Source organism: Pipistrellus kuhlii, unplaced genomic scaffold, assembly GCF_014108245.1.
Source record: "Pipistrellus kuhlii isolate mPipKuh1 unplaced genomic scaffold, mPipKuh1.p scaffold_m20_p_8, whole genome shotgun sequence".
Taxonomy (NCBI): domain Eukaryota; kingdom Metazoa; phylum Chordata; class Mammalia; order Chiroptera; family Vespertilionidae; genus Pipistrellus; species Pipistrellus kuhlii.
In genome coordinates, this window is record NW_023425584.1 from 66,698,629 (window position 1) to 67,275,344 (window position 576,716).

Consider the following 576,716-nt stretch of genomic DNA (forward strand, 5'->3'; position numbering starts at 1 on the left):
GACTTGGGGCAAGAATTGGTCTTTGGTTTTAGTTAATAAGGTGACCAGACTTCCCGCTTTTGGCGGGACAGTCCCAATTTTTAATAATTTGTCCCACGTCCCCCGACTTTTTAAAAAGTCCCGATTTTTGGAAAGATTTTTTAAAATCTTTTGGACTTTTTAAAAATGCCGCAGGACGTGGGACAAGTTGTTAAAAATCTGGACTGTCCCTCCAAAAGCAGGACATCTGGTCACTTTATTTTAGTATCAAAAATAACATTTTAGTATTTGGGTTCTTCTTCTAGTTATTATTTTTTGCTCCTTCCAAGCAACAGCTGATGATCAGGTTTCTCTCTCAAGGGGCCTGCTGCGTCCGTGTCCCTCGCCTGCGTGCTGGCCTCCGTGACAGGCCCTGTGTGGGCACCCCTCTCCCCGCTCGTTTTACCTCCCGGCCCTTGTTTTCTTTTCCCCCCGACTTCCTTCCTTGTTTTATTTCATCTCCTGATATTTCCCGCATCCTGTAGGTAGCTTGAAGTCCTTTGCAGTTTAAGGTGGGCTAAGCAATGAATAGACAGTCTCAGGACCTGTGGTCTGGGCTTTGTACAGGAAACAGGCAAATATTCCTCAAAGCTCACCACTGACCCCTTGAACCACTCCTCCTGTGGTCTCCTACTGTCTCCAATTCTGGCCTGGGATGGGGTGGGGTGGGTTGAGTGTACAGGGCTGGGCAAAAGTCATTCACATGGAAAATAATACAATAATGAATAAATACAATAATAATACAAGAATAAATTCTTTGTTTCGTGTACTTACAACTGTAAACCTACTTTTGCCCCACCTTGTATTCTACATACATTTGCTTAATACCTACCATATGCTGTGTACCACAGATAACCTGGGGCACCTTAGCAGATACCCCTGGCTGAGAGTAGAGGGCTCAGCCAGCAAGACAACTAGGTCTAATGTTTGGCCAAACCCCGAGATATTTGTCTATCTGCTGCCCCCCACAGCCAGAGTGATTCTCAGGCCTGTCTTTGTGTCATCCTGTGGGTACCCAGCTGCTCTGCACCTATGGGGGTGGGGTGGGAGGTTGAAGAGCCCTCTTGTTTGGCATAGAACAGGCAGGGAGTCAGGAGAGTGAGTTTGAGGTTGAGGGGCTCCTGGGGTCAGCTCTGTGGTCCTCCTGGGAGCCATCGTCTCCTGTTCTAGCTGTGGACATTTGCCCTCCTGACCGGGGAGGCCCGGAAGGTCCCTCCTCGGGTTAATGATTCCCTGTCGGCACCGCCCCACCCACAGAGAGCAAGAGAGGAGTCTCTTGGGGATTGGAACAATGTGACGGCTGCTCTAAGGAGGGACAGCCAGCCGCCAGCCCTCCTTCCTGGGGCTCCAGGCACCCCCCTCACCACCTCCAGACACAGAGCAGTCTCCGGCCTGGCCCTTGGGACCTGCAGCTCCTTCCTCGGTCCCGCCTGGCCTGGGAGAGTCCCCGCGGCCGGCTCATTGTCCCACTCCTGCACTTTTCCTCTGCTGCATTGTTCCCGTTATCAGCATCCTACAAGCTGCAGCGGCTGCACAGGAAAGTGTGGCTGCCGCCAGGGCCGCTGCCGAGGCGACGATGGGCCCAGGTGTCCTGCTGGCGGGGCCGCCTGCACAATCAGGTCCCCCCACGCCCGTCTCAGAATCCTGGCCGCCTGCCAGGACCCTGGGGAGCAGGGTACAAAGCTGTGCTCTCTTTGGGGTATTTTGTTTCTTGGTGCTTGGGGCTCTGGGCCCACGCCCCTTGCTCTGGGAGGCACGCACAGTTTCTGCAAGTCTCTCCACCGTGGTCCCTGGACCAGCCAGGATCCATGGGTCGCAGTTTCCTGCTCCGTGAAGCCCAAGCCTGTCTGCTTTACTAAAAGGCCACACAAGGCTGAGGAAATGAAAGTGTGAAGGGCCCTCTTCACCCACAGTTCCGGGCCCTTTCCCAAGTGAAGGGTTTGGGTCAGAGCGAACGTAATAGAGCAGCTGCTTTACAGAGTTTTGGGGGCAAAGGGTCTGTGGGGAGGGAGTAGGACCTCTATTTTTGGTCTGCCCTTGACTAGACTATTTCAGCTGTCTTACGAGAGCTGGGTGGTACAGAGTTAGCAAATAAAAAGAAAGGAGACCCAAATCAATTTGAATTTCAGAGAAACAAAAAATAATTTGTAAGTGTACGTATTCCCCATACAATCTTTGAAATGGGTGTCCTGTATTGTATCTGGCAACCCTCTGGAAGACCCCGTCTGTGGTCCAGAACGCTGCAGGAAGGCCTTGGGAATGTTCAGACAGGATTAGCGAGATGAGGCAGGGAGGTCGCCTTCCTGGACCTGTCTCATTCCCAAGAGCTTCTCTGGAGCATCTTTTCCAGGCTCTTCTAGAAAAGACCTGCAGGCTAGAAGCAGCTCTCCATCCAGGGAACGGGAGATGCTGCAAGTCCCCAGAGTAGCCCAGGCCACAGGTCCAGGCTCAGTGCTCTTAGCAGGCTCCTCAGGTAAGGCCACCTTCTCAAGAGAGGCAGGAACATAACAAGAAATCTGCAGAGCTGGCCTTGCAATCCAGGCAGACCAAGGAAAGAACCCTGGCTCTGGAGTCCTCTCTCTTCCTACCAGTGGGGATCTCTCGCCCTCTGCAGGTATGACAGGGCTTCTCCTTCAGGCATGATCCCAGGAAGAATGGCCAGATAAACCTCATTTGCCACCCATCTTCAATTCTGCTCATCTTCCTCTGCTCTGGGAGAATCTGCATGGTGGCTTTTCTGCGAAGAAAACATTTACCCTCATGAATCTTTGCTGTCGGAAACCCAATTTCTTTGACTCTAACCAAGCAGGAACTCATAGAAAACAAAATGTAAACTCCAATTTTGTCTCCCAGAAGGAGTGAATTCTAAATGTCAAGACACAGAAAAATACACAATGGCCAGGGAAGTAGGGTGTCTCCATGTCATTAATGGTGGTGGGAGCGTCAGGATGGGATGACCACACAGAAGGACCTCTTAGCCCCTCTGGATCCTGCTCCCCAGGGCAGGATGCCATTATCTTGTTTACTGCACCAGGAACTCAGTTCTGAAGCCTCTGGTTTGGATGGTTCACTATTTGAGGTCCCCTTCCATGACATAGAAAATTAGATGCTTCCTGTGATCCCCTTCTGATTTAGCACAAGACAACTCCAAGTGACCAGCAATCTCAGGACAAGGTCCTTTGCACTCTACTCCTAAGGCCAGGAATAGGTTCCAGCCAATGGAGGGCCATGAGATGGTCTATTGCCTCCAGCCAAGGAATCATTTTACTTCATGGACTGAGTACCGAAAATAGTGACACTTTTTCACCATCTAGGCATTTATAATCTGAATGGGAAAATAACATAGTTATGAGTTAATATAGCTGCAAGGATTTATTACATACAAACAGGTCAGATTTGCATTTTGTGGGGACCTCAACAATCTGGGAACTTCTTAAAGAAAAACAATACAAGATTGTGAATGCATAAGTAGGCTCAAAAGTGAATATTTATTTGGAATGAGTTAACAGATTACAACAAATTGCCTTTTTTTAAAAGGCTATTTTTAGAGCAGTTTAATATCCACAGCAAAAAAGAAGTACAAAGATTTCCCGTATGCACCCTGCCCGACACAGGCATAGGCCCCCAGCCCCATTATGAACATTTCCCATCAGAGTGGCACATTTTTTTACAATCGATGAGCCTACGTTGATACATCACTATTACCCAAAGTCCATAGCTTGCAATGGGATAACTCTTGATTGTATACATATGGTGGGTTTGGACAATGTATAATGACATATATTGATATAATACACCAGTATAGGATCATACAGAATAGTTGCACTGCCCTAAAAATCCTATGCTCCACCTTTTCACCCCTCCCTTCTCCTAATCCCAGCAATTATTGATCTTTTGACTTTCTTCATAGTTTTGCCCAAATAACATATTTTAAAAGGTAAAAAACTATGAATCTCACAAAACCAGAAAAATCGTTCAGTCAAGCCCTGGCTATGGATATTTCAAATCTTGTGCCTCTGTGAGATATATACTTCCAGGGTTGGGAGTCCTAATACATGTTCCACCCAGGCATGTTTTAAGTCTTAAACTTCTATCTCATGGCACCAATAGGCCACTGGGGTGTGCCTGGCTGGAACACATTGTTAGGGAGGGCACATAGCCAATAATGAGGGGCCCTGAGGCTTAACCTTCATTGACTTCATGATAAACCTCCCATTGCATCTAGACCAAAGCCAAATATGAACACTAATAAAGTTAACATCTTCCAAAAAAAAAAAAAAAAAAGTGTGGCTAAATATTTAGAGAAGAACACTATGGATGTCTTGTTATTTTCAGTGTCTTGGGGGCATTTTCCCAAGAATCACAGCCTATAAGAATGATTCTGATTTTTGCCTGTGCTTTACAGAAACCAAGCTTCTCACCTATTAGCCCAATAAATAATCAAATGCTCTTTATTTACTGTATCTAAGTTCTAGCTTTATCCTGAACTCTCAGAAATGTTTCATTTAATCTGCTAATGTTCAGATAAGTACTGTCCCAACCCTCCCCTGAGCCCCACCCCAGCAGCATGAACATGGTAGGGAATGCTGAGTGAACAAGAATAATAGAGGGAAGGCACCTTGGGGAAGTAACCCGATCTGCTGCAATATGAACAGGAGGTTCAAAGTCAGTGGAACAGAACAGAGGAAACGTAACACAATGGGTGCAGGTCGGTGTAAGGGTTTCTTGGGAAGAAGGACTGCCGCAGCGGGCCCGAGTTCCCGAGGAAGACCTGGGAGCGCTTGTGAACTTATGACCTTCTCATCCATGGGGCTGGTTTCGACATGTTTTGGAGGAGACAGGAGTACTAGATAGATGGCCATTCCCAGGGCATCCAAGTTATTTCTCCTGGCCAAGGTTCATGCTTGGATTTTAGGTAAACAGCGCCCTCTACTGCTAAGCAGCTCCCATCACAGCACGCAGGGCTCTTTACCCTGAGAACCCCTGAAGGGGAGTGGAACAAGATGGAAATGATGGCTTGATCCATAAAATACCAAGAGTCTCCAACCAGCTTGGCCAGCAGGCGTGGCCCAGTGGTTGAATGTTCCCTTATGAACCAGGAAGTCATGGTTCAATTCCTGGTTGGTCAGGGCACATGCCAGGCACACCCCCAAATTCCAGTGTCGGGTGTGCAGGGGGCAGCAGATCAATGATTCTCTCTCATCATTGGTGTTTTTACCTCTTTCTTCCTCTCCCTTCCTTTCTGAAATCAATGAAAACATATTATTAAAAAAAAGTCTTCAACCAAAACAGAGTTTTCTTTGTCAGATTTAAAGATAACCAGGAGACCCTACTCCCAAGGAATTCAGGCTGTTTTTCCATCTACTACTGTATCCCAAGGACTGCTAGCTCGTAAGGGTCCTAAGAGCTCAGGTTGGCAGGCATTCACCCACCTGATACTAGGCTGGAGAGGCCTATGCCCTCTAGGAGTTCTTGGCCAAGCTCTAATTGCACCTGATTCTCTGGTGCCCCAACTCTCTGCTCTGAAGGAGGCAGCTCTCCTTGGAGATCTCAGACTTTCCAACCGCTCTTCGCTTGATTTCTTCTCTAAGCTCTTTAGCAGCTGAGGATGGGCTTGGAGAGCCTGATACAATTAAAAAGGAGTCCATGTTATTTAACCAGGTGCCCAGTGAAGTCCTGTGGGCATGGAAACCTCCTCAGAAGATAGGAAATAATAGTGAAAAACAAAAACAGGGCTCAATGCTTCCCCTTTGATCTTTGATTTCCTCCAGAAGGGTCTTGGCATCTGGGTTCAATGTTGTTCTGTTTGGGCCTTGGTATGGAAACACGAACACCAACTTCCATCTGAAGGCCAGGAGGAAACTCTCCAGGCACAGGGTCCTGTTTGTCTCCTCTCTCCACCTGCCTGACCTCCAGCTTTAGTAGGTCAGATTGATGTCTGGGAGTTCTTGGCACCCTAATCTGTGCTGAGGTTCAGGTGGAAAACGTGGAAAGTGAAAAGCCAGGCATGATATCCTGTACACACACACACACACACACACACACACACACAAAACCCCTGACTGTAAATACAGGATTCAGCCCATAAAAGAAACAATAAGAGCAGGATTCAATGAGGCTCCCCCGACAAACGGAGTGTTTAGGGTTTTCTTGGGATTCTATTGTGTAGACTGGAGTTTCTTAACACAGTAAGACAGCAAGCGGCTTCCTGTTATGGAAACAGCCAAACCCTGACATTCAGAAAGTCAATCTATACAGCAACTGGATAAACAACCAAGATAATGATCAGCCATAATCGGCACAATAGCCAAAATGGAATTGCTTGGAGAAAAGGGCCTGGCGCAGGCCCAAGCAGTGCAGATGAATACAAGCCATCTCCTGCGTAACAATCCCCATTCATTGTACCCCAGGCTTGTGCACACGACCCTGTCCACGGCAGCCGGGAGTGTGCCGGTACAGATCCCAGTGATATTTATAGGCAGCTCGCCTGGAGCCCTGTGTCTGGCTCCTGGGTGACCTTCCTAAGACCTGGGGCACTGTGCCAGGACAGGTGTCCCCTGTATTTGTCAGTGCTGGTGTCCCACTCCAGGCCCTGTAGCTCGTGGGGGGTGAGCTTATCTCAGCCAGTTTTTAAAAAATATTTTTCATTGATTTGAGAGAGGAAGGAGAGGGAGAAAGAGATAGAAACATCAACGATGAGAGAGAATCATTGATTGACTGCCTCCTGCATGCCCCCCACTGGGGATTAAGCCAGCAACCCAGGCATATGCCCTGACCAGGTTCATAGGTAGATGCTCAATCACTGAGCCACATTAGCGAGGCATCCCAGCTGGTTTTTGGATCCGGGTCTCCATTTCCCCGTCTCTATAGGACCATCCTAATATGTTCGGGTCACTCTGCTATTTCCTCTGAAGGTGGCACAGGGGACAGTGTCTTTGGAATACAGAAAAAGGGACAGCAGACATGGCTTTGTTTTATAAGATGTCTGAGCACTGGGCTGGGCCCCTTGGCAACGGCAGGCCTGGGTGCAGTGAAACTCAGCCTGGCTCCCTGGATGCTCCTTCCAATTGCTGCCCAGGAACAAGGCCTTACCTGGGTGAGGAGAAGGCCCCGGGACCTGCTACAGCACCCCATCCCTGCAGCTCTACCTTCCCCACACCCAGAGAGTGCAGGAGAGACAATAGGCCAATGGATGACAACCTTGAACAAGAAGAGAGTGTTCAGGTCAAGAAAATCAATCCTAGAACTCAAAAAGCATGACACTCCCTATCTCTATGGCAGCATATAAAGCTCTTTCGTGTCCATATCCTGTTCTACCTTGACAACTTCCCTGTGGGTCTCATATCTCATTATCCCATTTACAGACGAGAAGAACTAAGGTCTAAGGAACTTCCCTAAATCCACATGCCCAGTAAGTCCTGGAGTCAGAATTTCACTAGGCCCTTTGGCTCCAGGAGCAGCGTTCATTTTACTAACTTTCCCCAAACCTGAATCCTCCACTTCACCACTACACAGTGTCCACTGACACCAGTATGAGTGTTTATTTCCACCCTGACTACAGAGATTTCACTTGCTCACTCCTCATGACCATTCTTTGCATATCCCAGGGACTTGGTCTGTCTTTCTCTGCTTTCCTTGGCCTTGACAAGGTGATAGAAATTAATGATGAGAAAAAGATCCCAGCCAGCCAAGTTCATGCCCAAACTGCACATACCTGTAGAAAGGCATGAACAAACATGAGACAACTGGGCTCCTAACTCACTCTACCAAGAATAGATCCCCCATTGCAGGTGCTACAGGTGGGATCTCTGTCTTCCCAGAAACTGTAGCATGACCTGCAGTATCATGAGATCACTCCCAACACAGGCCAAGAGGCTCAGTGCAGGTGGCCTCTTTCTTCCTCAACCCTTCTGTGCTCTCTTTTGTCTGCTGAGAAGTCCTGCCTGTCTGGACGCCAAGGCTTCCATGATCTGGGTCCCCCATGCCTTCTGACCAGCCAGGCTGCTATTCTTCTCTCCCTCTTCCCACCTGTCTGCAGGCCTCCTCCTCTCCATTTCTCCAAATCTTACGCATCCTTCCAGGTACAAGTCACACGATGGCTCCTTTGTGAAATCTTTCCTTATGACCTTGTTTTGCAAATGAGGAAGTGGAGGATCAATGGGATTAAAAACTTGCCAAAGGTTGCACAGCTAGAGAGTGGTAAAATACAGATTTCAAACCAGGCCTGCCAGATTCCAAAATCAAGGCATTTTCTACTAAACCCTACCTCCCCCAAGGGGCAAATGGATGACATACTCAGTGCAATAGCAAGTATGAAGTGCCAGAGTGCTGTGAGTCCCCCTCCCCCACCTGCTTGAGGGCAGGAAGCACTGGATGTGAATAGGGCCATGCCCATCCTGGGTGCTCCGGTAGAGTCCCTTTCCATAGAGACCACAGAATTACAACAGCTTCCATCTACTATCTTTATCAATGACAGTAACTTCTATTTATTAAGACCCAACTATGTATGGAAAACTCTGCTAACTTCAAATACATCACCCCATTTAATCCTCACCCCCACATCACACATTAGGTATTATTTATTTCCATTTTCTGAAGAAGGCTCTGTGCTTAGAAAGATCCAAGGTAGGCATTTCCCCCGCTAGGTCTCCCAACAACCATGTGAATTATGAATGGCTATTTCTATGTTACAGTTAACAATATTAGGACTCAATGAATTTCAGCCACTGGCCATTGTACATGATGGAGCTGGGTGAGAGCTCACGAGGCCTCTCTGCCAGGGCTGATGGAAGATGAGATGGAGACACTCCAACCGGGAGTCCCGCACCAGTAACTATGGCCTTTGTGTGATCTGAGTGGGTTTCCACTATTTAACTAAGTAGAGAAAACAAGAAGGAAGGTGAGAAAGGGCACAGTACCCATTCACAAAAGAACAGAGAGTATAAAAAGGTCCCATGAGGAGCAGTGGCTGAGAGGCAGCCATGTGGGCCCAGGGGACCCAGGTTTGGGCGCTCAGGATATGGAGTAGTCTGGAGGGAGAGAACATGGTGGAGAAGGAGGCATTCCTTCATTTGGAACTTTCACCATAGTCTCTTCCTAGACTTGGCATGTAAAAGTCAGGGGCTTTCACTAGACCCCAGCAACCAATCTCCAGCCTCTATTCCCTGGAAAGAGAGACAATCTGGAGAAAGGAAGGCTCCTCTGTGTACCTCCCTTAAAGCAGAAGTTAGCTCTGCCTTGGGCCTGCAGAAAAGTGAGAACTTTGTTCTTAAGGGAAACAGGCCCAGGATGGGCTCAGCTGAGAACTCCCTGCAGAAGGAACCTATAAGGCAGGTGGGGCACCAGTAAAGAAAGCAAAAAATTAAATTCCACACAGGTACTGAATGGAGATGAGAGAGACACAGCCACTGCCCTCAAGTGCTAACTCTCAGGGAGGGTCAGGGAGCCAACCACAGCTGGGCCCAGAAAAATCGAATCTATCCAGTATTCCATCTATGTGTGTGGATCTCAACAAATATTTTTGGAACTGAACTCAAAGATAAAGGAGAAAACAAGTTGGCAAACCCCTAACTAAAATGCAGGGTGTTGGTGGACATGCTAAGCCATAAGGGTAGTGCAACCTCCTTGACTCTTTTGGGCTCAGGAGAGCTAAGCAAGCTTCTAGGAGGAGGAGGAGGCATCTGATGTGGGCTTGAGACAATGAAGCAAGTCCTGGGATGCATGAGACTGTTAATAGACTCGTGCTCCCTAGACCTGGAATGGGATCTTCCCTCTGTTACTAGCTGTTTGTCATTGGCAAGGAACTTGACCTCTCTGAGCCTCCATTTCCTTTACTTGAAGATAATGATAATAAGGGTTTATTCTTCATGCACCAAATCATCTACTGAGGGCCCACTGCAAGAGAACGGAAGGTCCCATGAGGAGCAGCAGGATGCCCATCTGGGCCTGGAAACATAGTGGCAGATGTGACAAACAACGATCTGCTCCCGTGGTGCTTTGTTTCTAGTGAGAAGAAGCAGAAAGTGAAACAGTGGATAGAGCGTCGGCCTGTGGACTGAAGGGTCCCCGGGTTTGATTCCAGTCAGGGGCACATGCTGGGGTTGAAGAGGCAGCGGATCAATGATTCTCTCTCATCATTGATGTTTCTATCTCTGTCTTCCCTCTCCCCTCCTCTCTGAAATCAATAAAAATATATTTAAAAAATAAGCAAGATCCCTTCTGGTGGTGATAACTTGATAACTGTGATGAAGAAGATGAACAGGGTGGGGTCGGGGGAGAGACTATACGGTGTGGATCTTTCCCTGCTGACTCCATCCTCTGCCTTGGCAGGAGCTGGAGCCAGGCCAGAACTCTTTCTCCACTGTGCCACTGGAATGAATTATTTGCCTCTTTGTGTCTCCCACAAATTCATATGTTGAAATCCTTCAGTGAGATGGTAGGAAGAGGTGGGCCTTTGGGAAGTGGTGAGGTCATGAGGGTGGAGGCCTCAGGATGGGATGAGTGCCCTTAGAAAACGAGGAAGAAGAGACATGAAGGAGCTTGTTTCCCCTTTCCACTCTCCACCATGTGAGGACCAACGAGAAGATCTGTGTCTACAAACCAGGAAGCGGGTTCTTACCAGCCATGAGATTAACCAAGCACCCCTGGCCCTAGGTTGGGAAGCCCCCAGAACTGTGAGAAATACATTTTGTTGTTTAAGCTGCCAGATCCAAGGTAACTTGTGAGAGCAGCTGAATAGACTAAGACACTGATTTTTCCACCTATCTATTCCTCTCCCCACCCCAAACTCATGAAAGCAGCCATCTTACCAGGAGACCTCTTCCCAAGGGATTCTAGGACTGAACACTCAGCCCGGGGGTGGTTGGTCTGTTGTTGGTTCAGCCACCTCACAGCCCTGGCAACAACCACAGGCTACACCAGAAACCCAGGTGCAAAACTATATCTGCATGAACCCATGGTAACCTCAATCCACCTATCCTTTCTGCCTCCCACCCTCACTTTTGGAAAAGCATGCAGATCAGAAAGAAGTCCATGGCCAACACCTGTACTGGAAGCATGGTAAGTTCTAGCTTAGGCCAAGGGGAGCCTGGGGCTGTCCTGGTTGCTGCCTGTGAAGCTTCCTGGAAAGTGAGAGTATGAGCTCAGTTTGGAAATTGCAAAACAGCAAGTGATGTGGTTTGGCAGTAAAAAGGGTGTGGGAGACAGCCCTGGGGAAGGAGAGAGCTGGAGCCAGTGGGGATAAGAGGGGTGGCTGTTGCATTGCTGCTCCAATCCAGAGCCCTGAAATGAATTTGGATGGCTAAGCACAGAGGGGAAAGATCCCTAGTCAGAGCAGCACTTGTTTTCTGCTCTTAGTTTCTTCTTCCAGGTGAGGGGATGGCTTCTTAGCAGCCTCCACTGACTGGGCTTCTAGAAGGGGTAAGTGGGCCCCAAAGAGCACTGGAGTAGAATCATTCAGTAATAAAACTGGAGGAAATACAAAAAGGATGCCATTAATTCCCTCATTTTACAGGTGAGGAAACTAAGGGTCAGAAGGGAAGGTGTTCATCTAGGACACATGTGTCAAACACAAGGCCCGCGGGCCAAATCCGTCCCGCCAGGCCTTGCAATGTGGCCCGCACTGCGCTGTCATCACTGCACTCCGCTGCGTTTCCATCACAATGACAGTTTATGACTGTTCAGTAAACCATTCAGCCCGAGATTTAGGCTGGATTTTAGATTTTGGCCCCTTCTCTGATTGAGTTCGACACCCCTAATCTAGGATCACACAGCTTATAGTCTGATACAGGTTTCTGCCCTCCAGTGTGGCTTTCTTGTTCCCACCATGCGCCTCACCTGCTTTGGGTATCTGGAGCTCTATGCAGGCTGAAGGACTGAGAGGGAGGACATATGGTCATGCTTCAGGTCCAAGCCCTAGGCCTGTTTAGCTTCTCAAGGAGCTGGAGGTAGACCAGGGTTCCCATGTTTTCTGGAAGAAACACTAAAGCCATCCAGTCCTGGGGGTGTTCAGAGCACAACAGATTTCCGCAGTGAGGACAACAATATTCAGCCACTCAACATCTCCTGGGTGATGCCCATTCTTTGCAGACCTGACTCTCTAGGTCGAGGAAGCAAAAGATCGTCTGTCACTTTCTCGTCATGCTTCTATGAGTCCTCATGCTCTTACCTGTCCAATAGTACATGCCTTTCTTACATCATGTAGTTGTTAAACCCAAAATAAAATAACTGATGTGAGAAATATATAGCTCTGTATTTGCTCTGAAGCTTTATCTGTATAGCATCAACATCATCATCACCATTTTTATCATCATTGTTGCCTGGAGGAAGCGAAGATGTACATTATTTTGGATGTTATGATGCATAACTCTAATTGCTAATTACCAAAGGCCTTAGGTGGCTAATAAAGACAGCAATCAGACACCTGGACTGTCCGTAGTCAGAATTTGCACTCCAGCGGGCTGCTGTCCTCCGAGTGGTTTCTTAGTACATGTTTATTGCCTGGCTCATCCACCTGCCTTGTAGATGGAACCAAGAGAGGCTAGAAGAGGTAGGAATTCGGGGTTTCTAGTTGGTGGTTCTTCCACCTGCCATAGTGATACTGCCAGAATGGAGAGATCCCAACTACTATGTTCTAGTGACCATGGGGTTGGCTAACCATGGAGTCCAGGTAGTATCCTTCTAAGTTAGGCACTCATGGCAGGCTTCCTGGAGGAGATGGGCCTTTCTACATGTGATGGGGGAGTAGTGACTGGTTCCCTGTGCAGCGATTGAGGCCATTGCTGGTCCAAGATGTCTTGCCCATTCAGCTAGTGTGTTTTGTAAAACCATATACTATGTAGATAACCAAGACATTTATGACACATTTTCTGCTTCAAGAGAATGAGTCCCCCCACCACCCATTTCAGAATTAAAACAGTTAAAATGCAGCCTCACCATGCCATTGGCTTCTGCAACATCTGGTGACAGAAGGCTGCCTTGGTGAGGTCCTCACCTGGCAGCAGACAGGTATGTGCCCTGTGATCTGGGTCATGCTGGACTCCTGTTCCCACAGTCCCCCTTCTCATACCAGGTTAATCTCACTCATCTGTGCTCCTGCCTGGTTCTTGTGGGCATCTGAGACCAGAGCCACCTTTTCTATCTTGGTTAGAAGCATTCCTGTCTTACAGTCTGATTTCAGATTGCAGGAAATAGCCCTGGATGGGCAATGCCTCAGGAGCTAAGGGGTAGGCTGGGTGAGGGAGTGGCACGTAAGATCACAGGACTATTTAGTATCAGACTCCAGGAGGGGCCTTTGGACACCTGCCTTCAGCTGTATCAATGTGCCCCTGTTTCTCAGCACTCCCTCACCAATGGCCTCCTTATCAGCTTCTAGCCCGATCCTCCCTGCTGCTGGGGACCTCCTGGTGCCTGGCCCAAGTCCCTACCTATGTCTACCACCCATAGTTTGTTACCACTTGTCTCCACTGGGTTCCCTCTTGTTAGCTTCTCTTAACAAATTGGGCATGGCCTGGAATCTGGTGATCCCCTCCTGACTCCCATCCTTTGCCCTCTTCTTCACTCTAGAACAAATCCCATGGCTGGGGTCTCAGGGGTGAGAGTGTGTCCATCACTGAGATGCAGGGGTCTAGGCTCAATGGACCCTGGTGGAGGCAGTGAGGTCAGGGGACTGGAGCAACAGGCCGGGGTCAGGGCCCAAGAAGGTTTGGCACCCATGGCCATTCCCCGGGTATGAATGAATAGAAGTCCCGGCGGAAACACCTGGTGGTAACGGAAATCCAGGACAACTTTTATTATCCCTGTTCACAGGTCCATTCAGACTACATTGGGGGCTTCCTATTTCCTCTGCCGGCACTTCACACTCATTCATAACAAGAAAAGCCATTGTGCTCCCAGTTATGGGCCAAGGATCCCCACGGGGCGGGCATTAAATGCACTGACCGGAGGCTTATTTTTAAAATTGTATTCCCTGCTGAGTTGCGGGTTCTTATTTTTTCCTCCTCCCACAAAGAAAACTTCAGTGCAGGGTAGTTTTCTCCCAATTACTATGGTGAAAAATAACTGTGAAATCCATTTCTGAGTCCCCTCAGTGATGATGATGGGAGATCCTGCTTGGTGGAAAGGGAGCCGTCCTTAGCGCCAGTCCTAGATTCTGGCCCTGGCTGAGCCCACACATTTGCTGGTTGACATTCGACAAGAGATTCTTCCCAATAGTTCAGTTCCCAACTCTCAAATGAGGGAGTAGGCCAGATAGTTAGGGTTTCTTCTCATTCCCAAGTGTTGTGAGTACAAATGGCATAGACTGAAAAGTCAAATCTTCTTTCTGGGTGTGGCCCGTGGAGAGGAGTCCCTGTTTTGAGAGGGCAAGGCCAACTCTACCCACGTGGTTGTTCATTTCAGGCCAGAGCCAACCAGAGCTCCAGATACCCAAGGTCCAATGGTGCCCATGATGATAGGTGGTGGCCATGAGCTCAGGCTTCATTTGTAAGTCAGGTCCTCAGTAGACAGGTGTCCAGCTTTGATGGCCCAATTCTGCTGAGGGATCAGCAACAAGGCTGGTGCCTGGAGCTGCTGAGACTTCTGATCATGTCTCTAGATTCTTCCCCATAGAAAAGAAATCCAACAGCCTGGACACTTCCACCTGGTCATGACTCCCTGGTCATGGTTGTATTAATAACAATATTCATGATTGTTCCCCCAAAAGCTGACCAGCTAGAGAGCTCATAAAACTCACCTGCAGGCACCTGTGTTAAACAGAGCCACCCAAACAGAGCAATTTGTCTGCTTGCTTTTAATATTACCTGTTAGAGGAAAAATTATTCTTACACTTGTTAAAACAGCAAGGAAGACTTCAGAATTATCATGATAGACATCAAGAGTATCTAGAGAGGGGAGAGAGGTGGGCTCAGCTCTAAATACAACAAGGACAAATAGGGTCAGAGGATGGAAATTACCAAGAACAAGCGTCAACATTAGAGGAGGATTCTTGCTTAGATAACCAAAGAGGGCATGTGCTGAAGGCAGCCCAGGTGTTCAGATATCACTTGGAGGAGAGTGGGGGTGAGGAGTTGGATCAGATATTGAGAGTAGGCAGATACAAAGGGTGGAGGATTCTCTCTAAACTGACTTAGCAGGACTAAAACTTGCTAAAGCTGAACTTTGGAAGAATGGACACAGAAGCCCAAGGATGAGGCCTAACTGAAAAGGACCCAGAGGAGCCTATCTACAGTTTGGTCAAAGAGACGGTCTTAGTCATATCTGGGAAAAAATAATAGCTTTTTCTTCTGGGTTTCAATGATCTGCCCCTGACCGGGGGTGGGGGGTGGGGGGGGGGGGGGGGCAGATAGAGGGGAAGGGAGGACATGCCATTAATGAGTTTTACTCTCCTATATTCTCCTGGTGGGAGGAGTGGGGAGGAGTCAGGTGGCAGCTGGGGCTAGATCCTGACTCAGTTACCTTTTGATGCTGAATCCAGGATTGAAGAAGTGCTTTGGAAATGACATGGAGGGCTGCTGGGTTCAACCCAGAGCAGCTTGCAAGAACTTGGCCTTTCTTGTTGTTCTTTTTCTTTTCCATTTCACTTCCTTACTGCTTGTAGCTTGGATGGGGATCAGGATTATGGGGGGACATGAATAGTCAACTCTGGGAGGACTGGGAGGGCTGTTCTCTGCCATGTACCTATTCATATAGGGACTCAGTAATTCGTGCTTAGTGGGCATTCGGGTTCGGGGATAGGGAGAGGGGAGAAGCAGGACAGTTTCTGAGTTGCTGTTTGGTAGACCCTTGGGGAGTTGCAGGCTATGTGCAGCTGGGGATCATAGGCTCTGAGAAGAACCCACATTACCCTGTCTTTGCTTTCTTACTTGTGATCTGGGATTTTGCTAGTTTGGGACAACTGGAAGTGGAAAGTGAGAAAGAAAATGTGCCTCAACATCTTCCTAGTCCAAGACTTTGGAGGGTGGATAAAGGCAGTCTTTACCAGGAAAACCAGCTGAGCAGAGATTTCTAGAGACAGGTAGAGGGTGGTGGAGACAACAAGCTCCTGAGCATGTCCTGGCTCTGTGCTCTGTGACCCTGGGCCAGACGTGCCATCTGTGAAAGGGCAGGAGGACAGAGTGGCTGCCACACCTACAGTGAACTCTGCTTCACATTTTATATCTCTCTTCTGGTCAACCACACAAAACTTCTCTAGCGGGTAGTCATATGCCCGTTTTTACATCTAAGGAAACGGGTTCAGAGAGGTCACTTTTCCCTAAGCCACACATTGCTTCTAGTAAGTGGCTGAGGCAGGATCTCAGGCCTGGTCTCTCTAGCTCCCAAGCTCCAAAGCCAGTATTCGCAGCCAAACTGCAAGGTGGATGATCCCTCACGATGATCCTGGGCAAAAAGACACCCTTTTTCTCAAGTCCACATATGCACACACAAACGTGCACAATCATGCACATATACACACATGCACGCACATAAACATATGTTACACACACGTACACATAGATGAAAACATACAGGTATACACGCAGGCATAAACATGCATGTGCAAGCATTCACATGTCACTATAAAGCAGGGCTGTCTGCAGAAAAGCAAACAGATCAACAATGAGGTGTGAAGAAGAGTGGGCTGTGAAAAGAAGTGGGTGTCCCCACATGTTCCAGGATGAAACTGGATGCTTGGTGCGCTGTGGCAACTTACTGGCAAAGAACCCTGAGGCCACCAAACTGGCTGGGTGAAATTTCTTTCCAGGACACTGGGCAACTTGTACTGCATGAGGGCACAGACACATATGCATGCACACACATACTTGCATACACATAAACAGGCATGCACACACAAAAGTGCACAACCATGAACATATTTACACACATGCACATAAATATGCACTGAACACACATGCTCACAGACACACATACAGATACACATGCAAACATACAGGCATACACATAGGCACAAACATTCACACATGCACACTTAACAAGGTAATTTGGGGTGGATGCTGGCTTGCCTTTAGGAGTCCTGGCATTCCTTGCTAGGCTTTTACTTACCTTACTCTTTGTGGGGCCTAATCTGTGGTCAGGATTAGCAGCCTTTCTGGGTATTAATCCTTAAGTGCCCCAACCCCAATTAGATTATGTCTCTCCAAGTGCTGTTCACCTCCCACAAATGGATCCAATCTCCATTCAGCTCATTTCAATCACAATCACAGATATCATTATCCTTGTACCAGGCCTGACTGAGACCTTAACCAAAAGTCCATGGATGGTGATGGGTGGGCTTTAGGCCACCCCAAAAAGCAAATGGGTTATACACTGAGGAACTGCCCAAGGTAGAGTGACATGCTTCTTCAGGGCAGGTTCTGGGGTTCTAGACATCAGCCCTCATCCCATCTTTAATTTCAGATCCCACAGTTCTTTCTATTTATTGCTCTATGTCTTTGGCCACTTGACTATTTGCAGTGTCAGTAAACTCTTGGAGATGATCCTAGAGAAAGAGTACCCCAAGTCCTCATGCTTTAGGGTCAATTGTGTTCCCCCAAAGTTCATATGCTGAAGCCTTAAGCCCCTCTCCATAATATTTGGAGGCAAGACTCTTCAAGAGGTCATCAAGTTAAAATGAGGTCATTGGATGGGCCTTAATCCAATCTGACTGGTATTCTTATAAGAAAGAAATTACGACACAGACACAGGAACAGAGGGAAGACCATGTGTTGACAAAAACGGCCATCTACATGCCAATGAGGGAGACCTCAGGAGAAACCAACTCTACCAACACTTGCCCTTGGACTTCTAGCCTCAGAACTGTTAAAAAATAAGTATCTGTTGGCATGAACAACTCGGGCTGTACAGCCCATCTTATGAGAAAACAGGTGTGTGCTCAGTGCTATGCCCGCTGCTATGAATACCTGGCTCATAATGCATCCATCTGTGGGGGCGAATGATTCATTTCAAAGAAAGGTGTGATTGTTGCAAGGTGCAGAGGCTAGGACTCCTCAGAGACTTTATGACCCGCAAGAAAGGTTCTTTCAGGGCAAGTAAGCTATAACAGAGTAACTGTCACTGTTACTCCATCCTCTCACCCTGTAACCTGTCGCCACATTCTACAATAGCACTCAGGTATTTCAGTGTCTCCATCATGATCTGGGACTGCTTCTCACTCAAGCCTTCCCAAGACCCTGCGCTTCTGTCCCCCGCTAATGCTGGGCTGGTGGAGATGGGGTCTGAGCTGGCTCTCGCAGCCTGTCACCAGAGGGGAGCCCTCTTCCTGCTCCTGGAAGGGTTAACAGAGTTGGGAGCCAACAAGGCTAGGATAGGAAGCTGGCTTCATGAAAGGGGAAGGATATCTTGCTTTTTATCTGGGTGACAATGCTGAAAGTGAGCCAGTTGGGGGAGGGGCTGGAGGTTGAAAAACAACCGCCCCCAAATAAAATTATGAATGGGCTGCCTCCACAACAGACTCCACAACAATACATGAAGGCTGCGGGGAGAGGAGGGAGCCTGGGCCTGTGGACAAGCAGCAAGGTCATGGCCCCCGCCAGCCAGAGCAGTAAACAAGGGCTCACAATGCCCTCCCTTCCTCCAGGAGCCACTCCTCTCCTGGCCCTGGTCCCAGGGGTCCCGGCTGCCCTGTCCCTCATCCTTGCAGGAGTCTGTCACTGAGAAGCCACCAGGACTTCCTCAGGGAAAACCCGGTCTTTTGTAAGCTCTTACTTCCTGCTCCTGTGGGAACCTATCACATCTGCTCTCAGGCGTCTTTCTCAGGGGACCCAAGGTGGGAAAAGAGGAGGGGTGCTGGCTGCAGGGCAGGGGGGCTCCAAGGGGACTGTCCAGTGCTGGGATTGTCATCACGAGGCCTAGGGGAGGGGAGAACAATGAGGGGACCCCCAGCCTCCTCCTCCCAGGGGTCGATGCTGGTGGGAGCTTCCTCTTCCCACAAGCCTGTTCTTTTGTGTGTGTGTTTATTGGGGGGTCAGGGGAATTCTTTTGTGTGCTTTGTTTCCCTTTTCTGTTGTTGTTGTTGTTTGGCCTTTGGCTAGCCCCAGGCTTGGGAGTGTGGAGGGGCAGTGATGCCAGCAGGAAGGGAATGGAGGAGCCAGGAGGTGGCCATGGGGTTTGTGAGAGTTTGTGAGGGGAAGTTTGGGGTTCTGTGAAGAGAAGGGAGTGAGATGCTGGGGTGTGATCACCAGCTATGTTTCTGCTGTATAGCCGTTGCCTTTGAGCTGTGTTTTGCTGTGTTTGGGCAAAGACCACATGCATGGCAGATGCCCTATGACTGGCTGAAGGGGGTGGGGGTGGGGTGCAGGGTCAAGAGCTCTGTGTAGAGGCGGTTCTAGAAGCAGCTCGGAGTCAGACTCAGTCATCCTGCCTCCAAGCTGGCCTTGCAGGAAGTGGATCCGAGTAGGCCCACCAACATCCTAACCCAAACGCTGCCTGTCTGCTCCCACGGCTGGCGCTAACATGTAGACTAATCAAGAGCACCCGAGGGAACCCAGAGAAGGCAGCCCTCTTGGGAGAGACCTGCCTTGATTTTGGTTCTCTCCAAGAGCTCCAGGGTGAGGCTTAGGGTGCCTGTGGCTCAGGGGTATTGAGAGAGCTCCATTCTCCAGAAGAACTCCTAGTCCCCGAAAGAGGGGGCGGGGTCAGAGGGCTCAGGCCTTTTCCCAGCTCACTGAATTTAGGCCAGTGTTTCTGTTCCCTGAAACCTGTGTGGCTGTCAGGAGGACACCCACATTTTCTGGCACTCATATCTGAGAGGACCACAGATACAAAATCGGGGAATGACTCAGAAAGACTTCCCAGGAGTTGTCCTTTAGAAATTGTAGTGGAAGACCTCAACTCCATTCCCGCAGCTTCTGGGCCACTTCTATTTGGCTCCCAAAGCAGCAATCTTAGCTCCCACTGCTCAGTGGAATCAAACGCGAATAAAACAGTGTCAGGCTGCCCTGGAAAAGTGTTTTATAGTTGTCTCTTATAGAATTGAACATGCTGCCACCATATCACCCAGCAACTGCCACTGGGCTTGTCTCCCAGGGAAGTGAAAACTTCAGTGCACCTGTCCATGAATGTTCCTAGCAGCTTTACTCGTGACAGCCCTACACTGGAAACCACTCTGATGTCCTCTACAGGGTGAGGGTTAAACACACTGTGGTGCATCCACACCCTGGCAGACCACTTAGGACAGTCATAGTCAACCATGAACATCTGTCTCCTAGTGGCAGAGAAAGAGGCTGCTGACAATGGACTAGCCTACAGCGGAGGAACATTTTCACAGGTTCCATGTAGCTTAATTCAATCCTATTTAATGCAAAGCATCTGCTGCATAATCATGAGCCGCTGATCTGTTCCAGCTGATGACATCAGCACTTTGGGGAAGAGCGGAGCTTTCTCCCAGAGCCTCACAACCATGATCCCAGACTGATCATCCTTCTGTGTTCAGGCTGTTGTATAGCCTCTGAGATCCATGGAACCATCAGGAGGTGGTGGGACTGGATCCAGGGACCCAAACCCTCCCCCAGTTCCGGGTCCACTCAGGGAGGACCCTGTGTCCTTGTCATTCTCCAAAACTCTCCCAGGAAAAGAATATCTGCTCCTAACACAGGTGTCAGTGTTAGAAGCCCTTCTTGGGTCTGGGCTCTCTTTTCTTCTTGAAAATTGCCCAGTTATAGAGAAACCATCAAAATATATTTCCACTGTGCATGGTAGGAGACTTGAAGATAATTTAAGATTTTAGTACTCCGGGGTTTACTAGTAGATGCAGTTCTTAGATGGTGTATTAGAAGCATTATCTGAGGTTCATGTTAGCAGATGTGGCTCTTCTCCTTGGTTTTGTGACTAGTGACAGGTCACAGAGTGAATTCTAGCCCATGAGGAGGCCTTGCCTCTCTACCTGCCTTGCTGGACTTCAGAGAAGCACCTCCTACTCCAAGTTCCCTGCACTGTGCCTTAACCAACAGTTTTTCACTCATTGACTCCTACATGAATTTGTTGTAGGAAATTACAGCATTTGCTTCTTCTTGGAGTTGGAGGTGGGCAGAAATCAAGTACTCTGGGTGGGCGAGGAGGGTCCCCTTCTCAAGTTTCTCCAGTTCCGGTCAGCTGTAGGGGTTTACAGGGCCAGGCTGCAGGTGCAGCCCAACCACAGCTGGGATGGAACTCCCCAGGCTGAAGGAGGCTTGTAGAGGTAGTCCCTTGGGTTCTCCAGTGCCTGGCAGAAACTAACCTCCCTCTGTGGGAACCTTGACCTTGTACTCAGAGGCTCCAGTGAGCAAGTGGCGTCCTTAGGGTAGTTGATGTGAAGTTGTTTTACTTAGATCGTGTTGGACTTCTCTGAGTCAGATTCTGGCCTTCAATCAGGCAACAGACATGAATAATAGCCAGTAGGAAGAAGCTCTTGGAAATGGGTGGAAGGAGTGGACACGGTAAGATTTCTCTTCAGTGAGTCACGGAATCAGAATGACCCTATGGCAGGGCTCCATGGGACAGAAGGAGATTCTAGAACTTGAGGTTAGCTTGGATCAAACTCCTGAATCTTGATGGGGAATCTGTCTTGTGGCTCTGGAGGTCTTGGGAAACCTCAGGTCCCCTGGACATAGGTGAGCCCGGGAATGGGTTTACTAGGAAAAATGAGCTTAATTCTGAAAATTCCAACCTCAGCCAGGAACTCCCAGAACAACCTACAGGGGGTGCCCATCACCCAGCCTGGGTTCTGCATATTCCTAGTCTTTCCTTTCAATTCTGAGAGAACCTGAAGTGATGAGATTTTAGATAGATTATAATAAACTTAATGACTCCAGAAGTTTTTTTGTTTTGTTTTTTTTAAATATAAGCTTTGCTGCTCATAATGTTGGCCTTTATTTTGAACATATTATTTTACTTTCCATGTATGGTTTTAGTGGAGGGTGGGTTAGCTAGGAGCAAGGAGAAAATTTTAAAGGTCATAGAAGCAGACTTAGGAGCTGTCAATAAAGTGGCTGGGGCCTTTTCCAAATGCATGGATTTGCTTCTTTAAAACACTCACCAAGTCACTCAGAATTGAAAGGAGGTCAAATCTGCTAACCACTGGCTGTCCTTGAAAATGGGGAAATGGGCTGGCCAGGTAAACTTGTACTTGCTTGGGCATGCATTCTGCCTGTTTCCAGCCTACTGACTCCATCTGTCTCAAGAAATTGCATGCTCCTCTACTCAGGAATCTAAATTACTTCCTTGATCCACCAACCTTTGTCCAGTCAGCCCATCAAGTCCCATCAATTTGACTTCTTAATTAGGTTCTGAGCCTATCGACTTTCCTCCACCCCTGGAATGTTCTCCCCACTTCTACCTACCCACACCATTGACTTCTCCCCTGGACCACATCCATAGGCATCCTGTCTACTTCACTCACAAATATCCTTGCTATTCCCACAGGGGTCTCTCCCAAAATGCAAAGTTGATCACGCCATCCTCTACTGAAATCTATGCCTGGCTTCCACTGGCTCATAACCTCCTTGGTCTTGTCTGCTCTGCCCCTGCCCAGCTCTGTAGCCTCGTCTATACCACACACACCCCTGACCTCTCTCTACACAGTTAACTAATGCTCTTTTAGACTCTTGGATTCACCCCGTTTCCTCTGCTGAGGCCTTTGCACATATTGTTCCCATTGCCTGCAACGTCCTTTCCTTCATTGTTTGCCTACTCATCTTTTTCTATTTCGGTTTCAATGCCACTTGCACAGGAAGCCCTCCAGGGTACCCCACATGGGCCAGACTCTCATTTTGCCACCAGTTATGCTCCCGCATCTCATTTATTGCAGCTGCAACTTTCTCCTAGATGCCTGTCCCCCACACTGTCTACATTACACTCCACCAAGAAATGCTGTTTCTTTTTGCCCACTGTCTACTTCCCCAGCACCTGGGCCTGGGAAGGTTTCTCAGCAGGCATCTGTTAAGTGAATGAAAGTCAAAACAGAGGCTTTAAGGACAACAAAAATGGGAAGTGTAGACAGGGGTGAACATTTAGAGCAAAGGGATTATAATTAGAATTTAGAGTCATTTTAAAAAATAACTGTTGGCTTTTATTCCCAAATGATGCAGTAATACACATTAATTGTCTAAAATATGTGCATCTCACTTGGAAGATATGAGGTTTGGAGGGTAGTCACAGGGGCAAAGGCTATGAGGAAGGGCAAAGTGGGCCTCAGAGTCCCTAGAGAAGGAGACCATGCAGCACAGAACCAAAGCCTGGCTGGCTCCATAGCGTTTGCATTTTTCTAATGATTCTCAGCGACCTCATAGGGATCGCCCAGGAGTGGGACATCCGCCCCTTGCTCCTGAGTGCCTTAGACAAGTTATTTCCATCCCTATGGGTCTCCTCTTCATCTCTCAGAAGGAGATAATAGTATGGCCTACTTCCTCGGGTCACATGGACTTACAGTGACATTTTTACAGCACACGTAGTATTCAACTGACATAAATGTGTTCAATAAATATAATTATTATATTAATCCTTGTCTAAGGGTTCATCAAGACACACTACCAGCCCCCTCACTTGCCATGGAATAAAACCCATAGAGTAGTTAGAGGCCTAATTCTCCTTATCAATGTAACTTGCTTCTTTTTCTAGTAATTACCTGAATTTTCATGATTAGGCAGGAAAAAATGGTCCCTTTAACAGCACTTTAAGGCTATTTCTACCACAAAGCAAGAGTATTATCAAAATGGAGAGGCTTATCTTCATTTTTTCAATCATTTTGAGACTATTTCTTTTTTTTTAAAATATATATTATTGATTTTTCACAGAGAGGAAGAGAGGGGGATAGAGAGTTAGAAATGTCGATGAGAGAGAATCATTGACCAGCTGCCTCTTGCACACCCCCCACTGGGGATGTGCCCGCAACCAAGGTACATGCCCTTGACCGGAATTGAACCCGGGACCTTTCAGTCCACAGGCCGACGCTCTATCCACTGAGCCAAACCGGTGCCGGCCATTTTGAGACTATTTCTAAGAAATGTGTTTTTGGCCTGAAAAATGACTCACGTAGAAGAAAAAGGAAAGCACAGATTTTGCAAATAAAAGCATGGGATCTACATGGCCCTTCTTGTGTGCTAGCTTACTGGGCTTGACTTTCTAATTTAAATTTTTTTAATTTATTGATCTTGGAGAGAGAGAGAGGAAAGGGGAGAGAGAAACTTGTTGTTTCACTTATTTATGCATTTATTGTTTATTCTTGAATATGCCTTGCCTGAGGATCGAACCCACAAGCCTTGGTGTATCAGGATGTTGTTCCAACCAACTGAGCTAAGCAGCCAGGGCCAGAGACAGGTTTGCTTTTTCAACCCAATGCTTGACAGATTAGAGAAATGGTCCCCTAGGAACCTGCCCTCCCTCCGTGTGCAGCCATCAAGGCTTTGCCATTGTTAACATTATCATGATTTCACTCCATCAAAGAAAAGGATTTCTTGGAAGTTCCAATTTTAGGGCATCAATAAATTAGAAATGGGGTCTCTCTTTTTACTCAAATGGTCTCCAGCTTTTCACTACAAGGAAGATGAGAGGCTTCTTCAGCAGTAGCTCCCAATCCTTTTCTTCCAACACGTGAAGAAATTCCCTTTGCATAGTCACATGAAGGCTGTCTGAGGAAGGCAAGAGATGAGTCCTCTTTCCCCACAGTAACCTCCAGTCATTTTCTGCTTTTCAGCTACTCAGTTGCTCCCCACGGCTGTTATCCAAATGTTCCATGGTTCTGTTATTTAACTGTCCCTTTGGGCAGGGACATTTGAAAGCAGGGATTTTGCAAAGGTCCTACTTTCAGAAGTGGTTTATCAAACAGCCCTATGGAAAGAAAAGGAAATCGGGAATGCTTTATATGAGGAGTAGTGTTCTGGGGCATGCACATTGAAAGGAAATTAATTAAAAGTAACATTTTAATATTGCTATTCTTCTTTTGCTAATGAAAAGAAAATAGGATTCTACCAAGTCTCCCATTTACCTACTCCAGGACTTCTGCGAGGATCTAATAAAATGAGGCACATAAAAATGCTTCACAGTTGGTTAAACTGTAAAATGTTTGCACCTGGCTATAAAGCAAGTCATGGGCTGAAGAAACTGCAAGGAGGCTAGTCGCTAGGAAGAGGAAGCCTAGCACCTACAGCAACCAATTTTGGGCTGGGCTGTGGGCTGCATTTTGTGCCATGGGTGTCAGCAGCATTGGCTGCAATTTGGTTGGGTGCTGCTCTGTGATAGTGGCGAGGCCTGTGTCCAACTTCGGGGAAGCCAAGTGTTTGTTTGTTGGCACCAAGTCCATGGAGCTGTTTATTTTTAAATGGCCAGTGCACATCATGGCAGCTTCTGTCTTGAGTGTCTGTCCCCTGGTGGTCAGTGTGCATCATAGCCTCTGCTTGGATGGATACTTAGCCTTTTATAGATACATAGATAGATAGATAGATAGATAGATAGATAGATAGATAGATAGTTTGGGACTTGACCCAGGACAAAGCAATCAGGATGGGAGGGATCTGGCCTGAAATGACAGTTGGACATCCCTCTCACAATCCAGGACTGTTGGCTCCCAACTGCTCACCTGCCTGCCTTCCTGATTGCCTAACCACTTCTGCCTGCCAGCCTGATTGCTCCTAACTGCCCTCCCCTGCAGGCCTGTTTTCTCCGCCCCCCCAACTGCCCTTCCTGAAGGGGCGGAGAAAACAGGCCTGCAGGGGAGGGCAGTTAGGAGCAATCAGGCTGCAGGCAGAAGTGGCATAATCAGGCTGGCATAATCCATCATTCTTGGCAGTTCCCTTTATCCCTTCCAGTGATTCATTAGTCAGCATTGCCAGGGTTAGAAAGTGATGCCCTTCTGTGCAGTTCCTGAATCTTGAACAAGGTTACACAGGCAAAATAAGTCACAGGAAAGCTTGTCCTCATTCCTCTGGGACACACAGCACTCAGTTCATCCCTCCAATGTGGCACTTTTAATATGGCATCCATCAACCTCTGATACTCCTGGGGACTCGGGCTACACAGCCCCCCACCCCCACTCCCCTGACATTGAGCTCCCTGCAGACAGTGACTGCAATGTCTGCCATTGTGTTCTCCAGCACAGAGAAAGGCACTTAACACTTACTTGAATCAAGGACAAAATGAATAAGTGAATGCATAAATGAATGGATGAGTGAATAATGAAGCCCAAGGTCATTGTCTTGTGAAGAAAGAAGGCCACTGAGGATGACATCAGTGAGAAGTCCAGTGTGCAGGATTGCTTCCTGTGCCTTTTGACCTTCAGCTATGAAGCATGACCTTTATTGCTTGTTGAGCACAGACTGCTTTTAAAGGATATCCTTCCACTGCCCTCCCAGAAGGAAGAGGAGATTGGATGATGCTCAGAGTCCACCACTGTTAGGACCTTTTGAGCATGTGCAGAAATAAGAAGACAATCAGGGAAGGTGGAGGCAGAAGGGAATTTCAAAGTAGTTCTGGAGGGAGGCTGGGTCCATTTTGGCTGATGGGGTAGGAAAAATTCTTGGTGGAACTAGTTGATTTATTGAGAGTCATCTGAATGTGAAAGAAGACAGCATAACTGAGCAAACACCCTTCTCTCAAGCCCTCCCTCAACCCTATACAAATATGTGCATGCATACACACATGCACCGCACACATGCACAAGTGCACACACAGAAATGCATGCATATCAGGATCTTTGGGAAAGAGATAATGTGGTAGACACAGATATCTAATAGAAAAGTGCTTCTTCAGAAGAGATAAAAAATCAAATACAGTGAAAACCCAAGGTAACATACCCCAGGGTATCAGGAATTTAGATATAAGAAAGTTGACATCAAATATTTTCACTGTGGGGGCAAGCTGGGAGGAAAGGGCAAAGCTGGGTGGAGAAACTGCAGGCCCGATCCTGAGGGCCTCACTAATAACTGCTATAAAGCAGCCTGAGGATTCAGGGAAGTAGATGATGAGCCCCTGTGCCCCAACTTTCTCCATAAAAGCTAACAAAATAGCAACAATTAGGGGAGTCCTAGAATCTGCATCTGTCTTGGAAGTCCCAGCAAAAGAATTACCTATGATTTTTTAAGCCAAAACACACAACTGCCAACAGGTGGCGCCAAGCAAGAACCTGGGCTGGGACCACCATTCCTTCATAGACTTGCCACATCCCAACCTTGCATTTTAGGAGCTTGGATTTTCCTGCCCTTCCTATGGGGTCATGGCAGGGTTTTACTATAGAGATTCTCTGGAATAATGATGATTCTCAGGGTATCTAAAGTGCCTTGTAGTTTAACAAGTGGATGGAGAAATATAGTGACTCTCAGAAAGCCTCAACCAGTTATCAGGTAAGGAGCTTATTCTACCTCCTAACCCTTCAGGCTGTATCTGCTGTTTCTCTAGCCTCTTAGGCATCTTGGGGTCTATCCAAACACTCCTCCTTTGAAGACTAAAAAAAAAACTTTGTTCCCAGACACCTGGTAGGCCTTTTGCCTGAAGCCACCCTGCCACCTGGTGGCGACATCTGAGAATTGTAACACCGTCCTGGCCAATCCCACATATGGTAAACCTTGATGTCTGGGTTGACTCAGCCCTCCCAGCAACCTAATCAAGTCCGATTCATTTCGCAAAGCGCTGTGCAGCTCTGTTTGGTAAAGGCACCCGATACCATCTACAAGGCTCTTTTTCCACATAGCAATAGCGACATGGTTCTGTTCCTCACTTCCTCTAGGTCTGATTTCCCAGCGAGGACCTCATTAATAACTACTGCAAAGCAGCCTATCCCCACATGCAGCCTTCCCACGCCCTCCCCGTTCTTCCTTCCCTTCACTGCGCTGTCTCCACCAGTCATATTCAGTAGCATGCTTGTTTATTGACAGAGGCTCTCCAAGGGCGTGGTGTGCTGTTCAGGGTTCTAGCTCTGCGCTAGGACAGCGCTGACATACAAAGCTCCCAGGAAATGTTTGATAAATTGAATAAACTGCGCCAAATGCATACGGGCCGTGATGGTTTTGCTTTCTCTAAACACTTGCTTTCCGTTTCCTGAACTGTGTTTATTATGTGCCATCTTGCACGTAGCTTTATTGGCGTTAATCTCTCTTCCCTCCAGGATTACAAAAAGGCAAAGTTTGCATTTTCTAACTGAAGCGGAAGTTCAATACATAAATATTTTTAATATGTATACTACAATATTACTGTCATTAGCAGCAATCCCTCACATTTATAATCTGTTTTATAGTTTCTATCACTTCCTACACTTGATCTTCTCAATTATTCTAGGAAGTATTAAAACAGGAATTGTGAATCCTGCTTTTACATATGGAAACTAAGACACAGCAAGATTAAATGACTAGCCTGAGATCATACAACTCCAAGTGTTCTGTTCCCAGTTTTCCTTGATTAGTGTCCAAATGGAGAGACTGTCGCTCAGATGAGCTTGTTGGAGGAAGGTGACATTTCAGTGTGGGCAGACGGATCTGTGCAGAGAGCCTGTGGTCTGTAGACAAGCTGTTCTTCTTCTCTTTTTGTGAATCCTCACCAGAGGATATTTTCCCATTGATTTTAAGAGAGTGGAAGAGAGAGGGGAAGACAGAGAGAAATATCAATGTGAGAGAAACACATTGATTTGTTGGCTCCTGCAGGCTCCTCAACCAGGACCAGAGCCCAGGCCTGGGAGGAACCTGCAACCAAAGTGCATGCCCTTGAGCAGAATCAAACCTGGGACCCTTTAGTCCATAGGCAGATGCTCTATCTACTGAGCAAAACCGGTCAGGGTGAAAAGCTGTTCTCTAAGATTTCCCTCTTCCCTCTCCCCCACTGTAGTAATAGCTTGGGCTGCCATAATAAAGTACCACAGACAGCCGAAACCTGTTTGGCTCAGTGGATAGAGCATCGGCCTGCGGACTGAAAGGTCCCAGGTTCCATTCCGGTTAGGGGCATGAACCTTGGTTGCGGCCACGTTCCCGATTGGGGGTGTACAGGAAGCAGCTGATCTATGATTCTCTCTCATCGATGTTTCTAGCTCTCTATCCCTCTCTCTTCCTCTCTTCCTCTCTGTAAAAATCAATAAAATATATATTTTTTTAAAAAAAAGTTCCACAGATGAGGCTGGAAGTCTGAGATCGAGGTATTGACAGCATTGGTTTCTTCTGAGACCTCTCTCCTTCCTCATAGATGGCCGTCTCCTCTCTGTATCCTCACATGGTCTTCCTTCTGTATGCATTTGCCTCCAGTGAGCTGGGGACGTGTAGCTTGGAAAATTCAAGGCTCTGTGAGCCAGCAGCACTGTCTTCGCACGTGCTCATGGCTGTCTGGGTGGCTCCGGAGCAGTACCTAGTGCACGAGGGCTACAGGAAAGCCCATTAGCTCAGCATGGGCCATTGTTCTCCAGGGCAAAGCTGAGAAGGGCTGTGCATAGGTGGTGAGTTCTCTGTCGTTTGTGGCATTCAAGTTGAAGAACTAGTGGGATTTCTATAGCGAACCTCAAGTCTGGGCCAAGAAAGCAGTGGGGAGATGAGAGAGAACTCACTAACGGCCCATCCCAACATGAGGTCTTGTCATACAGCTCTGCCCTTTGATGGGTGTCTACTGGATGTCACCAGGTGCCAGGCTTTGCTCCTCACTTCATCTGTGTCAATGTACCTGGCCTTCGCCTTATGCAGTCCATGTGACAACTCTCCTCATTTTATTTTATTTTTAAATATATATTTTTTATTTCAGAGAGGAAGGGAGGGGGAAAGATGAAAACATCAATGATGAGTGAGAATCATTGATTAGCTGCCTCCTGTTCGCCCCTACTGGGGATCAAGCCTGCCTACAGCCTGGGCAGTGCCCTTGTCTAGAATGGAACCTAGGACCCTTGAGTCTGCAGGCCGATGCTCTATCCACTGAGCCAAACCAGGTAGAGCCTTTCCTCATTTTATAGGCAAGGAATCTGGAGCTTAGATGCTCATGTTCTTGGGGCTAAGACTTGAGCTTTGGCCAGTTTGATTCTGGACCTGATCCCGCAGCTCAGGACAGGGAAGTCCAGGCCTTGTCTGCTCCCCTTAGTGAGGTGACACAGAGCTGACCTTGCTCTCTGAACCCCAGCAGGAGGCTGCCTGTCCTCCCTGTGTCTGTGCTGGCAGCTGCTTACACAGCATCTGAGCCCTGGGTGACCTGGGGACAGCACTGGGGAAGGACACCCAATGGGGAGGGGTGGACCATTCATAGCGAACCAGAGGGAGATGAGCAGGGACCAGAGATAGAAAATGCATCTTACTGGCCTATTCTGAAACAGAACAGAAGGGAAGAAGTCAGAATGAAACAGATACTTTGCACCCCAGAGCCAATTAAGCTATTCTGGGGCCCGGGGGCACTTAGGGATTTTGTGAGGTTTCATTGCTCAAGACAATGAATAATACATAAGTCTGGAATTACAATTCAAATGATGACTCATGAGTCACAGTGAAAGCTTCATTCCAGCCCAATCCATAGTCTACTGCGACCTTCTATACCTTAGAGAGCCTGGGCTTGGCAGCCGGGGCCCTTTATTTCTTTGCGATTAAGATTTAAATTGTTTAGGAAAATACTTTTTAAAGTGTGAGGCAATGACCACCGCTGGCCTGCCACTGCTTATTCCTGGTCCCCATAGAGATAAGAATAGAAATGGAGAGTAGATGCTTAGAGGCGTTTATGGCCATTTAACAGTGACTATAGGTGGGTTAAGTCTAATAATGAACATTTGGGCTTGAGTTTTATATGTTCATTTTTCTAGTAATTCAATTTTGTTATGAAGGCATTAGTTTGCAATGTTAGAAATTTGAAATGGAAAATCAAAAGCAACGGTTTGGGAGGCACAGGTCTGGGACACGCCCTGCTCCTGAGGGTGGTGTCTGCAGGGTACACGGTCAGTTCCTGACCCTCAGTGCCCACTCACAGCAGAGACACAGACAGCGGTTAAATGCATGGCGAGGAGGAGGCACCCTTCATTCACAGTGGGCTCTGTGCCAGGCATTGGGCCGGGTTTCCACTGTGCAGCCTCTTATTTCATGGCCGTGACCGACCTTCCTGGAGCCACAGAGCCTTCCTTGTGCTTGCAACCCATGACTGAATCAGGACACCCAAGTTCAAACCCTAACTTTGCCACAAAGTAGCTGGGTGACCTTGGGTAAGTCACCTCTCTCTGTTATCTTAAGGGCCCTTTCAGATTTTTCATTTTATGACTCCAACACTGGCTCTGAGAACCACTGTGATGCCGATTTAATTCATTTTATTTATTTGTATTTATTTATTTATTTATTTATTTATTTTTAAATATATATTTTATTGATTTTTTACAGAGAGGAAGAGAGAGGGATAGAGAGCTAGAAACATCGATGAGAGAGAGACATCGATCAGCTGCCTCTTGCACATCCCCTACTGGGGATGTGCCCACAACCAAGGTACATGCCCTTGACCAGAATCAAACCCGGGACCTTTCAGTTCGCAGGCTGATGCTCTAGCGGCTAGCCACTGAGCCAAACCGGTTTCGGCCTGTGATGCCGATTTTAAAAACAGCAAAATCGTCCCTGACTGGTGTAGCTCAGTGGTAGAGCAATGGGTCTCGGGTTTGATTCTAAGTCAAGGGCACGTAACTGGGTGGCAAGTTCTCAGGTTTGTCCTCTGAATGTGATGTGGGAGGCAACCAATCTATGTCTCTTTCTCTCTCTCTCTTTCTCTCTCTCTCTCTCCTCCCCCCCCCCTTCCTCCCCCTCTCTTCTCCTTCCTCCCTTCCACTCTCTAAACATCAATGGAAAAAATATCCTCAGGTGAGGATTAACCAAAAAACAAAAATAAAAAATCAATGCCAGATTTCGAAATAAGGTCTCATAGCATACTGAGATTTCTTAATCAAACACAGAAGAGTCACTGACATGCAACACTATTTTCTTACACCTCTGTTAAGGTTGAATTTAATACAAACTGCACACATCTGAAGTGTCCACCAAGGTGAGCTTTGAGAGGTGCATTCATCATATCAACCCAAATATTTAACATTTCCACCACTCCCAAAGGAGACATTGTGCTCCTTCAAAACCCACTCCCTTTTTCCCTCTTGCCTCCAGGCAACCGCTGATCTGCTTTCTGTCACAGATGACTTTGCATTTTCTAGAATTCTATGTTAGTTTAATCACATAGTATGCACCTTTTTGTCTGTCTTTTTTCACTCAGAATAGTGATTTTGAGATTTATTCATCTTTTTACATATGTCAATAGTTGGTTCCTTCTTATAGTTGAACTGTATTCCATTGTAAATATAAACCACAAAAGTTTTATCCACTTACCAGTTGATAAACATTTGGTTTTTCCCCCAGCTTTTGCTGTGACAAATAAAGCTACCGTAAAATTTCATAGGGAAAGTCTCTGTGTGAACTTGTGCTTTCATTTCTCTTAGGCAAATATTTAAGAGTTGGATGACTGGGTCCTAAGGTAGGTAGGTATATGTTAGACTTTTAAAGAATTTACTAAACTCATTTTTAATGGGTTGTACCATTTTACACTCCCATCAGCCTTGTATGAAAAGTCCAGTTTCTCTATGTCCTTGTCAACACTTGTCTCTGCCAGTCTTAAATATTAACTTTTCTAGTGAAGGCACAATGGTACCTCTTGTTGTTTTAACTTACATTTCTTTGATGACTAATGAATATCATTTCATGTGCCTATGATGATTTGTAAATATTTTTCTGTGAAGTATCTCTTAAGTCTTTTTAATATATTTTTAAATTGATTTTAGAAAGAAAGGGAGAGAGATAGAAACATCAATGAGAATCATTGATTGGCTGCTTCCTGCATGCCCTTTACTGGGGAGCGAAACTGTGCCCTTACTGGGAATTGAACTGTGACCTCCTTGTTCATAGGTTGACGCTCAAGTACTGAGCCATGCCAGCTGGGCTTTCTTCAGTCTTTTACACGTTTTTAAGTTAACTGAGTTGCAATGATTTTTTTTAAAATATATATTCTGGGTAAAAGTCTTTTGATATATGTGTTGCAAATATTTTCTCCCAGTCCCAACCCTTGGTCTTCATTTCTGTGACTACACAATCTCAAGGAGCGTTATAGCACTCTACAAGGTCATCCATGAGCCTGAGCCCTGGCCAGGCGCCCAGATGAAGACCTGCTCTAAGACTTCAGGCCTGGCCAAAAGATAAGGAGGCTGGTGTGAGTTGCAGAAGTAGGCCAAGTGAAGGTAGAAAACTTTATGTGAGTAAGACACTGTGTATAGTTTCAGACTTATTGAGTTTTAGGAGATGGCAGTAAAAATGAATGAAAAAGTTCAGCAGAAAAAGGACCAATGAGATTCCCACTGCCCCTACATGCTAACCAGAGAAACCACAGCTGAGGGAACAGGCGTGGTAGAATCATCCAGGGAGAGTTGGTGACTGTTGAGAGCAATGCAAGTCCAGCTGCTAAAGTCGGGAGGCATTCCTGATTAAAGGCAGGACACTGAATGAGTCCTCTAACCCAGCATCTGTAGAGGGATTGAGGACTGGAGAATGAAGGGGTGAATACCCCCAAGCAAAGAGAAAAGGAAGAGCAGACAGGGAGAACTCAAGGGAGCCTGAATGTTGTGTTTGGCTTATGTGACATTAATGGGGAGATTTGTGCAAAAGCAAACTTGGAGGAAGAGAAATAATCTCTTTCTTACATGCATGAGAGGACACGTAGACACTTGGGGAGGAGAAGAGGAGGGTGGGAAAGGCAGCTTGCCAACAGGAGACGCAGGGATGGGGAGGAAGAGCAGGCTGGCTGGGAGTTTGAGGCATGATGAATCTGAGCAACTGCTGTGAAATGTACATTTTGGGAACAGAGCTGAGACTGGAGGATTTGTGACAAGTTTCAATGTGTGAATCCAGTGTTTTCTATCTCCCCTTCAAGAAATTTCTAATAAAGAATTTCTAATGCACCTCAAAGTTTTGGGAGTTAGATCTGTACGTATTCTGAATGTGACGGCATGCTGAGGTTGGCCCAAGGCAGCCCCGCTCTAGTCAGGTTACTCAAAGCAAAGCATTGAGGACAGGAGCCCTTGGCTCAGCACAGGAACTGTGTATGTCTTATTCCTTGCTTAGGAAATGTTGGCACTGGGTATGTTCTCAGCAGCTGATGGCTGAATAATATTATGAAAAGCCTGTAGTCATGTATTGTGTATTGCCTGTGGAGTAAGTATAGGGGAACAAGGTATCCTCCTTGGTCAAAGGAATCTTTAGAGAAATGTAAGAACCCTTTGCAGAATAAAAATCAATGAATGTTGGGGCATCACCTCAGCTCTTTCTCGGGGGGGGGGGGGGGGGGGGGTAGGAAGAGGGGAAGGTGCCCTTTCTTGGAAGAGCAAATTAATGTCTAAAGAAGGCTTTAAGCCGAAACCGGTTTGGCTCAGTGGTAAAGCGTCGGTCTGCAGACTGAAAGGTCCCAGGTTCGATTCCGGTCAAGGGCATGTACATTGGTTGAGGGCACATCCCCAGTAAGGGGTGTGCAAGGGGCAGCTGGTCGATGTTCCTCTCTCATCGATGCTTCTAGTCTCTATCCCTCTCTCCTCCTCTCTGTAAAAAATCAATAAAATATATTTAAAAAAAAAGAAAAAGAAAAAGAAGGCTTTAAGCGGCTGGTCTCCAGGTAAGGCACCTGCTCCCTATCTTCATCTTTTCTTCGCCCTTTATGTAAATCATTCTAGCCTCTCACTCTCCACGTTTGCTTATTGTCTGGAAGGTCATCTGGAAGGTCATTCGGTTCAATTAGCATATTACGCTTTTATTATTATAGATCATCCTGTCCACTCCCAACAAGCCTAGTAAACAATTCCCATTGTTCACGATGTTCTGAACTATCATTGCCGACTGCAAACAAATGACTTGAGCACAGAGACTTCTGCAGCGCCAGAGGAATCGTAGTGCTAGCACTGTACTACAATGAACAGGAAGTCCACTGGTCTGCAGAGCACTGTGTGAACCACCTTGAGGTGGGGAAGGGAAGTTCTTACTTGGGAACTCAGCCTGATTGCTCATTTCTCATCTGTGTCTCCCTGAACCCTCAATTTGGTTAGCTCTGCCATGGACCCCTGGACTTCCCTTCGGGAAATTTGTCCCTCTGTCATTGCTTGTGCACTGCTGGCTTTCCTACCACAACACAAACTGCAGGAGGCACTCACCTCATCGGAGTGACATGCCCGGACCCAGGGACACTGTAGATGCAGAATAAACGTGTATTGACTGAATGGCTAATTGACTGATGTCTTCTATGTGCCTGACTGAAGAGGCCCCAAGAGAAATCTGCTCTTTCAAGAAAGGGCAATCCTACCCCTGAGAAAGAGCTGAGATGCTGCCCCTTCTTTGCAAAAGTAAAATCATTTGATTCTTATTCTGCAAAAGGTTTTTACATTTCTCTAAAGATACAAAGTTTGACCAAGTCCCTTAGAGTGAGTACAAACTGAGGCCCTAAACCCAGGTATCATACCCAAGAGCCAGTGTCCTGGCCTTAGAGAGTGTGTGTGGAGGCAGTGTGTCCAGTGGTTAGGCCCGATGCCTCTAGGACCAGATGGTGTGGGTGTGACTACCAGCCCACCCCACCTCCTAGCTGCATGACCTTGAGCAAGCCATATCACCTCCTTGAGCCTTGCTTTTTTCAATCTGTAAACGCTAATATTACTTCACAGGGTTCCTCTGAGGATTGATGGGGATCTTAATTCATATGAAAGTATTTAGAAGAGTGTTTGGTACATAAGCAGCATTATGCAAATGTCAGCCGTTATGAACAAAGAGGGCTGCCTGGTGTTTCTTATGTCTCTGCTCAAAGCCACTCAGTCATGTGATTGGAGGGGACCGAATCTGAGGCATTTCTGGCTTGAATTAGGGGTTGAAGTAAAACTCAGGCCCTGTGGCCTATGGGTGCTCAAGGGGCATCTCCCATTAACCCTGGTTCTTAGCACTGTTCACTCTGAGTGAATGTGTTCCCTTCTCTGAGCCTCAGTTTCCTCATCAGAACAAAGAAAGCGGCAATCCCTGCTTTGCTACTTCTAAGGGCATGGGGGGAAAGCTATCTGGGCTTTTAAATAGGAAGAGTAAATGGCTTCACAATTATTTTCCAATCAAGTGAGTTGTCAGGAGGAAATGCCAACAGAGTTTTGAGTCGGAAATGCTCATCCTGCAAGAAATTGCCCAGAATCTGCTTCTTAGGCAGCCAGGTGACCTCCAGTGGCGAGCCGACAGCTCATTTCATTGGCTCCATCTGCGCTCACAGCAGGCACTGCCAGCGGTGGTGGCAGCAAGCCCGGGCCTGCGACACTGACACCCAGCAGCCGGGAAGAGGCGGCGACATCTGCGTGGGGGTGGAAGCGGATGCAGCATTTATAGTCAGAAAACAATATGCATTTGTCAGGGTTTCGCTCTTTCTTTTCTAAATTCAGAACATTTGAGGAGAGAAAAGGGAGGAATACTGATTTCCCCTCCAGGAAGGGATGGATGGATGGCAGGAGCTGGCAGGAAACATGGACACTTCCTCCCCCACCCACCCCATCCATCCCCTGCCATCTCCTCCCTGGCTGCTGGCTGCCTTCTCTCTCCCTCCTCCCTTCCTAGTCTCACCCTGCTCTGGCTCCATCTCTCTCTCCCCCTTTCCTCCCTCCCCAATCAACACAAAGATGCTGCCTGTGTATGAGATTCCACCACACATCTCCCAAGGAGCTATTCCCTGTGGGTAATGGACTCTCTGTGATAAGAGGGTGCAGTTCATTTGGGAGGCCTGGGAGCAGGATGAGTTTTCCCCAGAGGGTGCAATGGCTACATTGCAGCAGAGGCTGGACATGGGCATTACTGAGCTCACTGATGCCTGTTCACCAGGGACATGTGGCTGGGAGGAAAGAAATGTGAGCGTTGGAGTGTGTGGGTAGGACAATCCAGCTGGCAGGAGACAGTGTAGAGAGAGAAGGCAGAGAAGAGGTAAATGGTGAGGGAAGGAGAGATGCGAAGAGAATTCAACCTGAAGGAAGTCTGTCAGGGGCCCTGGAAGGGAGCCTGACTCTGACATCCAGTGCTGACATCACCAACATGAACTTGGAGAGCCACTGACAACCTAGTGCTCAAAACAGTGCCCAGGGTTCCTCAGCCTCAGCACTGCTGATCCTGGGGACTGGATGAGTCTTCGTTGTGGGGGGTTGTCAGTGCATCATGGAATATGTAACAGCAGCCCTGGCCCTCTCTTCCCCAGATAGATGCCAGTAGTACCTAAGTCCCCAGGTGTGACAACTAAAAAGGTCTACGGACATTGTCAAGTGTCTCCTGAGGGGAGGGGCAGGGGACAAAGTCCCCACTGGGTTGAAAATCACAGAAAAACAATTTCTGTTTGAAAGTGACCCCCCGTGAGACAGTGGGCCTTTACCATTTTATCATGAGGCCTTCAAATCCGGATTCTATGAAGAATCATCTGAGATTTCTTCTGTCCTCAATTCTGCATCTAATCCGCAAAATGGAAAAGGTTGGCACCAGCCGGGTAACCATTGGACATAATATATGGTTAGATCCACGGTAATTGGGTGGGTTGCTCAAGTTGTGTGGTTTTATTTTGTTTTGTTTTCTTTATACTAATGTTTTAGAACTAATAGAGAAAATCCACCATAAAACCCATGAAGATTGGATGTAATTCAGGTAAACTAAGGCATAGAAGAGAAAGAGCTCTCAGTAGTCCTAGTCAGAACTAGCCTTGGGTTGCTCCTTAGGTTTCAGATTACAAAGGGCCAGGACATTCATATGCAAAAGCCTCTGCACACAGCTTGGATGGTGGTGTAAATTGGGTGGGGTGGGGTCTCAGAGAATCACCAGGGTGAAGCAAACAGCAATGGCTGACTGTTAGCCCTACCCTGAAGCGGTTCCCCAGTCTCTGTGTCCTGAGCACCATGCAGGAACAATGATCACTGCAAGCACCTCTGAGAGAAAGCCGCCCTTGTGTTCTGGCCTAATGCCAGACAGTCCAGTTTCTCCACATATGAGTCTGGGTCTTCAGAGTCTCACCCGAAACTGAAGTTCAGAGTAGTCAGTGCGTGTGTGCCCTCCCGACTGAAAAAGATAACAGCGTACTCAATTGCCAGCCCCTTTCCACGTGTGTGCCTCCGTATCTCCACACTTCACTTCCATACCTCCGCTCCTCCTCCAAGTCTCAGTGTGCTTTTCTCTTTCCTTCCAGTTGTATAATTTCCACTCAGACAGCCTTCCTGTGGTTCTATATAATATTCGTTTTATCTTTTAGTTGTAGTTTTGAAGTGATTGTGCGAGGCAGCAAGTTAAGGTATTTACCTATGCCACCATCTTGGTTTCTTCTTAAAGACATTTTCTTATAGTAGGCATCCAAATTGGAATTTTTTGTTTTTGTTTCTTTCTCCCCCCACCCCCCGCCCTGAAAATGTTTATCAGGGTATACCTGGTCTACCTAGTATTACTTATGGTAAATAAACCTGGAATCTATGAATTTATGGTCATGATGTTCTGGAAAATACCTTATAAATTAGGGGTGGGGAATGTTCAGCCCTCGGGCCATAAAAGGCCTGTAAAATCATGTGGTCTGATCCTGCTGAAACATTAAGAGTGAGTTAGTTAAATGTTTGACCAAATATAGCAGGCTAATTTTTAAGTTAATAATTTTGTATGGCCCGAGAATTATATTATAAATATGCAAATGGCCTTTGGCAGAAAAAAGGTTCCCCACCCCTAGTATAAATTATGTACCTAATCAAATAGAAAATGGATATATATATATATATATATATATATATATATATATATATATATGTTTTTTTATTGATTTTTTACAGACAGAGAGAGGGATAGAGAGTTAGAAACATCAATGAGAGAGAATCATCGATCAGCTGCCTCTTGCACACCCCCTACTGGGGATGTGCCCGCAACCAAGGAACATGCCCTTGACCGGAATTGAACCGGGGAGGTTTCAGTCCGCAGGTCGATGCTCTATCCACTGAGCCGAACCGGTCTCGGCGAAAATGGAGATATTTTAAATTAAAGAGTTATTTCTCATATAAGTTATGTGCCCCAACCATCACTTAGAGACCTCATATACTAAATCCAGGTCAAGCAGCCCCAGACTTTGCCATGCTTTGCCTGTGTCCTTCATTTATGCGTGTCCTTGAAATTGTTAGTAAAACTTGATACTTGGTAAAAGATTTGATTTATGAATCTGATTTGACAATCATGCCCTTGTCCTAGTTTCAATTAACTTTTTTATGTGAGTGTAAAATGTATTTTCTCCCAGTCAGTTCTCCCACTCGAGCACCAAGCCAGATAGTATTCAAATACTTATTGAACACCTTGACTGGATGTTCCACAGGGAGTTTAAACTCAACCTATCTAAATCTGAACTCTACATCTTTTCTCTTCCCCTCCCTTTCTCCTTCCCCACTTCCCTCTGAATGTCAATCAGTGGGACTGGAACTTCTATTGCCCCAGATGTTCAAACAATAGAGTCAGTGAGGGCCTGGAGCCAATGATGCCACTGCTCAGGGTTAAAGTGCTGTATCTTCTAAAATCTTGCCAGACTGTTTTTTTATCCACCTATTGCCAAACTTTAATGGTCTCTTGGAGCTTTTTTTTTTTTTATCTCATCAGCCACAGAAGTTAAATATTGTAGTCAAATCTAACTTTAAAGTATGCAGATTGGAAGAATTCATATTGTTAAAATGTCCATTCTACTCAAAGTGGTCTATACATTCAGTGCAATCTCTCCAAAATTCCAAAGACGTTTTCATAGAAGTAGGAAAAACTGGAAGGGAGAGAGAGAAGAGAAAGAGAGAGAGAGAGAGAGAGAGAGAGAGAGAGAGAGAGAGAGAGAGATCAATTGCTTGTTTCCCATATGTGCCCTGACTAGGGATCAAACCCCCAACCTTTTGGTATATGGGATGATGCTCCAAACAATCTAGCAACCTAACCACCCAGCCAGGGCAACTTAAACAATCTTGAACAAGAACAAAGCTGAAGGCACTACAATTCCTGACTTCAAGCTGTATTACAAAGCTACACTAATTGAAACAGTACGATATTGGCATAAAAACAGAAACAGAGACCAATGGAACAGAATAGAGAGTTCTGAAATATACCCACATAGGTGGTCTACTAATTTTTGACAAAATTGCCAAAAATATACAATGGAGAAAGGATAGTGTCTTTAATGAGTGGTGTTAGGAATACTGGATATTCACATGAGGAAGAAGAAGAAGAAGAAGAAGAAGAAGAAGAAGAAGAAGAAGAAGAAGAAGAAGAAGAAGAAGAGGAAGGAGGAGGAGGAGGAGGAGGAGGAGGAGGAGGAGGAGGAGGAGGAGGAAGAAATTGGACCATTGTCTTACAACATACAAAGAATCAATTCAAAATGGATTAAAAACTTAAACATTAGATCTGATCAGTGAAGTCCACATGGGGAAAAGGAAAAATAAACAAGTGGAACTACATCAAACCAAAAAGCTCTGCATAGCAAAAGAAACAATTAACAAAATGAAAAGGCAACACACAAAATATTTGCAAATCATATATCTGATAAGGGGTTAATATGCAAAATATATAAGGGACACATAGAACTCAATGGCAAAAACACAACAACAAAATACCAAATTTAAAAATGGGCAAAGGAACTGAATAAACATTTTCCCAAAAAAGACATACAAGTGGCCGACAGGTACATGAAAAGATGTTCAACTAATCATCTAATCATCAGGGAAATGCAAACCACCTGACAATGAGATATCACTTGACACCTGTTAGGATGGTTATTATCAGAAAGTCAAGACAGCAAGTGTTGGTTGGAATGTGGAGGAGAGGGAACCCTTGTCCATTGTTGGTGGAAAGTAAATTAGTGCAGCCATTATGGAAAATTGTGTGAGGGTTCCTTAAAAAAAACAGCAATCTAATTCTGAGTATACATATCCAAAAGAAATAAATCACTATCCCAAAGAGATATCTGTTCTCCATGCTATTGAAGCATTATTCACAATACCCAAGATATGAAAATCAGCCTAAGTATCTATGGACAAATGGATGAAAAAAGAAACATGATACATATACACAATGGAATATTATTCAGCCTTTAAAAAGAAGAAAAGCTTGCCATTTGCAATAACATGGATGAACCTAGAGGATATTACACTAAGTAAAAAAGCCAGACACAGATAAATATCACATGATCTCACATATATGTGAAATCTAAAAAAATAAATTCAAACTCATAGTAGTAGGGAGTAGAATGGTAGTTACCAGAGGCTGGGAAGTAGGGGGGAGAGAGATATATTAATAAAAAAAAGAACACACTTTCAGTTATGAGATAAACAAGTTCTAGATCCCTGACTTGTTTGGCTCAGTGAATAGAGGGTCAGCCTGTGGACTCAAGGGTCCCAGGTTTGATTCCAGTCAAGGGCATGTACCTTGCTTGTGGGCACATCCTCAGTGGAGAGTGTTCAGGAGGCAGCTGATTGATGTTTCTCTCTCATCGATGTTTCTAACTCTCTCTCCCTCTCCCTTCCTGTCTGTAAAAAATCAATAAAATATTTTAAAAATACTTTTGGATTATAACCCAGAGTAAGTATTAGTATACACAAGTCCATATTGCTATATATATATTCAATATCTATATCTATATCTATATCATCTATATCTATCTATATCTATATCTATATCTATATCTATATCTATATCTATATCTATATCTATATCAAACCCTAATATACAAATAGACCTAACGGCAGAGCAACTGAACAACTGGTCGCTATGATATGCACTGATCACCAGGAGACACCTACAGACAGCACAGAGCTATCAGGATCTGTGCCAGGCATCAGCAGCAAGTGTGAATGCCAGGTGGGACCACAGTGCATGGGAGCAAAGAATTTTCAGTAACCACCAGAGGCTTGCTCCAATGACAGCAACCTGGACCCTCCTAGAGTGGCGCCCATGCTCACCTGCTCCACCATCCTGCTGCCAATACCTGCCATGTTCTGCACTCTTCCACCTGCTGCTGATGCCCATCATGTTCCATGTGTGTCCCCTGGTGGTTAGTGCATATCATAGCGACCAGTTGTTCAGTTGCTCCTGAGGCCTTCTCTACCTTCTCCTGCTCCTAAGGGGTGATCAGGGCAGCAGGCACCACTTATACCCGCTGCTGTCGCCAATCAGCTATTGGCAGACAGGACCAGGGGTCACAGTGGGAGGAGCCAGGTGAGATGAGCTGAGACCTGCCCCTATGCCCACCACAGCCTTGGGGCCCACAGTTCTTTTCAAGGTGCACAAATTAGTACACTGGGCCACTAGTAAAATAATAAATGGGAGAAAGAGATTAATATCTCATGAATAATAATTCCAAGTAAATATACTCTCCCCTAAAGGAGGTGGAACATAACTCATCACACCTTAGGGTGAGCTTCACACTGTGAATTCCTTCCAAAGAGTACAGTATGAAAAGAGGTATAAAAGTAACTTTAGAGTGGAAAGATCCAACTAACACCGCCTCAGCCAGGTGATCAAGGTCAACATCAACAGTTGTAAATCACGTGGATGACACATAGCCTTAATAAAATGTGATCAAAATGGTACTTAATCTTCCTTATCCAACCCATAGATTCAGTCTAGCCATAGGAAAAGATCAAATTCCAATAGAGTGGCATCGACAGTAGACTTGACTAGCACTTCTAAAAATGGTCAAGTTCATGACAAACAAGGAAAATCTGAGAATATTGTCACAGCCAAGATGCACAAAATTTCTATTACAGCTCATGCTTTATTCTCAAATACAAAATATTAACATCAGCAGTTATCCTCTAGGTCAGAGGTTCCCAGAGTTTCTCAGTTCATAGGCCATTAGTGTCCTAGTAATTTTTTTCTACACATTCTTAGGCCAAAACAAATGCTTAGAAACTGCATTTATTAAGTGGTTAAGTCCAAATGACTTAATAGTAGCTCTCTGCTCAGTGCCTGACAGATGATGCCATTTCCCTCTATGTCCAACAGATGTCTCTGTGCTTCCATTGTGTCCCCGTGAGTTTGTAGTAGTGTCCAGGGCACCTCAGTGCACAGTTTAGGAACTGCAGCTCTAGGTATTAAACTCTGATGGATCACACATGATAATCATCTGGCATGACCAATCATAGGTAAACTGACTGGATAGTGTTCAAACTCACTGTTTCTATATCATGATAAAGCATTGCATGCAGTACTCAGTTCAATGTTAAATGGCAACATTGCTTTCAGCTCATTATCATAGCAGCCCTCTTCACTCGCTGTACTGAAGATATTCCTTGTTGTTTTAGTCAGAGAGACAGAACCAATAGAAGGCATGTGTATATACATATAGAGAGTCATTGTAAGGAATTGGCTTGTGTGATTGTGGAGACTGACAAATCCAAATCTGCAGTGTGGGCTGCAGTCTCAAGACCCAGTAGAGCTGATGTTGCAGATGAAGTCCGAAGGCAGTCTGCTGGAGAACTTCTTGTTCAAGGAGGCCAGTCTTTTTGTCTATTCAGCACTTCAACTGATTGGATGAGACTCACCCACATTATGGAAGGATATCTGCTTACTCAAAGTTTCATAATGTAAATTTTTAAAAATATATTTTTTATTGGTTTCAGAAAGGAAGGGAGAGGGAGAGAGATAAACAAAACAAAACAAAACAAAAAACATCAATGATGAGAGGGAATTATGGATCAGCTGCCTCCCACACTCCCCTGGGTTGCAGATAGAGCCCGAAACCCAGGCATGGGCCCAGACCAGAAGTTGAATTGTGACTTCCTTATTTATAGGTTGATGCCCAATCACTGCAAATGCATTAATCCTTCCTTCAGAAGAGGAGGCAGTCCTCAACAGATGTTTAGTCTTCTTAATATCCTGTAACTTAAGTACTATTCCATATAAAGTCCCATAAACTATGACATAGTCCTAGCCCATTTGACTCAGTAGATAGAGCATCACCCCTTGGACTAAAGGGTCCCATGTTCTATTTCAGTCAAGGACACGTACCTCGGTTGCAGGCTCAATGCCCAGCCCTAATTGGAGCTTGTGTGGAAGGCAACCAATCAATGTATCTCCTTTACATTGATGTTTCTCTCTCTGTCTCTCTCCCACTTCCTTCCACTTTTTCTAAAAGTCAATGGAAAAGTATCACCAGGTGAGGATTAACAAACACACAAACACACACACAACTATGATGTAAGTCAACATACCTTATGTTACATGATAAGAAGAAAAAGATATTTGCTTAATATATACATATACAAACATGCATAATAAAATAAGAGAAAAATACTCATGACAATTATAGTCCATTACTGTAACTGGTCACATGGTCATAGCTGGTATTTATAACTACCCTTTCTAATACCTATTCTGCATTTTCTTTGCCCTCAGCAAGCACCTCAGCTGGTCATGGTTCCTTATCTGGAACCTATCCCAAAGTAGTTGGGATAATACCAACTACTTCCCATCTCTGCAATCTTTTCAGGTGCGTGTTGTTACTTTGGTTCACTCTTTTCCAGGTAGGGGAAGTTCTGGTGGCTTTCACATGGCCTTTCCCACATAATATCCCTCACTCCCAGGCCAGGGACCAGTGTGGGGATGCTGCCAGCTGCTCAGTGTATCTATCATACTCACACACCCCAGAACTGGGGAGTGACCATGGGAAGGATCTGGGGACTCCCTGGGCCCATGGTGAGATGGATTTGCTAACCTGACCTCCACAAGCCCCTTCTCTGACTGGTGGGCCACAGGGACACTGGGTCCCCTGGAATCTGTCGGGTCAGAGCCAGTGTGCAGTGGTCCCCCAAAGATCTGATTATTTCCTTTCCCCCAGTGCAGTTAGAGAAGGCTGGGAGAAAGATTAGCGTGTAAACATTTGGTGGTGCACGGGAGTCCCTCATAGGGGGACCCAACCTCCCCTTCATTCAAGTGGCATTGGGCTATAAACTGGCTCAAGTCTGAGAACTGATTAAAGAGCCACAATTCTCTATTTGTATGATTCAAATTAAACTTTATTCATCTGACCTAGAATTTTTCTGCTTATATAGAACACCATGATCAGTGAGCTAACATCACGGCTCTGTGCATATAGGACTATTGTAATTGCTGCTTTGACTCTTCATTCAGTAACCACACCCACCTTGCCTTTGTCGATTGAGTGCCTCCATTTTCCCCTGCCATTCCAGGGATCCAGTTACCCCCATTGCATTCAGGTTTCCCAATTCAGTGGCTGCAGGTACCCCTGTGAGGTCTGGCCTGCAGGGAAGAGTGAACTCAGAGCTCTCCTAGAATGCTGGGCTCACTCTCAAAAAAAAAATTTGTCTTTTCCCAGGGTGGGCGAGTAGGTCTCAATGACAAATCTATGCCAACATTCCAATCCCCCTCTGCATTACACCAAAGCAGGCTCAGTCTTTCTAACTCACTCTCGGTGGGTCTCCTTTTAGTGCATGCTTTGGCCACACAGACTGGTAGAGCCCTTCCTGACTCTGGGAACAGTAGATGCAGATGTAACATTAAATGCAGAATCCCTGCTTCGTGAACCCATATCAATCAATTTACCTGATGCAAATGTATGTTCCTCCCATCATTACCCCACCCTCAATATCCAAGCCTAGATTTCTATCGGTTCGAATTAGAAAACTCAAGAGGTTCTTTTGGGGTGCGTGTCCATCCTCATGGGTCACGCTTTGTACTTCACCTGTAGGAGTCTGCCGGGACTTACCGTAAGTCTAGTTATAGAAACAGAGAGGGCGGTGGAATGGGGTTCTGAGGAAATCAGCATTGTCTTGCTTGACAGCCGCCTCAGGGAAGGCCATGACCCTTTCCTCAGCAATACAGGGTTAATACCCTGGGGTGAGCAAAGAGGTCCCTCTTACTGAGGGGTGGGGGTAGGGGTGGAGGAGTAGGGGAAGACTGTGGCCACTGCCAAAGAAAACTAATCAGAATTCGGGGTCCCAGTTCCATCAGGGTCTTCTCATACACCCCCATTCAAGTGTTCAGGATCACATTCCTTCTCCATCAATGCCTTTAACAGTAGACACCCGCAAGTCTCAGGATGAGGTTGTGAGTTTGATTTTTAGCCATCGCAGCCCTGTGGCTACAGGAGGTAGGAGTTCCCCTCCAGGCAGATGTAGAAGCTTTCAGGTCATTTGTGGGGCTTCTGAGTCACAAGAGTTAGACTACAGAATTACTGGAATTGTCAGGAATCAGATGCTATTTCCACTGAGGCTGCTTAGCTGGTAGGACGTAAACTGGAGGGCCTGGGGTCATTGTGGCCTTCACTTGGAAGCCGTTTTTGAGAAATAGTCCCAGTCAACATCTGTTCTTTCCACTTCACTACCCACTTCTCCCCAATGTAGCCACGTGGCTACCATCATTCAAACACATTCTCCTTGGTTATGGAATAGCACTTGTTTTATTGCCAGTAGAAAATGGCCTAGAACAGTATGTAGGACAGAAGGCAGAGCAGGAGCCAGAGTCTGGGGCCACTGGGCTCTGGGAATTCTGAGGCCTTGGATCTCATCTGTGTCTCTGGGGGAGGAGCTCTCACCTCCTCAGTTCTCACTTTCTCAGGGTCATAGGACCTTCCCTCTACCTCCGTCACCTTCTTGATCCAGGGGCCATAATTATATAACAAGGTGTAAATTCCTGGAATGTTCTTCTGCCCACAGCTCCTTCCCCAGCTGATGATGCCCACCTGGTACCACTTCCTGTCAGATTCTGTGGTGCAGACCAGGGGCCCTCCACTGTCACCCTGTGGGCAGAGAACACAGTTCAGTAGCAAGTCTCATTCTCAACTGCCCATTTGTGCAGTAACTTTCACGGATGGAAGAGGATCCCTTGGCCTCCCCTCCTCAAGACTGTCAAAGGGAATCTGTCATTACTGCCCACTGCCCACCTCAATCCTGGGCCCCTGGGGGAGTGTGTTGCTGTCAGGCTGGCTCTGGGAACTGTAGGCTGTAGAGTAGGGGTGTCGAACTCAATCAGAGAAGGGGCCAAAACCTAAAATCCAGCCTAAATCGTGGGCCGAATGGTTTACTGAACAGTCATAAACTGTCATTGTGATGGAAACGCAGCGGAGTGCAGTGATGACAGCGTGGTGCGGGCCACATTGCAAGGCCTGGCGGGACGGATTTGGCCCGCGGGCCTTGTGTTTGACACATGTGCTGTAGAGTGTGGGCAGTGGATAGGGTAGGACTGAATATTGAGGAGGAGGAGGGAGAGGAAGAGAAAGAGGAAATGGAAGAAGGGCCTGGTGAAAAATAACTCCAGCTGCAGATGGGAGCTAGAAGATGGAGTAAATATGCACAGGACTAGAGAAGCGGGGAGATGGCCTCCTCTTCCATGATCATAAACAGGTGACTAGAATGATTGGACTCTGGCAGGGGGAGGAGCAGTAGAACTAACATTTCCTGGATATGTGAGAAGCATTGTGTTAGCCCCTTAACTTTCTTTTTCAACCCCACCACCTCATATCTCTGTGAGGTAGGTATTTTGATTCTTGTTTTCTACTAAAATCATACTATGTCAAAAGAGGTTTTTCATTGAAGAAAAACTAATTGTTAGGCAACGGGGATATAAGACCTTATGCTCTAGTGGGGGAGATAATATAAACAAGTAGGATTAACTGTGTTTGATGAAGCAGGAGAAGTATGAACAAATCTAGAGTCAGTGCAGAGGGGGAGGAACTGATTCTGTTGAGGGAAAGTTCTGTCAGAAGAAACTCCAAGGCACTTTGTTTGAAGAATGACTAGGAATTTAACAGAAAGAGTGTGTGGGACTGTGTAGAGAGGAGCCAGAGAGAAGGTAGAGGGACTGGTTAAGATGAGGTAAAATGATGAGTATCTGAAGGTCAGGATGAAGAGGAATGAATTAAAACCCACCTGATCTGATGACCTAGATGTTGGTGACTAGCTCCCAGGTCAAAGTGTGCTAATAGAGATAAAGTGTAGGAGAAGATAATTAATAAAGTGTTTTCAAGTGGAGGTTGGGTTGGCTCTGCATCACCAAATAGAGGGTTAAATAGAGCAGAATTACAGAGAGGTTGGAGTTCAAGGATACAGTTAGCTTTGGCCAAAATCAAAATTCCTCTTTCCATACACAGTGTTGCTCTACTACTTGTCTGTTTTTTGTGGGCGTGTGTTTTTTTGGTGCTAGTTCTGTTTCAAAGTCATGGGGCAAGAACCAAATCAACAGGATCTCTATCCAAATAGCTCCTCCCATAAATGATATTTTATAATTTCCTTCAATTTTATGAAGGCATCTATGTTATAAAATTTTTATTAATAGGTTGTCTTGATTATTTATTTCCTTACATATTAAGGAGAGAACTGTCCTTGAGCAAGTAACTTTTTAAAGCCTCAGTTTCCATGTCATTAAAATAGGGATAATACCAACTACTTCCCAAGGTTGTCAGCAGATGAAATTTTTAAAATTCTGTAAATCACTCACAAAGTACTGTTACTAGCCAGTATATGTGTGATGTTATATTTTGCTTGAGTATGCCACTTAAAAATGATTATTTTTTTTAATTTAACTTTTTTTTTCTTTGCACATTATAACCTTCACCAGGAGATTGATTACAAAGAAGAAAAGTTCTGGGAAAAGTAAACCAAAAAAATTCAACTATTTTTAATTTTATCATTTACTGCTAATTTGTATTTTAAGCATAGCATAATTTTATTGCCATTATTTTGAACATATTTAAATGCTATCACCCTAAAGTGATCATTTCCCTTAATTGTGTGATTACATGCTTTTTTAAAGTTTGCTAAATTTAAAAGTGTAATTTTATTTTTAAGGGCAATTATTTTTAAATGGTTTCTTTGTTTTAAAGTGATGATAATGTTGTATAATTTCAGAAAAATTTCCTTGACTGGATCACTGTCAGCGTATTGTCAACAAACAGAAAGCTTTCTAAACAGAGGGCAAAACTTTTCATTTCACAACTAAAAAAAAAAAAAAAAAAAAAAAAAAAAGGCTTAAAACAATAACAGCACATTTATTTACAGACCACTTAACTAATAGAGGATTAATTTTCGAAGCTCTCATTAAAGTGCACTTTTTGTTGCAAAAGATTGCAACAAAAAAGCCTTGACTCTGGATGTATATTCAGCTTCTGCAGCAGAGGCTGCAGAAAACATCACCGGAGATGGCACTTGATAATTTCAGATGTGGACAAAGTTGGTTGGGCCATTAGAATAGGGGATGGGGTTGAATCAAAGAGATTGGAAAGAGAGTGGGAGTATGGGTGGGGCCTGCTTCTTATATTCTTGTGTGAGCATAGGAGTGACAGCAGGGGATAGTTGTAGTCTCCCACGCATGGCACGGCCTCCCTTACTGCGCTGCTCCCCTGCCCACACACAGCTCTTGTCACCTCTGGCTTCTGAAACACTGGAACTTCCCTGAACACATGATGCTGTTTCAAGCCTCTGATTTCCATGTTCTCTCTGGGATGCTCTCTTTTTATTCACACTGTCTGTTGACTGCTGCCCCCAACCCCCACCTTCTATTACTATTTGGAGTCCTTTGTCTCTGGCTCCAGATTGATCTGGTTGCTCCCTTAGGTCTATAGCATGGCTGTGATCCCAGATCTTCCTTTAACTACTGTGTCTGGAAAGCTTTGTCTTCTCTTTTTTTTAATTTGTTTTGTTTTTTGTTGTTGCTAATTTTCACTGGATGATATTTTTTTCATTAATGTTTTACAGAGAGTGAAGGAAGGGAGGGAGGGAGAGAGAGAGAAACATCGATGTGAGAGAGAGACACTGATTGGTTGCTTCTTGCATGTGCTTGACCAAGGTCAAGTGGGGATTGAACATGAAAGCCAGGTACAAGCCCTTGAGCGGGAATCAAATCCTCCACCCCTCGATCAAACCATTCTGTGCAAGGTCAGAGGCATGCTGTCTAACCACTGAGCATGCTGGCAAGGGCTGTTTTGAATGCCTGAGAGTAGCATTTGCTAGGTTATGTGGCCAGAGCATGTTCCGCTTTTTAAGAAAATGGTGAACTGTTTTCCAGAGTGGTTGGGCTATTTTAAAGTCCCACCAGCAATGTGTCCAGTTTCTCAGCATTCTTGTCAGCATTTGGCATTGTCACTATTATTATTATTATTATTATTATATCCACTTGTAGAGGCATGCAGTGAGGTCTCATTGGGAGTTGAATTTGCTTTGGCTTAATGGCCAATGACACTGAACATCTTTCCATGTTCCTATTTACCATCCCATTATCCTCCTCAGTGCAATGTCTGTTCATGTCTTTTGCCCATTTTTTAATTGCACCATTTGTTTTTCTACTGTCGAGTTTGAAAGTTCATTATCTATTCTAAGTATAATTTCTTTGTGGGATATTTTCTCCCAGTCCATAGCTTGTCTTTTTGTCCTCTTGATAGGGTCTTTCACAGAGAAAAATCTTTGATTTTTATTGGTCCAGTCTACCAATTTTTCCTCTTTCGAGCTGTGCTTTTGGTATCACTCTAAGAACCTCACAATGAGTATTTCTTAATCCATGTCCCCATTCCCAGGGCCACGCCCTGATTCCCACACATTTCCCAGACTCACTGTTTATTCCCAGTGGAGAGAGGACACCCTTGCCTGCAGCCCCGAGAGGAGGAGGACCTGGAGAGGCAGGGAGGGAACACCCCTAGTTACCTGGCAGGAATCGTAGCTCTTGTTCGCATACCCAGCACACAGCATGTTTTTGGTAAGCTTTGGAAACACCTTTGTACATTCCCTCCAATCCATGATGACTATTGGCACTTTCTTCAGGTCACTGGACTCAGAGTTTTTGTCATCTGGCCCAAAGAGAAAGCACATCAGGAAAGGCGCTGGATAGCAGTCTGTGTGTGTAGGTAATGCAAGCGACCTGCTCTCGACCACCCTGTGCATCCCTGCTGCCCTCCACCTTCCTCCACATCCTCACTTTCCCCCTCCCCCTCACTACTTCCTTCCCTCAATCCCATACAGCTCACTCACTCCATCACCCCAGGTTTTCCCATAATTCCCCACCTACTTGAATCACTCCTCCCATTCAAAATTAGACCCCTGCTTCCAAGAAGACTTCCAGCTTGACTCCAACCAGCCCTACAGACTTGATCTCTCGGAATTGGCTATCGGTCATTTCTCAGCACAGTCCTACCTCCTCTTCCTGCCTGCCATGGCCACTTTTGATGATAAGAGGATGGCCCTCCCCTGACACAGGACTGCTGAACGTGGACCGGCACGCCCACTGGAAAGTTTTCCAGTCCTCTGGGCAGGGGAAGTTGGCTGCAGGTCTTCACAGGGGACTTGCCAGGGCCCTTTCCAGCCGGCTTCCTTCTAGCTCACTAACTCTGACCACATAGACATTTCAAAAGTCTTCTCCTTATTGACTACTTTTAATCTGGAGGCCTCCTCCTTCACTTCTTACTCTCGAGGGGTGCCTGGTGCACAGAAGCAGTCACACGCCAGTGGCCTCTAGCTACTGAAGTCCTGCAATACCTGCCATTTTCCAGGCCTCAGCCTGAGGCAAAGCGTCCCTGTGGACCCAGAGTCTCTCACGGGCCTGGAACAGGGCTGTGCTGTTCCCACCCCCTACCTATTGGCTCTTGCTTTCGTTGAGTTTTCTTTGGGGACAGTCCAGCAAGGCTTTCATAATCCCTCTCTGCCCTGGGACAAGTTCCTCCTGTTTTGGCCGAGTAACAGTGAAACAACAGGTAACAAGTACCAACAGATTCTCTGGCTGGGCAACCCTCCAGGGCCATCAAAGGTCTACGCTGGGACAGGCACCGTGAACGCCTGTACAAACCAGGTGGGAGACATTGGTGTGTGAATCAAGGGAGATGTGAGAGAATAAAGAGGAGAGTGGCCCCTGGCAAACTGGAGAGTTTAAATTCACTTACACAAGCAAACAAGACTGCTGTGTGCTGGCTGAGCACGACCACACCCCGGGCTGTCTCAGACCTGGCATCTCAGCCTGGGCCTTGGGGTGATGCTTCCTTGGCCCTCGGAGGCTGAGACTGGGCCTCTTCGAGCCTCTGCTGGGCAGGAATGTGCTCCAATGCAAGTTCTTTTCTTGCCCCTGCCCCTCAGCCCTCTCTCCTTTCACCCTCCTCCTGCCTCCTTTAGATTGAGTGGCCGATCTCCAGATGCCTGTGATTGGTGATTCCCCCAACAGCTCTCGGAAGCTACTGCGTGGTCACATACCAGGTTTGGTCTGCCCCCATCCTGCCACCCAGCATTTGTTCCACTTGGTGGGGCCGGGCTGCCTGGGCATGCAGATAGGTTCCTTCAGGCCGCTGAACTTGATCTCCGTGTTCAACAGCAGCAAGGCGATGTCGTTGTCCATGGTGGACCTTTCGAAGTTCTTGTGAATCACTATGCTGGTGACCCCCTTCACTTCCAGGAATGGGCTCTGCAAGTCGTTGGTTCCCAGCACAATGCTCAGGTCCATGGGACTGGGCGGCACAGAACCGGAGAGGGCAGGTAGAGGGGAAGGAAAGTCACAAGCACCCAGAATTTGCTGTGCCCCCAAAACCTACATCCCATATATTTCTATGGGCCTTTAAAACTTGTTCTACCAGGGCTGTTGCTAAGAAGATGTGATAATTTTTAAAAGGTAAAAAAGGAGGGCGAAGCAGTCTTTGTGGGCAGACCACAGTGACACGGTGCCCACCACAGTCCCAGAGGTGTGGAGGAGACAATCCCTCCTAATGGGGCCAAGGCAGAGCTTGCTTTGGCTGCTCCAAAGAGCCCACCACCTGGCACAGACCAAACCAGCCCACAGAGAGGGAAGGTAGGATTACATCGATTTGCCTGCCAGCAACTAATAGACATCAGAATGGAGTTTAATCCAGACATGCCACTAATTAAACAGGAAGAGTCTTCAGTCATAATTCAGGAATTCCCTCCAGGCAGAATGGCCAGAAACTTTCCAATAGCCAGTGTCTAAGTATCCCATGTGGGCAGATGCAACAAACTATGTGGCCGTGCCACGGAGAAACTTTCCCAGATGTTCCATTTACCCTTCAAAGTCAGTTGGATCTCAGTTTCCCTCTCTATAAAACACAGTTTTCCTTCTACCTGCCTTAGAGGGTGGTTGTATGATGAAACAATAGAGGCAGTTGCTTACATGGTCACCGGGCCACGATTAGTAATCAGTAAATGCTGCGTTTGCTACCCATCTCCTGGAGCTTAAGGAAAACTCTACAGGGAGGAGGGAAGTGGGGGTCCCATGGCCTGGAAATCCAAGCTTTCAGAAAGAAGAAAATTTCTTCCTGGAGGGATTTGTCTGTCCTAGGAGAGGTAAGCGGACCAAGTCCTTTAATTCTGCCAGGCTAGATACTCCTGGAGTGTGTGATTGCAGGGAAGCCCTAGTTACTGGCCCTGGGTGACCTCAAGGTGGGCACAGCAGAAGTTCACCGCCTCCTCAGTCCCAGGGCCATCCTGTCTGACTTGGGACTGACAGGCCCTGGGCCTCCCATTAGCAATCAGGTCTGTAGGGGATGCTCCGGAGGTGGACAGTGTCAGAAGCAACGGGGATGGGCTCTTGATACTTACTTTAGTTCATCATTAGATAAGCAGTGAGCCGCAGTGACAATCCACCAATTGTTGATGATCGTGCCGCCACAGAAATGTTGATTTCCTGCCTGAATACTCACCATCCATGGGAACTCACCCTCCTCAGCCTCCATCCCCCCTATGATTCTGGAATGCTGAAATTCTTCCTCATAAGTGGGTCTTTTGCCGCATGCTGGTGACATGGAAGAGGAAGGAAGGGAAAAAATGAAACCACTCAATCAATATCTATAGGAGGTCTCTAGGTAGCTACCATTATGCTCATTCTAGACATGAGGAATCTAAGGCTGGCTCAGGGAAACACCAGGTACACGCGTAAGCCAGCAGATGCTTTATGTTTGTAGCCAGCGCCTGGGACATGGGTCAGAAGTGTTGGCTCTGCCCCCTCCAGCCTTGTGATCCCAGGAGAGTTTTCACTGAGCTTGTCTCTGCTCTCACCCAAGAGAAATCAGAGGAAAAGATTTTTCCAACACCAACTATAAAGTGGCAGGCAGAATAACACTTCCCTCCCCCAAAAATGTCCATGTCCTAATGGACCATGTCCTGGTGGATAGTGCCTTATAAGGCAAAAGGGAGTTTGGAGAAGGAATTAAAGTTGCTAATCCGCTGATTTCAAAATGGGAAGATTGGACTGGCCGGCGTGTCTCAGTGGTTGAGCATCGACCTATGAACCAGGAGGTCACAGTTCAATTCTCTATCAGGACCCAGGCCAGGTGGCTGGTTTGATCCCCAATAGGGGGCATGCAGGAGGCAGTTGATCAATGATTCTCTTTCATCATTGATGTTTTTATTTCTCTTTCTCCCTTACTGTCTAAAATCAATAAAAATATATTTAAAATAAAAGCAAACTGGGGAGATTGTCCTGGATAATCAGAGTGAGCCCAGTGAATCTGAAAGGTCCTTAACGGTAGTGGATCAGGCAGAAGAAGAAGAAATGTTACTAGGGAAGAAAGGCAAGGAATTGCAGTGCTGCTGGCTTGGAAGATGGAAGAAGGGGCCCTCAGCCGAGGGATGGAGATGACCTTCAGAAGCTAGAAAGGGCAAAGGTTCTCCCGAGAATCTCGGAAGGGAATGCAGTCCAGCTGACACCTTGATTTTAGCCCAGGGAGACCCGTGCCCGATCTGCATTCATCAGAACTAAGTAAGATTAGAAATGTGTGTTGTTGAAGCCCCTAAGTTTGTGGTGGTTGGTTTCAACAGTCCTAGGGTACTAATTCATGTGGAAAATCAGAGTGGCTCCAGAAAGGGCCTGAACCTTCCAGAAGCCCTGAACTGTTCTAGAACATTGTGTTTCCTGGGAGGCTGAGAGCACAGGCTGCAACTGCCTGTGCAGAGAAGAAAGATCTGTCTCTGGAGAGAGAGTCCCAGCCCAGCCCCCAGGAGAGGAGCCACTCCATTAGTATTTGCTGTAATCAATTAATTAATCAACGAGCTCACTAACCAACTCCCTCCACTGCCTCCAATGCTCACCACTGACTAGGAGAAGGGGACGTGAGCAGGGACTGGGAGAGCTGCTCTGGCCATGGGGGGTGGGGGGACATGGGAGGAGTCAACATACCGAGATGTGCACCCCTGGCTTGGGACATGAGCAGCAAAACTGATAACAGGAGCATGGCCCTTGGCTTTGCTGCTGGCCCAGGAGGTGGCGGAGGCCAGGGCTGAGGGGAAAGACCCTGCCATTGCCTCTCCTCTCCCAGCCGGCCCAGCTGGTGATGTCACAATGGGTGGGGTGCTTGAGAACTTGGGTCCTGCAGGCTTCTCTTCTTGCCATTTGTTCCTAACATAGTTGCACAGAGGGCTCTCGTCCTTGAAATCATCTTGTTTGAGATCTCTCCCCGCTGACCTGGGGATGGCCTACCCTTCACCAAGTCCTTGGTAGTCAGCTTGCTTGTGGTCCCTGCCCTAAGAAGCCTGTTTCAAGGCTCAAATGCCTCCTCTCTCACAGAACCTGTCATGTCAGAGGTCTCTGTGAATGTGCGCCTGAGGCCTGAACGAGGGACTGCCAGGCTGGACCTTGAGGATGGGGAGGAGCTCAGGGAGCCCAGGGGGCCTCCCCCAGCACTAACGCGGAGGGATGGCAGTTGCCTCTGACCTGGGGCTGCCAACATGGACCTCAGAGGCTGGGTTCAGAGGCCTGGCCTTCCTTCATGCCCAGCCTAGCGGGTGACAATGCCCACTCTCACCACTTTTCAGGTTTATGCCACATGATTCCCCAACCCCCAGGTAAGTCCCTGACCACATCTAAAGATGAAAGGATCAGACTCACAGATGTAAATGCCTGGTTCATGGCTTCTTCTCACATCAGCAGGTTTGGTCCTCGGTCAGAGATTTGGACTTCCCTGTTTACCTCACACTTACCATGTACTGACTCAGGTAGACTGGACCCAGGCAACCCTCAGGACTGCCTCGCTGGCCGCTGGGCAGGCCCAATGGTTGGAAGTGAGTCTCGTGCTCATTTCAGTTCCTAACGTGCCCATGGGTCATCTCCTCAACTTGCTCATCTGCAGAAAAGGGATAACAGTGCTCACAAGTAAAGGTGTGAAGATCAAAACAAGATTATGCAACCCAGGTGTGGTCTCTTTGTACTACACTTCCAGCTACTTGCTCCTCTCCGTGGCCCCTCCCTGCAGCCACTCCTCAGCGCCCAGGTGTCCACTATCAGGGTTAGGCCACTCTGTTGTGTGGCCATGGATGGTGCTGTCCTCACCTGTCCTGAATAACACCTCATCTGCATCCTCAACAGAGCATCCTGGCCCTGACGAATTAAGGGCGTATGGGTAAAGGTCCCAAAGTTCCAGGCCACCTGGCCTGGCCTGCCACCAGGAAGCTCAGGGCTTTCCCTTTGTGCTTCCTTTGAACTCCCTCCCATGGCCCTGCCACCACCCCTGGCCAAATGCCTGCAGCTTCTCCTTTGCTCACCTTCCGTTGGTTTTGGGGGAGAGGAGAAGAGGAGAAACCTGGGCACGGTCTGACTGGGAGGATGACGGTGGATCCCACCGGTGGGGATGCAGGGATGACAGGCATATCCACCCAACGCTGCTGCTCACTTTCTAGAAAAGTATCCAAACAAAATCACAGCTCACCTCTAAGAAGACCCATTTCCATTGGGGCTATATCTCTCCTATGAACATGGGCCCTATTGCTTGTGACATTCATTCACTGCATGCCATTTCTTTGCCAAGCTTCTTCACAGTAACAGTGGGCTGCACCATGCCTGGATGGGATGCCTGGGTGAGACAAAACTGCCATGCCTAGTCACAACTCCAGAGGGCACCATTCCTATAGAACACAATGGGAATGGCTCTCCTCTGGAACTGGGTGAACATGAGGGCCCAGGTGTGGAGAGAAGCTCTACAAAAAATCTATAGAAATTCAAAGAGCAAAGCAGGCACATGATGACATAGTCTGCCCAGGACTGCTGCCTGGCTGAGGCTCCAGAGGTCCCCAGGGCAGCCCTATTGTAGTGACTTTATTTACCACCATCCTGGCCAGCAGTTTGGAACTGTTCTAGGGAGTACACTCAGGGCAGGTTAAGGCTGTATACAAATAAGTATACAGGATGCCCAGTTACATTTGAATTTCAGATCAAGAACAAATGTTTTCAGTATATGTACCCCCCTCTCCCCACATGCAATGCCCGAGTATGCAGTGTATCTGCCAACTCATCCTGCAGGGCTCATCAATCACAGTATTTCCACACTCAACCTTTCGTATCTCAATTCCGTCTGTTTCAGAGATTGAAGTCCAAACCCTCAGGAACATAGAATGTGACCCTGTGTGGAGACAGGGTCTTTAAAGAGGTAATCAAGGTAAAATGAGACCCTCGGGGCAGGACCCTAGTTCACTGGGACTTGTGTCTTTGTAAGCAGAGGAATAGACCCAGGAGTGTCCATGTACAGAGAGAGGACAGTGTGAAGAGGCAGCAAGAAGGTAGCCATCTGCATGCCAAAGGGATAGGCCTGGGCAGATCCTTCCTCAGAAGGAACCCAGCCCCATCAGTACCTTGCTCTTGGACTTACCAGCCTCCAGAACCAGGATGTTTCTGTTGTCTCAGCTACCCTGTCTGTGGCATTTTGTTATATGGCAGCCTTGGCAAACGAAAACATGCACCATCTTTAGGCTACCTCATCTCTTATCAGTATAACTGAAGCCACTTCCTCTACAATAGTCTCTTTTCTAGTCATCCTTTCTCAAATAATCTCCATGTTACACCCTGAATAATCTTTTAATGCACATGGATTATATGACCTGCTTTCATTTCACTACTCTCCCCATTAACCTCACAATAAAATCCAAATCTCTTCACAAGTCATAAAAGCTTTGATATCTGGGTCCAGAGTCCATGAAAACATGCCCAAAGACCCAAAGTTCATTAATGCCAAAGCAGATGATATAATACAGGACTCCTTAGGAGGCTCAGAGTCAAGGCCTGCAATGGAGTCTCCCTTAGTCTCCCCTGCAGACTCAACCAGTCTACCTTGCTCCCCTACTTCCTCTCTAACCCCCAGCTTACTGTGATGTCACCCAGGACCTTGTATTTGTGATTGTCACAATCTAAGCAGCTGCAGCTGGCATTTTATCACCTTGGGCTGGAGGCATAAGTTGGGCAATTCTGGGCTGGAATGAAAAGAAGATGCTCCAGTTTCTCATTCCACTGATCCTGGAGTTCACTGGCTACCCCAAGGATATTCCAGGTCTGTGCGAGGCAAACCCAGTGCAGAGGATGGGGAGAGGCCTGCAACCTCTTACCTGGCTCCTGCAGAGCTGAGCGAGAGGCCCATGGGGGTGTTGAGTGAGAGCAGATGGCCCTGGAAGTGAGGAGATTATAATCAAAGTAAATGCATTAGGCTCAGTGAATATATCATTTAAGATGATCCCCTAGGCCTAGGGTCTGGACCCAAAGTTCTGGAAGTACAAGGGACTTGGAACAACAATTTAGCAACTGCCTTTGCTTTTCCTTCTTTGTAAAGACTTTGGTCCAACACCCCGGGAGAAGCAGTGGAGCTGTGATGGCAGAGGGACTTAATGTAACTTAGGCCACCGGTGTCACATTATGTCCTCTCGTTCAGTGGGAAAAGTAATAGGGGCTGTTGCAGGAGCAAATAAGTTAATGCAGCATTTCCTCAAGTATGTTCCCTAGAGCCTCTCTCTTGCTAGAAGCTGTTCAGAGAGGAGCTCTATGGTCACCTTTTCTGTAAAGTCACAGCGGTGTTCCACATGTTAAGGGTTTTGAGAAATCTCACAGTAAGGAAAATGGTTTAATTTTATTTAATCCACTATTTCTGAAATGTTTCTGTGCACAAGACCGCCCTTTACCCCTACTTCCAGCCATATTTGTAACATTTTCTACTTGCTCTGTTGAAAATTACCTGTCCCTATAGTTTTCCCATTTTTCCTATTTGAGTGGGTTTTGTAAACAGATTTGCAGAATCCTCAAAATTTTTTTTAATGTCATTAGCCCTCTTTTTCTAATATGTGCTGCAAAATCTTTTCTCCAACTCTATTTTGGACATACAGAAATTTTAAATTTATGTACAATCCAGCAATATTTTTACTTCTGGTTCTTTGCTTTTATTTGATGAATTAGAAGGGGCTTTTTATTGCAATATTGTGTAAACATACCTGCAGCATTGTGTGAACTCTAAGATCAGGAACAAGACATGGATGCCCACTCACTCTTATTCAATATTAGAGGCCTGGTGCACAAAATTTGTGTACAGGAGATGGTGGGGAAGGTTCTTCAGCCCAGCCTACACCCTCTCACAATCCTGGATTGCTGGCTCCTAACTGCTCGCCTGCCTGCCTGCCTGATTGTCCCTAACCACTCTGCCTGCCTGTCTGATTGTCCCTAACCACTCTACCTGCCTGCCTGATGATCTCTAACCACTCTGCCTGCCTGCCTTATTGCCCCTAACCACTTGCCTTTTTGCCTCATTGCCCCTATCCCCTCTGCCTGCCTGATAACCCCTAACCACCTCTGCCTGCCTGCCTCATTGCCCTTAACCACTCTGTTTGTCTGCCTGATGCCCCTAACTGCTCACCTTCCTGACTGATAACTCCTAACTGCTCACCTGCCTGCTTTATTGCTCATAACCACTTGCCTGCCTGCCTTATCACCCCTAACCACTCGTCTGCCTGCCTGATTGCCCCTAACCACCTTTGCCTCACCCCCTGCTGCCGTGGCTTTGTCTGAAATGACATCCAGAAGGTGGTTTGGCTGTCCAGTTCAATTAGCATATTACGCTTTTATTATTATAGATAATACTGGAAGCCCAACCCAAAGCAATTAGCAAGACAAAGAAAACACATCCAAATCAGGAAGGAAGAAATAAAACTGTTGCTATTTGCAGATAATATAATTTTGTATGTAGAAAATCCCAAAGACACAACAAAAAAATTGTTTGAACTAATAAATGATTTCAGTAAAGTTTGCAGAATACAAAATCAACATACAGAAATCAGTTGCAATTCTATTCATTAAGAATGAAACATCTGAAAAAAGAGAAAATAATCCCATTCACAATAGCATCAAAACAAATAAAACACTTAGGAATAAGACTAACCAAGGAAATGGAAGTTACAGACAATGAAAACTACAAGACTTTGCCAAAGGAAATTGAAGAGACATAAACAAATGGAAAGGCATCCAATGTCTGATTTCAAACTATCCTACAAAGATTCAGTAATGAACACAGTATGATACAGGCACAAAAATGGGCATCCTGACAGTGGAACAGGATAGGCATCCTAGAATTAAATCCCCTGCTTATGTGATCAACTAATACTTGGCCAGGGATCCAAGATCACCCAATAGAGAAAATATAGTCTCCTCAACAAGTTATGTTGGAAGAATGGATATTCACATGCAGAGCAATGAAATTTGACCCCTATCTTATACCACTTACAAAATAAACTCAAAATGGATCAAAGACTTAAACATAAAACCTGATACCATTAAACTCTTAGAAGAAAGCATAGAGAAGTAGCTCTTTGACATTGGTCATAGCAGTGAATTTTTTCAATATGACAATACAAGGACAAAAGCAAAAGTCAGCAAATGAGACTACATCAATCTTTTTTTTATGTTTAACTTTTTTATTTTATTTTTTATTTTATTAAATTATTATCTGTGTACATATTTTAACATTGCCCCCCCATACATACCCTCCCTCCCCAGAGTTTTGTGTCCATTGGTTGTACTTATATGCATGTATACAAGTCCTTCGGTTGATCTCTTATCTCCTCCAGATCTCCCTACCCTCCCCGCTGTAATTTTACAGTCTGCTTGTTGCTTTACTGTCTTTATATCTGACTTTTGGTTTGTCAGTTTATAATGTTCTTTAGTATCCATAAATGAGTGAGGCCATGTGGTATTTCTCTTTCATTGACTGGCTTATTTCACTCAGCATGAGACTACATCAATCTTAAAAGCATTTGTACAGTGAAAGAAACAATTAACAAAATAAAAGGGCAACATACAGAATGAGATTAATCCCCCAAATATATAAAGAACTCCTACAACACCAGCAACAACAACAACAACAACAACAAAAATCCAACCCTGGACAGGTTTGCTCAGTGGTAGGAGCTTTGACCCAAAGACCGAGGGTCATGGCTTTGATTCCAGTCAAGGGCACCTGCATTGGTTGTAGGCTGGATTCCTGGCCAGTTTGTGGGGGGCAGGGGTGTGTGGGAGGCAGGCAATTGATGTGTGTCTCTCTCTGTTTCTCTCCTTCCCTTCCACTCTCTAAAAATCAATGGAAAAAAAAACATTCTTGGGTGAGGATTAATGACAAATAAATAAATAAATAAATATCCAAACAATTTGATTGTTTAAAAAATGGGCAGAATGATTAAATAGACATTTTTCCCAAAAAGGCATGCAAATGACCAACAGGTACATGAAAAGGTGCTCGACATCACTGATTATCAGGGAAATTAAATCCACAAGGAGGAATCACAGAATTGATATCATCAAGATAAGAGATAACAAGTGCTGGTGAAGGTGTGGATAAAAGAGAACCCTTTTACACTATTGATGGGAATATAAATTGGCAGAGCCACTATGAAAAACACTATAGAGGTCCCTTGAATAATTAAGAAATAGGAATACCATATGATCTGACAATCCCACTTCTGGGTAGATAGTCAAAGCAAGTGAAAACAGGATCTTGAAAAGATATTTGTGTTTTCACATTCATCACAATATTGACCACAATACCCCAGATATGGAAATAACCTAAGTATCAACGGTTGAATGAATAAAGAAGATGTAGAGATATATATAATTCAGCCATAAGAAAGAAGAGATGAACCTCGAGGGCATTATGCTAAGTGAAATAAGTCAGACAGACAAAGACAAATACTGTGTGATGTCACTTATATATAGAATCTAAAATAGCCCTAGTTGCCTAGCCAGGTAGCTCAATTGGTTGGAGCATCATCCTGCACACCAAAAGGTTTTGGATTTGATTCCTGGTCAGGGTCAGGGGCATTGGGGGGAGGGGGGCGCGGGAGTAGGGGGAAGAAAAGAAATCCTGCCATTTGCAACAAGAATGGATCTTGAGGACATTATATTCAGTGAATTAAATCAGAGAAAGACAAATACTGGGTGATCTCACATATGGAATCTACAAAATCCAAACTCATGAAAACAGTGGTTATCAGGGGTGGGGTGGTGGATGGGGAGATAGTGGTCAAAGGGTACAAACTTCCAGTTATAGATGAATAAGTCTCAGAGATCTAATGTACTGCCTGGTGACTAAAGTCACACTGTATTTGATACTTGAAGTTGCTAAGAGATTTGATCTTAAATGTTCTCAGTATAAAAAAAAAAGGTAATAACAGACGTGATGGAGGTGCCAACTAATGTTATTGTGATAATCATTTTGCAATACATAAGAGTATCAAATCAACAAGTTATTCATCTTAAACTCACACACACACACACACACACACTGCCATACATCAATTTACCTCAATAAAGCTAGAAAACAAAAGCACCCCCAGTATTGGGCTAGATATACTATAGAATGAAGGGCCTTTTCTTCCTGGCTCTGTCCGGCAAGCCTCTGTTTGCTTTCCCTTGCTGATAAAGCTTGATTGGCAGAAGGGACATCCAGTGAGTGGTGCTGGGCTCCAGCTATGGGTCTCCTTATGAACTTGAGCCCTGCTCACTGTTTTATAAATGGCCAAAAGATGGTCTACGGTTGCTTATTTCTTCACAGCAGGTTGATACCCATTAGTTCAAAGCCTGCTGATGTCAAATTCAATTCTTAACACATATAACTGTTTTTAATATAGCCCAAATGAGCAGATTTTAGCCATTTACAGCCTGCCTGCTTTGCATACCCCACAAAACCATGCCCAACATAGGCTAGCCATAGGTAAGATAAAAACCTGCTGCTGCCCTTCAGAGCTCTCTGGCCCAGACTCCCAAGCATGCTGCTCAGTGACATCACCTACACGCTAAGTCTCTCTGATACCTTTCTTTTTCCCCTTGGGAATTCCCTTGTCTTACTCCCCTTCAGGATGTTGGTCCCCATGCCTTACCCTCTGGATGGTCTCATGCTGAAAGGGCTTCTCTTGCAGGCAGACCTGCCAAAGCATCCCTCAAATAAAGCTTGTGCATAATACTGTCACCTTGTGGTCTTATCTTTTTCCTTGGTCATCCCCCAGTTCCCTACACCTCCTCACCATAGCTATCACACCCACAAGGACGCCCCAGACCTCTTCTGATCATTCTGCCTACAGGTGTATCAATTTTATCGATCTTCTCAGAGCATAAGCTTTTGGTGAACAGATTTTCTCTATTCATTTTCTATTCCATTGATTTTAAAAAATATTTTTATTGATTTTTTTAGAGAGAGGAAGGGAAGGGAAGAAGAGAGAGAGAGAGAGAGGGGGAGAGAGAGAGAGAGAGAGAGAGAGAGAGAGAGAGAGAGAGAGAGAGAGAAATATCAATGTGAGAGTGAAACATCAATTGGTTGCCTCCTGCACTTCCCCTACCAGGAATGGACCCAAAACCCAGGCATATACCCTGACCAGGAATTGAACTGGCAGCCCTTTGGTTCACAGGATGACACCCAATCAACTGAGCCACACCGGCCAGGGCTATTTCATTGATTTTTATGTTATGTTTATTATTTCCTATTTTCTAAGTACTTTGAGTTTCACTTATTATTTTTCTAATTTCATAAGATGAAAGCTGAGTTCACTGGTTTGGGATGTTTGCTCTTTTTTTTTTTTTTTTTTTAATATAGAGGTTTAGTACTGCAAATTCATCCCAATAATATTTTAGAATCATTTTCCTAAATCATCTATGTTGTGTTTTCATTTTGTTAAACTTAACTTGCATTTTATTTTCCCTTTTGCTTTCTTCTCTGACCTATGGGCTATGTAAAAGTATGGTATTCAGATTCTAAATTTTTGGAGACTTTCCAGATATCATCATATTATTATCTAATAGGATTACACTGTGGTCGTAGCACACAATTTGAATCATTTCAAATGTATTGAGACTTCTTTTGTGGCCCAGAATATAGTCTCTCCTATTAGATGCTCTGGGACACTTGGCAGAGGGATATATTCTGTTGTCACTGCAAGGAGTTTGAAAATGTATATTAGATCAAGTTGGTTGACCATGTTGTTATGTATAGTGTATATTCTATATAATAACTGATTTTCTGTCTATTAAAGAAAAGTAAAAACACTCTGAACCTCTTCCCAAATTGGGGAGCCAATGGTCTCATAAATTACAATATCCACCTCTGGGTGATAATCATTGTTTCTTTTCAGTTTAATCACAATCCCACCTTCATATGTGTCAGTTTGGGACCTTCTAGCAGCAGATGTCAAGACAGAATTCAACATATGTGAAAAAATTTTATTGGGGGGAAATGCCTGAGATGGATAAAGGGTGGGGGAGTAGGAGGAGGCAGGGCAGCTTTAGACTCCTGTGCAGGTTTGAGAACGTCTCCATCAAGTTCATAGGAGTTCCTGAAAAAGATTGCCAGGTTGGGCAGTAATGAACAGACTAACAACCCCTGCCATTCTCAGGCATTGGCTGGGTGTAGCCCAAGGACAGGGTGGAGGATGGAAGGGCAGTGTTTCTGCTGCCCATCGCCCTGCTGCTGCTCTGGGCATATGGCTCCCTGACTTGCAGGTCTTTCGTGGTGTTCTTGTGTCTGTGCCTCACAGCACAGGGGAGCTGTGTTCAAAAAGGTCAAGTCCTAAAATGCTGAATTCTCTAGTTCTGGGTGGGAGCTGGGGAACTGCATGTTCAATAAGCTCCTCAGGTGAATGTGATGGGAGGTGCCTGGACCAGACTTTCAGATCATTGCTCCCACACCACCCAAACCTTAAAGTTATATGTGGAGCAGCTGTGTGTGTGTGTGTGTGTGTGTGTGTGTGTGTGTGTGTGTGTAACACCTGTATTAAGTACCAGAGTTTTCCAGAGTGAATGGCTAATGTAAGCAAACACCCCTGAGAGCAGTAACCAGCTATTAAGCTGGAGATGCCACCTGGCTGCATCCTGCAGCTTTAAGGCCAAGGATGAGCCTAGGAATGATTTCTCTGCTGCTTTCTCCTTGAATATCTTCTCAAGGCTCATGTGGAGCCAAACTGGTTTAACACGGCATTATATAAGTATAATGAAGGCTGTGTATTAACACCTATGTTGGTTTCATCTCCCTGGATTCTGAGAATTTATAGAGCTTGCATTATGTTCAATGTGTTGGTGGACAAATATCAAACTTCTATCACATGCTGGGAACTGTTTTAGGAGCTGGGTTTATAACAAAGAGTGGCATATTCATTCTCTACCCTTAAGCATTCTCTACCCTTAAGCATAGTGAAGGGAAGGAAGTATTAAATGTATAAATGATCCATAAACAAGTTAATCTCAGCTCCTGTTAAGTGGTCTGGGGAAGATAAAACTGGCTAATGTGATGGAAGGTCTGCAGGTGGTTGTTGAGACTCTGTAGTAGGTGGTCACAGAAAGCCTTCCTAAGATGACCAGACACACACTGAAACCCATCTGATAGGGATATGTATTTCCAAGCAGAAGTGACAGCGAGTGCAAAGTCCCCTGGATGGTGCTCTGTATGTTTCAGAGGCAGACAGGTCAGTGCAGCTGGGGCAGAGGCAATAGGAAGGGGTAACAGGAGAAAGGTGGGCCCAGAAAGCTGGGGAGGGCTCGGATCACACTGAGCCCACAGAGGCTCAGTAAGGACTTTGGCTGATATTCTCATTACAATGAGAAGCCATAGAGAGTGTAAATGGGAGAGCAAGAAATAAGAGGTGCTTGAGATAGGTGTTCTGTCTGGTACAGAGGACAGGTCATGCAGGGATAAGAATGGAAGACAGACCGAAACCGGTTTGGCTCAGTGGATAGAGCGTTGGCCTGCGGACGGAAAGGTCCCAGGTTCGATTCCGGTCAAAGGCATGTACCTTGGTTGTGGGCACATCCCCAGTAGGGGGTGTGCAGGAAGCAGCTGATTGATGTTTCTCTCTCATTGATGTTTCAACTCTCTATTCCTCTCTTTTCCTCTCTCTCTCTAAAAAAAAAAAATCAATAATATATATATATATATAGTGGCTTGAGGCTGTAGTGGTGATGAATGACATGTGATGGATGATGATACATGTGGCTGGTGGTGCCCAGATGGTTTGACTATATATACCTTTCACATTATACTTTCTTGTGAAATGTGTTTAATGTCACTGCCTTATTCCTGAGAGTAAACATAGTTAACACTTAGAAGGAAATTTGTCCCATGGTTATGAGAAGAGATTCTGGAGTCAAACTGCCCAATTACAGATTTTAGCTCAGTCATATGCTAGCTGCTGGGTCTCAGCCAGATATCCCAATCTTAAGCTTGCCTCTGTTGTCTCACTTTTCAAATGGGCAATAGTAATTTCAGTTATCTCACGGGGTTTACATGATACTTTGTTTTAGAGAGAACAGAATGGTGCCTGGCAACTAGCAAGTGTTCAATAGTTTATATTTTATGATGTTTACTTTTCTCATGACTCAAATGACATTTGAAAGACTTCAAAAGAGGTCAAAGTAATCCTATTACATAGGAAATGCCAAATTTTTATTCCTCTTAAGGTGCCATTAGGATGATATCTAGAATTAAAATTGGGAGAAAGTTGGTACTACTACAGTAAGAAACACAGAAAAGAAACCAGAGAGGAAGGGAGAGGCTGATCAGTTTCCATCAGCTGTAAGATTTCTGGTGTCTGTATGGTTCATGTGAGAGGTCCTTGAAAATATCTGTCCAAAATATACCAAGACAATATACCAAGGCCCTGTTTTCAGAGGACAAAGAGGCCCAATTTCAAATAAATGAATGTGTCCACTTGGGCTCCCCCTTCTGGGGGACAACAGCAAGATTCAGGTCAAACTCCTATGGTTGTATCTCCTCCTTAAAGGCCCACAGTGGGAGACCCACCCAGGAAGCTAAGCTATGGAGAAGGCAGCAACCATTTCTCCCCATAAGCACATCCTCTCAACTGTGTGCCATTGACAGCCTAAGGGCACATTTTTATCTGATGGGTCTCCCACCTGGGGTTACCCTGGCCAAGCCATTGCCATTTGCATGCCAGGGAAATGGAGGGGCTAAGAGAAGCAGTATTATCCTTAAGTCTCTTCCAATCCAACCAATTTTGACTACTGGGCCCTAACCCTCTTTCTTCTTGCTGCTTTTAGTGAAATGTGGTGAAACAGTATATTCTGATTTTGAGAGATCAAACATTTTTAAAACCGATGACAAGAAGACTGCTAATGTTCAAGAGTTCCCATGGAAGGTGGATTTTTTTTTTTTTTTTTTTTTTTTTTTACCAAGGGGACTTATCTCTGTGGAGGATCAATTCTCAATGAGTGGTGGATTCTATCTGCGTCCCATTGCTTTATAAAGAAAGATAAGTAAGTACTGCAAACAGACTTCTTTTTAAACAAGTGTGGTAGAAATATTTGCCCCTACCTGCTTAATATTCTCCTAGAGCCTCCATTCAGGTTTGTCAGCCATAGGACAGAGAACCAGGAGGTTAAGTATATGCTCAAGTGGCTGAACATCACCCTTTGCAGGTGGGAGAGATGCTGCTATCCTTCTAGGACCTTTGATAGCTTGCTGTGTAGGACCAAAATGGCAGAATGAATGTTCTTTGGACTTCTCAGCATCTTGCATGTAATCCTGGTCTAATTCTATGGAAAGTACTTTCCTAAGCATTTGCTTCCACCTGGGGAGAGAGTAGGTTAGCAGTGAGCACAGAGTTGGAGAACCCTACAAGGAAGAGATTGGTACACTGGGGCAGGGCGCCAGGCCTGGCTGCATAGCAGCAGCTCCTGAGGTGCTGTCTTAGCTTGAGTCCTCCAATCAATATTCTTAAGAAACTTCCCAGGTGTGTGTTGGAGAGCTAGGACAGCCGTTGTTGCAAATCCAGGGACAATTCCCTCGATTACTTGTGCACAGCATGGCTTCCCAGACATGTGTTGATGAAATTTACAAATAAATTTGCCCAAGCAAGAGGCCATCAGACCAAGGGTTTTGCCAACAGGGTGGACCTGGAACTCATGTCTGTCTCCTCCTGCCCAGTAGGGGCTCTTCACCTGGCTCTATGCCAAGGGTGTGACCCCAGATGCTCCATCTTCCCAGCTCTCAGGATTAGAGCCTCAGACAGTTGAAATTTTTTTCTCATAAGATTCAACTTTTGCTCTCTCACCACTTACCTCCCCCCTCTCCCCCCTCCCCCCCCCCCGTTTTTAATTTAAAGTCTTCCTTGGAGGTTGTATACGATGATGGAAAATCTCACCCCTACAACTTGACAACGAAGAAAGTGGACAAGCTAATTACTCATAGCTTCTTTGACACCTTGCTCTTTCATAATGACATCACTTTACTCCTGCTCAAAGTCCCATTTAACTTCAGTGTCATGGGAATCCCCATCTGCCTCACAGAGGTCACTGAGACATGGAATTGGAGAAGGTGTCGCTTTACCAGTGAGTTACTGCAGCCCAACCCACTGGCGGGTAGCATCCTGTTTGATGTGTGCAAGGAGAAACAAAAGCTGCAGACTCTGCTGGCCCTGGGAATGCTGCCTGGTGGATTTGGGGTCTTTAAGTTCTCATTTAAGGTTCCATGATGAACCTTCTCCTCAGTTCACATGGGAGCTGTCTTTCCTGGGCCTTCTTGGCCTCCTGGAGCAAGTTTTATGACCAGATGGTGGAACATGAACCTTGAATAGGGCCTCAGGATGACCCAGGCAGAGGTTCTCAGAGCCAGAGGGGTAATTTTGAGAAATGTAGAGGGATGTATTGATGGCCAAAGGGGTGGCAAAATGGACTGGGAACCAGGAAATCTATGCCCATGTCACCCAGCATAGTTCTGTTCCAACTGATGGTGCTGGTTCCATGCCCTTGGGATAAGGAGCTCGGTGGCTAAAATATTGAAAACAACAAGCTGAGAAGGGCATAAAATGAATATGAAATTGTCTTTATAGAGTCAACCTGCAAACTACTCCCACCACTTTTCCCAGACACACAAGATGGTGACCTTCGTCCTTCATCTTGGTATATGTGCCTTGCCTCATAACCAACAAAGCAGAAAAAAAAAAATGTATTCCAGTCAGTTCACCTCTTCCCAGCAGTCCTCTAATGGCTGCATGTGGATTTCCTCATGGTCCACAAGCTCAGAGCAATGTTAGAATTCCTGGTTTGGAATTGCCCTTAGAAGTTTATCATGAGATTTAAAAAGGGCCACCTTCTTAACATAGAGTTCCTCATGCTTCATTCAGCACATATTCATTGATCCTCTTCTGTGATCCAGGGAGTGTTCTAGGTTATAGGGATTCAGCAATACTGTATAAAGTCAAAACTATCCTCATCTCTGGGGAGTGAACATTTTTAGGTTTTGGGCTCAGCTCCTTAAGTCCATCTTTATGTATTGTGGACTGCCCGGGCAGAAATTGACACTGGGGGTTCTCTTTACATCATTGTGGATTTAAATGAAACATGTTTTAGGGCTCTTGGAATCTTCAGCTTCTGAAGCCCAGCAGGGTCCAGTTCTGGGGATCTCTGGGTTCAGAAAGGGTGGGTTTGAGAGTCTGCTGGTCACCCTTCCCACTCCACCTCACTCAGTCCACATGTGGGTTGTTCTCTGGACCATAGGGAAGTTCCCTTGTCATTGAGATGAAAAGATACAATGTGGGTGGGTGCTTGACCTCCACTTATAGGGACCACTTCGAGCTCAGGGTCCTCTCCCCATCTATTTCTTTGGGTCAGTTTCTCATGAAGGTGTACGTGCAAGGCTGGAGAAAGTCCACATGGAGCTGGTTGAATGAAGAATGTGTTTCCAAAGTTTACCTATGGTCACCATGGATATGCTATGTGCTAGGAGCCCTAAAGATTGGAAGAATGCCTGCCAGGTAACGGAGCTGGTCCTTTGCTGGGAGAAGAGCTGCAAAGAGGGCTGGCCCATCTTTCCAGGATAATGGTTCCCCTCTCCCTCTTCTGAATAAGTTTCCTAAGGCTGCTGTAACAAACCACCATAAATAGGGGGGATTATGACAACAGAAATGTATTCGCTCCAGCTCTAGAGGCCAGAAGTCTAAAATCAAAGTATCCACAAGTGAGTCCATGCTCCCTTTGGAGGCTCCAGGGAAGCCTTCCTTGCCTTTTCTGGCTTCTGGTGGTTGATGACAATCCTTGATGTTACTTAGCTTACAGGTACGTCTTTAACCTCTACCTCCATCTTTACATGGCCTTCCCTGTGTGCATGTCTCTTCTCTTTTCTCTTAAAAGGACAGTGTTGGCCCAGCTGGTATGGCTCAGAAGATAAGTGCTGACCAGGAGGTCATGATTTGATTCCTGGTCAGGGCACATGCCCAGTTGTAGGTTTGATCCCCAGTAGGGGGCATGCAGAAGGCAGTGTATCAATGATTCTAGCTCATCATTGATGTTTCTAACTATCTCTCCTTCTCCCTTCCTTTCTGAAATCAATAAAAATACAAGTAAATAAATAAATAAAAGGATGGTGTTGGGTTAGGGCCCACCCTAATCCAGTAGGACTTCATTTTAATTAACCTAATTATATCTGCAAAGACCCTATTTTTAAATAAGGTCACAGCCTGAGGTTCCAGATGGACATGATTTGGGAGAGATGCTCTTCAACGCAGTACAGATGCTCTGTAACCAGAGGCTGTGCAGGGTAGTGGATGGGGGTGCAAGATTCCCTAGCTTTCTCTGTGCAGAAAATCCCCTGATTTCTCTACCTATTGCCTGTGATTTCCCTCTGTGCCTTTCAGATTTCATTATCTGTAAAATGGGAATACTAAGAGTTCCCACCTTGTAGAACAGCACACAGTAGAGGAGAGTCACAGTAAATGCTGTGAATATCGTGTTCTCCATCACCATCTCTTACACCTGTTTGGTGCTCAATCCACAAATATCGATACATGAAAGGGTTAAGCACTAGCTCTAGGAAGCAGGCCTATTTCAGATGGGGAGACTGAGGCTTAGAAAGCTGACAGTCTTGAGGAGGACACACCAGTGAGGTACATTACAGACCCAGAATTCTAAGGAAGGCACACTGACTTCTGGGGTTAGAGCCATCTTTTGGGTTCCACTAGAAATGGGGCTCCAATGCCAGCTGCCCAACCTGTTAGTGCCCAGATTTGGCTGCTCATCAATCACAAAGGTGCTGAGAGTTACCACTGAGTATGGGCTCACCATACATCAGGGCTGCACACTTCCTTCCTTTCATTTCCTTCCATTCACACAGCTATCCTCAGGAGACATGCAGTTATTATCACCAGTACAAAAATCAAACCTTAAAACACTGAGGGAGATTTTCACATTTTCTTCACTGAAGCTTCACCCTGGAATTGGAATTAAGGTCTGTTTGGTTCCAGAAATGTAGGTTCTTTTTTAAAAAAATTTGTTTTTATTGACTGCAGAGAAGGGGAGGGGGAGAGAGAGAGAGAGAGAGAGAGAGAGAGAGAGAGAGAGAGAGATATCAATGATGCGAGAGAATCATTGATCGGGGCCTCCTGCATGCCCCATACTGTACCCTTGATGGAAATCAAACCCAGGGCCCTTCGGTCCATAGGCCAAAGCTCTATTTGCTGAGCCAAACCAGCTAGGGATAGAAATTTAGATACTGGACTGTGTTCTGCCGAGCATCTTTCATTGAGATCCACCCTTCTTCAAAGAAGTGATTGCAATTCATTCTAAAGAAAGGTCATGGGATTATCCAGTGATTTCAAAGAATCTGATAAAGGAGAGTTTGGTTCTAAGTAAGGTGATGGGCACAGCAACTTCTTCCTGAGAACATTCTGGTGAAAAGAAATCAAACCATGTCCTGTTTTTGTTAACAGTTTTGCATTAGAATTTTTGCATATGATTGAATGTTCAACTATTTTTTGTGTCACTTAATATTTTCAAAGATAACTCTTTGTAAGCCGTGAAGTCATATGTATTGCCTGGTCCTATTTCTGTGAAATAATAATGACGTATGCATATTTGCATGCAGAATGATGTGAAAAGTTGACTCAGGTGATTCCTCTGCATGGTTGCAATTACAAATGTTATTTATTGCACTTAATTGAATGGGTTGTAAAGAAAATTCAAGCAGTGAAGCTGGCACACAGTTTACCTCTTATACTCCCCAGAGAAACCTTGTTATCGAGTCCCATAGTCTACCCGAAACATTCTTCTTACACACAATCATGTGTCTACGTATAAATTTAATTATATAATTATGGGTATTCTTCATGTTGTTTTGCCATATCTGAATTTTTCTGACTTCTTTTGATTGAAGACACTTTATTCTTCAATAGAATTTTAAAAGTGGTCCAAAAGGTTGGGGCATGAAAAGTGGTGTAGGCATCAATTTTTCACGTCAATGATGTCTGTTTTGTTTATCTGTGCTTTTTTGGCAATCTTTTTCAAGATGTTCTTTACTTATTGTTGACTATTACAGATGTCCCCCATTCCCACTATTTTAACCACCTCCACCCAGCCCCTATCAGTCCTCTCTCTGGCCATCACCAAACTGTTGTCTGTTTTCGTGGGCTATGCATACATCTTCTTTGGCTAATCTCTTCACCTTCTTTCATTCCGTGAACCCCACATCCTCCTCCCCTCTGACCTCTGTCAGTTTGTTCCATGCTTCTGGTTCTATTTTGTTTGCCAGTTTGCTTTTTTCATTATTCCACATATAAGTGAGATCATATGGTATTTGTCTTTCTCTTGCTTATTTCACTTAGCATAATAATTTCCAGGTCCATCCATGCTGTCACAAAAGGTAAGAGTTCCTTTTTTTTTAATAGCTGGATAGTATTCCATTGTGTAAATGTATCACAGCTTTTTTATCCACTTATCTACTGATGGGCACTTGGACTGTTTCCAGATCTTAGCTATTGTAAATAATACTGTTATGAGCATAGAGGTGCATGCACTATTTCTGAATGGTGTTTTGGGAGTGGGATCACTGGATCCAAAAGCAGTTTTAATTCTTTGAGCAAATTTCATAACTATTTTTCTCAGTGGCTGTACCAGTCTTTATTCCACCAGCAATGCATGGGGTTCCCTTTTCTCCACATCCTTGCCAGCACTTGTTTGCTGATTTATTGGTGATAGTCATTCTGACCATCAGATGTGAAATGATATTTTTAAAAGTGTTAATTGTTTAAATTTTCATCTTTTCAACTATAACACTTAAGTGCTTGGTTGGAATTAGAAAACACACACACACACACACACACACACACACACACATATATATATAACAGTTGGTATGCCTGTTGTAGAATCAACCAATGGTCTATTATGGGGCACTTTTTGCTGTGGTGAATAATCCAGAAAAAGCAATATGGCCTGGCTGAAAGTGGCTTTGAAGTAAAAAGGCAGGGGGACAATTGGAAGAATTCCAAAAAAAAAAAGCTACAGTGCTTACAGGCAACATGTATTAGCAACTCACTTCTTTGTACATCAAAAAGAATGCACAGGACTGGCTGAGGATTGTGATGGATTGTCACTCATTATCATTGCTTTTGACCAAATTGCTTGTCACTCTTTCTGACAGTCACACATCTGGGAACATAGCCATATATAATAGTTGGAGAGTCTAACCAAAATTTGAAATGTCTGCTCATCAAAAGTCAGTGTAAGTGCTTCTTGCCTTGTACCAGGTGCCTACACAACAGGCTATAGAGTAACTTGTTACTGTCCATTCTATTCCCAAACAACTTTTCTCTCCTAGGGTGACAGCGGGGGGTGGGGGGGGGCAAGCTCTGGTTTGCCAGAAAAAGAACAAAAGCCCATGGTACCAGTTGGGCATTGTTAGCTGGAATGTGAACTGTGACCAGAAGAGTATGATTGGAGTGTACACGAGAGTGTCTAGTTACCTGTTATGGATGTTCGAGCAGACCACAACAGCAAGAATACATTCATACCTGATCCAGACTCTGGATACAATTTGCTTCTATCACCATCACCAATCTTGTTACTCTTTTTTTGTGATGCTTCTATTAACCCTGTGACTAAACACTGTATTATCTCAAAACCAAGTGTTCTTCTCAGTTTGTAGAGTAAGGTCAGGGGCGCGGTGAAGGCTGTGAGGAGGAGGGATTCTCATATGATTAATTGTGCCTGAAGTAATCATATACATATACATATAGGGGTGCTTAAAAAACCCAGGACCTATAACCACACCTATTGTTCCCTTGGATCTTGGGGTAAGTTACCAATTTCAGCCTGAGTCCCCTCCGCAGGCTTGGGTGGAGGATCCCTCCAAGGAATCTCTGAAACAGAAAGCCTGTTCTTTCCTTTCTTACAGACAGGTATCCTCCCACAGCTTATTTCATCTTCCAATGGCCATTGGCAGCTCTCAATTTTCTTTTGCTCCTGAAATAAGAAATAGTCCAACTCCTCTCCCATCATTTGTAGCTCAAGCCTGAGACCTACAGATCTGGTTTCCAGAAAGATCCTTGCTCTTTTCCTTCCTTTGCTTCCATACCTACCATCTGGTTCAGAGTCTCCATAAATGCTGCTTTTGGCTATCATAGATCATGGGTCATAATGCTAAGATTCAGGGCCCAGAAATAATTGAAGCAGAAAGGTCCTAGAGATACAGAGGGAAAGCAACACACTGTGAATGGGTTGTGGTAACCAAGGCACCCATGCTTGCAAGTATCAGAAACAGAACCTGAAGCAAACAAGGAAATGAGTAATATACTGGGGTAAGGCAGCGCGGAATCAAAGGAGGAGCAGCACAGACTTGGGAGGCTGTTCTAGCAAACAGCTCTGAGTGGGAGTTAACCTGGGGTGCATTTGGGCCCATCAGGAAGAGTGAGTAGACTCTCTCTCCTTCATGCAATCACCCATGAGCATAATTATTCCAACGAGGCTAGACATGGTAAGTGGCATTCTTCTCTTCTGAGGCAACTCAGAATAATTTTGAAGAGAGAGGGGAAAGCGGTAGAGTATTCAAAAAGATGTGTGTATTCCTTTGAATTTGCCTTGAGTGGAATTCATTGAAATGTGAACAAAGATGTAAAAGGAAAAAGGAAAATTCAACCTTTGTGCATATGCAATTTGATGACATTTGTCTTTTTCTGTCTGACTTATTTCACTTAGTATAATACCCTCTATGTCCATCCATGTTGTCACAAATGGCAAGATTTCATTTTTTTCATGGCCAAGTATGGGCACTTGAGTTGCTTTCATATCTTGGCTATTGTAAATTACATTGCAATAAATATAGAGGTGCATATATATTTTTTGAATTAGTGGTTTTTATTTATTGAAATTAGACCAAGGAGTGGAATTGCTGGGACATAAGGTAGTTTTAACTTTTTTTAGGAACCTCCATACTGTTTTCCTTGATGGTTGCATCAATTTGCAATCCCACCACTAGAGGGATTATCAGGAAGAATCACTTCATAAATATCTAACAAATACTATGTACCTGAAACTAATAGAAAATAATATTAAATGTCAACTGTAATTGAAAAATTTAAAAAGAGAGGAGGAAAAGATGGTTTATCTACATTGGCCTTCATCAGCTGCAACAGAACAGGACAGCTTGGCTGTCTCTGAATCTAGAGAGATGGGAGTTGGAGCAGCATTTAAGTGGGCAAGAGTGGGAAGAATCAGTATACAGTTATGTTTTGCCAAACCTTCAAAGTTACCACAGGAATTTTGGCTATTGGTAGGCAAGGAAAAATGCCTAGAAGCAGATGGGATGAGGTCCCAGAGAAGGTATGTTTAAAATTTTTCTCTTGCCCAGCTAGTATGACTCAGTGGTTGATCATTGACTTATTAACCAGGAGGTCATGGTTCAATTCCCGATCAAGGCACATGCCCAGGTTGCAGGCTCCTTCTCCAGTGTGGGATGTGCAGAAGGCAGCTGATCAACAATTCTCTCTCATCATTGATGTTTCTCTCTCCCTCTTCCTTCCTCTCTGAAACCAATAAAATATATTTTAAAAAATTCTTTTTGTGAAGAAGCATTGATGCAGCCTGGCCTTCCAGTTAAGAAGCAGAGGCTGAAAGAGACTGAGGCCCAGATCTAGTGCCCTCACCTCAGGACAACAGGCTGACAGAGAAGATGAAACAGGAAGGCCCCTCAGCCAGGCTCCTATTAAAGGAAGTCTGTGCAAAAAAAGGGGCTGCTTTTTGTCAAACTATAATATTTGTCAATCCTGAAAGGAAGAAATGAGAGATCAGATTAGGGTTTTCTCCCTTCAAATTAAGGTATAATTTAAACAGAGAGCAATGCCTTTACCTTAAGTATATTGTTTGATGAATTTTTAAAAATACTTATAGTCATGTAAACCCACACTCCTATCAAGATATAGAACACTTCCATCACCATGGAAATACCCTTTGAGTCCCTCCCCTACCAACTCCAACTTGCTGCCACACTCCATCCTGGGGTCAGACACCATTCTTGCTTTTTTCACTGAGTATTAGTTTTGCCTGTTATAGAACTTTCCATTAGTGGAGTAACATAGTATGTACTTTCTCATGTCTGCTTCTCTTAGCTGAACATAACAGTTTGAGCTTCATCTATGTTGTTGCATGTGTATGTAGCTCTCTCCTTAATACTACAGAGTGGTATTCCACATGCATCTTGATGAATACCTGAACTGTTTCCAGTTTGGTGCTATTATTTAACAAGGAAAATAACTATGAAGCATCTTGTGACAAGTGTTTTTGTGTAGATGTTTCCATTTCTCTTGGGTAAATATCTAAAAATAAAATTTGGGGATCATATGGAAGAAACAGACCATTAAATAGGGACACCCACATTGGAATGTTACTTGAACAAAATATAAAATGTATTGTATTAAGCCTTTAAAATTTTAAGTTTGTATTATAGCAAGACGTGTTACCATATTTACCAAAGTCAGCATACCTGACAATCTACCTAGCAGCTGTCATCTGAGAAGAGAGGCAGTGTTAGATGCTAAGGTTGAAATGGGCATCAGTGATTAATACAGAGGTAATCCTGAAAAGTCAAAGTCATTCTGGAAAGACAAAGGCCAGAGTGTTGACTATTAGAAGTATGATGGACACAGCAATTGTGGTAAGTAACAGGACTGGGAAAATCATTGTAATAATGTGAACAGCAGAGATCTTGAGCAGTGGTCACTAGTAATGGGGTCCCTGGCAATGAAATAAAGCCCACAGGTCTTAATTGACATGTTTAAATAAGAAACAAATGACTACATGTGATGAGTAGAGGCCTCCGTGAGCACAAGTCTTGAACAAACACTAAAAAAAAAACAACACCCCAAGATCTTTAAGTAGCTGATAAACATATAATATAATAAATATTATACAAATGTTTTATACATATTAATTATCTAGGAAATATAAATTAAAGCCACAATAAAATAACTCTATTACTTTCCAGAAGGACTAACATTAAAAATATTGGTAATGCTGAGTGCTGACAGAATATGACAACACAGGAACCCTCATAGGCTGCTGTTGAGAGGACAAATTAATACAACCCCATGGAAACAACTTTGGCTGTTCCTAAAGATGAAGCTGGCATGAAGCTGTCTCTTCTACCACAGGAAAGAAGGACTCTTCCATCTTCATCTCCCCAGAAGAAACTGTACATCTGCTGCCAGCCAAGTTTGAAACATCAGACTGTTCTTGTAAATGGGTCCTTTTGCCCACCTCAATCCTAAATTAGGAAGCATGACATGTTTTGGGCTGCCATAGATTTTCCACCAGAACCCTGGCCTTGGCTTCTGTCTTCTCCAGTGGGACCAAAACCATCTGTGAAGGAAGATTTCAATATGCAGGCTAAGATCCCCTAGACCCATTTTAAAAAATCTCAGTTGCTGTGGTTGGATAGCCACAAAGAGAATTGAAAGATAGTCCCTCCTGCGCAGTTCTAAGGATATGATCTTGCTTAATGACAGAGATGAAAGGAGGCAAACCCTATCCTCTGCTCTTCCTGTCCATGTCTGTGCTTACCCAGGCTGTGGGCACAGCTGCAGCCAAAGTTAGTGCCAGTGCAGGGGCTGCCGACCTTGGGTGAATCATCACTATTGTCTGACCCCAACACACACATTGAGAAGGACAACTAGTCTTGAGAGAACAGACAATGTAATCACTGGTGTAAGAGAAGCAACACAAAATACCAGAGTGATAGATGCAGAAGATAAATGAATGGCTAATAAGCATATGAAAATATACTCAACATCATTTGTTATTAGAGAAGTGTAAATCAAATTCACAATAAGACATCGCTATACACCCACCAGAAGAAATATAATTAAAAAGGATAACAACAAATATTGGCAAGGATGTGTTGATACTGAAGTCCTCCTACTTTGCTGGTGGTAATACAAGATAATAATTTGGCATTTCTTAAAATGTTAAAAATGTATCACTCAACACAGCAATTCTACTCCTGGGAATCTATCCAACATGTACATGAATGTTCTTAGCACCACTATTCATGAGAGCCCCAATAAAAGATAACTCAGATTTTGATTAACTGGTGGTAAATGGGTAAACAAACATGGTATATCCATTCACAGGAATACTATATAGCAACAATGGAATGGACCTCTGATATATTGTTAAACACTGATGAATGTCAAAACCATGATGCCAAGTGAAAGAAGCCAGACACATAATACAGCCTACTGTTTAAGTCAATTTACATAAAATAGTCAGGAAAGGAATATTAATGGAGACAGAAATCAGAGGCTGAGGTGGGAGTGGGAAATAACTAACTGCAAAGGAGCATAGGGAAACTTTCAGGGATGATGGAAAAGTTTTCAAAATGGATGGTAGTGATGGATGCACAATATAAACTTACTAAAATAAAAAAGATCGTTGTACACTTACAATGAGTAAATATTATGATGTGCACATTATACCTTAATAAAGTTTAAAATTGATTGATTGATTGATTGATTGATTGATTTCAGAGAGGAAGAGAGAGGGAAAATAGAAACACCAATAATGAGAGAGAATCTTTGACTCACTGCCTCCTGCACACCTCACGTTGGGGGTTAATTCCGCAACATGGGCATATTCCTTGACCAGGAATGGAACGGTGGCCTCCTAATTCATAGGTTGACTCTCAACCACCAGTCTGACTGCTGAAAGAATTTAAAGCCATATTTCTTATGAAGAGATCACAATTCAGACATTGCTATACACATTTAATGATCAAAATTTGTTGGAAATTACATTAACTTTGTGCTTTCCTACAAAATTTGAGAGCTATGTTTGTTGTCATTCTTAGGGACTTTCAAAGGAGCTCAACTATTGGGAATTTTTAAGCAGCAAATGAGATCAGGAATCTTCCAGTATCATGGGTCAAAGAAGAATCACAGACCTTCCTAGTTCCCTACTGGGTAGGGGCAGAGAGGGGGGATAAAATGCTTCTTCTTGGTGGATTCCAGGCGCCTCTAGAATTAGATAATTTCAGAGCACAGATTTTTCCCAAATGACCAGGTAGCCAGAACAAGGGATGGATCTGAGCAGATGGTTTGAGCCCGGGAAGTCTCATATCGACTTTTGAATCCAGTTGGCTTCCTCCAGCAGTGCTGTCTCAGAAACTTCTATTCCCTGAAGTTCTCACTGTTGACTGCTGACTGCTTGTTGAAGAAATACTTTAAGAAATAAGGAAAGCGGAACTCAAATCTGCAGAAGCCAGTGTGGTTCAGCACAGAAAGTTACCTTTTCTCGCCTCGAAACTTGGTGCAGTTGGCAAAAGCATGTCCTGGTTCTGGCCATGTCACTTGCAAGGCATGTGACCTTGGGCCAGGTATTTAACTTCTCTAAATATTACCTTGTTTTGCTAACCTCACCAAGTTTTCAATCTTTTCGTTCTTTCTGTCCACCTTCCCTTATTCTGTTTAACATATTTATTATGGGTCATCTAAAGCTCTGTATCTGGTGTGGTAATGTCTGAATCCCAGGTAATTCTGTCTCTATTCATGCCTTACAGTCTGCTTTGAGTGGAGTACAACTTCACAAGCCATTTTCTGGTGAGTGTTTCCATAATTTTTTTACATTCTTATATTTAACACACCTACTGGTACATAGTTGGTTTTCTTTTTCATCTATATTAGCCTGTGAGGTATATGTTCTTTTTTTTTTTTTTTAGTAAGGTTAGTAATTCTAATTTTTTAATTTTAATTAAATGGAATCAGTTCAAATACTTGACATTGTGCATTTAGGACAAGGAAAGGAAAAGAGGTTCCATCCACAGACTGTTGCTTCCACCTGGGAAGAGTCCCCGGTCCTCTGTTGGCTGATAAATTAAAGGGCTGATCATCTCCATCCAGTCAGGGGTCAGCTGGGTTTGGCTGCCTTGGCAGTCAGATCTCAGACAGACTCAGTCTTTCTCTCCCTGCTCCTTATTTCCCGGGCATGGCCTTGACCATCCTGATTGAGAGTCTGGCTGGTCTCAAACTCCTCAGCCTTGAAGGAGACCTGGGTGCCCCACCTACATCTCCAGCTTCTCACCTCAGGAACTTCAGCTTGGCTCCTGTCTTGAGGAGGACAGGCTTGGTGATCTTGAGGCAGGGTCCCTCCTGTGGTGGATCTTTCTTCCCTAAGCATTGGAGACAGCTCGGCAACTCCCTCTGCCCTCTAAGTGCAGGTTAGCCTAGCTGCTTGCCAGTCATTCATTCAGCTTGAAATTGTGCTCCTGGGGCTTCTTAAGATTCCCATTTCTCCTTTAGACCCGCACCACACCTGAGAGCTTTACTGGTTTCTCTCTGCTCCTGTGGATGGCCTCTTTCTGAGCCAAGTCTGAGTCTCAGCCTGCTCTCACAATTGACAAATGTCCCCAGGGGAGAGGAGGGACAAAAACCTCTAGGAAGCTTGGAAATATCGCCTCATTTTGTAACAGTGTTGGTTCTCTGAAATATCTAGTCCCTTTAGTTCTCACTGGTCTCATGGCTTTCCTATGCTATGATTCCAAAAAGTTATTCAGGTTTTTCTGTTGACACAGTGGGCATACTGGTCTACCATAACCTGTGGCATACTACCCAGAAGTGAAAATGGAGATATTAGTTTTTAATCCATTGGAAAGCAAAATTCTCTGTCAATATCCACCTTCCCAAGTTCACAGTACCCATCAGGATTTTTGCTTCAACACAACAGATGGCCATCTTCAATACAATGTTTTCCCTCTGAAAAATTAGTCATAGCATGTCATTGCTATCCTCTTAAAGGCATCTGGAGGAAAAGAAGAAATCTGAATCTAGAGCCTTAACAGAGGTTAGCAAAAGGAGAGAGATACTCATAGGTAATGCAAATTTTAAATGACGTAGCAAATAGTGGGTTGGAGTAGGAATTGTCAGGTTGTGGTTTAACATTAGATTTTTTCTCCATACTGGGTTACACTGGGTGAGCCATTTCTTTCTCTCAGTCTCAGTCTCCTGGCATTTGAATTAAGGTTTGCTTGGCACTAAAACCTATTCCTTAATCACTATTCCAATACTGTCACCTGGTGCATAGGGGAGCCCTGACTTAGCTCTTATCTGTTTAAAAAAGCCCCCAATGCAATGGAAGTATTAGAAGTGTGGTTTTTCTGGCTTCTGTGCAAAACAGATAAATAACCTCAGATAATTTCATCAGAGCTAGAGTGGAATGAGAGGGCTCAGGATTAGGGAGACACCAAAAGTGCTGAAGATATAAAAATCTACCTTACTCTGTCATTCCAGCCAAGAGGGCTGAAACCTGCAAGTCCAGGGTCCTGGAGCTGGAACAAGGGTTCCCCAAATCCCTGTGGTTCTGGGGGACAGGGGCCAGCCTGAGATGCCAGGGAACTGGGGGCTGGGGAGTGAGGATAAGGCATGACTTAGCTGGAAGGCTTGTGTCAATTCAGCACCACCCTCTTGACCTACTTCAGACACTGTCAGTCTGGTGGCATCTGCTGCAAGAGAAAGGAGCATAGCACATAAACACAAACCGGGGAGGAGAAGAGCTATTTGGGGCAGGAGACATTAGGAAATAGAAAGTTCTCTCTGGGGAGTTTAGCCTGTTTCTTTTCCCACTTCTGTATTTGAGCTATGCCCTGATTCTTTCTTGTTCCCAGCCAGCTAGGGTATTGAGCACAGGATGACAGAGACTCTCCTCCCGTTTCATTAATTCCACGTGGGACAGAGTGGGCGAGGTGGGTCCTGCGCTTGTGCCTTCACTCAGGAATTAATTAGACTCTGATTGATTCAGTTTAGAGAGAAGAACTGAAGTTTTCTAAGAATGTTAGATCTAATCTCAATATTGACCTTCTTCCTTAATTTCTTTCCCCTCCCCCCAAGCACTCACATGGAATTCTGAATCCCTACTCACCCTAGGAGGTAAATAGAGGAGACTGATGGTCCTGAAATCAGACAGGCCTGTGATGATGCACAAGGAATCTGATCAAGCCCGAAACAGGTGGAACCAAATCAGTCAGTTCCCTAAAAGGGGTTAAAGATTACATTAAGAACTCAATCAGTCTAAATATGTGTTGAGAAAATTGTCTTCACAAGTTAATGAATTCTGAGAACTAAGGACTTACTTCACTTTGTCCTCCTACCAACCAAATGGGGAGGTCTGTGTGCCACCTGCTGGTGTTGCTACTCCACATCAGGCTGGTCCTCTTAACCTCTCCAGGATTGTAATGACTGAAATCTGGGAAACTTTACTCCCCAGACTCTTCCTGTAGGAGTTGAGTCCCTTCATAGTAAGGTCCCTGATGTCTTTGAGGTCTCAGTGTCTTCCTCTGTGCAAGTTGGCTTAAGTGGCTTCTCCCACTTCTACCCACCTCTCTTGGTTTCCATTACTTAGAGCTTTTTTGTTCTTCAATGACAATATTTTCAGAAAATCTTGTCGTTTACACCTTTTAACTCTTTTTTAGAAATGAGTAAACTCAGGCTGAGAAATTTAAGGGAACTTGCTCTAGGCTGGCTTAATTTAAAGGCCCTGCTACCCACACCTCAGCTTCTCACTGCCTGTCTTCCTCTCTCCCTTCCATCCTGGACCAAACCCAGGGCTCAAGTTTTGTTCTCTGCTTGTTTCCCAGGAAACCAGCTCCATCAGGGAACTCACCAAATAATGGGGTTTCAATCGCTACCTGTTGAGAGATAATGTCCAGTCCCCGCTCTTAGCCAATGTGTTTTTTCTTGCCTGCATGCAAAGCTACTGGAGATACTGTGGGCCCTGCTCACTTTTGCCTTCCTGGGCTCATCCTAATCCAGCATGACCTCATCTTAACTTGGAGACATCTGCAAGGACTCTATTTCCAAATAAACTCACATTCACAGATATCAGGGATTAGGACTTGGGCATTTTATTTTGAAGGAACACAATTTTACACACTATAAAAATCTACTTAAGCTGAAACCGGTTTGGCTCAATGGATAGAGCGTCAGCTTGGGGACTGAAAGGTCCCTGGTTCGATTCTGGTCAAGGGCATGTACCTTGGTTGTGGGCATATTCCCGGTAGGGGGTGTGCAAGAGGCAGCTGATCGATGACTCTCTCTCATCGATGTTTCTAGCTCTCTATCTCTCTCCCTTCCTCTATGTACAAAATCAATAAAATATATTTTAAAAAAATCTACTTAAAACTGGCAACCAAGAAAAAATCTTAAAAGTAGACAAATGAGTGAAAATATTATGTTTAGGGGATGATAGAGTTTTCATTGGAAACAACACAAACAAAAAAAAAGGACAATAAAGCAACATCTTTATATATTACTGGGAGGAAAGATGTCAATCTAGCATTTTACATACAATAAAAATATGTTTCATGAACCATATTTTTATTGTATGTATCATAAAATATATTTCATGAACAAAAGCTGCATGAATTCATCACTAGCAGAAATGCACTCAAGAATTGCTAATAGAAGTCCTTCAAGCAGAAGGAAGGTAATACCAGATGGAAATGTGAATTAACCAAAAAAATGAAGGACACTAGAAATGGTAACTATGTGTGTAAATATAAAATATTTTTCTTATTATTTTAATAAAAATAACTATTTAAAAAATAATAACAATGTATGGGGAGTTTATAACATGCCTAGAATAAAATGTATGGTAATAGCATACTGATCAGAAGTAAATATATAGAAATATATTGTTTGAAGGTACTTATAGTATGTAATAGCAATGAAGTAGATGGTGATAAATTTAAGATGTTTGCTATAAACTTTAAAGCAACACTAAGATAATACAACACAGATATATAACTAATTAATAAGCCAACAAAGGAGATAAAATGGAACAAAAAATATTCAATATCCTAAAAGAAAGTAGAAAAAATGAAAAGAGGAGCAAAACACTGGTAGGACAAATAGAAAACAAATAAAAATATAGAAGACTTAAACCTAGCCATATAAATTATTACCTCAAATTTAAAGCCCAATTAAAGTCAGAGATAGATTAGCTTAAAAAAACACAACTCAACTATATGTTGCATACCAATTCAGTTTAAGTATAAGGATACAAATTACTGAAAGGGAAATGATGTAAATTATACATACTATGAACATGAATAGAAGAGAACTGAAATGACTATATTCATCTAAGACAGAGTGGATTTTAGAACAAAGACTATTGCTAAGGACAAATGAATAATTACAGCTGGATATTTCAACACTGCTCTCTCAGTAAGTGGTGGAAAAAGTAGACAGGATATCAGTAAAAATATAGAAAACTTAAACAACACAGTCAACCAACTTGAATAATTGACAATTAAAGAACACTCCATCCAACAATAGCAAAATATACATTCTTCTCAAGTGCAGTCAACACATTTACAATGGACCATATTCTAAGCTGTGAAATTAGTCTCAATAATTTCAAAAGTATTCAAGATATATAAAGTATGAATTTTTACAACAACAGAATGAAATTAGAAACTGATAACAGATCTCTGGAAAATCTCCAAATAGTAGAAACTAAACAACACACTTATAAATAGCCCATATGTCAAAGAAAAAAATCGAAAAGAAATTTAAGAGAATTTTGAACTAATTGAAACATGAAAACATTGTATATCAAAACTTGTGAGGTTCCACAAAGGTAGTAGGAGAAAATTTTAGCACTAAATATCTATATGAGGAAAGGAAAACAGTTTCAAGCTAATGATCTTATCTTCCAACTAGAGGCCACTAAAATGGAGAGAAAAGCAAAGCTAACATAGCCAAATAAAGAAAATAATAATAGAGCAGAAATCAATTGAATAGAAAATAGTGCAGAGAAAATTCAATGAAATCAAAAGTTCACTCAGAAGATCAAGAGAATTGATAAACTAGTAGAAAGAATGGCTAGAAAAAAAAGAGAGAAGAAACAAATTACTGATATCAAGAAAGAGAGAAGTAAAATCACTAGAGATTCTATGGTTATTGAGAAGAGAGGGATTATTATGTCAATAACTTTGACAACTTAGATAAAATAGACAAATGTCATGTAAAACAAAAGCTAGCAAAGTTCATTCAGGAATAGATAATCTTAATAGCCCTATGTCTATTAAACAAACTGAACTTGTAATTAAAGACCCTTTCACAAAAAGAAAAACTAAAAATGTAATTTTACAAGCAAATTCTATAAAAAAAAATTTCAAGAAAAAAACTCATACTAGTTCTAACTAATTTTTCTAGAAAATTGAAGAAGATGGAATGCCTTCCAAATATTCTATGAGGCCAGCATTACCTTGATAGCATAAATTATATAAGACATTACAAGAAAACTTAGACCAATATCCCTCATAAATACAAAAGCAAAATTTATTAAGAACATTTTAGCAGGTTATAAATCCAATATTATATAAAAGGGGTACTACATAATGATCAAATAGATTTATCCCAGGAATATGAGGTTGATTTAATATGTAAAAAGTCAATGTAATTCACCAAATTCACAGACTCAAAAAGATAATTCATATAATCATCTTCTAGTTTAAAAATATCATTGGCAAAAATCTAACACCCATTACTGATTTAAAAAAACAAACAACTTTCCACTAACCAGGAATAGAAGGAGACTTGACAAAGACTTTGTATGAAATATTTACAACTAAGACTAAATGCTTTCCCAAGTCAAGGATGTCTGCTCTTATCACTTGTATTCAACACCCTACTGGAGATCAAGTTCTACTAAAGAAAGGTGGAGAGGGAAGACACACAGACTGGAAATAAAGAAGTATAATTGTCTCTTTTCAGATGACATGATCATCTATGTAGGAAATCCCATGTAAACTACTAAAAAGAGACTAGAATTAATGAGTTTTCAAAGGTGGCAGCATCAGTGTGTAAAAATCAACTATATTTGTTCAAGTTAGCAGTGAATGATTAGAAAGTCAAATTTAAAAAACAATATTATAACAATTCTATAAAACTATGAAATACTTAGGAATAAATCTAAAAAATATGAGCAAGACATATACACTGAAAACTATAAAACATTATTCAGAGAAATAAAAATCAATTAATCAATAAACTGAGAACTATATTGAGTTCATAGATTGCAAGACAATTTTTTTTAAGCTGTAAAATATCCCTATTAATTTTCTGATTAAATTTAATCTTAATGTAAATGCCAGCAGGCTGCTTTTTTATAGAAATTAACAAGCTGATTCTAAAATTCATATGGAAGTGAAAGGACCTAAGATAACCAAGTGCAACATTAAAAGAGAACAAAGTTGAAGAACTTACACTACTTGATTTTGCTAAAGGTTATAAAGTGGTTAATAAGCTAGAGGGAATATATAAACTATTAAAGCCCACATTTCCAAAGAGATATTTAAAAACAATTGTATTCCCAACCAATTTTGTATGTTGATTAGATCCTTCCTATAGCCTCTCCCAGAAGGCCATGCAGTCCTGTTCCCAGGGCTGTTCACAGATCACTGTTATGGAGCCATATGGCTCTTATGAAGGCTGCTGGGAAAGTTCAATTCCTGTGCGATAGTTTTACATGAACTTGGCTGGGCCAGAAACACAGGTTTTGATTCCTCATTGCCTTTTTTCCCTCCTTGAAATAAAGAACAAACTCAAACTTTAGAGACATACAGGGAATACTCATGCTGAATGATGAAAAAGAACCATTTAAGTACCTGATTTAACTCTAGAGAAGGTTTTACAATTTTTTCACTGATTTTCACAGGCTACACTCCCTGATTTTAAGACTTATCAAGAAGTCAACATGATTGGGCAGTGAATTTAAACTCCATTATTCCAAGATAAGTGCATGCATACATTTTTAAAGGGCTATTTTTTCATCATTTTATTTAAAAATCAATGTATTAGTTGAGTACAAATTTTGAGATAGGTGAACTGTTACGATTAATTTGCCAAACAGAATAAAAATGTCTATTGTAAGATATTAATTATGCATTAAGCTAATCCAGTGGCTGATGCATATCAGGCAGACAATAAGTGTTTGATCAATGAGTGAAAAAAATATTTATTTATCTAGTAATCTATAGTAATCAAAACAGTGTAATATTGGCATACAGATGGACAAGTAGTTTAAAAGAACAAAATAGGCAGCTCAGAAATAGACCCATACTTATTTGAACAATTGGTTTTCAATATATGTACAAAATCAATTTTGTTGAGTAAGAGTAGTCTTTTCAAAAAATGGTGCTGGAACATGCAAAAAAAATAACTTCAACTTCAATTCATACTTTATGCCACATATAAAAATCAAATAGGCTATAGGTCAAAATGTAAAACCTTGCTGAAACCCATTTGGTTCAGTGGATAGAGCGTTGACCTGCAAACTGAAAGGTCCAGGGTTCAATTCTGGTCAAGGGCATGTGTCTTGGTTGTGGGCACATCCCCGGTAGGGTGTGTGCAAGAGGCAGCTGATTGATGATTCTCTCTCATCGATGTTTCTAACCCTCTATCCCTATCTCTTCCTCTATGTAAAAAAAATCAATAAAATATATTTAAAAATATTTAAAACCTTAAACTATAAAACTTCTAATCTTGGGCAAAGATATCTTAGATATGAAAACAAAGGCACAATTCATAGAGGAAAAGCTTGAAGAATTTGACTTTATCATAATTAAGAATTTCTGTCTTTGAAAGGCACTGTTAAGAGAATAACAAGATGGACTACAAACATGGCAAAACAGACATCTGATAAAGGACTTGTATCTACAACATACAAAGCAGTCTCAAAACTAAATATTCATATAACAATCCAACGAAAAGTGGGCAAAAGATTTAGAGACGTGTCACCAAAAAAGAGATGCAGATGGCTAATAAACATATGAAAAGGTCCTCAACATCATTCGTCATCAGGGAGATGTAAATTAAAACCACTCTACACCTATTGAAAAGTCTAAAATAAAAAAAAAGACTGGCCATGCCAAGTATTGGTAAGGATGTGGAGGGACTTGCAATTTTATATGCTGCTGCTGATGATCATGGAAAATGTTACAAACACTTTGGAAAAGAGTCTGTCTGATTATTAAAACATTAGACATGCACCTATCCAATTATCTAGCCATTTTATGCCTAGATATTTCTGTAGAGAAAAGAAAACATATGTCCCTACAAAGACACGTACATGAGTTCCATGGGAGCTTTATGTGCTATGGTTACAAATAAAAAATGATCCCAATGTCCATCAACAGGTGAATGGGTAAACACGTGGAAGGATATCTTCACAATGAATCTCAATATATGTATGCTGAGTGTAAGAAGAAAGGGAAAGACAGAGCGCGTAAACACTGTGTGAGTTCAATTAGATGCAATTCTAGAAATACAAATTATAATGACAAAGAGTAGATTGCCTAAGGACTGAGTTGGGGGGGAATTTTTATCAATAGATACAAATATCAAATAAATAGTAAATCATACAACATAAAAATAAGATATGTAATGTATATTCATACAGTAATATAAAGTATGTATATTGTATAATATATATCATATTCCATATAATAAAAGCATAGTATGCAAATTGTCCCCTCAACTTGGAGGTTGTCTGGGAGGTCAGCTGGCCGGGGGAAGGGAAGGAGGCCCAGCCTGCAGCTGCTAGGGACCCTACCAGTGCACAAATTTTGTGCACTGGGCCTCTAGTATATTATATATACAGCTTGACACATAGTTAAGTACACCCTACATATAAATATTGTTAAGTCTTCTTATGAAAAGGAGAAAAGGATATTATTTAATGAGAATTTTAATCTCATGTACTTTTGTGAATCTGCCCTGACCCCAGAATGATCAGGGACCTTTTTCAAAGATTATTAGTTTGTTTGAATAGTTTATAAAATTTCCAGAGAATGACCTTTATATGTATATAAATACATATTTTATCTCCTCAACAACCCTGCAACATAGGTATCATAACTATTTTACACACCAAGAAACTGAGTCTCAGAGGGATCATGTGACTTTCTGAATGTCACTCAATCTCAGAAGTGTAGATCTAGCATTTCCAGTCAGGTCTGTGACTCCAGTTGATCGCTCCATCAGTTTCTATGGTATTTCTAGATGTCAACAAAGCATTTGCCCCATTCTCTGATTATCATGTTTTGGTTAAAATAATGTTTGTATAATGTTCTCTTTGGTGAACTTAAAACTGGTTGAGATATTGTATCCCAAGCATTAGTCAAAAATTCTGGGTCTGCCTGGAAGAAAAGGGGTTCCACCTGGAAAACTAATATGCTTATGCTGAGTGTTGGGTTGGCAGGGACTGCCTCCAAGAATTATGGGCTCAGTGGGGAAAAAACCATGAAATCTACCAGCAATTTCAAATAGAGATTGCAGGAGAAAGGGTCAGGAACAGCAGTAGAGTGACAGGCATGCCAAGAATAATACATGCTCTAAGACCTTAAATAAGTGACACGTCTCTCTGAGTGAGCTATCCAGTGCAATATTTTGCATAATGAGCTTCAAGAAGACATGGAGGACATGCTAATAAAGCCCAAGCATGACACAAAGCTGGGAGAGGAAAACAGTATTTCAGATGTCAGAGTCTAAGTTAATTATTTTAACAAACTGAAATGCAGAGCCCAAATTGAATGAAAGTCAATTCCTATAACAAAGGTTCAAATGGTAATAATAAAGGATATAAGAATATTAATGGAGAGCTCTGTCTTGATGGTATTATATGAAATGTACTTAGGCTTTTATTAATCCTATGGGCCAGCAAGATGACTTTACTGCATTAATAAAAGGAAATCATAAAATCAAAGGACATACAAGTCCTATCAAACTCCCTTCTTACTCTAGTGCTATCCAGTAGAACTTTCTGTGGAAATGGAAATGTCCTAATCTATGGTAATGGAAATGTGCTAAATCTGCAAATCCAATATGGTAGCCAGTAGCCATTTGTGGCTATCTACTGAATACTTGAAATTAGTACAACTGAGGAATTGGATTCCTCAGTTGCACTAATTTAAACAGCCACTTGTGGCCAGTGGCTACATATTGGACAACACAATCTTAGACAAAGTACCTTCATTTTGGGGCAAGAGTATCTAGCAGTGCTGGCCAGCAGGTGTGAATCAGAATTTTAGAAGGAATCTAGAAAGCTACATTTTGCCTAGAAAATATTATTTGGGGAGAGTGTGTTTTTCAAATATCCTCAACTGTCTATCTCTTTATGAAAAGGGTCAGGCTTCCCTGGTGGCCCCAGAGGCCAGGACCAAGGCCAGTGGCCTGAAAGCCAGGAGGGAGGTTTCTTTCTGAGAGGTAAAGGACTCTGGGGCCCTTCCCAATAGTGAAAAAAACGCCTCATGCGTCTTCAGCTTCCTCACCTGTAAAATGAAGGCAGTCATCTAAATGATTTATAAAATTCCTTCCAGCTCTAAACCTGTGATTTTACATACTAAGGTATAGTATTTTACAACATTTTACACCCTGGGCAGTGTGGCTCAGTTGGTTGAGCATCATCCCATGTGCTGAAAGGTTGCCAGTTCAATTCTGGAGCAGGACACTTGTCCAAGTTGGTTGAGATGCATTCAGGAGGCAACCAATGTTTCTCTATCACAATGATGTTTCTCTCTCTCTCTTTCTCTCTCTCTCTCTCTCTCTCTCTCTCTCTCTCTCTCTCTCTCTCTCTCTCTCTCTCTCTCTCCAATAAAAACATATTTTTAAAAATAATGTTTTTAAAAATAAAAACATTTTTACTTTATTGACATGAACATAGAACAACAGCATCTTCTTATAGTGATTTTTGGAAGTAATTAAGGAAGAATGTTTACCTTCCCTATTTGTGCCTGTGAAGGTCTTGCCACCAGGAAACAGAGGGCATACTCAAACTGGATAATGAAGGAGAGGTTCCTTCATACAGGGAACAGGTACAAAGTGAACAGAGTTTCCAGTGATTCTCAATCTTTGTAGTGCCGCGACCCTTTAATACAGTTCCTCATGTTGTGGTGACCCCCAACCATAAAATCATTTTTGTTGCTACTGCATAACTGTAACTTTGCTACTGTTATAAATCATAATGTAAATATCTGTGTTTTCCGATGGTCTTAGGTGACCCCCAGGTTGAGAACCACTGCTGTAGAGCCTAAGACCATCAGAAAACACAGATACTTACATTACAATTCATTAACAATAGCAAAATTACAGTTATGAAGTAGCAACGAAAATGATTTTATGGTTGGGGGTCACCACAACATGAGGAACTGTAGTAAAGGGTTGCAGCATTAGAAAGGTTGAGAACCATTGGTTTAGGCAAACCCCCAAACGATGGTGATGTAGGTCACAATGAGCCTCAGTATGGAGCTTATATCACCCACAGACAGCAAACACATGGGGTCCAGCAGGGAGAGCACATCCTGTGACCTAACTTCTCTCCCTCCTCAATCTTTTGGCACTGCCCCTTGTTTTACATAATTGGGCCAGAGCCAGATTAGAGCAAGAGAGCAAGGAAGCCTATAGTTAGAGCCCCTTCAGGAGTCACAGGACACAGAGCAAGATGAAGAAGAGTTGAGTCTGGATCTGGAGGAACTAAAAGATATCAGCATAGGCCACTGTCTTAGTCAGCTTGAGCTCCTATAACAAAAATAGCATAAACTAGGTGACTTAAAAAGCAAACATTTATTTCTCACAATTCTGGAGGCTGGGAAGTCCAAGATCAAGGTGCCAACAGCACTGGTGTCTGGTGAGAGCCTGCTTTCTGAAGGATGGACAGCAGCCTCAGCTCCATGTCCTCACCTGACCAAGAAAGAGAGCTCCTGTCTCTTTCTCCTATGAGACTCATCCCATTATGGAAGCTCCACCCTCATGATTTCACACTATTCTAGCCCCTGGCCTTTTTTTGTTGTTATTGTTGTTGTTCGTCTCTGGACAGCCTACTTCTCACTTGTTGGGTCCCTTTATGTCGCCCACAACTCTTAGTGCTGTTATGACAGTGCCTTCATTTAAACTTTCTGAGTGGAATTCTATTTCCTTCTGGGCCCCTTCATAGTTGATATACTAAGGGTCACCTTCCTAATCACCTGAGCCCGAAGCTGCAGAGCCATCAGTGTTCTTGACCCGGCCTCAGAAAGCCATGGCAGGGCCAGGCCGAAGGCCAGGCAGTGGGCTAATGCTGAACAGGAAGACTAGGCCCACCCTTCTCAGGAGACAAGACCGTGGGACCGTCGAAGGTGGATCAGTTCCCTTAAGGAAACACAAGCCTCAGGCCCTGCCTGGCACTCCTGGCGAGAATGGAATCAGTGAAGTCTCTGTAGCCTTGTGCTCAAATGCTGCAGGCAGCCTGGAACAGGAAGAATTGGGGCACAGCTGAAATCCAAACGGGAAAGCAAACAGCTAAGATCCATGGGGAACAATGTCTGTTTCTTAATCCGTCTCCTGCCCCAAATAGGTCCGCTCTCCTCCCCCAACTTGTGTGGACGTGTCTGTTTCTTTCCCTGGCAGCAGGTGCCATCAGGCCTTCAACTAGGTCACGGGGGCGCTGATGAGCCCACACAGGCCCTCAGGCCATGTCCTCCCCTGACCCCACTCCCCAGGCTCCCAGACCCGGAGAAACAGAGCCCAGACCCCAAGTGACCTCCTGCTGCCCAGGCTGTGTGCCTGCTTCCTAGAACCACAGAGAGTGAGGGCTTGTCCCTGAGCTAGGGGCAGAGGGGAGTCCTGGATGGTGCTACAGCCCTCCCTGTCCCATCCAGTCAGTGCCCCTTCATTTCCTCCCACTGCAGCCCTACTGAGTTGTCTCAGGAACACCCCCCCCCCCCCTTCTTTCAAGGTAGCCAGGAAGCCATGTGTCCCTGCTATTTCCAAGTGCACAAAGCCCAAAGACAATTTAAAAAGTTTAGGTTTTGATATATAATATGTATTTATTTAGTAATTCACCTTTTTAAGGTGTACTGTTCCATGAATTCTGACAAACACAAATGGCTGTGTAAACACCACTACAATCCAGACATAGAACCTTCTCACCCAAAAATGTTGCCCCGAGTCCCTGAGAACCATCCCCTTCTACCAACCCCAGGCTCTGGCAGTAACTGATTCCTTCTCTGTGGCTGTTGTTTTGTGTTTTCCAGAATATTGTCTAAATGGCATCATACATAATATCGTGTCTGACTTCTACAACTTAACCTAATCCCCTTCCCCTTCCCCTTCCCCTTCCTCTCCTCCTCCTCTCCCTTCCTCCTCTTCCCCTCTCCACCTCCTCCTTCTCCTGTTCCTCCTCCTCCTCCTGCTCCTCTTCCTCCCCCCTCTCTTCTTCCTGTGCTTCTACTCCTTCTTGCTGAATACTATTGATGTCTGATGCACCACTGTTTATCCATTCACTTGATATTGTACAAGTAGGTTGTCATCAGATTTTAGCAATTATAAGTCAAGTCACTGTAAACATTGTGTATTGGTTTCCATGTGGACATACATCTTCATGCACATGTATTTTGATATAATGTGAATTCATCTACTGATATTCTGGAAGGTCTGGGGATTCTTTGGAGTCTGAATGAAGATAATTGGTATGTTGCATCTCCCATTCTGAACCTTGGGCTGGCCATGGAAGCTATGTGGTTAATTTGGGCAGGACTGTGGGTGATATTAGGAATTCTCTATCTATGCCCCATTCTACTGCATATGAACACATGCCATCTGGTGCTCCATGTTTGCAAACTTATAGCTGCAATGCAACATTTTGCTCTACTGAGCTCAAATTCGTTATGTTTTCCAAAGAACAAAGGTCAGGAGACCTTCTCTCTCATTTCAGTCCTCCTCCTGGCAGAGCAAAGATATGAATTAGCTTGATTACTTTTAATGCTTTGCATATACCCAATAGCACAGACTAACTTCCTAATTTTAAATCTGCCTTCACTTATTCTGATGGAACACTTCCAAGAATTTTTAAGATAAAATTTAAAGCCTCAAAATATAATAGCTAGAGGAAGAACAAGTCCCATAGTCATTTCCCCTAAAATGGAAATCCATTATGTATGAAATATTAGAAAACAATTGCACCTACAGCTCCCAACAATATAATTTTTAGTAATAATAACTGTTCTCCATACATCCATGGTGATTTCTTAGGATAATTATTCAGTGGTTACATAGAAGGGAGAACTGTTTATTCCGATTCAAGCTTTATTCCATAAATTGGCCCCTGTCCACCACTCAACCTCCTACAATATCCCAACTCCATATTTTAGTTTGGACTATTTGATTTTGCCAACATTAGACTAAAAGAGTAATTCTATATGGTTTAACTTAAATGTGTCTACAGTTCCCGTTCATCTCAGTACCTCTGCACATGGTTTTTGTACATCCAGAATGCCATGTCAGTGTCCTCGGCTGTCATAAAAAGTACCACAAACTGGGTGGTAGACAATAGGAGTTTATTGTCTGTAGTTTTGGATGCCATAAGTCCAATGTCAAGGTGTCAGCAGTTCCTGGTCCCTCTGAAAGTGTAGGGATAGATCAGTTCCAGGGCTATTTCCAGCTTCTGGTAGTTCCTCAGCATGTGGCAGCATAACTCCAATCTTTACATGGGATTTTCCATGTTTGGGTATGAGTGTGTATCCAAAATTTCCCTTCTTATAAAAGCTCAGTCAGCCCTTGCTGGTTTGGCTCAGGAATAGAGCATCAACCTGTGAACCAAAGGGTCCTGCATTTGGTTCTGGCCAAGGGCAAGGACCTTGGTTAGAGGCCCCTCCCTGGCCCGTGCCCTGGTCAGGGCTTGTGTAGGAGGCGACCAATCAATGTATTTCTCTCACATTGATATTTCTCTGTCTCCCTCTCTCCCTAAAAATCAATGGAAATATATCCAAGGGTGAGGATTAGCATAAAGTAATTAAATAAATAATTAATTAATTAATAATAAAGGCATCAGTCATATTGGAATAGGTGCCAACCTTGCTCCAGTATGACCCTATCTTAACTAATTACAACTGCTACAATCCTATTTCCAAAGAAGGTCACTTTTTGAGTTCTAGGAATTAGGACTTCAATAGATGAATTTGGGAAGGGCACTACCCATAAAAGTTTCTGTCCTTACCCAATGCCATTTCTCTAAAGACTGATGCAGCTCAGACAGAGATTATTTCCTCTATAGAATCTTCCTTAATGGCCTCTCTCTCTTTCCCCCACCTCCATTTACCACACACCTATGCTCCTTCCAGACTGGGTTGGGTGTCCCTCCAAAACTCCCTATGACACTACTAATATTCTTCCCCCATTCTATTAAGGTGGTGTCTTTGCTCACATCTCTCCACAATGAGTGAGATCTTCTAGGAGACAGAGAACAAATACTGTTCATCTTTGCATCACCCCCAAGCCTGGATATAGAAAGGATCCCAAAAAGTACTAAGTAACTGAGTAGATAAATAAATGAGTGAACTGCATCAAGGAAAAGCACCCTGCAGCTGATCTCTGAAAGGATCTGTACTTTATGCATATCTTATTCATAGAAGTGCTGGTCATCATGCCTTCTTTTGCTGGAAGACATTAATAGAGATGCAATTAGTAGAGAGAGACACTAGGAGAGATTAAATTAATAGAGATTTTAAAATCACAGACTTGGTGTTTGCCATGTCCTGTGCTAGAATACATAATTAGTTCATTCATCCTTCCAACAATATAATCATGTATTGTTTTCATCCCCATTTTACAGATGAGTAATCTAAGGCTCAGAGCTCAGTAAAGAACCACTGACAATGTGAGCTCTGCTCTGTAGGAGTCTGAGTCTGTGCTCATTCTGCTGTATCTGATCTGACCTATTTGGACCAGCAGCCTCAGATCCTTTCTCCTGGGGAGTGTCTTCACCAATTTTGTCCTGACACATTAATGAATCTGAGATGCCCTGATTGGTATAGAGTCCTCCCATTCTGCTTTCTCTGGCCTCCCAGTTCCATATTGACATCCTTATCTCAGAGGACTGGCTCATGACAACCATCAAGTTTTGGGTCCAGGGAACCAGATGGATGCTTTGACTGGACTGTGCCAGCTCCACCCAATGCCCTATTGTGACCTCAGAGGTCAAGCTGGGCTTAGTGAAACCAATCACAGAGGGCAAAGCCACACTGGGTCTGCCTGAACTGACTATGAACTATCTCAGCAGAAGTCTCTCCATTGGTTTGAGTAGAGACCATGGCCAAGGACAGGATGGAAGAGCAGTGTTTTTGCTACCCATCGTCCTGCTGCTGCACTGGACACACAGCTCCCTAGCATGTAGGTCTCTCGTGGTGTTCTTGTATCTGTGCCTCACAGCACAGGGGAGCTGTGTTCAAAAGGTCAAGTCCTAAGATGCTGATTCTCTAGTTCTGGGTGTGAGCTGGGGAACTGCATGTTCAATAAGCCCCTCAGGTGAATGTGATGGGAGGTGCTGGACCAGACTTTCAGATCATTGCTCCCACGCCACCCCAAACTTAAAAGTTATATGTGGAGGAACTGTGTGTATGTGTGTGTGTGTGTGTGTGTGTGTGTGTGTGTGTGTGTTTAGCATAGCAGCTGTGTTAAGTACTAGAGTTTCCCAGAGTGAATGGCCAATGTAAGCAAACATTCCTGAGAGCTGAAGGTGCCACCTGGCTATGTCCTGCAGCTTTAAGGCCAAGGATAAGCCTAGGAAGGATTTCCCTGCTGCTTTTCCCTAGAATACCTTCTGAAAGCTCATGTGGAGCCTAACTGGTCTAATGCAAAACCATAGCATTATATAAATATTAGAGGCTCAGTGCATGAAATTCATGCATGGGCAGGGTCTCCAGCAGCTGCTGGTTGCCGGCGCTGGCCACTGGCTGGGGCCTCTTTTCCTGTGGTTGGCCGGCTGGCCCTGCCCCCTGGTTGAATATCAGTCACAGGGACAATTTGCATATTAGGCCTTTTCTATGTAATAAAAGTATAATATGCAAAGTGATTGTGCCCCTGCTATACCCACAAGCCATGCCACCAGCCAATTAGGAGCAAGTATGCAAATTAACGAAACCAAATGGCTGTGGCCATGGAGCAATGGAGGAAGCCAAGCTTCCTGGCCTGCCTGGCCTCCACTCAAGGCTGCAAAGTTTCAATTATAGAAGATAAATAAATTTCAACAAAAATGACTGTGGCCACTGAGCAAGCAGGAGGCTTATGTTTCCCCAGCAATGGAGGAAGCCAACCTTTCTGCCCACCCTGGCCTGCCTTAGTCTCTGCTCAAGGCTACAAAGTTTCAATTATAGAAGATAAATAAATCCTAAATACCAGGGCCTCTGCTTGGGTTGCCAGGGGGTGTGGCAAGCCTGCAAACCACCACAGGCCCCTCATCCAGGCTGCTCCATACCCCAAGGGAACCCCCACCCTGATCTGGAACACCCTTCTGGGCAAACCAGCTGACCCTCACCCATGCACCAGGCCTCTATCCTATCTAATAAAAGAGTAATATGCAGATTGACCATCACTCCAACACACAAGATCAAGATAGCTGCCCCCATATGGTTAAAGATCCTGCCCCCATGTGGACACAAGATGGCAGCCACAAGATGGCCTGCAAGGGAGGGCAGTTAGGGGTGATCAACCCTGCAGGAGAGGGCAGTTAGGGGTGACCAGGCTGGCAGAGGAGGGAAGTTAGGGGCAAATAGGCTGGCAGGGGAACAGTTAGACATCAATCAGGCTGGCAGGGGAGTGGTTAGGGGTTGATCAGGCTGGCATGCAAAAGCGGTTAGGGGCAATCAGGAAGGCAGGTAAGCGAGATGTTGGGAGCCATCAGTCCTGGACTGTGAGAGGGATGTCCGACTGCCCATTTAGGCCTGATACTATCAGGATGGGGCCTAAATGGGCAGTTGGACATCCCTTGAGGGGCCTCGATTGGAGAAGGTGCAGGCTGGGCCAAGGAACACCCCCCCACACCCGTGCTGCATGAATTTCATATACCAGGCCTCTAGTATTATATAAGACTAGAGGCCCAGTGCACGAATTCATGCACCAGTGGGGTCCCTCAACCCTTGCAATCTGGGACCCCTCAAGGGATATAGCATACTGCCTGGCCTGCAAGGATCATACCAAAACCAGCAGTCTGACATCCCCTGAGGAATGTATAGCAGTGCATGAAGCAGCAAAACAGCTGGGGAGAAACCCAAGCCAGCATGAGCACCAAGCCAATCCCACTCTTCCTCTCTTCCTAACATCGTTGCACCTGTCACCACTTGGTAGCGCTGCCGCAGATGCACCAGTAGTGAGCCTGGCTTCTGGCTAAGCGGTGTTCCTGCTGTGGAGCGCACTGACCACTAGGGAGCAGCTCCTGCAAAGAGCGTCTACCCCTGGTGGTCAGTGCACATCATAGTGACCAGCTGACTGGTCAAGCAGTTAACTAGTTGACTGGTTGCTTAGGCATATATATATAATGAAGGTTGTATATTAACACCTTTGCTGGCTTCATCTTCCTGGATCCTGAGAATTTATGGAGCTTATGTTCAATGTGTTGGTGGACAAATATCAAATCTCTACCACATGCTGGAAACTGTTTTAGGAGCTGGGTTTATAACAGAGACTGGCATATTCATTCTCTACCCTTAAGCAATGTTATTATTCAGTGGGGGGAAGAAAGTATTAAATGTATAAATGAGTTAATAAACAAGTTAATCTCAGCTCCTGTTAAGTGGTCTGGGGAAGATAAAAGTGGCTAATGTGATGGAAGGTCTGCAGGTGGTTGTTGAGACTCTGTAGTAGGTGGTCACAGAAAGCCTTCCTAAGATGACCAGACACACACTGAAACCCATCTGATAGGGATATGTATTTCCAAGCAGAAGTGACAGCGAGTGCAAAGTCCCCTGGATGGTGCTCTGTATGTTTCAGAGGCAGACAGGTCAGTGCAGCTGGGGCAGAGGCAATAGGAAGGGGTAACAGGAGAAAGGTGGGCCCAGAAAGCTGGGGAGGGCTCGGATCACACTGAGCCCACAGAGGCTCAGTAAGGACTTTGGCTGATATTCTCATTACAATGAGAAGCCATAAGAGAGTGTAAATGGGAGAGCAAGAAATAAGCGGCGCTTGAGATAGGTGTTCTGTCTGGTACAGAGGACAGGCATTGCAGGGATAAGAATGGAAGGCAGGAGGTTAGGTAGTGACTTGGGGCTATAGTGGTGATGAATGATATGTGATGGATGATGATACACATGGGTGGTGGTGTCGAGATGGTTTGAATATATATACCTTTCACATTATACTTTCTTGTGAAAAGTGTTTAATGTCACTGCCTTGTTCCTGAGAGTAAACATGGTTAACACTTAGAAGGAAATTTGCCCCATGGTTATGAGAACAGATTCTGGAGTCAGACTGCCCAATTACAGATTTTAGCTCAGTCATATGCTAGCTGCTGGGTCTCAGCCAGATTTCCCAATCTTAAGCTTGCCTCTGTTGTCTCACCTTTCAAATGGGCAATAGTAATTTCAGTTATCTCATGGGGTTTACATGATACTTTAATTGTTTTAGAGAGAACAGAATGGTGCCTGGCAACTAGCAAGTGTTAAACAGTTTAGATTTTTTTCTTTTTCTTTTTCTTTTTTTAAATATATTTTATTGATTTTTTTACAGAGAGGAAGGGAGAGAGATAGAAAGTTAGAAACATCGATGAGAAACATCGATCAGCTGCCTCCTGCACACCCCCTACTGGGGTTGTGCCCGCAACCCAGGTACATGGCCTTGACCGGAATTGAACCCGGGACCCTTGAGAAGGCAGGCCGATGCTCTATCCATTGAGCCAAACCAGTTTTGGCTAGATTTTATGATGCCTAATTTTCTCATGACTCAACTGACATTTCAAAGACATTGAAAGAAGTCAAAGTAATCATATTACATAGGAAATGCCAAATTTTTATTCCTTTCAAGGTGCCACTGGGATAATCTCTAGAATTAAAATTAGGTGAAAGATGGCACCACTAATAAATCAGAAACTTGGAAAAGGAACCAGTGAGGAAGGGAGGGACTGCTCAGTTTCCCTCGGCTATAAGATTTCTGGTGTCTCTGTGGCCCTTGAAGATATCTATCCAGAGCTTAGGAGAATGTTCTACACCAAAACAATATACCAAGGCCCTGTTTTCAGAGGACAATGAGGCCTAATTTCATATAAATGAATGTGCTCTCCCTCTTCGAGGGAAACAACAAGATCCAGGCCCAAGGCTTGTGGCTGTGTCTCCTCCCCAAAGGCCCTCAGCGAGAGAACCATCTAAGAAGCTAAGCTATGGTGAAGGCAACCACCATTGCTCTTCATAGGCACATCCTTACAACTGTGGCACCATTGACAGGCCTGGGGGCACGCTTTGTCTGTTGGGTTTCGCACCTGAAGCTAAGCCATGCTATCTTTGTGCTAGGATGGGGAGGGGCTAGGAGAAGGGACATTGTCTTTAAGTCTATTCCAATCCAACCAACCTTGACTATTGGGTTCTGACTCTCTTTCTTCTTGCTTTTAGTGACATGTGGCCAAACAATATACACCCAAGCTGAAAAACCAACAAATTTGAAAATCTTGGGTGGGCAATCTGCAGACATTACAGAGTTCCCATGGCAGGTGAATATTTTTGATCAAGGGAAACATCTCTGTGGAGGATCAATTCTCAGTGAGTGGTGGATTCTGTCTGCATCCCATTGCTTTATAAAAAGAAATATGTAAGTACTGCAAACAGACTTCTTTTTAAACCAGTGTGGTAGAATATTTGCTCCTACCTGCTTAGTATGCTCCTGGTGCCTCCATCAGGTTTGTCATGAAAGTTACCAGGAGGTTAAATATATATCCTTGTGGTTAAACATCACCCTTTGCAGGTAGGAGAGAAACTGCTCTCCTTCTAGGAGATTTTATATCTTGCTGTGTAGGACCAAATGGCAGAGCAAATGTTCCTTGGACTTCTCAGCATCTTGCTTTCCTAAGCATTTGCTCCACGCCTGGCTGCATAGCTGCAGCTCTTGAGGTGCTGCCTTAGCCTACATCCTCCAATCAGTATTGTTGAAAAACTTCCCAGGTGTTTATTGGAGCTAGTCCAGCCCTTGTTGCAAATCCAGAGACAATTCCCTCAATTACTTGTGCATATAATGGCTTCCCAGACATTTGTTGATAAATTTATAAGTCAATTTGCCAAGAGTTGTTGCCAACAGTGTGGACCTGGAACTCATGTCTGTGTCCTCCTGCCCAGTAGGGGCTCTTCACCTGGCTCTATGCCAAGGGTGTGGCCCCAGATGTTCCATCTCCCAGTTTCCAGGATCAGAGCCTCAGACTGTTGAAAGTTTTTTTTCATAAGATTCACCTTTTGCTCTTCCATCACTTACCCTTTTTTCCTTTTGTTTTGAAATAAGATCTACCTTGGAGATCATACACGATAACAGAAATTATATCACCATGAACATGACAAGGATGAAAGTGGACAAGCTAATTATTCACCCCTACTTTGACAGCTGGATCTTGGATAATGACATCGCTTTGCTCTTGCTCCAATCCCCATTTCACTTGAGTGTCACCAAAGTCCCCATCTGCCTTTCAGAGGTCACTGACATACATGGATGGAGAAATTGCCAGGTGTCTGGATGGGGCCTTACCAGTGAGTTACTGTAGCTCAGCCCTCTGGAAAGTAGCACCCTGGCTCATGTTTGCAATGAGAAGCGAAGACTGGTGGCCCTGGAAAGGCTGCCTGGTGGATTTGGGGTCTTTAAGGTTCCATGATAAACCTTCTCCTCAGTTCACATGGGAGCTGTCCTTCCTGAGCCTTCTTGGCCTCCTGGAGCAAGTTTTATGTCCAGATGGTGGAACATGAACCTTGAATAGGGCCTCAGGATGACCCAGGCAGAGGTTCTCAGAGTCACAGGGGTGACTTGGAGAAGTGTAGAGGGACATATTGATGGGCAAATGGGGTGGCAAAATGGACTGCGCTCAAGGAAATCCATACCCATGTCATCCTGTGCAGTTTTATTCTAACTGATGGTGTCAGTTCTGTGTCCTTGGGATAAAAAGCTCAGTGGCTAAAACATTTGAAAATCACAGATCAAGGATAAAGGCATAAAGTGAATGTGAAATTGTCTTTATAGAGTCAACCTGCAAACAACTCCCACCACTTTTCCCAGCCACACAAGATGATGTCCTTTGTCCTTCTTGGTACCCGTGTCTTGCCCCAGAATCAACAGAGCAGAAAAAAATGTATTCCAGTCAGTGGTACTCTTCCCAGCAGTTATCCCAGTGGCTGTATCAGATTCCCACATGGTCCCAAAGCTCAGAGCTACATTAGATTTCCTGGGAATTGCCCTTAGAAGTTTATGATGAGCTTCAAAAAGGGCCACTTTCTTTAAATATATTTTATTGATTTTTTTTTACAGAGAAGAAGGGAGAGGAATAGAGTTAGAAACATAGATGAGAGAGAAACATCGATTCAGCTGCCTCCTGCACACTCCCTACTGGGGATGTGCCCATAACCAAGGTACATGCTCTTGACCAGAATTGAAACTGGGACCTTTCAGTCCGCAGGCTGACGCTCTATCCGCTGAGCCAAACTGGTTAGGGCAAGGGCCACTTTCTTAACATAGAGTTCCTCATGCTTCATCCAGCACATATTCATTAATGCTCTTCTATGTTTTAGGGATTCAGCTATACTGTACAAAGACAAAATTATCCTCATCTTTGGAGAGTGAATATTCTAGGTGTTGGGCTCACCTCCTCATGAGCCCTTACACAATTCAAGCCCACCATTACGTATTGTGAACCCTAGGACAGAACTTAAACTATGGGATCTCTTTACATCCTTATGGATATAAAAGAAACATATTTTTAGCCTCTAGTTGGAGACTGGAAATTTCCATGGGGCTAGAAGATGGTGCACACAGGCTGAAACTCAGTAGGGTCCAGTTCTGGGGGACCTCTGGATTCAGAGAGGGTGGGCTTGAGAGTCTGCTGGCCATTCTTCCCACCCTTCCCTTATTTCCTCCACAGGTGGGTTGTTCTCTGGACCATAGGAAAATTCCCTTGTCATTGAGGTGAAAAGATACAATGAGGTAAATGCTTGACCTCCACTCAAAGAGACCACTTTGGGCTTAGGGTCTTCCCCATCTGCTTCTTCTTTGGGTCAGTTCCTCTGAGAGGTGAGCATCAAGAGCTACAGAAAATCAACATCCAGCTGTTCAAATGGAGAAAGTGCTCCCATATCATGCCTCTTGTCACCAGGAACATGCTGTGTGCTGGGACCCTTCATGGTGAGCAGGATGCCTGCCAGGTAATGAAGCTGGTTCTTTGATGGGAAAAGGGCTGCACAGAGGGCTGGCCAACCTTTCCAGGACAACTGGATCCCCTCTTCCTCTCCTGAATAAGTTTCCTAAGGCTATTGTAACAAACCACCACAAAAAGGGTGGATTAAAACAACGGAAATGTATTCTCTCCAGCTCTTGAGGCCAGAAGTCCATAATCAAAGTATCTATAGGTCCACTCTCCCTTTGGAGGCTCCAGGGGAGGATCCTGCCTTGCCTTTTCTGGCTTCTGGTGGTTAAAATCCTTGATGTTCCATAGCTTATAGGGGCATCACTCCAACTTCTGCCTCCATCTCTTCACATGGTCTTCTCTCCTGTGTACATATCTTTTCTGTTTTCTCTTAAAAGAACAGTGTTGGATTAGGGCCCACCCTAATTGAATAGGACTTCATCTTAGTAATTAAACCAATCACATCTGCAAATACCCTTTTTAAAATAAGGTCAAAGCCTGAGGTTCTGGGTTGAATGTGAATTTGAGAGAGATGATCTTCAACCCAATACAGATGCTCTGTAACAAACAGAGGCTGTGCAGGATAGTGGCTGGGAGTCAAGACTCCCCTAGCTTCTCACCTGGCTTCTCTGCCTATTGCCTGAGACTTCCCTCTGTGCCTTTCATATTTCATCATCTGTAAAATGGGAATACTAAGAGTTCCCACCTTGTAGAATTGTGGAAGTTGAATCAATGCACAGCATGGTAGAGGAGGAGCGCAAACCTTGAGTAAGGCCCTGGGGACGACCCAGGCAGAGGTTTTCAGAATTGGAGGGGTGACTTGGAAAAATGTAGAGGGACATTGTGTCTTCACTTTTTGCTGTGGTGAACATACCAGAAAGAGCAATATGGGCTGGCTGAAAGTGGTTTGAAATAAAATGGCAGAGGGACAAATGGAAGAATTCTGTAATTTTAAAAAGTGTTTAGAGGCAACGTAGATTAGCAAATCACTTCTTTGTATGTTAAAATGAATGCACACAACTAGATGAAGGTGATGATGGATGTTCCTTTTATGACCGACTTGTCACTTACCATCATTGCTTTTGATCAACTGCTTGTCACTCTTTCTGACAGTCACACATCTGGGAACATAGCCATGTAGTTGGAAAGTCTAATCAAAATTTAAAATGTCTGCTCATCAAAAGTCAGCGTAAGTGCTTCTTGTCTTGTACCAGGTGCCTACACAATAGGCTATAGGAGTAACTTCTTACTGTTCCTTCTATTCCCAAACAACTTTTCTCTTTTAGGGTGACAGTGGGGGACCTCTGGTTTGCCAGAAAAAGGACAAGAACACATGGTTCCAGCTGGGCATTGTCAGCTGGGGAGTGGGCTGTGGCCGGAGGAATATACCTGGAGTATACACGAAGGTGGCTAATTACCTTTTATGGATTAATGTGGAGACCAACCTGTCAGGAAGGCCCTACATGCATGAACCAGACTCTGGGTTCAGTTTGCTTCTATCACCATTGCTCATCTTGTTACTCTTTTTTGTGATGCTTCTATTAACCCTGTGACTAAATACTGTATTACCTCAAAACCAAGTGTCCTTCTCAATTTGTGGAGTAAGGACAAGGGCGCGGTGAAGGCTGTGAGGAGGAGGGATTCTCATATGATTAATTGTGCCTGAAGGGGTGCTTAAAAAACCCAGGATCCACAACCATGCCTAATGTATCCCTGGATATTTGGGTAAGTTACCAATTTCAACCTGAGTCCCCTCCACAGGCTTGGGTGGAGGATCCCTCCATGGAATCTCTGAAACAGAAAGCCTGTTCTTTCCTTTCTTACAGACAGGTATCCTCCCACAGCTTATTTCATCTTCCAAAGGCATTAGCAGCTCTCAATTTTCCTTTGCTCCTGAAATAAGAAATATTCCAACTCCTCTCCTATCATTTGTATTATAGCTCATCCCTGAGACCTACAGATCTGGTTTCCAGAAAGATCCTTGTTCTTTGCCCTCCTTTGCTTCCATACCTACCATCTGGTTCAGAGTCTCCATAAATGCTGCTTTTGGCTATCATAGATCATGGGCCATGATGCTAAGATTCAGGGCCCAGAAACCACTGAATAGAAAAGTCCTAGCAATACAGTGGGAAAGCAATACACTGTGAATGAGGATAACATGTAGCTGCTGCCTCTTCTTCCACAGGAAAGAACAACTCTTCCATCTCCACCTCCCAGAATATGCTATATATCTGTCTCTAGCCAAGTTCAAAACATCAGAATGTTCTGAAAGGGTCCTTCTTGCCCACCTCATAGCTAAATTAGCATAACATGTTTTGGGCTGCCATAGTTTCTCCACCTAAATTTTAATTCTCTCTTCTCCAGTGGGACCAAATACATCTTCCAAGAGAGATTCAAATATGCAGGCTACGGTCCCATGACCCATTTTTTAAAATCTCAGTTGCTGTGGTTGGATAGTCACAAAGAGAATTTAAAGATAGGGCCTCCTGCACAGTTTCAAGGGCATGGTTCTGATTTGTGACAGAGATGGAAGGAAGCAAACTCTGTCCTCTGCACTTGCTGTCCAACCTGTGTGCTCAATCAGGCAGTGGGCACAGCTGCTGCCAAGGTTAGTATCAGTGCAGGGACTGCTGATCTTGGATGAATTATCACCCTTGTCTGACCCCAACATATACATTGAGAAGGACAACTAGTCTTGTAAAAATGAACAATGTAATCACTGGTGTAATAGAAGCAATAAAAAATTCCAGAGTGATAGAATATATAAAGAACTCCCCAACTCAATAATAAGAAGGAAAACAACCCAACTTTCAAGAAAAAATCTGACAAATTATTTAAGTAGATATTTCATCAGATAAGTGAATGGCTAATATGCAATGAAAATATACTCAACATAATTAGTTATTAGAGAAATGCAAATTAAATTTGCAATGAGATACCACTATACACCAACCAGAAGAGCTATAATGAAAATAACAACAACAATACAATAAAAATATTGGCAAGGAAGAGTACTTACTGGAACCCTCCTACTTTGCTAGTGGTAATGTAAACAGTTACCGGTAGGCATTTCTTAAAATATTAAAAATGCATCACTCAACACTCCTAGGAATTCTACTTCTAGGAATCTACCCAACATGTATGTGTATGTTCTTAGCACCATAATTCATTAGAGCCACAATCTAGAAATAACGCAGATTTACATTAACTGGTGGTAAATGAATAAACAAATGTGGTATATTCATCCATACACTAGAATACTGTATAGCAATAAAATGGAATGAACCTCTGATATGTTGTACAACACAGATGAATGTCAAAACCATGATGACAGGTGAAAGAAGCCAGACATATAATACTGCCTATTGTTTAAGTAAATTTACATGAAATATTTAGAAAAGGCAAATTAACAGAGACAAAAATCAGATCAGAAGAGGCTGAGGTGGGAGTGGGAATTGATGCAAAGGAGCTTAAAGAAACTTCCTGGGATGATGGAAACGTTCCCAAACTGGATCATAGTGATGGCAGCACACCTATAAACTTCTAAAAAACAACAAAAGAAACTGAAAAACATTGCACACCTAGAGTGAGCAGACATTATGGTATGTAAATAATAACAAAGTTGTTAAATATTTTAAAGCCAAAATTCTTATGAAGAGATAACAATTCAGACATTGCAAAACACATTTAATGATTAGCCTTGGTGCTAATTACATTAACTTTGTGCTGTCCTACAAAATTTGAGAGCTATGTTTGTTGACATTCTTAGGGACTTTCCAGGAAGCCCAAATATTGGAGGTTTTTAAGTAGTGAGTGAGATCATGGACCCACCAGTTTCATAAGACAAGAAGTCACAGAGCCTCCTAGTGCCCTGCCTGCAGGGGGTCAGGGGTTGGGGACAGTATAAAAGGTTTCTTCCTGCTGGATTCCAGGCGCCTTTAGAATTAGATAATTTCAGAGCACAGATTTTCCCAAATGACCATCTAGCCAGAAGAAGGGGTAGATTGGAGCAGATGGCATGAGCCCGGGAAGTCTCATATCGACTTTTGAATCCAGTTGGCTTCCTCCAGCAGTGCTGTCTCAGAAACATTACTCCCTTAAGTTCTCACTGTTGGCTGTTGACTGCTGATGGAAGAAATACTTTCAGAAATGAGGGAAGTGAAACTCAATCTGTAGAAACCACTCTGGTTGAGCACCGAAAGTAATCTTTTCTCACCTTGCTCTCAGGAAACTTGGTGCAGTTGGGAAAAGCATGTTCTGGTTCTGGCCATGTCACTTGCAAGGCATGTGACCTTGGGCCAGGTATTTAACTTCTTTAAATCTTACCTTGTTTTGCTAACCTCACCAAGTTTTCAATCTTTTCATTCGTTCTGTCCACCTTCCCTTATTCTATTTAACATATTTATTATGGGTCATCTAAAGCTCCATATCTGGTGTGGTAATGTCTGAATCCCAGGTGATTCTGTCTCTATTCATGCCTTACAGTCTGCTTTGAGTGGAGTACAGCTTCACAAGCCATTTTCTGGAGGGTGTTTCCATAATTACTTTCCTATTATTTTACATTCTACCTTCTGTGTTCTTATATTTAACACACCTACTGGTACATAGTTGGTTTTCTTTTTCATCTATACTTGGCAATGCTAATGTCTAGCCTGTGAGATATATGTTCTTGTTTCTTTGTAAGGTTAGTGATTCTAATTTTGTGCATTTAGGAAAAGAAAAGGAAAAGAGATTCCATCCACAGACTGTTGCTTCCACCTGGGAAGAGTCCCCGGTCCTCTGTTGGCTGATAATTAAAGGGCTGATCATCTCCATCCAGTCAGGGGTCAGCTGGGTTTGGCTGCCTTTGCAGTCAGATCTCAGACAGACTCAGTCTTTCTCTCCCTGGTCCTTATTTCCCAGGCATGGCCTTGACCATCCTGATTGAGAGTCTGGCTGGTCTCAAACTCCTCAGCCTTGAAGGAGACCTGGGTGCCCCACCTACATCTCCAGCTTCTCACCTCAGGAACTTCAGCTTGGCTCCTGTCTCGAGGAGGACAGGCTTGGTGATCTTGAGGCAGGGTCCCTCCTGTGGTGGATCTTTCTTCCCTAAGCATTGGAGACAGCTCGGCAACTCCCTCTGCCCTCTAAGTGCAGGTTAGCCTAGCTGCTTGCCAGTCATTCATTCAGCTTGAAATTGTGCTCCTGGGGCTTCTTAAGATTCCCATTTCTCCTTTAGACCTGCACCACAACTGAGAGCTTTACTGGTTTCTCTCTGCTCCTGTGGATGGCCTCTTTCTGAGCCAACTCTAAATCTCAGCCTGCTCTCACAATTGGCAAATGTCCCCAGGGGAGAGGAGGGACAAAAACCTGTGGGCAACTTGGAAATATCACCTCATTTTTGTAACAGTGTTGGTTCTCTGAAATATCTAGTCCCTTTAGTTCTCACTGGTCTCATAGCTTTCCTATGCTGTGATTCCAAAAAGTTATTTAGGTTTTTCTGATGATACAGTGGGAGTACTGATTTACTATAATTTATAGCATACTACCTAGACGTGGAAATTGAGAGATTATTTTTTAGTCCATTACAAAGGAAAACTCCCTGCCCCCTTCTCCCCTCCCAGTTTACAGTATCCATTATTAGGATTTTTGCTTCAAAACAGCTGCTGGCCATCTTCAATATAATGTTTTTCCTCTGAAATATTAGTCATAGGCTGTCATTGCTATCCTCTTAAAGGCATCTGGAGGAAAAGAAGAAATCTGAATCTAGAGCCTTAACAGAGGTTAGCAAGGAAGGAGGTAATGCAAATTTTAAATGACATAGCAAAGACTGGGTCGGAGTAGGAATTATCAGGCGGTGGTTTGACACTAGATTCTACCCCAGACTGAGTTATGCTAGGTGAGTAATTTATTTCTCTCAGTCTCCTGGTGTTTAAAATAAGGTTTGGCAGCAAAAACTATTCCTTACTCACTATTACAATGCTGTCACCTGGTGCATAGGGGAGTTCTGACTTTGCTTTTATCTGTTTGTTTCAAACAGCTCCAAGTGCAATAGAAGTACTAGAAGGGGAGTGTGGTATCTGGCTTCTGTGCAAAACAGATAAATAACCTCAGATAATTTCATCAGAGCTAGAGTGGAATGAGAGGGCTCAGGATTAGGGAGACACCAAAAGTGCTGAAGATATAAAAATCTACCTTACTCTGTCATTCCAGCCAAGAGGGCTGAAACCTGCAAGTCCAGGGTCCTGGAGCTGGAACAAGGGTTCCCCAAATCCGTGTGGTTCTGGGGGACAGGGGCCAGCCTGAGATGCCAGGGAACTGGGGGCTGGGGAGTGAGGATAAGGTATGACTTAGCTGGAGGGCCTGTGTCAATTCAGCACCACCCTCTTGACCTACTTCAGACACTGTCAGTCTGGTGGCATCTGCTGCAAGAGAAAGGAGCATAGCACATAAACACAAACCGGGAGGAGCAGAGCTATTTGGGGCAGGAGACATTAGGAAATAGAAAGTTCTCCCTGGGGAGTGTAGCCTGTTTCTTTTCCCACTTCTGTATTTGAGCTATGCCCTGATTCTTTCTTGTTCCCAGCCAGCTAGGGTATTGAGCACAGGATGACAGAGACTCTCCTCCGTTTCATTAATTCCACATGGGACAGAGTGGGCGAGGTGGGTCCTGCACTTGTGCCTTCACTCAGGAATTAATTAGACTCTGATTGATTCAGTTTAGAGGGAAGAATTGAAGTCTTCTAAGAATGTTAGATCTAATCTCAATATTGACCTTCCTTAATTCCTGTTTTGTTTGGTTTTTGTTTGCTTTGTTGTGTGTGTGTGTGTGTGTGTGTGTGTGTGTGTGTGTGTGAGAGAGAGAGAGAGAGAGAGAGAGAGAGAGAGAGAGAGAGAGAGAGAGAGAGAGTGTTTCTTTTTTCCTGAGCACTAACTTGGAATTCTAAATTCCCATCACCCTTGGAGCTAGAATAAAGGAGATTGATGATTGTGAAACTAGGTAGTCCTGTGGTGATAAACAAGGAATCTGATCAAGGCTGAAAAAGGTGGGACCAAATCACTCAGTTCCCCAAATGGGATTAAAAATGAGATCAGGGAGCCCTGTCTTTGCTTTTGTCTGTTTCAAAGGTCCTGGCCCATTTCCCTCAGTGGTTAGAGCATCAGCTCACGGACTGAAGGGTCTCCAGTTCAATTCTGGTCAAGGGTACATACCTCAGTTGCAGGCTCCATCCCCAGCCCCAGTCAGGAGGCAACCAATTAATGAATCTCTCTCTCTCTCTCTCTCTCTCTCTCTCTCTCTCTCTCTCTCTCTCACACACACACACACACACACACACACACACACTCATGTTTTTTTCTCTCTCTCCCTCTCCCTAAATTCTCTTTAAATGTGTATGGGGAAAATATCCTTGGGTGTAGATTAACAAAATAAATAAACAAAAAATAAGTTTGAAGACTCAGTCATTCTAAGTACATATTGAGGAAACTGTCTTTGCAAGCTGGCAAATTCTAAGGACTATGGACCTATTTCCCAAGTATTATGTCCTGTGGTCCTCCTAATAGTCAAATGGGGGCGGTCTTAAAGTGTCATCTTAAATACCTGCAAAATTCTGTGCCACCAGCTGGTGTTGATACTCAGCCTGGGGCAGTCCTCCTAACTCTCCCAGGATTGTAATGACTGACATCAAGGAAACCTTACTTTCCAGACTCCTTCTGTAGGAGGTGAGTCCCTTCATAGAAGGGTCCCTGTGTCTTTAAGGCCAGTGTGTCTTCCTGTGTGAAAGTTGGAGTAAGGAGCCCCCATAGGCCTCTCCCACTTCTATCCTTGGTGACTGTAGGCCCACCCACCTTTCTGTAATCTTGGTTTCCATTACGTAGATCTTCCTTGTTCTTCAATGAAAAACATTCACAGAAAGTGATGTCCTTTACACAAAATGCTCACATATCACCCTTGAATTCTCGAAGCCCCTTTTAACTCTTTTTTTTTTTTTTTTTTTTTTTTTTTTTTTTTTTTTTTTTTTTTTTAAGAAACGAGTACACTGAGGCTGAGACATTTAAGGGAACTTGCTCTAGGCTAGTTTACTTTAAAGGCCCTGCTACCCACATCACAGCCTCTCACTGCCTGTCTTCCTTTCTCCACTCCATCCCGGACCAAACCCAGGGCTCAAGCTTTGTTCTCTGTTTGTTTCCCAGGAAACCAGCTCCATCGGGGAGCTCACCAAATTATGTGGTTTCAATCTCTACCTGTTGAGAGATAATGTCCAGCCCCTGCTCTTAGCCAAGATGTTATGTCTTGCCTGCATGCAAAGCTACTGGAGATACCGTGGGCTCTACTCACTTTTGCCTTCCTGGGCCCATCCTAATCCAGTGTGACTCATATTACTTGGTGACATGTACAAGGACTCTATATCCAAATAAGCTCACATTTTATTGTGGGGGGGGGGTCACAATTTTACACTCTACAATAATATACTTACTTAAAACAGGCAACTAAGAGAAAAATCTTAAAAACAGATAATTGAGTGGATTCACACAGGGTGACAGAATTAGATTTTTCATTAGAAACAATACAAACCAAAAACAGATAATAAAGCATAGTCTTTATATATTCCTGGAGAAAAAATGTCAATGTAGCATTTTGCATAGAGCAAAAATATGTTTCAGGAGTGAAGATGTTTTCAGACATACAAACGCTGCATGAATTCATCACTAGCAGAAATGCACTATAGGAATTGCTAATGGAAGTCATTCAAGCAGAAGGAAGATAATATCAAATGGAAATGTGAATCAACCAAAGGAATGAAGGACACTAGAAATGGTAATTATATGGGTAAATAGAAAACATGTTTTCTTATTATTTAAATAGAAATAATTGACTGTTTAAAACAAAAATTATAACAATGTATTAGGGAGTTTATAATATACATAGGATAAAATCTATATATATAAAAAGCCAATGACCAGAATGCTGTAACGACCAGAATGACTGGTTGCTATGATGCCCACTGCAGCTAGCAAACCAGCCAGATCTGGGAGTGAGGTTGGTAGGCCAAATCCCACAGCCCCTCCCCTGGCCTGCCTACCCTTAATCCCCCCCCACCCCACCTTGAACAAGGGTGGGTCTGGCTGACCCTTCTCCCCAGCCAGCTCCCATTCCCAATGGCCCCCCCCCCCCTACTTAATCAGGGGCAGGGCTGGCCAGCCAACCACCCATGGCCCCTCCTCCAGGACACTGGCCCCCCGACTACACCTCCCTCACCCCATTTGAGAGGGAATGCCTCTCAAATGATTCTGTGAGGCCAGCATTAACTTGATACCATAAATCAGACAAAGACATTACAAGAAAACTCAGACCAATATCCCTTATATACATGGAAGCAAAAGTTCTTAAGAAAAATTTAGCAGATCAAGTTCAACATTATATAAAAGGGATACTATATCATGATCACATAGATTTATCCCAGGAATACAAGGTTGATTTAACAACTAAAAAAGTCAATGTAATTCACCATATTCACAGACCAATAAATAACATCCATATGATCATCTCCCAGTTTCAAAATACCACTGTCAACATTCAACATATATTCCTGATTTATATTTGTCTCCCTTGTATCATTAAGATCACTCAGTTCTCAACTTAAGCTTCACCACTGCACAGAGGCCTCCACTGACCAGTGTAACTGCAACAGCCTGAGGCAGCAACCTCAGGCACAACTTCCTACCTTATTCCACCAATCACCTCCATGTCATTTCTCAGGGCCCACAATTCTATTCTTTATTCAGGTGGTTACATGTTGACTGCTTAGGCCCCTACCTCTTCTTGTCTTGAGTATAAAGACTGATCTAGCATAGTGCCCAATGTGATTGCTGTATCATGCATGTGAAAAACCAGTTACTCTTACTAAAGTTGCAAGGAGCCAGAGATGTACATGTTTTTCAAAAATTTCAATCTTATTTCCCATGTGGGGGAGAATAACTCAGGCCTCTATCTTACAATGCTTAGGAATATCCTACCTGAACTAGTAAAAGACAGATGAGACATCACACAGTTTGTATTATTAGATTGTAGCCTTTATTAAAACAAGCAATTCTCATAGCTGTAAGCAGCACGTTACAATTCATCAAGCTCACACCCATGTTCTTTGCCGCAGGAGGGCTGAGGAGAGAGAGAGAGAGAGAGAGAGAGAGAGAGAGAGAGAGAGAGAGAGAGCCTTACACATGTGCAGGGCCAAGAGCAAAGTATTTCAGGGAATGATTCGTTGAGGCTATAAATGTTTGTGAATTTTAAGGCACTGGAGGGTGTAGGGCTTGTGAGGGGGCCGGGCTCAGATGAGGGATTTCCAGCATGCCCCATCTGGCCCACAGTCTCCCTCTCCTTCCCTGGCTTCCATGGCCCGGACTCCAGCAAGAGAAAAGTGAACATAGCATATTCATTATCCTCATTCAGACCCCAAATGATCCAAAGAATTTCACAGCTCTACTCCCACCACAGCTGATTAGGAGATAAATTACGTGATATCAATTTGGCATGGTGCTTCATGTAAATCACACCTCAATAAACCAGGTGTTTACCAAGGCCTCTGTGCTTCCTGCATTTCTAAAAGCCAATGACGTGAAGCACGGAACTACTCAATTTGTCTGAAGCATTTTGGCTGTGACTTCGAGGGCCAGCCACATGGGGAGATGTTACTTTTTAATGCCCAGCGGGCAGGACACCCCAGTGCCCCCCAGGCCGCAGTAGCCGTCGGGGTTCTTGCTCAGGTACTGCTGATGATAATCCTCAGCGTAGTAGAACGTCTGTCCCTCCCGGATGTCCGTTGTGATCGGGCCGTAGCCATTCTCTGACAGGACCTGTGTGGAGAAAAGCACCATCAGGACCTGATCCTGGGCAGAGATGGTCCTGAGACAGAAGGACGGACACCTCGGGCTGGGAGGAAGGCCGACACGGGTGGCTAGGGATGTGCAGTTGGTCCTTGTGGGCCTGGGCTTTGCCACTTCCCAGCTGAGTTATTCTGAGCAAGCTATGTCATCCATGATTTCCCAGGGGAAACAGCAGGGGCGAGTGGCTTCCTGGCTGTCCTGAAAAAATGGGGGTCCCCAAGGGCACTCAGCAGGGCTGCAGGGAGGGGATGAAGAGGCACTTGCAGAAAAGGGCAGGGAGGGCTGCAGTGCCTCCCCCCCCCCCCCCCCCCCCCCCCAGAGCTGTCCTCTGCCTCTAGCTCATGGTTCTTGCTCACTCACAGGATCCTCCATCGCTCCCTGTGGTTCTAGGAAGCAGGGACACAGCCTGGGCAGCAGGAGGTCACTTGGGGTCTGGGCTCTGTTTCTCCGGGTCTGGGAGCCTGGGGAGTGGGGTCAGGGGAGGACATGGCTTGAGGGCCTGTGTGGGCTCATCAGCGCCCCCGTGACCTAGTTGAAGGCCTGACGGCACCTGCTGCCAGGGAAAGAAACAGACACGTCCACACAAGTTGGGGGAGGAGAGCGGACCTATTTGGGGCAGGAGACGGATTAAGAAACAGACATTGTTCCCCATGGATCTTAGCTGTTTGCTTTCCCGTTTGGATTTCAGCTGTGCCCCAATTCTTCCTGTTCCAGGCTGCCTGCAGCGTTTGAGCACAAGACTACAGAGACTCGGCCCCAGCGTCTCTGATCCCATTCTGGACAGGGGGCCGGGTAGGGCCTGGGGCTTGTGCTTCCATACAGGGACTGACCCATCTCCGACTGTCCGTCAGTCCTCACATCTGCAGGGCATCGGGAATCCCATGTTAATATTCAGCATGATTCCCTGCCACAGTTCCCTCCGAGAACTTGCACCTTTCCCCTGAAGCTCCTCCCGGCCCAGTGAGGACCTGACAAGCAGGCCGGATGGGGAGGGGCAGCATCCTCCCTACAGCGGTGGGTTAGACCCCATGCTCAGGAGCAGCCAGTCTCCTTACAGGGGTTAGAAATAATGATGAGCAGCCATTCTGGTTTCAGTTTTGACATTCTTTTTATAAACCAGCGATTCTCGAGGGCTCGCCATATGCCGCACCCTGCACCGCGGCTTCACATTAGCCTCACAACAGCCATCTGAAGGAAGCTCTATTCTCATCATCTGTCTTTCACAGTGTGTGTCCGACATGGGCATTCTCAGCTGGCTCTGGCATTGCATCGGCTGGAAGCTTGGAAACGCCATGTCCTGGTTCTATTGCCACCGCTTGGGTTTAGATGCCACTTACGGGAAAGGCACTGGTGGGACCTGGCAGGCCAGATCCAGGAAGAATGGGGGTCCCCGAGGGCACTCAAGATGCGGCTGTGAGGATGGGCATAGAGACATCCAGAGAGTACACCTCAGACTGCCGCTCCTCCCGAGAGCTGCCCACTCCTACGCTGCCGAGTCGAGTCATCGGCAGTTTCTAGCAATTTCTGTAATTCTTGATATCCTGACATCCAGGGGTGCCTTTCCCTTCACTCCAACGGCCTTCTAATGATTCTGGAGGCACCAGATTCCATTTGTAAAATCCATCTCCTCCAAAAACCTCACATGCTCTCTGCCTCCGTGACTGAATGCCAGCTGACTCAGCATTTGTTACCTGTGTTGTTTGCAGGATGCAGAATGTCAGTGAGAATGAGAAGCTGGGATGGCCTAAGTGGCCTGGTTAGAGTTAGGGTTGGGAAGGACCTCATTGTGATGGAAAACGGATCAGTGCCAATGTGTACAGTGGCCACGCATTCACCTAATTTATCACTAGTATTTGCACATGAAGAAATGCCACTGAAGGATGCCTTTGGGACCGGAGGTGGCTGTGGCAGGGAGGATTCTGGTGACGATGATAAGCACCAGGTCTGCGGGGTGTCCAGGGTGAGAGCTTATGGGGAAAAAATGATGCAAGGTTGGAACTTGGCAATCCTGGCCCAAGTTCAGAGAGCCAGGGACTGTTTAGGGTGGGTTTAAAATCATCTCTTATTTCTTGTAGCTGTACCCAAGTTCCAAATTAAAGGTTGGTTCCTAAGGATTTTAGCCATGGAGGTGATCCCATATCCTCTGAGCTCCTCTACTCACTACTGCAGGCACAGCCATGGTGAGTTGTGCCCCTCCAGCTCCTACTCCAGACGCTGGGCAAACACTGATGTGAGTCTTCTACATTCTGCATAACATTAGATATTGACCTCAGAATTTCCCTCACTGTGGCCACACTGCTGAGATCCTCCTCTGTCTTTATCATTTAGGGCCATGGCTGGCTTCCAGGTCTGTCCACCTCTCTGCTCACCTGCCTACATGGGCTCTGTCCTCCTCAGGCACTGGACTTCCCTTTCACAGACAGCAGTCTTCCCTGTACCAACAAGGATGGCCTTCCCAGAAGCTTCTCTACCTGAGGCTGGCGCCTGGGGCCTGTGATGCTATTGCCAAAATTGCCAGACTCCCTCCTACTCCCCACACAAGCTCTCACTGACCTCCTACCCACCCACCAGCCCAGTGGGGCAGCATAGCTTTGGGAGAGCATTGGGAAGGGAGGCCTCAAGGCGGGGCCCAGGCAGTACCAGGCCTCTGCCACAAGATGGCAGACGATTCACTTTTATTTGAAAGGCAAACACCATCAACAGTGATGAAAATCCACAGAAACAGGGCTATGCTATCCTCCTCCACCTCCCTTCACCTGGAACATTCTGGACGGGCCTTGTCCTTGTGTCAGACACATGATGGAGCCGCTGGGCCTGCAGTCCACACTGGGCCACCAACTCCAGGCTGAGGCCACCACTCAGCACAGAGCTGTGGCTCCAAAACTGGGGGCAGGGGGACAAAAATGCACTGAAGAAACCGGATATGAAAGAAGAAGAAGCAGGCAAAGGAAAAATCCCGCCTGGTCTCCATGTTTGCTTCTTCCCCACAGCCTGGCATCTGATATCTCACTTGACAAGAGGAAGTCACTTCCCTCAGCCACCTCCCAGGGCCTGCTGCTCAGACATACCCAGCGGGATGCAGAGCCAGGGATCCAGGGCTCCTTCCCGGCCTTTCTGCTTATTTAGATCTTGTCTGTGATGGCCAGTTTTGCATTGTCCTCCCCTCCCCAGAGCCCGTCCTCCACCTCTCCAGGCTTCAGGCTGGATCTATCTCCACCCCCACCTCTCTTCCCCAGGTCAGCCCCTCAACACCCCCCCCCCCTCGCTCACCGCCTCTCCCCCCCCCCCCCCAGTTCTTCTATCTCCCCCTCTTATTGATGTCTTAATTATGGCATATTTTTTCTTGCTGATGTTACAGGCTGTGCCACCTGGTTCAGATATTTCTGGAAGGTCACCTCATGGAATTGGTCGTGCTTTCTCACATATCTTATCTCACCCTTTCTCAGATAGGCCCAGGAAGCCTCCTATGTTTTTTTTTCTCTTATCATTTTCACACTGGAAGCAGATTTTCTGTCTGTAAAATGGAACCCAACACCCAGCTCCCTGCGCTATTGTGAGAATCCAAGATAAAGCATAAAAAGTGCACAGCACCTGGCATATTGTAACTACACAGCAGTTCTGGCTCTTTCCCATCACCCCCCAGGTTGGAGGAAAGCTTTCCCATCCATCTCACCCTCTTTACTAAGCCTCCATCTACACCAGCCATGGCCCAGTATTCAGAATCTTTAGAATGGACCACCAAGTCCAAAGCCATCTTGACCACCGCCCATTGCCCATTCACAGGGTTCTGGAAACACACAGGCATATCTAATTGGACGTTGTTAAGAGAGATGACTAATTCAAGCACAGAGAAGCTCCACACCAGAAAAACGGCTTTGCTGCCAATGGGAAAGCCAGCAGGAGCGGGAGAAGGGATCCAAGTGCCAACCTCATCAGATTCATGTGTTTTAAAGCCTCATTATGTCTGGGCCAGGCTAACGCCACCTCCTCCACCCACTCAAGGAATTTTCAGCCTTATTTGAGTGTTGAGTTTTTAGATAATTATTCATAAAGTATAAATGTGTGCTTCATTTTATTTTAGGCTCACTTTTGAAAAATATTTTAATGGTGAGAGATATGTTTCCATGAACTGAAATCCAAATTATGATTCAAACCACAGAAAATTGGGGTTTGACTTTTAAGAACTCCACCTGCAACTGTTGCCCAGGGCCAACAGGCCTGCCTTAGAGACAAAGGCTCTGGGGCAGGACACCGGAAGCAGGGATTCTGTTGCTCACTGCACCCTCTGGTGGCAGCAGGGAGCATGTACCGGGCAGAGTCCACTCCTGGGGTCCTACTTTTCCTGTGGGAACTGAGAGCCCTTCAGTTCCTCCCAGATCCAACTGCATGAAATTCCATGCTCTGTTTCTATCCTGAATGCGCGCACACATGCATGCATGTACACACACACACCACACACACACACACACACACACACACACCCGTGCAGACACACAAGCACATGCACACATTGTGGAAGCTTAATAAGCTCAAGCCAAGGCCAGTGCCCAAGTCAGCAGTTTTATTCCACTGGCAGCTTCTGGCTGACCAGATTGCCATCAATCAGAACTTCTGGGAAAGGATATAAAATGGCTGGCATCGCTTTTAAAGAAAACCACCAGAAAGAAAGAAAAAACACCATCTATTCTGAGCTGAATTGAGGCTCATGTGTTTCCAGTTCAGGATGGCCCAGAGCACCCACAAAACAGCAGGTGTGCAGGAAGCAGGTTTGCCCCGCCCACGGTGAACTCTGGAACTACAGGAGCTCCGGGCTTGGAACCACAGAATCACCCCTGTGAGTCATCAGGGACTGTCGGCCCAGCAAGGGCGACAAATCAGGGCGAACAAAAAAGCCCTGGTACAACTGTGCAACAGTGACAACGACAGTGCCTAAAGGGGCCATGGCCTCTAGGGGACCCAATCGGAATGGCACTGACCCTTCACAGCTTTGTGGGACGAAGGGAGGCAGAGGAGAAAAAGAGATGACACAGTTAGATCTAATTTGGTCCATTAACAAAACCTGCTGATGCAAAAGGTGGCCTCTAAATGGGACGCTTTTGGCTTCTTAGAGCAGTGGTGTGTCCCTGCGCTCTGCCCTTCCCAGACTCTGCAGCTTTCGTTATCCATTCCTCTGTGCCCCGCTCACCCTCGTGGTAAATCACAAGAGCCTTCTGACTAGCAAGGGTATTTTTCTTGGTTTGCAACATAAAATGATAGCTACAAGCAGAGAAGGGGGAAAGGGACAGTCAGTGTAGCCAGTAAGGATTTCGAGCTTCACCCTTGCTCCTCAGCATGGATGATGGGCTGTCAGCTTGTCAGAAATGCAAAATGGGTCCCTCTCCAGACCTGTTGAATCAGAATCTTTAAAAAAATATATATATATTTTATTGATTTTTTTTACAGAGAGGAAGGGAGAGAGATAGAGAGCTAGAAACGTTGATGAGAGAGAAACATTGACCAGCTGCCTCTTGCACACTCCCTACCGGGGATGTGCCCGCAACTAATGTACATGCCCTTGACCGGAATCAAACCTGGGACCCTTCAGTCCCCAGACTGAAGCTCTACCACTGAGCCAAACCGGTTTCGGGTTTTTTTTGTGTGTGTGTGTGTGTTTTTTTTTTACAATCATCTCCAGGCAATCCAAGTGCATGTTAGAATTTGAGAAGCTCTGCCCCAGGCAACAGCATGGCAGATGACCTTAGAGGTCACCTGCATCCCCTGCCCTCCCATGAGAGGTCAGGCTGCATGGCTGGAAGGTGCCACTGCCCATTGGCTCTGGCTTCACAGTGCTTCCTGCACCCATGAGATACTAATGTCAATCACACATTCAAGGGCTGCTGCTTTCTCTGGATTTGATCTTTCCTTTGAGGACTGCAATTGTGAAAAAGAATTCTGTTTCCTATAAAAATGACGTTTCCTATATGAGTTTTCTTTTCATGGCTTTCATTTTTATAGGAAATGTCTGTCTGTCTGTCTGTCTCTCTAAGGGTGGTAATTGCTTTTTCATATCTATAATCAATTAACTTATTTTTCATATCTGTTGTAAAAAAAAATCAGCTGTTTTTGTTATATCCTTCGCATTTAGTATACAAAGGAACCCACTTGTCACTTTCCAGAGGAAGCCAAGGACACTGGCGTTCACCTTGGGGATGAAATGCAGATTACATAAAGAGGAAAGCTCCTTCATTCTGAAAGGTTGAATAGAAAAGGAATAAAGCAAAATGCCAGCGGCTTCAGTTTAGTGCACTGAATTCAGCGAGGAAAAGGAACTTTTCTGAATGCCACAATTTCTCCTTCATGCCCAAGTCTCAGGGATTCGGAGAAAGAGGACTCATCCAGATTTGAACCACAGAGTGGCCACCGGTCATGACTTGCCCAGACTAGGGGCTACTCAGGATGTGGAACTGTTAGCGCTAAAACTGGGGCAGTCTGGGGTCCACTGGGATGGCCCCCACTGCAACTGTAGAAGAGGTAGACACCCATATCCATCATTGGGCAGTTTTCTATCATCTGGGCCTCAGTTTCCTCAACTGTAAAATGAGAAGCTAGGGACTTACCCTCCTATTAAACATGTTCTCTCTTTGAGCTGTGAGTTCCAGAGCCTTTTATAAATTGTGCTTCTTTCCCCCCCAGATAACTTTTATTTATCACACTATAAAAAAACAAATACGTATCATCATTTCTTTCCATTTCTGACCCTCAGACTGAATAATCTCAATGAACTTATCTCCACTGCCTCATCTTTTTTCTGACAACACAGCCCCTTTAGCGATTGGTTTGTGTGTTTTGTTCTACTTAATTCAGGATTTCCAGCCTGTTCTTTTTTAAAAGTAATGTCTATCTTTTTAGTTATATTCTTTATTTGGTGAGACATTGTTCTCACTTTTTCTTTAAATCTTTAGACATAGTTTCATTTAGTTCTTCCAGCATAATAGCTCATATCAGTTTAGAATAGCTGATTTAAAGCCTTTGTCTAGTAAGCTGTACTTCCATGTTTCTTTGTCTCATAATATTTTTCTTGAAAACTGGGCATGTAAAATTATATAATGTAAATCTGAAAATCGGTTTGTTATTGCTGCTGGTGCTGTTCATTGGTCAGTGACTTTCCTGGGTTAATTCTGTAAGGCTTGTTTTCCCTTTCACATGTGGACACTGACATCTCCACACGGTTAGCAAATAATCAGGATTCCTTACATGCGATGAAGCAATATCTACCACCTTCTGGCTGTGTGTACATTGAAGCAAATATAGAGCTTTGTGGCTATAGAAGCTTTTAGTCTGCCTAGTCATTTTCTCTCTGCCTGCACAGGGCCTCAAAGTCATCTAGAGGTGAGATAGGAGGGCCTTCTCAGCTGAATACATAGCACGTTTGGATATCCATTCATCAACTGAAGGACATCAGGGTTGTTTCCAGTTTGGGGCTATTATGAATAAAGCTGCTATAAATATTCCGGTATAGGTTTTTGTGTGCACATAAATCTTAATTCTCTTAGGTAAACATTTAGGAGTTGGATCGCTGGGTCATGTGGCAAATGCATATTCAATCTGATGAGAAATTTCCAAATGGTTTCCCAAACTGGTGTACCATTTTACATTCCCACTAGCACTGTTTGCCCTGCATCCTTGTCAGCACTTACTATTTTTAATTTAGCCATTGTAACTGGTGTGTAGGAACTGTCTTTCAACTTGGTTGTAATTTGCATTTTCCTAATGACAGATACTGCTATGCATCTTTTAATGTTCTTATTTGATTTCTGTATATCTTCTTTGGTGACATCTCTGTTCAAATCTTTTACCTATTTTTAAAAATTAATTTGTTGTTATTGTTGAGTTTTGACAATTCTTTATGGTTGAGTTTTGACAATAATTTTGAATACATAACCCCTGCACAGAGACACTAGTATTGAGCATCTTAAAGCTTTACCTATATAACATAATGCTTTCTATTTTATATTGAATGCTATATCTATATCTATATCTATTCACATACGTACACATAAACACATATGGCTCCTTAGGCAAATTTTTTATTTTCAATTTAGTTCAAGATACTAATGTGTCCCTTCAAGGCACTGTGAAAGGTACCAGGGAACCAGAATTGAATAACACATGGCCTGTGCAATTGAGGAGCTTTCCCTTTTAAGAAATGTGGTTTTAAATTGGATTAAATTAAAAATACACATCAGCTTTTTATAAAATAAATAAAATTATTTGTTCAAATGGTTGAAACATGTTCATTATGACTTTGTAAAGTCCATTAATTATCATAAATAAATCCTTTCTTCATTCATAAAAGTATTCCTCAATGCAACCTAAAGCAACATATATTCTGAAAGAAGGCAATTTATATTAAAAAATTCTGCTGCATTTTAAATGGATACGCCTGTGCCTGACCCCACGCAAAATGATGAAAGACAAGTCCTGTTCTCTTCAAACACAAAGTACAACCACTCTGAGCACATATGAGCACACACCTTCTCCCTGCCGAGCGGCAGTGTCTACACAACAGACCACCGTGTGACCATCTCTCCTCACCACTGCGGGAAGAATCTTCTGAACAGAGAAGCTTAAAAAGCAATGGCAATTTCTTAAAATCCTCTTACACTGAGTTTAAAAAAATGAGACTGAGTAACTTTATTGTTTTTTTTTTAATCCACTGATTAAGACAATAAAATTTGTGCTCATTTCAATATTAAGATATTAAAACCTCCCTCGAGATGTTCTCTGCCCTGGAGTAGGTCACATCTGTCACCTGCAAACAGGCCGGCCAGCTTGCAAGCAGAAATTCTCTCTAGGGCTGAAATATGGGTAACCTCACACTGTCTTGTCTAGGGCTGAGAATTAAATGATTGTGATTTTTTTTTTAATCAGAGGAAACTAAAAATAGGACTATAAAATAAAATATAAGCTCTATGAGAAATTCATTTAAGATATGTTTTGCTTTAATGCTTTAGCTTCCAGCCTTACATGGTAGAGGATATAAAATGATGTTAAAGAAAGAAAGAAAGGAGCTTTTGTCCCTTTACACTGAGGCTCTGTAATGGCACAGTGTGGTAAGTGGGGGACGCCCGCAAGGCTGTTTCCCTGAGGCACTGTCAGCATGCTGTCCAGAAGCTGCAGGTGACCGGCACCCTGCTTCCTGATTTGGGGCACCACCATCTCAACTTCTAAGCAACAATGTTGGAGGACTCACTCTTGGGCTCTCTAATTGCTAATAAGTTAACAAAGGGAAAAGTAAAACCCAAGTGGAGATAAGGTGGAGGGGTCTGGATTAACGGAGACTCTATTCAGGCTGTCTGAGCTTCTTAGCAATGAAAGACAGTCAGGATTTTTTTCTAGAGAGGAAGGAGGGCGGGCGGGAGGATGGGAGGGGGAAATGGGAAAACGAAAATGAAAGAATTGAAAAAAGGCTATGGATGCTCTTTGCCAAGGCGTAATTTTAATTTTCTTCAAGGCTCAGAACCAGCAGGAGGACTGGAACTCCCTCGAGAGAGGCTGGCAAGAACATAAGATAATTATACAACTTAAACTTGGTAAAGCAATGTAAGCGGTGTGGTTGCCAGTTGAGGTGATGTAAGTCCATGTTAACTGGAGTTAAGACAATGGCACTTCATATTTAAAGGAGCACTATGTATCTCTAAGTATTAAAACTTCCTCAGAAGGTCTCCAGGGGCCCTCAAGTAAGTCACGTCTGTACAGATGGATGTGACAAGAGGAGTCTAAGATCTACCCCTGGTTCTAGCAAACCACGTGACCTTGAGGCTTGGCCTTCTAGTCTGCAAAATGGGGATAGGAGATCGACCTCTCAGTACTGTTTTAAGGAATAGATGAGATTAAATAGTATGTTCCATTTCAGTAGCACAACTCACCCTGTGTTATTGTTTCTGAAGATGTTAGGATTCTTTTGGAGCCTTGGAATGTCACACTGCAGGACTTGAGGTGGCAGGGATATGCCCAGAGAAGGTGGGAAGACCAGAGCCTCATTAACTGAACCCTCATGTCGCTCCTTCTTGTTTTCCCCCAGCACAACCCATGTTCGCATGTCATGCAGAGCTTGGGTACTATGAAGACACAGCCTGGGGAGCAGATGTCCCACACCAGAGCGCTGGTGGCTCATGGCCAAGATCTCCGCCCACTCCAGTACTGAATGTCACAAGCTGCACAGCATGGATGGGACTGGCATGCCATTGAGGAGAATCTGGACACAGGTCTCTGAGGATAACATTTGTTCCTTTGATTTTTTTTTTTTTATGAAGAAATATCTTGATCAATGTCTATTAAGACATCAGTGAAAATTTGCATCTCTGTAAGGCTAGGAACAGAATGTGCACATCGGGGGAGGGTGGAGATGGAGAGGAGCTAAGAGGTGACACTGACAACTTCACTGAGTGCTTACTCTGGGCCAGGCCCGTCCTGGCTGCATTACTCCTAACAGCCCCTCTGATGAAAGACCCCAGTTTGTGGTCATTGTGATCCCTGTTTCTGTAAGGAGGACACTTGGCACAGAGAAGAGCGGAGCCAGGATTTGAACTCAGGCAGTTCAACTCTGGAGCCCATTCTTAACTAAAAAGTACTTTAGTACACTGTGTGACAATATACCAGGCCAATGGCAGAGTATTTACTCACAGTACCCACTTTCCATATAATGAAAACTTGGATGCTTAACTTACATATTTCCTATTGACTATCACTATAAAGATGCAAAATAAGGCTTCTCCAAGGACATGATCCTGAGAACCTTGATTTTTATACTCTCTCACCCCCGGAGATGTGGCCATTTATCTCTGGCTTTTGTTTCCTGTCGGTAAGCCAGGTCCCTGTGGGTGACAACACAGGTTTTCTGCTGTGCTCCTGATCTCATGATTACTCTTGAAACAAAATGAGAATTTGGTATAAAAGCTTGTCAGCTTATCCACTGCTTCTTATTGAAAGTCTAAGAAGTTCATATCTATTGGTTCTTCTTTGCATCCTATTAATCCACTCAGATTATCTCTGCATTGCCAGAGTAGCTTAAATATTTAAGTGGTCCTGGATGAAACGCTCAGAATATATATCTGATCAGGATTCTGAATGCAGTCATTATAGGATACAGAACAGGCATTCAGATATAAATATAATGATCATGAAAATGCAAGCTATATGCCAATGTGTTGTTCAGGCCAATGATGACTCAGACTCTATATTTTCTGGGATCCAGACCCTTCTCTCTACCTGCTTACTGAAACCTGCCACTCATCCCTCACCCCTACAAGCTTCAGCCTTGGCACATCCTAAATTGGAGCCATTCTTCTTCTCCACCTAGTTATTCATCTTCTCCTGTCCCCTTTCTTGGTACACAACATCATCAGCCACATGTCCCCCAAGCCATACATCTCATTGCTAATGTCACTTGTCCCTATCTGATGTCTTGTAACAATTCACATTTACCAAGCAAATCATGACACTGCATCCCGAATGGTGCACAAACCCGCCCCACTCGCACTGACACTTCCCAGGATCAGCCACCATGGACCTTGTCTGGGCTGTGGCCACGGCCCTCCATCCCATCTTACTCATTTCATGCCCCTAAAATCTATCCCTGACCTTGACCAGGACCAAGGGGGGCCTGATGAAAAGTTGACGGTGAGAGCAAGGGCATGTTACATCCACCTCTACACTGTGAAATATATGCCTTGTTTATCACATTCACAAATGACACAAAGCAAATGTCACATCTGACAAGGCGAGACTCAAGGCCAACTCAGCATGAGTCTCACCTTGGTTCCTTGAACTGGATATATTTCAAGGAGTTCTCAGCTGGCCACAAAAGTAGATCCAACAACAAGATGTTTCAAAGAGATAGAGAAATCTCTGCACACTTCAAAGAAATCAAAGGAACCAGCACAGAGCAGGTAGACACAGGTCACTTGTGAAAAAATAACACATTTTTGTGTTAGGGCGTAGGCTGCCAGTTTAATTGATGCCAAGGGAGAAAGGGGCTGCCTTGAAGGTAAGCAGGCAGTGCATGGCGACAGCATGGAGGGGGTAATGCCAGCACGCCCACTCTGCTGACATTCCTGAAGTAAGTCCTAGCCTGCTTGCTCTTGAGCATCCCTTCTACCTCCTCTCCCCTTCTGGGTCAGGATATCCCACTTACCTGAATGACCTTGGCCAACTCACTTAGCCTTTCTGTACTTCAACTTCCTCATCTCTAAAATTAAAATGACAATATTACCTAGTAGAGGCATTTGTTCAAAGCTTAAAAGACAATTATTAAAGGCTATTACTCTTATTTTCCAGATGCCAAACAGAGGTTCAGAGGGTTAAGTTACTTTCCCGAGGTCACACAGCTATCAAGTTGCTACTGCTATTGGATACCATACCTGGCCACCAGCTAGACTTTATCTCAGCCTCCCTTTCCCTCTCACCCAGCATAAGTGGATGAGTCTGGATTCCAGTTTGATCCTGGCCCACAGGCACCAGGCTGTGCCTGACACTCTACAAAGAATCAGATGTAGTGAAAATCATTACTATTTCTCCTCCATATTGAGCAGGAAGCATGGTACTGAGTTCCTATAGTTGTATTCTGAGCCTATTCAGTTCACTAGAAATTCACACATTGCAGAACTTATCCATGGAGAGCTTAATGTACAGTCCTCTCTGTCACCCTCTGAAACCTGCTTCACGATCCATCGTGTGTATTTGTGAGCATGTGTGTGAGCATGTGTGGGTGAACGTGTGCAAACATGTGCATGCGTATGTGCATGAGCATGTATGTGTGTGTGCTTATGGGCATTTCCCCTCAGAGTTCACCTCTGAAACTGCCACTCCACCCTATTCACATCATTTACTCCAATGCTTTCCTTGTTCACCACCAGGCACTAAAGTCTGGTCTAAAATAGTGACGGTTTTGGATCCTTAAGGTGTCCAAGTTCCAGGGAAAGCAAAGTGACAGCTGAGGAGTCAGGGTAAAAAGAAGAAAAATGCGGGGCGTGGAGCACACATTTTTATTCTCTCCTTTTAAGAATCTGGCACCGAAAGCTCACCTCCTTCCTGCCAGGAATGGAACAGGAGTGACTTGGCAGCAGTCTCGAGCCAGATGTCACCTCATCTGGTTGCCTTGGCTGCTTAGTTGTTTGGAATGAGCAGCCCAAACACAGCGCAGGCGGGGCTCCTGCGAGGCTGTGGGCCGAGCTGGGTGGCAGCCCCAGCAATGCCCAGATCCTCAAAGGGTGGGGGAACTGCCAGGGAAGGGAGCAACTCTGCTCAGGGCAGGGGTCTTCTGGAGAGCAACTTTGAGCCCTCAGTCGCCCTGGCACTGGGCACAGCCATGACTTGCTATTTTCTGAAGATAAGGCTCCCAGTGTATCTGGGATCCAGTCCACAGTGAAGCAGCCCCTGCTCCCATCTCTTCGTCCAATGTTTGCAGGGCTGCACTGGGGAAACAGATGGAGGCGCAAAGCACAGTACAACCTCTGCATCTAGCGGCCTGTGACCTTGGCCCATGCAGCTTGGCCTTCATGCCCTCCGGTCCAGGCTGAGCTCAAAGCAGTCCTGGGGCACCCTGGGGAACAGCCACATCCCAGGCAAACACTGGCGAGGAGCTGCACAGTCTTAGAATGGAGGAGTCCGAAAGCTGTGCCTGGGAGCAGGCACATGCCCCATTCATGTCGCGTGGCCAAATGCTGAAGGGTCTCAGACTGAGGGGGTGGCCTTGGGACCAAGGGTGTCCTCTGGAATGAGCCCCCCAGGGTCACCTGAAACCCAAGGCAGGCGCCTGTAGAACAAAGCCGAGAGCTCAGACATTTTTGCATGCACATCAATGTGTGCGATGGGCGGGCGGCGTGCGGTACAACCTGCCAACAGGCCCATTTTGGTCACCATCTGCCGTGGAGAGCCTGAGCACCTGTCGCAAACAGCTGCTGATGGCAGAGCGTAGGTGAGGGAGGGGAGGCAGTCCCGCCCCGGGGTGGCCTTACAGAGTGCACAGGGCCTGTCCCCACAGGAATGCCAACTGTTCACTTGGAAGCCCGTCCCACTTAGGAGGGGGTGTGACAAAATCCTGGCCATTCCGTGACTTCCGCAAAGGAAGTGGGGGAGTGACACTGCCCTTGACTTTGGGACCAGGCATGATAGTCACTTGCTACAGAAGCTGGGGAGAAAGGCATTCAGGATTCACAGTTGGGAAGAGGAAAATGCCAGGGCAGCTGCTCCCTGGAGGTCTGAACCCAGACTCTCCCAAGGTGAGATCCTGGCCTCACTGCCCATGGAGGAACAACAGTTACTCCATGTCTCCGGCCCTATTGGGAACAAAACATCATATCCTGTCACTGGGTGAGGTAACGCCTTGAATGAGCATCAGAGGGTGACATGGCTCAGGGCTGGGTCCTCTGAAAGATTTTTGTTTAGGTACATGACCTTGACCGGAATCGAACCTAGGACTTTTCAGTCCACAGTCTGGCGCTCCATCCACTGAGCCAAACCGGTTTCAGTGGATTTTTGTTTAGGTAAACAAAGTTTACTCCATTATGATGAAATAAAAACCTCAAATACTGTAATAACTTTTAATGAAAAATCTTCTTGAGTGAGTTATTACCCCCTGCCCAGCATGTTCTCAAGTATTTGTTGTATATTATCTTCTCATTGGCTGTATTTTACTACCTGATTTTTAATATAAAATCAGGGGATAGGCCCACAACCTTGACCGGAATAGAACCTGACACTCTATCTACTGAGCCCAACTGGCTAGGGCTAACTACCTGATTTTTAAAATTCCTGACAACAGTCCTATATGTCAGGTTCAGTTTTTATTCCCGTTCACTACCTCAGAGAACTAAGGCTTAAAAAAGTAACTCTATTCACCAGAGACCCCACTGGTAGACACAAAGCTGGGGTTCCAGCCCAGCCATGTGCCTCCAGCCTGAACCAGTCAGCCATGCTCCTACTTCTCCTAATGGTGTCCCCCAAGCAATTTCATCTTTGTGAGGTCTTAGAGGTCTTAAAGAACACCCACGCTTGTGCCACACACACACATATGGGCCTCTGTGGGCCACATAAGGCACATGCTGTGGGCACTTCCGGAAAAAGCTTTTCTCCACAGAGCTACCGACAGCCTTTCTCTTGAATGTCAAAGCCAGCTTGAAGGTCCCTGTCCCCAGCTCAAAGCTAGGAGACTGTCCTAGTCATCCATGGAGTCAAATTAGTGGTTCTACTTTAGTAACTGTGTAGGACCCTCTGCCTCCGTGTGTGTGTGTGTGTGTGTGTGTGTGTTCCACCTTTGTCTCCAGCTTGACCTTCCCCTAAAATGTGTATTTGTCCTGGCCTTGTTTTATTGTATTTTTGTAAGCCATCTCTAATGTTCAGGAAATAAAGCAGAAGCATAAACAAATGAATGGACACATATTTGTGTCCAAGGCCCTGACATTGACCCTTGGGAACCAGGCTCATTCCCAATGCTTTCATTTCTTTGGGTGCAAATATCTAAGATAGGAATTGCTGGGTCATATGGTAATTCTACAGTTTGAGGAACTGCCTAATTGTTTTTCATCGTGGCTGCACCATTTTGCATTCCTACCAGCACCGCACAAGGGTTCCAGTTTCTCCACATCCTCACTAATACCTGCTATTTTCCATTTCAATGGGTATAAAGCAGTATCTCATTGTGGCTTTGATTTATTTTTTTCTCTAATTACTAATAATATTGAGCATCTTATCATGTACTTATTGGCCATTGCATATCTTCTTTGGATAAATGTCTAGACAAGTTCTTTGCCCATTAAAAAAAAAAATATGTTTTTATTGATTTCAGAGAGAAAGGAAGAGGGAGAGAGAGATAGAAACATCAATGATGAGAGATAATCATGGATCAGCTGCCTCTTGCACAACCCCTTCTAGGGACTGAGCCTGCAACTCAGGCATCTGCCCTGTCCGGAATTGACCCTATACCCTTTCGTATACTGGATGACACTCCAACTGGCCAGGGTCAGCATTCCTTTTTAAAACTGCTCCTTCCTCTTCTCTTTCTGCCACAACCTCAGCAATGTAACTTCCCCAAAGGCCCATCCCCTACATCCTTCAAACAGATCATTGTTGCTTCTAGGTAGCAGGTTCCCCATTCAAAGTCAGCACTATCAACCCAATTTTCTTTCTTTTCTCCCTCATTTGTTCCCATTCCTGCTTTCCCTCTCTCAGTTCCATCATCAACCATACGAGGGGAAGCTATAGGGTTATTCTTAGCTCCAGCCCTCATTCACTCATTACTTATTTAACCATCACCCCCATATAAAGAGACTGAATATGTCATAGGTCATAAAGTCCTCCCATTTTATTTTTTATTAAATCTACCTTATCCCTTTAATCCTCTCCACCACTATCTTATTCCAGTCTCTCCCTCATCATTTCTTACCCTTGAGCCCTTTTCCTGCCCCCAGGTCCACACGGGGTCAGCGCAACCTCCACAGCTCCTCCAGAGTGATGTGTAACATGAGACTATCTCCACTGCTCCGCTCCTCAAAGACCCCCATTTCCAGGAATACAATCCATCCTACCCATTCTCCCAACACACACACACACACACACACACACACACACACACACACACACACGATGCCTTAGATGCACTGAAACTGCTGCTGGTCCCGAAATCATCCTTTTGATCATTTTCTTTTTCTTTCTTTCTTTCTTTCTTTCTTTCTTTTCTTTCTTTCTTTCTTTCTTCCTTCCTTCCTTCCTTCCTTCCTTCCTTCCTTCCTTCCTTCCTTCCTTCCTTCCTTCCTGGTCCCGAAATCATCCTTTTGATCATTTTCTTTTTCTTTCTTTCTTTCTTTCTTTCTTTCTTTCTTTCTTTCTTTCTTTCTTTCTTTCTTTCTTTCTTCCTTCCTTCCTTCCTTCCTTCCTTCCTTCCTTCCTTCCTTCCTTCCTTCCTTTTTTTTTTTTAAATATATTTTATTGATATTTTACAGAGAGGAAGGGAGAGAGACAGAGAGCTAGAAACGTCAATGAGAGAGAAACATCGACCAGCTGCCTCTTGCACACCCCCTACTGAGGATGTGCCCGCAACCCAGATACATGCCTTTGATCGGAATTGAACCCAGGACCTTTCAGTCCACAGGCCGACGCTCTACCACTGAGCCAAACCGGTTTCGGCTCATCATTCTTTCGCATATTGCTTTCCTCTTGCCAGGGCAGTCCTTACTCCTGTGGCCCTCATCAGTGTTCAAAGCAGTTCACACATCCCCTCCTTTATGACAATTCTGGATCATCCCCCAGAGCACCTGAAGCAGACTGGCTGCTCCTTCATGTGTGTTGTATTGTGCATCCTTTGTAATTTGTTAATAACATCAACAACAGTAATAATGCTACCACCACCATTTCTGCAGGTCTCCCATATTCCAACACGCTGGGGGTCACCATACAACACCCATCACAGTGATAGCGCTCTCATTTGTTTCCCTGTCCATTTCTCCCCCTCGACAGTGAGGGATCTGAGGACAGCTTCTCACCCCCAGAGGGTGTTAACACACTTTTGCTAAATAGAGGAATGACTTCAAGCTCCCACTTTAAAGTTCTGCAGCCTTTGGAAAATTCCACAGTTTGGGCAGCTGCTCGTGTCCTCAGTGCAAATAGGCAGCTTATCAATCCAAAGGCTGGCAGCAGATCCGCGGAGCTGAGCGCAGCCTCGGGCTCTCTCCCAGAGCAGCCTTGCACCCAAGTGGAAGCCGCATCTGACGCTCCTGAAAGGAGCTTCTGCCAGGAACCAGGAACCCACCATTTCAGTGCTATTTTAAAAGCAAATTCAGAAGCCAGGGTGATATTTTTTGCCCTTAAGAACAAGATAACGCCTTTGACATAACAAGGTTAAAAAAGAAAGAAAAGCTTCAAACTGCTTTTCCTTTCAGCTGGAATGAAAAAAATTCCCCAATCTCCTAGTTCCAGCTGGCAGACCACTGGACACCCAGCTTCCGAGAAGGGGAGTAGGAAGATCAGTCCTCAGCAGCCGAGAACTTATTTTTGGCTGAGCAGCTGGTGGAGGAATTGCTGGCATGGACAGCATCTCCCCAACACAGCGTGCAGGGGCGACATGACCTGAGCAGAACCCCTGTCTGGACACGGGCGCCCACTCTGACACTGACAGTGGCAATTCTGTCTCGAGCCAAGGCAATCCCAGTGGTAAGGGACCCTCAGGAGAAAGGGCTTCGCAGCCCCACCAAACAGTTCACTCCAGGGGAACCTCACTGAGCCCCCAGAGGAAGCTCTCGTTTGGAAAAGGGGAGGCCTGTCCTGCTCTAGACCTGAGACTAGGACAAATGTGGGAACTACCCAACGGCAGAAATTAGCTAGTTCATCACAAAGAACAACTCTAATCAGAGGTGTGATGAGGGTTGGATTGCGTCAGGCCTGTTCTCACAGAGGCTGACTGACCACTGCCAGGAGTTCATAAGGGAGGCACCTGGGTGGAGTGAAAACTGAGCTTCTTGAGGTTGGGAAGCCAATGAAGACCAATTAGCAGTGGATGGAAGCTATCGCGGTGGACGGCAGCTGGATGGTGGATGCCAACATTTTAATAGACTCCAAGGTGGACTTTTATACTAAATTACAAATCTGTTGATCTGCTCTGATGAAAGCCACAGGAGTAATTGCCAGTCTTCTTTACTTTGTGCTGAATCTACACTACCTTTTGTAGTGTTGATATTGTAACTCAAGTTCAAGGCTGTCCACATTAACGCAAGAGAGAACAGTGGGCCTCTCCCCACCTCTCTTCCTTGCCAAGCTGTTACAATGGGCAGGCTTCTTTACTTCTGCCGTTTTCTTTTTTCATAATTTAGAACAACAAGAATAAAAAGTCCTAAAGGCTCTGAGAAAACAGAATGTTCTTCAAAGAAAGCGTTCACATTTATATTCAATCCAGATACCCAGCACTCCAAAAACATCTTCATGTTCAATGTGGAATATTTTTAAAAGGAAATCTAAAGCAAGAAAATATGAGGTTGGAAGAGGAAAACATAACTTTCACTGGTGGCAGGCCTCCCAATTCAAAGTTAGATATCATAGTCTGAAGTGGGCCTGGTCCTGCCTTAGCTCACCATGGATGGTCTTGGATGAAGAGGTGCCAAAGGGGTGGCCCCTGCCTCCTGGGATCTCTGGTGGGCACCCTGAAGCCAGCTTGCTAGGCGCTCCCGAGGAAGCAGACATGCTCCGGGCCTCACACTGGTGCTCTGCTCACACCGGGCTGTTCTCGCCTTCCACACCAGCCCCCTGGACTCTACCAGTCAACAGGCTGGTCTTCTGGCTGCTGTTATTTCAAATGAGCTCACTCTGAGCAATGCTTGTTAAATTCCCACAAAGTACCAGAGCCAATATCAGGGCCTTGGAGAAGCTTCTAAATATGTGTCCATTTGTTTGTTTATGCTTCTGCTTTATTCCCCGAACATTAGAGATGGCTTACAAAAATAAAACAAGACCAGGACAAATACACACTCTAGGGCAAAGTCAAGAGGGAGATTGGAGGCCAGAAGGTCCTATATACTTGCTAAAATAGAACTGCAAATTTGACTAGGACATGGATGACTAGGACAGTCTCCTTGCTGACTGGGACAGAAGGCAACCCGTAGATGAATTTCTGGAGTCAGGAAGCTGGCACACAGTGGATACTCGAAACCTTCACTGTCTGGACACCAACTGGGACATGGACACACAAGAATCCATGCATCGGCAAGTGAATGTCCAAATAAGTAACTCTGGCTGGGTGGGTAAGGGAAGGCTTTACCCAAGAGGTCTCACCTAAATTAGGCTACGTGGATGAGGAAATAGCCAAACATCGCCAAGCCAGTAATCACTGCTGCTACTAACAGCAGAATGGAAGCGGTTCTGTGAAGAAAAATGCTACACAATTCCTAATGCAATGGTGGCCCCTGCTAACCAGGGCCTAAAGCTGAAGCAAGAAAACATCTAATTCTGTTTAAACAGAGGCTGCCTGACTGACCATTGCCAGAGGTCAACACAGGGGCTGAAACCTCAGTTTCAGTGCCATATCCAAGGTCTTCAACTTCGTCTGACTTAGGCAATTTCACTTACTTAACAACCTTGAGGTTCTAAGTGGACATATTGGTCTTAAAACATTTCTAGCAGAGTAAAGAAACAAGGTCCTTCAACTGTCAAAAATATGTCATCCTTCTAGAAAGTTCTAATCATCAAATTCCCTTCAGCCCATATCTGAAGTCTTCATACTCCAGGGAATCTGAAATGATCTTTAATCATTCCTAAAGGTTTACCAGCCAGGACACTTTTAAGGGGCTCACGATGTAAGTTCTCACTGCATAATCTCCAGACACTAGTCCTGTGTCCACTAAACTCACATCTGGTTTTCCTTCAAATAGTATTTCCCTTTAATGATACAGCCTATCACACTGAAGGAACATGAGAAGTTACTGAAGTGCTGCATCTCCCTCCACAGACATGCTATACCTTTTCGCATAGCTTCTGCTACTTAATGTGCAAAGAAATGGGGATAGAGAGTAGAGAGGTCTCTATCTAGGTGAAGCCCAGCAGCACTGATCAAGTGCATGAGTGCTTCTTCCTGGCTCCTGGCACCTGTACCCAACATAGAGACCGTCAATCACAATACCTGCTTCTCCCTGTAATTCAACTGACCCCTGGTACCAGATGGCCAACGGAAAAAAAAAGAAAAAAAGACCCTGAAGGAAAAGAAGGTGGGGGATCAGGCCCCGCAGTCAGGAGAAGTTAGTCTGAGAGACAAAAGGTTGCAGCTAAGGGCCCCTGTGGGGGTGGGTGGGGTAGGGAGGGGGTAGTGAGCAGCCTCAGACATAGGTTATTTCAACAGAAATTGTGCAATACTAAGTGTAGACAAGACATGGCCCTCTTGAGCCTGACCCCACTGGTGGGGGACGGCTTGTGAAGACTGACAGAATGACAGAAAAGGAATCTTTGTGAGGTGTTGATTCTGATTTCAGCTTTTATAGAGGAAGGGGCTGTGTGCTTAGGAGTGCTACTTTATATTTTTACTAAAGATAATTTGCCTCTGAGACTCAGAAGATACACCATCTACAACCACAAGGACTTTAAGCATTTTTCAGGGATGCAGGGCAAAAAGATGAAAAACACTCTCAGAAGTAGGCAAATGCATTTTCACTGGATCAGAGGGGGTTTCAAATTGTCTGTGCTGAAAGGTAATTTCTGTACCTAGGGTGAATCAGAGTCAACAGACATGAAGACATTATCAACAGTTCATTGTAAAAGCAGGGGCAGTGGCAATGAACCTTCTTATCACAAGCAGAGATGGCTTGTTCATGCTCTGCCAAGACTTCTGCAATAGCCTCTAAAATGGCCGTAGCCTCTATATCTGCTTCCTCTGCTTCGTTCACTTCACCACTGCTAAAATAATTGTTCTGAAACACACCTTGACTGTAATCCCCTGATCAAAAATATGGCTAAATGTTTCCTCCACATTTTGCCACTGCCAAATTTATTTTGATATTTCTTTTTTAAATTTTATTAAATTTATTGGGGGAACATAAGTTAAAATTATATAGGTTTCAAGTATACAATTCTACAATATAATACATCATCTGTATATTACACTGTGAGTTCACCACCCAAAGTCAAGTCTCCTTTCATCATCATGTATTTGACCCCCCACCCTTTATCCTTTTACCTCTCCCCACTCCCTTCCCCTCTGGTAGCCAATGTACTATTGTCTGTGTCTATGAGCCTTTGTTTGTTCACTTGTTGCTTCCAGTTTTATATCCCACATATGAGTGAAATCATATGGTTTTGATTTTTTCTGACTTATTTCGCTGAGCACAATAGTCTCAAGGTCCATCCATGTTGTTGTAAATGGCAGTATTTCTATTCTTTTTATGGTTGAATAGTATTCCATTGTATATAATATGTACCATATCTTTACCTTATCATTTACTTAAGGATACTGTGGTTGTTCCCATGTTTTGGCCACTGTGAATAATGCTGCAATGAACATAGGAGTACATGTATCTTTATGAATCAATGTTTTCAAAATTTTCAAGCAGATACCCAGAAGTGGGGTTGGCTTCAGCCAAATGCTGCAATCTCAGTTCCTCCACTCCCTACTCCTTTCTCTAAACACCCTTTGATTCTGCCCCAATGAATACACGATCTTCCAGATCTTGTTTAGGTTATTCGTTCTCCCTGGGAGGCAGTCTGTCTCCCCTACCAACCACAATCCTTTGTAAATACGTGTGTATGTGCACACACACACCAACACACAAATTCTTATACTTCTGTTTAAAACTCCTACTCATCTTTCAAGTCATGCCTCTAAACAGGAGTGTCCTCTGGAGAGCATTCCTGGTTCTCCAGGTCAGAATGCAGTGCTCCCGAATGTGTGTCCCAATGCCTCCTGAGCTCACCTTGTTGCCACCTTTATCGCATTGTTCTAGGTGGCTATGTGTGTTTTGGTTTCTTCCACTTGATTGGAAGCCAACTTGAAGGCAGATGTTGAGCAGTAATCATTTTTATTGGTCCCACCACCCTCCCACACACCCCAGGGCTTAAGACAACATCTTAAACATGGCACTCATTCTATGTATTGACTGAATGGAATATATAATCACAGATAACTAATTTATCATCAGTAAGAAGTATGACCAATATCTGGATCCAATTCAGACCAATAGCCCACTATGGTATTAGGTAACAAGTAGACAAGCCAATTCACATTGGTACCTCCTGGTACAAATTATTTAGCTGATGCCATTTGCTGGAGAGACTGGGAGAAGGAAGAAGTCCTAGTTCATTACCCAATTGCAGTGAGAGGTATGAAATCTGACCAATCTATGAACCGGCTCCATCTCCTAGTTGCTGTTTGACTTTAGGTAAGTTGCACACCTTCTGAGCCTTGGTTTCCTCATCTGTAAAATGGACATGAGAATTCTGCTAATCTAACAAGGCTATTCAGAGAATCAATGAGATGATACACATGAAAGAAATTTAAAAACTAAAAATATGCTATTCAAATGAGAAAATTTACAGAATTATTTTTGTAACTCTTACTGGAATAAGCAATTTTCATGGTTAATATATGTTAATCCCTCCCTTTGTACTGGAAAGAAATGTGATGGGAAGGGTGGAGCGCTCTATTTATATGTTGGTAAAGGGTCTGATACTTTGGAATAGCTTCTTTGGAAAAAAAATCATCTTTAAGGACCACAGGGTTCTAGCTTCCAAAAATATAGACACATAGTGTTATGTTAACTTTGGTTTCTCTATAATGAAACATTGAATGGCCTCTTTTGGTTTTGGAAAGGTCAGTGAAAAAAAACTCATCATAACAAGAAGATGAAGAGACTACTAGTAAAATATTTAAATGTGATTATAAATACACAAGATGTATGTGCCATTTAGCTAATAGTTCCTATCAATTCCCTGGAAACCCCTTGCTAACACTTGACATGTTGTCTTAGGGTCTCTCCCATCTGCTGTTTACTTTGCCACCTATCACAGGAAGCTTACCCGACACAAGGCCTGTGGGCTGGCCATGTGGCCACCATACATTACACTGTCTTCAGACCACATAACCACCCACGAGGCATCTTAATGTAAAAACATGAGACCTGCAGAGTGACCATGTAGAAGGGCACACATGATGCCCAGGGACCAGTCACAAAACTGTCTCCATTCAATACCTGCCCATGCTCGCCTATTAGCCACATCACTGCACATGCCCACTGTCCCCGTGCTGACTGCACAATTAGACACGCTTGCTGCCCTGTGCAGGTCATAAACAATACAGAACAACTGCGTGCTGGCCCTCCTGAATATTGGCAATTCCATGCTGTAATCAAATACACAGAATAGTTCCACATACACTCTGTGCTTCCATAACTACAGGTTCTACGCTCAACTGCCCAGCTGTGCATCTATAATACCTAGGTGCTGGTCACAGCACTGTGTTCACAACAGCACCCAGGAACGGGTGACCATGTCCCGGACATGAAATGATTGTGCCAATTCCCTTCGAGATGGCATCCTTTTGCCTAGAACACGCCCATTTTCACTAAAAGCCAAGAAATGCCTGTCAGCTCTACATCAGCATTTACTGTAAAAGCTCTAGATTCAAGTCTGAAAACTCCACTATGGTGAGTTCAGTGGAAAAATACACAGGAAAATGTGTCCAACCTATGGCAGAAAAACAACCATCAAGCTGATGTTGTTTCCATTCTAAAAGCAGAAGAGGCCATGACTCCTCTGTACACACTGGAGATGAGGGCGGGGCAGGGACAGCTCTGCTTTCTGTCTCCTCCTCCCCTCACCCCATTCTGGGACTCAGGAGTAGCTATGGGTAGCTGGGCTTGTTCCCTGCTCATGTATAACTAAGGGCACGGGGATGACAGAACATTTCTCTAGTGGGGGGAGGCTCCTTTGACAGCAGCTAATTCAAAAATGAAAACACGGAGAGCCGAGGGGTAAAGTGATGGCTCCAGGCCGCAGTGCTGATTAAAGGACGGAGTGTATTCACAGTGACATACTTAGCCACCAGATTAATTTTTAATTACAGAATATACTTGGCTACTGAGCACATTAACTGATAACGAAAAGAGCACCATGAGCAGATCCAGAGAGGGAAGAAGCGGGGGTGGAGGTGGAATGTGGAGCGCCGGACCAAGAGGAGGGTGGAGGTGGAGCCAGCAGGGAGGGACCCTAGGCGGGCTCAATGCCCAGCCTTTGGTCTCAGGGAAGCCATCTTCCCTCCACAGTTCTTCTAACATTCATAATTCAGACAGATGCAGGAGGTATGAGCATCAGTCAGTGTGCCAGGAAGCCTGGCATGTAGGCAGTGAAATTAAGAGGAAAGGAGACAGATGTCCATCCATTCAGCCGTGGCCAGCCTGGACCGTGCGCCTGCATTCCCCTCTCCCTCATCATGAGGGTCTCAGGTCAGCTGTTGTCACTACACACAGAGACAGAGTCTTCACATCTCCCTCCCTTCACAGAGGTGAACCTTCCACCACAAAGCCAACGGGGAGGCTGCGATTCATCAAACTTTTACTTGGTTTTCTGAGCACTCTGTGTTCACACAGTAAGTTTCTTTAAACCTGACAGTCTGAATATCAACTTTTAGAAATGTAGAGAAATGTTTCAGACATTTCTATGGACTGGGGGATGGTCACTGCCAGACCAGCACTGTGGCAAAATCAGGCAGTGACCCAAGGTCCTAGTAAGTGAGTTCAGTATTGAAAGATGTCACCATCTGCCCACCCACTCCATCACTTCCTTTTGCATGGACACATAAAGCCACAAACATGTGAGGCCACAAATTCCTCTTCTTGAACTCCAGGGCAGGGCAGGTTAAGACAGTGGGTGGCAGACAGGTTAGGTGTGGTCATGTAGAAGGAGAACCTGGCCAGTCAAGTTCTCATCTGTGTAATGTGGGCTTTCCATGGCCTCTATCAAACCCTCCTGGGCTCCTTCATTGGATTTAACAGTAAAATGTCCACAGTAGTATCCATGAGCGATGGAAAATATTTTAATAGAGAGTAATTATAAATGTGAACTTGGTTTAATCACTCAGAATGCTGCAGATACATACAATAGTCTGCTGGGCTCTGGGAAGTGCACAAGATCCCTTGTTCACAGTACAATGCCTCCCCCAGGCAGGGCCCATCCGAGTAACCTTGCCCATTTCAGAAGAAACTGGAACTTAAGTTGCCAAGTGTCAGAGAGTGGCTGAAACCCAGGCTTCCTTCTGTCACAACTGTGATGAATAAACCTCTTTCTAACTGAGTTAAGCTGGGTTAAAGGGGAATAAAAGTCAAGACAAATTAGGTTAACATTTTTATGAAAGTGTTCTTCTGATAGAGTTCGAACATGGTTAAGTTTGAGAACTACTTCCCTCTCCTTTGCTTTTGAAACCACAAAACATGAGCTGCACTTGAGAATGGGTAGCATTCACCTTTAAAACCCCAGAACACAATACCTCATTCTATTTTTAAAATGTAATTTTCTATCCTCATTTCTTCACCTTTAAATTGGAGTTAGTGCATGTCCACACCTCTCAGGGTGCTCAAGTAAGGTAATATGACAGCCATAATTCACCAAGCAACTGCAAGGTGTCATTTTATTGTTGTAGTTATTACTTTGACTTGATAAATATCTATAAAAAGTTTCCAAAATCATCATGTGACAATAGCCAGACATATAATAATGTGATTCAACTGGAAATTGTCATGTTGCTTCTGTCGCACCATCAGTGCTCACAGGACTGTGGATGCCACCAACTTCTCGAAGGGTTGGGGAGGCAGCAGGAGCAGGGCTGTGACACTCAAAGGATAGGAGCCCTAACAATGACCCTGCTCAGAGATGACAGCCAACCAGACTAGTGCTGCTGGTTATCTGTCTTTGATGAAGCCCTTAACCAGATAATTACCAGGCCCCCTATTTTGCACAAGAAAACAATAGGTTTCCAACACCCCACCATTTAATGAGCTAACATCATAGATAACTAGTTCAATGTGAATTAGGTGTGACAGGTGGAACCTAGTGAGAAAGAAACATTTAAGCACTCTTTAGATTAGGGGTGTCGAACTCAATCAGAGAAGGGACCAAAATCTAAAATTCAGCCTAAATCGCGGGCCGAATGGTTTACTGAACAGTCATAAACTGTCATTGTGATGGAAACGCAGCGGAGTGCAGTGATGACAGCGCGGTGCGGGCCACATTGCAAGGCCTGGTGGGACGGATTTGGCCCGCGGGCCTTGTGTTTGACACATGTGCTTTAGATGCTAACGAACACTGTATCTCCTCCACCTGCACCCCAGCTTCAGACCTTTACTCTGTAAAAAGTAACTACTTAGGGTCATTTTAAGTGGAGCTGAATAGTCGTTCAGCAGAATTGGCTTGCACATCCCGTTTTCTGAACTGGGGCAAACTGCCAACATCCCAAGACATCAACAAGGATTAGTTTCCTATCCAAAGGGTTGGTCAAATGAATGCTTATCTAGTGAGCATGTTGCGTACCAGTGAAGTACAAATTTAACTTTGTCAGCACCAGAGAACTTTTCTTAAAAACAACTTACCTGTCTTTCTCCCCTTTCCCCACTAAAATCCAATTCTCTTTCCTTTGATCAGGACTATTTGGGATTCTACTTAAAACCGTGTGACCTGAATTACAATTCTTTGATCTGAAATAAACAATTTGTCTCTTGAACTGATTCTTGTTTTTGAAGTTTGACATTTCTGAGGCCTCCTGGAAATCTCCATGGGGATCATCTCACGAGGGCATCAGAAGTCATGTGTCCCATATTAAACTCAGCCCCTTTCTCTGAGAGCCAGCCCCCATCAATCTCCAGCAAGAGAAAAGTCTTTTTAAATTGCAAACCTGATCTCACTCCCCTGCCCCCACCCTGCCCCAAACATAAAAGTCAAACCCATCCCTTTACTTCTCCCACCCTCCCCTCTGCCCCACACCCAGGACTCATCCTCAACCACAACATGCCACCCACCATGTGGACAAATTCTCTCCTTGATCAATCTCTACTTAGGCTCCTTGAACTCTTCTCAACAAGGTCCTGACTTTGGACTTTCATGTTCATCTCTGCATTGCCCAATTTTATCAAGAATTCTGCTAAGTTAGTTTAATGAGACCTCCCCCCGCCCTTCCAGACCTGATCACCTTTGATAAATGATTGGGTTGCTCATTCCCACCATTGCCAGGTGATGTCTGACCATCCTAGCCTGCCTTCAGCAAGATGCTGGTAGATTAGTTTAACCTGTTGTTTCCTCTTAGTAATTTTCCATCCACAGCCCCTCCACTGCTACCCTTGCCTATAAATTCCCACATTTCCTTGTGTGTTTTTGTGTGTGTGTTTGTTTGTTTGTTTGTTTGTTTTAAATATATTTTATTGATTTTGTACAGAGGAAGGGAGAGAGATAGAGAGTTAGAAACATCGATGATAGAGAGTCATCGATCAGCTGCCTCTTGCACACCCCCTACTGGGGATATGCCCGCAACCAAGGTACATGCCCTTGACAGGAATCAAACCCAGGACCTTTCAGTCCCCAAGCCGACGCTCTATCCATTGAGCCAAACCGGTTTCGGCTCCTTGTTGTATTAGGAGCTGAGCCCAATTTCTCTCTCCTGCTGCAAAACCTCACTGTGGTAGTCCCCCTTGGTCTTCCTTACACATTAACAAGAGTCATGAGTAATTTATTTTTACTTTAACAGTTGACCAAATAGGACTCAAATGTGGGACTTCCATCTCACCCAGCAGTTCTCAATCCTAGCCACATCCTGGAAACAACTAAGTGCCTAAAACAAATAAACAAAAAACAACACAAAATCCAAAACTCCTATGGCCAAGTCCCACTGCAGACCAGCTAAACACCAGAAAGGAGTGTGTGTAGGGGGGTAGTTTTTAAATCTCCACAGGTGAACCCAGTGAGCAGCGGAGGCTGAGAACTTGTGGCCCAGACATCTTCCCTTCACCACCTAAAGAAGGAACGCAGTTCTGCAGGGGCATCTTACAGGCATCCAGATGACTGTCACTGGGGCGTTTATCACACTGTCCTGTCACTCTTGGGAGACAGGAATTCCTGTTTTCACACCGTGGGTTCCAGCACAGGCAGGAGTGCCTAGCGGAGTTACTGAACTGCTCTGAAGGCATTGGAGCAGGCAGGAAGGAGCAGAGAGAGAGTCTCCCATTTCACTCAGGCTGCTCCTCCTTCCCCTCACCTCTAATCTCGGGGGCACAGAAGGTATCACATGGTTCTCCAGGGTGACACAGCCCTCTCTGTCAGGCATTTATTTCAGGAACAAGCTCTGGGCTCACAGCTTCCTCAACTGGCAAGTAAATGTCATAGTGAGCGTTATAACATGTAGCTTCATGGAGCACGGTGATCTGGAGTCCTTGATTTTGGAGTGAATCTCAGCAATGTGAAGGCAGTCACATCCCCCATTCTCTGAACCCCCAAGAAAGGAGTGGGTGTGAACAGATGAAGACAGTCCCTAAAGTTCTTTCCATCTCTAGCATCCTACAATATTCTGACAAACAAAACAGAAATGCTTTGTCCTTAGCCGTGCACAAATGAAGCAGAAGCCACCAAAGCGCGGGTGACAAAGAGCAGGAAGAAAACTCACAAAGGCGACCAGGCCCAGAGTAACCCACAATTTCACAGCCCATCGCTGCGCTTTGTCTGAAAAGACTGCAGAGAGAAGAGATGTGACGTGAGGTAGCCAGAAGAATAGCTCTCACTATGCTTTCCGGAATAATGTACTTCATATTCCTTTTGATTCCAAGGTGTCTAATATGATTTCCAAAACATTTTTATAAATGTCAAATTCACTGTCAATCCTAAACCACCTGGAAAAAAATAACTGACAGGCAGCTAAATTAAGGAGCTATAATTTTGCTGCAGTGTTTCAGGGACCTTTTAAGCCACAAGAACCAAATTGAAATTGCTTCAATAGAGCCCAGGAGCTGCATGAGTTATAATAGGCCACACAAAATTTCCCTTCACACACACACACACACACACACACACACACACACACACAGCTTAAAAATGGAATCAAATTTCCTAAGAGAATAGATCTTAAGTGTTTTCACCCCTCACCCCCTCACTCACACACATAAGTGGTAACTATCTAAAGAGATGAATATATTGATTAAATATGGTGATGATTTCATAGTCTATAGGTAATCAAATAATCAAATTGTACACTTTAAATATGTACAATTCTTTTAAAAATGTTTTTATTGATTTTTTAGAAAGAGGGGAAGGGATAGGGAGAGAGAGTGTGTGAGAGAGAGAGAGAGGAAGAAACATCGATCAGCTGCCTCCCCATGACCCTTAACCAGGGATTAAACCCACAATCTGGGCATGTGCCCTGACTGGAAATTGAATCAGGTACCTTTTGTTACATGGGATAACACTCAAGCTACTGAGCCAGGGCTACAATTCCTAAATTGACCTCAAATAGACCTCAACTGAAAAAACTGAGCTTATGTGAGATGAACGGGAACCTTTTCTCACCGCGGGACTCCATTCACCCCACTGCTATTCTAAGCTCCCCTGAACCATGGCTCACACAGGCAAGCCCCCTGCAGCTGAACCCTGCCCTCCTCCTGCAGCATCCGTGCTTTCCTGCTAGCTGCAAAGCTGGCCTGTGCTGCTCCCTGGACCGCTCTGACTGGGCCACCCACCACTCTCTAGACCTGTGTGCATCACCAGGCCTCAGATGTTCCGCCTCAGAGACCCGGTGGCAGGGTGAGGTTTCCTCCTCTGGATGCTTCCATATCTCTAGGAAAGCTCTTGCCTGTTTCCAAACATGAAGCTCTGGGATTTCTGTTCTCCCATCCAGCACCTCGAGAGGAAAACACACTTAAGGAGCTGAATGCCTACAAGGAAGTTGACTGAGGGCCGGGATGGGGAATCGCCAGGGAGCTGATGGGGTGGTGTCAGTGGGTACTAGCAGCTGGTGAGGAGCTGGCCCTCCTCCAATATGGCCTTGTCCTTCCACGACTGGGAGGGGCATGCGCTTGGGGAGAAGAGTCTGGGAATACCATTCTGGCTTTAAGTGACCTTCAGCCCATTCAATACCTCTGCCACCTGCAAACTATGAAAACAGAGCTGAGGTCTTTGCCATGGGAAGCTATAGCTAGTGGACCCAGAGGCCCATTAGCCATATTTTCATGAGATGCTTTGGCAAAGCCCTCTCCTGGCACCGCCTTTACGATTCTAGCTCAGGTCTCTAAATGAGAGGCAGGTGTGGGATGACAGCCTCTGGTCATTTTGCAAATAGGGCACTCAAGGTGTGCCTCCCTCCTGGGCAGAGCTGAGCCTCCACACCAGCTGCTACCATCGGTTGGTCCAGGCACTGAAAGCAGTTCACGGGAAACTGGTGACAGGCATCTCCTCACACCCAGGGTGGGTGGGGCAATAAATATTAAAGAGTTCATAGTCCTGGACTCTCATCCGAAAGACATAAGAGCACCACAGAGGTGGGAGGGTGCCTGCAGGCAGAGTCATCTTCAAGCCCACGGGCCCCTGAGCAGCTGCCAGTGCTAACAAACAGGAGACGCAGCCAAAGGAGGGTAGTAAGGAGGGGATCCTATCTGCTGAAGGAAACAAAGACCCACAGCCAAGAAATCCTCAGCAATCCTCGCCCCAGTTCCATGGTCGCTTAACCTCACTGGGCCTCAGTTTCTTCATCTGCAGAGTAGGCAGGACAACCCCATTTCAGAAAGAGCAATATGGAGCCACTGATAGGGCATACATGCAGATTGATATAATGGGGCAGACAATGGCATAAAAGATGCCCCAATGGTTACCCATAGGCCTAGTAATCCCATCCCTAGGGATTTATCCCAACAAAATCATTATAAGAGCTACAGTGTACTTATATGGCCCAAGACTGATCACTGGTCTTGTTAAAACAAAGGGGCTACCACTAGGGGCCATGCTGGTCAGGCTGTGTGTTTCGGACTCTAAGAGGGCTGTGGCAGGCTGGAGAAGGAAGGAGACCAAAGGGCACACAACCGGGGGAGAGGGAGAAGGTGGAGGCAGAAGGAAAAAGGAGGAGGGGCCTTCCTGCTGGGGACCAGGATGCTCAGGAAATGACCGACAGCAGGCCTGGCACAGGGTGAGGCCACAGGCTTCCATCCCATCAGGACAGGGGAGGTGCCGCCCTGCCCCACTCCAGGCCCCCCTCTGCTGATGCCACCTGCGAGCCAAATGAGAAGATACTCATGTTAGCAAAAGTGGGCAGAGCAGGGATCTTTCAGTCCTGACACGTCCCTGCAGATTTAGTATCTGTTCCAGGATTTTTGTTGATGTCTTTGACACTAAGTAATCTTTGCAGATAACCTCATGTTGAGGATCTCAGGGAGGTCAGGCTCTGAGCGGACGGAAGTCACTTGGAATGCCCAGGAGCTGCCCTCGCCCTGGACAGGCAGGTGACTTCTCCCACAGAGAAAAGCTGCAAGTTGCCAAATGTCTAGGGGCAGGGCGGTCAAGCTCGAAAAGCCAATCACACGAGGGAAGTGTTCTGCAGTCATTGAAAGTGACAAGTATGAAGGTTATAAAGCAATGGGGGGGAAAGCACTAATAATGTTGTGAAAAAAGTGCAACACAGAAACGTCGCTGTACAATGTCATCTGTAAAAGAATATGTGGGCAAATCCACAAAGACTGGAGAGAGCCCAGGAAGATGGAAACAGTTACTGTGATGGAGCAGGGGGCCTATGGGTAATTTTCCCAAGTACCTTCATGGTTGCAGTGTTGTCTTCATAATAAAATTCAGTTTCAAATAAGAGAGAGGCTGGCACAGCAGTGCTCGGATGTCAGCCTTCCTCAGACCATTCACAAGGCTTGTTAAACTCAGCCCATCCCAGGGTTTCTGAGTCAGTAGGTCTGGGGCAAGGCTTGAGAATTTATATTTTTGACAAGTTTCCAGATGATACAGGTGCCATTGGGCCCACACTCTGAGAAACACTGTGCTAGCTGGTGGTCTCTATGAAAGTGTAAACTTTGAGCTGCTGAAGAGATGTTAGTCCTCACCACTGTGGTGAGGCGCTAGCTAGTCCAAGAGATGGTGCCAGTCTATGTTCTGATGGGCATGGAAATCCTTGTCACCTCTGCTCTGTTCACGGTCAGGATCACCAACTCAGCAAGGTCTCTCGCAACATTCCTCACAGATCACAGAGACTGAGGGAGCATTTCAAACAGGTGAGCCACCAGCCCCCCCTAGTTTCTGGGGAGCCCTGGGGCCTGACTGCTGGGCTTTCAGCTGGAATTTCTTTGGGGCATCTGCCCACTCAGGGAAACCTGCCCTAACCAAGTGCTTTCCCCAGCCTGGGCCTCGAGAATCAGAGGGACCCATACGTTACCTAATATCACTGCCAGCTCTCAGATGGGAAGAAACCAAGGCCCAGAGCGAAGAAGCCACATAACTGGCTAGGGTCAGGCTGAAATTAGAACTAGGGCTCTCGGCTGCCAGGCCACAGTGCTTTCTCCCAGTGCCCTGTAAGAGTGAGCAGAGCCCCTCTGCCAACATCCAGTCACTGATAAAGACATCTGCTGGCCTGGCCACCGGGAGCCCTTCACCCTGAGCAGGTGTCTCTGATTAGAAGCTTCTGTGCTGGGGCCAGCATGCCCTGTGGGGGGTCACATGCCTGCTGCCAATGCCCGAGCTCAAATGGAGCCCCTCCTGGGCCACCAGCACCAGCTCTGCCAGAAAATGTCTTCCTGGCCAGCCTGGGGTCTGTGCTAGGCACTCCCAGCTGGCTGTCCCTGGGAGCCATGTGCCCCCTCCACACCCAGCACTTTGGTATTTATGACCCTCCTTTGAAAAAGTGTTTTCCCAGCAGGAGTTTGCCCTGTGAACCTGCCACAATTAAAGCAGCTCAGAGAGACCCAGCAGAGGTTTGAATCTGATTTCAGAGCCTGAAACCAGACAGCCAAGGTCTCTGAAACTCACTGCTGCCTGCTGTCCCCAGCTCCAGCACTGGGGCTTCCAGCAGTCTCCAAGAGCTGGGCAGATGCAAAGGCAAAAAGGTCGGAAGAGCAGGGGGTGTTTGTAGGTAAAAAAAATATCTACACCTCTTATTTTATCCACCTTCATGCCCTTTCTCACCCACCGGAAGGGTATTGCTACAGAGAACCCATGCCTTCTAGTGGAGTCAGATACTGAGGTCATAATGAGCTTTTGCTCAAGTGAACAAAGAATCAAGATTTGCTGGAGGAAAAAGAATGCTACTAGTAATATCAAAGGGTCTGGTTCTTAATAGGTCAAACTGTGCCTCACATCAGAGGCCCCACATCCATGCTGGCAGAAATCTGCTTAAAGGGGATTCAGGCCACCTCCAGGTTTGGGATGTTGCCAACCAAAAATGTCAAATGCAATTAATGTAAAATCATGCAGGCAAACTGGCCTGGTTTTTGCCCTCCTGGCTGAGTCCACCTGTATAGCAGGTGCATTATTCCAAAAAAAAAAAAAAAAAAAAAAACACCACAAAAAAAAAAAAAAAAAAAAAAAAAAAAAAAAAACACCACCAAAAAACCACATACCTTTGTAATCATTACTTTCAATAAGATAGATCACCGTGGTCCTTCGGTACAGCTGCATAACGTGAACCACCACTAGAAGTTAGGGCATGACTGCAGCCCCATTTTATAGAGTAGGAACCCGAGTCAGACCCAGAAAGCTTGAATGGCTCCACAAGCGCAGAGTGTGTGCATCTGGGCCAAGACTGAGTTCTCTTGAGCCCCACACCCCATCACTACTACTACTACTACTACTACTACTACTACTTCTTCTTTTTCTCCTCCTCCTCCTCCTCCTCCTCCTCCTCCTCCTCCTCCTCCTTCTTCTTCTTCGTCTTTTTCTTCTAAGTTTCAGGAAAGTTCTCCTTTTTTAACCTTAAGTGCAATGGTAACAGTGAGGAAAGCACCTGCATATTGACTGTGGCTCTTCCCATCCACATATTGGTTGTGGCTAATGTCCACTAGACTAAGACCACTTTGAGGAAAGGACTTTAGCTTACATATGTATTCAGCATTTAGCATATATTAGTTCTTGTATGTATGTATGTTTTGAATGTTTGTAATTATACGAATTGACAACTCAAACTAAACTCAACTAAAACTGGATTACAAACCCCAATAAAGTTAAACATAGAATTTCCTTGGGGTTCCACGTGCTTAATAATAGCTAACAGGCACAATTATATAATTTACATGGAATAACTTATTTTTTAATATATTTTATTGATTTTTTTTACAGAGAGGAAGGGAGAGATATAAATAACTAGAAACATCGATGAGAGAGAAACATCAACCAGCTGTTTCTTGCACACACCCTACTGGGGATGTGCCCGCAACTCAGGCACATGCCCTTGACCGGAATCGAACCTGGGACCTTTCAGTCCGCAGACCGAGGCTCTACCACTGAGCCAAACCAGTTTCAGCTGCAATAACTTATTATTTTATGTGTCAAAACTCCAGGAGGGAAGTACTACCGTTATCTTCATTTTACAGATTGGGAGACTGAGGCAGGGTAGAGAAGGCAGAGGCCATGCCCACATGCCTACCACACACAGTAAGTAGCGGAGCAGATGCAGGTGCAGGCAACATGGCCGCAGAATGCACAGCTCTAATGCTGTGCTGTTTCGCCTCTAACAGGGCACTTTCTTCATCTGCCCTGGACTAGAGATGCAGGTGCTGACTGAGGATGACTGACAGTTGAGCGGTCCAAATGGTTTTGGCTATTCCTGTTTCCATTGTACAAGCCAGGGCTGTGAGGATCCTTGGAGAACATGCTGGGAAAACCAGCACCCCAAGGAATGCACCATCTCATGGGTACAAAGTACACGAATGCCTGCTGAATAATCCCGCTGAAGAAATAGATAATCTACCTACTAAGCAACAATGAGCTGCTCAGACTGCCAGAAATGTAAGACTGCAATCCAACAAAGGACTCACTGATGACACCTGACTAGATCAAGTCAAGTTCCAGAAAGACACAGTCTTTTCAGAAGAAAGTCCTTAATCTGGTGCGGGAAGGGGACACTACTATGACATAGGAATGCATATGAATAACCGACCCCATCTGAAATCCACACAGAAGCCTCTAATATAATGCTCACTTTACTGACCTAATGCTCAATTCCATCCCCATGAGTGGACTGGCCTTCTACAGGCAAAGGGACAGAAGCAAGCTTGAGGCCTTATTTATCAGTGGGTTGACATTCTGAAAAATCCCAAGCCCAGGGATCTCTGCTGGCTAATGGGCAGCTCCCAGTAATCCTCTACTCCCTGCTGGTGCTCGGTTGTGGCAGCCTGCCCTCGGACCACGCTGCTTCCCCAAACATAGCCTGTTCCTACTGAGACACCCACAGAATCACGAGCTCCGCAAAACATCATGCCGTGGGCCTTGGGAGGGAAACATAGCATATGGATTCAGGTCTGCAAGAACAGTTGTGATAATGCCCACACAGGAGGCTTTTGTCTACCTCCAGGGCCAAGGTGGTGCATGATGCCATTAACTCCTGATATAACAAGAAGTCAGATTGCACTCTGGATAAGGAGTTCGATTGATTAGAGTATCTTCCAGATATGCCAAGGTTGCAGGTTTTATTCCCAGTCAGGGCACATCCAAGAATCAACCAATGAATGCATGAATAAGCAGAACAACAAATCCATTCCTCTCTCTCTCTCTCTCTCTCTCTCTCTCTCTCTCTCTCTCTCTCTCTCTCTCTCTCTCTCACCAGTAAGTAAGTGAAAATATAAGTCATTACTACAGAGTTGATGTTTGCCTTATTTTCTTCTAACTTTATTTGGGATAGGGAGAAGGGAAGGTGCCAGAAAGAGGAAAAAGCAGAGGAGGAGCAGATAGGTGTCTGTACAAGCTCATTCCTAACATCTTCTCTCAATTCAAACATAGAGGAGATTTCAAAGGCAAAATTAAGGGGGAAATGCAAGATGTTAATCTCTCAATGTTTCAAAGCAAAAACCCTTGGCCCCAACGACTACATCTACATGATTAGTTTCCTGCCAAAGTACAGTGGGAAGAGCACAGAGAGACCTGCATTGCAGCTTTATTTGTCATTTACTAGGTAAGACCTTGGGGAAGTTACTTAATATTTCTGAGACTTACTTTACTCATTTGTAAATTGGACTCCTAATACCTCCTTCTTCTATTATTATTATCATTATTATTATTAATTGACGTTAGAGAATCAAACCTGCAACCTGAGTATGTGGCCAGCTCGGGATCAAACTGTGACTTTTTGGTGCATGGTATGATGCTCAGCCAATGAGACACACTCTAATACCTTCTTAATAGAGTTCTGTAAGACATACATGTAAAGCACTGAGCCTGGGGACTGGGGCATAGATTTGCTGAACTAATGGTTGCTCATCTCATCTCTACCACAGCCCAGTGGCAGTGCAGGAGTCTCCCCCTACTACCAATCCCACACCACAAGGCCCCAGGTGAATTGCTATTTCTCCCTACACTATCTCTATCCACAATCTCCAAATTATATTCTGTGAGTCAGTTCACTTCTGTACTTTCTTATCATCAACTCCACAGGCGAAGTGTTTTGGGACCAAAAGGATCTTAGGAATTTGGCCTAAAGAACAAAAGCCCATCAGCTCTCCGCACTGAACAGAAGGAGGTTTGACTTCTCCATCAATCAGCCTGATAGCAAGGGAAACCGTCTCCACTGGGGTTCCCTGTGCTTGCGGATAAGCCAGGAACGGGGTGTGTGGCGTGCGGGGGTGGGCGGACACCATGGTGGAAGGATGCTAACATGGTGGTGTCTCACACATCTGCCCTCAGGTCTGGCCCACAGCCTCTACCTGAATTCTGAAAGCCAGTGGTCTTTATACACACCCCCACCTCACCTCCTGCATCTGCTGAAAGCCTCCCAGAGCCCCAGCGCCAGCTCCATCACATCCAAGTTGCGATGTCAGGCTTTGAGGCCCTACCCTAATCTGGCCCATTTTCATCATTTCCTACTTGATCCCCAGAGCCCCCGCTTCCTATAACATCTGCCCTCTCTCCGAGTGTCCCCAGAGTTCCATACACTGCACATGCCCTGCCCTGTGTCTTAGTCACTCTGACTTCCTTTCTGGAGTCCTCCACCTCCTCTCCCCAGAAGGGCCAAACTTGACCCCAGTCAAGGGTCAAGTTCCTGCCCCGTTTCTTCCACAAAGCCTGCAAAGGTGGCAGCTCAGTGTCGTGTCAAAGCACAGTCAGACAGGCCTGGGCTGAAGCCACAGCTCCCAGACCACCTGGTCACCCTGAACAACTCACCTAACCTTCCCATCCTTGGACAGTGACAATGACAGTCCTGCCTCATGTGCTAGATTGGGGCCTAAATGAAATCGTGCTTGTAAACTCACAGCACAGTGCCTGGTAAATGGCCAAACCTATAGAGGAAATCCTATTGTTTTACTTTACTGGAATTTGTAAAACAGTTTCAGTTGCCTGCCTCAACTTTTAAACCCTCAGAAATTGAAGCTATTATTTTAATTAGTATTCCCTGACAATTCCACCCTTCTCTTGCAAATTCCTATAGCGCCTATAGCCTGTCTCACATCATTCAGTGTTATGCATGATGGTTTTTCATTTTAGCTTTGTCTAATTGTAGGCTTACTCCCTTTGTTCACACCCAGAGACAGAGAGGGGGGAGTAGATTCATGTCAACTGGATCATTTCTGTCGCTAGGAACACAGTAGCTGTATAAGTCAGACTCTCTGAAATTCAGTGTGGATATCTAGAAACAGGGAAAATAGCACTTGCCCTACTTACCTCGTAACATTGTTGTAGGGGGTGCGGTAAAGTAGAGTGGTATATGTACCAGCATATTAACACTGCAAAGCATTGCACGTGCATAAGAAATCTGCATCTTATTTGCAAGCATGGTGAAAATAATCTCCATGGAGTTTACTTGGAAAATTACCCTAAACACTGTCGGCTCAATGAGGCCTGTGATTGTAATAGTCAATTTCTTAATTCCTAATTGGACCCCTCTGGCTCCTGTGGCAGCAGCTGCCCAGCAGGGCCAGTGACACCCATCGAGAAAGCCCTGAGCTGTGCTGGAGGTGGAAGTCGATGGGCCCGCTGCTTGGGTGAGAACAGCTCACAGTGCCTTCCAAAGCAGAAGAGGCCCTGCGTGCACAGGCGCAGAGGTGGCAAAGCGGACACGGAAGCTCAGGGTGGAGTACAAGGGGGTTGGCAGAGAAAAGGGAGGCTGGCAAATTGGGGACAGCCTTGCACGCCATGCGCAGGAGTCCAAATGCTATCTTGGCCGGGGGACCAATCTCCTCTTCTCCATTCCCAACTGGTAAGAATAGTTCCCTTCCTGCTATTGACTTTTGCTCAAGCAAAAATCTGAGAACAAGACACACGATTATGTCACTCCCGAGTGTGGGGATCATATGGGAAAGGCCTTTGTCAACCACGCATTCATCATGTATGGGGTCAGGAAAAATAAGGACCGAGGTGCTGTACAGCCAAGGCTTGGGAGTGATGAGGCTTCCATGGAAGCTGACTTCTGCCATAATGTGCATAAGGGCTCCCGCAGTCTTAAATCTACACCACCTCTAAAGGCTGAGATGGCAGATGACTTTCTTTCTGACTTTCAATTGCCTTCTAGCATTTAGCTCCTTCCTGATCTTGTCTCAAAATACTATGTCCTAAACATACCAATGAATTAAGTTTCTTTTTAAAAAAAATATATTTTATTGATTTTTTTTTTTTTTTTTACAGAGAAGAAGGGAGAGAGATAGAGAGCTAGAAATGTCGATGAGAGAGAAACATCGACCAGCTGCCTCTTGCACACCCCCCACTGGGGATGTGCCCGCAACCAATGTACATGCCCTTGATTGGAATCAAACCTGAGACCTTTCAGTCCGCAGAACGAAGCTCTACCACTGAGCCAAACCGGTTTTGGCATCCGATGAATTAAGTTTCTATCAACCTCGTGTCAGCACACGGAGAGCGCTGTTTGTTAACTGGACCTGCACGAGGTGCAGTGCAGAAAGCATGGCTTGAAAACACCCCCAGGGGGTTGTGGTCTATCTGCCCGGGCGGAGCAGCCACGGCACAGGATGGTGAGATTTGCGTCTGTGGGAAGGCCGCAGTCAGAGGAGTAGCAGCATTGTGGAGAGGAGACTTGGCTCACATGGAAGATGCATTTCTAATGATGAGCTGGTGCATATGCGCACATGGGTATGTGATGGCATACTCCAGAAAAAGGGCCAGCACCTATATTTTCTCCATGGCAACCCTGACCCATATTCGCTCAAATAAATGTTCCCACATTGACTGGCTCACCTGGCAGAATAGACCTATGTGCCAGTCCTGGGCTGACCAACAAGACCTCGAGGGTGAAAACCACAGGCATTTTGAAGAAAGTATGCTTTCCTCCTTATTGTTCACTCTGGCAAGCATTTCCTCCTGTATTCTAGGTATGTAGTGTGTATTGAAGATAGCAGATGAAGATGAGAAAAGGGGTTCAGAATGAGGGAGAGACAGTTCACAAGTTATCAGGATGTGGGCCCTCCAGGCCCTGGTTCCCTGTGCTGACAGTGCAGGCAACGTGGCTGCTACTCTTACAGTAATGGCTGTTGGATGAACGAATAGGTGAGAACTCACATTTTACTAAAAGAAGAGTATATCTAGCAGTTTCAGTAAGAAATCTCTTTCCTAAGAAGCCACAGACATTGGATGATTCTCTAACTCACCATTTCTTGACTGAACACACGAATGTTATGCTACCACATGTAATAGAATCAAGGAATTACATCCTGAGGAACAATTCTCATCTTCTCCTGGAAAGCCATGCCATCCAGTAGAAGGAGCATGACATTGAAAGCCAGAAATTCTAGATTTACACCCCCTGTCTTTACCCTACTGGCTATGTGACCTTGGGCAAGTCATTACATTTCTATGATCATAATGGCTCCCTCAGCTGTAAAACAAAGGTACTAATTATCTAGTGTCAGGGAGAATAAAAACAACATGTGAAAGCATTCTGCAGCTGCCAAACATAAGACAAATGTTGGATGTTACTAAACCAGAAAGCAAAATCAATGTCAAAGTTAATGAAAGTGTCCCCATCTACCCTTATGGAGGACTCACCATCAGGTTTCTGCTAAGGCAAGAAGAGAACATAGGTAGCGCCAAGTGTCCACTACAGATTAGATGCCGAACGCCACTGTGTGGCTTGCTCAGTTATGAACTCACGTTCATCTCCATGTAGGAGAATGAGGGAATGGCTGCTCCTCCATTATCTGCTATATGTTACTAAGGATGATTTTAAACTTGTAAAACAGATGAATAATTCCCATGAAGGTATTTTTCTTCTTATGACTGCTTTTTAAAATGTCTTTGTGACTAATTGGCCCTAAGTTGAATAAATTATTGAACTATGAATGATGCTCAAATAGGATGACTATTGATAACCATTACCTTGCACATATTAATAATTATTTTAAACCTAATCCCATTTTTTAAACAATAGTTTTAATTCCAAAATAAAATGTTGACATACTATAAATTCTGTAAAAGAATTCTGTAATTCTTTTACATGTCCTCAGTTTCTGACTGCTTTAAAGTGTAAAACACCATAACTCAAAGGCAATCAAAGTCAAAAGATGATCCCCCTCTCACTTGCATCTGATGGTAATTTATACACTATATAGAAGATCAGTCTCTGTACGTGGTGTTGGGTTTGCTGTAATTATATTTAGTTTTGAAATTTCAGTGTTTGCTTATTTTAAGTACTTGGTCTGCAATTAAGGCACCCTACCATTAGGTGGCAGTGGTGTCACAACCATGCTATACTCAAATAAGATTATGTCTACAATAGATTATTTCTTAGCTAGAAAGGAGAGTCTATTTTTCTTCTTTATTTAAAAAAAAATAAGGAAGAAAAGAGCTATATTTCAACAGTATCTTTAAAGTGACTTAGGTTTTTTTTTTTGTTTTGTTTTTTAATAATTGTATTGATTTTGTACAGAGAGGAAGGGAGAGAGATAGAGAGTTAGAAACATCTATGATAGTCATCGATCAGCTGCCTCTTGCACACCCCCTACTGGGGATATGCCTGCAACCAAGGTACATGCCCTTGACCGGAATCGAACCCGGGACCTTTCAGTCCCAAGCCAACGCTCTATCCATTGAGCCAAACTGGTTTCGGCTAAAGTGACTTAGTTTTTAATACTTGATATAAAGTAACATAAATTTTATAAACTTTACCTTAATCATTTATTCTCAATTTCTCAGTCCCTACTTAATATAAACACACCCCCCCCCCCCCCCAACTAAATGCAGAGTTCATTTCAAATTCTCTAAAAACCCTGAGCTTGGATTCTGACACCCTTTTAGTGTTTGAACTTCAAGTCCATTGTTTCAACAGACATGTTGGCACGGCTGTGTCCTATAACCGCAAGAACTCTGTTTTCTTACTAAGCTCTTTGAGACTACTACCCGTGTTTCCCCGAAAATAAGACATCCTCTGAAAATAAGACCTAGCACATGGAAAGATAAGACATCCCCTGAAAATAAGACCTAGCGCAACTTTGGGAGAAAAAATTAATATAAGAGGGGAAGGCTTGATTTGCTTTGGGGTCCACTAGGTCAGCTAGAAGACCCTTTATAATTGACTGTCCCATTTTTCAGGCAGAAGGAAAAAACAGTTACAGGCAGGTACAAGCACCCGTGGGCAGCAGACTCCACGAATACATTTACTATAATACATGGAAGAAAGTATGTTCTACTCTTCCTTAGGGGAGAAACATTCCTCCTGCCCAAGGGAATCTTAAGATGTCAGCTCATTTAAATATAATCTCTCTTGGGTTCCCTTAGTAACCACGCTAACTCAGGGTCAGATACAAACTGTCTCACAACTGCTTTTTATAAAGGAGCTTTCATCTTTTATCACAGAACATTGCATCTTGCAAACAGCTTTTGTTCAGATAGCTGGGAAGAGCTTTAAACTCAGATGTAGAGGGTACCATCACTAGAAGCAATCATGGGCAAAGCCCTGTACAGGGCCTTTGGCCCATAGTGGCACCCTCTTCAGTCTCTGGAAAGGATCACATGTTCATCTTCCAGCTCCTCTTTTTCTTTTTTTTTCTTTTTTTCTTTTTTAATATATCTTATTGATTTTTTACAGAGAGGAAGAGAGAGGGATAGAGACCTAGAAACATCGATGAGATACATCGATCAGCTACCACTTGTACACCCCCTACTAGGAATGTGCCTGCAACCAAGGTACATGCCCTTGACTGGAATCGAACCTAGGACCTTTCAGTCCACAGGCCGATGCTCTATCCCCTGAGCCAAACCGGTTTCAGCTTCCAGCTCCTTTTTAGAAGTCAAATGATAGTGCTGCATTTAATTTTTTCTTTTTTACACTTTTAGGGTGTGTTTCCCCCCCCCCAAATTGAGATTCTTCTGGAAAGATTTTTCAAGATAAGGAGAGGAAGGAGGCCTTAAAATGACTCATTCTGTAAAAATGAGTTAAGACTATTTTAAGATTTAAAAATGTTTCCTCATAATCACCATTGTTTTATGCACCAAACTAAGAACACAGAACTAAGGGATTTGGGAGTCAGAATGGACGTTCTAAGGCGCCCTTGCACCCAGTCTCTGTTGGTCAGGTGTCCTTTTAGTGGCTCAGGCCCCGCAGTCACTCTGTTGTTGCCGGACTTCACAGGGCAGGGGATTCTACTGATGGGCAGCCCCATTCACTTGGAAATTCCCGCTGATGAGCTAACACCTGCCTCATTGGATTTTCACCCCAAGACCTCACCTGTCTCCTGCAGTGAGGGAGCACCACAGCACCCCTTCTCCTTGCCAGCGGCAGCCCAATATCATCTTGAGTGCAGCCTTCACACCTCATTGCAATGTTTTCTTCTTGGCTCCACAGAACCTTTCTCAACCGTTCCTCACAGAGTTCCACTCATCTTGGTTCCCCCGTTCCCCATGGGCTGTGGTGGCAGGGCACCACAGGTGTCCCAGGACTGGGCATGATGCTCTGGTGTGTGGGACACAGCGGGGCCTGCCCAGGGCCAGACAAAGAGCAGCAGGTTCAACTAAAAGGAGCTCTAGCAGGTGCCCAGGTGCCAACCTGCCTCGGCCTCGATGCTTCAGGTGGGACTTACCCACACCTCCACACCTCCGCACCTTGGTGGGCCCACCTCTATAATGACAACAGTGACTTCATAGGATTACCATCAATAAGCGAAATTACACCATTGTAATTACACGATGGTAACTACAATGCTAATTGAGACACAACAAAATCAGAAGAGTTCGGGTAAGTCAAAAGCAGTTTTCACAGGTAAAATACTGCAAAACTGAGACTATTGATCAACACTATCAATTAAGCTATGTCATCTCATTGATCCATTCATTAAGTGAGCACAAGTTGTGTGCATATGAATAGTGCTCAGGACCAAAACCATGAGTAACACACCTTGACCACAGGAGTCTCCCAGGAAGGACAGTGGTTCTAGCAGGGAAGGCTGCTAGTGGGCGGGCCTGTCAGAGCTATATGCAGGCAGGGGCTGTGGAGCACAGAAGTGACCCCTGGCTCTAGCCAGGGTTGGGAGAAGGCTTCCAGAAGGAGATGCCACCATCAGGCCCAAATTTAACCACCGCTGCAACCGCAGTTCCAATCTCTGACACTCATATCCAACTCAGGCTGAGCTCCCTGGCCCCCAGAATGTCTGAGTCCACATGGGGGTGAAGCCTTCCCCTGTCTCCTCCATCAGCTCAAGAATTCAAAGAAGGCTGCACCAGGCTAGGCTAAGAGGTCACCTGGTGCCCTATCCGGCCCCAGACAGGTACAAGCAATTGCTTTTGTCTTCTCGGCTCATGCCCGCGGCACAGGATGCCAAGCGGTAGGCAGGTGGCTTTGATATAAATTTAGAGCCCTTTGCTTCCTCTGCCCACTCATAACTTCACACTTTTCCCCAAGCTGCCTTTGCCTAGAACAGCTTCCCTAAAAGAAACATAAAACCTCTTCTCTTTTTCTCTTAAAAAATAAAATCTCCTTTGAAACCATCTGCTCTGGAAAGCTCTCCAGGTTCAGGGCTGATCTTTGACAAGGTCAACATCCCAGTTCCACAGGGTCCCCCAAATCCTTCAGAAACCCCCTCTCTCCTGTCTTCTGGAAGCAGTGGGGAGATAGGGCATGGGGGTTTGCTGTAGTGAGTTGATAAGAACTAACCTAGTTGCCCATAATGACTAGTCAGGGCAGGGAGGAGGAAGTGACTGGATGGATGCCAAGAAGCCCGGTGGTTCTTCCATTTCCTTGTGACCTTGGCCAGGCATCCCACCTTCATTTCTCTTAGCTTTCTCTTCTGAGCAATCAGGGAGCCTGGTGAGGAACGGTTACGGGGCTCCTTCCCTGCAGCTGGGCTTGTAAAGACAGCCCTCTCCCTGAGACAGGATCATTGCTCCAGCCCGGAGTCCCATCCTGTCCTCTTCTATCTAAAGCCGGGCGCGTAAAAAGTGGGTGTCCTCAGCCTGTAGGCGGTTGCCTCTGTGGCAGGAACAATTCAATGCTATTTTGGTGGGGGAAAAATCAGGTAAAAATGCTGAAAAATGAACTCTTCCTCAAATGCCAGTCCCCCCTCCCCAAGTTCCTCTTTTTTTTTTTTTTTTTTTTTATGCCCATTTGGTATTTGTTTTTAATTCTGGCTGATTGTCAATTTTAAAACCTGATGCATAGAGTGGCTTGCTTTTCCGGAGGCGTTATTTTAAGATGAAACAATGTAAATTCTGACTTTGGATGGCAGATGGCTGGCAGTTCGCTGTTTGGCAAACCAACTGGTATGGTATGTTGGAAATTCAGAGCAGCAGGTATGCAGTTCAATTTGAAACCACCACAGATGCTCGGAGCGAGTGGGGGAGGGGCACAAGCTGGTCAGGAAATTAAGAACAGTACTCTGAGCTCAGAGGGGGGAAAAAGGATGATAATTAGCTGAAAGTTTGCTTCTTCCAGTCTCTACTTTTTATTTTTTTTTCTTTCTTTTATTTTTTCCCCCTTTCCTTTTTTTATTTTTGGCTGCTTCTTAGAAAATCAGGAAGGCCCTTAGAAGTCAGCTCAGGGAAAAGCTTCTAATTTTGTTCCCTAGCTGTTTGGCAAAGCTCAGCCTCAATAAGGAGAATCAAAGGTGAGGAAGAAGCAGATAAAGAGAGGCTGAAACACACCCTCCGATAGAGAGGCACCAAGAGCAACGTTACATAAGGAGCCTACTCCTGAGCTGATTATGAAGACAGGCTCAGTGAATGGTATTTCAGGAAGGAAGGATCGGCCATTTAGGAAAGACCTATATACATGAAATTGACACCTCTGGTGTTTCTACATCCGGGGAATTATGGGCGGGTGGACGACCGCTGGGTCTCCATTGGCAGAGGGCCCGAGCTCTGCCGGGACTCACCCATCAGTGAAGGTCTAGTCAAAGTCAGTGCAGACACAGTATCCTTTTAGAGGTCACTCAGGCTGCAAACCTCGAGTTGTCAGCCTCCTGTCAAGTGGAGTTTCAGAACAGGTCATTAGAACAAGAACTGTTGATTTGTGTGTGTGAAAATTGAGCCATTTCTCCTTTCCTCCAAGTTCCTATGATGGCTGAAAGGCAAGTAGGGACGTATTACCTGATAAGTGCCCTACAATTTTCTTCCCAGGGGCTGCAAGTGAACAGCAGACTGGCAGAGGAGATGGAATGGAGACCCACCAGGTATGATTCTGAGCTTTAATAGTATCCCTCCCACTGCTCTTGCATTGAGGGTCCTCCGGTACATCCAGGGCCCGGGGTGCTGGCTTTGATGGCTCTGAACCCCAACTCTGGGTATTCATGGATGACAAGCTAACTAATGTCAGAGCATCATAGTCCTAAAGGCTTTGCATAACTCAGATGGGCAGGGACGATCCCAGTCACTGTATTGCAATCAGGGGTTTTGGCCAGGACAACAAGCTTATTAGAATTCCATTTCATAACTTAATTGTTCACCTGGTCCTTCTGTAATATGCAGAGGGTCTCTGGGTTTTAGATACAAGACTGTATCCTCAGTAGAGCGTTGCCAGGACAAAGTCTGGAGGAAGTGAGTTGTTTTCTCTGCTTCTCTCAATTCATTCAGTTGAGGGAATGTGTGTGTGTGTGTGTGTGTGTGTATTTTTGTGTGTGTGTGTTTTCTTTCTGCAAATGGGTAGCATCTACAGGGTCTCATTCTAGGCACTTGAGGACTCTAAGATGAATCAGACTTGATCCTGCCCTAAAGAACTCTCCAATCTAAGGGGAATATTAACATGTGAATACACATAATCACAGATGGAAGGGCCTGGAGGAGAGAGACAATGAAGAACAAAGGGAACCCCGAGTTCCTGGTTTCCTGAGGAGACCTACTGCTCACCTTTGGATGGGAGGTCCTGGCACATGCCATCTGACAGACTCCTCTCATGCTCTATGCGCCGTAGGGATCAAGGATGGGGGAGCAAAGTGCCTCCATTCTTTCCCTCCATCCTACAGCCCAGAGAAAAAAGCCAGACTTGGTCAGGTTCCTTCACAGTTTCCCTGAGAACCTGGTTCAGAACCCCGAGAAGTGGTTAGATTATGATAGACCCCCAGCTTGAAAATAAATCAGGAACTGCCATAATTCAAGTACAGAATGATCTTAAAGACAAAGACATCTAAGGAAGAAGGATCCAGATGATAGGAAGATGGACATTTCTGGGGGGAAATGTGCCTGTGAAATCACCAACCACCAAATGTGAACCACACAGTGAAGGAGGCTGGCGAGGGTCCCTGAATACATTTCTTGTGAGTGCACTTAACACCAAATGGATCAAAATAAAATTTTCCCCGAGATGCCACAGAAACAGCATGTCCTTCTGTTGTTTCAAAGCTGACATTTAAGCAGCAACAAAGCTGAGTGTACTGGGGGAGGGAGGCAGTGGCAGGGACAGAACAAAAGAGCTGGGGGCCAGGCGGGGTTGGGTGTATCAGGGACAGCATAGGTTGGTGGCAGAAACTGTGCTTAAATACTGACAAGCAGGAAAAAGGAAGGGTCAGAAGGCCAGGAGAGAACTCAGGAACAGCCTGCGTGAGCTTGACTTTCCCTGTCTCTCAAGCAACATTTTGCAAAGGGGTCTTCACCTGAGACACCCTCCCCTTGGGAGACCATGGTGAGGGGGCAGAGGGGCTTCTCTGAGGATGCTGGGCTCAGAGGGACCTGCCAGACAATAGGAGTCATATCTATGAGCCCATCCTATATAATAAAAAGGTAATATGCAAATTGACCCTAACAGCAGAAAGACCAGGAATGACCGGTTGCTATGATGCACACTGACCACCATGGGGCAGATGCTAAATGTAGAAGCTGCTTCCTGGTGGTCAGTGTACTTCACAGGGGGAGTGCCACTCAGCCAGAAGCCAACTCATGGCTGGCCAGCATAGCAGCAGGAGTTTCGGGAGCCTCTCCCACCTCCGTGGCAGCACCAAGGATATCCGACTAATGGCTTAGGCCTGCTCCCCATAGACCATTAGTCAGACATCCCCACAGGGGTCCCAGATTGAGAGAAGGTGCAGGCCGGGCTGAGGAACCCCTCTGGGTGCACAAATGTTCATGTACCAGGTCTCTAGTCACATATAAAAAAAGAAGACGGTTGAGGCATGGAAAACTCAGAAATGGGAATGGAGCCAAGAGATGTCACAGTGATCCCTCCCCCTCGCACCACCCACGCTGTTAAAAATGCATAGCCCCTTTCCTGGCTTGGGTTTCTCTGATTATGGTATCACTGTGAGTGGTTATTTCTGATTGGTTTTGGTGACTGGAAATAAATTTATATGTAGAAACATGCTTACGGGTACAGGAGAAGAACAGAATAAAGTTCCTGCCCAACCTATGGGAACAGGGTGCCTGAGAACAAATATTACAAACTTGCACAAGAGGTCACATTTTCATTGGCAGGAGGACTCCCGATTAATGGTAATTATTTGTGGGGCATTATATTGTGCCAGGCACCAAGGGCTTTATATACATTATTTCATTAATCCAGCAGCAACAAAGCCATGCACAGATTTTATTTTATACCCTTTTACAAATAAGGAAACTAAGGCTAAAGGAGGTTAACTAGCTTGTTGAGTTCTCACAGCAAGTTAGAGCAAATCTAGATGGGAACCCTAGGCTTTCCCTCTCACTTTAAGATCCTTTCTATGTTTCCTATAAAAAAAAAAAAAAAAGTCAAACACAATGAAACAGTGATACAGGAGATGAGGAAAAGAAAAACCACACATTTTATGTGAAGAAAACTATTTCCCCCTTCCAGGAAATGAAGGAAAGACAGGGGACAGAAACAAAAGAATAAAAAGAAAATAACAGATTTGCCTTGATGGTTCACAGAGTGAAGTTGAAATTTTCAGACAGACAAATTAGGGAGACTTTTTTTTCACATTACAAAAAGGGTATTTACTTAACAAAGTGATTTCCTTAAAAGTTTCAGTATGTAGATGGGTTCCCAAGTGTATTTAATCTAAGAGCTGAGTAAAAATATTTCCCATGTGACTTTTGGGGAAGGCAGGCAGTGCCCTGAGAAGATGGGACACAGCATGAGTCTTGAAATGTTCTCCGTGTGTCTCCCAGTAGTAGCTTTTATTTGCACTCAGAGTCTCCTGTCTTCAGAAATCCTAATTCAATACAAAACTAGGTTTACAAGAGCCCCTAAATCCAGGACATAATTGGCTTCTAGTGATGGGAGAGTCAAAGGCGAAGTTACCTATTTCACAGATGCATCTACAGCCACAACCACCAAACTGGAGTTACAACCTAAAAAGCTGAAAGAAAATATTTGGAACCACAAGTCCCAAGTACAAGTCTCTCAAACAAAAGGGTAATAACTTTAGAAACAGACCCCAGAGCCTTTTGGCCAACGCAGAAACACAGCCTTATTAATGACTCTTAGGAGCTAAGGCAGTCACTGATCTGGGCTAAATCTTCCCCCAACACACTGTGTTTCAAAGGCCTGTTATCTCAGAAAAGGTTGCACTAAGTGGCTCTTATAATTATGTCTCCAAGAAGCAATACTCTTCTCCTTATTAAATGTTTCAGTGGGTGGCCCTGCGGAAGGCGGCAGGAACTTGACCCCGGAGCCATTGAACCTTGGAGGACAAAGGAAGAGGCCACTGAGGAGTTTTCCGACTCTATTAGTGAGGGTGAGGGTGTTTATTGGGTTGAAAACAGCTTTAATTAGGGGCCTAAGCTGAGAAGCAGATAAGTTATTGCTACATTAAGTGCTTTAATAGACAAAGGCACTGGGAGTCACAGCTTGCCCAACTACTTTCCATCCTGGTCTTGGTTCAATGTGGCGGGCTGTGACCTCCAAAAGCCAACTCAACATTTGCAACTTATCTCCAAATAACAGGCAGTGAGAGGCACTCTCCTCCCACCAGAGAGTGAACTCCTCCTACGCTAGGATGCCTGTACCTTGGCATCCCAATGAACAGAAGTCTCTTTGGAAATAGGATTCGGTACCAAAAGCACTCTTTGTGGGCTGGAGTTCTACTCCGGAGGTAGACAGTCTCATTTCACTCCCCAAACATTGACGAATCTATGTCACACGGGACAATGTATGAAGTTCTGCTGGAGATTCAACAGTGAGCCCTGTCTTTCATCAGCTTAAATTCCTGCTGAGAGATTCTAGGAAGAGGGTACTGCAGTGACCTCTTTCCAATGCTTCACAGAAAGAAAAGAAAAAAAATACAGAGAAACTAAATGCAAAATCAAAAACACAGGGACAACACTTACAATGAACCTAGATGACAGAGTATCCCCATGAACCCCAAAATACAAGTAAATGGGCGAAACCACCAATAGCCACAAGCTGTAATACCAATAGCCTCTGCAGTAAGGAGAGCACAGGGAGGCAAGAGGGCATTGATGGATCTGCTGTGCAACGGGGTTTCCTGGGAAATACAGATGGCCAAACTGAGAACAATGGCTGAAACCAGGAGCCATTTTGCTCATCGAATAGTAGAAGAGCGTAAGGACTTGATTAGAATGTCTGAATGCAGAGCTGGAGCAGCATGGTTCTATCCACTCACAGTACATCCTACCAGGTCTCCACTGAAGGGGCAGAATCAAAATTGAGCAAATAGAAATTACAGAGATAAAAAAAAAACAAAAACTAATGCAGTCCAGATAAAAGTAAAGGAGGGGAACAGAAACAGGAAATACCAGAAAGAAAGCTGCCATATTTTTCTGACACTATATGAAACAACAACACAGGTGGGAGCACCATGAAGTCAGAAAAGCTAAATAGACCAATCCTCCTCCAAAAAATGTTTAAAAAGTAAATTCACATAAAAAGTCACATTTTGCATAAGACTCTTCCATCTGAGACCACCTTTCTCTTAGGTTTGGTAGGGTAATTGGAAGAAGGGGTCTCTTTGTGGTGGTGTGCATATATAAGTAAAATCTCATACAAACACACACACACACACACACACACACACACACACACACATTTGTCCCAAAAAATGTATACACACTTTAACAGCTGATTCTATTACATTTTTTAAAATGAAATGTATTTTAATAAACACTGCCTTTATAATTACTCAAAGTGTGCATACATTTTTTGGGGATTATATATATTGCAGAATAGCATTACAGATCTTGAAGGCATGCCAGAAAAATGGACTCAGAAACTGTAAAAATTGTAGCATACTATTTCAAAATCAGCTAAAAGCCTGAAAAATGATGCAAAATTTGAAATGTCATTAACAAATATTTAAGAAATGAAGACTAAACTAGAAGGAAGACAAACACTAATACATAAAACAAATGATGTCTTAAGAAGTAAAATGGCTAAACCTTAAGAGTTTTTAAAAATAAAAAGAAATGACACCTGACCTGGTGGCTCAATTGTTGGAGTATCATCCCATAAACCAGAAGGTTGCAAATTCAATTCCCGGTCAGGGCACATGCCTAGGTTGCAGGTTTGAGGGTGTGTGTGTGAGGCAATTGATCAAGATATCCCTCTCTCTCTCTCTCTTTCTCAGTAATGAAAACATCCTCAGGAGAGGATTAAAAACAAAGAAAAAAGAAAATAAGGAAAAAGATTTTAAGGAAAGGTCTCAAGAAAGAGACAAATATTGAAGATAAGAAAAGAAAATTCAATCAGAGGAATACTTGGATCTATTAAACCAGAAAAATCAACATCAAGACATAATCTAGTAAAATTACTGGACTTTAAAGATAACTAAAATACATGACATAAAGGGAAAGAAAATTAGATTATGCCATGCTTTCTGACAGCAATATTTTATGCTAGAAGAAACTGAACTGTTTTATTATATTTTCAATGAACATTTACAAAGTTAAAAAGAAGTGTGAACTCAGGATTTGATTTCCAGCAAAACTGACCTCGTGTATAAAAAGTACAGACAAACTATTCCAATATGTAGGAATTCAGAGAATATTACTTCCATGAGATGAAACCTTAAGGAATCTACTAGAGAATCAGCTTCAGACAACCAAAATGATAAAATTGGCATTAGCATAAAGATAATGAATATTAAATATATGGCTACCTGTAGAACTAAAAGTAAATGAGAGTTAAAAGGGGAAAATTATGGAATGTATTGGCTATATGATCTGTTAACACAAATCTATACTATTAAAAGCCTAGGTGGCTCTCGCATGTGACATCATCACAAGATGGCCACCACAAGATGGCAGCCACAAGATGGCCACATGTACAGTGGAGGTGGGGCCCGATGGCTGCTCCGTGTGGTGAGGCCTGGGGTCCCTGTGGCTCTGTGCAGGACAGAAGAGACCCATCCCAGCGTCTCAACTGCCTCATGCAGAGGAGGGATGTCATGGCAGAGGAGGGAAATTATGGGCAATCAGGCCAGCAGGGGAGGGCAGTTGGAGATGATTGGGCCAGCAGGGAAGGACTATTGAGGGCAATTGGGCCAGCAGGGGAGTGGTTAGGGGGCAATCAGGCTGGCAAGCAGAAGCAGTTAGGGGAATCAGGCAGGCAGGCAGGTGAGCATTTAGGAGCCAGTGGTCCCGGATTGTAAGAGGGATGTCCGACTGCTAGTTTAGGCCTGATCCCAGCAGGCCAGGCCAAAGGACCCCACCAGTGCACTAGGTCCTCTAATATAATATAACCATAAAAATTGGTGTAGGGAAGAGAATATAGAGATTAAAAAAAAAAAAGTAAACTGCTTAGTAATCATAATTGATTTCAAATCAATTGGGAATAATTATAGGATATTTTGAATCTAATACAGTGTTCTTAAGAACCAGGATTCTTGGTTAGTTATAAAGGAGATACAAATGCAATAAAGGTTGTTAGGTAAAAATTCTATAGTTTTGAACTTGAGTATGAAATAGTTTGAACTCACAAAGTATTTGATCACACATATCTCCCCTTCCACATCCACATACTACACATGTGTATCCTATGTCTGTTGAAAAGCTTATTCCAACCCAGTAGGAATAAGCATCTATAGCATCCAGATTGTGGTCTTAAAATGCATTTTCCCAATAAAAGAAACTAGGCTTCTTGGAGAAATGGTTGATTCCAGGTCTGGGGTAAGAAATGCACAATATGAGCCTAGAGTGTCTTCATATACCAGATAATGAGGTAAATCAGAAACCTCCTTAAGTCATATAAAAGGACTCAGGAGCCAAATGAAAAAGCTCCAACAAGCAATAGATGGAAATCCATCAGATATATGTAAATCTATGAGTTCATAGTACTATTTAAAAGAACTAACTGATTGCATTTTAAACATGACATCCAATTTATTATCTTGCAAACTGGGTATATGAATAAATTAAACATTTTTTCTGATCTTCCTATAAAAACTGTACCACTGGATAACCACATGGTAGATGGGTGGAAGCCTCCCCTTTAAAAAATATCCCATCTAATAAATGACAACAAAATTATAGAGTTAGAATTATATATTTTTCAGCTCCTAGTGAAATGGTGGATCTCTAGACATTGAACACTGAGTATTAACAAGAAAATGTAAAAATCACACAATATGTACTTCCTAATGAAAAGCACCACTACCTTGCCAAGGAGATGGACCCTGAATCTGGTCAAGCCTCGGGATCCAGCTGCCAATGTGCAGAAAATATAAAAGATAGGGGAACACGTTGAATGACACTGCAAGCATATAGGCTTTTGGACTCTCTGGATTAAAAATGCCTGGGTCCTTCCACAGAAAAAGTATAAAGCAAATAAAAGAATGGAGGGGATGCTGCAGCTTTTAAGTATATTTTTATTGTCTTCAGAGAGGAAGGGAGAGTGAGAGAGAGATAGAAACATCAATGATGAGAGAGAATCATTGACTAGCTGCCTGCTGCATGCCCCCTACTGGGGATCGAGCCCTCAACCCAGGCATATGCTCTTAACTGGAATTGAACTGGGGACTCTTCAGTCTATAGGTCAATGCTTTATTCTACTGAGCAAACCAACTAGAGTGGATACAGCAGCTTTTAAAAGAGACTTCAAAGACATACTATATTCAGCAAATTCCCTTCTAAGAACTTATTCTGGGGAAACAATAATGCTTACATAAAAAGATTTTGCCACAAGTATGCTCATCATAGTAGTATTTATGATCAGGAATTATCAGAAACAACCCAATGTCAAACAATACTAGATTGGTTAAATAAATTATGGTATGTCCAACCAGTGGATATAATGTAGTGGAAAAAAAAATAACATGTCATGGCATGAAAAGATATTCATGAAATATTGATCAATGAAAACATATATTACAAAACAATGTATGGGGGATAAATGATGATGAAAAGAGACATAATTTGGGGTGGTGAACATATAAAACAATACAGATGTTGTATTATAGAATTGTACGCCTTACAACTATGTAATTTTATTAACCAACTAGAGGCCTGGTGTACGAATTTATGCATGGGTGGGGTCTCTCCACCTGGCTGGCAATCGGGGCCGATTTGGGTTGGCCAGGAGAAGGGACCATGAGAGGTTGGCAGGCCTGGGAGATTGGCTGTGGGAGTGCACTGACCACCAGGAGGCAGCTCCTGCATTGAACATCTGCCCCCTAGTGGTCAGTATACATCATAGTGATTGGTCAACCAGTTGTTCAGTTGACTGGTCACAATGGTCGCTTAGGTTTTTATATATATATAGATGTCATGCCAATAAATGTAATTTAAAAACACAGGATGTACACTAAGATTCTATTGTTTAAATAACTTATTCCATAGAGAATGGATTGAAGTATACTATAACAACATGCTTAAAAATCTGATTATTATGGGTAGTTTTTATTCTCTTCCTTTTGCTTATCTGTATTTTCCACAATAAATATACAATTTGTTGCACAGAACAATTAAAACAAAATTCTCTCCCTCCAGAAAACTCATCTGATTCTCTCACATGTTCTCACTGTGTGTTCTCACAAAGTGGTGACCTCCAGTTGGATCTTGCAAACAACATGAATTCCACCAACTAAGAGACAAAGTCCAAAGCAAATGTATTAGAATTAATGTCTTAACCAGACTTACAGTGAGGTAGCTTCCCTGTATAATAAAAGATGAGCTTTCCTAAGTACAAGAAAATGTTTATTTGGGGCTTCAAAAACCCCCAATAAATTTAAATGCCAGTGGTAATCAAAGATATGCAAGACAAATTAAAGTGTTGTTTTATATTTACCATATCAGCAAACATTAAAAATTATGATAGCACCCGGGGCTGGTAAAGTAGTAAAAGACACATTGCAATGAAGTGCACTGAATAACTCGTACTTTTAAATGTTAAACCACTGAAAACAGAAAAAGAATTACTTTTAGCTTTCTTCATAGCACTTGAGCAAATTTTCTCCACATCCATTATCCTGCTTTTGGTTTACAACAAAGTTGTCTGCACCCAACTTTAAAGTCTTTTACTTCATTGTTTTTCTTAATTTTTGAAATACAAAGTTTACCAAGCAAAGCTACAAAACCCGGGAAAAGAGCTATCAATATTTATTCCTATTTATTAACATCCATGTGGAATGAAAAAGAAATTCCCAAATAGAAGTATGCCATGTGCTTGGCATCTTGGAACATAGAGGGGTGGGCACTGAGCAGGTGCAGAGACAGAGAAGGATGGGCACTCGTCACATCTTCCTCAATGGGCAGCCCAGTCTGTTCATATTCTTCAATTAAATATGCATGGATGCCTTAACGAGAACTGCAGAGCCAGGCAGACGGACTCAGGAAAGCATTAAAGAGCAGAGGCAGCCCAGAAAATTGCATTTAACACAGGAAAGCCAGCTACGCTGCTCTGCAGTGGACACTGACTGCTAGTTGTAATTACACTGACTCCAGTTTCAAGTACAGGAATTACAGACTCTGAGTTGGGTGGAAGCCTCAACAAGGCACACAGTCCCTCACAAAATTTCTATACATGTCATTGAGGGCCTGGTGGCCACAGGAACAAATCAGTGTAGCAATTTATTTTCTTCCTTTATATTTTAGTGAGCACGCTTCAACAAAGAGCTAGCCACTGCTGAGTCGCATTTTATTAGCAGAGCTGAAAGGTGCGCTCATGTTCTCCTCCAGCAATGGGCTGTGTGCAAAAGGCCATTCTCCCGAGGATGAGCTGCAGTGTGCCTGCTATTCTGAGTATTGCTTTGCTTTGTCTCATGGTGAGAATATGTGTGTGTGTGCGCGCGCGCGGGTGTGCGCGCACGCACGCGTGGACATGCAGGTGGGTGACTAGGCCTATAGTTATAGGGAAGTGCAGGGAAAGGGATGCTAATGTTCTCATTCTCCTCCCCCACCCAAACGGGCTGGTGATGGGAAAACGACTTCATCTGCAGAAGCACACCCCAAAGACAGCTCAGATGGGCAATGAAGAGAAAGCAATGTGGCTCGCCAGCTGAGCAGCGCGAAACGCTCTGATATACTGCAAGGCAGAACTGATTTTTAAAAATAAAAGAAAGATAGCCGAGGCCCTTTTCTCCCGCCTGGTTGTTGTTGACTCTCCAAAACACTGGGTCTGGCACGGGTTCTGATCCCTGGAGTTTGATGCACGTTTGATTCACAGACTGCTGCGTGTCTACACCAGATGGCCTCGAGTTAATGAACACAAACTCATCACTTTTGCTCACCAGGGAAATGTGCAGCTCTATCTGATTTGTACTCTACAACTAAAAATATTTGAGTATTTTTAGGGAGCATTTTACTGAGACAAAATGGCACTTTAGGAAAGCATTAAAAGAACAGAGACTAACCAGCAAATTGCAACTACGATCTTCTATAGAAAGTTAGCCCTCAGGTTATTCTGTGACCAAAATTAAAGGAATCTGCTATGAAGTGTCCAGGAATGATGGCCCCATTCTGCCCTCCACTCCTTTCCTCTTCTCCAACCCCTTGATCTTGCCTCAAGCTGAGCTTGTGGTCCCAAAGCACAACACAGAACATGCTCCAAACACTCAATTTCTTCATGTATGTAACCAGCATAACTATTTTTCATGTACACACACACACACACACACACACGTGTGTGTGTACACACAGTCATATATGTCCTTTTAATGTTCTTATCTACATGTTCTTATATCTATATCTATGTATTATATAAAAGCCTAATATGCTAAGTGTCTGACCAATAGGTCAACTGTTCTGTTGACCACTCGACCAGTTTCTATGATGCACACTAACCACCAGAGGGCAGACGCTCTGACTGGTAGGTTAGCTTGCTGCTGGTGTCCAGCAGATCAGGACTGGGCAGACTGGACCAGACATATCCAGGAATCTCCTGCAGTCCCTCCTCAGCCAGCCAACCTCCCAAAGTCCCTCCCCGGCCAGCTGCCCCAATCAGCCTCGATTGGGGCTGGCCGGCCAACCTGCTGTGGTCCCTCCCCAGCCAGCTGGCCCCCTTTGACCCCATCAGGACTGGGCGAGATGGCCCCCAATCGCTGGCCAGGGTAAGGGGCCCCGCCCGCGCATGAATTTCCGCACTGGGTCTCTAGTTTAACAATAATTTTAGGCTTCATTAAATGGATCCTACAAGATCTCGGTTTTGTCCAACTATGATAGAACTTTGTTCAGCTGAGTATTTTTGGGTCAGTGGCACCAACAAACAAAAGGCTTGACTCAACAATGAATTGGGAAACAGGAAGCTGTTTCCTATAGCTTACTTATTCCTTTCTCTAAACTCCCACGTTTCCTGCTGTTTTACTAAATCTTAGCAATTCAGCTCACGGACATTAAAGCCATTGCTTTGCAAATCAGCTCAGTTCTCTTTTCTCTCCCAACAGAGCAAACAATTACAGTATCACTTTCTTTTCTCATGAACTGTGACTCTGGGAGACCCAGGGTCCAGACAAAGTTCCTTATGACCCTGAAGTCCATTGGGGAGCTTGTCAGAAACAGAGTCTCAGGCCTCCCCCACTCCTACTGAATCCAGGTCTGCGTTGGAACAAGCTCCCCAGGACCCACAGGTAGATGAAAGTTTGAGAAGCACTGCCTTCCAGTCATCTAATTACATATAACATTGGGATCTGGATCACACCAGCTCTTACAGGTTGTACTGTCTTATTGGGGAAGTAGTTTAATCATTCAGAACTCTTCCCGATATAGACATTTATTAAGCAGTTTTTAACAGAAACCTTTGAACTTTTTGTAGCAATTATCTTTACAAATAGACATCACTCTGCTGTTTAAAAGGAAAAAAGAAGACATTGTTCATTACAAAATGTTCTTTGCACAGATCAGCCATTTTTCACGTGGATGAGGAACCTGGGACTAGGGTGTAGGCACCAGGAGGTGAGCTCCCAGTGAGGCCCCTCCAGGTCCTTGGGCAGGTTGTCCCTGACTCACAGCCTGTCTGCTCAGGCAACTTCAGGGAAGTTCTCCTTCCGGCCAGTTCTGGAGCAGCTGCAGAGCATCAACAGGACTAATAGTGTTGTGTGGTGATTTAAAAACACTCCATGTCACCTTAAGGCAGGGGTGGAGAACACCCAGTCCATGAGCATATAAGGCCTGCAAAATCATTTGGTCTGGCCCTGACAAGGCGTTAGGGGTGAGTTAATTAAATGTTTGACAAAAATACAGCAGGCTAATTTTTAAGTTCATAATTTCATATGGCCTGCGAATGATGTTATAAATATCCAAATGGCCCTTGGGAGAAAAAAGGTTCCCCATTTCTGCCTTAGGGAAGTCCAAGCAGGAGGGGACAGTGAGGCCTCTCGCTGTTCAGGGTGAACCCCATTTAATCCATTCCTGCCAGGCAGTCTGCCGTAAATGGCTAAGAAAACCTGAAATGATCCTTGGAACCAGAAGAGATCCAGAGAAAGCACATGTGAGGGGAAAGCTTATTGCTGTAGAGGTGGAGGCAGAGGCCCCTGAGTGTGCTGTGTCAGGGGTGAGAGCTGCCAGCCATGGTAACAGGCCTTGTTGCCTGGGCTAGCCACAAGCACACTCAGCCCAAAGGCCAGCAAATCTGACCCTGTGAATTTGAGAGCCACTTTCTGGTTCTAATTCAGACACTGTGGTTGCTGATAAGTGAGTTCTAATTCTGTGAAATGACTATGGTGGTTCTGGACTAATTTAATTCAGAAATTCTTCTTTACAAATAGATTCATAGGATGTCAGAGCAGAATGGACTTTATATGACCTTCTCATCAAAGGCTTTCAAGTTTAAATGCCTTCAGAAGTCAGTAAGTAGGGTAATGAGGTCAGTGAGAAGGGTTTAGAATTGCACCATCCAGTACTGTAACCACTGGCCACAGGTGGGGTCTGAATACTTACCATGTGGCTTGTTCAAACTGAGATGCACTATTAGTATAAAATACTAGAGGCTCAGTGCACAAAATTCATGCACGGGGGTGGCGGGGGTGGAGGGGGTGTCCCTCAGCCCAGCCTGCATCCTCTCCAATCTAAGACATCCCTCTCACAATCCAAAACTGCTGGCTCCCAACCACTTGCCTGCCTGATTGCACCTAACTGCTTCTGCCTGCCAGCCTGATCACCCCCTAACCACTCCCTGCCAGCTTGATGGATGCCTAACAGCTCCCCTGCCAGCCGGGTCACCCTAACTGCCCTCCCCTGCAGGCCTGGTCCCCCAACCCAACTGCCCTCCTTTGCTGGCCTGGTAACCCATAACTGCACTCCCTTCCCAGCCTAGTCACCTCCAACTGCCCTCCCCTGCAGGCCTGGTACCCCTAACTGCACTCCCTTGCAGGCCTGGTCACCATCAACTGTCCTCCCCTGCATGCCTGGTCTCCCCTAACTGCCCACCCCTGCTGGCCTGGTCACCCCTAACTATTCTCCCCTATAGGCGTGGTCCCTCTCAACTGCCCTCCCCTAAAGGCCTAGTCCCCCTTAACTGCCCTCCCCTGCAGGCCTGGTCCTCCCCACAACTGCCCTCCCCTGCTGGCCTGATTGGCCACAACTGCCCTCCCCTGCAGATCATCTTGTGGCGACCATCTTGTGTCCACATGGCGGCAGCCACCTTTGACCATATGGGGGCAGCCATCTTGTGTGTGTTGGAGCGAGGGTTAATTTGCAAATTACTCTTTTATTAGATAGGATAATGTTTTTAAAAGGTATAGCAGTAGTAAAAATGTAAAATAGCTCATTAATGTTTTGTATTAATTTTATGTTTAGAAAAATATTTTGGATATATTGAGTTAAACAAATTATTGAAATTAATTTCACCTGTTTCATTTTTATGTTTTTAATGTGGAAGTGAGGGCATTTTAAATTACGTATGTGACTCATATGTGTGATTTGTCTTCTATTTCTATGGGACAGTGTTGGTCTAGAACAATTGGAAGGATGGAAACTGCCCCTAATTGCAAATACATGACTTTTTGAAGGCATTAAAATTCAAGCTTAAAAAGAAAAAAGAAAGACTACAGACCAAATTCCAGCCACAAGTCACTGATTTGTGAGGAATGATTTTTTAAAAGGGAGAAGTGCCTCAACTACACAGCTGGTTAATGTAAAGTCTAAAATGAAATCCTCAGTATCTCCTTACTCTCAGAGTCCAACAATTTTTTCTATGGAGGCTTGTTTAACAAAGTCAAAATCTTAAATGGCAGCTCGAAGGGAACCTGTAACCTTCATGTAGTCCCTTTACTTGTCTGGGACTTGTACCTGGTCTGAATGTTGTGTCCCCTTCCCCCCAAAATACATATGTTGGACACAAGATGGTCACCACAGGTGATGGTATTTGGAGGTAGGTACTTTGGGAGAAGATTAGGTCATGAGGGTTGGGTCCTCATGAGTGGGATCAGTGCCTTATAAAGGGGACTGACAGGACTCTCCTGACTTCTGCCATTCAAAGACACAATGAGAAGTCTGCCACCTGGAAGAGGGCATCACCTGACCACATGGACACCCAGATCTCCAGAGCTGTGAGAAATAAATTTCTGTTGTTTAGAAGCCATCCAGTGGTATTTTGTTATAGTTGCCAAAACAGATGAAGACAAAGGGGTTATAGGAGAAGGTCTCTTGGCCCCATTGGGCTCTAACAGTCATTTATAACCCTCACCTAGAGAACCCAGGAGTGAACTCATCTCAGGCCTTAAGGGTGGTGAGGCTGGAACCAAATGAGCAGCAATGGGGACACAGCAGTTTTCCATGACCTAAGCTAAATATTTACTGATTTACACTGAAGTGTCAGGCCCTTTGTGAGGTATAGCATGGAGGGAGTTTACAAAAGCAGCTAAATAAGGCCTCCTTACCTCTGAGGGGGTACAGGAATAGAGATTGTTCAAGGTACATCACCAAAGTGTCCATGTTCATGAATGGGCAGGACGCCATGCGGCTGCAGAGGAGGAAGCAGTGCCAAAGAAAGTGAGGGGTGGAGTCACTTGAAAAGTTAGGGTTTTGATTAAATCCTGAAGAATGAAAAACAATGGAGAATGGGTAAAGCTATTCCAGACAGGTGGACTAATGTACATATAATGATGAAACCAAGAAGAGTGAGGAGGAGCACATTTGTTCAGAGAAACATTTCATTGTATCAGAAGCTCATCCCGTGGGTGTTATTCAAACCATTTCAAACGCTGCCTCATCAGCCATGACAGCAAAGGTGAGGTCTGCTGGGTTGTTGATGCCAGCAAAAGCAATTTCTAAATGTAAAATTCATTTATTGAATTTATGATGATGATATATTTGCATTATGTAAACATGTTTTAAATTAATAGATGCATTGCATATGATTATTCAGTTTTTATAGGTTTTCATTTCATTTCCTTAGGCTGGCATGTTACATAGTGCTAACATTTCAAAACAAAATACCATGTTGGCAAGCTTTTTCAGATAGCACAAGCCCAGGAGCAGCCATTTCTTTCTTTCCCATCATGCTGGTCTCAGACTCGGTACACATTCCTCTTCTGCAGTAAGACTTCTCTCCTCCAATACTCCTCAGATCCCAGCTACCTGTTGGACCCAAGTTCTGCCAATCCATGACTCTTTCCAGTATGACATTGATTGCAAAGTGTTAATGAGTAAGAAAATCAATATTTTAGATGCCTTGGTAGTGTGAATTGAACTTCTACTCAGGAGAAGCCAAGTATCTCTGGATGGAATTTGGAAAATAGGCATTTGGCCATAATGATGATATAAATCTCACAAAAAGAAATCTGGGGAGAGAGCCCTAGCACTTAGTCTAATACAAAGCAATTTACTAGTTCCACAAAAGGAAGGACTAAGCCCATGTTGACAGTTCAGATACATAACTATTCTGGAATTTGCTTGTAAAGAAATTGCGTTACAAGCAAATTCTTAACTTCGGGGTTAAATTAATCAATCCCAAATCAATCTAAATATAAACCCATTTTATATGAGTTAGTCTAGATACACAGACCAGCTTCATCACTCATTCATTCATTCATTCAATAAACATTATTTATTTTGTGCTTTCTCTATAAGTTAAAGACCAGATAGGGTGCGTGTTTCAATGAGCTTAGAATAAACACACACACACACACACACACACACACACACACACACACGATAATTTATTGATTAATCAGGAAATCAGATTTGTATCAAGGAGTACGGAGCACTATGATAGATCTAATCAGTTAAGATCATATTGTACAGAGCTCTGAATGACGAGCTGTGAAGCCTAGAGTCCACAGAAGGGTTTTCCTAAGAGACACCTAACCAAAATGGAACTTTGGAACCTATGTGGAAGATGACTTAGATGAGACTGAAATCCATGGAAGCTAGTGACCAGGTTGAAGGCTAGGGAACTGTCCAAGCCTGAGCAAGGGCTAAGATGGGAGTGAAAAGGAATGGACAGAAATGGAAAACATAAAGATGAAGGAAGCCCACTGGTGACTCATCTAGAGGGGACAAAAGAGAGTGTTTGTGAGACTGATGAGGCTTTAAAACAAATGGGGCATCCTGGGGGGAACTGACTTAGGAGAAGGATAAGAAATCTGATTTTAGAGTGAAAAATGAAGGAGAGATACATATTTGACTCAATTATACAGCTGATGGTACAAGGGACAGGATAAGAACATAGGTCTTCTCATTACAAAGCCAGTATCTTTTAGCTGATATGTGCTACTTCCTTACCAGGAGGGAAAACCCTCCCATCCTGCATCTTAGCGATAATGGTCACTTGTCAGTTCTAATGCTGCCATTTGGGACCATTCTCACAATCTCGGACTGCTGGCTCCTAACCACTCACCTGTCTGCCTGCTTGATCATAGGTAGAGCATTCTACAATACCTTTAAAGACCTCTTGGATGACCAACAGAGCCACAGAGGTGCTTCACTCAGCAAGACTGAGGATGAACTCTTTCATTCACTCATTAATGACATCCACATATGCCTAAACAGGATCTTAGAGAGCAGAGCCATGGATTGTACATTATCTCATTTAGTTGAATACATAAAAATAGGTATTGATAGGACATTATTTTGAAATCTTTTTGTTGTTCTTTTGTTAGTGAAACCTTTAAATTCACATATACTGTTTAAAAAATATTAAAAGTTTTGCAGTAAAAATCTGTTGGCTTGTATGTGAGAACCACCAGGACCAATTCCCCACCCCGCCTTGCCCCCACCCCACCCCCCTGCCAACCCCGCCTCAAGTAAGAATGTATTAGATTTACATTTGTCAAATGAGGTGTACTAGGTCACCTACCATCACTAAGCTCTCCCACGCACTGATCAGTAAACAATTAAAACATGGCTTGGGAATGCAATTTGCAAATGATGGTGCTACAGAAGCACACATTCCATTTTGGGGGAAAAAGAAAAAGAAAAACATATGTCACAAACAAATTTTAATCATCATAAATCATGCTTCAGTTTATTCAACTGTAATACTACTATTTGTTGGCTCATTATGAGGTTTCATACCACCTTGAAAACACTGATCATGCCTGCATGACGTGCAGCATGGATTGTTGGGTCTGACATGTAAACTAATTATATCCACTTTTTGTTCTGCCTTCAGCCTATTGGGAAGGCATATACAAATATGGCGTTCTGGAATCCCTATGCTTTGCTCAGTTGCTTAACCAGCCTAAAGGTTGTCAGAAAAGAGAACAACCTTGACCACAGGATGGGGAAAAGTTGGTAATAAATCCTAGGAGTGGTGCTTGCTGTAATATTACAGATGTGTACCTCTAAGAGTTAGCTGATTTGAAGCAAAAAGAGGATTATACAGCCGAAACCAGTTTGGCTCAGTGGATAGAGTGTCGGCCTGTGGACTGAAAGGTCACAGGTTCGATTCCGGTCAAGGGTATGTACCTTGGTTGCTGGCACATCCCCAGTAGGGGGTGTGCAAGAGGCAGCTGGTCAATGTCTCTCTCTCATCAATGTTTCTAACTCTCTATCCCTCTCTCTCTTCCTTTCTGTGAAAAATCAATAAAATAGATTAAAACAAAAAAAGAGGATTATACAAATGATGAAGAAATTTGGAGTTTATCAGAGTGTATTTTGGCTAATATTTATTGAATGTTTATGTAAGATGCCATTCCCTATCCACACACTGTCTCATTTAATTTTCCCAGCAAGCCAGAGGTATTTTTATAATCTACAGTTTACATAAGAATATATTAAGGCCAGAGAAATTAAAAAACTTATCTGAGGTCACACAGTAGCAGAGTTGGGTTTGGAACCCAGATGTCTTTCACTTGAGCCTGTGCCCTAAGCCACTAAATTAAAGACAGGATAAGACAGTGGTCAGAAGCTATAGATTCTAAGCTCAGTTTGGCATTGGGCTCCAATTCTTTCTCTCAAATCCTTTTCCAGGTATGACAGTGAGTGAGTCAGTGATGTCTGCTTTTATTTCTGTGCTACTCTGTGAGACACATCAATTGGTAGCAATATAACCTGTGTACTCAAGATCAACAGTTCAGTGTGGTTTAGGGACCGCTGAGGCTCCCCAAGACTTCCTTTTTTTTTTTTTTTAATATATTTTATTGATTTTTCACAGAGAGGAAGGGAGAGGGATAGAGAGCTAGAAACATCGATAAGAGAGATACATCGACCAGCTGCCTCCTGCACACCCCCCACCAGGGTTGTGCCCGCAACCAATGTACATGCCCTTGACCAGAATCAAACCTGGGACATTTCAGTCTGCAGACCGACGGTCTATCCACTGAGCCAAACCGGTTTCGGCTCCCCAAGACTTTCAAGCTCCACAGGGCCAAACCTATTTCATAATAATACTAAGGTATATTTTCTTTCCTTTTTTTTCATTGTCATTCTCTCAAGAGTGTACATGGAATTTTCCAAAGCTACATGAAATGTGATGGTATTACTCTGTTGGCAGATGGAATGTGTGCTGTGTTTTAAATTTTTCATTTTTAATTTCTAATATGGTGAACCTCAAAAGATATAATTCTCAAAAACAAAAGTTCATTGGGGTCCTCAATTTTTGAGTATTTAAAGAGAGCTTGATGGCCCTAATCAGTTTAGCTCAGTGGATAGAGTGTTGGCCTGAAGACCGAAAGGTCCCAGGTTTGATTCTGGTCAAGGGCATGTACCTTGGTTGCAGGCACATCCCCATTAGGAGATGTACAAGAGGCAGCTGCTCGATGTTTCTCTCTCATCGATGTTTCTAACTCTCTATGCCTCTCCCTTCCTCTCTGTAAAAAAAGCAATACAATACATTTTTAAAAATAAAATAAAGAGATCCTGAGGTTAAAAAAAAAAAAAAATCTGAGAACCACTGCACAAGGTCATGTCCATAAGACCAATGGAAACAAAATTACCTAAAATCTCAAACACTAAAGAACAGACTTAAGAACGAAAAGACTGGTGTTTCTGTTCAGCTAATTACAAACATTTCTTGAATTGAGCAGACGCAGCTGACTATGAAGCACAGGAGGACCAGACACAGGGGAAAAGGCTGCTTGAGGAGAACTTGTGGTTAGCTCATCCCTCATGAGCCCACCATTGAGTAGGTGTAGCTATTTTCAGGGGAAAGAAGGTACTGGTAGAAAACGGAGTTATAGGCATACCTGAGCTAGCAACTGTCGTTCATGACCCAGGCCTTCTTCATCAACAGCTGAGAGTTCAAGGTGGATTCCCTTAGACAGGTCATGGCCTCTGTGTGCAAGGTGCTGATGTAATGAGTGTAAGAGAGTGAGAATGTTGGAGCATGCTTCCAGAGAGGCAGTGGACTATAGAGTTATCAGTGCTGACACCAGTCCAGGCCTTGAGATACGGTCTCATGGCCCCTCCCCAGCACGTAGGCCTTCTTTCGAGGGCAGAGCAGGACTGACTCCGTTTTGTACTGTGTAACTGTCTTGTATAACTATGTCTCTGACATAACCCCTCTCCGAGAAAGACCACAATATGTATCAATTACCCAACCCACCCTTAAATCAGTCAATAGAAATTCAGAGGGAAGTAACCCAGCATAACTGGATCCTGGCCCTCACCCCACCAATCAGAACCAGCCAACTCAGTGGTCCGAGCATCACCTCACCATCCAACCCTAAAACCCTATAAAAAGACCACACTTTCAGAGCTCGGGGCTCTCTGCATTCTGCCACTGCATCAGTAGAGGCAGGGAGACCAGGCTAGAGTTTGAATAAAGGTTCTTTTGTTTTTTGCATCAGACTCGGCTCCCTGGTGGTCCTTGGGGATCTTGAAATCTGGGCATAACAATGAGGACTTCAGGGAAACTAAATATGGAGGGCCAGGGTGGAAAGAACACGAAAAGAAGAGAATAATATGGATCAAGCCCTCCTGCAAATTCGGAGCTTGGTACACCTCATCTCATTTATTCTACACAATATGCTTTCGGGGTTCACATGATTAGATCCATTTCTGAGATTAGGACATTGAAACTGAGTGATGAAGTTGGTTATCTAGCTCAAGCTCCTAATACTATGTTGGAAGACTAAGGTACCCAAGACTGAGGACTCGTCCACTACACTGAAGTTCCCAAACCTAGCTGTGCCATCAAAAACATAAATTTCACATTTCCTGGCCCTGTTCCTAAAGATTCTAATTCAGTTTATGTGGGCGGGGTCTAGAATTTACAGAACCCTACAAACAGTTGACTTCTAGCTTTTTTTTTTTTTTTAATAGTTGTATGATTAGTTGGATAAGTCATTTCACATTTGAAAGCCTTTTTCACACTACCACTAATGGTTGGCTTTATTTTCAGGGCTATTTTTGTTGTTGATGTTAAAATAAAAACCCACACAGTATTTTTATTTTGTCTTCAGCTAAGTGGAGGCTGAGCCAATAGAGAAGCCAATGCAGGTGCTCTTCCAAGCTCTAAATTAGGGGTGTCGAACTCAATCAGAGAAGGGGCCAAAATCTAAAATCCAGCCTAAATCGAGGGCCGAATGGTTTACTGAACAGTCATAAACTGTCATTGTGATGGAAACGCAACGGAGTGCAGTGATGACAGCGCGGTGCGGGCCACATTGCAAGGCCTGGCGGGACGGATTTGGCCCGCGGGCCTTGTGTTTGACACATGTGCTCTAAATGGTCACATACACACAGTTCTAGACTTGAATTCTGCACATGGGTTTCCACAACATCTTCACCCACAATGTGAAGGTACTTGGTAAATACTTTTGAAGTGAATAAAAATGTGATCATCTATAATCCTCACTCTGCAAAGTAAGTTTTATACCGACCTTCTCCTTTATGATTTTATGGTATGTTTCTATTTAGCTGATGTCCAAACCAGCCCAAAATATACAAGTGACTAAAATAATTTTGAGAGAGAAAAGTTGTGGAGATGATGGATGATTTAATAATCTCACTGGCTCTGGTACCAATCTCCTCCCTGTCTTTAGCCAGGGGCCTCTATTCAGCAAACGTGCATTGTATTCGAGCTTTCAGGCAGCCTTGACCCTCAACAGAAGGAACAACAAAATGTCCTCAAGCCATTAGCTCCGGATCTTGACAAACCAAACACTAAGCACATGCTTAGTAAATGTAAAATAGGCATGATAAAGCATGAGCAGAACCCCACGTAGAAATCTGCCGTGTGACAGAATGGAAAAAGTGCACATAGAGTTTGGAATCAAAAGACCAGAGTACTCATCCTGGGATCACTCATTTATAAGTCGTGTGACCTTGGAAACAGTCAGATTCTGTCTCTTGTAGAACGGGGATTCGCCGGAACTACCTCATGCTCACTGGGAGGAGCAGATGACAGAGTGCTCATGGAGGCTCCTTCTTCACTCACAACCATGTGGACTGGTGCTGTCAGTGTCGGCCAGGGGGCAACAGCCAAATCCCATCTGGTGCCAAGCTCTGAGGTTGAAGGTCCTGGGTGTGGGCGGTGTACATGTGCCCCTATCCATCACTCATCGGTAGGAACCTCAAACCTTGCCTGGAAAAGGGGATCCAAAGAGGCAGCTGGGGTTCGGTCACTGAGACTATACCTGTCTGATTTGCCAGGTGCAGAATCAGGCCTTGGGGGCATGGATTCATTTGGCCATGGGGTAAGGATACCAGTAACCTACAGCTATGAGGCCAGAACAGTAAAATTCTAGTGCGTTGTTAAATTCAGAGGTGACTCCAACAAGAGAAAAACGATTTTAAAAACAATCAATTTCAGGTGCAGATTTTGAAATGGAATGCTGTCCTCTTTTCATTTTAGAGTGACAGGGTAATGGTCAAGGTAAATGGAATCCGATAGAGGCTTTTATTCTGACAGCTTAACTGAGGCCCAGGCCTTCTCACTGTGGAGATGTGTGGGAGTAGGAAGGGTCATCCTCCGAATTTCAAATCCAAATGCTACAAAAGAAAAGAGAGCTGAAAGGAGTTCAAGGTGAAGGAAAAGGCAGCCCACTTTTCTTTATGTGCTCTGCTTTTGTCCTTCACACACTTCACACTTGAGGGAGAAACTAATGACATTGACCTTGGGGGCCCCCATTCCACCCGGCATGTACACAGCTGTGGCATGGTCCCTGCGGGCCTCTGCCCACGGCAGCATGCTCCGTTAATGTGGCCCAGCCAGCAGCTGACTGAAAACAGTGGCAGGCAAGCACTAGGCACCCGACCCCTGACACCATGGGCCTTTTTTTCCTCCTCTCCACCAGCAGCCAATGGGCGGGCTCTCTTCACCAGCTGCCATGGCAACGGGAAGACTGCTCTGCAGTGCCCAGAACAGATGTCACATGAGCGAAGATGAATGTGGTGGGGGTGGGGAGCATGTGGTGGGGGCGGAGGGGTATGGGGGACACATTTGGAGTTAAATGGTCCCTCCAGAGGGAGTCAGGCATATTTTGAAGTAAGTGCAAAGCGGTAACATCTATTTTCTTTCTTTTCCTCGTCCTTTAAGTTCTAAACCCACACGCACACACACACAAATGTACTTTCATTTCTGCTGCTGAGGTGCCGCGGCTCTCTGACTTTCATGGCGAACATGAAAGCTCTGATTTCTGGAAGCCTTAAATGAGCATCGCCTCCGTTGCAGAAATGCAAGCAGGCATTGAGGAACTGGCGGGGCAGCTCTGTTGCGGGGAACTGGAGAAACTTCTAACCACAGAGAGCTGAGATAAAATTCCATGGGAATTTTAATGGCAAACGCATTGCCTCTGTAGGCGAACAACAAACCCTGTTTCACTCTTGTTGCCGCTAAAATGGAAAGGCTCCTACTTCCCTCCCCCCTGGTGTGGGTTCTCTGATCGGACCATCTTATATAAACTAAACGAGCACAAGGCTTATAAATCTACCTGCTTGAGCAACAAAGGCTCTTTTGTTGTCTCTAAAATAGATCCTATCCTAGCTGAAATACTGTGTTTAAAATGTTTCCACTGCCTTCCATTTATCTCGCACTGAAATTAACAAGCACAGCCTGTGCACGCAGGCACACGGCTAAACCTATATATTAGTTGGTAAGATAAGAGTGATATTTAGCAGCAGGCAGGCACTAGACGCTGCGGGTCTTTTTTCCTCCCTGCTTGGAGCCAATGGACAGGAACCTAATCCTGTTCCTGTTATCAGACCCCATGAATCAGGGAGGCAAGAGGGACAACATATAGGTCCTGTCCTAATCCGATGGATGAAATGCACCGAATGTGCCTGAGGATGGGGAAACTATTGTTTAGAATTATTTTGCACTTGTGTTGAATTCCTCCAACAAGCATTCATAAAGGACCTGCTTTGTGCGAAGAGCCACACAGAGTGCTACACAGGATCCAAAGCAAGGGAAGGTGCCACTTATAATCAGGAAGGAAAAGAAACATGGAAGCTCTCAAAATAGGTTGGACGAAATGAGAGTGGCCAGCTAAGCAGGACGAGACCATGGAGGCAGGCAGGCAGGCTCTGAGAAGTGTCCTGGTGTGTGAGGAGATGAGAGCTCCAATTCTGTGACAGACAGCTGACATATATACCATTATTCCGTGATGCTTACAACACCCTATAAAGTAGCCATTATTACTAGTGTCCTGTTTAACAAATCAGGAAACCCAGGCTTAGAGGGGCTGACGGTCCAAGGCCATACCATTTCCAAGTAGCAGTGCCACTGTTGTCCCAAGTCCTCCACCCACCTCCATGGGGGTTTTGCTCCATCAACCATGAAGCACATGCTGCAAAGACTGCAATTGTGTGTGTATGTGTGTGTGTGTGCGTGCGCGTATGCGCGCGCGCGCTTACGGTGTCCTGGCCTTCACCTAAGCAATACCATCAATTAAATCATGGACTTTGAACTTTCCCTGCATATTTCCTAATACACATTGAAACAAGCACATAACTGTTAACATTTAAAAGGTTTAGCTGGGCACACCTTAAAGGACTTTTGTGTGCCACATGGGGTATATATGTCGCACTTTCCCATGATGGCCTTGAAAGATGAATGGGAGCATGGCCTGTGGAGAATTTGAATTCACTCAAAGGATACTCTATGTTGGTCAGGATTATTTGGCACATATACCTCCACTAAAATGGTTCTCACAAGAAAAACAATTCTTCCGTCATTGTTCTGGCCAGTAAGTGGAATCCTAAGGGGCTTGCAAAGCACTTGAGTAAAAAGCACTGGACGTGAATAAAAGACTGATGGCTGGCATGCCCTTGTCTACATGGCTCCTGGAAGCTGCTACTGCAGGCCAAACTCCACCTCAGGGATGGTTCCCTGCCACTGCAGCAACAGGCTACAGCCACCAGAGGGCAGTAACACAAACCAGATTTTTCATTTGGATCCAAATGTGGATGCACAGTTTAATAATATGTAAAGCCTATTATTACAAGCTTTTCCTTTCCCCACCCCCTATTAATGAAAAAATGCCCAGGGGTAATGCAGATATTTCTAAATACAGTGCAAGAAAGGGCAATCTGCACTCATACACAGGGAGTCTAACACACAGTAATAAGTGGGAATGAAAACAATCACCCAGATGCAACTAAACCATTAAGGCTAAAGATTTAGCTGTCTATATAGCTGCATACTTAGAAACAGAGATACCAAACCCCAGAAATGACATTTTAAAAACATTTATTTGACAAGTTTTTATTTAGAGTTCATAATAATCCCTGTAATGATAACCACAAAGCTACAAGAGGGGTGTGAGAGGAATTTCATCTTTATTTCTAAGCATATAAAGGGAGATTTTTTCTTTTTGACTAAGGTAAGTGAATGAATTATTCAGAGCCTTTTTATGGGCATTTAAAAATCATAGCTCCATGCTTTAAACAATAACACAAATAAAAAATTAAAAAGAAGAACTGGCTAATCCCCAAGCCACAAAATATCAACTGACATCTACCCATGTTTATTCAGGATGCTACTAAATGATTTTAGGTGTTGGTAAAAGCAGAGTCTTTTAGTGCTCCTGCTGGTTTTAACATCATAATACACTAGATTGTGAGAGAATACTTCTAGTAGCAACCTACCCATTTCCCTGGGAACAAAGGAACAGAATGAACCTGCCATTTCCTCAATTCATGACAGAAAGGAAGATTCCCTGGTCCTATATTTTCACAATGATTTTAATCCGAGGGCCTCAGGAAAAGCAGAATGCAGACAGCCTCATCTCTGGAGTTGCCCCACTGAACCCTGATACTCATAAAAATGCTTAACGGAATACTATATGCCTGCACAGAGCCTGTGAGAAAAGCACTTGGAATTCAGAATCAAATGACTGTAACTCTCTGAATGTCCTATCCAGGTTATCTCAGGATATGAGTGAAGCCCTCTGGGTTTCAGTTTCCTCCTAAGGTGTCAGGAGAAGAGATCCTGAGCTACCTCCCAGTGGGGGTCAGCGTCACTCATATAATATGGGGAAAAGCACTGAAAACTATTAAGATTTAGTTTTTTTAAATTTTGTTCTTATTTCCCCATTTTATAGACAAGGAATGAGAGTTTTACAGCCTTGTCCAAGGTCACAGTCAGCAAAGGCACTGCAAGACCCCAGCCAGGCATTCTCATCCAAGGCCTTGGTTCTTCCCAGCCCTTGGTCTGGGTCAGTTTGAGCTGCCATAACAGAGTACCACAGTCTGGGTGGCTTAAAACAAAATACATTCATTTGTCACAGTTCTGGAGGTTGAGAAGTCCAAGATAAAGGTGCCAGTGGGTTAGGTTTCATTGTGGGGACTCTTCTCATGACCTATAAGATAGCCCCATTTCCCAGTGTGCTTACATGACCCCTTCTTTGTGTGCATGTGGAGAGAGAGAGAGAGAGCTCTCTGGAGCCCCTTCTTATAATCCTAATAATCTCTCAAAGGCCCCATTTCTAAAGGCCATGATATCAGGACTTAGGGCTTCAACATAAGCATTTGGTGAGGGGGCCCTACACAAACATTCAGGCCAGAACAAGGGGTAACAGTGGCCTTCTTTATCTGACTACATCTTTTCAGTTCAGGTCAACAAATATTTGCTGACAAGCTGCTAGTTGCCAAGTACAGCTCCAGGCCTTAGGGAGAATAAGGGTGAATAAAAGAGTTCACTGAACATCGATCTAATGCCTTGGAAATGGTCTACAGAAAGAGCATTTGTGACATGTGGGCTTTTGTGACTCGGTACAGCATCATCTATTGGAGCAAACTTCAGAGATCATCTTCAGATAGCTGTGCCTGAAACAGTTGCAATGCAAATCTGCCAACTAATCAGTACACAGTATTTGATAGGTAATTAATGTATTAGTTTACTGAGGAAGATAGAAGGGAAAGAAAAAGGGATATTTTCAAAATTTCAGCCTAGAGATGCTTATGAGAAAACACAAAGGATCTGTTCCTCCTGATAGGAAATTATTGAGTCCAGTTATACGATGATTATAGCATAATTGTATATTTATTAAGTATACTTAATTTTTCTTAATTGAGTTGCCAAAATTAAAACTGTTTTCTGGATTGGAAAACTGAAGGGGCTCAGCTTCAATTAATGCCTATGGGTGACTTCTACATGGCAGTAGTACGTGTGTGTATGCTAGTAGCTTTTTATATTTTTTATATATAAGTATTTAGTCCATAACAAGTGGGATATTACACATATGTAAAATTACAGTTCCAGTTCCATTCAACTCTTATAACAAGCCTATGAAAAAATTTTGCTGTCCACACTTAAGGAATTTTAAAATGAAGATCAGAAAAGTCAGAGATAGTAACTGAGTTCTAAAATATTCTTGCCAACCATTCAAACATTATTTTGTTTATTTACTGATACATATACCCATGCCCTACCATCTGCTCCCAAATCTAGCTCTTAAGGATTTTTTTCCTGTTGTTATATTTGGTTTGCTATTTCATTTTAGTAAGTAGTATGGGGGTGAGGTGGGTCTTTTTTGAAGGTAGAGATATTTGAAAAGAGATAAGCTTATGTAAATTTCTACTTCCTTTCAAAACCAGACAAGGACCCCAAGAGAGAGGAGACCTTGTTCTATCTTCTCTGGTGAAAGGGTGTGTTTTGTCTATGGCCCGGGGTTTAGAGGAAGCCAGATGGCCAGTCCACCTCTCCCAAGCAGCCCAAGCATAAGAGCTTCCAGTTTCAGTCCCCATTTGAGGTGGGACATTGGACGTACATTGGAAACCAGGCCTGAGGACCATAGTGGACTGAATAATGATGCCCCCAAATGACTGTGTCTCAATCCCTGAAGCACGTGAATGTTATTTTATATGGTAAAGACTTCACTTCTCAAATGTGATTAAGTTAAGGATCTTGAAGTGGGGAGATTACCTTGGGTTATCCAGTGGGCCCTAAATGTGTCCTGATAAGAGAGAGGTAGAGGGAGATTAGATATAGAAGAGAGGGAAGCATGCTGACCACCAAGGCAGAAAATAGAGTGAAGTGGCCTCACGCCAGGAAATGTTAGAGGCCACTTGAAGCTGGAAGAGGGAAGAGAAGGATGCCCCCTAGAGTCTCTGGAGGGAGCACAGCCCAACTGAAACCTTGATTTGGGCCAGTGAAACTGTGGACTTCTGGCCTCCAGAACAGTAAGAGAATGAATTTCTGTTGTTTTAAGCCTGCAAGTGTTTGGGAGTTTGTAATAGTAGCCATGGGTAAATATAATGGAGCAAAAGTCAGAGAATTAGAAAATTAGAGTTTCTAATTTTCGTGTACCAATCATTGATTTCATCTCACCAAATATTATTTTATGATTGTGATATTTAGCAATTTATTGTATCAAGAGAGATTTCAAGGTGGGCTTTAGGGTAAAGAGCAGTATGGTTAATGCAGTACTGAAGCCCTAACACGTACCAAACAAAGCAGCAATTCTTTGGACCTCTGAATTTGTTCTCTTGGTGGCAACAGTGAGTCCATACAGGAGTTAACTTTAAAATGCAAAGAAACACAAAACCATTCTTTATGATGGCTGTACAACTGTGAAATTTTCCATGAGTGACTGTAATTCTCATCCTGAGTCCCCAGATCTCATGAGCTTTATTCAAAGGGTCTGAGATCTGAATAAGAATTATATGTTAATTCTTAGATATGCCATGATAATTCGGCACTCTGCCTAGAAGCTACATATGTCTTATGGGAAGGCAGCAAAATGATTGTGTTGGACCTTGTGGGCCAAGGAATTTGGATTTTATTCTAAAAGTCATAAGGTAGCCGTGGAAGATCTGACACAGGAAAAGGAAATGACTGGGTCAGAAAGATGCTCTGACTGTCCTGTGTAGGTAGGTGGTGTATAGAGAGGTAAGCAGCTCAGTTGTCCAGGAACTGATAATGGTGCCTGAATTATGAGAGTGAACATGAAGATGAAAGAGAAAGCACACTGGAGATATATTTAGAGATAGAATTTAGGTTAGTCTGATTAATTGGAGGTGAATCGGGGATGACTCCCAGGGATCTTGCATAAGCAAGCTAAAAGATGATGGCTGGGAAGACTGGCAGGGTGAGGACAAAGAGCTGTGGGGCTTTTTTAGGAGGCAGGGTGGGAATTAAGCCCCCAGTTTAGGAAATATTATGTTACAAGTAAGTAGAAATAATAAGTAAGTGATGGAATATGGGTATCTGGAACCCAGAGGGTAGTCCTAGACCATAAATTTTGAGCATCATTGAAGTAGAGATGGCATTTAAACTATGCTAGAAAAAAGAAGTAAAAACTTAATTGGAGCACAGGTAGATGGGTTATTTGAAAATGAAAACTATTCCTCCTTCTCTCTCTCTCTCTCTCTCTCTCTCTCTCTCTCTCTCTCTCTCTCTCTCTCTCTCACACACACACACACACACACACACACACACACACACACACCAAATAATAACTAATAATTTGTCAGGGCTTTACTGGAGAGCATGGGGAGAGGCTGACTATTTGGCTGCAATTTGAATGCCTTGGGAAGAAAAGAAAATAATCCAAGCTGAAGCAATTCTTAAAAATGCTTGTTGTAATCCAACATTGCATACTGTTTTTATCTTTCCTTTGGGTACTTTTCTTTAAAATGATACAATATAGAGTATACATGACAGATTGCTAGATAATTGAAATTTAAGGTGAAATATGGTAAATATTAGATTATAGCTATGTTGAAGGTATGAATGAATGAATGGGAGGGTAGATAGATGGATGAATGAACAAACAGACTGAGAGACTGATAGAGATAGATTTTAAATACTGTTTTATATTTGAAACATAGTGGGTAATTTAACATTTACCCAAAAAAGATTATCCAGAGGAAATGTTGTGCTTACTGTTGGTGAAGCCTTGAGGAATTGGGAAGGAGGTAGGCCATGTGGCCAGGAGAACAATCTCTAGATTTACTAATTCTCTTTCAAATTTCAAGAAACATAATATATCAGTGCACAACATATTTAATTCCTAAATGAGGAATTGCGTTTTCAGGATATAAGAATCACATGTGAATACTCCCCACCGCCAAAGGCCATGATTCAGAGTAGAATATAAGAAAATGTTTTTCATGACAGGTTCACTAGGGAATATTTGATAATCTGAAAACAATAATACATCAGAATATCTCCCTAATTAATAGCATAAGCATATGCCAACATGAAATGCTGAGGGGAAAAAATAAGAACACACAGTCAAGAAAAGATTATGAAGTCTTGGTCCAAAGGCAAGAACACCCCCAGGTCCTCAGCTCATCAAAAACACAACAGAGGCCAAATTCTGTGAGCGCAATCCAGCCCTTTCAAGGTCAGTGAGCCCGGAATGAAGTTTAACTTTCATTCTGACCTTCTGTGAGACACCGGCTCTTCCAATCTCAATAGAAATCAGGCCATTCTTCGGCCATTCTTCCTTGCCTAAGGTCGTTAGTGAGCCTGGTATCTACAACCCAGCCAACTTTGCACAAAAACCACAGTTTAGATGGAAAATCACTTTGGGTTTCTGGCTCATCAGCAAAACTGCACATCTAATTAGCTCAACAATTGGTCCCTGTGATAAAATCAGCCAGTTTTATGTTCAAATAACTGCTCCGTGCTAAGCAATACTGTCACTCTAAACTTCACATATAAAGTTGCTGAAGAAGCTGGTTCCTAGGAGGTCACTGGGGGGCAAACTGACGAAGACTATCAAATTAGTACCCAAGTCAATGTTTACTAGTTACGACATAGGGGACTCACCAGAGCTCAAATAAGGTAAATAGCCAGAATGTAGTGACAGGGCCAGAAAAGCCAGCTCTATAGGGGGAAATAGTCTGCAGGCATAAAACGCATGGAAGGAGTCATCTGAGAACCTCCCCACTCTTAGAAATAAACCTAAATGTTTAAAATTACAGAGTCCTACGCCCTAATCTAGGATTGTTAAGAAATGACCCTTCCTATTGAAGATCTCTGTTGTTTCAGGAATTTGTTCAGGTCACCCTGGGGAGAAAATATAGGCTTCTTCCTGTTCTTATCTCACCTACTGAGGCAGCTGGTGACATCTGAGACTCTCTCCCACACTGTGTGATCATTACCTTTTTAAGGTAAAGGTAAAAGCACAAATCAACTTCTTTATGGTACAGAAGCTAATTATTTCATCTCTCACAGGCATGTTGAATTAGTGATTTCGTGTGTGTGTGTATGTGTGTGTGTGTGTACATTATCAATTATACCAACTGAATGGACAGTTGGTTAGAAATCTATACAAGTTTCAAGTTTGAAAATAAGAGATATATAAATGATTATAATTTTGCATAAAGATATACATATACCACAGCAAACATACCCATTTAATCTATGTATGCATTAGATAAATATAGTCAAGAGATATAAAAATGACTTCATTATGTAAAGTGCTTTTTTTTTTTAAATATATATTTTTATTGATTTTTTTACAGAGAGGAAGGGAGAGAGATAGAGAGCTAGAAACATCGATGACAGAGAAACACCGACCAGCTGCCTCCTGCACACCTCCCACCAGGGATGTGCCCGCAACCAATGTACATGCCCCTGACCGGAATCAAACCCGGGACCTTTCAGTCCGCAGACCGACGCTCTACCACTGAGCCAAACCGGTTTTGGCTCATTATGTAAAGTGCTTTAAACAGTGATTAGCATGTAGTAAGTATGCAGTTGGTACTGTTGTTGCTGTCCTATTATTACCTTCATCATTATTTAGCTACATACACTATATATAAATATGTTATGTAAACTACATACATAACTGTATGTTATATAACTATGTAATTGTAGCAGAATTCCTGCTGAAAATTAAACTTGTGTCTCTCTTTCTCTGCTGTAACAGAGGTGCCAGAAAGTCACTGAATCTTGGCAAACCAATCTCAGGACATTGTAGTCAGCTGCCTGTCCCATGTTGGGAAAAGGACCCCTGCAGCTCATCACATGCACCAGCGCAGATCCTCTTGGCCTCACCTTTTTCTCCCCCACCCTATTTCCCTGCAGTGCCCAGCTCTGCATAGACTAGAATTAGCTTTACGGAAGCACAACCCTGCAACACTTCACCTCACACCTATGCCATGTGTGTCTTGCCTCCTGCCTCCTGCCAGAGGGACACAGTATCCTGAGCCCACACATGTGCAAACCAGAAGTGGGAGATGGCATCCAATGGTCATATGCTTCCCTTCTTCCCCCAGAATGACTAGTCATTTCATAAGGACCAAACAGCTGGTTAGCAATAGCAGTAGCAGGGACCAACCTGAGTTGGTTCTCCTCCTTTGCTTTTCCACACCCCCTTCCCTGTTCTCCTGCTCCATGGCACTGCATGCTGCAATAAATCTTCACACACAAACCTTTGTCCTAGGATCTGCTCTCTATGACACCCAGACTAAGATAAAAATCACAGTGGTCACCCATGTGCCAGCATGCAATCAGCCCTCCTACTCCCAGGCTGATGACACAGTTAGACACTTTCTTCTTTTCTTTCTGAAAAGGAAAATGAGTTGATCCCTTGTGGTATAGATGTGAAAAGGGGGAATGGGACAGTAGTTCCTAGTGCTCAAGGTGGGGATAGAGGATAAGTCCTGAGCCAGGGCTTCTGGGTGAAGGACATGGGGGAGTGGCCGTGTTGGGAATGAGCAAGTTTTCTGCACTAGACTGAGCTCAGCCAGGGGTCCCCCAGGCTATGGCTTTCAGTGCCAGCTCCCTCCAGTGGTGCCTAGAAAGTGGACCCTCATGCTGTGCATCTCCAGAAGGGGAAGGAGAGCAGTCCCAAAGCAGCCCTCTGACGGCAATGAGGACTTGTGCCCCGTGACAGTCCGTGTTCTAGGCAGTAAGCCCACATAGGAGTAAAACGCTTGAAATCCTGAGTCTCCCAGCTGGGGAGCCAGGCTCATATGCTCCCTGCTTCACGTGGAATCCGAGATGTGACAGTATTTGTTCTGTGAGTCCATGATAAAACAGATACATGTGCTTATGTTAACAGCAATGAATATCTGGATGGTGGGGGCACAGGCATATTTATGCAAAAAAGACCCTACTTTAAAAAAACAAGCAAAAATATATATGAATGTATATATTTAATTTCCATATGCTTAGGTACAGAACCCAAAGAGTATTTGGCTAGAAAATTATCTAGAATATAAGAGTCACATTCCCCAAATCTCAAAAAATAATGGAGTAAACAGTTCATTAATATTTAATATCTAAATTTTATTTCATATGTATATCCATTGTATAAAATCAATGTGGGTTCCACTTAACGCTAAAAGTAAGACACTATATTGGGGTAGAAACCAGAAAATTAGGTGTAAGCCAGCCTCTTCAACATCACATGAAAGGCACTGACCTTCTGCACCTAAAATTTTCATTGTGAACACCAAATCATTTTGAGATATTCTGGAGAGAAACTAACATCCTTCCAAAGTGTCTTAGTATTGCTATATTATAGGACTGTGAATCTTTACAATATGCAATTCATATATAGCATCAATTATAAGTAACTTTAAGTATTAACTACTAAGATTGTCTTTACAATTAAATAGAAAACATTTTTAAGTTATTGCTTGGGGCTGATTCTGAACCCAGAACAATGTCCTTCCAGGTACAGACATTTCCCAGTCCATCTCTCAGATGTTGGTGTTCCTCAGGCCAAGGCCTTCTCCTCTCAGCTCATCACTTTCCTCAGTGAATCTATTAGCAACTTGGGTTTCATTTACTAAGTATAGATAAACTCCAAATAATAATAAGGGCTGCCATTTGTTGAACACTTACTATGTTGTAGGCCCTGCAGCTTCCAAGCATTAAACCAGTTTATAGTCATAACCACCCTCCCTGCAAGGCAGGAACAGCTCACTTCTTCTAGCAATCACTTGGATGCCCATATCATGGGTAGCTCAAAGGCCACATTTCCAAACTTAACTTACTTTCCCCACAAATTTGTCTATGCTCCTCCTTAACATCATACAAATCATCACTGTCCAGAAACGTGTAAGTCCCTCTGGACTCCTCCCTCTCATATATTCTCCACTCCAAGAGAATTTGAGTTCTACTTCATAAGTATCCCTTCATTCTATTCATACTTTTATCTTCTAGACAAAGCTCCCATCATTTCTGGCCTGGAGATCTGCAATGGCCACCCAACTCATCTCTTTGCATCTAGTCCTATTTTTTTTTCTAATTCTGGCTATTCTACTAACTTAAAGTTATGACACTGGGCATCTAAAATATGGGGGTAATAATGAGGTCTCCCATCCTTATAGGCTGCTTGAGTAAATACAATATGTGGCATCTAAGTGTTAGGCGCTTAATGAAATCTTAGCTTAGCTGACATATAAATTGAGATAATTTGATGCTAGAAGCTACACGTAATCAGAAAGATCATGATGAAAAGGGATGTGAGAAAGAATACTTTAGAATTAAAAGTTTTTTAGGATATAAATATAAGTATACTTAAATTACTCTAAAACTTAGCAGCTTAAAACAATACAGCTTAGTTAGGTGCCCCTAGCTTGCTGTCTTTCATTAGGTTGCAAACTGTTAGCTGGGGCTGCAATCCCATCTGAAAGCCTGCCTGAGGCTGAGGGGCTTCCAAACTCACACAGTGGTTCATGGAGGCCTTCGCCTACTGCCACGTGAGCCTTTGCTCAGGGCTGCCTGACCACACGGCTGCTGGTTGCCCCTTGGGCAAGTGATACAAGGGGCAGTGAGAGAAAAAGGGCCCCAAGATGTAAGTCACAATCTTTTTTTAAATATATTTTATTGATATTTTATAGAGAGGAAGGGAGAAGGATAGAGAGAGTTAGAAACATGGATGAGAGAGCAACATCAATCAGCTGCCTCCTGAACACCTCCTATTGGGGATGTGCCCGAAACCAGGTACATGCCGGAATCGAACCTGGGACCTTTCAGTTCACAGGCTAATGCTCTAGCCACTGAATCAAACCGGTCAGGGCTGGAAGTCACAATCTTTAATAAACTCATCTTAGAGGTGCTATCCCATCACTTCTGTTATTGAGTAGAAGTGAGTCATTAAATCTAATCCATACTCAGACATAGGGGATTACACACAGCCAGAGACCACTGAGGGCCATCCTAGAGGCTGCTTACTAGTACCACCCAAGTAGACATCACACCTTACAGGGACGAGGGGTTGTGCTGAGGAATAAGTGGGGCCTGTCAGCATCTCCTTTAGCCCTCTCTGCTTTTGGAGTTACATTGAGTTGCATGTCCTGCTAATTCTTCATCAGTAGATACACTCTTATCCCTGCCTCCTCCTCACTGCCAACCCCTCCGAATGGGAGACAGGTTGGAGAACTCACACATTCTTGGGAAGTGTTGCAAATCAGACTATTTACATAATTCTAAAATAGATCAGCATTACAGTAGCTACCGGCTCTGTTGTTAAATGTGAATCCAAATCAGGGGAATTGGGAAGAGTGGGTGAAAAAGGTGAAGGGATTAAGAAGTGCAAATTGGTAATTATGGAACAGTCACAGAAATGTAAACTACAGCATAGGGAATATAGTTAATAATATTGTAATAACTATGTATGGGGCCCCATGCATACTTGAAATGTCGGGAGGACCACTCTGTAAAGTACATGATTGTCTAATCATTATACTGTACATATGAAACAAAGACAATTATATTGAATGTAAATTGTAATAAAAAAAACTTTAAAATTTTAATTAAAAATAAAGTGGAATAAGTATAACTATAAAAAAAGAAAGCAACAATAATTAAAATTTAAGCATCACAAAGTTCTAAAAATTAAAGCAACTCAACTTATTATTATTATTATTTTTAATCCTCAATGGAAAAGGATATTTTTCCATTGATTTTTAATGATTGGAAGGAAGGAGGAGAGACAGAAAGAAAGAAACATCAATGTGAGAGAGACACACTGATTGGTTGCCTCCCACACAGGCTCCACAGGGGCTGGGCCTGCAACTGAGGTGCATGCCTTTACCAGAATCGAACCTGGGACCCTTCAGTCAATGGGCAGATGCTCTACCCACTGAGCAAAACTGGCTAGGGTAACTCAACTTATTTTTTTTTTAATTAAATCTCTATTGGAGGAGATTTAAAAATACAACACAATAGTGAAAACAATTATTTTATGATACAATGTCCATATTTCTGAGAAGTATTTTTTTTTTTTTTTACTATATTTCAGTCTACTGTTATAAGCAAGACGCAGAGCATTACAGGTTAAATGTGTATAGAGACACGGGAGAAAAGGGCTGTCTACCAGCCCAGGGGAGAGGCCCTGAGCAGATCCTTCCCCACAGGCCCCAGAAGGAACCAACCCTGCTGACACCTTGATTTCAGATTTCCAGCCTCCAAAACCATGAGACAATACATATACTTCTGTTGTTCAAGCCACCCAGTCTGGTTCTTTGTGATGGCAGTCAGAGCAAACAAATACAGCAAGAAAAAAGAAAAAGAGAAATTCAGAGAGAGAGAGAGAAAGAGCAGGGCAAAGAGAGCAGGAGAAAGACTATGTGTTGATTTTAAAGAGAAATGCATAAGGGCCTATTATTAAAATCTCATTTAGCACATTAATGGAGTAGAATGGCTGTATTCCAAGAGACTTACAGAAATTTCCAAAAAAGCATACAAACAGAACCCAGAGCCAGGTGAAAAGAGCTGTGTTGGGGCCACACCTGGCAGGGGCAGGCGCCAGAGCCCAGGAGCGATAGAAGAGCTTACCTTCTGGTAGTCCTCTTTGGATCGCAGGGCTGCCTCCATGTGCGTGGCGGAGGTCGGATAGATGGCTGAGCGGTACTGAGAGCCATGGTCATTGCCTTGGCGCATGCCTGGGGGCATTGAAAGCAGAGGATTACTGGAGGGATTGGACAGCAAGGCCACGGCCACAGGGTCTCTATGACTCATGTGCCAAGCACTTCTTTTAATTTTATCTTGCCACCTCCCTTCTTAAATAAGAATAAGATGTATCTGTTTTGCTTTGCCTAGCTCACTTATAACACACATCTTTGAACCTAGATAAATTTATCACAGGTCTTGGATCAGAGTAGATGCTCTCTAAGTATGTATTTTTCTATGCAGATACTTAAATCATCACTGAGTCCATTTATCACTTACAGAGCTCTGTGATGCACATTATTCCTTTGGCTCCTAATGAGACTCCTTCTATGGCGGGTATTGGAGTCCCTCACTTAGCAGTTAAGGAAATGTGGTGATGTGCATGTCAGGGCCTGGATGGAACATTGCTTGGCATGTGAGAGGTGCCTGTAAGTGACACAGTAACTAATGCTCAGCCTATGATCATACACCTAAGCAAAACAAAAACAAACAAACAAACAAAAAAACCCTGGGACTTAATGTTGGCCAGTGCACTTTTCACCCTGTCACAGCTGCTAGGATGTAGATGGTGGTCGATTTCAACTGAGTCATTTAGTCCTCAAAGATAAATAGACAAAGGCTTAATATGGATCCCCTACTGATCTCTATACAGCTGTCTGAATGAACTTCACATGTTTACTGCATCATTCAAGAATCAGTGTCAGTTTTAACAAATGCCCCAAAACTCCAACAGAAGAGTCAACCTTCCAAAGGAAACCAGTTTCGTATCTCAAACTTGATCCACAATCATATCACCTGGGGATGATTCCATAGGTCTGAGTGAGCCTGAAATTCCGCATTTCTAAATTGCTCAGGGGTGGTGCAGGGTCACCAGATGCAACTTTGGGTAGCAAGGATTTAGCATTTGCCCAGATATCTTCAAGATTCCTTTATAACCTTTCAGTGACATTTTTAATTCCAGCAATGTGGTGAGGAAAACTTGAATCTTCCACACTACATTTTCCCAAGTATGGCGTTGACAAGGCTCCTTCCACCCCACCTGTCATATACACACCTTTTACAGAACTCCTGTTCTTTTAGATTTTTTAAGTTGATGATTTATTTTTAGAGAGAAAGAGGAAATGAGAGGGAGAGAGGCAGAGAAGCATCAATGTGAGAGGGAGATATCAATCGGCTGTCTCCTGTATGCCCTCTTCTGGAGATGGAGCCTGAAACGCGGGTATGTGCCCTGACCGGGAATCAAATCAGTGACTTTTTGGCACATGGGATGATGCCCAACCAACTGAACCACAGTGGGCAGAAATCCTTTTCAATCTTTAAGACTTAGTTCAAGCATCTTCTCTCTGGAAAACCTTCCCTGGTCACACCTCACATGACAGTCACAGACTCCTTTAGGCTCCCTCAGGCCTTGCAGGTCCCTCCCCTAGAGGTTTTATCACGCTGCATTGGTATCACGTGGTCATCCCTCTTTCTCTTCTGAGGGCATATTACAGCCATAGTACCTGATATACCCTCAGCCAGGGGTATATACTTCCACTAATATTTGTTGCATGAAGAATATATGCATTCATACCTGTGATCTGGGGCCCTGCAATCAATACTGGAGGTCTCTGACACATTTACTTTGTAAATGTAAATGCAAATTCAAACATAAATGAAATAGTCTTTCTTAGGAGCTATGGGGGGGGGGGGGAGACTACAAATGAGCTACTATGTTTCATCTTAGAGGTAAGGGCAGGAGTTAAAGACACCAAAGGCTCATTATGGCAGTTAATGGATGGGCAGGCTAGAACTCATGCTCACAACTGCAGGCCCCAAACAGAGGGTTAAGTGGTAACAAAACAGTGTGACAAAGATGGTGGCGATCACAGCCAATAAGAAGGGAATATGTAAATTGATGTGACAAGAGGCAGAATGCGGCTCTGGCCCAGTGAAGACAGAAAGGTGGCTCCAGGCTGGAGCAAAGGTGGTGCTGGCCGCCAGGAGAAGGCCTATTCTTGCCTGAATCTTCATATATTGGGCCTCTAGTACAATATATAAGTATTGTTACAGAATAAATATTACTTTTAGTGCATACTCTGTAAATATTATTAGATTAACAATATTATTTATTAAGCACCTAATATGTACCAAGTACTATTCCAGGTACTAAGGACACAGCAATGAATAAAAGCACACCCTTTCCTCACAAAGCTCACATTTTAGTGGAACCTAAGAGATTGGGTAGATATATGTTCCAAAGTGATCTTCTGGTGACATTTTCACTTCACCTTCCTCAGTTTTACCTCCTTCACTGACAAACAGGGCTTTCTTGAATAGCTACTTTCCATCCTTTTTGCATAAAGACATTATGGTAGTGACATTATTCTCCACAAAAAAAAAATAAAAAAAAAAAAATTGCAGAATGGTTGATTTTTGGTAAAATCTGATTCCTCCCATTCGAGTTGCAGAAAAGCAAGGTCTTCATGAAGAGTGGTTTAAATTTATTTAAATTTTCTTTTTTTTTTTAAAGAGAAATTAATATGTGAGTAAAAAAGAATCTGCAGGTATGACATTTCTATTTTCAACAAGTTTTGCTAAGACTCCATATGCCTGGTACAATGAAGAAAATAAATATCTGTACATCTTGTTGAAGGTTTTTGAATTATCATAGGAACCTGAGAAGTTGTTGCTTATGAATAAACTAGAGGCACGGGTGTGATCTGGTTGGCTGGCTGGCTCTGCCCCATGGTCAAACTCTGGTTGAACTCCCAGTCAAGGGGATAATTTGCATATTACTCTTTTATTATATAGAATAATGGCTTTTTATCAAACAAAATGGGGGTAATGGAGAATTATTCTAAGGAAACAGTATAGTAATGGACTCCCCCACTAATCATATTTTCACAAATAGTCTGATAGCAGAGTGCATAATGAAAGCCTTAAGCTCACATCTGTATTTAGCACTTCTCTTGTAGTGACATGACAACCTAAGGGGTAGGGACATCTGGAAAGTTTTATAAAATTGTGTGGTTGGAAAGAAAAGATGCACATGACTGTTGTGGTACGCAAGCATGCCCTATGACTTTTATAACTGGCAACTTATAATTTTTATTTTATCTTTTTTAATTTAATAAATCTTTATTGTTCAGATTATTACAATAGTTTCTCCTTTTTCTCCTCATAGCTCCCCTCCACCTGGTTCTCACCTCACCCTCTACCCTTATTTCCCCCCCACTGTTGCAGCTCCTCTGATTTTCCGTGAGCTTTTGTCTTTCCTTCTGGTTGTAGAATTTCTACTCAGCCAGCTTTCCTGTGGTTCTGGATGATGTCTATTCTGTCTTTTAGTTGTAGTTTTGAAATTGTTGTGTGAGGCAGCAGTTTAGGTGTTTATGTAAGCTGCCATCTTGGTTTCTCCACAAGTTAAAATTTTTAATCCCTTCACCCTTTTTGCCTACCCTTCTGTACCACTCCTATCTGGCTCCTATTAGTTTGTTTTTTGTATCTATGAGTTTGTTTCTGTTTTGTTTGTTCATTTACTTTGTTATTCAATTCCACCTATAAGTAAATTCTATGGTATTTGTCTTTCTCCATCTGACTTATTTCATTTAGCATAATACTCTCTACCTTCTATATTGTTGTAAATGGCAGAATTTCATTCTTTTTATGGCCAAGTAATATTCCATTTATATATGTAGCACATCCTCTTTATCCATTGAATAAAATACCTAGGAATAAATTTAACCAAGGAGGTAAAAGACCTGTACTGAAAAACTATAAAACATCGAAGAAACTGAAGAAGATACAAATACATGGAAGAATATACTCTATTTTTTTATTGGAAGCATTAATATCATTAAAATGTCCATACTAACCAAAGCAATCTACAGATTTGATGCAATCTCTATCAAAATATCAATGGCATTTTTTTCAAGGTGATGCACTTATATAAAAAACAATCCATGTATTATTTAAGTAATTAGTGGTTATATTACTGCTGCAATCCAGGACAGGGATTTATGAACCCTACCCTGACACCACAATCCCTTGATTTAAATTCTAACTTGATCATCTGTTCATTTTAATACCATAATACTGATACAGCTCCCATCACTGTTGCCCTTGTCTTCCCTGTGTAGATTTGGGGCATCCCCAATTCACTCTGGGCAGCCTTATATGGGAACAACATCGTGGGCATTATCCATAGCTCTGATCCAGTCTCTCTGTACCTTTCCCTTTGCCCAGACCAACAGGGCTACTCCCCCAGTGGAAAGAAGGGAGTTATTCACACAGTGACAGCCACCTCCTGCAGGCAGAAGTCTTACAATTTGAATTTACAGCCCTGACCTTCTGACCCTTTTTGATTTCTAATGAAACTAAAAGCTCCCCATGTCAGAAACAATATATACTTTCTTCCTGGTCACTCCAGCTAAACCCTTGTAGACAGGAGAGAAGATAAGAAAGTGCTAAACAGATATATACAGTAGTGGGTGGAGAAAAAATATCAATGTCTTGTTTAGATTCCTTGAATCTTAGGTTTTACTGGACAAGATATTAACTCTCTCTGTTCTACTCATGAATAAAAAAATGTTGATTTGATTCAATTTCCCCCCATCAATGTGCATCCTGATGAGAAGGTATAATGTCTTAAAACAAAACCATACACTCATATTCACATACTTGCATATGTATTTGGTTAATTCCAATGCATATACCTTTCATTTCACTGATGAAGGGGCTTATTAAATGGATAGGAGCTTGAAATTTGGAAGCAGATGGTTCATTGGAAAATATGATTTGATGCTCAACAGACTGAAAATCCCATAGAACTATGGAATTTCTGTTCTTGTTATTTTTAATACATTGCATTTACAGATGTTTAGCATCATTAAACTTTTCACCATTGCTTTCAACCTCCATTGGTTTATGTTATGAATATAAAACAGTAATTCACATGTGAGGAAAACCTGTTTACTAAATGTCTTGTAAGAAGCCAAGGACTTAGAGCTATAAGACCTTGTTTTTAAGTCTGACTCTGCCACTGACATGCTTAATGCAGATTGCCTAATCTTTCTGAGTCTCAAACCTCCTTTGTAAAACAGGAATTATAAAGGCCTATGCAGTGGGTTTGTTGTGAAGAATAAATAAGATAAAACTTGGAAAGCATTTTTTAAACTATTATGTAGATGTCAAATACTTTTACTTGTACAACTTTTAATAATCTTAGCATATTTCAGAACTACTTTTGAAATAAAAACAACAAATAACATCATGCAAGACACTCTAGGAGTAGCCCTTGAAAAGCATTATTTGTACTATTCTCTCAGATATTCACACAACAGAGGTCACACAGATAAATCCAAAGAGAGGATAAAAATTTATTTTATGTGTATAGGTATGTACTATTTTAGTTTTAACTGTTTATTACATCTTTTTATAAGAATTACCTTTTAAATTTTAACCCTGCCAACATACAGCCCAATTCTTCATTTCAATGAAAAAAAAACCTAAGAGCATGAAAAAAATCTTCGAGTGAATTCTCCTACCCTGGCTCTTAGCCATGAAGAGTTTTCCCGTGGTTATCATTATTGGTATCTGATCAGGTTTGGAAAAAAAAAAAATCAGGCCTTTTGGCATTGTATCATTTGACCTCATACCACTGAAGTGCTAGAAAGGGAGAAAGAAAGATATGCAGAATGGTAGAAAGAAACAAACAAAATTTTTTTTTTAAATCATTGAAAAAATCGCTACAAAAGCCCACACTATTTTCTGGCCACCACTTGCCTTCTTTCCTTCCTTCTACCCATCATCTATCCTTCTCCTCTCAGGCAAGGTACCAGGTACTAGGATTCAGAAATAAGACAGTCTCACTTTTCAACTAGATCACCTTCCTAGGAAGTACAATAAGGTGAAGTAAATGAAAAGTAATAAGCCTAGAGGAGTGTTGGAGATGTATTTTAGTATGCTCAGGCTGCTATAATAAAATACCATTAACCCACAAACTCGTGATTTATCAACAACAGAAACTTATTTCTCTCAGTTCCAAAGGCTGGAGGTCAAGATGCCAGACACTTTGGTGTATGGTAAGCAGCTTCTTCGTGGTTGCAGACTTTTTGCCGTCTCCCTGCTGTGTCCTCTCACGGCAGAAAGAGAGTGCACTGGCTTATGGACCTCTGCGAAGGGCACTAATCCCATTTATGAGGTTGGAGCCCTCATGACCTACTTACCTCCCCAAGGCCCCACTTCCAAATACCATCACACTGGGAATTAGACTTTAACATATGAATTTTGGGGAGACACAAACATTGCGTCCATTAACAAGACGTTATGGGGGGCGGAAATCTGTAATTGGGAAAATACAAGGATTCAGAGAAAAAAGTAGGTAAGTTCACGTGATCCTAGTGGAAGGGACGGAAGTCCTATAAGGTGGCAAAGAGGAAGTGACTCTTGTCTTGAAAGAGAAGTAGTTGGGGAGAGGGGGGAGAGACATTCTCCAGGAGGCCAACGGTAAGGATTATGGAACAGTGTGGTGCCTTCAGGGACATGATAGGAATCCATACTGTTTGCAAAAGCAGCAGCCTTGAGTTAGCATCTTCATCAAAACCCTGGGCTTATCTTCTCCAGTAAACGTGAAGTCCAGAAGAGAAAACTAATACCTAGGAGCTGCTGGAAATGCAGGAAGTGGTCCTGATAACCCACTTAATCACAAAATAAATGAGATATTTGATTGTTATAAATTGATCTAAGCAGCCTTTCAGTAGCTGTTCTCTAAAGGACAGAATTAACCAAAATCACATTTTGAGAAAGGGTGAAAAATGTAATTGAAAGGCAGAGAATCCCTATTTGTCTTTCAGTTTTCTTCAAACAAATATGGTCTCTCCAGCATGAAGTATTCATATGGTGCCCACTGTGTGTCCAGCACAATAGAGGCTACAGAAGGATTGGGCTATATGCTTTGATCTCAAGAAATAGCCTGAAAAGCAGGGAGGGAGAGGAACAATTTCGAGCTTAACACTGTATTTACCTGTGCCCGGCCTTTGCCAGTGCTTCTCATTTAATTCTCACATAAGCCCTATGAAGTAGGTATTCTTAACCTTCTTTGACACAAAGAAAGCTATGAATCAGAGACTTTAAGTGATCCTATGGATGTCACACAGCAGGCAATCGGCCATCCTATGGTTTAAACCTAGCTCTGCCTGACATAAAGCTCTTTCTCTTTTCAAAACTGAAGTACAAGAAGTTAGAGCGAAACAATCAAAGACAGTGGAACAAAGCGCCCTGTAGGCAGCATATCTGGTGGGGAGAGGGCACCACAGATACAGACCCATAAATAAGAACAAGTTTGGTATTTGCTGAGAATTGTGAAGAGCCAAGGCTGGTTTCTGTCAAAGGGCCAGGAAGGAAATGAATCTGGTCAGCTGAGCATGAGGCCACAGGTATCAAGACAGGACACACCTGGGATTAGAGATGTAGGGAAAAGTTAGTTTCAAGAGAGTCCCAGGATTCTGTGGAAGCCCAGATGAACATCAAAAATCCAGGACTCTCTTTGGCGCAGATTCAACAAGCATTGCAAAGTTCACTGTGCCCTCCATTTGGCTTTGGAAAATGTAAGAGGATAAGTTATTGACTTTATCTGGCTATCTTTATGTCCCAGGAAAGTAAGTAATGGGCTTGCTGTAGTTAGTGAAAAAAGAATAACTGGATCAGAAATGACATCTTATGTTTAAAATTCATCCATAACATTCTCTAAACTGATTAATGAGGACTGGGCTTTGGGGTATTCCTGAAAAAAACTGACCTCTTGGCACCTACCAACTGTTTGAGATTTTTCCATCCACCATCTCCAAATAAGATTTGAAAGGGACAAGCCACCCCAAGACTGCTCTAAGATTTCTCTCTTTCAGTAAAGCCAGAGAAAGCACTAAAATAACCAACAACTACAACCAACCAACCAACAAAACAAACAAAAACACGGAGAAATGCTTAATCTATAATGAAGCAAAAGATGGATGAGTTCTCATTTGCTCAAAGTGCCTTCTAAAATTTAACTCATTCTTGGGCCCTAGCCCTGGTTTATACATTGTGTTTGGAGAGATGAGAAATTTGCTGGAGCCTGGGAATTTTAAAGGGAAGATCACATCGTGAATTGTTGTGAGGTGATTACTTTAAGAAATTCCAGGAGCCACCAGGTAATAGTGAATATCAGGGCAAAGAAGGGCATATTCCTAAGGGACAGAAATCATTAATCCATGTTAGGGAACTTCAAAGGGAATCTCTTTAAGGGACTAGTCATGTTGGCTGCATAGTCACGGTGACTCCCACCAGGATGAATCCATATTCTTTCTCCTCTCTAGACTTTTGTCAGCGAGAAATGGGTCCTGACCCACAGACTGTGAATGAAGCAGAGAACCAGGCATGTGTTTTGTCATGAGACAGTTCTAGGTTCTAATTCCAGCTCTGCTGGTTACTAACTATAACCTCAGCCAAGGTACTAGGCCTATCTGAGGTCTGGTTTCCTCTGGGGAAAAATGGGGATGAAGAAATGTACCTTACAGGGTTGTGTACCTGGGAGCTCAGTAAACCTCTCCCCCTCCCCTTGGGTCAAAATTGTCCCCAGTTGAGACCCACTGATGCATATTAATAAGCCCCGCCTTCTGATAGTGTCACTTATAAAGCCTACTTATTCAGGCTGATAAGTGAAACAATGTATAAGAATTGAAAGCTCTGGGATGGGTGGAAACTAGTTGTTATAAAAAAAGTATCAGAGGTCTTTGGTATTCATATTTTCATTTGTATCCACTAATTTCAATGGTTAGCAGTGTGGATGTTTTTGGTTTTTGCTTTGGTTTTTTTATCCCCACATTCAAGAGAATGGAGATATGCAATAGAGAACAAGACCTTTTCTTCTTTTTGGTTAAATAGGATTTTAAGTTATATGTTGAAAGTTTAAAAAGAAGGGGAGAAGCACAAATTAAAAATTGATACATATATATACTATTGAAAGATATAAGGTTCTTGGTTATATGGAGAAAGCAAGAAAAAAGTCTTTTTCCCCTTCTTATTTACACTGTGGGCAGGAAAACAAGCAGCAGCACAGGCGTTATCATCATAATGTGTTTTCTGGTGACTACAGCATCTTACCGTATCTCTCAGAAAGTCTCATCTCTCTCAAAAACTGGTATAGTCCTGGCTCACTATGCCAATGAGGAACTGCAATCAGTTTAACAGAGAACAAAACTAAAGGCTAGAAAACCAGATAGAATTATATTTCTTTTCACTTTAAATGGAAGCTGTAGAAGTAAGTGGTCTAGGGGTGACACGGGTGTGGTTCATGGTCACAAGAGTCATATTTTTTCTTTCCACTCATGTATCCCTAACATATGGCCCTCATCTAAGGGCTTGAGATGTCTCTGGTACTACAGCCATCATATCCAAGTTGCAGACTAGAAGAAGGGAAAATAGAAGGACAGTTCTTCCCACTCCCTCTGCCTTTAAAGAGCCTTCCCAGATGTTCACTCATATCTCATTGGCAAGAATGCAGTCACATGGCCACACCTCCAGAACTGCCCTGCCCCCCACACGGGAGCAGACTTAGGCCAGACTGACTACCCCGGCCACATCCTTGCTCAGCTTCCTCCCCTTTCCTATCCTATTTCCCTCTCACTCACTCAGAGGTTCTTTTCTTTTTCCTCAATAAGTCACAGTACTGAATCCCTGTCTCAGGCTCTGTGTCGAAGGAAACGAATCTAACACTTGAAACTATTCAACTAGTTTTGCTCTCATTCAAGCCACCTGTTGCCCACCTCTTCTGCTATGCCATTCCTTACATTCTATCACTTTTGTTGTGATAAACTATTAGATACTAGTGGCCCAGTGCATAGATTTGTATACATTGAAAGGCAATTAATTAGAAGAAATATCGCTATTCACCCTTTCTCTATAATAGAAGTGTCAACCAAATTCACAGCTGACAATGACAGATCAAAACACACGCTCTGTCCACTGATCCAGGGCAACATTTATTTTTAAATTGCCAGTGCGTATCATATGTACTGGTTGGTAGGTTGGTCAGATGGTTGGATGGACGTATGGTCAGTCACTTAGTCTTTTATATACTACCGTAGTATATAGATATTTATTGAAGCATTATTAGACACGTTTATTAAACTGCTATAAATTAACAGATCAAACTTCTTGTGGTCAGCATGTGGTTTCCATACACCTGAGTATGGTGAAGACCATACACCATTCTCAGATGAAGACCATTGGCCTACATTCTGCAGTTCTGCATTGGTAGCACTCAGAATGGTATATCTACCTTATATTATCATACTTGAGTCTCTTATGCAATAAACATAAGGAGAAGCTTAGCTGCTATAACTCTGTTTACTAGATTTTTGAACACTCCCACTTGCTTCTCCACAATTGATCTCAATGAAAATAAAATAACTAATGAATGGCTCAGAATTTCAAAATTCTATGCATATAAATAGAGTCAGTCCCTTTACTCCTTGCTTCTTGTACTGACCTTGTCTCCACAGAGACGGCACAAAAAGGCTGCCTAAGTGTTGCAGGGGCACAGGACCCAGCATGGATGACTGGCATCCATGGAACAGCTTACACAAGTGCCGTTTCAAGGAGGGCCTTCTGCCTTCTGCTGGAAATAGGGCCTCCACGGGAAAAACATCACTGAAGTCCTCCAATAGGTAGATGAGCCTGAATCCCTCATAGTGATAGACAGCACTTCCCATCATCACCCATGTGACCTTTCCTGGCACACCTGGCCTTTAAGTCAGGTGTTTGAGACAAGCCTTATTAATATGGAACAATCTCACTTTACCTGACTGAAAAATTAATACTGTCAATTTTAACTGACATCTCATTTTAAATTTAAAACACTGAGCAAACAGATGGAGAGCCCTTGTTTTTTAGGAAGGAAGGAAGGAAGGAAGGAAGGAAGGAAGGAAGGAAGGAAGGAAGGAAGGAAGGAAGGGAAGGAAGGAAGAGGAGAGAAGGCGGGACAAAGGGAGGGAGAGGGAAGTTATATATTATCTGCTTCTTCAACTACCTCTTTTCTTCCTATGGAGTGTGAAAATAACTCTCAGCAGGGGAAATGGGTGGAGAAACTATGATGAATGGTCCACTATGAAACTGGTCAGCCCAGATTTGACAGGACTTCAATAGCTCATTTCAACCTCTGCCTAGGAAGAATGTAAGCCATACCAGCTAAGGCAAACTGATCTTTTTCACTTTAGATGTAACTTAAGCCAGTGGAATTTATTTATTACCAGGAATGTGTAACTTGAAGTAGAGTGCTACCAAAAACTCTAGAAAACATGGCACTTACTTAATGGTTGGGCAGCTGGAAAAGCAATGTATTTTTAATAAATAGTGATAAGATGATTTGGATTTTTACATGGGAAGCATTCAATTAGATTTCTACATTGCACCATACATAAAATCCAATTCCAAGTAGATTAACGACTTAAGTGTGAAAGCAAAACTCCAGAACTCCAAGTAGACAATATCATGACGACTTTGGGTTTGAGACACATTTTTTTTTAAGCAACACCTCAAAAGCATTATACATAAGGGGAAAATATTCATTAAACTATATTTAAACTTAGCCTGGCCAATGTGGCTCAGTGGTTGAGCATCAACCCATGAACCATGAGGTTACTGTTAGATTCCAAGTCAGGGTACATGCTTGTGTTGCAGTCTCCATTCCCCAATAGGGGGTGTGCAACTAACAATGATTTTCTTTCGCTATTCATTTTTCTATCTCTCTCCCTCTCCCTTCCTCTCTCTGAAATAAATAAAAACATCTTTTCTTAAAAAAAAAAAACAAAACTATTTTTAAACTATATTAAAATCGTATGTTGGTTCATGAAAAAAATAAAATGTAAGAACAGAGAGGTTATATTTTATAAAAGATTAGTATCCAGATATATAGAAATAGATTTTAAGAATATCTCCAATGGATTAAAAAAATAAGGCCACTGAATAGAAAAATGGGCAAAGGATTTGAATAGTGGTGAGAAAACATGTGAAATCATAGTCAATGTCAAAAATTGCAATCACAGAAATACAAATTAAGTTCTAGCAAGATTCTATTTCATATCAAGCATAAAGTCTCATGCAGTGATGCAGGTTTTGTAAATTGGCACAACTATTCTGTAAACCAGTTCAGCATTCAGTTAAGTTAAAGACGTGAAAACTCCATTAGCCAACAATTCTATCTCTAGGTAAAACAGAATACATGTCAACAATGTTCTTAGCAGCCCAAGCTGGTAATATCAATTAACAGTAGAATGGATAAATCAGTTGCAGTCTATTTTACAATAGAGTATTATGAAACAATGAAAATGAAGAAAATAAAAAAAATCTCATGAACATAATAGTATGGGAAGTATTAAAACTACAATGTAATTTTATTTTAATAAATTTCCAAAACAGGCAAAACTAAAATATGGTGTTTCCCTAATACAACAAGAAAATTATGGTCACAAAAATCAGACATGGTTATAACTGGACAAAGAAGTAGGGTCCTGTTATCAGTAGGGATGGATACATCGAGGGTTTTCAAAGGTGCTGGCAACACTTTATTTCTTGACATCAGTGGTGGTTATATAATGTGAACACTTCAATAAACTGTGGTTTGTTTATGTGCTTTTGTCCATTTATGTACATTTCTGTAATCATATCTAGAAATAACAAAGGTTAATATATTGATTGCTATTCCTGCTAACAATATGAACAATATCCATGATGAAGCACAAGCTTGGTGAATGAATGTGCACCTGTGTGCTGATACTGAAACAAATGTAAACATCTTATAAGTATCATTTACATGCCTAATGTTCTACAGTGGAATACTTTGGCTGACTTATTCCTACAGAACTTTAAGACTTGGATAAAAAATGGTAACAAAGAAACTTTACTATGCATTTACTTTCCATTTCATTTACTTCTCCTCTTTATTATTATTCTTCTTTGGTTTATTTTGCTGTGGATTTTTTAAGTTATTAAGTTAGATATTCAGCTCAGTCTTTTTCCTCTTCTTATGGATAGATTTAAGACTCCACATTTCCTACTAAGAACTGATTTAGCTATGCCCTATAAGTATTGATGTATCATATTTTCATTTCCAGTCAGTTCAAAATATTTTCTCATTTCCATATTGACTTATGTTTAATCTGTACGATATTTAGAAAATTTTAGTACTATTTTCTACATCTTTTTGCTAGCATAATTGCACTATTATACATAATTAGAGATGTGTTTAGCACTAGACACTTAAACCCTTATAGCACTAGAAAGGCAAAGGAAAAATGTTAAACATAAGCTCCAAAGTATTATATGAGAGAGGGATTTGAAAGTGCAAATAGCAAATTTGCAAAGAGCAAAGACACTATATGTAATATTAGCATAATTGCATTCTGGTAAAAGAAACATAATCTCTATTATTTTAGTCCCTTTGCAATGTACTGAGACATTTTGTTCCATGTGTGATTAAGAAGGTATAGGATTGCCTGGCAGGATGGCTTCGTTGATTAGAGTGCATCCTGTGCACCAGGAGGGTTTCAGGTTTAATCCCTAGTCAGGGTGCACATGGGAGGCAGCAAATAGATGTTTCTCTCTACTCCCACCCCGCAAATCAATAGGGACATATCCTCAGGTAAAGATTTTTTTAAAAAGACAAAGGTATAGGGTACAGTGTTTGAGGTCAAGTGCTTTAATTGTGTTGGTCACACCCTTTATAGTGTTTTCTGATGGTCTTAGGCTCTACAGCAGCTGTTCTCAACCTGTGAGTCAAAACCACTAGTAGGGTTGCTTAAGACCATCAGAAAACAAAGATATTTACATTATGATTCATAACAGTAGCAAAATTACAGTTATGAAGTAGCAACAAAAATAATTTTATGGTTGGGGTCAGAGGAATTGTATTAAAGGGTTGTGACATTAGAAAGGTTGAGAATCACTGTACTTATACCCTGAATAAGTCCCCGAAATTCAACTTTTCTGGGGTTGTCAAATTCCCTAGAACAATGGTGTTCTTCTCTGGCAAATTTTACCTGGTAATTCCTAATCATTTTGTAAGCTCCTTGATGTAACACGTTTAATATATTTTTATATGTCATCCAAACTTCCTGGCTGAAAGTTTTCAAAAGCCTATTTGAACTTTGTCTTGAAAATCCTTAACAGAATTATGAGGAGCTTATAAGGACAGACACTTTTTGATGGATAATGTGCTACTATTTTCAGCCATGGGTTTATTTGCATTTTCTTTTGGTTAATAGCATTGTGTAACAACGTGGGATCATGTACTACATACAGAAAGAACATGAGTTTTGGAATTGTGCCCTTAGGTCCAAATCCCAGCTCTGTCCCATCAGTACTAATTGGCTCATGGCAAATCATTTCACCTTTCTGGGCCTGTTTGTTCATCTGTAAAATGGGTCTAAGACCATCTGTTCACAGGTGACTTTAAGGATCAAATGGGACCACGTGGATGTAAGCACTTAGCACCATGCCCAGCCTAGAGAAAATACCCAGGAGGGGTCTTTTATTAGTTTGGAGGCACCAACCCTTAAACCCTTACAGTACTAGAAATGCAAAGAAAAAAATGTTAAATATAAGCTCTATAGTATTATATGAAAGAGGGATTTGAAAGTGCAAATAGCACATTTGCAAATAGCAAAGATACTATGTACATGTATGATAATGTTATGCAGGGAAAAGTGCAACTCAGAGAACAATTAATAAAGAAAAATGTCACTTAAATTCTTTGTTTCCTTTTTTTCTGTTTTTGAAATTCTTAAAAGAATGGAGTCCCTTTTAGAATTCATAATGCCGGGTTTGGGTCGTTTTGCATTTTATATGTGAGCAGCTGTTCCTCCACTATAAGTATGCACATCTGCTCATTAGCAATACAATATAATTTCTACTGTCTAATTATTTGCAGATGATGGATTCCTTGTACATGGTCTAAAAAAAAAAAGATACTCCTTCAAAATTGGTGACTTATCTAAAAAACTAAGTTAAAAGGGTCAGCACAACAAAGTTCAGATATTAATTTGGCGAGTTCAAGTATATGAACACCACTCTTAATTGATGCCAACTTGATGAGAAACAAGGAAAATAGGATTTTTCTCTCTCCAATTAATGTTTCCCAGGAGAGCAGGGCAGGGGAAGTGAGCTCCCTTCTCTACTGTGCACCTGGAAAGAGGTTATGAAGCAAACCTGCTCGAGATGGAATGGACGAACCCACCCCTGATTCTCTGGGGGCCTCATGAGAACAATCCACCTAAAATGATGCTTAGTGGGGAGAGAGAAGGGGAGATGTGGGATCAAAGGGCACTGAGTAGAAGAAAGTCCTTAGGGGTCTCTAGTTCCAACCAAGTGCTGAGGAGCCACATTAATTCCCTACTCATGGGTCTAAGGGCTACCACCAGGCCGGGTGTATGGTCCTGGGGCCCAATGAGACTTAACAGATATTGTGGTCCACTGGGTGCTCACTGTGGGAGGGGATGGGAGTATGAGAGGAAAAGAAGCACTGAGGAGTCAACTGAGGATAAAGGGTATAAACCAAGTAGAGGACGATCAGGAGTATTGAGGACATCTGCTGGGGAAGATCATAGAGGAAAAGTGGAGAAATACTGGGGTTCAAGAAGGAGCAGGACAAATAACCAGGAGGTGATGCCATGTCTCTCACCCAGGCAGGACGAGTGCAATCCTATACTCTGCCAGACACTGGGCTCTGTCCGACTGACTACATTCCCTCACACATCCTGACACACACTCATAGAACAGGAACTGTTTTACTGATGGGGAAAGTGAGACTCACACATTAATTTTTCAATGAGAAAATCTTCTTACCTAATAAAAGAGAAACACGCAAATTAGCCACACCCACAGCCAATCAGAGTGAATATGCAAATTAATCCAACAAAGATGGAGGTTAATTTGCATATGCAGGTGCTGAGCAGCCTGGAGGGGTGTGATGCCTGCTATGAGGGGAAAGGGGCGGCAGAGGGAGCTGTGCTTTGACAGAAGCGAGGACTTGCGACTCCTAGGCAGGCTGGGAGTGGGGACTTGCTGGCTCCTGGGCAGCTGGGAGTGAAGCCAGGGGAAAGAAGGCCTCTTGCACGAATATCATGCAACGGACCTCTAGTATTTAATATGAAGCTTACTTTCTAGAAGAGGAGATAGTTAATAAACAAGTAAGCAGACAAATCATTGTACCTGTAATAAGTGTTAGGCAGGAAGGAGAGTGCAGGGATAGAGAAACCTGGGAGTGGGGCTGAGGAAAAATACTTTCGTTCGGGTAGATCAGGGAAGACCTCTTTGAGGACAGAACATTTTGAGCTGAAGAAAAGAAAGGAGCTATTCAGGCCAAGGGCCGTGGGCAGATTAATCAATAGGTTCAGGCTCCAAGGCAAGACAGTGCTTGTGTACAAAGGCCACAGTAACAGAAATGCTGTGTAAGGGCTGGGGAGGGGTAAAAACATTAGCAGAGTAGGCACCAAGCAGCTAATCCTTGGTCATGCTGAACATGTAAAGAGTCTGGATTCTTGTCCCAAAGAAAATAGACAAGCAGCCCTGTGCTTTAAGCAGGAAAGGAACATACTTTGTTTTGTCTGTTTAACAGGTCATTATGGAGAAAGGGTTGGGAAAGGACAAGATGGGTCAGTTATGAAGCTACTTGTAGCAGCCAGATAAGAAACAATACAACTAGGACAAAGTGTCCAAAAGATGGTAAAGAGAAACAAGACTTGACAAGGCTCTGTAACTTTCCTAGGCCATACAGTGAGCACGTGGGATACCCAATTAAAACCATATCTCCTCTAACCCCAGAGTTCATACTCTTAACTGCTTAACAGATTTCATTAAAGACATTTACAATTGGGGAACATTTTAATTAAGATCTTCAGAGGAGTGACTGGGAACTCATCAGCTTAGAGTTGAAGGCTATTTTAGTATGGATATAGTTTCATCTGTTGTAGAAAATAAAAAGGCCTAAAATAAACCAAAATGACAGTAGCTTAAAGAAGACAGTTCTTATGTAGAGTCCAGCCTGGGATGATAACTCTGGAGCCTTCCATCTTGTAATACCTCAATTACAAGTGTAAAGCCCCCATCCCAGTGGTCCACACCGTTCACCACTACCAGCACATGCAACCTGTGGGAAGGGAGGAGGAGGAAGAGTACACAACCCAGAAGTTGTGTGTCATCACTTGTAGTCATGGCCGAGGAGGAAGAATTTGACACATTCTTAGCCATATGGCTTCCAGGATATTTAGTTGTTATGGGGAGAAGCATAATCAGCAAAAATTCCAATACTATAGAAATAGGGAAACTGATATGGGTTCAATGCCTAGTTTCAACCAGAAGGCCTCTCTGCAGGGAGGCCATTGCTCCTTCAGGAGTGCTCTAGAGCAGGCCTCACCTGCAGCCACCATTCACCAGGAAGGCCTGGAGCTACTGCAAGAGGTATAAAATCCACCTGCCCAGCAGGTATGGTAGAGGGGACATTGGGTTGGTTAATAAAATAAGCATTCAGTTTAAAGTGTGATTAAATTCATAGTCACATTTTAATATATTTGATTTAAAAAAATGTACTAAGGGCCCACCTATATCACAGGGAGATCCATGAAAACATTTAGCAACATAGATATAAAAATAAATAGACTTGGTGAAATTGTGTTGAGAACATAACAATGCCTGTCATTTGCATGGTACTTAACCATTTTCAAGTTATTTTCAGATTATTTTAATTCTAATGATGGCCCATGAAGTAAGCTATATAAACATTAGTATCCCTTTTTCTGAAAACAGAGGTTTAGAATGAATAATTGTTTTGGCCAATGTTGCAAGATTTGGAAGAGATACAGCAGGGGCCAGAACCCAAATATAAATCTCAGGTTCTGCCACATTGCCTGGAGACCAGAGGAGCTTGGGGACTATATGGTCAAGAATGGGCATGCCCAGTCTATCCTTAAAAGCCTGGAGGAACTTTATTTGTCCAATTAATAAAAAAGAAAGACTAGGACATATTAGCTTTAACAGTGCTATCTGAAAGCTCTGGCAAAAGTACAGGTTTTATGATAATTGGTAAATTAAGAGAAACGTCTACCCTATATACTGGCCAAATGTACAATATAATGATGCCATTAGGTCTGCTACTCCACACAACAGGACTCACTGCATATTGGCTGTGGAATTACAGGTGTCTGGCCCCACCTATATCTTTAGGAGCCTCCACTTTCTAAAAGTTCTCTTATGGGCTTTGCTCCCTTCAAAAGGGGAGACATGGGGACTTCCTTCTTTCCATGGAGGAGGATGGAGACTGTGAGAGCCGCCTTTAGTACGTGGAAGCAGTGAAGAACATGCAGGGTATTCTTTGTCTAATCTATGTCATGAATACCCAAATTAATAAAGCTGACTTTAATTAAGCTCAAATTTCTGCTTTTTCTTCTACAGTAGACACTTGACATTAGCAAGAATCCCACATCTGCAAATATTCAGGAAGACTGCTTTTCCCACAAAATGAAGTAAATTATAACTAAAATATTTAAGTGGCCCCTTTAAATCCCTAATGATTTTATAAACAAGGTACTAAAGTCTTTCAACATGCTAATTAAAACACATTTCTCTTGAGTCATAGTTCTGAGGAGAATTGCGTGTTTCCTGGGTTCAGCTTCACATCAAGTAGAGAATTGAGAGGCTGTGGTCCATGTCAAGTTCACGTGCAGCCCAGCTATCTCCTGCTAGATTCCCATATATATGCCCATCATTCAGGAAGTGAGCTTCCAGGGACATACTTCACCTGTAATTTTTCTGAGGTAAGAATTTGAAGCTCACTTCCTGAAAGATGGGCATATATGTGGGAATGTAGCAGGAGATAGCTGGGCTGCACATGAACTTGACACGGACCACAGCCTCTCAATTCTCTACTTGATGTCCCATGGTGACTCTTGCTAAGTTTCCCAGTGAAAAGTGGCACAGAAAAGAAAAGCATTCCTTTGAGCAGATGAGGTAAATAGAGACATTTAAGACTGAGTGCTCTGACTCAGAAAATGGACATTTCGGAGGCAACAAGTGGCATGCTGGATTTGGTGGAGACTCTGGTCTGTGAAGCAATAGGTTCTTTTCCAGAAGCAAGAGTGAACTCCTAAAACTGCCTACGGAATGTTCTTGCCTTTACCAGAATTGCTTGTCCCCAGAAAGACAAAATTTGCGTAAAAGTGGAGATGGCACTGACCTCTGATTTATGGAGCCAAATGAACATGGTTAGCTAATACCCTGTTTCCCCGAAAATAAGACAGTGTCATATTAATTTTTGCTCCTAAAGATGCGCTAGGTCTTATTTTCAGGGGATGTTTTATTTTTCCATGAAGAAGAATACGGTACACATTTATTGTTAAATGAAAATAAAGGAAATTTATTACCTATATACGGTACGGTAGTACGGTAGTTGTCAACACAAACCAGACAAACTGTGAATCCTACAGTATCAAGAATTTACTCATTTATTCAATGAAAATCATGTCATCATCTTCTGGAACATCATCATAACAATCCAATTCCTGAATTTTCTGGTGAATTTCTCGTGACTCCATTTCTTTCAGAATCAGTGGACCAAATCTCTCATGTTTAGCTTAGGGGGGGCCTTATTATCGGGGGATGCCTTATATTTCACTCAGAAGGAAACCTGTAAGTAGGTCTTATTTTCGGAGGATGTCTTATTTTCAGGGAAACACGGTAGTTACTGAATATAATGAGCACAATGATTAAGCTGAATAGGGGAATTATTCAGGATTTTTTTTTTTATTTGCAAGTAGTAGAAACCCAACAAACTAGCTTTAGTAAAAAAAGAGGAAAGAGGAGGATATGTATTAACCCTCACTTCTTGTAATGCTACAAGGAGAACTCTCAGAATTGAAGGAAGAATTGTAGGAGCATGAAGTCTCAGGGCTCTAAGTCTCCTGAAGGTTTCTCTTCCCAACTCTCACTTCTCAGTGTCTCAGCTCATCTTTCTCCCTTGCTTATCCTGTAAACAGACTCTTTCCATGCTTAGTGCACCATCACCTTGGCACCCCAATAAAGTGAGAACACTAGTTTCCCTCATCAAGAGTCATAGGGAAGAACTCCAATTGGTCCTGCTTGGTTCACATGACTGTTTTTTGGATCAAACATTGTTGACAACAGGAAAAGATACTGTGATCGGACAGACCTGGGTCATGTGATCACTCATTGGTCTTTTTTTCCAGAAGGTTTATGGGAAACCTTGCAAGGCAGAGAACTATTTTGTTACCATAGCCCATCACTTTGAACTATCCAAAAAGGTAATTCTAATAATAATGTGGGAAGATCAGATATCTTGTGATTTACTATGAGTGAGTGTGACTGTGTATATTGCATTAAGCAGTATTCTAAGCATGATCAAATGTTTGGAAGGGCAGAGAAACTTTGTTCCTAGGTGTGCAATTTGTAAAAATGTCACTCAACAATCCCATGGTCCTTAAACCCCAATCCCATGGTCCTTAAACCCCAATTTCATCTTTTGGCTTATAGAACTAAAGCTAAAGTTTAACTAGATGACCTCTAAAGTCTTTTCCAGTCTATGCAACCCAGTTAGAATAAAAATACCCCAACAATAGTACACCAACCAATATGGCATAACATTAGTGTTATGAGCTATATTGTATTTCCCTAGTACCCACAAATCATAATTTTAAACCCTAACCTCCAGTACCTCAAAACATAACCATATTGAGAGATAGTCATTAAAGATTAAGACTAAATGAGGCCAGCCCAGCTGAGTGGCTCAGTGGTTGAGTGTTAACCTAAGAACTAAGAGGTCATGGTTTAATTCCCAGTCAGGGCACATGCCCGGATTGTGGGCTTGATCCCCAGTGTGGGCCATGCAGGAGGCAGCCAATCAATGATTCTCTCTCATTGTTGGTGTTTCTATCTCTCTCTCCCTCTCCCTTCCTCTCTGAAATCAATAATAAATAAAAATAAAAGATTAAAGGAGGTCATTTGGGTGGGCCCTAATTAAATCTGAGTGATTCTGTTATAGTAAGAGGAGATTAGAATAGAGATGCACACAGAGAAGACAGTGTGAAGATAAAGAGAAAAGATAGGCAGGGTAAAACCAACCCTGTCAACACCATCTCTGACTTCCAGCCTTCAGAACTGTGAGAAAAGTTTCTGTTGGTTAAGCCACCCAGACTTAGATACTCTGTTATTGCATCCTTAAAAAATCAGATAGTAAATAAATGATTTCAAAAAGGGCTAAGGCACAGTTGAGATAAATTTAATATGTGGGATGGAAGACCAAGAGGTTCTTTTAAAATTCTTTTCTAAAGTAGAATTCCCCCATGAGATCAGAGGCCAGTATTAGTGACCTAATTATCTGAGGTAAAAATATGATAAAATTGGTAAGAAGTTAAGAGAAATAAGGAGAGAAAAGTGGATAACAGACTTCACCCTTTTCAAAATTTTACCCGGGCTAAACATAAGGTGATTCTTTCAGATAATGGCATTATGGTTGGCCTGGCCAAAGGGTGCATACCCAACCTCAGGGACCTGTTGAAGCCTGTTTCCTACATGACTTCAGGTTTACTGAGCTCCTGGTATGTGTCTCCATTGAGAATTTTGGAGTTCTCAGCATCCAGCCCTGACCCTTGGCATTGAGAGGCAAATGGCTGAATGGCTGCTCCTAGCAATCACCTTTAAGAGCTCATCAGGCACAGCTGCCACTGAGTCAAGCCTATCTCACTTGATATGAAGGGAGGCTGGTAGTCCACATTGGGCTGACACCTGAACCTTCTGATTATAGTATTCTTGCTCTACCAGTCCTCTACTGTCCCTGTCCCTTACATCAGTGCTTTCCCACCAGGGACTCATCCCCCCATGTCTAACCACACTTTACTGAAATGGAAAACTGGTTCTTGGCCTCCTTCCTAGGCTTTCACCCACCCTGGTGGGTTTGCCTTACCCGGGTTCATTTATCAATTTGTTACTTTTGTCTTAGCTCTGACCTTCACCCTTTGGCAAATCACACTGACATTGGGAAGTTCTCAGAATCAGGACCCACCAGTCTCTGCTGCTGAATCGCATTAAGGTTCCAGCACAAAGCACAGTGAGAATGTGGAAAAAGACATCCATTCACCAGGAAACTGCCAACACAGCATACCCGTTACACAAAAACTTGACACTAAAGGGAAGTATTTTTGATAAATACACTGATTGCTAAATGAACAGGGTTTGTGAAAATCATATAGTACTTTTCAGCTCATAAGCCTCATAATATCAGATCATCCCATTGGCAAAGCAGTGATCATAATGCTGTTAGGATGAGATCTGGAAAATGGCTCCATTATTGAATATTACAATAATATTTGCCAACATTGGATTTTTGCTTGTGTGTATATTCAAATAAAATTTCTGGCCACCATTGTTTATAATACAAATATATTAATGTCTCCATATAACAAATTTCACAGAAGAAAAATGAAATATTTAAATAATGAGAGCATTGTGGAGCTACTGAATACTGTATTTTACCTTTATGTTCTTTTTTCTTTCTTTCTTTCTTTCTTTTTTATCACCCACAGACATTAAAAAACACATAGCCAATAATGTCAAAAGACAAGAAAGGCTACATTCAGGAAAATAAAGGAACCATAAATCAGAAAACTTTGGAGCTGCTAAAAGACACTTTAATTTTGTAGACAAAAGACTGCATTAAGGAGGAATAATGCAATAATAAAGGTGAACGAACCTCTATTGTCTGGCATCTTTCTCTGTGGGAATTTTCCCACCCCTGACAGCTGTAAAGGGGGGAGGGGCATCGACTGTGGCTGCGCCTTTATTCTCTCACCCTTTTTCTCCCCAGCCCCTCCTCTTCTCCGTCAATAAATGTCTGCAATCATATTCTTGAGCTCCTGTGTGATTTCAAGGTTCATCTCTTCCATGCAGCTCAAACACTAATTATCCCAGCTGTAATTAGTAAGATAATTAAATACTGGCTCACTCATCTACCTTGGGTCGGGTCATGATTCTCCCAGAAGACCTTGAGCAGCTCCTCAAAGCTGATGCGCTCTGGCTGGTACACCACCCGGACTACTTCGGCATGCCCAGTTTTTCCTTGAAAGAAACAGAATGTACAACCAAAATTCACTGACAGCATCAATTTATTACAAGTTATTTATTAAAAAACAACAACCTCTACACCAAAGCTAACATCCTTCCCTCTGAAGGAAGGGTGGGAGCATAATTGTGCTTTAGCTGAGGTTTTGTTCTAAGTCTCTGTCACTGGTTATTTTCCCCTAAAAGCATACAGTTGTCATTTATCAACCTTCCTGACAATGCTGAATTCTCCACTGTGCTCTAGCTTTTTTTAGATTCACAAGAAAACAAGCTCGAGTTTTCATTTTTCCAATTTCACCCTCATGAAACCTTATGGATCCCCTCTGACATAGTGCTTGAGATTTGAAATCCTGCAAAGGGGAATGAGTTGATTTATTTTTATCATCATGCCTTGCTGTATGCAGTAAGCTCAACTGCAATTCAGAGAGAGATGGTGCCGAATAGAGAAATTTGTAAAATGCAGACCTATAACTTGTTCATGTTAGATAAATTCATTAACAGAGGAACATTTGCTGAGCTGTTAACACTGAGGCAAGGTCAGGTTCAGATACCCAGTGGGGCAGGAAGTGCTTTCTCAGCCCACTTTATCTATGTGGTAAACAACTACTGTAGCAAATGTCTGTCTCCAGCACCTGCAGCCATTCTCAAAGGTGGTCTCCAAGATTCTGTGGATCCATGAAAAGGATATTTGCAATATCACTTACTCCTACAAAATTCATACCCTTCCTTATTTTACAGTGTTAGGATATCCTATATAATAAAAGCTTAATATGCTAAGTGTCCAGTTGTCTGATTGGCTGTTCAACCAATAAAAGTATAATATGCTAGTGATATGCTGAGGCTGCTCAACCACTCACTATGTCATGCACTGACCACTAGAGGGCAGATGCTCCAACTGGTAGGTTAGTTTACTGCTGGGGTCCAGCCAATTGGGACTAAGCGAGATGGGCCAGACACACCCTGGAGCTTCCGATGGTCCCTTCCTGGCCCTGATCATTTACCGGTGGGGGTCCCTTGGCATGGAGTCCCTTGGCTTGACCTGTGCCCTCTCCCAATCCAGGACCCTCGGGGGATGTCAGAGAGTTGGCCCGATCCCACAGGCCAGGCCATGGGCCCCACTGGTGTACAAATTTGTGCATCAGGCCTCTAGTGGTAAATAATAGAGTTGTCTGTATAAACATCATCTACATATTTAACTCTGTTGTCCATCTCTCTTCAACCCTTTCATGTGTAGTTAGACATTTAGCCTTGCTTAAAGAGCTATCTGACCTTTGCATAGGCCTCTAGGTCATGGTAATCTATTTCTCTGGTAGAAGTGTTCTTCTTTAGGGTGGAGCTCCCATACCAGCAGTCTTAAGATGGAAATTGGGAATCTTAAGATTGAGCAGCTCCTCAAATCTTAGGATAAGGTTGGCTATACCTAACAATGTTAAGGTGAGGGCTAAAAACCATATAACTGAGGGTGGGGATAACACAGACTGAGTTCCATTCTATAAACAATCAATCAATCTATCTATCTATCTATCTATCATGCCTATGTAATGAAGCCCCAATAAGATCTCTGGACACCAAAGCTTTCACCAGTTTCCTGGTTGGCCATACTCTCTGCATATGGTCATACATGGATGCCAGGAAGTAACACATGGGCAAGTAAAACCCTGACTGCATGTGACAGGACACAGAGGCTTCTGCTCTATGCATCTCTTACTTTGGTTGATTTGCCAAAAATGATCAGTAACTGAGAATAACAGCTCTCAGTGAGTCCTAACTCATTATCAAACCTCACTTGTTCCAGGAATCCCTTGAACTTACACCTCAATTTGTAAACCTGTTTTCATATTTGTTGGTAGTCCCACCTTCATTCTCACAACCATCTTATGTGTAAGCAGGGAAGGAAAAGCTCCCCATTCTACAAATACAAAATCTGAGAGACGTATAAGTTAGATTTGCACTATGTCAAATATCTAGTGAATTTCTGAACCATAACCTGAAAAAATACCTCTGACTTTTTCCAGGATTCTATTTTATCTTCTTTCAAATTTCAATTTGTTTGATTGTAGAGACAATAGTTTTCAAACAGTATGAATCTTAGAAAATGTGGAGAAGTATAAAAAAGAAAATGAAAATTATCTATACTCCTCTCCTATAAGTACTATCAATATTTTTTACTCATCTCTTTCTGGATATGTACCAGATTTATTTTTAATAAATTTAATTATTAGTGAGTTAAAAGTCATGTTTATTATTTTAATTTTTTAATTTTTCTAATTTTTATAATGTCTTTTTTATATTGAGTTATTAATATTTTATTAATTGATCAGTCTATATAATTTTAATTCAAATACTATAGTAATGTCACTTAAGCATCTAGGCAGATTTTATGCTAACAGATGAAAAGAAAAATGAGGAAATTATAGGAAGGTGATACATTAAGTATAATAATCATGTTATTGTAAAACCACTTTTTATCTACTTTAAAATATTACTATTTTGTATTTTGAAATGTTTAAAGAAATGATTTAACTACCTAAGAAGTAAAACCCTAAGAATATTAAAAATGGCAATAATATGTTACCAACATGACAAATATATTTCATAAGAAAGGCATAGAAACCACACTAGAAATAGGTAAAAGATGTAATCACACAGAAAAATATAAACGTAAATCAAGACTAAATCATGCTCACCACTTTTAGTGATAAAAGGAAATAAACACATATTGCAACATTAAGATACCATCTCTTACTTATTACATTTTGTAAAAAAAACTGCTGAAAAGTGCCCTTACAGCTCTAGAACTGGCACCCTCCATTGGCTGGTGCCGTGGCTACACTCTTGTGAAACCCCGTTGGCATATGCAGAAAAAATCACACAGATTAAGATTAATTCACCCTAAGTGGTCCAGGAAATAGATCTCAAAGCTATAACTCCAAACAATGGAAAAGAGACATGCACACACAGAAAATTCACTCCATCATCATTACGATGGTGGAATATTATAAGTAACCTATAAGTCAAACAAACAAACAAAAAGAAGCAGATTATGGTAGAGCCACAGGATGAAATATCATGAAACCATTAGAATACAATGTCCCAACCCTAGTAAAAGCTGTTACTTCTTACTGAATGCTGATAAAATGGCAGGCACTTTCCCTACTTGATATTCTTTCATGCTTACAACAAATTTTTCTATTGTGGAAAATACATCCTATATAATAAAAGTCTAATATGCAAATTGACCATCACTACAACACACAAGAGGGCCACCCCCATGTGGACACAAGATAGCCACCATAAGATGGCCACCACAAGATGGCCTTCAGCAGGGGAGGGCAGTTGTGGATGATCAGGCCAGCAGGGAAGGGCAATTAGGGGTGACTGGGCTGGCAGAGGAGAGAAGTGGGAGGTGACCAGGCCTGCAGGAGAGGATAGTTGGGGGGTGGGGGATACCAGGGCCTGCAGGGGAGGGCAGTTGGGGGGAACCAGGCCTGCAGGGGAGGACAGTAAGGGGGGACCAGGACAGCAAGAGAGGGTAGTTAGGGGTGACCAGGCCTGCAAGGGAGGGCAGTTAGGGGTGACCAGGCTGGCAAGGGAGGGCAGTTAGGGGTGACCAGGCAGCAGGGGAGGGCAGTTAGGGGCAGCCAAGCTAACAGGGGAGCAGTTAGGCATTGATCAGGCTGGCAAGGGAATGGTTAGGAGATGATCAGGCTGGCAGGCAGAAGCGGTTAGGTGCAATCAGGCAGGCAGGGAGGCAAGTGGCTGGGAGCCATCAGTCCTAGATCATGAGAGGGATCCCAGATTGGTGAGGGTGCAGGCTGGGCAGAGAGACACCCCCAACCCCCCATGCAAGAATTTTGTGTACCAGACCTCTAGTATAACATAAAATTTACCATTTAAGCATATTTAAATGTACTACTAAGTGCAATCACTTGTTGTGCTTCCATCACCACCATCCATCTCCAGAACATACTCCCTTTTTCCTCCCTCCACTCAGCCCCAGGCAATCATCATTCTACTTCTGTCTCTTTAATTCAACTACCCTTAGTAATTGATATAACTGAAATCATATAGTATTTTTGTTTGTGACTGGCTTATTTCACTTAGCATAATGTCCTCAAGATTCATCCATGTTGAAACATGTGTCAGAATTTCCTTTCTTTTTAAGGCTAAATAATATTCCATTGCATGTATACACCATAGTTAGTTTATCCATCCATCTCTCCAAGGACACTGTATTGCTTCCACCTTTTGACTATGGTGAATAATGCTGCTATAAATATGGCCATACAGATATTGCTCACAACTTGACCAAAGAGATGTGCTCCCATTTTATATATAAGGAAACAAAAGCCTCTTCACAAGCTTTTTCACACAATGTCTCATAGCCAGTAAGTGACAGGATCCAGCAAATATCCAACCAGGATTTAATGGGAGGTGAGACTTGGGCTCATTGTATGACTCTGAGCCAGGCTTCAGATACCTGAGGTCACCAAGTGAGAGAAAATATAACACAGACAGTGGTCCAGGTGAGAAGTCACAGTTGTGTGGTAATTGACATCCAGGCTGGCAAGACTTTTCCAAGATTAGGTTCTTCTTTTGTGGCAGCAATAAGGGGTCAGGAAAGATTTCCACTCACCAGTGAACACTTTCAGACATAATCTGAGCACTGACATTATTTTTGGAAAGGTTTTGAAAAAACTTGGTTGTTTAAAAGAAACTATTACCATTAAAATTCAAGATCCACCTGAATTAACAAACAAAGTGTGGAGAAGCCTTCTTCAAACTTACCTTTAAATTTCTTTACTTTATTTCTCCAAAGTACAAGAGCTGGTGTAAAAATACACAGTGCAAATGATCAAAAGGATTAAGGGGCCAGAAACCACTGACACAGTGTCCACGCCTCCCAGAACTTACCAATGTGCCAGGCTAATTTGATTCCTGGAACCAATCTGCAAATACTTTCTGGTGCTTCCAAAAATAAAAGGCTATATCTTAAAAAATACTTCTAGCTGTTTCTTCACATAACTTGTGCAAACAGCCTAAGAGATGTGATGTGCAAACAATGCTTATTAACAACTCACAGCACATTAGTGCTTTTACGTTGTTGTTCAAAATATCTTGAGGGGAAAAAAATAGAGAGGATGAACATCCTCCCTGGGCATTTCTCTGTGTGGCCTCATGGGTGGATATGAGCAGTCATTCCTTACAAGACAAAACATCCCGCAAGAGACATAGTGGTGTGTTCTGGGGTCAGAAAAGTTGGACAGTCTAGAGTCCATGGGAGCTTTTCAGGAGCCAAATCATCTATACGCAGCCGGGTGTTTTTAAACAGCTCCCCAAGATAAATAAGCCAAGTTTTAAAAGCCCTATGTCATAGCTCTCCATCCCATGGGGGAAATGTTATCTTCAACTCTTCCAGGTTAGCATGATTAATGTTTGCTACATCAGGCAGGTGAGGAGAGAAGAGAGAGCAGGCAGGTGGCCTACTCAGTAGGCCTGGGCACATGATCTGACATTAATAAATACACATAGATTGGAGGAATTTTTGTACTGGATTTTTTGGCTACTGACTTCCCTTCACCTGGATGAGTGGCCATGCTGAGCCCAGCCCTGCTCACCTGCCTGTGGACCAGTCCCCGAAATGGAATCATACTTACAAACTCTGCTCTGTTTCTGTCCCTAACTATTGAATTCTATGCAAACCTCACCACATGTCTTACTATGGACACAGTTGCTACCCAGACGAAGATATCAGATACCATTGATGAAACCTTAACACTTTACCGTATGGGTCGACACTATGTTTTACTTATTAATTTATTAATATTTACTGAGTGCCTACCAAATTCCAGGCATTGTGCTAAGTGCTGGGGATCCAATGGTAACGACTGTTAATACAGTGACAACAAAGAACACTTGCAGCCTGGGCACTGCCTGCAGTCTGGGTCCAGGTAAGGAACTGCTCTCTAACAGAAAAAGATCTGATCTATTCTATTTTTTTAAATATATTTTTATTGATTTCAGAGAGGAAAAGAGAGTGAGAGATAGAAACATCAGTAATGAAAGATAATCATTGATCGGCTGCCTCCTGCACGTCCCACACTGGGATCAAGTCTGCAATTGGGCAAGTGCCCTGACCAGGAATCGACCTCGACCTCCTGCTTCACAGGTTGATGATGCTCAACCACAGAACCATGCCTGCTGGACCTGATCTATTTTATTGATCCTACAGGCAAGATGGTGAGTAGAAATGAGGTATAGTTTTTGTTTTGTTTTTTCATTAAATAATAACTATTCTTTAACTCCCCTCAACTTTCTCAGCCAACAAGGCCCATCCAAACTGTTAAACCAGATCAAAGAGCACACAAAAGAGCCAGATGTGTGAAAAAAGAGGCAGAGTGGGGGATGACTAATACTGCCCTTTTCCCATACGAGATTGAAAACACTGCTTTCCTCTTGCTAATTAACTACAAAGAGGTAAGATGTCAACTCAGTTTCAACTCCTGCTCCTGCAGGTAGAAAATGTGATTTCCAACAATGTACTTATTATAAAAAAAAAAAAAAAAAAAAAGTCCTAATACATCAAAATTGGATGCCCTGTGGAGTTCATTATAGGATTTGAGGAGTGTCTACACTGTCACTTTATCTTGGCTTTTTTTCTTTTGTCTCATCAGTCACTTAAAATGTCCAAAGAGAAATGTAAGCTTTAAAAAGCTTCCTATTGATTGAAAAATAGAACAAATACTGTTAGGGTGATTGTAATTTTTTTTTTTTGTCCACTATGGGAGACATGGTGGGGAATTTATAATCCTCTGGCATGTATTTATTACAGACACATCCTTCTGAGATTATTCTCTCCGAGGGGTAACAGCAACATAGTTGAGGACTTGATCAAGAAAATTGCTCAAGAAAACAATAAATGACAACTATTAATTCTTCATGCTACTAGGTATAGCTATTTTCTTACTGCTACAAAGCTAACTAATGGGAACTAGTCTAGGAGTGAGTGGCTTACTAGTTTCTGTATCTAACCTGCTGATTTTAGAGGCAGGCCCACATATGCTTTGAGTTGATTATTTTTCAGAATATGAAGTGTATGAAAAGTTCTATGTGGCTGGGCTGATCAATGCCTATTTCCTAGACCAGCACCAGCTCCCACATGACTACGAGATAGGCAGGAATTATGAGATATTGTATTAGCAAAACTAACCTGCTAAGTCGAGAATCACGGTACCCTTGAAGCAGAGAGATCAAATATAGTTTTATTAAATGGCCTGATTTAAATGTAAAAGGGCATTGCACACTAAGAAACTAGGACTCTTTGATGCTGTTAAATTATACCATCAAGTAAAAAATGAGTCTTGCTTGTACCTTGTTATTAGTGGGCAGCACAGGATTGGTTCCCAACCCTATGCCTTAGAGAAACGTGAAACTTTAAAAAATACTCCCATCTTTGACTTTGCCCACACTGGGGTCCTGATACTGGAGACCTAGGGTCAGTCCTGGGCATATTCTCCTCACAAAGCCCTAAGGATGCTTTTGATACAAAGTTGGGAACAGAAGCCATGAAATTAAGCATTTGATAAGTGCAACTATACCAAGGAAGTTAAACCAGACAAGATTTTTTTTAAATCAAGTCTCAGGATTGTAAGGGACTCAAAAGATCAACTAGCCAAATGACACATTGTTTCATACCATTGCAACACCCAGATGAACATCTCGAGTGGTGGGATACACACGACTTCACAAAGTCATCCATGCCATTGTGGGGATGCCCTAACCACTGGAACGCTGCATCTTTACTGAGGCAAATCTACCTTCTTCTTGTCCAGGCTGTGCCTTTGGGGGTCTACTCACTTCACAATGACTCCCAAGAAGGCTAAAGGTATAGAGTTTCTTGGGCCAGATAAAGGGCACTGACTTTGGATCAGAAGAGCTATATCTGAGGGCAAAATCTTCCATACAAGCCACTTATCTTCTCTTAGTCACAGTTCCTCATCTGTAAAATGGAGATATGAACATCTGTCCTATCAATCTTAGAGTATGGAGGAGAGCACTAAATACTGAAGGGAAAGCACTTGGGAACTTACTGGAAATCTATGTACCAGTACAAGTCTTTCTACATCACATAATACTAGTGAAAGCCAGGTCATAATGGAACTTCACTATATGAAAAGCTGTCAACCATTTAGGGTCCAAGAACAGAACTATATGGAATGCTCTCCAAGCAAAATTGGATTTCTTTGGGCAACTGCCAAAGATAGATTTTCCTAAAATTGTGTGTGTTCCAAATTAGAGTAAAAAGATAGCTGGAGAACTCCTGGAATCATGATCACAAAAGAGGTCTTTAAAACCAAGTCAGATGTATTTTCATATTCTTCAAAAACCATTCACAATGCTTAATGACATGGAGGAGAAAAGGCACCCCAATTAGAGCTCCTCTTTGCTAACACTGTGGCTGCTTATACAGAGGTGCCAGAAGAGCTACTTCAAGTCATCCAAGGATAATAACTGCCTATTCATCTGGCACATAAACCACATTACAGTTGCTTTTTAAGTGTAAGTGGTGGCAGCATATTCTCCCAATTTGCATGGTACATTATTTATAGAGGCCCAGTGCATGAAATTTGTGCACTGGTAGGGTCCCTAGCAGTTGCAGGCTGCTGGCTTGGTACTCCCTCTCTTCCCCCAGACACCTACTAGCACCAGGACCTCCCTCTCTTCCCCTAGCCAGCCTGCCCCCTGGTCGAACTTACGGAAAAACTCAGTTTAGGGGGACAATTTACATATTACACTTTTAATATATAAGATATCCCAAATAGGAATGACTTGGCAGGATCAGCCAGAAAGCATGGCTCTGACGTATTTAGCTGCCTAAATTAATTAACAGTAAGTATAACTTTATGCTTAGTTTAAATAATTTTTAGAAGAATGGACCTATGAACCAAGCATTTAGATTTGTACATAACTTAGCCTCAAGCCGGACATACTGCTGATGGTCTGGGAAAAGTCTTAGCTTTGTCTATCTATCCGGTACCAAAAGCACCACTTATTTGGTCCCCCCCCCCAAAAAAAAAAATAAAAAAATAAAATAAAATAATAAAATAAAATAAAAAAATTATATATATATATATATATATATATATATATATATATATATATATATAAAAAAAAATCAATCCAACAGCCTTATCTTGAAAGCATGTCAACAAGATGAGCTTTATCTTAATTTTATAATTGACATTGTAAATAATAATAGAAACTCTTAAAATATCAGCTGATTCTATAAATTTAGTCAAATATAGTCTAATTCTGGCATTATCAATGGGGTTGTAGCACTTCCAAGGGCAAAGGGGCAAAAGCATCTTACAGGTTGAAATGAAATGATACAGCCCTCCAAAGGACCACCATACACAACCTAACATATAGGATATCTGTGATATTAAATTTTAATCGGGGCAGGGGACACAGTTATAGGAAAGAAATGGCTAAAAAGACTCCCTAGGGTGACTATAATTTTTTAAAGATTGAGAAACACTGGCCTAAATTAATTCAATTAATACAGCAATACAATCACATTGACGAAATAGCTTCCTTAACATCCTGCCTCATTTTCGCTTCTGGATGGGGCTTGTAATTGAAGGCAACCACCAGCAGAGGGATTTGTTCAACAAGGACTCATTGAGCAGCCAGCATTGGCCCTGGGCATTCATTTGGGTGCAGCTATAGAGGAATTTGATTTTAAAGAAGCCAAAACTGGAAATCATTGGTAGTAATTAAAAATAAAAAAAAATAAAACACTTAGTACTTACTCTGTATGAGCCACAGCTCTAAGCACTTTATAGATATTAGCTTATTTAATCTTCCTGAAGAACCGATAAGAAAGGTTCTATATACCCATTTTAAAGATGAGCACAATTAGGTTAAGTGGCATGACCAAGATCACTACACCAATAACGAGCAGAATCAGAATCCAGATTCTGCTCCATGCTGTGCACTCAACCCACACTCTGCCAAGGAAGGAACAAGGGAGGCACTCTTGGGGAGGACCACCATCAGAAAGACATTGACCCCAAATCCAAAGGTTGGCACAAGAAAGTACATTTATTTATGTTTAAAAAACAGAAAGGTTTCTGCAAACCTCTCCTTTTTAACTATTTACCATCCTTTATTTTTTTTCATCCTTCCTTTGATCAATATCCCTAACGAACTCATTATCATGCAAAAGAAGCAGCGGTTACTAGTTTTCTACTTCATTCACTCTATCAAGAGCCAAGGATACTGCTCAGCGAGGTGGCCAGCAGTCAGCCCTCACTGGGAACCCACATGAAGGAGTGGTTCACGTGCTGAGCTCACAAGGACACAGTAGTTCTTCCACAAACACCGAGGAGGCTCTGAAGTCAGCTGATAGTGATATGCAGGTTTTATAAGACAAAATGTAGGCTGCATTGTATCAGTGGAAACTACAAGAATGTCTGGATGCATCTCACGGCTCACTGGAATAGAAACTCCTGTAATAAACCTTTCCAAGCAAAGTGAAACCTCTTGTGTGAGCATGCGTGTGTGTGTGCACGGACACATACACACACTAATGCATTATAGTATACAAGGTATGTTCCTATGTACATATAATGTCTGCATCTTTAATTTGAATTGGCTGGGCTTTTCAGGGAAGTCTTCTGGGCTAGGTTTAAGAAAGCTCCTGGAACAAAGAATTGGATTTTCCCTCCCTTTCTCTTCAGGAACAATCTGCACGCTCAATGCATTGTGGGTCAGCTCTGACTATTTGTGCGTGCGTGTGTGTGTGTGTGTGTGTGTGTGTGTGTGTGTGTGTGAAGGGTGTAAGTGAGAGAGGCTGGTTAGATTAAATCCAGGTCTTTTCCTCCACAAACTACACAGAGAGATTTAAAGCAACCTGCTTTTCTAACCTGTTTTTGGAGGAGAGCCCTGAACTCCAGGATTAAGAATACAGATTTGGTGGCAAGAAAGTGAGTTGATAAGAACTGTATTATGTCAAGATTAATTTAGCAACCCTGTGTGGACTGTTCAGGTGGGGAGAGTGTCTGGAGGCAAAGACAGTGATGAAAAGGACATCCCCACTCTTCTGTGTTTACCTTCATCTGCACACCCGTCACTCACTGATCAGAAAACAGACTGGAATGTACTGTGGGCCCTGCATCACCTGGGCCTGCAGAGACCACTGGGCCGGACACTAATGGGGCACAGAATGAACATCTAACTCCCAAATGGTGATAGTGCTGGGAAATATGAGCTTCTCCAGGTCTGTTAATATCAAAAACATTGGTAGAGATATCCATTATGTAGGTCAGTATAAATTATATTCCTTGACCATCAAGATAACTAATGGAAATAGTGCAAATGACTTTCAAAATGTAAATCTGAAGCTGCAGAAACATCGGTAACTATTTCTGTGCTATGTTCTCTATCTTGGCCCTTCTGCAAATTAGGAATAATTGTACTTGCCAGACACTTACTTCAGAGGTTGGTGAGAGGATAATGTGTGTAAAGCTTGTTGGTTTTTGTGGATGAAAGGTTTTTGATTAGTAGAATTATTACTATTCATTAGAAATAACAAATGCATTATTTCAGCTCCTAATGCATCCCTGACATCTGCATGCCAGTGTGCACAGGAGGATGATCTTGGAGGACACATCCTGTCCCCAGCACTGCTATTGAAAAAACTGCTCCTCTCTACCTTAAAAGAATACTTCAGAGAAGCCTGTAAAACCTGAAAAGTAAGTCCCATAGCTCTTTGTCCCTTTATCTAAAAAGCAGGAAAAAATATATATATAATTAGAAATGTGGATAAGAAGCCTTCACCATTGTGCTTGGTTATAAGCTTCAGATGTTTGGATCCCAGCTCAATAATGGCCATCGTCTGGATCAGTGCGCCTTCACAAAGCAGGCACCTACTTCACACAGAGGGTGGGGTCAAGGCCTCAGGCACAGAGAATAAAGTGGAATTCTCCACAGAGGAGCCACTCCATAGAACCTGACTATTGTGTAGATGTGATACCATCTTCCCCTGGGGCACGTGCCAGCAATCATATCTTAAAGAACATTTCTTACCTATACTAGTAGCCTTTTCTAAAGTATGTTATAAATGGTTTGCTTGCTCCTGTATTCACTGCCCTTATTGTTTCAAGATCCTGCTTTCTCAAAATCATCAGTCTAAGCCTGTGTGCTAGTCAGCAAGTATTGACATTCTCAAGGTTGTGTCATCTCAGTCTGTTTGCGTACAATTATCTATGAGGGTGGAAATTGGAAAATTATGTTCATGTAAATGTTCTCCATTAATTTTCATTATGTTGATCCTTTTTTAATAAATAAGTTAAACTTTGTTATGCAACATTTCCAATGACAGAGAGGGAGAAAAGGAGGAGAAGGTGAAAGAGGAAACAGAGAGAATAAGTAGAGAGGGAGGAGAGAAAATAAGAATTGGCAATACAATTTAAACTAAGTAGTTTAGAGCTATTATAATTTACTAGAGGCCCGGTGCACAAAATTCATGCCCAGGGGGGCACGGAGATGGGGGTGTCCATCCTCTCCAATCTGGGACCCCTTGAGGGATGTTCGACTGCCCATTTAGGCCTGATCCTACTGAGATTGGACCTAAATGGGCAATTGGACATCCCACTCACAATCCAATACTGCTGGCTCCCAACCACTCTCCTGCTTACCTGCTTGATTGCACCTAACTGCTTCTGCCTGCCAACTGATCACCCCGTAACCACTCCCCTCCAGCTTGATCGATGCCTAACTGCTCCCCTGCTGGCCCAGTTGCCCCTAATTGCCCTCTGCTGCCTGCCTGTTCCCCCCAACTGCCCTCCCCTGCAGGCCTTGTCCCCCACAACTGCCCTCCCCTGCAGGCCTGGTCCCCCTCAACTGCCCTCCCCTACAAGCCTGGTCCCCTCCAATTACCCTCTCCTGCTGGCCCGGTCATCCCTAAATGCCATACCCTGTTGGCCCGGTCCACACCAACTAGTCTCCCCTGCAGGCCTGGTCCCCCTCCCCCAATATCCCTCCCCGGCAGACCTGGTCACCCTCAACTGCCTTCCCTTGCAGGCCTTCCCCGCCTCCCAACTAGCCTCTCCTGCAGGCCTGGTACCCCACTACTCCCCTCCCCTGTTGACCCAGTCACCCTCAATTGCCCTCCCCTGCAGCCCTGGTCCCCCACAACTGCCCTTTATTGCTGGCCTGATTGCTCACAACTGCCCTCCCCTGCTGACCATCTTGTGTCTACATGGGGGCAGTCATCTTTGACCACATGAGGGCAGCCATCTTGTGTATTTGAGTGATGGTCAATTTGCATATTACTCTCTTATTAGATAGGATTGGCTATTTCAGTAAAAAATGCTTTCTTCTTATATATCAGTATCAAAAGACTTTAAAAATTAAATAATCCAAAAAGTAAAAATCACAATAAAAATTTTAAAATACTTTAAACTGAATTATAGTGGAAACTCTATAATTAAAAATATTGGGAGGCAGCAAAAGTGATTTTTTGGTATAAATTTATAACTTTAATTCAATTGTATTATAAGGAAGGAGTAAAAATATCAATGAACGAAGAAACAAGTTATAAAGAGAACTATAGAATAACACAAATATATTTGGAGGAAGGAATGAAAAAAGGGAAGCATAAACTAATGAAACATAAAACAAATATTCAATAGAAAACAATCATAAATCCAAAAATTTATTTAAAAAAGAGAAAGCACAAATAAATAAAATTACAAATAAAATGAGACCATAACTACAGATGCAACAAAGATTAAAAGATGAGATTAAAACTGCCTGCAAATACAATTCTTAAAAAATACATAACTTTCCAAAAATGGTCCACAAAGAAAGAAAAAGGCTAAATTCTCTTAAATAACTAATTTTTTAAAACTAGATTTAGTTTTAAAAAAAAATCTTTCCGAAAGGAAAACAATGAGGCCTAGAGGCCTTTACTAGTACAGGTAAATTCTATAGAAATGGATTATACAAACTTTACATAAACTCAAAATAACAGGAAAAAAAAGGGGGAGGAGGGTAGGCAAGATATGAAATTCAGAGATCATAAAGAAAAATATCAAGAAATTCAATCACATTACAATGAGGAACTTCTTATCAAAAGATAATGTAAAGAATTTTTTAAAAGGAAAGCAACTAAAGATAAGAAAAATATTTGTTATAAGTAGAAGTGTGAAAGTATTAGCATTTGGCAATCATAAAAACTCCTTAAAAGAGTTTTCCAGAAAGAAAAAAAGACAAAATTCTCAAAAGGATTAAAAAAAAAAATTATACCTTGCCCAGCTGGCATTGCTCAGTGGTTGAGCGACGAATCAAACCATGAATCAGGAGGTCATGGTTTGATTCCAGGTCTGGCACATGCCTGGGCTGCAGGCTCAATCCCCAGTAGGGGGCATGCAGGAGGCACAATCAATAATTCTCTTATCATTGATGTTTCTATCTCTCTCTCTCCCTTTCCTTTCCTCTCTGAAATTAATAAAAATATATTTTTTAAAAATTTATACCCTGAAGTATGTCTATAATATCTTGAAAATCAAAACTTACAGATACTCTTCAACTCAAAATTCCAATAAGGACCAGTGTGACTCAGTTGGTTGGGTGTCATTCCATGCATTGAAAGGTCATTGGTTGGATTCCCAGTCAGGGTACATTCCTAAATTGTAGTCTACATCCCAGGTGGGACCCCATTCAGGAAGCAGCTGATCCATGTTTCTCTCTCCTTCCCTCTCCCTTCCTATCTCTCTAAAATCAATAAAAACAGCCCTAACCGGTTTTGCTCAGTGGTTAGAGCACTGGCCTGTGGACTGAAGGGTCCCAGGTTCAATTCCAGTCAAGGGCATGTACCTTGGTTCTGGGCACATCCCCAGTAGGGGGTATGCAGGAGGCAGCTGATCGATGTTTCTCTCTCATTGTTGTTTCTAACTATCCCTCTCTATAAAAAATCAATAAAATATATATTTTTTTAAATAATAAAATCAATAAAATCAATAAAAACATATTTTTTAAAAACTTCCAGGAGGAGTCTAGAGATATTCTTACATTCAGGTACCAGGAGATGTGCAAGGATGTACAAAGCAACACTGTTTAAAATTGTAAAGAAATGTGCCAGGACCGGTTTGGCTCAGTGGATAGAGCATCGGCCTGCGGACTGAAGGGTCCCGGGTTTGATTCCGGTCAAGAGCATGTACCTTGGTTGTGGGCACATCCCCAGTGGGGGGTGTGCAAGAGGCAGCTGGTCAATGTTTCTCTCTCATCGACGTTTCTAACTCTCTGTCCCTCTCAATTCCTCTCTGTGTAAAATCAATAAAATATATTTAAAATTGTAAAGAAATGAAAACTACCCAATGTCCAGCTATAAGGAAGTGAAAAAAATAAATTGTTAGCATGGCTATCCAATAATATACTCTCAGCAGAAAACAGTGATGAACTATGGCTATGTGGCTTAATATGGATGAATCTCAGGAACAATATGCTGACTGAGAAAAAGAATTCCTGCACAAAATCTGTAGAGTACAATATCTCTTATAAAATGGTCCAAACAGGCAAAAGTAAATAACAGTTGCTTTGGGATACATGAGCATGTAGTAAAACTAAGAGGAAAAGCAAAGGAATAATACACACCATGTTCAGATAGTGAACAAAGCTGAGGATGCAAGGAGAAAGGGCAAGCTAAGAACTTCTACATTATTGGCAAGTCCTAGTTCTTAAACGGGTGAGTTCCTTTTATTAGAGTTTACATATTAATTCTCTTTATATAACCTCTTTCATGGATCAAATATTTTGTTTATTTAAAAAGAAACACCTGTAATGCCCTTATATCTGTTTTTATTAAAAGAAACTATGAATATTAACCTTTACTTTTCATTTTAAGAGCAAGTTATTAGAAACATTCACCTAAGCATTTAACTTTAATTATACATATAAGTGCATGAGTTAATTATAAGTCTACTAATTTTTTTAAAAGTTGTACTGTGTCAATCTAGACTGAGAGTAATCATTTTCATTACAGAGGGTATGACACAAACCGCTTTTTCCTTAATATATTAAAAACTACTCTTCAAAAGCCTTATAAATAATAAAACCCAAAAGATGACTTGGAGGTTGTTCAATGACTCTTAGAGGGTGTCTGCTAGGAAGTTAAATATGGTTGCTTTTGCAGTAAACCTTAAAATAAACTATGCAGTTTCCTACCACAGGCCATGCCTTCCTGGATTAATTAGAAACTCAGACCTTGAGGTGCGAGCTGTATTGTTCATGGCTGGTGAGGTCCAAAGACCTCTCAATAATGGCCTTCTGAGAGCATTATTCTAACCTCTCTTCCTAACGGGGGCCTGCCTCAGGTCAGGAAGCTTTGGGTAGGAGAGGAAGGTGTGGTTGGCTTTTTCATGCTCCACTTTATCCTTCTTCTCTGTCATTCGGACCCTTTCATGATTGGGCCCTGAGAGAGGAGACGAAAGAGAGAGCTCAGCCCTATATAGTAGATGACATTTGTAATCTGGTATGGGCTGAATTGTGTCCCCTAATGGTCCATGTTCTGAAGTTCTATCCTCTAGTACCTCAGAATGTGCCTATATTTAAAATGTGGTCTTTAAAGAGGTAATTAAGCCCAGATGGTGTGGTTCAGTGGTTGAGCGTCAACCCAGGAACCAAGAGATCATGGTTCAATTCCCGGTCAGGGTAAATGCCTGGGGTGGGGGCTCGATCCCCAGTGGGGAGGGTACAGGAGGCAGCCAATCAATGATTCTCTCAGAAACATCATTGATGTTTCTCTCTCCCTTCCTCTCTGAAATCAATAAAAATATTTTTTTAAAATAAATAAAGAGGTAATTAAGTGAAAATGAGGTAAATTGGGTGGTCCCTAATTCAATATGACTGGTGCCCTTACAAAAAGAGAAGATCAAGACACAGATACACATAGAGGGAGACCGATCTTAGGTGCTTGGGGTTCAAAGACAGGATGTGATTCAGCTCCTGCCCTCAAGAAAGTGGAGTCTCAGGTTTCTCCCATCAGTGAATCCAGGCTCTGCCAGTCAGAAGGTGGCTTAGGCTTTTCCATATATAGATTGGTTTCAGGGGTGCAGCATAGTGATTAGATAGTCATATACTCTACAAGGTGCCCCCCTCCAACACTTCCAGCACTCAGGGTAGGTTTGACTGTGCTAACACCTCACAACCATTGCACTCCTCTGTTCAGTGATGGCATAGTCATAGGCACGTAAACAATTCCAGCCAAAGAAATACAAGAGGATGCCGTCTGAGGGACTTCTAGGAAACTCTCCTTCTTACAAATAAAAACAACAAAACAAAACAGAAAAGTGGACTATTAACCCCCTTTTCTTGACAGTGGATACTGAGGCTGAGGACTTAGATGCCTGAAATTGGGCAGCCATCCAGGGCCAATAGGGAGCACTGCCAAAGCTGAGAATAGCAGAGGAGAAAAAGCTAGGAAGAATCTGAATTCGTGATGATTTTTTTTTTCAAGCCACTGAATTAACTACTCTGGAACTTCTTGACTTCTAACTATGCAAAAAGCACACATTCCTATTTTTAAGCCAATTTCCATTGAGATTTCTGTTACTTTCTGCCAAAAGTATCCTAAATAATCTACATATTGGATCTCATTAAATCCTCATAACAATGGTGTGAAACAGGCACTTTACAACAGAAATAGCTAAGAGTTAAATGGCTGTGCCAAGGTCACATGTCTATAAATGGCATAACTGGGTCTGAAATCAGGTCTGATTCCAAATTTGGTATTTCTGTCCATGAAACCTGATGACACACACAAAAAAGCCTGGAGCAAGAAAACATACTGTCAAATCATCCTGACATCCTTACCGCGTCTAACGAAAGCACAGGGCCATCATGGAAATACAGACTACCCACCGAGCACAGTGCTAATGCTGTCAAACACCCCAAGGACTTTGATGGAATCACATAACATTTCTCAATTAGGAAGCTCATATTCTTTAACTGTAACTTATAAGTGCATTCAAGACAAATCTGAAAATGGTTGGTGCCAACTTTATTTATACAATTATTGGCATTGTGGGTGATACACAAGAAACCAGATAATAGCCTATCTTTAAGGAATCTGTTCATCTGAGAATCTGAATCATGGATACATGAAATAGCTAAAGATACATAATAAGAGCTTCATCATATATTAGCCTGTATGATGCCAACAATGGCATAACAGATGCTAAACACAGCGTGAAACTTAAAAGTACTATGGATCCAATGCTCAGGTGCTAAACATCACTCAATAGTCAACCAAATATCTTACACCTCAACCATATGAAATTACTAATATCCAACCAACCATTTTGTACTACAAAAATCGCAATTTTGTATGTCTCAACCATTCAAGGCCCAGAGATATAGCAGAAAATGAAAATCATTTGATACTGTGGGAGAGTTAGAAACATAAACCGGCAATGACAATACCATGGACCAGTGCTCAGTAGGAGTGCTGGTGGGGTCAGAGCACATGGGGATACACTAAAACCAAACTTGTGAAGGAGATGCCTAAACTGAGTTCTCAGTGGGAATTTGCTTTGATAGGACTGATTTCTTAAACTTCTAGGAATATTTATTTTTACTGATTTTTGAGACAGAGAGAGAAGGGGGGGAAGAAAAAGAGAGACATTGATTGGCTGCCTCCCACACACACCCTGACCAAGAACCAAACCTGAAATCTGGGTATGTGCCCTGATTAGGAATTGAACCTGAGACAATATTGAACCTGGGACAATGCTCCAAGCAACTGAGACATCCAACCAGGGAAGGATACTTAGTTTTATTTTTTTTTATTTAAAAAAATATATATTTTATTGATTTTTTACAGAGAGAAAGAGAGAGTTAGAAACATCAATGAGAGAGAAACATCGATCAGCTGCCTCCTGTATACCCCCTACTGGGGATGTGCCCACAACCAAGGTACATGCCCTTGACCGGAATCAAACCTGGGACCCTTCAGTCAGCAGGCCAATGCTCTATCCACTGAGCCAAACCGGTTTTGGCAGGATACTTAGTTATAAATAAATATTCATATTCCCTCCATATTTTACCTAACCCATGTCTGGAGAGCCATGGCTTACCTGATTCTTTTAACAGGGTTATGTTGAGTAGCTGATACAGAAGACATGTAACTTGTGCTTTATTCATCATCCATCTATCAAGGTAAGAATTAGAATCCCAACTTTTACTAATGAAGACAGTCTCAAACAGATACCCAAGATCATGTGGCCATTTAGAAGCAGAGCTTGGAAAGAATTGGTGAGATATAAGAAAAAATCAACAGCAAGATCCCCATATAATCAATGGCCTAAATGCTCTTAAAAAACAAAACAAAAATAAAACAAACAAAAAACACCTCAACCATCAAGAAAAAACTATTTTAAACTGTACTTTAAGGCAAAAATCTACTCTGGTGATTGAGCATGCTCACAAGACCACCATAACACTCTGTCTGACTACCACCCAAAGTGTGCCAATAAGATGTAGACCTCTAGTAAACTTCAAAGGTCCAAGCCAGAGTCAGATCAGTCAGAAGGGGGTTTGGAGATGCCAAGGTCCTTTGAAATCAACTTAAAAAGACTATTTGAAATGTTTAAAGCTCCATAAGTGACAATCATTTCAGCACTTTCTTCCAGGAGTTACCATGAAATTGCAGGAAGGGAGAGCTTAGAATGAATCAGGGATGGCAGCAGATTCTGCAAACTCTTCAATAGATAGCAAATTCATTGTCTTCGGAGGTCCAACTGCATTGCATTTCCTGGCTTCCTCGGTAGCTGGTGTGGCCACATGGTGGAGCTCTGCCGAGAACATAAGCAGAAGCCACGTGTGCCACTTCTGAGCCAAGGCCTTCAAGCAGCAGGTCTTCCCTCTCCATGCTGTCTCTGCCCATCTGATGGGTTAGATGAGGATGACAACAGGGTTACAGAGACAGCAGAGTGACAAAATGGAAGCTGTCTGGCTCCCAAAATGACCACAGAAGAAAAGCTGTCCACTGACCAAGAATGCCTGCTTTCGACTGTTACATGAACAAGAAGCAAATCTCCATTGTGTTTGAGCCTGTTCATTTCAGGAGTCTATTTGTTATAGCAGGTACTCCAACCCCACAGATCATGGCATAATTAAGCATGTGTCTGCTGCCTCCTGTGTGATAAAGTGATTTATGGAACAGATGCTCAGACAGAGCCCCAAAGGAGGCATATCCTCTGATCTAGAGCAAGGGGCTCCCCCTGTAGTACCTGACTCTCAGGTCCGCATCCCTCAGACCAGAGATAATACCTCAAAACTGTTTTGGAAGTGAGGTATGAAGAATAAGTAAATAAATGATCCAATTGATAATAAACTATTTAACAAGACCATGAAGATGAAAGTTATAAAAGATATGAAAACATTAAGGAAAACAGGAGGAAGAAATGGGAAAAAAAGTTATAGTGCTTGTCCCTGGCATAGTATGTATTACTCCTTGGTAAGTGTTTCTATTACCTATTTAAAGAGTTCTTAATGCAAAAAAAAGAAAAAAGAAAAAAAAAAAATTCTATATGATAAAAGCCTAAATGCTAAGGGTCCAGTCGTCTGCTCATCCATTCAACCAATCAAAGTGTAATATGCTAATGATATGCTAAGGCCACTCAACCACTCACTATGAGGTGCACTGATCACCAGCAGTTGACCAGTCGACCAGTCGCTATGATGTGCACTGACCACCAGGGGGCAGACACTCCAACTGGTAGGTTAGTTTGCTGCTGGGATCCAGCAAATCAGGACTGAGAAAGATGGGCTGGACAGACCCTGGATCTCACTTGTGGTCCCTCCCCAGCTGGCACACCTCCCCAATTGTGCACCTGTGGGGTCCCTCGGCCTGGCCTGTGCCCTGGCACAATCTGGGACCCCTCAAGGGATGTCAGAGAACCAGTTTTGGCCTGATCCTGCAGGCCAGGCCAGGCCTTTAGTATGTAAATAAGTAGCCAAAGAACTACAGATAAGATGACCATTTATGTATAAGAAAGATGTCTTTAAAGTACTAATCCTGTTGCACCTTTAAAGTTTTCTTAATAAAGATCATTTTAGGCATATACCTGCAAATTAAACAGGCCTAAGGAACAAGAACCTTGACTTAATGTGTACATGAACTAAAAACCATTGGAACAGAACATGTCTGGAGTTTTAAATACAATTAAAGTATATGCAATATACCAAGTTATTTGAGGCTCTTTGACTTCCAGATAAAGGGGAAAAGCAAGAGGATAACACTAGGAGCAGATCCAGTGAATTGTATTTTTTAATGGAATAAGAAAACTTAGAATTTGGATGTCTTGAATGATAGAATGAGGTGGGATTTTAGAAAGCTTCCTGTTCAAGTTCCTAATTTAATACATTAGGAAATTTAGTCACAAAGAGGCTGAGTAATTTTCCCAAGGTAACACAGCCACTTGGTAGGAAAAAAGTGGACTAACTCCTGGTTTGCTGACTCCCAGACTTGGGTTCTTTGGCTTTGTTAGTATCGAAGGAAGATCAAACTTAATCTCAGAAAAATATTTGCACCATACTTTCTATTAGCTAAATCATACTAGGAGGAAAGATGTGTGATCTTAGAATTAGTAGCATCTTAAATTGGCTATTTTGCATTATATAAGAATAACTTCATTGATCTTAAAAAATTGTTAAAGACATTTAAAAAACATTTCTTTATTTCTTCCACCATCACCACCACTGTTATAAAAATCTAGGTCTCAAGTAATAAGGTATATACTTTCTTACTTAAAAAACTAATATTTTTCATCATCATAATGGTTATGCACCTTCAATTATACTACGTAAAAAATCAAATCCCTTTTAATTCTACCTTTCTTAACCCTGAAGGATATTTCTTCCAAATTTTTACCAGCAGACATAATTCAGATGAAAAAAAAAAAAAAAAAGATCCTTTCTTTATGATTTAAAGGGAGCTGTAAATCCTATGCAGACCTCAGGGAGGTAGGGACAAAGGGAGGCAAGAGGGGAGGACTCATTTGCTTATTAGGTTTCCATAAAAAATGAAGAATAACAAGCAGATCAAAATCTGCCCACAACTGAAGCCACTACTGAAACATTAAAGACTCTTCTTGTAGCAAATTGCAATCCTCTAACTTTCTGTTGTCTCCCATACATACGTGCTGCTACAATCGAAGAGACATTATTAATAAAGGAAGAGATGGCTACAAATTAAAGCAAGCCCTACTTAATCACATTAATCCAGAGCAAGTCAAAGGCTTCAATTTTCGAAATAATTTTGGGCTTAATGCCTCGGAGATGGGCAGACTGCTCCATTGAGGCAGCAGCTGGTCCAATTTAAACTGCATTGTGAGGCTGGAATTGTCAGATCCTTACAGAAACAAGGAAGCCTGACAGTTTTCAGGATGCAACCAAAACTGCTGAGACAAAGGAAATTGCAAGAAATTGAAAAGGCCCTGTAACAATTACAAGGCGGCCCACTGTTGGTGGGTTGGTATATGATTAAATGACTCACACTGTCGGATGGTGTGGCATGCACTCACTGAAACTGTGCCCCGAGCCATTGAGCCCCAACAGCTGCTGCTGGAAGTACAGTCATGGAGCCACGGCTTGGGGTTACCGATTAGTAAAAGGCCTGGTCATAAAGAAAGAGAATAGGGACCAGCATAGAGGCCACCTTACCCAGGCTGCTAGCCTGCCCCATAGAAATGGCAGCTGCACGTCTGGACAGGTACCACCAAGGAAACAAACCCGGAGCATTAGGAGGATGGAAGGGACTAAACCCTGTGTTCCAGAGAACAGGTTTTCAGCAGAAAGATTTTTATTTTCCTGAGCAATTATCTTAATGATTTTCTAACTTAATGATTTTCAAAAGTAAAAAGTACGTAAAAAAAACAAAAAGTACTGGGTTGTGAATCAAGAGACCTAATTTCTAATCCCAGATGTGTAACTCTGGCTGTGTGATATTGGGCAATTTGCTTTATTCTCTGGCTTCTGCTTTTTTCATAAATCAAATCAAGATTCCAGCTTTGTGTTACATAGATTATACACGGGGTTGACCAACTCCAAATTTCCCATAGCATCCCTTACATTTATTTACACATTTTCTAATGTCCTGGGAAACCACTGCACAGTGAAGAGCTCGCTATCCTTAGGACCTATTTCACCACTGAACAACAAAGGGGCCCTACTGAAGAAGCGATATGCATGATTTCACTTGTTTCAGCATTCCAATTTTTTTTAAATTCCTAAGCATCAAAAAGAAAACACATCCAGATTCAAGCAGTAAAATAATAGCATTAACTCTCAGGCAAGGCTTGAACTGAGGAGAGAGGCTACAGCAGACAAAGAAGACCAAATCCTGTCCCAGCTCCTCTGGTTTGATAACTGGAGGCTAAATTTCTGAAACTTCAGTGTGGGATCACCTTGGAGTCACTTAGCTCATTATATAGCATGTTGGGTTTTCTCATTTTAGCTACACTGGTTGTTTGTGGCTTTATATAGTCTCCTTGCTGATATTACTCCTGCCTTTGACATATTACAAGAAATTTTAGAAAAGGAATACCTGGAATATAAAAGACAGCAAGTAAAATTATTCTAATACTTAAACCAAATAAAAATAATGCATTTGTATGTGGGTCAATTAAATCCTATATTAATGCAATAGCCCTAGGAAGATAACCAGTAAACACTGGTCCAAGTAATGAGTTTTAAATGAGTGAAATAACTTCATTAAATTCTAAAGCAATTCAGAAGAGGATGGATTGGCAGATGGATGGATAATAGTAGATAAATAAGTGGGGGGTTGATGGATTGACTTACAGGCACACTTCACATTAGGTAACAGAGGTGCACACTAAAAATCCATAGCTTCTCCAAATTGAGCACCCACGTCAACCTCCTATAACCCAGCTGAATTCCTTCAACTTGACAGAGAAGCACATGACTCTATTTCCTCAATCTTAGTATCAGGCTACTTATAACATTTGGAGCTAAGCATCCAAATTCCTCAGGGAATCTTCCAAAATCTGCCTCCCTATACTTTCACCAGTCTTGTTCTCTCTAAGCAACACACAATGATTTCCTTCCTCAGTTCTTCAAATATCTGAAACTAACCCGCTCCATTTCCCATTACACCTACCCAACCAAGCCTTTGGCTTTCAGAATGTAAGGATACTTGCATGTTAGAAGGCCTCTGAGTTTAACAGGTGTGGCAGTAAATTAAGTCATTGCCTCTCAGCTCCAAATCTACCCTTCCTTACTGCTCTGTGATAATGAAGGTGGGCTCTGTGAACATCTTTGATAGATGCCATGACTTTAAGCCTAGTCACTAGAGGGCGCTGGAGGGACACTAGAGGAGGAGAGTTTTTCTCTTCCAAGTCCCCTTTCTCCCTTCTTTCTCCACCCCAGTGGTGATTCCCTCAGGGGGCTCCTCAGGACACAGCTCTCTCCAGCCTTCCCTTCCAGTGCAGCAGTTTCCTCAAGGCTCAGAAGGTCACCTCACCCATGGATAGAATGCTGCTTAATCCAACTGTTGACTCCTTATTGTCAGCTCCCAATTCTCTTTATCATCAGGTTGTGCTCAAAATAATTTAAAAAGTTGTATTATCTGCAAATAAACCTTTATATGTATAGTATATTATCTATCAATACTTCAGTTCAGAATACATTTACATAGTCATAATATGACACTTTTTACTGATTTATAAAAAACTTATCTATAATAATAAAAGGGTAATATGCTAATTAGACCAGACGCCATTCTGGACAAAGCTGGGGCCTAAGGGAAACCCGGGTCCTGGGTGTCTGCTAGTGGCCGGAGGGAGGGAAGACCAAGTCTCAGGTGCCAGAGGGATGCACAGTGCCTGTAGCTGAGGGAAGGAAGGCCTACTATTGCACAAATTAGATCTCTAGTATATTTATATAGGAAAATGAGAGGAGGTGAGATGGTGGGAAGGGGGTCAGTGGTATGAGAAAGCTAAGCAATTATTGAGGATTATACTAATTACTAGAGGCCTGGTGCACAAAATTCATGCACAGGGGTGGGTGAGATGTCCCTCAGCCCAACCTGCACCCTTTCCAATCTGGGACTCCTCAAAGGATGTCCAACTGCCCTTTTAAACTGGCAATTGGACATCCCTCTCACAATCCTTCCTGCTGGGTCACCCCTAACTGCCCTCCCCTGCAGGGTTGATCGCTTTCAACTGCTCTCCCTTGCAGGCCTGGTGCCTCCCAACTGCCCTCCCCTACTTGCCTGATCACCCACAAATGCCCTCCCTTGCAGGCCTGGTCCCACCTAACTGCCCTCCCCTGCTGGCCATCTTGCGTGGCCATCTTGTGTCCACATAGGGGCAGGATCTTTGACCACATGGGGGCAGCCATATTGTGTGCTGGAATGATGGTCAATCTGCATATTACTCTTTTATTAGATAGGATAGAGGCATGGTGCCTCTACCAAAAAATACCATGTTGCCTCTTATGCACACTTTTTCAGCACAGTGCTTTATCTTGAAACAGAAATAGCTACTGTTGGAAGAACCAAGATGACGGCATAAACAAATGCCTATACTCGCTGCCTCCCACAACCACATAAAAATTGTAGCTAAAATAAAGAACCACCATTATCCAAAACAACTAGAAAGCTGGCTGAATAGAAGTTCTACAACTAGAGAAGTAAAGAAGAAAGCACATTGAGACTGGTAGACAGTGTGGAGGTGCAGAATGGGCTGGTCCAGCACCCACATGTGCTGCTGTTTTAATCGGGAGGGAGATCACCTCTGCAGAGGCTGCCTAGAGGAATAAGGGGTCCCAGCCCCACAACAGACACGCAGCATAGGGCCCCAGAGCTGGGAAAAGAAGTCCCTACAGCACTAAGAACTACGGGGGATAAAAATCAGTGCAGATTGGGGCTGAGTGACACAGAAGCTGCTGGAGACCCAGCTGCTCCTCTTAAAAGGCCAGCACCACAAACTGAGCTTACCAACTCCTCCTCCTGCTGAGCTCCAGTGTCAGGAGAGGCTCTGGGGGACCCAGACACATAAGAGGAGAAACTGGACTGTTTGCCATCAGGGCAGGAACTCAGGGCAGCTTTCTTTCAGATGGAGGTGCTCACAGTGGTCATTGCTCCCATGTTGCGACATCCCCAATTGCAGGGCTGACTGGCAGCCATTTCTGTTTGCTCAGCCCTGGTGATTCCCTGAGACCCCACCCTACCCAAGCTTTGCACAGCAGCTTTTGCATATAAAAGGCCTGTCCTTTCTCAGACTAAAAACTGTCAAACAAGCTGCAGCTGGGTCAGGGAGCCCCAAATCTATCAATAAAAGGCACCAGCACCAGCCTGCCTTGCTTCACAGATGGGCCTCATCTGGGTACTTTCAAACCCACAAAGAGGAGGAATCTGCAGAACTTTGTAGCTCCTGTTGGGTGGCCCCAAACTGGGGCTGACTTTTCACCTCCCTGAAGACCCAAGAGCCAGTGTAGCCAGTGGTCAGTGTGAGACCATACCAGATTATAACTCTTCACATCCATAAGCAACACACTCAAGGGGCAGACCCAGTGAGCCCCAAAGCCCCACTGAAGCAAGTCCTACTCCATAAGAGAATTTCCTGCACAGAAGTTCTCCCATTGTAGTCGCTGCTAGTCCCCACAGCCAATTGGCCTGGAGGTCAGTTCCTACCAGTGACACCAACAAAAATCAAGGATCAACTATAAGACTGTTCACACAGCCCAAAAAGGAGTTCACTTAGAGTGTCCATCTCAGGTGACTAGGAAGTCTGAGTTACTGGGCCCTATAGGACATCTACTATACAAAGCCACTCTATCAACTCAAGGAGACTCAGCAGCTACCCAATACATAGAAACAAATACAGGGAAGCAGCCAAAATGTGGAGAAAAGGAACATGTCACAAATGAAAGAAATGGAAGAAAGCAAACTACTGGATATAGAGTTCAAAACCATGTACAATATATAAGGTTACTCAAGAATTTTCTAGAAACCTTCAAGGGACTTAGTGAGACTTTCAAGAATCTTAGTGAGAATTCAAAAAAAAAAAAAAAAAAAAAAAAAAAAGAAATTAAGCATACATTGACTAAAATAAAGAATAATATACAGGGATTCAACAGTAGAATAGAGGATTCCAAGAATCAAATCAACTATTTGAAATATGAAGAAGCAAAAAACCCCACAACAAAACAAAAACAAACAAACAAAAAAACACTCAACCAGAGAGCAAAAAGGAAAAAGAAACCAAAATATGAAGATAGTGTAAGGAGCCTCTGGGACAACTTCAAGCATACCTACATCCAAATTATGGGGGTGCCAGAAGAAGAGAAAGAGCAAGATATTGAAAACCTATTTGAAGAAATGATGACAGAAAACTTCCCCTACCTGGTGAAAGAAATAGACTTACAAGTCCAGGAAGCGCAGAGAAACCCAAACAAGAGAAACCCAAAGGGGACCACACCAAGAGACAACATAATTAAAATGCCAAGGGTAAAAGACAAAGAGAAAATCTTAAAAGCAGCAAGAGAAGAACATTAGTTACCTACAAGGGAATGCCCATATGGCTGTCAGCTGATTTCTCAACAGAAACTATGCAGGCCAGAAGGGAATGGCAAGAAATAATCAAAGTGATGAATAGCAAGAACCTACATTACTCTACCCAGTAAAGCTATCATTTAGAATTGAAGGTCAGATAAAGAGCTTCACTGACAAGAAAAAGCTAAAGGAGTCCATCACCACCAAACCACTATTATATGAAATGCTAAAGGGTATTTTTTAAGGAGAGGAAGAAGAAGAAAAAGGTAAAGATAAAAAATATGAACAACAAAGTGGCAACAAATGTATATCTATCAATAAGTGAATCTAAAAATCAAACAAATAAAAAATCTGATGCACAGAATAAACTGGTGAATGGAATAGAATTTAGGGGTATGGAAAGGAAACAGACTAATGATTCTCAGAGGGAAGAGGGTGTGGGGAGGTGGAAAGAAATTAGACAAAGATCTTATATGCATGTATGCATTACCTATGGACACAGACAATAGGGTGGTAAGGGCCTGGGGTAGGGTGGAAACTGGGGGAGGGGAGCTATGGGGGGAAAAAGAGGGACATCTGTAATAATTTTAACAACAAAGATTTTTTTAATGAAAAAAATAGCTACTGTTAGGCAGACTTATTTTATTACTTGTAATGGAATCTGGTAGATAAGTAAAAATTTTAGAGATAGACACGTAACAAAACAATTTTTCTGATAGTATCACATTTAGGAAAGACCAAACCTAAGATGTGAGACAAAATAGTATCACATTTAGGAAAGACCAGACCTAAGATGTGAAACTTAAATGAGTATTTTGGTTCATACTTCTATAGTAACAAAGTTTTTTTCTCCTTCACTGTTCTAACAATACTATATAACATCTGCCTTGCACTTTTTAAAATTATTATTGATTTCAGAGAGGAAGGGAGAGGGAGAGAGAGATAGAAACATCGATGATGAGAGAGAATCACTGATTGGCTACCTTCTGCACACCCCACACTGGGGATTGAGCCCACAACTCGGTCATGTCCCCGAACCAAGAATCAAACCATGATTCATAGGTCAATGCTCAACCACTGAGCCATGCCAGCTGGGTTGCCTTGTCTTTTTTAACACTCACAACAAATCCCTGAGGTACCTAAGATAATAATTTTCCCAGGACTACACAGAAAGGAAGTGGGAGCAGCAAGACTGAGAGCCAAGTTTTCTATTTTCAAATCAGGCCTTTGTCACTGTGCCCTTTGCTTCCTCACAGGTAACACTTCAGTGTTGTCCACGAAAGTCTATGCCTTATGCATCCATAAAACTCAAATTAGCAATGTTGTTCCAACCTTACAAAAGTGATCATGTAATCACGAGTAATATTTTTCATAAACAGGTACATATTCTGTCATATTTATGATTCGGCTCTAAGTTCTGTTTCTTTAAGAAAAGAAATTCCTTTAAGCTTTTATTTTTCCACTGAAAAATAGTTGACAAAGGGTTTCATCTTACAATGAAACCATTTAAATAACTCAGAAAAACTGAAAATAGCTCACTCGGTGGTATCATTCCTTTGAGCACAATTGTTTGGATGAATTCTACTCTTTCCCATTATCTGAACACAACGTGTGGCAGCAAATTGCATTTGGTGGTAACAATACATCTACATTGGCTAGAACTCTATTTTCAACTGCCAATAAAGACTCCAGAGAAGCAGTCAAACCTGGAGACAAATAACTGTGTGAGGAAGCACAGAGAGCACCTGCAAATGGGTTCGTGGGTGATGCCTTATCTATTTGTAGCAACGGTGTTCAAATCAGCATCTTTTCCAGAAAACTAAAAATAAGGGTTCTAAGAGGGGAGAAGGTTACTACTATAAAGTTGTTGGATAACAAATGACAAGAGGTTAAACTGTATCTGAATTCCAGGAGGATAACATGAAATAATTTACTTCAATTCTTAACTAGGTACATGGAGATCCACTTAATGACTGAGTGTGGCCTACTGAGAAAATCAGCTAGTGGTCTTGCTCAAAACAAATACTAAGTCACACAGCCATATGAAGATCCCATGATGTTGAAAGAAGAAGTCACTGATTTAAAATTTTTGATCAGGATTCTTTTTAAAAATTCTTCATTTTAAAAATGCACAACTCGTTTGCACATATACTAAGCATTCAACAACAATTTACAGAGATCTTACTACATGTCAGGCACTGATCTAGCTCATGACAGCAAAGTAGAAAGACAGATGGTGACTGAGGTAGATGGAAAGACAGTGCTGTGAGGATATATAACGGGTGTGCCCAGCCTTTCCTAGGAAGCACAGCTTGGAAAGCAAAGACTTACAGATGAGTTATGATTGCGATAAAGAAATAATATCTCTCCTTATCTCCTCTACTCTTTTTAGAAACCATTTTTTTCAGTAACATACTTTCCACCCACATGCCTTGAGTGCCATTAAGAGCTATTTTGTTAGATGAGAATGAAGTGTTCCCATTCTGTTTAAAAATAAATAAATGAATTGCTTGCCGTAGTTAGAAACAATGTGCCACACGTGCATCTCCTCCATTAGGCTATGAGTTTCCTTAACACAGGGAATGTCCTGCTCATCTTCATATTTATTCATTTAGTTGTTTATTCATCAAACATTTATTAAATGGCACTAGGGTTATAAAGATAAATTAGAGGTCTTGGCCCTGAAGAACCTCCTGCTCCAGGCAAAGAGAGAAGCAATCACTGTGATGTAATAAGTGCCATGAGGAAAATATGCAAGGGGCATGAGGAGATGGAGGAATTGGAGCACTAACCTATTGATAGCTCAGAGTCTAGGGTACAGGCTTGAGGAAGAAAGCTGGAGAAGGTAAGGCCAATTCTCACAGTGCCTCAAAAAACAAACAAGTGCAAGTAATTTTTCTCTGTATGAAAAGATGAAAGATTGCATGGCTCCCACCCATTAATAGTATATTGTACAGGCACAAAACACATTCTCCCAGAATGCCCATGGATACATTAAAAAGACATTCTTTTCACGTTGCAGAGGAGGGAATTGATGTTGGGAGAGGCTAAGCAGCTTACTTAGCCTCAGTAAAGAGCTGACCCCCTATTCCAGTGCCCCTTTCTGTGTATCTCTACTGCTTTTCAGAAAACAAGGCTGAACCATGGGGCCCATGAGGAATTCCCAGGATCAATGACTGATTCCAATCTTGGATGACTGTGTCATGGAACTTCAGTCATACACTTATATACATGGGTCAATGGGCTGATGGGAAGAATTCCTCCTCTCGCGATTACAAAGACAAGCACAGACAAAATTCCAGCTACCCTTTTTAACCCCATTCAGTCTCTCAGCATGGACTTCTTCCGGGTCCATAAGCTGAAGTCTTCAGCCACTGCAACCTCCTCACCCACTGGGTCTCCACAATAAGAGCCCAAACAAGCTTCTCTTTCAGCTATTCCTATGAATTGCAGAAAGAAGGCCCCATATTGTTTGGGATATAATTACATGATTAAGCATTGCTTTCTCTCCAGGAACTCTAAAGTACCATAATTACCACAACAGGAAGAGGTGGGGAGTAAACAATGTGCAATCATGGCTGTTGACGAGGTTTTAAACTTGAGTCCAGGACTATGCTGGTCCCCATTAAAGGGTAGAGGCATACTTACTCCAGCTATGTTCATATCAAGAAACACAACAAGCTATAATCAAGAATATAACAAATCACTGATTGCCCTTAATGACCTTGTTATTCTTTCATTACATGTATTATGAAAACTGGGCAATGTATTTTAGTGGATTTATTTAGTGATGTACATATTTAATGTACGGTTGACCTTTGCATTTAAATATTATACAATATCTTTTGTAGAAGGGTCCTATAACCATGTGTGGATCAAGAGACCATATGCCTTTACTACACTGCCCTTATGTCAAAAGACTGGGGGAAGGAAGGAGGAGAAGGGAAATTTGAACCATAAACAAAAATTTAATAAAAAAATGAATCACAGACCTAAATGTACATGTTAAAATATACAAATTCTGGGGGGCGAGGGGGATCTTTGTGAATTAGGTTAGTCAAGGAGTTCTTAGATATGTCACCATAGGAAAATACTTGATTGGCCCTCATCAAAATTTAAAACTTCTACTTTTGAAAGATACTGTTAAGAGAATTCAAAGACAAGCAAAGACCCAGAGAAACTGTTTGCTAATCATATATCTGAAAAATGACTTATAATCATAGTATATAAAGATCTCTCAAAACTCTAAAATAAGAAAATAATATAATAAAAATGTATAAAAGATTTGGACATATTTATAAAAGAAGATGTATAGATGGCCAGTAAGTATACAAAAAAATCCTCAATATCATTTAGTCATTAGAGAAATGTAAATAAAAGCACAGTGATATCATTACACAGCTATCAGCATGGCTACAATTAAAAAGACAGACTAGTCCTAGCCATTCTGGCTCAGCAGGTAGAGCTTCAGCCTGGGGATTGAAGGGTCACAGGTACAATTCCAGTCAAGGGCACAGGCCTGGGTTGTGGGCTCGATCCCCAGTAGGGGGCGGGCAGGAAGCAGCCAATCAATGAGTCTTTCTCATCATTAATGTTTCTGTCTCTCTCTACCTCTCCCTTCCTCTTGGAAAAAAAAAAATTATATATATATGACTAGCCAATCAGATGCCATACGGCCAACCAGGGGGCAGATGCTCCAACTAATAGCTATGACATGCACTTACCACCAGGGGGCATATGCTCAATGCAGGAGTTGCAGAGTGGTGACTTGGCAGTTGAGGTTCTCAGGTGATGCACCAGGAACCAGAGAGGAGGAAGCCTGATTTTGGGGTGCATCTTCTGAGAACCGCCCTCTTGCAATCTGGGACCCTTCAGGAGATGTCAGAGAGCCAGTTTCAGCCCAATCCCTGCAGTCCAGGACAAGGGACCCCACTGGTGCACAAATCCGTGCACCGGGCTTCTAGTATATTAAAAACAAAACAAAACAAAACAAAACAAAAATCTGACTATAGCCTGGCTAGAGTAGTTCAATTGGTGAGTGTCATTCTGTGTACCAAAAAGTTGCCAGTTCAATTCCTGGTCAGGACACATACCTGGGTTCTGGGTTCAGTATTGTCAGAGCATGTATTGAAGGCAATTGATTGATATTTCCCTCTCACATCAATGTTTCTCTCTCTCTCTCTCTCTCTCTCTCTCTCTCTCTCTCTCTCTCTCTCTCTCTCTCTCTCTTTCTCTCTCTTTTTCTCTCTCTTTCTCCTTCCTCCCCCTTTGGGTGAAGATTAAAAAAAGTAATGATAATAAATTTTAATTTAACTTAAAAATGACTGAGTATACCAAGTGTTGGTGAAGATGTAGAGTAACTAGACTCTCATGCACTGCTGGAAGAAATGTAAAATGGCACAAGCATTTTGGAAAACAGCTTAGTAATATCTTAAAAAGTTAAACATATGCCTACCATATGACACAGTCATTCCATTTCTAGGTAGTTATCTAAAATAAATTAAGATATGTCCACGCAAACACTTGCACATGAGTATTTATATGAGTATTTATGGCAACATTACTTATAATGAAAACAATCCAAATGTTTACCAACAGATAAATTGATGGTATATATACACAATGGAATACTATTCAGCAAGAAAAAGAAGCAAACTATTGACAGATACAAGAACATGGATGAACCCCAAAATAATGATATTAAATGAAAGAAGCTAGACATAAAGGAGTAAATGTTACATATAAAATTCTACAAAATGCAAATTTATTGATAGTGACAGAAAGCAGATCAGAGGTTGTCTGGGCATGGAGGTTGGCGGAGCTGGAGGCAGGAAGCAGGGAAGATTAGGGCGGCAGAAGGGATGAATTACAACGGCACATGAGAAAATTTGGGGGTGGTGGATATATTCAATATATTGATTGTAGTGAAGTTTTACAATGTTACATATGTTAGAACTTACCAAATTATATTGTTTAAATATGGGTGTTTTATCATATGTCAATTATACAATAATGGAGCTGTTTCTGAAAAATTAATAAAGACCTGGACCTGATCCAGTCCCTGCTAGAGGCTAGCTATTTGACAATGCTAAGTCATTAGCTTTCCTGGGTCTCCATTTCCTATTGTGTAAGAGTAGGGATGATTCCAAATGTCCTTCCAGCTCTGTTAATTTGGGTGAGGCATGGGTCACCTGCCCCAGCATTATCACAGTTGGTGAGGACCCCAGGATTTCTCAGTCAGCCTGAAGACCTGGCTTAAAGGGAGTATCCCAAGCTGACTGCTGACTAAAAGGCCCAATGGCATACCTCTCCTGCCTGAATCACCATCCAATGGTTGGCATCCATGTGGACCACTTATCTTCCAGGAGCCAAGAATCAACCTGGACTCCATGTGGCTGCTCCAGCCCAACCTGTGCCCTTCACCTCTCTCTTCTCTTCCCACCACTCGATGTTTGGTCAGGCCCTCCTCCAGCCACACTTAGCATTTGGTCTGATTTCTGAAATATGGGTTGGCATACCAGGGTAAACACCACCAGTATATCCAGACAAGCCATAAAATTAGCTGCAAATCAAAATAAGCAATAACTTCCAATGTTTTTGCTTTCTTAAGTCAAAGACAAAATCTCAGTTTGCCATGAGCTAATACCAGTGACCACTGTGACTCACCAAGACCTCACCAAGACCTCAGCCTCATCTCAGCTCCAGTGGCAGAAATACTCAGAGGTAGGTTTAAGCCTCCTGTCCCTTCAAGGGCCAACCTGATCCTCACTTTCCCATTCACCTCTCACTTCTATTTCAACATGAGTATTGTGGCCTCGCTATCTATTTAACTGGCCTCACTATCATTTCAACATGGCCTCACTATCTATTTAACTGACTTCCCAGGATTCTCTACTTTAGTTACTCACTTTATTCCAGTTTACTTACTTGAACTTTATATACAGTAGGGGTGTCGAACTCAATCAGAGAAGGGGCCAAAATCTAAAATCCAGCCTAAATTGCGGGCCGAATGGTTTACTGAACAGTCATAAACTGTCATTGTGATGGAAACGCAGTGGAGTGCAGTGATGACAGCGCGGTACGGGCCACATTGCAAGGCCTGTCGGGACGGATTTGGCCCGGGGGCCTTGTGTTTGACACATGTAATATACAGGATTGTACCACTGGCCCATTCATCAAGGCTAAAGGTTTCTCACTGATTAACCATGTAACAATCCATGCAGTCCAGGAGGTATTCTCTATTCCACCTGCAAATTAACCCAACCAAGATGGCTGAGGCCACAGAGTGAGCTGGAGGCTTGGGTTTCCCTGACAATGGAGGAAGCTAAGCTTATCACACATCCTGGCCTCCACTCAAGGCTATAAAGTTTCAATTATAGAAGATAAATAAATCCCAACAAAAACATGGCACCAGCCATGGAGAGAGCAGGAGGCTTGGGTTTCCTTGGTGATGGAGGAAGCCAAGCTTCCCACCCCTGCCCCCTAGCTTTCCCTGGCCTCTGCTCAAGGCTACAAAGTTTTAATTATAGAATATAAATAAATCCAAGATACCAGAGCCTCCACTTGGATCGCTGGGGAGCGTGGCCAGCCTGCAAACCACCATAGACCCCTCCCCCAGGCTACCCTACGCCCCAAGAGAACCCCCACCCTGATCCTGGACACCCTTCAGGGCAAACCAGCAGTCCCCCACCCATGCACCAGGCCTCTATCCTATCTAATAAAAGGGTAATATGCAAATTGACCGTCACTCCAACACACAAGATGGCTGCCCCTATGTAGTCAAAAATGGCTGCCCCTATGTGGACACAAAATGACCACCACAAGATGGCCAGCAGGGGAGGGCAGTTGGGAGGGACCAGGTCTACAAGGGAGGGCAGTTGTGGGCAATCAGGCCAGCTGGGAAGGGCTTGGGAGGGACCTGACCTGCAGAGGAGGGAAGTTGGAAATGACCAGGCCTACAGGGAAGGGCAGTTGGGGGGGATCCAGGCCTGCAGGGTAGAGCAATTAGTGGGGACCAGGCCTGCAGGGTAGGGCAGTTGGGGGTGACCAGGTCTTCAAGGGAGGGCAGTTAGGGGTGACCAGGCCTTCAGGGGAGGGTAGTTAGGGGTGACCAGGCCTGCAGGGGAGGGCAGTTAGGGTCAATCAGGCTGGCAGGGGAGAAATTAGGCATTAATCTGGCTGGCAGGGGAATGGTTAGGGGGTGATCAGGCTGGCAGTCAGAAGTGGTTAGGGGCAATCCGGAAGGCAGGCAGGTGAGCAGTTCGGAGCCAGCAGTCCTGGATTGTGAGAGGGATGTCCGACTGCCCAATCCAGTAGGATCAGGCCTAAACAGGCAGTTGGACATCCCTCAAGGAGTTCCAGATTGGAGAGGGTGCAGGCTGGACTGAGGGACACATACCCCCATGCACGTATTTCATGCATTGGGCCTCTAGTTTATAATAGTCTCATTCAATGATAAGGTTGTTTTGAACAATTAAGGGAATGGCATATTATATCATAGGGTGAAACGCTATTTGCTAATTGCCAGAGTTCTCATAGGCTGGTGAAGATGAAGGGAACGCCATTTTAGCAGCGACTTAATGACATATATAATTTATGGGTGAATAATGTACTATAGGTATAGTTTGAAGGTGAATTTTAACAAATGATTGGCTTTTAGAGGAATAGCTCTCTAGTCAAAGCTTTGAAATTATTACTGAGTATGACTTTGGAGGATTTTGTTTCCTCTCCTGTAATAAACCATTAATCCATTAAAGTAAAATATTCTTTTCATGAAAAGGAGCCACATATAACTGATTAACAGGTTGGAACAAAAGTAAGTTTACAGTTGTTTGTATGGAAAATAATACAATAATTAATAAATAATAATACAGGAATAACTCTGTGTTTTTCATACTCATAACTGTAAACTACATTTTCCCCACCCTATCTAGTCAAGTCATTGTTTACCTGAGTTAAGAGGAGGAAATGATGGTATGAACAAGCAAATGACAATGCTTTAAAATTACTAAAGCTTAGTTTTGTATCTATATTTAATTTATAACAGCATTAGCTATTCTAAGGATTCATTTCAAATAAAATAACAAAATCAGCTGGGTTATCAGGTCCTCTTCCCTTTCCCTCTCTCCGAGGCTCCTTCTGTATTTCTGCCCTGAAAGGCTCCCCAATGGGCTGGCCATAAAGCCAGCACCAGGTCCACACTGCGAGCAGTTAGGAAAAAAGATAATAGACTTGAGAAGCATTTCAGTGTTTAAAAAAAAGTCCAAGACTCTTTCAGAATTTGAGCACTAAAAAGGCTCTTGGAAGCTGTCAAAGATAGGAAGATACAGGGTTTTCAGAAAAATGTGCTCAGCATTAAGAAAATGCCTTGAACACACATACATGTCTTCCTAGGACAATGTGATCTTCCCAGCACTCCCTCATCATGTTACAACCCAGGTTTTTTGTTTTGTTTTGTTTTTGGGGTTGTTTGTTTGTTTGTTTTGTGTGTGTATGTGTAAATCCTCACCCAATGATATTCTTCCCATTGATTTTTAGAGAGAGTGGAAGAGATGGGGAGAGTCAGAGAAAGACTCTTTGATGTAAGAAAGACACACTGATTGGTTGCCTTCAACATGCACCCTCCCCGGGGCCAAGGATTGAGCCTGCAACTGATGTATGTGGCCTTAACCAGAATCAAACCTGGGGCCTTTCAGTCCACAGGTCAATGCTCAACCACTGAGCCAGACTACCTACGTCAGAACTCAAGTTTTTGATAGAGTGAATGGTGGGCATTAAAAGACTTGGGTTGGGTAACAGGACCACTAACTGCATGTGATGAAGGCAAAGGACAAATCAATGATAACTCTTCAATTTTAGTTTGAGTTACTATTAAAAAGGTTGGAGGCCATTAATGGAAAATCAGGAAAAGTTAATTTAGAAATTACAGTGATAAAGAGTTTAGGCTTAGCCATTTAAATCAATCAACACCTAACTTAGAAATAAGTATAACAGGAAGAGTGAAACCTAATGTGAACTATGAACTTTAGTAAATAGTGGTGTGTCTATATTTGCTCATCAGTTATAATTAATCTACCAAACTAATGTAAGATGTCAAGAAAATGCAAAATGTACTGAGGGAGTCGGGGGGAGAGATGGGTAATATGGGAATTCTTTGTACTTCCTACTCAATTGTCTGCAAACCTAAACTGCTATAAAAATTAAAACTTATTTTTCAAAAAAAGCAATGGATGTACCCCTTCATGAAAACACAAACAAACCTACCCCACTCACCCCTCCCTGTGTCTGGCACCTAGGACAGTGACACTCATTGAGTAGGTAATTAATTTTTAAAAGTTTTCAACAGAGAACTCCTGAGTATGTGCATTTACTAAATTTATGTAAAAGTGCTGAGTGTGTAGCAACTTAAAAATATGCCAATTCATTCATTGTATCATCAAATGAAAAGGTTATCAGTACCAATAGAGTAGACCATAGTTGTTGTGGTAACACTTATTTAAGCAAACTAAACATAGCCAGAGAGAATAATTTCTGTTTAGTTTTAATACTATTTGGTTTTTTAAGTGAATGTTTCATCTTGCGTTTTATGCTATATTTTGAAAATTGAGTCATATCCTAAATTAATGAGTTTCAAGGAAGTTTTTATTTTGCAGTCTGTGCTTAGGGTAAAAATTCAGCATTAAGAAAATTTAATTCAAATATATTTTGCATAGATATCAAATATTCACATACTATTCCTTTCCCAGTGCTCTGTTTATGGCATTCAGAAATGACATAACATCAGGTCTTACAAAGATGAGTGAAACACAGTAAGTTCTCTTACAAAACAACAACAATAAACATGTCTTAAACACACGTGCACAGAGACAATGAGGTTTCCTTTGTTCCCTTATGAAGTTCATTTGCATTCCTCCCCACTAGTGCATGATCCCTTTCATATCATGGGCACCCTAGTTCTACCTCTGCCCAGGTATGTTGTCATTGGGTCAACCTGGTGTGTCCTTGGATTTCCTTGCAGGCACTGTAGTCCCTGGGTATCCAATTTATGTGATGAATCATCCATCTGCTGCCCTAACTCCAGGCTACGTGACCAGCCCATCTGTGCTTATTGACATTACGGGCTGCCTTGCTTAAATGCAAGTGCTGCTAGAGTTGTGGGGTGTTTCTCTCTCTCTCTCTCTCTCTCTCTCTCTCTCTCTCTCTCTCTCTCTCTCTCTCTCACACACACACACACACACACACACACACACACACACACACACCATACATTTGGAAACATTGTTCCTTCTCTGTCCCAGAACACCATGCCCTACTCAGCTGGCCCAGGCCTAGTGGTATTAAATAGCTTTTGCTTGCTTGTCATGTGCAATTCTTCATCTAGAAGTGGACCATTCATTCTGCAGCAACTGTTCCAAATTACAGGGTGAGCAGCATTCATCACCCATCTACACACAGCCACTGATTTCTTCCATCCCTTTGCCATTTATTCTGACAGATCATACAGTTATTGCATTGTTTTCATCTTGGCTGTATGTGCTTCCAATCTAGGATGTATTTTCTTTTCTAGAACCTCTGTGTCTTCCAGAATCTCAGGGAAACAGGTTTAAGCCCTAAGTGTCTGCATCGAGATTATAAAGGGCATCGCCCCAAAGCACAACCACAAGCAACAGAAGCCCCTAAGTATGAGAGTTTCTGGGGGGTGAGGGGAGAGAGGCCAATAGAGTCTAAAGAAACCAAATTCAGAAACACCAGTGAGCAGAGCAAAGCTATAAAACCAAAGGGAAAAACCCTGGAGAATGGCAATCACATTTTTTTAAGTGGAAGATAAGATCCAGGAAAGATCAACATCTTGATTCTCAATTCAGCATATCTGATCACTTTCCTATATTCCCTCATATAGTATATATCCCTGGAGTAGAATAGTCAACGTGGTCTTTTCTTAACTTTCCCAAATGCCCAGAAGATGCTTTTTCCCTACTGGATACTCCATGGGTAAGGAAGGGAAAGAGAGAGGGACCATGACTCATGAATCCCATGTGGAGGAAGGAAGAGCAGGAAGCAGGTCACTGCAGACTGGAGAGTGATGTGGGTACCTAACTGCCTGGTTTCATCATATCCTTTGCCATTTACTTGCATGAGTAAGAACCACGCTCCTCACGGTTGTTACAGGCTCCTTTCACCAGTGTGTGAATTAATTCCTCATCGTGTAATTGGATTTCATTTTGTACATTCAATATTTGAAATATACTCCAGAAGCTATAAAGCTATATTTATTTAGCTTTTGACGTTCTCCAGAAACTATCTGTGTAAATTGTATCACCTTACTACATTCCAACAGATGCTGAGACAGAGAACCTTGTAAAATTCACTCTTATCAGTAGGTAGCCAGAATCTATATTTCAGGGAATTGAGAACTTCAGTAGACTTGACAGGTTCAAAGGTAACAGATGAACGTGTTTATCTGATTTTTAAACATTTCCTTCTATAATTGACAAGTTCTGTGCTGAAAAATCTGAGACAAAGTATGGTTTTATCTAAATCACTACACTCTGAACCATCAGGAGAGTTTCAAACTGGTAAACATAAATAAGTGCTTCCTTGAGTTCTGTGAAGGAGAAGACTCCTTGGACCTTTTTCATGGTATTTTCTCACTCTTCAGCAAACCAGGATGCATCATTTGGGACTCATTGCAAGTTCCCCAGGGGCTTCCCAAAGCCATCAAGCTGGATCTCCAGCCTCTGCCTCTAATACACTGCAGGCACCTAACAACTCTGACTTATTCGATTAGCATTGACTGGGTGCCTGCTGTGTGCAAAGCACTGCTCCAGGTGTTACTGGAGCAGAAAGATGAAAAGATACAGTCCCTGTCCTCCAGGAAAATACAGTCTAATAGGAGGAGAGTCCGCATGTAATAACAAGATCTGCTCCCAATTAGCCATGAATTTCAGTTGAGTGTTTGGTTTTTCTTATTTTGGGAGGCTGTTATATAGCTTTCTGAAGATACAGTTCTTTTCATTGTAACCACCTGTATTTCTAATTCTCTTTCAAGGAAACTAAATACTCAAGACACCTTGGATGTATTAGCTCTGGCTCTGTCATTGACTGGTTACGTGGGTTTAGACAAAGCAGATAATCTTCCGGTGCCTTGATTTTCTCATCTTTAAGATAGGTATTCTAGCACCCACTTGATATAACTGTTGTGATAATTAAAGACTTTAGAATTATGCCTGGTAAGTCCTCAAAAATATCAGCCAATCTCACATTGAAGCACCACCAAAATATCTAGGTAGTGATTGCATAATTTCACCTCTTACTTCTAAACAAGAAATGCTTATGTTCACCTCTCTACTGTACTGTCCTGGCTAGAGAGATCAGTGACATCAAGAGTGGCCAGTCCAAATGTGAAATCATAGAAAACATATACATTGCTCTCTTCTCTGGTTCCTGGCACAGAGCTCCTAAAACCCTTGTAACTTCCTAAATGACCAGAGCACCAGGAATACATTTTGTTCTGATATTTGCTCTTTCATCCTGGCTCCTGATAGCTCCTAAATTGCCTGGAATTCCTAGGTTATAGGAGTGTCTTTGGGATGAATCTGGGTGGGCTTCTAGGAAGCTCCAGATGGGAACTGCTCACCAGACAGACCGAGTCAGGAGGAGAGGTTTGGAACTTTCAGCCCCAACCAATCATCCAGGAGAGAAGATTGAGATGATGACTGAACATACCTTTGTGATGAAGCATCAATAAAAATACCAAAAGTACACAGTTTGGAGAGCTTCTGGGTTGTTGAACACATTCACATACCAAGAGGTTGGCATAGCCCAACTCTATAGGGACAGAAGTTCTTGTGCTTGGAACCCTATATCTCTCACCCTACATATATCTCTTCATCTGGCTGTCCACTCAGAGCCTTTACTATAGCCTTTATAGCAAACTGGTAGACACAGAAAGTGCTTTCTTGAGTTCTGTGATCCATTCTAGCAAATTACTAAACCCACGAGGGGGTCATGAGCACTTCAATTTATGCTTGTCAGTTAGTAGTAGTACAGGTGACAACCTGGGATTTGAGACTGGCATATGAAGACAGTCTTGTAGAACTGAGCCCTTAAACTTGTGGGACCTGATGCCAAATCTAAATAAACAGTGTTGGAACAAAACTGAGTTACAGAACACCCAGCTGGTGTCACAGAATTGCTTGATGTGTGGACAACTCACACATCTGGTCAGAGGTGAAGTAGGGTTGAACAGAGTACTGAGAGGAGGGGAGGCACCCAGGAGTGTTTTTCTTATACACAGAAAAACAAAACCATGTCCTAGGGAAGATAGTGAATTTTTGGACCAAGGCAAGTCCTCTTTTTGACAGTACTCTACTCATCAAAGCCTTGAGAAATTAGCCCAAAGATTGAGATAAAATTGTATGTATTTAATACCTACATACAAATGGCAGGTCATGGGGGTGCATTAATTTAAAAATAACTGAAAAAAGCTCCTTGACAAACAAAACAGAACTCATAAGCTGATGGAAAAAAATCTTAAGCATCTTTATGCATGAGATCCAAGGTCTCTAAAAACAAATTTTTACTGATTTAAGGGTATTCCATTATTTAATTACATTGTTCTGCCTGGAGCTGGACAAGGCTTACTATCTTCCTCTTATCTCTAGGCTGCTCAAGGATCCTTTCAAATCACTTATTCCATCTGTTCAGGCAGGTGCCTAGTCACACCTGAGGGCAACAGTGTTCCCGTCTTCCACAACCCTGCATTTGTCTCTGAGCATTAACCAGTCCCCAGAATAACCCCTGGCCAAGAATATAATGGCTCAATATCTTTTTTTAATTAATTAATTTTTATTGGGAAAACACTAGCTAATAACATGATATAAATTTCAGGTGTATGACATTATAATTTGATATCTGTATACTCTATTGCATGCTCATAACCAAAAGTCTAGTCTTCATCTGTTACCATATATTTGACCTTCTTTAGTCATTTCATCCTCTCCAACACTTCTCCCTCCTTTACTGTCTAATATAATTAAAATGTTGATTAAAACGATGTATGTTTTTCATCCTTTAAAAATTCTTCACTAAACTAATATAAAAGAAACATGCAGAAGCCAAAAAAAAAAAAAAAAACAAGGTGAAAATAAGAACCCCTGAAGAGACCCATGCTCCAAAGCTCTCAAGTTTCTTCTGAGCCTATTTTGGTAGCTAGTTGCTTGGGGTGGGGGAAGGAGGGAAGAAGATGAGGCCTATGGACCCCCAAAGTGAGTAATATAATAGGAAACCTCCCCACAGAGATATAACTCCAAAAAGCTACACCTTCTACATACAACTAAACAGAGAAAGACACCTGGCCCGTTGAAAGGGCAGCATGACACACACACACAGACAGGTACTCTGAGGAGGAAAGAAAGCTACTTTCCCCTAAGAGCTTATAACCAGCCAACACCAACACATACTTCTTTGTTACCTAGTGGCCCACACAAAAATTTAAGTAGAGAGTTTAACTTAAAGTGCTGTTGGTGGACAAAGCCCCCAAGTTCCTGGTTTTGGCTAATAGGAATCCTCTGTTGTGGACATCCCTTAAACTCAGGCCTCCAGACATTTCCATCCAGAATCCCTGCTTTGATACCTCTGCTGTGTGGTTAATAGCATTATTGATATTTCTGCTTCCCAGGTTTATATCATTATTCATAGTTATCCAAACTTGGGAGCAACCAGATGTCCTTTAGTAGATGAGTGGATGAACTGTGATACATCCAGACAATGGACTATTATTCAGTGCTAAAAATAAATGAGCTATCAAGCTATGAAAATACATGGAGGAACCTTATATGCATTCTAGAGGCCTGGAACACGAAATCTGTGCATGTGGTGCATGTGGGGGGGGGGGGTGTGAGGGGAGTGAGGGGGAGATGTGTACCTCAGCCCAGCCTACATCCTCTCCAAACTGGAACTCTCGAGGGATGTCTGACTGCCCATTTAGGCTCAATCCTACTAGATTGGGCCTAAACGGGCAGTCAGACATCCCTCTCACAATCCAGGACTACTGACTCACAACCGCTGGCCTGCCTGCCTGCCTGCCTGATTGCCCCTAACTGCTTCTGCTTCTGCCTGCCAGCCTGACAGACGCCTAACTGCTCCCCTACTGGCCCAATTGCCCCTAACTGCCCTCCCTATAGGTCTCGTCCCCTACCCAACTGCCCTTCCCTGCAGGCCTGGTCCTTCCCCCCCAACTGCCCTCCCCTGCTGGCCTGGTCTTCCCCAACTGCCCTCCTCTGCCAGCCCGGTAACCTCTAACTGCCCTCCCCTGCTGGCCTGATCGCCCCCAACTTTCCTCCCCTATAGGCCTGGTCCCCCCAACTGTCCTCCCTTACAGGCCATCTTGTGGTGGCCATCTTGTATCCACATGGGGCAGCCATATTTGACCACATGGGTGCAGCCATCTTATGTGTTGGAGTGATGGTTAATTTTCATATTACTCTTTTATTAGATAGGATAGAGGCCTGGTGCATGGATGGGGGCTGGCTGGTTTGCCCTGAAGGGTGTCCCAGATCAGGGTGGGGGTTCCTTTGGGGTGTGGGGCGGCCTGGGTGAGGGGCCCATGGTGGTTTGCAGGCTGGCCACAGTCCCAGCAACCCAAGCTCCCAGTCCCTCCAGCCCCTCCTTTTTTTTTTCTTTTTCAGCCAGGGCTGGGTGGAAGCAGGTATCTGAGATCTATAATTGAAACTTTGTAGCCTTGAACGGAGGCCAGGGCCAGCTGGAAGCCTAGGTTTCCTCTGGCAACCCAGGCTTCCAGCGCCTCCTTGAGTGGAGGCCAGAGCCAGCCAGGCAGGCGAGAAGCTTGGCTTTTTCCATCACCAGGGCCAAGCCAAGCCTCCTGCTTACTCCAGCTCTGTGGCCACTGCCAACTTGGTTGGTTTAATTTGCATACTCACTCCTGATTGGCTGGTGGGCATGGCTTGTGGATGTACTGTCAATTTGCATGTTTCTGTTTTATTAGATAGGATTACTAAGTGAAAAAAGCCAGTCTTAAAAGGCTACATACTATATGCCTCCAATTATATGACACCTGTAAAAGGCAAAACTCTGAAGATAGTAAAAATAACTGGTTGCCAGAGGTTGGGAGTTTTAGGAGGTATGAATAGGCAGAGCACAGAATTTTGTAGGGCAGTGAAGCTACTTTATATGATACTATTATGATGAATACATGCTATTATATATTAATATTTGTCTACACTCATAGAATGACAACACCAAGAGTGAACTCTAATGTAAACTATGGACTGTGGATACATAATGATGTGTCAGTATAGTTTCATCAGCTATAACAAATATCAGTTATTAATGTGAGGGCAGGAGATATATGGAAAATCTCTGTACCTTCTTCCTCTTAATTTTGCTAAGAACCTAAAACTGTTCTAAAAATAAAATTTATTAATTTGAAAAGGTGTTGAAGACCAGGAAAAATAGTTTCTTCCCAATGCCCACCCCACTTCCCACCCCCAGCCACCAGAATGTGGCTTCACCCTTTCACATTCTAACTTTCAAAAGTGGACATATGGATTTCCCTGGAGCATTTTCAAATTACCAAATACAACCCAAAAAGACTCAAACAAGGTGACAGATACTTTTTTTTCTTGTGCACAAAGATACACAAGTTCAGTAACCTATGATCTTTTGTCAACCCACCCTTTAGAAGCAAAGCAGGTCTGCTGACAGGGGTTCAGATCATACAGTAGCTAACAGTTCCTTACCTCCCCTGAGTGAGGAGGGGAGGGAGGGCTTTCAAATAAGTGCAGTCAAGGAGCCTGAGCTGAAACTTAACATGGGAGGAGCACAAGTAAATGGGAGAAACTGGATGTTCTGGGCACCTTGGCTGGGAGACCCAAAACTCAAGCAAAACTTCCTATGCTTAGGGCCTCTAAGTGCTTTGGTACATCTCTAAGCAGGCAGAGAATAAAGTGGTCTCTTTCTCATGCCTTCCAGCATTTTTTCCTCTGGATGACCTCCCATAGGATTCTGGGGATTTCAGTAACTTCCGGTGCTCAGCCTTGGACAGGCACAGGTGTTTAGTGAGGTGGGGAGCACTTCTCCTCACCATGCATTTCAGCCCAGGCTGCAGTCAGTGGACCCTAGTTTTCAACTGCTTCTTTACTTAGCTTCAAGGAGGCACCCCATTGGCCTAAAGAAATAGAACAATGTAAGAAGAAGGACCGTTCCCCCCACCCCCAATTTTTTTAACCAGAGTATCTTGGACACTGTTTTTATATTAGACTTCCATGCAAAATTTTTACCTGCAGATTCTAATACTTAATAAAAGTTTCAAAAATCTCTGGAACAGATGATATCTAAGATTCAACCAACTGAAGGAAAAAGAAATCCACGGTCCATGTTACTACAGATCAAGTAAGTTCATGTTAGTATTCCAGACAATCAGATGCTTTTAATAAACCATTTTCAAAATTCTACTTTATTACTAAAAAAAACTTCATAGCTTAATTATCTTTTAAAGTATCCTAAAATGCTCAAGAAAGGAATCTAAAATTATCTGAACAATCTAAAATATAAACCCTATTTCTTTTCAAAAGAAATACTCTTCAAAGAGACTGCTGGAAACTCTAATTAGCCAGGACCACACTGAGCGCTTACTGTTCTGAGCGCTTTGCACTGTTGTCCATGGAGCAACAATGCTGCTCTACTTCACAGGCCTGGGAGAGGTCAGCCTGGGAAAAGGTTTTGTGGGTTTTATAAACTAGCAATTCATATAAGCTACTATTGTAATATCTACTGAGAGTATTTTGTTATAAACTCTTCTAAACTTAAGATGGGCAATATATTAGTAAACCAAGTCACCAGTTCTGATGATTTTTTAAGGACTACTACTAATAAAAGGGTAATATGCAAATTGGTCAGATTGCCTTCACAGTAACAACCGAATAGCAGGCTGCATGGGGAGACCAGGCCTGCAGACGGGTTAGTGAGGGACAACCAAATGACTGAACAACAGATTGTGTGGGGTGATCAGGCCAGCAGGGGGGAGAGGGAAAAGGGAGGCAGGAGGGGTGATCAGGCTGGCAGGCAGAGGCAGTTAGGGGTGATCAGACAGGTAGGCAGATGAGTAGTTAGGAGCCAGCAGTCCCAGATTGTGAGAGGGATGTCTGACTGCCAGTTTAGGACCAATCCCTGGGATCAGGCCTAAACCAGCAGTTGGACATCCCTCGAGGGGTCTCAGATTAGAGAAGGTGCAGCCTGAACTGAGGGGACCCTCCCTGCTGGGCACGAATTTCATGCACCAGGCTTCTAGTAGTAGTAATAGTAGTAGTAGTAGTAGTAGTAGTAGTAGTAGTAGTAGTAATCTATAATAATAAAAGCACAATATGCTAATTGGACCTGACAGCTGAACAACCTTCTGGACGTCATTCCGGACATCCTTCTGGACTAAGCTGTGGTGGCGGGAGTCAAGGCAGAAGCAATTAGGGGTGATCAGGCAGGAAGGTGAGTAGTTAGGGGCAATCAGGCAGGCATGCAGAGTGGTTAGGTGCAATCAGGTAGGCAGATAGGTAAGCGTTTAGGAGCCAGCAGTCTAGGATTGTGAGAGGGATGTCTAACTATGGGATAGGGCCTAAACCAGCAGTTGGACATCCCCCAAAGGGTTCCAGGTTGCAAGAGGGTGCAGGGCAGGCTGAGGGACCCCCCCACCTTGTGCACAAATTTTGTGCACTGGGCCTTTGGCCACATTGCAAGGCCTGGCGGGATGGATTTGGCCCGCGGGCCTTGTGTTTGACACATGTGGTCTACACTAATAAAAGAGAAACATGCAAATTGACTGTACCCCTGCTACACCCACAAACCACGCCCTCCAGCCAATCAGGAGCAAGTATGCAAATAAACCCAACCAAGACGGCAGTTAATTTGCATATCCAGGTGCAGAGCAAAGATTGAAGACAGTGTAGAAGGAAGCCAAGGGCTGCAGAAGGGAGTGAAGCTGTGGAGAAGCAAGTGGGGCAACAGAAAAGGGAGGGAAGCAGGCATGGCAACAGAGAAGCAGGCAGGGCAGCAGAGATGGCCAAAGGAAGCCCTATTCTGCAATGGGCCTCTAGTAATAATAATAATGGTATTAGAGAAGAAAAGCAATGTTTCCTTAACTAGAGGAAAGAAGAATAAAAAAAGGGAAGGGGAGGAGGAGGAAGAGGAAATGACAAAAAAGAAGAGGAAGGAGCCCAGCAGGCCTGGCTCATGGATTGAGTGTGGACCTATGAACCAGAAGGTCATAGTTGGACTCCCAGTTGGCGAACAAGCCTGGGTTGTGGGCTCAATTCCCAGTGTGGGGTGTTCAGGAGGCAGCTGGTTAATGATTCTTTCTCATTTATATTTCCATCTCTCTCTCTCCCTGTCCTTTCTTTCTAAAATCAATAAAGTATATTTTTAAAAAGAAGAGGAAGGAGACCATTACAAATGAAAGGACTCCATCTCGGATGTGGACAAGTAGTCCTCCTCAGAAAGCTCCTGTCACAGAGACACCGATGAGCTCCCATTGTAAAGATTGGAGACACTGAGAGCAGTCTGTCCTGTGGTGCTCCCTGTTAGGCCCTAAAATTCCACGCATCAGAGGCCAGGGTTTACTAGGCAGAGCCTAGCCCACAGCTGAGGGACTCAGTGGTTTGTAACTGACTCATGTGCTGGTGAGCCTCAGGAAAATCAGAGGCAGGCCAGGCCCACAGTGACCTCTTCTGAAGCCACTCCATTCCTGCTGAGCCATTCACCCACACAAGGGCCACTGTGTTTTCCTATGAACCCCTCTGTTGCAATTTTAACTTGGCAGATGGAGAGGTAATTGACCCATATTTTTATTTTTTATGTAACTTACAAAAAATAAAAAAATCCTTATTCTAGGGCCCAGTCATTATGAACTAATTAAGACCCATAGTATCACATAAAATTCTTAGAGAAGCTCAACCCCCTATAAGGTTATTTTCTCACAGTCCATTATGGTTCCATTATATGTGATTTGGAAAAAAAAAAATCAGTGTAGACACATTTATCTTTAATAATGCTTTTGCAATTATGTTTTAAGAACTGCTTGCTATAGCAAATTCCTCTTAATCTCCTTTCTAAATCTTTGAGAATATAATCCTGAAACAATGAAAGAATAACCTATTTCTAGTGCTGAATGAGTATAAAGAATGTTTTTAGTATTGTTCCTGTTCATTTAATTTATTTTCCATTTAAATGACATATTAGAATTTTACCGTCAGATGTGATGAAATATTGACATATTAACTATTTAAAGTCTGTTGACCTTTGACTACCACATCTGTGCCCAGAACTACTTTAAGCTGCTCAAGGAGAGAGGTGAATTCAACAGCTAAACAAGCTAGAGAATAGGAAAATAGCAAGGTCATGTAAAGAATATACTGCACATGCAATAGTCTTCAGAGAATCCAGAGACCATCAAAATTCATTTGCCACTACCCCACTTAAATGACAAAGAATAGACAGTGAAGTCTTTGGCTAATACATCCAACAAGAAAAAGAAGGCATGAATGCCTCCTCTACCATCTGAGGCTGTAGGTTTTGTTGCCTCGTAGTTTGGTGCTTGCCAGCTTCCCACCCTTTGAAACTACATAAAATCCTCATCCTGTTATGTCTAATGCCTGGTTGAAATATTTGGGCAAACTCAAAATATCTCTAGCAAAGTGTGCTTGACTCTATTTTTTTTCAACTTTGCACAATCCTTTAGCGCTGTATTTCCACCCCTATAGGAGCATGAGAGCCATGTGATTCTGTCAAGTCACTGCATAAGAGCCCCCAGTATAGCTGCTCTGGGTTCAGTAACATTGAATGGATGTACACTTTACTTATCACAATGTTGTTTCCCTTACAAATTGAATATTGGGCAAAGGTGTGAGTGAGATGATTATTAAGGTCTTCAGGCCATGATCGGTGGCTAAATCAAATTGCAGACTGTTTGTCCTAACTCTGAAGGCCCTGGGGATCCACAGCCCAGGCTGGAAATCAGATCTGCAGAAGCTTTGAAAGAGAGTAAGGCAATAACACACTTATTTAATGATTTCCCTTCTCATTCCTAGGTCTGGGGAAAATAAGACATGCCAAAACACTGACTAACAAGAGAGGCTCCTGAACTCTCTACTGTCACATCCTCAGTCCTGCTCCTGGCTATCTCGGAGAGCGCTAAGAGCATCTAGCAGATATAAGAACTGTCTATTAGAAACTCTCGGTATTATTTTTTTTCCAGGAGGCAGAGAGAGGGAGAAAGGAATCCAATCTAATGGAAATGATAACCAAAAAATACTATCTTGAAATATTAACATTTCAAATTCAAAAGTCACCTCCACTCTGTATCCTTGATCACCATCCTTACTTAAAAGGGCATAATATACACAGATTTTGACTTCCTTTTAGGATTCTAGCAACAGCGTTATCTGGGGAGACAAATTTTCAGCCCTTCTCAAATCCATCTCCCAAATCACTTTATCTCATCCTCAGTATTCTATAGTTTTCAAGCATCTTAAAGAAATTTCTAAAATAAAATATTAGAACTACAATATATCTACACTAATAAAGGCGTCAGATGCAAATTGTCCATATCTTCATAATGCCCACCAGACAATCAGGAGTATGCAAATTACCCAATAAAGATGGTGGGTTAATTTGCATACACAGGCTCTGAGTGGTGGGGGGCAGGGAGGGAGGCTTGTACTGTCACCATAGTGACAACACAGGCATCAGCATCATCCCAGCCGCTTTGGGCCTCTGGGAAGCGTGAAAAGATGTAAAAGTGACTCCGGGCCAGAGTGAAGGTGGTGCTGGCAGCCATGGTAAGGAAGACCAATTCTTGCATGAATTCTCATGCATCAAGCCTCTAGTAATATAATAAAAGGGTAAATGAGTCCTCCAAGCAGCTGAAATATTTGTTATTTAGCTAAAACACTTCATTGTTGGTGGACTTCCTGAAGTACTTTCCTGGATTCTATGGTCACCCACTCTGAAAGCCACTGGACTAAAAAATAGTTAAGTCCCTCCTGGATCTGAAATGCCTTAAATCCCCCCACACTATGGTCTATGCCCCAGGACTTCCGATGGTGACCCTTGTCAAGAAGTCAACCTTGTCTTCGCTGGTAATTGAGGCTTAGAAAATAAAACCAGTTTTCCCATGACTTATATTTTGTCCTTCAGATGATGGGTCTATTCACTGAACAAATCTGTCTTGAATAGCTAGGTTGGGTAGAGAAGCTGTATTTGGTTCTAGAAGTTGTAAGTCATAGGACCCTTGACAGTGGGGCTTGCTTTCTGCCTGGTGGTTTGAGAGAGAGAGAAGCATTTTCATCATGCCTGCTACAAGTTCAAGGTCAATTTTATGTCTACTATACTCGTAAGAGGAACAAAAACTGATCATATTGCTTATAGCAAGAACTGAACATCAGAATTCTTGCATTTTCAAGGATATGTCAATAACTTAGTAATTCATCTTGAGTGACATTGAAATGAGTACAATAAGATTTACTATGCACTAAAAAGAGATTTAAAGTAGTCTGTGAGGAATTCAGAAAGAGTTTTACATTGCTTGATAAAATCTGCTAATAACAACTCATCACTACTTTGAAGAAGAATGAGATCATTAATCTCATGTAAGATACATAGACATGGACATCCACCCAAACACTTCAGAAATTAAGTCAAACTAAAAAAAGTATACCGAGTTCTCTATATTAGTGAGGAAATTATGCAATGCTTTGTTACAGCTATTAGGAAATAAAGATATGCATTTGGAGAAAGGGGTAGATATTTTCTACTAGGAACCCAGTAGGAAAAGAAATAGCTACATGTTGAGCTATACGCACATTCTTTAAGCTGATTCTGTCCCCTGCCAAGTGATGCTCCATGACCCATCACTTTTATCTTTAATATGCCCAAAAGCTAGGGTAATAGAAAGTATATGTCCTCAATTCTCTAGCATACTTTCTATTTGAAATAATTTTATTTTCAAATAAGAACCTCACCACAATTTTATTGGCTTCATTAAGCAGCACTGCCTCCATTTTATAAGAGAGGAAACTGAGTCCAGGGGCTAACAATGACCTGGATATCTATACCACCAGAAGGTAACATGAGGACTCCCGCACTCTGCTCCCCCAAGACCCAAACTCCTGCTTAGCATTTCTGTTGAACATGTTGCCTGTAAATCCACTGGAGTATTCTGTTGTAACAGAAAATGTCTGGGCCTCAGATCTTCTGTGATGATGGGTAAATCTCACTCGTGATTAAAAAGTTGTACACTCCCTTTCATGCTTCTGGCTTCAGTGCCACTTGGCTGTGCAGATTTCTAAAAGCTTTTGAATAGACTAATAGACATGGAATTGTTCTGAACATCTGTAAGCAAAATATGAAAATGTATTACCCAGTGAATGAACATCCTGAGTTTTCTTGCCAGAAGTGGGGTTATTTGTGTATTAGGCTAATGCACTGAAATTAACCCAGAATGCTTATCCATGGCAGAATGTCTTTTCATATTTTCATCTGTATAGTAATTATTATAAAATGTAAGAATAATTCTCTATCAGGGTATTCAGGAATGTGAATAGCTCAATTACTTCTAAAATTAATGTAGTAAAGCAACAGCATGTCCGTTAATCAGTTGGTTTGCATGGTTTACATTACAAATGTTTGGGGAGTGTGTGTGTGTGTGTGTGTGTGTGTGTGTGTGTGTGTGTGTGTGTAAAGCTAGGTCAGCACAATTCTTTAAAACAAATGTGAAAGATCAAGCTTCCTTTGACTACAGAGGAAGAATTCTAGAAGACAGGTATTCACATTATTCAACTTTGTATCATAAACTTCCCCTAGTGCCTAGTACAATGTATATGGTACATTCCCGATAAATGGGGCACTTAATTCATTCAAGAAAGGCCACATGAAATGTAGGCTCTTCATGGCTATTCCAGTCCAAGTGTCTATGGGTTCTCTAGTGCAGGCATACACAAAGCTTTTAGGGAACACCAAATAAATGAACGAATCTTGAAATAATTGTAGGAACAGAATGGTGGCCACTAAGACTTAAATTACTTCTCAGCACATCTCTTAAGATAGATATGAAACACAACAAGAAAGAGTAGCCAAACTGTGGCTGTGGCAATGTAATCCCCATCCAATCTGAGACTGGGCTCCTAGTGCAGAAGCCACAGCTCTCAGAGCTTCAAGCACCCAGGAGCTGCAAGTTTCTCAGCTTGTGAGCTCTGGGTTCAGTGTTAATTGACGAATTCAAGGAAGGAAGGTTTAAATGCCTGTTTCAAAAGGATGATCACTTTTAAAACAGGAAACTTAAATAAAATGTGAGGAAGGAGGAGTGTCCTGCAAAAGGCAAGGAGTTAGTCATAGCCTTGAGAAAATCACAGAGGTCCGGCTTCTGACTCAGTAGGATGAATCAGTTCTAGAGATCTAATGTATACCAGGCTGACTATAGTTAATAATACTGTATTGGAGAGAATTAAAAATGGTGGCAGAGTAAGTGGATGCTGCACAGACATGCTCTCAGGAACAAATTGGTATTACAACTAAAATACAAAAAAACTTCCCAAAATTGTGTGACATTTTCTTTTACCAGGTTAGGGAAGTTTTCTGCCATTATTTCTTCAAACACCTTCTCTATGCCTTTCTCTCTTTCTGCCTTTTCTGGCACACCTGCTATTCTAACATTGTTATGTTTCACATTGTCCCACAGCTCCCTTAAGTTGTCCTCCTGTTTTTTTATTGTTTTTTCTTTTTGGATCTCTGATTGAGTTATTTTTTTCAACCCTGTCTCCAAAATTTACAGGGAACTCATACAACTTAACAAAGGAAGATAAACAACAATCAAAAAATAGGCAAAGGACCTAAATAGACACTTTTCAAAAGAGGACATATAGAAGGCCAAGAGACATATGAAAACATGCTCAAAGTCACTAAATCATCCAAGAGACGCAAATCAAAATGACAATGAGGTACCATCTCACACTTGTCAAAATGGCTATCATCAACAAATGAAGAGTGCTGGCAAAGATGTGGTGAAAAAGGAACCCTCTTGCACTGTTGGTGGGAATGCAGACTGGTGGAGCCACTATAAAAAATAGTATGGAGTTTCCTCAAAAAATTAAAAATGAAACTCCCATTTGACCCAGTAATTTCACTTCTAGGAATATATTCTAAGAAACTAGAAACACCAGTCAGAAAGGATATACGCACCCCTATGTTCATAGCAGCATAATTTACAATAGCTAGGATTTGGAAACAGCCTAAGTGCCCAATAGCAGATGAGTGGATTAGAAAATTGTGATACATGTACACAATGGAATACTATGCTGCTGTAAAAAAAGAAGGAACTCTTATCATTTGCAACAACCTGTATGGACCTGGAGATCAATTTGCTAAGCAAAATAAGCAAGTCAAAGAAATATAAACATAACATGATCTCACTCATTTATGGAATATAATGAACAAAAATAAAGCCAAGGAAAAAAATATTTTAGAATATAATAGAAGTAATCCTGTTATTTGCAGATTTTTAATAATTTCCTACAACTTTTGTGATATTATACTATGTTAGTACAGTTTTGGTAATATTATTGTATTTTAAATCTTTTTTCTTGAAATAGTCATGTTTATTGCATGTAACATTATATTTCAAATAATTTTTCTTAAAAAATAAAATGATAGAAAATATAATAATAATAATAATAATAATAATAATAGTAATATTGTATTGAATATTTGAAAGTTGTTACAAGGGTAGACCATAGGTGCTCTCACCACACACACACACACAAAAAGTATGTAAGGAGATGGGTATGTTTATTAGCTTGACTGTAGTAATCATTTCACTGTATAAAACAACACTGTAAATATATACTATTTGTATTTTTAATTGAAAAATATTTAAAACAAATAATGTGTTTTAAATGCTACCTGAGGTAGCAGAAAAGTAAAGAAAATCCTTGAAGGCCAGAAACAGAAAATAAATCCACAGAGGGTATCTAGTTCCAGCTAGAATTTGCCACAGGGAATCTGTCTATTTATCCAACAAACATATTTTCTATAATAGGCCAGATCATAAATATTTTAAGTTTTTCAGGGAGTATATACTCTGTTGCATCCGCTCAACTCAGCCATTGTATCATGAGAGCATGTATAGATAGTATACAAATAATGAATATGGCCCTGTTTCAATAAAACTTTATATAAACAGGCAGCAGGCAGAATTTAGCCTTTAAGTCATAGTTTTCCAGTTCCTTCTTTATAGCCTGGCTTTTAATATTTTTCCCTCAAGAAAGCATGTCTGACATATGACACTTTTGTCCTATGTGGTAAACTGTTCTAGGCATGGTCACAATTTATTCACACCTCCCTGTACACATGCCTTGGGAGATCCTCTCACAATGACCCTGGGCTAGACCATTTGACTTGCTATTGCTAATGAGACAATAATAAATGTAGCATCAAAAGAGATTTGAAAGTACTAGCAGAATGGGGATTGTCCTCTCTTGCTGGTCCTGAATCCATCACTGTGTGAATTAGCCCAGGCCAGCCTGCCAAAGACACATGGTCCATCATCCCCATTATCACAACCAATAGGAAACATTAACCAACAGGCAGCACCAGTTGCCAGACATATAAATGAAGCCATCCTAACCAACTAGCCCCAGGCAACCTACCAGTTGACTGAAGTCCCATGAATGAGTTTAGATGAGACCAGCAGAAGAACTTCCCAGCTGAACACAGCCTAAATTGCTGAACTACAGAAGCATAAGATAATATATGATTGTTTTAATTATTATGTTTTTGGGTTTATTCTGGCAGCAAGAGCTAAATTATATATTCCATAGGAAGTATATTATCTCCTAAAAGTAAAAAGTGAGAGTCAACAAATTAACTACAGAAATGGGGAATAGAAGACTGAGGAAGCTCACAAAAAATGTATTTCTATTTTTAAGATCCTATCACCTGCCAGCAGGAATAAGCCCTTCCTTGTTCCTCCTCATATGCTGGAACAAATTCTTCCTACCTGAGCAGACTTCTTGGTAAGTCGGATTGGAAGTGTAGCCTCCTGCATAGCCAACTTGAGTTGAATATACTCCTTTCAGGGTCCAAAATTTCCTCTCCGCTCCCCAGAAACAGCCCATTCCTAAGAAAAACAAAAAATATTGATTAGTCCTTTATCAAAAACTAGAGGCCCTGTGCATGAATTCGTGCACATGTGGGGTCCTGCTGTCTCACCCCAGTCGGGGCTGATTGGGACAGGCTGGCCTAGAGGAGAGTCCATGGGTGGTTGGCCAGCTGGACCTGCCCCCCCGGTCAAACTCCTGGTTGATCAAACTCCCACCCAAGGGGATAATTGCATGTTTTATTATATAGGACTAGAGGCCCAGTGCATGGATTCATGCACCAATGGGGTCCCTCAGCCTGGCCTGTGCCCTCTCAATCCAGGACCCTTCAGGGAAGGTTGGACTACCAGTTTTGGCCCGATCCCCGCAGGCCAGGCTCAGGGATCCCATCAGTGAACAAATCTGTGCACCAAGTTTCTAGTATGCATATAAGATCTTTGGTTAAGGGGGGAGGGTGGGCCTTACCCCCACCCCCTTCCCTCTGAGATTCATCAGTCTGTTCCATGTTTCCATGCCTGTGTATTGAGCATCTGCCCCTGGTAGTCAGTGCATGTCATAGCTACTGGCTAAACAATCAAACAGTCTATTAGGCATAGATAGATAGATAGATAGATAGATAGATAGATGATAGGTAGATTGATTTCACATATGTGCTCAGTTTTTTTAATTTTTTTTAAAGTCATAAGCCTATGTGATAGATCACTGCTTCCCAAAAAGAGTAGTTTCCAGAATTCTACTACTGAGATTAATAAATGAGGAAAAAGAGAGAGCAGAAATGCAGGAAAGGTAGGGACAAAAAACAAAAAAACTCACAAAAATAGCATTACCATCAACTAACAAACATGGTGTTCAAATCAGTAGATAATGGATTCCTTTGAACATATGAAAACTAAGTCCCATCTCTCATGAATGCACATACACATATTGAAAATGATGACATATTTTTGTGGGCTCCGAAGAGTCCTCATTTTCTACCATGAGTTTTTAACTGTGCACAACAGATATCTGTGGCCAATTTCTAGATATAAACAAGATACCTGCCTCACTCCAGATTTATATGGCATTATTAAGTCATATATAATTAAGATCTCGGTTGGAACAACAGTTGGCAAATTAATATATGCCTCCTACTATGATTACTAGATTTGTTAGATCTGATGACAGAGCTGAAAGAAAAAATAGATGGAAGTTTACTGAAATTCTTGACAATTGTTAATATTCTACTTTAAATATTCAAAGCAATAATAACCAAAAAGCAATGTGCATAGCATTACATATTACACAAAAATATATTTGCTCAAATGTGATGGAAAATATACTAACCAAAAATAACTTAACAGTTAAAATATACAATAGAACCAAATGATGAAATTTAATGCAGTAAAAAAATTACTGTTGTAATAACAATGCAACTTGGAAATATGTATATGCTTATGTCATTATTGCCTAAAGCTAAATTTACAAAGAAAAAACAATTATGTGCATGTTTTTATTACAACTATGAAAATATATTCATACCAAAGTAGACTAGGAAAAAATATAGTTATAACCATAATTGTATTACAGTGATGAGACTACATAAGTATTTTTTTCTTTTCAAGCTTTTCTGGAGTCATATTATTTTAAAAGTGTATACATTTTTAAAAGGAAAGCAAAAAATTCAAAGGAAAACATAAGCATATGCATTATTTGAGTTATACAGTGCTATATACAAGGAAATGTCTGCTAATAATATATAACTAAATATTTACTGAGTATTTATAAAAATACTCAAGTCTCTGGAACAAGGATTCCCTATTACTTTAACTTCATTTCATTCCTGAGATGCGGAAATTATGTTAGTCAGGGTTCTCAAGAGAAACAGAACCCATAGGAAATAGATGATAGATGGATAGAATAGATAGATAGATAGATAGATAGATAGATAGATAGATAGATAGATATTATGAGAAATTGGCTTCCACAATTATGTAGGTTGAGAGGTTGCCCAGCTGTAGTCTGAAAGCTGGAGACCTAGGAAGTCAGTACTATAATTTGTCCAAACTCAAAGGCCTGTTAACCAGGAGCACTAATGTTGAAGGGCAGGAGAAAATGGATGTCCCAGCTCAAACAGAGGGGGTGAATTCACCCCACCTTTGCCACTGTGTTCTATCCAGGCCCTCACTGGATTGAATAATGGTGAGGGAGGTGTCCTTTACTCAGTGTACCAATTCAAACGCTAATCTCTCCTGGAAACAACCTCACAGACACACCCCAAAATGTATTATAGTTTTATCTGGGCATCTCTTAGCCAGCTCAAGATAGTACGTAAAATTAACCATCAGAGGAACAACGAAATCTCTGGAGAAGAATGGGTAGAAAGTGCTCTGGACAGCATTATTGAGCATAAAAAGCCACAAACGCATCCAGTTGTACAATGTTCCAAGCTAAAGGCACCCTGGCCCCTGAAGTTCAGAAGTCTTCAATGTGATCTGAATAAAATATATCCATATTGCACAATAACTAACAGTGATGGTACCAAAGAGCAATGCAAGTATTCTACACACAGGTACATGACTGGCTATTTTAGCAACCTGCCTAACCGGACCATTGTTCCTCTGTCCTCAGTATTTCTTGCAATTTTGGAGTGAGATCCAGGGGCTTTATCAGACTCAGATTTCATCCTTTGCCAAAATTATAGGTGATACTATGTTCTTTTTTTATTTTAAATTTTTTCCAGGTTTATTAGATATAAGTGACATGGAGCATTGTGTAAGTTTAAGGTATACAATGTGATAATTTGACACACATATATATATATTGTAAAGTTGTTATAATAAAGTTAGTTAACACATCCATCACCTCACATAATTACATTCTTTATAGTGAGAACATTTAATATCTACAGTCTTAGCAACTTTCAAGTACAAAGGACAGCATTATTAATTATAGTCACCATGCTAAATATTAGATCTCCAGAACATATCCATCTTATACTGGAAGTTTGTACCCTTTGACCAACATCTTCCCATTTCCCTACCTCTAAGCCCTTGACAATCACCAAATCTCTATTTCTATGAATTTGACTTTTATTTTAGATACCAATATAAGTGAGATCATAGAGCATTTGTCTTTTCTCTGTCTGAATTATTGATATTTATAAGAGAGAGTGAAAGAGAAGGGGAAAGACAGAGAGAGAAACATCAATGTGAGAGAGATACATCAATTGGTTGCCTTTCTCATGTGCCCGGACTGCGGCCAGGGATGGTGTCTGCAACTGAGTTATATGCCCTTGACTGGAATCCAACTTGTCAGTTAATGGGCCTACGCTCTATCCACTGAGCAAAACTTGCCAGAGCTCTCTTTCTGATTTATTTCACATAGTATAATGCCCTCAAAGTGCATCCATCTTGTCACAAATGGCAGGATTTCCTTCTTTTTTATGGCTGTCATACATGACCTTTATTATGTTGAGGTATACTTCTTCTATGCCTTCTAAAATTTGTTGAAAGCTTTTACTATGAAAGGATAGTCAGCTTTGGCAAATGTTTTTTCTGCATTTACTGAGATTCATGCAATTTTTATTCTTCATTATATTAATGTGGTATATCACATTTATTGATAAGCATCCTTGCATCCCACTTGATCATGGTATATGATTATTTTAATCTACTACTGAATTTGGTAGGAATCCCTGCCTCATCCTAACATTAATGAGAATGTATCTATAAGTATGAGATTTGTTGCATGTTTTGACAGATATCTTTTCTCAGACAAGGAAAGTGTTCCTCCATTTCTAGTTTATAAAAAGCTTTTTATCATGCATGAGTTTTGAATTTTAAAAATGCATGCATTCTTTTGAGATGATCATATGTTTTCCCTGTTTAATCTCTTACAGAAGTATATTACATTTATAGATTTTTCTGAACCACATTACAGTAAAACTTACCTACTAATGCATTTTAATATTGAAGAATTACTTTTGCAAACATTTTATTTTTAAAGTTTCCACTTATGTTCATAAGAAAGATTTGTCATGATTTTATTTCCTTGAACTTTCTTGGCCAGAATTAGTATCAAGGTTATATTGGCCTCATGAAATAAATTGGCTTTTCCCCTCCTATGTAACATTAGAAAAGAATCATTCATTCCTTGAAGTTACAATAAAACTTTCTGAACAACCTCGTGTCTTTTGAGAGGAGAAGAGAGGGATTGGGGTGACTTTAATTGTTGCACTGTTTTTTATTTATTCAAGTTCTCCTAATTCTATTTCTGTTTATGAGATTTATATAACAGAACTAACCTTGGCTCTCATTGATCCTCTGTTTTGGTTTCTATTTCTGCTCCTTTTTTTTTTTTTATAGTATCTTAGTGTGTACTTTACTTTAGTCTGTTGTTTTCCTACCTTCTTGACATAAATACTTAGCTTATTTATTTTTAAGTATTCTTGTTTTCTGATAAGTGTACTTCAGTACACATTTACCTCTAAATTTTGCTTAGATAGATCTCACATATTTAGATAAGTAGTATTTTTCTTGTCATTCTTTAGCAAGTATTTTATAATTTTCATGTTATTTCCTTTTTACCCATTAATTTTTTAAGGTTGTACATTTTAATTTTTAGCATATGGCCTGTTTTTTATACTATCTTTTCATCTTGATGCAATTTTATTATATTGTGCTTAGAGGGTATGGTCTTCATTATGTTCTTTTTAAAATTTGTTGAGATTTCCCAAGGTACCAGACCCTGATGGAGTGAATTCTATTTCATGAGGTCAGCCCCCACAGAGTAGCTCAGACACTATGGTAATGGCCAGTCTTCCCAGCCTGCCAGAATGAGGGTCAACCCAAAACATGGACATGCCAACTACAATCAAGACTCAAATACAATAGGAGAACTCACATAATCCACACCAGAAACACACCTGGGGCACCCAGCTCAGGTGATCAGGGAGACTATACCACTGGGCCCTACATAAGACTATCCTCCAACACTGGGAGACATAGTAGAACTAACTATCTGAGGAACAAACAAAGAGAGGCAGCCAAAATAAGCTACAAAAAAACAAAAACCATGCCCCAAATAAAAGAACAGAAGAAATCTCCAGGGGGGAAAAAAAAAGAACTAAATGAAATGGAGGCAACCAATCTACCAGATACAGATTTAAAAAGAATGATTATAAGGATGCTCAAGGAACTTGGAGAAAGATGAACTCAGTTATAACTTTAACAAAGAAGTAGTAAGCATTAAAAAGAACATAGAGACTACTAAAAAAGAACCATTCAGAAATTAAGAATACAATAACTGATATGAAGAATACTGATACATTAGAAGAAAACAACAGCAAAACATGAAGCAGAGAATTAAATCAACAATTTGAAAGACAAGGTAGCAGAAAACATCAAATCAAAACAGAAAAAAAAAGTAATTTCATAAAATGAGGATAGTTTAAGGGACTTCTGGGACAAATTTATACTTAACAAAATACATATCCTAAGGGTACCACAAGGAGATGAAAAAGCACAAAGAATTAAGAACCTATTTGAATAACTAATTACTGAAAACTTCCCTACCCTGGTGAAGGAAAAAAACAGACAGTTCAGGAAGCACAGAGTCCCAGACAAGACAAACCCAAAGAAGCTCATACCAAGCAGAAATAAAAAAAAAAAAATAGAGTCTAAAATAAAAACAATACAAAAGGTCAATGAAACCAAGAGCTGGTTCATTGAAAAGATAAACAATATTGATATACCTTTAACCAGACTCATCAAGAAAAAAAGAGATGATCCAAAGAAATAAAATCAGAAGTGAACGAGGAGAAATAACAGCTGACACCACAGAAATACATACGATTATAAGAAAATACTATAATAGAACAATTAATTGTATGGCACAAATTGAACAATACAGACGAAATGGATAAATTCCTAGAGACATATGATCTTCCAAAACTGAATCAAGAAGAAAGAGAAAATCTAAACAGATTGATTTCAGCCAGCAAAATCAAAACAGTAATTAAAAAAAAAAAAAAAAAAAAAAAAAAAAAAAAAAAAACCTCCCCAAAACAACAATCCTGGATAACATAACTGCATAGGTAAATTTTATCAAATAGTTAAAAAAGAATTAACCCCTATCCTTTTCAAACTATACTTTAAAAAATTCAAGAGCAAGAAAGAATCCCACTCTAATTTTAGGAGGCCAGCATTATCCTGATTCCAAAACCAGATAAAAACATTGCAAAGAAAGGCAAGTATAGGCCAATACCTCTGATGAATATAGATGCTAAAATCCTCAACAAAATAATAGCAAATCAAATTCAGGAATACATTGAAAAATCATATACAATGATCAAGTAGAATTTATTCCTGAAATACAATACAAGTTTTATTCAATATCCACAGATCAATTAATATGATGCACCATATAAACAAAATGAAGGGTAAAAATCATATGACTATATAAATTGATGCAGAAAAAGACATTTGACAAAATCCAGCCCCCATTTATGATTTTAAAAAAATACACACCTCTCATATAGTCGGAATAGAGGAAAGATAACTCAACAAAATAAAGGCCATAAATGACAAACCTATGGCTAACAGCATACTCCACAGGGAAAAACTGAAACTATTTTCCTTAAGATGAGGAACAAGACAGGGATGTCTACTTTCACCACTCTTATTTAACAGTATTGGAAGTCCTAGCCACAGCAATCAGACAAGAAGAAAAAATGCTTTTTCTGCATCTACTGAGATTCATGCATTCAAATTGGAAAGGAAGAAGTAAAATTGTCTTTATTTGCAGATTACATAATATTTTATATAGAGAACCCTAAAGATTTAACCAAAAAACTACTAGAACTGATAAATAAAGTCAATAAAGTTTACAAAATAAATAAGCAAAAACCAATAAGATTTTTATACCAATAATGAACTATCAGAGAAACTAAGAAAACAATCACAATTACAATTGTATCCAAATATATGTATATCTAGGGCCCAATTGATTAGAGTGACATCCTGCACACTGAAAGGTCATGGGTTTAATTACTGGTTGGGGAACACTAGATTGCAGTTTCAGTCCCCAGTTGAGGCACCTATGAGAAGTAAGAAGCAGACAGTCAATCTCTCTCTCTCTCTCTCTCTCTCTCTCTCTCTCTCTCTCTCTTCATTCCCTCTAAAATCAATGAATATGTCCTCGGGTAAGGATATAGGGGGGGGGGGGGGGGAAATTTAATCAAAGAGGTAAAAGACCATATACTGAAGAAAAAATTAAAGATGCAAATAAAGTATATACCATGCTCATAAAAAATTAACATAATTAGAATATCCATACTATTCAAAGCAATTCCTATTAAAATACTAATGGCATTTTTCATATAACTAGAACAAGTAATAAAAAAATTGATATGGAACCACAAAGATCCCAAAAAGCCACAGCAATCTTGAGAAAGAATGAAGTTGGAGATATAGTGCTACTTGATATCAAACTATACACAATACAATATACAGATGATGTATAATATTACAGAATTGTGCACCTGAAAACTATATAATTTTATTAACGAATATCACCCTAAAACAGTCAATAAAAAATAAGGGGAAAAAAACTATACTACAAGGCTATAGTAATCAAAACAGCAAGTACTGGCATAAAAATCAGAAACTTAGCTCATTGAAGCAGAATAGAGAGCCCAGATATAAATCCATGCCTATATTGTCAATTAATATATGAAAAAAGACAATAATATACAAAGGGGTAAAGGTAATGGTGTTGGGGAAATTAGACAGATACATGCAAAAAAAAATGAAACTAGACCACCTTCTTATACCATTTACAAGAATAAACTCTAAGTAGATTAAAGTGTTAAATGTAAGACTTGAATCCATAATACACTTAGAGGAAAGCATAGGCAGTAAAAACTCTGACATTTCTCTTAGCAATATTTTTTCTGATATATCTTCTCAGGCAAGGGAAACGGAAAACGTAAACAAATGGGACTACATCAAACTTAAAGATTTTGCACAGCAAAGGAAAACATCAACAAAACAAAACAAAAGTACTGAATGGAAGAAGATATTCACCAATGATACATCCAATAAGGGGCTAATATCCAAGATGTGTCAAAAACTGATACAATTCATATAAAAAAACAAACAAACAACAATCCAATTAGTATATTTCCAGTAGGACATGATTTCATTCATCTAGGGGAAATGGTGAACAACATAGTCTGATGAACAAGAACAGACCCAGAGATAAGGAGCCATGGGTCAGACTGTTGGACCTCAAAGGGAGGGTGGAGATAAAAGGGAGAGATCAACCAAAGGACTTGTGTGCATACATATGAGCCTAACCACTGGCCAAGTACAAAAGGGGGTTGGGGGATTGGAATGGGGAGTTGAGGACAAATATGTGATACCTTCATCAATAAAGAAATTTAAAAAATAAAATAAAATAAATGGGTAAAGTACCTGAACAGACAGTTTTCCAAAGAGGACATACAGATAGCTAATAGACAAGAAAAGATATCCAACATCACCAACAATCAAAGAAATGCTAATTAAATCCACAATGAGATATCACCCTGAACCTGTCAGAATGGCTATCATCAATAAATCAATAAATAACAAGTTCTGGTGAGGTTGTGAATCAAAAATAACTCCTGTGTACTGTTGGTGGGAATGCAGACAGGTGCAGCTAGTAAGGAAAACAGTATAGAAGGTTCTCAAAAAATTAAAAATGGAACTGCCTTATAACATAATGATTCCACTGTTAGAAGTCCAAAAAACTAATTCAAAGGAATATATGCACCCTTATGTTCATTGCAGCATTATTTACAACACCAAGATATGGAAGCAACCTAAGTGCCCATCAATAGGCAAGTAGATTAAAAAAAAAAAAAGTATTACATATATACAATAGAATATTGCTCAGCCATAAAAAAGAATGAAATTTTATCATTTGAGACAGCATGGATGGACATACAAGATATTAAGTGCAAAGTGAAATTAGTCAGACAGAGAAAGACAAATATTTCATTTATATGTGGAATCTAAAGTACAAAATGAACGAACAAACAAAATAGAAACATACTCATAGCTGTAGAGAACAGAATGGTGCTTGCTAGTGGGAAAGTGGTGTGGGGGACTAGCTGAAAAAGGTAAGGGAATTAATAAGTACAAATAGGTAGTTAAAAAATAGTCATGGGGATACAAAGTACAGCATGGGGAATATAGTCAATAATATTGTAATAACTGTATGGTGCCATGTGGGTTCTTGAAATATCAGGAGGAACACAATTATGTGACTGTCTAACCACTATGCTATTTACCTGAAAGTAATGCAAAAATAATATTGAATGTAAACTGTAATTGAAAAATAAAATGAAAATTTTAAAAATTTTTGAGAAACTTATCTGCCTCAGTACCCTGCACTCACTAGCTAGGGCAACTTCTGTGGACTAGCACACTCTTCCTGTTAACTAGCATATTCCATTCTCCAACTCTATTTGCTAGGGGTGTCACTGAAGAACAAACCCTCAGACAACAGATGGGGCAGGAAGAGCAGTCTGTCCTGTTAGAATGGAAACCAACAGGGAGGCCGAGCTTTCAAAAGAACATGTGCAGTCACCACATGTTCCTTCAACATTTTATCCAAACAGTTCCTCTCTTCCAGCTCTTTTCCCCACTTTTATACTTTGCACAAAACACAGCCATGTTCACAGTCATTTCCAGGGCTATCCCACTACTCAGATCCCAGAAAGTTAGGCAGGAGAGCAGGAGTGACACAGATGGTGTACTGCTCCCCCAACCTCTGTACAATTTCTGACAGTTCAAGGACACAAACTCATTTTGCCTCTTTCGCTTGCTCGTAAGGTACACATTTACTTTCCTTTTGACACTTTTAAAGCAGCCTTTTCTATGTAGTTCAAACCATACATCATATCTTTGAAAAATGGTTCAACCTAGAGGCCTAACCCTTGACCATCCACTTGAAAAGACTTCAGAAAAACACGCATTTCCCACTCTCTGCAGGGTCTCCCCACCTGGAAGGCTCGCTGACACCTTGAATTCATTATACCTAACTCCTAATTGACCAACTGAGCCAGCTTCTTCTGTCATCTCTGTTTTAACTGCATGGCATTTTCCTAAACCCTTAGTAGGGAAGCTGGCCGTCTCCTTGTACTTGTCTCAGTCTAAGCAGCTTCCTGGTGTCCCCACTTTCAGAGCTCGTAGCCCCATTTTGAAAATAAGATGTATTTTAATAAACACTGCCTTTATAATCCTTCAAAGTGTGTGTATACATTTTGGAGGGACACCCTATATTCTCCCTCCTTTCCCATTTCCGCTTCCCTTGTTCAGTAACTCCCCAGCTGGTTACTGCCTCTTCAGCTGTCATCGGCCTCAGCTGGCCCCTCACTGCCATCCTCTTTTATATCCCTTTCAGGCTGTTCTTTATCACATCCATTCTCAAACATGTCATTTGTCTTTTTAAAACCACAGAGAGATAATTTGCAAGAATCTTAAAAGCAATAACACCTTTTTACATGAATCTAGTCTTTGTGGAAAGCACTTCTAAGGAAATATTTTTAATTGACAAATACTGATTTTTTTTCCAGAAACTATTTAACAGCATTATTTATAATAAAAATTTTGAAACAACCTGAATATTTAATGTTAAAGTATTTAATAAGTGATGGTTTATTTGTAATAAAGTATTATACATCCATTTTTCTATGATTATTTAATTGCATAGAAAAATATTCAAAATATTATGTTAAGGGGAAAAAAGCAGGGTATTGAACTGTAGAATAAATTTGTTCTTATTTGGTTTAATGCATACACTTTGAAAAACAGACTCAAGAGGAATAAACTGAAATGTGAATAACGGTTATTATCTCTGAATAAGATTAGCAGTGATTTTTTTTTTCTTGTACTTACAGTATTTTCAAATTCTAAAGAAGTATGTATTCCAACGGTCATAATAAAAAAGGAGTTGTTTTTTAAAAAAAATATTTGTATAGATTGATTGACAGTCTGGAAGGAAAACAATGAAATGCTGAAATGATAGCTTCCTCTGGTTGTTCTCTTGGTATTTTTAAATAATTTCCAAATTTTCTCTGATGCACGAGTCACTTTTATAACCAACAAAATGAAGGTGGTTGTTAAAATTCTAAATCCTCTGCCCTCAGCCAAATGAACACTCAAACACGTGATCCCATTACTGCTACCCTTCCTAACTTTCCTGTTTGTCTGCATTCACCACCCCCCACCACCCCACCCCTACCTTTGGAAATCCTGTCCCTACACCCAGAATAACTTCAGAAATTACCATCTCCCTTAAGTCTTTTGAGAATGCCACTCAAATACAGAGTCTCTCTTCTTGGAATCCCAGAGCATTCCTGAGCCTCTTAACTCCAGCCTTTACACAGCCTCCCCTGCGGGATTACTGTTGGCTTCTGTGTGGTCACCTCCTCCCTACACCATGAGCTAAAACATGGAGCCCACCTCTCAGACTTGGCTTTCTCTCTGTCACTTGGCAGGGCACCTTGCATGTATTAGGCTCTTCACGGGGGAAAGGTCTGTTGAATTGAACTGGATTTCTTTGAAAATTTAATGGGCCATCTTTCATAATTATAATGGGCTTTATAATGAAGGTACACCTAGAAACCATAATGCCAGTTTGTGGAGAGTTCAGATCTTCCTTTGAGGCTTCTAAAATGGAAACTTAGTGATTATATGCAGGGAGAAAAATATTTCACTTATCTCTCCTCTACCCAATCCCTGGACTGTAGATATGGATGCAGAAGTACTGAATGTTGTATACTTATACCAAGTCTATATCTCTGAAACATATGTGGTATCAGGAAAGCAACTTATATTCTTTAAGCCTTTGTTTCCTCATCTATAAGCTAGGAATAGAAATTATACTCATCATAGAGTCATTGAAAGAATTTCATGGATAACATAAATGTGTCAAGCATACAGTACCAGTAAGAGTTTGTTTCCATTCTCTTCTCTCATTTTCCCTGCTTGCACTACCTTCTCCCTCTCAGCACACATATGCACAAAATTCCCTGTCGGTCCACCCAAGGTCAGAGCTGCTCCTCCTGTCAGCCTTGCTCTCTGAGATGCAACATCCTCCTGTAGGAGCGCCCCAGAGCCACCCCTCAGTCCTCAAGTGAAACAAGCAGCCTGCCTGGATTCTGCCTCTAGAATTTCTCTGAGCTAGTTTCTCCATTTTCTCAGCATGTGAATCACTGGATACCATTCAAATCAGATGTCCCAACTCTAACAGCTACTTCTGAACCCATCACTTTTTTTAAAAGCTTATCATCTCTTCACAACTCTGCCTTCTCCCTATCTCCTTCCTGCACAGTATCACCAGTCAGGTCTTTGTCACCCCAAACCAACAAAGAATGCAGCCTCTACCAGGGACACTGGGAGCTGGGTGTCTCTGGGTCACTCACTAGCCTCAATGTGTCATCTGAAAAATGAGTTAAACCAAATTATTTCTAACATCCAGCTTCATCTTTGAATGATCCGAGGGCTCTCTGGAGAGAAGTATAAAAAGAAATGAAATCTATTTTCCTCTTCTCAACTTGAACTATAACTAGTGAGCAAATAAAATTTTTCTGCCAAATGCTACATAACCTAGGATCTTTTTCCTTATGTGATAAGAAAAGGAAGCCACATATCACACTAATAACTCTGTATACACAGAATTCCCCAACTACCCTACAAGAAAGACAATCTCAGCCCCACTTTAAGGATGAGAAAATGGAAATTCAAGGGTTAGATCACTTGCCCAAAGACACAGAACTGAGGTAGACCAGGATTCCCACCTAGACATGCCTGGGATTCAAAGCTGATGTTCTTTTTACTATGCCATGCTGCGTCCCTAGAAACAACCTCAGAACCTAGTCTTTGTGGAAAGCTGTGGAGACTTGTAAGTGAGCTGAATTAAGAGGCACCCTATTTTAGATACAGGGCGTGAAGGATAATCCCATGGTAGCACATTATTCATCACAGAGAATTCAGTGGCACCTGCTAAGTAAAAGGCAGTTCGTGAGGATCTCACGCAAACAGCATGATTTTATGGAGCACTCTGCTGGAATTACATGTTCTGTAATGGATTTTACTAGACATAAATAAAGTATATAGAGAGTCAACAGCAAAGACACAGTCCACTATTCACAGCACACTTCCAAGGCACTCCTCTCTATGACTCCCTGTCCTCCTTAAAGGGGGTGATGTCACATCTGGTCCAGCTCATAGCTCTGATCAGGGAGAAAAATCAGAATTCAAATTCCAGTCACAATTTGGTAAGTGTGAACACTTAATCAGAAGGGGAACCTGCAGAGATGGGGAATGTCCTGGATTAAATTCTAGAAACACAACTCAGTAAACCTGAGACTAGAGGTAGCCAGGCCCTGGTCTCAGACACACATTCACAGACCCTGCCGTGTATGGCCTGTGCAAATCACTGCCACCCAGCTGTGCAGCAGAGAAGGAGGCAGGAGAACAGGGATTTGCCAGTAGTTTCAAATCTAAAATACTAGGACTCTCCTAAAGAGGGTGAATACAGGTGGCAGAAATGAGGTCTCGGCATATTTTCTTTGCTAGCTTTAGTTTCTGGCAAACGTACATCATGTTAAATAATTCAAGACAACTTTCTTTATCACTACTCTTACTTTAAAACTGCAAAATTTTCAAATATCTTCTGCTAAAAAATAACTGTATAGAAATTAGACTCTGATTGATGTTTTCAGTATTTGATAACAATTAATTGCCTTCTGTCCACATTAACTGTTAATGCTGCTTTAATTTGATTAATTATTCTTTGCAGTCTCTTCCCTAATTTAAAACGTGCCCATAGACACAGTTACGCTCCACTGTTCCTTTGTACTGTGATTAATGTGGCTCCAGGTCTTTATGCACATCGCTGTACTTCATCCTTTACCCTGGGAATAGTCTCTAAAGAGTACATATCTTTGTTCACCAAGAGGGCTCAAGAACCAGTCCAGGGTTAGAAGGAACCTTACCTCTAATCTAGCTTTAAATGCCCTGATAATATTTAAAAATTTCTCATATCACAGAAAAACATTGTCCAAAACTTGAATTGCCTTCAATCTCTTGAAGTAGTCCTGTTCAACTCTGCAGGTCTAATGACAATTAAAAAGCTCATCCCTGCATGGAGCTGAAACCTGGAATGTTCCCTCCTTGACTCTGATCCTCTCCATTGAGATCATGAAGAACAAATTTAGCTCCTCTTCCTGACAACCTGTCAACACTTTGACCATTTGAAGACAAACTTGGGAACTCCATGGGCCTCCTACTGTCCAAGCTGAATACAAGTTCTTCCATTTGCTCCTCATGAAGACATATTTTTTAATCCATTCACTGTGTGCTCCTCAGAAGGTGCACCAATGTGTCTGCATCCCTTCAAGGGCAGTGGAGCTACAACTGGTCTCAGTTTTGGACTGGTAAGGCAGTAGATTCCCCTGGACAGGATGGCCTTTAGACATGCCGGCACTGTGGAAGCCCAGGCGTTGCAAAATGAGCTCACCAGAAGCAGCAGTGTTCTCACAGCTGCTGGAAGAATCTGGTTGCTAAGGGGATTGAGGATAACACTTAATGAAATACACAGCAGCCCCTCAATTCAAGAGAAACATACTCCTCCTGAGGATGCGAGCATGAGGCTGGAGATGAGGCAGGGTAAAAATGTGCTATGGAATTTTATCAGGGCCTGATATATACAAGTTAACAGTTTGCCTAGGGCAAAGAAAAGAAAGCTCTAAGAAAGAAATAGCATTCATTTTTTCTAAGAGGTGTCCTTTAGCATTTTTCTACTTCCCAGATGTATCTGTTCATGGCCCCTGCCTCTCTAAAGTATTTGCAATTTTATTTTCCTTTGTAGAATGGATAGGAGATTTATGGAACTTCGATGAATAAATGACCGTGATATTTGCCAGGGGGTGTTGATTAACACAGTAGAACCCTTTAAGTTCCAGCTCCTTCCTACAGGACAGATTGGGGTAGAAAAGAAGTTCCAGATGAAGAATACTTCCTGAATGGTCCCCCAAAACAATCTGCAACTACAATATGACCCTCTTCTTATTTTTCTTGAGAAGCAGAAAAACATTAGAGAGAGGCTAGTGTCAGCCTGGATCATTTCACGTCATCAGGAAGGAACAGTATAGCTGAGAGGCTGTTAGTGAAAGACAGAAAAACAATAGGTTGGCAGAAGGGCTCTCAGACTGAAAGAGGGACTGCATGCCTACTGCCACCACCATGGTCCATGCCACCGTCAGCTCACCCTTTGAAGGCAGAGCACCTCTGCCCTTGAGGAAATAGGAACCAGATTTTATTTTTACGTTTGCTGGTAATGTTTGAGGATATGGCTTAAATAGACAAAGCAGAGTTTCTTGTGAAAGAAAAGGAGATAATACAGGTGCTTGGGAAGAACATAGTAAGAAGGCATGTGCAGTAGCCTCCAATAACCTCTAATCTGTTTGTTGTTGTTTTGTTTTGTTTTTTGCAAAAATTAACTCACATCCTTCCAATTCATCCTTCACACTGAAGCTTGAGTGACCTTTTCTGAAATTCAACCACGATCTATCATTTATTTGGTCCTTGTCTTTTTTTTTTTTAATATATTTTATTGATTTTTTACAGAGAGGAAGGGAGAGAGATAGAGAGCTAGAAATGTCGATGAGAGAGAAACATCGACCACCTGCCTCTTGCACACCCCCTACCGGGGATGTGCCCGCAACCAATGTACATGCCCTTGACCGGAATCGAACCTGGGACCTTTCAGTCCGCAGACCAACGCTCTATCCACTGAGCCAAACCAGTTTCGGCAGGTCCTTGTCTTTCTTAAAAGAAAGTATAATTTCCTTAACCTGATAAACTGTGTGGGTAGTGATGTTAGATGACTACCACAGGGATAGGCTCAGCAGAGGAAGGAAACTACCATCTGTTGAAGGTCTAGCTATAATGCAGCCAGCACCACCCTATAGTCTATCCCATAGAGATCTGCCTTATAAGAAAGTTACTATTATTTCCATTTAACAAATGATGATCCAGACTGCAATGATTTGCTAATGAGAGGCAGAGCTAAGGTTTGTACCCAGATCTGAGTTCATCTCAACACAATGTCACTGTGGAACCAGAAGAGGAAAAACAACATGTTCTAAAAGGAGTTGAAGTACGGAAGTGAGAACAGGGATGGTCACTAAGTGAGATAGACCTTTCCTGTTTTAGAGTCATCTATTTTTATTTCATCTCTATCCTCACTTTCTGCTCCTAAGTTGATCCTTGCCTTTGACCCTCCAGATTTGGCATTCATCTTGACTATCTCTAATAATATTTCATCAAATTTATGGATTTGATGTATCTTCCTGGGCTCCTTCTGACACTCCAATTATACATACATTAAACCAACTGACATTATCTCATAATCACCAAAGCTTGGCTCATTTTTTTTAAATATATTTTTGCTCCCATCTTCAGTTTGATAATTTCTACTGACCTGTCTCCAAGTTCACCAATCCCTTTTTATGCAATATCCAATGTCCTATTAAGACTATCCAAAAATAGTTTTATTTTAGATGCCATAGTTTTTAGTCCTAGAAATCCATTTCATTCATTTTTATAGTTTACATTTCTTTGTTAATGTTTCCCTATCTGTTAACCCATTCTGTCTACCTTGTCCTGTAAATTCTTTAATGTATCTGTTTTAAGACCTTGTCTGCTAATTTCAACAGTTGACTCATCTCTGATCCTGCTTCTATTAGCTTTTCTCTTTTACCTTTTCTTATTTATTCACATGTCCAATCATTTCTTTTGCATACTAAACACTGTGGATGATATGTGCTAGATTTTTGTCATCTTATTTCCAGAGACTGTTGAATTTTGTTCTGTTAAACAATTAAATTACTGGTGGGTCATCTTGATCCTATGGAAGCTTAGTTTTAAGTTTTATAAGAATGGGCTTATTTTCCTTTTTCTCCTTAGCCCTATGATATAACCCTTTCTCCTGGTTTTACACTTAGGAGTTTCAAAAAAAAAAACAAAAAAAACAAACAAAAAAAAAACACATAAAATTTTATATCTTTCTAACTTAGCAGGAACGGAACTCCGGCTCTTTGCAAGAACTAAGCAGGTGCTGAAATCTCAGCATTTTATCAATTGCTTTCTCCGGGTTTCCTTGAAGTCTCACATTATATATGCACAAAGTAAACCACAGATTTGAGGGAAATTTGTGCAAAGATGTTGGGATTCCCCCTCTATTACTCGTTCCCTCCAGAATGTTTCCCATTGATTTCTACAATAGCTACTCTAGCAACTCCTAGATTCAACCTGTCTCTTCAGCCTAATATAATAGCCTTTTTCTACTTGCTTTCTCTCTCTCTCTCTCTCTCTCTCTCTCTCTCTCTCTCTCTCTCTCTCTCTTTCTTTCTCTCTCTCTCTCTTTTTTTTTTTTAATAAGGAACTGGGAACTGACCTCAAAAAAAAAAAAAAAAAAAAAAAACCTGGTCAAATGTGGTGCTTGCCAAGTTTGTTTTCCTTATTTCAAGATCTATGTTTTTCCTAGGTTTTGCCCAAAGACCAAAATTTGGTTGTTCTCCAGTCCCTGCAGACAACTGAATTTTAAAAAAATATTTTGTCAAGAGATAAAATTATTCTCAGCTAGTGGTTCAGAAACTTGTGGAAGTTCAGAAATCATCTGAGCCCTGGTCAGACAGTCCAATTAATTGGAGCTTTGTTCTATACATTAAAAGGTTGTAAGTTTGGTTCCCTGTTGGGGCACAAACGGAGGTTGTGGGTTTGATCTCCGATCAGGGAGTGTACAGGAAGCAACTGATTGATGTTTCTCTGACATCAATGTTTTTCTATCTCCCTCCCTCCTTCTCTCTCTGAAAAGCTTTTTTGTTGTTGTTGTTGTTGTTGTTGTTGTTGTTGTATTTTTTTTAATAAATCAACTGAGTTAGAATTTAAACCCAAATTTGGCTGGTAACAAATGTTGGACATTCCATCCAAAGAGTTTTTGGAGCTAGGAGAGTTACAAGATTAATGCAAATGTTGATTTACTTCACTGACAAATTTTAGTCTTATTTTAAGCATTGATTTTGTGTTTTAAATCACATCACTACATTTCTTTTACCTGTACTCCATTCCACATTTTGTGTACACCAGAAATAGAATCTAAAATGCTTCTAAACCATTCAATGCATTGTGGAACAACTCACTTTGAATGAAATCAATGCACACATTCAACATGATTCTGAGTAATTTAATTCCATCTAAAAATGCAAGCAGTATTGGTCTATAATAAAAGCAATAATAATAGCTAAATACTCTCCACAAAGTATTTGTATCTGTTTTAGCTAATGTGTTATTTAATAGGGCCATTTAAATTCTTAATACGCAGGGATAAAAAACACAGTTGACCCTTGAACAGTACAGGTTGGAACTGCATGGGTCCATTTATATGCAGATTTTTGCAATAAATATGTACAGCACTGCCCTAGCCGTTTTGGTTCAGTGGATAGAGCGTCTACGTATGGACCTAAAGGTCCCAGGTTTGATTCCGGTCAAGGGCACATACCTTGGTTGCAGGCTCCTCCTGGGCCCAGGCCCTGGTTGCAGGTCCTACAAGAGGCAACCAATCAATGTGTTTCTCTCACATTGATGTTTCTCTCTGTCTTTTCCTCTCTCATCAACTCTCCCTGAAAATCAATGGAAAAATATTCTCAGGTGAGAATTCACAAACAAACCAACAAATGTATAGCACTGTAAATATATTTTATCTTACTTATGATTCTCCTAATAATATTTTATTTTCTCTATCTTAATTTATGTAAGAATGCACTATATAATCATACAACATAGAAAATACATACTAATCGACTATTTATGGTATCAATAAGGCTCCTGATCAATAGTAGGTTGTTAGTGGTTAAATCTATACACAGATTTTTGACTGCATGGCTGCCAGCACTCCTAATCCCTGAATTGCTCAAACTACGAAGATTTAGCATTTGAGACATAAAAAGGTGTAAAGATTTATTATTATAATTATTATTATTATTGCTGTTGTTGTTATTATTATTTAAAGGCAGTGTGTATTCAAGTCAGAAGTACTGGACTAGGAAGCAATAGCCTCCTAAACAGTACTCCTGCTACTTTACTCATCATCCTAAACATATTATCTTCAATTTAGCAGCCAAAGTGGTTCTTTTAAAAAAATGTCATGTCATGTCACTCCTCTGCCCAAAGTCCTCTAAAAGCTTTCCACAGTGTACACACTACAGTTAACACAATTACTTTATAATTTAACTCCCTTTTAATGTCTGGCCTCTTACTATTCACTCCTCCTTCACCCACCCACCCTCTTTGCTTATTACACCCCAACACACAAGCCTCATGCCCAGCCCATTCCTGCCTCAGGGCCTCTGCCCTTTAATAGTCCTTCTGTCTAGAAGGCTTTATCTACAGATCTCTGCATGACAACTTCCTTTAGGTCTTAGGTTAAATATCACCATTTCATTGACACCCTCCCTGACTACCTTATTTTAAATTGTAACCCCCAACCTCAACCCAGCATTTCTTATTATCCTCCCCATTTTAATCCACAGCACTTATTACACTGTAAAATCCCATACTATATACTTTAGATAGTTATGTTATTTACTGTCCTACCCGAATAGAGTGTAAATTCTTTGAGGGGTAAGAGGGTTTCGGTTTGACTACTGCTGCAATAAATGAACAATTTGATTAATACTTAAATACATTATATGAATGCTAGACCCAGTTCTACCATTAATTAGTAGCCTGACCCTAAAGTCATTTAACCTCCCTGAGATAAATACAAAGAACAAATAAAATTATATATATGAAAATACTTTATAATGTGAAAATTACTTCACAAATATAAAGGTTGTTACTGGTGGTGGTATTTTTACAGACATTTCATTGCTAGGTAGATTTAAAAAGTCCTACATGAAAAAGAAAAAACAGGGACAAAATTTTTAGTCCCATTACCAATTCATTAACAGCAATTGAAAAGCTCTTTGTCATTCAGCTGGTGCATTTGCCCAGCTATTTATGTGTCATTGAAGACCTACATATTGGTATCAGGATTAAAACACAGGCTATCTGCTTAGGAATCCAGCTCTAATTTTTTTACAGACTGGAAAGCAAGAGCAGATGCTGAATCCATGCTGATGAGGCCTTTTCCATCTTCTGGTCATGCTTTTGCACATTACTCTAAAGCTGTTTGGGTAAGACCTGGCCAAAGGACATACTGACCAATCACAAATTTTCAGCCTAAACAAAGGAATGTTTGTAAGCAGTTCCCATGCCTTCATGACAGCTCATTTCATTGGTTCCTTGGGTAGGTCTTTATCTAAGCTCCTAGTGTTATCATATTCATAAAATTTTCCCAGATGACCTTCCCCAAACTCTCTCCCATTAATGTTCCCTATGAGGTGAATACAAACTCTTCCCAATGCAAATGTCAGTGCCATCTGGTCCAAGGTGATACACCAAGGAAGAAAAAGCCTGATGGACAGAGGGTGACAATAAGTTCTTCCAATTACTAAATGAATACATGGATGTATTAAACAAGATGGATTCAGGCTGCCACTGGAGGTATTTTCTCTTGACCTGACAAATGACAATATTATGAAAATTAAGAAACCAGAAAAGGGTCATCACATGGAAAGACACTTGAGATTCAAAGGATTGCATAGTTTAAGAGAGATCAGAAATGTGGTCTTTCTTTTTCCCACAAAAGAAATAGTATTGATTCCTGAGAAAGCTTGATTCTGGAATGTCATGTGAGAATATTTTCATTTGTCTTATGGTAAGCGTATTTTTAAATATCTTTTTGGGTTTGTTCTTGATAAGGTCTACAATGAACTATCATGAGTTCTTTCTATTTTATCATGAATCTTGGAATTGCAGCTGAGACTTGGAAGAATATATGTTGAGGCCTACAGCAGAAAGACATTCATTTAGCAAGCATCACTGTTGATCCCAATTTCTTTGGGCTCAACGAAGATACTTGGTCTCTGTCAATGATAGTCCTTTGTCTAAGTCCTGGGGCATTGTTGACAAAAAAAAAAAAATAATAATAAAATAAAAAATAAAAAGTGTTTTCTGCAATAGTTCCTGGTATATTGCAGACACTAAATTCTATAGAATGTAGAAAACATTCCCAGAGTCTTTCATCGTTCACACTATTTTGGCTAAAGGTATGCTGGGCTAAACAACTGTTTCTCAGCGTGGATCAAATATGTTGCTTCAATTGAATACCACCTTCCTAGACTTTCAGCAATAACATCTCCCGTTATCCCTAGAAACAACAGAACTGGCACTGCTGGATTTTGATGACCCTAAAAAATAACTGTATATTGTATTGGACTTCAGAAATTTCATCTTGAAAATTATTTTAATTTTGTTTACTTTATTTATACACAGCATCATTCCAAACCTATCAAAAATATACATGATAATAATAAAAATAAAATGAGATTTAAAAAAATAAGTGGGTCAGTAAAGAGCTATCCTTCTTTAATCCCAAAATGCTTGGCAGTAAGAACAGCACATAACTTATACCTACTCAGTCTGTGGAAATTGGAGGGCAGAAAGTATGGACAATGCACTCTAATAAACATGTCTTCCTCTACCCTCTAACTCGTTCGCAATATGGCTTTTCCATAGCCAAAGCATGGAAAAGCACCCCAGGTGAAACAGCCCAGTTGTTCGTCTTCATGGTAGGCAGCATTCCTGGGGAGGATTTGTCACTTCTTGGCTGCTTATCCCTTTCCATTATTTCAGTATTTTGAAAGCATTCCATGTCTAGAAGCAAGATTATCTCCAGCCCTCAGGTCCTCCTAGAGTTGGCTTTTTGATCCTGGGACACTGAGGTTCAGGACCAGACCCACATGGCACCATGTCCCCTGGTCTCAAGACCGGTGGTGTGAACAGGGGAGAATAAGGCTGTTTCTTAGATACAGCTTTGCCAGAGACATGACCTTCTGCCACCCGACTATGTGCCACTTCTTTGTTTTACCCAAATCTGTTGAGGAAATCTGTCTACTGTGATTATATTTTCAAGCCTTTGACCAAGTGGTTACAAATATCAATAATTTCATTAAATGCACAAGTGAAAATGGTCATTCAGTCCAATTAAAAATGTTTCCATCACTTGTTAAATCACTTTTGACTTAAGCAACTATACCTATGTATGCTTCTGAGTCATGAATATACATTTAATCCATGCTCAGACACATGGAACAAAATGGCAAATATGGGGAGAAATGAAGCTGCTTTGCTAATCAAACTAGATGTCAAGGTACTAAATAGTTGATAAAATGGAAGTTTCTTTTTATAGAAATATTTCAGTTCATAAATACAGGAAAATGCTAGAATTAAAATGTTATCATCCTGCAGCCTCTAATACAATAATAGATCTAAGCAATGTCATTAATGGCTTCACCAAAAGAGACACAACTGATTATTAAATGCCTCCTGAATGGTTTACACCTATGGATTCTGATCAGGCTTCCAATTCCCAGTTTGCAGAAAATCAGGGGCCTGAAAACATGACCATTCAATCCTCGAATGAAGAAAACAGTGCAAAATAAATCATCTAATTTTTCAAACAAATTGCAAGGGAAAAGAGAGAAATGAACTTACAGATTAAAAGAGACTGAATATTTATATCAACCACTTGAAATGTATGGACTCTATTTGGATCCTGATTCAAGCAAATAGTTTGGGGGGGGGGGGACATTTATGAGACAACAGTGGAAATATGGACTCCTGGGATATTCAATAATAACAAAGAACTATTTTTAGTACAATGATGGCAGTGTGGTGTGTTTTCTTAAAAATTGCTCTTTGGAGATATATATTAAAATGTTCATGGTTGAAATTGTATTATATTTCAGATTTTCTTTCAAATAACCTTGGATGAAGGAGAGTGAGTGGAAATACAGATGAAACATATTCAGCCCTAAGTGATAATTGTTGAAGCTGAGTGAGTGAGGCTTCATTATAGTATCTCTCTGATTTTATGTTTGAAAGTTTTCATAATAAGGAAATAAAAAATAAATATATTTTAAAATCGTGAGAAAAATAACAATGATAGAACATTACCTAAAAGATAAGTAGTCCACTGACTCTTTTTGATACAAGACAAGTAACTTCTAGGTTAAGCCAGAGCTTACCTGCCAGAGAAGCACACTGTGGTACTCATAAGGGCATGTGAACCAAAACTGCCCCTGGTGGATATCAGGAACCCAAAGAGTGGAGCAGTGTGACCAACAGCTCACAAATCTCCTCATGCCTCTCACTCCAAGGTTATTATAGTTGTACCATTTACTGTCTTACATTACATAATGTCCTCCTTATTAATATCCTTGAAAAGAAATTTCTCTCTGGTTCTAGAATCAGGAAATCTTATGATTCCCCCAAGCTTGTAGACTTTCAGTATCATTAAAACTGAAACCAATCACCACTTCACACCATCAGAATGGTAATTAACAAACAAAATAACAAATGTTGTCAAGAATGTAGAGAAATTGAAACCCTTCTGCTTTGTTGATAGGAATGTAAAATGGTTCAGCCATTATGGAAAATGATATGGCAGTTCCTAAAAAAATAAAACATAGAATTACTATATGATCCAGTGATTCCACTTGTGAGTATATAGCCAAAAGAATGAAAAGCAGGGTCTTGGTGTGGCTCAGTTGGTTGAGCATCATCCTACACACCAAAAGGTCTCTTGTTCCATTCCTGATAAGGGTCCATGCCCAGGCTGTGGGCTCGATAGGAGGTTTTTAGGAGGTGGCCAATAGATGTTTCTCTCTCCATCTCCCTTACTCTCTCTTTAAAATTAATAGAAATATTTTTTTAAAGTCTTGGGGTGATATTTGTACACTCATTTATATAGAAATATTATTCACAATAGCCAAAGGTGGAAGGAACAGAGTGTCCATTGACAAATGAATGGATAAACAAAATGTGATATCTACATTCAGTAAAATATTAGCCTTAAAACAGGAATGAAAGGAGAATGGTGGTTGCTTAGGGCTAGGGGGAGGGGAAATGGAAAGTTTTTAATGGATACAGAAATGGATAGTATTTAATGGATACAGAATTTCAGTTGGAAAAGATTAAAAAGTTCAGGAGAGGGTGATGGCGATGGTTGCACAACAATGTGAATGTACTTAATTCTATAGTACATTTAAAAAAGGATAGGTAGTAAATTTTATATTATGTATATTTTACCACAATTTTTAAAAACTGAAACCAATTATACAACTAACTAATCTTTACATATCTGTCAGAAAATATAGAGGCAAATTTGTGGCCAACTTTTATCAGTTATATTGAATTGTGGCATGTGCTTTTTGTATATTTCATTTCTCATATTTTTCTCAGGTCTAACATTTTACTTAAATCTAATAAGTGTTATTTTGCCATCTCTTGTATATACTTTAATTTTCCTTTATTTCATTTTATAACAAGGTCCAAAATAAGTGGTTGGAAAGAATGAAAGGAAGAGAGAGAATATTCTTTTTTATGTTATCTGCAACACAAGCTCAGTATTTTTCTTAAACATGCTGATTGAGTTAAATTGAATAATAATTAACTTTTTTAGTTTTTGTTGTTTTCCATATCTATGTTTCTCTTCTAAAAAATGTTAATTAACAGAGGAGCAGTAAAAACATGGATGTTTCTCCTGCACATCCTTTTGAGCATGTTTTCTCTATAGAAATTTCTGCTGTACTTGTAAAATAAATTAAATAAATTTTTCTCATTTTCAAAACTTTTTTAAAAGTTGTCAAATGGATACTCATTGTATACTAGTGATAATAGTGAAAAAAATAGCTAAAACTGATCAGCTTTATAGTTGAGGCCAAACGAAAAATATTGGTATTTCTTAGAGCTCGGTACTAACTCAGAAGGAAGTCATCAGTCTAATTTAACTTAGGCCAGTGATGAGAGTGGACCTAACAGAAAAGTTTAACAAGGGCTGGCCCATGCCCAGCCAGTATAAGATCAGTTTTCAACTAATGCTGTGTGTTATTCTTCAAAATCCCTGAGTTAAAGGAATAACAGGTCTAATACAGAGACATTATGGATCAAATGGAATGAACCAATGTTGGGTCACCTGCTTGGGGCCTTGATCACAGCTAGCTCTAACTGGGGAGAGCAGATGGCTCCTCAAAGAGTACTGCCCTGGCTGGTCCTGGGAGCAGAAGCGTCTGAGGCCTGGCAGCATGCTGTCAGCCCTATCCTAAATGCCTTGATGACTCATGACATCCTGACAACAACCCTTTGAGGTAATTATTCTTCCTCTTGCTTTATAGATGAGAAATGAGGCTTAGAATAAGTCACAAACTTATCTGAAGTCACCCAGCAAGATTTATCTGACTACAAAGACCTCCGTGAATTCTGAATTCTTTAGAACTTCTCCACACTTTTTTTTCTTGGGGAGGGGACTTATTTTCTGGGTCTGACATGCATTCCACAATGCTGAGGCTGATGGATACGTGGTCTCTAAATAAGTGAAGTATTACTCTAACAAACATTTGATTTATTTCTCTCTACAATGAGTTTAGCTCCATTCTCTAAGCACAGAAATCCCCAGACACTTTCCAGTTTCCATTCTCTAAATCTATTTCCACCCTTTCCCACACCGGGACACCCTCTCTGACTCCAGCTGTGTTCTCTTGGATCAGGTGGGCTGCCATATAAATCAAAAGGCATTTTCAAAATAGGATTGGAAAGGTCTCTTCCTCTTTCCTTTCCCCTATTTCCTGACTTCTCTGCACTCAAAAAGGAAATAAAAATTGAGATTACCACACACATGAAAAAAATATATACAAGATAAAGTGCATCTTAAAACATGGCTCCAAATGACCAATTACTGTCCCATAAAGGTGCTTCAGCTTACCATGGGAAGAAAGCCCATTTTTGTTTCCCCAAGTATCTCATCACTTAAGAACTTTGCACTAGTTAGCTGCCTGCTGTTCTAACAGCCTTGTGAATTTAGATTGTTTGGTTAATTATAAACACATTTCAAAGTCATTCTTTCTGGCTATTCCCTAGAATGAGTGACTGCCATTCCACAGTCCACAGAATGGTCTTCAGTAGTTTTCGGTCAAGGTTCAGGGAGAAATATGCCACACTGGGATTTGATTATTTACCAACATAATGTTGGACTCAAGCCAATGAGACACCAATATATTTTCCTTTGAAGTCCGACATATTGCCTGCTGCTTTCAATGCTGTTTTCTTGGCTGGCAGACAAAATAACTGTGGCTGTTTCAAAAATCACCTCCAATTCAAGTGGGGAGGGGAGGTGTCTTGATTGGTTCATCTTACAGTCACTGAGCTCATTCTTCCTTGGGGTGGAAGTGAGTCCCAGAGTGGGCTGCATGTATGGGCCTCTGACAGCCATGGCCCCTGCCCTGGGATCAGTCCTTGACAAAGCTATTCAAGAAAGAGGCTAACGAATTCTTGGCAGCGTGACTATAAACAGACGTGTGCAACGAGATCATCATCAAGTTTCCATGATGTCTTCGCTGTCTTTGGCTCCCTCTTATTTGGAGAGCCCTAAGAGAACCTGACAGAAAAAATGGATTTTGCAGGGATTTGAGTTCACAGAGCTATTGCTCTCAGACTCCTGGAAGCCAAAAAGCCCATGACAACCCTAGGAATTTGCTGAGGCACTTCTGCTGTTGTTCCTTGTATCAATTCCTGAACATGATGATCTGTCATGGCAGAATCTTACCTCTCACTAATGGTAGGATCAAAGAATTTAGAGTAAGCAGTAATTGCTTTTCAAAAAGGTTTAACATTCTGAAACAAAGTAAATTCTCATTTATTGAGAAGAAAGGATCTTAAAGGCTATTTAGCCCCACTTCTCAATTGGTTAGGAATGACCTCTTTCATTCAAATACCTCTAATGATGGTGAGCTCATTAACTTACATCACTGAACAGTATTAGTACAATGTTAAAATTGCAAGAGTATAATCAGATCAATTCCCCATCTCTTATTTGATTGCTATGGTTTTATAAATATAACTTAACTTGTAACTTCAAGTCATTCAGAAAGAATGTAACAGTATATATTGAGTAAAATATGAGAAGTTAATATAACTACTGGTGTTATACTATCATATATATTATATAAAATGTTAAGTCTACAGTATTGTAATTTTCCACTTGTTTACCTCCATTTATATATCTTATCTCATTGCTTTTCAATTTCAACTTTAATCAATGTGTATTTATTACTCGGCACAATATTTTATAATGTACATTCTCATTATAGGGAAATTCGTGCAAGCGGCCCTAAGGTCCTGCCCATTGATCATTCTGGAAAGTTGTTCTGCTGTGCGGTCTAATTAGCATATTAGCTCTTTATTATTTAGGATCTTTTTTAACAGCACTCCTTTCACTCTCAAAAGTATCCTGCTTTGGATAATATATTTATGGACAAGTACCATACTTTAAAGTTTTTTTTTTAAAAAAACACACTATAATTTCAGTTTTTTAAATTGTACTAAAAACTTCACAAATTAAGACAGGAATCCCAATCCCAACTTTTCTGCACTCTTCTCAATAAGCTCTTATTTTATTTTGAAAAGATAAATCTTCTTGACCATGGAATATTTTTAATAAAATATAAAGCTGCTCTGTGCTACAGCCACCACAGAGAGGTGTAGCATGTGTTCTCGGCGTGGACAGAGTGGCCCTCTGCCAAAGGGTTGTCACTTTCAATAAGCTATTGAGAGCCAAGAGACCTTTCTGAGTCAGGTAGAGCCTGCTGGCAAATGTAATGTGGATGTCCTCGTGCCTGAGAAAGCATTCCCTCTACTTGACCAGGTTTCTTTCATCTTTGTGTGACTCAGTTTCTCTGTCTCTAAAGGTACACAATAAAGCCAACTTCACAGGGCCAGTGAAGGATTAAAGGGATGTTAGCCATGGGGCCCTCTCAGCTATCAGGAACAAAGGCATTAAGTAATTGCAAAATGTTCGATTCTGCTTCTCCAGCTTGTAAAAAAAGGTCTCCCACTGACTTGAAAGAGAGCATCATACACAGACAGGGAGAAACCCATGGGAGAGCAGAGCCTATTACTTTCATTATCATTGTCCTAAAGTGCAGAGGAGAGAGCGCAACACAGAAGCTAAAGAACTGTGGTCACAGAAAATCAAGACAAGAACTTACCAATGGGCCACAAAGAAAATCTGAAAAGATGAACATCTTAACTTTAAAATTAATCTATAAAGGCCCTGACCTGTTTGACTCAGTGGATAGAGCGTCAGCCTGCATACTGAAGGGTCCCAGGTTTGATTCTGGTCAGGGGCACGTGCCTGGGTTGTGGGCTTGATCCCAGTAGGGGGCATGTAAGAGGCAAACAATCAATGATTCTCTCTCTCTCTTCATTGATGTTTCTCTCTCTCTCTCTCTCTCTCTCTCTCTCTCTCTCTCTCTCTATCTCCTCTTTCCTCTCTGAAATCAATAAAATATATATATATATATTTTTTTTTTTTTTTAAACCACACACACCTTCTGCCTTAATAAAAATAATAATAATCTGTGAAGATTATAGGCCAGAAACTAGGAAATAATCTAAAGGGTATCCCCCAAAAAATATATACACACTTTAATAACTGATGACTCTCTTAATTTTCACTCCTTTTCAGGCTTAACTAATTTGAAATAATGGGTGAAGTCAGACTAAGCTTTGAACAAATAAATTTTATCCTAAAATGCCACTAGACTTTTTTTTTTATGGGAGTACATAAAAGATAAAGTTTAAGGTACAAAACCAGCAACAGTTGATGAATTGAAGGTGTATGATTAATGGATTGAAAGTGTACATCAATTGAACTAAATGATTCTTGATGTTTGTGATTCCATTGCTTTGCATTATCAGCACTGCCTAGACCAGAATGGTCATCAGTTTGAAAATAAGCATTGACAAAAAAAAATCATTCATTTTTGTAGATTCTTTTAAATTTTGAAAATGAACTATATGTTAATAAACACTGACTTTATAATCATTCCTAATGCGTATGCAGTTTTTCGGGACACCTTATATATGTTCTCTGGTCACTTGATACAATAACATATTCATGTATTTTTCACAACGGAGCATGCCCTGTCCCTCACTCTACCCTTCCTTACAGTAGCCACTCCAATATAAATGCCTACTGGCAGTTCAATGACCACTTTCAGAGTGGATTAAATTTAAAAGCTCCTATTTCAACATCATGGTACATTCAAATGATTAAGCAAGGGATAATGAAATTAGTGATGCAATTTTGGCATAAAATATTAAAACCTCCAAGAGAGAAGAATGAGTTTGGACAAGTAGAAAGTGCTACTGTTGCTTCAGTGAAGTCACAGTCAAGTACTAGTATATGTAAGACACTCTCCTCTATATTACATGCTACTAACAATGGGAAAGATAAATAGTTGGAGATGTCACTACAAGCAAAAGCTGTGGCTCACGAGCCCTTCAGAGCACCCTGGGAATGCATAGAAATTCACAGATCCATTTGCCAAATTGGCTTAGCTGGAAATCGCACTCTTGTGCATGGATCCAGCTGAAAGGCACTTCTGAATCTACCTGCCTAGTACTAGGACTGTCCTTCAGAAACCAAGTTTCCCCCTATATCAGAACAGGGAAATGTGTTAAGACAGGTATTATTTTACATTTCCCAATATGACACGAGACCTAGGGTCTCAGGGTTGAAAAATCTAAAAGATAAAAACAGTCTTTAAAAGAACCCTTTGAACACTGACGTGATATTTGTGACCCCTGGTGAAAGACACTGTGCTGAGCCGACAACTTAGGTAAAATGGCCTCACCTGCACTTCATTCCTCAGAGAGAGTTATGAGTAAAATATCTGGCACACATTTTTAGAGGGTGCATTATGCTTAGTTCTTAAAAAATCAAATCCTTCATTTAAATGTCTGGGTAGAATAATCCCTAACCACTGATATTGCAAAAGGTGACAGCCCATACAGAGCAAGATGTACAAATGCCTAGCCAGGATGAGCTCTCTGTCTCATAACTCTTCAACGGGTAAATCACCACTGATTGCTAACTCTGATTCCAGCTCTGGGCTTAAGGAAACATTTTATCCTGAGTAGGCTAATATATAATAGATATGGGTTGTCTGAGTCTAATTTCCACCTCAAAGAAACTTCAATGCTAAAAGCAGTGATACAAACAAAAGCCCTTGCAAGAAACTGCCATCTAGAGCAGGGCAAGGAAATGCCAGAGAAGGCAGGGAAGTTTGTTTTTTTTGTGGTTTTTTTTTTTTTTTTTTTTGGAAGGTGGGGGGGGGGGGGGGCGGGACGCTGCAGGTTTTAGGATGGAAGAGATTGCAGAACCTGTCTGAAGGCGGGCAGGAAGAAACCAGAACAAAAAGCTGAAAATCCAGAGAACAGAGATGGAGATCCCTGAGAAGATGCTAAGGGGTGGGTCCCAGAACACTGTTGGAAAGAAGATGGGAGGAGGAGAAGGAGAGGGCAGACAGGAAGTGGATACAAGGAAGAACAGTGAAGGAGGAAAGGAAGGGAGAAAGTGCCTGATGTAGAAACATTTTGAAGGAAGTTTAAGTGATATCAGATAGCAGGTGAGAAATCGTGAATTAAAAATAAGCTCCCATCCAGCCATCATAGCTCAGTGGTTGAGTATTGACCAGGAGGTCACAATTCAATTCCCAATTAGTACACAATCCCTGGTGTGAGTCATGAAGGTGGCAACCAATCAATGATTCTCTCTCATCATTAATGTTTCTATCTCTCTCCCTTCCCTTCCTCTCTGAAATCAATAAAAATAAATTTTTTAAAGTAAATAAAAATTTTAAAAAGGAATTCTCCACCAAAAGGTTTAGAATCTAACAGAGAAGTGCTGCTCCACCATATAATAGCACTCCTTTGAAGAAGGGTGGACAAAAGTAGGTTTACAGTAGTTTCTATGGAAAAAGACATGCAGGTTATGATTATTATTATAATAGTTTTATTAACTCAAAAGAATGGTGCAATGCACAGTGCACTTAGGTACAATCTCGTAAGTGCTCAAATTGCCGGCCTTTGTTATGTCACATACTTGCATTCTACTTTCTACACTCAAGCACTTTGGCACAGAGCTCTTTATTGTCTTCAGTCTTTTAACATGCTTCTCTCATTCAGCAATCACATCATTCACAGTATGCGATTTCTGTGAAAAGACTTTATCTTTGACAACACCCAAAAGTCCTCTGGGGTGAGAGGTTTGGAGACTGTGGTGGCCATGCCACTGGCCCTCATCCACCTGTCCACCTGTTGGGTACTTACAATGGTAAATCTTCTTCTGCCCACCCCTGTATACGTTCAGAGATCACATATTTTTTTTTCAACTTAAAACATTTTAATTGACTAGTGGCCCGGAGCATAAAATTCATCATGGTAGGGGGTGGAAGGAGGGGGGTGGAGTTCCCTCAGCCCAGCCTGCACCCTTTCCAATCTGGGACCTGTCAAGCGATGTCCAATTTGGACATCCCTCTCACAATTCGGGACCACTGGCTCCTAACTGCTCACCTGCCTGCTTGCCTGATCGCCCTAACCTCTCTGCCTGCCAGCCTGCTTACCCCCAACTTCCTCCCCCTGCCAGCCTTCTCGCCCCCCAACTGCCCCCCCCTTGCCAGCCTGAGCCCCCAACTGCTTCATGCCCCTCCCTCCACTGCCCCCCACTGGTCTGCTCGCCCCCAATTCCCCCCACGGCCTGCTTGCCCCCAACTACCTACCCACCCTGGCCTGATCATTCCCAACTGCCCTCCCATCCTTGCCTAATCATCCCTAACAGCCTCTGCCTCAGCCCCGCCACCATGGCTTTGTCTAAAAGGACGCCTGGAAGGTCTCCCAGAAGGTCTCCCAGTCTAATTAGCATATTACCCTTTTATTACTATAGATTAGTATAGATAGAAGAAAGATGTTTCCTCCTAAGGAATATGCTCAATTCATAATGGAGGAGACAGAGGTCATTCAACTAGACCGAGTTTTGTGAAATAATTCAAAACTACTTGAATTCCACCCAGAATTCAACTAAGTTATATATCGATGTAGAAGAAAAAAAATCCCTCCCCACAAAGAAAAACACAAGCCCTAAATGACCAGGTTAATTCACAGTGTGGACTTAAGAAGTAGCAAATGCACAGTTTGATATTTGGTCTGCAAGGTGAGGGAGAAAAACATATTAAAATATATAGAATAAGCTTTTCTGATCCCAGTAATACTAAAAACTCAGTAGTTTGGAGGGAGGAGGGGTTGGCTCCGATGATTTGTACATATCTGGAAGAGCCCAGATTTTGAAACCCTGAGGACACTTGCTAAAACTCAGAAATTTGGCACTAGTCTGTGCACACGATTCGGGTTTTCTTTCAGAGTTGATATCTTACCAAATACAGCCATCTGTGTTCCCTCTGGGAAAGGTTCAACTGTTCTGTTGCCATTGACATGATGTTTGGCTACAAAAAAAAGAAAGAGAGAAAGAAAGAAAGAAATGCAAGTTAAGTGTAAAGTTCTACACACATGCTAACACATGTCATTAAATGTGTCAAAGAGCCTACTTCTCATTTTTATTTAGAAATAACACCAAAGCTTACCCTATATGACAGTTTCAAGTATTGTGGCTTTGATCTTTTACAGGATAGCCTAGAGATGGGCTTTGCGAACATGTCACTTTGCAAATGAGTGTGCTAAGGCCTGGCCTTAGGCAGGACTGTGCAGTAGGTGGAGGCAATGCCAGTCCAGCCTGAGAGCTCCTGCCTCTTAGCCAGAGGGTCCCCACTATGCCAGGCCATCCCTGGAGAACAAGGGAAGCTCCAGTTTCCAGGGGGACTGGGTGGCTTCCACTGAAGACCCAATCAGTAAAGTGAGTCATAAAAACAGCGGGGTCACATTAAGACCAACTTTTCAAGAACATATCATTTCACTACGGCTCAAGCACTGTTCCCAGGAGCCAAAGATACCTTCTTAGAGCCTAAACAAATACTCTAGTGCTTGCTACTACTCTTCATGCACCCTGGTCTCCTCCACCAATCATCCTTCCCATCTCAGTGTATATCAAGGATTTAAGAATGAAAAGTGAACATGTGACTTGGCTGGCATGGCTCAGTGGTTGAGCTACAACCTATGAACCAGGAGGTCACGGTTTGATTCCCAGTCGATCAGGGCTCGTGCCCAGGTTGGGGTTTGATCCCCAGTGTGGGGCATGCAGGAGGCAGCGAGTAGTGATTCTTTCTCATCATTGGTGTTTATATCTCTTTCTCTCTTCCTCTCTGAAATCAATAAAAAACATATATTTTTTAAATGACCATGTGATTGTTTTCCAGCATTAATTTGTTACCATCACACCAAACAGCAACCAGATCGGGAATATCTGAATATGGTGCATCTATGAGTATTTTAATATCCTCAACAACTTTTGAATATGGGCATTTTATTAAAAATGCATAACCAGCCAAAGCCAGTTTGGCTCAGTGATAGAGTGTTGGTCTGCAGACCAAAAGGTCCCAGGTTCGATTCCGGTCAAGGGCATGTACGTTGGTTGGGGCTGGTCGATGTTTCTCTCTCATTGACGTTTCTGGCTCTCTATCTCTCTCCCTTCCTCTCTGTAAAAAATCAATAAAATATATATTTTTTTAAATGCATAACCATGGCTAGATTGCTTTCACATTGCCTAACATAGTGCATATATTTTGATGTAATGGGTCACATTAGATTTATTGAACTCTGGCAAAGAACTCAGCACTAAAGCTCGACTCTGAGAGGTCTGGGGGGAGAGTATGGCATTTTTTCCTGCCCTTCAGGAGGGTAAACAATTCAAAAGCAAATTTTACCAGAAAGCTTACACTTTCGTGCTAAGTCCTGGGATGAGGACTAAAGGTACTGTAAGAGTTCACACCACAGGGACAGTTGGTTGGAAACTCAGAACCAATGACCTGAAGGAATCACAAGTTATGTAGAGTCTGAAAGGAGAGGCAGGACTTGGAAAGGCAGAGGGTGCAGAAGCAGCTTCGGTGAGAGGCAGGAGTAGATGTAACCAAGGCATCACCCTGGACCAGAACAGAGTCTAGGCCATGCTATGGGTGATATGCTAAGAAGCAATGGTAATGAAAGACAGAGTGACAGTAATAGACAGGGTCATGGAAGGTCTTGAGAACCCCATCCAAACCCCTGGGGGTCCTAAGCATCCTTTGCAACACCACTGCAGTCTTTTAGAACCTGAAGGCTTCTGAAGTTCAGTCCAGTTTAGATGATCCCTTTGGGATACTACTAGTTTAGGGGCTTCCACTGGTTCCTAAGATTTGTGGCACTATCCTAAGAAGAGAAAACCTGAAAGGGGAGTCAGAGCCAGGCTAGGTGAACAAGAGAGCAAGCCCTACAGTAATCTCTAGGCAGTAATTGGCACAATTAGTAAATGCAAGGTTAAAGGTCAGGTGGCATGGGACTTTATCACACACATACTCATATGGTTAGGACTACTGGTTACTGAATCCAAAGGAATGTGATAACACCCCATGTGGAGGTCACAACTCTGTTCTACGGTGAGCATTCCACAGCCTTGTCCATGGTTCTAAACATCTTCCTTTACGCATCAAGAGCTGTACACCTATTCATATGCTCTGACCCACTAATTCCACTCAAAAGAATTCAACCTAAGAAAAATGCCACCTATGAAAAAAAACACATATGTATAACAATATTTATTGAAGTATTACTACTTTTAATAATTAAATCTTAAAATCAACTAAATATCCAAAATAGAGAAATTGCTTAGAAATTTATAATCCATGATTTATCAAAAGTATGAAATACTATGCTACATATTCTAAATACAGCGTTTGAGAGATATATAGGAATGAGGAAAAACATTTGGGATAATCATAAGTGAAAACAATCCTGTTACACACTGGATATAGATTATAATGACAACTAATTAAAATGTGAATGCTTAGGGGAAAAAACTGCCAGAGAAACATACAAAAATGAAAATAACTAGGGAAATTATGCAAGATGTTTACCTTTATTAATTTCCTTGGTCATTGTTAGATTCTTATTTTCTAAATGAAAATATGTTTGCTTGGATTTTTTTTTTAATCAACAAATTATAGATTTAAAAATTTTTTCCAATACTTGGTTTCCCAGGATAGTCCATCAGGCCTTATTTACAACCCAGTACATAATTCACAATAAAAAGTGTAGCTGTTTGACATCCCCTGTGAGACTGCTCAAAAGCCCCTCCAACACAAGCTGACCATACTCTCCAAACTTGACCTTCTTCCAGCATTCCAACCTCTGGGCATAGGATGACTATCCTCCTACCCGTTCCCTCTTCCTTACCACCCACATTTAATCTATCATCAAATCTAGCTAACTCTGCCTTCCAAACATATTTAGAATCCTTCTACTTCTTCACTCTACCACCAAAACCACTCCAGCCCAAACTGTTGGGCCTCTTGGGCTGGACTCCTCCAAGTGTCCCTACACACCCTCTCTAATTTGTTCTTCCCAGTGTAGTCACATTGCCTTTGAAAAGAAAGTATAACTCTGGTTATATGACATAAACTCCCCAATCTCCTCCCAGTGTGACTTTTACTGCACTGAGGCTAAGTCAAAATTCTAACACAGGCCCCACATGCTCTGCCCACCTCGGCCATGCTGCTCTCTTGGAATCAATGGCCTTTGTCCGCAACACTCATCAGAGCTGCACCTTATACTCAGTCAGTATTTGGATGACTAGATTGGGGGGGGCAGGACTCGTGTCTCTTTTGGCTCACCATATCTACAATACTATCACAATATGGACATAGCATAGTACTTAATACATTGTTGTTAGCCAACTAAGGAAAACATAAACAGTTCTAAAAAGACTCTCTTTAGCCATTATGAAAGATATATCATTTTATTCACTAAAAACATGTAACTCTTTATATGAACACTAGAGGCCTAGTGCACGGATTTGTGCCTGGTGAAGTCCCTCAGCCTGGCTTGCACCCTCTCACAATTCAGGAGTCCTCAAGAGATGTCAGGCTGCTGGTTTAGGCCCAAACCCCATAGGGATGCACAAAGCAGCAGGCAGCTGGGGAGGAGCCTGAGCTAGGGCAGGCACTGCTTCTGCTCATCCTGGCTCCACTGCACCTGCCACTGCAGCTCGGTAGCCCTGCACGGAGGCAGGAGAGGCTCACGTTGCCATAGCTGTGCTCGCCAGCCATGAGCCCAGCTTCCCGCTGAGCAGTGCTCCTACTATGGGAGCCCAGTGACCACCAGGGGGTAGCTCCTGCATTGAGCATCTGCCCCCTGGTGCTCAGTGCACATCATAACTACTGGTCAACTACCCTTCAGTTGCTTAGGCTTTTATATAGAGAGATGTGGTCCTCAAACAAAAATGATCATTAAAAATGGCCACTCAGAAAGTATCCCCATCCATGTGGTTTGGACAAAGGAACTCCCTTATTCTGCTCCTTAAATGCCCATGTCCTTCCTTTCCCATTCACCTGCTCTCAGCTGAGAAGGCAGAGTGCTGGTGGAGGTGGAAAGACTGGAAATGTTAACTGGAGAGGAAGGTGAAAGTTCAAATGCCACTTTCTCTTTACTGCTAAGGTTACCCTAGACCTTGTTTTATCTTTTATTCTAGAGCCTGATAACCAAAAATAAGAGTGTCTATAAACTGGATTTCACATTTCCTTTTGAACTATAGCCCCTGGGGGACAAGCAAAGACAGCCTTTACTAACAGAAGTCAGTACAGTTTCAGTGGCTAAGGATATGGGCTCTGAAACGAGGCTGGCTTAGAATCTCAGCTCTCCCACTTCCTAGCTCAGTCTCTTGGCCTCTTTGTGCCTCAGTTCTCTCATCTGTAAGTTTCCTCATTGATAATAACCTTATGGGTTGCTCTGAGAATTAAATAAGTTAACACACATAATGTACTTAGAACAGTGCTTGGTACATAGTAAGCACAACTTAACTGTTAGACTAGTATTATCATCTTTGTGTGAACTTGATTTTTATAAGATCTGAACCAGGGATTGCCAGGAACCAATTCCAGCATGTAATAATTACAAGAGTTCCATCAAAAGTTTGATGGGACTTGGGTAGTTCAACAAGGATGAGCCACATATGTAGTTTACCTGTTGGAAACTGCTAAACAGCACTTCCCCCAAAACTGAATAGGATATTCTGCTGCCAGACAGCTCAGGGCATTTTGTTGCCTCCTGTTGGCCAAACATCTGAACAGCTGTAGGCTATTCCCCAAACTGGCAATGCTTCTGTACCCTTTGATACCTTACCCTTTGAAGTGTATATTTCCACCTTGTCTTGGGACAAATTGTGTTTAATAAATACCACTGGGTCCTTAGACAAGGTGGAGTCTTCAATTCCTCTTAGCTGAAGTTCCTCTGACCCCCAATCATTTCAAAATTATATTTTGTCCTTAGACTCCTTGAGTCTACGCGCAGCCCCTTTCTCCAGAATGCTGAACCCTTTGTAAGGCTGGGAAAAGAACTCCAGCAAGGGATAACAAATACATGGCACTTAGTTACCTTTCCTCCACTTCCATGCCCATGACAGACATCACTAATCAACCACAGCATGATTTCTCTAACCCCAAATGTGACCACAAAATCCTTTCTCCTCTTAGCACCCCATGGAATCTCTCTCATGTGCTTAAATCATTTTGTTATTCCTGGTCTAAGTGAATAAAACTGAAAGATGACACAAATAAAGAAGCCATTTTCCTTCTCATTTCTACAAGATACATTTCAACAATAAGACAGCTTTAGGGACCAAAGAATAAGAGGAAATCTGAGTGTTCCTTTCTATTCTATGATGAGGGAATGGTGAGTCCTTAAAAACTGAACAGTTGCAATTCTATTCCTGGAAACCAAAGCTGAACTTCTAAGGGCACTTTCCCATTAAAACTGTGCTAAGGCTAGTATTTGGGAGCCAAAGAAGAGATCCTTTAAACAAAGTATATAGGTCAAATAAGATTTGGGGGTGGGGAGGATTAACCTGAGAACGTAATGAGCATTTATAAAACTTTTTTTCATAATTAGTTGGGTATTTCACCAGAGAAACAATCACACTGACTAAACAAAAAAGTCACTCTTTGATTGGGTACTAACTATTGATTACCAGCAGAGCATGAAATGAAGACAGGAGGGACTTTCTGACAGGGACATCTGCTGCCTGGCCACAGCAGGGTAGATGCCTCCAATCTGGCTGGTCGGACAGATGTCCCTGCCCCTGCTCCATGGGGACACTTTCCAAGGCCACATGCTCCAGGAGGACAACCTCTGATGATGGCCAGACGTGTCCTCAGTCAAGGGTATATGAGGACAAGGAATAGATTTTCATTAATCTTGAAAGCCCAGTGCTTGAGGAGCAGCAAGGTTAATTAGAGCAAGAATGGGCCAAAGTCAACTATTGGAGAGATTTTGAAGGGGATCTAGAGGGCATGTTCAAAAGCTTTAGAAGATGATACTGGCACTGGGTTTTTGTGTGGGGTTTTTTTTGTTTTGTTTTTTGTTTGTTTTTTGCTTTATTTGTATAACTAATGTACTTCAAACTTCATGACTTTTCTTGCTTGAAAATACAATAAAACTGTTTAATAATGAACCTTTAATAATGCAAATTCTGACACAAATTAACCAGTGATTAGCTGTATTATGTATGCAAACTGAGCTAGCTAAAATTCCTATCTTCCATGTGAAGGGTGATTGGACAGGTTAAAGGCAAGGAGGTGAGGGCTGGAGGGTGGTCTCTCAGACCCTCAGTATTCTCCTGCAGGTCCAATCTCCTCCAGATTGGGTGACCATGGCAACATTACCTAATTGGCGATTCTAGGAACAGCTACTGTTGTCCTGGGAGTCATGGTCAGCTTCTGGACCAGAATCATCCCTGCACTGGGATAGCCTCTTATCAGACTAATAAAGCCTCACAGCTGCAGGTCAGCTAGCAGTGCAAGCCCCTCCCAGTCATGTTATTAACCCTTAAAAATCCAACCCATGCTTATCATTGTTACTATCAGTCATTCATGCTGTTATGAGGCTTATCAGTGATTAGGTTCAGTTTGAGACTGAAGTAAAAGTGTGTTTATTTCACTAAAATGGCAACTAAAACCTCAAAAAGTAAGGTGTCACAATCCCCACCACTGTTTCTTAGTGGCTCTTTCTCTAGGTCACTTACTCCTGGTGTCTCAAGGTACATATTAGATTGGAACTAAGTGGGGTTCATATTTGGCCAATGGCCCTAGCTTCTGAGCTTCCTCTCCTGTCTCCAGCAGAGGTGCTGGAGTCACACTGATGGAGCATTCTGGGTCCTGGCTGGACAAGGTGCCCTCTACCTTGTTGTGGGGATGATGTGATGACTGTGAGAGCTGGAGTCCTGAGGATGCACCTGTCATCCAGTCACATAAATATGGGGCAGGTGCACTGGGAGAGAATAGATAATGATGCTTCTAGTCACCTCTGCCCAGATGGACCTTGGTTCAATATTGTTTTTGTCCTTAAAGTTCCTACCATTGGAGGCTATTGTATTTTAAGGTGAAATTCAACCCAGAGTGCGTTTTTCCCCCATTGGTGTGCTCTGTATGTGAGGAGGGGAAGAGGGGGAAGTTACATGGTTGTGTTCCAGTTACTGGAAGGACGTTACTCAACTGAGGGCCAACTGAATCTGTGCTCCAACCACCCTGTGTCCTTCTAACTGAAGGAAGCCTGAGTCTTTCTAACTGAAGGACATGGTGCATGACTAGAGGCAGATGGAATTTGTGGCTGGCAGAGGCTTGCTTAACAGAGTTCTCAATAAGGTTATAGTGAGAATAAGACAAGTAGTCCCCAACTGCTGGGGGCACCCAGAGACAAGCATTGCTCTCAAAGCTCAAGGAGAAAGAAAAGGTCAGCCTTCACTGTATGTAAGTGGGGGCTGCCCTAAAAACAAAAGATATACTATGGACAAAATGGAAAAATTAGATGGCAAGAGTTCAAGATTGCAGCTCAAAAAAAGAAGTCAGATATCCTTCAGGATTACATTTTTATGCTCTGACCACTGTCCTTTCTCCAGTGAATTCCATCCACCACCACCATTCTCTCAGCTCCCTTTGCTCCAGGTGGAATAAAACTAAGATGCATCTTCTGGCCAGTAAAGGAGCGATACTCCTGCAGGCAGCCCCTGCACCTCCCATCATCCCTCTGTGGAAGAACCTGAAACTTCACAGTGTGAAGTTCACAGTATAAAGTCATAGCAGGATGGGGCAAAACAAGGTCATACATAAACCCCAGCCTAAAAGAGGCATAAGCTAATACTGATGGGTAGGATCTTTGGCTCATATCCACTGGCAATTACATTTTTTTGAGTTGTGGGAGAAAGAAAAAATTTCACAGACCCTACACATAAGGAGATCCATTAAATCAACAAACTTGTTAGAGAACACTAAGAGAAGATTTCCAGCTAAAAGAGTGAGGCAATGAAGAGAACGTATTTTAAAAGAATAAAGCATTGCCCTTGCCCAGGTGGCTCAGGTGGTTGTAATGTTGTCCCATACACCAAAAGGTTACGGGATTGAATTTTAGTCAGGGCACATTCCTAGGTTCCAGGGGTTCAATCCAGTCAGAGTGTTTATGGGAGGCAACTAATGGATGTTTCTCTCTGATATCCATGTGTCTGTCTGTCTCTCTCTCTCTCTCTCTCTCTCTCTCTCTCTCTTCCCCTCCCCTTCCTTTTTCTCTCTCTCAAAAACAATAAAAGCATAGCCTTGGATGAGTATTAAAAAAATAAAGCATTAAGAAAGCAAAGGCCTTTTTATTTTTCACGATGCACCTGCTGTCTTTTCAGAAGTCTGCTCTGTGCACAGACCACAAGAATGACTGTGAACCTGCAACAGCAACGCCAAATGCACACACCCCATACACAACCCTTTCCTCCTCCTGAGAGAAACTGGTAGAGCATGATCATGCTGTGTTGCTGAGTTCCATGAGATCACAAGATTGCCCTGGATAAGTAAGGAAAGTGACCACATGGGTGCCTACAAGTAGAGTGCAGGAGGTAAGCCAGCGGCCCTAAAAATCAGCATTGAATTCAGTTCTGCATACTCCCCAGGCAGGCTTCCACAACTCTGTAAAAGATAGCGATTCCACTGCCATAGAAAAAGTGGAGAACAACAGGAACACACATTATTCATAAAAAATTTAAATATATAAATAACAAATAACTATGTAAATAGATACTCAACCACACAATGAGGTGCTATTTTTAATTCATGAAAATGGCAAAACTTACAAAACCAATGCTGAATATGGATGAGGGAGACAGGCTTCCTCAAACACTACTCATGGACATGGGAACAGCTGCAATCCAGTTGGAAAGCAACCTGCAAATATGTATCAGGAAAGTCAAGAGCATTTAAGACCTTGACCTAATAATGCCAAGTATAGGTATGTACCTTAGGGAATAATCAGTATTAAGGCAGAGCTACCCAAATATGTTTACAGCATAATTGTTTACAACCTTGAAAAACTGTAACCCACCTAAATGACCCAACAAAAGAGGGATAATGAAGTGATTGTGACATAGTCCTAAGGTGGAATATTACATGGTAATTTTTTGGTACTGTAATTTTAAAAGTATGATCATAAAATGGTTTTTTCATGCATTGGGAAATTGTAATAATACAGAGCTGAGTGGGGAAAAGCAAAAAAAAAAGAAAAAATAGTATCCTACCAAATAAAGAACAAAAGAACAGAAAAATTACTAGAAAAAAACAGGGTCAAAATGTAATAATAGCTACTTATACATGCTAAGTGATAGGTGATTATTATTCCTTCTTTACACTTGGGTGTACTTCCAAATTTTAAAGCAAAAATGTCATTGATAACGAGTTAACTATAAAAATAAAAAAATAAAAAAATGCAAAGCAAACTTGAAAAAGAAGAAATCTAGATCCTAACAGGTATATTTTCATCTTGTAAAAATCTAAATACTCCCTGAGTCCCATTTCTGTTCATTTGTTAGTTTGTTTGTTTAATAGAAAGAGCAAGAGAAAGCATAAAAGTTCCCTTAAATGAAAATAACCAATGCGAGATTATTTCCTGCCTGATCACATAAGGACTCAGCGCAGGGCCCTTCTTTCCAGGTTTGGGTTCCTTGAACTCTACTGCTTGCTCCTTAAAACCCTGCCCCCTGGGAGACAGGGCTGGAGCTTTCAGGGATTTCCAGACTAACTCAAAGCAGCCACATGGCTGGCCTAAGAAATCCCATCTGATGAGGGCATCTCAGACCTTGTTCCAGTCTTAGGTAGGTTTAATGAGCTTATGATGTCCTAGGTAGACAGGTGTGAGGGAGTGGAATGTAGGTTGACAGAGGGACTCAGAAGGGGGGATAGTACATATCTATCCCAGTAAGTCAAGACACAGGAACCCACATTTTGCCCAAATAACATCACAGTTCAGAAAATAGTTACAAAACACCGGTTACATGCCAGTCACTAGGCTTACTGTTGGATAAACAAAGATAGTAAGATAATGCCCTCTATTCATCCTTCAAGCAGCGATGGCCCTGTCCCACTCTTGGGGTCTGCTAATCAGGAACACATCCCCAGGCTCCATGTTAGCAAGACTGCCTGCAGCTCTTCCACACCTGCTACCCTACTGTTATCTGACTAGCACTAATGCCCGATTCATATGACATTAGCTCAGTAAAAGCATTCCATCATTGTTCATTTTGCTTTAGGAGAATTCCATACTCACCTTCGTAGTGCAATGGTATTAATTACCACATGTAAGAGCATGTCTGATAAGCATATAATATTAATTGATGGAAATTTTTCACCTGACTTCTATGAAACCTTTCTGCCACCCTCTTAACACATGTACTTCCTAATGACTACCAAAATTAGATAATCTTGAGAATAAAAATTCCTTTTAAAATAAAATTGTTTTATTTTAAGGATTAAAATCTTCATGTCAGTCTGATAAATGTGACATCTCTGTGAATAACAGTATTGAAAACAGTTGTACTGAAAATGCGGTTGTAAATAAAAGCAATATCCTTTCATTCTAACATACATATTTCCTATTGATCCTAACCCATATTTTAGACATTTTAGAGAAATGTTAAACACAGCTATAAAGTATCACATAGAAATCATACTTTTTAGTGTTGCTTTTAAAAACACTGCCTTTCAAAGACCTGTGGGGAGCCAGGCTGGCATTGCTTAGTCTGTTACACGTGCATGCAGCAAAGTTATCTATGTTCTCACCAGCATTTGCTGATGTCAGTTCGGCCACATTAAAATAATCAGTGTTGTGCAGTATTCCAAGTCTTCGAATGTAATTAAGGCATGAGACTCACAGAGTTATTTTCTCATTCTATCAGTTTGTATGCCTCTAATACCACTAAACCCACTTTGTGCAAATGGTTCTATACACCGCACAGAAAGGTGTGCAAAGCTCTAGCAAAGCACATCATGCAGCAGAAGGTCTTCTTTCTTCTTCCCAGTGAACTTGTCAGCAGCTTTCAGCAGGATGTACAGGGCACCTCAATGGATGCTTATGAGATGCTGTCAGCTGTCAGTCAGGCGATGCGCAGGAATGGTCCAGTAACTTCCCCTCCCTCCACCCCCACCCCCTCTGACAGTGATAAATGATCGGGCCCTCTGCTCAGCTGAGCCTGACGGGTCCAGACCTCCCCTTGCAATCTGTTCCAGACCAGCACCAACTTCTCCACCTCACCCTCCTAACATCCCCTGTCAGCACTACAAAGCAGGCTGCTACAGGATAAGGTCATATCTATTTGCTGTTCTTTCATGAAAAGGAATTATGACTTTATTTCCAGATGGAAACTCCTAATCAAAATGGAATGTGTTGTTACAAATCTTACAGGAAACTTGTCTTGATACTCTTTTTACATTAGAAATGAAGGAGATACAGCTGACTATGGGCCTGTAAGAAAAAAGAGAAATTGTCATAGATATAAACATAGATGACAATTTGTCTTTCATTCTAATCAGCAAGCTTTCAATTTATTAGATTATCTATTGTTGAGGGTAAAGAGGAGATAAAAGATTCTAAGGGGAATAAAATATTGATAAAGAGATGGAATATTAATATTGACAATTGACATTCATCAGAGATCAGCTCCTACAATACATTTTGCTCATCTGGGAATATAGTCCTTTCAGGATTATTTGGGGGGGGGAAGAAAAAGAAAAAAAGGCACCAACCTATGGCATAAAATAATCCATGCTGTGGAATAATAGGCATCCATTATAAAGAAAGAGGTAACTTTGTAGGTACAGACAGAGAACTCTCTACAATGTGCACTGTTCATTGCAGGAGGGGGAGAGGGGAGGGTGGGATTAAATGAGCAGGATAAGGCAGATAATATTATACAATTAACTTTTAAATATTCTGATTTTACTTTTTGAACTTTGTTCCATGGGATGTACAGTAACATGTGATCATCCCTGCACCCCAGAGCCTGTTCCCAAGGCTAAGACTATGTCAGATGCGGGAGTAGCCAGGAGTAGGCAAGCAGCCTGAGCTCAGATCAGCCTGACACACTTATCCAGGCCCAGGACAAATGCCAAAGGCAGTCCCACCTGTGTCTCACAGCAGCTGAACTGCAGCCCAGGTTTAAAATTCTGGGTAGCTTGAAAAGACCTCAAGGCAGAGATACCACTCCATTTCCTCTCCAGTTGATGTACATTCTCCCAAGCAATATGGTAGCTGTCCTCTTTTTAGGGAGTAAGGAATTTAAGAGGATCAACCATTCCAAATTTTAGATGGAATTAAAATATTGCTTAAAAATAAAAGGTATTTCTGGGTTTACTTTTTTTATTTCAGAAGAAGAGAGAGAAAGATGGGGAGGGAGGGAAGAGGAAGGGAAGGAAAGTGGAGGGAAAGAAGGAGGGAGATAGACTAGTATATCAGCAAGTATTTTGCCTCTCTGGAATTTGGTATGTATTTTAATTATTTCTCTTTCCCTCCTGCCTCTAATCCTTCCTGTTTATGTCCCTTGTAATTTCCAACCACAAAAGAAGATTTGGGTATTTTTAAATCTATTTTAGAATAGAGATTATGTTCATCTTTCCTAATTTTAAAAGCAGCTGAGACATTTTATTATTTCCCTTAAACACACACACACACACACACACACACACACACACACACACACACACAAATCAATTTTTTACTAGGAAGCCTACAACTTATTCTCAATAACTCAGTGAATTAAACACACACACCACACACACACACACACAGCTCTTATACCTGTAAATCATCTACATTGGAAATTTCCCCTAAGGACCGGTCGTTCTGAGAGAGCAGACTTGGCCATGTGGCTGAGTAAGAGAAGTTGAATGACCCAGTACACATTCATATTAAGAAACATCATGAAACAACATAAACTGATTAACAAAAATAGAACCAGAGTCATGGAAGCATCAGAATGTCCAACCTATGAGGGAAGGCAGATGGTGAGGGTGTAAGAGATCAACCAAAGGACTTATATGCATGCATATGAGCATAACCAATGAACACAGATGGGGTGAGGGGGGAGCTGAGGGCATGTGCTGGGGATTTTGGGGATGGTAAGAAGAGAGGTCAATGGGGGAAAATGGAGACTTATGTAATACTTAAACAATAAAGAATTTAAAATTAAAAAACACACATCATGGACAAAATTATTACAGTTCTATTAATGAGACAGAACGGCATTTTATGATGTATTTATACTGTGTACCATGAATGAGTGAAGCAAAACTAAGTGGAGATAGGGGTGGCTCTTAAAACATGCTTGTGGTTGTCTGACTTCATGAAGGGCTGGAGATTAGAAGTGGCATCCTTTGAACATATGTTCAAGCAACGGGTTGATTCCTGGATAAATTCTCTAGTGATTGGCTGGCTGGTGTATTGCTGAGTAAAATAAGAGCCATGTCTAAAAATATCAAGCATGTGGGAGGTCAGGTGAGCAGTCTTCCACTGAGCCCACTCCGGGGCTGGAACAGTAACCTCTCAGCTGGAAGGCCATCAGCTTCCATTCAGATATGGGCTGAAGGGAGTGGAAGGCAGACCAAAAATGTGTCTCATGTCCTAAATATGAGTGTTTTTTGGAAATACCTAGATTAAGACCCTAGAATTCTACAAAAGGAAAAGAATATGGTGACCTGGTATAATGTAACTATAAATGGATATAGGTGCAAACCCTGCAGAAAATCTGATTTTATCTTGATAGCATCTGCCAGGCTCTTAGCGCTAAGAGTGAATTATAGTAATCTCTATTTTCTGTCATTTTATCTTCCCAAAAGGCTAATAGTTCAAAATGTAAACTATTGTGGGGAAGGTAGCTGGGGAGGACCTAATGAAATACAGGCAAGTCCCCAACTTAAAAATGAGTCACATTGCAAAAGCATGTTTATAAGATGGATGTCTAGGATATACAATAGAATCCATTTGCTCATGCACATACTGTTATAAATGGTGGTGAGCTAGCCCACAAGGGCTTATTTAACTTATAGTGAGTCTCAAATGGAACTCTTTCCTAAGATAACCACCACTTATGGCATACTGTCTCCATGTGAAAATACACCCTAAGTTCTACCTTTTAAGAACAAGAACACACCCTTTCATACTGGTCATGGTGGCTGAAAGCTACAAATAGGCAAAACAAAACAAAACAAAACACCTTACTTTTCCAAACTACCCAGTTACAGAAAGTGATCCCCACTTTATTTGTCACTGGGGAAAACAAGTTTCCCCCCAGAGAGAGAAGGGAGTCCCTTGTTGCACAATAACCACTATTCAAATGCAAGTTTAATTTAAATCCTGTGGTATCATTTTAGATGAAAATGAGAAGCTGGGTAATTCTGGCTCAGGTTTTCCCACAAGCTGGAATCATGGTTAGAAGGGGCTGCAGTATCATATGAAGGTTCCGCTGGGGGAGAATTGGTCTCAAGTTCATTTGATGGCAGGTTTCAGGCTCCCAAGAGACACTGATCCAGCAGACCCAGCTAAGCCACACCCAGAGACCTGACCCAAAAATACTATGACATAAAAAATGATTGTTCTTCTAAGTTTCTAAATTTGGGGGTGATTGATTATATAGCAATAGATAACTAATACACTACCATGTTCTAATTTTAAAAATAATGTAATGTTTAGCAAAGGAAAACTGATTGCATAAGCCATGAAGTCAAAGGAAAACTGATTGCATAAGCCATGAAGTCAAACTATCTTTCATCAAACTGTTTTCTAACTGATTGACAAATTAACCTCTAGAATATAATCCATTTTTAAGGTAGAGACTGTTCTGTGTAATTTATTTTCTCCACAAACACTGTTCCCTAATATGGTGGGTGTGCTAAAACAGGCATCCCTGAACCACGAAAGTCTAGGAATAGTGTCTAAAATATCAGAGTAAGGTTTTTAGCACTCCTGCAATAATTCTGGCAATTTTTATTCATTTGCATTATCCAGAGGATTGTTAGTTGCTTTTCCTGCTGCTTTGTTTGAGGAAGTTATATCTCTGCCTCACAGGGCCTATAAAAAACAATGTTGGGAAAAAAAATGTTTTTCCAAAATTCCCAGGGAAGCTAAATTTAAATTCATGCCAAAGGCCTTAACTGCAATGGAGAAGGTTTTTGTTGTTGTTGTTGTTTTGTTGTTGTTTTAAGAAAAACACCTGTATTAAAAGATCATAAATTAGAACAGAGGACAGAAAGCAGTTTGAGGATTGGTGAATTAGAACCTGGAACAATTCCTCACAGCATAATGTGAGAAGCACAATGTTCCTGAAAGAGGCAGCACTTCTTAGCTGAGGATGGGTACCCTTGCTGAACCTTGGGGCAGAACCATTACCTCGTCAGAGAGAAAGGAATGAAGGTCCTGTTGAGAGCTGGAGTAATCATAATGTTCTCAAGCACAAGTGAGAACACAGAATACATTTCCCCTGAGCACTCAAGGTGAGCCAGGTTGTATAGGTGAAATCGTTTCAGCCACAAATCAATGGGGTAGTAGATCTGAGCATGTTACAAAGTGCAATGCACCTCCTTCAAACTTCACTTGTACTGGAAACTTATGAGGAATCTAGAAGAGTGTATGTTCCAATAAAAGGGGGTTAAATTCAGGAAAATAGGTTGCAAAGAGTCTCCTTCAGTATTGTTACTCTAACTGAATAAAATAAAACATTCCCTGCTCATTTAACACTTCTCTCCAATGTGAACTCTGGTATGTTTTTTAAAGTTAGACTTTTGTCTAAAAGACTTCCCACATTCTCTATGCTCATATGGCTTCTCTCCAGTGTGAACTCTGAGGTGTCTAGTGACCTGAGCCCTTAGACTAGGGGTGTCGAACTCAATCAGAGAAGGGGCCAAAATCTAAAATCCAGCCTAAATCACGGGCCGAATGGCTTACTGAACAGTCATAAACTGTCATTGTGATGGAAACGCAGCGGAGTGCAGTGATGACAGCGCAGTGCGGGCCACATTGCAAGGCCTGGCGGGACGGATTTGGCCCGCGGGCCTTGTGTTTGACACATGTGCCTTAGACAAAAGGACATCCCACATTCTCTATGCTCATATGGTTTCTCTCTACTGTGAACTCTGAAGTGGTGATCCCTTCGACAAAAGGATATCCCATATTCTCTGCACTCAAATGACTTTTCTCCTGTGTGAACTCTGTTGTGTTTTTCTAGGGCAGACTTATAACTGAAGGACTTTCCACAATGTCTGCACTGATATGGCTTCTCTCCAGTGTGAACTCTCTGGTGTTTAATGAGTGCAGGTCCTTCTCTGAAGAATTTCCCACATTCATTACACTCATACACCGCTTTTCTCCAGTATGGACTCTCTTATGTCTAATGACATTAAAGTTTCCTCTAAATACTTTCCTACATTTGTTATACTCATAAATCGGATCTCCAGAACACACACCCTAACATTGAACAACTTTCAGGTTGTGGCTGGCAGCGTTTTTCACATTCACCTCACTGGTGATGATTTTTTTCCATCAAGAAATCCTTTGAAATCTCACTGCCACAGTGTAGCTCCTCAGTGCTGAGAGTGGCCTGGTGCTGGGGAAGCTCTGAGTTGTACTGCAAGTCTTCCCCAACCTCCCTGCTGGTTGGAGGCACCGAAGATAAGTAGAAGCTGGACCTGCTCACAAATGAGGCCATATTCATAGCTTCTTTCCAGGGCTCCTCTCCACATTCATTCCTCTGTTGCTGGTGAGGGTTTGCACTGACACAGAAGTCTCCAACACATGCGTCACTACAGAAGGATTTCTGCACATTTGTGACCCAGTCAGGTGCAAAGTATCTTTTAACACAGAGAAACACCGCTTATACAGAATGGTCTTCTGGGTGGCTGAAGCTCTTAGAAACCCTGACCTGTGACTCTCCTTGTATAGATATACTCTGATCATAACAGGCCTCCTCATCTTTCATTTTATGCTAACAACAGATTATACAAGTGCAAAAATTCCAGCATCACATAGCAGTACAGAGAAGTCTCTCAGCCTGATCAAGGAGCACCCACTCCTCCTGAGAGAAAGCAATGGCCATGTCCTCAAAGTTCACATTCATTCTGTGATTGGGGCAGCAGGACCTGAGAGACCCTGGTTCCTAAGGCTGGAAGGTTAAATGGGGTCTGAGTGAACGGTATAAGCAGAAGGAGTCTGGGAGGCATCTCAAGGAGCCTCAGACACACACTGTACAGCAGGCACGCTGCCTCCCAAGCCTCCTCCTACTCACAACCAGTGCTCTGAAGCCTGTGAAGAAAGACCTAAAACGTTGAAAAAAATAAATAAATAAAAATCTGGAGAAGATTTTTTTTTTTTAATTTTGATGGGATTTTGTTTTGTTATTTATTTGGTTGGTTGGTTGGTTGGTTGAGTTTGGGCTTTTTTTCTTCAACAAGATGAATGTAAGAATATGACAGGAATATTTCTATTCATAATGGCACCTTTAAAAAATATATTTTCCCCCTTTTCTATGGGTATCAAAACCAAATCTAAAAATTAAAATTGTTTCTGGTATTAAACTAGGTTTTTTTATTAGCCTGAATATTTCATCCATAGCATCTTAAAGTCACAGTACCTCTATTCTAAGCATCAAAATTGTGGGATTCTTTTATTCCTGTGATGACTGTACCTCAAGAAATGCTAAATACTCTGCTCATCACCATAAAATACGGTAAGGGTCAAGCTGGAGCTGATCATTTCAGTGATGCAAGTAACTGTGCTCCTGGCTCACTGTTCGCTGAACTTCAATTTTTGCAAAAATGTCATTCAACACACTGTTGTCTTCCACTCCCCATTTTAGTTCAATTGCAGGTTAATGCACATGAGACATGGGGTGAATGAGGAGAGGAGAAAAAGTACCAGCTGAATACATAGCAATGTCTCATATCTTTCTTAAAATGAGGACAAAACCCACAAGTCACAAAAGTCTTAATTCAAACAGTACTTAAATGATACTCCAGTGTAGCAATCTGGGTCCAATCAGAAGATAGAACCCACACCGTAGATTATAAACAAGAAGTCTAACATAAGAATATTAACTCCTTAAAAAAGTAATTACACAATCTAAGCAAATTCTCTATGTTGAAAGAATTAAAGAGTATCAAAATAAATGGAGAGATATATGATGTTCATAGATTGAAATTTGGTATCCTTAAGTGGTCAATTTTTCCCAAATCAATCTATAGTACAACACAGTGTAGATGGAAATCCCAGGAAGTTTTTGTAGAAATTGATAAGTTGATTCTAAAATTTATATGGAAAGACAAAAGGTCTAAAATAGCTAAAACAAGATTATACACTGAAAACTGTAAAACATTGATGAAAGAAACTGAAGACACAAACAAATGGTAAGATATTGCATACTTGTAGAGTAAAAGAATTAATATTTTTTAAATGTCTAAATTTTATTTTTAGAGAGAAGGGAAAGCAAAAGGAGAAACATCAATGTGAGAGCAAAACATCGATCAGTAGCCTTCTGCACACACCCTACCAGAGATCAAGCCCAAGGAAACCCTGGGCATGTTCCCTGACTGGGAACCAAACTGGCAACATTTTGGTGCATGAATTACATTCAACCAACTGAGCCACACCTACCAAGGTGAATGAGTGTTTTTTTAAATGTCCATACTACTCAAAGCAATCTACAATTCAATGCAATCCCTATCAAAATTCCAAAGCATTTTTCACAGAATTAGAATAAAACAATCTTAAAATTTGCACGAAACCACAAAATCCTGAATAGCCAAAGTAATCTTGAGAAAGAACAACAAATCTGGAGGCATCTCATTTCCTGGTTTCAAACTATATTACAAAGCTATAATAATCAAAACAGTATGGTATTGCCTGGCCGTCAGGGCTCAGTGGTTGAGTATCAACTGATGAACCATGAGATCACAGGTTAATTCCCAGTCAGGGCACATGCTTGGGTTTCAGGCTCAGTCCCCAATGTGAGGTGTGCAGGAGGCAGTCAATCAATGATTCTCTCTCATCATTGATGTTTCTATCTCTCTTTTCCTCTCCTTTCCTCTCCCTTTCTTCAAATATTGTCTTTTTAAAATATTTTTGTAAAAATTTATTTAAAAAACAAACAAACATAACCCCAGTGTGGTATTTACCTAAAAACACACACAGATCAATGCAACAGGATAAAGAGCTCAGAAAGAAACCTACAATATATGGTCAAATAATTTACAACAAAGGAGCCAAGAATACATAATGGGTAAGGAATAGTCCCTTCAATAAATAGTTCTGGGAAAGCTGGACCCCTAACACACAAACATCAACTCAAGATAGCTTAAAGAATTGAATGCAAAATCTGAAACCATAAAAATCCTAAAAGAAAACAGGGGGTAAACTACTTGACATTGGTCTTAGCAACAATTTTTTTGGATTTGACACCAAAAGCAAAGATAACAAAATCAAAAACAAACAAGTGGGACTACATCAAACTAAAAAGCTTCTGAACAGCAAAGGAAACCATCAAGAACAAAATGAAAAGGCAACCTGCTGAATGGGAAATAATATTTGCAAATCATATCTCAGATAATGGTTAATATCCAAAACAAACAAACAATTCAATTTAAAGCATGGTCAGAGGACCTGAATAGACAGAAGAGATACAGACATCCAACCATGAGAAATGCTCAACATCATTAATTATCAAGTACAAATGAAAACCACAGTGAGATATCACTTCTTGGTTGTTAGAATGAATGTCATTAAAAGACAAGATAATACGTATTGATAAGGATGTGAGGGAAAGGGAGCCCTTGTGCACTGCTGATGGAGATGAAAATTGATATAGCCACTATGGAAAATAGTATATAGCTTCTTCAAAAAATTTAAAAAAAAAGAAAGAAAAAAAGAGCTACCATGTGATCCAGTAATTCTACTTCTGATGATATATTCAAAATAATAGAAATCATTATCTCAAAAGAATTCTGCATCCCCCTATTCATTGCAGCTATTATTTACAATAGCTAAGATGTGGAAACAATCCGTATCTATCAACAGATAAATGGATAAAGAAGAGGTGGTATGTGTATTTAATGGAATATTACTCAGCCACAGAAAAGGAAATTTTGCCATTTGTAACATGTATGGACCTTTAGAACATAATGCTAAGTGAAATGAGTCAAAAGAGAGAAAGACAAATATTATATAATCTCATAATATGTGGAAACTAAAAAAAATGAACTCATTCACTTGAGATGTATAATTGTGGAAGTCAATTGAAATCTTAACACTTTCCCAAAATCTACCTCTGCTTTTACTGCTAATTCCACATCCTACAAAAACAGTCTGCACAAAACTTTATGAGGAAAAAGTGACTACATTAAAAGGTGACTTAAGAGAGTTTCTCTGTATGCTGATTGTAGTTATGGTTACACAAATCCAAACATATGATAAACTTTCATAAAACTAGACTCCAAAAACAAAAATGCATGCAATAGCTTGTGAAATCCAAGTAAAATCTACATTTGAGTTGATGTATTATACCAATGTCAATTTCCTATTGTCCCTTCAGTGAAAATATTAGATTTAAATCCTATATGTCATTTATCTTTGAGCTCTGTATAGAGAAAAGATCTTGTTTTGTTTTTTGTAAAAATACCAGGCTTAGATCTTTTTGTGTGAGCTGTCATCAGTCATTCTGATTGTTGATCTTGTAAATACGATTATGCAAGATGTCATCATGGGGGCTAGTTGAAAGGCACATTGGAACTCTGTACTATTTTTGCAACTTCTTGTGAGTCTTTAATTATTCTAAAATGAGCAGTTTTAATCCTGTGAGAAATCCTAAACATATCAATATTCCCTAACTGTCTGAAAATAGAATTTAAAAATAATCAAACCTTATCAAGTCATTTAAAAGATTTTCCTTCCCAGAACATAATTTTCAAAGTTCCAGAGTACTAATTCATTCGTTCAAACTAAATTTCATGGGTTTGTAGTCTACATGTATAATCATTTCAAAGTATTGAATAATTAATAGCTCTTTAATACAACAGAACTACTATAAAACTGCCTCTGAATAGAAATAGCCACAGTATAAGTTCCATATGGCAAATGACAAGCTATGTATCAATGCACTTGAAGAATCTTCTAAACTTAATTTTAAAATAATAATAGCAAGAAACTACCATTTGGTAGGTAATAGTACGATTAGAAATCTACTAAACAAATGGACTACAGAATGGTCATTTTGAGAGGTGAATATATAAGTCAAGCACCTACCTAATGTCCCAGGTGCAGCATTCCTAGTATGGCATACAACAGGGGGTAAGGGTGGAAGACAGGTTGGGTACTAGTGAGAATCCAATTCCTTAAATCTCTATTTCCTTTCCTATGCTTCTTTCCAAATTCGACAAACAAGCAGAACACTTATTGAAAGATTTGCTCTAGGATACACCCAAGAGTTGATAAAAAGCAAACCCTTCAAGATACTCAACAGATCACCAACCAAATTTCAGGCAATGCATAGGCACTGTGGGTCATTTGGAGACCAAATGTGAAGAGGGCTCAACCATGTGGTCCTTGTGGCCAAAGAAGATAGCCAACTGCTGTCATGCCCTCTACTGAAGCTCTCAAATTAAAGAAGGATCTCAAAGAAGTCATCCGTGCCTTTAAAATCTGGTTCATGAGGAAAATATAGCTGAAGTGAAATTCAATGTAAGTCCCTATTGAAAGAAACACTTCATGAAATTGTTCAGAAACAAAAGCAATCCTTCTGCCAGGACTTTTTAAAAAGCATGAATTTACAAGATCAACAATCAGAATGGCTGATGACAACTCACACAAAAAGATCTAAGCCTGGTATTTTTACAAAAACCAAAGCAAGACCTTTTTCTCTATACAGAGCTCAATGATAAATGACATATAGGATTTAAATCTAACATTTTCACTGAAGAGACAACAGGAGTGCAGCAGGACTGACCTTATTTTATGCAAAGGCAGTATCCCCCTGGCGTCCCCTCCTTTCCCTCCTCCCACCCTCCACTTTTCAGTTCCCCACCCCCGCCTTTCCCCCACCCAACCCCCAGCATCACAGCCAAGCTGTCTGAATCCCTTTAGGAGAAATAAAGCCTCTCACCTGCAGTTACAGGCTGAAATTATCAGTGCTTCCAAGAGAACCAACACAGTGACAATTTTACCAGAAGGTAAATGATTATTACACAATTAGTTCTAGAACAGGGGTTGCCAATCTAAGGCCTGCCAGCCAAAGCCTACCACTTGTTTTTGTACAACCTGAGCTAAAAGTGGCTTTCGTATTTTTGATGGTTGAAAACAATCAGAAGGAAAATATTTTGAGACACTTTATATTAAATTCAAATTTGAGTGTCATTAAATAAAGTTTTATTGGAATACAGCCATACTTGTTCATGATTTATTTTCTATGGCAACTTTCACTCTACAGGACAGAATTGAGTAATTGTGACAGAGATTATATGGCCTTCAGAGCCAATAATATTTGCCACCTGCACCTTTATAAGAAAATGTCCCAGCCCCTGTCCTAGAAAAAAAGCTCTAAGAGGCAGAAGCAGAACATAAGAGGATGAGAATGAATGTCAGGTCACGGGGAATGTCAGGCCGATATAGGACAGGAGAGGGGCTACATGATGAAGGGCCAGGGACACAGAAGCCAAACATGGCTATCTTGGCACTGTGTCAGGGCCAGTGCAGGAATATAATAAGAAGGAAGGGAGCAGCAGTGAGATACTAGTGCAGCATAATATGGAAAGAACCATGGCTGAAGTATTCCATTCCCATCAGACGTGTGCTTTGAGCAAACCACATTGCCTCTCTGAGCTTCAATTTCCTTATCTGAGGGAGGGGGAAATAAAAATAATCTATCTTAAAGAGCAACTGTAGGAATTGTGAATGGATGATCCACATGAAAGTACTTGCTCCACATGTTAGGTCTCAGCTTTGAAAGATGAGTAAGTTTCCACAAATGGAAAACTGGGAAGAAAGGAAGGCATCTGAGATGGAGACAGGATTAAGTGAATGATCAGTAATAGCTGAAGCAAAAACAAAAGGCAATCAAGGACCAGATCTTGAAGGTTATAAACTACCACATAAAACTCTCTGCTCTTTCACTCTTCCTCTAGTTATTGCTCTCCCTTCTCTATTCCTGTCCCTCTTCCCAAAGATTTACAAATACATTCAAGTTCCTTGGTCCATCAAAGGTACCAAGACCTAAACTGTGCCCACAGTTCTAATTAATTCCCCAACAGCATCTTCAGAGCATCTATTCTGAGGTAGAAAGGAGTTTTTGTTTTACCCTCACCCACTCATCATCAGATCATCTGGCCTATTTGCCCCCATGCTTAGATAAGTTCTTCGGGGGAAAACCCTAGATCCACAGCTGGTAGCTGCGAAATGAGAACTAAATAAGATTGCTGAGTAATTTCTAATAAATCCTAATGACTGCCTTGATGCACAGTGATGAACTGCTCCTTGCAGCCAGCTGTCCCTCAGTCATCGATTGTCCACAGGGGGATTCCTACTCACTACAGGCACCGCCAATCTCCAGAGATGAGAGAGCAGCAGGGTTTCTGCAGGAGACAGAACAGTCCTTTAGCCTTTAAATGGAAGGTTTTATGGTAAATGTTGTGAGTATTTACAAAAAGCAAAGGCACAAGGAAAGAAGAATTAAGAACCAGGTCTTAGCCTGCAATAGAAATCATAAGGCTACGAATGCAAACTACTTATGCTCTTGTTTTATTCAACATCATTTTCTGTGGTTCACCCTTGCTTTTTCTTCTCTCATAGGCTGGGTGATAAATCTGGCTATTTTCTGTTCAATTTGCACATTGGATTTTGAGTGGGAAGACCCAGGTAGGAATCTTGGCTATCTACAATTAGAAGTTGTGTGTCCTTTGACACATCACCTAACTTCTCTGAACCTATATCTCCTCATCCATCAAATTTGGGTCATGCCTGCTTTACCTGCCAATGTTGTTAGGCAGACTGAGTGAAAACAGCAGGAAGATGGGTATGTATCTAAGTATCCTTAATACTATTTTAAATACGTATTTACCTTTAAAGATTTCTTGCCAGTTTCAAAAAGAACTAGTTAGAGAAGTATTAAACAAATAAACCCTAGAATCCAATGTAAATCAAGCCACTTAACTCTAGCCTGGAGAGAGGAGGGCTTTTCTATTTCAATGGAAATAGGTTCGGATAAGTCTCTAAGGGAGGGGGGAGAACAAGAGGGTGGTGATTATTTCAGAGGTTGACTGTGTGGGAGAGCAGTGAGGAATCGCGACCCACAGGTTGAGAACCACTGCTGTAGAGCCTAAGACCTGCATTGCACTGAAGAATAAGAATGAGAGGAGGGTGGGGAGGATAAAATATACAAATTCTGGGGATAAATCAAATATCCTTGCCCTAGACTGGCCTGCCTCATTAATCTATGTTATTTTACTCAATCTGCACTTTTCCATTTTAAACTCTTTCTGGCTTGACTGCCACTGCTTTGAGCTCCCAGACGGAGGGTGTGCCATTTACTGAGGCTTCAACAGACTCCCAAGCACTGGCTTCTTCACTGTAAGATCCTTCCCTGACCCTAACAGTATCTCCAAGGGCACCACAGCCATTCCCTAAACCTCCCACTTCCTGACTCATTTCTCACATTTGGCCCTATCAGTACCAGGTGGCATGCTGCAGGTCTGTCTTCTGTTAGTTCTCAAACATTCCCAGGCCTCAGCATCACTGTTTCTATCGCCTCCCACATGGTAGTATGATAATGACCTAAAATGACATACTCATGGCCAGAACGGAAGGAACCAACATACTGACAAGTGCAGAGAACCAAGCAGGCTTCAAGAGCTAAGAGCTAACAGAGTTAAGATGTAAGATACACTAGAAACTTAGGAGTTCTTAACATGCCTGTCCATAGCATTAAAAAGGACTATTAAGAAAATGTTTAAAAAAAAAAAATCAAAACGGTGAGATAGCTAATTGGATCATAGTGTTTGTTGTTTATCTAAACTGCATTATGTACTTTAAATACATGTTAATATAAAGGACAGAAAAAGCATTTTAAAAAAACACAGGATTTAAGCCAGATACACTTTCTTCTCAAAGAAAGCCCAAGATGGGCCACTTATATCCCATGCAGATCTAGGCCTGGGATCACCTGGTAGTGACAGTGCATTTAAATTGTGCAGAAGAATAAATACCCTTTAGGCTGAAACTGCAAACTTAACACTACAATCAACAAACTTGCCACCCAGTCTATGGTATTTTGTTACAGCAGCCCATACTGTCTAGGACGATAATTGTCTTATATAGAAATACAATCTTGTTATCACTTATATGTGGAACCTAAAAATCTGAACCGGTGAAAACAGATACTAGAATGGTGGCTACCAGCAGCTAGGGATAGGGAAATAGGAAAGATATTGCTTAAGGATACAGACCTGCAACTATTAGTTAAGTAACTCCTGGAGATTTAACACACAGCATAGTGATTATAGTCAACAATGCTATCTTATAAACTTCAAAATTGCTAAGAGACTAGACTTTAATTGTGCTCATCACGAAAATAAAGATAATTATGTGAGGTTTTAGCTAATGTGCTCTAGTGGTAATCATATTGCAATATGAAAGTATCAAATCAACATATTGCATACCTTAAGCTTATACAATGTTTTATGTCAATTATATCACTGTAAATAAAACAAAAAATGTAGCTACAGTTATATTATCCCAGCTTCCAACTTTCCAGAGGCTCTCCATCACATTCCAAAGTCCTTCCGGGGGCCTGAAGACTCCTGCAGTCTGTCTAGGACAGGCTTCCACCTCATTGCCTCTCTCCATTAGTCACTTCCCCCTGGCCACACTGCATGCTGTCTTTTGAATATGTCAAGGTTGTTACCACTTTCAGGTCTTTCCCAGAACATTCTTTCTGTGGATATTTACTTGACTCTTGCTCTCATTTCACTCAAGTTTCTACTCAAGCACGACCTCTCCCCAGAGGCCTTCCCTGGTCAGCCTTTCCTCACGGCATTCTCTCAGCCACCTGCTCATGCTTCCTCCTGCTTTATTTCCTTTGTGACATGTAGCACCATATAAAATTAGAAACCTGTTCCCTGGTTATGTCTCCTCCTCCCATCACTATCCATCTTGTTCTCACCTATCCCTAGTGCCTGTGACAGTGCCTATCTTTCAATAAAGACTTACTAGATTAACCATAGGTTTGATGAGGAAGCCCAGAGAGGAAGCCTGGAATAGAAAGGTATAAAGGTAGAGGCCATAAGCAACAGATCAAATTCAGGAAGTCAGCTAAAAAAAAAAATAATTTTTAATTAAAAAAAAAAAAAGAAGTGGTAGCATCAAAATTCCAGCAATATTTGGAAGTGGTAAATGAGCTGGCAGAATGTATCTCACAGCTTTTGATCCAGTATCTTTTGAAAACATGTGGTTTCCTATCCATTTCTTCAAGGTATACAACCGAAGGAAGCCACAAAAACTAATTACAGCATCTGATGCTAAAAAAATATGTTAAACATATACAACTTAGGAGTTCACACTTTTATATATATATAAAAACCTTTACTTGGGAGGTGGGTGGCCAAGAACTAAACAGCCCTGGCCAGGTATCAGGCCCTGTGCTAAGGACTGATCATCAGCATCTCATTAAATCTTATTTCAGCATCATCTCCATTCCCATATCAGAAAACCAGCTCAACAGTGCTTTATTATTATTTTTTCTTTATTTATTTTTCAACAGTGCTTTAGAACCAGGATTTGAACACAGGCACGTTTAATTCCAAAGCCTGTGTTCCTAGCTAATATGCCCCATCAGCTGGTGGCATATTTAGGTCTGGACTAGAAACCAGAAATGTCAACATAGGAAAAAGCAAGAAAAAAACCATGTCAGAACAAGCAAAAAGCACCCATTCAACAAAAACACATATGCCATTTCAAGACAAAATCGTGCCAAGACAAAACCTTTTTTCCTTTCAGAAGCACTGAAATGCACAGATGCAGATGCATTATAATTATAATTATAAATGATGGGCTGTTAGAGCTGAAAGTAACCATAGAGATCACTCAGCCCCACCCCTTTACCTGAAAGATAAGGAGGCCAGCTCCCAGAGCCCCGAGTCCCACAATTAGAGAAGCTGAACTTCCTGTCCTACATCCTTGGTATCTATTCGATGGACAGAGGCAAATATCTGCAGCTCCTACAAGAAACTTTGTTGGGTCAAACTTGAAAAATTTGCTATATTTTTAAAAGTAGATTTACCCTATCTTATCACTATATCACTATGGAGACAATAGTAATAATTTATAAAAATAAAATACAATAACAAAAATAATAATGTTTTTCGATTATTAAGAGACCAGTGGCATGTGAGGCAGCCATGACAAAGAATGGGACACAGATTCACCAGTTGTCAAAGTGGACAGGTACCACCAAGAGTGAGATTATGATGAAGAGGGGTTTCTAACTCTTTCTAATGCCCATGAGTCAACAGGGTATCCAGAAACTTGCAATCAGGTGTAAATACTAAGATCTTGTGCCTCTAGTAAAAAACAGAAAATAAACAGAATCGCCGTGAAAGAAAGGAATCTCTTCATTGGGCAGCAGGTCCATATACTGGCACATCCTGTTCTTCTCAAATCACAGACAACACTTATCTCCCCTGCCTCTTTATCTAGTTAAAAATTCCTCAGCATCTCAACTTAGTTCCAACTCTTTTTTTTTAAATATATTTTATTGATTTTTTACAGAGAGGAAGGGAGAGAGATAGAGAGCTAGAAAAGTTAATGAGAGAGGAACTTCGACCAGCTGCCTCTTGCACACCCACCACCGGGGATGTGCCTGCAACCAAAGTACATGTTCCTGACCGGAATCGAACCTGGGACCCTTCAGTCCGCAGACTGATGCTCTACCACTGAGCCAAAACGGTTTCGGCTAGTTCCAACTCTTAATAATAAAATCAAGTGTTTCCAATCCTTCAACATCATAGCCTTTTCATCTACCCGGTTTACTTCAAATTTCACCTGAAGAAACAAAAGCTGAGCTACTAAAAGGACTATTATTGTCACTGATGTCTATGCCAAGTGAATATATGCCTTTTTCACTTTTCTCAGACAAAGATATGTCTATTATATCTTCATCACTCTACTTATAACTCTGTGGTAGCTTCTGTGATCCGAAATTAGCAATATTATAGTTAACAGGTTTTTTTTAATTACTTTCCCGCTTGGAATGTTATTATTGTTGTTGAACAGCTAAGATTCATTTTGTTTTCACTGTCAGAGTTTGTGAAATCTATCTGGAAGAATATACTTCTGATTTTCACACTCTTAGAGCTCAAGGACAATTCAGACATTTAAAATGTCATGGATAATTAGTCAGCCTCTTTACAAATAAGATTGCTTTGCTCTGATAGAAATCACAAAGTTTGCCAGCCTTGGCAATAAATGTACTCATTAGGAGTTATCAGAGGCAAGATATTTGCTTATGTTTCTGGAATAAAAGAAGTGGGCAAGAAAGGACTCCCAGGTTCCAGACCTACTTCTAAGTGATTCTAGAGAAGTCGTTTGGCTTCTTTATTTCTGTTTTTGCAATAGAATCCCTCTAGTTCTTTAAAAAAAAGAAAAGAAAAGAAAAGAAAAGAAAAGAAAAGGAAAGAAAAGAAAAGGAAAGAAAAGGAAAGAAAAAGAAAGAAAGTCATTTACCTCATCTATAGACTTGTCTATAAATGAACAAGGTACTATGCAGGTAACATGAACTTTCAATTAATCATTTGTGGCATTCATTTTTCTTCTTTGCAAAACTGGTTTTAATAAATTTCAGGGGTGTTCATAAAGTTCACCAATTTGTAAAACATCAACAAATACCAGATATAAACAGATAACATTGTTACCAAAAAAAGGATCTTAAATGCCCCTAAGGGTGCACAATGTGTCACCAAAACATGTGACAAATACCTATAAGCACCTTTTCCATCAATCCCAATATACCACACAAAACTGTTATTTCTATAGCCATTAGGGTAAATACTAAAATGTGACCACTTCCTTCCTCCCCAAGTAGGGGTTGCTAAAAATTCACTTGTGAAACAGTTTGCACTTAGCAAGCTCAATGCACTTAAAGAAATTTATCAACAGAAGATTTCAAAGTTCATGAATTTAAAGAATAGGAGTACACAAGGAAATATAAGCACCTTCAGTTCAAATAATTGTATTTTAAATCCCCCACTATATTCATCAGAATGCCTCACCAATTACATCAGGTCTATTGAGTTGTTGAAGTCCATAATAACTTAGAAAGTCAGGAGATCCAAACCAACAAATCAAGAGCAATCTGTCTTTGTCTACGAATGCTATGAAGAGTTTTCAAAACCAGAAGAGGTATATGCTTGGTGCATTTCGCCAGTAAAGTTCTTCAGCTCTAAAATGACACCTCTCAGGACATATACCATTTGTAAAGATGCATGAGATTCACTGAACCAAAATAAATGAACAGCACAAAACCTTGTCTCATTCTAAGGTCTCTGCTGAAAAAAACAAGGGGTCTATCACAACCCTGCTTCACTTATGAAATATGGTGAAGTTACAGCCCCCATTGATAAGTCTCCAGATAAAACTGTAGTCTTAAGAAAGGAAGCTAAATTATTTAGGGCCATTCTCCAGTTAAGAAGGATATGGGTTAGTGAAAATAACTTGAAAACACAGCTATTGGATTGGTCACAAGGTTCTATTGTGACTACAAGGAACATCCTTCTAAAAGTGATGGCAGGAGCCCTGGGTAAGAGCTAAATTCTGCCTCTGGCACCCAATTGCATTGGTAATGAAGTATGACCTCAGGAAAGCCATTTGTCTTACTGATTTGGTCTTCAGGTCTGCAAAATAAAGAGGATAGACTGTCATTACTAAGCACCTTTTTTTCACAGAAGTTTTTTGAGTTAGATTTCATCTATCTTTATTCTTCACATGAAAAAGAGAAAAAACTCAGGATCTGTGGGAAAGCTGAGGTCCTCCACAGCTGAAACAAGGTATGGGCTAATGATACACAAGTATGAGCATTCATTTCTGGGGCCGATCTTGACAACTGAGGCAAAGGAATTCTTGACTAGCGTACATTCGTTAAATTGAAGCCTTAAGCTTCTAGGAAGACCCCATACCTGCTCCCTCCATCCTGCCTGTCCTGGGTCCTTGTGGACTGAGACCCTATTCTTCTTGGTACTGCCCACCAGAGAACTGCTCACACAGTGCTCACTTTTCTGAGGAGGCTTGATTTTAGATGAACAGATGCTTCTGAATTTAGTGAACAGTTTTGAGAACTTTTCCACAGGCAGGCTTCTTCTGAAACTTCAGCTCTCATCCTGAATTTTAAAACCATAATGTGACATTTTGACATATGGCAAAGAGAGATGAATTTGAGATTGTCTCAAACTGCTTAAAGGATCTGCATTAAACACAGATTCTCATTATTACAGATCTAATAAGTCCTATTTTCATCAGGGCTATCAGCAACAGAGTAATTACCATTCAACTTGGGCCGTCCCAGTCCATTAGCTCAATACTGATGACTCAGGCAAGGTCATCAAAAGCTGGTAAAAAGTAAAATGGCAGAGAAGAAAATGTTGCTGCCTCAATTGTAAGGAATGAATCAAATATAAGTAAACTTGTTAAGTTCAGAAGTAAATATTGGAAATATAAAATAGTTATATCTACCTAGATGAAAAGGAGAAAGAAAAGACCTCTTTGAGTACAGCATAGGTTTGAAAGACTTTCAATCATCAGTCACCATGCTTACCTAAGTACAAAGACTAGATCTAAATGGTGCCAAATATCTTATATATGAAAAGCTGAAATAGCTAGATATTCATTCAGCAAACTTTTGCCAATAAATTAGGCTCAATGCTACCGTAGGTACCAGAGATACAAATGTTAATGAGACATTATCCCTCCCAGAACAGAGTTTTATAACTGTTAGGGACATAAATAAGTATATCAACTATTATAACACAATGTGATGCATGTTTGATAGAAATATGCACAGGGTGAGACTGTACCATATCAGGCTATTACTGTAAGATCTAACCCAAAACAGATGAAGTCGTGGAAGGATTCTGGAAGAATGCCTGCCAGAGAGATGATGCTTTAAAAGGAGAGGCATTAAAGCAGGTAAAGAAAGGATCTACCAATGTTCCAGGCAGAGGGTGCAACATGTGCACAATGATGAGACAGAGCTTGGAGGGTGGGTCACCATTAGGTGTAGCTGGGCAAGAAAGATGATGTTGGGTTGCCATGTGTGCGGAGTCTGGAGAGTTATGATCTGGGAGACAGTAGCCAGATCATGGGAGGTTTTAAATACCATAGCTAAGAGTTTAGGTTGTATTATTTAGTTTTCAAGCAGGGAAGGAAGAGTTATGGGAAAGAACAGTTGCATGATGCCCAACATATTGGCTTATTACTGGCCGATCTGGGTTTCCTCCATCCTGAGCCCACTCCTAGCCATCCCTTCTCTCACCTACATGCCCCATGCACTACTTGGACTAATTAGTCCACACTATTTCTTTTCTAGCTGCCACCATAAGTTTTTCCATTTGTGTTCCTTCACACTCTCTAACCTTTTACAGGGTTGGATACAAGCCCCCTACTTCTACTGCCCCACAACTTCACCAATATATTTGCTTACAAGTCACCAAATCCCTTTTTGTAATATGTAGAGAGCTAATGCTGCTCCAAACTCCCTTTCCTAAAACCTTTTGTAGATTGCCACGTGGCTGGGAGTCCTCCATCTTAGCTCTTGCTCTGGAAATCTGCCCAGGCTCATCCTCTTTGGTTTGAAGGTTGAGCCCAGGTAACCAAGCCCATGGCATCCTAGGATGACTGGGCCGGTTCCTCAGTTTTATGTGCAGTCCAGGTGTATTTCTTCATGCAGTAGGCAAAAGCTGCCTCCTGTGAGTTAAATGTAAATGTAGTCATTTGCAAATGCAAATGCGTAAAATGGGACAGACTATGAACACAGATGACTGCAGGAAAAACTTAAAAGAGTGACAAGAAAACAGTGACAAAGAAGGGGCTGCAGATTGAGTTAATCAAGGCAGAATTTGGAAGACAACATCTTGAAAAGTTGAGCCTGGCAGCAAGCCCAGAAGAGAGACAAGCGGAAAGATTCCTAGGCATGGGGCCCACGGAGGGCTCAGTGTGAGGTGTCAGGGAGATGCCTGGAGAGCAGTTGTAGCCTCAATTTGAAGGCAATGCCTGGAATCAGCCAGAAAGGCTAATTCTCTCAAGTTCAGGGATGGAGAGAGATTACTAGGTTGGTTTTAGAAGCAAGATGACACACACTACTGAAATATGACCCCTCTCTTTGGCTGGACTAAATTAAACCATGACAATAATCCATTTCAACTGGTCTAGTCGACATTCTCAGATACTTCTCCCATGTGATTTCTTGATTTCAAAACAACTGGGTGTTTTTTAATCTCTCACATGGCAGAACAAAGACGAGAGAGATTAATACAGAGAGCCTTTAGCTCAGAGGTGCCCTGACACTTAACTGCTTTCAATATGAAAAGTTAAAACCACATATATAAACCAAAGGTACTAAGATTTTAAATAAAAGCTTGGGGCAGGAAACACTTTGAACAAAAGAAGGGCTCGTAAGGGACAGAAACTGCTGGGAGAAAAAAGCAACTTTCCGTCCATGCTCATCTACTTACATAAGTGATACCAGTATTTTAAAAGGCCTTTCTACATGCTTTTTTTCTATCTAGAATGTTCTTTCTTCCCCTTCCTCTCTCCCCTTCACCTTCTAAACTCATTAGAGATCCAACTCAAATGTCAATTCTTTTTACTCTTATCTTTTTTGTGGTAATTTCCACTTCACAATATGTTTATAACTACCTGTTCAGTCCGTCCCCTTCCTACACATAACCTCAAGGCTTTCTTTTATTCATCTTTGTAATATAGCAACTGTGCCTGGTACATGATAGATACTTGATACATGTATGGCCCAATTAATGAACAAAAATTTCCACTAAGGATTAACAAAGAGAAAAAAGAAGAGTGGTGAGCCCTGGCTGGTGTTGTCAAGTTGTTAGAGCACTATCCTATGCACCAAAGGGTCTCAGGTTCAATTCCTGGTCAAGGGCATGTCCCTGGCCCCAGTAGGAGGTAATCAATGAAGTGTCTATCTCACAATGACCTCTCAATGGAAAAATATCCTTTGGTGAGTGTTAACAACAACAACAAAAAAGTTCCCACTTAAGGAGAAGGTGAGCTGTAGGCACCCAGTCTTTTGCTGATGATTACTTTGCCTCAGAGTTAGAGCACAACTCCATTCCTCCAAGGCTCTTTGGTTCCTCCTCTTTGATGATCTAGTTCTTCCTATCAAGTAACATTTTGTCCAAGCTTCTCTCTTAAAAGTTCATCCTAACATCCATTCCCAATGGATGGGTATTTCTTTCGCCTCCTTGGCCTGAATTTTCATTTCTCCTCTATTTCATTCAAAGATAATATTCCCTCAATCCCCTGGTTCCTTAATTTCCTTATCTCTGCTTCACAGTTAATACTTTGCCATCCAGCAAGTGTTCCGAGCTACAAGTCTTATGTCATCCTTATCTCTTTCCTCTTCCCTATCTACCTCTTCAAATGATCACAACTAGACTCTCTTGCTCCTGCTTCAGAGTCAGCCTCAGAAATTAGTCCAGCAGCCAGGATCTTCAAACTAGCTTCACTCCTTGCCTATTCTGTCCTTCCAACCTCAATCAGCACTTGCTGAATTCTCTTAAAGTCATTCATTTCCTCTTCCAAGACTCATGAGCTCCTTCAGTAGCCCAGCATCTGCCATGCAAGGTGACCATCACTCCAGCCATCCCTCCTCCCCAGAACCCACTGCCTTTGTCCCTGCCACCTCCTTTTAAGACACTGGCATGGAAGAGGTGCAGGTAGCCCTGCTGCACTTCCAGCCCTCTGACCAACCTTCAGAGGGTACTCCCTAGTCTCAGAGGGAATCTGGGAAAATTTGGTATCATCGTTATCATCATCATATTTGAAACACTACCTATACATCCCTCTACCATAACCTGAATTCCTCTGATTCCATTGACTACTTCAGACTTCAGATACTGTAGTAAAAAATACATAAACACCTTATTACATTATGAAATAATGGCCAAAACTGGTTTGGCTCAGTGGATAGAGCTTGGCCTGCGATTGTAAGATCCCAGGTTCGATTCAGGTCAAGGGCATGTACCTTGGTTGTGGGCACATCCTCAGTAGGAGGTGTGCAAGAGGCAGCTGACTGATGACTCTCATCAATGTTTCTAATTCTCTATCCCTCTCTCTTCCTCTCTATAAAAAATCAATAAAATATATTATTTTAAAAGAATGCTTTGACAAATCTAAACAACAGAATACAATATTTTCCAATTTCAAGTAGTTGTTAACAGAACTATAATGCTATTATAATGACTGATACTTTGCACAAAGTCTACTACTAGCCAAACAAATTGCAAAGACATTTTTAAGATGATTTTAAGTGTTTTCATATGCTTGAGTTGATGATTTAGCTTTTTCCAGTAACATAATCTTTATTTAATTAATTGGGTGATTCCATATCAGTAGTTTCCTGTTGCTGCCAGTGCTATCAAATGTGCAGTTTAGTCACTGGGGGAAGAACAACACTGACAAATTAAAAAGTATATTTCTTTCTACAGTTTTGTTCATTAATAACAGTTACTTGATGCCTTATCAACAAAGATAAAAAGGACCTTGTTTTTTCTCACAAAAACTAAAGAATGAAGTTGACAAGAATTATTGCTATAAATATAAAAAATTGCAGAGAGCTATCCATGTCCTTAAAGTTCTATTTTCAAAATGTAAGACTGAAATTGGAATAATGCCCATAAAATATTACCTCTGACACTTTTTCTCAGGGGTAGGTAGTCAAGGGAGAAAAGAATCAGGACACACTGGAGGGGGATATGCCTGCATTGGAACATAAGAGAAGGATCAAATGTTTCTAAAACCAATTAAGACTGACTTCCAAGTAGCAGCTTTTTCTAACTAGACTACACTGGTCCAGCCTTTCCCTTCCTGTGCCCTTTAGCAGAATGTTGAAGATACTGGGGGAACATCAGTTGGGAGACTGTAACCTTCCCATCAATAAGCCTAAAATAAAACTAAATGGCAGAAAACCAATCTAGAGGCTCACTAGCAAAAAGCCAGCATCATTCTCAGTGGAGAAAGGCTAAGGACTTTCCTCCAAAGATCAAGAACCAGGTGAGGCCTATCCACTGTATTCTATCTACCTACTCAACATCATGCAAGAGGTCTTTGCCAGTCCAATAAGATAAGAAAAGAGAATAAAATGCATTTATATTGGCAAATAAAAAAATTAAATCATCATTATTCACAAAGACAGGATGAACCACATAGAAAATTCCAAGGAATGAGCAAAAAGGTTACTAAAATTAATAGGAGTTTAACAGACCTCAGGATAGTACTCAACATACAAAAACCAAGTTAATTTTTATTTACTAACAATGAGCAGTTAGAAACAGTAAGTTTTTAAAGATGTTATTAGCTTCAAACAAAATGAAATTGTTAGGAATAAATATTTGCAAAAATTGTCTTTTCATTTTCTTAATGTTTCTCAAAGAACACTTTTTTTTTTTTTAAGTCAAGTCCAGTTTATTGGGTTTGATTTTTGCTGTTGTTTTTGCCTATGTAAGAATTATTTCCCTAATTCAAGGTCATAAATATTTTTTCCAAAGTTTTCTTCAGGAAATTTGATGATTTTATGTTTATGTCTATGGTTTTGATCCACTTTGGGTTAATTTCATAAAGAGTAGTTCTTAAATGAGCAAACACTAGTAAACTAAAGTAGCACTAATAGAGTTAATGGAGACATTGAATAAAAATCAGCAGGCATACAAATATTGATAGTTAAATAACCCTTTCTATTAACTTCCCTTGGTGGAAGTAAAGTGTTCTATTTTATTTACACAGTAATGCAGGTTGACGAATAGGCTAAGTTGTTTTTGTTTTTTTGCCAGCTTTCCTATTGTTAAATTCTTCAGTTGGGCAAATAGACCAATAAAGAAGTGAGGGAATACATTAACAATATTCCAGACAGACTTAGGATTCCACCACTGTGATGCATCATCACTCTGAAGCCCTCAGAGGTTGTTATATAATAGCTGATGTCGCAACTTGAGTACCTGGATAAAGAGAGCTATGTCCTGCACCATGAGAGAAGGTTATGAGAAAAAGTATACAAATGCAGAAGCACTTTTATAACATTCCCTTTATGGGGTTCCAACTCAAAGCCTGCCCATACACATAGAGATTAAGAACAATCTTTTGATCATGAATATCTTTACATGCCTTGAAGTCCAGCAGCATTACCTGTGGCTGGAAACAATAAATCAGGTGCACTGGTATATACTTAGCATATTCAAGCAAGATGCCATGCTCTTCTAAATCTATGATTTATTGAAGCAAAGCCTAATTTTCACTTTGCAGGTGTGTCGAAGAAAGTATTCCTACATGGATGGGAGGTTGGACTAAGTGAGCTTGAAGCCCCTGAAGTCTCTGAAAATAGACTTGTGTTTGATTACCATATGAACCACTTACTATGTGACATCAGCCAAGTTGCTTCATTTCTCTGAGTGTCATTTGCCTAATCTGTAAAATGAACTAAAAGTACCTTATTGTACAGGGCTTTCTTCCCCTCTAGAGTTAAATGGCATTGTTTAGATATTCAATGTTAGCTCTTCCCTCCCTGCCTGCAATAATCATATTCATACTCAAGCATTCTCTTAAAAATTATTTTTATGCCAAGTTGTAAAGGAGGGAGAAACAATGTACATGGCTAACACATCTGAGCTGGCCTGGGATGACAATCCCCCAGCAACATGGATGAAACAAAATATTGTAATATAGACATCTGTATATGTTGATATTCTTTTCCAGACTGAGAATTCTACACACAAAATCACACAACTACATAGAGCATTAATAATACTAAAAGTAGTCACAGTATTAACAGCATTAACTGAAAACATACATGTGCCTGACACAGTTTTGAGCATTTTGCATGTATTAACACATTTAATCCTCACAACAATCCCATGAGATAGGTACTTTCATTATCCCCATTTTACAGATAGGAAAACTAAGGCACAAGGAGCACAGGGGTCTTGCCCAAGGTCACAAAGATGTAAAACCCACAATTGGGTTCCACAAATCCTACTGCCTCCTAAATATCAGAAAGGAAAGGAACCATCCTCTGGTCAAGAAGTGTCACTGCCAAGACCTAACAGAGCTTTTTCATTCCTGGTCACCCATGTGTCTGCTCTCTATATCCAGTTTTCTTAAACAGCATATGGGTAAGGAGGTGGGGGAGGGTCTTCTAAGGCACTGGCAATATTCTTTTCCTCGGGGTAGGAGGGATTACATGGGCATCTATAATTATTCATTAAATTTCATGCACTCTTCTCTTTGTATATCTCACAATATTACAATATGAGAAAGTGGATCCACATCCATGCAAGGACCCACCTATGTAGGCTTTGACTTTGCAAAGGTCCCTGAGGCACACCCAACACACAGCACAAAGGTTGGGAGGTAGAGGAGGGCAAAATGCGGCACACGCCTCCTCTGCCTGCTCTGTACTTTGAATTTGCATGCTGGAATTACTGGAGCACGGGCTCAGCTAATCTCCTGGCTGGTGTGATTGCTATTATCATGCAGCGCACACATGCATATTCATCCAGATTTAAAGGGAAGAAATAAGCCTCCCTCATGGCACTGCTGATAAACAACCCCCCAAAGCCTTTCTCCCCATGCTCAAATGAAACACATTTTGAAGCCTTGTCATACTTAAAAGTGATTTGCCCATAAGTCTTTTATATGTTAATAACATTGTTCGCTGAATATTTCATTCCCAAGATCATTATTTGATTGGTTTCCACGTGATGTTCAGCACAATGGAAATGGACACGGCGGTATCGGGCGCCTTTGGACAGCAATCTCCATGTTAAAGCACGCATCGCTAGCATCCAAACACGCTGTACACAGCTGCCGCGGGAGCCCTGGCCATGTTTGTCAAGTCTGCTTACTTCCAGACAAAACATTTTAATTCCTTGTGTGGGAGAGGGGGCAAGGGCAATGTTGGAGGATGACAGAGAAAGGGGAGAACAGAAAAGGCATAACAACCTGGAGTTAAGTATTTGGCTCTGCCGCCTTTCTGCACTATGATGAGACTAACTTCTCTGTGTAACTTGGTCCTCCTTAGGTTAGGTGTGAGCAGCCAGGGTTTCTCAACCCTAGGGGCACACTAGATTTATCCCAGACCTTTCTGAGGAGTGCCTGACTTAATTAAAGGGGTTAGAGGGTGCAGAGTGGGGCAAAGGGACTGGGCGCAACCTGGACACCAGTCCTAAATGGTGGTAACATTTATCCAGCATTGTGATTTGGGGGAATGTCTGTGGGCTCTGCAGACATCTGAGGCCACCCAGCTGGCAGGCAGGGCTGCTCACAGACTCCAGGAAATGGGCTGCACCCATCATTTAGTAAGGACTGAACTGAGATGGCAAAAATAGTATCCAATTCTGAAAGTATGATCAACTGAATGACGGGGTGGGGCATACAAGATTCCAGAAGGTAAAATATAGATCCCCAGAGCAGAGAATGTCAAGTTAAAAGGTGAGGCCAGGTCACTCTCCAACACACAAACATACACTTAAACAAACATACATGCACACACAAATATTCACAAATATACACACATAGACACAAACTTACACACACATAAGCACACACACACATCATTATGCTAAAATGCAACACCTACACATTTCAACTTTTGAATGTTATTATCCACTAATTAATAATATTCCAAGTTCATTCTCCCCTGCAACTCAAGTAATCAAACCCTCAAAAACTTCTTAAAAAGCATACCATCACTTCAATCAGCCACCTCACCACCCTGCCCCACACCAATTCTGTCTCAGCTTACTAGCCTCGGGTTCATTCTTTCCTGAGATATATTCTGCTATGCCAGTCATTATCTCAGGCACCTTCATGTGACCTAGGTCAGTGGTTGGCAAACTCATTAGTCAACATAGCCAAATATCAACAGTACAACGATTGAAATTTCTTTTGAGAGTCAAATTTTTTAAACTTACACTTCTTCTAACACCACTTCTTCAAAATAGACTCGCCCTGCCCATGGTATTTTGTGGAAGAGCCACACTCAAGGGGCCAAAGAGCCGCATGTGGTTCTCAAGCCACAGTTTGCCGACCACGAACCTAAGTAATGGGGATTTGTGTGTGTGTGTGTGTGTGTGTGTGTGTGTGTGTTTTTAATTAAATTTATTTGGGTAGCACTGGTTAATAACATTATATAAATGTTAGGTGTTTTATAATATAACATCTACATTGTAACTTTATTGTGTGTTTACCATGTGAAGTCTAGTCCTTCCATCACCATGAATTTGACCCCTTTTACTCTTTGTTTTCCTCCCACGTCCCTTCCCCTCTGGTCAACATCATTCTGTTGTCTATATCTATGAGTCTGTTTGTTTGTGTGTTTTGTTTATTTGTTGCTTTTTAAATGGACCTAATAAAGAAGATGTAGTACATATATACAATGGAATACTACTCACCCATTAAAAAGATAAAATATTGCCATTTTTGACAACATGGGTGGATCTTGAGAGTATTATGCTAAGAAAAATAAAACTGGCAGCAAAGGACAAGAACAGTATGACTTTACTCATATATGGGATGTAATAGCACAGAGATTTTTGTGCACAAACTCTGGAATTATACTGCATGGGTTCAAAACCCAGAACCCCATGGACCAGTCCTAGAATCTCAGGCAAGTTACTTAGCCTCTCTGAGCTTTGGTTTCTTCATCAGTAAAAGAAAGAGGATGATGATGCTTATTCACATAAATGTATTGATATTTAAATAATTTTATCCTTTTATAACTTAGAATTGTGTTTGGCACATAGTAAGCACTCAGTAAATGTTAGAAATTATTTAATTCTCCTTGCAATCCCATGAGGGACTCCTCAAAGCCTCCAATTTACAGATGAGGAAACTGAGGTTCCAGTTCCAATGACAATGTCCTCCATATACTCACTTATTTATGAGACTATGTGTCCTGAATCGGGAGTTAGAAAGTAGACTCTGGCTACAAAAACCTAAAGAGTTTAGTAAAGTGTCAGTAAGGAACTAAAGGCACCTGTGCACGAACTGGCACATAATCCAGGTGTGAACTCAGAGCTGGCCACCTTTCCCTTCCAACCCTGTCTTACCCCCTAGCCTGTCTTCAAGCTGGGTTTGTCAGGAAACTTGAAATCCATGATGTAAAATTTTGTTTAAATGCAATTCTAAGGTTCTGCTCTGGGGTAAGTTTTAGGTTTATAATTGGAAATCTAGTTTTTAAAAAACAATAAGTATTTATGCAAGAGAAAGTGGGTATATTATTGGAGAAAGAGAGGTGTTAGTTCCCATTAAGTTTAACAAAACAAATGCATTAAATTGTAATTTTATTAACCCTAATTAGAAACCAGCACCTCAAGAAATATAAAACAAAAAGGCCATTTGCTGCAATTCTCAACCTAGGCTGCACATTAAAATTACCTGGGAAATTTTCTAAAAATATGAACACATAGACGTCACCCCTTGAGATTCTGACTTCATTGATCAAGGATGGAGCCTAGGTATGACTATTTTTTAAATTTCTCAGGTAATTTTTATGTGCAGCCAGGATTGAGGATCACTGTTCTAAAGGGAATATTTATTAAAGTCCTACTATGTTCCAGGTATTAAATTCTGCTTTCAAATATATTATTAATTTAAAAAATAAAAATTATGAGTATGTAATCCCAATAGTTTTGCTATTCTCTGTGACATGGGATTTTGCTTACTAAATATTTTACCTTTTTTTTTTCTTTTTTGCCTATTGGAGAGTACTAAAATATTTTAAATATTTTACCTTTTTTTTTTCTTTTTTGACAATGAGGTTCCTACACAACCCCACCTTTCCCTCGATGATGCCTGTGGCTCCCACTTTACTTATCCTGTGCCTGACTCTTATCAATAGACAAATGGTCCTTTGATTCAGACTGCTCTAGCATGTGATCGAACTCTATTTCTACCAAATGCCATTCTGATTTTACCCTTATTCTTCCAACTTCCAGATATCTACTGGCTTTATCTGGTTTTCTAATGTGGCCCCAAAACAAGATTTTTTTTCTCTATAGCTCAGAAGGCATAATGCCCCACCTCCAAGGTAAATGGCATAATAACTAGCTATGGTTCAATGATCAACCGCCTCATGACATTTTAATGGAACAAGCATTTGCATTTGCTTAGCAGTTTCACACACATGGCTTCACTTCCTTCTCAAGGCAGCCCTGAACAGTGAGTAATGTTCTATTGAAGAGAAAACTGAAATGATATGAAGAAGTTTAGTAACACGGCTAAGGATCCACCCCATGTTCTGAGCACAACAGTCTACTGATTTTAAGGCACCATGATACTTACTAAGTGAACTCCCATCACACAGGATTCACTCATAGCTAAGGGTGCAAGGGCTCCAGTTGGCAAGCCTGCAATTGAATCCCACTTCCCCTGCCTGTATGGCTTTGGGATCTGTGTAGTTGCTTTCAGTGCATTTTCCTATTTAGTTTTCACCACTGCCCTGAAACAAGTGAAAAGAAAGTAGTGGTGTGTGCCCACTTTAAAGATGCAGAGCCTGAGGCTTAAAGAGATTGGGTGACTTACCCAGGAGCCACACTATCAATGCCAGGAGCAGGAATCACACACATCTGTCAACTCCATAGTCCGGTTTCTTGCTGGAGGGGGCCTTGGAGAGCCACCAACCCAGTTCCCTGCTTTTTCAAACACAGAAACTGAGACCCCAAAAATCAGGTCACCTGTGTTCTTTCTGGAACATCTTGTTCTTCATTCACCTTTTCTTTATCAAAAAGAATTTTCAATATCATTACTTTGTTGATATCCCGTAAAAGGAAGTTCTCCTAGGAGAACACAGTATTTTCCAAAATTGTTTCCTAAAAGAACTACTTCCCCCCCCCCCCCCTCTTCAAACAACTGCATAAAACCTGCCCTACTTAGAGCTTTCACAAAAGGTTGGCTTTTGCACGCAGTAAATCAAATTCAGCGTTACTCGGGGACTCATCACCCCAAGTAGCTAATGAAGATAATCCATCAGAGCGGAGGCAACATTATTGGGCCATTCCTGCCCAAGGAAATAGCAGAAACAGCCAGGGGAAAAAAGCCACCAGGAATTAAATGGGGAAACAGATGATATTTAATTATATAAATATTCTCAGCAATGCTCTGAGGAACGGAATTATTGGCTTGCTAGGCAGCTCCTCGTTGAACCAGGTGGCAGAGGAGATTTATACTGGAGTTCATGTTTTCATTAGAGTTCATGCTGCCTGTATTTAGAAGTGGGTGTCTGGAAGCCTGATGATATTGCGTGTTCATAATCTGAAGCCGTAATGTAGTGGCATTAAAAAGAAAAGGGAGGGTCCTCTCATATTCATTTGATATTTATACATTTTATTTGTGTTATTATTTGACATAATTACATAGAAAAAAATTAGCAATGTTAATTAATGCTGCACTAATGCACTCCTAATTACTTCTATTTATTCTAAAACATAACTGAATGTATAATTTATATATTTGGAACTCAAGTTACCTTTTGTATTCATAGTTTTAAAAACTAAAATCTATTTACCCATCTTCTCTAACTAATCCTGCAGAGGAAAAACATTGCCTAGAGTTTTAGCTTAAAAGGACTCTCTGGCAAAATTCATGAAATGGAAAAATAAAGCCATTTTAAGGATGAGCCATTGATTCACCCCAAATATATTTCCAATCACCTGCTGGGTTTGTTTGATATTCTTTTATCCCACTTTCACTGTAATGAAGCTGAATTAAGTGGTCCAAAGAGAATTTCAGATGGACTTCTTTAGACATTTTCAATGGACAAAGTGCAAAGAACTAAAAGAGGAAAAGCACTTGATTTCAACACCCTGCTAAGCATGATACTGACTAGTGTTCCTAAAAAGTTTTCAAAGATTTAAAGTTATAAAGGTATTTCCTAAGGGAAACTCTGTAAACATTTTCTAACAAATTTATAGTAAAATGTCCATTAAGAATTCATATTCCAGAATTGGAAATATATCTCCTTAAAAAAAATGAGTTAAATATTTAGAGATAGTTTTCTCCCAGTGACCTCTTCATGAAATGTGGTCCACCCATCATTTAAATCTAAACCACATGTTAACAAGATTTTTGCTGGAAATAAAGATTTTAAGAGATAATGCCAAGCAAATTCTGCCTTACAAGAAGCAACCTCTCCCCTTTTCCCCCACTACCACACAAACAAAAATCTACTTTACTACAAAGCTTTGGGAGGGGGAGTTTGGCAAAGATATTAGCCAGAAAAATTTCAATAAATTGAAAGGAATTCGGTTCTTTCACCTTATTTTGTATTGAGAACAGCAGTTCTATACATTTTTTACAAGGGAAAAAGCATCATAATGTCCCAGAAATAAAAGTTAAGCTCCCTACACACACGCATGGCACACGTGCGCCAGGAGAAAGGTTTATAGCCCCCATCCCAATACTCCCATCTAAGACCTGGGAAGGATTTAGAAATCATCTAAATCAGCCTGACCCCATGCCAGCCTGAAACTGTCTCTGATGGGTGATATGGTGGTTGGAAAAGGGTGAGGAGCTGCCCTTGATGTCCTTGTAACACTTTTTTCCTGCAGGGAGCAAGTCGCACTAGCATGTAATGGGCCCCTGCAGGCAGATATCTGTCCTCATCATCTCTGAATTCTAACAGCAGGTACACCAGGTCCTGGAGCCTGGCACAGAGGATGTCTTGCTTTTCTTTCCACATCTCCCCTCCCTAAGGTAAAAAAAAAAAAAAAAGTCTTATACCTCAGGTTTCCCTTGTACTTCCTTAACCGTAGAACAGATAAAACACAAGTTTTGTCAAATTAATTTAAAAGCAAATGGCCACACAAAAACTTGTACACAAAGATCAGAGCAGCATTATTCATAATAGACAAAAAGCAGAAAGAACCAAAAGGTCCATCAACATGAATAAGTAAAATGTAGTATATCCACACAATGGAATAATAGTCAGCAATTAAAAAGTGAAAAATAGTCAGCAATTAAAACTTAGCCCTAGCTGGTTTGGCTCAGTAGATAGAGCATCAGCCTAAGGACTGAAGGGTCCCAGGTTCAATACCAGCCAAGGGCTCATGCCTGGGTTGCAGGCTCATGGGGAGTGTAGGAGGCAGCCAATCAATGATTCTCTCTCATCATTGATGTTTCCATCTCTTTATCCCTCTCCCTTCCTCTTTAAAATCAATTTAAAAAAAAAAATTTTTTTAAGTGAAGTGAGGAGAAACCAAGATGGCAGCATAGGTAAACACCTGAACTTGCTGCCTCACATAACCACTTCAAAATTACAACTAAAAAACAAAATGGATATCATCCAGAACCACAGGAAGGCTGGCTGAGTGGAAATTCTACAACTAGAAGGGAAGAAAAAAGCACACTGAAACTCAGACGAGGTGCAGAAGTAAAGTGCGAAGGTACGGAGGCACGCGCGTGGAAAGAGCTGGCAACTGAGGACTCAGGAAGGAGACACAAGCTCCCTACTGCTCTGAACTCCAGTTCCAGGCGATACTCTGGGGATCCAGACTCCTACAGGGGGAAACTGGACTGTCTGGCATTGGGCCAGAACACGAGGGAGGCTTTTCCTCAGAGGTGTTTGCAGTGACTACCGGGGGACACAGAGACTTAGGGAACCTCTTCAGGGTACGACTGAAGATCAGTCATTGCTGTTTGCTCCACCCTGTTAATTCCCTGAGACCCCCGCTCCACCTCAGCTGTGTGCAGAGGCTTTTGCATATGAATGGCCTGGCCCTTTGCAATCTAAAATTACCTAACAAACTACAGTTGGGTCAGAGAGCCCCAGAACTTCCAAGGCTCCACAGCAGCTTGCATTCCTTCACAGCTGGACCTCATCTGGGCACCTCCAAACCCCAAACAAAGAAGAAGAATCTGCAGATTCTTTCATAGGTCCTGTTGGGTGGCCTCAGGCAGAGTTAAATTTGCACCTCCTTGGGGATCCCAGAGCCAGTGTAGTCAGTGGTCAGAGTGGAACCATCCAGATTACAACTCCTCAGATCCATAAGGGACATACTCAGGAGGCAGACTCAGTGAGCACCAAAGCCCCACTGAAGCAAGTCCTGCCCCATAAGGGTGTCTCCAGAACAGAAGTTCTCCCATTGTAGACACAACTGATCCTCACAGCCAATTGGCCTGGAGGTCAATTCCTCCCAGAGGTACCAACAACAATCAAGGCTTAACTACAACAAGACTGTGTACACAGCCCACAAAGGGGTGCACCAAGAGTGTCCATCTCAGGTAACTAGGAAGACTGAGTCACTGGGCCCTGGAGGACACATAGCACACAAAGCCACTCTACCAACAAAGGGAAGCAGCCAGAATTCAGAGACAAAGAAACAGGTCACAAATGACATAAAGGAGGAAAGCAAACTACTGGATATAGAGTTCAAAACCATGGTTATAAAGTTTTTCAAGAATTTTCTAGAAAAGGCCAATAAGTTTAGTGAGTACCTTGAGGATATGAAAAAGGACCAACTAGAAATTAAGCATACATTGACTGAAATAAAGAATAATATCGATATACAGAGATCCAACAGCAGACTAGAGGATTGCAAGAATCAAGTCAAAGATCTGAAATACAAAGAAGCAAAAAACATTCAGCCAAAAAAGAAAAGAAGAATCCAAAGATATGAAGAAAGTGTAAGAAGCCTCTGGAGCAACATCATCCAAATTATGGGGGTGCCAGAAGAAGAGAGAGAGCAAGATACTAAAAACCTTTTTAAAGAAATAATGACAGAAAACTTCCCCTACTTGGTGAAAGAAATAGACTTACAAGTCCAGGAAGCACAGAGAACCCCAAATAAAAGAAATCCAAAGAGGTTCAAACCAAGACACATCATAATTAAAATTCCAAGAGCAAAAGACAGAGAATATTAAAAGCAGCAAGAGAAAAACAGTTAGTTACCTACAAGGGAGTACCCATACAAATGTCAGTTGATTTCTCAAACAGAAACTATGCAGGCCAGAAGGGAGTGGCAAGAAATATTCAAAGTGGTGAATAACAAGAAACTCTACCAGCCAAGCTGACATTCAGAATCGAAGGTCAGGTAAAGAGCTTCACAGACAAGAAAAGGCTAAAGGAGTTCATCACCACCAAACCAGTATTATATGAAATGCTGAAAGGTATTCTTTAAGAAGAGAAAGAAGAAAATGGTAAAGATAAAAATTATGAACAACAAATACATGTCTATCAATAAGTGAATCTAAAAATCAAGTGAATAAAAAATCTGAGGAACTCAATAAAATATATTTTAAAAAATATCTGAGAAACAGAATAAACTGGTGAATATAATAGAATCAGGGACAGAGAAAGGGAGAGGACTGACAATTCTCAGGGGAAGGGGATGTGGGGGTGCGGAAAGAAACTGGACAGAAATGGTACACCTATGGATGAGGACAGTGGGGTGGGGGTAAGGTAAGGGCAGAGGGTGAGTTGGGAACCAGGTGGAGGGGAGCTATTGGGGGTGGCGTGGGGAAGAGGAACAACTGTAATAATCTGAACAATGAAGATTTATTTAAAAATAAAAACAAAATAAAAAGGCTAAGTACTTATATATGCTACAACATAGATAAACCCTGAAATTTTATGCTAAGTGAAAGAAGCCAAAAGATCACATATTATATTACTTCATTTATTTAAAAAAAAAAAATAGCAAACAAATCCATAAAAACAAAAAACGGATTTGTATTTTCCTAGAGCTAAGGGAGAGTTGAGAGAAAATGGAGAATGACTTACTTATAGGGTTTCCTGTGGGGGTGATAAAAATGTCCTAAAATTTACTTGGTGATGATTGCACAACTGTATGACTATACTAAACACCACTGATTTGTACACCATAAATAGGTCAAGTGTATGGTATGTGAATTGTATAACAATAAAGCTGTTATTAAAACAGAGCGAAGAGAGTGGAGATACAAAGAATTACTTTTAAATTTTGGCATGAATAAAAACACCCCTTCAACCCTACAAGAACTTTTAAGTGCTTACAGACCCCTAACAACCGAACCTTGTCTCTCTTGCAGCCACTTCCCATCACTGTATTCCCAAGCCCTTAAAAAAGATCATCCCCACTCCCAAACTTTATTTCTGCCACAATGATCTTTTAAAAAATTATTTCAGTGTCTGCTATTTTAATCCCTCAAATCAACTGAGATATCAACTAGATAAACCAATGATTATATCAAGAACACTGAGAACCCCGAAGTCCCACTGTGAGCAACATCCAGGACTCCTTAATCCCAATATAATTTTAATGCCATTATCTGCTCACTTAAACTCAAATATACATTCAGAGACGTATTAATTTGATCTTTACTACCATGAATTTCCTCAAAAAATGTCATCACTTGGGAAACTATTGGAAATCATTATTTTCAGGTGTAGGCAGCATGAGGTCGCAAGATGAATTTATAAAACACCAGAGTCTGAGAGAATTTGATTTAAATGTCAACTCTACACCTTATTCACCATGTGTCCCTGGGAAAACCACAAGCATCCCAAGTCTATTTCCTCATGGAGGAAACATGGAGAAATGAAGGATGGAGACAATTTCAGTAAAAAACATAGCACATTTCCAAGCACATTGTAGGCATTCCATTAGCATTATTATTGATTCCTTTGCTATTTTACTTACCATAATTCATTGGGGAAAATGTAAAAATCTATTTTGATCTAATATATAAAGAATCTTCTAATTCATAAGAAACTAAGTTTATTGATCAAGAACCAGAAGAAAATAAGTACAGCTGCATTACTGGAAAATGTTCACCTTGTTACAACTGTTCAACAGAAATACATCAGCATTTGCATTTTCCATGGTAGGAGAAAGGATGTACTTGTCTTATTGGAAACTATTTTCCAGAGACTACCCTAGCACCATAACTTTATGTTTCTATATGGATAAAATAGTAGTATATCCTTTTCCACTTAATTTTAATTCTTTCTTTTTAAGAATTTCAACCCTACATAAATGTTGAAATAATAGTATACTAAAGTTCTCATAAACTCCTCAGATTCATCAACTACAAACATCATGGCAAATCTTTTTTCTCTCTCTCTCTTATAGACCCACACACACACACTCACACACATGTATTTATACGTTTCTCTTTTGCTAAACTATTCAAAAATAGGCTTAAAACAACGTACACATTCATCCTAATTACTTCAACATGCAGCCTTGAAGAACAATGGCCTTCACCTATCTAACCACACCTTTAAAAAGTGAACAGTAATTCAATATCATCATCCAACATAAAATTCATACTCAAATTCCCCCCCGTTGTCTCAGAAATGTATTTTGTGGCTCTTCTGTTTGTTTTGATCCAGTTTCAACCAAGTTTCATTCGTAACAATTGACTGTTATTTCTTACTGTCCCTTAGTCTGAATTAGTTCCTGCACTTGTCTCTGTCCACACAGCATTAAATCATTTAAGGGGTCCAGACCTATCCTGTGAAAGTTGTGCGTATCCACTCCATCACATTGGGACTTTTCTTATTCCTGATGCCAAACTGGACCATTTAGTTAAGGTGCTGACAACCAATCCTCCTACTTCAAAGGCATGTTTTCCTAAATAATCAGTCTTGAGAACAAGTAAATATTCTGGAATATTCTGTTTTTCAATATCAACATCCTTTCTCCCAATAGTTTTAGCATCCATCCTGAGTTAATCATTATTACAAAATGATTATTTCTAATTCTATAATTCCTTCTATATGTCTAAACTTCTTCTCTAAAATAGAGCTTCTCCCCACTCCCACCTTTCTGCCTTTCTCTCATCACTGTGAACTCAGAATTTTTTTTAAATTTAATGTTATAATCCATGATCATCAATATTCTTTTTGATACTCCAAAGGTCCAAGTTTGACTAGTGAGAGTCCTTTTCAGCTAGTCCCCTGACATGACCTCATTAGTCTTTCAGTATTTCTTATTTCTGGAACAACCAAATATCGCAGGCTTGCAACTTCTCCAAAGGTTTCTTTTAGTGCAGTATGGAATTTAGAAACCAAGATTTGGGCATTAGAGACGCTCATTACTACTGGCATAATATAGCTCCTACTTTTTCAGTAGTGATAGTTTGTGTGTGGGGGGGGGGGTGTATTTTTCATGTGACTTTATAATGATACTTTCAATTTAGATACAAAACCAGAGATCCTTCCTCATATTCCCCCTTTTCCATATACGTGTCTTTGCTTCCTCCACATTTAAAATTCTGGCTTTCAATACATCAATATATTTATTCATTTTCTCTCTCCTAAATAGACAGAAAATACTTTCAGAATTTCATCAACAATATCCCTAAAACACAAGTCTCCTTTAAAAAAAAAAAATCAATGCTTCTTTGCTTTTGTCTTGCTTTTGTCAGACTATATCCAGTGTGAGTATATTTTTTTAAATAGAGGATTCTTTGGCAAACTCAAAATAAATAGATCTTTTTAATGATTCTCTTAATCATAAAATCAGCTTGTTCTTTCAATATATGAAGTTAAGATAATATGAATTCACATATACATATAAAAATCAAATTGTCTATTAAAACTAGTCTTCACACTAAATTTTATAATACCTGTGGTATTTAAATAGTTAATGTTAAGCTTTTGTGAATCAACAGTATAGTGCATTTAAAGATCATGGTTCCAATATCCATTGAAATGATAGGTCACTATTACAAAGAAAAAAATTAAAGTATTTCCAATACAGAAGTAATTTTTTTCATCATTTTAAATTTTTTATATATTGTTGACACTATTACAAATGCCCCTTGTTTCCCACCCTTTTCCCATCTCTACCCATCTCCCACCCACCCCCTCTAATTTTCTTAAAATGACCTTGAATTAATAGGTCTGACCTATGCTTTAAAATTATTTCACAAGAAATAAGTAAAATTATCCTATATAAAATGGAAATTGATCGTTCCTACAAACACAAATATGGCCTTGAGGCCTTTGTTTTATTGAAGCAGATTTTGATAGTGCCTTGTTAGGTAGAGCTTTTAATATAATGGTCACATCTACTATATATAACCTTGGCAAGAAGGCTACACCTCATCAAGGTTCTAAAGCACAAATTTAATTAGTGAGTGTGTTTGGACCATTTACCACCCCTCTATCAGATCTTATCTTTCCTTGCTTTCTACAGCCAACAAATAAAATCTACATAATGTGTTAAGGATCCTAAACTATTATTTTGTCTGCTCCATGACTATTTCTGAAAGTTTAGATTCCTTAGCCCAAAACCATAGTAGTTTTGATCTAAACTTTGATGACAAGGCATTGGATATACATGTGAAAAGGGTCAAAATACCATCTATGTAATTCCTTCTGTATGCTGTTAAACATCAAGGTGATTTATAATTAGTGATATCAACCAGAAGCATCCTGAATTGAGGACACAAGATTCAAAAACCAATTTCATGTCCTTTCTCGACTTTTTTCTAAATCACTTTCACTTGCTTTCTCAAGAAGCACACTCAGTAACACAATAGCACACTCTTCATTATGGAAAAGCAGCCATGCTTTTAATGTGTTTCTCTGGCAGTGGGCAGCATCCTCACTTGTGCTGTTGCCTGCTGTTGCTTTGGGAAGTAACCGACATCAAAACCCTAACTCTTGGCCAAAAAATCATCACTAGATCTCTCCCCCAACTATTGGTCTTATGCCTTAAAAAGTAAAAATGAAACTTAAAGGCTGAAGTAGAAGAAAGATAGGTATGTGAGTGTTTTCCAAGGATATAAGAAGACTAAATAGGAGGGTGTAAAAATACACTGGGTAAATGAAGAGGTGAAAGGGAAAAATAAATGTAGTGGGTAAGTGACAGAGAGACAGGATAAGTCACTAAGAGGAAAAGAGAGGCAGAAGATATGGTGAGAAGACTGATTCATTTTGGAAGAAATACTAGGTGCCTTCTCTCCTCACCTCATAGCTCACCCAGATTTCCATATCAAACAAGTCTTGTCATGCCAACTTCTCAAGCTTCTGTTTTCTCATGTCCTCAATAAAATGCCACACTCATTTTTTAAATTGTACTAAAATACATACAACATAAATTTGACCACCTTAACCACTTTTTTTAAATTTATCTTTATAGTTGAAAGTATTACAGATGTCCCCTTTGGTTTTTTCCCATTGGTGCAGCACCCACCCCTCCTAGGCCTTCATCACACTATTGTCCGTGGGCTATGCATATATGCATATACCATTTTAAGCATTTTTAATTGTTCAGTTCAGTGGCCATTACCACCATCCATCTCCAGAACTATTTTCAACTTCACAAACTGAAACTATATCCCCATTAAATACTAACTCCCCATTCTCCCTCCACTCTCCAACCCCTGGAAAGCCCCATTCTATTTTGTGTCTTTATAAATTTGACAACTCTAGATACCTCATATAAGTGGAATCATACAATATTTGTCCTTTTGTGTCTGATTTATTTCACTTAGCATAATGCCCTCAAGGTTCATCCATGTTGTAGCATGTATCAGAATTTCCTTCCTCTTTAAGGCTAAATAATACATATTTTAGATGCCCAGTACATGGATATGGATTCGTGCACTGGTGGGGGTCCCTCAGCCTAGCCTGTGGGGATCAGGCCAAAACCAGCAATCCGACATATCCTGGGGGGGAGTAGGAAGGGGAAGGAAGTAGTTCCAGAATTTGACAGGGCATTCTGCAAAGTTGCTGTCACTTGGCAGCTCCTGCATTGGGCATCTGCCCCCTGCTGGTCAGTGTACATCATAGCTACCAGCCAATTGGCCAGTTGGCAGGTCACTAGGCTTTTATAGAGAGAGACTAGAGGCCCATTGCAGGAAGATTTCTGCAAGAATAGGGCTTCCTCGGGCCTATTCCTGAAAGAATAGGGCTTCCTGTGGCCGGAGCAAAGCAGAGAAGGGAGTGAAGCCTGCCAAGGTGGGTTTCTCTCCTGTCTCTGCCGCTGCATCCCTCCCTCGCATCTCTGCCACCACCTCACTTCCCTCCCCTCTCCACTACCTCGCTCCCTCCCTTCTCTGCAGCTTTGCTCTCTTCTGTAGTGCTTGGATTTCGTCTTTGCTGTCTTCAGACTTTGCTCCATGCCTGTGTATGCAAATTAAATGCCATCTTTGTTGGGTTAATTTGCATATTTGCTCTGATTGGCTGGTGGGTGTAGTGAAGGAATGGTCAATTTGCATGTTTCTCTTTTATTAGTGTAAATAACTTTTTTTTGTTTCCATCTTTTTTGGTGGGTTGTTCCCACCTTTGGGCTATTGTGAATAATGCTGCTATGAACATGGGTATTCACTCATGATCCTCTGCTCATTTTTAACAAGCTCCTTCAGAATGTACAGACAGCATTAACCCTTTATTAATATTTTTAGAAAGGCACTTCTCTACTCAGAAGGAGATCCACAAAGTTTGAAAAACTGAACAGAAATATTTGTTTTGATGATTTCTCAATCCACCCAGATACCCAATCACTAATTTAGCCAATGCCTTCAAATATCCAGCCTGAAATAAGTTTGCCCCAGGATTGCTTATAGCCTATGATACAAATCCAGTAACTCAGCTTCCTGCCAAAAATATGAGGAATTGGGCAAAAAAAATTTGACAGGCACTAATTCTTGGTCTTTAAAATACCTCTTTATTACACCTTCCTTCTGAATCACAAAAACAAACACCTTCTCTATTAGAATTTATATTTAACATGTTTATATTTTTATCAGTCAATCCAATCTTTATTTATTTGTATATACATACGTATGTATGTATGTATTTATGTATATATATGAATATATATTCTATACAGACACATATACATATTTATTTACACACAGAGTTCTATGCTCCATCCATCCTTTTCAAGTTTAAATCCAATTTGCTGAATTTTAAAGGGGATTTTCTATTTCAATACACACACAAATATTCTCACAACTTAACTGCACATAACAAAATTTCCAGTGCAGTTAAATGAACCATGTTTCAGGATGGAGGTATGCACAAAATAAAATAAATAACTCTTTTAGAAACACCCCCAGTATTTTTCTGAATAAAACAGTCTCACAATAAATTGATCATAAGAAGCCAAGGAAACCAGGGTCAAGCGATGGGACATTGATGCTGTGAAGTTGTGTTACACATTCAAAGTCAGTTAAAAAAGCCAGGTAACCTTTTACCTCTTCAGGGCTGAAACATGACCTTCTCATCAAATGGCACATACAGAAGGAGAAATAAGATTGGTAGAGTCATCTTCCCAGGCTAACTATCTTGCTATTGCTTTTCTCCAGTGATTTTAAATTCTAGCAAACTTGTGTCCTGACCCAATCCAAACATCCCTTCCTTATACTAAAACGTCCTCCACCCCAATCTCTTCCTGTGTGAATCCTTTTCATTAACTAAGCTACTTCCATAATACCCTTCCTGACACCTCACAAGCAGGCTTTCCATGATTCTTCCCTCCTTATCCTCATTATGGCTCCTAACTGGAACAAAGGGTATGTGATGCATGACCAGCATGTCTTGCCCCCACCCCTGCCCTGCAAGTACTACAGGTGAATTACCTATACCAGTGTGTTCAGGCAGCCCCATGAATCTGTCCATTCCCCACCTTACTTATTTAAAAAAGTGGAGAGATCACAGGGAAGGCTTACGGGGCAGCCGAAAAGATGTCCTAAAGGAACACATCTGACATTGCAGAAAAGAGGCAATGCAGTAGCTGAAGAGAAGATGGTTGTATTTTAAAACCTGTGAGCTTTTTATGCAGTGCCTTCAGAAGAGAGGAGAGAATATGCTAGCTTTTTTATATAAGTCAAATTACCAAATCAGACACAAAAACACTCTCACAGATACCTGTCAATCAAACTAATCTGTAATTGCAATGGAGGCTTCCTTTTTGTTGTTATTGGTAGAGATTTGAGGTCATATATTAACACATTAATTGAAATTTTGGTCATAATTAACATGCATTAAGCTGTTGATTACATGGTTGCATTTTGAAATATTTAATTGGCTTATTTCAATTGATAAAAGGTAATTTTGGGGGGATGATGTTTAGAATTATGTATTTAATTCACATTGAATAGATAATTAATATAGTGTAGCAATAGTAAACAAGGACTATGGTAATTATCATTCAAGTGCACATATTTCTACAAATACAACAGACTGGTTCTCTCCCCTAAAATTGCTTTGGTCTTTGCACTGAGCTGGTTGCACCCTTTCAGTTCCTTCCCAAATGTGATTAGCAACATCTCTATGCCATTCACTTGCTTCCATTTGAAAAAGCTTTGGGAAGCTGTAAGGACAAAAGACATCCTAAAAGCCATATGGAGCCCCGTTTTACCCTCTTTGCAGAATACTCAGAGCTTTTCTGCCCTTTCAGTCAGTCGGGTCTCAGCATTCCTACAGTATTACATTGAACCTTATTATTAAAGCATTTCTGTATTATTAGGGAAGTCTTTTCTGCAGCCCAACAGTGTACAGTAGTCCCCCTTACCTATAGGAGTTACATTCCAAAACACCCAGTGGATCCTGAACTGTGTATAGCACTGAATCCTCTATATGCTGTTTTTTCTATACATACATACAAATGATAAAATTTAACTTTTGGAACAGAGATTAACAATAATAATTAAACAATAATAAATGTCCCCATAGGGGGATTAGTGTCTTTACAAGAAAAAGAGCTTCTCTCTTCAGCATATGAAGCCACTGAGAGAAGATGGCCACTTGCCAATCATAAGATGGACCTCACCAAAAATCAGAGCATGCTGGTACCTGATCTTGTGCTTCCCAACCTCCAGAACTGTGACAAAATAATGTCTGTTGTTTAAGTTACCCAGTCTGTGTTATTTTATTGGGACAGTGCAAGCCAACTGAGACAACCTGATTTGATTTTGTCTAAGTAAATGAAAGCCAAACTAACGTGCCCTAAGATAGTGTTTTCTGTTAGTCATTTCACTGCCAGCTTCATAATTTCTGCCAGCTATAATATTATTTACATAACATTTTTCATGCAAACTACTTTTTAGGTGTATATGCATTTATTTTCCAAAGAGAACTCCATACCACCACCATAAAGGGAAAGCCAGTATCAATGTCCACTAACAGAAAGTAGCTACAGAATAAATACAATGAAAACCAGACAATGTCATTAAAAATTTAGCCTACCAAAGGTTTCTGAGGCTTCCTCTCTCTTTGTGAAAAAGGAAAATGAGCAAGTACTAGGAAAGTGTTAGTGTGTGGCCTTCAGGTTGAGACCTTTGTTACTCAGAGGGACTATGGAGACCTGAGGGGTCCAGGAGATCAGGGAGGACAGAAGTTGGTGTAGCCAGCAATGTGCCACCAACAAATGCACACCTAGATGTTCTGTTCCCTCACTCCTCGTTTATAGAGTCCCCTGTCTCTGAGACTCAGTCTTTCTGTCTTTTCTACTTCAGCTTTTCTTTAATTACCTCTCATCATCTTAACAAATCACTAATCAAACTAAGTACCCAGAACTCATTACTTTTAAAATACAATTAAATTCCTATTCTGAATTTTAAAAACAATATTTTCCATCTTTAAATAAAAACAAACTCTGTAGTCCCAACCCCCGTATTAATATTGTGTGAATTTCAATAGTGGATAAGTTTTGATGTACTTTTTAATGGATCAGAGACCACATCATTTAAGAAGGTTCATCTCATCCTTGTGTTCCCAGAAATAGGGCATTATCTGTAACCCTTATTCTAAAAAGATCTGTAACCTTTATCCCTTTCCAGCTCATGGGATAAAGTCAAATATGCTACCAAGCTGAAAAAATTCATATCTGTCCACTCCCTCCCATTTCTCAGCATCACTGGGCTTAGAGCTGACATTGGCCTGGATCATGTGAAGCCCTTCCTGCAGTCTCTATGCCAGCGGCCTTAGAGAAAGTCACTTGGCAATGTTGCAAAAGAGGTTCTGGCAGCAATAAATACTTCAGATGATGAAAAATTCACTTCCTTTCTCAGTTCCTCCAAAGTTACTTCTCCCTTTTGAGTTCTGCATCATGGCCTGAGATTGGGAGCAATTGTTGGGTCAGGCATTTCTGCCCTGTCCCTCTGCCACATCAGAGTTGAGAGTCAACAAACTCCCAGGAGTGATAGTCCAGAGAGACAAGGCCCTGTGCATTTTATTTCCTGTCCTCTGGCAGATAGAGGTGCCCCCAAATGTTGAACAAGTGAATGCATCTTCCAGGCAACACAGACTACCTTGGACTTGAGGTTGAAACCACCTAGAAGCTTAGGACCCTTCCCTTCACAGACTCTTCTGAGTCAGTGATCGCTCTGTGCTTTTTACTATTTTCAGTGCAGGGCCAAGAAATGGGGTATGGTAGCCAGTCTCCAGGATTGCCCCCAGCGGTGCCTGATTCTCTCACCCTCATGCAGTCTCCTCTGACCCTGCAACACAATTGGTCAGTATGACCAACAGCATCCTGCAGAAGTGATGGAATGTCGCTTTGGAGGCTAGGTCACAAAAGACACTGTGACTTCTGCTTCCTTCTCTCACCTGCTCAATGCTGGGTCACTCACTCTGGGAGAAGCCGGCTGCCATGTTATGAACACACTCGAGCAACCAATGACGAGGCCCCAAGTCCTCCAACCGACAGCCAGGTGAATAGGCCATGCTGGAAGCAGCTTGTCTGAACATCCTGTCTGCAGACTCCCAAGTCTCTTTTCTGGGATCACAGCCACATTTCCATCTCTTAGCTGAACATTTGCTTGCTGATGGACTACTGATCCCTTGAGTGCAGCATATAGAAAACCACACACCATCTCTTGCAAACTGCCCCTTCTCTGCACCTCCCCCTCCTCCTCTGGTCTGGCTCCCCAGGCCTCTCAGGAACGTAGTCTGGACTCTTCCTCCCACTGCCCCACCTCCAGGCAGTCACCAGGCCCTGCTCTGGTTCTGCTTCTCTGTGCCTCTTCTATTGTCCTGTCCTTTCCATTCTCATTGCAGCCACCCCCATCTGAGCATCCCGTTGCCTCTCTTCTGGTAACCTGAAATAGCCTCGGCTGGCATCCCAACTTCCAGAGCCATCTTCCATACATCTGTGAGTCGCTTTTTAAAAAACAGTCTCAACGTGCCAAGTCCTACTTTTAAACGTTCCGAGGTTCCTTCTGTCTGGTAGCAGCACAAACTTTTAGCATGGCCTTCGAGGCTCCCTGAGATAAAGCCACCTGTCCTCTCAGCCTGCACTCCTGGTGCCTCCTCCATCTACCTCTGCTACCGCCCTAAGGTATTTAACACAGCACAGTCCCCTGCAAACCTGTCACAGGCAGTATGGGCCAGGCCCAAGATTCTGATTTCATGGGTTCAGCCAGCAGTCCTTTTCACTACCAGTTCTCCAGAGATGCAGAGCCCAGGTGAGAACCTGCAGTCAAATCAGACCTCGCACCAGCTGAAGTCCCTGCTTTTGCTTATGTGTTTCACTCTGCCTAGGATGCTTTTCTTCCATTTCTGTGCAAAATTCTCCCCATACTTCAACCTCCTCCAGTAAAGCTTCACTGATCCCCCCTCTTCCTCAATTTACTTGTGCAGAAGCTGAAAGCTGAAACGTACAGCAAGCATTAGCTCTCCTCTGCAATCGCACTGAGCATCATCCCTCAGACCCCTCTGCTCGAACTGTGCGAACACACGTTATCTTCCGGTCTAGACCGCACATGCCTGAACTGCAGAACCACTTCCGACCCACCACTGAGTTCCCACAGCAACTACAGTGCAGTGTCTTGCACTTAGTAGGTACTGAAAATATTTATTTCAAAAAAAATAAATATATGATCTGTCAACAAACATTCTCCACTGTTGCCTAATTTCAAATTGGAGGATACCCTCTTCTCTCTGTCATCCACACTAAATCTCCATTTTTCCCCCTTTATAACAGTAACAATGAAACAATGGTATGAAATAACCTTTCAAGTTACTTACAATGTACATACTAGTACATAAGAAATGTAACATGCATACACCCATGCCTATGTATACATGTGTGCATGTGTGTGTGTGTGTATATGTGCATTTTAAATTTCTACCCTAGTGAATAGGGACAGTTATAATGAAACACATATAATTATTAATCTACCATCCTAAGAGGCACCACTCCTTAAAAGCATTCCAGGAAAGCCACATGCAAAGAACCCCTTTTAAATGAAGGATTTTGAAAATTAACAAGCCACATGTTCACATCATCAGAATGTATAAACAGCTATAGTACAACAAGGGCTCTCACCCTGCATATTGGGCGATCATAAGCACACATCTTCAGAGGATGCGAGCGTGGGGAACGTGGCAGTAGGAAATGAATTATGCAGGCAGCAAGCAAAATAAAAAATCAAGACAGACATTCTTCAGCTAAAACAGAGACTGACTCAATAATCTAGGATGTTGCCTTAAAATGAATGAAATACACTTGAAAAATCACACATGGCGATTTCACCAAGAACCTTAGCTAACCCAAGTATCTTACTTCACCCTTGATCACTTGGTCTTTCTTTTCCAACAATACATTTTTCACATCAATTATTCTGGTTTTTGTTGCGTGTTTTTGAATAAGGAAAACCTATCCCACACAGAACAGGAGCCTCTACTGGACCTCTCTCTCCTCACAATGTTCTCTCTCTGTCACTTGAGTTTTGACTCAGCTCTGTCAGTGAAAAATTAGACTTCATTTCGGTATGTTAATAGCAATCCCTCCAAAACAATGTAATCAAGGCCTCATGTGCACCTATAATTTCATCCTTGACATAAGCCTGACAGCTATTTATTGTCTGAGAGGGGAAAGGGGGGAGGGGTAGTGGGGAGGGGGAGGGGACTCCTATATGCCCCCCTCCCCCCAAACAAACCCAGCAGCTTTATGTTTGAAGGCAGAGTCTTTGCAAAGTCCAAACAAACGGCAATAATCATGGGGTTTACATATGTCTTGTCTTAAGCAATCAAGGCAGAGGGTTAACAGAGAAGCACATTCAGATGCGCCAATTCCCAAACTGCCCACCTCTGATGAGCCAGCTGTGAGCCGCAATTGTCACATTATAATTTAGGCAAAGAGGGGGAAAAAAGGCATCAGAATACACACTGGATCAACATAATTATTCACAGCAGGATGCTGCAGAATTAATTTAGCCAATCAGAATTATACTTGGGGGTTGGGCACAGTGCAGAGACGGAGAGGAGAAAGCAGGGAGTGGAAAGAGGGGGGTGAGATGAGAGGGAGAGGGAAGGGCTGTTTTCAACACCTCACTAATATTTGGATGATCTGATCTGTAATATATTTTGAATACATGTAAGCACAATGTTGTTTCTTCTTCATTTATTTACAAACACCTATACAACACTCACAAGTGCCGGTCGCTAGTCTGAGCACCTTTTGAATATGAGGTTACTTAGTCCTCATGAGGTGGGTATTATTACTGCCCTCGTTTTTACATTTAAGCTCAGAGCTTGCCAAGGTCACACGGGTAAGTGGAAGAGCCAGAAATGAAACCCAGGCAGACTGGCTCCAAAGGCTATGCATTAACCAGCACAGTGTAAAGGTTTTTGCTCCCAAACAAAACAACGAGCGATCAGGCACACAGGCTGGTGGTGGGCCCTTAAAGCACATCGTTATTCCTTCGAGCTGCTTTTCCTAAAAATGGTGGTGACTTGGCACTACTAACTCCAGCACGACACTTCAGGGTTGAGAACTTCGCCATCCAGAATTGTCATCACCCAATTCTCCAAAGTGAGAAGAGCGAAGGGTTACCCCAAACACCCCATGATGCTCTCTGGTTTAGGACAGAACAGTAGCAACAACTGGGGTAGCAGCTTGGCCACCGATCTTGACACAGTCTTCCTTTAGAAACGCTAGCAATCCAGAACAATTGGGAAAAAAGGGAAAGCAGATTGTTCCAAGAACAAGAGTTCAGTTAAATGCTGGACATGCACACACAGATAGATAAAGGATTAAAGAAGTTGACACAACTTCCTGCCTGGATTTATATCTGCAGACTCGGGTTTGCAGTGGCATGAAATTGTGTCTGCCCTTTCCGTAGGTACAGGCAAGTTTAAAGGAAAGTAACCCTCTTTCTCCCCTACTTGTCATGAGGGTAGACAGCAGAGGAGCTAAGAGGAGCCTTAATTTCCTTGTAAAAGTTAGACTTCAGCTGGCGTTCGCGGCTTCTGGTAATGGGGGGAAATGACAGGGAGCGGCTCAGGGTTTTATGTGGGGCAATAATGTTTGATCTATGCCATTGTCAATGAGAACTGTGATTTAATCCATACGGATATAGAGCCTCGTGATGAAAGAGGAATAACGACAAATCCTGATTAACAATCACTGCTACACTAAAGCAGGTTTCCATAGTAACAGGGCTGAAATTATACAACAAACTGGGATGCCATACCAGGCAAATTACTCCATGAAGGGGCCCTTTTCTGGAAGCATTTGGCTTTCTGTGTTCTCTTAAAATTAAGATGCAAGCATCTTACTTTCAACTTGTATTAGTTGTCCTCTCTTTTTTCTAAATACTCGCTCTTCAGTTGGGCTCAGATAATATGAGAGATAAGCATGTTCGCACAGGAAATGTACAAACAGTTAAGCCCATTTCAGCCCCTTTCCCCTGAAAGAAAAGGATAAAATGAAATTATGGCAGCGGGAATCTCCCTTCCATACCATTCCTTTGATAAATCATGTTTAATTTCTTGATTTAGGGAGTGTGAATGGGAGTGGGGGTTGAAGCATATTGCAGTGAAATATTCCATCTCTCACTCCATATGACTAAGTTCTCTGAATTTGCAGGAGACAGAGGCAAAATAAAAGAACAGGGTAGAGATCCAGAAAGAGAAGGTATTTCCTTTGTTCCCAAGAATGTTTAATTTTCAACTAAGATTTTTAAAAATTAAAACATGGTCTTAAAATAACGCTATTTCCAATGCTTAATAAAAATAATTTCAAAAACTGTATGACAGAAAAATATGCATTGGCAAATATTTTAAAATTCTTATGGCCATTATTGCAACTGACTTGGGCAGCGAGCCTTAGTAAGACAGATTTTATCAAATAGCCTGGGAAAAATCTGCATTAGAACATCATACTCAATGTCCTCCTTCAAAAGCAGAGGAACAGAATATGAGACATTGGAAAAACAACAACAACAACAACAACAACAACAGGAAAATCACAGTCCTAAATATTATCTTAAAGAGGGTTAAAGATCTGAAAGGGGTTATGGAATTAAAACACTGCACATATTTAATATTACTCCTTTTAAGACAGAAAAAAAAATTAGAGCTACACATTATTCAGAAATACTGCAATTCTAGGAGAAAACACATTTCCCTTGAGATTTACCCATGGCTTTCAGTTTCAATCACTGAAGGACCCAAGGGAAAGAACCTGGATTTAGAAGCACAAGTTCTTGGGTAGCAGTTTTAGGTCCATCACTTGCCAGCCATAAGCCCTCAGTCCCATCACTTAGCCCTCCAGGTCTTGGTTTCCTCATCTGTAAGGTGGGAATATTAACTATCTATCTTGCTGACCTCAAGACATTTCTGAGATAATTAGTAAAATACTGCATGTAAATACTTTCTGAAAGTTGTGGGGATATCTATTGTTAAATACCTGCTAAATTTGGTGATTTAATTATCAACACTTACTGAGTACTTGCCACAGGCTAGGCAAAACACAACCAAGATAGTCCTTAACACCATTTTCATTTGGCAAAAACAAACAAAAAACGACTACCAATTGTCTTAAGCAAATTCATACTGTCAATTTGTTTACAAGAGGCCAAAACAAGTAAAAAATAATAGCAATAAATTTAAAAGCAAGCATTTGCCAAGGGGTGAATTCCTTTTCCCTGGCCCAGTGGTCAGCAAACTCATTAGTCAACAGAGCCAAATTTCGACAGTACAACAATTGAAATTTCTTTTGAGAGCCAAATTTCCTAAACTTAAACTTCTTCTAACGCCGCTTCTTCAAAATAGACTCGTCCAGGCCATGGTATTTTATGGACGAGCCACACTCGGGGGGCCAAAAAGCTGCATGTGGCTCTCGAGCCTCAGTTTGCCAATCATGGCCCTGGATCACCTATCTGTTTACCTTTAAGAGGCAGAAAACTATAGAAATGCTTTAAAATCATGATGCAAATTATGTGCATGGCCAAAGTCAGAAGGTTGGGATGATATTCCATGGAAGATCAGCTTGAAGATTCCTGTGTTCTCTCTAAGGCATTCTCTTTGTCTCTGCCATATCTGCCCGCACTTCATTGAGGTTGGGGAAAGGGGCAGGGAGATAGCTGGGCCTATGTGAGTGTTACTGTATGTCTCCTTCATCTGTGTGGAGTTTCCTTTTGTGTACAATCCTTTCTGGAGCTAGACTCCCTGGATTAAAATCTTAGCTCCACTGCTCACCAATTATGTAACCTCTCTGTGCCTCAGTTCCCTCATCTCTAAAATGGGGTTAATGACAGTTATGTTCCTCCAGGAATGTCATGAGGATTACAGTCATTAAAGAAAAGGCAAGGCCCAGCACATAGTAGGCTTTCAGTAAATGTTAATTCTGTGTGTGCTCATAACCCAGGAGTCTAACCTGGTGGCCAGTTGATAACAGATGAATTTCCTTTGGTCAGCACAAAATTTTGTTTTGTTGGATATAAGCTCCATTATAGGGGACAGACTCCACAATTAACCACATTTGACACTATCTCTCATCCTATATAATAAAAAAATAATATGCAAATCAACCAAATGGCCAAACCACCAATGGAATAACCGGTCGCTATGATGCGCACTGATCACCAGGGGACAGACGCTCAATGCAGGAGCTTCTCCCAGCTTGCAGGCCCCAGGCCAGCCAAGATGGGTGCCAGTGGGGGCTTCCATATCGCCCCGCCAATTGCCCTGCAGAGGGAGGCAACCAGCAGCAGTGGCAGGGGGCAGGGCCAGCAAGAGGATGGCTCCAGGCTGGCCAAGGTGGGCGCCAGCAGGGGCCCCCAATCACCCTGCCGGTCACCTCACAAATTGGCCCTGACCACCAGCCAGGCCTAGGGACCCTATCCGTGCACAATTTTCCTGCATCAAGCTTCTAGTTATGTTATATAATTACCTCCCTGGCCTCCCAAAAAGATTTCCGTTTTTGAACCTTGTGTATGTTTCTATATATTCACTTAAAGTGTCTGTTTCATTTTGGTTTTGTCTTCATTTTTTCCTTTATTTCTCTCTGTGTGTGTGTGTGTGTGTGTGTGTGTGTGTGTGTGCGCGCGCGCACGCACACACACGCGTTTCTGTGATCTCTCTCCTCCCTTATTTTTATCCTCAATATCTCTTCATTTTTATCTCTAGCATTTATTAAATAGAGTTTTATGTCCCCTGTTCTTATTTGTTAAGGCAAAGGAGTACAATACATTTCCCAAAGAAATTAAGTTGCTCTTTACTTAGTAGAGCTGGATTCATTTTTCCTGTGAATCAGTGGCTTGTAATTAGAAAAACTGCTCTCCAGCTCTGCTGCAAGAAAATCCAAATTATAAAACATATAAATTGGGAAATTATGTATATTATAAAACAGTTCACTTAGGGGGTTTTTGTTTGTTTGTTCATTTTTTTGTTCACAATATCAAACCCTTAATACACTGAAATATGAATATTATAGACCATTAAGTACTAAAGCTGATAGACAGAGAAAGGTAAAACTAACCATTTAGGGAAAACTACTTGAAATCTGATAAGGAATCAAAAATAAAAATAAGAAATCTTTGAAAATCTATGCAAAAAAAATAAAAACAGGGCACTTTATACACAATCCTCAAGAACACAGTTCCTCTCTACATTTTACCCTGGGGACACATTTATCAACACCAATGTCATTTTAAGACAAAATTAAAAGGATAGTCCTGGCCAGTGTTTCTCAGTGGTTAGAGCATTGTCCCAAGCACCAAAGGGTAAAGGATTCTATTCCAGTCAAGGGCACATACCTGGGTTTCAGGTTCCATCTCTGGCCCAGGTCCAGGACCTATGAGGGAGACAACCTATCAATGTGTCTATCTCATATCAATGTTTCTTTCTCCTCTCTTTCTCTCCCTTCTCTCTCTCTCTCTCTCTCTCTCTCTCTCTCTCTCTCTCTCTCTCTCTCTCTCTCTTGTCTTACTCCCTCTCTCCTTCCCCTCCCCCTTACTCTCTCTAAAAATCAATGAAAAAATATCCTTGGGTGAGGATTAACAAAAAAGTATGTGGACTATTGTTTTATCATCTAATATTCAGATCTGTTTTTTAATTCACAGATTGCATACTCTTAAAATATACTGTATTATCAAACCTGGCCTACTTAATATCATAACATTCTCAGATTTTTTCTGAGAAAATTCCAACAGTGAAAAATTCTAATCTAAGTTTTCATCAGCATTATCTACTTAAATGCAAGAAAGTCGAATCACTCCTTCTGACATGATAGCTCAATGAAAACCTTTCAAAAAACTGAGTCTTGAAAAAAAAAAAAAAAAAACTGAGTCTTGGTTATAATAAGAACAGTGTAGTCTAATGTGCCTAGAGGTCTAGCCCTTGTGCCCAGGACTTGCACATTTTCGGGAGTGGCAAGCCGAGGATCTCCAGCCACCTGCTCCTGGTGACCAGGTCTGTGTTTGGGTTGTTGTAATTGTGCTGCTACTGCTGTCAGGTTGAACTCAAATCTCTCTCACTGACTTTTCCCCCCTTTGGGCTTCATTCTGTGCTGCCATCGGTGCATTCAGACAGTTGCTTTTTCTGCAAGTGGCTTTTACCCAGATAAAATTATAAATCAGTGGTGAGCAGCCTCTTTTTCTGAGGATGATTCAGGAGGGAGAAAAAAAATGTTTTTAGAGTCTTTTATTCCATTCAAAATGCAAATAGCTTAATTTAGTCCCGTGAGGAAATACACAATATTCTTAAAATTCAGATTACCTACTATATTGAATAAAAGGCTGTCATTGGAAAAAAAAATTTGACATATTAGAGAAATGGAAACATGAAAGCAGGCTTCTAATTTTTATCCTGAAAAGGGAACAAAGGCTGTATTTTGAAAACTGGTGGGCTGCACGTGTCCCCTGGGCTACAGAATGCTCCTCTCTGAGGCACAGGAAGCTTAAGCATCCCTGTCTTCTCTCTCCCCCTTCACTGTGACATCCACTCCTTGCCCTCAGGCTTCCAAGCCCTCGGAGCCTCAAACCCCTTCTTACACAGCCTCTCATGCCTTCACTGAAGCCCGTTCATACCAGTGAATTAACTGTCAAAGAGATTTGCATTTTTAAATCTCAACTCCTAGCTATGATTTCAAGGGCTGTATCCCAGTCACCCACTTCTGAATATCTTCAAGTTTACAACCCACTACTGACCAAAACATTCCAGAGGCAGTTCCATCAGTTCAAAGAAGCCTGGGCTTCTATTCCATTCACAATCTTGGGATTCAGTGAAATGAGCCCAGAACTAATAACAGCCAGAACTACATTCCAATCCCTGCTGCCTTACATATTAGCCATAGTTTCCTTTAATGAAAAATGGGGACAATTGGGATAATAATGCCTTTGCTGTCTGTTCCATGGGGTCAAATAAAGTGATGTAGAAAAACATGTCTCTAGTTATAATCCTTTATGTTTACTTAAGAGATCACTATACCTGTCTCATTAATGCAACAGAACAACGTTTCCATGTTTCTGAGGAGATTATCCAAAGCAGCAAGGAAGAGCAGGTGCCACATCCAGACCCAGGATCCTTGCACCCCCCGTCACTCTCAGTGCTTCCATCTGTCTTAAGCATGAGGTTCTAAGAGTTCCAGTAAGAAAGGCGCTCTCGCCGGGACCGGTTTGGCTCAGTGGATAGAGCGTCGGCCTGCGGACTGAAAGGTCCTGGGTTCTATTCCCGGCAAGGGCATGTACCTTGGTTGCGGGCACATCCCCAGTAGGGGGTGTGCAAGAGGCAGATGATCGATGGTTCTCTCTCATCTATGTTTCTAACACTCTATCCCTCTCTCTTCCTCTCTGTGAAAAATCAATAAAAAAAAATTTTTTTTAAAAAAAAGAAAGGTGCTCTCCCACTTCATAAAAGGTTGAAACACACCATATTAACTATTTTAGTTCCAATATCACATGATTGATTCCTATTAAGCTTATGGTCAATTCTTCCTAATGGCTTAGGCAAGTGGTCAGCAAACTGATTAGTCAATAGAGCCAAATATCAACAGTACAATGATTGAAATTTCTTTTGAGAGCCAAATTTTTAAAACTTAAAACTTTTTCTAACACCACTTCTTCAAAATAGAGTTTCCCAGGCTGTGGTATTAATATTTTGTGGAAGAGCCACGCTCAAGGGGCCAAAGAGCTGCATGTGGCTCGCGAGCCGCAATTTGCCGACCACGGGCTTAAGCTCATTTACTATGGAATGCGTTTTTACTGAATTCTTTTATTTTGAAGTATACCACAATCCTCTTACAATAAAAGAGGCACAGAATAAAAGAAAGGAAATGCTGATGCCAAGTGTGTCTTTGAGGCAGCCTTGTTTGCTCTCAAGGAAGGCAGTGAGCAGCTTTGGAGTGAAAAAGGGATCTTTCAATGCTCATGTGAAAAACAGCAGACACCTCAAAGTTCCTAAGTTAAACAAAACCATAAAACAATTTCTTTACACACAAACAGGGAAAAGCAATTTTTTAAAATATGCTGTTAATTAAAATTGTAAATAAAGACAGAAACGCAATTTTCTAAATTTGGTATCAAAATGAACTTGATTCTTGGGCATGTAAGAGGGTAATAACAGACATGAAAGCCTGGTAGTTGCAGGACTCAGGGTGAGCGTATTAAATTAGCAGGAGTACAGAGCCTTTCTGAGAAAAGAAGAAATGGTAGGCCTTGAGCACTAAACCCTTTTTCTCCCAAACTCAAAATTACTGAAACCTGTGGAGATGGACAAGGATGGTGCCAGGGGCAGGGGAGGACCTTAAGAACCCTGTAGTGAAACCTCAAGAGGAAAGAAAGAGTTGAACTGTGGGATCACTTCCAACCAGCAATATGATGCACGCCTGCATCCCAGCCAAGTGGCCATGAACCTGAAGCTTTTCTGACAGAAAAGCAGAAAGGGAGCACCAAAAAAGGTGCTCATTTCACCCTGCCAGGCCCAGCCCTCATCTGCACAGTCTCTCCTGCTGGTGCTCCCAGAGATGCACACGTAGGCCCCTGCTCTGTGATGCCTTGTCCCTCCTCACCTGACATCCATCTTAACCTCCATGGGGAATGTCCAACTCCCTTCCCCACTGCTCTTCTCTGCACCACAGAACTTCCTCCTGCACGAAACCCCTGTGCCTGGGATAGCCACAGGACCACACTGGTTTTACTGATACTCTGGAGACATCATGTGCAATACTGGCTGTGATGGCCTGTGACTGAAAACCAACAGGGGAAGGTTGAACATGATGCTATAGAAGCCACATAGGCCTAAACCTGAACCTCACAATGTATCCACTGAACCCATGACCACCAGCCTTACCTCTCAGGGCCTTGTTCTGCAAAACAAGGCTGGGCCACCACTCAACCCTGAAGACCTTTTGGTTTTTCAGTTCTGTGATCTACTCTAATAAAGAGGGAATATGCAGATTGGCTGTCATGTTGAAACAAAGATGGCGGCACCCACAGTGGAGGTGGGGGTTTTCCATAACACAAGATGGCTGCACCCACAGCAAAGGCTGAGTTCCCGTAAGGAGCCTTAATGAGCAATCAGCAGGAACCTGAGGCTGCATGGCGAGGCTGTGCCCCACCTCCCGCCCAGCAGGGCTTGATGGGGGACCTCAGACTGCACCCCACGCCCAGCACCTGGCAGGGGAACCTCATGCCATGCCCTCTTCCTTGACGCCAGGTTGGAGGACCTGAAGCCACACCTCCCACCCAGCAGGGCTTGACAGGGGACTGCAGGCCTATCCCCCCACATGGAGGGCTTGACAAGGAACCTCAAAGCATGCTCCCCACCTGGCCCAGGCCAAGGGACCCGAGGCCATGCCCCCTGCCTGGTGTGCACCCTCCACCTGGCGTGCACTGAGGGACCTGAGGCTACACTCCACCTCTCCCCAGCAAGGCTTGACCTGAGACCTGAGACCTGAGACTGCACCCCCCACCCAACACCAGGCCAGGGGAACTGAGGCTGCATCCCTGCCCGGTGGGGCTTGACGGGGGTGGGCCCAGCCGGGTCTGGATCTCGCAAGATTTCAAAGCGCACACGGGTGGACAGGGACTTGACTCAGTCCTGGGGAGCACCTCAGACTCTGACAGGAGAAAGATTTTCATATATATTTTACTAATTTTCTTTCATCTCTGACATTTTTATTATAGATAAAGGGCAAATAGCAATATTAAAGTATTTCTTCTAATTCCCTTTTAATGTGCACAAATTTCATGCACCAGGCCACTCGTTATTTAATAAAACATTTAAGAGTCTTACTTTCCTGCATGGTCAGTTATACTTTGTGGAAAATCCCACATGTTTTAATGCCTGTGAAACATGTCAGGGATGTCCCAAGGAAATTCCAGAAATATCTTTGCCAGTTTGGATAAATGCAAATGTGTTTGAGGTTAAAGTACATGAAATTGCTAATAGTCAACTCTCACAAAACGGCAATTTCATATGAGTCTATCTACATCTATTTAGCCTAATGGCACACAAAGGCAGAGAATCCTCACATGGAGCTGCTGTGCATTTTATATACTTGGGATCATGAAGTACACCTTTGTCTTAGCATAGTATGCATTTAAGTGTGATACTATATATAATATCCAGAACATTAAACATATCACAATATTACTAATGAAATCATTAATATTACCCACTGAAATTGCTTCAATTATTTTTCAGCACAAGAAAATTTCTTCTATCTAGTTTATAACAGAGGGGGGGGGGGGAATCACTTGAGGTAGAATGGAACTGGCAAAAAAAAAAAAAAAGTCACAACAAATAAAATGTGCAATTTCTTTTGTCACTCTTGAGATTGGTTAAAACAATAAAATACTGTTTCTTCTTAATCACTTCGCCTCTCTCTGAAGTAAGCCACAACCCGCAGGGATGGAAATTGCCTGCGTTAAAGACATAACCTCAAAGGCAAGGTATCTTTGCAGGTACAGTTCTCTTCTGAAAAAAGAAAAACAGAATTGTTCACTACAAGAGTGAAACATAAATACTAATGGTAGAGGGTTCTAAAATGATGATGGTGCCTATCTCATTAGTCTTTGCCTGTTATAATTCCTACTCTATTTTCCTCCTCCCCTAAAAGTAAAGCTTGGGTCAGATGTTACATGAAATTTAAATATAATAGTGGGATTCATACATTTAAATTCCTCAGTTGATTCCCTTAGCAACAGCTCTTTTGTAGCCTACCTTGGATACGGAATACTGCAAGAGTTCTTTGGGACTGATTTCTTACAAAGCTCACACTGCAGTCAGAACACAGCTTGGGAAAAAACCACATTTGAATAGGAAATGTAATGGCAGTTTTAAACAAAATTAAACTGGGTTCATCACAGACTATTTCAACCAAACATTTGGTTTAGCTGCTCTGTTTTGCTATAGGAAAAGACACACCCCACCCCAAACATTTCATTGATACCTCTTTAAAGCAGGAAGGCCATTCCTGCTGGAGCTCTAACAGGGTGAATGCAGTCTCATCTGGATGCTGTCTGTCCGTGAAATGACAGTGGGCCACGGGCTAAGTTAGATCACAGGTTGTGCCTGAAAATGAACCTCATAGCAAAAGGTGCTCAAGCCAGAGAAAGCACTGACAATGACTTAGTGTGTGTGACACAGGTGTGGGTATGTCACACTGTCATCAGTAATAGAGAGCAACACTGACACAGCTATCAATTAAAATTCCCATTTTGTACCAACTGGTTGGGCATGGAAAGAATCTATCTCCAGTTTGAATTCTGACTCCACACAAGCTCAACACTGAAAAATGTAAAGTGCTGTATTGTATTTTTCAACTGGTGAACATCAGGAAGCAGGAAGCTGTGCTTTTTCTCACTTTTTAAATATGGTAATACAATAGATACTGACTTGCATCTGGAAGTCTGGGCAGCTCACTTATGACAGAATAGAAAGGTAGAGAGTGTGAGAGTGAACACGGGAAACCAGGTGGCATGGAAAAAGCATTTTATTCTTTTAAGACAAGATCTAAAGAGGGAGATTTATGTGTCAGGATATGTATTCAGTCTCAAGAAATCACAATAATAACAGAAACTACCATTTCTTGGGTTCCTCGCTTTTTTTAGTCACTTGCTGAGTGGGGGAGCCCCCAGGACCGTCCTCATTTCTAACACATCAGTAACACAAATCTTATAGAGGGACGTGAGGATCCAGTGAGCTAGTTCAGAACGTACTGTTCTTAGCACTATGTAGTTAATGCTCAACCAGCAATAATTCCTCGCCTCCAACCACTCTTGTCATACCACGTGATCCATGACAAACAGGATTCAAAATAACAGGCCTTGCTGACAATGGATCCAGGGATCCCAGGCATCTTCCCAGAGCATCCACACCCAACATGGCTTTGCTTCCCTGAATGCTGGACAGCTCCACGCCTTTATATAAGGCACTCTTAGAGGACTCTGCTCCTATACAGGATCCCATATTGTACCTGTTATGATAAAGTGCAATTTATGTGAGGCTAGGCCTACTGTGGAGACTTCCAGCCCCCTAGCCCAAGTGTAAGTTAGTAAATGACTGAGGCCTCGTTTCACTAAAGTGTGAGATCCAGCCAAGACAAAAGCCATGTCTTAGTGTACCAAGTCTGCCACCTCGTTAGTCCCTGATTTCGGGGGAGTCACTTCTCCGTATCTGACATACAATAGGCACTTGGTAAGTAGTAATTATTAGTATGCTTCTTAATCTTGCAGTATTGTAGTGGGGCTTTTAAGCAGACAGAGAATGTCTTGTATAGGAATGTCAGGAGAAGGCAAGGGGGGCTGGAGCAAGCCAGGCAGCAGGGAATTGCTAAGTCAAGCAATCGAACAGCAGCTCTTGATGTTTCAGACATGCCTGCATGGCTCAATAGCTGGCAGAATACAACCTACACCACAATAGCCAGACCCTGGCTTGGGGACGGAAAGCTCACTTAAGGCCAAAGATGCCACAGGAAATCCACTGACAATAACATCAGCCAGTGGCCGGGGCAGGACTACAGTGGAACATGGCTGTGACATCATCCATGTCAGATCAGTGATCACAAAGCCCACATTTGCTGGTGAAGGGGGAGCCTGCACTTCTCAGGTGAAATTCCCTATTTACCGAACGATCAGGAGCAATGTCACTTCATTGAAAAGCACTGCTCAGATAAATTAAAAATAGCAATCAACCTTGAGAATTTTATTGGCAAAGTGGGAATAATTTCACTCTATCTGAACCCTGATAGAATATAACAAATGTCAGTCTTCCTTCATTCTTTCCTGTATTAATCAATTAGGAGACCAAATGCTCAATAAAAAATCATATAAAAGGCTTATAAACATCATTCAAATATTCCTTACCAGTCATTTGCTTTCATTTAGTATAACTGGTTTTTCCATTAAGAGAAAATTAAATAAAATATGAAATGTTATTGTAGTTGCTTAAGAGGAGATCTGGGGATTATACTTCTTAGAAAGTGATTTCCATTTCCCTCCTGTACCCAGCATCCCAGTGTTGTGTCCCAGCTTGGTGGTATACAGCAAGGCTCCAGTGGCTGGCTGCTGGGTGCTCCACAGCAGGCAATGAGGGATAACAAGATCTGTGGAATCTTCTAAATGACAGGCTCCCAGATATCAGAATTTTGAACAAGCTCCATAGACCAGTATACCAAATCATTAATTACTGACTAAAAAAATACAGGTTCATTCTCTGAATGAACAGAAGTGTATACTAGGAACCTGCTATCTCTTAGTTGTCCCCTTGTCATGCCATTCCTGTCCTAGTCCTTGCAATGCTATTCCTCCAGTTTGGATTGCCCTCCCTTAAAATACTCTCTTCTTCCGCCCTGAAAGCTAATTGCTACCTGCCGAAATCCGACTTATTCTTGAAAACAGTTAAATACCATTTCCACTCTTTCCTCTATGCAGCTTTCTTTGATCCTATCAGCCAGAAATAATTTCTTCTGCAGCTAAATTTCCATTTAATTTGTGCTTTATTTATATCATCTCCTTCTCCCTTACATTGCAGATATTAACACACACATTTATCCTGTATTAGATGAGAGAAGACTCCACATCAGATCCACATTGTGTCCACAGAACTCTGTACATGCTAGGTGCTCTATTCTTATATAAAGAAGAAAACAAGTAAGAAACAAAGGAACCAAGAAGGCAAGGATAATGTGTGTCCTTTTGGATAACTTTTATAGTTCTGTAGTTTGCAAAAACAAGCTGAGCTTGCTCCACAGACCATTAACATTTCTATATACACACTCAGCCTGCTAATAAAAGCTCACTGAGGATTCTTAAAGGCCCTATAAGAAAGGTTTTATATCCTGGCTTTAGCCTCGCTGGCATCTGTGGCATCTAAAACCTGAGAACGCTATTCCTCTGAGGTATCATTAGCTTTCTCTGTGCCTTCAAAGGCTCAAAGACAATTTCCTGGACTCCTATAAGAATGCCAGTTTCTTTCCAGCTACTGCAAAATATATCTTAGCTACCATTGGAATTGTCATTTACTTTCTATGCCTTCAAAAGCACTGTGAGAGATACAGCCCTGTGCTATTATTGGCACTGTCAGTCTCCCTGTGTCGTATCAAAAGAGCCCTCCAAAGTTTCTTTGTGTGTACAGTCTCTGTGTGTATGTGCACAATGACACTAAGATTATTTTTCTGGTGAAATGCTTTGTCCACAAAATCTACCCAATTTTTATCTAATAGCTTCCCAATGAAAGAAAGGATGGGGGGCAAAACCCAAATAGTATCAACCCTTATTTCACCATGCCTATGTTAAGAGAACAATGATAGCAATGCCCTAAAATCTGAAATAATATTCATAAACAGGTAAGAATTTAACATATCCAGAATTTCACAGCAGGGATCAAGAAGCAGTCTCTATTCTCAATGAGTAATACCATTGGTCAAGGTAGAGGCTCTCTTTCTTCCCCTGAAAAGCTATTATTCCTTATAAACAGTCTCTAATTCATAAAGTTACTGAGGGGTCTTCCCTATGTAAATGCTCAGTGCTTTTCAATGGGGATGCTTTGGGGCAGCACAGTTCCCTGTTGTGGGGGCTGCCCCATACTCTGCTGAATGTTTTGCATCCCCAATCATCCTTGTGGCCATTCCCAGTCATTGTGATGACCAGAAATGCACCTCCACCCACTAGTCTCAGTTACCAGGTTATTCCTAAGGGAGGTGAGTGCTGTTAACACATAGACTGATGGGGACACACACATGCACACACACATATAAAAATCCATATTGCTATTACACATTATATGGTTTGGGCTATATATGTATGTATCACTAGAGAGATTAAGAACTAAATGGGAAATGCAGAGCTAGGAACAAACATTTTGTCAATTGCCAATTGTGAGCAAGATAGGCATGCATTGCTTTCACAAGTGTAAGCAGATTTGGATACAGATTCAACTTAGCCATTTACCAAGACAGAATGTCTGTTTTTCCTAGTAACTGATATCTTTATTTTCTTAAGATTCCTGGGACTCCATGAAGGGAGAATGGAGAGAAAAGACCTAAAATCACCTATTAATGGCACTGACACTCCTTCTGATGTGTATGGTCCTATACGGGGAATTTTGTGTTTTCATTCTATTATGAAAATCAGGCTCCCTTCTCTCAACTAGTCTTTCTCCTGCTCCTCCGCAAAGTCCTGCTTCTTGGTGCTCATGGTTCCTTGGACCCAAGGCTAGGGGTTGGGGGGTTGGGAGCCATGGAGCAAGAATGTCCTTGAAGGCAAAAACGTAAATCAGCATTACAAGTTAGGACCACAGCAATTTCTTCACCTCATCTTTTCACACCTATATTATTTCATTTAATTTTCTCAACAACTCTGAGGCATGTATTTTAAGTATCATTTTGAAAATCAAATATATTTTCTAAGTAAGGAAGCCAGTTCACTCTCAAGCTGTGCTCACTTCTCTCTAAATCTCTGTCTCCATAATACCCTACTAGTAATAACGACAGGAACAGCAATAATGCCAGAGTGTCCATGGCAGGAGAATACCTGCAGCAAGTTCACAGCTGACTGTTTAAACATAGTTTTGGGCACCAGAAGTAGAGGAATAGGATGTTCTGGTTGATGGAATCCATCAATTAGCCACAAAGCACTCTGTGCAGAATAGAAGGGGAAAAGTTATGATATAGTCTTCTCCCCTCAGAGGGCTTGCAAACTAATGAGAAAATTAAGACTTAGGGAGACCACATATTGTATATTGTTGCCGCCTAAGTTTGGTTGACATAAAGGCATTGGTAAGTTAACAAGAAGACTTGAATGTCTTCCTCAAGTCCTGTCCTGGAAAAAAATTAATCTAAATATAATTAGCATACCTCATACAACTTAACAAAAGAAAGACAAATAACCCAATCAAAAATGGGCAAGGATCTAAATAGATACTTTTCAAAAGAAGACAGAAGGAAGGCCAAGACACACATGAAAACATGTTCAAAATCACTAATTATCTGAGAGATGCAAATCAAAACGACAATGCAGTACCATCTCACACCTGTCAGAATAGCTATCATCAACAAATCAACAAATGACAAATGCTGGCAAGGATGTGGAGAAAAAGGAACCCTCATACACTGCTGGTGGGAATGCAGACTGGTGCAGCCACTGTGGAGAACAGTATGGAATTTCCTCAAAAAACTACAAATGGAACTCCCATCTGACCCAGTGATCCCACTTCTAGGAATATATCCCAAGAAACTAGAAACGTCAATCAGAAAGGATATATGCATTCCTATGTTCATAGCGGCACAATTCACCATAGCTAAGATTTGGAAACAGCCTAAATGCTCATCAGCAGATGAGTGGGTTAAAAAATGGTGGTACATCTACATAATGGAATACTTACAATTTGCAACAACATGGATGGAACTGCAGAGCATTATGCTAAGTGAAATAAGCCAGTCAGAGAAAGATGAATATCACATGATCTCACTCATTTATGGAATATAAAGAACAACATAAACTGATGAACAAAAACTGGTCCAGAGACAGAGAAACATTGATCAGACCATCAAACCTCAGAGGGAAGGTAGGGGAGCGTGGGGTAAGGGGGAAAGATTAACCAAAGGACTTGTATGCATGCATATAAACCTAATCAATGGACACAGACACCAGGGGGGTGAGGGCATGAGTGGGGGGGTGAGGCAATGGGAGAATAAGGGCACATATGTAATACCTTAATAAATAAAGAAGTTAAAATAAATAAATATAATTAGCTTAACGAGCTTTTGAAATATCCATTGCATAGCAAACATTTAGTAAATATCTGTTGGATGAATGAATCAGTGAGGTAATGACTAGTCAGTACCTCTGATGAAAAGAAAAAGATGAATAGCAAAGAACTTTCTAGTGGGTTGTTAGCACTGTCTGAAGAAAAAAGATACAATACAGTAGCCCTATAGAGACTGGCCTAAGTTTGGAATATCACCATAGGGATAATTTCCCTCCTAAAATGTACTTGGACAGACAACAAAACCAGATGCTGACTAAGTTAGTTTCTGGGGTCAGCTTCCACCTAAGGGGGTCACGCCACCTAAGGGCAGTGCCTCAGAAGAATTATAAATTAATACTAGAGGCCCACTGCACAAAATTCGAGCAAGAGTAGGTCTTCCTCCCCTGGACTTCCGGCACCAGCTTCCCTCTGGCACCCAGGACCCAGGCTTCTGTCTGGCTGGGGACGGAGGCTTCCCTGGAAGCCTTGGCTTTGTCCGGAAAGTCATCCAATCTAATTAGCATATTATGCTTTGAATGACAACTCCCACAGAGTCAGGTTTTCTAACAAGCCATCCCAAGAAGTACCAGACTCAGATCCCAACAAAATGTGCCAAAAGCCAGCTCTCCACTCACACCAGGAGTCATGCCCTCCCCTGGAAAGGATTGAAAGTTTAACCAGAAAAGAAGAGGTGCTTGGTCTTCACTGAAGAAAGAAAGACAAAGGAGTGAGAAAGTCTCCCTGTAGTCAAGGAACTAAAAGCCCTTCCCCAGAAAATGAACTAGCCAAAAAGTCACCATCCACTCTTTAAAGGAAACACCTAGCAACCCTCATGCTCCCTAGAATGTTCTGGCACAATTACTGCACTTATCCTCAAAATCTAGGAAGCTATTGCAGTAGACCTGAAATCACCAATGACCAACACATAGCAACAAAGTTCATCAAGTAAATGGAAGTGGTGACTTGAATCAAAGCCTCTTAGTTCAAATTTTATACTTTCTTTCAATCTTATAATTCAATACCTCTAGTTAATCATAAAGTGAATTATATTCCAAAATAATAAGTGTTCACTACTTTCTAAATAATAAAATACATTTTCCCACCACATAAACCAACAGTTTTATTTTTATGCTAGAACTGATGTGAAATTACATGTCATAAATTATTCATGCCACCCAATTTAATTCAATTATTTTTACTGAATTCATATCTAATCCATAAAAATGTTTAACTCAATAAAAAAATCATTTCTGCATCCTTGAATAATAGATTTCTTGCAAATTTCAGGAACAATAAGTGGATATTTGGTTTGAAATGACAGGGCATATTATAATTGTAATGATGAAAATAATTTTAATTATTTAACCATACATTCTGTTCTATTTACTGACTGATGTCTCATAACGGAAAACTTATTTTATATTAAAGTAGAATAACAGGAGCAAGAAGTGAGACTTACTGCCAAATATGGCACCAAAGTCACTGCTAAATTTTCCATATATATAGCAAGCAGATCCCCCTTCAAATAGTACCTGATACTTTGCACAATTAAAGGCATAAATTTTGTACTTACTAAAAAAGAGATTTTATTTGTTACATAGAAATAAGTAGGGGAAAATTATCATTTCCTTCCTTTGTGAAAAATGCCTTTGAGGCTCATGACTCTGACCTACTGATCTCCATGGAACCATTCCCACTATGGTCAATGGCTTTGCCAATTGTTTCCCTACCCACTTTTCCATCCTGGCATCATTTGGAGGTGATCTCAATGTCCCCAAAGAAGGCATTAGAACTCCCCTGCCTTAAAGTTCCTATATGTCTTCAGTTCCATTGACCTTCACCATCACTTCACTTACACAACCCACATCCACAGCTACACACCTCCAAAAAAATTCCTCTAGCTCTTCATCCCAAATGCCAATGAGTCATTCTCTGACCACAGCCTCACAGAACTTCCCTCCTCATCATACTCATGGAGATTTCCATCCCCTTGTCCCACCATATTCTCTGGATCCACTTACATGCTAATAAAACTATAAATCATAATTCATAATTTAAATCACTTTTTTAAAAAACAATTGGAAGTCATATATATAAATGCCGCATCTATTCATAAGAAATAGGTTTCAGTAGTCCAGGCTCTTTTCTGTTGGTTCTCACAAACTGTGCTTCTCTGGGTGGAGTAGGCTATGCTTCAGTTGAACTCGGGTGCTTTCTATTTGGCTTACTTCTTTTTCTGATTATTTTCTTTTATGAGTTTCAAAAAGCTACCTTGGCTCTTAGAGTGCTTTAATGTGTTCAATACATATAGTAACAGTCTTGGCAATAACCATGCCCTTAACTTGTTTGTTTACAACAACACCAGCAGTCACATCCCACATCCCGCAGACTGTGTTCACTGTACACTATTCCATTTTGCCATGCTGTGAGCATTGCTTTTGAACAGTGCTTATTCCCTTGATGTCTATAACATCACCTTTCTGTACATTCATAAGTATGCTGCCAAAAGAACAACCTCATGTTTTCTAAATGGCCTGGAGAACATATAGCAGGTGTCTTTTCTGTTTCCCTTTGTGTTCATCATTAGTGAATTGCAAGAATCCCAAATGAAAGGCTTAAATCACTCTTTGCCCCAATTTCCAGCTCTCTTTTTCCTTTAAACTTCTGCCACACCTGCCTATAAAATCTCATGCCTGGATCACTACAAGCATCTATTTATTCACTTCTACACCAACCTATTGAGCACTGCAAGAGAAAGCCACCTATCCTTTAGGTTGGTGCCATGACAAAGTCATCATATTCAGCCTAAGGTGGGCCATCAGTGCCAAGAAGTCCTTGTATATGCCTCCAATGAGCTCCCTCTCCAATTCTACATCATCTATTTCAAAACATCTTTATCTTCAAGCCCCCACCCTCTCATTTCACTGCCTACTCCCATCTCATAGAAAAATCTAGAACTCATCAAGAAAGTATAGTTTTAAACTCTTACTATTTGCAACAGTATGGATGGACCTGTAGAGCATTTGCTAAGTGAAATAAGCCAGCAGGAGAAAGATAAGTATCACATGATTGAACTCTTTTGTGGAATATAATGAACAACATAAACTGATAGACAAAAATAGATCCAGAGACAAAGAAGCATCAAACAGACTGAAAAACCTCAGAGGGAAGGCAGGAGAGGGTATGCGTGTGTGTATGTGTATGGGGTGGGGGGGGGGGGTTTAAGAGCTCAACTAAAGGACTTGAATGCATGCATACAAGCATAACCAATGGACAGAGACAATAGGAGAGTGAGGGCCTGAGCTGGGGGATGGAGCGGCTGGGAGAGGTCAATGTGGGGGGGAGGGGGGAGACATATGTAATACTTTTAACAATAAACATTTTTTAAATAATTAAATAAATAAAAGAGACACCAAGATGGCAGCATAGGGTAGACACCCGAATGCAGCCTACCACAACAAATTTGAATTTAGAACTGAAAAATAGGGGAGGCATTGCCCTGAAGCACCGGACGGAGAGCTGAGAGGAGGCTCTGCCATCTGGGAAGGAGAGAGAAGGCACGCTGAACCTCAGGAACTGTGAAGGTACAGAGAACTGTGTGCACGAAAAGGCGCTGGCTTACTCCTGGCGCACGGAGAGGAAGGGCCAGACAGAGATTGCTGCTGGCGGACTCCCGGAGCTCGGAGAGGGCGGGCCGGGCTGAGTTTGCTACTGGCTTACTCCCGGTGCACGGAGAGGGCAGACAGCTAACGCGCAACTGGCTTTCTTGTTCAAGAGGAAAACAGAATCACCCTATTGCTCTGATAGACGGCCCCAGACAGGGAGAGGCCAGACTGTCAGGCAGTGGGCAGAGATCTCTTGGAGGTGTGTGAAGCCAGAGGCCATTATTGCGGGTCTTGGGGAGGAGCCCAAGGGAAAACAGTTTGTCTGCACCAACCTGAGACTCCGCCCAATCTCTGGCTGAGCACAGAAGCTCTCCCAGAGGCTGGCTTTCTCTAAGGAGGGACTGGCAGGAACCCAAAGCTTGTTTGTGCCTTTACCAAAGAGGTGCGCGTGCCTGCAACCAATCTTCCGAAACTCTCCGAGAACAGGTCTTTTCTAAGGCGAGACTGACAGGGAACCAAAGCTTGTCTGCGCCACCCCGAGACCCCGCCCTATCCAAGCAGAGTACAGAAGCCCTCCTAGCTGAGACTCTGCTGATCCTCACAGCCAATTGGTTTGGAGATCAAAGCTTCTCAGTGATACCAACAATAAGCAAGGCTTAACAACAAGACTGCACACACAGCCCACAAAGGGCTACACCAAGACTGTCCACCACAGGTAACTGGGAAGGCTGTGCTACTGGGCTCTACCAGAACACCTAGAACACAAAGCTATTCCATCAAATCAGGGAAACAACTAAAATGCAGACAAGAGGAAGGAGACAAAGGCAGGAGATGGAGGAAAAGAAAAGATTGGACATTGAGTTCAAAACTACAGTTATAAGGTTATTCAACAATATCCTAAAAAAGGCCGATAAAATAAATGAGACCTATGAGGATATGAAAAGGGAGCAACTAGAAATAATAAGGGATCAACAAGAAATGAAGAAAACATTGTCTGAAATAAAAAATATTATACAAAGTCCTAAAAACAGACTGGAAGATCACAAGAATCAAGACAAAGATTTAGAACATGAAGAGCCAGAGGACACTCCTCTGCAGAAGGGAGAAGATAAGAGAATCCAGAAAGTTGAAGATAGTGTAAGAAACCTCTGGGACAATTTCAAGCAAAACAACATCACAATTATGGGGATTCCAGAAGAAGAGAGAGAGCAAGATACAGAAAGAATATTAAAAGAAATAGTGTCAGAAAACTTCCCCCACCTGGGGAAAGAAATAGACTTACAAGTCCAGGAAGCCTGCAGAACCCCAAATAAAAGGAATCCAAGGAGGAACACACCAAGACACATCATAATTAAAATTCCAAGAGCAAAAGACAAAGAGAGAATATTAAAAGCAGCAAGAGAAAAGCAGGTAGTTACCTATAAAGGAACACCCATACGATTGTCAGCTGATTTCTCAACAGAAACCATGCAGGCCAGACGGGAATGGCAAGAAATATTCAAGGTGATGAATAGCAAGAACCTACAGCCAAAAATAATCTACCCAGCAAAGCTATCACTCAGAATCAAAGGACAGTTAAAGAGCTTCACAAATAAAAAAAAGCTAAAAGAGTTCATCACTGCCGAACCAGAATTATATGAATTGCTGAAGGAGGTTATTTAGGAAGGGGAAGAAGATAAAGATAAAAATTATGATCAACAAATACGTAACTATCAACAAGTGAATCTAAAAACCAAGGAAATTAAAAAAATCTGATGAACAATATTAACTGGTGAATATAATAGAATCAGAGGTATGGAAGGGGAGTGGACTGACGATTCTTGGGGAAAAGGGGAGTGAGGGTGCGGGAAGAGACTGAACAAAAAATGTGCACCTATGGATGAGGACAATGGGGGATGGGGAAAGGACAGAGGGTGGGGTGGGAACCTGGTGGAGGGGTGCAATTGAGGGGGGGAAGAGGATCACATTTGTAATAATCTGAACAATAAAGATTTATTTTTAAAAAATAAATAAATAATTAAATAAATAATTAAATAAATAAAAATACAGTCTTAATCTTATCCACCATCAACAAATCGATCTGTGTCAATACTATTTTCCCTGCCAGGTTCAAGGGATGAGAGACCGTAACTATTTCAATGGCATTTTTAAGTGACTACTAGTCTTTATTACATTTTTCTAAAATGTTTCACTTCTTTTTAATGCAAATAAAAGCTTTTGTTACACTTATATTCTATTGGTTTGCCGAATATATAATTAAATTGTGTAAACTTAGTAATAAGCACAATGACATAAAAAGGTTTGGGAATAAACACAACAGATCTCTTGGTAAAAAATACAAGTTATAGAAATGCACAGGTATATACAGAAAAGTATTCAGTTTTCCAAGCACATTAGCCACATGGTTTGAAAGAGAATGAGGCTTATCAATAAACACAGTAATTATTAGGTGGAAATCAGAAGTGGAATTGCTGGGTCATAGAGCAGTTCCACTTTTTAATTTGGGGGGGGGGGGGGGGGGGGGGGACTCCATACTGTTTTCCAGAGTGGTTGTGCCAATCTAATTCCCACCAAAAATAAAGTTGGAGGTATCATCCTACTTAATATCAAACAATACTATAAGGCCATAGTAATCAAAATAACATGGTACTGGCATAAACACACACACACACACACACACACACACACACACACACACACACATCTCAATGAAGCAGAATAGAGAGCCCATAAATAAACCCATGCCTTTATGGTTAGTTAATATTTGACAATATAGGTAAAGATAGGTAAAGACAGTATACTGAATAAATGGTGCTGGGAAAATTGGACAAATACCTAAGGCTATTCTTTACTAACAGCCTGATACTCTGCAATGATCAAGCACATGCCTCTATTAGAGCACTCAACCCTTTTCTTTGTTGTTGAGTGATATTCACTCCTAAAGGACAAGGCTGTTATATCATTCATCTCAGTAAACCTACTGCTTATCAGAGAACCAAATACATATAGAAATACCTCATCATTATTGCTTTTCCATGCTAGAATAACTCCACACTTCAATCACTCAGCCTATTGCAAACTACTCCCAAATGTAGGACTTAATCACCAGTTCTATGAGGTTGCAGTGGAAAGCACATTAACCATGTAGCCTTCATTATTACCTCCTCTTGATAATAAGGGATGTGACCCAATGAAGACTTAAATAACAGGTTCTGGCACTGTCCTGTCATCATCTTGTTCATCAAAAATCTTTTTCCTTCAACAGACACCCATTCACATTTTATTATGAAGACATACATTTTATGGATAAATTAGATAGCACTGTTAAAACATATTAGAAATAATATCCAAGATAATGGATTTCCATGGAGTTAATAGCTATAAATCACTATCATGTTCTTAGAGAGTGCTTGTATAGACACAAGCCATGAACTATAAGGAAGCAGAACAAGAGCCTACACGGATGGATGAGAATTAAAAGGCACATTTTAGGTTCCCCCCACATTCACAAGGGGGATTCTCTTCATGACACTGCCTTCACAAATACTGATATCCTTCTGGAGGGGGCCAAACCAGCCTGGCTGAGCCAGGAAAGGACTGTTGCTTCCAATATTTTAGGTATGAATGACTTCTACCCAAAGTGATCCTACATTCCAGATGTTCTAGCATAAGCTCAGAAACCAACTCTTACTCTGGGAGGGAGGAGATATTAAATAACAGTTTCACAAAAGAGGTAAAAGAGGAGCTGGTTTTAAAGAATGTTTACCAGCTAATAAAATAAGGGAGGGCAGTCTAAGCAAATTAAACAGAAAGTACAACAGCTGGAGAGTCTGACTGAACATTATAGCAGGGGAAAATGGAGATCCACTGAATGTCTCTGACAAGACTAAATAATTGGGCCTATAGTTTTTCTTCAGTGAGATTATAAGCCAGTTGAGGTAAAGATATATCTTCTATGATTATTTATGTCATTCAGGAACCTTTACACATAGTTAGAACCATGATTTACATATTTGTTTCCCCTTAGCCTTTCCCATACTTCACTGCACATAGCTAACACTCATTCGATGTCTGATGAATAAATGAATAAAATAATCATTATTATAAAATCTTCCCTATAATCAAGGATGTATACCAATGACTGATTATACCTGCCAAGGCCATATAGGCAATGAAGTAAAAACATTACTCCAAAGCAGGAGTGAGGAATAAGAAAACTACAGCTAATGCTCAAGATCTGCCAATCAACATTAGCCCAGGGGGATAGTTAAAACCCAGTGAGAATAAAATAAAGCACCTTTGATTTGGTGTCTGTATCTTTCCTGACTGATGAAAATTAAACATCTCCTCAAAGTGATAAAATTCTTCGTAGGTCTTTGTTTAGATTGGTATCTTCTGATCAAGATGGGATGTTACATTTCCATTAATTCAAGCAAGGAAGTAGGATTTTTCTTTATCACAGCAATAAGAAATCCATTCATGGCTGAAAATGCTAACAAGTTTAAGTTTTCTCTGACAACATTCCTAACTGGTTCATCGGAGAAAGGAGAGTCAAGTTATCAGAGATTAAAATATTATATTTTAATACTATCAAGTAACATTCACACCTATCACCAAAATCTTGAGGTAACTGGGCAAGTATGTGTATTTATATTATTCACATAGGCACCATCAAATTAGTAACTATTCATATATACAAGATATTTTATTGTATTGATAAAAGACATGATCACCACAATTAAGATTCATTCTAATACCCAGAATATTGATACTTAGGTTTACAAAAAGCCAGCCTTTCTCCATTCCCAAAGGGAAAGCCACAAGTTCACACTTACACAGGACAGAGCAGCACATCCCCTCTCTGTGCACATTACAGTCAGCCAGAAGAGTTCTTGGAGAGTGCCTGGCAGATCCAGCCCAAGAGGATTTTCCAGATTATATTTGGTGCCCCTTCAAGGGACTCTCTCCTCTCTTCCTTGGCAATCTTTTCCTTAAATGCCCAGTGCTCTTTCTCTGAACCCAGAGAGCCCTCTTCCCTAACTTCTCTCCAGACTTAATTATCCCATCCTTTGCCACTGGCTCTTCCTTTAAAAATCAACTTAGGAAATCAATCCCCAGCAAGGTAGGAATGCCTAATTAGAGTGGTGCATGAGGTCCAAAGAGGAATCTGTATTCTAAAAGAGGACATCTGGAAAGCATAAGGCAAAGAAATACTTGTCCAAGGTAACATTTCAGGCATCATTCAGCCAGAATTATTTGGGGCAGGTGTTCAGCTTCAGCACCCCTCATGGTATTCCATGAAACAAACCCACTATTTCCCCAACATCCAAGCTCTACCTTTCACATACAGGCAAATAAAATTTAAATCTTTTTTAAACTCTATGATGCTTAGTTCCATCTTACCAGGACTGCTCTGGGCTCCTACAGCATTCTAGGCTCATCATGATGACATATTATCACACTATATCAAAATTATCTATTTTGGCCTGGCCAGTATTGCTCAGTGGTTGAGGCAGTGACCTCTGAACTCAGAGGTCACCATTCAATTTCCAGTCAAGGCACATGCCTGTGTTTGGGGCTTAATCCCCAGTAGGGAGAGTGCAGGAAGCATGGGATCAATGATTCTCTCTCATCATTGATGTTTCTATCTCTCCTTCTCCCTTCCTCTCTGAGATCAATAAAAATATTTTTAATTATGTATTTTGCCCCCAACAACCTGAAGAGATTACATCTTTGATTTCTGTACTTAGCATACAGTAAATGCTTAATAACTTATCAAATGGATACATTTTTAAACAATATTAGAAATTAACTAACATTTGGTGCATTGATACCATAATCTAGCCCGGCCCGCATGGCTCTGCAGTTGAGCATCGACCCAGGAACCAAGAAGTCACTAGTTTGATTCCTGGTCAGGGAACATGCCCAGGTTGCAGGCTCAAACCTCAATACTCAGTAGATGTGTGTAGGAGGCAGCCAATCAAGGTTGCTCTCTCATTGATGTTCCTATCTCTCTATCCCTTTCCCTTCCTCTCTCTCTAAAAATTAATAAAAAGCATATTTTTTAAAACAAAAAATACTATAATCTAACTTGGGATTTAATATCATTAGTTGTATGGATGGTTTCTTCCTTCATCACTCAGCTTTAAGCCATGGTCTGTGACAGCAGAGAGCAAGCCTACTATTTCAGCAATACTGGGTCATGGTAGTGGCTCCATCTATGAACTGACACCTCCCTCTTCTCTAGTCACCATGAGTTATAGGTTAAATAAACATGCCTATGAGCATTGCAGCTATTCTGGTCCCACTGTCCCCATCACACCCTAACTTTTTTCAAAATAAATGTCTTCATTATTTTTAAAATTGACATAGTTTGTATTTTTGTATATTTTAATTAATTCATTCATTCAAGAGCTATTATTCAATAGCTATCTTCTGTTCTAACTGTTTTAATCCTGGGGAAACAGTGGTGACTAAGACAGAGTTGCTGTCCCCATGGGACTAGTTCGGATTCCTCAGATTCATTATGCAGATCTGTGAGGCCTTCTTAACCATGAAATTGAACTTCTTGTTTACCCAAGAACTGAATAATCAAACACAGCTTATGTTATCAATCTTGTAGAAAACTCAGTAATGTTTCTGACTATTCCTATCAAATCAAATCTGATTAGTCACTCTATTCATTTCACAGAGCTATGGTAACAAATTACCACAAATTTGGTACTTAAAAACAGAAATTTATTCTCTCGTGATTCTGGAGGCCAGAAGTCCAAAATCAAGATACCAGCAGCGACCTGCTCCCCCTGGAGGCTCTAGGGAAGAAGGCTTATTTTGCTGCTTTCTAGCTGCTGGTGGTTCCTGGTAATCCTTGATGTCCCTGTTTGTAGCTGTATCACGCCAAGCTCTGCCTCCATCTTCACCTGACCACCTCCTCTATGTGTCTTCATATAGGCTATCTTGCCTGTGTGTCTGTCTTCACATGGCGTCTTCCTAAATGTCTCTGTATCTCTGATCTCCCTATCATTCCACAAAATCTAACCCCCACATGACACCAAAGCTTCTCTTTTAATGTTCTATGAATACAATTTTCCTCATAAATATTTAACCTATCTATAATTTATTTTGCTATAAAGTGTGTGGTAGGAACATAATTTCATTTTTTTATTTCTTTATTGATTAAGGTATTACATATGTGTCCTTATCCCCCCCATTGGCCCCTCCGCCACCCCCATTGATGCCCTCACCCCTTGTTGTCTGTGTCCATTGGTTAGGCTTATATGCATGCATACAAGTCCTTTGGTTGATCTCTCCTCCTTACCACCTCCGTCCCCAACCTTCCCTCTGAGGTTCGACAGTCTGATCAATGATTCTCTGTTTCTGATCAGTTTTTGTTCATCAGTTTATGTTGTTCATTATATTCCATAAATGAGTGAGATCATGTGATATTTATCTTTCTCTGACTGGTTTATTTCACTTAGCATAATGCTCTGCAGTTCCATCCATGCTGTTGCAAATGGTAAGAATTCCTTCTTTTTTATAGCAGCATAGTATTCCATTGTGTAGATGTACCACCATTTTTAATCCACTCATCTGATCATGGGCACTTAAGCTGTTTCCAAATCCTAGCTATGGTGAATTGTGCCACTATGAACATAGGGGTGCATATGTCCTTTCTGACTGGTGTTTCTAGTTTCTTGGGATATATTCCTAGAAATGGGATCACTGGGACATATTTTATTATCTACTTTACTCAAACCTCCAACCCTGCCGCCTCTTGTAAACTCTCAGCAGATAATAGCACCTCAAAGTAGAAAACTTCCCCACTTCCTATCACCAAACCTATAACCTCACTGTCTCCACCAGTCCTTTCTTCCTGCCTTCTCAATACAAGGAAGAACTGTTTCTCCTCCCTTTCAGGTGGATCCCTGGGCTCTGTAGCCCAGTCCTCCAAAGAATATCCCTTCCTCCCCTTTTCTGTATCTTAAAACTCAATCTCTCTGCACTTAAACATGTTCATGTCTTTCCCACAGAAAACAAATGAACAAACCAACAAAAGTCCAGAGTGACATCATCAAGACAGCAACATGGGTCATTCCCAACTTCAGCCTCCCTCACAAGAAAATCAACTAGCAGCTATCCATAGAAAAGACACCACTGTGAACATCCCAGAGCCCAATCAAAAGACATAAAATGGCTGAATGGACTCTTTAAAAATCCGATACATGCTGCCTACAAAAAACTCATTTTAGTTATAAGGACATGCAAACTGAGAGTGAAAGGATGCAAAAAATATTTCAAGCAATAGCAACCAAAAGAAAGTAGAAGTAGCTATACTTATACAAACATAATACACTTTATACTAAAAATAGTCAAAAGAGAAAAAAAAAAAAAAAGGTCAATCCACTGAGAAAATAATTAAAAGAAGTTTTCTTCAAACACTGTTAATATCTTATTTAGGCTTCTATTTTGATTGCCCTAACAGGTTATACCAGGACATCTTTCTTCTCATTGTGTTCTATATGATTTTAAATAACCTAGGCATGCTCTATCCATATACTTTGCTTTTATCATAAAACCACATGGTTCCAATGGCACTTTAGAATCCAATTTCTTAACAGCTTTCTCAATTTCTTTCTTTATTCATTTTTTTATTTTCTTAATTTTTACTGAATTTATTGGGGTGACATTGGTTAATAAAATTATATAGGTTTAGGTATACAATTCTAGAATATATCATCTGTGTGTTGTATTGTGTGTTCACCACACAAAGTCGTCTCCTTGCATCACCATTTATCCCCCCTTTACCTTTTTCTATGTCCTTCCATCCCCTTTTCCATCTGGTAATCACCATACTGTTGTTTGCATCTGTATGTGTGCTTAATCCCCTCACCTTTTTCTCTTATGTTCTTCTACCTATTTTAATGGCAACTTTGATAATTCATATTTTCTTTAAAAATCATCCATTTAACCTAGTTTCACAGAGTACTCTCATTGCCATGTCCTCTGCATCTGAAGTTGCCTCTATAGTTAGGATCCTAACTTTTTACAGAAAGGTCTTCAACAAATTGAAACATGACTTTCACACTTTATCTTCTGGAACTCTGTCAGGCCCCAGATAGCCTATGTACTTCTGTCTCCTTGTCTTAGCTTATGCTTTTCCCATCTGGAATGTTTCCTTCTAATCTCTACACTTGATGAAATTCTACTTATCATTTCAGATCCTATTCAAATGTCAATGTAATTACAGAACAGAATTGGTCGCTCCTATCCTATGTTTGGGTAACCCTTTGCTCGTAATAATTCTCATAGGATTTCTCATATTGTGTCATAATTATCGATATTTCTCTGCAGCCAGGTTTTGAAATCCCTAATGACAGACTGTGCCTAATTAAATTTCTCTTCCTTTTTAACATCCTTGCTGTCTATAATCCTAGTATTTAGCAAAATGCCTGACACATAATAGTAACTCAATATGTCTTGGTAGCACCCTGCTGTTGTCCTTTACAATTTGTAAGGATATAATACACACACACACATAACATGTATTTTATCTGTTCCCCCACTACTTTAAGGACAAAAATCTGAATGTTTTGCTGTCCTCTGTATCTTCAGCTCTCAGCATAGCACCAGGCATGTGGCAAATACTCAAAAAATATTTGTTTGAGACAAATTAAGCAGGGCTGAATCTACATGAAGCAACTATTTGTCTGAGAGAAAGAAGTATTGATCAAACATCTTCAGAATTTGACATATTAATAGAGATTTGAGAGATCTTTATGCTATAGCCACCCAATGATAAGGGCTCATTGTGAAGCTCCACTTGAGAAAACTTTATCACTCTTTTGACATACTAGCATTTGAAACAATAGTGGTCATAATGTGGAACAAACACTTCTGCCTCACTCATTCATTCAACAAATATATACTGAGTGCCTACCAGGTGCCAGGTACTTCTGGAGAGCATGAACATTTTCACATGAAGACATTCCAACTCAATCACATACGATTCCCCTTGAAAATAAGGATGATGTGTTAATGCTATGTTAAAAAAAAAAAAAAAAGAAAGAAATGAAGAAAGAAAGAAAGAAAGAAAGAAAGAAAGAAAGAAAGAAAGAAAGAAAGAAAGAAAGAAAGAAATCTCCAAAAAATCTGTCTGATAATCCCTCCCTATGAAGACTCTACTTGCTGCTGGAGAAGAGATGGAAAAATCATAAATGGAATTAACATGGGGATCTATTTTATGTACTTTGAGAACCTAGCATGCTATTGTTTTAACTTTTACAAAGTATTTAAAATGAAATAAGATTAAGTGGTCCTGAGAGAGAAAATATGCATTGCAATGTGGGAAGAAGCCATGGGGATGTGGATTGATTTATGTTCACAGGCCACCTAAGTTTTCCAGATGGCCCCATATTTGTCATTCAGCGCCCCATTCGACATCATTCCCCACCCATTCATGCACCACAATCACATGGCCATATAGTGGGTACCAAGGAATGTCTGAAGCCGAGTCTGATGATCAAAGTGAATCCATCTCAGCCCAGAAGCATTCTGCCTGTCCCTGGATGTGAGAGGAAACCCTGTTGTCCTGTTGGAAAAATAAGATGCTCTATTTAGTCCAATCAAGCAAATAGGAAGTTGTCAGAATTGCTTGACCTCTAACTGGAACTGTGATGGTCTGGCTTTCCTCGGCACTTGTCGACTGCAGCATATAAAAGGTCACTCTCCTTCCTGCATGCCACTCCATAATAAAGAGGCAGCTAAACTGGAGCAGGGTAGAGGAAAGACGTGTAACTAAATCATGTCACCTACAAATGGTTGAATACAGAAGGTACATTTCTCAAATATGTGAAACGCTGCCACATGTTGGAATTCTATTTTGTTCTGTATGACCCCAGAAGGTAAAAGGGGGATCAGCAGATGAAATAGGAAGAAAGATCACAGCATCTCAGTTCAATAGAATAACTTACCAAAGATAGCATGGGTCAGCCAGCCTGTGAAAAAGAGAGCTCTTTATTGTGAAAACCAAGACAGTCACTTTACACAGATTCTGCAAAGGAGACGAAAGATCACAAAAGTGATTTTGCTAGATAACATTTAAGTTATCATATCACCAAACATGAGAGTCCATTTTAAAAAGTGCAGAACACATCTAAAGAGAATTTTTTAATGCACTCAACAAACAATGACCTGAGTAACAAAGGGTGGCTCTCGTTACATTTTCTCTCTAACTAAACTGCTCTCTCTACTTCTAGCCAGCAGAGAGACTTGCTTATTCAAATCTCCTGGCTCCAAACACCCCTGGTATAACTCTTGGTGGGAAATAAAATGGGAGAGAGGATAGAGAGCAAGCTACAAATATGGACAATCTACATCCTTAAAAAATCGGTCAGAAATAATTAAGAATTGGGTAGAATGAAACAGGGGGAGGTTGCTTCTGTTAGAATCTGAACAAATATACATATATACAGGGTGGGGCAGAAGTAGGTTTACAGTTGTGAGTATGTGAAACACAGAGTTTATTCTTGTATTATTATCTATTAATTATTGTGGGGGGTTTTCATATGAACAACTGTACGCTTACTTTTGCCCCACCCTATATAATGAAATAGGCCAAATCTTACTTGTTTCAAATCCAGTTTCAAGTGAGTATTAACTAAATAATTTTGATGGTGCTAAAGGGAACAAAGGGAGGTTTAGATATGAGCTTAATTAAAGGCAAGGTCCTAACCCTGGCAGGAGCTCAGCACATGTTTGTTGAGTGAATGACTCGCTCTGTGAGGCCATCAGGCTTGGCCTTGCATCACCGAGCCAGGAGCTGACTGAAATCTAGGACCTTGGGAGTAGGGATGATACACCTCAAAAAAGGCAAACTTGGCAAATAGAACGTACCTATGAATATGCTGAAATCAGAAGTTGTGGTATCCTATTCTTCACTGGCTAGTGATGGTAAATACTAGAGATAAGAAAGGTCACGTTCATACTGGTTTTGTAACACATTCTGCCATTTGATCACTTTCCTGGACAATTCAACTAACAATTTCAAATGAACTTCATGAAATTAATAATTTCAGCTCATCATTAAGATTCTTCATAATATACACCGAACTACGATCAGAGACAAACTGTTTCTTCCAAAAACAGTATATTTTCAAATGTGTAAGTTCAAATGCAAACAGTACATCATAAGAAAAAATAAAGCATTTATATACTTTAGCATTTTATTTTAGTGCCCCAAGTAGTATTTTAAATAGCATTAAAATTAAGTGCTAGAAAGTAAAGGGTTAAAATTGATTTATCATTTGATGTCAATGTGTTCCTTTGCCAAAGTATTTCTATTAAAGGCAGACTCTATATGCATTTTATCTCCTGGTCTTAATTTGTGTTTTGCTATGCTCGACAATTTTAATGCCAAGAGTAAGAAACTAAGTGAGAAAGGTAATGTATTGGTCTGAACCTGGAGAGTTGATCTAATTGAACTGAAAAAATTAAACCCCTTCTCCATCTGTTCAGTACACCTGCTGATGGAGCACCACCACAGGTAGGAAGAAAATCCATCAGAGAGCATGTATAAATAGAATTTTATTTCATCTGCTAAAAGCTTGGCAGCCAAAGTGGGCGGGCTGCCGGCACTGGCAGCCAGGCAAGAACTCTGAGCTGCTTTCATGTTTAGGTGAAAGGAGCGAGGAGACAAAAACCTAAACACACAAAAGGAAGTAAAATTTCTCAACAATTCATATGACAATCAACCAAGTCATTAAGTTTGTTTAGAACGTGTCAAGCATTTCTGATGACTGGTGGGGGAGACAAAGACCAGCCACATACCCTCAGGAGGATCATACAGAAATCTGATGAAAAACATCACATACAGCAAAGTTTATATGTTCCAACTTCCCTTGTGGCAATTATAAAATTAAATCAAGAGTGAGGAGGGCACTAATGACATGTCATATCTTTCTAAGGATGAGGTCACTGGAAATCCTAAATGTACAAAAATGTAAATCAGAATAAAATGTATTCATGGGAAAGAGAAACCAGCAGGCCCAATCCATACACCACCAGAAGTACCACCAATGGCAAGAGGCTTTGGGGTTCCTCCTTCAAAGTGTAAGTCGGAGGCAGGGACTTCTCCTCACATCCCCATCAGCCTCTGGAATGACACTCACACCTTGAGGGAGAACAGCCAACAGCTGTCAGGGTGAATAAACCAACAGCAAAGGAAATGACAAAAGGATCTTGTTCTTTGAGCAAAAATGAAACCAAGGGACATCTCAAGATATGCCTGATGTGAATATTTGAATCAGATACTTAAGAGCGAAATGTTAAAGGAGAAGAGAGGAGTTGGGGGAGGGAGAAAAGAAATGTTTATTCCACTAGGGGAAGTGTAGGCTTAGGAAAAACTTCTCATGCCCTTCAAGAACATTAAGGATATTATCAAGAAGATAATGACCTGCTATTCCATAGCCGCCAAGGACAACAAGAGAAATGGGATTGAACTGTGGCAAGGGAACACTGGGTTAAATACAAGGAAGAATTTCCTGACAGCAAAGGTTATTAAACACTGAAAAGGGAAACTGGAGGAGATTAGGGATGCTCTCTGGGGGTCTTTAAAAAAGCAGAATAGCTTGGCAACTATCTGGGGCCGATTTAGGTGCAGCTCTGCCCGCTCCTCTGGCCTTCATCAGAGCTCTAATTCATCCCTCGGTCTGGACAAGACACACTCACCACAGTAAACTACTGTCATACTCTCTTCAATAAGGAGCTCTCCGAAGAACAATAAGCATCAAGAAAATGGCAAAAGCTCTCTTGAAAGTAAAACTCATTTTTCTTTATTTAAACTGCATGTTAGGTTTTTGTGGTTTTCTTTTTCTTTTTTTCCTAACACGTACATCCAGAATAACCAAACAAAGCCCTCTGATATGTTATTCCAAAGAATTCAAAGAAGTCTGGGTGGAAGATTAAGTGTGGGGAATGTTCTGAGTCAGAGACACACAGAATAATTCATTACATACCTCTTTGCTAGGTGCTGTTTAGCATAGGAAACCACTGCCCAGCGATTCTAGAATTTGGTTTTCAGAAAGCTAAGAAAGGAGATTCCCATTGGTTTGGCTACTAGGAGGCAGACTAAATGACATCTAAGATTCTCAAATTCTAGAGCCTTTGTTTACTTTATGACTGTATACTTGGTATTATATTTTAAAAAATCAAATACTGAAAATATTGGGGGAAACACTTGGCAAAGTATGTAATTGTCTAACCACTATGCTATACATCTGAAACTAACACAAAACAATATTAAATGTAAACTGTAATTGAAAAATTTTTTAAAACCCAGAGTGTTCAATACTGATTTCAAAGAAAATACTTGAATTAAATTAAAGATTTCTATAAGTAGGTAAAAAATCTAAATTTTAAATACTATCTAAAATTTCCATATAAAAATCTGTAATATTTAGTCCTAGTGATTTGACTAATACTAAGTGTAGTAGGAGAATAAATATTTTAAACTAAACAAAAAAAATCAGAAGAGTTTCACATCCCAAAAGGTCCATTTCTCTAATACATGAATTTTTATTCTCTCTGTCAAAACGAGAAAAGAAGCTTTTTGTTGTTGATAATCCTCATCTGAGGACATTTTGTCATTGATTTTTCAAAGAGTTGAAGGGAGGGGGAGGGACAGAGAGGGAGAAACATTGATGTGAGAAAGACAAATCGATTGGCTGCACGTTTCTTGAGCAGGGCCAGGGATCCAGCATGCAATCGAGGTATTATGTATGTACTCTTGGCCAGAATCGAACCCAGGACCCTTCAGTCTGCAGGCTAATGCTCTATCCACTGAGCCAAAATGGCTACGGTGAAAGGAAGCTTTTGAAACCAGGATCCTCTTCCCCTGTTATACATGTCATTACACTTTGAATTTTCTTGTTTGTGACCTTTCTTCATCATTATTCTATCAGCTCCATGAAGGCAGAGGGTGTTTATGCTTTTCCCTCATTGTATCCACATCACAAAACTCCAGTAGACACTCAGATATTTTTTAAATGATGGATTGAATGACTGAATGAATGAACAAAGGGCAAGGATTTACCTAAATACACAGTCCCAAGTGATGTATGGAAGAGACTGTTATAGAGCAATTTGCTCTCCCCACAATGACCATCACAGAGTGAACAAATTCCAAATAATGGAATGAATAAGGCATTTGGAGGCAAAAGACTTCATTTTAGTCCTAGTGTTGTCACCAATTAAGCCAAGAACTTCATCTCTCTGAGCCTCAATTTTCTCATCTGAAATGTGCATGCGTGTGTGTGTGTGTGTGTGTGAGAGAGAGAGAGAGAGAGAGAGAGAGAGAACAAAGAGAGTTGCAGTAACTTAAGGACAGAGAAAACAGTTTGTAATTAAACAGATGACAGTAGAGTTCCACATATTCTTTATTAAAGTTTTTCATAAAATGTTTAAATCAGGTGTCTTCAAACTACGGCCCGCGGGCCACATGCGGCCCGCAGAGGAGTCTGATCCGGCCCGCCAGGTTTTTTGGGCAGTGAGCGCAGCCGAGGTGTTACAGTAGGAATTAGTAGTTCATATAGTCCGGCCCTCCAGCTCTCTGAGGGACCGTGATCTGGCCCCCACTTTAAAAAGTTTGAGGACGCCTGGTTTAAATAGTGGAGAAGTAGTATAGAGATGATAACTGGTGCCAAATGTTGATTCCAGGGAAGAAATCAGTAAGTGGAAGAAGGAAGAATTATAAAGCTCAGCCAATGAGAAGACACTTAGCTGGTTTATTTCTATGCTGTTGGGAGGTTAATTCACTGCATATAAATAGCAAACAAGTATAGTACATGCACTGAGCAAAGCAGGTGCCACTCCCCTTAAGAGGGGAAAATCTGCAAAATCCAGACCAGGAGGCTTGCAGGAAGCAGCTGATTGATGTTTCTCTCTCATCAATATTTCCAACTCTCTATCCCTCTCCTTTCTCTCTGTAAAAAAAAAAAAGTCAATAAAATGTTTTTTAAATAAAATATACTACAAATTCAAAAAATGTGCAAAGGATATGAATAGACAATGTAGAGAAAACAAAATCGAAGTTGCCAATATTAAAAGATGCTTGATATCACTAAGTAATCAGGTACACAAAAATAACAGCAAAACATTTATTGTCCACCAGATTCACAAAATTTTCAAAATCTAATATACCAAGTATGGGTGAAGATGTGAAAGATGCAGAGATAATGAAAACTTTGATGAGAACTTTCACATCCCTAGTGCAGGAATGGTACTGGTACAGATGCTTTGAGGAATAATTTGGCATTGTTGAGTAAAGTTGACATATTTGGTAACTCAGCTTCATTTCTAGGCAATTCCCCTAGAGATCACAATATATGTATAGAAAACCTGTAAGTTGGCCATTATATTATGATTAGCATAAGGCAAAAAAAACAAAAAACACAACACAAGAATAGATATATTAAAATGAAATACTCTGCAACATTAGCCCTACATGTTATTAATGGGAAAAACAGAAACCTGGCACAGGCTTTTAACTCCTTTTAAATACAAATTTTCTAAGCTAATAAAGTAGAAAATATAATCTTGTTTCTTCACTTAAAATCTTTTCTTCTATGTGGTAATGGTAAACATATACTAACCTTAGGAAAGCTAGTGATTTAGAGAGGGCTCAGTCCCGAATTTGAGAATTTAACTCTCATTAAATAAATAGTTAAACACAAATAGCACCCAATAGTACAAGATAAATTTAAGGAATACACAGCTCAGGAAGTGTTCAGGTTATTTCACTAACTGCAAAACTAAAAATAACAGTGCTGCCGAAAAGGAGCCTGAACTTCACCCCCACCCAGCAGTAACATAAAGGCTAATAGGGAGCCTGAACTTCCACTGGCACCTTGAAATAATGAGAGAGTACCCCCCTTTTCCATGCTAGTATGCTCTCAGAGGAGGGCTGTTAAGACAGACGTTTTACCGTGTTTCCCCAAAAATAAAACATCCTCCGAAAATAAGACCTACTTAAAGGTTTCCTTCTGAGTGAAATATAAGGCATCCCCCCGAAAATAAGGCGGCCCCCCTAGGCTAAACATGAGAGATTTGGTCCACTGATTCTGAAAGAAATGGAGTCACAAGAAATTCACCAGGAAATTCAGGAATTGGATTGTTATGATGATGTTCCAGAAGATGATGACATGATTGTCTTTGAATAAATGAGTTAAGTTCTTGATACTGTAGGATTCACAGTTTGTCTAGTTTGTGTTGACAACTACCATACTACCGTACTGTATACAGATAATAAATTTCCTTTATTTTCATTTAACAATAAATGTGTACCATATTCTTTTTCATGGAAAATAAGACATCCCCTGAAAATAAGACCTAGCACATCTTTGGGAGCAAAAATTAATATAAGACACTGTCTTATTTTCAGGGAAACAGGGTAGATAAGATCCAGAGTCTCAAAACATAATAACCAAAATTTCCAGGATATAATCAAAATCACTTGTAATGCCAAGGACAAGGAAAAGCACAACTTGAACGAGAAAAGACAATCAGCTACTGACAACACTAAGATGACACAGATGCTAGAATTATCTGGCAAAGGTTTTATTGCATTCATCATAAAAATAAAAATAAAAAGTCTCAACAACCAATTATGAACATACATGAAACAATGAAAAATATAAAGTCCCAGCAAAGAAATGACAGATAAAATACAATAGCTAAAATTAAAACTCACTAACTGGAAAGAAGACAACAAAGGAAAAAATCAGGGAACCTGACACAAGAACAATAGAAATTACTCAATCTGAACAATAAAGAAAAATTTTTAAATAACCAGTGTCAAGAACCTGTAGCACTAAACAAAAGATTTATCATTCATGTCATCCAAGTTCTGGAAGGAAAGGAGAAAGAGGTAGGCCTAAAAAAGTACTCAAATTATGGCTAAACATTTTGCAAATTTGGCAAAAGACATAAACCTACATATTCAAGAAGCTGACTGAATCCCAGAATAAAACTGAAGAAATCCATGCCAAGATACATCATAAACTCTTTAAAAACTAAAGACAAAGATTTTGAAATTAGTGAGAGAGAAACATTTTACCTACAAAGGGAAAAAACAGTTTGAATGACAGCATGTTTCTCATCAGAAATCACAGAGACAAAAGGAAGTGGCACAACATTTTTCAAATGCTTAAAAAAAAAAAAAAAAAAAAAAAAAAAAAAAGGACTGTCAGCCCAGAATTCTACATCCAGCAAAGAAATCCTTCTGGAAAAAGGGAAATCTAGGCATTCTCAGATTAAGGAAACTAAGAGGCATGTGGCCATTAGACCTACCCTAAAAGAATAGCTAAAGAAATTACTCCAAACCAGAAATGGTAAAAATGCTAAAAACAAAACAAAACAAAAAAATCACTTGGTGTTCTAAATGAAATGTGACTATTATATTACACTAGCGACCCAGTGCACAAAATGCATATATAGGTAGGATCCCTAAGCCTGGCCAGCAATCAGGGCCAATCTGTGGAGTGACTGGCAGGGCAACTGGGGGCTCCCACTGGCACCCACCACGGCCATCCTGGTGCTCCCCGCTCACTGGCCCCACTCTCAACTGCCACTGCCGGTTACCTCCCTCTGTGGGGCAACCAACGGGGTAATCATGGGGTCCCCACTGGCACCTACCTTGGAGGTGACCAGCTGGGACAGCTCCCGTGTTGAATGTCTGCCCCTTGGTGGTCAGTGCACACCATAGTGACCGGTTGGTCCACTGGTTGTTCCACCGTTCGTTGTATTTGCATATTAGGCTTTTATTATACAGAATAATGCATAGTATTTTTTCCTAAATAATTTGCAAAACTCTATTCTATAATATCATTTAGATAACAAATGTGGTGTTTGAGCTATTTCCACAAAAAGATAAGACATAACAAGCTCCTAATCAGGTCTATCACCTCCTATTTATTTTACCACTGTCTATGCCGGAAAGTCAAAGTCAACTTACATCATTTTAGCTTACAACAAGTTTTGTTTGTTGTTGTTTTTTTGTGGGGTTTTTTTTTTTATGTAACCTGCTCTGAGTGCTAATACTCATATTTAATAAAATATTTTATCATCTTAACCATTTATAAGTGGCAGTCATCACTATCATCCATCCACAGAAATCTTTTCATCTTTCATAGAGACAGAAAGTAGAATGGTGGTTGCCAGATACTAGGGAGAGGGGGAATGGGAAGTTGTTGTTTAATGGGTAGAGTGTTTAAGTTTGAAAGATGAAAAGATTTCTATGGACGGATGATAGTGATGATGGTGCTGACAGCACAAAGATTTCTGTGGAAGTATGATGGTGATGACCGCCATTGAACTATATACTTATAAATGGTTAAGGTGGTAAATTTTGTTATGTATTTTTGCCACTATTTTATTAATGTTTAATTAAAAACTAATATCTACGATTTACTGAATACTTACCTATGTACCAGGCACTATGCTAAGAGCTTTGCATATATTTCCTCATATCTCCTCCCAAGGACCTTTGAGGAAGATAGGATGATCTCTGTTTAACAAATTAAAAATGGAGTCAAAATTCAAACCAAGGTTGGTGAAGCTCTGAATTCCATTCTATTTACCCCATGGTGGTAAGGACTATTTGTCTCAAAAGCACTAGAATAAAGCATTCCTGAGCCTCTGACCACAATATGAACCAATTTTCATGTAAGGGAAAATAACTTACAGATACTAACGGCAAAAGAGATATAAAAGGCACTGATATATGAGATGAAAAGGATGGCATCACTACAGAAGGTTCAAATTTTTCAAAGCCTAAACCAAAATGTTTTTCACATCCCAGGGGTAAGAGATTCTTAGCTATGAAACAGAAAATTTTCATTCTTATAACACTGTGGAACAAAGAACACAAACAGGTGACTTTTTTCCTTTTCTACAGTTGCTTGTAGAGAAATAATATGACCTGAGCACAACCAATGACCAACTAAGTCATGCCTTGCAGTGGTGCTATTTGTCACAATCTGTTAGGTTTCAGAATAAACTCCTAACTTCGGTAATCTCTGAACCTTTTCTTTCACTTTACCAAAATTTCTACACATTCACCTCTCCCTGTTTCACCGTGTCCTCTAGAATTCTTCCAATAATATCTCCTAACCCTGCCTGGACACGAGGATTACATACTGGAATGCTACCCCTCTCCTGCCCCAGACCTTTGACCTTCTTCCATTGCTATAATACTATTCCAATTCCAAGCCTAGATTCACCTCATGCCACTCTGTCCAGGACCACCACTCACACCCATAATGACTTTTTACTCTCTTCTAGCAGATGAAGGCACGGGGCTTGGATAAGAAAGTAAGGATTGGATTTCAGCCCCACACCTGCTTGCTACACAATTGTGTACAATGATCCTGACTCTGCCTCTCCCTCTAATGGTTCTCAGAACACCTCTGGAAAGACTAGAAAGATGCTGATCAACACAAACTGGCCTCAGCAATCCCACATAATACCTTATCACACTATTAATGCTGGCTGCTTCTGATATTCCAGTCTAACCACAACATCCTACAATTATCTTCACTCTCACTGAATTTATTACTAGGTCTGAAGCCGGCTACGGGACAGTACCCTGTGCTCTCCACAATTTCCCCTCACTTCTTTTCTCCTTCTCCCTATTTTACTCTTCTCTCAATCCCCTCGGCTTCTTTCCATGCTGATAAAAAAGACTTTAAACTTGCTGGACAATCAGTTTGTCTGGTCCATGCGTTAAACCACACCACAAGGCCTGACACAGTTCTGGAATTCTTTGGGGAAACTGGAAGAGGGAGAATTCAAGACAATGGAGAGCCAGCTGGGAGGGAATGGGTGCTCAAGTCCTTATTTTATACTGTCTCCAGTGGCTACCTGGAGGAATTCTAATTTGTTCACAAAGAATGTGGCCTTACTCTGCACTCTATTTAAGCCATAACCAGCAACACAAATTCAAGATAAAAGCAAGCACGATGCTTTTTGTCTCTCAACCATGAGGGGAAAAGTTTTTGTAATCAAATAAGATCCAAGATGTTAACAGCTGGTTCATAACTTGGTTTATTTCTTCAAAGAAGCTTTATGGGGTGGCCATTATGTACCAGTTCTTGTGCCAGGCATTGTTGCTAGTATTAAATGAGGTATTAGGTAAACTGTAATTTATCAGTTTTTGTTGGAAGCCACCCATTGCCTTCACTAGCAGAGAGGTGTGGACAAGGAACCCAGAAGGCAGGTCAACCTTGAAGCTCTGAAAGGTCAGAGCCAACCACCCACTGTCTAGTTGACACAATGGTAGCTAAAGTAACCTCTATCTTTTAATCTTATGTAAATCTTTGCAGATTGGCCATTACTGGAATTGCCTGCCTAGAGCTATGGGCGGATCCCAAAGTTTTAATAAAAGGGATTGCAAGCCCAAAGCAAGATGGAGTCCTTCCCTTTGAGTTGGGCTCCCACTTGGCTCCCAATATTCCCAAATTTGTACTTTCTTATCTAGTCTTTTTCATAAGACATCCTTCCCTATTACCCAAAATAACTTCATCAATAAAATATTAGCATGCAACTTCCTCCAGAGCCTGAACCCTGAACCATGCGGAACATGAAAGGGGTTCACTCCAAGTTATTCTTATCCTTTTTTCTGCAACCCCCAATTATACTATGAATTCCTTATGGGCAGAAATTATATCCCCTACATCCGGCATAGTGCCTGGCACAAAGCAGGCCTTCTGGAATATTTAATTACTTCAGCAGTCCATACCTACAGCTGAAATATTTCCCATCTTCATTACCATTAATCACCAGCCCTGACACGGGCCTTGGCCACTACAACAGCTTCCAAGCTCATCCCCCTGGCTCATGTGATTTTTATCTCATCTTCAAGATTTGAACCTATATCTTCTTTTTGTATTAAATAAAACTGCATGGAATAAACAAGTTAAATGCTCATTTATACCTAGAATCAAAAGCTGTATTTTGCCTATGAGTCTTTATGTTAGTGAACAAAGCTAAAAAAAAAATTTAGAGTTTACGGAAAGTAAACTGATTGGTTCACTTAAAATACCCTACTTCTAGCAAACTTACTTTCTGAGGGCCACGCTTGTTGGTTTACAAGTATGGGGTTGGCCTCTTCTTCCTTTAACTCACAAAAGTAAACAAAAGGAAGGAAAAAATTCCTCATAAACAGGCCATTGTTTTTTACATTACAGCCATATCTTTGAAGATTCAATGACACCTACTTTGACTTATATAAAATCTAGAATGTGAGCAGTGGTTCAGTCTTCCCTGTGTAATTTCTTCCTCAAACCATTTGAATTGCTTATTTTACACATCTGTCAGAAGACTTGAACTACTGGAATTTTTTGGCCAATAAAATGCAGCAACCTAAATAATGATTAACAAAATCTTATAAGGGCTACAACAACCTATAATTGCCTGATTTTTCATAGTAACATTCTATAATACATATGTTGTGCAATAAAAATTAACATACTTTAAACTATTGAAATAAATCTCATTATAATAGTGTTCTTTTCTATCTAGGATTTTGTAGATCTATTTTAAATCCAGTCTATCTGCCATACATGTATAAAGCATCCTTCCCTGTTACCCAAAATAACTTCTTCAATAAAATATTAGCATACTTAAATGGGCACTCAATAAATATTTGTTTAAATGAATAAATGAGTGAATAATCACAAAATGCTAGACTAAGGCCCCCTGAGAGGTTTGTATTAGTTTACAGAATCGTGTGTTCATATGTTCAGGTATATACATCTAAATGAGACTTAATAATAGGCATCAAGTAGCAGTTAACTTTTAATCCATTTCTGTCTTAATAATTCTTCTTAAAAATATATACAAAAAATGTGCTGAGAGTTCATCTACAATCATACCACTAGTATTTATATACTTTAAAATAAGATTTGAAATGTTAATACTAATATGAAATATTAATAACCTATATGTCAAAGTGTTTGTAAAATAAAAAGGCTAAAAGTAAAGAAGAATGCATTATGTTAAACCTAAATGTATGCTTGAAAATGTAATCAACACAATTTTTTGAACATATCTTTAAAAAAAAGGTTGTACAAAGAAGTGGCTGTTATACCCAGTTAACAAGGAGCATCTTAATATGGGACCTTTTTCATTTTAAGTTATGTGACAAGTAGGCCAGAAAGAATATATTGGTAAAAAAACTTTGTTGGGTATTATAGTTAACATTTATTATTAAATCTTAAATCAAATAAACACTATACATGTAGCTTTACCAGTACAAAAAAAAATTTAAAGATTTCTAAAGGTATGTTCTGACATCTGTGTTTTTAAATTCACTTATTTTTTATTATAGTGTTAGAAAATAATTTGACATAAGATAATCTGGATATAAAATAAGTTTGCTCTTACTGAATTCGCTACAAAGAAGTTAGGAAATAGCTAGCAAATAATTCCAACTTTAAGGGCAAATGGTCTTAAACAAACTAAAGAAGTTGCATATTTAGCAAACTTGTTTAAAAAGTAAATTAAAGTAAATAAAATCGGTAATAAGACGGTCAGTATTAAAATGTTGCTGTAATTTAACTTATTGAACTTCCTTTTTGTTTCACTCATTGTTGGGTTTTAATACAGGCATGAATGATCCTGTGATCAGTTCAAAAATGAAGACAGTGGCCAGGCAAACACCTCCTTTCCAATGCCTATCAGCACGTCTTTTATGTTTTGGCGTCCATCTTAGGAGTATCAGCGAGGTTGTGTATAAAGAAGCTTATAAAACAAAGGTCGTCATGTTGGCAACACACATGAACATTAAGTGATTTCATTTTGTGGAAGATCAAAATGTTGATGAGCAAAAAAGTTGAAGTAAATACTTAAGCTTAACTATGAAAACATCTATATATATTATACTATACTTTTATAGTAAATGCCATTGCTGATGTATCATTACAATACTATAAAAATCATTTAGAATTTGATTATTCAAAGCGTGCAATAATATAAACAAAAACAAAAAAATTGGGAAAGGATTAACAAATCCATGATTGCATACTCAAAACAAAAGCATAGATCCTTAGAGCAGTCTTTTATATTGCCCAAAATGAATGGTACTTAGGTGAATGTATACGATTTTCCTGTATTCTTTTAGCATATAAAATAAAAAAGAAATATAATATTACAGGAAATCATAACCTACTACAACTCAAACTCTCTTCTTTAGAAATAGAATATTTATAACAAAGAGGGTGGTCCACAAAAAAAACGTGCCTTATAAATTAATCTATCCTACCATAATGCTGATTTTTAATAGCAAAACTATCACAATGTAATCATAACCAGGCCTAAAAGGAAACATTTATTGTTAAAAAAAAATTAGATATAAAGTGTTAATGCAAATAAAATACTAGGTAATATTGAAAAGAAAATCGATGAACTTTTTAGTAGATTTTCCTTCTACTTAAAACATTTTGAGAGAACCAAGCTATATTAATCGTTTAATTATACAATCTAATGAACTAAAAATAATGGAATTTTTCTCCAAGTATTTCAAGCACAGCTCACTACTTCTTATCCAAAAGATTTAAACTTCTATTCTCTACCATTCCCAGACATTTCTGCCAACATCATAAAAATTACCTTTTGTCATTTCCTTCTCACAATGAGAATTCCCTAATCGCACACATCTTTTAGACATAGACACCTCCCCACCCACCTCCCCACCCACCTCCAAAAACTGGTTCAGAGCAAAGACACACACAAAAATAATGACCAAGCTCACATTTCTTGTTTGCCCTTCAAGCGAAGTCGGGTGTCTTCAGCTTGCCTTTCTGGTCTTCAGTGTTGTCACTCATTGCTGGGGGATGTAGTTTAGGACAGCATGAAGCAGCAGAAATAAAAGCTGTTGCTTTAAGAAAACGTTTCTTAAACACATGGATAAAACAACTTTTACTGACTTCCTGGCTAGATTGCATAAAATCTTAGAAAGGCTTGAAAAGTGAATGTCTATAAATGGGAAAAATAAAATAAAATAAAATCTAAAAACTTACGTTCTGAACACATTCCGAAGGATGTCTGATTTGATTTGAAAGCAGGTTTGTATTGATGAACAAACTTTATTTTGTAGAAAATTAATATTCTCTCTAATTAGAAATTTGCCTTGCCATCTTCTATATTAATCCTGTCTCTCATGGTATAGTCATACATGCAAAAAATCAAGTACAATATTTCCCAAATGCATGGACACTGTGGAAGCTTCATTTTGAAAAAGGCTTTTATTTCCCTAAATACTGGTGACCAAACGTCATTGAATGTACCAACACTTTCAAATAGCCCAAGAGACTTAAAAAACCTTCTAAGTTTGAAAACCAAAAAGTTCTGAGTTTTTCTGTACCCCAGGACGATTTTCTTTCCTGAAGCTCAAGCCGAGAAAGCAGACAAAAGAAGCTGATTTGACTGAGCTGTGCCAAGTCTTGCCTTTTTTTCTTTCCACAGCTCTCCCTCTGCCTCTCTCTCTCCCTCTTTCTCTCTCTCACTCTTTGCTCCCAGTATGGCAACCTTCCGAGCAGTCTTGGCGGAGGTCCAGCCTGTGCCAGTCTGTCTGAATGCTTGTCTCCAAAAGATGTCCTTTGCGGATCAATTAATACATTTGAAAACAGGAAAATGTGGTATGGTACCGAAATCCTGGCACCAACAGCATCGACTTCTGCCAAATCACCTTACAGATTTCATGGTATCCTACCTTTCATAATCATTACTAACATGTTCCCGGAGCAATAAAGGAATACTAGAAGCCATTCACTGTTTAGTAATAAGGAATCTGTTCCCTAGAAATATCCATATGCAACATATGCACAAGCTGCAGTAAATCAAAATTCTCCTCTGAGAAGAGATGTATGTAACTTTAATAAGCACCACATACTGCATTTCTTTTTATGAGACTTGCTTTCTCTTGTCCCGCTGCAAAGAATCATGGGAGAATAGAAAAGGAGGTATACAGATTAAAATTAAAACTCTATGCTCAAGTAAGTAATGCTTTATCCTATGGGAAAAGAACATAGTTCTGATTTATCAGCAATTCCTATTATTAAGGAAACTTTAATTTTATAAACAACCTATCCAAAATTTTACAAGAGGTAAAGAGGGGAATTATTTTCAAAGTATAAATATCAATTAAAATGAAAAGAAAATGCTTAGGATGGATTTAGTAAAATTAAGTATATTTTAATATATGAACCTCAATTTCCAACATAGTCACTTGTTTGCTAAATTCAAACTAGTAAAGTATAAATACTGTTTATTTTTATTTGTAGCATGCACATCTTTTTAAGCAAACTAGCTGTTCTGTGCTTCACATATTTGCCTGTCCTTTGCAGATCAATTAATAATTTGAAATCAGGAAACTGTGGTATGATATGCAAATCTTGGCACCAACATCATCAATATCTGCAAATCATTTTCTGATATTTCATTTAAAAAATCATTTTTACCTTTGATTCTTGAAAATACTGCATAACCAAACTCTATAATCATCATAGTTTCATAAAAAGAACCAGAATAAAAGGTTATAGTCCTTGGCCCTGTCTTTCTAATGTATGTAACCTCAAGTTCTCAAATTACTTAATCTTTATAATCCTCAGTTTGCTTATCTGTCAAATATAAAAATGAGTGACTTCCTCTCTGTGCTCCAAAAATACTCTGTTTATACTCAGCATACCTTCATTCTAATTGTACTGTAGTTGAGTATGTGTCCTCTATCAAGCAAATGTGTCACCTCACAGGAAGGACCATCTGTCACTTATCTAAGAAAACTGAAAGTCTTGCATAGAACTTCTCATATGTAGATTTCAACAAATCTCTTAGGTAAATGAATTATGGCCATGGATCACACAAATATTACTCTAAAGTTTTCTAAATCTATCAAATCCTATATAACACAATAAAAGGCTAATATGTAAATTGACCAAACGGTGGAATGACCAGTTGCTATGACACAGACTGACCACCAGAGGCAGACGCTCAATGCAGAAGCTGCCCCCTCGTGTGCTCCCACAGTGGGAGCACTGCTCAGCCGAAAGCCCGGAGGCAGGCTCAGGGCTGGTGAGTGCAGCAGTGCTGGCGGGAGCCTCTCCCACCTCCATGGCAGTGCTAAGGATGTTCGACTGCTGGCTTAGGACTACTCCCCTAAGCCATTAGTCAGACATCCTCCAATGGCTCCCAGACTGTGAGAGAGAGGGCGCAGGCCGGGCTGAAGGATCCCTCCACCCCCAGGTGCATGAATTTCATGCACTGGGCCTCTAGCATGATAATAAAAAATAAAACCACATATTACTAAATCATAAATTTGAAAGATCAGAGAAATGCTACAGAGATATAAGGGATGAATTAAAGCAATAAAACTCCTGAATTATCCTTTCAAATAGAGGTGGGCAGAATGACAGTGTGTTTGAAACTTATAATAAAAGTATTGAAAACTACAGAAAAAGAGAGAATCTTGAAAGCAACAAGAGAGAATTGACTCCTCATGTACAAGGGAGCCTTGATAAGATTAACAGCTGATTTCTCATTGGAAATGATAGAGGCCAGAAGGGAGTGGGACGACATGTTCAAAGTATTGAAAGAAAGAGAAAAAAAATCTAAGAATTCTATGTCAGCAATACTCTCTCTTAAAAATCAAGGAGATGTTAAGACATTCCTCGATAAACAAAAACAATTTATTGCTAGCAGAGCTGCCCTACAAGAAATACTAAAGATACTTCTCTTTCAGGCTAAAATAACAGAAAATAAGACAATAATTCTAACGCACATAAAGAAAATAAGAGCATAAATAAAGGTAACTATAAACACAAATATTAAAACCAGCATAAAGCCCTAGTTGGTTTGACTCAGTGAACAGTGTCAGCCTGCAGACTCAAGGGTCCCAGGTTCAATTCCAGTCAAGGGCATGTACCTTGGTTGTGAGCACATACCCAGTAGGGAGTATGCAGGAGGGAGCTGATCGATGTTCCTCTCTCATCGATGTTTCTAACTCTCTATGCCTCTCCCCTCTTCTCTGTAAAAAATCAATAAAATATATTTTTTAAAAACAGCATAAATGAATTTTAATTTGTAACTCTTTTTCTCCTTCCTGATTTGAAAGACAATAGCATAAATAATTATAAATCTGTGCTGGTGAGCATATAGTTTATGAAGAGTTAAACTGTGACAGCAGGATAAAGGAGGGATGGAAAAGCACTATACAGAAGCAAAGTTTTTGTACACTATTGAAGCTAAGTTGAAATTAAATATGTTAACAGTAATCCTCAGAGCAACCACTTAAAAAGGGGAGGGAAAACTAGACTATTACCATAGAAAAATATTTTTAAATATTAATATTTATTTAACACAAAAAAATGCAGCAATGGAAGAACAAAGGAACCAAAACAAACAAAAAAGAAATAAATATAAAGAGAAAATGAAACAAGTAACTCCAATCTTATCAATATTTACATTAAACTTATATGAACTGAAGATTTCAATTAAAATCTAATTCACAGAATGGATAAAAATAAATTATCCAACTACATATTGTGTACAAAATAGGTTGAAAGAAAAAGCATAAAAAATATGCACCATGCAAACAGCATCCAAAAGAAAGCTTGAATGGCTAAGACTAACATCAAACAAAATAGACTTTAAGACAAAAACTTACTAAAGACAAGTAAGGACATTTTATAATGATAAAAGAGTTAATTCATCAAGAAAATATAACTATTTTGAACATATGTTACCTAATAATAGACAAACATGTAAATTGACCATAACTCCGCTATGCCCATAGCCAATCAGAGTGAGAATGCAAATTAGAAGGCCAAAGATGGCGACCACCCAGCTGCTCCAGATACAGGTTGGCCAGGGAAGCCAGGATGCCTGCTATGAGAAGGAGGGAAGGGGGAAAAGGGATTTACAGGAGCAGAGTACTGCAGCGAAGATAAGACTGCAGACTCCAGAGTCTACAGCAAAGACATAGATGGCAGACTCTGGCAAGAGCGAAGGCCTGTGTCCCAGGTGCTGGAGGAAAATGGGTGCTGGAAGCCAAGGGAAGGAAGGTCTATTGCACGAATCCCTTTGTGCAATGGGCCTCTAGTATACACATAAGAGACTCAAGTACATAAAGCAAAAAAAATGAAATAATTTAAGAAAAAATATAATTCTTACAAATAGATAATTTTCCAATAATAGTTGGAGACCTTAAAATTCTACTTTCAATAATTAACAGAACTATATAGAAGAAGAGGAAAGACATAGAAAACTTAAACAACACTATAAAGCAAACAGACCTAACAGGCATCTATGAAACACTCCACACAAGAACAGTTGAATACACATTCTCATGAGTACACAGAATATTTTCCAGGCAGACAATATGTTAGGCCATAAAACAAGCCTCAATAAATTCAAAACCATTGAAATCACACCAAGCATTTCTCCAATTATGATGGAATAAAACTAGATATTAATACCAGCATAAAAATTAGGATAATCACAAATATATAAGAATCAAATAACACTTCTAAATAATCAACGAATAAATAATAAAGACTAGACTGAAAATAAATGAAAGAGAATAGAAAAACAATAAAGAAATCAGACAAAGGTATTGCAACAAAACTACAAACCAATATCCCTTGTGCATACAGATGCAAAAATTCAAAACAAAATACTACCAACCTGAATCTAGAAACATATAAAAAGGATTATAAACCATGTTCAAGTGGGATTTATCCCAGGAATACAAGGTTGGTTCAATATATAAAACACAATCAATGTAATATACCATGTTAATAGAGTAAAGGACAAAAACCATTTTTTCATCTCAATATACAGAGAGAAAAAATTTGACAAAACCCAACATCTTTTCATGATTAGAAACTTCAATGTGAATAAAGAAAGGAAGAGCACTGAAGAAGAAATAAGTACAGGTAAAATAAAAAGAGTTTATTTTTCTAAATTAAGAATAGAGCTACCATAGAACCCAGCAATCCCTCTCTTAGGCATATACCTGAAAAACTTGAAATCATGTATTCACAAAGATATACTACTATATACACCTCTGTGTTCACTGCAGCATTATTCACAGTGAGCAAGACATGGAAATAACAATAGTATCCTGCAATAGAGGAGTGGCTAAAGAAGTGGTACGTATACACAATGGAATATTAGCCATAAGAAAGGATGAAATACTGCCATTTGCAACAACATGGGTGGACCTTGAGAATATTATACCAAGTGAAATAAGTCAGTCAGAAAAACTAAGAACCATATGATTTCACTCATATGAAGGATATAAAACTGAAACTCACAAACACAAACAGCAGTGTGGTAGTGGCCAGAGGGAAGGGGGTGGAGAGAGAAGGGAGTCCTAATATATGGTGACAGGAAAAGAGCTTTGGGTGATGGGAATACAGTGCAATATGCAGATCTTGTAACCTAAAACCTATATGATCATGTTGAACAATGTCACCCCAATAAATTTAGTTTAAATTTTTTATTTTATTTTAAGTGTTCTAACAGATAACAGTTTGTCCAAAAGAATAGCCAGAACCAGGATCTCCCAATAATTTGCCAAAATGACTAACACAAAGGGAAAGAGGAGAGGCCCCCACTAAATGTTTTCTAGGCCTTTTAGAAAACGTCGAGTTGTTCCTTTGGCCACATACATGCGAATCTACAAGAAAGGTGATATCGTGGACATCAAGGGAATGGCACTGTTCAAAAAGGAAGGCCTCACAAATGTTACCATGGCAAAACTGGGAGTCTACAATGTCACCCAGCATGCAGTGGGCATTATTGTGAACAAGCACGTTAAGGGCAAGATTCTTGCCAAGAGAATTAATGTATATTTTGAGCACATTAAGCACTCTAAGAGCCAAGATAGCTTCCTGATAGCTTCCTGAAATGTGTGAAGGAACATGATCAGAAAAAGAAGGACACCAAAGAGAAAGGTTCCTGGGTTCAACGGAAGTGGCAACCTGTTCTACCCAGAGAAACATGCTTTGTGAGCTGATGGAACCCATTCCCTATGAATTCATGGCATGATAAGTGGGACAAAAATAAAAAAGGCTTCTGTGCTGATTTTTTTAAAAAAATATCAGCAATGTACTCAATTATATGCTTTATGGTGTGTGTATAAACACTTCTGAATGCTTATATATAAGTGAAATGAATAACAATGATGATACAAGCGACAAGAGGGAGAAATTAGGATTGTTTTGTTATTGTAAGGCACTCACACCACCTGTGAAGTGGTACATAGTGTTATTTGAAAGTGGATTTTGATCAGTTGTGAATGTGTATTGCCAACTCCAGGGCAATCATTAAGAAAAGTAAAAATTGCCCAGGCGGCATGGCTTGTGGTTGAGCATCAACCTTTGAACCAGGAGGTCAAGGTTCAATTCCCTGGTCTGGGCACATGCCCAGGTTGCAGGTTCTTTTCAGAGATGAAAATGTTCTGGGACTGTGGTGATGGTTGCACAACCTAGTGAATATACAAAAACTGCTGGATCATATACTATAAAATGGTGATTTTTATGGTATGAGAATTATATCTCAATAAAAATAAAGTTGCAGTCACTTTCTCCAGTATTTTTGAGGATTACTTCCCAAGGCAAACCCACAAAAGCCCTTTAAGTCTCTTCCATAGAGAAAATACTATAATGAGCTATAAAGCCCTGTCCATAAATCTGCTTCAGAAATCTATCCAGCACATTCTAATGCCTTACTCTGTTTTGACTTGGTTCAATCCCAGCCAACTCCAGGATTCCTGACCGCACTGAAACACCGCTCCCTCGGGCCTCCTGTCTTGGTTCTGACTCCTCAGGCAGCCTGCTCTCCTGGACTGCCAGGTCCTTCCTGAAACAGTCACAATGTCTTCCCTCCCTAACTGCCAGGCCCTAGTGAATTCAAAATTTTGATAGTCACCCTCCACTACATTAGCAAATCTTCTGTTCCCATGATTCACCTTGCTCTTCACATGTACCCTGATCCCAACAGCCTACGGCAGGCCTTCTCTGTGCTATCCCATGATCTGCCTCAACCCTTCAGTCCCTGCTTCTCCTCCATCTCCCTGTGGTTTCCTCTCCTGGCCACTCACTTGGACAAGACACTATTCTGTTCCCACAAGGATACTGACCATGGGACTGTAAGTTCACAAAAGTACTTTCATAAACAGGTCATTTTCCTCTCTGTTTGCACTGTTTATCTGATTTACTAGTAGCCCCAAACCTTTTTATTCAACTTCACATAGAAAGTACAATCATCCCTAGACATTTTGACTCAGTGGATAAGAGTGCTGGACTATGGACTAAAGGGTTATGGGTTTGATTCCAGTCAAGGGCATGTACCTCGATTGTAGGCTCATCCGTAGCCTGGTCAGGGTGTGTGCAGGAGGCAACCAACTGATGTATATCTCTCATTATGATGTTTCTCTCTGTCTCTCCCCCAACTTCCACTCTCTCTAAAAATCAATGAAGAAATATCTTTGGGTGAGGATTAATCAAAAAAAAAGGAAAGAAAAGAAAAGAAAAAGAAAGTATAATCAGAAAGGACTGATTCTTAGAAGTTTTATATAGCCTAAAAGTGGTGACAGATGGGATGGTAGCAGGTTAAATCTTTCCACATATTCAGTAGAAGTCTACTGAGCATGGCAGAAGGAACAGGAGGCCAAGTGTACAGACCTCCTCTAAACCTGTGGTTTTTCAAATTATCTTCCAGGGAATCCCTTGGAGTTCCCTGGAAGTGACAGGGCATCTACACAAGACATAGAAATGATAAGCAGGTGAGGTGTTAGGAGATCAGCCTTGCATTAACTGGAGTAACTTTTTATGAATTATATGTATGGGGTTCAAACAAGGTTTTGTTCAACAGAAAAAAAAGTTTTTCTAAAACAACAGATTAAAATCTTTTTGTTTAAAGCCAATCAAGGAAAACATTCCCTAGTGAGATAATCTAACAAGAACTTTTTGGGTTCTGGATGTCTCACAATATTTACATGAGCTAATATTGTCATCTAAGATTTATGACAGTAATAAGTATCCATTCTCTAAACATATCAAGAATATATCTCTCTTGCCGGGACCGGTTTGGCTCAGTGGATAGAGCGTCAGCCTGCAGACTGAAAGGTCCTGGATTCGATTCCGGTCAAGGGCATGTACCTTGGTTGCAGGCATATCCCCAGTGGGGGATGTGCAGGAGGCAGCTGGTCGATGTTTCTCTCTCATCAACGTTTCTAACTCTCTGTCCCTCTCAATTCCTCTCTGTGTAAAATCAATAAAATATATTATTAAAAAAAAAAAAGAATATATCTCTCCTGTCCACAAGATAGAAAATGGGGTCAGGGGGGAGAGATAGAGTTTACTTGACTATTTACCTACTTTCTTTCCTTACTTAGATTTAGATCTTTAGATCTGTAATCTGAAACCCCAAAGAGCACAGATCTGGTCTTCTTTCCCAAATATTCATTACATCTTGAATACAGTTATCCACTGAAAACAATTCTTTCAAGCGTGATCTGAACAAACACAATGTGCAGGCCTGTGCCAGAGACATGGAGCCCCTGCCACCATGGAGCAGATATATAAACAAGTAATTACAGTTACAGATTATGTTAGGAGCATGTCCATGACATCCTAAGGTAACAGGAAGGAAATAACCTGCTGAAGAGTCATCTACCAACCAACCAAAAGTCAAATGCTTGTCACACTAATTAGAATAAAGAGAGAAGTTTAAAAAATATGTGTATTCGTTTACACATATTTACTGTGTTTGTATTATGTTTAAAGCAGTAAGCAAAAGCTCTTGGAAACCCAGAGGCACATCAGAAATCACCCCAGCTCTCAAGAAGCTTAAAGTCTAGTGTGAAGATATCTAAGACACTTAAAGTTACTATGCTTTATGTGGTAAGTGTTATCATCTAAATACTTCCCTGAATTCTTACTTTTCCATGATTCTTCCCATTATCAAAACATAAAAGATAAACTGCCTTTCCAAAAAGTTCAAATGTGGAATTGTGATGGCCAATTCAAATTATATGTATTCTCTTTCCTCCTTCTCGTCTCTCTCTTCTCCACCATCACACCCTAGTCATTATCTGTATTCATTTATTTATTAAATCAGGATGTGCTGAGCACTGCTTATGTAAAAAACATGGGGTAGAAGCCACAATGAACACAAAATGACATAAACAAAAGGTAATTATGCATTAATAATAATAACCAAGATAATAACTACTTTCACATTCTTTAATTCATTCATTCTTCACCCAATCTTTGGGAAAGATAGATTATCTTACTTTATAGATGAGGAAACTGACATCAGAAGTTATGTGATTTTTTTCCAGACCATTAGACACATATCCAGAGAACAGAAAATTGAAGCAGTTATTCCTCATTCCATTATTTAATGAATTCAGGAAGATGGGAAAAATACAGATGGCCTCAGACATCCCAATACCTATTTAACAATCCCTCTGAATGGTTAATAGGTACCTCAAATTCAAGTTTGCCAAACCCAAACTTTTTATTTTTCTCAAAAAGGCCCATTCTTCTTCCAGCCTCCATTAAATGGTAGCATTAAACACTCAATTGCTCAACCCAAAAATCCAAGAGGCATCTTTGATTTATCCCTCATCACCTACTAGAAAGAAAAAAGACAGATAATATCAAGTGTTGGTGAGGATGCTACAAACTAAAGCCCTCATAAATTGCTGGTGGGAATATAAAACAGTAAATAGTTTGGTAGTTGCTTTAAAAGTTCAACTTATACTTATGACAGAAGCCATAAATTTCCATCCCTAAGTCTACCTGTGAGAAAATACATGTCCACACAAAGACTTGCACAAGAACTTTCATCAAAAAATTATCCTTAATAGACAAAAACTGGAAACAATCCCAAAACCTACCACATGGTAAATGGATAAACAATATGTGGCCCATCATAGCTCCAATGCAATAAAAAAGCACAAATTACTAAAAGGGAGGGTGATAAGTATAACAATAACTAATATTTATTTAGTACTTATTATGTGCCAGACATTGTTCTAAACACTTCTCATTTTATTTCACTTAATCCTGATAATAATAATACCTTTTTCATAAATATATTATCAACCCATTTTTCAGGCTAGGAAACTGAGGCTTATAACAGTTTAACTACCTTGCCCAAAGTCATACAGTTAAATGGCAGAGCTGGAACAGAACCCAGGCAGTCTGCCTCCAGTCTGTGGATCTAACCACTGCAATTGAGCTGCTTCTCATCTGAAATGATATTTCAGGAAGATTTATCAGGTTGTAAACTGTTGGCTGAACTAAAGGAAGGAGCAGAGAGACTATTGGAATCAATCACATCCTATGGAGCCAGCTGGGCCTGGAGGGTTAAGAGCCATTTGCTGCAGGCAGCAGAGGGCAGCAAAGGGCTGTGGAGCAATTGCTGGGCCCCTGCCCAGACTTCCAGCCAGCTGGCTTCCAGTGGAGGGGAACCTGAAGGAACAAGGTGAGTCAGAGATGAGAAGCCTACCCCTGAAGAGAAGGGCTGAGAGCAACACTGTCCTGAGGGGCCAGAAGACACAGATCTCAGAAGAGGGGAGGAGTCTGGAGAGAAGTCAGAGGGGCTCCAACCCAAGGTCCTCTTAGAATCTGATGCTGCCCAACTTCCTTCACATTTCACTTCCAAAGCAAAATATTAATATCATGACCTATTTTTCTATTTGGAAATGAACTTCAGGTCTTTTAAGAGTACAAAATTTGGCTTTACCTTAGCTTTAAGCTCCTCTTTTAAATTCAAAATATTCGCTTAGGACTGGTATCTAATTCTCATAGAAGTTGTTTTAAAATTAAGCAATACATTCAAATGCCATTCCCAAGCTTCTGACAGATCTGAAATATCTGAATACAGATACCATTAATCCACAGACATCAAAATTGTTTTATTACCTAAAATCTTCCAAAATTGTTGTTTGGAGGAAAAAATAGAATAACAGATAAAACTGTCAGATAAAGAAAAAAAGACAACCCTCTCAAAGAAAATTTCCTATGCACGCTTTTAAAAGTAAGTCTCAAAAATTAAAAACTAAAGAACTGCTCTGGACTGCCCAATCTGATGCTTAACTCAGGCTTCCTTAAATAAGCAGAACAAGTAGACATTGTAAGTTTGTGATTTACTCTTAGAAAATGGGATTTCTTATTTCCCAGGAGAAAAGCTATAAGAGCATCAATAGATTTCTCTGGATATCAAATATTTCTCCATTATTGTGAGTAAATTATATTTAGATAAAAATCAGATGAATTAAATTTCCCTTTAAAATACCCATGAGATTTTAAAAATACAAATGTGTCACATATCCAAAAATAATATTTTATCCTGAAACTTCCATAGGAATGTCTCCCTGTTAAAATAATTAGCCAGAAAACAAAACTAAACTGAGTTTTAGATGTATTAAGTTCAAAATAATTTATTAAAATTAAATTGTCATTTGCTAATACTAAAATAAAATTTATAATCTTTTAAAATCTCTGGAAATATGCCTTTATATTTTTGTCTTTAATCTAGGAAAAAAATGTATCTGAATTAGTGATAAGTTGAATAGGAGCCCAAGTTTTATTTAAATGCTACATACACAACGAAGAATATAAATACAGTCAAGTGTTTCCAAATTCTTGAGAAATTCACCCCCTTGTTCAAGGCCTCAAGGTTCACGGCTCAATTATTCTCATCTGTGTTATTTTTGTCTTCATAACTAAACCATAAACTTAAAAGAAGAAATTATTAACTCTTTTAATCATTAGTATCACACTGAGCCCATCTATTTGTTCAGTAGTTATGTACTGAATAGCTATTATATAATGTTCAAAGGTAGCTGCTCCATGAATAGTATAATGAAGCAGAAATACTACTTGCCTTCAAAGATGTTACTGCTTAGTGGGGGGGGGGGGAGGGGTAAATTTATACATGTGACAAGACTAAGGAAGTCACAAATACCCCTTAGTGGAAAGAAGGGTCCTGTAAACCCAGTAACTCATTACATCCCCTCTTGCTATTCTCCTACTTCGTTTGGCATCCAGTCAAGTTATAGTATTACAAAATCCCACAATCTCTGAGAAATAACTTGAAATGTTTTTTTAAATAGAAGATGGAGCCTTTGAGCATAGATATCAGCTACCGACCATGTCAAAAAGAAGTCTGGCCCAGAAAGAAATCCACTACAGACTGATTCATTTGCCTTTCAGCATAACCATTATTGCTTGTCTCATTTTCAATTCTTATATTTCCAGTAGGACATGATCTCACTCATCTAGGGGAAATGGTGAACATAAACTAATAAATAAGAACAGACCCAGAGATAAGGAGCCATGGGTCAGACTGTTGGACCTCAGAGGGAGGGTAGGGATAAAAGGGAGAGATCAACCAAAGGAATTGTGTGCATACATATGAGCCTAACCAGTGGTCAAGGACAATAGGGGGGGTGGGGGCATGAGTGGGGAGGGATGGAGGATTGGAATGGGGGGTTGAGGACAAAGATATGACACCTTAATCAATAAAGAAATTTTAAAAAATTAAAAAAAGTCTGGATCCATTCAGTGTGAGAAAAGATTTCAATTTTCTTAGCAAGAAGAAAGAGGAGGGTGGCAGATGAGTGCAACTGAGAGATGCAAGGCCTTGTTTGTCCTGCGTGTTGGGAAGGGCCTCAGAGAAAGCATGAATGGAAGGCTGGCCAAAAGGCGCTTGGGATCAGGAGTATCTGAGGATGGAGTTTCACCTCTTTTTGTACCATATGCAGCCAGTCCTTCCTCCATCACTCTTGCCCCAATCTCCAGTAAAATCTAGAACATTCTCACTCATGTTATGGAAAATATAATGGTAAAGGAGTCAATTCAGTGTGAAAAAGAGATGATATCTGCTACACAGGAACCTAGAGGCAAAGGTAACCAAGAAAACATACGCATCTCACACACATACGCAGACATACACACACACAATTTAGAGAAATCTTAAGGACAGCTTTGGACTTCCACAATTTGGAACTCAGGTTTCAGCCAAGAACAGGAGGTCAGCTGTGCCAGGTTCAGACCACCAAAGGAGTGCCAGATGAGTCCACATGGCCTCACCAACACTGGCCATGTTTTTTGCTGGTTTTCACATGATGCTTCCTGGTCAAACCCTTTCTGCCCATGATTTAGGATTGCCTTCAGACTGGATCTTCTGTGCAGTCCTGACTGGGTCTGCCCCCGCCTGCCGTGCCAACCTGGTGTCTGCCCCTAGCCCTCCCCAGCACTACTTCTGCTGAAATCTGTGTTGTGACATCTTGCCCAAGCATTGCCCCAGCACGTAACCTCAACCTGCCTCCGCGTTCCATTCCCTATTTCTCTTTTTTTAGACTGACAGTTTACAGGACTATGACCGGCTACGCGGCCACTATGGAAGATCTGGTGCACAGTAATTGGGGGAGATTAGTCTTTGGAAGGGAAAGCTGTAGACATATTTTACCTTTAGGCAACAAGAGTTGTAGGCTGATGCAGAACCAAGAGATGGCAAAGAACAAGAGGCTCCTCAGTGGAAAGGATGTTGCTCACTGAGGGCACCATTGCATGGTCCTACTTCTAAACTGCCTGTGGGTTTGCTTCAACTGTACTTTCCATTTTTCAGATATAGAAAAAGAAGTTGGTCTCTAAGAAATTTCAAGAAGAAAATCTGATTGTAAAAAAACTGTAAGAAGTCATCCCACGGAAATGAAATAATAATGAGGAAAAATAAAGTTAGTTCAGAGGCAGAGAGATGGATTCATGTTGCCAAAGTAACTTCCTCCAGACTGAGAAAGCAAGTGGTAACTGTATTGCAACCATGTTGCACGCCTCCATTTTCTTTCTCTTTCTCTGCCTTTTCAAGTAGAAAAAAGAATGAGAGAGGAAAATAAAGAAGAAATAAAATCAAATGCAACCATACAAGAAAGATGCAGGGCTTAGAGTTAGAGTTAATAAGCTCCTGAGGAAAGATTAATTCTGAAGGGAATAGAGGAAGTGTTAAGCATAATACAAAGAAAGCACTTAAAATCATTGTGTGAATGGAAAAAGAACCTCCTGGGACTTGGCTTTTAAGCACTTTTAATATAAATTCAAGGGCAGACAGAGAAGGTAAGTGAATTGTACAAGTTGCACAGCAAATCAGTAGCACAGCCAAAACTGGCCAGGCCACACTCAGCGGTCATACCACAGACCATAGTGGCTTAGTGGCTTCTCACCTGGGTTTTGCTGAGCTTAACAAGACTGGCTATAGGGGCAAAGTTCTAAGTGGCTTATGGGGCTGCTGCATAGGCCATGAACCCTGTGATTATTAAGTCCTGAAATGCCAAATACAGAAGACTAGTAAAGATATACCTAGAAGTGAGGGGGTTGGGGGGGAGGGTGGAGAAAGGCAAGCTTTTATGATGTAACACTTAATAATAGTTGGGTTTAATAACAAAACTGTTAGTTTATACCAGGAGCTTGCATATCTGTAAATGTTATCACTTCTTGTGAGGAAAGCTATAATTGGTGATGATACTTTAATAAAGAGCCTTATTTTTCTAGAACAAAGAAACATAGTGCCAGATCGCATTGCTGAACCAGGTTCTACCACTCTCCTGGTTCTTGCAACCTGAATGTTTACATATCATGTGCTTGGAGGAAAACGCTCATGGGCGAGGCCCTGGAGAAGCAAATCCACAGCCTCCAGGGCACTGTCATGGGGTGGGCTTCCTGGCGAAGCAAGCAGGCAGGAATCCCCACCAGTGATGGGTGAAAACTGGAACACCATAGGAGTCTACGCCTGTAGCCCTATCTATCCTAGCCTTCTAAATGTGGTTCTTGTGGAAAGCTAGTTAGGGACCACTGGCTTGAAACAGGTAATTTTCATTTATTTCCTATTAAAGCCAAATCCAGATTCAAGGGTAAGAAAGGAAGGCACCTTTGGTTACAAGTGACAAAATCCAACTTGAACTGGGAGGGAGGGCAGGAGGATAGACAGGGAGTGAGGGGAGAGGAGAGAGGAGAGATCAGAGATGGAGAAACAGAGACACATGCAGAGAACTTGGTTCTTGTTTCAAGGATTTCAAGGAAATAGGAACAATGAAACCAAAGCTGCAGGGAGGGCAGGAGGGTACTTAGATCTCAAAACAAACAGAACCTGACTGCAGCCAGGCCTCTCCACCCCCTCTGCCTCCTTGAGGGTGGACCTTCCTTCTCTCCTAGTGAAAACAGACCTTCTCCTGAGAAGCAACTCCAGGACAGCTGCAGGTCCTGTCACCTCCAGAACTCAACAGTCACAGCTCCTGTCTCCAAAAGGGGTCCCAAGCCCTGGGAGGGACAATCCACCCAGGAGGGTCAGATCCCACTTCAGGTAACCGTAATGCCAGAGGCAGTCACAATAGAAAGTCTGGTTTTTGCAGGAGCATGGGAAAGGGGCTGAAGCAGCTCCCAGACAATCCCTGGTGAGCACACAGCACCCACCCATCTTTAGCACACAAGTACCAGGTCTGTGTGTAGGCATGTGCCTGCACACACTGTCCATACACATAACCTCTCATACTTCAGCTTCCATGCTTGTCTCCAGTGTGGCTTATTACATGTGATATTAAGTTGGCTGAGAAGGGGAGGAAAAGTAGGAAATAGGAGAAGGAAGAGGGAGAGGAAGATGAGGAGGAGGGAGAGAAAAAGGGTAAGGAAGGAACAAAAAGGAAGTTTTGAAACTGCAGAGACATCTTCATTTCATTCACCTCTCCCCCTCAAAAAAAAAAAAGTTATGAAAAACAGTAAATTTTTCCCATGTTGGCTTTGTAAATCAGTTCTAAATCAAAAAACTATTTTGTGCATTTAATTTCCTATGCTGCAGTTCTTGACAAAAACTGTTTGGGCTTACATCCCAAAACCTTCAAAGAATTAAACATAAAAGTGAAAAAATTTAGACAACACACAGCAGTAAGCTGTCCCCTAAATGTCCCCATTGGACACATCATACTGCAAAAGACACATTCTGCGCATCTGCCAGGAGCCGGGAATCATGCTAGGCGCTCTCTTCGTTATCTCATCTGTTCCCAGAAATATCCATTTGAGGCAGGTGCCACTGTTTCCGTTTTACAAATGAGAAAACCCAAGCAAATCTGTTCAAGGTCGCGCAGCTGGTAAGCATACAAAGTGAAGGTCAGAGTCACGGTCCAGACATGAAACGCCTATGCTTTCCACCAAAGCAACTTGTCCCCCACTAGAGAATACAAGTCTGAATGCTACTATTTATATTGAGGTGGGAAACATCTACCTATGGTCGTGAAAGGTCTTGTAAAGAGAGATAACAACCAAGCATTCATTTCCCAGCATCGTACACTGCAGCATAAATGAGTTTTCCATATCTTGTTATGAAGTCAAGAGAGGAAAGTGGTACCCTCGGGAGAAAAATATGAATGATACTAAAGGAATGCAGCAAACTCAATAAATCCAGACACTAATATGCTATGTGATCTCTGCAGTAGTTATGCTGGCACTGATAACCTTACAAAAGTTCTTGGTGGAACTTGTTAAATCATAAAACCATCTCTTGATTCTAGAACATAAAACAATGTCTTTTTTTTTTATGTAAAAACAACCTTGGGGAAACTACAGATAACTGCAGATCTTTATAAGATATTTTCTCCCGTCACACTGGAACCATTTCCTTCACTCACCAATATTTTTACATATTTACAGAAAGATTTCCATAAATATTAAACACAAATGGTAATAGAGCAGTTAAGAACTCAGATCTCCTTTAATAACTACATACTTGGAAAGTCAGCCATTGGGCTCACACAAGCAGTCATAAACAAATTTCTAAAAATGATTGTTTGTGCTGGAAGGTACGATAAAAACAGAATATCCATTTAAGATTCATTAATATTAATATCTATTGACCTGCACCATACTAAAAGCATTTTACTGAGGAGACAACTTCCAAATATAATATGACACAGTATAATCTCAATATTTTTTCATTTATATAACAAATATATCAATACATAGGCATGGAGGATGTAAATAAGCAAAAAACAAAAACCCTCACTAAACTTAAAATGCAGTTATATAGAAAATATATACATATATTTAAGTTAAATTACTATTATATGTCTAAACGAAGTAAGATAACAATCCAAATGTCGCCAAAACCAGTTTGGCTAGTGGATAGAGCATTGGTCTGTGGACTGAAAGGTCCCAAGTTTGATTCCAGTCAAGGGCATGTACATTGGTTGCGGGCACATCCCTGGCGTGGGGTGTGCAGGAGGCGGCTGGTCGATGTTTCTCTCTCATCGACGTTTTAGCTCTCTATCCCTCTTCCTTCCACTCTGTGAAAAATCAATAAAATATATTTTAAAAATAAAATAAAATAAAAACAATCCAAATGTCTTCAAACAATTTGCTTGCGTGCCAAATGAATAGTAAAGAAAAGAAATGCTATAGATTTATATGAGAGGAGGGTCAAATGGGTTGAAGACTAAGAGAAGACATCACTGAGTGATGAGGGCTAACTAAGTAAAAGAAATAAAGCAAAGAGAAGAAAAGAAGATTTTTAGACTTAGAGAGATGCAAATCAAAACGACAATGCGGTACCATCTCACACCTATCAAATGACCATCATCAACAAATCAACAAACGACAAGTGCTGACAAGGATGTGGAGAAAAAGGAACCCTAGTGCACTGCTGATGGGAATACAAACTGGTGAAGCCACTGTGAAGAACAGTATAGAATTTCCTCAAAAAACTAATAATGGAACTCCCATTTGACCCAGTAATCCCACTTCTAGGAATATATCCCACGAAACTAGAAACACCCATTAGAAATGATATATGCACCCCTATGTTCATAGCAGCACAATTCACCTTAGCTAAGATTTGGAAACAGCCTAAATGCCCATCAGCAGATGAGTGTATTAAAAAAAAAATAAAAAAAAATGGTGGTATATCTACACAATGGAATACTACATTGTAGTAAAAAAGAAGGAATTCTTATCATTTGCAATAACATGAATGGAAATGGAGAGCATTATGCTAAGTGAAATAAGCCAGGCAGAGAAAGATAAATATCACCTGATCTCACTCATTTGTGGAATATAATGAACAACATAAACTGATGAAAATAAATCCAGAGACAGAAACATCAATCAGAACGTCAGACCTCAGGGAAGATAGGGGAGGGTGGGGGTAAGGGGGAGAGATCAACCAAAGGACTTACATGCATGTATGTAAGCCTAATCAATGGGCACAGACAACAGGGGGTTGGGGGCATGAATGGGAGGTGGGGGGTAATGGGGAAATAAGGACACATATGTAGTACCTTAATCAATAAATAAATTTAAATAAATAAATAAATAAACCAAAAACTGTGGTATATCTATACAATAGAATACTACACTGTGGTAAAAAAAAAAAAAAAAAAAAAAAAAGGAGTTCTTACCATTTGCAACAGCATGGATAGACTGCAGGGCATTATACTAAGTGAAATAAGTCAGAGAAAGATAAATATCACATGATCTCACCCATTTATGGAATGTAATGAACAACATAAACTGATGAACAAAAACAGATCGAGAGACAGAGAAACATGGATTAGACCATCAAACCTCAGAGGGAAGGTAGGGGAGGGTGCGGTAAAGGGGAGAGATCAACCAAAGGACTTATATGGATGCTTATAAGCCTAACCAAAGGACACAGACAACAGGGGGGTGAGGGCAAGGGGGAGGGGGAAGGGGAAGTAATGGGGGATAAGGATACATATGTAATACCTTAATAAAGAAATTTTTTTAAAAAGAAAAGGAGGTTTTTATAAGTAAAGGCATGTTCTAGAGAGAGTTGATCTAGCAAGCAAAACAAAATATGTATGTAGAGATGCAGGACATAATTTCTCTACCTATTAATATTCAATAAGCACAAAACTACAATGGTTTGTTTACCTTGCAGTGTTTAAAGGAGCATATTATTTCCTGATTTAAAACTCAGCCCATCACTTATCCAGATTCTCGTCTTCCGCCAAAGCAACTTGGCAAAGCTAAAGTCTTTAAAACTCCCTTAGAAAAACAAAATATGATAAGTACAGTGTAAAGAGTCCTCAAGTTTAGACTGCAGCACTCCACTGGATCCTTTGGAGATTACTAAAGTCATGCAACCATTCTGAAACATAGCAATGCAGATGACAGTAAAAGTCAGGGAATCCAGGTAAGAAAGAAGGTTCAGGATATGAAGTAAATGAAATGCAGGTAATTTGTTCAGGTAGACAGGAGTTTACGGTAGTTATAAGGCTAAGAACTACCCAAAATACTACTACTGCTAATAGAAATACAGACATGCCAGAGTAAGAAGGGCCTTTGGAAGGGAGTCAGATCTACAAACATCCATACTCCACTTTTTGTGGAGGCGGCCACCAGGCAACACTCAGGGTCTAGGTCTTGGTCAACTGAAGATGCAAATGCAGAGTGATTACGAGTTTGCAACCATCATATGCTACCAAGAGACAGGAAGAACTCTGACCGCTTCCTGCCCCAAAAAAGGCAAACTAAAAGAAAGACTTTGGAACTTGCTCTTTCAGAGCCAACATATCCATAAAGTTAAGCCTAGGCTTCAGCTCTTTAATGAATCTTCTTATTCTGAAAAAATAATAATAATAATTATTATTATTATTATTATTATTGTGGGTTTTTAATGAACCAAAATGAAACTTCTTGCTTTGTAACTTGTCCCAGGATATTCATATTTAAATTTATGTAGCTAATCCCTTAAATCGGATATGTGTTTCCCAAAAGCTGCTGTAGCAAACATACATCATCTTATTCATCCAACTCCTAATTTTCACCAGAAAATAATTATTCCCTTTTATTCCTCTTTATTAACCCACAGAATTTCATAGTATATGCATAAGAAAATAAAATGTTTTTAACGTCTTAAACCAAAAGTTATCTTCAAGGGGCTCCTCAAACCTCTTATATTCAGAAGCAGTTGGGTGAAGTTTCTACTCTTGGAGGAATGTGGTTCCCCAGCAACCAGCCTCATGTTGTCAGAGACAGACCCTGCCTGAGCTCGCCTGTTATCAGGCCCAGTGCAGTCCTGTGTGGGAGCAGGAGCTCTGTACAGCGCTTCTTCATGCCAGTGCACACATCTCCGTGTGCAAGCAATGCTAAGTGGTTAGCGAGGAACTCCAGGGACCAGCAGGAGTAGCTGCAGAGAGCTTACTGCTGGATGGCATAGCTCTTTATGAATTAGTTCTTAAGAAGAGAGAAGGAAATGGAGGTTTTCAGCAATGTAGTGTTTTCTCGGGGGCTCAGTTTGACAGCTGGCTACTCCATTCTGCAAACTCTAACATGGTTTTCTTTTTATCTGCTAACTACAGCACATTCAAGATTTTTTACTTGAGGTTTCATTTTCTCCAGCTGGAAAGCTATGAATTCCCTCACAGTATTTCATTCTCATGACTCTTGTCTTTTGGATAAAAATCTGTTAAAATATCAAATTTTTTTCAGTTGGCCAAAGAATCATTTTTGGCCTAATGTGAACAGTGCATTTTAGTTTTTCATACTGTATTTGACCCAAGCAAACTATAAATTACCTAACTATAAACTACAAATTAAAAAAAATCAAAGGTAAAACGTGAAAAAATTACAGAGGAAAATTCACCTTACCATGGCAACATCTTCAAGAGTTTATTTTATATCCAACCTCTAGGAAGACACTCAATGTCTCTAAATTTTATTCTTTTTAATATAATGATAACACATACATTCATCAAAACATATCTTAACTCTTGCATTTCTTCCAGCTTCAAGCTGTGTTATAATGTTAATAATAATTTAACAAGCTGTGTTATAATGTTAATAATAATTTAACAAGCTGGTGGATCAGAAATATATCATGCTGAGAAACACTGCAGGTATGGTCACATGAAATGATACAAAAGTCTTAACAAAATATAAGGAACCATGTCTTCCTTTGTGAAGGGCAATAACCTTATTCAATCTTTTATAAGTGATCCAGTTTACAGAAGAGATCCCAGCTGACCCATACAATATGACAACCCCTCCTCAAGATAAAATCACGCATTTGGCATAACCACACATCCCACGCCCAAAATAAGAATAGCCTAAGCCAATCCCAACATCACCAAACCAAGACTTCATTTACTAATAGTTACAGTTTTGGCTGTCCCAGAGTGAAACGTTAAACCAGTCAATCAAGAATTACCTGATCAGCAATAGTTCAGTAATCTGCCTGATAGACCCCTGTTATCCACTGCCTAGTAGGGGTGTCAAACTCAATCAAAGAAGGGGCCAAAATCTAAAATCCAGCCTAAATCGCAGGCCGAATGGTTTACTGAACAGTCATAAACTGTCATTGTGATGGAAATGCAGCGGAGTGCAGTGATGACAGCAAGGTGCGGGCCACATTGCAAGGCCTGGCGGGACGGATTTGGCCCTCGGGCCTTGTGTTTGACACATGTGGCCTAGAGGGAAGTAACCTTGAGGTAGCCAACCTGCTTTTTTCCTAGTATACCATAACTTCCTCATTCTCACTCCTTTCTTCCTAGAAAAGTTTTTCATTTTATACAGCTGCTCAGAGCTCCTTTCTATCTATGTATTAGACTGGATGCTGCCCAATTCTAATAAATGTTTATTCTACTAAGATCTTAAATTTTTAATATGCCTCAGTTCATCTTTGAGTCAAAGTAGTGAAGTATCGCACCAGATGAGAAGAACATTATGATAGGACATCTAGAGGAAGTTACCTGAAGACCAAGCCACTTAGCCATTGTAATCCAAAAACTCTGGCCATGCCAATTGGCACTGTAACTATACTTGAAGTTCAAAAAACAAAGGAGAAAAATAGCTATCACTGAACTCCAAATATATTAAAGCAACTCATCCTTCACCTCCCTAAGGAGACACATTGGGATGAAAGTGTCAAAAAGAGCCCCAAAGTCCTACCTCCACCTCCAGCTCTGAGAACAATCTAATCTGAAACAGTCCCCAAAGGCAGCATGGAAGGGGAAGAGCTGAGTTTAGCCTCAAAAGGCCCAGGAAGTTTAAATGGGCTCTGAGGAGGACAGCAAGTGTCCTGCAGGAAGGAGCTAAGAGCCGGAGTCAGCCTCAGGAGTGGAAGCAGAGATCTGGAACACTGACATCAGCAGCAAGTTACAGAAAGTTTCTAACTCCAGGATGAACAGTCATCACCCAGATCACACAGAGTTACCACTATTTCCTAAGCAGAGACAGAATGAAATCGGAGTTTTAAACAGATGTCTGAGCGTGGTGCTCACAATAGACTGGGGAAAATGAAGACAAGAGACCAAGGAAAACGTGGTGGTTAATTTGTGTATCAACCTGACTAGACTAAGGGATGTCCACATAATATATTATTTGAAGGTGTTTCTGGAAGGGATTAGCATTTGAATAAATTCACTAAATAAGGAATTTGGCTCCCACTAATCCAATCTGATAAGATTAGAACAAAAAGGTACACGAAGAATGAATTTACTTTCTAGGGCTGGGACAGCTATCTTTTCCTGCCCTTAGACACTCCTGCTTCTCAGGGCCTTAGGACTCAGACTGGAACTTATGTCATTCCTTCAAAGTTGCACAGGAATGACACCACCATCTTTCCCGGGCCTCCAGCTTACAGACTGCAGATCTTGGGCCTCTCAGCCTCTAATACCCTATGGGTCAATCCTTCATGATAATTATCTTTCTAGCCGAAACCGGTTTGGCTCAGCGGATAGAGCGCCGGACTGCGGACTGAAAGGTCCCAGGTTCGATTCAGGTCAAGGGCATGTACCTTGGTTGTGGGCACATCCCTAGTAGGGGGTCGATGTTTCTCTCTCATCGACGTTTCTAACTCTCTATCCCTCTCAATTCCTCTCTGTGTAAAATCAATAAAAATATATTTTAAAAAATAATAAAATAAAAAAATAATTCTCTTTCTATATATCTACATATATTCTATTGGTTCTGTTCCTCTGGAGAATACTGACTAATACAGAGGGCAAAAACAATCAAGACTGTTGGGGAAAATGACATTAAATACAGAGGTAAGGATTACAGATGAATGTAGCTAAGGGTTAGGGGAAATTGGGACCATATTAGTGCCACTAGCAAAAATGGGGAAATTAAAATATGTATCTAATGTTTTGTTCAGAAAATAGTAAGTTTGGTCTTAGTAATAAATTTAGGGTTACAACGGGACATACACAGTCTATAAATATTTGCAAATAGATATACATTTCAGAAGCTATTCACTGACAAGAGTAGAAGGGAAGAAGCTAGCCAGCCATGAGAAGGGTAGGAAGACAAAGAAGGGAATAACCCCAGCAAATGCCAATTCTACTTATCCAAAGATAAGGCCATTGTCAGACACTCCCAACCTCTTACCATCTCTTGGCTTAAAATTTGATAAGGAGATAGATGCAAGTTAAAATGGCTTTTTGGTTTAACCCCGTTATAGGCCCCAGAGGCCTGCTGCCCATCACTGTGCTGTGTTGACATTTGGCCAGGCCCCTTCCCATGCCACAGCAGCTGGCTGGCCCAGCCATCCTATGCAAGTGAAAGTCATCAAACTGATGATGTCCTTTTTCTGCAAAAGATGGTTTTGAGGTGTCAATATGTGATGAGTGAAAGTTATGGATTCTATATCCTATTATTTCAACTTTCTTCCATCATAAATTCCCAGTTTGTCAAAGAGCATCACAATATCTAATGCTTTGTAAAAATGTAGAACTAGACTATCAACTACTTGAGGGAATTGTGATGACAAACCCATGCCCCACTAGAAATCTGATATAACTAAAGCTCTGGGCAGCATGGTAGGAACTCAGCTCTGCTATTGGAAGGAGAGGAAGTGACAGGTAAGAGACTGCCATCAGAAAACAGGGTAGACTGACACTCCATTCTTCAAATATGGCCCACTCCTTATCACATACATTTCCATTTGACTGTAAAAATTCTTTCCAGCTAATAAAGTGTTGTGTTATAAAAGGAAAAACAAGTAACTTGGAAATCAGCAAACAATGGCAATGGCCACAAACACCTATCCTTCCTGTCTTCTTCAATCCACTCTTCACAGACACACCTAGAAATAGTCAATATTTGTTAACTATTTATTCTGTGCCATAATATATGTGTATGTCTATTATGTACGGTACTGTTCATAGGGACCACCTCTCAAATTGCTCATAACAGAGTATGCTAGAATCATTCAACAAATATTTATGGTCAGCCTACTGTGTTCTAGGAACAAAGAATAAAACAATTCCCTCAAGTAGTTGATAGTCTAGTTCTACATTTTTACAAAGCATTAGATATTGTGATGCTCTTTGACAAACTGGGAATTTATGATGGAAGAAAGTTGAAATAATAGGATATAGAATCCATAACTTTCACTCATCACATATTGACACCTCAAAACCATCTTTTGCAGAAAAAGGACATCATCAGTTTGATGACTTTCACTTGCATAGGATGGCTGGGCCAGCCAGCTGCTGTGGCATGGGAAGGGGCCTGGCCAAATGTCAACACAGCACAGTGATGGGCAGCAGGCCTCTGGGGCCTATAACGGGGTTAAACCAAAAAGCCTCTACTCTGGTCCTTGCTGAGGGCCTCAAGGATACTGTCTCTCTTAGGGCTCATGACACAGCCTGATGCTTCCTTACCCAAATAGCCTCCCATTCCTCACTTCAGCTGTCCTCACTCTCCTCCCTCCTAAACCTGAGTCAGGGGTACACTGTGACCTCTGGACTAAGGGTTGCAGGCCAAAGACTTACATGGATTGTGCTGAGCAAAACACTCTTTGTCCCCCTACTTTCCCCCCTCCTCTCCCCTGCGCTCCCCCCCCACCCACCCCCAACCCCGCTGTTGCAAATTCCTAACTAGTCCCTGGTCAAAGATTTGAAGATGAGCAGCTTCCCATCATCTGGCCAGTAAAGTTTACCATTGGTCATAAGAATGAGTAAGAGAAAAGTCTGAAATTAACACAAATCCATCACCACTAGTGGAAAAACAAACAAGAGTTCACACCACATGGACAAAAGGTCACCTATGTTAGCGTTTCTGTGTTACATTGGTCACATGATGGTCAGACAGAAAGACAACCAGTTTTGTTCTCAGACATCAACCATATGAAGGCTGATATCCACAAACCACACTGAGTGCTTGATGTAGGCAGCACCCTTTGTGAAGTGCTATAAACTGGAGGATAAAATAAATATCCAACACAGCCCAGCCCCTCCCTTCAAGGATTGAAACATGGTTCCTCCTCTGGACAGCCATTTTCTGGGGAGCTCACCCTCGTATGGGAAAACAAGGTATAGATTTAATAACCTAGGTAGCAACAAAACATCTAAGAAACAATGAAAGACCCAATAGAAAGTTTCATAAAGCAGTACCTAATTGTTTTTCCAGTGGAAAATAAAGGACTCAGGTCAGAGAGAAAAGGCGTGGGTTTATTGGAGAAATTAATTCAAACAGGGCAAGCTTTGAGGAAGGATACATGGAAAACACAGTATCTTATCTCCTAAACAAGCATTTATTTAATAGTCACTTGTTGGATGACTAAGTGAAAGGACTGGAGTGTGGAATCCTGGATAGAATCACTTGAGCAGTTCTAGAAGCAGAACACTGAAACCAATGTGAGCCCAAAGATGGGTTCTACAGGGGCACCATGGGAAGTAAGGCGGAGGAGTAAGGATTAGATCGTGGAAAGTATGGAATAGTACCCTTATTCCAGGGACTTCTGGGAAACACCTGAGGATCTGAAACTCAGGGCAAAGGAGCTTTAGATAGGATGCAAAGTGGAGAAATCATAGTTCTGTGTCCTACAATTTAGAAATTAATCACATTGGGGGAAATTTTTCTAAAAGGGAAATTGTTTTCTGTCATTTTCTTTTAAAAGTCTATGTACATCACTGAAAATAAAAGAGATACGCATAATGTCTTCAACATAATAAAGGAGAGAATTTGTCCCCAAAGATCTTTTCTTTGTATAAATGATGCCACCACAATTGCTGCTTCAATAAAAATGAATATTTATGAAATGTAAAATGACTTGGATTAACTTATTCCAATTTCACTCTCTAAATTTAGATTTTTAAATCATGCCAAAATGGAGATTTTGATTACAAAAGCAAATTGAGGAAGAAAGAAAAAAACTACTTGACAAGAAAAGGAGCAGAATCTTTTTTTTTTTTTTTTTTTTTTAATGAACTTGAAATAGGGCTGACAAATGATTGGAGGGTGGTCAATTTGACTTTAAAACAACAGAAAGAGATCATCTTCAAAGTGGAATTATTTAATTCAATAAAGCAGTCACAACACAAAAATCAAGTTGTAAAATTTTAAAAAGGAAGTAAAAGTCTCCCATCCACTCTCAGCTCACTGTATAGCTCTCTCGCAGGCTGTTAGTTTCTTAGCCATTATTTCAGTTTCTTTGTGCATACATATTATTATTTTCCTCTCTGTTCACACAAAAGTTAGCATGCTATATGCCACTTTTCTGACCTTGCTTTTTTTCACTTAACACATCTTGGCAATCTCTCCAAACCCATTCATATAGTTCCCATGTTCTTTCTTACAGCTGCATATTCCATTGTGAGGATGAACCATAATTTATTTAACTAGCCCCTGCTGATGGGCATTTGGGTTGTTTCCAATCTTTGGCTATTGCAAACAAGGCTGCAGTGAATAACCTGGTACAGTCATCTTTTGGCATGTGTGCAAGTGTATCTGTAGAATAAATTCCCAGAAATTGCATTCTGGGGTCAAAAGGTATATGCAATTAAATTTTTGATATATATTGCCAAATTGCCTTCCCTAAGAGTTGAGCCAATTTCCACTCTTGCCAGCATTATAAGAGAGTGCCTTTCTCCTTAAGGCAACAGAGTGTATCATCAAAGCTCTGGATGTTTGCCAACTGAAAAATGAAAAATGGTATTTGCATTCTCCTCATTATGATGAAGTAGAGTATCTTTTTATATAAGAGCCAAATGTACTTCCTCTTCTGGAAACTGTTCATACCTTTGCCTATTTTTCTAATGGATGTTGGTGTTTTCTTATTATTTTTTAGGAGCTTCTTATATATTTGGGAGACTAGTCCTTCACCTATGATATGAGTTGCAAATATGTAATCCAGTTTGTCTTTTGAATTTTCTTATGGTAATTTTGCCTGCAGAAAATTCTTATTTCAATGTGATCTAATCTTTTAAGTCTTCTGATTTTTAAGTCATGGTTAGAAAGGCTTTCCTCACACCAAGATTATAAAAGGAACTCTCCCTTTCTCATATTTAAATTGTTTCATTTTTTACATTTAACTAAATGGAAAAACAGTATAGTAGGTAACATCCCGAACACTAAAATCAAATTGCCTACATTCGTATCCCAGATCCATCCTTATTAGTTATATGATCTTGGATAAGTCACCTAAACTTTATAGCCCTTAGTTTCCACAACTACAAATGAAAAATAATAATAATTATGTTTACTAATACATTTAAAATCAAGATGACTAAATGTATTAGTAAACATAAAGTAATTACTACAGTGCTTGGCATATAGTAGGCATTTAATAAGTATGAGCTATTATCATCATCTATCTTTTGGCACTTACCCTGTTTTAAGATGGAAAGTACAAATTTTTTTTCTTCCATATGGCTACCTAATTGTCCCAAAACCATTTAATGAATATTCCATCTTTTCCCCACTGATTTGAGACATCACCTTTTCATATGCTACATTTCCATATGTATTTAAGAATTTTTGACCTTTCTTTTCTGCTCTATTGACCTAGCTATTAACGGAACAGTACCACACTGTTTGGAAGGGCTCGTTGTCCCTGTTTGCTCTTCTTTTAGTTACCATAACTATTCCTATTTATTTTAGCATATGAATTTTTTATTAGTGTGTCCAGTTCTAGAACAAAATAAAAATATCATTAGTATTTTTATTGAAACCACATTACCTTTATAAATTAACTTAGGAAAAACTGATATATATGTTTCCTGTTTAGTCTTCTATCCAAGAACCTGGTATGTCTTAATATTTGTTTGTCTATTTTAATTATTTATTTTTTTGCATCTTTCAATAGTGTTTTAAAGTTTTCTTCACATAGGTCCTGCATATTTCTTACCAAGTTTACTCCTAAATTTTAACTTTTCTGGTTGCTATTATAAATGGGGTGTTTTCTTCCATTATATCTCCTACCAGGTTGTTCATATAGAGTAAAGCCAATGGTTTCTGTCTAGTAAGAATATACCCTGATACCTTACTAAATTCTCTTGGATTTTCCAGATATGTAATCCTATCAACTGCAAATTATGTTAATTTTACCTTCTCTTTTCCAATCTGTACATCTCTAATTGTCTTCTCTTATCTGTATTGGCTAACATCTACAAAACATCCTATCTAATAACGAGTGAATATGCTAATTGACGGTTACACCATCACAAAGATGGTGGTGCCCACAGCCAATAAGGAGGGATTATGCTAATACACTTCCCCACCCTCAAAGATGGAGGCGCCCAAAGCCAATAAGAAGGAATATGCTAACTGACTGCCCCAGCCTCAAAGATGGCAGCGCCCACAGCTGATAAGGAGGGAATATGCTAATTGACTTCCCTGCCCTCAAAGATTGCTGCGCCCACAACCAATAAGAAGGGAATTTGCTAATTGACTGCCACCCTCTCAAAGATGATGGCACCCACAGCCACAAGATGGCAGCACCCAGTCTCCTCAACCCCGCCAAGGTAGCAGGCAGGCCCGGCTGCTCCGCGCACCTGCCTCGGGAATCCCCCAGTCCTCTCAGCACTCCCAGCCACTCAGGGCCAGCCCGAGGCCCAGTCAAGCCTTTGATGGCAGCTGCCCAGATGACTCCCGAGGCACAGGCAAGCCTCAGATGTCAGCTGCCAGCCGCCCAGGGCTGGCCCAAGGTGCAGGCAAGTCTCGGATAGCAGCTGCCAAGCTGCCCAGGGCCGCCTGAGGCTCAGGTAACCAGGGCTGGCCGTGGCTTGCGCTGCAGGCAATGGCAGCAGCAGAGGTGTGATGGTGTATCACCTTCCCCTGATCACTGAGTTGCCTCCCACCCCTGAGAGCTCCTGGACTGCGATAGGGGGCAGGCCAGGCTGAGGGACCCCCTCTCCAGTGCATGAATTTTCATGCACCAGACCTCTACTGTTAAATAATAACCAATTACCCAAAGTAGGCCTGGTAATGATTTAGGCAGCCTTGAACATTTAAAAAGTTTGAAGGTTTGAATCTTAACTTCTTGCAAACTAGAAATATACCAAACCACAGTTTATAAAAGGACAGACATTTTAAGAACACACACACAAAAAAAGGATTAAAGCTTAGATGATAACCCTTAACAACAAAATAGTGCACTATTTACTAATAGTGCACACCTGCTACTAAGGTTGAGCAAGAGTGGACCACCTCCACATTCTTTCTTGGTTGAGATTCTAGTACATTGGTTCCCAACCTTTTTTTGGTTGGGATTTTCCACCTACGCATCTCTAAAATACTGATGCCCCCCACCCATGACATATAATTCTTATTATTCAAAAAGTAAACAGCCTATTCACGTGGAGGAAGTTTACAAGGCCACTAACTTTATCTAAACCAGCTTCCAAAGAACATGGCATCCATGAAAGAGAAAAATAAAAAAACGAAAGTACTGAGTAAGAAATCACTAAGAACCCTAACCAGTTTGGCTCAGTGGATAGAGCGTCAGCCTGTGGACTGAAGGGTCCCAGGTTCAATTCCAGTCAAGGGCATGTACCTTGGTTGCAGGCATATCTCTGGTAGGGGGTGTGCAGGAGGCAGCTGATCAATGTTTCCCTCTCATCGATGTTTCTAACTCTCTATCCCTCTCTCTTCCTCTCTGAAAAAAATCAATAAAGTGGTTTTTTTAAAGAAATTACTAAGAAATTGTTTTAAAAAATAACAATAATACGAAATGATATGAAAAAATACCAATAAAGTTTCAAAACACATAATGGAGAACTGAAATGCATAAATATGTCACAATATATATTTATATACTGTCTATGTGGCCCCTAGAACCATAAGAAATGCAAAAAATATCATTGTTAATAACTCATTCTCAAATTGTCCCTCTTAAAAATCAAATTGCACCCCTGAGGGGCCTGTGCTCCTTGTAGGGAACCACTGCTCTAGTAGAAACCTCTAATGTTTCTCCATTAAGCACCATGTTGGCCTTTGGCTGAAATTGATACACCTTATCAATGTTAAGGAAGTAGCTATCTCTAAGTGTTATCAAAGCTGGTTGTTAAACTGGTCCAACAACTTTTCAGCATCCAGGGAGATAGTTAAATCTTTTTTTGTTTGTTTGATCAATTAAATGATAAATTATATTAATTGATTTCCTAATATTGACCCATCCTTGCATTCTGAGACTAAATCTCATTACTGGAGCCTGCGTATTCATAGTTATTTTACAATTTTGCATCTATATTCATACATACAATTATTCTGTAGTTTTATTTTGAAGCAATCTTTATCAATTTTGGTTTCAATGTTATACTTGCTTTTTTAAAACAATTTGACAATTCTTTCAGCATAAATAATATTGAAATTGTCTGTTCTTTAAATATTTAGTGGGGGACTTCCACTTCAGGGGGAAGCAACTCCTTGACAATATATATATATATATATATATATATATATATATATATATACATTTTTTTTTTTTTTTTTTTTTTTTTTTTTTTTTTTAGAAAAGTCAACCTGTTTAGATTTTATACTTCCTTCTGGGATCAGAAGGTATTTTGGGTCGATTGTATTTTTCTAAAAAATTATCTATCCATCCAAATTTTCAAACTTACTTTCAAAGAGTTATGCAAATAGTCTCTTACTATTCTTGAAATTTTCTATTTCCATTATTCCCCCTCAGTTCTTATGTATTTGTACATTCTTCCCTTTTTTCCTTTATTAGCCTAGCTAATAGTTTATAAATTTTATTGTTGCAGTTTAATTATTTTTCAAAGAGCCACCTTTTGGATCACTTATATAGCTCTACTGTTTTTCTATTTATGTTTAAAGTTCTGAAACAAATATACCTTTAGCAGGTGTGCTACATCTCTTCCTCACCCCAAAAAGGCATCACAGTAATAAATGCAGTGAACACTAAGAACATAAAGGCAAGAAATAGATTAAATAGGAGTTGTTAATGTTATCCAGAATATCTCCAAATCCCAAATACCTGGTCAAAAAAAACAGATTAGCAATGTTTCCAGTATGAAGAGAGGAAAAAAGTGCCATACAAAGTAAAATCTGGGCTTTTACCATAAGTAACTCATTGGAAATAAGATCAGTTTTAACTATAATAACCCTACATTTGAATAACATAAGAGGTCCTCTGGGGTTTTAATGATAAGACTTCCACCTCCTTCTTGCCTATCTCTAGCAATTAATTGCCCACCAATTTAGTTTAACAAGCAAGAATCCCCCATTTTCTCCAATCCCAAAGTTCTCTCAGTATTGCTATATTAGCTAAACACTAAAACAGAGCAAAACCATTTCCACTTATAAGATCAAACAAAGTCATGTGTGCCCTGTAGCCAGTCAGTGCTGTCCAGAACCCACCACTCACCTGTGCTTCAATTGAGGCAGTCTAGTCCAAGTTTAGGTTAAATTAGTAACCCAAAGTAGGCCTATTCATGGTTTGGTTCATTTTAGATAGCCTTGGAGAAAATAAACATTAAAGACGCTTAAAAGATTGACTCTTACCCTCTTGCAAAGTAGAAATCTACCGACCCACAGTTTATAAAAAGGTGTAAGTTTTATTAAACATACCAAAAAAGGTAGGATTAAAGCTTGGATGATAATCCTTTGCACCGAAAGTGTTTGGTAATAGTGCACACCTCATAGTAGGCTGAGCCAAAGACATGCAACAGATAGGCTTTGTCTTCTAAAAATCAAAAGGTGATGTTTTTGTCACAGAACTTTTCAGAGAATCAGAATGAAAATAACAGACATGGACAGAGGTAATATAGAGTAGTGAACAGCTATTAAACAGATCGGAGGTTGGAACTGAGATTAATTTAACTTTCAAACAATAATAAGTCCTTAAGTTTCAAGCTTATAACCACCAAAACCTGTCAAAGAAGTAACACTGCCCATTTCTGGAGCCAATTAAAAGTTTCAGCAATCCATCAAGGCAGGAATGGAGACTGGATGGGCCACAATCCTATATAATAAAAGCCTAATATGCAAATCAACCAACTGTGGAAAGATCCAGTGGAATGACAGGTCGCTAGGACGCACACTGACCACCAAAGGGCAAACACTTAATGCAGGAGCTGCCCCCAGACCAGCCAAGGCAGGTGCCAGTGGGGCCTCCCACCACCACCCTGCAAATCACATCGTGGGTCTCCTCCCACCAACCAGCTGCAGTGGTGGATGGTGGGGGGCTGGCGAGGAGGCAGTGCCAGGCCAGCTAAAGTGGGTGCCAGTGGGGGCCCCTGATTGCCCCGCCAGTTGCCCCACGGATCAGCCCTGATCGCCAGCCTAGAAACCATAGCCATGCACAAATTTCATGCACCAGGCCTCTAGTCTAAAATGAAAATATTGGGGAGAAGGCATGGTTAGCACAGCTGAACAATAAGGACATATGCATTGTAGGTTTGGCCCAACATCATCAAAAGCAGATGTACAAACAGCTATAAGAAAAGAGAAAAGAGCCTGGAGTAGAACCAGGTCCTGAGGTTCTGCAGAGTTATTATGTGGATATAAAAAAAAAAAAAAAAAAAAAAAAGATCTTTGGGTGGTTTCTAACATGTTGGTCAATCTTTTACCAAAAGTGTCATTTACATACCAGGACACTGATTGGGAAGACTTTGGTCAAAAAAAAAAACAACTAAATTTGGTCAATCTTGATCTTGAACCTATTTGGAAATGTAATCAAGAGTTTTTGGGTTGTCTGTCTATCTTGGAGAGCTATCAAAGACACTGTAGTGTGTAAAAAGGAAGTTCAGTATAAGCTGGGGAAGTTCAGCCTTGAGAAAGCATTGCCTTTACCGTAAATACCCATTTATGAATGCTGGTTTGCAAATTTGCAAAGAATTTATTTTTAAGACAAAGTTCAGATAATTGAGTCAAATATAGTTTAGAGATTAAAAAAATAATCTGGATTTTTTTTTCTTTTTCCAAAACTTATTCTCTGAATCTGAGTTAAAAATAAAATAAACTTTTATGGCTGATGATGAGTTGGAGGTGAAGTGATGGTGGGCATAGGAAATAGAACTGCTAATGTAAGTAAATAAAAAACAGGTCACGCAATCACTTTCCAAACTGCCTGAAATCCAAAAACCTTTCTCCACCTTTTACAGTCTCATGCTGAGTATTATATATTATTATTATATACACAGACCCTCACTATGACCTCCTCCTATAAATACTCACCAATTCTTTAAGGAAAAGGAAAATAAAAGAATTTCAGGTAAATTTCAAATGCAGAATCTATCTTGACATTGAGCCTTTTGTAAAATATTAATCATCACTATCCTATAGCTCTAAGGCAGTGATTTACAAACCATGGGATGTATTAAAATCAGATGGAGGACTTAAAACACCAGTTGACAGGGCCACACTTTGAAAAACACTGCGCCAAAGTAATCCTACTTAAATTATGGTGCTGGGGTTGGTGGACCTGTGCTGTTTGCAAACTGCAAGGAGTCTACCACAGAAATGGAGAATTAAGCTTTTACAACTTGGGGATAGTTTAAGATTACTTAGCATCCAAGCACGTGATCACTTTTCTGGCATTTTACTTTTATTGTATTTTCCAAAAGCGTTAGTCTGAGATTGGAAACTTATTTTAAAGTTTGGGAAACTCAGCTCTGAAATAGACACCTCCGCAGGACTGACACACAAGTGCAGACTAGGGAGTACAGGGCCGTTCCTACCAATTGGAGTAAATCAGGCAGTCTTGGAAGATAATGGAAGCCAGAAGATAATGCCTGCAACCAGGCCTCTGGGCTGAAACAGTTTCAAAACTGCAGTTCCCATCGTTCAGTATCATTACATTGTTTCTAGTGACAACAGAGAACCGCCCCATCACTGCTAACGGCCAGCATCCCAGAGCTGGTGCTAAGGGGAGAAAGGAAAGGATGCAGAGAACGCCGGGCTGCAGACGCGCACACCCTAGAGAAAAGGCTGAAACCGGATCAACGTTGGGAGCCGCTGGGAATTTGCACTCTGGGTGTTTCTCAAGACTCCGTCAGAGCGTTTTGTGTGGTTTTCAGGTAGTCGGGGGCTAAACAAAGAAACAGAAGCGACCTCCACCTCCTCCCTTCCCCGCGCCTCTCCGCGCCTGCGCAGACCCTAGCCTGAGCCCCAGGGAGTCCAGTCCGGGGACGCGCCGCCACCCGGCGCTTGCACGCATGCGCAGCCGCGACCACCGCGCCCTTACCCGCCGCGGCGATCGGTTCCTTCCGGCCCGGCAAGGCCTCCTGGGGGCTGATCATCTTAGAAGCGGAGTCGCCCATTCTCGGGACAGCAGTCAGGCTGTGGAAGAGTTGGCGAGCCCGCCTGGCGGCCGAGAGCATGGGCGGGCCGCTGGCACAGGGACGGTGGGCGGACGGCGCGGGCGGGGGTGCGGGCGGGGGAGCCGAGTGGCGGCCGCGGGCCGGCGGGCGCTGGACTGACTGACAGCCGGCGCCCCGCGGGACCGCAGTGTACCGAGCCGCCGCCGCCGCCGCCCCGGAACCGGGGTTACCTAAGGCGCAAGTCACACGGGATGTGACCGAGGGTGTGTTCTCTCCCCGAGAAGGTGCCTCGTCCCGGGAGACACCCGCGGCGTTTCCTGGCTCGGCTTCAGTGCCCTGTCCAAGCTGGGAACAAATGTATTAATGGCGGTACGAAGTACGTGAAGCGTCAGGGGCCAAAATAATAATAATAATAATAATAATAATAATAATAATATGCCCAGCCCTGGATTTTTCAGTTCGTCCCCATTTCACAGCCTCCTCTGCAGTTGTTTGGCGTGCCGTTAGATACAAAACGACCTACCTTACAGTCAAGTGGAATGTATGTCTGTTTCCATTGCAGCCATTATGATTACCGAAAAGATGAGTATCCAAAATGAAAGCTAAGTACAAGTTTGTAAAAGCTCAGAATAGGGGAGAGAACTCGATGTAATGTCATACATGTGTGCACACGTGCATATGTATAAATATATTGATAAACCCATTTTACGGTTGATTGGGGGGGGGGGTGCAAGTAGAGGAGCGAGATACTAATATCACCACTAAGGGAGCTTAGCTGGATGCAATGGTGCTATTGGGTCATTCTTGTTTCTCAAATCATGGGAGATAACATTTGTTCCTGTGACATATTTTCAACCCAAAACATAAGGTGGATGGAGCCAGGTGGGTGTCTTGGGTGTTCCATATGTGAGATTTGGGGTTTTACACAAATGTTCTGCCAAAATGGGCAGATCATCTCAGATGAGGAAAGAAACGTCAGATTCGCACTCAGAGATGTGGGAATTTTGACCCAGCTTCCTTCCCCAACCCAGGGGTTTACCTATCTCTTTGTTTTAGTAGGTGTGGACTGTCAGGTAAGGTGGACAGGAAGATTAGCCCTACTTTACTGTAGAATGTGGTTGCACATGTAACATTAAACTAAGATTAAAGAGTATATTTTGTAATTTACAATTCCCTTTGGGCAATTTGCCTCGGTTTTTACTTTTATTGTTTTCACTATGAGATTATACACAGTAGGTTCTACAGGCCACTCTCAGAAACACTCCTCTGCCTTGCAGGCTTGTGAAGGCCTGGTTACCGCTAAGCATTTGTAAAAATAAGATTATTCCTCTGTCAAAGGAAAAACTCTGTGTGGATGGGGGGGTGGGGTTAAATTGCTGCCTTTTAATACATACTGATTTGCCTTTCCTGATTTGGTGGTTGGTTGTATGAAATTAAACATGTTAGAAACACTCAGCAGCTAAAAACTGAAGAATTTTTCATGTCAAGAAGTACTTATATAATGTTAAGTGGAAAAGCACAACAGATCTCAAGTATGTGCATCTGTGCGATGCAGTATATATAAAAATGCACACACACTCCACTTGTACACCCACTGAGGAAAGACTAGAAAAAAATGTAAATGGTGTTTGCAGTTTTGCTGTTGTTCAAAGTAATGTTCTACTGATTTTCATTTTTTTTTAAACCTCTGTTTTAAAATGTTCTACAGTGTTATAGTGTTCTTAAGTGTTCCAATGACTGTTACTTATAAAAATAAACATTTTTAAAGTAGAATACCTTCAAAGCTTTTTTCAAAAATCAGAACAGTTTTTACATTTAACAGAATAGTTGTAAGAAGTTACATTGAGTTTTGCTTGTTTCTTGACGGAGATTTAAATATTTCTGCCTTCAATAATACCATTTTCACCACTAGTACTTCCTTTTCTTCAGACTCTCCTAATCCCTTCTGAGCTCCACACTAAGAGGGCCTTCTTTTGTGCCCATTGGGCATACACTGCTTTGATTTTTCTCTTTTGAAATTTGTTGGAATAGTATATGTTCTTTGGGATGCAGTATAAGCAACACCCAAAATACAGCAGTTTAAACAAAAAAAGAAGTTTATTTCTTATGTAACAATCGAGAAATAGGTAGTTCAGTGCTAAGCTGGACCATGTCTTTTCTCTCATACTGGATTGGCTCACAATAAACATTCGGTGGCTATGTAATTGGTTTAATTGGGCCAAAACCCTAACTCTGATTAGTAAAAGTTTCTTTTCCATTTGTTCAAGACTCGACTTGCCCATTTGAAACAAGAGTACTTTATACTCTACCCCAAAATAAAGATGAGATTTTTGTTGAGATGCAGATTAGGTTGTTTTAACAAAGGTACCCTATCTGAAACAAGATAGTTCTGTTTTTTCTCTCCCATACTAGTCCAGCGGTAGGGCAGCACTGCTGTCCTCATACATGACCTCCATGCCAGAATCTGCCAGAACCTCCGTATCTTAGCCCAGTCAGAAAGGCAGAAAGGAACGAGTGCACATTTCAGTGCTCCTAAGAGTGCATCCCAAAGGTAACATACATCATTTCCACTCCTTCTATTGATCTGATTAGAGACATGCTCATAAACAGCTGTGACCTAACTGTTGGGAAGGTGAGAGATGAAGTTCTCTAGCTGGGCAACCATGATCCAGCTGATACTTGGCAGTTCTAGTAATAAAGAAAAAGGTGAGAATATCTTTTGGTGGGCATCTCTATCACAGTCCAGTTTCTGGCAACCCAAATATCTATCTATCTACCTATCTATCTATCTATCTACCTAACTATCTATCTATGGATATTTGGCCTATAGAACACACCCAATTCCACAGGGAGAAAAGCCAAAGTTCCAAGCAGTTCAAAGTGTATGATCTAAAGATAACGTGTAGTCCTGTGTAAACCTGGATAAAACGCCACATGATTCAGTGACCTATAAACTAAAAGATTTATAGGGATCTGTTCCCCTCTCCTATGCCCTTTCCCACAATGGAGTATAGTGGTGAAGTAAGAAGATGAAAACTGAAAGAAGGGGTGAGGAAAAGGGTATCACTGGCCCACAGTCTAACCAAATGTTGCAAAGGGGAACCTTCGAAGAATGCCCAGGTGGTGGAGTAAATTCTTAGACCCAGTTCTGCTCTCTAGAAGGAACTCCCTTGTTGGGAACATCTGAAGGTGCTGGCTTTACCCACTGGGAATTCTTACCCATGATCCTCTATGATTCCATCAGAAGGGTATATTGAACAGTATGCCCTCCTGGGAGGCTGTACATCTTTTTTCTGCCCAATTTCTTGTGCAGTTTTGAGGGACTGTGGATTACTTTAAGAATCAAATAGACAGGCATTTGCAAATTAAGGCTGATAAGCTGCTTTGTCAATTTTCAAAGATACTGAATCGATTTCTGGTCTTTTTGCTCCTTTTACAGTTTCTTATACAAGTAATCACAGCTCAAGATCTCAACTAGTGATATTTCTTATGTCTCACTGTTCTTCATTTTTATTTACTAGGCTCTGCATTTGTCCCATATATCTTGTACCAATTTAATGGCAGTGCCCTTGCAGGCAGAAAAAAAAGACACAGGTTTGGTTGAGAAGTCAATCCCCTTAATATGATCTTCACTGCATGTCATCTGGCAGACAACACGTTGCTAATAGCCCTTGAGAAGGGCTCTGGGTCATAGTTTTATCTTCTTCTATTGGGAATATAATAGCTTTTGCCTTTATCAAAACTAGAAGGCCTTAAATAACCACTCTCAGTCAATTTGTACTGTAGACTGCAGGCAGAGAACTTTAGTCTTAGCAGAGCTTTATTTTCTTCCATCACTGTTAACAAAATGGCTATGGCTTTTACATGAGTTTGTCTTTCTCAAAGGACTTTGCTAAAGGAGGCAGGAAACAGCTAATGCCCTCTCATTGGTCCTACAGTCATCTTTCTGGTCATTTCCCTACAGGTACAGATTCTAAGAGCATGTGTTCTGCCTTCCAAGGAATTAAGTTGATAGTTTTTTCAAATGTTTTGTGACGGCATAAAAAGGATCACCAGCTTCCCAGCCTTTAATATCTGTGTCCTTGCAGTCTGCTGCCTTTCAGTTAAACCAATGTCACATCGTTTAGGTTAATGCTATGGAGTCTTCAGAAAAGCTATTAGAACTGGCGTGTTGGTTTCACAACACTACAGGATACAAGATCTATATACAAAAACCTATTGCATTTCACAGGCCTACCTCAAGAAACAAGAAAAAATTCAAACAAATGGATACCAAAGTTAACGGAAGAAATGAAATGCAAGTGTGGAACTCACTGAGGAAATGTGTGTGATAGCCCCCCTCTCCCCAACCACCCCCTCCACACACACACACACACACACACACACACACACACACACACAGAATAGTGTACTGTACCATCCCTGTTTCATAGAGATCAGCCCTTACCAAATAGCTTTTGCTCTTTTTCCCACAGGCTCCATCTTGTTCTCCCTCTCAGCTTTCCTAACCATACATTGTTCCGAGCCACCTCTCCCCAGGTAGACTAGAAAAAAATGAAAGACATGACTTATGGGATAACTGAGAAAGCCAAATGTCCTCTTCATCTTCCACCATTGGATGAACCTGAGGATGAAATCTTAGAAAGACACACATGGACTGGAAAGAATCTAGGATTTGGGAACAAGTGCTCAGCAAAGAGAAGGTTAAAAACAGGTATCTCTCTAGAAGAATTTATAAAATTGTGTCACCATTTGATTTCTAAGCTCCATCATACTATTAAACTGCATACATTACTGATAAAATGAGCCTAATTACACTAATAAAAGAGAAAGATGCAAATTGACCATACCTTCATGAAGCCTACCAGGCAATCAGGACTGAATATGCAAATTAATCCAACAAAGATGCTGGATTAATTTGCATACATAGGCACCCAGAGGCCGGGGGCAGGACGCTTGCCTCCTATGGTGACAACACAGGTATTTTGTACTACCCCAGTTACTCCAGGCCTCTAGGCAGCCTGGGAAGGCAGAAAGGCGGAAAGGCAGCTCAGGCCGGAGCAAAGGCTGGGTTGGCAGCCAGGGTAAGGAAGGCCCATTCTGCACAAATCTTCATGCATCTAGTATACTTATATCTTGCTATACACTTAGAAACTTCAGTGCCAAGTTATTTTGTTAATTAATTTTCTTTCATAAAAGTATCTATGTGCCAGGGTTACTTAAAAAACCATTAAGGAAGAAAAACATACTCTCCAAAAAAATTAGATAGTACATGACATTCTTATTTAGTAAGAATTGGGAATTCAACCCTGCCTGCCCTCCCTTCATCTTTTCCCTGATAGTCAAAGCACAGACTAAATCTACAAGGACAAGGTGTTAGCAACATTCCCCCAGGGGGAAAGTGTCACTAATCCCTTTTGTTTTGAAAAGTCCTCTCCACAGGGCAGATCTTTCTAGACTCTGATGCATCTCCCTCTCCCTCATCCATCAACCTTTTGCTTACATTCACTGGGGAGGTTTGGCCACCACTTAATAAACTCTGGGTGAACAATTAAATCCTAACTATTTGAAGATCTCTTTTGACCAGAGGGTACTTGATGGCTTTCTGCCTTAAACTTTGGGTTCTTTTTGTCAACTCCAGGAAAACAGGTAAAATTTCCCTCCACATTCAGTTATATGTCATATTTGTAATAGACCAAAAAAAAAAAAAAAAAAAATACCATAGTAGTTTTCTCTCTATAATGAAACTGAGGGCAATTTTAATTTTTTTTCCTTTACACTTTTCTATTTTAAAATTTTCTAGAGTGCTTATGTATCATTTTTTTAATTAGAAAGAAAACAGTTTAACAACAACAAAAAAACAAACAAAACAAAAAAAATACGACTAGTGCAAAGATGAACTGCACTAATTGGTAAAAAGAAAAAGTAAGTGAACTATCTTAACCAGTTAAACTTTTTCCTTTTAATCTCAAATATTGGGTTACCACATTAAATTAGAATTTTATTTCCCTTGGTTTACTCATATATAGCCTGCATAGAAAAACAAAATATCTGATTTATTAAAGAAAGAAAATGTTTCTTCTGCATCTTCAGAAGAAATTAGTGATTTTAAAAGTTCATTGTCCAGCCCTGGCCAGTGTGTCTCAGTGATTAGAGCACTGGCCTGCTCAACAAAGGTTTGGAGTTCAATTCCCAGTCAAGAGCATGTGCCTGGGTTGCAGGTTCAATCCTGGTCAAGTCAGGACATGTGTGGGAAGCAATCAATCTATGTATCTCTCTCACATTGATGTTTCTTTCCCTTCCTCCCTCCATCTTCTCCTCCCTCTCCACCTCCTCTTCCTCTACCACCCTCTCTAAAATTCAATGGGGAAAATATCTTAGGGTGAGGATTAAAAAAAAAAAAAAATTAACTGTTCAATTTCAGGTTATTTTTAAAAATGGGCTAGTTCCCTATTTTGGGGCGTTATTTTATTACATTTTATTACATTTTCATTAACAAATTAATATTTTTAAATTGCTCACCAATAATTATAAGATGTTTTATGCCTTCAGAAATCTTTGCTCAATTCCTTTAGACCTGCTTCAACTTCTGTTCAAAAGTTTAAAAACAATATGATATTGAATATTTCTGAAGGACCTTTTTAATATGTATTTTTTAAAACAGGCAGTTTAAAATTATATTTTAATATATTTATTTAATATATATTTAATATATATATTTAAAAGCAGGCATTGCAGACTGACAATTTTTTTCTAATTATTGTTTACATTTTCAATGTTAGTTTGTATTAGTTTCAGGTGTACAATATAGTGGTTAGACAATCATACTTTATAAAGTATTCCCCATGATATTTCCACTATCCACCTGGCAACATAAATAGTTATTATAATATTATTGACTATACTCCTTTACATCCCTATGACTATTTTGTAACTACCAATTTCTATTTCTTAATTCTTTAATGTTTTTTATCCAGTCTCCCAACCACCCTCTCCTCTGGTTACCATCAGTGTTTCTACTTGGTTTATTCATTTATTTTGTTTTTTAGATTCCACATAAAAGTGAAACTATGGTATTTGTCTTTCTCTGACTTATCTCACGTTAGTTTTTTGAGCAACCTCCATACTGTTTTTCCACAGTGCTGACATAATTATTTTAATAGTCTAGAATTTAACAAAGTTTACTATCTTAACATTAATATAAATAGAAATTAGAAATTCAAATTCATGACTCTATGTTTGAGCCTCACTTCCTTCAACATGCCTATCCCATGGTATATTTGTCAAATATATAAGTGGGATTAGCTTTAACTAGGTTTAGATTTCATTCTTTACATTTCATATTTATAAATAAACATGTGCTTGTTTTTAAAACTTTACATAGTACAGAGCATCTAGAAAATAAAAAAATAAAGGGCAACTTGAAAATATTCTACCGATGGTGTATATCCTCTCAGATGTTTTTATATATGTTTATTTTCAAATTATCTCATTAAAACATTTTAATCTAACAATTTCAACTTTGTTTTTTTTTTTACACAAAGACCACATAAAATACACTTTGATTTCTAAATACTATAGATTTTTACTTTGTCTTCTTTTGGTTTCTCATGTATCTATTCTTCCTACAAATAACATGCAAGCATTTTCTGGATCCCAGTTATATTTCCACCAGCATTTCTCCTTGAAACAGTAACCAGCACTGGTACACACAAAGAGAAAAAGACATCCATCTTTCCTTCCAATCTACTGTGCATTTCTCATGTTTAGTAAGCTGTGCTTTGTGTGGCATATGCTTCAATAATCCTCTCATAAGGTTTAATTGGGACTTGGGCACTCAATAAATATTTGTGGAATTGAATTTAATTTCATTAATTATTCTGTAATTATTAAAGCATGTAGACACTGGAAGGATGATACACAGTTTCGTTTCTCACTTTGAAGGTTGCAAAACCTCTACAAACCCTTGAAATGCTGTTAGGTGAATTTTTGTTGATTATTTTGGGTTCACTACAGAAAGCCTTTTGATCTCCCTCTAATCGTGCCTTTTTTTTTTTTTTTTTTTTTTTTTTTTTTTTTTTTTTTTTTTTTTTTTTTTTTTTTTTTTTTTTTTTTGTCCCAGATTTCTAAGCTAAAATCTTCATTGGAAATAAATTCATTTCCTTAAGCCATCTGGTGGCTCTCACTTGTAACTACAACATCAACTAATGGCCCAATAGAATCCTCCTGCATGCCTCAACACACACAAGGACTGTCATTTTCTTCCTGTGAATCTTACAAGATGTGCTACAATGGAGTGATAACTAAATAGTGTGTAGATGTTAAAAATCCAAGAGAAATCTTCATAACTCTAACCCCAGAGCCACTTTAATGTCAAGAGCAACATAGTAAAGGTGATGGAGTAAGAGAAGCTGTACTGTTTTATAATAATCGAACACTAAGACAAGCTTTATCAAGCACCAAGTATGTGCCAGGCAGTTTGCCTAAGCTATAAAAACCAATGCAAGAGGCCCGTGTTCTCAGAGAACAAAGACAGCGGGGTAAGTGTTATACCAGACATGCTACAGTGAAAATGGGAAAAACCCAGACTGGAGATCCTTTATCCCACACTGAACAGCAAGGAATGAGTGCTCTTCCCTCCCATAAGATGCAAAACACCACACACAAAAAAAATCCAAAATATTTTTTCGAATCAGCTCAAAATAATGATTAACAAAATAATGGAATTGTAAGTGTATTGTGTACATTTGTATCCTGCCTTCTGCAAAAGCCAAGAATATTCATGTCTTTGAATAACCTTCAAAACTATGTTACTCCAAGTTGGATTTCAACAGGGACCACAGGGTCAGCAGATAAGCTCCCAGGTGGCCACCTAACTAGCCAAACGGCACCTCCACACCCAGCTTTTGGAGGAGGTAGGACAGCACAGAGGAGCCAGAGCCTGCGTGCCAGGCTGCAAGCCTGTCCCTGCTAGTTCTGTCTCATTACCCTGAACTACAAAGTGTTGTTGGAGCACATTTTGCCTTGGAAGGTCAGAGAATGTTCCTGAGAAGCTGTGAAGGTATGAGCTCATTGTCAAAGAGTGGATGAGAATTCACCAGATACAGGGGCAAGGAGGGCCCTTCCATTTGATGGGGACATGTGCAGCAGTGCAAAGTATTAAAATGCAAGGCATATTTGGGCATTACCTAATCCAGGGTAGCCATAAAGGACACTGCCAACAGGGAGTGGTGAAAGCTGCAGCTGGGAAACAAGCAAGTGCCTACTCCCAAGGGTGGCACATGGCATGCTCAGATGGGCCTTTTGCCCTGATGATAATGGGGCCGCTGAAGGATTCTAAACAGGGCAATGATATAATCGTTTACATTTTAGGGAGACCATCCTAGAAACAAGATTGATACTAGATTGAAAGGCTACATGACAAGAATTAGAAGGCCAGTTAGGTGGTTAGTATATTCAGGCAGACCTTATGAGGGTTTCCAGATGAAGTGAGTGGCAATAAAGATGGATATGTGATGATGGATTTGAGAACTCTTTAGCAAATAGAACCAACAGGTCTTTGTGACCTGGATATAAGAGATTATATATGTAGAGGAGTTTAGGATGAGTCCCAGATTTCTGGCTTATAGGCTGATGTTTCCTAGGAGCAGAATATACAGGTCTGAAACAATGAGATGTCAGGACTGGAGATACAAATTTGCAACTAATCAGCGTCAATGCTATGGAAAAGGACTAGGTATTCCTCACCAAGATATTACAATACCCACACTCAAAAGAGATGTGTTGGAGAAAAGTCATAAGAATAAAAAATGTATGCTGGGCCATTGTGGTTCAGTGGTTGAGCATTGACCCATGAACTAGGTCACAATTTAATTCCAGGTCAGAGCACATGGTTACAGACTCAGTCCCCAGTAGGGGGCGTGTGGGAGGTAACCAATCAATGATTCTCTCTCATCATTGATGTTTCTGTCTCTCCCTCTCCTTTCTTCTCTGAAATCAGTAAAAACATATTAAAGAATAAATATTCTTATATACCTGAGAATATACCACTAAACCTGCCAGGCTGCATAGGAAAAAGCCCAATGTTTTCTACAGACCAGTGCCTGAAAATAAAGTTGGGGTAGGGTGGGTGGGATATACAGAGGAAGGTGGCGATATGGTTTCATGATGATGTTAGGGCTAGATCTAAAAATAAGTGTTTCCACCAAGTGTGTGTCTAACTGCATCAGTGTCCTGTAACTGAAGTCATAGTGCTGAGTCATTCTTGTGCAAAGCAAACTGTCACTCTGTATCTTCAGTCTTGATTGGAGTATGGAACCCTGGACCTAACCAGAGCCTGCCAGGATGGAGATCTGAAAGATGTACCACTGCTTTTTCCCAGCTCTCTCAGACTTAGTGGAAGTTCCAATCAAGGTCAGTTTGGGGAAATAGCAACATTATTCATCTACTGAAACGTTAAATTAAAAAGCCACCTCCTGCCGAGACCAGTTTGGCTCAGTGGATAGAGTGTCAGCCTGCAGACTGAAGGGCCCCGAGTTTGATTCCAGTTGAGGGCCTGTACCTTGGTTGCAGGCACATCCCCAGTGGGGTGTGTGTGTGTGTGTGTGTGTGTGTGTGTGTGTGTGCAGGAGGCAGCTGATTAATGTTTCTCTCTCATCAATGTTTCTGTCTATCCCCCTCCCTTCCTCTCTGTAAAAAAAAAAAAAAAAAAAAAATCAATAAAATATATATATATATATATATATATATATATATATATATATATATATATATAATTTTTTTTTTTAAAGCCACCTCCTTTTTTACAGGGAGAAATTGTTTCTCCTTCCATCCATAAGTCAATTTTTCCTCTCTTATCTTTCATTCTAGTATATGTTAGAAGAAAATAATTCTAGTTAATATGAAAATGAGAAGCCAGAAGTTATGAAGGATGCTCATGGGCACAGTTCTCATGATTCAGTAAGTTTGTCTTTTAATCCCAGTATCAATAATACACTTATTTTTCTGTCATTTAAATGTGCTCAGTATCTATCTGGAACCAACCAGAACATTCTAGCATGATAAGGAATGCACTAATTTAGGGAACATACTGAGCCCTTTTATTAACATCAAAGCTCCTGTCACTTTCAGGCAATCAATGGGGACATTCTAAAGAAAATCATGATGGCCTCACAAGGATATAATTGGAATGAATTTGACCCTTGGGGGGAAAAACATCAGCCCAAACAGCCAAAACATCAGGTTCCATTTTCCCTTATAGAAGTGTTCAAAAGTAAAACATATGTATATCTATTTCACTACACTCTGCTCAAACATTCGTTATTGTTTGAGCAGAGTGTAGTCAGATAAACAAAAAAAAGAGATTTCTCAATGAGACCACACACTTTTCTCTAAAATGCTTTGACTTCTAATGAGGGAAGGATTCCTCTGTTAATACACTTTATCAAAATTATTTTGGTTCTTCTTCTTATTTATTTTGTTGGTAGATTTTTTTTTTAATGAGTTTGTCAGTTTCCCCAAAAAATCCTTTGGGGTTTTGACTAGAATCTTCTTATACCTATGTCATAAATTGGAGCACACACATCTTTCTTCTTCCTATCCATGAAAGTGACAGGTCTCTAATTTGTCTTTTGCTTTTCTGCCTCAGTGAATTTTAGCATTTTCTTTACATACATCTACCTATATCATAAATTCATTCATTTTTATTTTACATTAGCTTACTGCACTTAAAATGTGCCCCAAAATGCAAGCCAGAGTGTCATATTATTTATCAGGAAACTTAAGGAACTGAAACATTCCTACTATACTCTTTTAAGAAATCACGGAATATAGAGGGAAATGTAGTAGTCATCTTTTGTTATAAAGAAACAGTTCATCTTACAAGTTACATTTTGGTTGCTCTATGGAAATAATTACAAAATCACAGTGTGACTATACCAAATGTGAGTGTTTTGAAGAGCACAGCCTGTCAGATCCTTCTAATTTCCTCCAAGCACAGGGAAGCCAACTTGTTGATAAGGGTAAATCTTTGTAAGTGAAGTATCTGGATTTCAGGAAACTATGCTAATGAATATGATTCTGTCACACAAAAATATAGTAAACATAGTTTGAAGGTGGGTACATTCTTAAAGAAGTTATACTTGAAAAAGGCTATTTTATTTATTTATTTTTTTCAATTAACAGTTGACTTTCAATATTATTTTATATTAGTTTTAGGTGTACTATAGTGTTTAGACAATAATAGATTTTATAAAAATGCTCCTCCTAATAATCCCAGTATTCACTTGGCTCCATATATAGTTATTACAATAATAGAGGCCCGGTGCATGAAAATTCATGCACTGGAGTGGGAGTCTCTCAGCCCCGCCTGCCCCCTCTCACGATCCAAGAGTCCTCATTGGATGTGGGTGTGACCATCTTTGAGGGCATGGCAGTCAATTTGCATATCCCTTCCTTATTGGCTATGGGCATCACCATCTTGTGACAGCATGAGGTTCAATTAGCATATTTACTCTTTATTAGATAGGATTATTGGCTATATTCCCTATGTTGTACTTTTATATCCAAAAGGAGGCTATCTTTGTAACTCTCTATTTATGAAATTAAAAGACAGCCAAAACCAGTTTGGCTCAGTGGATAGAGAGTCGGCCTGTGGACTGAAGGGTCCCAGGTTTGATTCCGGTCAAGGGCATGTATCTTGGTAGTGGGCACATCCCCAGTAGGAGGTGTGCAAGAGGCAGCTGATCGATGATTCTCTTTCATCAATGTTTCTAACTTTCTATTCCTCTCTCTTCCTCTCTATAATAAAATCAATAAAATATATTTTTTTAATTTAAAAAAGAAATTAAAAGACTATCAGACATATAGCAAACACACATTATACTGATAGAATAACTCAAATAGTTTTTCGAGAGTTGCTGTTGGTCACTGATAAAAACTAGTTTGATTCTTTCAGTCTATTTGCTTGGAAAACATTCCAACACCTACATTCCCAATGTACAACTGTGAATATTAGACAACATAATAATGTCAGCTTCGGCACAAAGAGAGGACCATGCATTTATGACTTCAGGAATTCTACTATCCCTATCCCCTCCCGTTTATTTAGCCTCTTATTAACTCATGGAAGCCAAAAATGCAAAGGAGACATGTTGGGGGAGGGGGTGGAAGCTGTACATGAATAAGCAGTAAGACCTTTACAACATACTGATCTCTCCTCTAGTTGTAAAGGTTTGAGAAATAACTATTGTAGAAAGCAACAGAAATGAATGAAGATGTAGAGCAACCAGAACTCTCATACTTTGCTGGTGGGGATATAAAATGGTTCTGTTGCTCAAGAGGGCAGAGAAAAAAAAAAAAAAAAGAAAAAAAAAGAGAAAAAAAAAAAGAGGGCAGAGCAGAACCTTAAACCAAGCCCGGGCCCATCTAAGTGCAGGGCCCAGTGCAACTGCACGTGTTGCACACCTGTGAAGTCAGCCCTGTATTTGCCCAACACAAGTGAAAACATTTACTCACACAATGATTTGTACTTGAATGTATATAGCTGAAAGGGCAGGGCGGGGCGAGGATGAGCTCCCAACTCCGCCCTGTAGGGCGGAGTTATCCCTAGCCCTCAAAACCCCTGCACTGGGAGAAATTCTCTCTCTTCCGCCATGCTGCCGGCATGAGTGGGAGGAGCCCATTGCTAGCATGGTACAGGCTCTTTTGTTTATTGCATCGGACTCGGCTCCCTGGTGGTCCTTGGGCATCACGAAGTCTGGGCATAACAATAGCTGCATTACACGTGATAATCCCCAAATAGAAACAACCCAAATATTTATCAATTGATAATTAAATACATTGTGATAAATCCATAAAATGAACTACTACTTAGCAATAAAAAAGGAGCCAAATATTAAATCATACAACATGTATGAGTCTCAAAACTTCCAACTAAATAAACTGAGACACAAACTAAATATTTTATAATACTAATTATATGACATTTTGGAAAAGACAAAACTATTGTGACAGAAAGCAGATCATGGTTGCCTTCGGCCAGGGATTGAGAAAGGGGCTTAATGGGAAAGGGGAACATTTTGGGTGATAAAAATACTCTATATCTTAGGAAAATGTTATCATATGTAAATTATATTTAAATGAACCTAGGGGGGAAATGAATAACAACAGAAAACTATATATATATATATATATATATATATATATATATATATATATACACACACACACACACACACACACACACATATATATATATATATATATATATATATATATATAAAGTTAAATATAAGTTATGTTAACTCAAAACACATAATACATAAATATTGTGCTGTACGGATGTTCTGTTATAACTGGAACAATAACTTAAATGGCCACAAGTAGGATTTATTTTCCAGTCAGCACACATTTTTAAAATTGTGATCTCCATACTATATCACAACTACAGTCAGCATCAATGTTGGAAACCTTTCCTCAGATAAATACAGGATTTGGCTCCCACGTGGCATGTGTCCTGGTCCTAGAAACGGATGTTCTTTTTGCACCTCTCTTACCTGAGATGTCTATAAGCAGCTGATCTCTCCTTCAGCTGTGTGGGTGGCCTACCCAGAAATTGAGAGCACTCACCCAGCTTCTATAGCATGGGGTGGGAAAGAGCACTTCCAGAAAAACTCTGTGGAGTAAGAATCTAGAGATGGTGAGAGTTTACCCTCAGACTCACACAGAAAGCATGGCCTAGAATTAGGGAGGCTTCAGAGGGAGAGGGCTGCCAGTCATAACAAACTCAAGCCAGATGGCGCTGGGTCCTAGAACCGTAGCACGTGCTCCCCGCATCCATGCCTGGTTTCCAGACCACCAAAGCTACAGCAACTCGCAGCCTCTTTAAAGAGGAGCAAATATGGATGGAGAAAACCCTGCCCCATCCAACTCTAGCCATCCTAGGTCAGGTGGAAATTCAGGTTTTTCCAATCATCCAAGGATGATTTCAGAAATAATGGCAAATCTCTCAAATGAAAATAAAGGATGTTCCTGCCTGCTTGTGGATGTTTTAGATTACTTTAAGAGGATGCACACTAGTCAGAGGTTTTATTTTCAAATGTCTGGAATAGGTAATAAATGAACTCCCAAGCAAGAACTCAACAAATGCAGGCAAAGTACCTGTGTGCACACAGAAGCTGGAGAAGGGGCTGTGAAAAATAATAAATGGAAACTTCATTTTTCCCAATTTTTTTTCTCACTTACAGCTTGCATTCAATATTATTTTTGTATTGGTTTCATGTGTATAGCATAGTAGTTAGACAATCATGTACTTTACAAAGTGATCTCCCTTGATATTTCCAGTACCCACCTAACACCAAACATAGTTATTACAATGTTATTGACTATTTTCCCTATGCTATACTTTACATCCTTGTGACTGTTTTGTAACTACCAATTTGTAACTTCTCATTCCTTTCATTTTTCACCATCCCCTGAATCACTATCTGCTGACAGCCTTCAGTATATTCTCTGCAACTATGAGTCTGTTTCAATATTGTTTGTTCATGTATTTCATTCTTTAGATTTCACACAAAAAAAGTGAAATCGTATGGTATTTGTCTTTCTCTGATTTATTTCACTCAGCATAATACTCTCTAGATCCATCCATACTATCACAAATGGTAAGATTTCATTATTTTTATGGCAAGTAATATTCCATTGTGTAAAGGTACCACATCTTTTTATCCATTTGTCTATCGATGGACACCTTGGGCTGCTTCCATATCTTCACTAGCTATGCTAATAAAAGAGTAATATGATAATTAGACCTTCCAGATGTCCTTCTGGACAAAGTCGGGGGCTTAGCTAGCCTGCAGACCACCCCCAAATGGCCCTCAGCCCCTCAGCCAGGCTAGCTATGCTCCCCAGCGGGGATCTTCACCCCACTGGGGGCATGGCCAGCCTGAAAATGGCCCTCAGCCCCTCACCCAGGCTGGCCACACATCCCAGTGTAGACCCCCACCCCAGTGGGGGAATGGCCAGCCTGCAAACCACCTGGCTCCTCGCCCAGGCTTGCCCTGCCTCCCAAGGGGACCCCCACCCTGATCTGGGAGACCCTTCAGGGCAGACCAGCCAGCCCCCACCTGATCACCAGGCCTCTAATAAAAGGGTAATATGCTAATTAGACTGGAGACCTTCCAGACAAAGCCATGGTGGTGGGGCCCAAGCAGAGGCCAGGAGGGGAAGGCAGTTGGGGGTGATCAGGCCAGCAGGTGGGGGCAGTTGGAGGCAAGCAGTTTGGCAGGGGGAGCCAGTTGAGGGTGAGCAGGGCAGCGGGGGGGCAGTTCGGGGCAAGCAAACCAGCAGAGGAAGACAGTAGGGGGTGATCAGGCCAGCGGGGGTGTGGGGGAGCAGTTGGAGTGAGCAGGCTAGCTCAGGGATGGCAGTTGAGGGTGATCAGCCAGCAAGGGGCAGTTGGGGGTGAGAAGGCTGGTGGGGGTGGGCAGTTGGGGGCAAGCTGGCTGGCAGGCAGAGAGGTTAGGGGCAATCAGGCAGATAGGCAGGTAAGCAATTAGGAGCCACGATCCTAGATTATGAGAGGGATGTCCACAGGGATCAGGCCTAAACCAGCAGTCAGACATCCCCCAGGGGGTCCCAGATTGGAGAAGGTGCAGGCCAAACTGAGGGACACCCTTCCCCTGTGCACGAATTCTGTGTACCAGGCCACTACTTGTAAGTAATGCTGCAATGAACATAGGGTTGCATATATTCATTTGAAGTAGTGTTTTGGGTTTCTTTGGACATATTCCCAGAAGTGAAATTGCTGGGTCACAAGGCAGATCCATTTCTAATTTTTTGAGGACACGCCATACTGTTTTGTTTTTTTATAGTAGCTGCACCAATCTGCCAATAGCTCACGAGGGTTCCCTATTCTATTCTCCATATCCACACCAACACTTATTGTTTGTGGATTTATTGATGATAGCCACCTCATTTTAAATGGAATTGGGAGGTTAGATGAGAGAACTCTCACACCTTTCACTCAACTGACACACTAAGAAACCCAACAGGAAATGACTGTATCCTGCACTTCACAGGAAGTGACACTACTTTACCATCTCCAAAGAAGGAAGAAATGATTCCTCCTTGCCCAGGAATAGCCCAACCAATGGGAGGCTGCTATAACTCAATGAAAAGTCACTACAAACTTTTTGTTTCCTCTCATGGACTCTTTCTTTACAACAACTCTTCCCAAGTCCATAAAAGAGCTTCCTCTCCTTATTTCTCTGGTGTTTAATTTGGTTCCCATTCCAGCGGTTGCCAATCTTTTGAACCTCACAGACCACTAGTGATCCGAGGACCACCGGTTGGTGACCACTGCAAGTTAGACAACATGTCTCTATTGTTGTTGCTTTCAAATAAACCGACTTGATAGAGAAATATCTGACCATCTATTTTTTAATGATCAACAGGACACAAAGATGGAAATGGGAAGGAGGACTTAAAGAAGTGCTGACATACCCTCACCTTTGTACATTTGCCTTATCTCCCTTTTATGTGTTGACTAGCATTCCCCAAAAAGATATGTTGAGGTCCTGACCTCCAGTACCTCGGATTGTGACTTTCTTTGGAAATAGAGTTTTTGCAGATATAATTAGTTAAGATGAGGTCATATTGGAATAGAGTGGCCCCTTGATGCAATATGACTAGTGTCCTCATAGAAGGATGATATGAAGACACAGGAAAGAACTATAAAGGCAGATTGGTGTTATGCAGCTGAACACCAAGGAACACCAAAGATCACTGGACACCACTAGAAGCTGAGAAGGGACAAGAAGAATTCTACCCAGAATCTCAGAAGAAGCATGGCCCTACTGAGACCTTGACTTTGGACTTCTAACTTCCAGAACTGTGAGAGAGAAAATTTCTGTTATCTTTAAACCATCCAGTTTGTGGTAATTTTGTTATGGCAGTCCTAGGGAACTAACCCACTCCACTATACTGTAAGATTCTGGAAGACAGGCAAAGTTTTGCTTACTTTCCCCCTTCAGTGTCTGTCTCAAAGCAGGTGCTGGGCAGGAAGAAGTGAAGCAATAATTCTACTCATAAGATTTCCAGAACTGTGCCTAGCCCTGTATTGGCTAAGTAACTCTGTTAACATAGAAATGGGAGGTAGGAAATTAAGCTATTTTTCAGGGGAAATTGGGGTCTTTTGCTCCCTGTCTTGAGTCTCTGTTATAGTCTTGAAGCCCACTTGGGAGCATCATTGGGTTTGTATATCTGTTGATAAGATTGATACTTGTCAGCTCCACTCTTCCAAATGGGAATCAGCTGACCATCTTTTCTCTGGGTTCCCAAAACACCCTGGGCAAACTTGCCCCCTCGCTTGGCCACCGACTATTAAAGTCATCTGCTTGTGCTTCTGAAGACCTTGGTGGGAAGGTGATCTTACTTATTTCTGAATGCTCAAATCCCAGTGTCTGGCACGTAAGAGGATTCCTGTGCGAATGCTAAACTGAACAGACCTGGCTATTTTAGAGTTTAGTTACAGGTTCAAGAAAATTTCTGGATAATCCTCAGCATTCCTTTCCTCCATCAGAGCAACATGGTATCTCAAAAATTTTGCTTGTATGCTGTGTGTTTTATAGACACACCATACTCAAAGCGAGGCTGGAAAGCTGACCTGACTCATTTCTTTGCTGTTAATTACATGGGGAGAAAAACAAAAGCCTACTGTTTTCCTGGACTGTTAACTTGGCACCTCATTTCATATATAAAAGATGCATCAAAAGATACTATCTCTGTATGTTAATCAGCCATATAAAGATCAAAATTGCTTTGCAGTGTGAGGAACTCTCAGAACTCATACTCTATGAAGAATGATTTTATATGCAACAAAATGGAGACTGAGTGCCAATCATTAATCCTCAAAAGAACTTAATGAAGTTGGTATGTGACTTATTTCAAAGATGGTAAAATTGAGACTCAAAAAGTTAAGTGACAAACCTAAAATCACATAGCTGCTAATGGACAGAGCTCAAAACGGTGAATTTTTTTTTCTTTTTTCTTTTTATTAAATTATTATCCCTGTACATATTTTAACATTGCACCCCCCTTCCCATACATACCCTCCCTCCTCAGAGTTTTATGTCCATTGGTTGTACTTATATGCATGTATACAAGTCCTTCTGTTGATCTCTATTATCTCCCCCAGATCTCCCTACCCTACCTGCTGTAATTTGACAGTCTGCTTGTTGCTTTACTGTCTCTATATCTTTTGGTTCATCAGTTTATAATGTTCTTTATTATCCATAAATGAGTGAGGTCATGTGGTGTTTCTCTTTCATTGATTGGCTTATTTCACTCAGCATGATATTCTCCAGTTCCATCCAGCTTGCTGCAAATGATGAGAATTCCGTCTTTTTTTATGGCAACATAGTATTCCATTGTGTAGATGTACCATCGTTTTTTGATCCAATCATCTGCTGACGGGCATCTAGGCTATTTCCAAATTCTGGCTATTGTAGATTGTGCTGCTATGAACATAGGGGTGCATACATCCTTTCTGATTGGTGTTTCTAGTTTCTTGGGATATATTCCTAGGAGTGGGATTACTGGGTCAAATGGGAGTTCCATTTTCAGTTTTTTGAAGAAACTCCACACTGTTCTCCACAGTGGTTGCACCAGTCTGCATTCCCACCAGCAGTGCACGAGGGTTCCTTTTTCTCCACAACCTTGCCAACACTTGTCATTTGTTGATTTGTTGATGTTGGCCATTCTGACAGGTGTGAGATGGTACCACATTGTTGTTTTGATTTGCATCTCTCGGATAATTAGTGACTTTGAGCATGTTTTCATGTGCCTTTTGGCCTTCCTTCTGTCTTCTTTTGAAAACATCCTATTTAGGTCGATTGCCCATTTTTTAATTGGATCATTCATCTTCCTTTTATTTAGTTGTATAAGCTGTCTGTAGATGTTGGAGGTTAAACCTTTATCAGTGGTAACATTTGCAAATATGTTCTCCCACACAGTGGGCTTTCTTGTTAAAACAGTGAATTTTTAAAGAACTCCATTCAGACTCTCCTCAGGGGTAGGAAACGTCCGGGCCATATCATTTGGTCTGGTCCTGCCAAGGCAACCGGAGGTGGGACTCAAAATTCAACAGCAACATAATTTTTAAGTTGAAAATTTTGTATGGCCCATGAATGATGTTAATAAATAAATATCCAAATGGCCCTAGGCAGAAAAAAGGTTCCTCACACCTGCAAGTGATAGAATTTTAAAGACAACTAATTGTTTTTCACAAGAAGACTGGGCACTACTTATTCCAATGGGCAATGTTCTTCATAGCCATCCCTGGGAAGGTGGCATTAATAGTTCTGATGACTTGCTTGTTTCATTTTGGAAAACACTTCTTAGAAGATGTGTATCTTCCTAATCTGAGGGACATTCTTTTCTTTTAAGTAATACCTCTGGTGGCAAACTTCAACTCTGAAGTCTTTCTGAGCAAAATGTGGAAAATAAAGCAGATAGTTGAGCGGGAGACTAATGTTTTAGATGAAAAACATGGCTGAGAGAATCCAAGATGGCTGTAAACACCTAGCCGCAGCCACACACAACAATTTCAATAAAATAGAACTAAAATATAAAATGAACATTACCCAGAACTACAGGAAAGTCGACTGACTGGAAATTCTACAACGAGAAGCAAGGAGAAAACCAGAAGGAAGAGCGGAGGAGCTGGAAAAGCCTAAGGTACACAGACACGCGTGCACGCGCAGAGAGGACGGAGACGGAAAGGAGGGGGCGGCTGAGTGTTTGGATGGCGTTCCCTAGCGGGAAGGAGATAAAAGCCCCGACTGTGCTGAACCCCAGACCCAACAGTGCTGAACCCCAGTTCTAGGCCAGACCCTGGGGACCTAGGCTCATCCATAGGAAGCTGGGCTGAAGGGCCGAACCCCGGGAAAGCGGCGAAAGGCAGAGCCCCCGGAGCCCCGCACATTGCGCACAGAGGACGGACTGTTGACTCTGCTGCTAGATTGCCCTGGTGGAAAGGAGACAAGGCTCCGGACTGTGCTGGGCCCCAGTTCCAACTGCTCTGAACCCCAGTTCTAGGCCAGACCCAGGGGACCCAGGCTCATTCAAAGGGAGCTGGGCTGTAAGGCGGAACCCCGGGGGAGCCGCGAAAGACAGAGCCCTCGGAGGCGCGCACATTGCGCGCAGAGAAGGGAAGGTTGGCTGTGCCATGGGATTACCCTGGCAGGAAGGAGACAGGGGCTCCAGACTGCTCTGAATGCCACCTCCAACTCCACTTCCAACTGAACTGAACCCCAGTTCCAGGTTCATTGGGGGAGAGCCTAGACTGTTTGGTAGCAGGTGAAAATCGAGGGCACCTTTCTCTCAGAAGTGCTTGCAGAGAATACTGAAGGACCCTGGGGAATACTGAGTCTCAGGAGCTGCATAGGGCGGGGCTGACGAAAGCCTGGCTGTAGGCTCCACCCTGAAACTCTGTGAAAATACCGAGACAACAAAATAGATCACAAACGAAAGAAATGGAGGACAAAAAGTGACTGGACATAGAGTTCAAATCTACGCTTATAAGGTTTTTCAAGAATTTCCTAGAAAAGGTCGATAAGGCCTATGAGGATATGAAAAGGGATCAACTAGAATTAATAAGGAATCAACAAGAAATAATAAGGGATCAACAAGAAATAAAGAATATATTGTCTGAAATAAAAAATATTTTACACAGTCCTAAAAACAGAATGAAAGATCGTAAGAATCAAGTCAAAGATTTGGAACATAAAGAGCCAGAAGACACTCCTCCGCAGAAGCAAGAAGGCAAGAGAATCCAGAAAATTGAAGATAATGTAAGAAACCTCTGGGACAACTTCAAGCGAACCAACATCAGAATTATGGGGGTCCCAGAAGATGAGAGAGAGCAAGATATCGAAAACATACTGAAAGAAATAGTGACAGAAAACTTCCCCCACCTGGTGAAAGAATTAGATTTACAAGTCCAGGAAGCTCACAGAACTCCAAACAAAAGGAATCCAAAGAAGACCACACCAAGACAAATCATAATTAAAATTCCAAGAGCAAAAGACAAAGAGAGAATATTAAAAGCAGCAAAAGCAAAGCAGGTAGTTACCTATAAAGGAGCACCTATATGATTGTCAGCTGATTTCTCAATAGAAACCATGCAAGCCAGACAGGAATGGCAAGAAATATTCAAGGTGATGAATAGTAAGAACCTACAGCCAAAAATAATCTACCCAGCAAAGCTATTACTCAGAATCGAAGGCCAGATAAAGAGCTTCACTAATAAAAAACAGCTAAAGGAGTTCATCACCACCAAACCAGAATTATATGAATTGCTGAAGGGGGTTATTTTGGAAGAGAAAGTAAATAAAGATAAAATTTATGATCAACCGAAGGACTTATATACATGCATATAAGTACAACCAATGGACATAAAACTCTGGGGAGGGGGCAAAAAAATCAATAAAATATATTTTTTTAAAAATTATGAACAACAAATACGTAACTATCAATAAGTGAATCTAAAAACCAAGGAAATTAAAAAAAAATCTGATGAACAATATTAACTGTTGAATATAATAGAATCAGAGGTATGAATGGGGAGTGAACTGACGATTCTTAGGGAAAAGGGGAGAGGGGGATGTGAAAAGAGACTGAACATAAACTATGCACCTATGGATGAGGACAATGGGGGGTGGGAAAAGGGCAGAGGGTGGGGTGGGAACCTGGTGGAGGAGAGCAATGGTTGGGGTAAGGGGGACAGAGGAACATTTGTAATAATGTGAACAATAAAGATTTATTTTAAAAATAAATAAATAAAAAGGAAAAGGAAAAAAATTAAAAAAAAAAAAAAAACATGGCTGACTATACAAGTACAGGATAGATTTTCAGTGTGGAGCTAGACATAGAATGGACAAGTTCCCTTGCTGAATTTGAAGCCTGGCAAAAAAAAAAAGGTCTGAAATTTGCTTTCCCACACTCCAGCTGACCTTGAGCAAGTGGCCCGACTTCTCCAAGCCTGTCTCCTTCTCTGTAAAATCAAGATTATCACCTATCTCACAGGGTGGTTAAAATGAGATCATGCCTACAGAGCATTCACATAGAATTAGTGCTTACCAAGTGGTAGCCATTTTTTAAATTAATTTATTTATTATTGATTTCAGAGAAAGGAAGGGAGAGGGAGAAAGCGATAGAAATATCAATGATGAGAGAGAATCATGGATCGGCTGCCTTCTGCACAACTCCTACTTGGGGATCAAGCCCACAATACTGGCATGTGCCTTGACTGGGAATCAAACTATGACCTCCTGGTTCATGGATCTTTGCTCAACTACTGAGACACATCGTATAATAGCCATTATTATTGATAAAATAATAATGATAGCCATTATTATTGATTTTTTTAAAAAGACTTCCCCAACTATAACATCATTGAACATATAGCTTCAATAACATTCATCTACTTGTTAAGTTCTGGTACCTAAGTCTAGAAGTAGGACGAACAGTTCAGTGTGAGCACTTTGGTGTCTTCTGCGCCCTCTTGGGTTGAATGCATTCCCATATGTTACAGTAAAGTTAGCCCTTCCCATAGTTGCAACAATAAAATAATTCCGTATTCAAGGCCTGATCATTACTTATCTGTTTATTACTGCTTTGTAGCACAAATTTCCAGTAAAAAAGAAGTTGGCTTTCACTAAAAGAAGAAAATCTGTCTTTAAGAAGGACTAGTAAGCGAGTGTGGTCTCCTTCCCTGAGCAGAGCTGACTCTGCATCTGAAATGATTGGTTAAATATTTATTGCAGATTTTTACACAGTCAATTGGCTGGCTGGGATTCATATCCTAAGAGAATTTTTTTTTCATACAACATATATTTCTTTTTCATTACACTAGAGATTTATGTTCCTTGTAGAAAAACTAGAAATTGCTGACAAGCAAAAATAATAGTTAAATCACTCATGATCCCACCATCCAGAGATAAAAACTGTTAATATTTTTGGTGAACATTCATTCAAGTATCACTGTATATTTGTTTTTACACAAATGGGATCACATTATACATTCAGTATTATAACATGGTTTATTAACTAAGCAATACCATGAATATCTCTCTATGTCAATAGATGTACACATATCGTACAATGCCTCTTTCAGCAAATGATGCATAGTGATCCAGTTAAAAAATAACCCATACTTATCCAATCCTCTACTGTTGAACTCTTGAGTTATTTCAAAATCATGGTGTTTGCTATTAAAAATGATACTATGATGAGGTCACCCTGGGAAGAATGTGTTAGTGAGAAGAGGACAAACAAAGGCACCATGGCCCTAAAGACAAGGAAGACCCCTCAGGATGAAATGGAGCCCCAAGGATAAGAAAGAGCAACCAGAAAACAGAAAGTAGATGATGGTTGCCAGGGACTGTAGGGATGGGGAAATGGAGAATTGATGTTTAGGGGGTGTAGAATTTCAGTCATGCAAGATGAAAAATTCTAGAGATCTGTCATAACATTGTGTTTATGGTTAACGGTTCTGTACTATACTCTTAAAATTTCATTAAGAGGGTAGATCTCATGTTATGTGTTTTCTACCACATTAATATATACACTGAGTGGCCAGATTATTATGAACTCTGAAAGCATAATAATCTGGCCACTCAGTGTATTTGTATCTCAAATGATTATCAAAAGTATTCTAGACTTTTGCTGGAGATCAACCACCTATTTGTACTGAGCTTTCTATCAGCCAGTGCAAAGGGGAAAACTGATCAGGTCACGATTTATAGTATCTGTGATATCAAATAAATGAGGTACTCAAGAGAAGTACACTGAGTGACCAGATTATTATGCGTTCAGAGATCATAATAATCTGGCCACTCAGTGTAAATGATGATGGAAGGAAGGGGGAGGGAGGTTATAAGGAGAGAGGGAGAAAATTGAAGGAATCCGGGATTACTTCTCTGGGTCTGGTTTGGGTAGCTGAGTAAACAGAAACCTTACTGCCTGCTTTTCCTGCAGGTCCTACAACAGTTCATTTGCTTTCTGGTCTCAAAATGCTCCCAGTTGCTGTCTGAAACTGCTCAAAATTCACTCTACCTGCTTTGTGCCTCAAAAACATTAAGAGCATTTTTATTGCTCCAGTGATTTTTGTCCCCTTTGACTTTCATGAAACCAAAAGATGCAAAAAATGCTATGGAGGTAATTCCCTTCCAACAGCAAAGGACTATTACTGGCCCTCACTCTGCAATCTCAGAGCATCTTCAGAGAGTGTAATGGCCTTTAATTCCGAGTGCAGCCAGAAAGGCTTCCCATCACGCAGCAGCCATTTCCCCCATGTCAATGACTCGTCTCCCACTATGAAACTCACTCACCATCCCACTCCTTACCTGGCTTCAGCTAGAGTTCAAAGAAGCCACCTGCTGCCCATGGGTTTTAACTACTTTACTCTTTCATGTGTGGGTTACATATGCAATGATGGAATATTTGCTTAGGACTTAGATCTGCATGTTTGTCTATAGTAATACAAATATGAATGGCTTGAGTCATCTACTACTGAATACTCTGGCATATAATGTATCTCCTCCATAGGTCACTTTGCTGTTCAGGCTGATTGGACCTGAAGGATTAATGGGGAAATATAATATATTGATGACTTTAATTTGACTACTCATACATTGCATTGTATGAAACAATCACACTATCATTCCTGAGAACAGTTCCCTGTTATCTTGTTTACATTACATACCGGTACAGCATGTATGGTAATAGTTCTAATAAAGTCAGAGGATAGAGACTATGCCACGTGCCCTGAAACATACTTTCTAGCCAAAAGACTGTACGTAAAGGTCAAACATGGTACACATGGTTCAGCATAATCTTTGATGGGCAGCAAGTGTTTTTGAGAACTTACACCAAAATCCTGGTCAAGTGTCCCCAAGTATTTTGCAACCTCATCCTAGAAGTCTTTCAAGATGAAGATAGTCAGCCACTTACTAATGAAAGTATTTTGTTAGTAAAGGGAGAGGAGAGTCTTGTGTGACAAGGTTCATAGTCATTCAATATGCATGATTTTGTTCTTTCAGTTTATTGAGTCACACATGGCTCTGGTGACACTTGTTTTCTCAAATTAAGTCAGCCTGGGAATAATCAGTGATCACTTTCACAGTAATATTATTTTTGCCTCTTTCTTTCACCTTCAATTATAAAACCTCCAATGTCTCTCAAATTTCCTGTGTCATAACTAGGAATTTCCAAAAGATTTCTTATATATGCCAATTCTCCCAATACCAATGAGGCATCTATCATTTTTCATGCTTTTCTGACCTGGTAGGTATATCTGCTACCCAGCCCTCACTACTTTGTAAGCCCACCTGAAGTTAATATCCCCCTACTTCCTCTATCCTCTGGGGCACACTAAGAGAGTATGAATGTCAATAAAATATATTAAAAATAAACAAATAAATAAATAAAAATAAATATTGGCCTCTGCTAACATGTGCTATAACAAAGGTAAACCTTGAAGGCATTATGCTAAATGAAATAAGCCAGACACAAAAGGACAAATATCACATGATTCCAATTATATGAAGTCCTAGAATAGTCAAATTCATAGAGACAGAAAGTAGAAAGGTTGCCAGGACTGATGGAAGGAGAGAATAGAGAGTTGTTATTTTATGGGTACAAAATTTCAGTCTGAAATTATGAAAAGTTTCTAAAGATGGATGGTGGTGATGGTTGAACAACAATGTGAATGTCCTTAATGCCACTGAACTATACACTTAAAAATGTTTAAGATGGGGTAAGCCTTATGTTATTGTATAGTTTTTTTTTAAATATATTTTATTGATTTTTTTTTTTTACAGAGAGGGATAGAGTTAGAAACATCGATGAGAGAGAATCATCGATCAGCTGCCTCTTGCACACCCCCTAATGGGACTGTGCCCACAACCAAGGTACATGCCCTTAACCAGAATCCAACCTGGGACCTTTCAGTCCACAGGCTGACACTCTATCCACTGAGCCATACCGGTTTTGGCTGTTATTGTATAGTTAATCACAATAAAAAATAAAGCATGTGTAACAAGGAAAGAGCAAAAAAAAATTTGCCTATGGCAGGCCTACCCCATCAGACTGCTGGATAGAAGATTGTGAAGCAACTTTAATCAAGTCAATAAAAGAAATGAAAAAATAATAAAAATTATAATGTGTACTACAAACAACGACTAGAATTTGTAGAATCCACAGTGAATGAAGCCTCATACAAACAAAACAAAAAACAAAATTGGCTGAAATACTAAACATTTACATGGTTGTAATAAATGTCAACTTTATACAGTTCAGTTGCTGCTTTGGGAATCAAAAAAACAATCATGCAAATAGAACAAAATGCATTTAAAATGACCAAAGATGGGACGTCAAGGGACAGCAAAGAAGAAAATAGCAAACCAAAGCCCTGTGTGTTTTTTTATACTTTTATCAGAGGATTTAGTAGTGCCCTAAAAACTCTATTTCATTAGGCTCATTTACATGGTAGCAAGATAAGTAAGTATTGTTTTATGTTATATCTTCTTCCCCTTTCTCTATCCTTTAGTGGTCTCTTGTTTTAGAAGGTCCTGCACTGTTTTTCTCAGATTTCAAGTTTTACATCCTCTAATTGCATTTTGTTTCTCCATGTGGGCAAGCTATTTTGAATTCCATCAACATTTACTTAAGTGCCTTTGTAAGAGACTCTGAGTTAGTGAGAAAGAGGAAGATAAGCAAAACTAGTCCCTGACCTCAAGGTATTTGCTATTCAGACTGAACCAGCACTTAGACTTAGAAGGTAAAAAAACAAATCTATTTAGCTTATAATTCCTACTAATAGAATCCTGGTGAAAGATATTCTATCTAATAAAGATGAAATATGCTAATTAAGCCTCATGCTGTCACAAAGATGGCAGCACCCACAGCCAATAAGGAGGTAATATGCCCTCAAAGATGGCAGTGTCCAGTCCCCTCAGGCCCCAGGCAGGCCTGGACGCTCCACCTGCCTGCCTCTGGAGTCCCCCAGTCTCCTCTGCCCCCCAGCCACCCAGGACAGGCCCAAGGCCAGGCAAGCCTCAGATGGCAGCTGCCCAGCTGCCCAGGGCCACCCAAGGTTCAGGTAACCAGGGCCGGCTGAGGCTTGCACTGCCAGCAGTGGCAGCAGCAGAGGTGTGATGTGGGTGTCATCTTTCCCTGCCGCTGGGTCACCTCCCACCTCTGAAGGTTCTGGACTGTAAGAGAGGGCAGGCCGAGCTAAGGTATCCCCCCTCCAGTGCATGAATTTTCATGCATTGGGCCTCTATTTAAATATAAAGTGACTTGACCCCTCCTTCGGCACCTTCTTATCCCATTCTCTACTTCAACAGTAAAATTGATGAGTAAATTGTTATACTATCATACAATGGAAAACTACAAAATGAGAATTAACATCTATAACTGCACTCAACAATTCAGATAAATCTCACACACATAATGTTGAATGAAAGAAGCCAGACACTGAAGGGTACATACTGTACAATTAAATGTATATAGCACACAAAAGCAGGCAGAACTAAGCTATCCTATCTAATAAAAGCCTAATATGCTAAGTGTCCAGTAGTCCAGTTGTCCATTCAACCAATCAAATCATAATATGCTAATGATATGCTAAGGCCACTCAACTGCTCACTATGATGTGCACTGACCACTAGGGGACAGACACTCCAAATAGAAAGTTAGCTTGATGCTGGGGTCTGGCCAATCAGGACTGAGCAAGACGGACCGGACATGCCCTGGAGCTCTCCTGTGGCCCCATCCCCTCCCTGGCTGGCCAACCTCCTGCTTCCCTTCTCAACCCCCATTGCGTACCAGTGGAGTCCCTCAGTCTGACCTGTGCCTTCTCACAACCCAGGACCCCTTAGGAGGATGTCGGAGAACCAGTTTCGGCCTGATCCCACAGGCCAGGCTGAGGGACACCATTGGTGCATGAATTCATGCACTGGACCTCTAGTGTTATTAGAAGTCAGGAAAATGATTACTCTGGATATGGGTTTGGGGAAGCAGTGACTGGTTAGGAGCCTGGGGATGAGGGTGTTGTTCTGGGTGTGGCAGTATTTTCTTTGCAGGTCTGAGTATTGGTTAAACAGGTGTGTTCAGTTTGTTAAAACTCATTGATCTGTGCACTTAACAATATGTACTTTTCACTATGTATTATATTTTAACTCCAAATTTTTAAAAAATATGATCTAAGTGCACTCAGCAATACAATCAGCAATACAATCTTTTCTAATATTGACAATAATTTAGCTCCTAATTTTTATAGAAAGACAAGAATAATATGTCTTCATGACAAACTTCAAAAAGAGAGGCATTATTTTGTTCAAATTGCTTAAAAGGGTCTTCATAGCAAAGTCCCCTTCACGTTGGGCTAAAAAAGGGAATCCATGTAACATAATGGATCTGGTTTTTTATCCTTTATCCATTCCAACTGATAGGCTAAAAGCCATAGGAAATTATGCTAAAATAAACAGTTAAGTCCATTTTTAAAGGCAGTAAAGGGCATTGGCTAACAAGAACTCCTAGTAGGGCACCAGCTGAATAAAGTAAATGTGTTTTTAAATTATTTCTATTAGATGAAGAAAAATGCTCTTTAAAAAACACTTACATCTTCTATGCTAGCACCCATAAAGTAAGAGAGATCTAATGGATGCTCCATTAAGTGGGAAATTAACAACTTGTGAATACAAAAACAGACAAGTACCTTTAACGCATCTACACAAAAGAAATATACACAGAGTCGATTGGACCAAATGAGCTTTTTTTTTTTTTTTAAAGGTCACCTTAAGGAATAACTCAACAAAAAGGGAAATCAATTAATAGAAGAGTGTGTTCTATAGTTTAATATGTATATTTAATTTGTAGGATTGAAAGTCTTTGTATTTTCCTTCCACATATAACTTTTACATTTGTTATATTGGCATATTGTATTTAAAAACAAGTTCATGGGTCCATATTACAAAAACACAAGAATGCTGAATTATAACCAAAGGTAAACATCTTAAAACTTGATTAGATACATACTAAAACCATGGTATTACAGATGCAAAATGAACCCATAGTCTATCCTTGATTTCAAATAAGGACTTAGGGAAATGGTTCAGAATATAAAATTACAGAAAACATTATAGTACATCAAAGCAAGGCAAGTTTAATTAGGCTTAGTTTGATAATTGCTGAAAACAAAGGACCTGCCTCACAGCATGATTGGTGTAAAATACAGTACTAAGTCTAGTTGATCCAAATTAAAACTGCTCTATCTACCATTCCACATGAATCCTTTTATCTGAAGTCTACAGCGAACAATGAATTACAATTCAGCTCAGAATTACAGAGGGCCGGTCATTTTTTATCAGGGTTTGCTTTGGCTCCAGCATGACTGTGTATATTTCATTTCTCTATTTTAAAATGTAACATATGAGGACTTTAAGATAAAAGCTAAGAAACTAACCAATGCTAGCAAAAACCAGGAGCAAATCACTGTATTTCTTCCATGTATTTGGATCCGTAGAATGCATTTCTACATTTCCCTGTATAACATTCATAGAGAAACAAAATCCATCACCTTGCAACCAGACTGTATTCCAAATTGTTTATTCTTTAGATGGGAAGTGTAGCAATGGATCTATCAGAAGAATTATAAAAATCTCCCCAAAATGTTAATAGGTTAGGAACATCATGACATTAGTTGGGTCAATGTATTATTGCTAAGCTGATTTTTCAAAGTGGAAAACACAACAGGGAATCAGGAGGCCGGAAAGGAAGTTGGAGATAGATACTGAATGCTGTCAGAACTGCTTCCCCAGCCAGTGCAGGGCCTCATCCCATCACCACAGTCTCCTCTCTGGTGGTCCTGACATCTGGCCCTTCCAGCCATTCACTGTTAACACTCTCACCTGAATTGCAGTTATAAAAAAATAAATAAGATCATACTGTCTGCCCACTTAAAAATCCCACTGAAATATTAAAAATTCAGTCCTCAATTGAAAAACATCCTACTTCATGGATAATAAAAATGCTAATTAAAAGAGCGATTAAATATCATTTTTGCTTATCAAATAGGCACAAATGTCAAACAAAAAAATGATTAGTGCTGGCAAGACAGTTATGCAAGAGGCACTTTTTATACATATTTCTAGTGAAAGTATCAATCAGTATAGCCTTTTGAAAATCAATTTGACTATATAAAATCATGAGCATTAAAAATCATAAAATATTTTTTAAAAGATAGTCTCATAAAACAAAAATCATACACTTTGATCTGACTTCTAAGATTTTATTCTAAAAAGGAATCTAAATAACAATATAAATGAACAAACAAAACAGAAACAGACTCATAGATATAGAGAACAGACTGATGGTTGCCAGAGGGAAAGAGAAATGGGGGAGGGAGGAGACTGGGTGGAAAAGGTGAAGGGATTTTGAAATACAAATTGGTAGTTACAAAATAGTCATGAGGATATAAAGTACAGCATAGGAAATGTAGTCAATAATCCTGTATAATAAAAACCTAGGTGGTGTCACATGTGATGTCATCACTAGATGGCCACCCCAAGATGGCTGTCACTGTGGGGGCACAGTGAGAAGGCTGTCTATGAACTAGGAAGTGAGCTCTAACCAGACTTTGAATCTGTTAGCACCTCGATTTTGGACTTCTCAGCCTCCAGAACTGTGAGAGGAAAAAAAAATTTGTGTTGTTTATAAGCCAGTCATTCAATCTGTGGTATTTTTGTCCGTCTGCCCTGAGATGTTCTTCTGACAGCCATTTTCTTATTGTTGGATTTTACATTATTCTTGCTAAAAGGTGGTTGTTTTTTAAAGATTTGTCGTGGGCTGGGGTTGCACACCTGTGACATGAGGCCATAATGTACCAAAAGAGATTTTTATTTCAGGTACTTGGGTGCAGGTGGGCTGAGTCCGACAAAAAGGAGTCAGTGACATATGAAGGAAGAGAAAGGTTTTTATGAATCCTTTCTGGCTGTAAACTGTTCTGCTGACATAAGGGTAGGGTCTGTCCTTTACTCCTTCCATGCCAGGTGTATAGTTGTTATCTAGGCTATGTGGTGGTCAAGACTGGAAGCTTTCTGCAAGATGCTAAGCCCAATAAGTTTTCTCTGCCCCGTTTTATTCTTTTAACCTTTTCAGTTTTAATTTGCCATCATTGTTCTTCCACATTAATTTTATAACTGTAGTCACTTTGTCTTTTTAATTAAAAAAAAAACGCTTAAATTACAGTTTACATTTGTTAGTTTCACAAAATAATATTGTGAAAGCATAGTTGTTAGATAATCTTATACTTTACAAAGTATTTCCCCTGATATTTCCAATACCCACCTGGCACCATACATAATTATTACAATACTAGAGGCCAGGTGCACAAAATTCGTGCATGGGAGGGGGGGAGGGGCAGGTAGTGACTCTCAGCCCAGCCTACACTCTCTCCAACCTGGGACCCCTTGGTGGGGTGTCAGACTGCCATTAGAGGTTAGAATTTCAACATATGAAGGAGATGGAACACAAACATTCAGTCTATAGCAGCACTGCAAGGCAGAATTCTGAGGATAAGAAGTTCCACAACTAGTGTTAGAGGTGAAGCTGATAGGAAAGGCCATGAGTACAGGGGTATATGAAGAGAAGCCAATTGTCTCAATTTGTAATAACCTGTGAAGATACTAACTCTATATTCAAAAAATATATTAACTTGTATATACATAACAAGAAATTCAAATAACCCTGGATACACAAAAATAAAATAAAATTTAGGCTCAATGTCAACAGATAAAATAAATCATTATTAATATTAAAGTGCACATTATTCCAGGTAGATCTCCATGCACATATAAAGATAAACTAGATAGAAGAAATGTTTTTATAAAAATAGGATCATAATATAACTTCCATTTTTATTAAAAATATTGCTTTTACTTTAATTTTACAGAAGGAATAGAAAAAAAGTAAAATTAAAAGAATTGCTGTTATAGATTAATATTTTCCACTAGAGATATTTTATAAAATTATAAGGAAAAGGAGGTTGGAGTCTTTACTTTAAGATGTATACGTTTTAATTTTAGGCAATAGCAATACTGTCTGTGATGAAAGAGAAGGAAAATAGCATTCTCATATTTCCTTCCATCTTATCTTTGTTAACTACATTATTCTTTTAATTGAAATTATATGTAATACTTATATGATGTTTTGTCACCATAATTCTCACGGTTGTTTTATCTTAGCTCTATATATGTTTTTCCATGTGCTTTTGCCCAGAACTGTTTATAATGGCAAAAATTAGAAATGGTTCAAATGCTCATCAACAAAGGATAGATAAATTATGGTATAGTCAAAAGCAATGTTATTCTCATCAAAAATAATTTTCAAAAATAGATAAAACTAACCAATATATTTAACTTTGTGTATTATATCTTTAAATATTTTTCTGTTCCATTTGTTAAATTTGTTAAAGTCACTGATTATGATTATTGGGAGAGTCTTTGTCTTCTTATCTATTCTCTTCTCTTTATTACCTCAACTTCTGATTTTTTCTTCTGCATGCGCGATGATTACCTGAGAACTTTCCTTTCTTTACATCAGTTATATCAGCTTTTAGTGATTCTAGTCTATTTTTTTTGTTTGTTTGTTTAGTTAAGTTTCTGTTTTAGTCATCAATTTATTTTCTCAGTCCCTGTAACCTCTCTTTTCATGTATTTCTGTTGTTTTTCATCTTCCTTTGAACTCTTTTTATTTATTGAAGTCATTTTCATAAATTTTTCTGTAAAGTGAAGCATTCTTGATAAATTTCTGTTCTTTGGGTTTCGTGGGCTACCATTTCTTCAACTGTGTTTTTTATGCTACATTCTTCTTTGTATAGTGTCCATGCTATTTCTTTTTATCTTCCTCATACTTTACATGGAACTCTCCAAACCTTCTATTTTCTCTAGATTGCATTTTTTTTGTCTCCCAAGTATCTCAATCTGTATATATTTCTATTTTCCTCTATCATCCAAGTCTTAGGACTATGTATTTTGTCATCTTTCTATGTTGTTCTAACCCAGTGGTCGGCAAACTTATTAGTCAACAGAGCCACATATCAACAGTACAACGATTGAAATTTCTTTTGAGAGCCAAAAACCAACTTCTGCACATGGGCCACGAAGTTTCAATTACACTGTACGTGCACGCCTGCACATGGTATTTTGTGGAAGAGCCACACTCAAGAAGCCAAAGAGCTGCATGTGGCTCAAGAGCCGCAGTTTGCCAACCACTGTTCTAACCTAAGGGGAGCAGTGTGGTGGATAGACAGGACTCAGCTGTTCTGAGTAGTGCAGACATTTCTAGGAAACTTTGAATACATTCCTCCTTCTGCCTAAGTTGGGGTGAACCCTCTTAACTGTGTCCCCATTTTCAGTGTAAAAGAGTCATTTAGGCTTCACTTCTAACAGAGTTAGTCCTACTTGCTCAGTTCCTCTTTATATATATTTTCTTTTTAAAAATATATATATATATAGTATTGATTTTTTTTACATAGAGGAAGGTAGAGGGATAGAGAGTTAGAAACATCAATGAGAGAGACATCCATCAGCTGCCTCCTGCATCCCTCCCCACCCTCCCCAATGGGGATGTGCCCGCAACCAAGGTACATGCCCTTGACCGGAATCGAACCTGGATCTTTCAGCCCGCAGGCTGACGCTCTATCCACTGAGCCAAACCGGTTTTGGCTCTATATATTTTCTTGATCCCAGTAACAGAAAGTATAAAGACATCCCCCAGTAAGATTGTCATCAGATTTGTGCATATTTCAGTTTAGAAAACCACCTTTGGGAAGATGTATATAGGATCAAGGTAATGTGCCAGAATCTTCTCCATTAGCTGAAATGTTTTGTTATTTCTGATATTGGGTAACAAGTACATGTTTTCTTGTTTAAATGCCACTAGTAATTTTTTAAACTGTTAATATTGTATTTTGTTTTTACTTTTTAAGATTGCTGTTATTTGTATAGGTATCATGGGAGAAAGATTCTGTGATCCAGTTTCCTTCTTCCTTCTTTATAAAGATTTCTCCCGTAGGCCTAATTATTAAAAATGTTGATGCTGGGTCACTCATCTTTGAAACCAGCTAAAACTGGTTAGTGTTTCTAACCCAAAGAACTCCCTTTATTAAGGTCAAAGACAGGCATTTTTCTGTATACATTGTCAGGGTTGGGATCAAATAGGATTAGAGTTGAGAAAAGAGATCTATTCATTTACTAAAGTTCATTCTTAACAACAAAATGGCTTCTAGATCTCTAAAGTACTGTTGTCTCTGGAGCTTCCCTGAAGAGTTCATTTAATCCACTGTATAATGGCTCTCAAAGATCATTATTAGCCGAGACCGGTTTGGCTCAATGGATAGAGCATCGGCTTGGGGACTGAAGGGTCCCGGGTTCGATTCTGGTCAAGAGCATGTACCTTGGTTGCAGGTATATCCCCATTAGGGGGTGTGCAAGAGGCAGCTGATCAATGACTCTCTCTCATCGATGTTTCTAACTATCTCTCTCCCTTCCTCTCTGTACAAAATCAATAAAATACATTAAAAAAATCATTATTCAGATTCTTCTATTGATCTTCCCCAACTGTAAGTGTCCCTATATTATAAGCATGTGAAATTACAAAATCTTAAAGTAATTGATCAATTAGTGTTTATTGAGTCCTACTATGTGCTCAACTTTGCACCCAGTGGAAGACTAATGAAAAGCAAACAGCCTTTGCCCTCACATAACTTAACAGTTGGGGAGATGAGATATGCTCCTCCCAAAACAGTGGTATAACAGTTAAAAGCAAGAAATAAGTGCTCCAATCTGGGCTCCTACTCAGTCTAAATGTGTAATTAGATTGATTAAACCTATGAGGAAGGCCCCAAGAGGTCATTCCATCCAACTTCTCACATTGAAGCATTCATCATAAATGCCTATTTGTTGAGCAGCCATTGCCAGTCATTAACTGATAACTCAAACGACACTTTAAAATGGAAAAGTATTGAGCTCCTTGCATGTAAAGGTTTTTGAATTACCTATTAGTCAACCAGTTGTCCCTCAAAAGCACACAGAACTGTCATTTTGAGTCACACTGAGTCAACCACAGGGTCATGAATGATATCTTGACTCAAGGGGACAAAAATTAATTTATATTGAGCAAGAAATTAGATGTATTCATCTCTGCTACCATTTATATTCTCTAAAACTTAATGTGTACTTGTCACCCATGAGTCAAAATCAATATTCTTTAATATAAATTTCCATTTAGGTGGCAATCCAATATAAAAGGAAGTACAGAACCAACTCTGGGTTCAAAATCCAGCTCTGCCATTTTCTGACTCTGTGACCTTGTGTCAAAGGTTCTCATCTGTAAAATGGGACTATGAAACCCTACTTATGGCAGTTGTTGGAGGATTAATGTAATCCTGTAGAACACATGTGTCAAACACAAGGCCCGCGGACCAAATCCGTCCCGCCAGCGATGTGGCCCGCACCGCGCTGTCATCACTGCACTCCACTGCGTTTCCATCACAATGACAGTTTATGACTGTTCAGTAAACCATTCAGCCCGCGATTTAGGCTGGATTTTAGATTTTGGCCCCTTCTCTGATTGAGTTCGACACCCCTACTGTAGAGAAAGCACCAGCCACATAGCACTGCTCAGGAAATGTCAGTGTTCTCTCCTTCTTTATGTGAGCAGTTCTCTACATTTATGGCCTTATTGGGCCCCCCACATTACAGTGTTTTAAGATTTCATTCATCTGGTGTTTACTAAATCTTTGATGGGTCCAAAATAGTGTAACAATTTAGAAGGTGGGGAGAGTAATGAGATTTGTGAGGGCTTCATGAAGGAGATAAAAAACTAGAACTGGCCGAAACCGGTTTGACTCAGTGGTAGAGCGTTGGTCTGCGAACTGAAAGGTGCCAGGTTCGATTCTGGTCAAGGGCATGTGCCTTGGTTGCGGGCACATCCCAGTAGGGGTTGTGCAAGAGGCAGCTGGTTGATGTTTCTCTCTCATTGACATTTCTAGTTCTCTATCTCTCTCCCTTCCTCTCTGTAAAAATTCAATAAAATATATTTAAAAAAAAAAAAAGCTAGAACTGAATCTTAACAAATATATAGGCTTTGGGTAGGTGGTAAGGAGAAGGAAAGACAAAGCAGAGGTGAGGCTTATGTAAGCAAAGTTGAGGAGGCAAAATGAATATGGCAATAAGTTGATTCCAAAAAGAAGGAAGGCAAAGCAGTAAACATTTTAGAGAACCTGCTATGTGCCAAGAACATCTGCGGGTACATTTAAGAAAATCATTGCTTTTAATCCTCCTAATAATAGTATTAAATGGATGAATATATTGGTTCCACAGTTATTTATTGAGAAACTTTTTTTGGAAGGAAATAGGAGAAGTTAAGCAACTTGCTACAGGCCGTGAAATCAATAAGCAGTAGAGGTAAAATTCACACCCTGAGCTACCTGCCCCAATCTTATGTTTTCTAGTTATATGTTGCTGCCTCCACAGGGAGCAGTGCATATATAATTAGAGTAAAGATTTATTATAGAGGACTGAAAAGCTGGTAAATAAATTTAAAATTATTTCTATAGGCAGTTAGAAGACACTGAAATGTCTACATAAATAGTAGTTATTCTACTGCCCTATTAATTGAATTATAAATATAATTTATAGGTATATATAAATTGCATAAGTATATCATTTATCAATCCTATATAATAAAGAGGAAATATGCAAATTGACCATCACTCCACCACACAAGATGGCTGCATCCACAGCAGAGGCAGGGTTTCTGTAACACAAGATGGCTGCATCCATAGCAGAGGATGAGTTCCCTTAAGGAGCCTTAACAAGCAATCAGCAGGGACCTGAGGCTGCACCCCCCCCCCCCCCCCCGCCACCCCTGTGGGGCTTGACAGGGGAACTCAGGCCCTGTTCCCCACCCGACGGGGCTTCCCAGAGGACATCAAGGTGCACCCCCTGCCCTGGCCCAATTATATTTTTATTTATAAAATAAAAATGTGCCCACCCTTTTCATGGGTCATTCTAAAAGCACAGTTTGAATTATTTTTATTGATTTTTTACAGAGAGGAAGGGAGAGGGATAGAAAGTTAGAAACATCGATGAGAGAAAAACATCGATCAGCTGCCTCCTGCACACTCCCTACTGGGTATGTGCCTGCAACCAAGGTATCTTGACCAGAATGGAACCTGGGACCCTTCAGTCTGCAGGCCAATGCTCTATCCACTGAGCCAAACTGGTTAGGGCTTGGATTATTTTTACTGAAATGCATTGCCTTACACATATCCCTTCTGAAGCTTTGATGAATGAAGTGGATCACCAACTAAAGAAGCTAAATCATGAAGCAAAGAAAGGAAATGCTGCTGCAAAAACTACTGGCCAGAATCTCACCTGACTGCAACTGTTCAACCCACTCATTAGATTCCAATTTTCACTCTCCATATGCTTGACCATGTTGTATATGCGTGCGCATGCAGGCACACGCACACACACACACACACACACAAATACACACACATACCATGTGACACTTAGTCCCTGACTCCCTTCCCACTCAAACCCCTACACTCCCAACTTGGGGTTCTGTCTTTTTCTCCTCATCATTCCCACTCCAGCAGCACCTGTTATCAGAGAAGAACTTCAGGAGCTCAGAGCCCTCAGAGAAACAGGACCACCCAATGTCCCATCTCCAGGCTATTTCACCCAACAATGCACTTCATCAATTCTATTTCCTTTGCTACATTTTCTATTGTAATTCCAAACAGACCCAAATGATGTTAAACTAAGCTAAGAATGTGTTTGGAGAGTACACAGAATGAAAATGAATGTAAGAAGAGGTGTCAATTATCACAGGCTTGTTCATCTTTTCCCTGCCATGGTGGTATTTGAAATTTTTCTATTACTCATTTAGATTCCAATCTCTGAGCTCCCCTCTCCTTTCTTCCAGCTTCTAAGTCAAACAGATTTTTCTCAGCAAAATAACCCTTAGGTTACTATCAGGGACAGGCTGGTATGTGGGCTACAACAGATGTACAAGACAAGCTCTACAGGCATGTTAAAGGGTTCAGTGTCAAGATAAAATTTATCTAATGCAGCGTTTCCTCTCAAGTGCAATTTATCATCCCTTAGATGTTAAACCCCTTATAAATATTAGATTCAAAAAAAAAAGAAAGAAAAAAACCCTGTTTGTTATTTTACCCTTGGTTCAGGACAGGTTTTAAAATTAGATTGACTCATTTTATTTCTGCTTGTAAATTCACTTTCTCTACTTTCAATTCTAATTTTTTCCCTTTAAATTGAAATTCAATTTATATTCTAATGATTTAAAAAAACAATGTCAATTAGAATTTGGCACTTTTATAGAAGCTGTTTGTTCCAAAATGCCTTTTAGCACATCCACATCAATGCAGTGTCTGTCTATTGTTGGACCCACATCCTAGGAAAACTGATGGTGATTACAAAGTCACCAGGTGTGTGCCTCAGGTGTGATAATATCTCTGATGTCATGAAGTCTTTGCTGTGACTGAAGAAAGAGACTCAGTTGCTTCTAAAGCGATTAAGTCCAATGATGATAGAGTATTAGAGCTCAAAGCTGCCTGCCAGCTGATTCTATGGCAGTGAGATTAGGGAAAGGAGCAGTAGTCACAGAACATAAAACTAGAGAGTGATTATCAGATCCTGAGCCAGAGAGGACACCAGGTCATATCACAGCAGCATACTCAAAGAGGTTGACAAAGCCAGGACATCCTGAGGTAAGAACTGGAAATACCAAAATATAACAAATAGACATTAAAAATCAGAGGAAGATTAACTTAATGGTTGGTGCATTAGTTAAGTAAGCTAAATGAGGCAGTCTAGAAATGAGCCAACTGCTGATTCCCTTATTTTTATAAGGGCTTGGAGGGAGCAGAATTCAGAGACCTTTCAGCCCAACATCTGTGCTGAATGAGACTCCAAACTCCCTGTGAGGCATTCTGTGGGTTCCCCAACTGAAATTAATCACTTGCTCCCAATACTCCCACAGCACTTTTTTGCGTTATTTACAGCCCTTGAAATAATGGATGTGGAAGTGCTTTGTAAACTGAAAAGCAATATACAAATGTCAGATGTTGGGAGTTTAGCAGGGGAGCAATAGATAATGCAACTATTCCATTCTGGAGTCAGGAACCAATTGAGAGAGAGACACGGGGAGTCAGCCAGATGGAGATCAACTCCTCGTCAGACTCATTACTGATAACAGCTGGTTCAGATGCAGGGCCACAATAAACTTCCTCATACTTCAGAATTAAGTACCCCAGAATGAACGCTATCCACCCAGTCCATGCTGATTGTGTGCATGCTTGTGACAGGCTAACCAAGGAGCCCAAGCTAATCAGAGGAGTCATTCCTCCTCCCCTGGGAAGTGTGAGGGTGCAGAGCAAGGAGTGGCCAGATGTGTTACTCTAAGTCCCTCCACATAGAAATACAAAGAGAGAGAAACAGAAAGTCCATTCACCATAAAGGATTTTCTGTGCTTCATGCTTTGGTCATTCATGTATACTTGGCAAACTCTGAGACAGATACTCAATGAGACCTCAGAGAAGTGCATAATCTAGTGGAAACTAGTAGCAATCCAATGTGGCAGCCATACATTAGGAAGAGGGTAGTTCATTATGCCTGGGTGAGCTGGGTAAGATTTGCTAGAGCAGCTGATAACTGGGTTGTCTCTTGGAGTATGAGTTGGAGTTCACCAGATAGAGAAAAGGAGGGGAATTATTCCCAGCAGAGGAAGCAGTAGGGCAAAGACAAGAAAGCTCAAACATGGAGCTTCTTTATGGAATGAATGAGGCACAAATAAACAAACACACAAAGGCCTTTGAAAGTACAAAGCTATATACTATATTTAACTTTTCTCAAGTTTCTGAAGGCAAAATTCAAATTAATGTGCATGCTTTCTATCTCAAGATAAAACAGCACAGTTTTCCTTTCTAATCATATTTCACATATATAATGAAAATTTTGGTATTTGCTTTTGCTTCTTTTAAAAAAATATAAGTAAAAAAAAAATAAGTCCCAAAATAACCTTTATAAACTGAAACACAAGGGGTTCGGTCTTAAAGCTCTTTACCAAAAGGTACAGCTCATTCGATAATGGAAAACAAGAGAGGGTTTCATCAATTACCTATGTCTCTTAGAACATTCAAGGGAATTTACATAGTCTACAGCAACATTTAGTAAAACCCCCTTTCCTATGCTATCTACTTCTCTCTTTTTTTTGAGTTTTTTTTATTATTATTATTATTGATTGTGGTATCACATAATTATCCTCATCCCCCATTCCCATCCCAAACCCCTCCCTACATATGCCCTCACCCCCTGTTGTTCATGGCCTCTGGTTAGGCTTATATGCATGCACACAAATCCTTTGGTTGATTTCTCCCCCTTACCCCCACCCGCCCCTACCTTCCCTCTGAGGTTTGACAGTCTGATCGCTGCTTCTCTTTCTCTGGATCTGTTTTTGTTCATCAGTTTATGTTGTTCTCTCTTACTCCAAATCTGGTCAGAATTTCTCTCCTCCAAAGCCCCCTCCAAAATAAATAAGGCCTTCTTCAGGTAGGGGAAAGAAACACCCCCACCTAAATCATTTATTTTTATATCCTAATATATATTTGAAATATATATAAAATAAGTGATATATACAAGCTATGTAGGCAAAAATATAAATTCCCCTTCAATATATAGAAAATTCATCGGTCATTCAAGAGTAAAACCCATATCCAAACATATTTCCCACTACATTGAAAAGCAAAACATTTTGGTTGCTTACTCCAAGTTTAATTTTTAAGATCCTCTTACGTGCATTTGTCATAATTTTGTTTTTGAGCAGCTTCCTTCATCTTAGGGAATGTAATTGCATCCATCTGTCATCTGAACTTTTTCTCATAAGCTTTCCCCCAAAGTCTGAGGACAGTCCTTGTCTATAAACTCTAATATGTCAAAGTCACTTTCTCCAACTGTTCCCATCACATCCACTTCATCAGACACTTTCCCAATTCTAAAGATGCCCCAGGGCACGTGCCCTTCACCAGCCTTGGTCTCCACCTGGCCTTTCTAATCTGCTGGGGGGGAAGAGGGGGTTATGGTTAAACTTAATGACTCAGCTGGGCCTCACACCAGCATCCTCAACGAACAACACTAGTCAGAACTCTTGACCAGAATGTTTAAATGTCAGCCTGTCCTCACATGTCCCCACTTCTGTTCTTAGAGACCCATTGTTCTGGCATGATTAAGACTCAGAACACCAAATTGCAAAAAATATAGTATATATATATGTAAAAAATGACATATTTAATACAGTAAAAGACAATACCCAAAAAAATCAAAACCCTCAATTGATGAGTGGATAAAAAAACTCACCAAAATTAAAAACAAAAGACAAACTTAAGTAAAATTTTAACCCTCTTAAGTAATTAAAAAACTACAAAATAAAATAATTTTATAAACAAAGGTATGCAAAAGATGACATCTAATATTGTCAAATGTTTAGGAAGACAGATAATCTAACACACTTCTGGTAAGTTGGTATAATGTTTAATGAAAACAATTTCAGAGCATTTCTTTCAAGATTCTGTAATAAGGATAAATGGAAATAAAAATGTATGTACAAGGATGCTTATCAGTATTTGTATTAGTCAGCATTGTTTATAGTAGAAAAAAATAGAAATGTCCTAAATATCTATTTATAGACAAATAGTTAAATATGTATGATGCTGATAAAGATTTTAATGCAAAAGAAAATATTGATATATGTATTTATGTGTAGTATAATTATGGAAATATAGGTAGCTATGTTTAGAAAAAATAATTTTTAAAGTATACTAAAATATTAACAATAACTGAGTTTAAATAATTGGGTGATCTTTTACCTTACCTCAACTTTTCTGTTATTTAAATTTTCTTTATAATAACGTGTTATATGCATAATAAGGGGAAAGCTTTTTAAAAAGTATTTGAATTGAGTGTCAATAGACCTGCCATTAAAAAATATTATTGAGCTTTGGATAATTCATATCATCACTTTGAGCCTAATTTTTTTCATCTGAAAGTGTGTGGTTTTGCAATATGTTGGGTTGATGTGATTGAACTGGTTCCTAAAATCCATTTCCCTATAAGTTCTCAGCTTTGGTAGGTTCCTGAGTTGGGGAAAGTATCAGTAAAGAGGAAGCCATATTATTCTTAAGCTCAGAGGATTGGTGCAAGCTACCAGGCAGCTCGTGTACATTGTCACTTACATGCTGACTCATCTTGTTGTAATGGGACAGGTGTCAATCCTGAAGTTCCTATCTTCCCTGAGATCTCTACATCCTGGGCTCGCTGTGTGTTTATCTCTGTAATGAAGGTCACCAACTTCTCCAGCAGAGCATCTACACTACCAAGGTCAAAGGCAACAAAGAATAGACAGGTTTTAGACCATCTTCTTGGGCTCCGATTCATGGGTTCCTTCTTGTCTAGAGACAAGAAGGAACCCATGAATTTACATTTATCTTTCCTGCCTCCCGCTCCTTGCAGAATTCAAATCCCAGGATCAAACACAAATACAACAGCCATAGAAAGACTTTCTAATCACCTCTCACAATTGTGTAAGATCATATTTTTTTAAAAATAAATGATTATTTAGGGTTCCTGCTTCTCTTAGTGAACCATGACTGATAGAGAAAGTAAGAGGTGGGTGGGATTTGATTATTAAAGTCTAAGTTTCCTTTTAGAACTAGAGGATTTTAAAGTAACCTCAAAGTCTCTCTTCACATCCATAATCAATTGAAAATACAGAGTGTCTTCTACCCTACACAAAATGAGCAGCACAAAGTTAGATGGCTTAGGATGAGGAGGGTGAGGTGCTAAGCACACGTGGATATCTCCTCAAGTCCCAAAATCTCATTTAAAAGATGGTAAAATAATTTAAAAGTTGTAAACCCACAAGAACCAAGAGAAAAGCCAACGATAGGAGAAGACTTTTAATAAATTGCTGAAAGACATACAGCAGATGGAATAATGGTAACTAATGAAGGCAAACAAAGGACGTGTTAGCCTAGAACATAAATGAAGCATCTGCAAGACCTGAAAAACTCTAGACTCTGAGATAACAGGTGGCACAGGCATGGGTATGAAAAGTGATGCTGAGAACTCTAGAGAACTGAAGATTGGATATGTGATCCTCCAACCACCAACTCTTCCCTTGTACAGTGAGCAGAAATTCCATAACCAGCCACTTCTCTCTAGCCAAAATTAAGGAGGCATGGAACACTGACATACCTCGATGTAGAGATGGGATGATGAGGACAGTCAAACCAAATAACATATACTTATATGCATAGCCCATGGATAAGGACAATAGAGGGTGAAGACCTGGGTGTGAGCAGGGGTTGGACGTAGCAAGGTAAAGGGGGAAAGGAAATGGGAGACATCTGTTATACTGTCAAAAATTTAAAAATATTTAAAAGTAAATATCTTTTTTTAAAAATATTTTATTGATTATTTACAGAGAAAGAGAGAGGGACAGAGTTAGAAACATCGATGAGAGAGAATCATCAATCAGCTGCCTCTTGCATACCCCCTACTGGGGATGTGCCCGCAACCAAGGTACATGCCCTTGACCAGAATTGAAGCCGGGACCTTTCAGTCCACAGGCCGACGCTCTATCCACTGAGCCAAACCGGTTTCAGCTAAAAATAAATATCTTTAAAATTTTTTGTTTTATTTATTTCAACTGTAAGTACTATCTGGAGAGAAATTAGGACTTAGTATCACCACAGAGTAGAATCCTCCATTGAATTCTATGTGGAGGCTCCCCAGCATACCAGCCTGCTCCTCACAGGTACCATTCAAAAGCCTGACAGTCAACAACCCCAATTAAATGTAAACAAATATTTACGAATGTACATGAAAAAAATAAAGCAGAAACCCATCCCCCCTAAAACACACACACACACACACACACAAATAAAGAGAATTCAGGGCACAGAAGAGAACTAAAAACACAAACAGAACAAAGTTCTGTAAAACAAAAAACTATGTTCTATGAGTAAATGAGCCATGAGGGAATAAGAAAAACTAGACTTCAAAAAGCTGGCTGTACCGCTGGGCTGGTGTGGCTCAGTGGCGGAGTGTCAACCAGGAGGTCAAGGTTGGATTCCCAGTGAGGACAGTGCTGGGGTTTCAGGCTCCATCCCCAGTGGGTGGCATGCAGGAAGCAGCCGATCCATGATTCCCTCTCATCATTGATGTTTCTATCTCTCTCTCTTTCCTTCTCCCTTCCTCTCTGATATCTATAATATAATATCTATATCTATATCTATCTATATCGAAAGCTGGCTGTAAAATTTGAAATTTTAAAAGTGCAATACAGTAGTCCTGCCTAATCTGTGAGGCAGATGTTCCAAGATGCCTGAAACTGCAGATAATACCAAAACCCGGACATACTATACGTACTTTCCTATGACAAAGTTTAATCTATAAGTTATGCACAGTAAGAGATTAATAATAATAAAATAGAGTAGTTACAACACACAACAATAAAAGTTAGGTGACTTTGCACAAAGTATTTTATGGTACTATACTCACCGTTCTTCTTGTTATGACGTGGTGATAAAATGCCAACGTGATGAGATGAAGGGAGAGGAACGAGACATTATTCAGTAAAAATGAGTGGTGCTTGGATACAAGCACCACGATCCCTGGCGCAGGTGACTAAGGTGGCTCCTCCGGGACTAACGCTCCGAGCACCTGAGCCTAGCAACGCTGGGCTCAACGATGAGTCACGTCCTCAAGACTCGCGAGATTTCATCAGGCTACTCAGAAAGAAGCGCTATTTGAAACTTACGAAATGCTTATTTCGGGAATGTTCTGTGTAATATTTTCTAACCTAGGTTGACCACCCCGTAGAACTGCAGAAAGTGAGCTCCACCCCCACCCCCACGGAATAAGGGGGGTCGTGACTCATCCCTATGTCCAGGATGGGTAGATTTCACTTCCTCTCCCTTACTTAGTAGCTATGTTATCAGATCAACTATAGCCCTATTGCAGTGCTTGTGTTCAAGTTTAATAATGCTACGTTCCATAACTTGTATTACAGCATGTTTTAGAATTGTTCTATTTTATTATCAGTCTGCGTTGTTTATTTCTTACAGTGCCTAATTTATAAATTAAACTTTAGCATAGGTGTGTACATATAGGGGAAAAAAACACTGTATATATAGGGTTTGGTACTCTCTGCAATTTCATACATCCACTGGGGATCTTGGAAAAGGGGGAATTACTCTATTTATTTGAACTAAATGTTAAGTGTAATCTCCACATAGTGGCAAAGTAACAATGACATTAAACCCACAGAGAATAAACCCAAATGTGGTACTTTGTTAGTCAGTGAGCAATATTAACAAGATCGTGATCATGTAAGTAATGCTTCTTAATTTTAAGTTTATAGAATCAACAACTAGAGAAATCTCGGGAAAATCGCCAATGGTTACAGAATATAATACATCTGCTATCAACTTTGAAGTGAAAGGAAGTTGGGGAACAGTGGAAGGAAGGATGAGAACACAGGTGTCCCTTCAGACATCTCACAAAATTAAGAGTCAGATACAGTGGCTGGAGCATGCATGGACCTGGAGATTATTATGCTAAGTGAAATAAGCTAGTCAGAGAAAGACAAATTGAATATGATCTCATTTATATTCAAAATCTAATGAACAAAATAGAAACAGAGACAGGATACATGGAATAGACTGACAGTTGTCACAGGAGGGCAGGGAGGGGACGGGATGAAAGGTGAAGGGATTAGCCAAAGAACATATATGCATAGCCCATAGACACAGACAGCAGTGTGGTGATGGCCAGAGGGAAGGGGAAGTGGGGTCAAGACTGGGTGGAAGTGGGTAAAGGGGGAGGGAAGGATATGGACATCTGTAATAGTGTCAACAATAAAAATAAAGGTGTGGGTTTTTGTTTTTGTTTTTAAAGAAAATGAAGGGTAAGTATGTTGTTTATAAAGACAGAAATCATCTGAGGAAGAAAAAAAAAAAACCACACAAATAATTCTGTTGGGCCGTACAGGATTTTGGAAAGAAATTGATACTGATAAGTAAAGAAGCAGAGATATACACCTATTTATATTATTATATTATAATTTATTTTAGAGACTGTAAAAGTGACTAATCAAAAACAAAACAGGTCTGGTTAAAAAATGGTGGTTGCCTTGGGGAATGAGCCTGAAAGTAAAGATTATTAATATGTGCTTGGGGCTACTACAGCCACTTTAAGAGGCGAGCTGCCAGCATAGGGGAATGGGGATCAGGAGACAGAGACAAAGAGAACAATTTAGATCTGATGATAGCGTTGGAGTCCCTCCGTCAAGCTGAGTGTGGAAATGAATTTTTAATTACATAAGCAGTCTTGGTGCATTCAGGCTGCTATAACAGAATACAATAAACTGGGTGGCTTATAAACAACAGAAATTTATTTCTCACAGTTCTGGAGGCTGGGAAGTTAAAGATCAAGGTGCTGGCAGATTTAGTAGCTGGTGAGGACCAGCTTCCTCAGAGTTTTTTCAATGTAACTCATATGGTAGAAGGGGCAAAGGAGCTCTCTGGCAATATCTATATATTAGTAGATATATATTAGACATAAATATAGATGTAGATGTAGATGATATAGATATAGATATAGATATAGATGTAGACTAATTCCATTCCCTCATGACCTGACCTAATCACTTCCTAAGGCCCCACTTCTAAATACCATCGCCATGGGGGTTAGGATTTCAGCATATGAATGGGAGGAAGTGGACACATTCAGACCAAAGCATAAGCCATTCAAGTCTGCTTTTGAATTGGGTTTTTGGAATTTGTCCTTCAAAATGCTGTATATGCACCAATTGTTTCTCTCCCTGCCAGTGAAGGCCCTTGTCTTTGTGTCTTTATGAACCTGCATTGCTGGATACATTGTGTTGTATATTTGCACAAGTTGGAAGTTCCTAGCTAAATGAATTAATAGTAAAATTGATTAAGTCCAAGTTTACCTAGCAACGCTATCCTTTAAAACAAGGAGATACTGTTGATTTGAAGAGACTGGATTGGTGCCAAAGTTGACTTGCTGAGTTTGGGTTCTCTCTGGTACCCACAACAGGAATGCTCTTGGATTGAGCCCTGATCCAAGAATCCAGTCTTTTTATCAATTCTTTGAATCATGGAGTCATAGATTATCAGAAATAAAGGGTCTTGGAGACCACCTACTTTAACATCCCCATTTTTATATCTCAGAGGTTAGTTAGTTTGCTCAAAGAACATGATAAGAGTTAGTAGCAGAACCAGGGCTGGACTCTAAGTTTCTTCAGACTCTGGGTTAAATCTTTGGTGGGGTGGTGAAAGGGAAATAATGGCAAAATGAAAGATTCAAGTCTGCCCAGACAAGTAAGGGACGTAAACAAGAATGCAAAGGGGCCTTAGTTGAAAAAAAATATGGCCACTGGTCCTCCCCAGAGACCCGTCTACTGCTTTTCTGACTGAAGCCATTTGTAGGGAATTAGGAGGCCCTTCTGAAGCTAAGATCCTAGACCTAGGAGGCCAGGACACCTGGAGCCTCTAGGTGTGCAGAGCAGTGCAAGGACCCTCAGTCTGTATCACTGAGGCTGGCAGCACCCTGGCACAGGGCAGTGTCCTCTAAGTTATTCTGCTGGGTTTTAAATGTTTTACAGTCCGAAAACCTTTTAAAAACCTAATCAATAGAAAAATGTGTATAAATGTTAGATGATGGCATTAAAGGAACATCTAAAGGCGGGGGGGGGGGGGGGGGGGGGGACCTACCTTTAGTCTTGTTAGGTTCGCCAAAGGAGGAATGACAAGGCCAAAAGGAGTGAAGAATTATGAATTTATGAGGTCATCTGGATACCCAGATAAGCTGAGCCCCCAAAATGGAGGCAAACATACATTAAACTATCAGTGAATTGGCCTGACACACACACACACACACACACACACACACACACACACATATATATATATATATATCCAAAGTCCATAACACCCAAAAACAGGGAGTCAGAGGTTTTTAAAGGACTTTAAGCTGGCTTTTTTAGGGCAGAGAATTCTCTGTGCAGATCCGGATTCTGGGAAACTCCAGAGGGGAGAGATAATGGTTTTAGCAAGTGCAATGTGGTCTAAGCAAGTGGAATGTCCAGTGTGAAGTGGCCTAAAGGTCAGTTCCCAGGGAAAAGGCTATCAATTCAATTATTTGATCAGACCTAACAAGTCTCACTATCCTCACCCAAGAACTATCTTCATTTTGTTCTCTTTTCTGGCTTTTCTCCTTGTGCACACATAATTTTTGCTTGGTTATAATCAGAAGGAGCATACAATCTTATATTAAAGTAATAAAGTTTTAATGATATATAGATAGAGAAGGCAAATGGCTATCAAGCAAAATTTATGCAGGTTTATAGGGAAAAATCCATTTTAAAGAGGACAGTATAGGATAATAGCACATATTAGAGCAGTACCTTTGGGATGGTGCTTATAAAGATTTTAATAACATTTCTTCTCTTTTCTTTTTATATTGTTCCTTGCCATAATGGTGAAATAAATGTAATATACGTTTAGCCTATATTTGTACTGTTTGATTTTTTAAAACAAGGATGGTAGTTAAAAATGAAAAAATCATAGATCTTAGTGCTAGAAGGGAACTTTGAGATATTACTTCCAACCCAGTGAGAGGTAAATTGTTCATAGCATTTAGAATTATACAATGAGGCCCAATTTTACCTCCCTCTGTCTTGCATGCAAATCCATTAACCTTAAATAATGAGTCAGCAAGCATTTATCAATTACTGCTTGCCATTATTAGGGGTGGTGATCACAAAATGGTAGACCATTTGCCCACACATTTTTAAAACTCTCCAAAAAATGGAGGCAAACATACATTAAACCGTTGGTGAATTGGCCTGACATATCTATATCTATATCTATATCTATATCTATATCTATATCTATATCTATATCTATAATCTATAACCAAGGTCCATAACATCCAAAATGATCAAAGGAATGACTGAACGCCAGGCTGCATGCACAGCAGGCTCAAGTGGGAGGGTGAGGGGGGACTGGCAAGCAGGCTGAACTGCTGACCTCTTGGAGAGAGAGAGAGACAGGACTGGTCAGCAGCCACCCCAAGCTGCTGGTGAGGCTCTCTCTCTCCAAGAGGCCAGCAGTTCAGCCCATTCACCAATAGCCTAAGGCAGCTGCTGATCAGCTCCACCTCTCTGATCAGACCCTGGAGATAGGCCCGGAGACACTGATTGGCATAAAAACTGACCAATCAGAACCAAATCTGGGTGAACTATGAGGAGCCAAAGGCTTCCTAGGAGGCGGAACTTTGGCCCTGACTGGCAAAGAAACTGACCAATCAGAACTGAATCTGGGTGAACTGCAAGGACCTAATGGCTGCCTAGGAGGCAGAGTTTTTGATGATGAATGGCATAGAAACTGGCCAATCAGAATCTAATCTGGGTGAACTGTGAAGACATAACCTAAAGTGCGGGTTGAGAAGGGGTTTTAAGGGCAACAATTGTTTGGTGTAAGATGTAAGAAAGTGGTTCAATTTTTTAATGACCAGTTTGGCAGTATAGTGCATATGGCTGGCTATCAGTACTGATATAGGGATTATGTATTTTTGTCTGCCAAGAGCATCTTCTCCTATTGAAAAGGGCTCCCCACTTTCCCATTTAAGCAATCCTATTCTATATAATCTATCTATACTAATAAAAGGGTAATATGCTGATTAGACCAGGTATATCGGACATCCAATTTACTTCCAGACAAAGCCATGATGGTGGGGGCCAAAGCAGAGGCAGTTAAGGGCAATCAGGCCAGCAAGGGAGGGCAGTTGGGGGCAAAATCAGGCCGGCAGGGATGGACAGTTAGGGGCGATCACACATTTAGGCCCTGTGGGATTGGGCCTAAACCAGCAGTCGGACATTCCCCAAGGGGTCCCCAAATGGAGAGACTGCAAGCTGGGCTGAGGGAACCCCCCTTCCCCCGACCACAAATTTCATGCACAGGGCCACTAGTTATATATATAATTGTCATTTCAGTCTATATATCCTATTTGGAGGTAAACCCCACGAGGACAAGAACTTTGTTTGCTCACTGCTGCATCAGGTCCTCCTCTGACTCTGTCATCTTGGACTCCTAAGACAAAAGTACCATAGAACGAGTGGCTTAAACTACAAACATTTATATGTCACATCTCTGGAGACTGGTAAGTGCATGATCAAGGTGCCAGTAGATCTGGTGTCTGCTGAGAGCCTTCTTCCAGTCTTGTAGATGGCTGGTGCCTTCTCACCTCATCCTCACACAGCAAAGAGGAAATTCTAGTGTCTTCATCTCTTTAAAAGGGCATCAGTCCCATAGGAGTGGGAGGAGGAGCCTCTACTCATTACCTCATCCAAATCCATCTATCTCCCAAAGGCCCCATCTCCAAACACTACCATGAAAGGAACCAGGGCCTCAACATGTGAATTAGGAGAGGACACAAACATTCAGGCCATTGCACCCTCCTACAGTGCCTGACCATTGTGGCTCCCAACATGTCAGCTGACTTCTACTTTCTGTAAGTATTCTTACTAGATTTGGAGTCAAACATGCTCTTAGCAAATTTCTCCAGTTCTGAACTGCAAGCTAATTGGCCTTTTTCATCTCTGTATCTCAAATAACATCTCAGCTATTTCTATTTATTTGAGAAGATGGACAGCCTTTGTATCTCATAACCATTTCACATGGATATAGTAATAAGAAGGCTAATCATCTCCTGTGAACTCTACCAGCTTCCCTAAAATTTAAATACAAATGCCACCTGTCCCTGCCAGTGTATTGGTCAGGATAAGTTGTTTTGTCACTGTCATTATTTAACGAAGCGCTAAACTGTCTTTCCTCAATCCAAACACAATGAAGCAAACATTAATACAGCTTTTGTCATGTTTGCACTGATATGTATATTTATGTAGTCGTGCTTATATCTGTGTATACATGGCCCTACATAAACTGATATTTGTATAATGTATACCCATGAATGCTCATGGAGGAATGTCACTCCATAAATATGTCCCTGTGTGTGGTCCTTCAGCTTGCTTGTTGTTTATACAAATGCATGAACGTAGATAAAAGTTCAATGAAGGTCAAATACAAATAAACAAATTTAAGAAGTTACCATAAAAGGGGTGTTGGGGGTGTAAGAATCATACTTGATTCTCACTCTGAATTGTGAGGACTGCTTTTAAGAGAATCTTGTTTTATTTCCAGAGTTATCGTAGTTCTTCTCATTATTATGTCCATGTAAAGAAGCCCTCAAATCAAAGATTAATCCACCAAAATAACCCAAACCCCTCCCCAGCTCTTCTTCTCCATTCTGTGTGTTCCTGGAGGACAGAAACTAATCTTTTCACCTCCGATCAACAGTACACAGCATCCAACACAAGGGTGGTGCTCAGAAAAGAGACAAGAGAAAGAAGAAGCTGGCAAAAGAGGGAAAGAAAACAGGATGGAAAAAAGGAGGAAAGGAAAGAAGGACGGAAGGGAGGGAGAAAATGGAAAGGAGAAGGGAAGGGTAGAGGAAAGAAGGAAATCAACCTTATTCATCATGGGTAGACATTAACACATAGTAATAAAACTGAGTTAATAAGCCACTGGATAATGAGCTCTACAACTGGACTGAAGGGGCACTGAGAGATGTCACGCCCCATTCTCTGCCTCATTTCTCTCCTGACCCTTCAATGGACTCTCAGGATGGTAGATTTCCTTTGTTTGACCTCAATTAAGTCATCTTGTCTACACAGATGCCTCTCAGCTGCATTCTCATTGAAGTTCTGCTTATCTGAGTGACATTGGGAAAGTCACTTAACCTCTCTGAGCCTTGTATGTAAGGGTGTTTATCCAATAAATGATACACTATATGATCTCTAAGATTGTGCCCTGCCCCAGAATCCTGTGATTCATACCCTGTCGGCTAATTCCATCTGCCATCCCTAAGGGCTTTGTTTGTCACTGTGGCCCTTCACTTCCCCCAGCCTCCTCCCTGGACTGGTCATGATTTCTCAACACTCACACAGGTCTTGAGGAAAGCAGCAGCTACTTCACCAAGGACCAGACAATAAATGGGATAACACTATGTTAAGCTCAGGCAAGTACCGAATCTCAAGCTAGACTCAGAGGTCAGCTCTGAGGCTGCCCCCAAAAGGCTTTATGCAATCTGATTAAATATAGCCAATCCCAAGATCCAGCAATTCCACTTCTGAGTGCATACCCAAAATAAATGTGCATCAATAGATAAGTGGATAAACAAAATGTGATATATGCATACAATGGGAAGTTATTAAGCCTTGCAAAGGAAGATAAGGCCCAGCTGGGTGGTTCAGTTGGTTAAGGTCCCATACACCAAAAAAAGATGTGGGTTGGATTCCCAATCAGGGCACATATCCAGGTTGCTGGTTCAATCCCCCAGTCAGAGTGGGTTCAGGAGGCAACCGATTGATCTCTCTCTCTCTCTCTCTTTCTTCCTCTTTCTCTAAAATCAATTAAACTGTCTTCAGGTGAGGATATTTTAAAAAGGAAGATAATCCTACCAAATGCTACAACATAGGTGATCCTTGAAGATATGCTAAATAAAATAAGCCAGTCACAAAAAGAAAAATGCTGTGTAATCCCACTTTTGTGAGGTATCTAAAGTTATCAAATTCATAGGAACAAAGTAGAATGGTAGTTACAGGGATGGGGGAGGAGAGTAAAGGGAGTTGTTGTTTAATAAATATAGAGTTTCAGTTTTACAGAATAAAAAAGTTCTGGAGATTGATTTCATAACAGTGTGAATATACTTAACACTATTGTACACTTAAAAGTGGTTAGGATTGCCCAGCCGGCATGAATTAGTGGTTGAGAGTCAACCTATGAACCAGAAAGGTTTGATTCCCAGTCAGGGCATATGGGTTGCAGGCTTGTTCCCCAGTAGAAGACATGCAGGAGGCAGCCAATCAATGATTCTCTCTTATCATTGATCTCTCTCTCTCTCTCTCCCTTTCTCTCTGAAATCAATAGAAATGTATTTTTTTAAATGATCAGGATGGTATTCTATATAACAAAAGCCTAATATGCTAAATGTCTGATAATACAGTTAACGTATTCAACCAATTCAACCAATCAAAGTATAACGTATTATACTTTGATTGGTTGAATGGAACCAATCAAAGTATAATACGTTAATGATATGCTAAAGCCACTCAACAGCTTTCTATGACATGCACTGACCACCAGGGGCCAGACAGTCAACCAGTCAACCAGTGGCTATGATGTGCACTGACCACCAGTAGGTAGAGGCTCCGACTAGTAGGTTAGCATACTGCTGGGGTCTGGCCAATCAGGACTGAGCAAGACAGGTCAGACATGCCCTGGAGCCCTTCTGCAGTCCTTCCCCGGGCCCCAATCATGCACCAGTGGGGTCCCTCGGCCTGGCCTGCACCTTCTTGCAAACACAGACTCCTCAGGGGATGTTGGAGAGCCGGTTTCAATGAGGAGCTGTCCCCTGGTGGTCAGTGCACTCCCACAGAGGGAGTGCCACTCAGCCAGAAGCCGTGCTCATGGGCGAGTACAGCGGCAGTGGCAGGGGCCTCTCCCGCCTTTGTGGCAGCACTAAGGATATTCAACTGTCAACTTAGGCCTGGCCCCTGGGGAGTGGGACTAAGCTGTCAGTTGGACATCCCCTGAGGGCTCCACTACAAGAGGATGCAGGCCAGGCTGAGGGACCCCTTCTCCCCAGTGCATGAATTTTGTGCTCTGGGCCTCTAGTATTTTGTATTATGTGTTTTTACTGCAATAAAAAACTTTTTTTTTTTAATTGAAAACACAGAGTCATGAAAGAATATGGAACTCAAAGAACCTCAGGGAAATGGTGTGGTTGCAGCATGAGGCATGTAAACAAGGGGTACAGAGGTGAGGCTGGGAAACTAGAAGAACCTCATGAAGGACCTTATCTACATAAGAGCTTCCTGTGGAATGTAAAACACTCTGTTTTACTTGATAGCTTTGGGAATCATCAGTCTGCTTTCTAATCTTTGAATTATCAGTCTTCTACATTATCAGAAAGTTTCTCAATAGTAAAAATGTCATTTCAAAAATTAATTTGGGGTCCAATAACCGAGACAGTGACTGTCTAGTGAATTACCTCATGAGACTGTGGAGAGTAGAGGGAGGTTGGGTTTGAGATATATTCAAGAAGCAAAATTAATAGGTTGAAATGAATGATGGGAGGACAGTCTACTGATATGCCAAGGATACTTTTGATTGCCAGAATATCCAACATAAACTGGCATAAACAACAAAGGAAACTGGTCCTCTCATGTAATGAAAAAAATCCAACAGTAGAGTGGGCTTCAGACATGCTTTAGTGAGAGACCCTAGGCTCTGACTCGGTTTCTTTATAACTTGCTTGGCTCTGCTCCCCTGACTGAATGGTTTGTATCCTCGCACTGGCTTTCTTCATGGTAGCAAAGTAGGCTCCACTTCTCTAGTCCTCATATTTGCATACACTTCATTCAAAAAAAAAAAAAAAAGAGGTTTTCCTTCCTTCAAAATTACACAAAAATCCCAAATTTACTCTATTTGTTCCAAACTGAACCAGCCTCTAGCCTGGAGGATCAGCTTAGACCTATGAACCACTCTCTAGGGCAGGAGAGATGGAATTATGCTGACTGGCTCTAACCAATCAAGGCCCACAGTTGGCAAGGAACAGGGTAAATGCTACCCAAACCACATAGCAAATACAAGGTGGGGGTGTAATTCCCCAAAGGAAATCTGGGTGCTGTCTGTGAGCAATGGGAGAGGGAAAGAATGAGCACTTGGTAAGAAGCCAATCCTGTTCCATGAGACAGAATAGGAAAGATGGATGCACCAAGGACAGCACCAAGATTTCTGGCTCAGGTGGTTGTGGATGCTGACACTCTTAACAGAGACTGGAAATACAAGAAAAGAAACTAGCTTGGGGGTAGGGGCAGGGAGGTGAGGGGGACACATGAATTTGCGGTTGAGGTTGAAGGGATGAAAGATATGTAGGTGGAGATGTTTGATGCTTGATAGTCAGTTCTGAATCTTTCCGGAAACCCCACATAAATGAAACCACAACTAAGTGGTCCCACTGTTTCCATAACACTATGCCATGTCTCCTTAGAGTTTTGAAATACTCCACAGTTATTGATTAGCCATTAGTGATTCCCTCTGACCCTGCCTAAGCATTTCCTCTTCCTCTTTAGCACTACAACCTACAAATCACTGGAAATGGGGTTGAGCAGGTGCAGATGGGAAGACAAAACATTTCTCTTAATGTGAGAAATTAATTCGTGGCTATAATTGGCTCAAACTCTAAATTTAAAAAGCCTACATTAAACTAGAATTCAGGTTTTATCTGAATAAGAAAAATTTGGGGGAAATTTTTTTAAAAGACCTAAGCTGCTAAAATGTCAATCTTATCACATTGTTAAGGAAAAAATAATTTTAATTACATTCAAATCTACAGAGTCATTTTTCAGTGGTATTCACAGGAGCCTAAAGGCCTAGGACTTCAGAATTGACAAGATACATTAAACAAAAGCAATGGGAAAGAGCAAATGATAATGGCAAGGGGGGGGGGGGGTGACAAGTGGGGGTAGACATGATTTGAGGATCAGAAGTTTTGAGTCTTAGTCAGCTCTGCATGAAGACACTCTATGACCTTTGTTGAGTCATATACTCTCTGGACCATAGTTCTGTCATATGTAATCAAGGGTGCCCAAGAATAAATGTTCTCAAGTTGCCTTTTACATTTATGAGAACACCACAGAAAAGTAAGTCTAGACTCATTTCCCAGAGCTACTTGCTTTATTGTATAGAACATAGCCTTATTGGTTGTTCTATATCCTGTGAAATATCCAGAGAAATGACCTGGAATTTTCCAATTGGCAGTTGCCGAAGCAGAGGCCAAGGGAAAGTTCCATCTGAGGTGATCCAGAAAACCACTGATGACTCAGAACTTGATGAACAAGAACCATATTATATCCCAGAAACCAGGTCCTGGAGCAATCAACTAAAATTAAAAGGCAGTTAGCTCATGAGCCTATCCTTGGCCATCATCCTTCTCCCCCACCAAAAAAAAGGGGGGGGGGAGTGATTTTTAGTTTCTCTATATCTGGCAGCCCTGCAGGCATGCTGACTTCTGGGGACAGGGAGCACAGGGGACCACCTACCAGCAGGGAGAAGCCCTGCCCAGGGGACATATAACTACTCTGCACCAGGATGTGTAAACAGTCATCAGAAAGGAAGATTTAGCTCAAAAGACTAATCTGATATAATAAAAGCCTAATATACTAAGTGTCCAGTCATCCGGTCATCTGTTCAACCAATCGAAGGGTAATGCATTAATGATATGCAAAGACAGCTCAACCATTCACTATGACGTGCACTGACCACCAGGGGGCAGACGCTCTGACTGATAGGTTAGCTTGCTGCTTGGGTCCAGCAATTGGGACTGAGTGAGATGGGCCAGGCACATCCTGGAGCCCTCCTGGGATCCCTCCCCAGATAGCTAACCTCCCTTGTCCTTTCCCAGCCCCAATCATGCACTGATGGGGTGCCTTGGCCTGGCCTGCACCCTCTCACAATCCGGGACCCATAGGGGGATGTCGGAGAACCAGTTTCAGCCCAATCCCTCAGGCTTTAATAAGTTTCTATATGTAGCTGCTGACCTGAAGTCAGCTGTAGAGGCTCTCTGCCCCATGTTCAGGATGCTGAATTAGCATTGCAAATGACCTCTACCCAATTCCCAGTCTCCTGATTACCACCCTAGCTAGTCTTTTCTTGTTTAATATTCAAGAGTGAAGCCACTTAGCATGGTGTATGTCTCCCCATCCTACATTGTATCTCCTGAGATCTTTAGGAGCATCAAGAAATAGCTGGAAGGGAAAAAAAAAGGATAGTAGAACACAGCAATCTATAGAGGCAGTAAACTGAGGTACTGCTGTAAACTGTTCAGTACCCATGAACAGTAGCTGGGTAATGTGCAGCACACATAGTCAGGAAGAGACTAAGATCTTCTTCCATAAGGATGATGTTCAGGACCAAATCTCGACTACAGAAGCCAGAAGGCTCTGGCTGATTCATAAATCAGTCTACAAGACACTTGAAGAGACTGTACATCAGGGCATTGAAGACCTGTGGAATGAGAACTACATACAGTTTAATATGCAGTTCACTTGAACATAATTACACAAATAACAAGAAAAAATATACAGCAAGCTTCTGAGATAAACATCCAATGCCCCATCCAATGAATATCCTTTGGGGAAGTGGTGAATAACCTTGGTCAGATGTGGCGGGAATTGCCTTTGTCTGGTCCTGTGGGCATCTATTTTCTTCTCACAGGATCCAGATTCTGCTTCTCCTGGGTGTCCCAGGCTGTTCTTGTTCCCTACCATTCTGTTCTAGAATAGTTACTTCCTGACATCAGTGTTATTATTACTAATTTCGGAAAATAGCTGTCTCTTGGCCTCAGATTTTAAAAACAGCCTTCATCTAAGGCAGTTACTGAGGAATGCTTGCCTTTCTTTCAGTGCTCTCTGTTGCATGCCTATTTACCAGTTATTTATCATCTCAGGACTGGCTTTTTCTCCTACATGACTGAGGCTTTCTGTCTCTCCCTGAACACATCTACCTGAAACTTCCAAATCCTAGAGGAAGATATGAAATTTATAAGCTCACTCCTTGGAACAGGAATCATAACTTGTGAATCCAAATAGAAATTGTTTCCCTTCCCCACCTCTGCATAAACATTTCTGGCTTGCTACTTCCAGCACACTCTCCCTCCTCTGGCAGACAGCCATAGATTTGATTTTTAACCACTTCACATCCTCTGTGTGTTACTTCAAACTTACCAAATTTTCCCAAAACCAAAATGGGTTTGCCTTGCATTCTGATTCTGATAAAACACTGTCATTGTATCAAAGACTAAATTAAGACCATAAAAGTTTCGAGAACAGATGATCCTAGAAAATTAATCGTATTTTTTGTCTTCATAGACCTTTTACTTTCTAAGGATTGATTGAGGATAAATTGCTGTAGGCAGAATCTATACTTGGCAATCAAATGTATTTAAATGACACAATCTGTGTTGCCAGGATAGTTTGCCCCTGACATGGTCTAGACTAGGTCTGAGCAACCTGACTACAATCCTATATAATAAAAGGCTAATATGCAAATTGACCAAACAGCTGAAAGACCAGTCCCAGGGGCAGATGCTCAACAAGGGAGCTACCCCCTGGTGGTGAGTGTGCTCCCGCAGGGGGAGTGCTACTCCCGCCTCTGCAGCAGTGCTAATGACTGCTCCCCATGGGGAATGGGACTAAGCTATCAGTCTGACATCTCCCTCTCTCCCAGGGCTCCCAGACTGCAATAGGGCACAGGCCAGGCTAGGGGACACACCCCCCCCCCCCCACACACACACACCAGTGCACAAATTTCATGCACTGGGCCTCTAGTACTATATAAAATGTTTGAACCCTGTCTCTATAAAGTGGCATTGTTATCAAAGTGTTTCCATCAAGCACATTGAAAACAGCTTGTTTCTATGAGTCAACAACAGATATTGGTTCTCAGCTAGAAATATTGTTTTAAAAGCCATTTTCAGGTGGAAGCAAGCCAGTGCCCATCAAGGGATGAATGGATAGACAAAATGCAGTATATCCATGCAATAGAATGTTATTTGGACTTAAAAAGGAAATAAATTCTGATGTGCTACAACATAGATGAACCTTAAAATAAGCCAGTCCAAAAAGGACAAATACAATATGATTCCACTTATATGAGATATAAGAATCAAATTTATATAGAATAATGGTTGTCAGAGGCTTGGGAGGAAGGGAGAATGGAAAGTTAATGTTTAATGGGTACAGAGTTTCAGTTGGAGAAGATGGAAAGTTCTGGAGATGGTTGACAGTGATGGCTGCACAATAATATGAATTTGCTAATGACACTGAACTGTACCCTTAAAATTGTTAAAATTGTGGGGTTTGTGTTATGTATAGTTTATCACAATTTTCAAAGTATGATGTAAAAATTCATTTCATATTCCCCAAATTTTTAAATATTCCCCAAAATACCTGGCTCTGTGGTTGAAATTATTTTCAAATGACCTGACTTTGTTGCAATGCAATATTAACAATGTATACATAGCAAACAAGTATCAGGAATATGGGAAAGTAGTGATATTCAAACTACAAAGATTTCAAAGTTCAGAGCGATAAATCACTGATGCTTTTTCTTGGCTTTATGGATAAGCCTCCTAATGGGATTTTTTAGTTAAAAAAAAAAAAAAAAGTATGTCTTGTGTTTTACTCTCAAGGGGAGTACCCATTAAACATACTGAAAAGACAAATGCATGGCAAACAGTTCTTTATCACAAGTCACGCTGGAACACTCTTCTTCGGTTGGAAGCCAGTGCCCTGCAAGCAGTGCAGTTTGCCATTCTGCCTCCCAACCTTGGTCTGTGCAGGGCCTTATCCACCTCCCCCCTCCCCAACTCCGTTCACTACTCTCCAGTCTGAGGATACTCTGCTCACTTCACTGAGTAAGAGTGGGAACGTTTTTTACATCAGGAGCCAATGACCCATGGTGATAAAAAAATATATATATATATATTCACATATATTATCTTCACGTTTAAAAAGAGATATCTTAAGGTATCACATTTCCTGTTTTATGATAACTGGTTGGCTATATCAATTTCAAACAAGCTAGATGACCATCACATAGAAGCAGAAATAGAAATAAATCCTAATTGAAGCCCTAATGAAAATAAGTCATTTTCTTAGTAACTTTGCAGATGACTCTGCCTTTAATTCCTTTTTCTGCCTCTGATTCTGTTTCGGGGGTGGGGGGGAGGATTCAACAAAAGTGGGCGGGGAGGGGTGGACTTTGAAGCCAGAGAATGGATCTGAGCCCTGGCCCAGCCATGTACCCACCATGTAGCTCTGGCTCTCTCCAGATCCCCAGCTGTCCGCCTGCAAAATGAAGATGATAATACAGACATCTATATTGCTAGGCTGTAGCAAAGATTAAAAATCACATATGGATGGCATTTGAAGCAGAGCTTGGTACATAGATGCCTAATAAATCACAGCAGTGATCATGATGTCTGCATCCCAAACACACTAGCATATACCATACACCAATATCGTGCATGGTATATGCTAGTCCTTCAGGTCAGCACAGCTCCACCACACCTCCCTCATCATCTCCAGGATAAGGTGTTCTGTTCATAATAACAGGTAAACAGCACACAGAAGTGTACCCCAATACTTTCCCTATACACTATTTCCCATTTTATCTGTTTGGAAAATTGGGGGAATAACACAAATACAATAATACAATAAAAAATGCTGCATCTGGCCGAAACCGGTTTGGCTCAGTGGATAGAGCGTCGGCCTGCGGACTGAAAGGTCCCGGGTTCGATTCCGGTCAAGGGCATGTACCTTGGTTGCAGGCACATCCTCAGTAGGGGGCGTGCAAGAGGCAGCTGATCAATGACTCTCTCTCATCGATGTTTCTAACTCTCTACTCTATCTCTCTCTGTTCCTGTCTCTGAAAAATCAATAAAATACATATTTTTTTTAAATGCTGCATCTGGTTTTAGCATTCAGGATTTAGATATGATACAGACTTATCCATCTTGGAAAAATTACGTGCTCACTTTCAAGAGACATGACCCAGGCCAGGGGATTGCTTGATATTTTTTCTCGCTACCATGGTTCCTCACTACTATGGTTCTTTTTGTCCTACCCATTTCTCACTATTCTCTTTTCTTTTATTTTGAATAAATTACCTGAAATATGAACATTACAAGCTAAGAACAGAGTTAATTTTTAATACAATTTATTATTGTCAGGGAAGATGACTATGCACATTCAAAAGGAAATCTAACAAATACAATGTCTTGTCCAAAGTTGGCATCCTCACTCCTCAGTACTGGTACAAACACCAAGAGCACTAATGCATACTTTTAACTGACACCTTAATTTGTCTTCCTGCCTTGCCCCTTTGTCAGAGAATCTTCTCCCAATCTTCTTCCTGTTGAGTAAGCATTGGCAAGTGACCTCATCCCCTCCACCATGGCCAGCTGGACCAAGGAGGACCATCTGATCCAAATTGTGCCAATCAGATTCTCTCTTCCAAGAAACAGTCTTGTTTCAGAAATTGAGTAAACTAGGACAAGGTTAAGAGTAAGTAAACAATATTGTGTCTATATGTAAATAAATTTGATAACTGTGGTCTGGAGAGTGAGAGAGAGGAGAAGAGAGAGAGAGAGAGAGAGAGAGAGAGAGAGAGAGAGAGAGAGAGAGAGAGAGAGAGAGAGAGAGAGAGACTGAAGAGCCCTTGGGTTCTTTAAGAGACACATGTATCCTTCTGATGACTTTCTCTTTTTGCTTAAGCAAACTTCAGAGGGTTTTGTACCCTGAAAACAAAGTCTCACTTTTTGAAAGAAGACATACAGAAGGCCATGAGATATATAAAAACATGCTTAAAGTCACTAATCATCTGAGAGATACAAATCAAAACAACAGTGAGGTACCATCTCACATCTGTCAGAATGGCTATCATCAACAAATCAACAAATGACAAGTGCTAGAGAGGATGCAAAGAAAAACTTTTGCACTGTTGGTGGGAATGCAGACTGGCGCAGCCACTGTGGAAAACAGTATGGAGTTTCCTCAAAAACAATTAAAAATGGAACTTTAAGGAATATATCCTAAGAAAACAGAAACACCAGTCAGAAAGGATATATGCACCCCTATGTTCATAGCAGCACAATTTACAATAGCTTAAGATTTAGAAATGGCCTAAGTGCCCATCAGCAAATGAATGGATTAGAAAACTGTGGTACATCTACATAGTGGAATACTACACTGCTGGAAAAAAAGGAATTCTTCCCATATGCAACAGCATGGATGGAACTAGAGAGCATTATGCTAAACAAAATAATCCAGTCAGAGAAAGATAAATATCACATGATCTTACTCATTTGTGGAATATAATGAACAACATAAACTGATGGAACAAAAATAGAATCAGAGTCATAGAAGCATTGAACAGACTGTCCAAACTGTGGGGGGATATGGGGGGAGGGGGGGAAGGGAGGTGGAGGGAGTAAACAATTGGCCTTGAAAGGACTGACTCCATTCTGTCCTTTGCCCTCCATCTGACCCACAGGCACTCCATCTTGTTCTAGTAACCTCCATTTTGTAAGAACTGCCTTTTAAATTTTTCCTATAAACACAGATGGTCCTTTGTTCTGTTAATTCCAGGAAATAACTAAACCAGATAGCCTCCCTGAAAAAAGTAACTCAGCTAGTTCTAGCTTCTGTAAGCACGCTTGCTCAAATAATGGGAAAAATAAGACATTTTTGAGGAGGAGCTAGCAATCTGAATCTGTGCCAGTAACCTCATGTACATGCTTATCAGCCTATATGTACATGCTTATCACTGTCCCTTCCTTAATTATCTGGTCCTGCAAGCCGCTCTGCCGGCCTGGGGGTCTGGTTCGTCCTTGGTTCCTCCCATGCCAGTTGTCTTCTGGTTATCTGAGCTATGCTCAAGGCTGCAAGCTTTCTGCAGGATATCTGCTAAGCACACTGCCTCTATCCCAGCACATGGAATTTTTTTTTTAATTATTATTGATTTTTTTACAGAGAGGAAGGGAGAGAGATAGAGAGCTAGAGACGTCAATGAGAGAGAAACATTGACCAGCTGCCTCTTGCACACCCCCTACTGGGGATGTGCCCAAAATCAATGTACATGCCCTTGACCAGAATCGAACCTGGGACCTTTCAGTCCACAGACTGATGCTCTACCACTGAGCCAAACCGGTTTTGGCACATGGGATTTTTTGTTGGTGGTGGTGGTGGTATTGGGTTTGTTTGTGGTGGTGGTTTTTTGTTTGTTTGTTTTCTTTATAAACTAATCCCTTTATAAGTTCATCCAGGGCTGCAAGAATTTGAGAGACCCAAGTCCTCCTGCGGTCGCTGGCTTTTGAAATAAAGACTCCATATCAGCTCTTTGATTACAGCCTCTTCTTTCAGCTCACCGAATTTCCAGTATAACAGGGGTAAGAGATCAACCAAAGGACTTGTATGCATGCATATGAGCATAACCAATGCACACAGATGGGGTGGGAATGAGGGCATGTGCTGGGGTTGGGGGCAGCCAGGGAGTGGTCAATGAGGGGAAAAGGAGACTTATGTAATACTTTAAACAATAAAGAATTTAAATTAAAAAACAAACAAACAACAAAAACAAAGGGTCTCTGAGACAGTGCTTCACATCTTAGCCACTCACCCACCTGCATGATGCCATCACCACTACCACTAGCAGTGGCAAAGGAAACCACTCCCCAAATGCAGGGAGTTGGGAATCTGCACTCTATGGAGAGCAGAAGCACATCATGTGAGCTGTAGGAGAGTCCTTAGCTCAGAGGTACTGCTGGTAAATATTTAATTACCAGCTCTCCTTAGGGGGGAAGGGGGTAGGAGCGGGGAAAGCCATGATCTGAAGCGTTTGCCAATTTCTGTGGTGTAAAGACTCCCATCATTGCTACTTCCAACGTGATATCACTGAACATGGTGTTTGAAAGAGATATTTACAATTGGTTCTTAGGAGTCAGGACAAACAGCTATCTAGCCTACATTTTCTGATTTATAAGTGCAAATGCTCCTTGACTTACAATGGGGTTGTATCCTAATAAACCACTGTAAATTGAAAAGATCATAAGTAGAAAATGCATTTAATACACTTAACCTACTTTCTGTCATAGTTTAGCCTAGCCTACCTTAAAGGTGCTCAGTACATAATATCCAAAAAAAAGCTGGCAACACAGTTCATTGTAGAGTATTGGCCGTTCACCCTCACAATCCCATGCCTGATGTCCAACATCATGAGAGAATGCATATCAGGGACCCAGAAAGAGATCAAAATTCAAATTTTGAAATATAGTTTCTTCTGAATTTGTATTGCTTTCATACATCATAATGTTGGAAAATTATAAGTTGAACTATCATAAGTTGGAGACCACCTATACTTCTTGACTTCCTTTTTATTACTTGGTTCTTGTTATCTTACTCTTGTTTTATCAGCTCCATGACCCTTATTCTGAGTAAATTTAAATCTCTTTTGGCAAGGGTATAATAAAATTTTTTTTAAAAAAAATATATTTTATTGATTTTGTACAGAGAGGAAGGGAGAGAGATAGAGAGCTAGAAACATCGATGAGAGAGAGTCATTGATCAGCTGCCTCTTGCACACCCCCTACTGGGGATATGCCCGCAACCAAGGTACACGCCCTTGACCGGAATCGAACCCAGGACCCTTCAGTCTCCAAGCTGACGCTCTATCCATTGAGCCAAACTGGTCCCGGCATAAAATTATTTTTAAAATATAGTATCATTTCTCTCTGAGACCTGTAGTTTCATGTTCTCTCAAACACTAAGAGAATAATAATACTTCAAACTGCATACTTAATTACAGGTTCTAAATTACCTCAGTGACATGCTCTGGCAGGGAGAACACAGGCTTTGCCATCAGACTGACCTGCTTTGAATTCCTACATAAAGGATGCATTTGGTAAATATCTATTTCCTTTTATATTCACTTACTCATTTATTCCAAGTATCCATCCTGGACAAGTCTGAACAAAGGTCACAACCTTTCCAGGGCAGCTTTGGGAAACCTCAGGTGCTTTGTACCAGAGACCAGAAAGAAATCGGGGGGACAAAAGCTTTATTGCTAGTGTTCTACTTTGAACTGAGCTGTTCTCATCTTTGTTTCTTGCTTGTAAAACACAAATGAGACAACAACTTAAACTTACTAGACATCGTTTCCCTCTCTAGACTTCCAAACTACTCAACCAACCTTTCCTTCCATTCTCTTCACTTCCCCCTTTCACCACCCCCTCTCTGGTTTGTAAGAAACCCAAACATCCCGGGGTCCCACTAGCCTTTGGGAACCAAAGAGGTGACTTGAATCAATGTTTCCTCAAACCCTCCCTGGAGAATTTCTAAATCTAGATTCAGATTCCATCATATATTTTCTTCAGCAAGGTGTGTGTTTTGGATGAAGATTTTAAAAAAAGATTAGCAACAGACTTCTCTAAATAAAATCTCACACAAAAGTCCTAGAACAGATGAAAAGTAGAGCTGATCCTGAGTCTATGGCTTTTTAAGTCTATTTAGTTTTCAGCTCTCAATGAATGGAACTGGCTGAATTGTAATGACGGTGTCCAGAGACCCCTCTGGACTTGTCGAAAGGGTCTTACACCATCTCTGGGAAACCCTAGTGCTTCTCCCAGGGCTCCTCGGGGCATAATTTGAAAACCTGCAGGGAGAAAAGCCGCAGTAGGAAGCTCTCCCTAACTGTGGCAGGAGAAAAGTTGATTGAGACCTGGGTACAGGAAAACCAGTTAGAAGGTTTCTTGTAATCGTTCAAATGAAAGATAATGTAGTCTTGAACAGGCCTAGGAGACATTTCCCAAATAAAGTCACTGATTGGATGTGAGACTCAGGGAAGAGGACAAAGATACTTCTGATTTTTTAGGCTTGTTTGTGAAATTTAAGGTGCCATTAGCTCTCAGAAAGAGAAGGAAATAATCAAAATTGGAGCATGTTCTATACTGTGTTTGGAATAGTTGAGCTTCTCTCTTTGAACTTACCTATCTCAGAGAAAGGAAGTGATTTGTCCATCAGTTCTCATTGGGAACCAAGAACAAGTAAAGTCCTCATGTGACTCAAGGGCTAACACCCATAAACCATGAAGCACAAAAATATAAGCCAGTTGCAAGGGAATAGGACCCCAAGCTGTGAGGTCTACTTACCCCAAAGTCATAGACAAATGGTCAAGATCATTCTAAAAAAAAAAACACATTTTCTCTCTCCAGGCTCAGCCCTTCTGAGGACAAGAGCTGGCGGCATTACCATCAGCCGCAATACTGTCAGATCAGATACTCAACAAATGTTTACCGAGGGCCTACACTCTTGGGTTTAGCCTAGAGAGGTGAAATTACTGGCTCCCCTCAGGATTCAATCATCTGAAGTGCACAGATGGGGTCTCTAAGACCACTGATCTCCAGAGTAAGTTCATCTGTTTATCTCGGAGTGATCCACAAATAACTGTTCCTTGCAGTTATGACCAGGGACTCTGTGCTCCGGGACCCAGGCTGGATGCATTTGGCTGTCACAGTTGGAGAGCTGTCAGAGAAAGATCTTCCAGTGTCAATCTTCTTTCTCCCTCTGTTTGCCCCTGGATCACCAGAGAAGGCAGATGGCGCACTGCAAACACATCCATAAACCAGGAAAATGTGAACCATGTTGATAATGGAAATCCAACATAGGGCATGGCAGCCCATGGGACCAACGACAGTAGTGAGGCCACTGGGTGGGAATGAAGACAACATTCAGGTCAGCACAGGACGGACATCCTCAACAGGGATAAGCATGTCCTGCAGAGTAAGCCTCCTCCACCAGTCACCAGCTGTGAAACAGTGCCTTAGTTTCCATATCTTTAAAAGGAAATTACGCTTAACATATCCTTAGTAGAATATAAACATAAAAAGAGATTTTAGCACAGTGGCTGCCTCCTAATAAGCACCCAATAAATGTCGACGGAGTGGGCTGCCCCAGGAGTAAGAGATGCCTTATCACATGATTATTATAATTTTTACTCAAAATTCAGACACCGTTATCAATAATATTGCAGAGGAGATTACAGCGTGGGTGGGGAATGGACCCAATGTGCTTATTCTAAAGCAACTTCTGGTGCTGAGACTCTGAACTATGGAGTCCAGTCCATCATTGCTTCATGGGCATCTGCATCACCCTGTGTTCACTCAGCCAGCATTTGTGGGATACCTACTAAGCTCAAAGTCTTGTGTGGACAGTGGGGAATTTTAACCACCAAGATAAAGCCAGCTTGTTTACACCCAGCCACCGTGACCGTGGATCTAACGACCCTGAGAGGAAGGCACAGATAGCCTACATGCAATAATCAAACTAGGACCTGGTTTCTATTTCTGCCTTTTGGATTAGCTAAGGGATTGGCAGGTCTTAAAATTGCTCCAAGCTGCTTGACCATCATGCCAGACCTGCCACAGAATACACACTGCCAAGTGTGATGCTGTTCACCAAAACAAGGTTTAAAAAATATGCATTTTATTTCCATTTCCACTTCATTTTCTAATCAAGAAAATACATAATCCCAGGAGAAAATCAGCTTCTCTCTCTCTCTCCCCTCCTCCCCGCTCTGTCTCCTTTTCCTCCCTCCGTCTCTCAGAGCCTCCTCCTCTCCCTCCCCACTTTCTCTCTCCCCCACCCCCTCCAGCTCTTATCATTTAAAGCTGTGTGCATGCCATTCTTCAGGGGATTAAAGTCAAATTTAGTCTTCTGCAATTGTTATTACCTACCCCTTGGCTTATGAGATGCATTTGCCTGCATTTGTAATGCATCAATAACTTCCACTCTCCTCCACTTGTAAACAATGCATTATATTAAATAGCCTGTGTCTAGCCTTGTATCGAAACAGACAATAAATTAGGACTTCCAGTTCTTGGTTTTTACTTGATTCCTAAACCTGCCAGTTACATGCCTGTCCGCCCCGCTGAACATTCTCTCTAAAGCTGAAAATGCACAAAGCCCTTGTTCATCGCTCTCCTGTCTCCATCACTGCTGCCGGCTGTCAGTTTCACACCACCAAGCAGATTGTAATTGGCAGGATTAGGTGCAGAAATGGGGAATAGTTTGAATATGTGGTTCTCACCACACAGGCACATGCACACGCACATGCACGCACACACACACACATGCACACCCAAAGCCTTTCTGCCTTACAACACTCTGCAAATTTAGAGACTTGATATATGAAGCTCCTAATCAGAACCCACAAGGGCCACCCTCATTTGCTAGCCCGTGGATTGGAAGCAGAGGAAGGAAATACAATGCAATGAGCACCCCGTGACATCCTGATCCAGGGCAGGTCCTGCCTGCTGGACGGATGCTGCTTTGGGAATGTGCCCTGCGGGGAGCTAGCCCTTGCCTTTTGTTGGGCAGCTTCCCTGGGATATGAGATCTGCTGCAAGCCTCCCAAGAGTCACAGATGTCCTGCTAAGCTTTGAGTGAGGTCCCAGATCAAGGAGCAAACTGAAGCTCACTGAAGGCCAACGTATCAGTTAGTTTCTGTGGACCTTTTCCTTCTGGGAACTGAAAAGTCAATGTCAATCTCACCACCATTCTCATACAAAATTGAATCTAGCTGCACTGAGTCATTCAAAACAGGGTTCCTCAACCTCAGCTACTGTTTTAAAGCAGATAATCCTTTGTTGTGGGGCTGTCCTATGCATTGTAGGATGTTTAACAGTATCTCTGGCCTCTACTTTCAAGATGCCAGTAACAACACACCCTGATTCGAGATTATCGAAATGTCTCCATCCCCCATGGTGGCTCGGTGGTTGAGCATTGACCTATGGAGCAGGATGCCATAGTTCAATTCCCTGTAAGGGCACATGCCCAGGTTGTGGGCTCCATCCCCAGTGCGGGACGTGCAGAAGACAGCTAATCAATAATTCTCTCTCATCATTGATGTTTCTATCTCTCTCCCTCTCTAAAATCAATAAAAATATATTTTAAAAAGGGGAAATGTCTCCAGACATTGTCAAATGGGCTTTGCAGGGCAAAATCACCTTTTGGTAAGAACTACAGTAACCTAAAGTTATGTTTATTCCCAATGTCTGCCCACAGTTATAAAATCTCAGGCCTAATAAGGAGCAAGAATTCCTTTACTCTTGTGGTCCTCAGACCAGTAGCAGTAGCATCACCTGGAACCTTGTTAGAAATGCAAATAATGGAGCCCTACCTCACACAGACTGAGTCAGAAACTCTGAGGTGCTGCCCAGCAATCTCCTCTAATAAGCCTTCCAGGTGATTCAGACTAAAGCTGAAGTTTGAAAGCTACCATGCTATTCTGATGCTCATCTTTTACATATAAAAAAACAGACCCAGAGAGGTAAAGTGACTGCCCCAAAGTCACACAGCTACATTAGACCAGACCAAAATACCACCGAATTATTCTCATGGACACACACACACACCCCTAGTAATTTTCTCATATTGATCTTCAGCCTGCTTCTTGCTCTACCTGCTAATTTATCCCTCTGGACACTTTTCTGAATTGCACCATTCTTTGTGTTTGTTTCCCTGATCCTGACCCCATTTGAGATACTGTCTACTAATTAAGCTGAGACTGAATTTACCCATCTTCCTGTCTGTACTCCCGTTCTATTAGCAGTGGGCTGTATGGCAGTACATATGGGGTGCATGTGGGCCTGTGTAGGTTTGTGGGTGACCTCTGTATTTGTGTCTACATGCGTGTGTCTCTATGAACATGGCTGTATACAAGCCTGAGCAACTGTGTGTCTGGAAGGTTCATGAAGGAGAGAGGTTTGGGTTACCATGGAGTGGCCATGCTTCTGCTCACTCGAGCCCACAGGCTCAGTAACCTGTGACAGCCCCTGGCAGCTTGTTTCTCAGTTTGAGGCCAGTGGCAGGCAGAAATTTCGTAAGGCAGATTTCAGCAGGCCAGAAACTGACACGTTCCTTATTTCAGAGGAGATGACAATAAAAATTCAACTCTTGGGGCTTTCCAGAAAACACACATGTTAACCTAGTAAGTCAATAGATTTACTATTTTTGACTATAATTATAATAGCCTTTCTGATTCTTTTCTCCACAGAACTAGTCAGTTGTTAGAATTAACAACAGTTATGCCCTGGTCCTTGTTGTGAGGTGGTTAGAGCATCAGCTGGTGCACTGAAGGGTTGTAGGTTTGATTCCCAGTCCGGGGCTAGTACTTGGTTTGCAGGTTCGATCACCAAACCCAGTCAGGGTGTGTGAAGGAGGCAACCAATTGATCTCTCTCTCTTTCTCTCCCCTCCTCCCTCCCTTTCACTCTCTCTAAAAATCTTTGGAGGAAAATATCCTCGGGTGAGTATTAACAAAGCAAAACAAACAAAAATACAGCTATTTTTACATCAGATGGACACAGCCTCTGACCCCTAGTCTTCTTTAAACATTAATAGTTTAAAAATGGGGGGAGAAAGAAGAAGGTAAGGAGGGGATAAATGGTGATGGAAGGAGACTTGACTTGGGGTGGTAAACACACAATATAATGTACAGATCATGTAGTATAGAATTGTACACCTAAAACCTACATAATTTTATTAACCAATGTCACCCCAATAAATTCAGTAAAATAAAATTACAACCTTGAAAAAAAAAGATAATTTAAAAATAAATAAATTTTCTAGCTCAGAAGAAACTCTGAACTATTGTCTGGTTTGAATCCCGATTTTAATCAAGCATAGATGTACTTGGATCACTATGGAAATGTATTTAGGAGACAGAATGACCAAGGCTGAAAATTCACACATAAAATCTGGAAAAAGAACCCAGTTCTGACTTTGACCAGCAATAGTTATGTCCTGACAAAGATTCTTCCCTTAACCAAACTGCACTCAGGCTCCTCTGAGTCCTCTGCTCAACTTGGTCCAACCTTGGGCTTCCATCTCTGTCCCTCTAGAGTCCAGTCTCAATAAGAATTCTGCTAAGCCTGTTTTGAGTGACTCTCCACTCTCAATACATTATCAGCCTCAATATCTGATCAATTTCCTCACCCCCCTTCATCCTCCAGGTGATACAGGATCCCACTGGCCTGCCTTCAACAAGAATCCTTTTGAGTCTATTTAACAAGAATAAAGCTATTTCTGATGTCTCCTCTTAGTAATTTTTCACCCACTGAATTTCACCCTGCTTGTTGTCTATAAACCCTCTCTTTTCCTTGTTGTATTTGGAGTTGAGCCCAACGTCTCTCTTCTACTGTGAAACTCCATCTTAGTAGCTTGTTTGAATAAAGCCTCCCTTGCCATCTCTAACAAATATCATGAGTAATTTTTTCTCTTACAGGTTCCACATCAGCCAGGGTGTATTCATATACCAACTGGTATAACAGATTCTTCCTTGACAGGTGCCCGGGGTGATGGAAAAGTCACTCCTTGGACCTAGGTTATGGTAGCAACTGTGAAAAGCTAGGATGTGGAGACAAGATGAGATCACCAGGCCATCCTTCCCTACCCAGGACTTGAAACTTCAGTGAACTCCTAGAAATGAGAGGATTCCATTCCCAGGAAAGGATTGGGGAAAAGGTCCCAGATGAAATGGTTCAAACCTGGACACATAAATAGATGAGACCATATGAGATGGTCTTTTTATCATTAAAAATGGTAGAATGTTGGCCAGCTCACATGGTTCAACCTCCTAATATTCCTGGGTCTCTCAGCTGCCTTGTGCATACCAACTATATCTAAGAAACCCAAGGCACTGCTGGGAAGAGGTGAAGGAGCAGACGATAGAGGACTTCAAAGACCTTGCAATCAAATTCAAGACTCAGAAAATTAGAAGTGTGTGCGTGTCTTATTTCTGAGTCAGAAAAATCAAAATGCAAATCTGCATTTCTCCTATACCTGCTTGTCTTTATGAGGAAGACTCTACACCAGAGATTACTTTTTGATTTAAAAAACAAAGAAAAGAAAACTCATTTCTGGTGAAAATCAGCATTTAGTATGTTTGTTTATTTTTTTCATCATTTCTGTTTCTAGCAGGTGAAAATCAGCCAGAAGAAAAGAACCCAACAAAAAACAGCCAAACCTTACTTCCTAACAAAGGAATGGGTCTATTACAGGACGAGGCAAAATACAGCATGCATAAATCCAGAGCAGGGCAACTCAGTGTGTCTGTGAGCTGGTGGCTGTCCATGAGCTAGTTGTTACCAGCTTGTGACAAGTAAGTACAGAAATGGAAAGTAATCTTTTAAAAACATAGCAATTTGACACTGCAATTTTATTTCTGTCTACTCTAACAATAAAACATTGCAGTTTGAATTTTGTATGTCTGGGGTTTTTTAATTAATTTTTCTAGTTACTCAATGTTATTATATTTTACGAAAGTATCAGTCCACAATGGATTGGAAATTTTTTTTTTAATCTTTCACTACAGAATCTGAGAAGTACAGAAAGATAGGTATCAGCTTAATGTAAATGATAGCAATCTTAAAGTATTTATTATGTATAAGGTCCTGTTATAAAGGCTTGCAACATGAACTCATTTACTTGTCACAACAACTCTGTAAGATAGGAACTATTATTCCTCCCATTTCACAGATGTGGAAAGCAAGGCAGAGAGAAGATATTTTCCCAGTATTGCTCAACTGGTATATGACAAGTGAGATGAGAATTCAGGAAGTTTGGTTGTTGCGTCTATGCTAGTGACCTCTGTCATAAGACACTACTATAAAATATCAAACAACTTGATTCATAGGCAAGTGGTAACATATTAGAAATATTAAGGAATGATTAACACCAAAATTACCAAAGGAAGACACCTCTGGGAGTAAGGAATGCTGGGAATGTCACCAGAGAGGTACAGATACCAAGCCTCAAAGGTCTGATCATGATTTATGGCTTAACATTGCAAGCAATATAGATGAGTGTTCAGTTTATTTTTTTTTAATATATTTTATTGATTTTGTACAGAGAGGAAGGAAGAGAGATAGAGAGTTAGAAACATCGATGAGAGAGAGTCAATCAGCTGCCTCCTGCACACCCCCTACTGGAGATATGCCTGCAACCAAGGTACATGCCCTTGACCAGAATTGAACCCGGGACCTTTCAGTCCCCAGGCCTACGCTCTATCCATTGAGCCAAACCAGTTTCAGCGAGTGTTCAGTTTATTATTCTTCAGCTATACACAACACATTTTATACACTCTTTTATGTACATGACACATTTCACAGTTTAAAAAAAAATTAAAAGGAGTAACTAGAGCTGTCAACCAATGGCATTCACAGTCTCTGAAAAGGTGAATGCCCCCTATTGGAACAGACAAGTACAGCCATTCTCCTCCATGAGACACATGACAGGTGGGAGATCAGAAAAAAACCTCAGCCTTTCCTTCTTTTGCTCAGAGTCTGAAATTCTTTCTTAAGAATTCAGTGGAAGGAAGAAACCCACATTACCTGAGAATTTGAACCAACACCTTTATAAATTCGAGCAGAATTAACAGTTAAGGCTGACGTAAGTGCCACACTTGAGAAAACATACAAGAGCACAATTTACAGTGATAGAGGGTATGAGGAACTTCTTGACACATCCCAAGGGTTTTGTATGTGATTATATATTAATTATGGGTAATATGGGCCCCACTTCAGTAAACAGGTGAAGCTACTTGCCTCATAAGAGACTGAAGTGAAATGAGTGATTGCACTACACAAGAACTCTTTTTGTTGCTAAGGAAAGGCTCAGCTTGAATGTTTGAACCACTTTTGGGTGTCCCAACAATAGCCTCATGAGATGAAGATTCGCCAACCTACTCACCAAGAAAGCCGATTCATCTGCCAGGCAATTCAACAGTTCATCATGTGACTGTGAGAATTCAGACTCCTGGGGGCCACACCTAACCAACTGAATCAGAATCTTGTGAGAGTAGAGCCCAGAAATATGCATTTCTACAAATTGCCTACTGCACTTCATTATTCTTTAAAAATATATATTTTTATTAATTTCATAGAGGAAGGGAGAGATAGAAACATCGATGAGAGAGAATCACTGATCGGCTGCCACCTGCATGCTCCAAATTGGGGATAGAACCCTCAACCTGGGCATGTATTCTGACCAGGAATCGAACTGTGACCTCCTGGTTCATAGGTCAGCGCCCAACCACTGAGCCAAGCTGGCTGGGCAGCACTTCATTATTCTAAAGGAGATATTCCTGGAACCATTTGAAATACATGAGGTGAATTAAGAACAAATGTTTTATAATCACTCAAACAGAGACTGACTCTTGTTTCTGCCGCTTACTAATTGTTTGGCCTTGAGGAAGTTATTTAACTTCACTGAGCCTCAGTAGTCCCATCTGTAAAACTGGATAATATCATTTACCTCTCAGAGTTACTGGGAGGACTTAGTTAGAGGTTTTATATAACATATTTGCCATTAAACAAGCACTCAAAACAAGTTAGCTGTGTTTATTTATTATCATTTATTAGTACCAATAATATACAAAAAATGCGGGGAAAGGACAGGAAGAAGAATACAAAAATAAAAATAAAAATAGCCCCCTACCTTCCAGAAAATTATATCTAATGGGATTTCATTTAAAGCTTTCCTATAAACTTAATAGAGAAAAAAATTCTCAATGTTTTCCCTAGGATTATCAAGGCATTAGCATCCTGGATCAAAAACCATGTTAAAACCCTTGATCTTAAACAGAAGATGCTTTTATAAGTTGCAGGTGGGAAATCTACTGGGAACAAGTATGAGCCAAAAATCTAACTTTCCTTTGAACCATATTAGGCACTGTGAGGGGCTTTAAACTACTAATTGTTGACAAAAAGTTTACCTTAAAGTTTAACCTAGCCCAGCCAGTGTTGCTCAGTGGTTGACAGAAATCATGGTTTGATTACAGTCATTGTACATGCCCAAGCTGTGGGCTCAGTCCCCAGTGTGGGGCAAGCAGGAGGCAGCCAATCAATGGTTCTCTCTCATCATTAATGTTTCTATCTCTCTCTCCCTCTCCCTTCATCTCTGAAATCAATACAAATATATTTTTGAAAAGTTTACCAACTGGTTTGGCTCAGTGAATAGAGGATAGGCCTGCAGACTGAAAGGTCCCAGGTTCGATTTTGATCAAGGGCATGGTTGCGGGCACATCCCCAGTAGAAGGTGTGTAGGGAAGCAGCTGATCAATGTTCCTAACTCTCTATTCCTCTCTCTTCCTCTCTGTAAATAAATAAATAAATAAATAAATAAATAATAAATAAATAAATAAATAAATAATTTTTTTTTTAAGTTCACCAGCCTATGTACTGTCTCTCACACTGAACCCTTGTACCAGTGAGTTTGATGCTGCAAAGCATTGCAGCCTTAGGAAATGTGCTATAGTACTCTTGGTCACTGTTTATGGGTCTTCTTCAAGTCCCACTTTATGAAATTATGGATTCCAAGATTCTGTTGCCTATCCCTGCCAAGTGAGGGGAGAACAGAGAGTAAGGGAGACCTTCCAGACCAGCCCCTTACAAAACCCCTCTGAAGGTAAAACAGCGCTCCCTATGAAATCACCTCTGATTCTTCAAGGTTCTGTGGTAATGTTGTATAAGCACTATGGTCAATTATCTGTATGAAGGGAGGAATAGCATTAGCAGTGTGATTTAAAAATTATAACTAATTCAGAAATCATATCTGGGGGGTCTGAGATTGTGCAATACTTCAAAGAAATTACTCCATCAAAAATGACTCAGGGAAAGCTAAAATGTTGTACCCCTGCCCTCACCTGGACTCTTCCCCACATACCTATGTCCATTCCAGAGGTAAGCAGTGAACACCTCTGGGGTTTATGTAAAGCAACCCAAATCTGATTTGCCTTCTCTAAGATTCAACCCAACTGGAGTTGATAAACAAGGTTGGTTGGTTGGTTGATTGATTTGTAATGAATGAAAATGAAATGAGCTTTATTATATATTTATCTCCTATCTTTAACACAAGTTGTATAGCATAAGACCCCAACCAAAAATTCACAATTATTTCCTTCCTAGAAAACAAAGGCCACTTGGGGGTTTCTTTTCTCATTCTGAACAATGTGCCTATATTAAGGAGAAAATGAGCACTTCTGGGAATTCAGCATAAGGAATTGACTGGCTTCTTAAAAGCCCCTGGAAGTGACACTTTATACATCTCTTCCAGTGCCCACTGCCAGCACGCACTCTGCCAGCCTGACTATGATAAACTGCTGCTGTTACTGCTGCTGCTGCTGCTGCTGCTGCTGCTGCTGCTGCTGCTGCTGCACCAGGTCAAGTAGACGTACCTTCTTTCTTCACGTTTTATGTGTCTTTGTTACAGATCACTTCATTCATTACTGACAAGCCCCTCACCTGCAGTGAAGAATCTGATGACTGTATATAAAAACCCCGCTTTCATGACAAAAATGCCAGAAATAACTTGATTTCTGATCAGTAAGGCAAAGACAGCTAAACGTTAAGTCGAAAGTCATCCGAATGTGACTAAGACTTTTGTCTAAATGATTTATTGGTCTGTCCAGCACAATTATATCCCTACTTCTCATTTCTTAATTCATGAATTTTTATGAAAGGAGAAAAGAAGTGTACTTTAAAGATAGTATCTTTTAATCCACAGGCTCATTTGAAAATGGAGATTGACATTAAAATACCACATACCCGATGCCATCATAATGGAATTCCTGCCTTGATTATTTCCTTACAATTATTGAACAAGGACTATAACTTCAAAACAGGCTTATTAAAGGTTCCAATTCATATCTATTTAAGTCAAATGGTTATTTGATGACTATAGCTATCAAGATATTCTTGTGAATTAAATAAAATACATAGCTTATTTTAGGATAAATTCTCTGGTCTAAAAAAAAGATAAGCATTTCTATTTCTATTTCTTTCTTTTCTTTCTTTCTTTTTTTTCCCCCTGCAAGCACCCTCCATCTTGTTAACTTTTATTTTTTTAAGTATGAGGAAAAATGAGTTCTTTCTTTTTGTAAATATCAATTTTTAATTTTTCAATTATAGTTGACATTTGAGGCACTTCTTTGTCTCCTCATTTTGGCAGCCTCCCTGTGTTTGTTTCAATGTATTAGGTAGAGCTGCTACATCCCCTAGGCTTGATAGAGTATCTTAATGTAGTAGGTGTCCTGTCAGGTCCAGTAGCACAGCCTCTACATTTACCTGACCTGTGCATGTCACACACATCCCAGTGTGGGCAATGTACATCCTCCTATTGTAGTTGAGCTTTGATTGCTATTGGCATGTCAATGGAAGGGATTTCTCCCAAGGTCTGTCAGTTGCAAGGATTGGCATGACCACTATGAAGAATCAACTGTGCAAGGGCTCACCCCACAGAGCAGGACTTTCTTCAGTGGGGCTCTGGTACCCACTGAGTTTGCCTCTTGAGTGTGTTACTTGTGGAGATCATTGTGTGGTACTTCAACATGGTCTGAAGCTGTACACCAGGTACACCAGGTTCTGGGGCCTCCCAGGAAGAACAAGGCAAGGTCAGCCACTGCCTGTGTTCTGCCCAGGACCACTTTGGCATGAGCTACAAAGTAATATGCAGATGGCCACTACTTGTGCTAAGATTGGAGGTACCCAGTAGAGGCCAAACTGTGAACCAAGGTTGGCTGCTGCTAATGCCATCCTAGGGGCCACTTAACAAGAGGTATAGGCCAAGGCCAGATGTTGCTTGTTTGAGAGATTTTAGTAGAATCTAAAGCGTGGCAGGCCATTTATATGGAAAATACACTGGAAACAGCTTAGGTGGGCCTGCAAGTTTGTGGGGCAGGGCCTCAGGGAATCAATTACCACAGTGAGGCAAAGAGTGTGAGCCAGGTTGATGGAGATGCAGATATGGCTCCCACCTGCTAGCTCTATTAGAGAAGGGATCCAAAAAAGGACAATGTCCTCCACCAACACTTCTGTCTGGGAGAAAGCTACCCCTTCAGCTCTCACTCTGATGCCAGACACTTCAGTTCCTCTCTGTATGTCCCTGGTGCCTTTCAAGCTACCCTAGTGCTGGAGCTCAAAGAAAGTGAATCTGAATAAGTTCATTTGTGGACCCTTTAAGAGGAACGTCCTGGAACTCCAGCAGCCCTTCATCTCACTCAACCATAATCCTTGCTGTTTTTGCAGCCAGGAGTTAATATTCCTGGCACTGGAATATTAGAAAGAGGAGTATGGTATGGGGCTGGGACCCCTCGCTCCTCAGGGTGAACCTCTGCAACTGAGATATCCCTCAGTTTTAAAAATATGTTTGTTTGTTTTAATTTTTATACAGTGGAAGGGAGAGAAAGATAGAAACATAAATAAAAGAGAATATTAAGCCCTAGCCAGTTTGGCTCAGTGGCTACAGTGTCAGCCTGTGAACTGAAAGGTCCTGGGTTTGATTCTGGACAAGAACACATGCCTGGGTTGCGGGCTCGAACCCCAGTGTGAGGTGTGTAGGAGGCAGCTAATCAACAATTCTTTCTCGTCATTGATGTTTCTATCTCTCTCCCCATCTCCCTTTCTCTCTGAAATCAATTTAAAAAAAAAATTTAAAGAGAGAAAGAGAATCATCAATTGGCTTCCTCTTACACCCCCACACACTGAGGATCAAGCCTGCAACCTAGACATGTGCCCTGACTGGGAATTGAACTGGCAACTTCTTGGTGCATGGGACAACACTCAACCAACTCGAGCCACACCAGCAGGGAGATCTCTCCCAATTTTTATCTGCCATTTGAGACCAGCCCATTCCATGTTTCTGTCCCTCCTACCAGTCTCAATTTGGCTCCTTCTTTATATTCTTAGTTGTAGGACTTCCCTTCAGCTAGATTTCAGGGGCTTCTGAATGATGGTTATTCTGCAGTTTAGTTGTAATATTGATGTGGTGTGGGAGGAGGCAACTACCATATTTACCTATGCTGCCATCTTGACTGGAAGCCTGATAAGCAAGTTTTCATTCAAAAGGCCTCTCAGAAAATTAGGGACTGCTTAGAAGCATAACAATAAGGAATGGCTAGTGAATAAGTTGAAATAAGAATTTTATCACCTTTGCTAATTATGTCAAGGGTTTCCAAGGAGGAATGATAGTTGGAAATCCATCATTAGATAAGCGGAAACTATTAGGAAAGCGTTATGGTTGTTGGTTATGATGTATCTTGGTACAGTGATTTTCAATGGTAGTTTTTAAAATATTAATGCCAAACCTTAGCTCCAGATTCACTAAATCAGAATTCCTGGGGGTTGGGCCCAGGCATGAGTATTTTTTTAAAGATTCCCCAGCTTGGTTTGGGACTCACTGCATTAGCTAACAGAATTTAGTTACCTGAAAAGGAAAATGATGCTTTTAAAATGGTTTGACTTTTTCCCTTGAGCACCAGACAAATTGTGTTGATTAATTAACATTTTCCAAACAACAACAATGAATTAGCTACTGCAAATGTTCAGGCCATGGAATTAGACATGACTCCTAGGCATCGGATTAATCTCCCCAGATAGAAGGTTGAACATGGATTTCTGAGAACAGAGCTTGGCAGACAACAATCAGAGAAAGGTTAACCGTGGCTAAGCAAGTACCGCATAGGGAGCAAAAAGACAAAACTATGAACTCATTTCTACATTCACTCAAGTACTTAGTAAGAGCATCAGTCACTGTGCTAGTGGCTGTAGAGTCTGAGATTAAGAGAATATGGCCGAAGGCCCCAGAGGAACTGGCAGTTGTAATGGAGAAAAAAATATGTAGACAAACCTTTCTAGCCATGTACTATGTAATCGAGGTACATATCATAGCAGGACCTCAGGAAGGACAAGAAGGAAGCACTGAAGCCTGTGCCAACGTGAGGAAAGCATCGCCAATTCTAGGAACAACATAAGTGACAGCTGGAAAGGCAGTTGCTGGGAGGGTGTGTATACCATCTAAAATTTTGGAGCCCTGGCGGGTTTGACCAGTGGTTAGAGCCTTGCCCCTCAAACTGAAGGGTCACACGTTCAATTCCAGTCAAGGGCACATACCTCAGTTGCAGGCTAGATCCCTGGCTCTGTGTTGGAGTGTGAGGGGAAGCAGTCAATAGATGTGTCTCTCTCACATCAGTATTTTTCTCTCTTTCTCCCCCTCTTCCTTCCTGTCACTCTCTCTAAACATCATTGGTAGAAATATCCTTAGGTGAGGATTAACAAAATAGCAACAAATTTTTTTAATTTTACCTTTGAACTGATGAGGGGTTACTGATGTATTTTGAATAGGAAAGTGCCATGATCAGATTCAAATATAGAATGATCATGCAGTTTAGAGAGCCTTGCTACTCAAAGTGCAGTCCACCGACCAGCATCAATTGTTAGAAATTTTAAAATCTCAGACCCCATCCCAAATGTACTAAACCAGAATCTTCCTTTTAACAAGCTCCCAAAATGATTTATATACATATTAATGTTTAAGATGCAGTCAAAGAGGCGTTTTCAGAGAGAGAAGTGAGACTTTAGGAAAACCAGTTAGAAGGCTATGGCAACCATTTGTTAAATCATCCCTTTAAAGAGCTCTTTAACAACCATCTATCGATAGATCCATGTGTAGACTCCCCTTCAAAACACCAAGTTGATAAGTAAAATACTCAAGCAACATTTGTGTAGAAAAGCTGAGTTTTCCCAAGTTACCTCCATTTTCTACCAGGTCAGCCAGAACCCTACAGAAATAACCATAACACGAGAACTGCAGATCATGTGCACTGGAATATGCAGTGCTATCTATTATAGAATTTCAGACACAATTTCAGCAGAAAAGAGGAGAAATCATGTTTGTCTTGATGAGGGTACATACAATGCAACTGTAGTCTTTGTCTCTCTGTTATCTCAAAGACCATGAGCACTACCTTGGTAGTGGGGACTCAGAGACCCAGATGAAAATCCATTGTGATTTTTACAATTACTGATTGGGTGTTCTGAAGGAGAATGGGAGAAAGAGATCTGAAAAGAAAGATGGGAGAGGCTGTTTAGCTTGGTGTGGTCTTTGGTGGAGATAGTTTCCTCTTTGGTCATGGGCAACAGAGGTGATGGGGTTAACCTGAGGCACTCCTTTTCATCAGAAAATAGCCTTTCTATAAAATGTGAATTTTGAATTTGAAAGGAGGAGTGTGCCTCCTAGGTATAAAGTGTGTGTATTAGGGCAGGGGGGGAGGATAAAAAGGACAACAAGCAATTTAGTCTATAAATAAGCATAAGTGTACCTCATCTTTAACAATAAGGGCATTATTGAACAGGGTGTACAAATTGGACTGGGATTAAATTAAACCTATTTTAAGCCCATTCTTTAAACTTGCTATTTAAAGGAATCCTTTGTAGCATGGATAATCACTCACTAATGAAGCTTTTGTTAAATCCGTAGTTCTACAAAGCTGAAGTTCCCAAACAGACGGTGATTGGAAGATCACCTCACAGATATCTGGCGGAATACAATTTGTCTGTGTGCCAGAGAACTGAGCTCCGAGAGCCCAGTGGTTCAGGAACCCACTCTCAAAAGGAAAAAAATCCTGCCTTTTGGGGAAAGTGCATATGTAGTTAGATAAAATAACACATATATTGCTGACTAAAAGAGAATTTAAGACCCAGGAGTCAAGTGAAACAGGTAGAGGACTGGTAAGGAGAGAGCAGCTGGATTAGTAGCAGTATATCAGAGGTAGACAGAAGAAAGAGTAAGTGACCACAAAAAAAAAAAAAAAATCTGGAGATTGTACTTAAATCATGATTAAATACTTCTTTACTCATCTCAGAATTTCTAGTGCTAATATCCAGAATATTTCCAAATACCACTAATTCAATTACCTGAGAAAAATCTGTGAGATGTTAACTAGGTAAAGAGACATTTTGGTGTGGAACAATGTAATATACAAGAATTAATGTTAATTGAATATCTTAACTCTAAGTAGGCAAAAGGAGATATCCCTTTGTGGTGGGGTTTTGGAATGCCTTCAGAGAAACAATGAAGCTTGAATTGGAAACTAAAACATGGGGAAAGTGGTAATGTGGAAAATGGGAAAAGACAACCCGAGTTAATCCAGAGATATGGCTATTTAAGACTATCTCTTTAAATTACCAAATTCAAGTCATAAACTCTCAAATAAAAAGATGTGTCCAGCTATAAGCATGGTATGGAACTCCATGTGGTCTTTGGTGGAGATAGTTTGAGCCCAGAATGAGAAAATAAGGACCAAGTATGTTTCACTTCCCAAAAGTTATTTAAAATGTTTAGCACCTCACACTTTCCATAAATGTGGCCCACTTCCACAGCCCATAACTGAATGAGAAGGAGGCTAGGAGATACAGAAGCACTAGTCCAGTGAGTCAAAAGAGAACTCAAGGTGTTAAAAAAAAAAAAATCCAAGAGATGGGCCAATGGAGAGTCAAAAAGGGGTTAAATAGAATTTTTTTTTAAAAAAAGGTCCATTTATATTTCAACCAAGATTTGTACCAGCTATTTCTCAAGAGCTTTTAAGATTTCATGTAACTTAGCAACTGACCTATGCTTGTTTTCTGTTTTGTTTTTATCCATGTCAGTTTCTCTGTACTTACTTTTAGAAAAAAAATGCTTAGGACTGTGCATTTACTGAGGGATGGGAGGCAATCAATCAAACATATGTACATCTTTTTGACAAGGTTGTGACAAGACAGAACAGGAAAAAAAAAAAAAAAAAAAAGAGGAGCATAACCCATGAACACAAACAATAGTGTGGGGAAGGCCTTGGCTGGGGCAGGAGCTGGGTGGATGGGACAAAAAGGAGGAGAGGGGATATCTGTAATATTGTCAAAAATGGCCAAAAAATCAAAGCCTGAAGCCTGTCACTTGGATTCAAACATGCCCTCAGGAATATATGTCCCAGAAGAAGGCCCCACAAAGGACATTTTTTTTCAATGTTTCAATATTTTACTCCTCACCTTCCTGAAAAATCTGGTGACTAGTCTTCATAGACCCTTTACTGTATCCCACATTGAACCACAAGAGCTGGAAAATAAATCAGGCTTTCTTAAAGTTGACTTGGGTTCTCCAAGAGAACCCTAGCCCTCCATCCCCATCAGATTCTTATTCTCTCTTTGTAGTGAAGAATATTTGGAAATGCCATGGCCTCCCAGTTGTCAGAATGACTCTCACTGGCAAGGTAGAAAGAATCACACACACACACACACACATACACACACACACACACACACACACACACACACGCACACACTTGTGCCTTGTCTTTTTTTTTTTTTACCTGATAACTGTTGTTGTTTTTTTAATTAAAATAATATATTTATATCTTTGAGATTAAAGCCTTTACCTATCATAACAAATATTCATGTTTGAGTAGTTACCGATATGAAATATTTCTCTCTTTTTTAATTTAAATTACTTATTGTTAATTATATTACAAAAGTCTCCTTTTTCCCCCACTGACCTCTCCCAGGCTGCCCCCAACTCTCAGCACATGACCTTCCCTTTCCCCTGTACCCCCATCTGTGCCCATTGGTTATACTCATATGCAAGCATACAAGTCCTTTGGTTGACCCCTGACCGCCTCACTCCCTCACCTCTTTACCCCACCTCACCTCCCACTCCCCACCTTCCCTCATAGCTTGGACAGTCTTGCTGCTGCCATGCTGTGGCGGTTACAGGAACAACTCCCAGACATCATAATGTGAAATATCAGCACCACCCTGGTGGACAGCTCATAGCAGAGCCCGCTGTGGAATCTGTCCTAGACATTTGTTTCAGTAATGTAAACAAAGCAAACATCTGCCGAAACCGGTTTGGTTCAATGGATGGCTCAATGGATAGAGCGTCGGCTTGGGGACTGAAGGATCCCGGGTTCGATTCCGGTCAAGGGCATGTACCTTGGTTGTGGGCATATCTCCAGTAGGGGGTGTGCAGGAGGCAGCTGATCTATGACTCTCTCTCACTGATGTTTCTAACTCTCTATCTCTCTCTCTTCCTCTCTGTAAAAGAATCAATAAAGTATATTTTTTTTTTAAAAAAAGCAAACATCCACAGGAAAGATAGTCAATAATATTGTGATAATTATGTATGGTGCCAGGTGAATACTGGAAATATTGAAACACTTTGCAAAGCATCTGATTGTCTAACCACTATGTTGTACACCTGAAACAAATACAAAAAAAGAAAAACCAATTCCTGACTGCTCTCAGCCCCCCTTTCACTCTGCCCTGTAAGAAAGCCAAAAAGTTTGTGACCCTTTCTTGACTTACAGGGGAGTCTCACACTCGCCCAAGATGTCCTTATTGCTTTTCATTTTAGAGCATTATGACCTGGAGATAGGTAGTTATTTATACTGGTTCAGACCTCAGTGATGCCACTAGGAATTCCAGGTTTTTCTAGCATCCCATCCTGCCATTCTTAGCTTGCTGGATTTTGTCATCTAATGGTCTCAGGATAGCTGACCCTGCTCCAGGTATCACATCCACATCTAACAAGCATAGAAGGGAGAGGCATGTCCCTCCAGTAACATCAGTCCATTTTATTAAGAAAACAAGGATTTTCCCTAAAGCATTCGAAGACTCCCATTTAGGTCTTATTTGCCTGTGGTGTCAGATGACCACTTCTATATGCAAAGGGGACTGAGGAAATGAGTATTTAGCTTTCCCATTCTTTGTAGTTAAAGGGGGCAAGGCAGATGGGGATTAACATGATCAGCTAACATGTCTGCCATAGCAAAAGTAAATAAATATATAGCCACTTCACAGTGAAGTGACTTCCTCATCTATAAAACATGCACCTATTTCATAGAGATGCTATAAGAGTTCATTACTATGGTTCCCATAGAAAAAGGACACAAGGCACACCATATCCCGGGACAAGCACTGAATATCCCATTGATGTTAAAACAAAACTCTGGGTTGCAATGTGATGCTAATGTCTATGAAGAACTTTTGAGACAACAAAGGTGCACATCAATATAAAAGTAATTGAAAGCTTATGTCTTCATGACCTCAGAGTACAAAACCATTTCTTTTTTAAAAGGTGGACAAATTTGACTATATTAGAGTTTAAATTATCCCTAATTCATAGAGAAGAAGCTGGGACTCAGAGAGGTTAGATAACTTGCCCAAAATTACATAGTTAATATTTGTGACAATAATTGCCATGTATGGAACACCTAGTACACATTACATTTAATCCCACAACCACCCAGCAAAATAGGTAGCATTATTCCCACTAAGATAACCTAGATGGTAGGTCAGGAGAACCAGAATTGGAACTCAGGGCTCTTTGATTTTAAAGCTTTACCTGCTCTATCTTAATAAGGTATGTACTTGCCCTTCCACCATTCAGAATGATCCAAAAAAATGTTCAGGCAGGTCAGTTCTGGGACATGTACTTTCAACAAACAAATCAAACCTATTGCAGATCATCGGAAGGGAGAGGGTTATCCAGCATAATCTACGATGAGGTAAAAATGTTGACACACCTTTGCCCTAAAACCTGCAGACAAATGAGCTGGGCTTTCAATTCTGGCATCCATCCAGCCACCACCAATTTCTGTCCAACTCCCCAGCTGACCCACAGGTCCTTTCACCCCCTCAGAAAGAATCCTTTTCCTCCAAAGACACTCCCATCCACCCTGTTGTAGCACCTGAGACACCACATTGTGGTGGCCTTGAAAAGAGGACACATCTTTGGAGATGTTATTCATGCTCACAGTTTATTAAAACTGACTTAAATTTATTCCCCTTTTAACAGACAGATCACTAAGAACAAAAGGAGATGGAGCCTCATGTGGGTTACATATTTTAAAAGGAAGTAGGGAGCTAGATTAGGTAAAATGGAAAGAGCACTGAATTGAGAGTCTGAAGCTTGGTTACAGCCATGCTTTTCCACTCATTGGTTGACTAGATAAGTCTTATTTTTTTTTTTTTTAAGCAAGCCTAAAGTTGTTTTCTTTAAGGGGGGTGCTACCATGATTGCTTCACAGAAACATGATCTAAGATAATGATGTCACCAATTCCAAACAGCAAGGGTGGTAAAAGGCTTCAAGGCTCACAGACTGAAAAGCTTGGTTTCAGAAAAGTCTGAGAGGGGTCGCAGGTGTCAGGAGAGACATGAAATGTAAGGGACCTTCACATGCAGGGCGTGGTTGCTGGGTCATCAGCATCTTGAAATGTTTCTTGATGGTGACTCAGTGTCCAGAGTATCTGTCATCTGGGGAGAACCAAGCAAGATGGGCCAAGCACGTCTGTTGTCCCATAGAATCAAACTTCTTCAGGATATAGACCTGGTTTTCCTGTTCATTGAGGTAATACTGAAGAAACATGATCTTGCTAAAGCAGGAAGTTCCAATTCCATCTGCACTTCTCTGTCTACTGAGGGCCTCCTAGGTAAGTCTTTTCAGCTGCATAAATCTCAGAGTCCTTTAAAACTCAGCATTGAAGAGGCAGGAAGCAGTTCTGAAAAGACAGTTTTGTGAAAGAGGCGTAAGAATCTTGCTTAGCCACTAGATATTTTGAGGTCTCTGAGTGAAATTCAGGGCCAATATCTTGGGGCAGCCAGTTAGAGGGTGGAGGTAGGCAGCTGGAGATGCAATGCAATCAACACACACTAAGAAATCCAGGAAGACTATATCCATCTTGGATTTCCCAGGAGAGGAGAAAATGGAAGTCTTATCTCTGCAGACATCCAGCCCCATACTATCCTTTCATGTAGTGATAAGACTGGCCATGTTTCCCTTCCTAGGAGGGGGAAATGCTCTTAACTGAAAATCATTTCTGAACAGCCTGTTTGTTGGTATGTCCAATGGAAGGAAGCTTCTTTATTCAGTTAACAGATTGTAGCCAGCATCAGCATTATGCCAGGCACTGTTGGAGATACAGAGAAGCCTAGAAGAAATGTATGCAACAAGCTCAACACTAGCAGCTTCTTATCCATTGTCTCAGAGTTTTAGAGGTCACTATTGCAAAGCAAAGAGGAATAAACTGTTCTGAGAAAGTCAGATGAGAGCAATAATCATAACACCTAATACATATGAAGTGTTTACCGTGTGGCAGTACTGTTCTAAGCATTTTGCATGCATTAGCTTGTGGTCATAATGTGCTATGAAGAGGTCTCTTTATTTCCCCCCTCCCTTTCTTAGTCTTCCTAATCATTGTGGCTTCTATTTCCTGTGTTTCCATCCTGTGTGTGGGGGGCCTCTGAGCCCGTCTTTGCTCTCAGTCCATAAAGTGATTCTGGGAAAGAGAAGAGGCCAGTCTCAATAACTGGAGAGCCCCCAGGGTAGCCTTGACCCAAATGGACACTTCCAGGGAGGAGAGCAGGAAAAAACAGTTCCTCAGAGAATGGGTACATTAAGGAAGAGGTATCCCTTAGGAAGTGATCTGTCACTCGTGACATTTTAAATGGAACTGGAAGAGTCAGAGGACAGAGGCTAACTGAAAGGAACTCCCTGATTAATGCCCAGAAAAATGAAACTGGAGAAACTCCTCCCAGTGTTTATCTCTCTGACTCCCTGGCTTCCACCCTGCAGCCTCAGAAATCAGGTGAAGAGCTCAGCCTGGCTCAACACAAGGACTCCAAGTTTTAAGCCCAATTAGATTCTCCATTTGCTGCTTGACCCTTGATCTCTTAAGTAGTGTCTACACAACCTCAAAACAACTTATCAGTTGAAACTGAAAATTCAGTCATTACCTAGAGATCTGTGCTCCAAATCTTTGGACTGGTTTGAAAGGATGCTTTTATTGGATTGATTAAATTGGCCAGATGTTTTCCCTTCATTTTGGCATGGCCTCGGGTATATATCTGGTTAAGGCACTAGAGCCTGAGGGAAGGGTGAATGAGGAATGAATGTGCATTTTTAAAACCCAGAGTTTGGTGGCCTGCATTAAATTAAAGTGAGTACACTAGGTTTCTGCAAACCAAATCTACAGAAAGAGACTCCCCCCTGGTGATTACCCTCCAGTAGTGACAAGTATAATTCACAGGGCACTTTACAGTTTATAAGGCAGTTACACATATATTATTTCCTTGAAACTCAATGAAAAATAAGATGTTATTTTTCTTATTTCACAATCAAGAATCAATATTCTTTTACCCATAAGAATCACCTCCCTCTGGTATCTATATATATAAAAGCCAAGCAACCAGAATGGCAGAAGGACTGGTTGCTATGATGTGCACTGCAGCAGCCAACCAGCCCAATGGTTGCCCACTACCCCTCCCCCCAGCTGGCTCCAGCCCCAATTGCCCCACCCCACCCCTGATCGGCCCCACCATCAGGGGCAGGGCCAGCCAACTTCTGTGGCCCCTCCTTCCCTCTGGCCCTGCCCCAATTGGCCCTCATCAGGGCGGGCCTGCAGGACCTTAGCTGTGCACAAATTCATGCACTGGGCCTCTTGTAACCTATATAAATTTTGGCCTTCTTGTGCTGCCTGTCATCAGCTCAACTCTTGGAACCTGAGATTCTGGGATCATTCACACCCAAAAGAAAGCAAATATGTCTTCAAAAAATACTTTACAAAAATTTGTAGTCAAGATGACACAGTAAGGTCAAATTTTGGTGGACCTCTCTTCTCCCTCATGTAGATAATATGGATTTTAGAAAACATTTAAACATAATTTGACTTGAAAACCAGATAAACATTCCCATGTGCTATAAAGAAATAGAAAAACAAAGGGTGACAGTGAGAAGGATTGAATAGGCCTGAGGTCTAAGGGCAGACAGTGGCAGCTGGGAACTCCACTCCTGAAGACAGTGGGCACGCAAAGTTCTTTGTGAGACTGAGGACCACATCTGTGTTTATCCCTAAAGCTGCAAGCAGAGTGGTGCCCCCTTTACTTCCCCAGCTCCCTCCACTTTGTTCTTAAAAAGATACTTTAAACCTGGAGATAGAGGATTTTTAGATCAGTGAAACTACTATGATGATGGATACATGTCATACATTTTCAAACCCATAGAATATTCATTGCCCAAAGGGAACCATAATTAATTCTAATGTAAAGACTCTGGCTGATAATGATGTATCAATGTAGGCCTATCCATTTGTAGCAACTGTACCATTCTGATGGGGAATGTTAATAATGGGATAAGCTATGCAAATGTGGGGGAGAGGGGAGATATTCCATAGAAAATCTCTGCATCTTCCATTCAATTTTGCTGTGAACCTGAAACTTCTCTTTTAAAAAGTCTATTTTTAAAAAGTGCTGCTGAGAGCTCCCTGGGGTTGTGCTTATTTTGAATGGGGTTCTGGGAATTTCAAGTTGGCTGTAGGAGAACCCAGAGGCAGTCTCTCATAACCAGGAACTAATCAAGCCAGCCACTGACCCGGCTAGGTCAAATGTTGCTTAGAGACAAATAAGATGAGACTTCCCATCTTCTTTGCTGGCTACTCCACCTCTTACCAACCACTAAACACTGGAGAGCCCAGGGCCGTATCTGCAGCCTCATTGGGCTCCATCTACACACACCCCTATGACATTCTTATAACTTAAGGTTTCCCAAATTTATGCTTATAGTAGCCTTGACCTCCCACTCTGAGCTCTAAGCTCATATAAATAAATTCCATGAGGACAGAGACTCTGTCTTCATTCATCCGTGCATCCCTCATGGTATCTAGGGCAATACTGAGACAGCAGGTCTCAGTGAGAGGTGCTGCATTAAATTCTCTGCCTCCTATACCCAAAAGTGAGAGTGGAGATTGGTCATGCAATCTAGAAAGTTCAGGATTCATTTCTCTAGGCCATGGTTTCATTCTCATGATGCCCACAGGTAATGTGTCCTCATGGCATTCCTAAAGAGTTTGTCCACCTTCGCTCCCATGTGAATGCCACATTTCTCCCAACCTTGACCACAATACCATCACCAACACAAGTAGGAGAATTGGGACTTTCAGATCTCACACAACTAGAAACAAAAACAGCAGAAATTATTCAGCTCAATCAGAATCATTTCTAGAATAAATCCAAGGGGGTCCTGGGATAAGATATGAGGGAATCTTTCCCGGATGAGGCAGTTGGTGCAACATACAACTGGAACAGTTACCCATTGTAGTTGGTAGCCTCTAAAAGAAACTCCAATCATCTCCCCCTTCTGGTTTTCACACTTTTGTGTAATCACCTGAGTATGGATGGATTTGCTGACTCACTTCAAATGACTAGAATGTGGCATAAATAATGGTATGCCACCTCCAAGATTCAATTATAAAAAGACTAAGGCTTCCTTTTGCTCTCTCCAGAAGAAGCCAGTCGCCACATGGCAAGGCAGCCCTGTGGAGAGGCCTACATGGCATGGACCGGAGGCCTGCCAAAGCTACACCAATAAGCATACAAGCAGATCCTTGAGCTCTGGCTGACAACTTGACTGCAGTAAGGGACCTTGAGCCAGAATTGCTGGCTAAGCTTTTCCCAGATTCCTGACCCACTTAGAAACAGTCAGATAATAAATGTTTGCTACTTCCAGCTGCTGTATTTTGAGGTGGTTTATAATGCAGCAATAGATCACTAATATACCATTTCTAACATACATTGACCCTACAAGCTCTAGAATACCAATTTAACTGTTTCCCAGAGTTGTTCAGGATGCTACATACACATTCAACTATTCCACATACATTCGAGTTCAGTCATTTATGCATATGTTGGTATTTCATTCACATCCAGATGCTACACACAGTACTTAAATATCAAAAATTCATGTAAATGTACACAAAAGATCTTAGATGCTGCCTTGCCCCAGGAGAAAGTAGTCTGAAGCAAATCTTATGTGTCAACACATTACTAGCAATACAATCCCAGGGCTATCATGATTAGGGTGGGAAAGCAAGAAAGGTCGGGAAGGACGAGACAAATACCAGGTGGTAAGTTACAGATCTGGCTACAGCTTCACAAAACAACACAGCCACTTGCTTAGTCACACCAGAAGTCTCCAGAAAGGCCATATGGAGACATGGCACCCATTAGGGGGAGTAAGAGAGTCATTTATTTGTTGGTTCTGTCCTGTCTCCTGTCAGTCCTTAGATTTCTTCCAATGGGGTGTTAAAACCACCTTATACTTCCAGGTGGTGTTATCCAGCTCCTCCCGGCCTCCACTGGGGAAACCAATCCATTGCTGTGGTCTACTGCTTCCCTGACACCATGACACCAGACAGAAGGCAGCCAAAGCCTCTGCATGGGCGTCAGGTCACTCCTGGGCACTGGACCTGTTGTGGCTCCCACCATGGCAGACGTTACAGAGACCTTGCCAAAGTCCGGTGCGCACTCAGGGGGCTTGAGACAGATGGCAGCATTAGGAGATGAGGTGACAGGGAGCAGCTGGGGTTCTTTGTTGATCAGACAGCCAAGAGCTAGAGGGGCAGGTGAGGCTGAGCAAATCATGGGGGGAGAATAAACTGGGTCTGGAACAGACCTGCTCACAGATCAATACTCACTCATTGGGAAGCTACTTTTATATTTGAATTGTATATGAATATATGCATATTCCGGTGTTATCTGTATTGACTCAGACTTTATTATTTGTCCCTTGAATGCAGGGAGAAGCCACCCTATATTCTGCAGGCTCTGGGCAGTTTTGTATGGGGAGGCATCCTTATTTCTCAGGAGAATTCCACTTGCCTGGAAGCTTAATATCGTTTAATTCCATTGTCTGGTTTCATATCATGATGTCACCAAGAGTGCAGGAGATTGGGAGCTGACTCAGGATGAGATTGCAACTGTGACTGGAATCAGAGCTACAGAGGGCTCTGGAGCTGGGATCGTCCTTTGGGGTTGTCCCCAATGAAGCCAAAAGGCCCAGACTTTGTATTCCTGTACCAGCCAGTCATCTGCAGGCCACACCCTGAGAGGCATGTGACCTTGGACGCAGCAGTTCCCTGCTGCCAAGAGCAGATCTCAGCAAGAGATGCCACTCTGAGTCTTTGCAGCCAGTATTCCTGGTGGCCAGGGAATGGACTCATTAGTGCGAAAAGGGATCTGGATAGCATGCCAAGGTATCCAGTCTAGTGTGCTACCATCTGGACTAAACTTCTCATGTGAAGATTTACAACTTAATCTAACTCTGGTTTTCATCCAAAATTAAGGAGGAATTAGATTCATCCTCGATTTTTTTCCCAGAGTCAAAAAGGCTTCCAATTAGGTGCCATGAAAGATTCCCAAGACTGGTTTAAAATGATCACATGAGGCTTCTCTTTCTCTCTCTCTCTCTCTCTCTCTCTCTCTCTCTCTCTCTCTCTTTCTCTCTCTTTTCTTTCTTCCTTTCTTTTTTGTTTAGTTTTTTGTTTGTTTTTGTTATTGTTGTTAATCCTCAACCAAAGATTATTTTTCAATGATTTTTAGAGAGAGTGGAAGAGAGGGAGAGAGACAAAGAGAGAGAGAAACACTGATGTGAGAGATACACATCAATTGGTTGCATCCCACATGCACTCTGACCAGAGCCTGGGATTGAGCCTACAAACGAGGTATGTGCCCTTGACCAGAACCGAAACAAAAGACTCTTCAGTCTGGCAGCCAACACTCTAACCACTGGGCAAGACCAGCTAGGAACCGTGAGGCTGCATAAAGTTATGGCAAAGAACATGAAGGTGATACAGGGATGAATACATCCTCTGTGGGCAGTTACCTCTTGCTGGGCATCCCATCTGTGGTCCATCAGCACCATCATCCAAGCTCAGCACAGCGAGAGTTCTCCACCTTATTGTGTGTAAGAACCAGAGAATTTAATTCAATATGTTGGAGGTGAGGGCCAGAAATCTGCATTCTTAACTGGCACCTCAGCTTATTCTGGTGTCTGATGATCCCCGCCCCAGCATATGAATTCTCCAGGTCCACCAGACCAGAACCTCTTAAGGACAAAAATCATGTCTCACTCATACTTAGCTGTGCCAGGCACATAATCAGCTCTCAAATAAATGTTTGGGGAATACTGCCAGGCAGGTAGGGCAGAAAATCCATGAAATCAGAAATGTCAAGGCCTTTCCATTATACAAATAGGTAATGAAGCTCAGGAACATTGAATTCCTGGTGTTCAACCCTTGGCTAGTGAACAGCAGAGACACATCGAAGGCCAAATATCTGGGCTCCTAGTCAGTGTTCTTTCTTCCTAGTCCTAGACCACTGCCTCTGGAGTTGGCAGGCCTCCCAGAACTGGAGCAGGAGTTGACAAGAACTTAGAAGATCCTGAGCATATATTCAGTTAGTTTGATTCATTTCATGCCAGTGTGAATGTAAGCCCTGAATTTTGCAAAAGTATAAGGAAGACTAAGTAAGAAACCTGGGTAGGTCTGCATGACTGAAGGGAAAAGAACAAGCAAGTCTTTCCTAAGGAGTCAGTTGCAACCTCTTTGAATGCAGATGCAGGGCCTAAATGCACCTTGGAAACAAAATGAATAAAATGCTTTAGACAATAAGAAAGTTGTACCTCTCCCCAACATGGAGAAGGTGAGGGCCTAGCTGGCCATCTTCGTGTCCCCTCTATTATTGCCACAATAAAGAGATTTGCTCCAGATGAAGAGAACACTGGCCTGTGACGAGGAGTGGCGTGGGATCAAGCCGATGGACTCAAAAGAGAACAAAAATCTTACAGGAAGAAACATTTCAGAGCCCAATTAAGAGTAGTGGACCAGGAATTAGAAATGAACCCACTTGTCAAAAGATAAGTAAGAACAGATATGAAATCACTGACATGCTATTCCTAGTCTATGATCTTTAGTACACTAAATAGGAAAAACTATAATAACATGTCTTACTCTGAAATGTGGCCTAGCTTCCTCTGTCTTATAAGAAAAAATCTTGGTTCTGCACAACATGAGCTGAAATGGGCTGGAGGAAGAAGCCACAAGCATGAAGCAAGGTGGAACTGAGGTTCCCCATTCCTATTTAAGGATGCACATGGGGTGGGTGTGGGAGAGGCCAAATTCAAGTAAAAGGCTCCCAAGAACAGTGAATCAGGTGCAGGAGGCAGGAGTGGAAGCCAATCTCTGAGGCTCTGATATGATCTGCAGGGAGACCTGAGGCCTCCAGTGGTCATCACAGGCTGTGGACTGGACCAACCATTCCATACACCATGCTAGTTCACCCAGGTGTAGTGAATGACTTGGCTTATCAGCAGAGCTGAGTGGAATGTTACTTGTATTTGACTTCTTGTCCATCAGAGACCTGGCAGGAAATGGGTGACTCCAACTCCAGCCTGCTCTTTCCTCTCTTTGCCCTCCAAGTGAATATTACTAGTGTAATATCCTTTACTTCACTAAATCTAGTCATCAACTGTCACCATCCAATATTATTAGTATCACAATATTATTGACTACATATTCCCCTTCACCCTTTTTACCCCCATGTCATCCTTCTCACAAGAGCCAAGAACTAGTATAATGATGAATATTATAATTATCTTTGGTCTCAATTTAAGGAAGCTCAATTTAAGATTCAATATGGTGCCGAGGCCGGTTTGGCTCAATGGATAGAGCGTCGGCTTGGGGACTGAAAGGTCCCGGGTTCGATTCCGGTCAAGGGTATGTATCTTGGTTGCGGGCATATCCCCAGTAAGGGGTGTGCAAGAGGCAGCTGATCGATGACTCTCTCTCATCGATGTTTCTAACTCTCTATCTCTCTCCCTTCCTCTCTGTAAAAATCAATAAAATATATTTAAAAAAAAAAAAAAGATTCAATATGGTGGTGAAGTAAGTGAATGTTACACTCACCTCTGCCCAGGACCAAACTGGAATTACAACTAAATTATAGAACAACAATCCTGAATAACCAATTAAGGACTAAGCTGAAGTCTTATGACCACAGATTTACAGAAGAAGCCACATCAATACTGGTAGGAAGGGTGAAGATGGGAAAAGGGCTGGCCCCACTCAGATGGGTGGTGGCTGAGATTCCAGAGGGATGGTTCAGCTGCAGGGCGTTTCCCCTGAGAAGTATGGGGTCTCAACCCCAAGCTGGGATCCCCAGCCCAGAGTACCAAGTCACAAAGCCCAAAGTGAGTAGAAGAAAAAAAACAAAAAACAAAAAAAAAACAATAAAGATCAGAGCAGAAATGTTAAAAATAGAGTTAAAAAATACAAAAGAATATATTATATATGTCTCCATTTCCTCCCATTGATCTCTTCTAGCCCCCCCCCCATTTTGTCCCCCTACTCCCTACTCCCTAGCCCTCCCCCCCACCTCCCCACCTCCCCACTTCCCCACCCCATCCCAGGCCTTCACCACCCTATTGTCTGTGTCCATGGGTTATGCATATATGCATACAAGTTCGTTGGCTGATTTGGTTGATTTCTTCCCACCCAACCACCCTTCCCCACCTGAGTGAAAGGGGTGAATGGATTAAGCTTTTTTTAAAAATAATCATCCACAGACTACAGCTTGGCAGTTACCAGAGGAAAAGGGGGGTAGAGGAAGATAAGAAAGCGAATAGGGGATGAAAGGTGATGGAAGGAGACCAGTTGAGGCAGAGAACACACAATACGATATACAGCTGATGTATTGCAGAATTGTATACCTGAAACCTATATAACTGTATTAACCAATGTCACCCCAATAAATTCAATACAAATATATATTTTTTAAAAAGAAACAGAGGTTTGCAGTTGGGTGGGGGCCTTTTCTCCTCCAGGTGGCCTGCTTTATCAGAAATGGGATAGAGCCTCCCACCTGCACGACCAGCATTGTTCCCAACGCCCCCGCCAGTGAGAGCCCTGTGGAAGTGCGGTGAGGCCCGGGAGAACGCATGCGCAATGCGCTCTGACCGCTCAAGGGTTTTTCCTCCTCTTGGTCTCCTGGGCCTGGCTGTTCCACTCTATTTGCCAGTAGCTTCGGACTGAAACTGACAGGCTGGCGGGGGAGCTGGAGCAGAGAGGGCTGGGAGCCCACCGCGGGGAAGGGGAGTGGGGGGAGGGGCCGAGGCAGGAGGAAGAACCAGGATGGAAAAATCCCAGGTGACTGTGGAAGAGATAAGAGAAGGAACAGGCACATCAGAATGAAGAGAGGGAGACAAAGAGAGAAAATTTGGACAGCTGAGGCATGTTTCAAAACATGCATAAGCCGTTATGAAAGAGAAAAAAAAAGAGTGGACTGATGATGGCTCATGTATTAATTAATTATTAACAAACAAGTAGCACTAATGAATAGCATCATTAAAGGGCATTTTGTGAATATTAATGTGTAGTTATATTCTAAATAATGCTCTAAACAATGCTCTCCCCTTGGCCCGCCAATATCCTCCCAATCTTTTAACAACCACCACCTCCACCAAAACCCCTCACAACTCTGATTCTGTGTCTGCCATAGTCTGTATCTCTAACAAAACATGGTTTAAAGTAATTTCTTACGTTTATTTTTACTGTCTCCCTGCACTAGAGCATACGCTTTACAAAGCAATGGGTTTGGGGGTATTTTGTATACTGACATGAACACATACCCCATATACCATAAGTGCTCAATAAATACTGTGTATTGAAAAAATACTACTACACGTGAAAGAGCTGGGGGCTTCCTTCAAAGTAGGATTCTGCTCTTCAACCACACATTTCTCTCTCTGAGGGCCTGCAAGGGAGAGAATGAGAACCTCAGTTCAGCCGGGAGCTCTGCCTTTCCCTGTAAGCGAGAAGCTGGAGCTAAGAGCCCATCACAGAGCTCCTGGCCACTACCCTGGAGCCTCTAAGCCCGGGGCAGCATCCTGCACACCAGCGCATAATCAGTCTCAGAGGTGAAAGGGTCTAACCCTCTCGTTTTACAGACTTTGAATCCAGTGAGGCAGTGTGAACTTCCCACAGTGAGCCCGAGTCCTCTCTCCTCTCTGCTGACACACGGGTCTTTGTTGGTAGGTGGCCCATGGCCCAGCGCTTGGCAAAATGCCAAAGATAGAGGCTACTCTGGGGCCTCACAGTTTTGGTTTTCTATGTTCACAGCTGCACAGGTCTGTCCTTTCCCAGCCTTCCTAGAACCATGACGAAGGTATCCAGTGATCCATTGAGTGAGTGCATTTGGCCCAGCAGACAAAACTTCCATTTGGATTTCTCCAGGGGAGGAGGCTCTGGCAGTAGTGTTTTCGTTTGGGGGGAGCTGAGTAGAAATGTATTTTGTAGAAGAGGGTAACCTTATCCAAACTCTAATATGTGTGGGGGTTTTTTATGTTGTTGTTTTTTGTTTTGTTTTATCCTAAAGAGCTTGCAAGGGTTTGAAACCTACATGACAGAGCAGAAGTTCCAATTCAATGGGAGGAAATGACTGGCCCAGCATCTCTCTGTGAGGCAGGGCTTTGGGAGTACAGGTGTCTCCATTCCCGGCTCTCTGCCTGCTGATTTACCCTTCTCTGCATTATCATCACACCTTGGGTAGGGAAGAGCCATATACACAAGAAAAATTTCAGGCAGTTTTTCCCCCTAGATCCTTTCAGATCTAAGTAAGCCAGAGATATAGGAGCCTGTTCTTATCTATAACCTTTCAGAGAATGCCAGTAGAGAACTTGGAGCAAGAAATAAGAAGCCTGATGCTTCAAATAGGCCACAATGAATTCTATTGGTTGAGTACGTAATATTTGCCAAGTATTTTCCAATTATTCATCCTCTTACACAATCCACACAGCAATCCTGAGTCATGGGCTCAGAGACATTAAACACCCTGCCAAGTGTCACACAGCCGGTGTCAGAGCTGGCATTCAGACTGAGCACTGCAGGACACTAGAGCCCAAGCATTTATTTGCTCCTTGAAATGCTACCTCCCTAGGATCCTAGGTGTGGTGGGTACAATGGAGAAAAGGACCACCCTCCCGTCTGCCTTCAGGAGGATGGCTCTTGTCCTTCTGAGGCTGCCATCTCCATGAAGTTCTTTCCATCCCACATTTCCAGGTTGGGTTTTTCACTGCTTCTGTTGCCATGGCATTGGGGGCTCTCTACATCATTTGAAAACCCAGAAGAGGAAAATAAGAAGACTCAAGCTCTTCGATTTGAGAGCTGACCAGTTCTTTGAAAAGATAAACTAAATCTGGTCCTTGATTCAGGATTACAAATAGGAGATTCAGGGCCGTGAACCATGTGTCTGAACTTGTTGCTTTTCATGTCTCTCTGTGACATGTATGTGGAAATTTATGTGAAGGTCATGATTTGCTCCACCAAATTTAAAAGATCAAGAAATATAATAGATCAACCGAAGGACTTATATATTAATACATGCATATAAGTACAACCAATGGACACAAAACTCTGGGGAGGGAGGGCATGTATGTGGGGGGGGGGGGCAATGGTATATGTACAAAGATAATAATTTAACTAAAAAATTTTTTTTAAAATATATTTTATTGATTTTTGTACAGAGTGGAAGGGAGAGAGATAGAGAGTTCGAAACATCAATGAGAGAGAGTCATCGATCAGCTGCCTCTTGCACACCCCCTACTGGGGATATGCCCGCAACCAAGGTACATGCCCTTGACCGGAATCGAACCCGGGGCCCTTCAGTCCCCAAGCCGACGCTCTATCCATTGAGCCAAACCGGTCCTGGCTAAAAAAAATTTTTTTAAAGAAATAAATGTGCTGTAACATCTGTGGACTATTAGGGGTGAGAGGCATATTACTGTTTTGAATTCTGGACAGAAACCCAGAGAGATTAAGCTACAGGAAGGAGTTTCTGCTACCTGCCCTCCTAGATATAGGGACTAAGCAGTTTCCACTCTCCCTCCAGAATGCTTGGAATATGTTCTATCACTCAGTCTCTTAGGTCTTTGGTTTTTCTCCATGTTTCTACTTGCTCTTAGTGAGTTGGTATTCAGTGGAAAGAAAATGCCCTTTGGAATTAGGCAAACTTGAATTTGAAGCTCAGCTCTTCCTCCACTGAATAGATGTTTGATTTTGGACAAGTTACTTAATATTCTCTCAGTATCAGAGCTGAGAACAGTCTGGATTGACCCATTCGAAATCCACCATTCTTTGATTTCCTGTCCTAGTTTGCTTAACATACCATGTCAAAAGATTCCAGCTCCTCGCTTTATGCTTCACTATCCCGGTGCTTGCATTTCGAATGTTTTTAACATTCAGGTTTGGATTCCACATCTCAAATTCACCAGGTTTTTCCAGTTAGACAATATGGTTAAAGTCTTGTGGGCCAGCTCTCAATACAGAAGGATCTGTTGGGAGTTCTGTAACAGGAACACATAGCAATTTCCAGTGGCTAAGCCACTCACTGATGGAAGAAAGGGAGACAGAGCCCTTGCTTTTGTAAAATGTGTTATTTAGTAACCAATTTTTCCATTTGAAGGTGAGACCAAGGATGTTAAGTATTGTTTGTTTAGTCATCTGTGAATCCGTGCTCTCAGTTCTCAGCTCTCAGCACAAATTGCAAAGGAAATTTTATTTGAAATTTTCAACAGTCCTAGGCTTGGGCGGCACATAAATAAAGAAGAGAGAAATGGCCTGAAAGTGCAATACTAGAACTTTCTACCCCAATCGGTGCATTTGAAAATTGAGCACAATAGATACTAGTTAACAGGAATTCATCCTCATATTGGAACTAAACCATCTAATTACCAGTCTTGTCAAAATCAGCCTCATAGTGAGTAGGACTTGGCGGGGGGAAGAGGGGGCTAATATTCTAACAATTCAGGATTTGAAAGCTTTCACAAAGCCTTCAGTACCCAACAAACCTGAGTTAAAATCCTTAAGCAAAGGTCTCAAGGATTTCGGGAGAAAAGGAGGTAATAGATTTGGGGTTTCATTTGGGGGTGATGAAATGTTTGGAAATTGTGCTAATGATTGCATAATTGTGAATATAATAAAAATCATTGAATTGTACATTTTTAAATGGGTGGAGTATATGGTACTTGAATTATATCTCTTTAAAGCTGTTTTAAAAACCCCTAAGCACCTGATTGTCAGTTTCTTTATTGCAAATGGAAAAATACCTTAAAATGCTGTTGTGAAGACTGGGTGACTGTAGTAAAGTGACTAGCACTGGCTTACAGTAGATGCTCAGTTAATAGAAGCTATTATTGTCAGAGTAGCAGTAGTAATAGTAACTATGATACAGAAGGTAGTGGCATCATTCCCATATGCTTCTGAGTCCATTTGTGGCTCCAAATTTTCTTTCATCTCTAGATTATCATCTATACCATTCATTTGAAAAATTTAAAAAGTAATGACCTATCTTTTTTTGTGATAGCTCTTCTATTGTTGTCCAGTGCAATTATTCCTATATTCTATTCAGTTGTATAGTTAAAAGTAGCTTTTTTTGCTTGTTTACATCATCTTCCAACCTAGACAATGAAACCCCAAGGACAGAGAAAGTATCTCAGTGCCCCTTCCAACAAAACTTGCACGTGGGAGGTACTCATTATGATTTCCTGACTGGGTTTTATTATTGGATCTGTTTTAAGTATGAAATTAATCTCTTTACAGCTCTTTTGTCCCTCAGTTCCCCCACCTGTACTTTCTTTTCTAATTTGCATCTAGTAGCCAATCAATGTGCAAGTGTGAATAATTGGCCTTTAAAAATGGCTTCCTCCACCTTCTCACCACCCCTGTGAGATAGACAACACCCCAGAGCTAACAGGAAGAATTTATTGTTCCAGCTGACAAATTGTCAGGCAATCTTGCACAGAAGAATGAACATGATACCCTTTCGATATGTTCTTTTGAAGAAGATTAATAAATGTGTCCCCCAGAAACTCTTTATATTCAGAATCTTGGTCCTCCAAAGAGCAACAGGGTCTTGCTATTTGGTAAATATCCCCTTTGGCATCTTGCTCTATGCAGTTAAAGGACATGTTTCCTACCAAAACAAAGAAAAACTACACACATCAAGTAATTAAGTTAGCAAATGAGGCTTGGCACCTAGAGGAAATAGAACTAGCGATGATTAAGAATGAATCTGAATAGCTAACGAAACAGAATTCACAAATTGGCAGAAAATGTCTCCTCACTACTGCCACCTTACGTGATCAGACACATGTGGCTAAGAATGGCAGGAGTGAGTGAAAGTTGTTGGTCTAAGAAGCTCAGTGGATTGGTTTGGAGTACTACTTGTGGGGTTCAACAGCAGGTCAAGTGAGCACGGTAACTTTGACAAGTGACCTAGACTCAGCTCCTAACCAGCCACTGAGTGTATTAGAATGCTTTTAACTGCAAGTAACAAACACCCCTGCTCAACCAATAAAGAACTTGATTATCTCATGTAACAGGAAGGCCAGAAGAAATGCAAGTTTCAGGATTGATTGATTCAGTGGCAAAGTCACCAAGGACACACACACACCCTTTTTTTTTTTTTTTTTTTTTTTTTTTTTTTTTTTTCATATCTCTGCCCTGTCATTCATACTGTTGGCTTTAATATTGGGCCAATAGTAAGTTGGCAGCAACAATTCTCAGCATCTCACCCAAACATTCCATCATCTCTTAGGGGTGAGGAAGCCTTTTCAGAGTCCTCACAGCTGAAACCCCTGGCACAGGAGAGAGGAATATCCTTTCCCCAATCAGTCCTACTCTGCAGCTGGGGACGAGGTCGGCTTTCCACCACCACATGGCTCTCTGTGGAATAAAGAATAGATTAACACAGTTGGAATTGTATTAGGAAAGAAGAGGAAATGGAGGCCGTGTAGGCAACAGGCACCATCATTACACAAGTCATCTTAGGACACAAGTGGAAAGGGCTCAATGCCTATATGAGCACATGGGCAGGAATTGCATTGTTCACATGCTTAGGGATATAGGGCTTGCTCTCTCTTAGAGAAAATACAGAGTAGTCTTTCCCAGGAACTCTAAAGGAAAGTCAACTCATTCCAAAGATTTGGCAGCAATGAGTGGAAGTGACATGAAGGTAGCTGAGGGGTGGCTGAGAACAAGTGGGCAATGACTAATACAAACCCGCAGGCTTCTGTAGGGTTCTGAGATGTCTAAATGCCAGTGGGAATGAGGGTGGATGAAGGGATGTGTCACTAGCTGTTTCCAGCAGCACTGTGACTATCTTATAAATCAAAGGTGTCAGTGTGAGTGTCCCTGGTTTATTAAGTTAATAAAATAAAATATTTTTTTTTCAGATACAAAAGGGACCAAAGCCAAGTTCAAAGACAATAGCCAACTCAAAGCAGAATGACAAACTACCCTTTGAATGGTCCTGGGACCTCTAGCTGCATCTCTCTGATGGGCATGGTTTGATACTTTCATAGATCAGGAAACTGGAAATGGCAATATCTTCTGATCAAAGGTTTTGTAGGGACTGTTATTATTAACTATTGGGTAGCACTCTGCAGTTAACAGAACAATGTCTCATAAATGATCGCATTAATCCTATATAAGAAAGAGGTGATATACGAATTGACCATCACTCCAACACACAAGATGGCCACCCCTTTGTGGTCAAAGATGGATGCTCCATGTGGATACAAGATGGCCAGCAGGTGAGGGCAGTTGTGGGCAATCATGCCAGCAGGGGAGGGCAGTTTGGGGGGACCAGGCCAGCAGGGGGGGGGGCAGTTGGGGGCAACCAGGCCAGTAGGGGAGGGCAGTTAGGGGTGACCAGGCATGCAGAGGAGGGTAGTTGGGAGTGACCAGGTCAGCAGAGGAGGGCAGTTAGGGGTGACCACGCTGGCAGAGGAGAGCAGTTGGGAGTGACCAGGCCTGCAGGGGTGGACAGTTGGGGTGGACCATGCCTGCAGGGAAGGGCAGTTGCAGGGGACCAGGCCTGCAGGGGAGAGCAGTTAGGGGTGATCAGACCAAAAGGGGAGGGCAGTTAGGGGCAATTGGTCCACCGGGAGAGCAGTTAGGCATCCATCAGGCTAGCAGGGGAGTTGTTAGGGAGTGATCAGGCTGATAGGCAGAAGTGGTTAGGGGCAATCAGGCAGGCAGGCAGGTGAGTGGTTTGAAGTCAGCAGTCCTGGACTGTGAGAGGGATCAGACCTAAATGGACAGTTGGACATCCCTTGAGGGGTCCCAGATTGGAGAGGGTGCAGACTGGGCTGAGGAACACACACATACACCCTGCCCTGTGCATGAATTTTGTGCACTGGGCCTCTAGTTTTTACATAAAATATGTATTTGTTGTTATCCTCCTTTACATCTCAGGAAGATGAGACTCAAAGAAGTTCAGTAACCTGTTCTAATCTTCATGGTTAGTGAAGAATTCAAAATATACTCAGGGTGGCCTTTCATAGAGATAAAATATCCATATAACTTTTGTTGCATAATTTGTGACATCTTTGAGGCCCTAGAGATACTTACAGACTATCTTCCACCTTGGCCTGAAATAAGCCTAAAGTTTCTACTAATAGAATCATGCCCATTTTGCTATGGAGCCATGTCTGCAAACAGTCCATACTCTGCCTGGGAAAGTGGAAAAGAAATGGATATCCAATTCTCTGTCATTACATTATACTTTAGTATCCATCTATGCTTTCCCTGAAATCCAGGGCTGTTTAACTCACTCTTGCATGGAAAAACAGAGAGCCAGAGGTCCTAGGAAAGAAAGAGCGTACTTAGATCAAAATGAATGAGATTAGCTATGGGGAAGAGGAAGAGATGCCACAAAATTCCACCTTCTTTTTAAAAGTATGGGGCAGAAAGGGTTAGATAAATGCTTCAAGAGGCTGGAAACAGAAAAGGGAGCTTTAAAGCCCAAAGAATATACTTAAATGGGAAATGATTACTAGCCTGGAGTAAAACCCAAAGGAATCTGAGTTAGACCCCTGGATGCTTCCTTAAGACCACAGGTTCCAATCTTCTGCACAGCTTGCCAAGGACACTGAATCAAATACTCAGAGCTCCCCAATGTAAACAGCCACAGAGCCCCAGCTCCGTTTCCCAAGAAGCCCTGGGGCGCTGTCTTCGGTGCTGAAGTAGCACAGCCTGGTGCCAGGAACACGCAGAGACAGCAAGAGAGGTTCCAGGCTGTGCAGAGCCCCACTTCTGATTGAACTCCCGAGTCGCGTGGCCCTCAACTCTGGATTGTCTTGTTTCAGAACTGGGACGAAGAGCCTTATATCGCCACCTTTACCTTTACTCCCACCACTCTCATCAGCTTCTTGAAGGTACAGGAAAGGGATTTTTGAAGCTTCAAGATCTGTACCTGCCAAACTGCCAGGTTAGATGATTTGCCACTAATGTTCCAAACACCCACTGTCCCATTTCCTCTTTCTGGGGTTCTTCCTTCCTCTGTCTCACATTTGGGTTCTCAGCTCTTCCACAACTTGCTTCCCAAGCCCACTCTTGGAAGAGAAAATAAACTAGAGTGAATTTAAGTTGGCATAGGGCTTCATTTGAAACCTTATATGCTATGAAATGAAAGATTATACCACCATTTAATAAAGATATTTGAGAGGCGATAAGGAAGGAGATTTCTCCAGACTTATAACGTCACACTCATAGGCAGCTTCCTATTGTCTCTACAAATAAGCAGTACTTGCTACTATTATCATTACACAATGTAAAAGGTTTGGGTATTATAGGAAAAACATATTTAACTTACTACACACCCAAAATATTTAGTCATCCAAGTGAAACAAGGATGACCAACACACAGACCTTATTTTCAAGGCATTCCCAGTCTAGTTGGGGGATGGGTGGCACATTGCAAACTAATCCTTTATATGCAAGACATGAGCCAAGTTTCATGGGATTCCAGAGACCTGCCTGGAACATCTAGGCATGGAACTAGGAAATGAGTTTATTAAGTTAATAAAAGGGGCAAGAAAAAAGTTTGTAGTTAGAAAATGTGGGTTCCAGTCCTAAATCTGCCAATTAGAGTATAATCTTAGGAAAGTCACCTGTAAAATGAGAAGAGGAATACCAGGCTTGCTGAGTTATTTTAGAGTTGAGTTGAAATAACATGAAAGCATACTTCCTAAACAGCAAGACACTATTAAATAAAAAGCTAACTATTTCCTGGCTGTTTGAGTGACAATCCCTAAGCTTGTGTGTAAGTGCCATGAAGGCAGGGATGGGTCCTTCTGGCTGGTTACAGTGCCGAGTACAGCATCATGTTCCCAGAAAGAGTTATCGAGAGCATTCTGATTCCAAAAGAGCTCTGACTCAGAGAAGAAAAAGTACAATGTTTGTCCTCAGTGGCCAGTTCTGCCCAAGCCACCCCTGGGGTGTGGGGCAGAGAGGTGCAATAGAAAAAAGATGGCTCTCACAGGAGGAGTTGGCCTAAAACAGTAGCTCCAGATGGAATTTCAGCTGGAAGCATACAGCAGCAGCTGAGCTCAAAGAAATGACTGAGGTTTTCTGGACTTACTCGCTGGCTGGTGGGTGAGATGAATCAGAAAGAAATAGAGGACAGGTGGTGCAGGCAGAAGGGAAAAGAGATGGGATGAGGAGAAGCAAAAGAGAGGTCATGATGAAGAGTCACATTCCAAATCTTTTGCTTGGGTGGAAATTTTTAACTAAGGCACTGCCACTGGATATCGCTATAACTTCATGAAGCGATGCATTTTAGAAGAAAAATAATCACAGATTATTAAAGTTGGAAGAGACCTTTACAGTGATCCAATCCAGGCTCTTCATTTTGCAGATAAGATTAGGGCCAAGAAAGGTGAAACTCAAAGTCAAAACAAAACAAAAGATAAAAAAAAAAAAAAAAAAAAAAAAAAAAAAACAGAACTGGATTCAGGTCTTCAGATTCCCAGGTCAGTTTGTTTCCTGAATCTTAATAATTGAATTAAGGTGAAATTTGAGGTGCTGGAACAAAAAAACCCAACACTGTAGAGACTTAAGTAATAAATAAGGGTCCATCTCCCTCCATCCCCCATTCATGTAACAGTCACCGTGTGAGAGGTATATTGAGTTGGATTTCCCAGGAAATAGACTAATAAAGAAATGCATGCAAGAGGTTTACTGGAGAGCATTTTTTGGAACAGCAGCTGGGGACAGCAGTTCTTGCAATTGCAACAGAAGCTTCAGCCAATACCACAGGGTGCTCTGTAGCTGGGATACCTGCAGGTTTTGGGTTTGTAGCAAGGATGTGAGACAGACCTTTCAACCCAGCATAAACCAATCATTGGACATAGGCTGCCCCTCGGAGGAGAAATGGAATTTCAGGTGGGCAGCTCTCTTTGGTCAAGAGCATTCCTGAAGAAGAACACAAAGTGAATCAACAGCAGCTAATGTTCCCAGAATCTGGAATGATAAGCACTTCAGGTTGAAAGGGAAGATCTAGACAGCCCACCCAGTATTCATTACAGTAGGCCAGGTTTCAGGAAGAGTGCAGCAGCCTGATCCATGTGGTCATTCAGAAACCAAATCATTGCTTGGTCACACTTAGAGAATTGCCATCATCCATGTGTCCAAAGCTGGGTCACCATAATGTCTGGGTTCATGTCATCACAACATGGTGGAGACACACCACCATCTTTTTTTAAATGTTTTTATCTATTTTAAAGAGGGGGGCGAGGGAGAGAGAGAGTTAGGAACACCAACAAGAGATCCATCCGCTGCCTCCCTAACATCCACTGGGGATTGAACCTGCAACCCAGGCATGTGCCCTGACCAAGAATGATCTGGTGACCTCCTGGTTCATGGGTCATGCTCCACCACTGAGCCACCAAGCCTTCTGAAGATGTGATACAAATGCATTTTTCTTTCTTCCCATTTATAATCCTACAGCCACACAAAACCTGCACAAGTCTTCCTTCTTACATTCTCTCAAGCCTCCAATTCAGAGAATGAGGAGTTAGGACCTATGTTCAAGGTCCTTACAATAGTCATGCAGGGGACACATCAGCAATCAAAGAGGACTAGGTGTGACCAACTTACCTGGGACCCCAGTCACAGAGGAGGAATGACCAGGCCTATTCTTGAGAGTACAAATGGGATTGATCTTTCTTTAAAAAGTGTTCAGAGGTCCTTAAAGCTATAGGTGAGTATAGATCTGCCCATGAACATGATCTTTTCTGTATACACATTTCACCATTGCTTTTCTTTAGTCAGTTCTTTGTATTTTACAAAGCACATTTACATCCTTTAACTCGGGAGTCTCCAAAAAGGGTGCAAACACATATGTATCCTGGGGGTTTGGGTAGGGGGAGGAAAAGGGAGATATACAGAACCATCCACTGAAGTGCAGAAAAGGCAAAGATAACAGGAAGCATGTTATCCTGAGGGAAGAGTGAGAGTTCCACACTGTGGAAGGGTTAAGTGGAGTTGCTGATTATGTAATACACTTTTAATTAAACTAACCCTTCACCAAAGTGGCTGTGTGGCTCATAAAGATTTCTGTGAAGAAATCCCAAGAGGAAGTGTCTCCTAATAACATAAGCAAGAAGAAAGGTGGAGCTGACATTTCTACTCCTAGTAAGAGTTCAACCATATTATAACCAAATTCACAACAATCTCACAATATTGAAACAATGGTGACTTATTTTGAATCAAGAGAAGATAGCCAATACATGTTTGAAATTACTATAATTATGTGAAATATCATTTAGTACCCCCTACTGTTAATAATGAACCTCATCCTTGGTATATATCATGACTTGAGATATTAGCTAATGATATTAGTGTGCTATATAACTTACAAATATATAAATATACAGACATTGGAGGTAAACATGCAAATAAATTTTTGCTGATGGAGAGCTCAAAAATATTTGAAGATCCTTGTCGTAAGTTATCTAAACAATTCTTCATGGTCATGCTGTGAGTGGTATTAATTTGCAGATGAGAAAACTAAAATCATGGTGGTAAATATGCCCAGAGACCATCAGCTATAAGATATATGTGGAAATGAAGAAAGACTACCAATGAAATTGGTACCCCAAAAGCTGAATGAGCAATTTATGGAGGCATCTGGAGGAATTTAAAAGTCAACTTCAGCCTGTCTGGCATGGCTCAGTGATTGAGCATCAACCTATGAACCAGGAGGTCACAATTCGATTCCTGGTCAGGACACATGCCTGGGCTTTGGGCTCAGTCCCAGTGTGGGGTATGCAAGAGGCAGCCAGACAATGATTCTCTCTCATCATTGATGTTTCTATGTCTCTCCTTTTCCCTTCCTCTCTGAAATCAATAAAAATATATTTAATTTTTTTAAGTGAACTTCTCCCTCATAGCTAATGAGTCCCAGGCTATGCCCTATTCCCAAAAGATTATGTCGGGAAAGCCAGGACCACAAAGACTATTTCATCTCATTCTATCAGGCTAAAAGATGCTGTCCTCAATCATGGAAGTCTACAGAAACATCACCCTTTTATGAAAAAAGCTAGGCATTTGCACTAGAATGCTTTAAAGACCCTGTCACCATCCCCATCGACAAATACAAGTGTTGCCTTAGCAGGAAGCGAGATCACAATCCCAAAAGATTAAATCTGGCTTCACAAGGGGGAACTAATCATCGCAAAAGCCACATTTTCTCAAATTCATCTCTTTGGAGGTTGCAATGTTTAAAAGTAAATTTCCTCCCACCACTAAAACTCCCTGGGTGGAAATAGCCTCTGGAAGAATGGAAATCCAGTTCCCTCTGCAGCAATGCAGTCTGCCTCCCCAGCTCAGAAATGTGCTGTGCTCAGCATTTCTGTGCTGATGCAGCATCCATGGTCAAAAAGGCGGGCGGCTGCAGCAGCCGCAGCAGCAGTTGCTCTTGGGGGTGGAAATCAGATTGCACCATTTCTACCTCATTTGGCAGCAGAAGCACCAAAGGAAGATGAGGTCCGAGTCACAAGGAAGATGAGGTCCTAGTCCAGAAGCAGCTTGGTTATGTCACTCTAAAAGTGGTGAGTAAAATGGCTATAGGGTTTTTGTGCTATTTCCCTAAGAGAAGATGCTGGGTGTAAGAGAATGTGTGTGTCTGTGTGTCTGTGTGTGTGTCTGTGTGTGTGTCTGTCTGTGGATGTGTGATTGCACACCTGTATGTACACCCATATTTTCACTGAGCAGCAGTACTTGGAAAGCTGTGAGTGGAATAAATAATAGGGCGTAGTGTCATGAAGATGGAGGGGGTCAGAGATATCATGCATTCCAAGCCTCTTGTTTCACAGAAGAGGATCTTGAGGTTCAGAGAAGTGAAGCCCTTTACTTGAGATTATGAACCAGTAAGTGGGCAGGTCTTAGACTCAGGGTCATGATTCCCAGTCAGGATCCTTCCCATCATCGCTCTACCTGAGGATGAGATAACAGGCTCTATGCCTATAAATAGACTGAAACCTGCAGCCACAGCATTCGTGTCGCTGAGCCACTTCTCGATGTTTCCAGTAAACATAGGAAGCCATTTCTGACTGACTGCAACCTGGGGATAACAGCAAAACAGCAGCACATGCTTGCTATAAATTGCCCCAGTCCTAATGGCTACCTCCTCCCTCGAGGTTATTCTTTGGGTCACACTGCAAACAAAGTGTATGCAGCACTGCAAATCTTCCCAGCAGGGTCAAGTGTGCTGCTGATAGGCTGGAAAGTATGCTTCATCAATAACATCCACCTCTGCTCTGAACAAATATTTGCTGAGTGCCATCCCTATGCCAGGCACTGTGCAAGCCACCATCACATTCTTTATCTCAGTTCTCACCACAGCTTCATGAAGCATTCATATCCATACCCGACAAATAAAACTGAAGCTGGGTGAGGTTATAAAGATAGGTAAGCTATTTTTGGTCTTTGAAAAATTCCTAGTTCTCCAAGAACCGTGGTTTTTAAAATAATTATTTCCCATGGTCCTCCTTAGCAGAATGACCATTACCCTTAAATTGGAAGGCAATATTCTCTCCTTAATAAAAAGCAATTATTTGCAACATTCTGGATCAAATGTGTAGGCAAAATAGGGACAGAGACGTTCAACATTTGTAGACTTTGTACTCTAGGCATTGTATGGGCCTTTTGAGTTTCCTCAGGTTTTTCTGCTATTTTGCTGGGTTCTGGTTCAAGGTAAGACTGCAGAATATGCTTAGGAACCTTGACTATTTCATGTAGTTCTACCCTTAATTGCGTAATATAGAATAAGTCACTTTACTTCTCCGAGTCTCGGTCTACTGGGTGATAAACTGACCATTAAGACGAACTGATCCCTATCTTCTCTTTGAGCGTTTGCGGGTTTATATTTGTGTTCATTCACCAGTTTCTCACATTCAGAAGTTTCTTGAGTTCCCATGATGTGCCAGATGTAGTGCTTGTGCTAGAAGGAACTTTTAAGATGACCTCTTTCAGGTGATTATTTGCCAACAGAGTTCTAGTCAAGCCTCATCAAGATGCTGTCAAACACACTTTTCGTGAACTATGTACGTTTTACCTGAGTCTCCAAGTTCTAAAGGATATTAAAGGATTTGAATTTTCTTTCCTCTTGTTCTTTTCTATAGTAACATGCACTGAGTAGTTACTCAGTAAAACACAGTGCCAGACACTGTGCTAAGCAGTTTTCATGCATTTTGTCATTTAATCCAGACAGTAATTCTATTCAGTAGGTAATATGATTAGCTCTGATTTACTAATGAAGAAATTGGCAACCTGACCAAAATTGTGCAGCTAAAAGGTGGTGTTTGGGATGATGAAAATGTTCTGGAAATGGGTAATGGTGGTGGATGCATAGCATGATGAATGTACTTAATGCCACTGAAATGTACAATTTATAATCGTTTTTATGTTATGTCCATTGTACCATGATGATTTTAAAAAGTGGTGGGGTCTTAAACCTGGGTAGCATGCAACTGCAAAACCTTCTACTGCTAACCAGTGCTTACGCATCCCTACTACAGACATGACTGAGAAAGGAATGTGTCCCCTCTCTATTGGAGGGCTTGGGATTTTTTTTTTTTCTTAACTTCTTAAAAAAACACAAAATCATGGTCACAAATGGGGAAAGTCCCTTTCTGAATATTGAAGGTCAGCAGTAGCCTATTCTGAATTATGATCAAATCCCCAAGCCTGGAAGAGTCTGGAATTGTTTATATCTTCCTTCTCCCACTTCTCCCTTAGCTGTCTACAAACTCAATTCAACTTCAAACACATTTAAATGTCAGGTATCTCCTTTGTACTAGATCTTGGCTTACATATTTTAAGCGACAGAGATGAGAACGAAAAAGTTTTTCCCTCAAAGAGTTTACAAGCAAAAAAGGGTAAATACACAAATAATTACAGAAGAAAAGTCATTGAATAGAATTGTTGAGCACCCATGGACTATAAAACACTGTTGTAGTCTGTCCGCTGCAAAGGTGGCACAGATTCTGTGAGAAGATCTTTCAGCGGAGAGAGAGAGACTGGATTCTGCTGAGAGGGAAAGCTAATTGCAATGGAGAGGTGGTTCTCCTTAGCCATAAAATAGCCATGGAGTTTTTACAGAATAATGTATTGAAGTCTAAATCTCGCCACCTGTCATCCCTTTCTCCAGTTATTATTTTTTTCCTTCTCCTTTCTTTAGGCCTGCTTGGATTTTCTTTTAACGTCTTCCATTGGACACTTAGTTCATTCATCATTGGTCTTTCTTCTTTTCTAATATATATATATGTGAAGGCTAGAAGTTCTCCTTTAAGTATTTCTATGACTGCAAAACACAAAGACTTGATGTATAGTATTTTAATTAATGTAATTAGTAATTTACAATATGATTTCTTCTCGGACCACTGCGTTACTTAGAAATGCTTTCCCCTCCCTGCAAATGCATGGGGAAAAGCAGGTGAGTTTCTTTTTTTTTTTTTTGCTAATGATTTCCCACTAAATAATATTGCAGGCAAATAACACAATCTGTATAACAGTATATCATAGTATTTACTGAGAATTCATTAATTGGGTAGTACATGATCAAGTTTTATAAATGTCCTGAGTAATTAAAAAGAATGTGATTTTTCTGATTATTGTTAAAGTGTTTCCAAGCTCACCCATTAGAGCAAGTTTGATGGTGTTCAAATATACATCTTTTCCAAATGTTTTTATGAATTACCAAGAGAGATAAATGAAAATTCTCTTGCTATAATTTCCAATTTGTTTTTTTTCCCCTGAAATTGCTTCATTTTTTGCTTTTGTATTTTGAAGCTATATTTCTAGGGGCATACAAGTTTAGAATTGTTCTTCTACTTAATTGTTCTTTTCACATGGTTCATTACATGGAGACCATCTTTATCACCAATAATGTATTTTTTTTCAAGTCTATTTTATCTGACATTAATAATCTACACCAGTTTTCTTATAGTTACTTCTTTTCCCATCCTTTTACTTTTAGTCTTTTTGTTTGTTTGTTTGTTTGTTCCATGTTTTTTATGTATCTCTAGTCATATAGCTAGACTTTATTTCTGGCCCAGCTTTATTTCCTTCAAGCTCTGTTAGGAAATTGAAAGATGTTATCTAAAAAATTTAAGTATGTATTTCCAGGAAGTTTTCAGGTTTCTTAATGCCAGAAAGGAAGGGTCTAAGACCCTATTATTTAAGATTTCTGAGGGTACTATTTGCAATGTCTCCCTTTCTCTCACTCAGTCTGTGCAGTTCCAACACTTCCAACAAGTTCTAAATGTCATTTTGTCTCTCCCAGACATCCCCAAAACACTTCACATCCACAGCTAAAGCCTTCAGTTTCCTCTTGTTCCTGCTGATCGATAGTACCAGAAGTAAAATGACAATAGAGTAGTTATTGCAGATTGTCACTTCCTTGAATACAGACCTTAACGTTAAGGCTCAGGTCTCCAAAAGAAAGAGAGTTACTTAGACCCATGGAAAATGTGGTTACAATAGGCCTCCTCTGCGATGATTGGTAATGCCATTTCCACAAGATATTGGGGGAACTTCTCTGGCTTTTCTCAAGAACAAAGCCAACTATACTAAGTCTTTCTTGGCCATTAGCAACAAGGCTGCTTTTTTTTTTTTTTTTTAGGTAAAAAAAATAATGTCTTTAGGCAATATTTATTGAGCACTCACTATGACAAGGCACTGTGTTGTGTTTTCTGTATAGTGCATATTTTTATCCTGCCAACAACTCTCTGAGGAAGATGTAACTATTATCCCTAAAAGAGAACTCACAAGTTTGCAGTTCTGTCAATGCTGTGAACAGGCCCAGAGAGAAATCAAGTCAACAGACTTACAAGTCCCCCACACAGAGTTCTCCCTCTTTTCACCTGTACCCTCTCTGGTCTCCTACAGGGTTATGCAACCCTTTTGTCTTTTCTTTTCAACCACTTAATAATGGTGTGGCCATGGTCAAGGCATGTCACTCCTGGGGGTCTCAATTTCCTCATCTTCTAAATCTAAGATTGTCTTTTGTCTATAATCATTCCATATACAATGGCCAAGACTGCCGGTCAGATGGGGAGGCATCATCCCCCACCAGCTTGAGCTCCATTTCTGTGGGAGCTTCTGAGACCCTCAGAATTCACAAACTTTGCTCCAGAATTCAGGAAGCGTTCATAGCTGGATTTCTCCCTATTTCATAATGTGCTGTTTTTACAAGGTTTGTTCGGTCAGATTGTGAGTCAACTACAAGATTCATCATGAAGTAATCCTGCCCCAGGCTCCCCTTCTGCTCAGATCAGGAGCAGCCATGGACCATGCAGCACATGGCATTGCATTTGGCCTGCCCACTTCCCTGTACTCTGTTTTTCTGGGACATGAAGAGGATGACAGGAACAGGAGTGAGGCTTATCCCTGGGCCTACCTTTTAAAGAGTAGGGCAGAGAAGTACAAAAACTTGCACCGACTGGGCTTTCTTTCAGTAACACTGGCCCTGTGATGTGGGTTTTATCGACATCTCCATATTGCACATGAAAAACTGGCCCAAAGTCACTGAGTAGGTAGGTGATGGAGCTAGTATGTGGTCTCACGTCTGTACTGGCTCCACAAGCCCTGCTGGTTCTCACAGAGTCCACCCTCTCTGGCCAAAGAAGACCATAACCCATGCAAAGCCAATACAATTTCAGAAGTGCCAGGAATTTATTCTCTGTCTCACCCAAATAACCATCCCTCACTGGCTTAGGAGTTCAGAAAATGCTGTTCATTGCTGTTACTGCCTTTTAAAAATTCCCTTGAGCCAAAACCGGTGTGACTCAGTGGATAGAGCATCGGCCTGCAGACTGGAGGGTCCCGGGTTCGATTCCAGTCATGGGCATGTACCTTGGTTTCGGGCACATCCCCAGAAGGGGGTGTGCAGGAGGCAGCTGATCAATGTTTCTCTCTCATCGATGTTTCTGGCTCTCTCTCCCTCCCCCTTCCTCTCTGTAAAAAATCAATAAAATATATTTAATAAATAAATAGATAAATAAATAAATAAATAAATAAATAAATAAATAAAAATTCCCTTGAGCATAAATATTGAGTTGAGTTGAGTTGAGTTGAGGTGCTGTCATTCAAGCATCAGGAGGGAGCTTCAGAGGGGGGATCAGGGAGCAGAACTAAAAAAGGTTGGGGATCCGGGTGAGGGGACAGAACCCTCACCTTCTACTTACATGTAAGAGAGGAATTGGGCTTAGTGGGGACAGTGACTCGTCACTTTGCAAGGTCACTGTAGCAAACCGAAGACTAGAACCCAGTTCTCCTTCTAGAGCAGTAGCTCACACCACAGAGCATTTTGCCAGCATGCCAGTCTCCTTTATTAGAGGGACCTTTCTTGTAACAATGTTGTTGTTGGATTATAACTAGTAAGGACTTTGGAATAAAATGCCATCTTTTCCTGTCCTGGAGCAGCTCAGCAATTTATTTTTTATTTATTTTTTAATATATTTTTATTGATTTTTCACAAAGAGGAAGGGAGAAGGACAGAAAGTTAGAAACATCGATGAGAGAGAAACATCGCTAAGCTGCCTCCCACAACCCCTCCCACCCCCCACTCCCCCCACCGGGGATGCGCTCACAACCAAGGTACATGCCCCCGACCGGAATCAAACCCGGGACCCTTCGGTCTGCAGGCCGACACTCTATCCACTGAGTCAAACTGGTTCTGGCAAGCTCAGCAATTTAAGCATATGTATTAAGCCGAGGGAAAAAAAAATCCCCTAAAAATTAAATTCCTATCATTCCTTTCTTTAGTCCCTTCTGCCTTTTCTATCCCTTGCTTCAATCCACTCTTTTCTTTGGCATTGTTTAGTGTCAGCTCAGGGTATCTGGTCATGCACCAAAAACAGGGAGAACATCTCTGCCAGGCAGAGGTCCCTCTTACCAGCCCTGTCTCCCCCAAGAAGCAGGAGATCACCCAGGACCAAATGAAAGCATGCTCCCTTTGATTTACAGTCCTCCACCAATAGAATTTCCCAGGGCACTCTGCCCTCCAAATGAGGCCTGAAGTCCTTCTCTATTTTCTGGCTCCCCTCCCCCAACCCACCCCAGGTGACAAAATGCTGCGACTGTTACAATGCTGTTTAAATGCAGAGTGTTATTATCGCTATATATCATCCAGATCAGCTTTCTAGATCGCACCAAGATGTCAGAATGATGCGTGCCAACATTTGTATTATTTAGGATACAGTATACTAAGTTTATGTTGATCACTCTGAGTATCATCTTTGAAAGATAACTAGCATTAAAGTGTTGATAATGCTCCACTTTTGCAATCATATTTGCATAGTGTACAACAGACTTTAGCAGGAAAGATGATCTTAAGTGGTGTTTCTCATCTACTCTGTCAGTCTCACGGCGCTTTGCTTCAACTTGGAACGAGAGGCAGGACAAGTGCTGACAATTTTTAATTTTTCACATCAGCTTTTACATTATGTAACGGCATTCTTGTTCCTTCTGGGAATCCCGCAGCAGGGAGTGGTAATAGGGAAAGCAGGGTCTTTGGGGCCGGTCACAATTGGATCCCAGCTCCAGCTTATGCGTTTGAGGAAGTCACTTACCTGCTCACCTCTTTTGTGGGACGGAGTGAGACTGTGAGATTTTAGGTAATATATGAAAAATGCCTAAATAGCCCCATGCCTGGCATGTAGCTGGCTGGTACAAAGTGCCCTCCTTCGTTTTACATACAGTTGTGTTTAAATACCGGTTTATGGCATTTTTTAAATTAAAGGTTGAAAATAAGCCGATATTCCCCCACACTGTACCGGGAGCCGACGACATTTTGGCCTCCCAGCAGAGTTATATATGCAGATAATCTGTTTGATGCTTCTCAACACGGAGGAGACACTGATTTTCTTTTATGAACAATAGTTGACTGTCTCCTGAGTGTCAGCTACTGGGAAATAAATATTCTAGATTTCATCTATTCATTCATTCATTGCAAACAAGCTATCCTCCAAATGACCCTCTCGTTCTTCTTCCCCCCCCCCCTTGCTTTCATTTTCACACTCCCCCAGGCCTACTACAGCCTTTCCCCCAATTGGATGCTATTTTTCATTTTCATTTTGTCATCACCTAATGTCCAAATTTATTTAAATCATCCTCAGACACAATCCTACAATATATGAATCACATTTGGGTGGTTTCTTTTTCCCCTCCAACTTGTCAGCTGACTCGTTTATGACTGACAAGATTTCCATTTTAGTAATTTCTACTAATTCTGCTTCAAATCTGTATATTTAATGAACACACCAATCGGCACCTCATTATTAGTCAGGACCATTTTTTTCGAGTGTAATGCGCTGGTTTCATAATGTATTGTACATGGTAGCTGCCTCTAAATGCAATGCAAAGGAAGCCTTGTCCGGTTCCCATTAAAACAGTATCTGGTATATGAATATGAACATTTTATCCCAACCAGGGTCTCATCCTTTATGCACGTGAACACTGTTTGCATGATCCCATCAGACTCTTTAAACACAAGCCAGGCTTTCTCTTTGTAATGTATGTAGAACTGTATGTCTCTGCATAAAACTGGGGGGGGGGGGGGGACAGTTTGCCTGCACGGGAAACACACATACACACACACACACACACACACACAGTCCAACTCCTCCAACACAAACACAATCTGACACATGCTAAAAATTGCCTGAAGCACTGGCTAGTTGCAGATCTTCTTCCTGGGGCGGGTAATTCATTAGGAAACAGCCTCATGTCCTGTGTACCAATTGAACAGGAAGATTTACTTGTGGTACTATCAGAGGAGACCCTGCCATAGATCCCCATCATAAGCATTGCAAATGAATCATTAGTCTTCATCCTCCTGCAATCTAGGTCAGGATGGAGCTAAAGAGGAGGGCTTTTAAATCTGCTTCAGGGCTCAGGGATCTGCTTATGTGGGGGGACAAGCGGCAGACAGTTACCTTGTGATGAGGCATTGGGAGGGGGGTTGAAAATGCTTTCCCCTTGAAAGAGGAACACCTGTAATAATCTGAACAATAAAGATTTATTATTAAAAAAAACAAAAGAAAAAAGAAAATGCTTTCCCCTTGTATAGGGACCTTTTACGGACCTAGAGAGTAAATCGAGAATCAAGAGGAGCTGTACTTTCAGATGAATGTCATTTAAACACACACACAACACACACACTAGGCACACACACACACACACACACACCAGGCACACACACACACACACACACACACCATGCACACACACACACACACACACACACACACACTAAGCTTTCTGTGTCCAACTTTTCAGGCCTCAAACAATGTCTGCCAGATAGGTTCTAAAAAGGAGACACTATCTCCAGACTCAGGAACATGTGGATTTAAAAAACAAAAAACAAAAAAACAGTAGAATCATCCCTATTTGTGTTGAAAGGGATGTTAGAAGTCATCACTCCAAGCACCTCGTGTTGAGGAAAAGGAAATGAAACAAGGACAGAGTGACTTACTTGCCCAAGGTCACACAGTCACCTTCATCATGCCACTGTTTAATTTTCTCTTGGTGGTTGGTTTTTTTTTTTGTTTGTTTTTTTTTTTTAGATTCCTTGTTTGTACAATATGAATAATGTATTAAATAACACGGAAACAAAACAAATTGACTTGGTAACTGCCACCTGATAAACTGGATATGTGTCAGAGACTCCTGTCACAAGCCTCATCCTTCACCCAAAATGATTATGAAAGGATGCTCTTTCCCACACCTCCTCTGTCTGGGGTCCTCTTCAAACCCTCTAGCTCTAGCTTTACTGTGATTATATTTCTAGGCATGTTGTGGCACTGGATTCGCGTAGCCAAAGGCTCTGAAACTTCTGTGTGGCTCTTGCCCACCCCTCTGAGGCCACAAGAGACTGGCAGTGTGTATTTCCCTAAATTTGTTCTGAAATAGTACAACACTAGAGAAACTTAAATTAAAAAAAAAAAAAAAAAACTTGATTTTCAAAATTAAACCTAAGCTACATATTAAACGTACTTGCTAGGACCGGTTGGCTATTTCTTTTACTTACCAAAATTATTTTTAAAAAAATAAAATAAAAACACTTCAAGTTCAAATATGATGTGAGAAATATAAACAGGCAAGAAATGAAGAGAACTGGGTTTTTTTTGCTACAAACGATCCACATAAATCTAAAAGGAAATTTTCCTTCTCTCTAGGCCTTGTTTTCCTCTTCTATTCAAGAAAAAAACCAAATGATCTCTGGGGTCCCATAATTAGTTAAGCCATTCAAATATTATCTCCAAAACTGATTTCCCCCCCCCCCCTCTGAAAGCCACAGCAACTGCAGAACTGTCTGTAGCTATTTCCAAAGATGGAAACTGACACTGAAGGAACACCGCAGTATCTGTTAATTTTATGGTAAGCTTTTGAAGGAGGTAGTTTCACTATTGAAATAATTCTCCAAAATGGTGTTCATTGACTTTGGACTAAGAGCTTGTGAATCTACCTTTCTAACCAGTATTTTCCCCCAATTTCATGTTCCACATTGATTTGTGAGGGTTCCCACCCCCCCTTTTTTTTTTTACTTTAAATTATTTGTTAAGGCCAGATAAGAACTGGGAAAAGGAGCATGCAGTATGCTTATGCACAAACGGTAAGTAAGATCAAGCCTGGTTCTTATCTAGCCTGAACACTTCAGTAGAAACAGAGTTTTATATTCCATTTTCCAGGCCATGACTACTTGAAGGTGATAGAATATTCTATTTGGGACACCTTTAAAACACACACACACACACACACACACACACACACACACAAACCAACCTAGGAACACATTTAAAAGCACTGCAGAGTGTTAGGTTATTTTGATTTCTGCCACATAATGAATCCCTCCTCCTGAATGCAAACACTAGCAAGGAATGCGTTAGAGGATCCGCCATCGTATTAAAAATTAAATCCGGCAGCATTTCATAATGGGCTTTTCTTTTTAAAGCAAGGTTTCGTCTTCTCACCATGGAAATTGCGCTCTGATGGCCTTTCTTTATGGTTAACACTGAGGCATCGGCTGAGGTCAGAGCCCTGCTCCTCTGAACAGGGAACCACAAATGTCACCGACACATGGTACACTTGGCAAATAATATATTTCTTTCCAATCTCCTGTGTCTTCCATTTACCTCGCGTCCTGCTCGCGGTAAGTCGGAGAGAGCTTATTTCTCCCGTGTGTTCCTTCCTTTGGTGGGACCAGCCGGGAGGCATGCAATTGACAATGGATTCAAAAGTACGCCTCTTTTGATGTTTGTTGTTGTCTTTATTTTAACCTCCAAGAAGGAAGAGATTTAACTCAGTTTTCACCCTAGGCTAAGCTAATACTTAGGTCATGTCTGAGCTCTCTGGGGAGCCCCCACTTTATACCATCAGAGGGGCAATGGTGTCTTTTCACGTGGAGCAGCACAGCTGTCTAGCCATATGGGCCCCAAACAGCCCAGTCGATCGGATTTGGGAAGGTTTTAGAATGTAATTTCTTAACGTGTGAGTATCTGGGGTGAGTTTGATCAGGAGTGCAGACAGCTCTTAAGCCCCAGGGTTTAGGTTTTAAGAAGCCATCACAAATGTCCCCAGCATCTGATCAGACTGTTTAAAAACAGATATGAAAATCTGTGACGGGGAGGAGGGGAAAGGACTCCTGACCCCTCATAGGAGAAAGCCCCAGGGGTCTTCTCTAACTATTAATTCAGCATCAGCTGCTTTCTCCTCCTCATCCCCCACCCCCCACCCTCCACCCCTCTCCCCCGTTTTCTTTTTTAACCCGGGGCTCATCATTTAAGGCGTTCCCACTCAGGCCTGCAGAGCCTGTTACAAAACCATCGCCGGCTCCCCTCCCCCCATGCCGCAAGATGAGAGAGCAAATAGCCTGCATTGCAGCAACAGCCCGGAGGACGGCTCTGAGACCGTCCTCCAGCCAAACAAAACCAGGCCTTGAAGAAAAACTGGAGAGGACAGCGGCAGTCTGTCCTGACGCCCTTCGGTCAAGACAACCTGAAACTCTGGTCGCAGCCCCATCTCCCTCCAAGCCCAAAGGGTTCGGGAAAAGTCTGCTTCAGGAATCTTGAGTGACTAAGAACACAAACAGTCCCACACCTAAAACCTTTATGAACACGGTGCAAGTCTTGAGCTAAGCGACCGCCCGTGTCGTCTTTTTTTCCACCAGAAAGGTATTTTAGTTTGAGGGGAAGGTTATCAGAATGTTAAGTTTTCCCTGGAAATAAATAAATAAATAAATAAATAGTCCCAGATGATGACTCTTTCCAACTAACTGCAGTCTTCAGAAATTAATAATGCATTGCAAGGATGTTTTATGTTCGTTCCTTCTCCTTTCTCTTATCTCTCTCTACTTCTCTCCCTCAACTTAAACCAAAGCTTTCCGCTTCTTCGAATGTACAAAAACGGCTTTTTTTTTTTTTTTTAAGCGTTTCATGGTACTTTGTGGGAGACAAAAAGCTAGTGCACAGAGGTTTTGAATTCGCTGTCATTCTTTTATCGGGACACATGCCCAACAATGGACAAGAACCAAACGGCCTCGAACGCGAGCGGGGCCGCTCCCAGGGTCCCCATCCGGACGGCCCCGTGGGTGGGCGCGTGCCCGCTGCGACCCCCGCCGGACCGCTCTGGCCGTGGCGCGCGCGGGCCGTCTGATGCGAGGACCAGCTTTGAGCTGTCAGGGGCTTGTCTTCCTCTCCATCTTCTCCTCGCTCAGAATCTAGCGCTGCTCAAAAAACACTTAAGATTTTTTTTTTCCCCTCCCAGGCATCAAAGAAGAAAATCTGGAGTAGGAAAGAAAAGCAGCGATGGGCCCTGCGCAGGAGGACAGACATCTGCGGGGTTGGGGTTGACTCCCGCAGCTACAGAACGAGGGTCTTCGGAAACACCGCATCTTTCTCCTGGCTGGCGCTGGGTTCTTATTGGGGTCGGGGGAGGAGGGAAATCGGGTCCGGGGGTGTCCTAGGGTTTTGTTCTTATGGGCAGATTCATTCTGAGCGCTTCCTGAAGGCCTATGGCTAACTCCGTGCTCTCGGGGGTAAAAACACACACACCACACAGCCAAAACCTCTCTAACAAAAGGCGCTTCCCCGAAGTGAGCCTCCATGTACGCGGGACGGGTGGCGGCCGGCCGTGGAGACGCACTTTGTGCCTCTAATCTCCAGCGTCCATCTGGCCCGGGCGGCCTGCGGGGCGCCGCGGGCCGGGCTGGGGGGAAGCCGGGCGGGGCGCGCGCACGCATTCGGAGACGCGGGCACGCGCGCCCACTCTCCTTCACGTTCACCTTGACTGCAGGGGTGCGGGGGATGGGCCTGCTCAACCCCTCTTCCACCTACCCTTCTTCCCACCCCCCGCCGCTGTCCTGCCCAGACGCCGGCTTGGGGCGGAGAGGTGGGGGGAGGGGGGGCGGATGGAGGTGAGGAGATGCAAAGGCGCTTGGCTCCTCGGAGCGGCGGGGCAGCCGCGCGCTCTCCGCAGGGATGTCAACCGCATCCGCCGCATCATCCCCTCACTACCTCTCTGAAACCTTGGGGTCCAGAAGCAGAAGGCGAAGTGCGGGTGCCCTGAGCCCCCCCTCCCAGTCCCCCTCCGCCCGTCCCCCAACTCCATTTGCAAAAGTGGGAGAGGCAGGGAGGGACCAGCCGCGGTGCCGCAGCTCCCGGGGAGGAAGAAGGGGAAGGAGGAGAGAAAGGGGCGGTGGGCCCAGGGGTAGCTTGACGCCCCGAGTCCCGTGGGGGGAGGAGGGGAGTCTGCCTGGAACTGGTGCTTCCGGATTTACGTGAGAAGGGTGGGGGGTGGGGAGGCTCAGGGCACGGACCCCTGAGAGTGTGGCGCGTGTGGGCACGGAGGAAAAAGCTCCCCCTTCTCCCAGGATAGAAACGGGTAAAAACGGAAGCGCATGTGAGGGTGGGGGTGCACATCGCCGCCTCCAGCCTTGGCTTTCCCGCTCTTCCGAGCGCTCCCACTTCTCACTTTCCCCCAAATCCGCATTTTCTTTGGCACAGCTCTCCCCGGGCGGGCGAGGAGAGGGAGGTACCCGGAGGCAGTGAGAATGACGTGTGCTTGGTGCAGAGAGGGGGTGGGGGGCTGCGGGCCGGGCTCTGCGGACCGGCTCCTAATCCTCTTGTTTTCGGTACAGTCAGCAGATGTGGCTTCTTTTAGCTGAATAATCCGTTAAAGGAATAATCATTTTTTATAAAAAGGAGATCGGCCGCACCCAAAAAGAGGACGGCGAACGAGATGAGGGCTTGGTAAGGATCCTTTCAAAGGCTCCAAATTCTCTGTCCCTCTCTGCCTGCCTCTCTCTCCCCCTCCGTCCCCTCCCTTCTTCCCTCTCCCCCCCCCCTTCCCCATCCCCTGCAATCCCCACTCGACGCGAGTTCACGCAGAGGGCTGGATTTCCAGGCTGAGCCGCAACTCGCGCTGCGCGTTATTATTATGCATCGGAGGGTCCTGCAGCCACCACCTTTGCTCCTGCGCTCCTCTCCCTCCTTCCCCCCGCGGCCGCCGCCAGCGGTGCGGTCCCTCCTGCCCGCCAGCTCTGGGTCACCAAAGAGAGATTCAGAATTTTTTTTTTTTATTATCATGATGATGATGCTCCTTATCACGGTTCTCATTTCCTCTTGCTAGGTGGAGGGACCGCGGGCGCCTTCTCGCCGCCCGCCCCTTCCCTCTGGCTGCCGCTCCCTGGATGCGCCTTCCTCTCCGCACCCCTCCCTCTGTCATCCGTGTGTGTGTGTGTGTGTGTGTGTGTTCTCCCGGTCCCTTTTATTCCAGTAGATCTACCACCGCCTTTCGTTCGGCTGGGCTGAAGCGCTACGGGCTGCGGCGACCAGCCTCTTAGGAAAGAAGAACAAAAAGGGGAAGACCTTGAGCGGTGCCACCGGACAAAGCGCTCGGAGTTGGGCGAGTAGGGATGAGAGAGAGCGCCGGCTCGGGAATTCGCGAGATCTCCGACCCCGAAGGGACCTCGGAGGGTATACTCAGATTGACTTCTATCTGTCCTTTTGGTCTGCTTGGGCAGTGCCAGTGTTGGGGGAGGAGGGGGGGTGTTGGGATTGTTTTTCTGGAAAAGGGAGCTGGATTGTGGGAGATCGAATAGACTTCACTTCGCTTTCCCACTCCCCTTGTGGAGAGCCAAGTATTGGGGAAGAAACCGGGGGGCAGAAGGTTTAGGGAAAAGTGGGAGCCGGAGAGGTTGTCTGGAGGGCTGAGGGAGTAGAGGGGCGAGAGAGAGGCGAAAGGGGATGGGCCAGTTAGAGCGGACTGCAAAAAGAAAGGGGGTGAAGGGGGTAAAGCCCTTTTTGGAGGTCCAATATGAGTTTTGCTGGGGATGAGGTTACGGGTGGCTGTCACGGCGGCTGAGAAATTGATGAAAATGTGATATGTCTGCGTACACACAGGAGGCGTTGGGATGTGTGTGTAAACAGAGTGGAGAAGTGGAGGAGGGCAGGGAGGGGGGCTTCGAATAATATCTTATTATCCCTTTGGCTTTGGGGGCTCTCCTCCTCCGGCCCGCTCCCTTTTTTTGGATCCGGGGAGGCAGCCGCAATAGATGCGAGTGACCTTTTAAGTCTCCGCCCGCCCCTCACCTGGTAAAACCCGCTGACAGTTTGGGATGGGGTGGGGAGAGGGGCAGGGGTGTTTCCAAGACATATATATATATATATATATATATATATATATATATATATATCTCTCATTCTCTCTCTCTCTCTCTCTCTCTCTCTTCTCCCCCCCTCTCCCTCTCTCCCTGCCCCCCCTCGGTCTCCTCCCTAGCTCTGCCCCTCCCTCGCTCTTTCTCTTCCTCCCTCCTACCTCCCTCCCTCCCTCCTCTCTCCCTGCTGCATTTTGCATGAGCTATCTAGGTCATTAGCATTTTAGCGTATGCAAGACTTGACAAAGCTGATGAGGGGCCAGATGGGCCTCGCTCTTATGGGTTTTTTTTTCTCCTCCTCTTCTTCTTCTTCTTCTTCTTCTTCTTCTTCTTCCTTCTTCTTCTTCTCTCTCTCTCTCTCTCTCTCTCTCTCTCTCTCTCTCTCTCTCTCTCTCTCTCCTCTCTCCTTTCTCTCTTTCCCCTCCATCACTTGGGACCTGAGAGAGGACTGCAGCAGGCGAGTTCCGGAAGGCTGGCTCCCCGGATCCCTGCCGCGGACCACGGCGGCTCCCTCAGCCGCACGCCCGGCCCGGCTGTGCCAGGACTCGGCCGGCGAGGTAAGGGCGGCGGTGGTTGCCCGGCCGGGGCAGCCGCAGTCCAGCCCCCGCTGCCCTCTTGGTCCCCCTGCTCTGGTCTTGACCCTCCCAACCCCCCGTCCAGTTTCCTAGGCCAAGGTGACGGCGAGATGGGTGGGTAGGGCTGGCCGCGCTGGGGCGAGGTGGGGTGGATGTTTATTCATTGTCTGGGGCTGCAGGGGAGGCGTGGGGAAGGGGCGAGGGGGGTCCGGGTAATTAACACGGGGGGTGGCACTCCTTCGTCTCCCACTTCCACTCACACCCTCCACCCCCTCCGCTTTGCAGGAAAAAAAAAAAAAAAGGCCTGGACCCGAAAGGATGGGGGAGAACAAAGAGCCTCTGGAAGACGTCGCCGTTATCTCATTGTCTGTGCGATTGGGGGAGCTGCGCCGGAGAGGATGCTGTGGTCCTTTCCTCCCGGCGCTCCCCGCCCCCACCCACCCCTCTCCCCCGCTGTCAGTGCGCACGCACCGCGCCGCTTTCTACTTATTTTTCCCTGGTTGTTGGTTTGTGTGTGTGTGTGTGTGTGTGTGTGTTGTGTTTTTTGTCTTTTGTTTTTTCCATTCCACCTTCTTCCCACCCCCTTCTATTTCTCCTCGCCTTTCCTTCCTCCTCGCCTTCCTCAGGAGAATGGCCTCTCTCTCCGTGTTCACAGCGGACCTTGATTTAAATGTCCATACAATTAAGGCACGCGGTGAATGCCAAGAATGGGGCTGGCTGAGCGCCGTGGTCGGCGAGGACCCGCCAAGGAAGGAGCCGCGGAGGAGCCGAGGCGCCCTCCGCAGAGCCCAGCGCTGCGGATTCAGGCTGGAGGGGGCCCGGGCTCCCGGCGGCCGGAGCCCTGGGCGCGGGGAGGTGTGTGATGGGGGACAGACCGGGGCTTAGCGATGCGAACGGACTCGGGAGAGAAACCGAAGCTGCCCGCAGATCTGTGCAAGCACCGAAGGCGGGCGGGAGGGGGCGGGGCGGGAAGATTGGGGTGCGGTGTGCCTGTGAGCGCATTGCGGAGTGCTTCGGTGTGCATATTTTTCTCTCTAGGCTCGGGGGGCATTGTACGCGGGTGGACACTTTTCTCCGCGGCTGTGTTTTTGTCCCGGGCTGAGATTTTGGTTTGCTCTTTTAAAAAATAATTATTATAATAATCTGGCATCCAGAAGACTGGCCGGCTGTGCTGGGGCTTAGACTGCGGATATATTTTGTTCGGCTTGAGGTCTGGGGGAGGGAGGAAGCCAGTGGGAAGGGCGGAGGGAGATGTTTGTCACCTTTTGCTGTAGAGCTGTGGGCACCTGGCTAGCTTAAGGAAGTCATTGGGGTGTGGGGGGAAAGGAACGAATTCCTGGTGGGTCCACAGGCTCCATCAGGGCTGAAAGCATGCCCAGGGCTCTCGGGAGCATCTCACTTCCTCCTTGTGGCTGTAATTGCAGTTTTAGGCAGGGATCCAAGAGATGCGAAGGAAGGGAGAGGCGCAGTAACCTACATGTACCCGAGTGGAGGGGGAGGGGAGAGACATTCCTTTTAAAATCCTAACAGAAGGAAAAACAGAATGTGTACAAGTGAGGCTCTGAGGAAAGACTTTTGAAAGAAACCATCAGGAAATGCAAAGTGTCAACCCTCCTTCATTCTGCAGAACCTGCTTCCCCAATGGGACCTTCCCATCACTAGACCTAAAGCAGCTGGTCCGAGGGACCCCTTCACACAGCCCCATTCCATCTCCTGCTCTGCAGTGACACCCCCCTCCCCCAATCTGAGATGGAGGGCGGCAAGACCTAAACGCATTAATTTTCTGGTGGAGAACATGGAGGAGGGGCAGGTCCCTGCAGAGAAAGGAGGCCAAGAGCTGGATCTTCCTACCCAGGAAGGCTGCTGCTCCGCTTCCTCCCCTCCTGCCCCCCTCCATGCCCTTAGCTGCAGAGGCCTGTCTTTGCAAGGCCACCGCCATAAGGATGCTTAGGATTTTCGTTTGATTACTTACACAGTAATCAAGGCCGAAGAGGCTCAGCTGTAGCTTACAGAGGAGCTCTTTCCTCTCCAAAGCCTCAGCCTAACCCACTAAATAAATTCGTATTCAAAGATATCCTAGCCTCATTTCCTCCCAAATATTTATGTGCCAATCATTGTGTAACTATTATTTCTTAGGTTCTTCCTTTTCCCTTCTAAGAGGGTGTCTGGTGAGGTGAAGTGTGCCGGACCCCACCTAGACATTTCCAGAACCTTCTCTGGGTCTGCAGAAAGGTGCAGCAAACTGCTCACCCCTGCAGAGAAGGCTGGCGGTTCACACCATGCAAACTGTGGGTATGCGGGCTGTTCCTCAAGCCCCAGAAGGCAAGTTTAGCTGGAGGGCAGAAGAGAGAGCAGCTTCACTGGCCCCTGAGCCTTAGCCAGGGCTGTCCTAAGAGACACTGGCAGCCTTGCCTTCAAAATAGACCGCCCTCCAAACAGTGCCTCCTTGGGGTGTAGATTCCCTGGCCTCTCCCCTCCGTCCTCACTGAGAGGCTGCTCGCCTCTGATGACCAACCGCTTGCCCCTCAGCTGTCCACATTAGGGAGCCTTGTCTCCGTAATTGCTTCCCCGTAATTCCATCAGACATGGCTGCGCCCTTTGCTGATGTGCCTGCTCAAGTAATGTCCCTTTTAGATGGAAACCTAACACACTTCTCCGTGAGAGCGTAAACCGCAGGCACCATGGACAAGGCGGCCAGGGTCCTGCTGCTGCCGGTAATCTGCAATGGGAGGGGCATATTTTTATGACTTATGTAAACTCTTGCTTCAGAAAGCTTTAATGTGTGTGAGGATTGTCCTGTGCTCACCAGGTCTCGTTACACAATGTGTTTTTATGTGGGGACTTTAATGGCCGGCAGAGACGAATGTACCACTCTGCCCCCTGTGTAATTCCAAGGCCCCTTTTGTGATTTCCAAATAGAGGTTTTGGAGTGAAGGTCAGTCCTGGCGTCTTCCCTTCTCCTATATTGGGGGCCTATTTGTCTGCGATATTTACGTAAGAGACAAAGATCTCTGCTTTTTCAAGGCATTTATTTAACTCTCAATGCCATCTTTCCCCTTACACATTTGAACCCCCCTAATGATATCCTACCATTTAAGTGAAGAGGGACGTATATGGTTTGTTCAGTATAGAACATGTCGGAGGCAGTTTACTGACAATACGTTAAGAAGGCCCTACTGGCTCACACACAGTACCATCATTATGGTCCTCAAGGTGAATGTACCAGATACTTAAAGATGAATTCAGAAATATATCAGAGTAGAAAAAAAAATGGAAATGTTCTTCTTTCCCTGCCAGAGATGGCCCAAATCTCTGTTTAAGCAGAAAGAAAATTAATCAAGAGACAAAGGTAAATTCCTCTATCAATTCTGTCACGGGGTGTAAAATGTGTGGACAGTTAACTGTGGATGCATGAAGAACCTTAGCTAGAGAAATGTTTGGGAGAGCGGTGATTTCTCAGCAGGCCGATGCTCATATATACACACACACAATTCATACATACTTTTTTTCCCCTCATAACCATAGCCCTTGTTAAGATTAACAGAAAAGCATTTAACCACACACGGACACACACACACACCTCCATCCAACCATTGATACTGTCTCCACAGGGAAATAAATTTTCTCCTTCCCTCGACTGAACTTACATAATACCCCCAACCCTTGTTCCAACCTGAGAATGGAGTTCTCTGGGGGCAGC

General features: G+C 41.5%; 4 protein-coding genes, 2 long non-coding RNA genes and 4 pseudogenes across 11 annotated transcripts in view; 5 read left to right on the plus strand and 5 right to left on the minus strand.

The window, feature by feature from the left end:
* Positions 1-44,818: 44,818 nt before the first annotated feature.
* Positions 44,819-55,674, minus strand: PRSS55 (serine protease 55). The gene is made up of 5 exons (XM_036425213.2): positions 55,086-55,674; positions 53,510-53,702; positions 52,157-52,407; positions 50,624-50,766; positions 44,819-46,728 (listed from the first exon to the last, which is right to left on the minus strand). Exons 1-5 carry the CDS (start codon positions 55,138-55,140, stop codon positions 46,411-46,413), a joined length of 960 nt encoding a protein of 319 aa, XP_036281106.2. The 5' UTR covers positions 55,141-55,674; the 3' UTR covers positions 44,819-46,410.
* A 2,486-nt stretch (positions 55,675-58,160) lies between these two features.
* On the plus strand, positions 58,161-74,071 carry LOC118711849 (annotated as a pseudogene).
* A 26,252-nt stretch (positions 74,072-100,323) lies between these two features.
* LOC118711827 (serine protease 52-like) lies at positions 100,324-105,271 on the plus strand. Its single transcript, XM_036425214.2, has 6 exons — positions 100,324-100,363; positions 100,864-101,059; positions 101,741-101,986; positions 102,563-102,590; positions 103,525-103,641; positions 104,909-105,271. Exons 1-6 carry the CDS (start codon positions 100,324-100,326, stop codon positions 105,173-105,175), a joined length of 894 nt encoding a protein of 297 aa, XP_036281107.1. The 3' UTR covers positions 105,176-105,271.
* An 8,386-nt stretch (positions 105,272-113,657) lies between these two features.
* MSRA (methionine sulfoxide reductase A) lies at positions 113,658-448,183 on the minus strand. Of its 6 annotated transcripts, XM_036423764.2 has the most exons (7): positions 447,970-448,181; positions 447,753-447,931; positions 308,912-308,980; positions 276,345-276,464; positions 220,597-220,701; positions 197,452-197,558; positions 113,658-114,455 (listed from the first exon to the last, which is right to left on the minus strand). In XM_036423764.2, the coding sequence occupies exons 2-7, from the start codon at positions 447,886-447,888 to the stop codon at positions 114,291-114,293; spliced, it is 702 nt and encodes a 233-aa protein (XP_036279657.1). In that variant the 5' UTR covers positions 447,889-447,931; positions 447,970-448,181; the 3' UTR covers positions 113,658-114,290. The 6 variants fall into 6 exon arrangements, with proteins under 6 accessions (XP_036279657.1, XP_045432959.1, XP_036279659.1 ...); XM_045577003.1 differs by having other exon boundaries at positions 447,753-448,180; XM_036423766.2 differs by lacking the exons at positions 447,753-447,931; positions 447,970-448,181 and adding an exon at positions 413,318-413,664.
* On the plus strand, positions 128,614-129,891 carry LOC123651806. The gene is made up of 2 exons (XR_006740743.1): positions 128,614-128,912; positions 129,011-129,891. It is a non-coding gene; the product is annotated as an uncharacterized LOC123651806 (long non-coding RNA).
* On the minus strand, positions 312,857-324,836 carry LOC123651807. The gene is made up of 3 exons (XR_006740744.1): positions 324,756-324,836; positions 318,697-318,706; positions 312,857-312,869 (listed from the first exon to the last, which is right to left on the minus strand). It is a non-coding gene; the product is annotated as an uncharacterized LOC123651807 (long non-coding RNA).
* LOC123651805 lies at positions 385,758-387,569 on the minus strand (annotated as a pseudogene).
* On the plus strand, positions 418,622-419,382 carry LOC118710934 (annotated as a pseudogene).
* An 86,414-nt stretch (positions 448,184-534,597) lies between the features above and the next one.
* Positions 534,598-535,052, minus strand: LOC118711088 (annotated as a pseudogene).
* A 37,446-nt stretch (positions 535,053-572,498) lies between these two features.
* LOC118711455 overlaps positions 572,499-576,716 on the plus strand; it is a 4,427-nt gene continuing 209 nt past the window's right edge. The window contains exons 1-2 of the mRNA XM_036424543.2: positions 572,499-572,998; positions 573,302-576,716. The exon at positions 573,302-576,716 is cut by the window's right edge and continues 209 nt beyond it. Coding sequence (XP_036280436.1) covers positions 572,672-572,998; positions 573,302-573,901 — 927 coding nt within the window. The 5' untranslated portion in view covers positions 572,499-572,671 and the 3' untranslated portion in view covers positions 573,902-576,716. The remainder of the gene's footprint in view (positions 572,999-573,301) is intronic.

Bases quoted from the DNA above. Each gene is read 5' to 3' on its own strand.
- MSRA (XM_036423764.2), bottom strand. From the start codon at position 447,888: ATGCTCTCGGCCGCCAGGCGGGCTCGCCAACTCTTCCACAGCCTGACT. The intron at 308,981-447,752 runs GTAAGGGCGCGG...TTTTTTTTGTAG, and splicing joins GGAACCGATCGCCGCGGCGG to CCAAACATCATGTCAATGGC. The intron at 197,559-220,596 runs GTAGATGAGTGA...CAATGCCCCCAG, and splicing joins GAATCATGACCCGACCCAAG to GCATGCGCCAAGGCAATGAC.
- PRSS55 (XM_036425213.2), bottom strand. From the start codon at position 55,140: ATGCTCCTGTTATCAGTTTTGCTGCTCATGTCCCAAGCCAGGGGTGCA. The intron at 52,408-53,509 runs GTAAGTATCAAG...TGTGCCGCCCAG, and splicing joins TTATCTAATGATGAACTAAA to TCCCATGGACCTGAGCATTG. The intron at 46,729-50,623 runs GTAACTAGGGGT...CTCTGCCCACAG, and splicing joins AGAGCTACGATTCCTGCCAG to GGTGACAGTGGAGGGCCCCT.
- LOC118711827 (XM_036425214.2), top strand. From the start codon at position 100,324: ATGGCACCACTAATAAATCAGAAACTTGGAAAAGGAACCA. The intron at 101,987-102,562 runs GTTACTGTAGCT...CAGAATCAACAG, and splicing joins GGATGGGGCCTTACCAGTGA to AGCAGAAAAAAATGTATTCC. The intron at 103,642-104,908 runs GTAATGAAGCTG...TTTCTCTTTTAG, and splicing joins GTGAGCAGGATGCCTGCCAG to GGTGACAGTGGGGGACCTCT.